The 498,532-nt window shown below is 36.2% G+C and overlaps 2 protein-coding genes and 1 long non-coding RNA gene across 6 annotated transcripts; 1 reads left to right on the forward strand and 2 right to left on the reverse strand.

Moving 5' to 3' along the window:
- Positions 1 to 41,393: 41,393 nt before the first annotated feature.
- Positions 41,394 to 100,514, reverse strand: HGF (hepatocyte growth factor). Of its 2 annotated transcripts, XM_051772866.1 has the most exons (18): positions 100,216 to 100,514; positions 88,046 to 88,211; positions 83,229 to 83,341; positions 82,467 to 82,581; positions 78,311 to 78,453; positions 76,515 to 76,635; positions 71,967 to 72,085; positions 62,224 to 62,398; positions 60,652 to 60,779; positions 58,678 to 58,780; positions 56,711 to 56,850; positions 54,559 to 54,597; positions 53,988 to 54,084; positions 51,242 to 51,316; positions 50,498 to 50,644; positions 49,643 to 49,749; positions 47,627 to 47,772; positions 41,394 to 45,416 (listed from the first exon to the last, which is right to left on the reverse strand). In XM_051772866.1, exons 1-18 carry the CDS (start codon positions 100,292 to 100,294, stop codon positions 45,246 to 45,248), a joined length of 2,184 nt encoding a protein of 727 aa, XP_051628826.1. In that variant the 5' UTR covers positions 100,295 to 100,514; the 3' UTR covers positions 41,394 to 45,245. The 2 variants fall into 2 exon arrangements, with proteins under 2 accessions (XP_051628826.1, XP_051628827.1); XM_051772867.1 differs by lacking the exon at positions 41,394 to 45,416 and having other exon boundaries at positions 47,681 to 47,769; positions 49,579 to 49,749.
- Positions 100,515 to 156,773: 56,259 nt separating this feature from the next.
- Positions 156,774 to 487,279, reverse strand: CACNA2D1 (calcium voltage-gated channel auxiliary subunit alpha2delta 1). Of its 3 annotated transcripts, none has more exons than XM_051772864.1 (38): positions 487,173 to 487,279; positions 470,877 to 470,993; positions 365,124 to 365,183; positions 340,421 to 340,465; positions 322,027 to 322,156; positions 278,385 to 278,516; positions 261,482 to 261,551; positions 260,592 to 260,642; positions 259,425 to 259,524; positions 238,941 to 239,099; positions 234,032 to 234,136; positions 214,913 to 214,991; positions 212,855 to 212,904; positions 211,232 to 211,321; positions 209,125 to 209,193; positions 207,409 to 207,483; positions 206,052 to 206,126; positions 202,127 to 202,183; positions 198,025 to 198,096; positions 197,131 to 197,202; positions 192,117 to 192,178; positions 189,815 to 189,891; positions 187,865 to 187,925; positions 186,058 to 186,155; positions 184,231 to 184,315; positions 183,956 to 184,018; positions 182,860 to 182,963; positions 181,511 to 181,597; positions 181,080 to 181,147; positions 179,748 to 179,786; positions 178,419 to 178,490; positions 177,967 to 178,119; positions 177,826 to 177,878; positions 174,989 to 175,044; positions 174,716 to 174,845; positions 173,265 to 173,377; positions 170,018 to 170,100; positions 156,774 to 161,361 (listed from the first exon to the last, which is right to left on the reverse strand). In XM_051772864.1, exons 1-38 carry the CDS (start codon positions 487,230 to 487,232, stop codon positions 161,245 to 161,247), a joined length of 3,189 nt encoding a protein of 1,062 aa, XP_051628824.1. In that variant the 5' UTR covers positions 487,233 to 487,279; the 3' UTR covers positions 156,774 to 161,244. The 3 variants fall into 3 exon arrangements, with proteins under 3 accessions (XP_051628824.1, XP_051628823.1, XP_051628825.1); XM_051772863.1 differs by having other exon boundaries at positions 189,800 to 189,891; XM_051772865.1 differs by lacking the exon at positions 202,127 to 202,183 and having other exon boundaries at positions 189,800 to 189,891.
- On the forward strand, positions 412,034 to 426,666 carry LOC127463447 (uncharacterized). The gene is made up of 5 exons (XR_007900836.1): positions 412,034 to 412,065; positions 413,414 to 413,469; positions 421,717 to 421,806; positions 425,302 to 425,434; positions 426,032 to 426,666. It is a non-coding gene; the product is annotated as an uncharacterized LOC127463447 (long non-coding RNA).
- Positions 487,280 to 498,532: the final 11,253 nt, after the last annotated feature.

Here is a 498,532-nt window from a genome sequence, read left to right on the forward strand (position 1 = left end):
TTTAAAAAAAGTTTTTTATTTTAAACCAATGCACATATACCCTTATCTAAAACTTTAACAAGAATGGACAAAAAGCCTCATTTCCATTTAATTTAGCTGTAACTGCTGTTCGTTTATCAGATTCTGTCCTGAACTGTTTATATGACAATAATAAGAGCAGGGAGTTATTGATATGGCTTTCCACCTACACATGAAACATTATAGGAATGAACTCAATCTATACAATAACATAAACAATCCAAACTTCTTTAAAATCATCAATAATCAAAAAAAATAATTAGTTTATCTCTGTTTCTAAGTAATTTCTTCTAATTCTGCTGTCAGTGGAGGTAGAAGCACTTCATTAAAATGAGCACTAACTTACTGACAGCCTTTTCTGAGCATTCTCAAAGAAAGGTCAAAATATGGATGCTCATAGAGTTTGAAGTTCCTCCTGTGCACGGAATAGGTTACGTGGGTTGTATTTGAAATGTGCTAGCAGAAAATGAGTGGGATATTTTATTACTTTGTGTGTTACTACTTCATAAGCGCAATAGACATTGCAGAACTGCCCCTGAGACAAAACTAATGACCATATTTTCACTTCTATGCCTGAATTACCTTCAGTAGTACTCTCCTGGCCAGTGTTTGTATGCCCGGGAAAACCCAGCTGCACTTGCTCCTAAATGTTAATACAATATTGTCCTGTGACTGACTTATAGCATGTCAGACAAGATGCTTGCATAGGAGCATTCTCAGGGCCCTGTCCTAAGAGAGTCCCTCGATGATTTGAGAAAAGGACTTGATATATGTCTCTGACAAAAGGCAGGTAGGGTTTTTTCTTCTCAGAAAGCTGTTGTCATTTATATTTCTCATTCAGAGAAAAGGATCTGGGAGAAAAAAGCATCACAATTCACATGTTCCTTCAATAAATTTAGGATCAGTGATATGTGGTGTTCTCAGAATATGAGAAAATAGTTATTGTGAATTCCTTTCAAAGATATCATTATTTCAAGTTGTTAATTCACACCTTTTTATGCCAGTTTCAGGGTCACATGTCATTGCTTTCAATCGAGCATCAATGAAATAGTCTAGCACAGGTTTTCTGGATCAATGACCAACTGTAATTTTTAACCTACCTTGCAACCTCATGTTTTAAGAAAGTAAAAATTCAGGAAGTGAGCAAGGCCTTACAGTACTGTGGCTCATTAAAGAGACTTTTGTCTATTTCTGCTGTCAATTACATGTAAATATATAAAAACCTTCCTTTATTGAAGTACATTGTGGTGGAATAGGAACATGTTCTACTTGGTCATGCTTATGGAATGTTTGTTGTAAAAGAAACTATTTTGGAAGCTACATTAATGGAATGAACACAGATTCCAAATCTGTCTCTGTCCAGTGAGATGCTAATCAGAAATGTGCTTAAATGATTGAGTAGAAAGAAAATTGGGAACTCACTCAAGTCAGTGCTAAATTCTTGCAGGTTTCCAACAACTTGGTAAGATTTCTACTGCCAACAGCAATAGGATCATAAGTTTGGCTTAGTTCTGTGGCAACAGGTTTGATCCTTCTGAGATTCACTGAGTTAGTGATAAATACAAGTTCAGCTGTAACCTTAGAAGACAAAATAAACAGACTGGAGCAAATGAGCACCCTTTTGAAGACAGGGGAAGTTAATGACATCTTTGCAACATAACAAGTAAACTGATCTCCACTGTTAGAACTTCTTCCCTGTAGCATTACTTGAGTCTCTTAGCTGAACATCTTATTTAGGTGTGGATTCCCATGCACCAGCTGCATCAGTTTAAGGTCTAAACCCCCTCATCTTTCCACTTGGTTTTTCTTACAGAAGTTATGCAATGGGAGTGGGGTAATAGAAGCAAATATTCTTATCCCTCAATACAGACTAATTGGTGCAATTCTGCCACTTCTAGCCCCAGAGGTGCAAACACACTTTACTTTGTCATCCTTTTTCAGACTGTCGAGCAAAGTGGTGAGGTAAAAACTACCTTCAGTCAATCACAGTTAGATTTACCGACGGTTTTGCTTCTGTTCTTTTTAGTGATTCTTTAAAGTCCCCTTATTTTTAATCTATTTTTAATGTTTCACTTTCATGGTTTTTTTCTGGGTACATAAGACATCAGTTGTGATTGCAATTTTCACTACAAGGTTCCAATGACAGGACAACACACAAGAAAGGAAATTTCCAATTTAATTTATGCAGAGCTGTTCTCTCTGCTATTAAAATAAAGAAATCAATAAAGACTCAGTTTATATAACCTGGCAAACTCATTAGGCACTTTATAAGAACAAGAGACAAAGTTGTGATGTTCATATCCTTCATTTTTTCATTTTGTTCAGATACAAAGAAGTTAACTTCCAAAAGTGAATGACTACCTAACCCCTCTCAGTTAAAAGTTAAGACATACTCCAGGAATTTGCAGCAGAAAGAGAACAAACTGAAGCTGGTGTGCTGTCACCTCCAAGACTTAAGTTTTTTTATTAATTCTCGGAATATCTACACTTTCATAAACAAGATCAATTATATATTCAGGCCTTGTTGCCACAGATCTAAAGCACTTGGACAAAATTAAATACATTGAGCCAGGTCCTAACCAGTGTTTCAAGGAAACAACAACAGGTTGGGCCAGCTCAACATGTACTATTTCCTTTGGATGTTTTTAAGCATAATTTACATTTTTGTTTGGCTAGGTAGTGATTTTCTGCCTTCAAAGTGCAGCTAAACAAGCCTATTATTATCAGAAGAGAAGGAAAAAAAAGTGTTTCAGAACTGTGTTCATGCCTTTTCCTGCATGACATGCTCAGAACAACTGAACGAGAATTTACATTTTCTCCTGCTTCCTTTATATGAAATTGCTTAGAAACAGAACACACTTGGAACAAACACTTCAGTAAGCTCCTTGAAATGACCCACAGCCAGACTTTTTTTTTTTTTTTTGCTAAGGGCCTGCAAACACTTAGGTCATATTACAGTTGATAGCGGTTTGTTTTGTTTATCTGCCATAGCTGCAGATGACAAAGATCCAAAAGGCATTGACTTGAATAGGCTTTGGATTGACTGTGGGGAAAGGATTTCCACTGCAGATAGGAATGCTAGAGACATAATCATTTAAGCTCCAGTTTCTGAAGAATTATTCCAGCCTCTGTCTTTCTGCCTCTCTTGCACATGCACACATTCACTTAGCATCAAATTCTCTCTCCTTTGTTCATGTTAGATAACCATAAAGCCACTGAAGCCATGCAAAGAGCAAGGTGTAATACAATGTGAATAATGCTTTAAACCCTTCCTAGAGGTGGAATTTTCCCCTCAGGCCCTGTTGAAAAGCTGTCAGGCACACTCTCAAATGAGGTCAGCAGATTACTACACATTTTTACGTACAGCATTGTCATCAAAATATTTTATTAATATCATATTAAAAAGTGCAGTCAGGTACTCCATGGCTAGAGTGTGCCAGAATTGGCATTGTACTTTCTTCACCAGAGAGAAACAACCTAGCCTCAGGCTGGCTGTGCTTTTCCAGACTATAACTCACATGTGCAGAGTGATTGGTCCAGACAGCACTCACCAACACATGCATGTCTCAGACTTCCTCAGAACAGCTGAAAACCGGATTAATCCAGTTACCAAGAAAAGAGGACTGAGGCACAGCAGCCAAATAGCTTGCTGCTATCATTTATTTTAAACTTTCAAAAGAAAAGAAATAATTTAAGAGGGCCAGGGGTGCATGAGAGGAGGAGAGTGATGGGGAGGGAGAGAGGAAAAGGGAGAAAGGAAAGGGAGCTCTGACTCAGTCAGTGAATCACTTTTTTTTTTCCCTCTGAACAAAAGTTTAGACTTATCATGAACAACTGAAGATCTTCTGAACTGATAACCTAAGTATCCCAAGGAGACAAACAGTAATTTTCAGTTCCATCTTTTTTTTTTCTGTGATAATCCAAACAAATAATAGTTATGGGTTTCATTAAATCCACAAATTTCTATGTTAACCAGATACTAATCTATTAAGATAGTACATAAATTAACTTGAAACAGAAAAAAACCAAACCAAACCTTAAACATTTTTTGCAAACAAAAAGATGAAATTTCATGCTGAACACAATAAATGTAATTTACAGAATTACCTTAGCAAACACAGAAACTGAAGACACGAAGGAAATTAAGAGCTTACAAGGTGACTTGGTGCATCCATCAGGACTTGCTGGGTATTCTGGACACTTGCTGGCTCTGTAACTTGCTTGCTGGATTAATATGGAGTAACACTTCTACTTGTGTCACTTTACTAATACCCTTTAGTTTCTCTGATGGCAGAGAAACATTATATGAGATATGTTTCCCTCAAAGTTTTAAAATATCCATTCCCTAAAAACTTGAAGATTAAATGGATGTTGTTTTATTGTACACGAGCTGTATTTATGGACATGAGGGACACAGCAGTCACTGGAGCAGACAAGCAGAGGAAAACAGAGGCTGAAATCCAGCTCACAAAAACACCTAGATTGGAATGCTAACATGAGCGAGGTAAATAAAGATCTAGTAAATGGAATCTGAAGAGCTATTTGGGATGCAACTTATGCATAGGAACAGGGAAGTAGTGCCACTGGACGTATTCTGGGGTAGCCCACCTTTCCTCCAGCTGGCAGAAGGATATAGATTTCCTGGACGTGCAGCATCATATCTGCCAGCTCCATGCAACAGAGCAAGTGACAATGTTAGATGCTCATGTTTAGTCAACTGAATCTTGCCCCAAATAAGGGTTTACTTTGAAAGATGGATTGAACAGCCTCTAGCTGTCACTGACTACAGTTCAGTTGTCCTTATTGGGGTGTTCAGTGCCATTTAAGATGCCTTCAGATGTCCTATCTGGACTACAGCTCATGTTCCAGAAGGGCGTAGTGTTTCCATGGGTGCTGTGTCTTACCTGTCTCATCCATGCATGAATTTGGGAGTCAGGACAGCCATCCCAAATGGCATTAGAGGCTTGTGTTATGTTAATAAATGTCAATGATGGCAAAAAATGGGTGTTCGAGACACTGATCTCAGATGAAGACTTTACACTTAGATGCCTCAGGCTATAAGTTGGGTCTTACTTTCCAAAATCCAGTAGAATTTAAACTTAGGACTGGTGTCAAGTTTCTCTGCAGGGGCACTGAGGCAGACCTGTGAAAGCACAGCAGTGAAACACGAGGCACCTGCAGCACTAGGGGGTTGAAAACCAAAATACCCAGCTTGTGGCAATCATCAGTTAAAAAGCAATAGAACTGTATTTTATAGAATTAAAATAATGTCTGCAAATTTTACCTACAACCTCAACTTGGCATCAAACTCATTTTTCGAGTCTGAACCTAATTCACTCATCAACTAAAGAAAATTATTCTCTTGTTAGGTCCTGTTATCCATTTAATTATAATTTAATTATAATTTAAAGTAAATAATGTGGGAACAGGTGTCAAAATTTCAGTTTTCATACCATAGTTCATAGACATTTTTAATCATTTTACACAGCTAATTTTTTTTATTCTTTTTATTTCATGAAAACTTCTGAAATATAATTTCCCACAGCCCTTTTTTTTCCATTTTTTAAATTTTTATAAAAATGTATGTCACAAGTGTCCTCCCATTCTTATCAACTCTCTCAGTAAAAAAAATAGAATGGATTGAAATAACTTTAATGACTTGTGTTCTTATTCTAGGCATTATTTTGGGAAATAGCACACTGTCTGAAACCAAGACTACCTAATTAAAAGCCAGTGTATCTATTGTATCCGGGTGATAGTTATATTACAAAGACACATGCTTTCAGTGCTATGGATTACATGAGAATTAAGCATCTGCCTGGTATTTATTATAACATCAATATAAAAAAACTATTAGACCATCAAATTATCTTCTTACAAAACTGTGAGATTCATCCTGTCTCTGGGGATTTTCAGATATTAGACTGATGCAATATTTGTTCTTGACCAAGAAAACTCTCTGCTCCTTTCTTTGTTTCATTATGTCTAAATATGTACATACATTGTTTATAGACTGTATATTAAGCAAGGCCAGCTCTCATTCACAGCTGTGAAATTAATCATGCTCTATGTACAGGAGATTTCAAGGAAAAATGTTTTATATCTGTACTCTGACTCTTCACAGTGTTTGTTTTCTTGTGTGGTAAATCTTTAAGGCCAGGCAGTACAACTGGTAAATTAAATCTACGATTATGTAACAGGCTCAAAGAACAGAAGATTAAAAGTAAAAGAAAAAAAAAAAAGAGTAAAGTAACTTAAAAATGTATATTGAAATATAAACATACAGCATTCAAAGTCAACAGCTCAATGTGTTAACTATTTACCATAGGAAAGACATTTACCCTTTAAACTATTTCTTCAGCAATCTCGTCCTCTGATGCAGATAAGCAGTGTACAACAACAGAAAGTTGGCAGTCCTGCCTGACGTGTGACATGAGACATGTGACAGGAGCTCAAATGCAAAAAGATCAGTGGATACCTCTTAAAGTGTGAATCCAGATTAATTTGGTAAATGCTTCCATACATGATAACAGCGGCAAATGCTTTTTGCTGGTTCATGGCCTGAATTACCATTTTTAAAACTGTGCCATTGCTGATTTTCTAAAATGAGTTTGATTGTGAGGGAGCATAATACCAAGGGTTTAAAATGTGTCTTTCTTTCATAGTCGGGGAAATAAAAACTCAGGGATCTGAACACAAAGACAATTTTTCAGTAAAGTAACATCCATATCTTTCAAACGTGGAACAAGTTCTACTTCCAGATATGTCATGTGGTGTTATTGGAAGGAAATCAACAATCAACATGAAGAACTAATCAGTGGAATTCATTGCTAGCACCTCATAACACCATAGAAAATGCAATGCCACAGGACCTATGGGACTGACATTCCCCTGGAAAAGAAGCTGTGGATTGAGCAGGATCCCCATAGCGCTGGAAATGACACTAGACAACAAAGAAAAATGAGTCCTGCACATCAGTGTTTCATTTTTTGCCAAGCTGATCTTGAGAGACCTCTCTAGATGCCTCTCCAGATGTAGAAGTGTGGATGGCAGAGTCCCTGGTAACTTGTGCAAAACACGTTAGTTGGAGGGGGAACCTTCATGCCCTGGGTGCCAGCCCATTACCTGGAGGTGAATGCTCTTCCCTCCTGCCCCCGCCACGTGGCCTGGCGACCCCGTAAGGAGCTCACACAGACCACCAGGGAGGGACGGACGAAAGAGAAAGTTTATTGTGGGGTAGGGGTTTATAAGGCTTTTAGGACGGTCAAAAGGGGACCAATTACAGGCTCAGGGTCATACACAAAAAACCAATCAGGGAAGGAGTTAACAGCCAATAGGAAGGGGTTAACAAAGACCAATGAGAAACACCTCAGGACGTCTTCCCAGGACACTCCTGTATGGGAGACAATAGTCCGTCACAGGGGGTATCGGGAAGAAGGGGCAATGACTTTGCAAAAAGCAAAAGCCATTTTAAAACCTGTTTAAACCACCTTAAAAACTTCTGTTTCTATAACATTTGAGCTGTTTTGTTCTTTTTCTTCACTAGTCCATCTCTGACAGGACTTCTTCCATCCTACATATGGCAAATCCATTGCCACACACGTTCTTTCTTCTATCTTTTTTTTCACCCTTCTGCTCAAGGAAGACTTGTTCAGAAGTCCTCTGGATCAGGGGCTCTGCTCCAGTAACAGTTCTAAGTGAGATAGGAGAATTAGATCAGGAGCTTCAGAGAAGATCTAACCAGCTGCACTGCTCACTCAGCAGGTTGACTCAGACCTGACAAAGTGGGTGGGGACAGATAGTTCTGAAAAATAATTCAGAATGCTTCTGTACTGAGCAAAGACCCTCTAGTCAGTGGAGTCTGGCACTCCACTGCAAAAGATCCACATCCTAGGTCTTCCTCTAGAGCCAGGTGGTCAGCAACTTTCTAAAGATATCCTAGGATAAGAAAGGGCAGTTCCCTCTAAAACAGTCTCTACCAGTAAGAGTGCAGTCCTTCCTCTCCGTAAGAACAGAGTAAAATTTCTCGTGCTGAAGAGGAGGTTACCAGAATATGGAATCCCCTCTAGACCTTCATTACAGCACTGTCTTTTACTGAAAACAGGTCAGGCAAAGAAAGACAGATGTGAATGTCCAGAAAGCATTATGTAAAATGGGGAAGATCACTACACTAGCAATAATGTTTAAGGAAAGAAACAAAAATTTTGACACCTAAGTCTGGAAAAGAGTTTCAAGGACTAAAGTACAGTTTTGTAGACTTTAACTGCAGCCTTGGGGTATATACCAAAACACTCTTGTGAAAGAATCTCAAAGAAAACTGCTGCTTTGGCACCTCCATCAACTGTCTTAGTGCTGTTAAGCCACTTTTCAGAGCCTCTCTCTGCCTGAGTACACAGGATACAGAGCAGAGATCTAACTCCCATATTTATGGCACCCAAGTTTTAAGCAGTGCAGTGCTAAATTGAACCAGCCCCTCTTACCTGAAACTCAAGATAACCAAAGAAACAATTCTTTTTTTGACTCATTGAGCATTGGACTTCAGAAACTCTAAATATTTTAATAAATAAAATTCTTATGTTGGTTTTTTTTAATACTTTTTTACAGGAAGATGTAGATACATGGTTGTGCAATAGAGTGGAAAAGATCTTAAAAAGAAGGATAAATCATAAACTTGAGCTGAAATTTGTTCTTCCTGGAGGCATAGACCCACATAGAGAATAAGATATCATTAAAGTTAATATTTTTCCATTCCATCTATCCATACTAGTTTCAGAACTTTACTGCTTCAGACTTTTCAGCCAATTCTTACTGAAATGATGATGTGTCACACAAAATAGCAATTGAAACATGCTTATGTTTTTGGATCATGACAGTTAAGTAGGTGAAATCATCCTGTTTTAATTACGAAGCAACTCCCCCTCAACTATGTTTCTTATGGTTAATGTTTTTCCCCTAATAAAATGCAAACTATTATTACTAGAAAAACTTATGTCATTTCTTGACAAAGAAGAAATATATTTCCTGTCTACCATGTGTCTAAATACTGCTCACTTTTCTAGTTCAACAATACCACTGAGTCAAAAACAGCTTTGCACAAAGAAGGATTTGACCTTATTTAGGTTCCTTCTGAAGAAAATATTTAGATAAAATGAGTAATATGCTAAGAAATGTTAGTCTGAAGTCACAGGAGAAGAAAAGTGGTTTGGAACAGACATCTTTACAATAAAAGTACATTTCATTTTATTTCAATTAACAAAAGTAAGATGAGCTATTCAGAACCAGGTTATGTTCCCCATTACAGTGGAAATGTACTACAAACTGAAGAACTGTCCCACATCTGACATGTCAAGCATTCATTACATATTCTCTATTCACACCTTTAAGTGTCAGCTGATATAAAAGACATTATGTCAAATGTTTCTCATAAGAGTTGTGAAAGCTTGTATCCTGAAAGAGCCATTTTCTGGGCTCAGAAAATATGCAGTTCTGCTTAGAAGCATTGACTTCTCAATTGCCTGACTTCACAAATGCCATGGGCATTCATTCAGAAGGACAGCTGTCAGAGAAGAAGGAGTTATGTTCTTTTCTTGATGTCTGTCTTGGTGCCAGAGCACGTATTCAGAGGCAAAAAACTTGGTTTCAAAGCTTCTTAAAACGAAACTCTACTAGACATTTCCTTTTTCCAAGAAGAGGTCCTCAGCTACCAAACTCTTGCCTACTCCTCCTCGTGGACATTTTGAAATAGCCTCTGTCTGCAGCTGGAGCAAAGAAACTTACTTTTGTAAGTTTGTTCCTTTTCTCCTACACTATTCATCTGAGAAGAGTCTCTACATCCAGTATTACTTCTGTGTTTTACATGATTCCTCTTTATATAACAAGCATAAACAACCCTGGAGAAGGAAATAAAACTCATAAACCTTTGCTGATGTTCAGAGTGGAAGGAAAATCATATTCCTTTCTTCACATTCAATGAATTATTGAAGATTTCTCTGAAAAACAGAATGTTAACATTTTCAGTAGTAGAAAAAACACCAAGCCAACATTTCATACTACCTGAAATATGCCTCAAATATTGTTTTGCTAATGACTATTTAATCATAGAATCATTTAGGTTGGAAAAGAACCTTAAGATCATAAAGTCTGTCCATGACTGCTTGTCTTGATTAATTTTGAAAAGCACAGCTTAAAGTTTTTCAAGCTGTGAGTCCTAATCTCAAATACGGTAAAACATATGAGCATCTGTAACACAAAATCTCTTTTTCCCTCAAACACGTTATGAACAGATGTCTGCCTCCCGCACATTCTGCAAACTGCTTACAGGTGGCAAGGAAATTGTTTTAAAACACTGTAACAAAGACTTAGAGTAAGCTTGTACCACCTACCCAAAGAGACCTTAACAGATCCCCAGAAAGTCATCATGGAAGAGTAACACAGGGTATTAGAACCAGAAGGTCATTCTTCAAGAAGTGGAAAATGCTTTCAAGTGAGAGATGTGGAATTAAGCATAAACTCTGGCAAGTCAAGAATAAGATAGGCCAAAAATCACTTTCTTAAATAATTGCATGAGGGATAAAAACTACGCGTAAAACTTCTTTAAATATACCAAAAGCAGGAAGCATGCCAGTTTGTCTTCAGGGTTGATAGTTCATATAAAAGGTAAAAGAAGAATTTCTACAACAAGATGCAGTCATAGCAGAAATACTGAATGAATTATTTGCATTGTTGTTCACTACAGAGTAATGCAGGTAAGCTCTGACTTAGCCTTTCCTTATGGCAGACAAATCCAAGGAAATAACTCAAACTGAAGTTTGCTTAGAAGAACTTCAGAGTTCTAATGAGTTTTTTTTATCATTGATAATATGAAGAAAACAAAATAGTTTTGCCATTGAAAATTCAAAATCATATTATCTGAGATTATCAGAATTGCTCGAATCAGCTGGAAGACTGAAGGTGCTGGATGAAATGGTATGTTTTCAAAGAATCTGACAGGAGATATTCAGGAAAATATATGCTAGTAAGGCTTTTTTTTTTCTTGGACCAAGCAGCTGAACTGCATCATGAACTGCATGAATAAATACTCATTATGAGTTTTGCTGAAAGAAATTGTGTTTAGCTACAGATTTAAAGAAAAAAAGAATTACAGGTGAACTCCTTCATATACTACACCTGAATTTTCAAAGAACTTTCAAAGTTCCTCATTAAAGTTCTTATCCTAATAGGGAAGGTTTCCTCACAGATTAACAGTCAGTTAAAAGCTGGGAAACAAATAATGAGAGCAAAGAATCTGAAATGTTGCTCCTATTAATCCAGGAAGATCTGCACTTCAAGGCATGTGGCTAAACATGAATAGCCGGGGATGAAAAGGAAAACAAAAATTTTGTTGATATACATCTTTTCAAGAGAGTAATGTCAGAAACTGACTTTGGAGAGTTGAATATGTTAGAAGATATTGGATGATTAAGAGGTTAAATGAAAATTAAGTGTTGATAAATACAAAATAGTCTAAGTCTGGTTACACACGGACATTAAACAAACTGCTCTCACACAGGAAAGGGATCTTTGAATCACTGTTGTTTCTTTACAGTGACCAGTTCAGTGATCATCAGTAATAAGAGGAAAATAGAATGCTGTTAAAGACAGAATAGGAAACCTTGTACCAGTGTAGAAATAAAAAACACCTTCTATGCTGTGGAAAGTACTCCTCATCAATCTACTCTCCAAATAAATGTAGCAAAACTTGAAAAGGTATAGAGAGCTGTGACAAGGATGATGAGGGGAAAGGAATGCTTTCCACATGAGAAAATTTTAAATAGTCTAGAACTCTTCTCAGAAAAAGATGGGACCAAGAGTGACTTGACAGGCTGTAAAATCACGAATAGGCTGGAGAAAGTGACTGGGGAATAATCATTCTCTGTATTTTATAACACGAGGATGAGCAAGAGCCAAGTAGAATTATCATGTAGTAGGTCTGAAGGAAGTAACTGAAGCACTTTTTCACACACCACCTCATTATACCGTGGAACTCACTGCCACAGATAACTTCCTATGCCAAAAGTGTAAATGTGTTCAAAAACACATTAAACAAATTAAGGGCTGGAAGATCCATCAAAAACTAATAAACCTGATGATGTGGTGTAATCTTCAGTCTGAGAAAGCCCTAACAAGAGATGGCTGCAAGCTGCACAGCTGTGCAGTTACCAAAGCATTTGCTGACCACTATCAACAACATGATATCGGCACAGATGAGTTTTAAATCTGGCTAAAACCAGATGTTTTTATATTCTTAACTTTTGTCACAGTTTCTAGTGAGTTCCTTTCACCCTGAGCAAAATTGCTGAGGTATAATACCCCTGTGTTCTGTCTTTAGTGCCTGTCTCCATCTGACAATTTATTTGGGCCTATGTTTCGCATATGCATGCCCCTCTTCCTCTTTAATGCTCGGATTATACTTGTGAAGGGAAACCAACACTCATTTGATGTCTAGTCAGTCCAAGCAGGACCACATTTCTCCCTCCAGAAGAACATGTCCCTTTCCCTTAACCACCTAAATTTTTAAATTAGGCATCTTAGTTCCATCATAAGAGACAGATAGGTCTGATTGCAGATTGGTTTTAGATTCCCTTAAATTAAAATTTAAAAAAAAGGGGGAAAAAGAAAGAATAAAAAGGTGTGAGAAGAAAGATGAGAAGGTATCTAGAGACAGAAAGGAAGCTATGAACACTAAGTTATAAAAGAAGCTGGAATAATTACTTATTGTTAAAATTTGAACTGGTCAAAATATCAAGATGTAGTACTTTTTAAATATGTAGCACATTTCCACACATGAAAATTGCAGTCCTTAATTTTATATTTAACTCACCTTTTCCTGTCTCCTATGTTTCAATAAAACACTGAAAATTATTTATTCATTTACCCTTGTCATTGGACTGCAGAGGAACGCTACTGAAGGGGGGGAAATGTCACCATTTATAAAGAATTTAACTGAAAGTACTATAAAGTCTTTTGTTGTTGTTGTTTTGTTTGTTTGTTTGTTTGTTTGTTTTTTAAAATATATTTTGTAGAGAAGACCCAACAATCTAAGCAGTTTGGTATGCCATCAGCTCCATCTTTTCCTTTTTGGTCCAGGCATACCAGTGACCTCCTCTTGTACAAGAGCTCAGGAAAGCATATACTTTATCAGTCAAAAAGAGATTTCTTCTGCTTTATAATACCTTTTAGCTTACTGGTAGCATTTTCAGAAGGAGTCTTCTGATTCCAACTCCAATTCATCAGAGAACTGGTAAATGACTGATCAGTGCTTTAGAAAATGTTATTTTTCTTCACAAATAGACCCATACTTACATCCTGCTATTGCTGTCAAAGAATGCAAGAGAGGCAAAACCTTTTGTAGAGTGTGTTTTCATACTCACTTCATAGGCAAGTCCAGCCTCATACAAAACAACTCACCAAGTTATCAACTCAGTCTCACAGACTCTGGGTCTTCACACCTACTGATCAGTTTACATGTGTATTTGTGGGCCTACAGGAGTCTCTTTTAGGCCTCTGAAGCCAGTTTCCAAAATCTATCACCCATAAGCCTGGTAATATCTTGAATAACTTCATGTATGGCTATAATTTCAAACTATGGTAAAAAATACTTATTTACAAAAAGTGTCCTGACAATCATAGGACCTGTACAATAAGGCTAGATAAAAATTGAAACCCAAATTGCAGAAGATTCTTTAGGGGTTTCTAAACAGATTAAAATTACCTATGTTTGAAAATGTTAAATGTTATCATACCTTTTTTTTTTTTTGTGTGTGGGAGCTTCTGTGACAGATATTCTGCCTCTACCATGTCAAAGCGAAAAAAAGGTATGCTTTGATAATAGCCTGCCTGTCTCGTTGCTGGGATGCTATTACTTTGAGTTTCATACAGTTGGAGATTGAGAAAAGGTGTTCCCTTTCAGTACTCAAATTTCACGACACTCTGCTGTTTGTTTTTTTTCCCATCATATGGGAAATCCCACTCAAGGGAGAAGATATATATGACTACAACTCGCAGTTACTTCGAGATGACAAATATCATGGTGAAACAGAAGAAATTTCCCATTAAAATAAACCACATGTCAGATTTCAGCTCAGGTTCAGCTGGAACTCAGCTAAGGAAATATGCCTTAGCTGTAGATCATGGAGTAAATACATATCTGCTTTACTCAAAGTGGTCCATAGAGAAACAAACAGAAATATGAGCTAGCGCTGACTATGAGAATGAGCAGAAAAGCCTTCCAAGAGCAGGTCATCTCGTGCTTTTACCGGTGTACCCCTAAACGAAAGAGATGCACACATCTCCTTGCCTTAGGCCATGCTTAATTACCTTATATCAAGAAAAGCTGTGGAATCCAAGGCCAAACATATCCAGTGAATGCTGGACCTCATGGTGTTTAGGGCATTCCCTGTCACTGGATATAAAATCCTGAAGAACTGATGCTTACCACAAGGTCCAGCAAAATACAGTATATTTCCTTCACCATAGCTAAACAGATTTCTGAAGACATCTATTTAACCATTAAAAAATAATAGAAAATAGGTTTAGGAAATAAAGGAAAAACTGGAAATAGAGAAGAAAAATTAATAAAAACACCCCTGTTACAAGTTATTATCTTTCTCCATTCTTTAATTAGGCAGAACGGGGAGAGAAACTACATCCTCAGTATTCAGTTTAGACCCCTTGACTGACTCTATCCTCACAAAAAGAAATATTGAAGTGCTTAGGAATTTTTTGATGGATTTTTTTCTCTAGTACTTCATTGTTTCAACAAAAGGAAAAGATTTTTCAAAATGTACACGTTAACAGATTTTCTTTGGGCAAAATTTCATGTCTACCAGTAAGACAGTTGAGAGCCTGAATGCTATTATTGCTTCTACCTTGCCTTTCTTTCGCTCCCCCTTAATCATCCTCCATTCTCAATTTCATAAAACCTGATTTTGTCTTGACTCAGACATTGAACTAAATCTACACAATGATTGCTTTCAGGTCAGCCTGCTTTGGTGTAATTCCTTAGATACACACTGGGGAATAAAGTATTCCAGAAAAAACAGGTGAACTAACTTTCCTGACGTGAGAAAAAGAAGTCTTGAATAGCTGATAGGGTTTCAGGTCTGATATTTGAAATATCCTGGCTCTAAGGTACATCTTGTCCTTCTTGGATGAAAACTCAAGATTAATATTTTTTTAAAATATTCATTTCATTGAGCTCAAGACCCAGTCATGAGTAAATTATAAAGACCTTTTCAGGTCATCAAATGTTCTTTTCTCAGCTGAAGCAGTCAAACAGATTATAAGGAGTTCTTCTATGATTGGTACCATCATCACCCACATACTCCTTTGCAAAGAAGTAGGAATGGAATGCTAGAGGGATTTTAATCCATATGTAAACCTTTCATTCCAGTTAGAAGTAGCAGAATATAGTAACGGAAGTAACACCAATTCTATATGTGGTCTTCTTTAGAAAGAAAACCAAAACAAGTGGAAAAAAAAAATCATCCCATACATAGTTACATTTCATTGTAAAGCTAAATTTAAAATAATTTCTGGTAAAACTGACTTTAAACAAAAGTCAGATAAAGCAAAATGGCTATTGTATATCTAAGGGGTATACAGTGATGCTTCAATGCTCACTGTCCTAAATGTAAGGCTATGACTGTGAATAGTTTGATGACAATAAAAGTGACCTTTTCTATTATGATGTTGACTTTACATTTATTTAAAAGATCCATTTGATAACAGTTTTACTATTTTATATTTTTGTCACAAACATACATTTGCTAACGCCTCTATCTAAACATCTTGGGTTTAAACTTAAATGTTAAATGTTTCCTTAATTTTTGAAACATTATGTTTATTACATTTTAAAAGCACACACATACAATCACTGATCCTTTTTGGACCATGACTTGAACATAAGAGCCAGGATAGATTTAAATATAAAATTGAAAATCAAAATGTTAAAGTCATGAGCAATAATAAAACACAGATTATCATTATTCACAGATTATCATTTATTTCCACACAGAGATCTGTTTCAAAATAAATTGTAGATCCTGTCGAACCATGAGTGGGTTGATTATGTGATGGTTCCTCTGCCCAGAGGGACTTTCCTCTTGAGCATTACTGCTCCCTCAAAAAAAACATTAAGATGACTCCCCCCAAAAAATACATTTTTTAAATTCTTATAATCTGTGTTTCTAGTCCATGTTAAAAAGTAAAAATTTAAAAATTGCTCTTAATCTAACGATGATAAAGTCTGTAAATGATATGCTGACTAAAACCTGATGAAGAATGAACATAAAAATACCTTTTCGTCCAATATTTTCAGCTTTAATTGCATCCCATGATTGCCTATATTTTTCAGATTTTATGTTATGTTTGGTTTTACCTCTCATAGCTATTTGGAAAATGAATATTTCACATGAATATCCTACCAGTGTCTGTGGGACAGTAAGTCACCTGCCTCTCTTTATCTCTTTATTCTCTCTCATATAACTTAGCCAACTTAGCAGCTATGTAGACACCTCCTCCCTTTTCTTTGTTACTAACTATATTTTCTCCCCACATGTCTAATTCACATGTTTAGTAAACCCTGGAACAATCTCTTTCTGGCTTTGAGGATTGTACCATTTCACACCTGAAGAAAGGCTTCTATGTTGAAAATCCTGTTTATTCAAACTATCTCAGCTGCTCTAGTAAAGGCGTTCCCTTACAGGAAGCTGTCTGTCTCAGTGACATGAATTTACTAATTAAAAAGTCTGAGTTTTGTTATTCATTAGTCTATCATTTTTTTTTTAGCTCAGTAATAAAAAAGAGATGTAATGCCACTAGCAACTGATACAGTGCTAATACAATGTGGTTAGCACAGTATGGTTGGTAAGTAATCACATACCACTAAGAATAAATAATTCATGACGGAGAACAACCACTGAATTTTAATATATTCACAATTATAATGATTAATGGTAATTACAAGCAAAACCAGAAATATACAGAAGTATATAAATGATTTAGAAAAGACTAGCTTTTCAATGAACAACCCAGTTGAGCTTAGGCTATATGAAAAAGTGGGAGGCATCGTCATCACAATTGTAGATGGAGCTGTATGATTTCACCTTTTTTGGTATTATATTTCAAAAACCCTTTGTTGAAAGAAATGGCGTGATGGAGACAGAAGTGATGAATGCATTGAAAAATTGCTTCCTGTCATAAATGACTTTATAAACCTACTGGGAAATTTTTCATGTCTACATCTGGTAGATGGTGACTAATGCAGGATAATCAAATTAGAAATCATTCAGCCAGTAGGGACTAGTGACCACACGAAGGTCCAGTGACTAAAGCAAGATTAGAAGTTGATATGTGTAAATCACAACTGATTCTAATCAGAAGCAGATGCCTTATTTCAGACAGGTCTTCACAGACAAGATGTCAGAAAAGATTAGAAATAATTGAGTAGATGGAGACAATGAAATGCAGACATTATGGTGCAAACAATTGACAGAATTCTTTGCAAATAGGTATGCATAGCTTAAATGCACAGTGTCCCCAGAGAATATACATTTAAAATAATTATTTCCTACCTGAAGACAGTATAATTTAAATGAATACTATTTAGTGTCTACATCATCTGTAAACACACTTTGAAGATGTGGAATAGTTTATTAAATTGGACATATGAGATATTATTGTCATTCTCTGTTTTTCTTTGTATTAGCACCATTAGATTTAAGCATTTTTTATTAATTTGCAGACTTTTTATATGCTTTTAAGTATTGCATGCTTATATTTATCCTAGTATAAGTTGCATTTTAAAATGTTCCTACCAGTGAACATCCATTAAAAAACATAGAAAAACTGCAAAATAATTTTTTATTATATTTATTATCTCATTATTTGTCTTTCTTCTGGAAATTTTACAGTGAAATCTTTCTAAATTATTGACATATATCTTTGTTTTTACTTCACACTACTACGTAGAATGTGTATCAGTACTTGATAAAGAAAAAGGGAGCTAAATAAAGAGATAGTATAATTTTTGTCTATTTTAATAATTTTAACAATTCATAGTCATAGTTTAGGAGTACTGGATATAGATATGTGTCTCCATCAGTACATTGAAGAATAAATGCTAAACATATAACACCTCCTTTTACTACTACCTTATTCACACAGGCACAGAGAACAAAATATAATGAAATGTATGTTGTATTATACAGGTTTGAATTTATGCAGTACATCTTGCATAAACATTGTTCTCAGCTGTATCTGGAAGGAGATGTTTTGCAATAAAGGAATTTCTAGTGCTAGAAGAAGAAAAATATACACTATCTATAAAACCATGACAATATTTTACCAGGTTAATAAGCACAACGGTGAGCACTGAGAAAGTAAGTTCTTAGAAAGAGATTTTAGAAAAGTGATTGTGAAAAGTCAGGGCATAGGTTGATTTTACTAAATGAGATATTTGTATGATTCTTCAGTTTTTAGTTATTTGCTGTTTTTGATTAGGTGATTTCTCAGATTCTGATGTTTGCCAGCTTCTCAGTCTGAATATTCATTTGACTCATTGCTCATCCCACTTTTTGATTGGCCAGCTAAGTCTCGCATGGCTCCATCTCCTGTCTGAATGACTATTTACAAATTATATCTGTTGATATTTAATTGTAGTTGTCTACGTAAATACTACTGTGAATAGAGGTTTAGAAAAACACATGCACAAACACTGGTCTTCTAAGCCAAAGAACAATTTAGACAAAATAAGAGCTGGAGGATATTAGTAAAAATGTGAGTCAGAGGCTTTTCTGCAAACTGGGTGGGTGGGTAAGGTTAATGGGAAGGACTGAGCTTACAATAAAGTTACACATTTACTTTCACTGACTGAAAAGGGCTATCGAATCCACCAAAGTCTTTCAGCAAAATGTTCTTTATAGACTTTGACAGTAGGATCTTCAATATGGGTTTGGGCATAACACAAAAGCTGGTTTCCACTATCACATTTATAATATGCCTGGATTCCTTCTTACAGGTAAGAGCAATGACATTTGAGTTAACAATTCTGCTCAACTGAAAACAATGTCAGTAAGAGCAGGCTTTAGATGCTGGCTGCTGCTACAGCACACATAAGTCATGTATACTAAACATAGTGTCACTAATCCAGGGATGAAATCATACTCCAGTGCAGAAAAATAGGAACTTTGACTTACACGGCTATATACAATAGTTTCCTAAAGATCAAGACAAATGTTTGTACTTGTGCTGTTTTTATAATGACTGATAGAATAAGAAAAAAAAAAAGGAATTTCTGTAAGTGTATATAAGATATATTTAGAAGGATAAATTCATGACTCAAAATACACGTGTAATTAACATCTAAGCCCTTTTCAGCTTCTGAATGCAAACATCTAGAAGCAGGATAAATTAGTGAAGGCAGCAAGTATATCACACACACTCAGCAGACAGGATTTTAGGGCAGGAAAAAAACACTCTTTTGTTAATTCTTTGAATCAACAACATATGTTGTTTACTTATTGTTGCATCTTGCAGAAAAAATAAAGTTGGCTTCAGCAAATAATGAGCAGATGAATTCTGAAGAAAGAGGACTGTGTGGCTAGAATTACGAATACCAGACAGTAATGCCATTATACTGTGGGCTTAAGGTTTTTCCACAGCAAAATAATAGCCTGCCAGGCAGACAAACAAATTAGCTGATGATGGACCTCCCTTCCACAACTAAGCTTTAATCCAAGACAGTCAGTTTAACTAATGAGGAATCGTCCTCTTGTACTACAAAGATAATATGAGAGTGGTGTGGAACTGATAAACTGAAAAGAGTCAGTCAAGATTTTGACCTTTCTCAGGAGTGTCTTTGACATCAGCTAGATGAGAATGTGACTTACTTTTGAGTAAGTCTCCAGTGATCTAGCCCCTAGAAAGTCTCAAATAACTTCCTTAGTCATAACAGGCACTTTGGCCTGACTCACAGAACAAACTAGCATGTAAGTTCAACTCCCACTTAAAATTGCTAGTGGTTTGAGTTCATCTCACTTAGTTTTAACCAGCTTAAATGTAGGAGCCTAGCCTAAACTAGACACTTTCCAAGATGCCCACATAAGCTCCTAAAAATCTCTCAGTTACTCAATTTTCCTTTGGAAGTCCTTAGAATTCTGCTCTAAGACATGTGCCCAATTTGAATAAACTATTATCATATTTTACTCCTTTTGGACTCACAAATGACATCTGTTGACCATCAGATTCAGAGTATACACAAGTCCTCACGGAAGTACTGGGAGACAAAGTGCTGACCTTCTACACAAACTTTTTGCTGTTTGATCACTTGGATGGTGGAGCATTCAACAATTTATTTCACTGTCACATGATACAGCTTGAGCTCACTTCCATCACATTACTGTGAATAAGAACTAGTAAATGTTTTAAGTAATAAGCTCTTTGAAGAGAGGGTAAAAAGAGAGAGAGAGAAGACAGTCTTTCTCTCAACTTTTACTTTAGCCAGTCTAATTTTCACAAAATGAAATAAAAGTAAGCCAAGAAGTAGGTGAGGGTGTTTTACCCGGAGGGTTGTGGAAACATGTGTGAAAACATGTCTTAAATGTAATATAAGTCTACTAATCATAATTTGCATGACAAAAGCAAGCCACTGTAATGGAATTGACAATGTAAAATCAGTACTGATTAAAAAAAAATGGATAGATTTTTAGATGGAAAGTACATGTTTTGGGGCAGATGTGATTTTTACTTCAGTTGCCATTGAGTGCAATTTTACTTTGTAGCAGCCTTGTAAGAAGATTTAGTGTTAGAAAAGAGGAGAAAGGACAATATACAAAAGTTTCTTTGCCTGTAATTTTTTAAAGTCCACATTATAAGACACTGCACAAAAAAAAAGGAAAGAAAACCAAAAGAAAAACAGAGAATGGATTTAAAATAAAGACCACGGAATCAGAATTTTCCTTCCAATTCAGCCCTTGTGTGACAAATGGCTCAGCAGGTAATTCATTTTTCTCATGCAGTCATGGTGGATCTTCATTGAAGAAACTTCATATCATGTTCTGATACTCAGGGAGGAACACTGTAAAAAAGCAGTAATAGTTGGTTTGTACAAGAGATAAACTGCTGTGATAACTTTGTCAGTCTTGGTTTGCATGACTTTGTTTCTAATTTCTGAAGATATGTTAGCCACCCGATCCAGCACAACTGTCCTTCCAACTATACTTAATCAAAGGCAAAAGGGCCTGACAAGCATATCATGAAGAGGTTAATGCTTTTGGCTTATTGTTTGATATAATTAACAGGGTTATAATAAAAGATTACTGCTTTTATTGTCCTCAACTCTTGTTATGGACTGAAAACATCATGAATTATCAGAACAAAACCTATTTGTATGCTCCCCTCTTCTCAAAGTATAATACCATTTGAAGTGATATATCCTCCCTTGAAGGTGGAGCTTCCATGATTCCTCAGAGGCTGCTGCTTCACACTCCTTCAGATCTTGTGCTTATGAAATTTGTGAATAATTGTGACCCACTCCTTTGTTTTCTTAGCTATTACTCAAATTCATTTTCTCTGCCTCTTTCCTTGTTTGATAAGATGTTGTTCAGGTATCAGCACTGGTGATGAAGACTGTGAGATGTATTGGTAATAAAGTTTCCATAAGCAACAGGTGATCTGAAGGCAGATTGTGCTTCATTATCAAACTGCCGGAAGAGAAAGTTAAGAAAAGGACCCAGAGATAAGACAGAAATGAGCTTTTCCTTTGTTGCATTGGTGGACCAGAGTCAGCATGACGGGGAAACAACATTCTAGAGAGCACACGTGGCCCCACTGTGCCTGTCAGTATGTTAACAGGTGTCCTACTCTACTGGAAAGAGAGAAAATGCTTTGGGTGATTACAGTAGTTTGTACTACAATCCAAAATTCTTGTACCATTAGGTGATATGTGCATTTCTCTTTCTACTTGTAGTACGCTCATTTTTAATCTAGTCCTGCTTTTATACATTTTTCTAAGACAATACCAAGCATGAAACAATGTTTAGCTGCTGTTGCGTCCACTGTTACTTCTGCACCAGAAAACCTTTCCTTTTCACGGTGTCCAAGTTTCTACACAGCTCTGTTTTCAGAATAAGAGCAGTGCAAAAATAGTTCTGGAATCTCATCTTCTGCCCCTTCCAATCATTCTAGTACTAGTCTGATTTCAGAAGGATATCAAATAAGGAGATATATCTCCCTGCCAAAGCAACCATTCAGAGTATTTGAATGGGATACTTCAGCAGAACAATTTTATTAACAATAGACCATGAAACCAACCCTGACTTTGCTTATGAGCTTAAAAGCTTCTTAAGACGTTAAGAGCTAAAACATGATCACTGTATCTCATTGCACATGTTAGTCTCAGAAAGTACACTTCCTTTCATGTAACTTTTAAAACCTGAAGACTGCTGATCAGTTTCTCTAATGACAATTATATATCACATTGCCATAGTGAATGCCCATAAGAAGTAACCATTTAAATCTGGTCAAGCATTACTACCTTTATACTTCTTTTGTCTAATCCCTAAATTCTCAAAAATCCTCTATTGCTCCTTCCCAGTCTGAAATTATTCTACAGTATTTTATGGATAATCTTGATATACTGATTATGAGAAGATCGGTATCCTCTCCCCAAATAGAAAAATATGTGTCAGCAGGACACATAGCACATTTGTTTTACGATCAGTTTTGTTATTAAATTAAGTAAAAAGTATTAAATATACAGGCTCAAAGAAGAATATATGGTGTTTTCATTATTAATTGAGAGGAAGTGATCATGTATATCCCATTTTAAGATTTCCAGAAAAAATGTATTACCTTGCAGTTACAGAGACACTACTTACCTTTCACTACTCCACGAATTTCCAGAGAATATAAAGTGGACTGTGACAATAAGACACAAATGTAGTGCAGATCTATGGTATTTTTTTTTAGAAACCACCAACCCAAATTGAATATGATTTCAAAGGTCAGAACAACATGGGCTGTTGAAAAAAAATCCTTCAAGATATTTCAGACAAACACAACCAGAAATAAAACATCTGAAGACCCCAAAAGATGAAAGGTTTCTCCAATAATTGCAGGGTTAAGTGTTTTGAATGACTGAAGGAGAAAAGGGTCTTATGAGACTAAGGTAAAAATTTGATGAAGACAGACCACAATAGTCAAAACCTGGGAAGAAGTAGTTTTTGGTCTAGAATTCCCTAAAGAACACTAAATGGACTACGAATACAAGAATTTACACTAGAAAGCAGCATATATGGAAAAAAAAAACAAACTTACAATTCCTTTCTCAACATATATACCTTCCCTCAACTTATTTGATTTTATTGGGAAAAAATACTTTTATTACTACTTGATCCACTGGTCTAAGAGTTCTGAAGCTGCCTGTAGATGCTCCACCCTGCTGTGTACAACTGAATTAAATACATAAACCCAGTCAGCTTAAATCTGTCAAAAATGCTTCTAGAAACAGGCTGTGCATGCAAGGACAGCAGATGGAAAAAGCTTTCAACTGTAATGAAATAATTTACGCCCAAATCATTCATTCCAGTCAGTCAGTTCTGCAGCATCATTTTTCATAAGACACTTCAAGATGGACTCAGCCTACAAAGTAGTTTAGAAATGAATTATTGTAGGTTTAAATGGCCCTTTAAAAATGCAGATTCTTTCTCATATACACATGTCATCTACAGGCATTCTCTGTTCTGCTGAAATTCTGCCATCAGGCTGTTATTGGAGGACAGATACAAATGTCGATTGTCCTCTAGATGGATAGGACATGACAAATTTTGTTTTGATCTGCCTTGGGGCACAGGAGATTTCAGTTTTTGTCTTAAAAGGATGCAATGCAAAAGTCTCGATGTGAAATAAATTGGAATAATTACAATAACTGTCTAATTATACATGGTACGAAATAAACCTCAATTTCAGTAGAGTTCAAAAAAATCTAATGAGGTCTGATGTTTACACCTATCTCCTGGCTCCAAACCAAGTTAATGTTCTTATGAAACCTGATTGGTTCTGGCAGGATCAAAATATCTGGTATTTTAGCAATACAAACCTTGAAAATAAAGTTTTACAACACAGTATTGCAATCCATATTCATGTTAAAAGAAAAAAGTTTATCTGACTTTACTATCTTTTTCTACTGCTTGTACTTTTTGTCTATATTTTAAAGATTTGGTTTCATTCCCTCAGCAATGTTAATACACAAGGATGCCTTACTTCATTGGCAAGTGGAGAAGTGTGGCATAGAGTGAAATAAATAATTTCATTGACTTAGGGAAAGTATAAAACCCAGAAATCTCAGTTTTGCTCAGTAGTATGGTTTGATTCACCTGTACTCATCATCTGCACCTAACTGAGTTGTTGTATCAGCCATCAATAATATTCCGGTGGAGAAGAATAGAAGAAGCAGTTATATTCCCTCTTCCACATAAACACCATAATTCTATCTGGTGCTCAAAATACAGGACAAACCAAAAGCAGATGAAATCCTAGTGGTGTTAATCCCATGTCAGTTGGGACTTAGATCTCTAGAACATACCACATCCAAAAGAGTAGAACTATCTTCCAGAACAGCATAATCTGTTTTGTAAATTAATCTCACGTTGATCACAAGTACTTCTGATGACATGACAGCCTTTTAAATACCAGCTAAAGCTCTGTTGCAGCCCAGTTTATGAGCAACCATACTACAGATCTGTCTAAATGTTCTGGAGAAACCTGGAAAGTTTTATGGTGTCACAATTGAAGCCAATTTTGATGGTGGACAGATACCTGCATTTAGATTAGGTAACTATCCTCATTGACTGGTCTAGCTCAGTGCCTGAAAAGTGATTCAGGTCAGCAGACCATGGTCTCAGTGAGGGAAACACTCTGTTGGGTATTAGATTGTATCCTGAGCAGAGCCTGAAGTCCTGCACATATGAAGTCTTACTTGTTTTTTAGATTTGGATATTTCAATTTCTGCTCAGAGGAAATCAGTAGGGTGCATTCCAGGTGAATGGAGATGAATATTTCCTATTACCTTACTGTATTCTCAATGGAAAAAGGTAGGCAGGTACCTTAGACTGGAATATTCTCTGGTGGTACCTAAGTTACAGGTCACACAGCAGACATTTGATTTCTGTAGCCTGGAACTCCATTTGTAGATCTCAGACGTGTTTATTTCTTTTCAAATCTGTTCAAGGGATCCATGCAGCTGCATTAGGGAAGATCAGATAATCTTTCTTCCCTTTGCTGGGGCCAGTCATTTCAAACTGGAAAGGAACCAGGCCCTAAACTGACTAATCTAGACACCACCCTATTATAGTATTACACAGGAAATCCTGGAAGAAGGAACCCAGGTCTTTGGTTCACAGGAGAGGCTCAAGGTCCTTGTCTGGGAGGAAAGTTCCACAATTCTGATCAACTTGCCAAGACTCAGCATAAGCAATGTCATGTCAAGAATAAGCACATGCATATGGAAATGGGAAAATCTGTCTGGAAAAAAACTAGGCAAGTCAGATTTTATGCAAAAATATGAGGAAAAGGTTAAGGTTAATCCTCAGCCTCCCATCGGCTGCCAATTCCCCTCTCTCTGTTAGAAGAAATCACTTCTTTAGGATTCAATTTCAGAGTTTAGTACAGAGATTCAAACTTCATCTAGGTATTGATGCCATTGCAGAAATGAATCAGAAGGAAAATTGTGCTTCTGCGTAGTTATGGTGACCCATTGGCAGATGGATGTGGATAAACTGTGGGGAGATTATCTATAATAACACAAACACTTTCTTTTACCAGCCTAATCTTTCTCACTAGATCCTCACCCCTGTCTCATAGCCAATAGTGAACTAATATATAAACCCCAGAAAGGAGTACTGACATTACCCTACCATTGCAAAGTCAAATATTAGTGTAGGCTGTTGGAAGTACAGCCTGAACAGGGGCTGAGTGTCATGAGTGTCCAAAATAATTTTCAAGGGAAAATGTGCTGTAATCCCACAAAGCTGATTGAGAGTTGAATTTTGCACAGAAGTTAATTTTGCAGAGAAACCAGAGAAAAATCAAGCAGAAGTCAGACTTTTGCACTCAGAAGGGATTTTTTTAACTGGTGTAAATTTTTACACCTTGGAAATCATATGTACTGTTGTCACTCTTTGTCAGTTATAGGTTTGGTCTTGTAGATTTGGTTGTTCATACCATCAGGAGATTGGTTTGGGAAACTCTGTACATAATATAGACATTTAAAGAGAACTGGGGGATATATTTCATAGCTACAGGAGGCTTCATTCTTGACCAAACAGGTCCACACAGAATTTTAAGACTGGTGAACACTGTTTTATAAACAAAGTGAGCACACTGAAGATACACTACAAATTGAATTAGTATCTTTTCCTGTTTGTCATATTAACTAAAACACAGACTTAAATTTACACCAGAAATCTTTATAGAAGTTTGGCAGAAAAATAGTACAAAACTCAGAGAGACTCAGAATAATTGTCTTATATAATACAATGAAATACATTGGTCATGATTCAGAAGACATGATAGAAGACTGTACTCTCCATGTTATTTCAATATATTTAGGATAAAATAAGAAGCAGACAGAAGAGTACTTCTCAGTGAGGATAATTTTACTGTTCCAGACATTAAATGATCTGTAGAGGCAACAATAACATTTTCATAACTGTGAATGAAATTTCACTGCTATACGGTTGGAACTAAACCATAGTTTTCTGAACACAGTGATCTCCGTGGATTATTTCTTCCAAATGACTACTGTGTATTAGCCAAACAAGACTTCTTCAAACACTACATTTTATATCAGTGTGTGCCTGTTTGTACAGATGAGTGTCTGCGTGTGTAATTTAGATTTTTACAATAGTCTCATCTGAAGAAAAAAACTCATTAATAGTACAGAACATCTTACAAATGAATAGGTATTGTTCTTTTCTGACTAACAGCTGCTTTCAGTTTAAGTAGTTTACTATAGCTAAAAGCTCTGACAATCCAGATACTTTTTGCTATCAAGGTTTATCTCAACCTGCTAAAGTCTAGATAAGGGCTTGCCAGTTTTCCTTCTTCAAAGGAGACAAGAGTAATTGGAACTATAAACTGTCCCATTCATCATTAAAATGCACATTTTTATAGGACCACAGAAAGCATCTGTATCTTTACTAAGACAGGGTATGCATTAGACAGATTTAAAATGAGACTGCTCAATACAGCAGATCACTTGTCTGACATTTACAGATGTTAATGTGCAGACACTCATTTCAGGAGAGGAGAAAATAGCACACACTTAATCAGAAGATTATTTCACAGAGTGGGGTCCTCCTTCTGATTTGCTTTTTGCTTTAGCTAAAGCCAAGGGCCCTTAGTCCCTCACCAGTCATTCAGTACCTTCCATGATTAGGCCCTGCAGTTTCTCTCACTTGTGCCTTGGCATAAAGAGAGTTTTGTACAGCTAGATCCAAGACCTACACAGTTCTGAAGATTATTATAAACACTATATCTTGGCCAAGTCTACCAATTTTTCATTTCCACAGTCCATTAACAAAAAGTGGAAACTACCAAGTGACTAATAGCCCTGGTTTGTACCAGATGTACATACTTCCTAATGGTCAATTTGGTGGAATCTTCACTTCCTTTTTAATAGTTTGCAAATTCGTAGAAGAGTGAAACAGTTTTAAAGTGAGTTAAGATTACTCCTACAGGCTGCCATTACCATCAGAATTTATAAATTCTGCAGGTTTTGTTGGAGAATGAGTAAAGAAAAAAATTGCTTCCTTTCTCTTGTGCTCAATAGTTCTAAAATGACTCACTGCTTTTTTCCACTGGAACACTGTTAAGAAGTTTGTCTGATAAGATGCCCATTGGTTTTGCCAGCAAAAGATATTTTAGTTTCTCCAAAGAAGATTTTTGTTAACCAATCATTGACAGGTAAACGTATGGCACTTCTAACAAATCTAGGGTTTTCTGACAAGCTTTTTCCATTCAAATGTTCTCTCAGTGTATTCTACAAATAGTGGGGTTTACATGATATGTGAGGAGTAAGCACAGTAGGCAAAATTACTTTTTCCATGAGAATGAATAAAAAAGAGCCAGCTGCACAGATATTTTGATGATTTCATATATGCATGCTTAGATGAGCTTCCCAAGGAAACAGGATCACAGGATCGCATGATGGTTGAGATTGTAAGGGACTTTGGGAGTTCATCTTGTCAGCTCCTCCTCTCAAAGCAGTGTCACCTAGAGCTGGTTGCTCAAAATCCTGCCCAGGTGACTTTTGAGTATCTTCAAGGGTGCAAACTCCATAACACCTCTGGGCAACAAATGTGTGGGGGTTTTTCTTATCTTCAAATGTAATTCCCTTTATTTCAGTTTGTGCCCATTGCCTCTCGTCCCACCACTCAAAAGTCTCTGTTTCCATCTTCTTTACATTCTCCCATACTCACTGATAAGATTCTCTGTGACCCATTTCTACCCCAGGCTGCACAGTCCCAGTTCCCTCAGCTTCTTCTCATATGTGAGATGCTCCAAGACCTGACGTGTTTGTGTTCCTACAGTACTAGAGGTTGTTGATCTGCTTTGTTGTGATGGTGCATTGCTGGCTTGTTGTCAACACCCCACTGTTCATGTATCTGCTGGTCTGTCTTTCTCTAACAACTTTTGAATCTTCTGATCAAATTCACTTAAGGAAGAGCAGGAGTCTCCAAAACAATTCAGTTTCAGCACACACAGGTCTCTGGACCGCTCTCATAACTGCTCCCTGTTGTACAGTGAGACAGATTTGGTGTTACCACATAGAAAGATATTTGAGGGAGACACACCCACAGGAAATCAAACTTCTTTATTTCCTTTGTTAGCAGAACATCATCTTGTTTATTGCAATTACATGGGTTACAGGCATACTGTAGCCATGCTCGCCAAGTCACTCAAGTATATAATTCAACAATATACGAAAACAGACTCTAAAATCAGTAGACTCCTGGAAAGTTTAAATAAGACTAGGAAACTGCTCCTAATTTATTCTGTAATCAATATTATTGCTTACACCAGATAATCCTAATGAGCCCAAAAGAAAACTGTGGGTTTTTTCTGTAGGATTCTGACAACTTATTATAAAACTTTGTGTACCTCTCCTTATATTAGATGTCCTTCTAGATAGCTTTGTAATCAGTTTTTTTAAAAATGTGTTTTACCAGTCTCTTAACCTCTTTATGATAGGAATCTATTTTGTTTGCGGTTTTGCTTTTATCTTTTATACTATTTGCCTGCATGAATGTGGTTTGACTTTTTCCTTTTCTAGACCCCAAATGTTACATAATCGGAGACCAAACTTTATAACAGTCTTTGATACTCAAATCTGAACCTTCAAGTAGATTTTATATTTGAAAAATCATGTAAAAAGAGAGGCCCTTTCATTGTTCTGCAATTACTTTATACATGTACAAGCTCCTACATGTGCCTGGCACTTCATACATCTAAAATCTTGGGAGTGGTTTGTTCAAGGATACTAAAAAAAAATAGTGCTGAATTTCCTCTCTTCAAAGAGCTGTTGCATGGTAGAATTGAATGAATTTTAAAACTCATTTTAAGATCTGGCAATATGAACAACATTGGCATATAGTTTTTCAGCAAGATGAAATATGCATGTGGAAGAATAAAGAAAAAAACTAAGATACTTGCAGTCTAATCCATTTAGCAATCTGTCTCTAATTTTAATGATGTATTTGTCATTTTATTACTCACGAAATGTCATTTATATGAAACTGTCACTATGATATTAGAGAGGAACAGCTTGTGTTAAACTGTATAACATCTTTGCCAACTTTCCAATGTTAGTTGCATTCTACCTCTTTAAAATTTCCCTTACGCTTTCAATTCAGCTTGGATATATTACTTCAAGTACCAAACTTTTGTACATAATGGCTGTAAAAAATGTGTGCATTTCATCTTCGGGTGGATACAGCTACCATCATGCTTAGTTAATTCAACAATACCGAAATTATTCTGAAAATCACTGTGCAAAAATAGCCTGATGTGACATTAAAAATCTACAGCATCCTGAAATATCTACCATAATTTTTAACATTAATACCAAATAGATGAATCTGTAGTCACTTTCAAAGAGAAAGAATAAAAAAAATAAAATAAAGCAAGTCATAGTACATTTCCTTCTCTTTTAAAGATGCTTTAAAATCATTACCTTCATGCCTGGCAATCTCTAAGCTGGAGAAAGGGTAGATTTCTTTTTTTTTCTCCCCATATATTTATACCAGCAACTGTAATATGCAGTTCATTCCAGTTAAATGCAAAACAATCACATCTAGTCAATAAATATCAAATTTGTAAAATTTTCTTCAGGAAATATAGACAAACACAAAGGCAAAGCTTATTGTGTTTTTACACACATAAGGGATTTTGGGGTCCTTATGTTCAGGTCTGCTGCCTTCAAAAACTGTGCCAGTTTTCTTGTGTTTCTCATGTTCTAGTCAAAATTTTTGATGTAAGTAGCTAGGAGTAACTAAAACCTTACAAATCTTAGAAGCACGGATTCACCTATGTCTTCTTTTGTAAATGGAAGGCAAATATCTGCTAATTACCTTTCTACGGTCTCGTGCGGACTCAGGAGAAACCAACAGCATCTTGTAGAGCACTTGGAAGCATTACTCCGACCTGCAGCGTCGTTGAACTCAACACTGATATCCAACCGTAGCACAATTTGTCTCAAACATTGAGTATTGCTACGGTAAAGGTGTGATTGGAGGACAGGGTCCCATGGAGGTGGGGCAGCGCTGTTCTGAGCCACCTTCCTGCTCCTCCTTGAGACTCGTGCTCAGTCCCCTCCCACCCCCAACTCACTTCCTGGGGAAGGGCTGGCTGTGCATGTGTGAACAAAACATGTGAAAAGTCTAATTTACATGAGAGGTATGCACCAGGTTAGCTATAAAAGGGAGCAGATCGGGCCCCCTTGCTCTCTTTTTCTCTCTCTTTTCTCTGGCTCTCTTTCTCTTTTCCCTCTCTTTGGCTTTCTTTGTTCTCACAACCCCAACTCCTGCTGTCCATGCAGCAGGACCGATATGGGATCTAAGGACTGGTGATATTCTTTGTTTTCTTCCCTTGCCTTGCCTGGGCAAAGCACAGCTAGCACACTCTACCCCATACCTCCTAGTGGACTTCATTGTGGGAGTGAGGAGATTGTGGCTGGGCGTTGTGGCTTCTTAGCCAGCGCTCTGGAATATTGGTGTGTTGTAGCTTGTGAGCCAGCAACTTTTCAAGAGTTTATTGTGGCAGCTGAGAACTTACTGAAGTGTATTTAATTAAGGGCCTGTTGCCCCCACTCTTGTGGAAGTATCTTGTAAGAATTTAAGGGCTGGTTAACTAACACCTTTTCAGTCTAAAGAGTGGGTTGTTTGCTGGGGTCATGGCGACTGAGTAATAAAGCATAAGGGTTCTCAGACACGTGGCCAGTGTCTTTGTTCAGCCTGATGAGAACTTATAATGAACATCACACCCCCTACCAGTGGGTTGTGACACCAACAAAGGAAGTGTTTTTATTAGAATTAGTTTAAATTATACCTGAGTTAAGAATAAAGATATCTGTAAAACGGGAACATTTCTAAAATGAAGCTTTCTATTTAGTAAGGTATAAGCAACTTGTTTTCCCCCCACACTTTCTAATGAGTAGTCTTTGATTTCCATTTTGAAACAAAGTCTGTGCCTCAGAAGTTAATAATTTTTAGTTGAAAAAAATGAATTTGAAAAGTTAAATTACTGAACAGGGGAAGGATGTGGAGGTTGTTTCATATCAAACAGAATTATCCAGGTTCACACTCCACAGGTACAAGACCTTGACTACAGCAGAAAGGAGAATCAGGAGTTTTCTTCTTGATTTTGTAACAAGAAATGGCATAATAATAATGAAAAAAAGCTATTACAATCATTAGAAAATAAAGAATCCATGTTATCATGGTGCTGGGAGGACTGGTGGTTCCCTGGGCCAGGGTTCAGGTGTGTCAGGGTCTCCCTGGAGTAGTAGGGCAGGCAGCAGGGCAGACAGGGCAACCCTAGCCCTGGGCATCAGGTACCTCCTTGGGAATGAGCCTGATATTGGGATGGGCCAAGAAGGTGGTGATAGTGTCCTACAGCCTCCCTGGGGCAAGGACTGACAGTTCTAGGGACTGGAGTGGTATCCTGAGCTATGGGCAGGACAGGGGGAGCCCCAGGAACAGGCAGGGACATTAAGGCCCCTGAGTGCACTCAGGATCTCAACAGACAGTCAAAGATAAAGTGACTCTTGACAAGCGAGAGGCAGAGACAAGAACTGAATACACATCAAATTCCAGTTTAGTGATTAAAAGAAATAAATTCTTAATACTGATAAAATTGATACATATATTGATCACAAATAACTATTCAAGAACTTATTCTTTCTCTAGAGAGGAGCATATCCTCAAGCTCTTCCATGTGAATCCTCACGTGTCATCAACATTTGGTTTTAATGCACAAATCTTTCACGCTAATCTCAAAGCAATTGCCTTGTTTGTAGAAATGTGGAATCGAGTTTCACTAAATGACTTAGCATAACATCTTGAATATAATTCAATTGGCTTGATCAAATAATTCACATGACTTAGCTATTTGTAGTGCATTTTTTCAAGAGTACTTTTCAAGTCTTTTTAAATCTTCAGAATTCCTTCTGAGGATGGACATGAGTCTAATGTATAGAAAACAAGTTTGGAAAGTCAAGATCTGATGGTTTTACCCATGTACAGCTATACTTTTATTCTCTAATGTAATCATAAAGGGGTGTTGACCCTGCCACATGTGAATGTTTTGGTCTTCATTCTGATCATAGATGAAGCACGTATCAGATACAGTTATCATCATGTTATAAATATATCTCTAATTCAATCACATAAATGTCAGGCCTGGTATACAATCTGTCATTTGTAATTCTGAATCCTAAGAGATGTGTCTAGACAAGTAATATAGATGCTGCAGAGATATAAAATCTAAATTCAGCTCCAGAGCAGAGGCCAGTTATAGGTGCTCCCCACAGACTTTGAAGTAATTGGAATGAATTCCATTAAAATGCAACCATATTAAAATGTTCTCTGCATTACCTTTCAACTACATGAAGACATGTAATAAGGCATCTAATAAGACCCTAAGGACTAAACCACACCACCACATCTATTTTCACAGGAGTCACACAAACTCTGGTTAAAGTAGAAGTAAATTGCAATGTGTTTCTCCAATATAGTTTCCATTGTTGAGTCTTTAAGTGTCATTTTAAGCTGTTATTTTGAAAAGAGAAGAGGAATTAAAGGGAGCCACTAACATTTTTAATGTCAGTTTTAGAAGTCTTTTTTATGTTTATAGTGTTCCTGTCTTAGGCACTGTATAAACAAGTCCCATCCCTAACTGGAATCCTTGCCCACATTCAGCCAAAGTCACAAAGCTTTATAAATTCACTGGATTATTTGCATCTTCAAAGGCAGGCACTTGTCAGTGGGTCTTAAGTTTATACTTGAAGTTAAACATATGTTTAATTATGGCCCCAAGTGAGGACCTAAGTGCTTTGTTACAGCATAATCTATTAATGTTCCTATTAGGGTGCTAAATAAGTCATAAATGACAGTTTAGCTATTCTTGCTGAATTTCTATAGAGTACATTCAGTGTTTAGGAATAATGTCTATGCAAGAGATCCCTTCTCAGCACTTCGAACATTATGATAGAGTTTGGAAAGCATACAAAACCACAGCAAAACATGATGTGATGTGTGGTGGTAACATGTACAGATTCATCTCTTGCTACAGATATGATGGTTCCTGCTGTGGATTTTTAAAACTGGGCAAAACCTATTGTGTTGTAAATCTGGTTCAACTATCTTGCACATTATAAACTGACTGCTTCCTCTCATGTAATCTCCCTAAAAACAGTTATGTTAAGATTTACATCAAAGATATTTATCCTGTTAGGATAAATATCCATCTTTAGGAAAAAAATCCATTTTATTCTTGCATTCTTCCAGCTACCAAAGCTTTACCCAACTATCAGTCTCTAGGAAAGACATCTTAATTTTTTAGTTATCTTCATGGTTTGACAGACTGCAGTGCATCTGCCCAGACAGAAGAATTAATCAAATGAAATATCTTTGACAAAATTTGCCATCTGGTTTTGACTGCTACATGGCAGTGGAAAAGCTCTGTAAATACATTAATTGAAGACATTTATGGTAGCTCTGTATCATCAGAGTTACGTAGCAATAACAAAATCCAGTGCTGAGCAGGACCTTGGAATATTTCAGACTACTTTTATCCTTCACATCATCATGAAACTGTTTCTTACTACAGTTTCCTAACTACAGAGATCACATTAAGTTTCAGATTGGTAGTAGTGTCCATCCTGTATGATTCAACTGACCTATCATCTATTTACAAGAATCACAGAATCATAGAATCATAGAATTGTTTAGGTTGGAAAATACCTTTAATATCATCAAATCCTAACCAAGGTGGCAGAATCAGGTCCATTCTATTTCATGTTATTTATTTCAATTGAAGAAAAATTAATTTTGGAGGGAAAACCAAACCTAGTGTGTCGTACTTTAAATAGTCTGTACTCCTTTGCAGATGCAGTTTTGTGCCAGATGACTGGCCCGAAATCTCTGCTGTGCAAAAAAAGTCTACAAAATTATAGTTCTCAATGATGTGTAGTACTGGGCAATATCCTGTAGGCTATAAGGTGAAATTTTAGGTACATAAAGATCTTTTTAGAGTCTATATTCTGTGAAATATTTTCCTTTCCTCAGAGCTCATATTTTATTTGTTTTGAATGTAAGACAAAACATTAGGAAAGGCCTGGAGGGAAGTCTAGCACACAAGTGACTATTAACAGCCTAATCTCCTTTTACTATTGGAGGAAAATATGTTTTGGTTTCTTTCTTCTTAGTCAAGTAAACAGATAAATATATTTCCCCTGGCTTCCATTACAGCAAGTTGGCAGTTACAGAAGAATCCTTTCAGTTTTGATTTCCTGTCAGCTTTACTAACAAATGACCGCAGAGTACAGTATTCTCTTGGTGTGGTTTTTATAGACTCTGTGCTTTAAAAGAAGCATTTTTGAATGAAATTGCTATATGTTCTCACTTGGAGGGCTTGGTTTGTTTTCTGCATGAGTACATTTCTCCTTTTAATGAATGTGTGAAATTGGGAAAACGATAGGAAGGATGTGACCTGAAAGAGAACATTTTTAAAAAAAACTTCTCTTCCCTTCATCTTCTAAGCTGGAGTCAAAAGACTGGCTAAATTCAGATACAGACACAAACTGGTTCAAGCCACTTTTCCAGTTTGCCCATAGCAGACAGAAATAAGCAAACCAAACCAAACCAGCTCCATGTGCAAAGGACTGATGTCAGGGAAGTCAGTGGTGTGCTGCTGAGTGTTTTCAGCAGAGCTTGCTGAAATTTCTCCCTCAAAGTTGAATTTCTTCTCATAGATTGATCTTTCAAAGAGAGAGACCTGACAACAACGTGGCTCATGAGCTGTGGTCAGAATCTATGTGGTTCCTAAGCTCCTCAGTGGCCGCTCCTGTGGACTAGGACCCAAAATTATTGCCCTACTTTTTCACATCTAAAATTCCCCAGGGGTAGCCCCTAACCCTTTCATTTGTCTCTGCAGAATGTCTCCACTTCAAGCCAGACATCCATTCACTGCTCATGCGCAGGCAGTAGCCCATCTTGAAGGGCAATCAAAAGCCTACAGTATGAGCAACAGTCTTTTTTAACAATTCTTCTCTTTTCCAGTGTGAGTTTCCTTTGTCTACTCTCTCATACACCACAGGACTCTGTCTTTACGAGCATGGTGTCTTGAGAGACTGAGGCAAGTGTTGTAGAAATGCCACTCCCCTCAGTACCTTTGCTATATTTTGTTCTTTGATACATGTGTGCCCAAGTATCCCTTTGCTCCCTTTCTCTGCACTTTGCAAAAGGAAGATGTCCTGCAGTGAGTGCTCAGTTCTGTTGCTGAATGTGTGCTGAGGGACACAGATAGCAGCCTGGGGGATGGAGGGGTCGGGGGCGGGGGGGGAAATGGGGGGAGAGAGACAAAGTGACTTCATTACTTCCACCCGTACAGAGAAGATAATGAGGAAAGCACTTTCCAAATAGAGAAAGTGAAGTGTCTTCAGACAGCAAAGGAGGCCAAGAAAACTGGCAAGAGAGGAGTGAAGAGAAGAGCTTTCCAAAAAGCTGTCCTTAGCAGACCATAAATCTCACCCAGCAGACAGTTCAAACACATCACTTGCACCAGCCCTACTCTTCCCTGTTTATTTTCTTCCTGTCAGCATTAAAATAGAATAATAAAGTACCAGACAAACAAACAAACAAACAGGACAAAAAAGAAAATGAGCAAGAAAACTCAGTAGAGAAGAAAAAGAATTGGAGACCTTGTCAATCAGCAGTGTTGAGGAGTCCCTTGGATCACACTGTGCTGCAGCCTCTGCAAACACCCCTGCCTCACCACATCTGATCCAAGAAAGGAATTCACAAACTCTTCTGAACTGTCTGAAATAACCATTCAAAGGAATACAGGAATGCCAAGACTATATTCAAATATTTAACAGGGAAGCATATCCAAAGCTTTTGTTTTATGCTAAAGTGAGATGTTTCCCTGTAACTTTTGGCTGCCCAAGATTGCATCGGCTTCACAGTTTCCTTCCTGCATTTAGTTGGAAATTGCTCTAAAGGTAAGGAGTATTTTACTCTCCTGAAGAATACAACAGGGAAATGGGAAGAAAAATCCATCCTCCCCAGGGAGAGTGGGGAATATAGGAAACTCTGCTGCCAATTTTGAAAGGGAATGCACAATGCATACCCAAATAGGCAGGGAAATACCTCTTTGAAGGAAGCCACACAGAGCGGGAGTCTGGGGAGGTAAGCAAGCATGCTGGAGGGAAAACAAATGGATTTCACTTGGAAACCAGCCTGGTCTCTGTCAAAATTACCAATAAAACTGACATGTTCCTGCAGACTGAGTTTGTAAGATCTGCGTGTCTTGATGGGAAAAAAGTACCGATAAGAAAATTTAACAGCATTAATTCTAACATCAGTTAAAGAAAACTAATGTTTTCTTTATTTTCCAAGCATGTGTGTAAACCAGGCAGAAAGGTAGGGCTTAAAAAAAACCCCTCAGCTGATGGAATTAGTGTCAGGAATTAGTTCAGAGATTACTGTTAGGGAGTTACATGAACTAAAAAATTGCTAACACTAAGTGGCATCATAGGGGATTAGAAAACAAAATGCTTACAAATAAAGGAAGAAGTCAGCCTGTAAAACCCATCCAGAACTTCAGAAGAGACTTCTAACCAAAGTAATTAAGATAATAGCCCAGAAAAAGCTCCAGTAAAGAAGCAGGTTTCTACAAGAAGAATATTTTCTTTTAAGACAGTTTTAGTATTAAGACCAGACTCTAAAATTAAAGTGGAATAAAAGAAAAAAAAAGCATCTAGAAGGGTCTCCAAAGGTCCGTGCCTTATTTCAGTGTAGATGAAAGTGGTTATCACTGATTTCCTAAAAAGTTTGAGCATCTTAAAGGACCAAGGCTGAGCTTTTTAATTTCTAACTTTTGGGTCTTTCACATGCATGTTTTAGTTACATTGATGTGTAAAAACTAGAACACAGATGCCCGAACACCAATCATGTCTACTTGTCTTCTTCCAGGACTATAAACAGCTTCTATATTGCTCCAGGAAGAATAGATACCTGTGTATCCGCACACATGAACACACACACACACAAAACATATGTAAACATGCAATCACTGCAGAACTGAGTTTGGATGCAGCTAATCCAAAGGATGGGCAGAGGATATGAGGGATGTAAGACTTTTTATCCCAGCTCAGGTTTACCCTACAAAAGTTCATCATCACAAATGTGCAAATTCAGGATGGAAAAAATTCATAATCCTAGCTGTCATCACTAAGCTTCCCTTTGTTATTCTTGGTTAGTTTGGAAGTGAGATAAGTACTCCTGGTGGAAAGACCTCTCTTCTCATGTTGTCCTGTTCCTATACTAAGGTGCGTGTGTTAGCACAGCACTGGGACAGGGAAAACCCCAGGTTATAATTGTTTTCCTGAAGTATGTGTGTAGACCAAGCAGTTCTGAATTAGTCTGAAGATGTGTCCACTATTGTGAAGGCATCTGTGTGAACTTGTGTGGGTGTGATGTGCACTTCTTTCTGTGCCCATGTGTGATTTGTGGGCTTTTAGTGCTCAGCCACATCAAGCCTCTGGCTACGTACAGATGGTTTGGTATAGAGGGCTGTGGAGCACCTCTCCAGGCATAGCTAAGCCTTGCTGATGTGGGATGTGTAGAATCCATCTAGCCCACCAAAAATTTCTCCTTTCCATGAGTTAATGTACTTGATGGCAAACTGGAGCATCAGAAACATAAACTTCAAATAATTACAGGATCAGGCAATAACTAAGACTCGACTGTCTTGTGAAGATGCACAGAAATGGAAAACAGAGGCTTTCAAGTGAATGTTTAATGCATAGCTTCCACAACTCACACTGCTGTGAACAGCAAATTTTCTGAGTTTTCATTTAATAAAAGTGAAAAAATTAAAAAGAAAAAAGGAGAAAAGGAGATCTGTGATGGCAGTTTTGTAACTGCTCTGTGAAGTTAGAGCCCTGTTAAATACAAAGCTGAACAGCAGATGGCATATTTACACCCAAGACATAAGACTATTGTTGACATGGTTTGTAATAGCAATGTTGATGTAAATGCATACTTGCTCAGTCTGTGTATCATGCTGACATTAATCCTCAAGAAAAGAAAACCATCTGGAAAATTTTCAGTTAGCATAATATGAATTGAATAAATACTATAAACTCATGGAAGGCAAAACTTCTCCCAACTGAAAAGAAGGACTATATTCTTACTTGTATTTTACACTAGCCTGGTCTAATCCAATGTATGTCTCTAATGCTGTATTTTTTTACTTATTTCTGATAAATTGCTATGAATTGTACTGTCCTGTATATATTTTTTCTCCCATTAGAATATATCAAATAACCCACCTGAGGACAACCCTAACTTAAACAGATACAACTTGAGATATCTTGAACAAATACCAACCCTTGGACTACAAAGTGGTACATTTTTTTGCTCTAGTGGGGAGTTTTTCCCTAAAGAACTTATTATTATGTATATAAAAGCTACATTAAATAGAAACTGCATTCATTGTGGGTTTTAAAATTATTCTTCCTATTATTCTTGTTACTACTACTACTATTAATATTATTTTAATGAAAAATATTTAAATAGTAAACATCAATTATTCAATTAGACTCTGACTGAGAAAAGTTGATAGTCTGAAGTGGAACTTTGATGCTCAGCTTTGAAATGAAACAGATGCTTTTTTTCCTCTGCCACTCATTAACAGTCTGGAACGTGCCCTGATCACTTTCCTAAGTCAAGATGTGAAAAAATCCCATGAAAAGGTCTAAGGGACTCAGAAAGAAGATTTAGGACATATCCATTAGCCCTAGATGGGGCTAAGTAGTTCTTTAGAAGAGTGTTTTGATAGTGATTTGAATGCAAGTAGTATCAGGTCTTCAGCCTCAGAAGCACAACTTGTCCTACATCTTCGGTGACCATATGGAAAAGGCATTTCATCTTCCCAAGAGTTGTGAACCAGAGTGAAGTAGATTTAATTGTTAAACTATTTTATTGCAGCTTTTCATACCATATATCCTACATTATAAAAACTAAGACAACATGAAAAAAAAGAAATTATTTGATTTTAGGGCTTACTTTGGTATTAATCTTTCTATGGTTTGTCTTTTTCCACCCAGCTGTTTTCTTTCCTATTTATTACGGATGGTTTTTATTGGAACATAGCTGTCCAAATCGGTGTTTTTGAAGGCAGAATAGATACACAACTAAACTCTACTAAATGGCCTGCTCTGTTTACATGAGGCTTGTTAAAAAACAAAGAGCAGAACCCAAGCACTGAGCATCAGTGTGGGTTTCCATCATTTATCATCTGCAGATTATATTGTTCCTGCAACTACAAAAGATAAAGCCATGACAGAGTGTAATATGAAGGTAATATTTCTTTATAGGTTTTTGTGGTGTAAATTGCTGTACAAGCAGTTAATTTTCATGGCTCCCAGAAGACAGACAGGTCACCTGAACATACTAAATACTTAGAATGTAAAACTGCAGCAAAATATGGTTTTGACATATGGACAATTTCTAGATTTTTATAACTTTAGAAGCATTCCTGCATGGGTGAAGTTATTGTCAAGCTTCTCCCTGATTTCAGGAGCTCCTGATAAAATCCAATGATTTTATAAATCAATTACAAAATCCCTTTCTTGGACTAAAAACAAAAAGAAAACAATGTTTGCCATGGAAGATTCAAAATCAGATTTCAAACACTCTGCACATAAGTTTATTTGAAGAATGATTCACTGTTGGTATAGCTGGAGCAAATATATGTTTAAATCACCAAAACCACAGTGTAACCAGAAATACTTAGAACTTTGAAATTTCAGCTGGATAATGACAAAGAAGTAATGAACTTACTGTCCCTTATTTGAACTTACCATAATGTTCTGATGCTGTAGGGGCTTGACAATACTTGGTTGAATGCAGACATTAGTCTAGTGGGGTTAGTAAGGGTCTTACTTACTTCCTTTTTTGGTAACTGCTGGCTGTTTGTGATATTAAGTGCAGCAGCAGCACCTATGTTTGTTTTAAGTTAGTTGTCCCCTTTACATCTTCGTTTGCACCATCAGTAGTATTAAGTGATACTGTGAGGGGAACCCTTTTCACTAATGTAAAGTATATTTATATAAAAAAATAAAATTCCAAGCCTCTCATAATGAAATTTTAAGGAACTACAAAATTCTTGGAAAATATTCATGTTTATGTTAAGCACATCCTTTGACTGCAAATATACTCTCACTGCACTATGCTTAGGCCATTCTCAGTGCAGAATTCAATCAGAAAGGTCTTGGGGAAACTCAGCAGGATCACCATGGATTTAACTCTATCTTTCATTTTATTTGCCATTCTGTTATTGGACACATGAAGATCTTTAAAGTACCAGTCCTCCTTACTATGCACACTGAAATTAGAACTGGGAGCCTAGCAGTGGGGGTCCAACCGTCCTCTTTAAATAAGAAATTTAATGCTAATTAAGTTGTTGTTTTTTTATAAAATACTTTATTAAGAATAATAAGAGTAAACAAGGTTACAAAAATACCAACTTTATTAACTAATGAAGATGCTGTTAATTACAGAAAATTTGTAATACAAGTTATAACCGCAGTGTTCCCTTTTCATTAGGCATTCAGCAAGTTGCATTTAATGGGAGATTATTTTTCCCTCTTAAATATGAAAAAATACTTTTTTCTTACACTAAATTCCACAGGCAGCTCCCTGAAGTTAGATCCCATGCAAAGTAACACCACACATAAATGCCCAAGAGTATGTTTAAAAAGGAACACTGCAAAATTTTAGGGTGAAAACCCATGTTAGTTCCCGCCAGCAGCCCCAACATTCAAAACCAGTAATATGCCAGTGCACGTGAGGGAGGAAGAAAATAATTGACAAGAAAACAAGGCTAAACAACCAATCCAATAGACTTCATACAGTCTCCTTGGGGGTTGACTGGTTTACAACCAACCTTCCAGAAAGATGATGGTAAAGCCTTGACTCCTGCTGCAGTTGCCTTGGAGTAGAGAATCTGTGTGCTTTTCAGTGTCCAAGGATCCATGTGGTTCAGCGCACAGCCGCTGGGAAAAGCACTGAGCAACTCTCAGGCCCCACTCGACAACCCCACTCACTGAATTCAAGGGACATTTTGCCTGAGTAGGTTTTGATCCTTGGAGATATATTTGGACCCTCATCTGAAAAGGTCAACTCAAGTGAGTAGCTGTGTCAAGTACATTGGCATTACCTGCAGCAGTGGATTGCAGAATGCCTCAGAGAATTTTAATCTTAAACTAGAGAAGAAGATTTCAGCAGTAGCAGCAAAAAATCTAGACCAGTACATTCCCAATGACAACTAAGTTTCTCTGAGGGTCATGAGGTTTATGAGAGAAAAAGAGACAGGGAAAAAGCTTTTTTAAGGGGAAAATGTTTTCATTAATTAAAGGAAGAAATATCAGCCAGTTCCAATGCCCAAAGAAGAACAATAATTAAGTCAAACTAACTTCAGTAGCAAAAAATCAGCTCTTATATCTTAATTCCAAAATTTTATAACCAGATATTACATTTTTCAGAGACCAAGGATTAATTACAGCATTATAGCAAGGAGAATGAAGATGAAATTCAATGGAGTTTAAGAATGTCCTTAGATAAGAATTTAAGTTCTGTACCCTTTATCCTAATATGAATAAAATCACATTTATGAAGCGAAGTCCAGATGCCACTGAAGCTAGTAAGAGGTTTTCCAGGAATTTAGATGGGCACAAGATCAGGTTCCCTTGTTAGAGAGAAAAATACTACAACAGTGAAAAAAATATCTATAGCGTGTCCTTTCTTAAGAGAATCCTGTAGTTATAACAGTTGCCTGGTACGGTACCATTGGTACCAACAAGAAATATTCACAGGAATAAATGAAGTACAAATTCATTACCACATATCATTATTCTTCTCTTCCCTTGCTCTTCAGGGTCTCAGATGCCCTCCATATTGAGATAGGGAGAGCAAAAGTACCTGGTAAGCAAGTGCATACAAGCTTGTTAAGTTCTGGAGCATCAACTCTGCACAATTTATTTTACTGAGACACTGCCCAGAACAAACAGGTAAAAATCCTTACACATTGTCTAACAAAAAACAGTATTTTTATCATATATATATATATATATGTGTGTGATATATATATATAAAAATCACAGTCTTCTGCACAGCAGAAGCTTATAACTAAAATATTTTAGGATTCAATTTTTTTAGATAGACATAACAAAATGCCTGCAAATATAATACAATGAGCACATAACAATTCTTAGAATACAAAGAGTGAACATGAAATCGTATATTTTATCCACATTCTACTTGTGGCAGAAAACAAAACTCACTTGGAGTTTTTTAAAAGTCTCTCTTCAAAAGTTAATCCTTTCTATAAGATATGGTCAGTATATACTTAGTAAGAATACACTCTTCACATACATGGCAATAATTAACTGTAAATACAACTGGCTAAATCCTGCCCTCATTAGGCCTAGTAAGTAAGAGAGGCCAAAGGGATCATAAAGTCTTTGGAGGTGGCCAACACAGACCTAGAAAGACTATCTGTGTAGCATCCACAACCTCGAACCTGCTGTACAGAGAAGTCACATCTTGTCCAATGAGACTATTTACATTGGGAGGAACTGTAGAAGCTCTGCTTGCTGAAAGACTTCTTCCTATGTGCCAGTAGAATCCGCTGGATGCTTGTCACAAATCTCAGCAAGCCAAGCTACTTAAGCATGAGCCGAAACTCATCCCAGTTCACCAGGAGATGTGAAGTCAAAGTGCACTGCTGAAGAAAATTTGGTAAGTCAACACGAGGGCCGGTAAGTCAACACGAGGGCTGGTCTCCCAAGAGAACTCCCCTGAAGTGGTTACTTTCTGCCAGGGCAGAATTCAACTCTGCGTCTTCTGCATGAAATGTCCTTTTGTATGTCTACACCACGGTGTCAGCTTGGTGGCTGTGCAGTTAGACATGATACACATACTCTACTGGAAATGCTACTGGAAGTATTTACAATTTATGGAGCCACAAGTGAAGTAACAGTGTTGTTACTTATGCAATTACATGTACAGTAGTAAAACTAACAATTGTATATATGTTGCATCAATTTTCCAGAAATTGCAGGGTAATCAGTGCCATCTATAAGAATGTATTGGTACAATACTTCTAGCCATACAACTAAATGCCTAAAGGAGAACAAACCCTTTTCATAGAGGCTGATTTTTTGTTCCCTTTCCCCATCAACATAAAAGGAAATGATGATTCTACATGCAGGCAGGAAACACAAGCTACTAAACTGTTGATGATGTTGTCCATACTATATACAAGATCATATCAATCTGCAATAATTTTATTATCCTGAAAGGAATTATACAGAGGATAGAATTTTGTCCAAATCTAGGTAAGGTTTTAGCAAAGAACTCAAGCCTCTGAAAAACTATTAATGTAATGTATAACTTACTTTTCCCAGTCTTAAGTTTCCCAGCCAGGTGCCAAATTTAACTGTTCTTTTTCCTGTTGTAAATACAGAGTTACTTTCATGAAATAACTAGAGCCAAGTGAATTTTTAATACTTGTCTGTTGAGAAAGACTTGGGCATATTTGATTGAAATTTATTTTAATGTCCAAAGTCTTCCAGAATTACTTTTCAAACTGTACAAAATGCTGTCTTTAGCATTGGAAATTCAGTTATTTCTGGGTCAAACTTTAAAGAAATGATCAATGGTTTGCTAGCCAAAAAGTGTTTTGAAACATCTACTAGAGGATCACATAAACAGTGAAGGAACCAAGTACAGAACTAAAGTCTATAAGCACTGTTAAAAAAACCGAACTGGTAGTGACTTCTATGAGAACTCTGCTTATGGCAGGCTTGTCAAAGTCCTTCAATAATTAAAAGATTAATTATTAAAGGATTATTTTTTAATAAAATATTGCAATATTTTACCTCTCATAAGGGGGGAAGAGAAATATGATCATATATGCTGTCCTTGACAGTTGCATATATCTCTCAGTAGGTCTTTTGTCATATATGAAGAGAAATATATGGCTCATGGAAAGAATGTGTTAAATAAAACTATAATTTTTTTCTCCTTCTAAGATAATCTGAAGAGCAGCATAAAACAGGTCATATGATCTATTTCTACAGACTCATTTATCATCCAGTAATAGTGTCATTGTGAAATTGTTTACCCATTCAAGTATCTTCAGGAGATATGTCACCATACTTGCATATACTGTAAGTCACTCCAACATTTATAAAACAACACTGATAGACAAACAAAAACACCCATAAATATTAAATGAAGCTCAACAAACTTGACTATCAAGTAGTTAAAAAATTGTTGATCTTTACATTAGACATTAATTCCATGCTGTCCAAAATCTTTCAATGAAAGTTGTTGAGTTTTTCAGGGTTTTCTGTAGGTCATCATAATCTTGTGTATCCACCGGGAATAATATGAGACTCGGACAAAAATCCCAGGACGATTTCGAATGGCACATCCACGGCCGGGAACAATGACACCAACAACTATCTTCAGCCTGTTTTGTTCACAAACCAAGGGACCACCATAATCTCGCTAGGAAAAGATAAACATAATGGATGTCACTTCTCAAAATGCTTCAAGACATCGCTCCCACCTGTATCCTACTGAGTGGTTTCTTTTGGGGATGACCTTGCTCAATGAACAGGTGATAGTGTTATTCTGCCATAGGATATAAATCAACTTCCAATACCTTTTTCATAGCCAGAACTTATAAGAACCAATGACTAAGCTGCCCTCTGACCCTTTGGTTCTTTTCCATGGAAATTAAATCCTGTGATCCATCTTTACATGTAGTTCTAGAGACTTCAGACTATCAGATCTTATTCACCTCTTTCAGCTACCTGCAAGCTTAATATTTGTTTATGTAAATATAAACCAGATGAGCAGAATGTGAGGTGACTGATAAACATCTTTGTTATGATAACAGGCTCTGTATCCCAGACTACTGACAGAGTCAGGTTAATATCTTTCAGTCAATCATCTTGCAAGGCCCTACGGTGAGAATTTATGTGTACTAGGCATGTGGGAGGATCTCAAACATAATAAAAGGTAATATATTTTAGACATAGTTTTGAGACATAACTTGTTAAAATGCTCTCTTTTATTATTCTGAATGAATGAGACACCTATGCACCAGTTTATGCATTCTGTGAAAATTCGGAGTATGACCCACTGAGAGCAGGATCTTATTTAGCACTAAAATACATCCAGTCTAAATTAGATTGAAACAATAATTTACATATATTCATATACACTTCGGACTTGAACATAGATTCTGCAGTTTTTACTTGGGCTAAAGGTACACTGAACCCAGAAAACTAGCTGCAAAACTAGACAGTAAATGTTTGTATCAGATAGCGAGACATTGTTTCAGAAAATAAAAGCAGACAATTAGCATTGTATTCTCTCCGGATCACCAGAGAAACAACAATGTTTGACCTTTATTTGGTTTGGGTTTTTTTTTGACTGATGGCAGAATAGTTCCCACTTGAACAATGAATTATGTCAGTGCCATCGGAGTAGCTCATAAAACAGTTTCAGGAGTGGAGTTTCACCTGTCAGTCTGATTTTGTTCCTCTGCCTGTTCTCTGCTGAGGAAAGTAGCTTCAAAGGGGGACTTGGGGAGCAGGAAACCATGCAGCGATTAAGACTGATTGCTAATATTAATTCAGTCCATTCCCCTTGCAGGGGAAAACAAAGTGCAGGATCCCCAGCAGACTTCCATGCAGATGTTTCATTTATAAGCCTTGACAAGCCTAAGACCTCATTTACAATTAAGTATAAAATTCTTATTTTGAAGAAAATACTTTGCAACAAAAAAGTGATCCTGTGGAATATTAATAATAAATGGAAGAGGCCTCAGTTTGATGAACATGATCTCTGTTCCCCATGTTTTGGTAGTACTCTTGGGTAGGGAAAGTTTCACTACATGGTTAACATCAGTATTAGTAAATCAACTATTCTACTCCAGATATTAAATACTTAGTACTGTTCATGACTGCCCTCCATCTAGATATCATTTCATCAGCCAGATTTTCTGCAAAAAAAAATTATCTTTTCCTGTAATACATTATTTACAACATTTCTTCTCAGATGTCTTTTCTCTATCATCAAAACTAGTCCCAAGCAAAACACCTCTATCAAGCTATATGATCACTGAAGTAGTGATCATATAGCTCCTGTCCTCGCTGACATGTTGCTCAGTCTTGATTAGGGAGACCAAATGCTCCAGTCTTCTGAGTGATATGAACCTCAAAACATTTTTATATCTTTCTCCTTCCTTCATAACTTTATCAACTCTGTTGGGTATTAACTCATATATTTTGCATGAAGTTCCCCATCTAACTAAGAAGCTAAATTTGCTCCAGTCTTTTCTTTCTACTCAATCAAAATATAATGCTATTGCTAGCACTCAGGCCACTTTGGTCCTTTCTATAGAGAACACAAATTTGTCTCAGACAAGTATAGTGTTCAGTCATATGAGCATATTTAACATTCATGTACATCATTCACTGGTGTGGTGGCACAGTGAAGTTGAAACAAAGGAACCTCTTCCTGCAGTCTGGCAGAAAATAAAACACTTGTAACACAAATCATTTTCCAATGCATAAGATGAAAATATTTCTTCATGCATGAGCGTAATACAGAGAGAATAATTATAAAAAACTCCAGTAAATTACTTTTTGGAAAGAAACAGCCAGGCTGATAGATCCTAAGAATGTATCAGGAAATGCAATATTTACCTCACAAGGCCCAGCACCGATGGTTTCAGCCACAGCACAGATTTCTGACTCATTCACAGTGATCTTCCCTTTTAGATATTGGTTACATTTCTCGTTTCCCAAAATAAACAGGTTTGCTACTCGGAGCAGGCCATCATAGTTAACTACTAGGATTGAAAAGAGAATAAAAAATTTATTCTATTTTAGAGGGGAAAAGATAATTCAAGCTGCAGTCTGGATAAACTTACTCATGTAATTTGAGTTATTGTCCTTTCACTGCAGTATTCCCATTTTTGTCCATCCCCACCATGCTTTTGTATTTTGGATTTCTTCTATTTTCTACAAATTAGATTTTCAAGGCATTTGTTTGGTTTGCCTGTCTGTTCAGTTCTCTGAGAATATGTGAATAAATTTTTGGTATTAGAATAGAGGGCTAGGTAACTGGGTTTACTCTACAGCTCACCACCAGCTCGCCCTGTCATATCAAAGAAATCAGAAAAAGAGACCCTGAAAATGTTCTCTCTCCCATCAGTGGAGCAAGGATTCTGCTCCCTGCCTTAAACATGAGTTAATGCGTAACAGTGCCTGCCAAGGCCCAGGGAAGGATGTGTGACTTGAGAAATTCTGTAGCAGAGTAGAGTTTTTCTCATTCTGTGCTGGCTCAGCTACACTGAATGACTTTGTGCCCGCAAGGGCAGAGCCACAGCCTTGTGTAATCTCCATTCATCAGTGTGAAGGTCAGGAAGCAGGAGCCCTGTGGAGCTTACTCTTGTTCTACATGTTGAAAGACAAGCCCGTACAAGCTGCAAAGATAAATAAAGGGTCTGGACCTGCCCATTCTCTGCACAGCCATCAAAAGAAAACGCCAAGCCTGCTCTCCACTGACTTATTATCCTGTTTTCTTGAAAAAATGGATGTAACACTTCTTCCTTCCCTGACCAGGATTCTGTGAGGATTATAATAAGTAGTGCATAAAATATAATACAAAGTCCTTGGATGACAGATGTTATGTATTTACTGTATTACATAACTCTACAGCATTGCAAATTCCTTATCAGGTCTGTTAAGCTAAGCTTTCCTATGATGCTGTGCTCCAGCCCTATGTCCCTGTCCCCCAGACAGCCGATGGCCCCAGAGGACGGCTAATGTGGACATGTTGGGAACATCAAAGGCAGTCATTTGGGAGAGGGCTGGTACAGATTAATTGCCACCCACAAAGAAATGCAGAGTAATGGCTACATGGAAGAGAGACTCAGAATTCCAGTCTAGTTTCTGCCCTGCTTCCAGGACAGTGTGAGTTTGTTGCTGCTGCTTACTCAGGGTCTGTGGTAAAACAACATTTGAGCACAGTAAATATTGGAGTAATTATTGTCAACTGGCAGCTATTAACTTTATTATCAACACATAATTAGCCAGATATAGCATTTACCAGACTAAATAAATGTCTGTTCTCCCACATATTTGTATTTTCTTCACACAAAAACTGTGTTTAATAAACATTAGGAAGGTTGCAAAGTCAAGTATTCAAAAGTTAGGAAATACCAGACCTAGGGTTGCTTGTGCATCCCTAGTTCAGTGTCATTGTGTATATTAATAAAGTCTTTGATTACATGTTTCTGTATGAGTTTTTCCACAGGGCGGCCAACTTTGGCCAACTTTGGGATACAGAAGGAGACTGCTCATGATGAACCAGATGAACCAGATTTTTTCAAAAACCAGCTAGCATTCTGCAAAACAGATCTTCTAATTTTTTAACATGTAGATCAATGTTTTTCTCTAGTTCATTCCTTGAAATGTTTGAATCATTTTGCCTGTCACTGAAACAAAAGGATAGACTAGTAGAAAATATTCCATATTAAATGAACTTAGATAAAATGGTCAAAGATTTATAAAATTAGAAAAAAAAAAAAGAAACTCTTTTATAACAAGAAGTGTTGGACAACTGTGGCATCAGGCAATACCAGCAGCCTCACCTATAATGACAAGAGGAAGTAAGCTGTCAACGTATTCATTTAGTTTTTAAAAATAGTTTCTTACATCCAGTGTATCCCCATCCATAAACACTGCAACTGGTCTTCTCTGGAATGGTACATCCAGAAATTGGCAATCGGATTATTTCTACAAAATTTGTCAATATAGCAGGTCTGAAATGAGAGACAAAATAATAGATACAATGGATTTTGATCTTCTAAAATGTATCTTAAAAATGGCATTAAGTCTATTATATACCACAGCAATCAAAAACTGTGCCAATTCTTTTTCTTCATTTTTTGTCTTTAAAGAATGTGATGGATTCTTCTACCTAATTTTTGTGCTACAGCTGTTAACTGTCAAAAGATTTCTTGAAATGCTGTCACCACTTTTATGCTATTTAACTTAGGTTTTAATCTTAAAAGTAAGTAATAATGGCATTTCATTTGAATATGTAGTTTTGTTAATCTGGAGAAAGTTTGAAAGCTTGTATATACGTAAGGATTTAAGTTACAATCTGGTGCTTATTCTATAAATTAAAACCTTATACTTTGCAACAAACATGGGTAGAGCCCTTCCCAAATCTTCTTTCGCGAAGCCTAGCCACAAAAACCTTATACTAGTCCATGTGGGCACTTTGTGGGTTTGTTGTTTTGTTGGTTTTTTTTTTTATCTCCCAACAAACCTAAACATGGTTATCAGGAAAAAAAAAAACAACTGATATTTCAGAATCCTCAGATTCTGTAGATGGACCTGTATTTTTGCATATACCAAGTAAAATATCTTTGAATTGGAAGTTTAGCCCATGGAGACAGCATCTGCAGTATTGGAGATAGTAGAGCAATGAACTTGCAAATCTTATTTAGGAAGAATCTCATCCATCAGATGAAAATCCTGGAATTCACCATAACAACTACTAACCTGCTGAGTTTCAGTAGGACCAAATCTGACCCTGCAGGGCCATATACCAACTGGGAGATATTCCGGACTTGCCTATGCTTCTCCTCTCCCTTTCCTTTGATATTATGGACTCCAAGCCAGGCTTTGTAGTCTTTCAAATCTTTGTACCTAAATGAGACAAAGTTGGTTATGATTTTGCTGAGTATAAGATAAAATACCTCAAAAAACTCTGCTTAATATGATTAGGCTAGAAGATCTTAACTAATGCTCTTCAGCAGAAATGGCTTTATGCTGCCAACTGCTATTCCAAAATCAACATGCTTGAATGTAAGTTTTTGGCCTGAAGCCATTACATAATTTTATCTTTAACTGTTACTAAAATCTAATTTTTGTTTCATAATAGTATCCAAACATTTAGATCCTTGGACAGTATGAACCTTTGAACTTTTTGAGATTTACCCAAGTTTTCTATTTTATTCTGTCAAGTTAAACAGAGGCATGAGGTTATTCTCATAAAAAGGCAATTGTCTAACCATGACACTTGGAAAACCTATTTATGCTTCTATGTAAAATAGTCAGAGCTCTTTTAGATTTACAACAATAATAACAGAAAATACCAAGGTCCCGTGGGCCTTTTATATTAGAAAAGCGGTATTAAAGCCAAACAGGAGGGAAAATTGCTGCATTTAAGTTGAAGACTTGTTGTGCTGATAAGTTCCTGAAAATAGATGGATTTTAATATTGCAAAGTTACAGACTACTGTACCGAGAAGGGAAACACTGTCTTGCTGTAAGAACCCACTCCTCCTTTATCAAAGTACCACCACAAATATGCTTATTCCTGGGGGGAAAAAAAGAAAAAAGGTTAAAAAAAAAGGAAGGGTATTAATTTCTATATAGTCAAAATGTTAAAGAGTACTTTGCTCCCTACATATTTTTGCTGGTGAAAAGTGGCAGACTGACAATACACAGAAACATGTCTCTGTCCCTTTGCTGTACAGTTTTAACACTTACAGTAACATGACTTAGCAATGATTTATTCTAATGTGTAAAAACCAGAAAGAAAGACCAATTCAGTTACTCTGTTCATTTAGTGGTTTCAAAGCTGAATTTGTAATAAGAGACCTAATTTAAAATTAAAATTAAATAAAAATACCCCAACAAACCAATCGAGTAAATTCTTTTAACAGGAGCTGGACTCAAACATTCAAGCAAGTCCCCAAACTGCCACCAGATGTAAACAACATTTGGTCATTACTCATGTAAGTATCATTCAAAGTATTGACCTCAAGGTGGAGAGTTCCTACTTGATTACAAGCCCTAGGAGATTTGTGTCCCCACATACTTCAGTTGGAAACAATCTGCGGTGTATGACATCCTACATGTGATTATAGAAAACCTGAAGCATAATATATCAAGTAAAATTAAAGCAATTAGGCATGACAGTTCTTTAAAAAAAAAAAGATTACTGTGGAATGTAGATTAATTAGTTTCCTTCCTTGTGCCTCCAAAATTACATTTGTTTTCTGTAGCATTTTGGAAAGGGAATCAGAATTGTCAGAAATTTCAGAAAAGCTTAAAATCTCACAATTTATAAATTCAAATCACACAAATGTTCAAAGCTTTGCAAAGAACTGCTGGATGGATACCAGATTCTATATGGAGCTCAAAGACAGCAGAATAACACAAATGTTTGATTTTTTTTTTAATTGAATTTGGTTGAGCAGAAAAATATCTGGTCCAAAAGGCTGTAGTCTTTCTAAAATATAGATTCTCCCCAGTTTTATTATAAAAATGTCACAATCAGGAGTATAAATGAGTTCTTTCATGTTATATTTGCATCACTTATTATTTTACTATACAAGATTTCATCATCTGCTTTAGAAGATTAATTAGTACACTTAAAAAGGTTAACTTCTTATTTAAATATGGGACAAATTTAGAGCTGGTTCCATGACACAGATGAAATCCATCAAAATCTATTTAAATATTCTTGATACCAGAATCTGGATTTGATATATAACAGAAGTTCATTGATTAATCTAACATTTAGAGGTGTGCTTTGGTTGCCAAATAAGAATAGTTTCTAAGTATCACTAAGTGTTCACCATTCAGACATGGCAATTCCATCTTGAAGTGTAAGTTTTCTTGCAGAAAGTTCTGAAGTCACTAGGATTTTGTTTCAGAAAATATTCTACTTGCTTCCTTGGTAACAATACAAAATAAAGCTACATTTTTATGCCCACATGTAATTGTTCAAAATATATTTTGCTGCTGGAGTATTCCAGGAATCCCTTATTCATAAAAGGATCTGCAATCATTTAAGCACTCATCTATTTCACAGAATTTTGTCACATAGCAAAAAATCCAGGTTCAACTACCCTAACGTTAGCTATTTAAATTTTGGGTACCTAGACATAATTCACCTTACCTGTCTAAAAGTTCCTCAAATATCAAGGCTGCTTCTAAAACAGAACATTTTCAGAGTGATTTAGCCCACCTATCTGGTTACTCAGTCTAGAAATATAGTGATGTTCCTTTAGAAATGTCTTTCTGGACCTTTCGCTACACTTCCAGAAAGGAATAGTTCTGATGGGATCTCACAAGATGCAAAGATTACTATGGATGAGAAGAAACCCTGGAACTTCTCTAGCAATGAAGCAATGTAGAAAATATTTTTTTTAATCTTTTCCTTTACTCTCATGTTTCATTTAAGCAGAATTCAGTGGCCCTGTCTGGAATCATCACTTGGACTGTATGTGTTTTTCCCCACAGAGGTTAAGAGGCTTTTTGCTTTTCTTTTTCCATGATAGAAGATGTAGGCTGATACATGAGATATATCCTGTTATAAATTAATGATTCACACTTCCAGCTGATGAGTTACGAACCAGTGTAATGAACATAGGAAGCAGCAATTCTGTGTTCTGGCTTTTACACAGTAGCAAAGTAAGATCTGCCATAATGTAATACATGTGTTAAACATAAGCTGTACGTGTTAGGGTCCTGTTTTACAGAATGAAAAGGGTTTCCTTATAGCTCCTACTTATTTTTTTTTTAATACCAAACAAATTTTAATTGCATGTAATGATATAAGGAGAAAGATAAATTTGACATGGGTATAAGTCCTCAATCCTATACTCCGCAACTAAATGCTCTACTGTCACAGTGAAAATGTTATGAAATTCAGCTTCTTCCTAACGGTCTTTAAAATAAACAATTTAGTGCTGAATGCTAAGCCAATGTTATGAAAACATCTGCAGTAATTGAAAGAGCAGAACGCTATGAATGCTTTACAAGTTCATGTGGCTAAGTTAGTAATAATGAACATATAAAATATTTCACTAGCAGGGTTCATACTATGGCATCATCTGACATCACAGGAATCCTGTTTCTCTGCTTTTACAGAATTTAACTGCAATGTAGAATTATTCTTAATATCTTCAACATTTTCTACAATTCTGAAACAAATGTCCTATTAGATGTATTGTCCTTCTAACCAAAGTAATAGTTACCTGTAGGTCAAACTAACCACCCATCCTTCGTTAGTTTGTGTTGGGATTCCATTTACAACTCTCAAATGTTTTGTTGAGGCACAAGGAATGGTAGTATCTGAAAGCAGGTCCAGAGATCACATTTTACTAAAAACAGCGGTAGGAAACCTGCGCAGTTGCACATAAGGGCCACAAGAAGATCAATATTTATTACGGATTAACTTCCCTATGCTAATGAAATATATTCTAAACCACCAAAACTACTTCAATGGAGCTGAGTATGTCTATATAAATATCCATAGGGAATATAAAATACATGCATTTAACTAGTTTTTTTGAGATTTATGTAGTTAAAAAGCAAACATTGTAAATCACTACCAAATTTTACCACTGGTAAGACATAACAGTGAGAATAGATAAAGGAGTGCAATAGAGCTGTTCCCCATTTTCCTCTGGTAAAAGCAATTTTGCTCAGCCTATATGTTTTTTTTATAACTTTAACTGATCTTTACTTGTTTCCCAATTGGAAAGAAATGGTTATTCCTAGAGGATACAGTCATGCGTTGTACAGTATACGCACAAACTTACTTACCATCCAAGCTGGTTGTAGTAGGAGTTGTATCACCTTCACCTAGACAGACACATATGATAACCATAATACAAAATTAAAATGCATTTAAAAATTTAATAGAGTAAAAATCAACAGCAAATGGCATATTGTTAACTTCAATGATACACCAGGTTTTAAACTTCAATGATTTCTTTAGTACAATTAAGTAAGAACTAACAAGAAGACAGAATTTTATCCCAACAGAATGAAATAAGAAATAAACATTTTGCAATAGGACTTGTAAGCATTTTTCTACTTAGTTGAATTCTGAATACATCAGGCTGCCTATCATGTTCAATTTACATGTTTTATTCAAACAAGCAAATGCTGAAAAATGAAATTGTGATTTTTCTACAAGCTTTGGGGAACTATGGAAGTCATGTCATTAAATCCAAATCAGACCAAAATAAATTCTAGTTTCCTTAATAACATTTGAAACTTCAAAAGTCCTTCTATGTTCTTATCAACAAAAAAACTTATCCTTATCAAAATGTGTTCCACAAAATCTGGTTCAGTTCCTCCATTAAGTCCAAGTAAAAAAAAAAAAGCAGTTACAACAAGGTTCCTTAACCTTCACCTAAAATTTTTGCCTTCAGTAAAGTCTACAGAGTGACTCAACATATTGAGTTGGAAGCACAGCGGAGGTACAGGTGTAGCTACTGAAAATTTGCACAAGAAAAATTTAAACAGTCTCATCCAACTAGATTTCCACCATTAAGCAAATACATATATATAGACACACATGTATATGTATATATATCTATACACATATATATGCATGTATAAAATATAAAGGTATAGAGTTATATACATAGTTAAATTTCTATGTACATGCATGCACATACATATGTATGTGCATATATATATGTATGTGTATATATATATATATGTAATGTAGTCTGAATAGACCAGTTAAAGGCACCAAGTAAGTTAATTGGGGAACTGTCAGAATTTTTTCTGTACTTGTTAAGCTGGTTATAAGTAAATGAGCTACTAGTAGTAGTCCATATGAGTTACAGTTGTGAAACAGACATATTCCCACTCTGGAGTTTGATTGCAGAAATTGTAATAGTCACCAATGTTGCATTACCCTAGAAATGTTTGCTGTGAATATTTCCTTAGGAATTCATAGATTCAGATAATGAACACAGAATAAGTGAACAAAAAGTATATTTCTTCAGCTGTTTTTTTAATTTACATTGACACAAATAACCTTTTGCACAGTTTGTTTACTCCTCTCATAGATGCCAAAGCATCGCCTGAGACTTCAAATATCACTTTTTAGAGATGCAGGAGTTCAGACTATTGAGGAAATGCAGCAGATTGCCACTAGGAATGAGTGTAACATTATCCTTAACCTCTAGAGATCAGAGACATGTATTCAAAAGCCTGATTTACCATTTAAGTGTTCTCCCAGGATACACAGCAAATTTAGAAATAAGAATTGAAGAGAAAGATTTTGAACATAAATATGAATTGTGCATTTTTCAGCATAAAACTGTCTTTTCCCACTTATTGTCTGTTTGTTACTGAGTTCCCTAGGATTTTTAATTCTGTTTTTTTAAGCTATTTAGATTTAAACATTCAACTTTGGGGGCGTTATTTTCCTGATTCTTGCCAGGAGTTAAATCATCCCAGAAACATCTGAAAGCAGAATCTAATCTGTATAGCACATATACACTTCAGCATATACATAGTGAGTTATCCTAACTTTACAAATACAGATCACACAAAGAGACTCTGAAGCTTGTAGTTTAGAAGATAACTCTCCCTGGGTTTCTTAAGGCCACAGCCAGCATTCTGACCACCAGACAATTCTTTGTCTCCGTCCAGCCCTCATTCAATAGCTAGATCTGCTGGAAAATGTTTGACCATCTGTAATAGCCCTTTTGTGCTCCTGCTGCATAAATAAGCCTTGAAATCTCCAAGCTGGTCAAGGAAAAGAACCCCTTGTTCATATATTGCACAAGCAGCTTCTGTCTGCTCCTTCTCAGTCACGCACAATTGATTCTTGATAGAATCACACATTTTCCACTGCCACAAGTGACAATGGAAAGGTGTGCATATGCCTGTGAAACCATGGCTTTACTGGGACAGCACAACTGACAATACCAGAGGCATAGCAAGTACTCACATCGAGAAATAGGGCAGTAATCCCAGGGAACAAGAGGATCATCTGTGTAACACCAGGGACCATGAAAATCATCATCTGGATTGCGGCAATAGTTTTTCTTCAGTTTACTAACATCTGGTTCTCTGAATATTTGTATATGCCTACAGGGAAAAAAAATTCAAAGTGCTGAAAAGCTTTATATTATAGCCCAAATTTTCAAAGGTTAAATGTTGCTTTGCTCCACATTGTACTATTAGCTGATTGAGAAGCCTACAGGTCAGGGTTTAGGGTTGGTTAAAATCAAAGGGAAGACGAGACCCAAATATTTGCTGGATCTGGGTCCAAGTTTCCTCTGATTGGTATTTTAAGCACAGTGTGCATTAGACAGCTGTGAGGTTTCTAGATCTCCCAGTCAAGCTAAAATCTCTAGATACCCTCAGGAGGGACCGTTACACTGATTAGAAGGGTGCCTGTGATGTCCTCAGCAAACCGGCAGTCCTCTCTGGGCAGCACAGGTACCTTCTCCTTGCAGGTTAACCAGCACAAGGGAGTGTTGAATCTGCAAAGATGAATCATAGGCAAAGGAAGGGCAAACTAAGAAAGTTAGCAAGGCTGAACAGCAGGCAAGTAGAAGGATGAATGGCTCAAACAAACTGCAGTGATAGGTCACCTAAATTGCTTCTACATGGGGTACTTTAAAGGGGAAATTTTGGGGTCACAATCTGAAGCAGAGAAATCTGTTTATTTCTGACAAGGGTATAGGCTTCCCTGGTTACAGTTGTACTACTCTTTTAGTTCATTACCAACCACGTATGCTGTCTCTAGTACACCCTTAACCAGAGAAACTGTTGCAGTGAGACAGATAACTCCCCAAAGAAGTTCCCAGATGGAAAATGTGTGGGAGTAAGAAAATCAAGGCTGATCTGTGCTCAGTTAAATGAATGCAATTGCATCAAGCATCCAGTAGGTTTATGCTATCTCATTCTAACTGAAGACTTATCAGGCTTCTCAGAAGTCATCATCTTAAACCTCTGCTTCCCTTACATGGACAGCACACTGGAATATGCATCCTCTCTCTTAACCTCTGTGGGGAAAAACACATGCAGTTCAAGTGATGATTCCAGACAGGGCCACTGAATTCTGCCTTTTGCAATACAGCTTCCCCAAAGGCTGACTTGCTGACTTACACACTGTCCTGACTGACAATAACATCAGCAGAAGGAATCAGGGACAGCCAGATTACAAAGGAAAATAGTGCCCAATATGTTGGTCACTATGACTCAACAACAAGTACCAAAGCCAATACTGGCATATTTGCATGAGCCTCAGAAACCAAAGGAAAGTGAAGGAGAAACTGTTTCCATCAGGGTCACTAGTGTGTGTGATATCTCATACACAGTAAAATTTTAGATAAATCCCTTATTTTGTACTTCCTGCTGATTTATTTTACTTCAACAAATAAATTAAAGTAACTTGCCATTTCCACTACTTGAATATGAAGCCAAAGTAATGATAAACAACAGAAATTGCAAGTCTTTTTAATGGCATTTGATGTCAGTGTCATTAGACTGTAGATTCAAGATTCAATTTCAGGTAGCAAGGGACATTAGGTGGTTTCAAGTCCAACCTCCTCTTTGAAGCAGTGTGAGCTATGAGATTAGGTTGATGAGATAATAATTTCCTGCCTCTTTCCTGCCGTTGTCTCATTGTACAAAACTTTTGAGGACAAAGATGAGGCCAGTAAACTAAACACTAAGAAACATCCCAAAGCCTGCAATTAGTGGTTAGTTGGAACAAAGTCATGTTGTGTAACGTATTTAAACATGAAGAAAAAAGAAAAAGATAAAGATTAAAAAAAAATAATACTAAAAACTCCAGGGCATAAGGGCCTGCTTTAGAATCACTGCAGATGAGAAAGAGTTGCCATTTGGAGGCAGTATTTATTCAGGACTCACTGAACCATCTCTTCCTGTTTCATATGTACACACCTACGTAAGTCTTCAATATTTTTGTCCCATGTGGAGCAAGTTAGCCCAAATCTTGTCTTGGATAGATTCCCCATGTAACTCTTGCCATTGCCACGGTAACAATCTGAAAAAAAGAATGTTGAGTCAAAAAAGTAGCTTGTGATTGTGCAACACTGAGAAGAAAACTCTTCCTTTCCATCATTTAGCAAATGTTATATAATATAAATCAGAAAATTGTATAAATCAATTCAGAAAGAAAATGGGAAAAAGTTTTCAAATTTTAAATTCTGTCTTGTAGCAGTAAACCTGCATTATTTGGGAAAACTGTTGTTTAAACATGTCTTAAAATGGCTTTTTGTGGTCTCTTTGCAAACACATGCTTCTTCTTCCCAACACCCCCCACAGCAACTGTTATCTCCCATGCAGGAATGTCCTGGGAAGATGTCCTGAAGTCTTCTCATTGGCCCCTTTTAACCTCTTCCTATTGGTTGTTAACCCCTTCCTGCAACCTGTAGTTGGTTACCCTGTGAATCTTCCTAACCCTATAAATGTAACCCCCCAAACAATAAACTCTCTCTTGCCTCCTCTCCACACCGGTGTGCTGTCTCTGTGCCTGCCATGGGGCCATGTGGGTGGGGGGAGGAGGGGAGAGCACCTCTCCCCTCCAGGCTCAGGACCTGAAGAAACCCCTGGTACTGGAGTTCCCTTTCCCTATCCACCTCAAGCCGTTGGAAATGGTTCCTCAGATGGAAATGGAACTAGAACTGGGCCACCCCACGCCATGGGGGGAAAGGGATCCAGACTGTCTTACTTAGATAAACTGGGAAAATTTCTTTTTTAAATAGTTTGTTTATGATTAATTTAGAGGGGTCACATAGAATATCCTAAAAGTTGTTAGAAGCTGGGTTATACAAAACAAAGCAAAAATGCTCCCCTATTCCTCCCTCCTCAAAAAATAGGCACTCAGCCTACTTGAAACAGCCTAGCTCTGTGTAGGTTCTGGATACTGGCAACTGCATATAATCCTAGACTTAAGTAATGCTTCAGCAAAATCAAAAAAATCAACATGACTTTCATTTTAATATGATTCAAAAACTTGCCTGTTCGCTCCAGCAGAAGTCATGTTTAATTCATAAGCTTTTATCACAAGCCTTTTTGAGACTTTTCAAGATGATTGTTTAAAATTATCACTACTATAAAGACTTTTTGCATAAAGCATTTAATTTCATATTCATCAGTAATTTTACTTTTTGATAATTGATACTTTACAAGAAACACAAAATGAAAGTAAAAGTTTAATCCTTTCTCTGATATAACTCTTGCAACTGCAACTTTTTCAAATTTTCAAGAAAAATTGTCTAAAATTTAAAGATGGAGATGTTAATGCAGCCTACTGTAGGGTAATAAATCTGAAGTCTTAGCCTCAGTTATGATTGACATCAGTTCTCAGGATACAATAATACTCCTTAGAGTAATACCAAGACTTCATGGGAAAAACATTTGCATGAAGACTCAAGAGTGGACCTCACAAGCAAAGGTATCTAAGAGAATCAATTCCTTTTAGACAAGGAGGGACATGAGGAAAAAACAAAACAAAACAAAACAAAAAAACCCACAAACAAACAAACAAACAAAAAAATCCACAACTTTTAGTGGCCTCATGTGCAATTACAGAAGGACTGTGAACCAAGGAAATCATCTCAGCTCTGGAAAAAGAAAGGTAAAGACAGTGGAGCAGATACGCAGATTCACCTTGTCTAAAAGTCAGATCCAATAGCAAATCTTTGCTGCAGCTTTCCCTGCTGGAATCGAAAACTGAACTGAGAAATGAATCTCATTTACACCACGATGAATCCCAAGTATGCAAAGAAAGCCAAAGTAGAACCACACAGGTGTAATACAGATCAACTTCTCCAGCTTTCAAGCCTGTCTATCTGCTGTTTGGAACAGTACAGCATTCACTTAAAATCACGTTATCACCCTTTCCTCTGTTACCTTGTTCATTTGATACATCGCACTTAGGAATCTGGGAGCAATAACCAATACGGATGTTTGGGTCAGTGGTAAAACACCAGGGTGACTCAGATCCATCTGGATTTCGGCAGTAGTTCTCCCTCAAATCCCTATAAAAATAAATACGTTAGCTCACAGCAGGGATAACTTAAACCCACTGATGCATTCCATTGTTTTTTATTATGAGTTAACAATTATATAAACTCCTTCAGGTCTCTATGTTACTGATCAGTGTCAAGTGCAAGAAGATGAGGAGTCAGTAAGAACACAGTGTCCAGAAAAATATAGTAATTGTAATAAGAATATGTTCATGGGAATTTATTTTCAGCAGACATATGTTTTGACTGGATACAAGATTTCACTTGAAGATTAACAATATCTTCCATATAGCTTATTTTTATTCAGGATTCTCCATCAAAATTTGCATGCAACTGACATTGGATACACCTGCAATCCATTACAAGTGCTTTTAAATACAAACATTACCAAAGTGCTTAAAATTCCCTGTATTTTGAATGGTTCTACTGAGTTTGGAGAAAGAAGAGTCCTGTAGACTATCAGTGACTCATTTAAGAAACTGAATCTTGGAAAATAAAAAAAAATATGTTGAAATTCTATACAGCTGTTACCTTTAAAATAAAAGTTAGTCACAAGGGAACGTCTTTAAATGTCTTTCACAGCTTGCATGAAATAGTCAAACCTCTTAAATGTAAGTTTTATTTTCCCATCTCCTGACAGTTTTTGCCATGTTCTGTGCATCTCCATATTTCACTGTAATTTTCCATCTGCAACACTTACTGATAACAGACTATGGAAAGAATGGGCCTAATACTGTAATTCTTACTGATATCTACCCATCAGTAAAGACATTTAGTACAAACTGAGCTGTGGCTCCATGCTGGTCAGCAAGGTTTCTTCTATACTCAGTTAAAAAAGGACTGAAACAACATTACTAAGGTAACTGTTTAAAATTAATAGATCATTCACATCCTGGGAGTTTTTGAACTGCACAGAAATGTTTGATGATCAGTGACCCCTCAAGTGAAAGCAGTCCTATTGATGCAAGTACAGTTAGTAACGAGACAGAAAAAGGACTTAAAATATGGAAAATAAAAGAAATGTTGTCAAATATTATAAATGTTAGTACTGAGAAGAAGTTTACATTTAGGTAATATTTAGGATATATTGAGTTAAAGTCAGCAATCAAAGTGTGAACAAGTATTTAATTCCATGAAAGAAAAATGGTGATAATGTACCAGCACTATTGGGATTCAGGTCTCAGTCTGGAAGACATCCAGACACTTAAAATCATGCTTGAAGAAAAAGTTCATAAAAACCCCTAGGGTTTCACACAAGTTTGTCTAGAACTACTATTTTGAGATCTGAAGAACTCATGTTCAAATGGTTTTCAGCATCAGCAAGTCGAGTGAATGCATCAGGATGCAGAGCAGGGACAGGGACCCTATGGCTTACTTCAGTGGTATGACTTTTTAAACATTTTAAAACTAAACTCTTTTCCCACTGCAGTGATAGTACCCACACATCTCTACTCACTTGCATTTGAAGTTCTCAGGAGTGATGTTGTGCTGGTGAGGAAACTGAGAGTCCCATCTCTGGCACTGAATTCCACTCCATATGGTGCTGACTGTGCCACGGTAACCCTCACCTTGGCCCTGGATGCATGTTGAAGTCTCAGCTGCTGCCTCTGTGCTGTTCATGATGCTTTCATCTGCAGACCCAGAGAATAAATGCTATTTCACTCTCTTAAGGTTGGCTGAGGATGTCAGGTTTGAACTCTACTTTGCAGTTCAAATCATGATAATTGGAGTTCTTTGGTGAAATTGCTGAGGTGATTACAGAATAATTTTCTCCTCTTCATATTTAGAACATCCACAAAATCAAAGTGCTAGACCTTATGCTACTTTATCCACTTGCATGCAGAGAATCTGCAACATTTAATAGCTTTTGTTCTGTGAGACACCTGGCCTATGTTCTGTCATGGAAGGTCAGAAGATATTCCTGATTACTTTTTCCTGTTCAGCAAATATCTTTTCATTCGCTTAGCTTTACAAAACTGAGTGACCACCCACGTGTGCCCTGTTACACATGTTAATACATATTTATAGTAATAAAATACAATTTATTTTCTCTAATGAATTCACAGAATATCAAATCACAAGAAAAAAGGTGCAGATAAAAAATTAAAGCAAAAATAAATCCTATTATAGAGAAAAGTACTAACTTCTCCTTGAAGTGTCGGGGGTTTTGTGCCTCATATGGTTTAAAGAGGGGAAAAAGTCCAGCTTTTAAAATCAAAGATCAGTATGCTCTACAGAGAGACAAATACTTTAAAGACTAACAAATTCAAGAGACTCAAGATCTTTTACAGATGTTGATATACTCTGTACTCACCCTGGTGTGGGCTGTCTTGAACTAAATTCAGAAAAACAGTGGTTTTCAAATGACTCATTCACATAACTTGAAAGTCTCTTTTTATTTCTTATGCAATTTTCATAATTGCAAATTAATGGCACAGATATTGCATCAGATATATACGAAGCAGTACAAAACAAAATACCCTGTAGTGAGAGCAACACTTCTACAATGTCCCCAAAGGTTCCCAATACAATATTTCTGTAAGTAACTGCCCATTTGTTGGTAATTTATATTATTCACAAGACTAATTTTATAAATTACTTTAAAAGTATTAGTTGCTCACAATAAGTATGTTAATAAAGTTTTTTAACTAGTTTTCTTCAAATGGTCCAGTGAATACAAAATATTTGTGTGTTACTCATAATATACTTCACTCCTGGTAACTTGAGCCAGTTCTATGAACTTAGAGAGAATATGGATCTTAAGGAAACCAAATGTCATAACAGATGGTTTTGGCTGATTTACTGACTGATCTTTGATGTTAAAGATCACTTTCCTGTCAAATGATAACATCAAGTTGTGCAGTTGAATTATACATTTATCCACGCATCCCTTTTTCTCTTCATCTGGTTGATGTTTTCAAACCAGTATTTCATGGCCAAATTCATTTCCTGTCCTTCCTTCCCAAGGCACTTTTTCTCCAAATGTTGTCCTGTTTCAATGTGATTGTGAGTTCCAAGCTCATTCCAAAGTCAAAAGGATGTGGCATTGCAAGTATCACAAGTAGGTTTCTGCAGGCTGACAAATGTGCTCTTTCTAGTGGATTCATCAAATAGACTTGCAGCTAGTAACTATATTTTTAGTTTTTATAGATTACTTTTTAAATAATTGAACTACAAAGAGATGAATTCATACAACTAATAGAAATAAATAGATGCATATTTCAGTTTTCCATCATAAATAATATATGAAACATATTGGAATTATATTCTAAAATAGCTCCTAAACTGATTGGAGGGGACATTGCTATGCCACATTCAAATATATATTAGTCTTTTCAAGAAATACATGCAAATGTAAGAGATGTAGTGAATAACCTGGGGAGGAAGAGTTTCTTAATATGAGAAATTTCAGCATAAATCCTGTTTTCATATTATTTTGTAAGTAAATTAATAAACTATAACTACATAACTCTAGCAAAAAGTCTTCTTAAATAATACTACTAATAAGGTACAACAAAAAATCAACCTAATAAAAGCTGTTGCAAATACCAGAAGTGTTGTATGCACCAGAAGTTACTATTTCAACTGTAATGAACTATATAATACATTTGCTGTGTACTCAGTCATACTAGTGAAAAAGTAATTGGGTTGGTGTTTAGATATCATTGTGTGGGTCTGGGTTTTTCAAATCTCGTGCGTGAAATGAAGTAAGTAATGAACCAATTGATTTAAGTAAGACCATAGTCACTTTGTAGAGCATTCCTGCTTGTACATTGACAGATGCACAGCTTATTGTCAAACCTTACACTGCATGTCTGGACAGTGACCTCTATCTGTAGATCAGATTTTACAGTTTGTCCATGTCAAAATGTCCTATGTAAAGGCACCAGGCAAACTTAATTTTCACATTGTCATGAATACTTGCACAGCCACGTCACCTCAGGAAAGACTTACATTATAATGACTAAGAGAGAAATTATTTCGAAATCTACAACGAGATTATCTGCTGCTGCTTTGTGGCAGCTCTCAATTAGAATTCCAGTGATGAAAAGGATTGCTAGAATATTCTCATTTTAATTAATACAGCAGTTCCTTCATTCCAAAAGGTCCACAAACCCCTCCCCAAACTCTTCTTGCTGTACCACCTGCATTTCCTACAAGTGTCTCATTTTAAAACATGAAAAATGAGACTTCAAAATATTTGTGAAATGTATTTCTGAAGCAATTCCCTTTCTGGTTATTGAGTCTCACAGAAAACTCAAAACTTACCAATAAAGGCTCGAGAAATCCTTCATTCAGCTGGTGGTTTCCTCAAACAGTCATGATGGGAACAGTCTCCCTGTTCCTGTTAATGAAAGTTGGGCTGGATGTGCACAGGAACATGCAGGAGCTTGAGGAGCAGTGCCTGCCTCACCAGGCATTACAGAGGGGCTCTGCAGACTATAAGGCAGTGCCCAGGTTGTCCAAGCCTACAACTTATATAGCCATCTCCATTCACTATTGGTTTGTCCTTGAGGCTAATTACTCATCATCCACATAGCCAATTATCTAAAGTTTAATAATTCTGAGCATGAACATCAGATATGCAGAGCACTGGTGAAAGAGCCCTGAGACCACAATCACAGCTCTCTTACAAGGCAAAATCGAGATCAAGATAAAAATCCATAAAGCTGAATTCCTATCCTTATCCCAGCAATTCCTCTAAAATATAAATCAAGATCTGCAAACCAAGGGCTTGTTCCAATGAGAAAGACATTATGAATTAAGCTAGATTAATTTAAAATCAATAAGCAATCCTTATTTGTACTACTTACTAATATTTCATAATATAAGTTCCCAGGATTTCTTTGCTTCAGTTCAACTTTTATAGTTCTGAATCGAGATTAAAAGTACTGTTAAAGGAAGAACACACAACGTATCATCTTATGAAAGACTACTATTTATGATTTATTGATTAAATGTCACTTCTTACTCCTGTATAAAAGCTCATTATGAACAGAAGAATTTGGTAATTGTCAGCAGCATTCTGCTACTTTTGAACTTTGTGGTTTGTTTTTTTTTTTCTAATTCTGGATGACTAAGATTTAACCATGTAATTCAGTCAGCTACATGACGGGATTTCCCATTAGTAGTATTTCCACCTCCACATGTTTACTCTGAAGTCCTCAACCAAATTGCAATTATGCAAAGGTATCCTTTTTCCATAAAACCCTCCCTATTTTGATACTTCAAAATACATAGCTTTACTAATAAGGGCCAGCTCGTGCATTCATAGAAGCTTCAGTAAAAAAAATGAAACATTATCCAGAGTTTCATGTGTAAAGCCACAGACAGTCTTCTCAGTTCTGGTTCTCACAGTAACACCAGCATGAGGGATCAGCAGGGGCCTTGAGTCATTCTACAGCTGAAGTAACCAGTTAGAGTACTATTTCTGTCTTTAATCCCAGTGACCCAGAAGAAAATCCTGCACAAATTTTAGGTCAATGGTGAAGCTTCTACTGACTTAAAAGAAGATAGAGATATTACTGGAGAATTCATGTTTTTTCATTGCAATACAATCTATGTATTTTTGGGAAAAGACATTGCTGGAAAATAAGCAGGATCCTAAATCACATCATGAGGAAAATACCTTCTTTTGCTTATATTCATGTAATGTCTTTTCTACAGCGTCAGTCAGTAGAAAGAAAATGTGCCCCGATTAGCAAAAAAATATTTTAAAAAGTAGATTTTAAACATGATCCATGCAATTCTACAAATGTCACTAAGTAAGTTGAGGGATGTTATGAAGCTGATCATGCTCAGTTGTATTACCTGCAGGCATCCCTACCTCAAGCAATGGCATCTACAATTCTGGACATTAGGTTACTGTCAGTTCCTTCCTTTCCATATTTTCTTCAGTGTACTATCTCACTATCAAAAAAGATGTGGAAGACCCACTCACTGATTTCTAGTGTTTTGCTTTTTTTCAGTAAAAACAAATGAGAAAGTGAAGAAATCAATTAAAGCCAAGGTCAAGAATCACAATACTGAAGAACTCATTGTCACCTAAACCCTACACCTAAAACCTTCACATGTACAGTTCATTTGTTCTTGAGCAGAGAGAGATCTTTCCAGGTAGCTTCAATGTCTACAGGAAGACTTTAAGTCCAAACAATTTTTATTTTAAATACATTTTAAAAAAAATAGTAAAAATGGATCCCCTCAGGTTTAGAGTTCTTAAATCTCACTTTAAAAACTATCATAGAAATGATGAAAAGGATTTGAGATGGATACTTTTTGAGGGAATGTAGATTAAGCTGATGAATAAACAGTGAATGTTGGACCTATTCTATGTTTCTGTGTGAAGCGAAATAGAAGGTAACACTTTATCATCTACTAAATATCAGTCTCTTTTCACTGCCCCCTTTCTATAAAAATCTTTATCTTATACAAATATTAAGATTAAACTGAGTGTAACTTTTATTTGTTTACATACATACATTCAACAAATAACTTTTTATTCAGAAATTCCCATTCAAATGGGCAGTTGAAATCTCTTTCTAAAGAATGAGTAATTTAATACTGGTGAGTATTTTGCCTTCCCAAAAGTTATAGGCACGCTGCAATGGTTCATTTTACAACCTAGAGTCTCAATTTTGCTGTTTCATCTGCTGTTCTTTCCCATCAAACTTAGACCTTTATTGAATTCTCTCAAGGCTTTTCAAGCCTCAGTCACTCCTGTCTATTGTCTATGAATACTGACAGCAAAGGCTAAATCCATAGTCAAGGCATCTGGGTTGATTGGAAATCAGATAGGCATCAACAGTACACTGTCCTTAATAATTCCATGTAACTCTGAAGCTCTTAAATGACTGACACAAGCAGTTTCATTTCTGCACCTCAGCATCTCTCTTATACCCTTATAATGCATCCAGAGAAGAGCTGTTATCCATTTTTTTATTATTATTTTAAAGTAGCATTAGTTCCCTGCTCCTGTCTTCCCTGTAGTTCATGTCCTCATTCATGCCATAATAAGTCATTTTCTTTTTTCATGTTTGCTGTCACTACTTCCATTTCTTCATTTCATCCTACACTTCTTCATTGCTGTTAGTTGTCCTTTTATCCTCTCTTCTAACTAAAAATTGTCTCGAGCCAAAACCACAGACACATATGTGAGCAACTTCAAACCAGTCCTGAGGTCCCTGAAGTCTTAATCCAAATCCAGTTTTTGCAGCTTGAGCCATCTCTAATTCCTAATTGTTCCTGTCATCTCTTTCTCACAGCCCTGGCTGTAAGCCACAATGTTTTATGCTGCATTCTGTGCTTGGAAGTAAAATTACAATGCCCTCTCTCTCTTCAGTTTTAAAACCATATTTATTTTCTAAATGCTTCCTTCCACTGACTTTTTTGCTGAAAATTTTGTATATGAGCTGTTGTCAGCATTTTGGCTATAGAGTATACTAGCCCTTATGACATGTAGCAAAAGCCACAAGCAGCATGCTACCTTGTGGTCACTCCCCCAAAGAGAGGACACCTACATTTTTGTATACGGTCCAAGAACTCGGATTTGCAAAGCATTTTTCCTAATTAGAATTTCTTGTAAATTAAATAAACAGTCCTCAGCAAAGGAATTAAAAACCTGTGTGAGAATCCAAACCACAAAGCTATAAAGACCTATAACTCATGATGTTCTCTTTTTAGTGTACTGAGATTGCAAACAGCCACAGCTTCAGAAACACAGAGCAGCCACCGAAACTAAGAATAGCCAAGTGTTTTGGGCTCCCTGCTAGGAGGTGGGAAAAGAGTTTTTCTATGTGTCTCAAAAAAGACAGAAAACTGAAAACAGGGTTTAGATATTTTGTGTTGATGTTCTGGCCATCGAGCTGTTGATACAACAATAGTATCAGCAATAAATTCCCTCTCTGGGTTATAAAAGAAAGCACTGAGCAGCATTGCATCTTATGTAGAGGGCAGTGCCATATGCCTGTCCGAAACATTCCTTGAAAATACCTGCTGGATTAAGCACTTTCAAGACTACTACTTTTGTATACTTCTCAAATAGATTGCCTTATTAATTTACAAAAATACACAATTTTCTGCAGTGAAAATGCAATTTCATATGGGAAATTTCCACTGATTTTAATATATTTTCTAACTGAAGATAAAAGAAAGAATTTCTAATTACTTCAGTCAACTTTTGTCTAGATACAAGACCAAAGGCTTTCATCACAACATTAAAATAATTTCACTGTGGGTTTTGTTTTTAAATTTCATTATGATCTTTACCTTCTATTAAGGACTTTAACTGTGATTTGGTAGACAGAGGTGATAATAATCCAGTAATTTGCAGGAGATCTCCCACCCAACTATTTTATAAAGCTTTGGTCAGACTGGAGATACTGAAAGTTGCATGGACTGTAAGTTTACGTGACCAACAAAGCCAGATGTGAATCCTCAGAACACTGACACATCAGCTCAGGAAATGCCAAAGGATAAAGGTTTATAAAAGTTGCATTTGTGAAACAGTCAGCTGTAACGTAGGAATATTTTTCTTTCATAATAAAAACATATCCAGCAGGGGAAAAGAACAGATCTAGTATGCTACACATGATTCATACGTTATCTAATAACTGGAGAAGTGTAGGAAGCACAGTTTAGTTTTTAAAAAAACCACAAAACAAAACAAAACAAAACCCAGACCAACACAAGCCAAAAATCCAGAGCAACAGCTCCTAAATTAATGGATTAACTAAAAAATTGAAAGATGATTCAGTTGTATAGCTAAGCAAGCCTGTGTTCACAAAGGGGATAGACTTAGCTTCCCCTATTATTAAAGATTATCAGTAAGTCTCAATATAATGACATGAACTAGTACTGTAGTTCATAAGTAAGAATTTCAATATGGGTGTGACTTCATGGACGCCTGACCCAAAACAAGCAGCTGTCCTGTTAAGTTCCTTCTGTCTCTAGAAAACCTGATTACAGACATTGCCCAAAGTAGCAAATTATCCTCACCTTTTTTTACAGTGGAATAATTTTGATAATGTAACTACCTTATACTGGATTTATAATGCCTTATGAATAAGCTCAATTACTCTGCATCTGGAAGTACATTAAGAGTATTCTTACTCAGCCCTTGGATTTAAAAAATTGATGAATTGATTAGAAGTGACTGAATCTCCAAGACATTAGACTGGCCTAAGCTAAGAACAACCAAGGAGAGAAAATTCTGAATTACTGGTGGTGGAAGCAGAAAACACAGCATAATTTTTTTTTGCAAGAATCCTAAGTGAAGATGAAGAATGCCATGTTTCCTCCTTTAGATAACAACTGCTCACATACACAGCTTCATGCTGTAGCCATTACCTCTTCCCCTCCTGCCTGCCTCAGTATTTATATATGTGCTAACATCATAGGGAAAATACAGATTACATTATGGAAACAGATTTTTGTCAGACTCCTGCTGTCTCTATTTTACCTGGATTTTAGAGACCCCAGTAATGGGTTATCTTGATATATATATCATCAGCAACAAAATATAGAGAACCTTGAAAATTATACAGTTATTAAAAATCACTCCTTTTGTGCTTGAGATTTTTTTTTCACTTTTTGAATTCTCACATTAAGCCACTTTCAGGTGAGCTTTATTGTTCTTTTCAGTTGATTCTATTCTCTTCTTCTACCCTCCTCCTAAGAGAGACAAATTAATTTTACAATGAGCCTACTGAAGTGACACTTAGAGCTAGATGAAAAGGAGAGGGTCTGGTTTCGAGGACAATTTTTTAACACTTCATTTTGATCAAAGTTCAAGCAGGACAACAATATAAATTGTAGTTTCAAACTGCAGATCTAAGAAAAACTGACTTTCTCATGAGCTAATATGACACTGAGTTTGACTGAGAAGTTTTAGAAGCTTCGTTTTGCCTCCACTTCATGGAAAATCCAAAAATACTATTTTCCCTTTTCTGCTTGTTTTCCTGGGGGGCTCTGCCACAGGGTTGGGGCACATGAAGTTGAAAGGTTTCCACAGTATGGGTTCATTTAAAGCTATGCCTTGTTTAAAGAAATTGTCTTTGTTCCCATGATGTTATAAATAAAGAATTTTGAGTAAAAGGAATAAAAAAAAAAACAGTTTAAGTATGAAGAAACTGCCATTAATATGATGCTTGCACATTATTTCAAATGTTATCCATTCACTAGGGGCAAAATAATGGTCCCTAAATATGCCAATGAGAATTATGTGAGATAAGATAGGATATTATCACCTGTAGGATCCATAAGCTGTGAATGAGGCAAGGAATTTCAGGGATGCGAATTCTGGTTTCCTGATTAAAGCATGTCTCAACAAAACTGAATTCTACCATCTGCCTTAGCAACAGCATTACCATGAAAGTCTAGAAAAGTTTTCAAGAGAGGTCCAATAGTGTTAACTTTCTTATTTTTCCTGCACAACTCTAATTATCTATTTAACATCTAATTATCAGTGAACAGAGCTGTCAGAGCTATCATGAAAGTTAAGATGATCGGGGCTTTGAAGATAGAGCATGCTGTAGGATGCTCTGAAAATGTTGAACAAAAGCATCTCAAAGAGGACATCTAATATTTGTATACCTTAATGTCATTTTGATTCAATTCTCTGTCTGTAAAGTAAGGATAACAAATGCCACCATCTTGTAGCTAATGGATGAAAAGAAATTAATTGCCTGAGGAGTGCTTTGATATGGAGTGCTGAATATCAGAGAAAAATCCATGGGGAAATTAATAATTCTGTGTTCAGCACAAGGGTGGATAGTGTGCAGGACCCAAGGCCTAGAACTGCAAAGCAGTGAAGAGTTGTTGGCAGAGAACTCTGAGTAGGGATGGTGTGTATATGCAGCTACTCCCAAATGATGATGCAAATGCCCAGCATGGTCAAAGTAAGAATGTACATGAAATCTCCATGATTTTGTTGCCCCTCTTTTTTTGTTTCTTGATTTTCCTACATTTTATTGCAATTTCCAGTATGTAAGATTTTCACATATTCCAGTGGTAAGTAATGCACAACTCTTCTTTCCTGTCCAGATTAAACAGAAAAGGTTTATAGGAGACCCTCTTTGAAAGCTATATTTTAAAAGCCAGCGAAGGGCAATGAACGAACTAGCGGTGGTCCTATGCTGCTTGAAATATCTATGTCCAGATTTTGGAAAGGAAAAGGAAGTAATAAATTTTACTTGAACTCACCACACGTTTTAATTGCACAGAACTCCCAGGGGGTGTTAGGGTCAAGAGTGTAGCACCATGGTCTCAGCTTGCCATCGGGATTGCGGCAGTAATTATCATCAAAGCCCTTGTCAGGATATCTGTAAACCACAATGAGAAACGTGTCAAGGAAGTCTTCCTGGCAACACTGCACAGGTTTCTACAAGGTACTTAAAGGACAGACTTCAGCAGAGGCAAACAAGAACCAATTCCTATTAACCTGGGGTCTGATTATGTAAGATGGATGCAACTCTTTTAATACTGCTAGAAAGCTAATAACTTATAAACACTTTCCAAATATACAGCAGAATCAGATCTCCACTAAGGGGATTCCCTGCTGTGCTAATGCACAGGGTACCGGATGGGGTAACTCTGCTAATTGCTAAATTCTTGCTCTTGTGTCTGTCAACTGATGACCAGACACTGAAGCCTCTCATTTTTTTTAAACAGTCCAATTAAGTGTGGATTATATAAACACTCTCTGCCATGCTGGACTCATTAACAAAACAGGTTCTTCAGTGCAACAGCCCTGGGTTCAAACTGGAAGCTGTTTTGAGTAGCAATGTTACTAGTGATCCATTTTTGTAACAGAGTTCATTCTTGGTCATGCCCTCATTTCAAGCACTGGGGGAAAGAAGAAGAAAAATAAGGAATTAACTTCTGTCTCACTTTATCTCATTAAGATTTGATACTATTGTGCTATTTAAGTGTTTCCACATTCCTGCTGCCATTATTGAACGGTCAGAGAGATAGTCAAGATGAGAAGGGGCTTTTTGCATAAATGTGCGATGCTAACATCTGTAAACTTAAAGAGAAGGAGATAAATGAATCCTTTTTTTTTTTTCTCTAGTGAATAAAAATTGTCTTGGCTTTCCAATTTTATTGAAATGTGTTAGTAAGAGAAACAAAAAGTAGATTTGCCCCTGAGGGAATCATGAAAAGTATGTAAGAGAACAATAAAGTTAACTACCTGGGAACTTGAATCCATTTACAACTGCAAGCAGATGTGTTTCACAGAAGCAGAGGAAAATATGATTTACAAGTGCGTGTCTTTGCTAGGATGCTTTTTATGTCAAATGTTCATGCTAATTCTGACTCATGTATTTGCAACTTGAGCTCCCATTTCTTAGGAAAGTTGGGTTCCTTCAACTATACAAGGGACAGGGACAGGATTTAAGTAGAATTAAAAAAAAAAAAAAATTACAAAAAAAAACAGCAAGGAGAAACCTCACCAAACTGAGAATTCAATGGCAGTCAAGAATGTGGTAGTTTCGGATCTAGCAATAGTACTCTGTTTTCTGCTAGGTAAAAGACGAACTGTAAAGGAACAAATTGTGTCCAAGAATTTCATTAGGAAGCAGTTAACAGGCTAAGAATACAGTAGAAAACAAGATGACTTTGGCCACCCACTAGATGCAGTGATGAGCTTTGATGTTGGTAGAACATGTTCCGTGTCAAGTAGCATGGAGAGTTCATGTCACTGCCTAAGGACCAAGATGAGTCCAGGAAACAAATGGGGATGTAAAGGATCCACTTTCTAGAATACAAGTGTCTTTCCACAATATTCAGACATGCTTCTGCCTTCCTTCATATCCAGTAAGCAACAATTCCTACAAAAAAAGCCAAACTAACACCTTTAAGACATAAATGTTAGATAAACAACAACAGGACTTCAAATTGTTCCACACAATTCCATAGTAAGGCTATGGAGGATTCCCTGACAGCTAGTCCCTTTGCTCTGTACACTCCTTCCCAAGTACATTGGACACAGTCTCCTTGCTTAAACCTAACAAACAGCCTGAGGTTTCAGAGATCTTTCAGAACTCTACATATTTTACATTTTTCCCCCTTGAAACAGCAGTAGCTGTACTTCATTTATTAAACTGAAATGAAGGATCAAGATACACATCTGGTGTCAAAATCAAGACTTTTTCTCAGTTTCTAGAGAGAGAGGAGAGTATTAGTCAAAGAGATAACATTTATTCTTTTTAAAGAGACAGATGCTGATCTCTAGCTATCCTGGAACTTAAATTTAGTATCTAAAGCTCTTCACCAATATTTATTTTCCCTTTCTTTTTTTTTTTAAAAGAAACTTGGAAACTTGATTTTGTATAAAATAAATTTTCATATAAGAGATATAAACCAGGGTATTAGTAAAAGGATTCCTGCAGTCATTCATCTCTTATGCTACGCTTCAACCCTACTTTCCTCCTTATAATAAGTATTTTCACAACATATTTGAGCAGAAAATACAAGCAGAGAAGGAGAAAAATTTTTCCCCTCTACACTGCTCTATACCTAAGTCATTACCCTCAACAGTCTTCTTCCATGGTGCCTGTGAGGAGTACACAAAAGAACTGGAGCTTTAGAATACAATTCTGCATCTACTAATAGCTAAAAATGGGCCACGCAGGAGTTGTTTGGGGGGTTCCTTCTGCTAACTTCAATCAAATCTGAGTAAGCAAGGGTTGGTTATCAATTCTGGTCAGGAACTGACCTCTGAGGGGAAGGAATGTGGAACAACTCACTGAGGTGACGAAAAACAAAAGTGAGATTTATTCACCCTGAGCTGAAAGCATTGTCCAACAGCAGGTAGACTGGAGCATTTAAATGACTACTAGTTTTATTTCCTTTTCTTCATAGTTGCAACTGGTGAAGCCATGAATGAAAATAGGTTTAAATCTACCCAGATTGTCCTTCCTGGTTTCCAAGTTATTCACATTACACCAGGATGATATATTATAAATGTCAGTAGAGATTGCTGTGTTTTAATGAATCATTTGTTCCAAACCTCTTCTCTTATTTTTAATTTATGTGACCATTAAAAAAAAAAAAAGCACAAAGCAAATCCCACAACCTTTTTAAAATCTAGTATAATCAAAGTATAATTGTTACTACCTTTAGTGACTGTTCCATGAAGGTGATTAACACCAGTGTGCTAGAAATGCATTGGGCCTCATTACTCTTCAAGCTCATACAAATCAATTCAATCTGGATGGGTGTCTTTTTGATAAAAACCCCCACTTTTATTACAGTCTGAAAACTCTCAAGATGATGTTTTCTGAAGGAAATAGTTCAAGGAGGAAGGCAATTGTTCATAAGACTGCTGTTAGTCTGAAAAGTCATTTTGCAAACAATTAGAAATTAATGGAAAAAAAGAAATTTCCTCCTGATAGTAAAATTGTTATTATTTGTACCCAGAAGTTCTACAAATGTTTCACTCCCAAGGAACAAAACTCTTTCAGTGACATGTTCTAGAATGCACAGTAAGTGCATGGCAAAACTCAGATTATCTTCAGTCCCAGTCTGCTAATACAAAATATTTATTGCAGCAGAGCTGTGGGATGCCTGCTATTATTCATGAAGCAGATCATCCCACCCAAGGGAGAAAAGAGGTTATATCACATAAACTCCAAAACTTCAGATCCTTAATGTTTTGCTGAATGATCAGGCTTTCTAAAATCAAGTAGTATTCACATTTCTGAGTATAAAAATAATGCTTTATTTAGTGAAACACTTTAACAAATATAAAGATCCTTTCAGTGAAAGATCTTAATCATTCTGGGTTTTTTGATTCTTGCAGTCTTCCTCTGGCAGTTTAAATTTATTTAATCCAATTTATAAATGGAGTTAATCCAAAATCCAGAATAAAACTAAAATGAAACTGTAGTCCAGTTTAGATGATCACAGAAGCCTTCCTATGTGGCCTAACCCCCACCCACGCCCATGCCCCAAAATCCTTCCAGAAGGGTGTATTATAGATGACCATTTGTGGTCGGGCAAATTTTGCCCTCTAGGACAAACCCTAACAGGGATGAAATTTGTCTTTGTATTTCTGACTCAACTTTTGGCATTATGCATTCATGTCTAAATTAAAAAAAAAAAAAAGAAAAAAGTCTAAGATAGAAATCCACAGTCATAAAATACTAAACAGAGCAATGAACTCCTTTCCCAGGCTGCAAAAACATATGCAGTGAGCAAATATTTTGTTCAAACCAATTGGGTACTTAAATGTGATTATAACAGAAGATCATCCACAGCTTTAAGGCTATTCAATATCTCAAAAAGGAGGATAATGTTACTTGACGATATTGCAAGTTTATATTCACAATTGTGTCAAGAAGTCTAACAAAAATTTATGACTTTTAATCATTATTTACTTTGCGGTGACTTTAAGGTATTTTAAGCTCACTAAAGCTGCAAATCAATATATACAGAAACATTCAGGCGTTAATTTTTTAGTGTCAATGAAGTTAATTTTGATCAATTAATGCAGCACATGAACATCACTACACTAAACTGGCATGGGATGTAGTCACAACTGCACAAAACAGCCTCTAGTCCCCATCCTGCATTTCCATTGTGACAGTAGCCAGCCTACACTGTGGACCAGAAGCCCAAACATCTAAAACTGGTGACATCCATAAATTTCAGTTGAGCTCATGCTAGTTTTGCTCAGCTGTTTCCAGAATGTGTGCAATTTTCAAATTATGACCACATGGTCTTGCTTGGGGAGGGGGGAGAGGTTACCTCTCTGGTCGAAATTTGTGCTTGTGTGGTCTTTGAAGATCCCAGCGCTGACACTCCTTGCCCGTCTCGGTGTGATCCATTGGCCCTCTGTAATTCTCTCCATTGCAGGTCATGCATTCAACTAGGAAAAAAAAAAAGTAGACACTAGTCATTTATTACACTGATGACTTGCACCACAAAAAAAGAAAGTTAAAAAGAAATAAGTCGCATCCCTGCTCTTATGTATTGAAACCAAACTGAAGAGGTATAAAAAAATGATACCTTTTTGTGAGTTGGTGTGGGTAATACCCTTTGGAATAGAATAACATCTCTTTCTTAGATCTAATCCATGAGCATAAATGTGATATCACTTTATAGAACACTTACAGTTTTGAGGCAGGTAGGGGTCAGCTGCTAGACGCATTCATGTTCCTAAAAGATTTTTAATCTTACTTATGGTTAGTAGCAGAAAGAGGCACATATCTAAGGAAGAAGTATTTTTTAAAGGTGGTATTTTCCAATTAAGTATCATCCATTATTTCAAATCACTCTAAATCTACTATAATTACAGCACAAGTTTAAGTGCAGAATAATGGCTGAATCCCAATTTCAGTGCAGTACAGTATATATTTTAAATTCCCAGTCCTTTCAGCTACACTTGATACTGTTTCTTTTCGGTGATAATTCTTTTTGGCAGCTTACACTAAGATAGATTTTCAGCCCTGGTTTGGGAAGGTGGAGGGGGGTAGAGGGAGAATGGGTAAAAACCATCAAAGGGATTTGAAACCACTGTTGAACAAAATTTAGATTTAGAAGTCTGAAAATATAAAATAAATTCATCATAACTAACTGTAGACAAACTTTTCAATTACTCCCTAATTAGAGTAATTTTAAAGAAGGATCACTTAGAAAATACTGTTTTATGCATTTACAGATCTCACTCTTCAGTCATAACATCCGCTACCAAAGTCTTCATCCTGCAGTGAGCTTCAAGTATTATGCCATTTGAAGTTCATTTAAATTTATATTTAAAGGTTAGGCTTTAATAGATTTTCAAGCTCCTTGTGAATTATTCGCTTCCCCCTTCTCTCCCTCTCTCTCTCCCTCTCCTTTTAATTCCTCCACAACACCACAGCTATTCCATGTGACACATTAGCAGGAAAATTAAAGGCATCATATCTTGAGGATTTAAATGAGTTGATTGACTGGAACTGAATTGGTTGATTAGCAAGATATAAGAGCTTAGTTTGGAGGTTAACAGAACTTAAAAGTCAACAAATGCAATGGTGCACATGAATTGTCTTTCAAATTCTGTGACTTGAAAGTCAAATGGGATTGGATTTATAGTTACATTTATTTACAGTATTTATTTGAAAAATAAAGGGCATACTTATCTTGAGCTTTCATCCTGTAATTCAGTATCTAAATTTTCATCAAAAAGAAGAGGAAAAGCTGATTTTACCGTGGAATGGAACTAGATGATTTTATCACATAGTAATACTGAGACCGTAATGGATTCACTATGGACTAGACAAGCAAATCACATTTGTGTGATCAGCACAATTACATTGTTCAAGCTCCTCCATGACCTGAAAAAAGCTGCTGAGCCTGAAACCTTGTTCAAATATTCCAGTGTACTGGAACATACAAGAACTTCTCTTTCTCTTAATACCTCCTTTTCTTGCTATGTGAATTATTCTTGCTGAGAAATCACCTATTCTTTATCCAAAGGCCACAAGTAAGTGTCTACTGGAAGTTCCATGCAGCTGCTGTCAGCAGAGCAAAAGCAACTTTCTGCAGAAGTCATGCCAGGTTACCTTCTGAGCAGAGGGGGATGTCACAGACTTCGTGGCGCACCTCTGGACTGGTGGTGAAACACCACGGGCCTCCCTCTTCCCCTCGGGGGTTTCGGCAGTAGTTTTCCCTCAGGTCTTTTCCCCGATAGCTCGAAGGCAAAAAGCTAGTTTTAAAATGACAATCATTACAGTATAAGAGCATGCAAACTTTGGGGTTAATCATACTATTTTTACAAATAGTTAGAAAAAATCACATTTCTGCTTCCTTCTCCCTCCATCCCACCTAAAGAAATGTACTCCCCAAACATCTGTCCATGTACAAATACACATCTTCAGTAGGGATTACTCAACCTAAATGGCCTAAATCTGGGGCAATTTGTCTAGCCTGTAGCATGCTGTAGTGAGTTTTATTCCCATTCCTCAGCTGTCCAGAGCCAGCTATCTGCCACAGAACCAAAGGCAGCCACACACTCCCTGCCAGCCATCCCTGTGTTCTCCTTCATGAACTGTGGGTGCATAGGGGAAAAATTCATTGTGTCTGTAGCCAGACCTGTCTTTCCTCTGCATATTGGTACAAACAACTGGTCCATTTGGGCTTAGACTAAAAAGTCCACAAGCAGAGAAACCTCTTTGCATCCCTGCTCAGGCAGCAGCTAGAACTGCTCATCAGGAGCATGTGAGCGTGACTGAGTGGTGTGATACACCTCACCGAGAGGCTTTCACTGCGTGAAACCAGGGACTGCTTTGCATTTCAGCATCAGAAATTTCCCCAGATGTCACTTAAGCTGTCTTGCTTCATGTTCTGCCACAAGCCTGACTGTTGTCACCTTAGGGTCTGCTACTTATAGGCCTATTCATCACGCTGTTGTATAAATTAGGACATTTCACAGTAACCCAGCTGACTTAAACTGACCAGGTGCAAGGTGTTGTCGTCCCAACTATCTGCAAAAGTATTTGTTTACCTCTAGAGAAACCCTTACATGCACACTGACATATAGAGATATACATAGGCATACATATATAGATTATATATATATTTATGTATAAAAGATTGTTAGTCAATTTTCTCCTCATACTAAGGAACTGCTAAGTCCATAGCAAGGAACCAAACCCCAGACTGGTCTGTTCAATGCCACTGCAACAGGTCACGACCACACTCAGGCTGCACGTTGCAGACAAATCCAGTGGCATTTCACTGCCAGTTTCACTGCAGTGATGTTTAAACTGCAGCTAAATCTCTGTAGCTAGAAAACACCTTAAATTCAGAGTTGTGATCCGTTCCATGAAGATTTTTTGTTAATTGAAATGCTAGGCAAACCGCATAGGGGATCACACAAAAGTTGTAACTGAATTAATTAAATGATTTAATTTTTGAGCTTTCTAAGATTTGTTTCATTTTTTTGCTGTCAGTATATTTAAGTTATTAAATTCAAGAAAAATTGGACATGTGACATTTTAATCATGTTTTATTCCTGTTAATGAAATATTTGAACTAACTGAGTTGAAAAATACCTCTGTTAATCACATTGTGGTTCTAGCCAATATAATGTGGAAGCATTACATAAAAGAGGGTTTTTTATTTTTTTTTATTTTGGTGCTTTAAAAGAATAATTTTGTGTCATTACTGCTGCCTATAAAATTATTGCTTCTGTTTTTCCTCTCTGGTCTTGTAATATAAATATCTTAAATGTTTTTTAGTTAAAGATAGCCCTGGGGAAACGTTTCTGATAGGATATTCCAACCTGCAAATGTTTTAAAGTAGTATGTCAGTGCATACAAGATCATTTTATTTAACTCTTCTGCTCAGAAATTATGGACATAAGAAAATATAGGGAAAAGGCATCTCAAATTGTATCAGATATGCTATAAGAACATTAAAAAAAAAAGTCTAAATGAATAGCCTTAAAAACATAAGATGAGTCAGATAAACAAATGGTTTCGACAGGTACTGAAACAATGTTCTTGAGAGAGGAAAAGATGAGTTGCAGTGAAGGCCAGTCCAGAAATGGAAGAAAGGGCCACTCCTAAAATTGTTTGATGATTTAGTTCAACTACATTAGGTAAGGAAAAAAGAAAAAAAGCCAAAAAACTGAAGCCAGTAGGAGTAATGGTAAAAACAGATTCAACCACACAAAAGTCATGGAAATTAGCCAAAAGCCTGTGAAGCACTGGTCTACTCTTTGACCATTTTTCTTTGAGCCCTTTTTACATTGAGTTTATCCATTTAATACTCTCTAAGAGTCCTGCACTCTGTACTATGATGGAGATGAAAATAATAGAACCCTGGGTTTTGCTGGGAGTCTCTGCGTTCTACTGGAATACAAATCAATAAAAATATGACTCATTGAATTCAAGCACAACTTTAGTCTGTAGTTATTTCTATTCTGTCTAGAAAGATAATTAAAAATCATTAAAGTACATTCTCCTTTAAATATGAAATGGGGATTTATTTTACAATGGCACATTGTGATAATCAGATGTTGAGAAAAACTGACCTAAAAATCTAAGCCTTTTGTACTAATAAGTTCCAAACACACCACTACTGTCTGCTTCTTCCCATCTCCCTCATGTCTCTGATGATGAAATCATATTTTCTGATGTTGAAAAACAAAATTAGCACGCAGTCACCTCATTTATCCGATGACCTTTAAAAAATTAAACTTATTGCACAAGGCAGGAGAAAAATCATTCTCATAAAATTCATCATAGAAGAGTGGCTGTCCAAATGTGATAAAACTGTATACTGTGTATTAAAATGCAATTCAGTGACAATGTGCACTATAAAGACACTTTCCTTTCTCTAATTATATAAAGTCATATGTATATTACATAGAATAAATGCTCATTCTTGCTTAGTTTGTAATTATTTAGAATTCTTTCCCTTTTGAAAGATGAGGATTGTATACTTCAAGGTGTTAAGTCTCAAAAGGTCACTGCTGTGGGGCCTGGTGATATTTATGATATGCTCCCAGCCAAGAACAGGTCTGGCCCCACTCTGAAAATCAGACACACTACCATCGATACTGTAAGCAGCCAAGTCCAGTAAGTCCAAGCCTGAGGCTCAGCTTTGTAACACATCATAAGAGGAGAGAACCAAGTATCCTTTGCCTTTTCATGTTGTTCCAAGATATCATCTTGTACTCTGGATTGATTTGGTCAGGACAGGACTGAGCAGTTCCTCAGCCCAGTTCCTCATTAGCAATATCCAGTTTGGTTTCTCCTAAAAAAAGTGCTGATGCTGGGAGTCTGGAGCAAAAGGTAGCAACATAGACAGGAAGCTTATGGGTGAGAGGACATTTTAGTTTTGTCTCTTAAAGTTTTATTGTCTAAATGGCTAAAGCCAGTACAAAAAGGTTCAAAGAGAAATGGTCAAAGAGTAGACCAGTACTTCATAGTCCTTTACCTAGTCTCCAGCATTGTTTGTTGTGGATGACTCTACTTCTACCATTATTCTTACTGGTTTCACATTTTGGTTTTCTTCACCTTTCTTTAGATAATGGAGTCTAATGAGCTTTACTCTCAAGATGTAGATTTGGCCTCAGTTTTTCACTGTATCAGGTCTTAACCTGAAAAGTTAAGTCCTGTACCTGCTGCATCAGTCTTTAGTTATTGCCAGTATGATGTGACGGAAAGGATTTCAATAGTCTCTTTAGTCCTTTCCATGTATTTGTTGCCTGGTCTAAGTGCTCTATAGAGTTTAATGTATTCAACAAATAAAAGAGAATTAACAACAACTATACAAATAATAGTAACAACAACTATATACTAAACAAATAGGTGGGCTATCCCCCACTTCTTAATAATGGAGTTTTTAAAATTGCTCATTCCCTGGGAGTCGATTAGAAAATTGTGATAAACTTCCAGACCCCAGGCTGAAGTTATGCAGATGTTTTGTTCCTGTCAGTAACTAAGAGATCAAAAGGATATAAACAGCTAAAAACACTGACACAGGAAAGGAAGGGATACAGACACACAGGCTGGCATTAAAAGAGACCTCTTTGGAGAAAGCCCATGAAAGTAAGGATTTTCTGGGATCTGGAGAATGGCATCTCTTGGAGAAAGGTAAGAAAAATATCTAAGAGATTTTGTTGTCTAAAGTTAGTTGTCCCATAAATTCTTATGCTTTATGGAAGCTGTCTCGACACTATTCCCATTGTCTCTGCTCCTGAACTCTTACCTGTGCTCATGGGGGATCATTGAATTCCAGGCCTGACACGGGATACCACTTTTGGTAACAGATATTGTTCCTTTATAGTCTGCTCCTTTCCCGATGATACAATTCCTGACATAGTCTATTGAAATAAAAGAGGAGTTTGGTTATTGCAATTTTAGGGTTTTGATTAATGCAATGTAAACTAAAGTTCATAATCTCTTTTCTAATTAACTATATTATAATAAATATTATAATAAATAATATTATCAAAATAATATAATTTAATAGCCTTTAAATTCCTAATTATTCAAAATACTGTTTAGTTGTTGGCATACATTCATGTCCTTTTTTTTTTCCAAAATACTGATCACTAAATGAGTTAAAAAACTCTCCTGAAAATGTTTCCAACATGTCTGATTGAACAAAACTCTTCAAGTCTGATGACTTAAGTCTCCCACTCATTAATGAGGTGAATAAGAACAATATTAAGTCAAAAATGTTAACATACAGTTGAGCTTTTAAGCAGTAAGATGAAGTAACAATTCAGGCTAGTATGTATGATGGTAGGCAAATATGTACATTGGAAAACTGATCAAGTATGTAGAGGAACTAGCATGACAACAAACTCAGGATATGTGTAAATAAAACTGTAAAATGCAACTTTCAAAATTCATAGAACTGTCCCTTGCCCAGGATGTTCCTACAGTCAAAAATCACTGACTGACCTCAGGGGTTCTTTTCTCCTTTCATTGCTGGAAAAACAAAATCAGTAAATAAATCAGTTACCCTTCTTTTCATACAGATCAAACGCATGGTCTTGCTTCTTTCTCACACCATTTGTCAAGCTGTTGAAGGATAACCAATGGCACCGTTTTGTAACTCTGTCATAAGCAAAGGCCCTGAAAAGAAAATCTGGATGAGAAAAAAATCTCTGTGTGGTTTATAATAATGACACATGGCCTGCCAAAGAGCATGCAATGACATCAGATTTATTTTTACTGGGAAAATCAGAGAAACAGTCCAAATTACTATTTAAACCCACAACTCTGCTGACAAGAGCAAAGAAACAAAGAAATTAAATTGATGTGGCCATTACATTAAATACTAGCTTAGTTGTTCACACTAATCTAAGAGTTCCCTTGTCATTAAAGATCTTTATTTTAAAAGTGAGATAAATGTGACTGAGACAGCATATGTGTCCCCAGTTATGCTGCTTTCTGGGAAAAAAAAAAAAAAAAAAAGGAAGACTCTAAAATATCCTTTTTTGCTATGCTTACAATATGGCTCTGAAATAGTTCCGTATCTCACACTAGTGGCTTGAGGAAAATTCAAGAGCAAGAAATCTGTTTCTTAACTAGATCAACAGAGCTGCTTAAAAACAAGATTCTTTTTATTTTTATGAATAAACTAAACTGTGATAGTGTGCCTACAGTTTGTCCTTGCCTTGCTTTTGTTTTCTTCTTTTCTCTTATTTTAACTGCTTTCAAGGATAGAGCACAATGTATGCTGAATTGACGGGGTTGAGGGGAGGGCAAGAAAGACAAATAAAAATCAGAAGAGTAAAAAGACCTTCTTTCAATATTTGAAATGAAAAATGTAGACTTTTTCTCTTAACATCATTTTGAAAGGATAGACTTTAAGTGTAGGTAAAATGTTTTGAAAGATTTTAAGAACATAATTGACTGCCTTGGAGGGGGCAACAATTATTCCAATAAGGATAGAAAAATAAGACAGAAAAAAAACCCACAGGTGTTTTTTCCTTAACTTTTTTCATTAAAACAAAATAACAAATCACGGACATCATACTATTGCCTCTAGCCTACCACAAAATCTACATTTCTGTCAGTCATCCCATACCTTCTGAGATATTTTATTCTGATCTGAGAAGGCATTTTATCACTACTTGATAATACTGAAAAGACACACAGATTTCTTACACTTCACCCATACTTAGGCTGTGCCATATTCCTGAGCACTGCATCCCTCAACAAAAAACTCTTTGATCTCCATTTAATTCACCATACAAGCTTTCTTGTGTGAGATCTTACTGGCTTTGCTTAAAAATATTGCACGATCCAGTCCAATCTCCCCAGTCTTCTCTCTTTCAAACATCTTCTTCATTATCGTTTCCATCACCAAACAGATTTTTCATCCAACTGCTCTCTCTACTCTGTTGACTCCAAATGTTTCCAACCTGCTAACCTTCATCCTTCTGCCCTTGTGAAACCTTCTGTTCTCTTCTGGCTGATTCTCAAATATGAGCATATCCAAGTGCCTCTAACTCCATCTTCACAAAAATATCCTTGACCTTTCCTGCCTTTCAGATTACATTCTCCTTTCCACTCCTCCCTCCTAAAGTGGGAATGCAGAATGCACTGTTTACAAACAGTTCTTTCAGCTTTTGCCTTTCAGTTGCCTTTTGGTTTCTTTCCAGTTTGGCTTCAATCACTTCTGCACATAAAAGTTTCTAACAATCTTTTCTTGGACCTAAATCTGCAGATTTTTTGTCCTTCCAAAGTCAACATATTTGAGAAAATTCTTGTACTTTCTTCTACTGATACTGATGATCACAACCATTTTTTCTTGTTGCTCTTTGTACTGAGATAGTCGGTAGATTTTCTCATCAGGTACTGAAATTCCGTGATCTATACTGGAATCCCTTCCTGTGTAAATGCAGAAACTCCAAGCAGATAACAAAGGATGAGACAGGGACGACTTTGTCGCTAAGAAAGGGACATACCTGCAAAAGTCACTTGCACAGACAATGAAATAGTAACTACATTATCTTTTTCTCCTTCATAGTAAATGTAGTGGGAAAACCTGCAAAGATGACTGAAAGAAAACAATGGAAATATGGACTGCAAAGGGTGATGAAACTCAGGAATAGAAGAGCTTAGCAGCAGCAGGTTGATAAGTTGATTGAGATGGCAGAAAAAGATGCACAGAGATTTATGAAGTTCAAATGACAATGTAAATTAATCTAAGGAGTTCTTTAATGGAGGATTTTAGGAATAATGTTATAAAAAAGAAACAGGTCTAGATAAGGATCTTGTAACTCAGTTGGAAAGAACAAGATCTGTGTAACCATGAGAGCAAGGGAACAGAGGAAACATCTGTTCTGAAAAGTGACATATATTAGTTCCAACAAAAACGTGCCAGAGATAAAAACAGCAAGGATTAATTATTAACTGATATAATACTCAAAATTTACTTGCAAGTGATACAGAAACTTATAACAAAGGAATCAAAAATTGTCTTATTTTTTTTCTCCAGAAAATAAAGAGTGGCTGATCCTTTATTAGTCTGTAGTGCCTGAAATCTTCTTTACCACTTTCTGGCAGAAAAGAAACTTAATCTTCTTCCTGTTTGTGTACCTCACAGTGCACAGACTCAGATGTTGCTGCTCCCAGTGCTATTGTCACAATTATATTAAAAAATAATTCCTTTTTATTGGCTAATAATGCTTAAATAAATTGAGTTTGCATCCAGAAAATAAAATATCAGTGCTGTGGCCCAGATGATGGAGAACTGCTACATGGGTATGGAGTATGAGAATCAAGTCATGAAAACGTCAACAAACAAAGGAAAATCCAAGTCTTGTACTTCAAATATTTAAAACGATATTTTGTATTGCTTCTCTTCTTATTTTAGAATGCTCCCTCAGCAAGTAGTAAACTAGTTGGTTTTCATTTTAGTTGGTAACAAATTTCACCTTGTAGTAATCATGTGCTGGTATGAAATTAAAGACTATGATCCTAGGAATAAAAGGAAAACATTAGTAATAACTTGTCCTTTAAAAGGGAACACATGTCAAATGTGTGTTTACAGTAGCATCAAAGAACTGTGCACACTACAGCGGGACTCCTCTGGGGCCAAAGGGAAAACCACAAGGATGTTCCAAGATCCCAGAAAAGAAAATCCCACTTGCTCTGCAGCATAACAGTAGTAAGACAAGACCTGATCACCTACACTGCTTCCTTCCTAAAAATATGAAAGGGAAAATAGGGCATTCAGAGAATGAGTTGTCAGATTTGTAGTTCTTTTTCATATTCAGTATGAAGTAATTGCATGACAGATTGTGATTCTGATATCTGTGAGCACAAATTTTCCAGTTGTGTTCTCAAAGTCCCTCATGGTTGCTCTATGTTACTGTATTGACTGATTAAGCCAGGGAGAATTTGCCCCTTAAGGAATCCATCAGACACTGTCCCAATAGAAAAAAAAATCTACAATAACTGAGAACATTTTAATTCAGAGAGAATATAGATTAATATTAATGTAAAATAGAATAGACAAATACATTAACTTACCTTTTCTGTTCAGAACACAAAAGATACCACCCTGAGCAGCCACAACTAGCTTGAGGCAATTTTCCTCAACTGATGTTGGAATATAGAATTGTTGTTTGCTCTCATTATTCAGAATTTATTTTATACTGTGAAACATAATTTTATAATACTCCTCACTGCTAACCATCGGAACTCAAGGATGTCTCACTCTATTGAATATAACCTGATTCCCTTGGCAATAACAGCAGTGGAAGCTCTGCCAATAAGAAAAGGAGTGGCTTGCACCATGTGAAAAATATTAGTGCCTGGAAAATATTTTCTATCAGAAAAAAGTAAACTCTGTTCATTGTTTACATATATAAATAGTCAGAGTACAGAACAATACTAACTAGATCTTGCAACACTGGGATTAAAGGCTTACAGAAGAATTAAATCACAGTGGAGAACCTTTTCTGCCAAGGAGGAGTTTTTGTTGTCATATTTGTTCTAGCTTTCGTTTGTAGCAATTGTTAAAACTTTTTTATGTCTCAAATTCAGGCTCACATTTAGGTCGGTATTGACTAGTATAGAAGTCATCCATTCTCTCCAAGATTCTACTGCATTCATGGTCTTTCATTTATTGCTAATGGTCCAGACTAAGTGAGGCCAAGGGGATCTTTTAAATCTAACACGTCAGAAAAATAATAGTGATTTGTTCCAAAAAATAGTAGAGGATATGTACGAGGTAGACGAGTAATCAGCTGCACGATGTGTTTCTAAGAGACGACAGATGCTGAAGGATAGCTATCCACAGCCCAGAAGGTTTGATTCCATTGTATCAGTTTTGTAGTGCTTGCCAGTCAACTTCAGCAGTGCATGTATCTGTGCTCCATGTGTGAGGTTCTCATTGATTGCAGCAGGAGTAATGTGCAAAGAATGAAAGCAGAATATGGTCTGAAGTGGTGCTGAAATACTGCAGCTGTGATGTGTGACAATAACCATTTTATAAGAGACATAAAAATCTCAGAAATGTTCACCGACCTCTACAGTGCAGCCCAAGTCATCCACATCTTAACATGAGTACATTATTTAAGCTATGTTATGGAAAAGATCAGAGACTGGACAAGCTAAGAAGACAGATAACTCATATAAAGCTTCAGAAAAGACTGACGCTCTCTGGACAGGTAGAACAACATCATTGAAATCAAAAATCACAATCTTTAGGTTGTTCCAGGTACAAGCTACCGCTGATGACAATTACAGAAACACCTTTGGTCAAAGGTTTTTGTATATGTTTCATTAGGGAAAGAAATAAATAAGAGATATATAACTTACTTGCAAGTGAACGAGAGGCCCTTGTTCCTGCTGCATCTCTTGGCACATTGCTCAGTGGTATTTAACAGCTTAGTTTTTACTTCCAGTGTTTTGTTTACTTTAATGAGCATCAACTCTCCTGTCTTTTTGAAGTCATGAAGAGGATTTCTCCTTTTTCCTTTACCCTCTAAAAAAGAAGCAAAGAAAAAAAATTAACAAAAGATGCAAACAAAAAAATGCTGTAAAGAGAGTGCTGACATTAAAGTTGGCATTGGATATGGACAACATTTAAAAGGAATTATAGGATCTTCGTTTAGTACCTAAAGCATAGAGAATTTCATAAAAATAAGGTAAAAGGAATTACTGAAGAAGAACTGATTACTTTAGATGATCTCCATCCTTAAAACCAGAAATAGTAGGAATTTTAACAAAACTAAATTTAAATAAATATTTGCATAACGCTGTAAAAGGGTAAGAGGAAAGTTTTTCACTCTTTTAAAATTTTTTCAGACCCCCCAAAATATGTCTGATAATAATCAGAAATCTTGTAAATATTTCCATGAAAAACTCAAGTGAAAAATATTATCACTAGCTGAATGTGATAAACTGTTATTAGAAGAGTAAGCTTATCACAAATAGTGAAAAGAAGTGGATTTTGGAAGTGACACAAAATAATCATTTGTCCTCTCTCTGCTCCAGTGCGAGTGTTGTGTCCAGTTTAAGTGCGACTGAACTTCAGTTGTTAGCTTACAGAAAAGATTAGGAGGTCAAACAGAGGCTGTAGCATGGAAAGTCTGCAGTGTTGCAAACATTCCTGCAAAAGTGAACACACTGATCTGGTTTCCACATCTCTGTTGAAAGGCCCAGAGGAAGAGGGATAAAATGGAGCGAGGAAGATTGGCTGGAGATGCTTGGCTAAAGTGCAAGAGGAATGATCTTTGATCGAACCCCAGAATTTTCCCAATATTTATTTATACTTTTACTTTGCATTCCATAAAATTCAACCTGCCAGTGTAGGCTGCTCCATCATCCGTGAAGGTAGATAAGTACATCTGGAGAGTAATTGTCCCTATTCTGTCAGATGAGTAACGTAGGGAGGATAAATTGGCTTGGATCTGATTTTCCTATTTCACTCAATGATCCCAGATGATCTTTTTGGACTAGATGGCTAACTCAGGTAAGGTTAGGTGAATAAATTCCTCCTTAGTTTACAAAGTAGATAATAGTATTTTCCATAACTTATTTCCATGTAACTGTATTCACAGATGTCCTTTCATTTTTTTTCTACAGAATCTGCAACAATAATGGAACACAAATACTCAGGTGCAATTCATTACATTTTTCCAGAGTTTTCCAAATATATAAAACCTCAGCCTAGTGCTCTGTTATCCTGAATACATAGTTCCTCATGCAAGTGCAGAGTGCACTTACGCCAGTGAATTTTTTGCTTAGTGCATTTTGTAGAAGCTCAGAATAACTGTAAAGTGCAATAGCTGAGGCTCCGGAGGAGTTACTGACAGCTCCACATACTGTAAAGCCAAAGAGGGCTTAAGGGTGTTCCTTTTGCAAAACTTCCATCCTGATCATTGAGTTCACATTTTCACTTGATGCAGCTAAATCACACCTCTCAGTGGTGAGTTATGCCTAAGACACCTAGAAATACTCTAAAGACATCGAAATCAGATCTCATCAAGCTTCAGTTTTTTTTTTTTTAATAAATATAAGAATTAGAATATCTATGCTACACTGTCCTTATAAAATAATCTTCACCCCACCCTAGTCTCTTTCTTTTTGAACTGATGAAGGCAAGCTATGCTATTCCCCAGCATCTAATACTCATATTTTTAATTCCAATCACAAAAAAATTAAGAAAAAAAGATTTTTTCTTCAAATCCATGTTGTTATTATTATATGAAGAAGCTTTTGATGAAAAGATCAAATGCTAATAATTTTGGCATTGTGTTAGGGACTCATATCAGTTCTCTTAAGCATTTTCAGTCTTCTATTTGTGCAGTACACATGCACCAAAAATGAATCACTATGCTTAGGGAAATTCTCACCATAAGGATCAGCCTCCTGTTACTAGAAACTGTTGTGTCCACACTGAAGCTGCTTTATTTTTTACTGTACTGATGATAGAGCCAAAGTGCTGCAAAAAAGATTACATTTGCCCTTTAAGTCAGTCACAGAAAAACAAATCTTCTATAAAGCTTTTGTGGTATATTTCTCAATCTATTATCTTCCAAGACATACTTGTTAGTTCTATGTTCTCTCAGCCAAGATTTTTATGTCAAATGGTGGTAAGAATCTGCATAGAAATATCAAAGTATTTTCTTCCAGTTGCCAATGTTAACATTTCCCATCTACTGATAAGCATCATTATCTTAATTCCCAATGATAACAGCTTCTTAAACTCACCAGCTAGCATGCAAGAAAATTATTTTAAAAAATCAAGAAATTCCGTTCTGCCTGAAAAACACAGTTCATAGTTCTGCTTTTTTTTTCCATCTTTTCTTAGCAGTTGTCCAAAGAGGATTATGGGTTTGATCTTGCATTTAGCAATTCATAACAGCCTGATTTACTTTAGCTTTCAAACAACAACATTCTATGTCTTGCCTATAATCCAAAAGGCAAAGGGCCAAGTGCATCTGTGGTGTGACTGTTAGAAACATCAGAATAATGCAAAGCACGACTTTTACAACTCTCACAACAAAATATATAAAAATAATAGCCTTTTTGTGTCAAATTAGGTGCTTTTATTATTAAAATGTTAAATCAAATAGTGTCTTAGACATGCTCTACATTAAAGATTAGCATGTAATATGCTATAACTAATGTTCCTGATTTGTGATTGTCATTCATTTCAGTTTCCTAGACTTTGATTAATCGAGACTTTCACCTATTTTGTGGGCCATGTTCTCTGATGTTTCTTGTAGTTGAATATCATATTACCGAGAAAGTCTGACATTCCACTTAAATTTGAAAATAATAGCAGCTGATTCAGACACAAAGGAATCCAGTCAAATATGAAACCAACATTTTTTTCTTCAACAGAAACAACCACTAACTCAAAATATTTCTTCAGTCAACTTATAAAAACCCTCAAAAAGGTGAGGGTGGTGCCCTTTTCTATTTCTAAACATGAAGTTGAACAGAACAGACAAGACCTCAGTCAGTGCCCAAGGAAATGGAAACTGCCACATTTGCTCTAGTAGGATGCAGCATTGGACAAGTGCTCCACAATGTCATTTGGGATTTCCACAGTCTCCCTGCTGGAGCTCTCCCATTTTCATAAAAGGTTTCAAATATTTACTTAAGAAAAAAGGTTCCTCACAGGCAAAGACATTTGCCTGGGAGATGCCAGAACTCACCTTTGGGTTCCCTTTCTACATTTTCAAGTGAGGTTTCTGTACAGTCTTCTCAGATAAGAATCATTGACTGAGACTGCTCAAACTATAATGCACCTGGGGGAAAAGATTTCCAACAATAGCTTTTCTTGGGGCAATTCCAGACCATGCCAAATCAATAGTCAGAGATAAAGAAAACTGTCATTCTGCAACATTTTTGTAAGAAAACTCATCAGGAGTTTGCAGTGCCTGTATACTAGAAGCTACTTAACTATGAGGTTAAGTATATTTATACAAAACAGAACCAGTAACACAGAGAACTGAAAGTAACAGACACAATAATATGCAGTATCTTAGAAATTAAGACACTTTCTTGATTAGCAAGAGAAGTAGATTTGAATCTGCAAAGTTGTTTGCATTTTTATCTCTTCTGCTCTCCAGATATTCTCTAATCATTGGGCTAATGGGAAAATGGCAGCAAAGTAGCTTCTTTTTTCTCTTCTGGCCTTGTGTCCCACACAAAAAGGGCTTTGAGCTCCCACACCACCACATCACTCAGCCCTGAAATTGCCAGATTATGTTCTGTATCTCAAATTAAAATTCACACTTCACAGAATACAACAGATCTGATACTGAGCTATATGAGAGTCAAGAAATTCAGTATAAATCTAGTTTCAGGTCATTTAGAGTTCAAATACAAGTTTGAACTTGAACAAATATAAGTCTGAAACTTGAACAAGTCAAGTTTCAGACCCTCAAGTCTTAGTCTGCCACAGAAAAGGATTTTTTGTTTTTCATTACCTACTTAGTAGTAAAAAACCTAATATAGCAAATACAGTATCATTGTTGTGGTAATTAAAATAACATACAGGATGTCAACAGGCCCAAGTATCGCCTTTGTCCATTATAATGAGATTAAAACACTACTTGTTTTTTCTGCACAACAAAGTTTTACAAGGAGACTATCTGACTTTATCTACTTAATTGGTAAACCCTTTCTCCTTCCTCCATCAGTCCAGCTTTTTCTAATGTAGATGTATATTTTAGGCTTCAAAGTTATGATCTTACAGAGTACAACTGGAGCATACTGGCTGCATCCCCTAGAAAAATCTCTGCTTCTATGGACTTGTCACAGATTCTACAAAGCTTTTATTAAATAACAGATATGATGCATTTGGCATGTCAGCTTCCTGGGTTTCCAAGTTTAACTCCAGTATGTGCAAAAGTTAGTACTTTCTTAAAGAAACACATTGTGAAGTCTCCTGATAGTGTGAGAAACTTTATTCCTTTAGTTTCTTTCAAATTTTGCATCCCACTTGATTATATAGAACAAACACAGACACTAGATTTTCCAAATGAGAAGATAAATACATTTAAATTAAATTTTTATGTTTAAATTGAGATTCTTAATGAAAACTTGATGGTTTGGGATTGAGTTTTATTTCCCTATTCCATTTGTTTAGACTTGCAGAACTTGAGCATTTATTAAGTAGTTATTCGCTTTGTTGTGGTAAATTTTCAACTATGTGGGATAATGAATTAGTTTATTTCTTATGATCACATTTTTTGATACAAATAAGCTGGACATAGGTCTTCATACCATGGATAAAGACCTTTTATAACTTCCAGTTTTGAAAAGAGTACAGACACACACAACGGCACCATTGTTTTTCATGTTTTTCAGAGACAAACTAAATCTATGGGAAAATAAAACAAATCAAGAAAATTAAGATACTTGAACTTCTTAGGCTAGTAGATACTGTCAAAGAACTGCAGGAATCAACTGCAGTCCTTCCAAATGGAGGATGAAATACAAAATAAGATGGCATGAGGAGAAAAATTCAAAAGAGGAAAATTGTCCATGCTCTGTGCAGGAAGAAGCTAAAGATTCAAAATATATTCCAGTGAACAAAAATGGTCATATAAATTGACACAATTATTTCAGAAATATAAAACAGACATAGCCTCTTTCTTTAGTATCAACTGGCATTTTAGATCTCTGTTTAGTATTTTGTGTTATGTTTGTAATGAAATGAAGTCACTTGACCTTGAGCAGTTAACAGATGGACTAATTAGAGATTGAATTATTTGTGTTATAATTGATAAACAGGTCAGAATGTTAAAATGAGATTGGCTATTAAATTAATTTTGCAAACAATCATCACTTCAAGCCAAAGTAAACTGGATTTCCCCAATGAGTTAGGAAAAAAATAAATTATGAGAGATGAATTTCATGTGATTTAAAACTTGGGAAGAGAAGGGTGGGAAATTAGAAATCTACCATTGTATGAAAGACCTTCAAGGAAAAAACAAGAAAATAAAAATTACCCAACCCTAAACACATGTGAAATGAATGTAGGAAAGCCCAGTCCAACACAATAAACATATCAAACATTTTATCAGAGAACACTGTACTTGACAAAAATTACATGGCAATTTATATTAATAAGTATGTATCTGAATGGGAAAAAAAACCTAAACAAGCAAATAAAATGTGAAAAGAAAAAATCTGCAAAACCATGCATTATCCCAGTGACAGATATATCAAAGCTGAATGCATACCTGGGTACAAACAGGGTAAATTTATTATGGAAATTAAAATTAAAGTATGTTTATATGCACAAAACAGCATTTGGTAAAATTCCATGAGGAGAAAAATCAATGAGTAGGGTTTGAAACAAAGCAACCATTGCTGTCATGTATAGGTTGAACAGTATGTAAATACAGTGAGGTGTTTAATTTGTTTACAAAATACAATACAAGGGATACTTTTAACTAAATTCAATAATGTATTTCCAAGACAATGCTTTTCAAAGGATACAAAACATGAAAGGTAAATTGAATACTGGTGCACACCTCAGTATGATAGCATAAATACTGGCTCCATTAAGAAAAAAATTAAAAACCAACAAACAAACCCAAACTTGACCAGATGGTGAAAATAGTTCTTACTAAATGCTTTCAGATACCACAGTATTACTGTAATAAAAGAAAACATGTTAAAGGTGAATGTTGATACTAAGATCATTAAGAGTCAACAAAGTGTTGTTATCTATGTGAACAAATACATTCAAGGTAATTTTGCCTCATAAATCAAGTCCTAACAGGCTCATTCTGGAAAAAAGGCTTAATGTTCAACACTTTTAACTTGCTTTCATTTACTTTGACTTTTCCTTGTGTCTGTTTCAGTATCAGAAGTGTCCAGATTCCTGGCTGGAATGCAAAGCGAACACCTTTTCCAAATGACTTCTCATTCGGGATAAAAAAAAAAAAAAAGGAAGAAAAGCAGACCAACATAATGAGAAACTAAAACAATCTGAATTGTGCCCAAGAAAAGAATTTTGTAGATTGGATAGACTTAGATGCCAGATTAAGTTTAATGCGGTTATTTATGTAAGACAATAATTTGTCATGAAAGAAGTTTAGCAACCATACCCACAAAATCTGCAGTCATCTGTGTAGATGGAAAGTCACCAAAATAAAAACAGCTGTCCAAGGAGCCATTTCTAGCTTGTCACAACTAAAGTTTATCAGAAAGGTACCTGGAGAATGATGTGAATATTTTAACTCCCGAAATATTCTTGGCAAAAGAGCCTCATGGGAGAAAAAAATCTACAATTTTTAGAAAGAGTTTGAAATATATATGACTATCCATATAATATCTATATATATTGAGATAATGATTTCCTTATTTTTACATTGGCTCTCGGCGTAGTTGTTAGGCAGATTCAGGAAATTCATGAAAAAGATATTTCTTTTTGGTTTTACATTGCATATTACCACTCACACACACACACACACACCCTTGTTAGCAATTGCAAAGATTGCCATGTTACTGGGAACCCAGCTTCATGGTTTTGCTAAGTCCTGCCTTTGAAACCCAGTCCTATAGTCAACATAAAAGCTCAAGGAGCTAAGGATAATGCTAAGAACTGATAGTATATTCTAAAATTGGATGGTAGCTGCAAAAGGACAGCTCTTTCTCTTCCAAGAAAAGGTTATCTGCTCTGCAGGATGCTGGGACCTATTGGCAGAAACAAATGTGCTGCAGTTTGTACTCTGACTTGCTGTATCTAACCTCTGGCTAAATAACTGAGAGGATTTTCCCTTCTAATGTTTGTCTTCTTATGCACTGCGCACAAGAATTAAATCCCCACCATTTCCCATTTCATTCCTCAATCTTCACAAGATTTGGTGTCTCCTACAAGGCACCCAGAAGGTTTTGCACTTCCTTTGTGATGGTATCCCAGCCACTGGATGTCCGGGCATGGAGCAAGGGGGAAGGAGAAAACAACAAGTAGGCAGGGCAGGGGTTTGGGCAAAACAAAGAATGACAGATGACTGAGGGCAGCAAAACAGCCCCTGTGCTGAGTGATGAGGACCTTGTTGCATGTTGTATACATAAAAATGGTGCTGCTGGTCAAGGCTGGCAGTCATAGGAAGAGCTGGAGCTGAGCAGGGACAGAGGGAGCAGCCAGTCCCCAGCTGGGCCAGCAGCAATGAGGACTTGCCAGGCATGGCTGGGGTCATCAGACAGAACATGGGTGGAGGCCCACAAGCCACTGAAAACTCCTACAGCTAGATTTTGCCAACACATTTGACTAATCTGGAGCATGTTCCCAGCTCTGCTTTGCTGCAGCACTGCTTTATGTGTAGGTACTAACTATATTTGGGAACAGCTCTACATCCTCTGAGGGCACTGCCACAAAAGCCTACAGAAAAAGATGGGGAAACAATGAGGATGTCCTCACACTTTCCCAGTTCTTTGTAGCTGCCATGCTTCCCCACTGCAAAGTTCAAACATTGCTTGCATTATGCCAGTTCTCCTACTATTCATGCTTCCCAAGTAAGTATGGAGATCCATCCTTTCTCGCTTCTGTGATCAACCCATTCTTACCTCTGTGCTGCCTTCCAGCCTCTGCCCTTCCACCCCAACTCAATGCTGATGGGGAGAAAGTGAAATTCCAACACTCATCCAGTACAAAAAATTGCAAGACATTCAGGGCAATGTTTTTTTCTCCACATCAAGCTTTTACCCAACAAGAGGCCCAGTTATCCTGTTTTCAAATCTCCTTGGAAAAGTTTGAAATGGTTAAGTGGCAAACTAATGTTCAGTATAAAGATCCAAAGGGGAGATATTTTGTTCTCTGAGGGAGACTGCACATTTCCCTTCCAACCCTGGCCTCAGTTGAAGTATTACAATAATGACAGATGAGCTCCTCCAATAAGAGGCTTTCCTTTCCTTGACTTCAGTGGTCGATTTTCCAGAGTTTTATGCAACCTTTTAATCTCGTGTCTTTCAACTCTATTCTCCTGCTATGTTGCTTATGAAAATGGCATTAATAGAAACAGAAAATCTGTTAAGCAGGGTAAGTGCTGCATTACATGTGAGAGCAAAACAAGCAGCCCCTGGCACTGAGCACCAAAAGGATTCCATTAAACAGAAGGAATACACTCTTCCAACTGGCAGAGTGTCATTTCGCTATGTTGACAGTATATAGTATAATGATTATCTACAGCTGGGATGGGAAAGTATAAATCACATTAATTTTTTAAAACATACTTAGCTATGCAAACCACAGGAATACACAACATTCATACATAGATTATGGCTATGGGATTTGATTTTATTTTTTTTAAGCAATAATTATATATCGGAACTAAATGCGACTCCCACATCTTCATTAGCAACTGCTTCAGATCATCCAAACTACAGAAAGTGTTGAGAAATTAGAATAAACACACTTGGTTGACAGTCTTTTCACAGAAAAAAAATATATCTTTAATTTAAATAAAACTTTATAATTCACTCCTCTGCAGTATGCAAGTCTACTTGTTGCTTTGATTAAAAAATAATTTTTAGTTTCACTAGATGAACATTATTAAAGAGATACTGTCTAAGACTACTGGATTATAAAATATCTGAACAAGAAAGAAAACTCCCTGATAAAGTTATTAGCTACATATTAATTTCTTTGTGCAAGTGACAGAGACTTACACAATATGGATAATGACTAGGCAAGGACTCTATAGGAACCATGCACATTTATCTTTCTTCAATCACTGTCTTATCTTTTACATATTAAAAGGAAACTCAGAAACTGATAATGTAGACAGCTTGATGACATTTAAATTTCTTGCGTTTTCTTCACCCTCTTTTTTCTTTACCCATTAATATAACCAAACTGTATCAGTCAGCAACTTCTGTTACACAGGACATTGTCTTTGCACAGAACTTAGGGTATGGCATTCCAAACCCAGAATACCCATTCACAGAAGAAACTATATTCATAATTATGCACATTTGAAATCAGGTTTGATAGAATAGCACTAGAAGAAGTATGGACATACATTAACAAAAGACTTCTCTTTTCTTCCTATTTTTAAATTCTATTTTCATCATTTAGTTTTGTCTTTCATATATAAAAGTCATCATAGGTAGGCAGATCTTAATCTTTGTTAAAAACGTCCCAGTAAAAAGAAATCAGCATCCCATACAAAGATAATATGTTTGCTTAGAAAGTAATCACTATATTTTCAGAAAGAAATGTCACAACTTTCCTTTGCTTACATTGTTAATACCCAGACACTTTTGTTGAAGACCACATATTTTTAAAAATAAAGTAAGCACAATGGCAGCACATGATAAAAGTCATCTTTCTTGCCAATAAGGCAAACAATAGGATTGATTAATATTTAGGCAGGTGAGGGAGGAAAATTAAGAAAGGGGGAGTTGCCAAGAAACTGTCGCTATGAAAGTTGGCCAGAAAACAAGTTCTACTCTGAAAAATGCTGATGATTTGGAAATCTAACTTTTCATCAGGATGGACCATCCATTCCTAATCTGGAGAGCCCATTGGAAAGGGCACAACCCACTGATACAAGCAGTACAGAAGCTGTATCTCAATCTCTCCTGTTGAATACTAGATAGATCAAATATTCATTGAGCTTGGTAAACTACAGACCAGTGCCAAGAGCTTACAGTCAGGGAGAACAAGGACTTTCTCTTGTTCAAGAAAATCATCCTGACTATCAAGAGAGCAAAGCATGACCAAGCTTCTTATGAGCTTGGCTCTAAACCAGTTTTGTATCTTTGGCTCCTGGAATAAACTGTGGGTGTGGATGTGTCGGCAGTGTTTATTTTGTTTTTTCCTTCTAACTAGCCCATCAGTTGTTGAGTTTCTATCACAGGTAAGGGTTTCTCAACAGCAGGTACCACAATCTATTGGGAATGTCTCCTGCTGCATATTTCTCTCTCATATGATTTGAGAGAAACAAACCGAAGAAAGTTTCTCTTTAGCAGGAATTATTTTTGTGAAATTTTTTGTGTCAGCATTTTCCATGAAAAAAAAAAAAATCTCAGAAAATTCCTAACCAGCTCTAGTCATCACTTTTCAGAGACGTTGCATGTCCAAAAAACGGAAATTGAAATGTACGTGGAAAAGGAGTTGAGAGAAGTGTGGGATCATAATGTCTGTATCTCTGTGTCACCTGCTAAGAATGCCTGTGAAAACAATATCCTCAATGAGCAGACTGAGCACAGAGGCTATGGTGAGATTGCTCAGCATCCTACAGAGCCACACTCATACTTGTAGGGGGAAAACAACAGGTTTTGCAGCATGTGATGCTGCCAATCTTTTTTTGACTTACCCACTCACATCATAAAATATTCCACTTTGAAATCCTATTTCAAAATATTTATTTTTTTTTTTACTAGAAAATGTAGTTATATCATGGAGGCCATCGACGTTCCTTGCCATACACACTGCCTGATGCCCTCAGACCTTGCCCCAGGACCCAGCTGCCACATGTCCCTGTCCTTCCTCTGCCCAATCCTGGCAGACTTTTTCCCTGAAAGAATTCTTTCCCTCTTGTGCCTGTCCTTTGTTTCTGTCTGTGCAAAGGTCTGACCCTAACAATGTTGCCGGAAGGAAGGAAAGGTTTGCAGAAACCTTTACAAACTTTTTTTCCTTAAACGTCTTCCCAGAGGGCCAATAGAAGGACAGAGTTGGCTCTTCAGATATCCAGTCCAAGGGGGACAATTCAGGAAAGAAATTCAGCTAAAGAGCATCCAGCACTTGATTACTTATTGTTTGTTCCTTGCCCCCCTTCACCTCCCGGATTTCATCGAGAACATCTAATGAAATTACAAGTATTTCAGTCTGGAAATAGCATGTTCATGCTGCTGAACTTCAGCAAGGACATGCCCTTTCAGCAACGCACTGTCCTGCGTTTGGGGCATTCCTTGTCAACTACTGTTACTTAACACTCATTCTACCCCTGCAAATTGAGGATACATGGTGGTGTCCTGAAAACGGCCGGGGAGAACCTTTTGGGCAACGATGAGATTCCCTTCTCCTCTCTCCCGGATTCCAGGTCTGCCCCTGGTGAGCGAGCCCCGCGCCCCGCTTAGGCGGGAAGGCTGTGGTGGGAGCTCCGGCTCCTCCGCAGACCCCGGGACGGGACGGGACGGGACGGGACGGGACGGGAGGTGCCTCCCGCAGAGCTGCCGTGAACGCCCTTCGCGGCCGGAGCGCGGCTTGTCCCGACCACCGCACGCTCCGCTCCGCTCCTCTCTCCCCCGCATCGTCCCGCACTGCTCCGCTCCACGGGATCGGGATGAGCGGGGCGGGCACGGCGCACCCGTCCCCGCCCGGCCGCGCAGGTGGAGCTGCCGGGAGCTGCCGGGCGCTGGAGGCGGCGGGGTCTCCCCGCCCGCTCTCCCGCCCCACCTGCGGGGTGCGCCCCGAGCACCCTCCCTGCCCCGGCCGAGCGGGGGAGAGGGGACGTGATGCGGTTGCGAGGCGCAGGGGGGTTCGCTATCGAAGCGATAGAAGCACTGACCTGCCGCGGGGATGGCGGTGGGCAGCAGCAGCAGTAGCTGGTGGAGCAGCAAGGCTGGCAGGAGGTGGGTGGCCCGCATGGTGCTGGCGGCCCCACCTGCGGCTGGTGGGGAGGAGAAAGGGAGATGGCTCCTCGGAGGGACCCCGTGCACCGCCGGTCACTAGAGGAGGCAGAGTGAGCCGAGCTTTTTATTGCGATGATCTAAGTTTGTTGTGTGATTAACTGGAAAGATCTGGGTCCCAACTCCCTCTTACGGTAAGAAACTGTTTAACAACATCCCCTCTCTGCCTCTTCTCCTCCTCCCCTCCCCAGGAGCTGCCTCCCCTCCCTCCCGCCCCTCCACCAGCCCAGGGAGAGGACTTCCACGGGCTCATCCCTCCCTTCATCTTTCCCTCCCTCTTCCTCCCCGCCCCCCTCCGTTAATCCCTTAGAGGCTCGGGAGGGGCAACCCCTCAGCTCTTGCCCCGGGGCTGGTGTCTCCTGCTGCACAGTTTCCCGGAGCACCCCGTAGTCCTTCCTGGCCTCACAGCCCCCACTGCCATCTCTCCTGCAGCCAGAACAAATTTCTCCTTCCCCGCAAACATTTCCCTTCACTATGTCCCACTTTCTCCACCTGCCCCTTGGCCTCATCCCCAGGCAGCATCCTCATCCATAGCTGTTTCAGTGGCACTCTCCAACCCCATGGCCAACACCTTTCCTCCGATCTGCCCATGCCTGTCCTTGGCCACCAGCCTGGCCTTTCCATCACCCTCTTTGACCATCTGACAAATGCCACTTCCCCAAAATTGTGGCAACTCTGGGGAACTTAAAGGTCAAGTATCAGCTGCTGGCATCGCTCCATGGAGACAAGCTTCAGTCCAAAACCATGCCTGACCTTCCTTCTGTCGCAGGCAAAGTCGTTGTAATTCTTCTCTTGCACTTCATTTTAACCTCATGGAAGCAATGACATTGGTTTCTGTTTAAAGTCATGAGACCGGCCTTCATGACATGCAAGTGTTCGAAAATAAACACTTGAGGAGAAGTTTTGCCTTAATTTAAACTGTTCCTTTCTCCCATGCACCCACCTACTATCTACAACACAAGTGTGTGACAACAGAGGAAACTGTTTCCCTCCATTTTCCTCAAATAAACCAGAGACCTGCATGTGGCCTCATGCCATGTGAGTCAGAAAAATGTGTCTCCTTGTCCAGCTCAGACTCCTTTGCCATAAAGTTGATAAATACCTTGGAGTGAAACAGCTTTTCTTAAAAAACAGGTTGTTTCCCCAACCACAAACTTTTAATCAAGTGTTCCCAAATACATGTATATATATGTGCTCAGTGGTAAAACCTAAAACTTCCACTTAGGAATTACTGCCTTGCCAAGTGAAAGTAAGGGCACAAAAGGGAGTTGAGAGATAGTCTGTGAAGAAAATATTTTGAACATTTGGTATTACAGGAAAAACATATTTATGTGAGAAAAAATAGTTTCCGTTGCAGAATGAGCATTATTTCTAGGATTTTTAGTTGATTTTTTTTGGTTTCATTGTCGTACTTGTTTTTCTCACAAGCATAAAAGTTAATTTACAGGGGTTTTTTAGAGATGTACAACCTGAGAAACAGAGAACGTGTGTTCCACTGGTCAACAATCTTGTGTACAATCCTTGTCCACTGCAAGTGATAGAAAATGGATATCTTGGGTTTTGTTTTCTGTTTTTCTCCCTGTCAAAGATAGACATAAGTATAAACAAAAAGCAACAAAAAATAATCATAGCACCATGCTGAGCCTGAAATAGCCACATTCTGTTAACCAGATGTATTTGACTTGTTGTCCGTGCATGTGTTGAGTGACCTTTTTTGTAGAGCACAGAATCATGCACCATTAAAGTCAAGTAGATTTTTTTTTGCCACTGACTTCCCTGAGGGGAATATTCAGCCTGTAGTCAGATTTTTCCTGAATTTTGGGAAGGTTTTTTGCTGTGTCTCTTGAGGGATAGGGTGCTCCTTAATGCAGAAAATATTTTGCTATGTGGATTTCTATTATTAATACATAGTCCTGTGGATTATTCATACTTCTCAGTTCTGCATGAGACTTCAAGTCATGGTCATAAGCTTCTTTGGCTGCATATATTATGCTGGGCAGGTGCAACTCCATAATCCTGGTTCTCCATTTGTCCAATTTTGGAGCACTGCTAAAGGACACCTCTGCCCTTTACATAAGCCCTACATATCTCCCCTCAGTGGAAACCAGGTCACACTGAGTAGAGGGCCAGGGACAGACAGCACATTAGAAAGGGAAAGATCATATAGAGACTATGTTCAGATGTTCTATTTGTAGGCAGTCAAGACAAAGATTTGCATCTGGATCTGTGAAATGAAAATACTCTTTGGTCCTGCATTGTATACTGCAAAATGTAGTATGATCCTTTTTCTGTGTCTTCTTGCCCCATGTATTTTACAACTGAAGCTTACTATTTTAGTTCAGTTCAATGAAATTTTACCTTGAAATGAATTTCAGTATGAAGGAAGGCTGTAAAAATTACATTTCATGCTTAAGTTTTCATAGAGAATTCTGTGTTAAGTTTCAGAGTAACTGAAGACCTAAATACAATAATCAAAAGTAATAGGTTTTATGCAAGAATATTCTGTTATGTTTCCTGACCTTTTGAGGGCATGTTTTCTGGCCTATAGATCTCTTACTCTTTTTCTGGTTTTGGGGCTTAGCCGAGAGTGGGGATTTTGGGGCTGTTGTTTTTTTTTTGTTTGTTTGTTTTAGGTTTTTTTTTTTGGGGGGGGGGCATTTCTATTTTTTTTGGCAGCTTTGCAAACTTGCCCTGATAACCTGACTTTCAAATCAGTGTAACTCTGTATTAGGAAAGTAGCATAACATTTCTGTAGGAGTTATCTAAAGAGAAAACAGTTACTGCACACTTTACCAAAGATGTGTTTTCTCTGGACTGCCTACATGGCAAAAAAGATTGAAAAACTTTATTTTGGTTGGAAAAGTAAGCAGACATGACCAAATATGTACAAACTGCTATTTTTATATTCTCTTTTCTGACCATAACCACAGTTAGGTCTGTTTTTCAGATCTATTCAGAAATGCTAGATATTCACAGTTTGGGCAGGAGTCTTTACATGTATAGTGAGTGATACTAAGTCACAATTAGCTTTGAAGAAAAGTTTTCTAAATGAAAAAGCATCTGTCATATAAATCACCTCTTTTGATCAAAATAAACCTTTTTAATTCTTGATTTATCTGGTATAGGTATCAGTCTGTTAAAGTCCTACTGGATAATAAGACTAATAAAATAAGCAAGAGCTTACAGTAATTATTGTTTAACATAGAGTTGGTTAATGAAAAAGTCTCAGGCTGCCTGAGTAGTTTAAGCCAAGCAGTTGTGCTTCACATTTCAATCAAGATAAAATTATATTGTCTTTTTTTACAAACTGGTCTTTAGACTAGGATGGGAAAAGACTGAGGTATATACTACAATATTTGACACTGCTGGGAAAGGCAGAGTTTAAGCGAAACTACAGCACATGCCAGGTGTCAATACTTGCTGAGGTACCTCAACCAGAGCCCCAGCTCTGGAGACGTGTGGTACTTTCCAAACTAATCCCCACACCTTCTTCATGCAGAAAGAAAAAGGGAAATAGGGTGTAAAAGCTGAGAGGAAGAACAGGAAGAAGGGGGTAACAAGATCCATGCACAGGGATTAATGTCCAGTTGAAAGGGGAGGCTCAAAAACTTCATAGGCTACTATTTTAGATTCAGTCAAAAGGACTTAGCGTGTCATCATACTAAATGTTGCAGATCTGAACTGCAATCCCAGAGGGCAGATTCACCACACCAGTCAAGTGCAGGGAAGCAGGAAAGTGGCTCCTCAGATGAGGCTCCTTGTTGATCACCCACCAGGGAGACCCAAGAATGAAGACAAGCCATGCCTCGCTCTGCGCTGTGGGCACTAACCTGCAGACATGAAGCAGACACCAAATGTGACATTCACAGGTAACATTCCAAGTGTATTTACTAAACAAAACTGTCTAGCTTTAAAACACCTCATAGTCCTTCTGCTCATGTCAGAGCTTACAAAATAATAAAATTATTCAGGGGCTATTACCCACCTTTGATACAACTTGGCTTGAAGCTATACAGCTGCACTTTCCTCTACCCCAAAACAAACTGGTGCAAACAGTTTCACACCTTGATGAAACATGCTCATGGCACAAACATGCAAAATAATGCAGTGCATATGTAAAATATGAAACATCCTAGGTTATCATGTTATACACAGATGCATGCTCCTGGGGAATGGAAAATATGGGTTTGAAGTTGCTGAGGTTAAAAAGGAAAACGAGCTCCAAAGTGACTTGGATGTGCTTGGTTTCCCCCATTATATTTCATAATATTCGAACATACATAACTCACAACTCTTCCTGCACCCAGACTCCCAGGTGTTCAGGTTTGGTTCCTAAACCCTAGCCAGGTAATCCAGCATTCATCCATACAGACAGTTAATAGCATAAATCCTTATGGATTTCCTGTGTGAGACATATTTTAATTGCTTTTCACATCTATATGAATTAGGATGAATAAAAAAACAATTTTTAACTTCTGGTATGAAAGTCATTGAAGTAATTTATGGAATGGTACCCAATGGCAGCAGATACAGCTCTTCAAGACCAGTTCAGAAATTACTATTTCCAATAGTTTGGAACAAAACCCCCCACCACAAAATGACACCAAAAAAACCCCCAAACAACAACAACAACAACAACAATAAAACCTCCCATACACAAGGCAATATCTATATACAGCACATTTTTATTAGTAGGAAATATCTGTTCAAATTTTATCTGATCAAAATTTATATATTTCCACACCTAAATTCTTCGTCTACAAGATCAATTTTGCAAACAAATGTGCATGCAAAATTATTTTCATAAAAATTTGCAGCAATATTCATTTGAAGTTTTGGGGAATGTGCTGCATTATGTCTATGTGCTTTTGGAAAAACAAAAAATCCCTCACTCAACTCAGAAGAATTTTATTCCTTGTATGTGCTCTGAGTTTAGGTATATTGACTGAGCATGTTAAACTTTGTGAATATATTTGTTTCTTTCCTCTTCTATTAGTCTCTGCATTTCCAAGAAAGTCTGCAAAGAATAAACACCATTGGTAGTACTGGTAAGTAGATTCTAATGTACTTTGTATTACTCAAGGCCTCACTTGATCTGCAAAACTTTACGATAGCTTTTTATTTTTTTTTTTTTTTGTGCAACAATGTAAGAAAAAATGAACCTCTCTTTGACCTTGGTCTACTAGAATTAAGTAGTGGTACTGGCCTTTGGAAAAAAACCAGAAGCTGAATACATTTGATATGAAGCAATGGCCCCAGAAGCCCTTATTTTACATGCCATAGTTAAGAGTTACTTCTCTGAGAATAGTTGGTCTCTATACTATTTAACCATTCAAATATGCATCCACTTGTGCTTCTCCAAAGTGTATCATTTTTAGCAAATAAAGAGGTGTTTTTTTCATGCTTATTAAAAGATATATCCTCTAGGACAAAGTAGTCTGAAAATCAAAGCTTTGTCCAAATTCATCTGTGGTAATCACTCAGTCTTTGGATCTCCTTTTTTCCAGCTGCTGGGTTTTTTTTGGTTCAGAAAGTCTTCGTTCCTTTGAATATTTAGGTAAAATACAAAGTTTAACCATGATCAAGGAAATCTACATTTATATATGTACTTTTAAACATACTTAAACTCCTTTATTGTTGAAAAGCTTGAAAATATCAACCCAAAATATTCAGCCACTAAGAAAATCTCCAAATCATATTATCCTTAGAATTATCTGTCTTTTAAAGCAGTTTAATGCTTTTAGTTTCTGAGGTAAGGTGTGTGTATATGTTGTCTGGACCATACAGTAATGTGTACTCTGAAACTTTTATATGTACAGCTAATTCACCCTTCCATCTGTATTTTTTAAGTCAGAGAAAATCAAGAGTGTACTTAAGCAAAAACCACTGAACATCTCTAGCTGAATATTTTTTTTTCATTTAACTGGTTAAACCATAAAATTGAGGGTAGTTTTTCTAAGATATTTCTGTAGGTTAAATCCCAAACTGGAGAATAATTTTTGGATTTCCTAGAGCATTTTTTATTTTCAATAATTGCTCTTATTTAAAAAATATAATAAACTTCTGATGGATTTCAAATCATGACATAATTTTTGACTTTGAAATTAAAAAATATATCATTTACAAGAAAAAAATCCAAACTAACAAAATGTATTTCTAGAAAAATTTTGACAACAGCAAAGCAGAGATGCAAGCCCATGTATTAGTCTGTTCAACTTAAATGCTTTTAAATTGGAAAAGTTTGCTTCTAAATTGGAAAAGCTTAAAATGGATTCTCTATAGGATACATATAGTATATAGAAGAGGTAAAATGGCTGGCAAACAGCAAAGAGTCTTTATCTTCCAATATGATACTTCTGTAAAGGAAATGTTATTGTAAGGTATGCTGAGAAAACACTACCAAAATTGATACTGAGACCATCTACCAAAAAAAAAAAAAGGGCAACATACAGTGGTTTAATAAAAATGAGATATAGCTATAAAGATACTTTTAATATATCACAGATTAATATAATTTTAAAAAAATATTTTCAATATATTTAGAGTACCAAGGAATAAAATTAAACTGGTCTTTGACTGTGGCCTATGTAGTATGGAATAACTTCAGCATTTCAAAAATCCAGAGACAAAAGCATTAGCTCTTTGAATTCCAGAGACTGAAGACTTCCAGAACTTGCTGTCAAGAGTAAATTCTCTAGGATTTCATATCAAAGAGGAGAATTTCTACCTAGGGTCCTGTTAAAGATTTTAAGAAGAAACCTAAATGGGGATTCATCAGTTTCCTAGCAATCTCTCAGACACGAGGACATATTAACAGCAGCTCAGAGAAAACACAAACAACAAAAAAGAGCTCACAATTCATGGCCATAAAGTACTGATCTTTCCTGCTTTAAGGTTTGTAACTCCAGAGACAGAAAGCTTGCCAAGTTACCAGAAAAGATGTTATCAGAGGAGGAATCTCAGCTTGAATTCTTTTTAAGAAGAAGTTTTGGGTACTTTATTTGAATCAAAGTCTCCTTGTTTGGGATATGAGCTTTGTAGTGCAGCTACTGGAAAATAGTCAAGTAGAGAAAAGGGACGTGTGACTGCAGAATCAAGACAGGAACTCTCAAAGGAAGAGTAGGGCAAACTTACATTTCTTTGCTGTGTCATTTCTTTATATCCTAAGGAAAAACCTTTTTTTCAGCATAACTTTCTCCCTTAAGGTCTCACCACAGGTAATGCTGGCACTGAAATGATGCCGATAACAGTGTGATTGCTCTACATTTGCTGTGCCAATAAAGCATATGCACTTTTCCGTGCTATTTTTAGTAATCTATACCTCAACACTATGGTATCTATTTTTAAAAAGTACCCAATCCCCACCTTTCATAGAGATTAACTGTTGCCAGTATTTTTTGTTGTAGGTGAAATTTGAGCATGGATAATTAGGCTTCATTGCACATCAAACAGTGATAAAGTATATTCTTGCCTCAGCGTACTCTGCTGCTGAGGATTTTGCTACCAACTTCTGCAGCAAAGATGAGATTGAAGCACAATTTAGAGGTCTATGGGCTGTTCTAAAACCGCCTGCAGCTTTGCTCAACTTTCATGGAGTTTTGATCCCATTCTTGACACCAAAAATTAAACCTGCCAATTAAAGAATAAGTTTTTTAATTTAGAACACTACTATTAAACCTATTTCAATATTTTTTATTAAATTATTAAATAAGATTTTCTTATTAATAAAATCAGACTGATATAAATAAACATTAAACCAAAAATGCACTACAGTAGTGGCATAGAAAAAAACTATGGAAAAGTTTTGTTTTCTTTTTTTTTTTTTTCCTGCTGAATAGCAGTTGTGGTCTACCCTAAACTGAAACACATAATTTCCGACTTTGTATTATTACTAGAATGCTTTTTTAAAAGTCTTTCTTATAATAGTGGTATACAGATTAATACTCACAGTATATCTAACTCCCCAGATCAGTAACCCTGGATTTTAATCAAAAAATCTGCAGATTAGGTTCAAGGACAAGTCCACGTAGACAAGAAATTCTATCTGACAGTAATCAATGAGTATTGCCTAGGGAAAAGTATAAAAACAGAGTAAGTTTGCAGTGATATTTCCTTAGAATGTTTTGCAACCTGCCAATGTTTTATGGTCATCCAACTTTTGGTGCTATGAAATTAATTATCTTCCTAGTGATTCATTACTTTTTTCTCTCTCTACGCAACCTACCGAAGTTCCCGTGTAAACACCTAAACATGGGATGAATCATCTGGGCAAGGAATTTTCAGATATACAATTTTGTGAGTTACTTTTTATTTCTGGTACAAAATGTTTCACATATAAAACACAGAAAAGTAATAGCTTTTTTCATATACTATGGAACAATAAATATTCTGTGTTAAAACTTAATTACTTTCCCTTAAGAAGAAGAAGACCCAAACCCAAACCCAAACCGGACCTCAACAACTCCATTGTCCTTTACTTAATTTTCATACAAACCCTTGAATAAACAATTTTTGATAAGGGAGTAAAATCAGCAATACAGAAAATATGTAGATTTACATGCCAAATATCAGCTATTTTTTTACCATTTCAATGTATTTCATCATTTATTCCCAGTAGATAAACCAATGTGGTTTCAATTCATATATTAAGGAGCAAAGGAACAGTCTTTATTTTTGCCTAAGATTATTTTATGCACATGTCCTTCAGCTATGGAAACACTTCAAATAACCCACTGATAATGCGCATTGAGCACCCACAGGAAATACAGGGCTATATCATTCAGCTTGAGATGAACAACATTCAACCTATTTTTCTTATAGCTTCTTTGGGGAAAGGAAAGAAAAAAAATAGATCTGATATTTGTTTCCCAAGATTAAAATGGCAAGCACACTATTGAAAATTAATCTGTGTTTTCTGACAAGGATGTTTGATATGGTCCCACTGAAAGGACTGGTGTAGAAACCTGGCTCTGTATCTGGAAAAAATCTTCCAGTTTTTAACAGGAGGTATATTTAACCAAAGTGTTGAATACTGTATATCGCATTTTTAAAAAACTTCAAATGCTAATTAGTCTTGTAAACAACTTATATGTCTCATTGGCAGCAGCAATGAGGCATATCCTTTTCTTTTTTTCTTTTCTTTTTTTTTTTTATCTTTCTCTTCTCTCTCTCTTTCATTCTCCTTTTCTCTTTCTCTCACTTAATCTTCTATATTTTTCTATCTCTTTCTTCCTCTCTTTTTATCCTTTTCTCTCCATCCGCATCTTCCTTTAACTTTCTCTCTGCTTTTCTGTTTTTCTTTCCTTCTGTCTTTTTCTCTCTTTTAAAAGTTGTATTAAAGCTCCACAGTCTTCCTGTGTATTGTCAATTTAAAAATACAGTTATGTGGCCTAAGATTTATTAATTCAATTTTGACCTTTGAAACAAACACTAGAAGAAAAGTTAACAAAGTATCATGACTCTGAGGGCAAAATTTAGCTGCTACAATTCCAGATAGAGTGCATTTTAGGTGGCAAACTGAGGTATTCTAAGTGCCATACTGCCCACGGTCTTCTTTCCTGACTTTGCTGATATCAGAACGACTGCTGAAATACAATGTTACAATAAAACCAAAGATACCTCTCTGCAATAGATTTTCAAAGAAACTTTTTAAGGAGGTAGAAGAACAGTAATGGCCTGGAATGGTTCTATCACATCAGTGTATCCATCTAATACAGATAAAGTACCAGCACTATAAACAACAGCCTGTCTGAAGATGGAGATTAAGAGCAGAGATCAGCTTTTATACTGATCACAAAGATCACATCTGAATAGCATAAACTAGTTGTTGTTCTGTGTGACACACTTAAAGAGATAATAAAACATGCTCACAAATTCACTTATCTCCCATTTATATCTATGGGACTACTCATGTTTTTAGATATGTTCAAAAGAACTTTATTTGGCTCTAGGCATACGGGACTATTTTTATGAAAAGCGAGAGGATACTTCAAAGGATATTGACTCAAAAATAACTTTAAAACTATTGATAAAAAACTCATTAAGCTTTATTCTGAGTCAAAACACAATAAAATTGATAAAATATAAATATCTGTCTTGTAAAATCCAGTCTGAATGAACAGCTAGCTTTTGTGATGTAATTTGAAAAGGAGAATGTCAGGACAGAAAAACACATTCAAACTGAGAATCACAGGTCATCCGACCAGCAAAAATTCCAGTAAAGTAGCAACTATGGTGAAATGAGTATTCAATCAAATATGCCATAACTGAAACAGGAAGGAAATTCATTTTTCAGTGGTGCCTCACACTGTTTAAGCCAAGACTTGATGAACATCAAGACAATGAGACAACCTACTCAGTAGGTAAAATCCCTGCAGACAAGCAGGTTGTGGAACAGCAGCTATAATGAAGGGATAAAGCAGTTTGTTTATTCATTTTTTTTAAATAGGAAATAGAGCACAAATGTTCTGTTTTAAATAAAAGAGTCACTGTGTCATATCCAAATTTATTAAGTTGGTGAGTTAAAAAAGGATAGTCACAATAGGCTGTAAAAAAGGTTCCAGTTAGCGTGTCTAAATAATAAATGCAGATGTACCATCTGTGTTTGGAATGGAAGGTTGCCTACCCACAACTACATTTTAAAAGGCGTTTTTATGTATACACCAGGGAACCAGCAGTGAATATAAGGAACATAAGAACACTTCCAGATATATTCTAGGAAACCTATAAAAATATTACTAGAAGAGAGGCAAATCATTATACCTATGATTCTATCACAAATAGATGGGAAAACATGTATTTCTGCTTGTCACATTGTATTTCTGCAATGTTATACCCCATATTTCCTACATATTTCTGCCTTGTAGACCTCCAGCCTCACCAAAGGAAGCCCAGGTTCCTGGGTGCACGTCTCCTCCTGAGAATACACCTGTTTGTCCCTGAGGTATCTGTCACATCCCACAGGAACCAGTTGTGCTGGTGGGTTCAGTGGTGGACTGTGCAGTGCACACACACCATTTTGCCAGCTAACTTGGTATACACCTGGTCACAAACAAACTTAATAAAATACATTATGACTCCACACTAAAGGATCCTTTTCCAATGGGCCTTTCACTTGTACCTAGCTACTACTTTTTGGTTCTATTAATTTCTTCTAACACCAGATATCCAGGAGTTTGGCATTTAATTCTGAGATAATCACTGTAGCATTGTTAGAAATAAAAAAGCATTTGGGGTCACAATTAATCTAACTGGATAGAATAAACTTCCAGGGCAACTTTCAAATTTACCCTTAAAGTATTCTGGAAGTATTTATTACCTCTGAGTCAAATGCCCACCTTTCTGAGCATCCTCAGCTTAACTTCTCTTAGTTGAAGTTTACTCATTGATTTTGATTTCAAGAAGTTAAGTAAATTAATAGGAAAAAATGCTAAGGAAGTATATCCCATGAGGAAAGGCACAAAGTAGGTAAAGGGCAGAAATTATGCTGGTTTAGTGCATTAGAAGTGATCTGATGAATTAGAAAACCATCCTAAAACCAGTGGCCACACATGAAAATGCCATTTTCATATGTTTATGATGTAATACAGAATCAGTAGGAATTTGTAGAAAATTTACTGTGGACTTCAGATTTTGGGTTGAATGATGGCTTAGAACAGTACTCAGGCTTGAGTGCAGCCTGCAACTCAGCAAACTGAAATGAAAACTTAAGTCCTAAGTTGTCAATAATCATTTTGGGGACAATGAGCTGATAGTTCATTTCCTGAGTGTCCTTCTATGCACACTACAGCAAAATAAAAGGACCCTAGCTGCACTATTTCAATATTTGTTTTGAATATCCATTGTTTCATCTAAGGGTTCCAATTCCCTGACACTGAAAAGAAATCCTTCATCAAGAATTTAACTCTGGAGAAAAATATGGATTAATACCCACACTTAAGCTTTTTCAGCTCACTGCTTGATTTAGCATCTAGGTTCATTATATCTTTTTTTGCACATGCATGTCAAAATTGCACCTGTCTGTTTCTAGAACTAGAAACAAGAAATACAGCATTCTGGTGTTGGATTTGAGCTAAATACACTTTCTGAAGTGAGGGCTGTTAGGCACAGCATCATCTAACACATCCATATTTGCTTAGGATCAAAAGGCACATAACATGCTCTGTTATGTGAATGTACCAATGTGGCCACAGGCAGCTAAGGGAATATTTACAATTTGGAATATGATGCAACTTTTAAATTTATCTAAGTAACTCAAGCATCTAGCTCCTGATTATAAATTTTTTTAGAAGACTAGTTCTCTAGTTTAAAAACAAAAAAACTACAGTCCTGCATTTTACATTCGTTGTTGAGTTTATCACAGCTGATAACAACAGAGGTGTATCAAGCTCCAGAAAGAGAATGATAAAAAAACTACTGGGAGATTTGAAGTATTTATATGATTAATTCAAAATTTAATTTTGACTGCATTAAATGTCCAGAACACAATAAATAAATAGAGTATATCTATTGCTAATATATATATATATATAACTTATGTCAAACTGCTTAAAGGATCTTGAGCATTATTTGAAACTGATTGAGAATTTGTATATCAGATATATCAAAATCAGAATGCAATCACAAAAAAATGATGAAAGGGTACATTCTGCGAGTTTATTCTATTTTTAAGGAGCTCTGAAATTATAAAACAATCTGAACTTTCTGAGAGATATCAGAGTTTAAAATTACATTTTCCATTTTGAAGGTACTTTAGGTTAAAGTTAGAATTATTGTGTAACATAGAGAACTATAAAATAGAATAGAATTTAAAAAAATGGATCACTTTAATTGCTGCAATTCAGTAGATTTTTAATATTGGACACCCAAAATATCATATTTTGACATTTCATCAGACAGAAAAAAACCTTGAAAAGTAAAAATAATAAAAATAATTCTTATGATGTTAAAAAGTAATTTCCTGTGTAGCTATGTTTCTGATTGGATAGGTCATGAGTCAAGAACTCAAGAGGTCAACGAAACCAGTGTTCTAGTCATGAGGACAACACACCAAAGTTGCAAATGAACCCTCAACTACACATTACCTAATTTTTATGTGTGTATTATCTCTCTGATAATTCTGTGGTTTGTGTTGTTAGTGTGGGAATCCATATGGAACACGTGAACATAATATGTAAACCTGGATGTGCATTATGTCCATGAATAAATTCCTTAATCTCCTTTGCCTGAGTTACTGGTTCCAACAATTCTTACCCATAATAGCCAGAAGGTGTTGTGAGGCTCTGTTCGTTCACTAAAAGCATGAAATCTGCTGTGACAGCTTTACATGAGCAGTTCTAGAAGTCTAAAACTAAAAAGAAATTATGTGCTTGTAGGATTATAACCTATACAGGAAAGGGGTATTTCTTCCTTCTGTTTGCATAATCCTGTTTCATAGACTTAAACCGTATTCATTAAACTGGGAACTTCCTTGTTCACATTTTAAAATATTAAAACTATTATAGCTTCTTGCATTCTGATATTGTCACTGACAGTCATCATCTTCATTTATTCTTCAATTAAATTGTCAATCCTATTGATAATAATACAATAGTTAGAAGATACAAGAAATGCATTGTTTCTTACTTCCTTAGAGATAGAATTTCACTCAGAATATTTGTCTTATTTTGTTAAGATTAAAATGTATTTCTCCTTGTCTTTTGTTTTCCTCATATTACTTTATAAGTCTTGGGTTTAGGACTTTTTGTTTTGTTGTGTTTTAAGCCTTCTGGAGGAGAAGAACTTTCTGGGGAAAATAAAAAAAAGAAAACTGGTATTCAAAATAAACACTTCTCAGCTGAACCACCCTCAGCAGACCAGCAAACTCCTTCCTTTAAACATTCAGATATATGACTGTACATGAAAATCAGATGGGCATAAGGAAATGATTCCATTTGCCAAATGAAGTTTTGATCCATATGGCAAACAACTGCTGCTCAGATGAGCAAAATTCTGAGAAGCTAATTTGTTACATCCAAACAGAGGGTCTTGCAGTCAAAGGTAAATACATCATAGCACCTTGCAGTTTTTATTTGCTTTCATCACTACTGATAATGCATAGTCTCTTATGACATGTTCTTTCTTTCTCTGAGTAACCTGCAAGGCAGGCAATAACAAACACACAACACACAGGATCTGAGTGTTTGCCACCGCTGAAATAGGCAGTAAACAGGAACACAGTTCCTCATAGTCATAGCAAATTACCACAGACATTTTCAGCAATTGTGATATTCCTGAGCTTACAAGAGAGCCACTCCAGAAAGATTTCTTTTGGTTTATGGTGTTATCACTGTCACTCAGTGCTAACCTGTTTTTACCTCAATGTATCTAGGGTAAAACCTGCCAATTGATTGTATTATGGACAGTTGCAAGGGCTGTTAAAAATCCCACATTGAACAACTTAGAGAACATATGTGAATTGAGGTCCATGCTGTTTTATTGCCTGCAGCTTTTGTAGCAAATCCTAAACTGCTTTGAGTCTATAGTGATGTTTACAAATTTCTTAAATAGTGGTTCCGTGGGAGAGCCACGTCATATTTCTTGTGCTCCACAAAACTGCCTCACGGAGGGCCTTTCCAGACATGTCCAGCATCATGTTAATTTGTGGGGAGCTCTGAGGTAGGAGGCTTGGAGTTCTACACTGAGACACCTTCCAGACATATCTGAAACCATGAATCCAAGCCAATGAGCTGCATGTCTTTTCTCAGATCCTAGGTCTTGAGTGTCCTCAACAACACAGATTTATGCCATGTCTTACTTATATAATATATAATCATATATTGGGAGAGATCTTTTGCAGAGATTTGATTCACAGGTCGTCAGGAACATGGTTTGAAAACAGCAACTAGTCTGATTTGTATGTCTTTCTGTTAATTTGTCTTGTGATAATATTAGTTTGATGTACTATTTTTCTCATGAACTTAAGATCACTTGTAGAGTTCAGATCTTTCATTGTAAGATTCAGTAATGGCACATTTTTTTTTTCCACAGATGTGCTGGCAGTATATGAATTAAGGAAGTCACAGACTGGGTGAAAAAGGAATAAGATATTTACAGTCAAATTGTCTCTGGAATAAGTCCATAAAAACTAAAGGAGGAAGAAAAAGGGAAGAATGAGGCCAGAAGATCCATTGGAAGGTTTACCAGTTCTAGTTTGAGCAAGACAATATCTGAGAAGATGGCTGCTATATAGATACCTACATAGTTAGGTCAGTTATTATTTCAGTTCATTTTCTTTTTGATACTTTTTATAAAAAAACGAAAGGTAAGAAGATAAAATTAATTATATTTAATTTTCACGTACATATTTGTCAAGAATAGTTAAAAGTCAAGTTAGATGCCTGTTTAGTTTTGCTTACAGATCTAACTTCATGATTTAAGTGTTTAAATACATTGCTTTACCTGTCACACTTCAACCAGGTATAAATCTGAAGAGTTTTAACCTTACATGAAATAACATTTTATGAGGACTTAAATTTAAAAGTGTTTGTAATTTTTGTCTACTGTGAGAGGATATTGTTCCACGTCTTTTTCTGTTACAACTTTTTCAATTATATTGTTTCTTTCAGCCTTTTCTTCTTGATTGGAAGTGCTCACTAATGATTATGGGATTATTTTATATATGTGTTCTTAATTTGTGACCCTACATCATTTATTTCCTCCATCATAATCCCTAAATTTTGCTGCTCAAGGTGGAATTGAAGTTATTAAAGAAATCTGGAAAGCCTAACTTTGAAATTCAGGACTTGTCTTGTTTTCAGTAAATTAATCCCTGTCTTCTTACACTCACACTCAGAGATTTGGCTGGGCTTCGTGAACGAAGATTTGGGAAGGACTCTACCCCCACTTGCTCCAAGTGCACTGATGGCTAAAAAGGCCAATAAGAGATAGACAAATCCAGTTGCAAAAGGCACAGTGGAAAGACTCCTTAGGCGGTATCGACAAGACACGGTTCTTTCTACGTTGTCTTTTCTCCTCGAGAGTGATCCTGCGTGCGTTCTCAAAAGCAGCAGTGTTATAGATGGTGTGTCTCCAGGCCTCCCAATAGGAGGTCAGAGTAGACCAATGATGATGATTGATAGGGCCAAGGCTGAGATGTTGTTTCATGGAGTCCTTGTATCTCCTCTTTGGGGCTCCTCTCATGTGGCAGCCAGAGGCAAGTTCACCATAAAGCAGGATCTTAGGGAGGTGGTGGTCCTTCATCCTTGAGACGTGCCCTGCCCATCACAGCTGTGTTCTCAGCAACATGACCTCAATACTTGTGACTGCTGCTTGTTCTAGAACAGGTGTATTGGTCACATAATCTGACCAGTGGATGTTTAGGATTGTACGGAGGCAGCGTTGATGGAAGCTTTCTAAGAGTCGCAGGTGGTGGCGGTAGATGACCCATGATTTGGGTCCATATAGAAGAGTAGACAGCACTATGGCTCTGTAAACACTGATCTTCGTACTTTTCTTCAGGTGTTTATTTCGCCAAACTCTTTTATGGAGTTTTGATATATTTATTATTTAAATAGTACTTGACTATGAATGGAATCCATATGATTTGAAAATGTTTAAGGTGGGGTTTGTTGTTTTTTTTGAGGGGAGGAGGGTTTAATTGATTTATTTATAGCCTATTCAATATATATTCTACAAGGTACCTTTTTAAAAAAGTCTCAATTAGTAATTTTAAATAAAATGTAATATTAGTCACCTACTTGAAAGAATTACAAATTCCATATTCTCAAGAATATTGTAAAAAAACCACAAAGCATTAATTTTAAATACCTAACATATCACAAGTATTTTGAATACTCTGTTTGCAGACCGAACCTCCCATGCTTCAGTTTGTGTCTGTTGCCCCTTTTTCTGTCACTGGGCAGCACAGAAAAGAGCCTGGCTCTATATTCTTGTTTGTATATATCTAGATTGATAAGATCTTCCCTGAGCCTTCCATTGGTAATGGAATCTTACACATCCAGCTCATAAACAGACATTTATATCACAGACAACTAAATTTAGGTATATAAATCTCGAGTTGAGTTTCTTTGTAAACACCACACTTTCATTATAAAAAATGCTTGCAAAAATGTGGTTTATTGCACTTTATACAATAAACATATTATAGTATTTAAAAAAAAACATTGAAAATTAGTCTTAAAAATTTTCATACCTTTCAAATATATACTATACAAGTATTTTAGAAATCAGAAAAAACCAAAACGTTCTTTGTCCATTTTTCAGTGAAACAGAGGGCAAAACTTGCAAAGTATGACTGACAGTTCGTTTAGCTAGATGCTACCCAAACAATGAAATACTTGCTTCCTTCGGTTCAATTAGCATCCATTCCATGACAGGTACAAATCACATTCCCTTCTTCCCTTAGCTCCTGGTTTGCAGACAATAGCACCTAGGATATTGGATCAGATCAGAGCAACTGTTCAGCCTTGCTCCCTGTTCTGAATTACCAGGAATCAAGATTTTGACTTCATTCACTCCTGCATTCACTTCTGCAGTTCAGTTTAGACACAACCTGTAAGACTGTTATAACCACCCACTGAAACCTGCCAATACTGTAAAGAGGAGGAATGAAGAAATAAGACACAAGTGCCACTCGTCAACACATGGTGCAGAAAAGCTGGGCTAGCTCATGATAGGACACTATGCCTACCATAATAAGTTTAATGCTTTTTTTTAGAACAACAGAAAGCAGAAAGTAAAGCTGAAATGCAGAATGTTGCTCTCAGATTTATTTTATCAATGTTTAGACTTATCAGATGTCAAACTACTCAGTTGCACACTGCCTCACAGTTGGGTTTGTAAGAAAGTCATGTTTTTTAGCTTTGAATAACAGGAATTTTTATTGTAAAGCATTTCAATCCTTCTAGATATTAATGCTCCCTTATAGTTTCCAACTTGGGGTCAATGACTCCAAATCACATTGTATTTTGCCAGTTTCCTGTTACTAATAGATGCACTACCAACAAACAGTAATACCTCTCTGTCCTTTACCAAAAATAAAAGGACTGAGTTATTTCCAGCAATGTTTGTAAAGTTTAAAGTATCTGATCTTTCCCTGCTTCTGTATTTACGACTGTTCAACTATATGATATTTCTCTGTTATGAGATCCACATGTAAGTCTAGGCACATTTTACTATTAAATTTAATTTTATTCCTAGCACTTCAGTCATCTAAACAATGTTTGCATGTTTGCATTTAACCTGCTTCATGTTCTCCTAACACTACCTCAGAGCAAGATCAAGGCACACAGCAGCCTCCTTTCTGCCAGATACTCAGATATCCGGACAGAAGGAACTGTGATCTGTTCCAGGTAGGTCATCAATGCAACCACTTCAAGAACTGGGACTTTTGGTAGTTATGAAGTATAATGTGACATCCAGTTTAAGAACATTCAATAGGCGAATATTAACAAGCTCCATGGAAATGTCTACTTTTTATTCTCTAGCCATTTATTAGAAATACTGAACAACATTAGTTCCAAAGAATTGCAGTGACTCTACATTGACAGTTACCTTTATCAAAATCTATTGTTATCTTACTCTCAAAAATTCATAATTTTATTGTTGTAAAATTAATGGTTTCCTATGTGACATAATATCAGATGCTCTTCAGATACGTGCACTGTCTAGAAAACAGTGATATCAAAAGTTTCCTGTTGGCAAGCCATGATTAACTTTGATAAACTCATTGTGCATTATGTCATTTTCTGTTTATTGTGAAATCTTCAATTACACTTACTCCAGGTGTTCCATATTACAAAGGTTAAACAACTGTTCCTCAGCCACCCAAGACCTCATTTTTCTTCTTTTAAATACAAATTCTGCAATGTATAGCTTCTAGCTATGAAGAACAATCTTCAACTTGACAAATTCTTTATTATTTCTTTCTACATTCTGTAAGTCCGTTTTCTTGAAGGTCTGAAATGATGCTTACCAGCTCTCCCAAAGTCAGCCTATCACTTCAATACACATAAATGTAGGCACTGCCCAAAGTCCTTCTACTTGTCAATGGAGAGACAGGAATTTTCAGACACGCATTTAGCTCTTAGTTTGAACTGGAGTTTATAGAGGTCTTTTTTTTCCATTTATTTTAAAGGAGCATGGGAAAAACAGGCTTTGGATTGCTCTGCTTAACTCTTAACGCTGAGGAAACTCTGCCAGGATCCTGAGTGCACTCTGGGGACCCAAATACCCATCCTTGCCCCCAGGGCTCCCCTTGGCCTTACCACAGTGCAGGACCCCATTCCAGCCCCCTGTGCCATCAATCCTTGCCCCAGAGAGGCCATAGGACACGTCTCCAACCCTGACACAGCTGGCTGCTGAGCTGGGCCACCCCACTGGCTGATGGCTCAGCCTGCCTTCACCCCAGGTCTGTCGCCACAGCCCTGATGGGCCATTCAGGACAGGGACAGACCCTGTTTCCCTTTGCTGACCCTGATCCCAAACCCTACCTGCAGATCAAGGTTTGAGCCTGGCCTTGGCCTTTTGCTGTGCCAAAGGATTCAGCCTGAAGCTGGTCCCTGGCCTATCCATCTCCTCATTCCATTAATTACTCTGTTGAATACTGGGCTTTGGTGCAGTGTTAGGTTGTCTTTTATCTTGAGCCTTCACTGAACAGGAGTCAGACTTCTACATCTTAAACATTATTAGAAGAGCCTTTGACTCACTTGTTTTATTTTCCTTTGTAAAGGCAAACTCAGCTTGGTTTTTCAAAATTGTCACTTTGTTCTTGCTCTTTTTGACCTTTAAAGTAAAGCTTCCTTTAATGGTCTATCCTTTTCCCATTCCAGATAGACTCCCTGTTTATTTCTAATATCCTTTTTATGAGATGGCTGTTTATCCAGTTAGGCCTTTAAAAAGCTTTCTTAAAAGCTACTTTCTCTCTGGATGAGATGTGAATCCCAGATAATTTTTGTACATTTGCCTTAAATAAATTCCAATCTTGTTCTCCAATGAAGCTTTTGAGCTATTTTGTCCAGTTAACTTCATTAATTAATTTTCTTAATTTTCAAAGTCTGTACTTTGGAAACAAAAACCAAAACAGATCCTTAGCTCCTGGCCCATCCTGCTGAAGTCATTTAGAGAGGAATGAGCCCAGGATGGTAATACTTCCCCCTGTTTGTACAATGTATTTGCAGAGTGATTTATACTAGTCCAGTCAAAATGCAAGTACTTCTGTTGATATTGAGTTTAATTGGGCACAGTAATGACTAAAGGCTTTTAAAGGTCACTGCATCCAGATGTTCAGCTATTAGTCACCATCACCCAACAAACTTTCTACAGTAAATAAAGATAAAATAAAGAAACACAGCAACCTTTAACAAAATTAGTGTCTGGGGCTGGTAGGATTATATCCTTCTGCTTTCTCGTCAGCTCTGTTCAGTTCCCTGAGAACATAAAATCTTACTGAAAATAAATTTTGCCCTACAAGAAGGAACCATCCTTGGCTTTATTCAGACAAATAGGCTTTACTTTCATGATTACAGTTGGAAACTTTTGGTCTTTATAATAATTCCGACAATTTATCCTTCGAATAATCAAGGTCTTTCTTTTTGAACATTACAATGTGTGTAATCCCTTGCTTTGGAAAGTATAAGTAACTCATTACAGATTCTACAGTGCAGTTTAGGTACTAAGACTGAAAAATGAGTGTTTTTTAAGTTTCAAAAATTCATCCTAATGGAATCAACATACATGTTCCTTTCCTTTGGCATGTTAATAGCTAATTTATTCATCTTTCAAAAATCTTTACAGAAATTGAATAAATAATTTCTAGAAACCAGTTTTTAGAAATTGACTACCTCTGATAGTATTTCATACTCTTATATCGTATTTTCATATGTTAATCTAAAATTATTTAGATTTTTTCTACTCTCTTCTTTTTTTCACTCTCTTCCTAAAGATGTGCATAGGTTTTTTAGAAGTTTGTAAGCTGTCTGTATTTCAGCTTCTCATGTTACTCAGAGTTTAAATAAATATAAAGAAATTTTCATCGCTTAGAAACTAGTGCAGGATTTAGTCTTCTGAGAACTCAAAAAATTCCATTGAAGTTGTTTTAATTTTAGGAATGTTTAAAATCAAATTATTTAAAATGTCAGTGCTCAGCCTGCTCTTACATTCAGAAATTGGAGAAAATTACTCATTCAGAGTGAATGGAAACTTAAGTAGGAATTGAAGCTACTGCTGAACAACCATTCAATTCATCATTGAATTCTGTACAAATGCTTTTCATATGTAATTAGAATTCACATAATCAAATGTTATGAGAAAGCAACATTTCACAGATCTTTTTGCTTATCATGTTAAAACTTACAGAAATGCTATGAGAAACCTGTAATTTAATGAGATACATACCATGGAACATTCCTACACTGAAGCAGAAAAGCAATGCTATTGAATCTTCTTTCCAATCCATCTTTACCATGTTTCATCCAAAAGGCTGTGCTCCTTATTTATCAGCACTCTGCTTCCCCAGTGAGATAAACAGCATTCTTTAAAAGATATATTGCCAGAATTTACAGTAGAATTCATTTGCTGAAGTGATAAATCTAGAGCTAAACCAGAATACAGTCTCATTTAATCTGAGAACATTGTCACAATTTATGTAATGGGCTGCTCTAAAGGTTAACAAGAAAACATCCTATCTCTTTTTTCAAATGTCAGCCAAATATTTTATAGATTTCTCTCCATCCCCTCTTGTAGCCCCTTTAGTTAAATTAGCGCAGCTGTCTGAGAGATCAGATTTAAGGCCTTTCAATGTTCCCTTGATCTGAGAACAGATGCCTCAGGAGCATTGCCAGGCAAAAGGTAAAGTGGACTAGTGCTGCACATTATTTTCTAAGCACATTATATGCACAGAACTGACAGGTGGCTAGGTAAGGATACACACTGTCTATTAAGAGACTTTTAAAATCCTGGAAACAAGCTTACAGTGTCTAAAAGCAAATCTAGATAAAACACTAGGTCAATGCTGCCCTTTATCTATAGAAATAACCCACAGTATTTTGGTTGGTTAAAAACCCATTAAAAAGGTAGTTTAACATGATGCTAAAATTTAGCATCAATATTAAATGACAATGAATATACAAAAGAAAACTTTGAGACTCTGGAGAGCTTAGATGAAAATATGACCTCTGGGCACACAACAAGGAAAAAGTCTTTTCCATACTCTTGTTATTTTACCTTTTCTAGCTGTTGAAGGTAAATTTTCTAAAATTACTCTTGCAGTCTAAAATGGAGTCCAGGGTTGTGCTTTGGGCATGATCAGTGGTTGTCTGTCCTCTGGTGCCTCCACAAATGAGACCCTCCAGCCATGGACAGCTTCACCAATTCATTTGAAAACAACCAGCCACTGAAATAATGGAGGACAAGCTTTCTTTCCTTGAGCTTATTTCCCATAAAGGCTAGCTGTATCCTAAGTAGGTTGCTTGGCTCAAGGAACAAATAATTTGATTAGAAAATTAGACTACTGACTGTCCAGCTACTAGAGTTGATGCACCAAGTGAAATTAAGAAAATGTAGTATGAGCACTGCTGACACCACCTCCTGTAGGTAAAAAAGGAAATTCGCCCTCAAATCTCTGATCATTAAACAGAAGAGGAGTAGCATAAGTTTCAAAGGAAAGAGTGGTCCTCATCCTACTCCCCCAAAAGAACAGACATTTTTCCTCAAGAGTCTCTTTCTTCTAACCAAGGGCCCTCTGTATGTGGACCACCGATGTTCTTAGTTCTGCTCTGATTCATAAAGGGAGTGGTCATACCTTAGTAAATGGGAAGAGATCAATAAGATATAGTTGGAGCAGAGAAACAGTGTATCTTAGAGGTATATCCTGAAGTACCTACTACAGATAAAGCAGTTAAAAGTGTTATTCTATAGTGCTGATGCTGGCATCAGTCAAAATAAATTGAACTTACTTTACCAGAAATTGTCATCAGTTTCCCATTTGTGCTGTAAAATTAGCAACTCCAGCACTGATGGAAACAGCAAGGAGAAGACACACTACAGTTTAAAGTTTTCTGAGTTTTAAAAATGTTTTTTCAAACACTTGATGTTTTACTACATTAATTTAAGCATTGTGAAACATCCCATCCACCCTTGTAATTAAGCTACTGTTTATTTGTTTTTATGGAGTTTAAATTAAAACCATGATTTTTCCTACCTAAAGGGAAGCCAGGGTTGAGCAAACATCAAGAAAATCATAAAAGAGAAACTTCTGTATGATGTTGCTTGTTTTTTCCTATAAAATATAAAGGGTGAAATCCTAGCCTATTGAAGTCATTGGGAGATTTGTAATTGACTTTGAAGGGCTGAGATTTCACCCTTAAGAAACGAGGCTAAACTTTCCAAAAGCAGTCTCTGATTTGGAGTTGCTTGTGTGTGCCTGCTTGATCCTTTGACTGTGCTGAGCTTTAATGCTCTAGAACTCAGACTTGCTGATGCTCAGCACTTCTAAAATAGGCTCTCACTTGTCTTAATTTGGATGCTTAAATCATCACTGCACGAGGAATTAAAAGCTGCCTTTGGAAATTTTTAGCCTACTTCTTTAAAAAGTTTCAAAAAAACCCATACTGTACATATCAGGAACTTAGTTATTGTTATTAAAAAAGCTGCGTGGAATAAATTGAGAGCAGAAGTGAAAACCAGCAAGAGATAAGATCATGCAAATAGCAGTTTTTCAGTGTTGCTCTGGTTTTTGCAACCCTACTTCATTGAACATGTTGAAAAAGGGAGAAAGAGCCAGTGGGATATTTCCATCAAACTCTATTAAGAGATAAGAAGAGTCTGAAACTACAGAAAACAGAAGTGACATATTTACAGTACTTGCAAAAGGGAGGTAGAGACAATGGATTTGTTTAAAGGGTACATTTAAATTTAGATTGGCAGTTTCATATTGTTTAAACAATTTCCTCATCGCAACATTTTTTTTTCTTCCAGAACTCATGTACTTACTGCATTGCCATCAGTCATTATCAATAGAAACCTGTAAGAAAAATCATATGTAATTGGAAATAAAAAATGCTTAGACAGTATGAGTTGAACTCTTGAAGGTGTTTCACAAAATGCACAAAATTATCTCTGCTTTTCTGTCTCCAGAAGGTGCTACGAGTTTTTTCTCATGTTTCCCCCTTCATTGCAAACACAGGACTTGGTAAATGAGAAAAAAGGGAGAATTTTTTAAGAAGGAACAAAAGAGGAAGAAAGTTCACAGTGCAGTTGACTTCTCAATTGATGGATTTAAATTAAGAAGATTTTCCATATCAGTGGAAGCAGAACAGGTCCAGGGATGTTCAAGTATGTTTTTCTTCGGCTGGAAGTATGGGATTTTTGGGAAACCAAGAAGTAGCTAATGCTGGTCTTTGTTAAGTTGCACTGTGTCAAATATCTACAAAGAAATGTGAAACACCCATGAGGATGTTACATACTTTACTCCTTCCTTCCTGCTACAAGAAAGAGAAAACGTAGGCCTGGGATAGGTCAACTACCAGGCCAGGATAGTTATAGGGCACCAGATCCACAGGAAAACCAAGACTGGTGTGGTTAACATTACCTTTGATTCCTTCCCAATAACCTTATACAGATGAGATATACATACAAGTCCAGAGCAAAGCTTAAACTCATCTTCAGAAGCTAAGCAAATGGAATTTCAACTCTCCCACCAAAACTTTACTCCAATACTATTCTATGCCCCAAATGCAAAGAAAGGGTGTTTCTGGCAAACAAGGGATGAATTGATAGTATTTCAGATACAGAACACTTCTAGGAGACAAAATATGTATCTTGGAGATGGCCTGACATTCTCCTTATATTTTTTTAAGTAAACCAGAGATATTGTTCTGGAAGAACAAATGAAAATGTGCCTAAGCTGATGTCTCTTCTTTTCTGAAACACACTGCAGAAAGTAATGAGTTTCAAAACTATGTCAGTTGTGATGTTTATTGTTCAGATCATCTTAGCTTAATAGAACATCCAGTTCTTGGATATCATTTCTCACCTCTTATGCTGTAAGTGTTCTGAGTTCCAAAAGACAAGACTTCATTGATTAGAATGAAAATACATATACATCTACTTTTTTCTCTGTATTAAGACATTTCAACATCTTGTGCCTTTTTTAAAAAAAACTCAGCCCAAGAAATAGCTGAGGTTTAAAAGTTTCAACATGACATGGAATTAGTAGACACTGTACTGCAATGTACAGTCTTATTCCAGACAAAACCAGATACATGATTTGAAAATTGCCTGATGAGCACTCTTAGGACTGAGGTTCTTTGGTGTTTTTGTTTTTTTTTCTCAAATAACTTGTTTAGGGCTTTCTTCTCTTTCCAGTTCATTTTGCACAGTCTTAAATACATTTGCACAGAATGAAATTAATCTGGGAGATAATAAGCCAGTGTGTTTTCAGCAAACTTTGTAAGCAAAGAAAGCAAATCATACTATTATCTCTAAATTAATTCATCACTAAGATTTATATTTCAGCAATATAGAAGCTATGAAGACACTGCGAAGACACTATTAAAACTTTTTATTAGGCAATGTCCATTTTAAGCAATATAATGTTAAAAAAAAAGAGTTTGAAATATCTTTATCTCATATCTGTTTCATACAACTGATGTATCTCAGAGTAAATTCTAGCTTATTTCTCCTGAAAAAGTATACTTTTTTAAAAAAAAATGAAATCATATTTTAAATGAAGAACAGTCCAACAAGAACTAGCAATAATGAATATTGAGAAATGTTTTCCGGTGTGTACTTCAGAAAGATGTACACATTGTGTATAATCTGAAAATCTGTCAAGATTGTAATCTGTCCATGCAGCTAGAGCATGTTCTTGTGCTTAAGAGAAGTGCTATACAGGATCATTGTAAATGTCTGCAAATGGAAGCTCAACCAAATTGGACCTAACCACATTACACAGTCTGATACATCGGTACCAGAAAGGCCAAAGCTTCTACAACAAATCTACCATATTACTGGAAACCCTGGATGAAAATAAAATTAGAGTAAGAATAGAAAAAAACACAAATAAGAAAATACTACACATAAATACCAGAAGTATCAAAAGAAAAAAGATTCTGTTATGGAAGAGGAATTTTTAATAGCAATGAACTTGCAAAGCAACTGTTAAAGAAAATATCTTATTCAATTACATATGTTTTGTATTCTGATTGTCATGAATGTATGTTTCTATGTGTATATTTTATTATGGAATTTTCAAAAGAGCAAAAGTAAAACAGGTAGCAATGTTCAAATAACACTGACTTTTCCTCTGACTCCTTTGAAAACCCAAAGGGAAATGTGCAATCTGCTACCCTCGTTAGCCTGCTAATTAGTCTTGTTGAAGACAGACAGGAATGCTAAGTTGTACTGGTTTTCTATGAAGGTATAAGAAGATGGCATATTTGTGACTACATTGACATTACCAGAAATGGTTTTCCAAATCAGTTATCACACTGATTCACCAAACAAGAAACATGTGTAAGCAGTTTGTGTCCCAAAAGTGACATGTTCTTATGGTTGAATTTTTTTAACAACTTCATCCCAAAATTCGAACAACGGAACCAAATTCTGGCCTCCATTATACAGTGGCATATTTAATAAAAGAAAAAAGTTCATGCAGTAAGACATTCTCAAGTAGATCATGAGCCATTCAAATATTTCTGCTTTACAAATCAATATATATTCACATGTTACATCTTATGGACCATTATGATGATTTCGAGGAATAATTACATTTGCAAATGTATAAACAAAGTAGCACTAATATTTATATCAACATTGTGCAAGAGTGGAAGAAATCAAAATTTAGTTTCATTCCACATTTGGAGGTGATTGGAGTTGAGAAATGAGTTGTTTTGGAGATAGATTTTGGGCAGCATTTCACTGACATTTTATTCTCATATTTATAAAAAGATGCATAGAATGATATTGTCCTGAGGCCATTGTCATTCATTACATTTGTAATTGCATTATTAAAAATCAAATAAAATAATTCACCATGTCAAGAATCTTTGAGTGCGAATATGGAATTTTTTCTTTCTTTGATCTCTGTTTTCAATATTGTAATTTAAATTTGTGTTCTTATAGTATCAGATAAACAACACTAACAAAACCAACTGATCAGTAAAATAAACAGTGCTTGAACTAAAGATTAAAATGGAACTAAAAAGACACAGTCTTACCATGGGCAATCTGTGCAAACCTGCTTATGTCTTTTAAAAAGAAATCCGAATTCTAGGACTATATTCAGAGTTGAGAGTTATGGAGGAATAATGGTGCCTCACACTTTTAAGGGTACGATTTCACTATATTTAAGGAAAGAGACCTTTTTTTGTGCAGTGAAGTCAAAAAGCTGTCTCCAATTGAATAATATTAATTAGTAGAACTATTGGACAGATATTCTTAAGAGCATAAGAATTTATACTTGCTTTGAAGGTCCACTGTTCTAATTGAGCATTGTATTCTAGCCTGTTAGTAAATTTCCACTCTAAACTTTGTTTCACAACCAAAAAATTCTTCTTAGGCAAGATATTTGTTTAAACACATCTGTATACTCTATGGTTTGATCTGAAATTAGCCACAGTTACAATAGCTGTGAGAAAGTGGTATGTTAGCTGTTTGTGCTTTGTTCATAGATGATGTTGTTCGAGTTTGGGATCAGGTTTCATTCTTCCAGGAAAGTCATTATTGTGATATATCTGAGTGAATCTGAAGTGGTATTTTAGCTTTCTAATTATTTTCCCCTTTTCAGTGATTGTTCCACTACTTTCTTGTGAGAACATAAAGACTAGCAGAAATCATAAAAACAGATAGAGAACCAGTAAAAAGCCACCCATTTCAAAAAACCCAAAACAACAGAGAAATAAAAGTAATAGGATTCAAGATGCCCTTTTACCCTTTAATTTTCACCATGGCATGATATCTCATGAATCATCTGTGTAAGGGACACAGCTGATGTCAGATGAGAACATTTAGTCACTATTTTTTTAAAAGGGACAACAAAAGAAGAGGGTCACATATTTCATTTTTAAATTTGGAAAGTACTGCAGAGATGATCCAAACAAAGCAATAAAGTGGTACAACAAGCCATCAATAAAAGTAAGCTTCATAGGAAAAAAGTACCAAACGAAAAGGACTGCCTTAGTGTTCTAATTTCCCTTGGTGACATTTTTCTCTCCTTTTTTATGCACGTTATGAGATTATTGTAATTGAATTGTGTTAGACATTTTTTATACAGAATTGGCAAATAGAAAAGAAAGGCAATTAAACAGAGACCTAACTTTGACCTAATGTTTAAGCATGTGAGCAGTTCCCTAAAAATTCACTCAGGTACCTCTTTGAATTATTTGAATAATTGGGAGAGACAAGTCAGGCATTGAAGTCTTGGGGAAAGATGGGTTGAGCTTCCATTCCTGTGGTTGTATCTGCTGGTGGGAGCACACTCTTGTCAATGATACAATGTCCTATACACATCTCAGAGCTCACTACCTCACTTTGATCTTCTTGAGTCCTATTCTCTAGATACTGCAAGCTTTTTTTCATATAGTAACACCATTGAACTCCATATACAAGACTACAGACACTAATTAAAAATGCCTAATACCATTTAGCCCTTATGATGCATTCCATGTTTTCATAAAAAATTTAGTTCTACAAAAAAAATAACCTGAATATTTAATGAAACAAGTACTTCAGGTACTCCTTCACTAATCATGTACCTGTTCAGAGCAATTAACAATTAGTACCCATGCTTGCTGAAGGTGAAAATAGAACTATTAAATTTATATTGCTCTCCCCTGTGTGTTTTAAAATTCACTTTTTTAATTTCAGTTCCCTGGCATGATCTACACAGGGTATTCTTAGACTGAGTTATCATTACAATAAATCATTTCAAGGATTTTTAAATCCAAAAGGAAAAGGTATTTGAAATCTGTTAGGCCTGGGAGACACCTTCCATATAATTCATTATTAAATGTAGACCAAGTCTAGAGACATATCAAAACTAAGACAAAAAAAATCAAAGATTGAGGATACTGCTTTTTTTTTTGTGAAAAGAATTTTAATCCAAAATCTTCAGGTGTGCTTTCTTTCTGCTCAGAGAGCTCCTAACATTATGGACAGAGATTACTTTCCTGGTAGTGAATGAGTGCCAGAGACACCTAACTGTACATGTGCTAAAAATTAGCTCAGATAAAGACTTGTAAAGTTAGGTGAGGTCAAGCCCACCGATTAGTCCTTGACTTGTAAGACCAGCAGATGAAACAACAGGAAAAAAGTAACTTCTCATTCTATTCCTTTCAATCTTTTAAGTATCATTGCAATAACAGTTTTCTCTTTCCAGAAAAGTTGTTGATTTCTCCTTCAGTAGGCCTCTTTCTGGCCTTTCATATATATTTCTGGCTTTTTGTCAAAGGCTACAAGGAAAACAAGATTTCTTGCATCAAGTTTGCATCTTCTTCATTCTCTCATTTTCATTTTCCCAGAGTATTCTCTTCACTGTAGTGTGTCTTTAAGAGCTTCACAGAATCACCAGGGGTATGATGCTCTCTCTTTTCCATCTGCTGAACCAGCTGTCTTATTCTTCCTTCCTCCTCATTCTGTTGTTTCTTCTTTCTCATTATCCCTGTGTGACTATTCTTGCTTTGCCTCTTTACTATATTAATTCCTTACTTTTCACTTACCTCTCAGAACACATGCATTTAGGTGATTTTGCAGAAGAATAGATCTACATAGTCCAGTGAAATGGAAAGGAACGTATAATTTTCTGATTACCATCCAGCAGATCAGTAGAAAAATTAAAGCCTGTGCTAAATTGACCTGAGATTGTGATTATCTATTTTCAAAACAGATGGAGAACCATAGGAAAGAACAGAGGAATGCTTATAGCTTTCAACAACTGACCTGTTGTCTTGTTGGTGGTATTATCCTGTAAAAAGATCCTGGTTCAATGTCTTGTTTAAAATTTGAAAATTGCTGTTCTCTAACTAATTTAGGAGTCTCAAGCTTACCATTACTAGTAAATTTACAGCTGTTCCATCCATCATCAACTTGCTAATAGGCAGTTGTGCAACTCTCAGGAGCCTGACCTAAGAAATAAGAGCAGTAGGTAGCTGCTACATCTGGAATCCCATTCCACCTCAGGAGCTTCTTAACAACATTCTCAGATGTGTAAATGATCCATTTGTAACCTGAGGGAATTGCTACAAGTATAAAAAGCTACTAGCACGGAATGAGATGAACCTTTCACATTGTGATGAGAACCTGCTGGAACAGAGAATCCCTGTACACCAAACTAGTACTGCACAGGTCAGGAGAAGAAAATTTGCAAATAATTATCAAAAATAATTATGAAAAGCCACTGAACTTTGACGCAGGTCTATTCTCTTTCATGGGATCTGTATTATCTGTTTTTTCTTCTAAATCTCAGACTGCTTATAACATCTCAGTTGTTGCTTTCACTGCAGAATAACCATTCAATCCAGCACATGAGCCATGGTAGCTTCCCTCTGAATCTCTTTTTCTGGCCTGGCTCAAAGCCTAGTTGATCTTCCTGTTGTCCTTAACGCATTTAGTCATTTCCCTTCTTCTTGGCAGCCAGTTTCTCCCTGGCCCTCATGATTGTTCTTCACTGCTCATTTCTCTAACTGCTCTGTCAGCAGACCCACTGTTTCCTCATTATCAGCCTTTACATCAGGACTCCCCCTTTTCCATGTTTATTTCCTTATTTATTTATATGGATTTTTGGCTGCCATGCCTAGACTAACTACTTAGAATTTACACATCTATGCTCCAGAGCTTTTAGAATTATGTTCTCACTCATACTGTTCTCATCTAGAATAGCTCATCTAGAATAATTTGTCTGTTAAGTCAAATAATCAAGGCAAGTTGTCTACACTGCTTTCCTTAATAATCACATCCCCCTAAAGTTTCTGCAGTGACCATTTCCGCAGCTGATACATCCATAATATAATTCCAACATCTCTTCTTGCTTTCCAGTCCATATATCACATAGCCATTGCCAGCCTCTTATTCAAAGGGTGTATTCCTTGTCTTATCAGTTATTGCATTTTTTCACCCCATTCGCTGTTCCCATGCTTCTTTCTTGAGTTCATAGACATAAAGTTGGAAAATCAAAGTAACTGAAGAAAAGAGGAGGAAAGTCCAGGACCAGTCTCTCTGCTGGGTAATTATATGACCTCATTGTCATGCTTTCCTCTCCTCTCGTGAGTTTCTGGATTGTGACACACTGAGTTTAAATGACATATTTTTGAATAATTTTTTTGGTAAGAATCCTAGAAAATTCTTGGCCAAATAAAGATCGAAATGATAGAGGCAATTTTTCTGGTTTTAACATTAAAAGAAAAAAATTATAATAGGGACTTGTGAAAGTTCAGAATAAATTGGTAGAATTGTTGGCTGAGATTGCAACTCTGCTATGTAGTGGGGATTCCTTCACAGATCCATCTTAAAGTCATAAATTCTTAAGGACAATTGCTATTATGAGAAAAAACCAACCAACCAAACAAAAAAACACTCTTTTTTTGAGAAGACACAGACATAGTCAGATCATATAATTTGATCTTGTCTGGGGGTTGTTCTGGATGGTTGCAATACCGAAGTCTGCACTTTCACTTCCTAAACATTCTTCCAGGGGCAGAAATCTCTTGATGACTCAACATCACCTTCAGAAACTACAACTATTGTTCTCTGAGGAGTTTAGTTCCCGTTCTTTTTCTTTTGGTTAGATAATTGCAATGTGTTTTTAATCTCTAGGTCTAACTGATCCAACAACCATGTTAGCAAATATTCCTTTTCAAGCATGAAGTGCAAACATCTCTGATAAAATGAGAAAATTCCAGTATCTAGACTGTTTCAAGTGCCACTGTTTTACATGTCTCCACTCACTTGGTTGTTCTTTTTTTTTATGGAGTGCATAAATTACAGAGGCTGCTTTAGCACCGAGTAAGTATACAAGGTGTTAAGAAATCTAGGTGTGATTGATTTGACTAAATGTTGATGACTTTATCTAAACTTAGTTAGTGAGGCCCCTGTCACAGTCAGTGCAAAGAAGCAATCATGGCACTATTATGTTTATCATAAGCTGGATATCTAAAACAGGATAGAGAAATGTGCCCTTTCCCCTTTATTAATAAAAGAAGCATGGAGAGATTATTTCTGATGTAGATAGCTATGCTATACACATGTAGCATTTACTGATAAAAATGTTATCTTTGTAATTTAACCCCTTCTTAGCCATTGTGGGCCTAACTGTTCGTTAGCAACAGCTCTACTGATAACTGCCACTTCCTCCAAGACTCTGAATAAAAACCTTTCAAGAAAATCAAATTACTGATCAAGTGAAAGAAAAGCAGTCATGGTTTAACTTCACTTTGCCTGAAATTCACTTTGTAGTTATGACAGAAAATGTCACCAAACCATGCAGAAGTGTTCAAAAGCCACTAAAGCCACCAACAAGCAGCCATAGGACAAGTCTTTCCCAAATCAGAGGACTGAGGTAGAGCTAGATATACGTATTTTCCTTTTCTTTAACCAACCCCGCCTTTCTGCTTCACAACCCAGTATCACTACTGACTCAGATCTCAAAAGTATATGTTATCCAGGAAGGAGGACTTCTTTTTTCTTTCATCTCTCATCTGCAAGTAATTCCAAAAGATGAATTCCCAATAGCCATATAAGTATGACTCATAAGTGATTCTGTCATTCGCTGATGAGTTACATTCTATATGTTCACCAAAAACCCCGGTAACCTCTGAAAGTGAATAAAATAATTGCTTGTAGAAGAAGACAGACACATACTTGTGGTAGGTCTTATTGGAATGATGTCCAGGCTACCTAGAAGGCCAGTATTGGCCGAAGAATAAGGAAAACTTTCTTCATCAATTACCATGGAAAGTCTACCAAAAGCTGGCAACTACCAAACAAAATTTCTAGAGATGATTTGCCACTGCACATGCTTAAATCCCTTATCTTCAAATCCCTAAAATATTTATATGTTCTGCTTTTCTTTACATATCTGCATTCACCTTGACACCACATATACTGGTGATTTAATGCAGAATTAGTTTGAGATGAAAATACAGTAAATCATGTTACTGTTCTGAAACTTGTTCATAAAAGCCTGTCTTTTCCCAGACATAAGGGATTTTTAAAAGAATTTGGAAGGAACTGCTTCTTTGCCATGGTTTATTTCATTCATCTTACCAGAAAAGTGGGGTTAATGATGCCTTCTTGAAATGGGGAACAGATGGAGACAGGCTGCCTATGCCATACCAGCTTGCCAAAGAAAAATTTAAAAATTAAAATTGGGTAGTTCAATTGTAAGAGCAAGCAACCTAATTTGCCTCTTCTTGTAAAGGAAGATACTGAGCATTATCCATCTACAGGATAAAAGGTGAAAGGGGACTGAGAATCTTAAATATATAAGAGTGCATTAAGACACACCCAATCTCTTTTTTGTGCTAAAACATGAACATGTCTGAATTTTGTTGAGAAATCACTTCCTTCTAAAGAGATCTTTTGTTCAATATTTCTTAATTTATTTCCTATTTTATTTCCTGTAAATTTGAAGCATTTGCTACTCTATCTCTTATATGTACATGATACATTCCATTGTCTCGTTTTCATCAGTATTTGCTCATAGGGATCCATCCTCCCAACATAGTTAAACTAATTAAAAATATGAATAAAAAAAATCAGTTTTATTTTAATGAAGATGGATTAGCAGTTGGGACAGGGAAGAAAGAGAGAGAAACCTCCAGCTTCTGCTCTATCTGAACCAGGAGCAACCAGTTTCACAAACGATTCTTTCACTTAATGAAATAAATGTAAGAAAACTAGTAAATTCTATTAATGCAATGGAAAACAGAAGAGGATTTTGAGTAAAAGCCCATGAAAAAATATTATGTAACACAAAATTGAACATTTTACATGTTCATAGCAGGAATTCTGCTATGACACTAAGGACCTTGGTCTTCAGAATTCAGACACTGATCTGAGTTCTGAGTGCTCTTGTTTTCAAAGTCTGCCTATCAGCTTCTCTGATGTTACTGAAGTCATCAATTTTAAAGCTTGCGCTTCTGAAAAATAACTCAAATAAGTGCCTGAACATGAATCTAAGAATCTAGTTCTAGCCATCTGGTTTTGAAAATGTTGGTTCAAAATTTCATGCTTTTGACTGTCTAACAGGGACATTTATTTGACAACACAACACACATTCTCTGATCTTCCTGTACAATTTTGAAACAGCAAAACATGTTTTCAAAATTAGCTTAGTAATTTGGCATACAATTTCCATTAAGATGAATATGAGTGGGATGTCCAAATGATGTGGCATAGAGTTACAAGGCACTTACTTCCTTGATCATCAAGCCCAGAACTATTTTATTACAGAAACCAGTATCATACAGTTCTATCCATCAACATATTAAAAATAGGCACATTTCATGTCACTAGAAGTTTATTAAAGTTATCGTAAAATCTCACTGTGCTAATAGTTGAAAACTTTCTTTTCATGCCTGGCCTAACCATTTCATATTCATGCATTCTGTGTTCTGTCCACTTCTCTTTAAAGGATGTTTCTGCTCTCCTGAGGCACTTAAATAAGAACATCTATTTAGACATAGTAAGAGAAGCTTTAGACCAATCAGAAAAAAAAATTGGATCCAAAATACTGATTTTAGGGAGCCTAATCCTTGGTTGGAAACACTGTGACTGTGGCAGCTGAGAGCTTAAGTTGTTTTTCAGAAAAAAAAGAAAGTGTGAGTAAAGATTTCTAAAAAACTATTTCCATTGCTTTAATCAAAATTCAATTTGTTCTTCTCTCTAAAGCACAGTATCCTCATGGAAGAAAAAACAAAGCCTTTTTTCTGACATAACCTACATTGCTAGTGATTCTGCAGATTAAGAAAGCTCTCTGTCGCTGTTTGGGGTCATTATGACATCTAGTTTTGTATTCCTAAAGAGAAAAAGTAAACTTGATTCTTGAAAACAATCATTTTCCTTGAGTCATAGTCACTCAGGTCATATTTATGACCATATATAGTGAAATATTTTGTACATTATGTGAGTATGCAAGAGGGAGAAGGAGACTTGGAGAAATTCAGTATTATATGGCACATTTTGTGTGAAATTTGGAAAATAACTGAAATAATGGCTTTATAACACTTAACATTATGATTCCTATAAGATTATTTATTTAGTAATTCTGATTAGCTTAAGCAAGGATACTTTTGCTTTTGACTTATTGGGGCATTTATATTCCATGTAAATGGTGTCATTCTTGTCCTGGGGAAGGATGTAAATCCACAGATCAGCCTTCCACTGCTTATGGAGCAACAAAAGAATCCTACTAGGAAGTCTGAAATATATTAATCACTCCTCCTACTGATCAAGACTAGGTCACTAGGTGGACTAGATGATCTAATAGTATTTTCCATTCTTAAGTAATAGGATTAAAAGAAAGCAACTGTACAGGGCTGAATTAGCCACTGGTGATATCATTAACTAGAGGAGACAAAATAAAAGTGTCAAGGATTCAGGACATACTTAACTTTTGAATTACTCAGTAGAGACTATTCAGGTTATATATATATTCAGGAACCCAAATTACTTGTAAATGACTAAGAAAAAGTAAACCTATTTCCTGATGATTCCTTTTCAAATAAGAAATTCTGGAAGGATATCTTGTAAATATGGAATCAAAAGAAAGTGAATCTGTATTTTAATTATGTCTGTAGCTGCTATAAACTATTCTTTCAATACATGTTTGATACTGTGATGAAGACTGAAAACTGCAGATTTAAATCATTACCAGAAATCTTTTCAGAAAATATGATCTCTTTAGTGAAATCAAATAGCTACTGATGCCAATTTACCTCTTGGAAAATATAAGAAAATTTGAAAGTATACCTTGACTTATTGACTCTCTACTTCTCAAGTGATCCCAGCTTTGAAAGTTTTACCTTCTACAATAAGGGGCAATTTCCCAGAAGTGGCTATCATACCTGTATGTGGGCAAAAAAAAAAAGACCCTCACGATATAACTATGCTTAGCAAGTTTGAGTTGGGTTCACTTTATAAGGAACTTTTTTAATTTACCCCTTCATACCATTGTGTAGCAAAAAGAAAAGAAAGCAGAATACACTCTATGGAGCTGAGTTATCATTCAGATAAAAATACTAAGGAAATTTACCGGAAACGTTCCTCTGTGTGGTTACATCACTGACGTCAATTCAGAAGTTCTGTGTATCTCAAGAACAGATGTCAGTTTTCAAATGTTTTGTATTATAAATAAATTGCCTTTTGACCCGAGGAATGAGATGTACTTTGACTGTAAATACAATTGCTTATAGCTAAACAACTGCAAATTTCCAGCCCTGAGATGTGTTGACTTTTGGAAATGCATGACAAAATGAAACAAAAAAAAAAAAAAGAAAGAAGGTAGAGACAAAAAATGTTCTTCTGATGGCAGGAAGAGTATTACTGAGAATTACATAAATTATTTTGCATAAATTTTTTTAATTAACATAGTGAGAAAAAGTATGAATGAATATATTATGAGGTATAATGAATGAAATCTTAGAGATTCCTCATTTTACTTTACATTTTTTAGTTCTTTGAAATCTGATCAATATGTTAAGAAAAAAAAATAATTACAAAAAGCTCCAACAAAAGTCCCAAACTTCAAACCTGAAATGAAGTGATCCAGTCTAAAAATACCATTCTCTGATAAAACTCTGTCTTGGAGAAGTGAAACAATGTTACTTTCCTGTCACTGTTTCAAGTGAGTTCTCCTTGTTCAAAGATTTTAAAGTATTTAGTTGGCATAGAAAACTGCAGTTGCCACAACAGAAGGATCTATAGTCAGTTCAGTCAGGGGCTCTGGATCAGGTTCACAAATTCTCACTGAAATATATCAGTCCAATCTTCTAGACTTGCAAGGTAAAATATAGATTAAAGTGAGGGACAAAGTCCAAAACTGATATAAAGACATTCACCACTCATTCAGTGCCAAAATATGAATGGGATCAAAATCGGCCTAATTCCATGACTATCATCTCCAAACCAAGTGATTCTGAAAATCTGTTGCCATAACTTTATGTTAAGTTCTGAGTGACACTAACACCTTTCTATCACCACCAATCTCTCAAAATGGAGCTCCTCGGTGCTTTTCTGTCTTGAACCATTATAGGGTAGATTATCTGTTCTTAGACTTGATGCTGCAGATGACAGAACTGCCTCCTGAGTTCTTTGCCTTACAGTCATTACACCAGTTCTGAAGATTTGTATGGATGGAAACAAAACAGTGAGTGAATTTGCACCCTCCTGCTGAGATATTGCTTTTCCACAGTAGACTTGGCTTTTACAAAAATTTTATCCTGAAAGATGATGAATCTGTTGGTTTGGGGAGCTTTGATGTCTTCCTTTTTTCTTTCTTCAGTGACTTCACAAGGGACTATCAGAGAAATGAAGCAAGTGTTTGTTGAGAAAAGACATTTTTCTTAACGATTACCTATCTAGATGAAATACTCTAAATACAATTAGTAGAGCTACCAGAAGTATTTCACAAAAAATGCTTTTCTTTGAAAATAGTTGCTTCAAGAAAATGTGTCCATGGATCTATCCTTTACTATTCTTTTTATTTTGTTTTGTTTTGTTTTCTTTGCGGTATAAGTGTGTGTGAGTGTTTTGTTCTGTAATGAAAAAAAGAAAGCAAAAAGACTGAAAAACTGAAACCAGATGAATCAATAGGAAAGGAACAGGAAAATTTTTGTACAGCTGCCTAAAATGTGGAGTTGGAGTTTTTCGGTTAGATAGGAACTTTTTTTAAAAAGAAAAAGAATGTATTTTCAGCAATCCTTCCTTTCACCCCTTCAGCACTCCCATTAAAAATGTTTCTTAGGAGCAGTTCCCAGCTATGTCTCCATCATGGATTTAAGCCAAGGCTTGGTGGCCATTCAGAAAAATGAAAACCAGCTCAGCAAACCCTTGTTAGCACAGGCTCTCAGAGATTTTCTGTCTTGTTCTTGTCCTGCAGACAATTACTTCTCTTTGTGTCAGTTCCACCTTTGGAAGAATATTATCTGGTAAGAGCATCAGTTCATTATAACTGGATATTTCAGTCCAAAACCTAAATCCAAACTCACCATTCACTGATGATTATTTACTATCATTAATTCTGGAGGAGCTGAAATTCTTGAGGACCCAGTTTAATTCCAAAGTATGCTGAACACCTTGCACTACATCCTGGTTTTGTTCAATGCCAGAACCACTCAGTGACAAACTCACACTTGATGTAGGCACAGAGTCTACACTGAAACCTTCCCATGCATAGGTAGAAGGCAATTTAAAATATGTTGTAATTTCAGGCTCTATACATAGGAGAAGGCACTTCAGTATAAAACTGATTGGGAAAGGTACAAAAGAAATGGAATGTAGGGGGTTTTGCTTGAAAAAGTGTCCTTGGTCCACAACCGAGTGTGAACTTTCTCAAATCCTGTATCCACAAGGTCCCTCTCACATAGAACAGAGAGATCTATAAACTATGATACATGTATCAGCAGGTCCATTAGTGGAACTCTTTATAACTGAATTGATAGAAAACAATAAAGGGAAAGTTCATTGTAGTCTCTTTTGTTTGGAAGTTTTTGATTGCTTTTGGAAACTATACATACAGTCTTCAGAATGTCTTTCCTTTCTAAATGTGCTAGGAAGACTTAAGAGTAAAAAAGAATTAGATAGCTATAATCTTGGAGTTCCATCTGGACCTTACTTCAGTAGAAATGCTATCTTATTTATATGGAGAAGAAATTAATAATGACAATACATAATATATATTAACCCTTGGAAAATCCCTTTGCAGGGTATATGGAACTGACATTGATTAAAGAAGAAATCCCACATGTGTTTTTGTCCTGTTCTAAATTATTCAGGTCCTGGCAAGACAGTGCTTCATGCGCATACAAAAATAAATAAATCTTTGACAAACCAATTGGGTTTTTAATGTTGGATTTTGAAGGAGGAAACAAGAAATTATATGTCCATCCACAAAAATTAGGAAAATTAATTTATTGGTGTCTGGGAGAAGATTTGTTCCTTTCTGGAAAACAGAAGGATTTGCCTTGTTATCCTAATAAATTCCAAACCTTTGGAAATGTCAGAACCACAGAGGGCTGTGCTCTTTTCTTTTAATCAGTTTTAGCTTTCTTGCCTGGGCTACCTTTACAAAATTCAATAATTCATATTTTTAAGTACCCACTCATTTCCACTGAGAAAATATAAAGATTCTTAGGAATCATACACTGGGTAGACCTAAAGCTATTTACCACAAACCTGGACTAAAGGTTACACTTTTTTGATTACAGAACTGCATAAGCACTGAGCTACACCTCCCAAAGAGGGTTCTCTCACTGTCTTCTGTACAACTCACACCTTTGTTTTTCCTCATTATTTTAACTTTGCATCATTCTCAACACTTCACCTTTTCAAGGTGTTTTAGAGAATATTAATGAATCCATAGTATGGCATTACAAATTATGCAGTCAGTGTAACACTTCACAGCTCCAAATAAAAGTGTGATTCCACTCAATAGAAGACAATCACCTTCTCTGGCCAACCTCTACTCTAATAGAGGGGTAGAGGATAGCACTACTATTGTGTGAGCAGAGAATGGTTTATATATGGGGAATGGACAGAAAATGATGAGATTTTTTGCCTAAAATCCTACAGGATATCTCTGGTTGGACCAGGAGTACTGTGTGGGATTATTCTGAGCACCCAGTGAAGCCTATACTGTGAAAGTGTATACCTCTCTCTTATACTCAGAAGACAGAAGGCAGCATTGTTGGGGTGTCTGTCATCTCATCCTACAAAGAGACATCTAAACATAAAGTAGAAAGTGTCTAAACCTATCACTTTGATATACCGTAGGCAGAAAGTCAAGTAGTGAGCTCAACTGCAGACATCCAGAATACAGACACAAAAAGTTAGGCAAAATGGAACCCCTCTTCTTCTTTTATGTTACAAGACTGTTCAGCTTTTCTTTGGCTATTCTTTGAAAGGAAGAAAAAAACAATTCCTATTTTAAAGATGAGAAATTGGAGAGGCGAATTAAAAAGGGAAAAAAGCCAAGAAAAGAAATAATACAGATCTACTGTAACTTCTTTGTAGACAGGAAACTATTTGAATGAATCCAGAACCTTGATTGAACAGTGAAAAGGCAGAATTAGATATCTCAGAAAGGAATCAAAGCAGCTATATGACTTTGGGACATTTTCCATGGCATGTCTTTTTCTTTTTTAAAAACAGATTCCTACATTCTCAGTGCCTCAGTCCTCTGTACAATGATCTGGCTCTCTTAGATGCCATTTCCTTGCACTTTCCTTGGAAAGTGTAGTGGCATCAGTCTTCAACCATGTTCCAAATATTTTGCAGGCATTCAGAGATCTCTTGCACAAAAACTCTGCAGTGATATAATGTGTGTCTTCATACAACAAGTCCCTGCAAGGAAAAAAAAGACTCAGATCCTACAAAATACCTATCATCTCCATCACCTTTAACCTTCCCTGGCTCTACAGTTCCCTGCTGAAAACTCAATCTTATTCTGCCTTATAAAGTTGCTATTTATTGTTGCTACTTCCCATCTCTTTCTTTCCATGTTTGAAAAGCCTTAGGTAAAGTTGGTATCTTTGGACTTCAGGTTGTTGAGGACATGACATCCAATGAAAGCATTACATTACACCAGATGTAACATTCCAGAATACCCTTTTATGATTGATTTCACAGAGCAGAAGTGTTATTACCTGGAACATCTTCATTTTCTTTTTTCAAGCATGAAGGAATAAATTGTGATAGCAGCTGATAGCAAGAAAAAAAGGAGGTAAATTCCCAGGTACTTCACACAACTGGTGTTTCTTGCTGTGTAGAATTGTTTTGACATAGGTGTTGTCAGCTCGTTGGTGAGAAGGCAATTTGAAACATCTCCCAGGGTTCCTTATGTGACAGCCTGAAACTGTGTAGTGCTTTAGTCTACTTAGATGAGCTTTGGACTGTGTATATGACAATGTAATATGGGCCTCTGAGTAAGAAAATAACTTTGAGTAAAAAAACAGCTACCCGTGGACAGTGTAGCTACATGGGGAGTCCTAATGACTAAATATTCAGGATTCTCAAGGTTTTCTTTTACTTAGTTTTTAATTAAGTAATTAATTTTAAGAATAAACATGAAAAAGCACTTTTTCCAATGAGTATTCAATTCTGGAAGACTCTAGAGCAAATGTTTTCCTTAAAAAAAAAATTAAAGAATTCAATTGAAACCTGCATGGTTCCTGGCAGAGAAACAAGCTTTAGAGCTAAGCTTTGCTCACAACTCAAATCAAACCAAATGCTCAGCCTTTTTAACTTTCAGAAAACTTTGGCTAAGTCTTTTACATGCTTCAATTTTGCCAAAGATGTAGATACCTGAATTTATTCAACTAAAGATGTTTTTCCAAGACAAGCCAAATTCTGTCCATATGTCATGGCTGAGCACCACCAAATTTGCCTTTCTGAGCTTCATGCCATTTACATCATAAATGGTTAACGTTAGAAGCAGCTGTAAACTAGAACCTGTGTATCTAAGCACTGGTTTATTGAATTTGCATTTTAAAAGCCCACAGTCAATTTGAATTCAAAATATGCAGTAAAGCAATCAAATTATCCTTTTAGCTTTCTTTTTCTCAGTTAAAAGAAAAAAAAGAAAAGTGTACATGTAAAAAACTAATGGTCTAGTGTTATAAACTGATTTTTTAAATTTTTTTTTCCCCCAGAACTTATAGGAAGTTTCAATGGCTTTGCAGCCTGGTAATCTGAAATGAGAAAGCCAAAGGACTGCTGAGCTGTTACTTCAAAATCTAAATCATGAGTAAGAGTCATGAGTCCTGATGCAGCTAAGCACAGACTTCAACAAAGTTATAAAGATTTACACCAAGAGGGGCTGTCTTCCTGTTTAACTGGATCATTGTCAGATAAGCTGTCAAGCCATTTTTCTCTTTCCCTATCCATAAACACATCTTTCCTTTTATACTGTCTGGCATAAATATGCAGCCCTCAGAGTCACAGAGGCACTGTTTTTCTATGAGGGATATTTCCCCTTTCAATGACTGATTCTTCCTTTCTTGGTACAAGTGCCATGCTGACACTCCTGGAGGACTAATGCAGAAACTGCTAGCATGGATTTCACTTATTAATGGCTGTTTGTCTTTTATATCAAGAGTGAAGTACTTGGGGCAAATGAGATGCTACTCACAATTTTGTGATTTTCATTCTCTTCCAGAAGTGCTGCCTCCAGCAGCTAAGTTGCTGAGATGCTGTTTTCCAAATCCTGCCTCGTGGCAACCCAAGTCAGTGATTTGCACCCACCCTGGGATGTGACTGGTCTGCTCATGCAGCTTCCCAGCCTGTACCAGACTCTGAGCAGCTCACAGCTCTCATAAACTCACACTGCAGTTTGCCTGAAGCCAGCAACACATCAGTATGGATGTCACACCACAAGTATTCGTTCCTACCATACACATCTGAAGTGACTTAGCTGAGCTGCTCGCTTAACCTTTTCTGTTCATTATACCTGCGGGAGGTAAATGGACTTAGTCTGTGACACAGCCATTTAATATCATCTCCCAGCTCTTGTTGTCTTTTAGGCAGACTAACTTCAGGCTCAGGCCCAAACAGTGCTGTTGGGGAGAGTCCTGTGAGTGTAGTTCACAATTGCTGTACATGTTTCCAGCACAAAGATGAAGTGGGAGGCACCGAGCTCCTCATCAGGATATGGAAGTAGGCAAGCCCTGTGGGCAGGGACTGCATTGTCTTGGCACTGAGCGTGAAACAGGAGGAAAACTACACTCCTATGCAAAATATGAGAAAATAAAAAAGCAATAATTAGCCATGTTGAAATGCCAACAAATTCTTGGAGAGATACATTTTGTCCCAGACGAGTTGTGAGCATGAACTAAGAGTGTGACCCATACATTTTAAAGTCAGAGACAATATTATAAACTTTTGGGTCAGTCACTTGCATTACACAGGTTGCACTTGTGCAACACGGTCATGTATATTCACTTTTGGATTTGGGCCCATTTGTTACAAGGTTTCTCTTGTTTCTTCCCTTAGGCTGATTGTAATTAGAAATGAGATCAAGACTGTGAAGTACAGAGTTACATCTAATGTACCGCACATCCATGGGGCTTTGCAATTAAGATTTGCAGCTGGATGTATCCATCAGCCTCATTTTTTTATTCATTCTAACTTTACAGATTAACTAGGGAGTTGTCCACATTAGGAATTTGGCTGGTGCTACATGCCTAGTGAAACAGCTTTATCCATGCAGTCCCACAGTGCAGGCATATCTTCAGCCAAGGCTGCAGCCTGTGGTGAGCCATAGCTAACGGCCTGGGGAAATTCACCTCTAATCTGGGATTTTTTTATAACTTGTTTTACTGTACAAGCTTTTTGCCTGAACTAGTCTTGCCATTGAATTCCTACTTCCCATTCACCACAATTATAAGAGCAAAATGCTTGTGGTTGTGAGACCCAGACTAACTACTCCTGACCTACTGTAACCCTACAGTGATTTGTGCTGTATTAGGAGAATGCTGAAGGGACTGGGACCTCCTCTGCTGCTCTACACAGATGGCATTTTGGTTACAGACAGGGTGTGACCTGAAGGTAGGAGAATTTTTCTTCTTTCTAATCTGCATGAAGTAGTTCTCTTCTGATATAGCAATGACTCCAGCCAAAACCGTAATAATAAAAACTGTTTTTATGAAACTTCATAAGTTACTGATGTTATGGACAAAGTATCATCTACCAAACACTGACTTGTTGTCGGTAATGGCTCATGATAGCTCAACCATTCACAAATCTCACACCTGTCATTTCTAAGTCCTAAACAAATACTTTTCTACTGCTAGGAGCAGTTGCCTATGCTGTTATAGTTGGGAAAACATAGGAGTGATGCCATAAATCTGTCAGCATAGATATAATCCAGGTAAAAGATAAAGACCTCATCCAAAACTGAAGAGAAAAATTAACATTTTAAATTTGATCAAGTTAGGTTAAATAATTAATATTATTTCAAAAAATCATTCAAAAGCACTAAGATAATGCTGGGATAATAAACACTTTTTATTACATATGTACATGTGCTTTTTTATCTCTGTCAATGGGAGAAATTCTGAGAACAAGGCTGCAAAGGAAAGTGAAAATTGGCCCTGTAGAACATTTCCCTAAGTAATCTAATGGGAACAAGGCCTTAACCAAGAAAGGCAGAAGTTACATCCTGGCCTGGGAAGACAACAAGGGAGGTAAAGTATCAACAAATGCCCCAAGAGATAGGTTGCTTCTATCAGGATCATCATCTAACAGGTAAGCAGTAACTGTCCTACTGAAAAGATAGTTATTACAGAGTCACAACTCTGTTACTACAATCCTTTTTGGCTTTAATAACACAATACCATGTTGGGGTTTTGGTTTGTTTTATGGAGGTTTGAGTTTAGTTCTGGATTTTTCTTCATCCTTAAGTAGAATGGCCCTTCTCCTCTAGTGTGTACATGTTGGAAACAGTGAGCAGCAAAGCTCATCCTGATCTTCAGTGACTTCTGTGAGAAGACAGGAGACAACCTAAAGTTCCCATGTTGAGTATGAACATTTTTGCTCTGTTGTTTCATCATAAGCAGAACAGCAAAAAACTGATGTTTAAAATACTGCATTTCCAAACTGATGAGATACTTGATGCCACATTTTACGGAGCTCTGGTATTGCAAGAGAATGTAAAGGAATATCCACCAAAACAATGATAAAATGTAGATACCTGAATTTGGAGCAATGATCTCAGAAGTGTTATAGGAAATAAGAGTTTAATTTCTTTAAATTATTATTATTATCTCAGTGCATGAACTTTTAAGAAGGGAGAATGTTCTGACCTTAAATTCAACCTCAATTTCTCTTATGCAAGAACATACATTCCTCAAAGCGAAAGAAGCAAAGGATGTACTTTAAAGCTATTCCTGTGTCTAATACAAGAATTCTTGTTTAGATAATTCAACAAATCACACAAGCTTTCCACTGAAGTCAGCAGGACAGCTCACACGAGATGCTCATGTGCCCTAAGTTTGCAAGATACTGATCTCATATTCATTATTTATTTATATATTGTTATGACATTCTTGTTTCTGTCTCATATTTTTGTCTTCCTTGTAGTTTAAACAAAACCTCTGTCCACTTTATGCTTATGATTTTGCAAGGAGGGTAAGACAATTTTCGAGGTTCAGCACAGATACGAGTAAGAAAAATCTATTATGAATCTATTTTCATAGGTCTCAGTAAAAAAAAAAAAGTCACCAATAAAAAAAGAAAGTCACATATGTCTTACATTACTTCACATTCATCTTCCTAGTGCTGCTTGTAAATACTGCTCTGTGGATTTGAAATGTATTAATTTGTTTGCTAAAAAGAGTTCTGAGAAGCTTCATGAGTCACCAAACTGCATACAGTTTCTAGTGATTGCTGGGGCATATATTTTTGTGTCAGGAAACACTTAAACTACCAAACACAGCTGTTTAAAAAACAGTGTAAAACGTACAGGTGCATGAAAATAAAAAAGGAAAGGGAAAAAAAGCCCCTCCCAAACCCAAAAATAACTTCTCCAATTTTTCTCCTTTTTTTTTTTTTTTTTTTTTTTTTACCAGGAATCTCTCAATATTCCTCAGTTTTAAAAACCTGTACCTTGGGTCTGAGAAGCTCAACTCTTGTTTATTTTTATTTTTTAAGCTTTTCTTCATAGAAAAACAGGGAGAAAATGGACTATCAAAGTTAAGAAACCAGGTTACTGAAAAACAGAGAGTCTCAAATTTACCTAATAATTTTTTTTATTAAAAAAACCACAGCTTTTACTGGACTAAAGTACTGCAAGTAGCACTAAGTTTGAAAATTAATTTAGCCTAGATAACTGGACCTACCAATTTGAATTGTCAATAGACAACAAAGGTCCAAATGTGTTTCAAATTTAATATATAGTTGTTTTTTCCAGATGGTTAATTGTCATTAAAACAATTGTACTGATATTAGTCTGTATTGATTCTGTTTAACAGTGGTTTAACACTGTAAATTTCTTATTTATGAAGGTGACAGTTTGCATTTCAGAACCAGAATTGTCTTCCCTGGTAAGGTGGTGGGGGTCAGACCAACACTATTGGTCATGACATGAAATAACTCTCAAGCTTCTTCCCAGATCCCAAGAAAGCTGAGGGATTAGATGTCATTCTGGTTATTCTTTCACACCACCTGAATGCGTCCTGAGCTTTCTGAACAGTTAGATTTCTGGGGTATCAGATTTACAGAATCACACAATTCACATTCAGATATGAATCACAGAATCCCAGAATTGTAAGGAAAGGGACCATTCCAACTCCTCTGCCAAGGCAGGGTCACCTAGAGCAGCTGATACAGGAACACGTCCAGGTGGGTTTTGAACGTCTCCAGAGAGGGAGATTCCATGACCTCCCTGGGCAAGCAGCCTGTTCCAGTATTCTGACACCCTCAATGTAAAGTTCTTCCTCATGTTGAGGTGGAATTTCTTGTGTTTCAGTTTATGGCCATTGCTCCTTTTCCTGTTGCTGGGCACCACCAAAAAGAGTCTGGCACCACGCTCTTGGCACCTGGCCTTGAGGTATTTATATGCATTAAGGAGATCCCCTCTCAGTCTCCTCTTCTCTAGACTAAACAGGCCCAGCTCTGTCAATCTCTCCTGATAAGAGAGATGGTCCAGACCTCTAATCATCTTTGTGGCCCTCTACTGTATCGTCTCCAGTCCCTTCTTGCCTTTCTTGTACTGAGGAGCCCAAAGCTGGACACAACACTCCAGATATGACCTCAGTAGGACCAAATAGTGGGGGAGGATCACCTTCTTCTACCAGTTGGCCACACTTTTCCCAATACACCCCAGGATACCACTGGCCCTCCTGGCCCCCAGGATGCACTGCCAGCTCATAGTCAACTTGTTATCCACCAAGAGCCAGGTCCTTCCCTGCAGAGCTGCTCTCTATTTTATCAACCAATACTGCTACCTGGGGTTATTCTTCTGCAGCTGCAGTACCCTTCCTTGTTTATGTATAAAAATTAAACCTAATATTTTACCTTGGGGGGTTTTGAAAATTAGATAAAAAACTGGAGGATCTAAGAGATCAAAATTTTCCTTTTCCCCATGCACACCCCTTACTCTTTTTGGGGGAAGTGAACTCTTAATACTGAACATGACACTGTGTAATGGAAATACTGATTTACCCCAAATAGAAATAAAGCAGAGATCCACTCATGCAGTAGAGAAATACTCTAAAGAAAAGACTTCAACCACTTTGGTAGAACTGGAATTCGATTATGAGTCATCAGTGTGGATACAATAAGCCATAAAGCCCAGGCATCCCATATGTTGTTCGTTCAATGCCCACGGCCACAGCTCAGGTGTGGGACCAGCAGCTCTGCTCACCCAAGGCCCCTCTAAGCTGTACTAGGTGTTGGGTGAGCAGGCTCTGAGTGTGCACACCCAAGAGTCATCTGTGGGCTCACCTGGAGTGGGATAGACCTTTACCTCTGGATTTATTGTAACAGGCTTTATTGTAACTGAACTGTTAGGAATAATAGAATGGCTTGGATTGGAAGGAACCTTAAAGATCGTCTCATTCCAATCCCTTTGCAGTGAGCAGGGGTACCTTCCACTAGACCAAGTTACTCAGAGCCCCATCCAGTCTGACCTTGAACACTTGCAGGAACGGGGTATTCACAACTTCTCCTGGTAACCTGTTCCAGTGCCTCACCACCCTCACAGTAAAGAATTTTACTGTGCAGTTTTTTAACAGTCTCTTTTCTAAAGGCAAACTAACAAACAAGAAAACTGGAAGAGCGATTTCATAGCCTTTACCTATCAGGTAAAGGCATCAGAGTTGTTGGATACCTCATCAACTTTCCTTACACTGCACTCTAATTTCAAGAATTGTTAGGCTTCATTTGTGGATTACATCAGACCTCTGTACTTCATGCAAAATAAAATACATTTATTTCCTCAGATGTATTAGAGACAAATAATTAGCTTTGGAAAGTAACAGGGATATGACTGGAGTATTTCCTTTACAATCTTTGTAATACGGGTGGAATTGTTACAAAGAACAAAGCTCACATTGTTTCATCAAAATTTTAGCAGTTATTTAATATTCTTGTGAAAGTTTGATAGGTCACCAAGTGTCACATATGCCCTGAGATGTGATGTCATAGTGATTCAAATAGGTATTTACTGATAATGTTGCCATTTGTGGAAATTACTTCAAATTTCTCACAAAGAACACACTTTGTCCTATGTATTTTTTTATTTTTTTTTTTTTTTGGCATGAGGAAAATTGCAATAGGTTATTTTGAGAGTTTAAGGTATTCTTAAAACCAGTACTTTTTAGACTTCTTTTTTTTAAGGAAAATGCAGCCCCCAAAAAAGTAGTGAAGTCAAAATTAGCAGACATCACTCGAGCATAAAGTAGTTTCAAAAAGGAGCATAACAGAACTCCCACTGTAGACAGCAATGTATTAGCTGTTAAATACTTTTATTCAGTGAAAGTGATTAAACACATACTTGGCTTCATGCATGCGCAGTGTTGCCCCCAGCAATACAAGTTCTAAATTTAAATCAGTTGCTTCAGTTCTATGATTTTCAGACAATTGACTGCGACAATTGTTTGGTGGAGCAACCAGATGGCCCTACTAGAAACCTCAGAAAGCTTTTCCATAAATACCATTTCTACTTTCAGAACAAATGTTTCTTGAATTTCTGCAATCAGAAATGAAAATGAGACTTGTGTCCTTCAATTATTATGACTACTATTAGTGGCACAAAAGATGGAAAGAGACAGCCTGCTACATATATTCTACCTCCATCAATCACAGTTACTGAGTCAAAAGGACAATCAGTTGTTAGTTTCTTTGGCATAGCATTACCATCCACACCAGTGTAATAAACAGACAAAAATTCAGCTTTGCTCTGTTTGGGAGATAAAAATAAGAAAAAAGAACACATAATTTTCTTCTCATATCCATAATTTATAACTGTACAGACTTAAATTCATGTTTTACTAATTGAAATACATTTTAAGTATTACATTCAAAAAGTGGTTTTTCTTGTCAAGTTCTATCATGCTTTCTTAAGGTTAAGTCAACAATAGTGGAACCCAAGATGAAAGATAAATCACCTTTAAAAATATTAATCATGAATTGTAAGAAAACATGAGACAAAATATCAATGAAGTCACTTAAAAAATATTCAGATCATTTTATAGTCTGCATCTGGTTCTATTTCATATAAATGCAAGTTGGACATCTATAACCTCTGGGTTAGTAACAGATGCTGTCATGAAGTTGATAATTTTTACATTAGCAAAAACTAAACAGTAATTTCAGGCCACCCAGTACTTCCAAAAGGCCTGGCACGGCCAAAGATTCCATTGCACTGTGCAAAACTATATCCAGACATGCTAGAAATACTTTTAAGATTTTATTATTGTGGCTTTAATTATGAATTTCATCTGTCAGGTTTTCCTCTGACCAGTGGTGAGCAATATCTTCAGATGCAGAGGGTGGCTCTGCTGTGTGTTCGTGTGCAGAAATGTTTGAGGGATGCCAGCAGTCACTGCAAGCAGCACTGCTGGAGCTGTACTGCTCAGAGGACCCTGCACGGGCTGGGAAGGAAGAGAAATGAGTCAGGTATGCAGGTGGCAAAGAAAAATCACCACTGTCCTAAATGACACAATGAATCATATGGATTCCAACCTCACTGGATACCAGTATGAACCTCAGAGTCACTGCTTGTGCACTGCACACCATGCATCACCCACAGTGTCTGGCATCTCATGGATTTATATACTTGGACAACTCTTGCTGCCATTAGTCTAGAGAAAGAGCAGCTATTTTTTTCTATTCTGGTCAAGATTCTTCCAAAGAGTGGTTACTATCCTTAATAAAGTATGTCTGCTTTTCAGAAGTGGTTAATCCTTCAATCCCTTCTTTCACTTTCAGCTCTAAAAGGGAAATATTTGGCACTCTTGAAAATACAAACTCTTCCTTAAGTGCATTATGCTGCACAACAGTATCAGAAAAAAACTTCAAAACAACAGTATAGGACAATTTTAAGCTTTTAAGTTTGGACAAACAGACTTTTAAGTGGACAGTTCATCTATCACAAGCAACATTATACCAAGAAATCAAATCTCTATCTACAGTTTAAATACAACCTCACTGATAGAGAATTACAGAATTTTTAAGCTTGGGAAAGACCTCTAAGGTAATTAAGTCCAACTGCTAACCCAGCACCTCCATGTTCACCACTAAACCATGTCCCCAAGTGCTACTTCCACACGTCTTTCAAATACCTCCAGGATGGTGACTCAACCACTTCCCTAGGCAACCTGTTTCAATGCTTGACAACCCTTCTGGTGAAGGATTTTTTCCTAATATACAACCTAAACCTCCTCTGGTGCAACTTGAGGCTAATTCCTCTCCTTTTGTCACATGCTACCAGGTAGAACAGACTGACCCCCACCTGCTACAACCTGCTTTCAGGTAGTTGTAGAGTCTGAAATATGTATATAGAGCAATATACTGCTGATTGAACCACTTTGTGCTTCCGATTTGCTCAGAATTTAAATTAGCTGTTTGGTTCATCAAGTCTGAATTTAATTTTACCAAGAATTAAATCTATGTCTGATAACCTATAAAACCATAGCTTGAAGTTCCCTATAGTTTTAATAAAAGATTCTGTAACTATTAGAGAAAGCTTATGCTCAGTACAACACTCATTTCATGTTGCACTTCAAAATGAAAACCCAGGCTTTGTTTTGATACAGGCTCATTATATACATGACGTAGACTCTGGGGGGGGAAAAGAAAAGAGTGCAGAAAGATGCAAATATGAAACAATGACAATTACTGTGTTTCCTAATGGTAGTTGATTCAATCACACATATTTTTTGCTACTTTTTAAAGGATTTATAACATGGATGTTCTGTGTGGGTGGGTAGGTTAAGTGAGAAAAAAAAAACAAACGAAAACAAAATGATTCCACTTTTATCACTGTCATTGTCATCCGTACTCTTTTGGAACTTGATTCTGGGATCCACTGGAGTGTGTAAATCCGATGAATTGCAGGCAAAAGTCTCAACTATGGTGAAGGCACTCCAGGGTTAGTTACAGGAGGGTGAATGCAGTTGAGCTATAAAATACAGCATTCCACACTATTCTGTTATTTTTAAATGGCTATTAAAGCTATTACTTAAAAAAAACCCAAAAACTCTCTAATCTCTCCACTAACAGAATATCCATTTACGTGAGACAACTTCTGGAAGCAATAAAGGTGCCTATCTGTGAAATGCCCAGGATAGGTTTTCATTTAGAAAAAGACCATTTTCTATTTAAGACATTTCACTCAACTAGAGACTCTAAAAGATCAAATATCACGCTATAGGTTCTCCTTCATGCTCTGCAAAGGAGGCCTTACACACAAGCTGCTTTAAAACACAGTTCTACTGATGTCATCTGCCAGAGAAAAGCACAGTGGGGCTCTTTGACCTTGGAAAGCAAAGCACACTGGCAGGTTGCTAGAAGCCCGTGGGTAGTATCTAAAAGGCATACAAATATTTATGTCCATTGTATATTTTCCCCTAAAACCCTAATACCTCAAAATCTTAGCTTAACACCTAAATTCCCCAAGAGGTGTGGAAGCATTTGAAAGCTATTCTCTCTAACTTGCCATTTTTCTCAGTGAAATTTTAGGCATCTGAAAAATCAGATATTATGTAGCTAATTGATTTTCCTGCTGTTAATAGAGGGAGACAGAGAAACAGATAGACCAGTTTGTTCCACTTAGGTGCACGACTTTTCCCAGCACTCCCAGGGAGTTACCAGGCAGTGCTGGCATTGTCTGGCATTCACCTCAGTGTGGTGGATGCACCTTGGGGAGAGCAGGAGGCACTACTGTGGTGTCAGATGTGCACTCTCTGCAGGCTGTTGTGGTTACAATTTACTTTTCTCTTGGCCACGTTACCCACAATTCTGGTTGCACAGCAAGTCAGAAAAGGAAAACTATCAACTGTACCAAGAGCTGACACTTAAAGCAAATGCCCAGCTGAAATACAAGCAATCTTGTACTGTCTGTCACAACTGTTCTTCCTGCTCCTGCCTCAGCTACAGAACTATGCAAAATTGGATATGATCACAAGTACTTAGGGAATTTGGGGCTGGATCAATGAGCGACACATTTTCCAAGCCATAAAATAGTCTACTAAAACCAAAGATGGGGCTCAGTATTACTTCCTGTTCCTAAGTGCTTAGGTTTAAGCACAATTGTTTTCCTTGTCGATGGGGAGATTTTCCGCTCGCTGAAAATTAAGAATTTGTTTTAAAGCTTGAAACTGTATGACTTGCTAGATTAGAATTGGGCATAAATATTAAAAAAAAAATCATAAAAAAGAAAACTCAAGTGATTAATGACATAAATACCATTTTCAGAAATGTCCCAGAAGTATTGTCTAATTTCAGAATCCCAAATCATAGCACCTAATAACTCTCTAGATCTTTGAGTTCTACCTATCTCTTCATTTCTTCTAATTCCATAATGAAATAATAACAATTTCTAAAAGATAAAATAAAATTTAAAAAGTAAAAGAAAAGCTTAAAGCTGCTTACTCTTCTCATTTCAGACATTTCTTTAACACTCTGATGGCAAGACCATTCCAGGTAGCCATCTAACTTGTAGGTTAGATTTCATTGCTACCTCTGTATGTAAGTGCTCAGATTCCCTCTCCCACCGATACCCTCAGTCTAAAGAAAGATTTGAACCAGATTTTACACTTTTGAGACAAGTACTATAAGTGGAAGCACATGATGAAAAGGATGAGTAACATCCCCTTCACCATCACCACTATCTCCCCTCTGCTTTGGAAGGAATTCAGTGTTGTCCCAGACTGTGCTGCAACCACAGTCACCAAACAAACTCCTCTCAGAATCTGGAATTTGGCGTCTATTCCACTGTGTCTGCTTAACAATGGCTGTTAAAGCAGACATAAGGCTGTAGCATTCTCTGGTAGCTAAAAGCCTAGATTTCACATCTGCCTCACCATAGGAGGAATTTACTAAGCCCAGACCTTGATCCTGGGAACAAGCTTGATACAGCAAAACAGAAGAATAAACTTTTGTGTTAATATATCTCCGCTGCTTGGTCTGTCTTTCAGTAGATTGAACATCTTCATGCCTCAATTTCAATAGAAAGGTTGTTTGTGCAAATGCAACTTCAAGAATACCCTCAGTGGCTGGTCATCAGAATAGTCCTCCCTTCTCCATGTCTATATGGCATGGATCCCCAATGCTCATGGGAACACAGACGTCTAGTGCTCACCTAGTGAATCCCACTGCACATGATTCAGCTCCAGGTTCTCAAAGTTTCCTTGCCTGTTATTTCCATGACTGGAATTCCCAAAAGATGTCAAAAGCAAATCCTACCATTATATGGAGGTGGGTTTTTTGCTTGTTTGTTTTTGTTTGGGCTTTGTTAGTTTTTAGTTGTTTTTTTGTTGTGGTTCTTGTCTGTTTGTTTGGTTTAGTTTGGCTTGTTTTCAGACTACAGGCTAGCAGGACAGGAGAATGCTCCTAATTTCCAGGCCATTTGAAATTAGTTATTACACTATCTTTCTAGGCAAAGTGGATCTTCACAGTCTACAATTTTCTCTTAGAGCTAATTAATTCCTGAAGATGCTAGAGCTTATATGGCAAACTGACTAACCCATACCATAATGAGCAGTAACTGCTTGGACTCTCAAAATAGCTTAAGGAATAATACATTCTAACCACACATATCAAAACGTTGTGCTATTAGTCATTGTTACAGGCATGTTAATTACTCTTTCCATAGTGTGTATATTATAATGCTCAAAAAATTTATTTTTTAATAATCAAGCCACAGAATGGAGACTGAGATCACAAGAGTCTGGGTTACAAGAGCCTGAACTAAAACCACAAAAGTTAAAATGGAAATTCTGAACGAGATTCCATTCCCAATCCATGCGTTTTATTTTGTTTATGAAATAACTAATTCAGTGGCTGATAAAAAATTGAAAGATTTTCTTGAAAAGGAAGAGTGAATACCACTGAAGCCCTATATTTCATATTTCTTTCTCAAAACAGCTGTCAGAAAACATCAGCACTAAGAGCCCACTAAAAAACAAACAAACATGAAAGTAATGGATAAAGTAGTAGATGAAGCTTCTACTTAATGTGATAATTCCTCTCTTTAAAAAGGCATACAACTAAAAGCAGTAGAAAAGTCTTTTTAAGAATTCACCTTCCAATCAGTAAGGCAGATGGTCAAAGCCTGGCTAGGGTCAGCACCATGTGTAGCCAGTTCCTAAACTCTGCTCACTGCAGAGTGAACTCATGAGTAATTGACAACTACAGTTATGTGAGGCAAATCAAAAATGTGCTTATCAAGGGAAACACTTATTACCAAGTTCAAATATCTGTTCACACAATATGGGTTGTACACTGCAGATCTAGTCAAGAAAATATTTGTAAGATCCAGAGATAAAAAAAGAGGTTCAAAACCCCAAAAGAAAGAGAGGTGTGGGTGTTCTGTTGAAAGGGGAGACTTCCCTTAAAGGTGTCTGGGTTTCTGAACAAGATTTAAAAGTCAATTCCTGAGAATGATATTCTCAATTAGGAAAAGAGAGAAATTATTGTATGTATGAAACATGTAGAATAAACACAGACTTCAGATCATTTTCTTGAAAAAGACTCATTTTCTTTCCCTCCTTCCCCCATATACACTTTGGGAACAAAAGCTCCTAATAGACTATTGGAAACAGAGACATTGCTTTCAAGCTCTTTTGCAACAGGCAGAGAAAATGTACCATTTAGGGTGGACGTTTAGATCAGTCAAGCATTACAAGGAGCACTGGACTAATAGATGCAACAGTGAAGGGTTTTTATAACATCCATGTTATAAAATGTCTTGATTTCTGTAGATGGCGAGTAGCAACTGAGCTGCATTGGACAGTGTGAAGTCATCTCTCAAAGTAACACAATATGACAGGCCAAGTGCATTTTGCTTTGATTTGCACAAGGGATGAATATAGAGTATCTCACTGCAATGCAGCCATTCCCATATCGAACTAATGAAGTCAAAGATGCCTGTAAGTTCCAGAACTGTGAGGGAGAAATTTGGTGTTTTCCAAGAGTATCAACTCCTGTACTTGATGAGTAGTGTATTGTAATATAGAATTTAAACTAAAAGTCTACCACGAATGGATTCGGGGCTTTTATTTATTTCTACATCTCAATGGCAGTCAGCATACAGAAAACATGATATAGTGAGTTCGGCATGTGGGGACAATCATGTAGTTAGTAAGCAATGTTTAATCTAGTTGAGGCCAGTAATCTCTGGATGTTGATGGACAGTGTCATGCACTGCCTTGTAGCATTTCCACATGGGCGATCTGTTGCTCCGCAGCATTAGAATCTGCATTTGATTTCTTATTCTCTTATCTACTCCTCAGGGACTCAGTAAATCCATCAGAATTTTACAACTGCCATTCTCTCTGGGCTGTGACACATATGCAGCCAAGGATTAAAATCAGGCTTCTAAAACAGTTGCCACTTGCAGCCTCTGCCCTGCTCTTCTGACAGAGATTGGCAGTGCCACCGCAGGAAGTTTGAAAACCCAGCAAAGTACCTTCTGCACACCCCAAGCCTATTTATTAAGGTACATAGATCCACTTTGAATATAATGCTTAGCTAAGAACAGCAGCAGTACAGAAACTGACTCATAAATCATGCAGCAATCTTGGTCAGAAGTGGGGCAACAACTTGGGCGGGACCCATCTGAGCCATCTGATTTTATTCTGTTTCTCCATGTGAATGAACCCTTGGACTCCATGAGAGTTTACAAGTTAGGAAAAGGCAACCCTTCCTAAAGCAATTGTTTCCGGACAACAGGGATACTTCAGATGCTTTGCAGATTCTGATTTTACTTAGAGCTTTACAGACTCTCAGTTTTCATTGGTTAGATTTTTTCCCCCCACTTTATTTGAAATTTTCACAGTCGCAATGAAGCAGAAATGAAGGTTTGCTGCACGTCCTTTTCTGAACCCTATGAAAAACTCTGTTAAGTCACTGTCTTCGCTCTCTCCAAATACTTGGGTGCAATTTTATAGCAAACTCAGAAGTCATGGCTAGGCTTTGTGAACGAAGATTTGGGAAGGGCTCTATAGTAAATAATGTAGGTTCTTATTTACAAGTTTTTATTATACAGAGTGAACAATCAAAATAGTCATTGACTTTAAATGATAAACTTTTATTCTGAATATACTGTTTTTGCACAATAATTAACACAACAGTTCTAGGATTATAAACTTTTTATATCATTATTGTACAAATTTTTACAAAAAATTATTTTTCCAGGCTTGTCAAGTTCCACAAAAGTGTCAAGAGAACACAAGAAAAGGGAGAAAGACCTGCTTGCCTTGTAAGAGCAACCAAGTCTTTTTCTGCAGAAACGCACACTGAGCATTTCAATAAAAATATCCCAGAAAGCATGATCCAGACATTCCATACAACACAAGAAGAGAAGACAGTTTTGTCAGATCACAATCGCAATTTCATGGCATCTGAACAAGACAGTATCCCTTTAGCCTCAGTGAAATATATCTTCAAGATGATGTTTTCCTTTTAAATCATAAACAGGACAGATGCAAGTAGCTGGGAAGAGGGTGAGGCTAACTTTTCAAAACTCTTGAACTGTTTTCAGACACTTTGTTTGAATATTTTACAATAGTGTACAATGAGTATTAACAATATTAACATTGTGGTATGAACAAAATAATAATAAATCTGACCTTTTCTAAAGGCTTGAATGTCTGATGAAGATAGGGTAAAATTTATCCTAAGGAAGGAGTTATTAAGATTTCACGGTCAGTCGACATTCCAAAAACACCAGAGTGCATTGCAGTGCCTTGTAGGCATTAATACACTACTTAAAACCGGTGTTCCGAATTTTAAGGTTCAATGGGACTGAGGTGGTGTTTTGGAATTCTTACTAAGGAAGTTTTCTGAGCTTATGTGTTAATGAGAACAAAAGGTCTTAATGTCTCTTCAGTGACACCAAAACACTCTCAACCACAGCAAGTAACACTTGGGTTGTGAAGGTCACTTAAAAGGGATACTGCCTGTTTAAAACCAGTAAGGCCAGTTTTTAAGTTAGTAAAAGGAATATTGTAGGAAAACTTACAAATGGCAGCAACATTGTTGTTTTTGTCAAGTTAAGCAGTAAAGCCTCAAGCATTAGAAACATGAAAAAGATCATACTAAAATCTTAAAGGTACAGGACCTAAAAATATTGTCAATCAAACCTGCTATGTTATGTTAAAAACCTGTTACAAATATGGACCACGGTCAGTGTTTTGGCAGTAATGCTGGTTGTTTAAATGAAAAACTAAAAAGAAACCTTTCATGTTAAGTCCTCAAATCACGTTTTGCACAGTACCATACTGTGACAACTTATATGGTGGTTATTTGTCAGACATACAATATGCTGCATGACTTCTGTGTAAACCGAACCAATCCCAACAGTTCCCTTAATGCTATTTAAAGGATTTGAGCAAATATCAACAGAGCTTTTTATCTGGCTTACAATTTTTTACAATATATTGTAATTTGAAAATATCTCAATTTAAAGCCTAAGATCAAGTTTCTTCTTTCGAAGACAAGAGAAGACAACTATGATGCGTTATGTAAGGGTAAGGACACCCTTCTGCATGAGAATTTGTATTTATTTATGTGAGTTATTTCTATCGACTGGTGTTCACATTTTGTGATAGCCAAAATTCACATTGCATTTTCCATCTGTGTGTTGGAATTTGCAGATATCAGGGTAGTGTATTTTAAAATCTTGACCATCACTTGGATATTCTAATATAAAACTTTAAAGTATTTACAATAATATTTTTTAAAGTATTGAGTTTTATGGGGACAGAGAGTCAGATCTTGAATTTTTAATTAGATGGGTATTGTGACTGGAAGGCTAAGTGTTTATAAGAAACATTATTCTCCAGGTCATATAGAGGGGCAGAGGAGAGGAACAAAGGACATTTTCCTCTTTGGATCACCCAAGAGGGCTATGTGTCTGCACGGTAAGAGCTTCTCCCTCCTTTTGCATTTGAGTAATTTAAGGGAAGTGGGTTGAGAGCAAGACCCACATACGTTTTCTGTGGAACCATGACTTTGTGCCTTCTCTTTTTATGCCTACAGATTTTAATAAAAAGTTTAGTAACTTCAAATATACCTTGCCAGCACAACCCTTGCCAGTGTTAAATAGTGTAACTTGTCCATGAAGGGTTTCTTTTGGGAAGCTAAATGAAAACTATAGAGAACTTAATATACTAACAATCTTTCAAGAATTAAAAAGAGCAAAATGCAAACAAATGTGTATTTTAACTAACCTTAGAGTAAAAGCTATGAATGCAGTAAGTATTGGCCTATTCCTACAAAACTTGTTCTTCCCATAAAATGTGAATTGATCACGTCAAGGAAAAATACAGGATGCAGTCTTGGCATTAAAAACACTTAAACCAATTTTTGTATCAGGTGGTGACTGGTGACAGGGTGAAGAGAAGTACAGCAATATGACTGAAAAGAAGAGCTTCAAGTTTATCTTCACCCATATTATCAACATTAGCTCACCTTCCCTGAGGAGGACCTGAAGTCATCCATGACATTATTAGAGATATTTTTTTAAAAAAGTTAAATTTGATCACTGAATAAAAGGTCATGATTTATTTTTCCTCACTCACTGTGTTCCCAAACATGAGAAAATACATAGCTGGAGTCAAGGTACATGAGAAACAATGAACCAGCCATGAGTACAAGTACAGTAGATGTCTGATCTTTCAAGCCATGCCATGGCTTTGAGGAGTTTCTTCAGTTTTCATAGGATATTAATGCATGTCCAATCATTTTTTTAAGCTTTTGGCATGATCAAAATTATATCAATCAATTGCCAGCATATACATACCAATGCTTTGCATTCTATAATTTTTTTAAAGAGCTAGTGTATTGTGCCATGTTAATATTTGCATATTGCAGTTGTTAGCAGAACTGTACAATACCAGCAGAGTTGCACATTCATTGGTTTAGCTGTCTTGCAATACTGTTTAGTTTTGAAAACTTAGAAAAAAAAAGCGCAAATCATATTTTGCATCAACACTATGCTACACTGTAATATTGTAATTTACTGCACCAACCTGTATCACCAATGAGGTTGTATAAAAACAACTTCTAAAGTTATTATTCACAATCAAGTATCAATGTGCATACATATAGATTCAAGGCTCCCCTTTTGTTTATATTTTTTCTAATCACAGCAACCAGGACATTTTGCTGTTAAATATGCTATTTTCAATAATAAATAGCAACAGCAGAAGTTTTAATATTAGGGGTGGTTATATATGAAGGAAACAAAGGGGGAACTTGATATGAACTTTAGAGAACATATACTTCCAAAAATAAATGTGTTAAATCTCATTTTTATATACTTAAAATATCTGTACACAGATTTTTATGTGAGATCACTATTCTGTAAAAAATCCAACTCAACCCTTTTGTTACAATAGCTATATTTACCCTATTTTCTCAGCTTTTTCATTGCACAGTATATTCAGAGCTCTGTTTCATAATATAATTTAATATGATTTGATTGCAACACATTGCAATGTTCAGTTTCTCACACAATAAAAGAATCACTCAGTTACCTTTTCAATGAACTATACTCTACCATCAAAGAAAACAAACTGAAAACAATAACATAGCATCATCATCATGCAAAATACCCTTGGAAACCAACGTTCAAATATCACAAAGACATTTTTTATTCACAAGCATTTTTGTTTCAGCCTTTGAATGATTCTACTAGCTTTATATGCAACTGCATTGTAAAAAGGTGAATGTTATGTTGAAATTAACATTTTTTCTGACAGAAGATGACACCAAATTTAAGATGAAAATAACTTTTTAGTTAAACTCTCCAGCACCTTTGTATTTTGAAACACAGTAGTTTTCTCCTTTTCTTCCTTTCTTCTTGCTTTCTTCTTCCTTCCCTTCTTTCCTTCCTACATACAATTCATCGACCTACCAAAACTTAGCTGGCTGCATGATTCATTTCGGAAGAATAAACCACTCATCATGAAACATTTCAATCATGCTGAACTTCTAATGAAAATTGGCCAATATTTTCATTTTACTCAACTAGTTTGGACAAAACTGATGTTCAAAGCAGCCATCATGGTGCTAGTAACATATACTGGGGACAACATTTTTTTTCTTTTTTTTTTTTTTTTTCTGTTTTTAAATAACTGTTCATGTAAAAGAATATAAATCTTCAAGATATCCAAAGCTTAAAAGAAATGAAAATCATAAACGTAAGCCATTGTTAGGGGAGCCCTTTTACATGAAGTCATCAAGATTACAACAACAAACAAACAAACAGAAAAGAATTTAGATTTCCCCAATGGAGCACATACAGAAGTCTGCTCGGATGGCATAGATGATGCAGCATTCACACACGTTTAAGGATCCGACACTCCAACATGCAGCCACCGTGGGCGCCTTTATGAATCTCACAACGACTGATCACCAGACACGAGCGCTGCTGTTCTGCTGCTGTCTGAATAGCTGACCCCTTCTACAATGAAACTGAGGCTATCGTTTTGGCCGGGTCTTGATTAAGTTATGTAGCTTTTGGTTTAGCGAGGTCATAACTGGCAGTGTCTGCTGCCAGATAACAGCCAAAGCAGGACCAGCTGAATTCCTACCATGGACCACAGTGATGGACTCAGACCAGAGGCACCACCACAGTCAGCCGAATCTTCCTGTCGACAAGAAAAGAAGAAATCATTTAACACTAATTACAATGAATTTTCCTAAGAAGTAATCTACAGTTTAGTTTGCAACATTTTGAACTATCATTGAGGCATCATTTTTGGTCTTATATACGTTATTTTGCTGACACAACAGTAAAATAATTCCTGAAAGTTTGTCTGATTTTTGATACAAAGGGTGGCACTATTATTTTAACCATTAGCATGGGAGAATCAAATACTTTCAAGGTTTACTACAGTCACTTATGAACTAGGTGAGATACTTACACCATCAATCAAGAAATGCTATGGGATATATCCGGGGGGCCCAGAAAACCCCATTTATATTCCTTAAAATTACATCAATTGTAAGACTCTGAGTATCACTTTATTGTGAGGAAAGACAGAATAACAGATAACTTTTCAAGATTAGAAAACAAATACCAAAATATGTTTATGTCCATTTCATCAAATGATGGCACATCAAAATGAATATGGTCTGCAGGTGAAGGTATGATCAAAGAGAATGAAAATTCTTTTTGTTTCTTATGCTCTATTCAAGTAGGAGAACCAAATTTCCTAGCATGTTTTCTTACATGTTTGATGCAGTTCAGTAGAGAAGACATGCTCCCCTTTGAGGGCTCACTCTGAGCTGCACTGCTCTCTCATGCATCAGTGGACCCTACTATTCCTTATGCCACACAGCAATCACACACCTCTTTTCCTCATTCCTTTCTACCATTCATTGCTGTTCTTTGGTTCCACTTTGCCTATAATGCATAATACTTTTCACATTACGGACTTATTCATTAGTCTGGCTGAAATATATTTGATACCTGTTCTGGAGCCTGTACCATCTTACACCTTGTTTCTCAGGACTGATAGAAACTGTGGTTAGCGCCTAAAACACCAGGACAATGTTCCAGCAATCCCCCCATTTCTTTGTCTGCTGAGCCCAGGATTCATGGGTAGCTCTGAAGGCTAAAAATACTTGGTCTTTCTCTTGTTTTCACTGTATTCTGTACCATAGTATAAAAAGACGATTTCCATTTCCCAAGAGATTCCAAGCCTCCAAGGACAAGAAAACAGCGTAGACGGGAAGGGACTTAGGTATATTAGCAATTAGGGAAACTTCTTTAACAGGAGCAACACGTTCAGGGAAGGACAGACAACTGCATCTGAACAGTAACAGCATCTGGCTTCTGGCACAGAAATAAAAGTTATTTCAGAACAAAAATCGGAGGAAAACCAACCAGCAAGAAACAGCTCCTGGTTCAGACTGATATGTAATGAATACTCAATGTACCTCAGAAAAGGTTGGGGGCAGGAGAGTGGGTCAGTGTGGAGCTAAAAAGAACACAAGCAGGATAAATAAGGAAGGGTCATTAAACCATCTTTAATTGATTGGCACATCCTTAATCAAAACCTTCCAGTGCTAGGAACATAAAATCAAGATGGGGGAATGACAATCACTCATCAGTGAACCATCCCAAAATAATATACATATCAGAAACCTGGTGGAAGGACAGTTATCAGTAGCACAGAATATTGTCAGGCTTTACAAGAATGGCAGTATAGGACATGCAGCAGAAGGGTGCTACGTAAAGGATAGTACAAAATGCAACAACATAAAAATCTTACAGGAGAAGGGAAGTGTGATGGAATCTCTGTAGGTAAGATATTTCAGAGTCTGATAATAAAAAAAGTAATACTAGAATTGCACTGCTGACCACCCAGTCAGAGGGACAATATCAATGTTATATGAGACTGGAGAAGGCACATAAAGATTGGATCGAAACCTTATCAAAGAGAGGTGTAGAGATCACATTTTCAGATATGACAAATGGCTTTTGGGACAAACAGTCTTTAAATCTTTAGGGGTGCACAGGGCCCTGTTAAAAATTATTAGTGGAGTTGCTCTGTATAGCCCTAGTAGCTCTGTAGACCATGATGCAATAGGATTTAGCATTTTTGTATGAAAGATCAGGCCAAACAAATCCAAAATAGGAGATACTAACTTAAAGAAAGGTAACCACCTGAAAATTACCAAAAGCAGTTAAAAAAACCCCAAACAAACCCAAAAAACCTCAAACTCAAGAAAACAGAAAAAACCTTAACAAACAAACAAAAACAGAAAGCAAGGAAAAAGCCAAACAGACCTAGAAGCATCATCTCAAAAAGCAAATTCCTTACAAGGGTCCAGAAGCATATTTAGAAATATTGAATTAGATAACTAGGTAAAATTAATGCCGCAATTAGAAAAATCAATCACACACCACTCACACACAAAAGTGCAATCCCAAAACAAATGAAAACACACCACCACCACCCTTTACCAAAAAAACCACCCAACACATAACCAAACCCAAAACCCAAAGAAACATCCCTGCATGAATCAGTAGGGAACTTAAGTACACTGTCATAGAGAAAAGGTTGGTATTTAAGAAATCAAGTTTACTCAACAGGAACAGCAAAGTACATAAAAATGACAGATTAAATATAAACAAGAAAATTAGAAGGGCTGATAAATAATTTTTTATGACTTTCCTGCAGAATATGCTGAAAATTATAGTAGAAATTTTTTACTAAAACAAAAGCACGAAGGAAATATGAGGTTAGGGCAACTGCTTCATAACAGAGGTGTAAAGAGGGAATCTGGGCATTATAGGGCACAGCGAAGAACTTCAATGAGTTCTTTGTGTCAGTTTTAATTGGTGAAAACTTTAATGGTATTCCCTCTATACACGGTGCATTCTTCAAAGCAAGGAGGTCAGAGAAATCAGAATCAGTTGGGAAAAAATATATGGAAAATCAGATAAAGCAGACAAATTATACTCAATACCTTATCAGGAATTATAATATTCACCAAGAGTCTCCTTTAGAAACTTGGATGTAAAATAAAACCCAAAAAACCAAACAAGACCCAAAAATTCCTTAGAAAGAAACAAAAACTCATTCTGTCCTAAAGCCAATAGCTCATGTTAGTTGCCATTCTTTATCAACAGCAGCCATTTCCGGATATGTCTCTGTCATGTGATAGCTTTATAATTTAGTTCTATAGTTTTGGTTTAGATTTTTGTGTGTTTTTAATTTTGCTTTTTTTTTTTTTTTTTTTTTTTTCTGGTTGATCGCACTCTACAAGTTCAAAATTCCTGAGGTTTCTTGTCAATAAGGAAGCCTTAAGTGAACTCTTCTGCACAGATTTGGAGTAGGATGCTAAGATTTCAAGATGCATTGAACTTTCTGGTTTATTTAGTTTGGCTCTGTCACTATTTGCATCTGCATTATGTCTTGTCATGAAGCTTTATTTCTATTCAAAGCACCTAAAAATAACCCTGTTGCATCTTCCTCACAGTGACTACCATTAAAAAACAGAATTATTGGTAAAGGTTTCCTCTCACATGAATTCAATAAACAGCACTCAGTGTTACCTTTTGGTATTTAGGATTTCTTATCATTGAAATTACTTAGAGAAGTCTTCTTTGAAGCAATAGTCAAAAGTAAAGCAGGAGATTTAAACATTTTCAAAAGAGGGGAGATGTCTGGAGATTAAATAAGAAGTAAATTGAAGGTCTTAAACAAAACTGTGCATAACATGAAGGGGAAAACCTCTTTACAGCAAAAATGGCATCCAGTATGGATACAGAGTAGATAGGCCTCCACATACTGAATTATACAGTATTTATCTTACATGTCACCTCTGTATTAGACTAAATATTAGGTACATTACATTGATAAATTAATCCTACCACTATACGTATTTGAAAAAAAACCCAAAACATCTCCATTCTGTGGTCTATTTCTATTTGCTCTTTGAGATTTTGTTTTAACTACATTGCAATTTATGATCACTGCTCTTACATTCAACAGTCATACAATGTTCCTATTGGATCGAAATTTTGCTTCTCTCTAGGACTACACAGAGCAGTTTTTAAGGGATTCACTATTAACAATAATAGAGAATGTCTTGAAAGCCTCATGAAGGAGAGGCTTCTTCTTATTATGAATGACAGTATTAAACTGTAACATGCAAAAGTATCCAAGGTTTATACATATATTTAAAGGTCAGGGAGATTTTAACCTCATATTGATCAAAGCCACATTGAATTTCTGCGGTTTGTAGACCAATTTGCAGTGGTAAACCAGCAGTTCTCTCAAGAACAATTTCTAAATATTGCCTCTGGAATCAGTTATTCTTTTGTGCCCTAAGCCAAGACAAAAATAGTAGTGGCAAAGAAGGTACAGTAAATCCTACCTAAATTAATTTTTTTCTCCCTAGCATTGAACATTGTAATTTCCTTGTGTGCTTTTACTGTTTTGAAAACTAGAGGAAATGAAAAAAAAATAAAATAAAACGGTATAAGAAAAGAGGAGAAAGTCTGATTATATAGCAATTTACATGAATTAAAGAAATCAACAGTTTCATGGAAATTACTGAGATTCCATCATTAATTTAAAACCAGATTGAGAAAAAACATCAGTTCTGAATGGTCTTTTTCAAAAAATGCCTTTTTCGAAAACACTTCCCCTATTCTTGAGCTTTAAGAAAACTTCTCAACTATTACATGTATATGTTATTTTTGAGATTTCTTCTAAAGTATCTTATAACAAAGGTACATAGCATTATTTTATCCTATCTTTACATTACCTTTACCTCTGCTAGTGCCATTAGACACTGAACTATTTTTAAGCACTTTCACTGAAATTTTCCAGCCCATTACATAAATCATACAAAAATCCTCAATAATAGATCAGTTAGGGATGTGTTTCCTGTGTTGTCCCCAAAATAATAGTCTGTATATCATTTCTCTTTGAAGAGAGAGAGAATTGTAGAAGAAATTGGAAAGAATCATCTTTAGCCACTTTCATTTCATCAGAAGTGTATAAGAAATTTCTTGCATTAATAAATCACATGTCAAATTTCCTGGCATGCTTGAGGTAGAGAAGTGTCAAATCTAAGTGTCATCTCCTTCATGTCATACTTTACTATGATAACTCTAGATGGGATTATTTTACATCACACACTGTGAAAATTATTCAGCACTTTCAGAATGGAAATGAATGCTTTTACAAACCCATATATTCATTGTTAAGTATCAAGCCCACATATTCATTGTTATATATGAACATTTAATTGAAGACAGTGCCAGTCCAAAATTTTAAAAATACACATGGAACTAAAAATACATATATACATACATGTTAAGCCTATATACTTTTTAGTCCTTTAGAAGTGCACTAGAACTATTTAATGTACTAAAATTTTGCCTGTAAACCATAATAATTCATCAGAACCTTTTGTGCTACAATGACTTATAAAATGGTAAAACAACAATATGTGCCAAAGAGCTTCTGATCTGGCCTTCGATGTCAGTTGATCACCTCAAAGTTGTACCTTTTAAAAGCATATATTTTAAATGCTTCATATTGCATGGACAAGACCTTTGCTTTTACTCAAGAGTCATTTCCAATTCCAATGCATGGTCCTTCATAAATTTTGTGTTACCCTCCTTTGTTTGGACTTCAATACAAAGCTGTCAAAGCTGTATAGCTACCCATGCACAGATCAGGGACATAGGTTATTCCATCAAGATATATCCAATTGTCTGGTCTGCTAATAACCCTCAAAGCTCCCATGTTTCTGGAAGTTGATGGGAGTAAGACATTCACAGTAGGGGCTAAAAACCTATACAGTATTTTTCTTTACTTTGAGGCATAGCAAAAAAACCAGTGTGCATGTACAAAGTAAGACTAAGCCTTTCAAGGCAGTGATAATGACTATTTTGTTATCCTTGATGAAAAGGAAAAAAAAAAAACTCATCACGTTATTGAACCTGGGCAGCGGTTTGTATCTATGTTGGCTTCAGTGATTTTAATAAAACTACACAGATTAATGTCCAGAAAAAACCCATTTCCAAAATCACAAAGTTATTAAAAACAAGATGGATTAATAAAATTACCTCTATAAACTTTCTGCTGCCAAAAGTCTATCAGCTAAAATTATATTCTGTGGGTTTCCCATCTTAAGCAGAAAGTCCATTTTGGGCATAAAGAATTCAGCTCAAGGTGAGTCTTTGCTGTTTTATGTACATTGGACAGTAGTTTTTTAATTAAAAGAAGGTTACTTGCAGAGCAAATTGCATGAATAAGAACATGAGATATTAATCTAGACTTTAAAGTGAAATACCACTGGCTTAGGGGAAGGGACTTTTACCCTTTCTTACAACCTTCCACCATGGTTGTGCAAGTTCCTAAGTTTGTTAGAAATTAGATCATTTAAATACAGAATAGGAAACTTCAAAATTACTCAAATACAGTTGTTAAACTGAACTTTAAGATTTTTTTCACTGTTGTTCAAGTGATAATAATTGAACCTTCCCTTAATTTCAAAGAGAATATACATTATTGAGAAAATGGGTTTTCTAAATTGCTACAATTTTCAATATTTTACTACACTAACTTTGAAAAATGCCCCTAAGCTTCCAGTTCTACCTTTCAGTTGGCTTTACTTTGATAGGCATGTGAGTATCTCCCTCTAGTGGTTTTCAGAGCAATAATGTTGATCAGAGACCCCTCCAGTCACGAATTTTATGCTCCTTATCTCAGCGGTTCTCTTGCAGACATGTTGCTATCACAGTAGCTAGTGACACAGTCCCACACCATTAAATTCAACACAGTCTAATTGCCAAGGCTTTTGCTGTGAACTCCAGAGTCTGCACTAGGTCAACATACAGGCCTTACCCACGTAGTTAAATAGGTTGATGCACAATATTATCGTCCATCATTAACTGTTGTGTTCATTTGAATGCAGTGAAAACTCCTTACTCTTCTCAATAGCAGCACTTAGAGTACTCATCCTTGCTATTCCTAAGTAAAGCTTTATTTTCACAGGTATTGCAGTCTCTTCTATTTACTTTTTATCTTTGTGTAGAAACTTTTCTTCTGTTCATTTCAACAAGGACAAACCAAAAATGCTTAGAAGGGAATGACACGTACTCAGCTGATACACGCGCAATCTCAAAGAGCCAACCATATAAACCCAACAGGTTCCCTCATCTTTGTCTGTGCTATGGGAGAGGCTCTTGTGTTCAGTAATTGTGATTTATAAGGCTCCAGACAGGGTTTTTTCACATTTAATTTCCCTTAATATTGCAATAGTAATTTGCTCCAGATTGTTGCTTTTGGGACTTGCTTCATTCTGTTTTCTTTTGTATGTTCAGTAAGTAAAAAAGTCTGCTAATTTTTTAAGCCAAGGACAAAACAAAAAATTAGAGAAAGTAACTGACCATCCACACCACATGAAAACTTGCAGAAAAATGAAGATAGGAGCGGACGTCATGGCAGAGGCACGACTCGTTGTGCATATAGGCTGATCCTATTAATAACGGGCAAAGTAGCAAGTAGAGGAAAGGAAAGAAAACACAGAAAAAAAGACATACAAGATGAGATATCATGCAGATTGCTGGCAGTTAGCAGAGTTAATGTGAAAGCATCCACCCAAGAGCAAGAGATTCACAGCAAATTTTGCAAATAAACTTAACCAAAACAATCCACTGTTACAAAACACATGACTTACACACTGATCAGCACATCAAGCTAGTGAGCAAGAGTTGTACTTTCACACACAATCATATTAGGAGCATTTGGAATATTCACAATGGCCAAATAGCTTTTGGATGGTTTTTCAACTTTATTTAATCTTTACTGGCCAGTAAGAAGACTTCCTTTTTAAAACAAAATTTGGTTACTAGAAACAAATGTATTGAATATCAACTTTTTTTTTAATACTACTGACATCTCAGTAGTATTTCCTTACAGGAAAAGCAGAGCACACTGAAACATGACTTGGTATACAGAAGTTATAGCCAACTAACTGCATTAATTTGGGACAATCTTTCCTTTGCAGAAATTGCATGAGGGACTAAAGATGAATTTTAAAAATATCTATTGTATCTAATGCCTGGCACTTTCATGTGCAGCACTTTCTGTCTTGAAATTTATTCTGAACAATTTAAATTCATCATAATCTCTTTCATACAGTATTTTGAAAGGTAAGGGGAAAAGCATACTCAAAATAATTTAGATATGTGGCACAGTTATAATTTTTTGCCTTCAAAACTTCAATGCAATACAGGAAGTACTAAACAGAACAATTTTAGTGATTTTAGTAAAGCAATGCACTTATATACCTGTTAAGAATATGACCTAAGGGTAATACAATTTGCAGAATTAGAAACAAATCCTAAACCACATATAACATTCTTAATCATTTAACAACACCTTAAATAATATTTGGAAACATTATTATAAAAATACTACTTTTAAACTAGGATTATCGTGTACTTGTGAAATCCACTGAAGAACTGAACTTCACAGCACCACATAGAGACCAAGTGTTATGCTCACTGATGTTTTGGCTTTTCAGTGAGAATTATGTGTGAAAGCACAATGATTATAGGAAAGCCAGATAAGAAAGCAGCTGCTAATTTTATGTTAATAATGGGATATTTGAAATAGAGTGACTATGGTCTAGAGTGAACAGTATGTTTAGTGATATATAGGTTACCAGGCACCAAGGTATGCTTAAACACAGTTTTCACTACTCTTCTAAAACAGCTCTACAATTGTCTTTAAAGATAGTCCTAAAGTCTAACAAGTTCAATTTTACCTGTTTGGCTTCATCAAAACAGACATCGGGACCCTTTCTGTATCGAGGTTGTTTGACCATTTCACAAGGATTTGGCCCCTCATCTGTTTCTCTGGTTAAGGAGCATGGCTGTTTTTCGTGCATCATACATCAGCAGGATTGACATTCTGTTTTTATTTTCATGGCACAAGAGAAGATTTATGCTAATTCAGATAGTACTGAAATAAACATCAATAGTCACAGTTCTTTGTTTGAAGAAAACCAACCCAACTCTCCAGATAAATCAAAATGAAATACCCTTTTTCTTACACTGTTTTAATCAAGAAAATAAACATCCTGCATAACTTTTTAGAATGAGTATTTTCAGAACTATACACAGAAAAAAATAAAAGCTGCATTCTTTTAACATTTTCTGTATTGCTTTTCTTATCATTGCATAAATATTGAAGAAAATATTTCATAAAGTAATAGACTTTCAATGGTACTGATTGGTTATAGGTTATATTACCTCTAAGTTATTCTGCTGAAATGAAGATCATAGTAAAAGCAAGGAAACCTGTTTGGAAAATTAATGCTATATACAGGTTGAACATTGCAGTGAAAACCTATAAAAATGACTGGATCTCTTATGTGTACACTTATATTACCCCAAATATAGAAAAGATCATCCCACTGTAGGCTTTGATGGTAAATGACAGAAAAACTAATGAGATCTCATTAGCATTTCAGTGATGAAGCAGACAGGGAAAATGCTGTCCATACTAACGACAGAACATCAGGAGAGAAGTGGGAGCAGTGACACACTACTAATTGGCTAACTGTAAACATGAGATACTGCTTTATCTTACATCTCTGAAACCTGTAATTTTTGATATTTAAGTGCAAATACTGTACTTCATATGTGCCACTGGCTAACAAGGGGCTCCAGTCATTGCAGCAGTCTTGAAAGGCATGGGTGTGATAAAATGCAAAACTGCGTTCTGGTGAAACCTGCTTATATTACCATTCAGTGTGTTGTTTTGATTTTTTTTTAATTCCACTGTAGGTATACACACATAAAAGCTAAACTAGAGTGTTTTAAAAAACTTAGCGTCAAAACTTTACTTATCTTAGTAGCTCTAACTTACACCTGAAGCAATCTTAGTTATGCAATACCATGGTGTGCTACAGCAGCTTCAGTGCAATAAGTAGAGAGACCAAGGACAAGAGAAGGGAAGAGGATGGGGAATTTAGCTCTACAGACCCACATCTGCCTTCATGCAGATGTTATCAGACTCACCTCCCATTTTCTCTGCCATGGCCCAACTGAAAGGGAAGTAGAAACATGGAAATATCCTAAGAGACAATGAGTACAAGCAAAGCTGTACCAGCCAAAAGGAAGCAAAGTGTAATAATAACTATCTGAATAGCACCCAAAGGTCATTCTGTCTGCTTGGGTGATGCTATGCTACATCTGCATTTCACAATGTACCTCAGTTACAGAAAAGAGAGAATAACTTAGTACTGCATAGTTGGAAAAAAAATAAAATAGTCCATTTAGTCAATATAAGACCACCCAGCTGCTCTGGTTGCCATTTGAGGTCATTTACTGCTTTCTACGAGTTTTACCCCACAGGAAAATGCAAGTCATGTGCCCATTTCCCATCAAACCTGCTTCATTTTCTATCATGAGAGCTGTCCATAAATTCAGACAGTGGTAACAGTTAATCAAACTGTCATGGACTGAAGCCAATTAGAATATTAGGCTGTGTTTACATAGTTCTGTGATGACACCCCAATGTAACTTCCTTTTCAGTCCAAGCGTAGATGGAATTCTAGTTTTATTAATGTGGCAATGAATGCATTGCTTGTGCCAAAGAAACAAATCATCTGTACTACCATCTGCTTTTTTTTCAGAAATGGGAGAGGTTGTCTCAACTAACTTCCTGACATGGACAAAGGTATTACTAATTGGTTTCCATATTCAATCATAATAGTCCAAGTTATGATTTGATTTACCACCATGGTAAATCTGGCATGCTATCCTTGAGCCAGTGTTGCAGAGCAAGACTGAGGTGAATTTCTCCTGACCTACAATATGTGTATATTGGTTTTATGTATTTCCATCACCATAGTATCTACTGCAGTGAACAGGTTAAAGCAAAGAGATTGACATGAAGGTGGTTGTAAATTAGAACAATTTTTCACAGGCTTTTAACTTTAATGCATGTGTTGTAAGGACTCTGCTTAGCATGTAAGCCACCTATGTCTCCCGCCATCTCTGAAGAAACACTATGCCAGCAGCTGGATAAACTCTAGCCTTTGGTAGCTAAAGCAGTTTCCACAAGTAAGCAGTTTCACAGATTTCACAGAGTGTTCTGAGTTGGAAGGGACCCACAAAGACCATCAAGTCCAGCTCTTACGTGAATGGCCCCTACAAGGATCTAACCTGCAACCTTGGTGTTATTGGTACCATGCTGCAACCCACTGAGTTATTCTCTGTTGTCACTGGTTCTGAGTACATGTTATGCTTCCATCAATTAACTATTGGTGCAGCCTCTCAACTTTTCATGAACAAACACTCGTATCTTGGTATTGCCCGTTTTTGTTATTTCTCTAGACAGACATACCCTTGTCTTTTCTAAAGGCTGAACAAACCCAGGACTCTCAGACTCTCCTTGCCTTTTCTATGCTCTAGACAGCAACCTCTTTGGTGGCCCTTCACTAGACTTCCTCCAGAATTTCAGTGTGGTACTGGGAAGCCCTGAACAGTACACAGCACTCTGGATGTTGTCTCAGCAGTGCTGAAGAGATGGGATGGATCAGTTCTCCCAGTCTGCTGACTACACTCCTGCTATCACAGCCCAGGATGCAACCGGCCCTCTACTGCAAGGCACAGTGCCAACTCATGTTCAACTTGTTTGTCATGAACCTCAGGCCCTTTTCTCCATAGGTCTTCCTAATAGCTCTGTCTCCAGCCTGTCCAGCTGTGTGTAATTATTCTGTCTTGGGCCCAAGACTTTGCCTCTGACTTTTTGAAACTTCATTAAGTTCCTGGGAGCCCACTTTTGTCTAAGTTCTCACAAATAACAGCTTTGCTCTCCACCTCAATGACTGCTGGTTGAGATGATTTGTGATATTATCCACAAATACCGGCTGTTTCAAGTATTCCAGTGGATACCATGTTACTAATATGTACATAAACGGGTCATTTTTCCCCAAATATATTCCAATATCCCATAGCCAAAAATCAATCCACACTATTAAATAATGTGATTTTAAAGGATACCCGGCTTCTCTGCTTGCATCAGTGGCTTTGGGTCACAGGAGCGGCACAGCAGTTGGCTGTCACTAATAATGAATACTAGATTGGTGTTTGAAATCTTCTCTGCATGATAAAGTCTGGAAAAAAAGCCAACAAAACCCTATGTTTAAATGAAGAAAGAAAATTCATATTTGAGAAGGAGACACAGTATTGGAATAAAAAAATAATACAGCTTCACAGAGTCAGTCTGCCTGCTACTGTTTATCTTTTTCATTAACAAACAGCAAGAAACATTTATAACAAATTTTGTAATCTTTTCGACATTTCCATGGTACTCTCTTTCAACTAGACTTGTTAGTGGAAAAAATGGAAAAGAGTATAAAATTACTTTAATTGAGTTAATAGCTAGTTCTGTACTTCTGCCGCAGTAGCTGTACTGAGAAATAACATCGGTTCAGCATCAATTAACACTGAGAAAACCCCCAACCACAAAAACAAACAAGCAAAACCCCAGCACATAAACCTGTCTGTAAAAGGGTGAGGGAAAGGTTTAGGGTATGTACTGGATATGTATTAGATATGTATTTGTTGTATTTTCATGTCCATATAATTCCACAAAAAGTCTTTAAGTTAGTAGGGTCATCCACAATTTATAAATAAAACCAACAAATACTAGCAACATGGAACAGGATTTAGGGAAGTGTGAAAAATGTCTGCGTGTTTTGTCTGTATTCACCATTCTCGGATGTCCTCTGTCTTTCTTTCCTGGTTTGAAATATTGTCTTCAAGGAGTTTGAAATCTGGCTGTTAATTCTAATTTCTAAGATATTTTCAGAAGTTCAAAATGCATGCAAAAACCAGCAGGCTCTTGTATGAAACACAGAGCAAGGTCCAAACTGCTATGTTTCTGAAGTGTCCAATTTTTTGACATAATATTGAACATCATCTTGAATAGGCATATAGAGCCTGAAGAGTAATTCTTTTAATCACAAAATAAAATAGCTTTGTTTGCTTTATAAGACTCACAGCTCTTAAATCATAAGCACTATTGAATAGAAGGTAAATTAGAAGATAAATTGCATAATCTTCTTAACCATCAAAAATTTCAATACATAACCAGATTAAAGAAAATTTTATCCCTCAGAATACTGCAGAATGCTTTTAGGTTGACATAATAAATTTAAAAAAATCAAGTTGTAGCAGAGATAGAAATACAGTTTTCATGAAGCATATAGAGACTATAAACCAAAAAATTGACTAGAGTATTTCTACGATTCTTTAATTGTTAGAATTCAAATTCATTCTCAATGGTACAAAGGGAATGTAATTTATCTGCCTATACACTTCTCTGTCTTGGTTATGTAAGTTTGGTGAAATTAATCCAAAATATATTTTTTGTTCTTATAATAGTGTCATTATCTTTTGTAAAATAAATGACAATTCCAAAGTTGTTATTTACATTGAAGAAATTTTACCTGGAGCAGTTTATACAGTCTACAATCCCACCAAAGGATTTATCATCATTTTCAAAGAAATACTGAGTTTGCTCAGTGATGCAGCTTGTTTTAGGCAGAGCAGCACCGAAATCATCATCTTCCATATCAGCTGACATAAAGAAAACAAGAAAATAAATAAACAATGACAATTAAAGTCACAGACATAATGGGGAGATCCAAATATGGCTCCCAGCCTAGGTTCTTACCTTCTACTTCACTCAAAGTTGACTCTTTAACATTCTCTTGACTTACCTGCTTCAAGGAACCGTGGAAAAGTCAAGCTCAAAAACAGTTGCTGTAAGATAGACCTGAACACAGAAAGACAACATGTATTCATTAAAGGCTCTTTTTCTTCTATGTATTTAATGGATACTTGAAAACTAGTCAAATACGAGTTATTAAAAATAAAATCTTTTTTTTTTTTACACTTTTGCCTGTTATTAAAGCTGTCTTTCTTTAAAACTTACAGTTTGACTCTGTTTTTCTCTTCATGCATTCTCACAGGTCTTTCATACTAATCTTTTATTCTACTGTCAAGATTTACTATAACTTGTGCCCATAACTCGTGTAATGGAAAAGTTAACATGCCATCCACGCACTCCTTTTATAGCTCTGCAGGAGGTGGAAGAGGTATGTTGACATTCCTCTAACACTTAAACCAACCAGAACTCCTTTTGAACACACTCAGGTAAAATTCTCCTGACTTAGTTACTTTACACTGATTAAGGTTCATTAAATTGCTAAGAAGGAGACCAACACTGGAATATTGCAAGTATATTATAAAAAACATTACTGTAACAATTGACTTTTAAAATCTTCTCTATTCCTGCTGTTGAAATATGGACTGTATTTTCTTCCTACTTGCTGCCAAAACACTAACACTTAAAGAGCTTCATTTATTAAAAATTATTTTTCTTCACTTGTGATCATATTTTTCCAATTTTATTTACTTAAAGCAGGTATCAGCTTGTCACATACACAGCCCCCTTCTCCTCTAAGAGCCTGTCAAAATAAGAACTGCAACAAGTATATTCCTTGACTCCCTGTTTCGGCTTAAACCTTCCAAAGTTGTATTTTCCAGTTGTAAAGTTTTAGGTTTACTTTTACCCACAAATATGACTCTTATCTCATTCTGATCTAACATTTGCTCGGCAGAGAAAAGAGAGTGTATAACTTCGTTCAACCTCCCATTTTTTTTTCTCCTTTTCTCCCAGGAAGGCATTGCCTGAAGGATCTCTGGATTTGCATCCACAGCTTTGTGCTTTAAATCGTCAGAGGGAAGCACACAGCAGCCATGGATCAGAAGAGACCTGGTGCCTTTCAATAGTGATGCAATTTGCTGACAGAAAATAGTAATCCTTTGTAATGGTTTACCACAGAATTTACAGGGAACTGAATGAAAAAGGTAGCCTGGGAAAACTTAAATCTTCTGACTTAAAGGAGCCTGAAGGGGAAATGATACAGACTCTCTTAACTAAATGCTGATGTATCCCATATAAATTTTGAACATGATCGCTCACACCTTTATCCCACATTTTTGCCTGAAACATTATATCTTTCTTTAATAACCTGGTTTCTTTTATTTTCCTGCATTTGCTTTTGCCAGGTGCCTCATCGAATCCATTTTTTAGTCAGCCCTTTTCACTCTGCTTGCTTAATGGCCTTCTTTGCCTGCTTCTGACCTAGATTCCATTAAAAACATGCCCATAGTAAGTGCTTTAATGTTGTGCTTTCAAGTTAAACTTCATCCAGAAAAACCTCAGTTCTAAATTGAGTCCAGACCACTAAGTCTGATTTGAACACTGATAAACTAAAGTTTCTTGAGGAGAACTCAAGTTTCTCTACTGGATTATTGCCCATCTTCAGTTTTTGAGGTTTGCTATTGTCCAAAAAACCGAGATTATTGCTCTTCCTGTTAACAAAACGTAACCAACAATAAAAATCAACATACAATCTTCACAGTGCTTCTGTGAGAAAAGTCCTATATGTTTTTTCAGCTGGTATATATTTTAACCCTTAGCTTAATAAAGTAGGTAATTTATTCCAGCTCAGTAGTTAAAAAAAAAAAGGCATCATGAAGTTTTAGAAAAAGGAACTGTCCCCAAGGGTGCAATCCACATCAATGCAGAAGTACCAGGTCAATCTCAATTTCTTATCCCAGTGCTGAGAGGTGCTGGAGGAAGTAGCTGATAGGGGTGTCAATCTACATAGCTCTGAAAGAGGTAAAATACTGCACCTGAGTACTGTGTACAGCTCTGGAGCCCTCAACACAGAAAAACAAGTGGGTCCAGAGGAGGGCCACAAATATGATCAAAGGGATGGAACACTTTTCCCACAAGGAAAGGCTGAGAGAGCTGGGGTTCAGTTTGAATAAGAGGTGGTTCCAGGGAGACCTTATTGTGGCCTTTCAGTACTTTAAGGGCCATTTAAGAATGATAAAGACAAAGTTTTTAGCAGGACAAGGGGTAATAGTTTTAAACTAAAAGAAGGTAGTTTCAGAGAGATACAAGGAGAGTATTTTTATGGTGAGGGCAGTGAAACACTGGCACAGGTTGCCCAGAGAGATGGTAGATGCCCCATCCCTGGAAACATTCAAGGTCACATTGGAGTGGGCTCTAAGCAGTCTGATCCAGTTGAAGATGGCCTTGCTCATTATAGGAGGATTTGGACTGCATGACCTTTAGAGATCCCTTCCAAACCAAATGATTCTGTGATTCATGTGTTTTGTAAAATGATTTACTGATTTTCTTAGGACTTCTTGCTAGAAAAAGGGAAAGATGATATTCTGAAATAGGCAACCAAGTGATAAGTGATTCTAAATGTAATAATTTTGACTGAACCTTCACAACTGCTAATGGTACTTAGGTCACTAATCCAAAGTCTGCTTCCTGACGTTGATTTTGTAGAGTCAGAACACACAGTCATAAAACCTGGTAAGAGCAGTTTTGAATTCATCTGTTGATAGAATGGTCATGTTTGGAGACATAGCTAAGAATTTAGGGGGAAATATTAACCCAAGCTAAATACAGTCTCAACCCACTGAATAATTATAGTTTGAACATAGAGATTTCCTACACACTTGTACTTACCAGGCAGCTGCTGAAGCCCACCATCCTAGTTGTAAAATATCTGTTATCGTAGGCTGGGAAAAAAACAAGTGATTATGTTATTTGTATAAATACCTGGAGACTTTTAATAGAATGTCAGCCACTGTACATGGGACTACTGACCACATAAGCAGAACGAAGTCCAGCTCCTTGTTTTGGTTCTTCTTCAGGATCACAGACTGATTGATAGTCATATGACTTGTTGAAGGCATACAGGGACATGTTAATCAGGTTTCGCATCAGACCAGGATCAATCTCACCAAAGAATCTTCCAATCTGATGAGAGAGAATATAGAGACATCAGATAAAGTATTTCCCAGTATAAATCCATTGGCAGCCCACCAACCTAAGGGCAAAGTACAAAAAATACAACTTGGTAGAAGTATGGCATCTTCAAGCATAAATAAGACTGTAATAAAGAATAATAAAAAAACCTGGAATTTCTGATCCAGTGATATTGTTGTGATTCAGAAATGTTATCTTTAGGGTAAGTTGACAGTAAAAAGCTGCTTTTATTTTCTTTTAAAAATTCTTCCCGTTGATTTTCATGTTCTATCCTTAAAAAATATACATACCTGTTGTGTATATTCATCTCGATTTGACATCAAAAGAAATCCACCATCGTCAAGGATAACACAGTCCACATGCTATTGTAAGAAAGAGTGAAATAGGTTTTACAGGAAAGATTTGTCAATATAGCACTCTGTAAGAAACTATTTTTTCTTCAACACATTAGAAATATCTTTAAAACTATGTGGTTCAGGCTAAATCACAAACTCATAGCCAAGGGCCATGTTTAAGCTATAATAATTAGCATTATCAGCGTAATAAAAGTCTGAACAGATCAAAGGCTTATTTGTGGCTTAATTTCATAGAAGTTCTTTTGTAAATTCTTATTTGCTCAATACTTTGTGAGCTCCAAGAATGCTATATCCTTATTAAATCTGATTATAACTGAAACTCAACTCATAATAAGGGACTACAACTTCTCATGGGCTTCAGCCATGCCTAAAGTCCTTTTCCATTTGCAGATTTCAATAGTAAAAATCTTAAGGACAGACTCTCAGCTTGCTAGTCATGATTCTTTTCACTTGCCAAGGACTGTAGTGGGATTGTGGGATTCTTCCAGCTGCCAGGTGCAGTAACAGGAAGCCCACTTGTTCCCTATGCTTTGCACTTTGTAAAAGATCCTTGTAGCCAGAGATTGGAGAGATAGCAGTGAGGTCAAATAGATAACCTCCCAGAGTACCCTTTTTAGATGTAATTCTCACATTTAATGGTCTTCACACTCTACAAAAGAACTCAGAAGACCTGAGCAGAGGAAAGCTTTTAAGTTCATGGCAACACTTGATATGGTGACAGTCCCTGGAGTTGTGCTCTCCTGAGTGCCAGCAGAGCAATGGGGTCCTCTAATCATAAATGTGCTGAGAACCAGGGAGAGGAGGATGACTAATGACTGTTGAAAGGCACATCACATACTCTGGTGCTTCTCAGTCTGCATTTATCCTTCTCTGAGGTAATTCTAATGTTGGGGTTTTTTTTTCAGATTTTTTCAAATTATTCTCTTTTCTCAGAATTTGTCTCTTGCTTTGCAAATTACTGTTATATTTTTCTCACATTTCTCTTCACATCATTCTCTATTGCTTTTCTTGTATTTTTTTCTTTACGCTAGTTATCATAACCTCACTGCAATAATTCTTGCAACAGGCACATCACCTAACTTTTATGCCCTTTCCCCCTCTCCCCTCCTAACCTTCATCTGTCTCAAGACACAAACAACTAAGCTCTGTTTTCTGTAACATTAACCCTCAAATAACAATGATAGAATCTTTGTCTTAGATAAATCTAGAGAGAATGAGTGAATTTTCATAATGTCAGATATCATAAACTGAACGTATTCTTACCATGCTATTTCTCTCACATCCACAGATTTCACTGTTGCACTAAAAAACAAAAATACAGTAATCTTCACAAAAATGTTACAAAACTCTCTGTATTTTGCAGTTATATTAATCTATCATGACAGGAACAAGTGACTCTACTTTCAGTATCTATATATTAATATAAATTTTGAGTGCATGTCATTTATTACAAATTTCTCTCTGAACAATTCAGTAATTATTCAGTAATTATCAACAGCACAATCTGCCTTTCCCAAAAACTCTGATACAGGTCCCTTTACAGATATGTTCAATATATTAGAGATAAATAGTTTGGAGGACGTGTCAGAATGTCAGTGTTGTGAGCATAAAGTAAAAGAGAAAGAACAGGTACATTTCCATGTGTTTGGGGTATGGAAAGAAAGTTTTCAAAAAGAGAAAGCTTCACCAGTCGCAAAGTGTGGGAATTCTACATGATAAAGAAAGCCCATCAACCCAGTTATCTTTTATGGCTGTTGATTCCTAACATGTTATTCTTTCATTCTTGCAATATGTTTGCACATACGCACATAACTGTGTCCTTGCATTACATCCTGAGCAAAACAACTATCAGATAATGTCCTCAACCTCATAGTAAATCTGAGATATTCAGCTTTCTTTCTGTTTTTCACCTATGTATCTTTGTACTCAACTGTCCTTAGCATTTAGGCAATGCATCTGCTTACCCACTGACCTACAGCTCAAATACCTAAAACAGCCAGACACCAATGCCTGAAATATAGAACCCACCAAGCAACATTGCCTCATCCAATATGGAACTTATGTTCCATAAGATTTTTCATTTTGTGCCTCTCCTTTACGAATTCAGTATCAGTTCCATGTTTTTCCTTTCATTTAACTTTTCCTTCTTCCCACTTACATCTAAGCATTAGATGTATGGAATGATGAGGTTAAGCATTTCCTTAAGTTCTGCTATAATGCTGCAGTGTTGGCTGCAATATCAATCCTTACTGTTCACTATTTACCCATCCTCCATATTAAATAAAAATAGATCCATCAATTCTTCAGCAGATTTTATTCACTGCTACAGCATAATCTTGTGGAGAGCCTACTGGCTGGAATATGTCATTTTTCTTTGCTTTTATCCATGTTTTATAATTATGAAAGCAAGATATGTACAAAATACAGCCTATTTCAACATAGATTTATTTTGTGCATTCGGATGATTTAAATACCACAACTACTTGGCAATTTCACATCAGTGTAACTCTGGCACAAAGAGTTAGTAGACCTATTTGCATCTGAAGCTTTGAGAAATGCAAATAAAGTTCAAAAAAGACTTGGTCAATTGCTTACCAGGCTCTTGATTGTGGTTTTTGTGAAATTTTCCATCCAGCTGGTTGCATCAATTTTTATTCCAACAACTAACAAGAAATACATGAAAGACTTTTTTAGTAAAATGAAAAAAAAAGGTAATGTAGAATCTTAAAATAAAGGGGAAAATTATAAGAACATCTAAATCACTGAACTGCAGAAGGGTAAAATACGAGTTTTGCTCAGTTGTCTGATCACCAGCATCCTTCATGAGACTAATAAATTAAGCACTCTTACTCAAATACAACCAGATATTTGGCCTGATTTCCTCTAGCAAGGTTAGAACTGTTTCACAGAAAATAATGTTATTATAAAGTGAAGTGCCTTTGAAATTTCAATTAACTTTCTAATTCACTGTTGAGCAACAACCAAATAACTAAAGTAATTAGAGTTTCGGCACCATTCTGTCTTACCTGCTGGCTTCAGATGTTTTCCATTAATGTCTATTTCCACAGCCTTGCTTACCATAATACCTGATTCATAGCTATTGGCACCACTTTCTGACAGTATAGAAAGGGAGAAAACAAAAAACCAGAAAAAGTTAGGATGATATAAAAGCCTCTTCCTCTGAAACTTAAATTATTACTCAAATACCCAGAATGATTAAAAAAAATCCTTATCCAAAAGCACTGACCCAGCTGTAGTACACATCACCTGTGGTAGCTCAGATACCAACACCTGCATGACTAAGAGAAACACTTCTGCTTAATTTTTTTCATTCACTTTTAGTGCACTGTTTGACTGCTTCATAAAGTTACTGTAGCCTTTTTGCTTCCGCAAACAGAGCCATGAATAGCTTTACACATGTGAGCAGTTCTGTTAAAACCAGGAGCAGAGCCAAAGATTTTATCCTGCTGTTGTTTATGAATTTTTCAATGCAGGGTATACTGACACCACTCACTAACCAACAATTACTGTTCTGACAGACTTCAGCCTGTTTTCAACACTGCTTAGTATGAGAAGGCAAGTTAAAAGTACATTCCCTTGAGCTATGTGAGGAACAACAAAGGCTTCAGGGAATTCAGTTAATTATCTTCTTTATATTTTATTTTATTGAGAAAAAATGCAATAAATAATTATGAGATAACAGCACTAAAATATCCCATATGTTTAGGAGAGGAGTATATTGTTTGTGGTAGCATCTGCTTATAAACAAGCTTAAGAAGGTTGATGGTGCTCACATCAGTCATGAGCACTTACTGTTGTGCATATATAACTTTTAAATGTCACGATAATTCAGACAAATTGATTTTGGTGAGTAATAGAAATTAGAAATAGAATTCAAAAGCAAAGTTTAAATTAAGGTGGTGCAGTGGACAGAGTTGTGAACTCTGGACCTTTTTACCTGCTGCCCCAAGTCAGGTTTGGTGCTGAGGCAGCATACAGAACTCAATCCAAATATAACTTTTTAGGTAGTATTATTGTCTCTGAGTGCAATTTTATTTCACTTCCTTTTAAAATAATTCTGCTAAAGTATCTCTGTAAAAAAGTGTTTCAATATGTTTAATGAACACCAGTACTCTGGATATTTTCAACTTCATTAATTCTGAGTATACAGGGCCACTGGAGTTGATAAAAAATTATAATGACCCTGGTTTGGTGCCCTCCTAGCTGCCTGTTCCTCAAAGGGGTATTGTCCCAAGATTTCTTTCCTTATGAAGTGTCCCACTTGCATCTTTTGTCAATGACCTCGACTGGTATGGAAAACTTCCACTTATATTGGACTAGCTAGCTCTAACATTTTGAAACAGTGATGACTTACTGTTGTAATATGGAGCTGTGAAAATATAGTTGTTATTATCTAAACTCCTTTTATAGAAGCTGACTTCATAAGTTTCAGCATTTTCCAACCAATCTTCTCCTGCCCTGAATACAAAAAAATATTAGTGATCAAAAAAGACAGAATCTCATTAAAGTTGTGCTGCAGGTTATTTTCTTTTAATGTTTCACGGTTGGAAAAAATGTCAGATTCATTCTTCTAGTCCTCAGATTTTGTCAATTTTCACCGGTTAACTGGCAGGTGTCATTATTTAAAAACAAAACAAAACAAAACAAAAAACTTTTGAAAAAAAAAGAAAATAGTATTCTTGGAACAATATGAATCCCGTCTCATCACTTTTAGATATATAGAGTCAAATATAACTGCAACACTACTTACAAGAAATTCTAAACCAACTTTTACAGCCCATGCTATCTCTTGAGCTTAATCTTAAAAGATTTAATATCATTAATAACCCCAAAATAGGAAAGAAACTGACCTGAGGAGTAAAATTTGTTGTTATTTTCACATTTGGGGGAAACACAGAATAAACCAAGAAAACAGATAAATCTACCATTTACCAGTATGTCTCTACTGGTGCCTTCACTATTCCCAGTTACTCATGGGGGTGTCTAGTTTATTATAAATCCAATTTCGTATTCCCTTTTTGTCCTCTGGTAATGATACATTTTTCTCTCTTGAAGTCCCTGGACCATTTGGCCTGATCTTAGTTTAAAAAAAAATAAATCACCTGTTACTTTCCAGTATTTGCAGCCTGCCAAACAACTGGGTGCTTGGGAGTAATTAGGGATTAGCAGGGCCCCACTGCTACTACAAGGGCATTGCCTTTATTGCTGTTCTACACTGATTAGAAACTTGGATTGCAAGGACCTGTCATGAAAATAATGTTACCAATCAGTTTGAAGCAGTGACACAGGTAAAATCAAAGAAAAACAAGACATTCCATTCATTTCCTAACTATCAGTACAGATTAGACTGTAGAAGACTGTAGTTTTTCATTCAATAAATCCACTGTTTAACATTCTACCCTTTCATATTTCAAAATTATCATATTATACTATTTTATAATAATTCTTACCTTTTGGGGAATACTCTAGTAATTCCACCATCTGTAACAACAAATTGTGCAACAACTCCATCACTGTAAAAAAATAGGATTTAAAATGAAAACTCACTGAAATTCTCACAAGTTCCTATGTCAAGGATTGCCATTAAAGTGCATAATTGTGAATTAAATACCTATTCTTTGTAAACATTAACTGCATATCTGTATATACACACAGATGTGTATTATTTTAAAATCAAACTATGAAATGCATTAAAAAACTCACAGTCAATAAAAAGAATACTTACAGAGACAGTTTACTCCAATAATTTCGGGCAAGTTCATCTGTAAATCCTGCATCCAGCAAAACTCTAATGACCATATCGGTATTACCTATCAAAAGAGTTAAGGCACTCATCTGAAACCATATGAGATGGAGTTGCATTAAAGGGCAAAAATGAAATTCTGAGTTGTCTAGTCACAAAATTTGGACTATTTCTATTAGACATACTGGCCAACTTCAAATTACATCAATTAATTAGTGTGAAATAGATTGCTCTCACACTGTTGAATTCACTTACACATTTCCTTTATTGTATCCTAAAAAACTTATCCTTGTGTAATAGGAATAAGTAAGGTTATAAGGGTATAGTTCCCAGCTTTGCAAAATCTCTATTTTAAATCTGGAAATATTTTTAAAGCATGTTTTTAGTAAAACACTTTTTATCTTTTTAAGGGGATATCATGTTTAAATTTCTTTAAAAAGGTGGTTTGAAGTCAGTGCTTTTCAAGTATCTTTTTCAATACCACTTTGGAAGAGAAAGTTCTTATAGTATATAGATTATTCCTTTTGAAAAGCATTTTTAGCTTTTAGTGGTATTCATTCCTTTAGTTAACACTGTTTTCTTATTAGGGAGACTATTTTTAAAGTAACTTAATTATTAGGGAAAAAAAAAAGAAAAAAGCCAATTTTGACATGTATTCCAAAATGAAATATAGAAATACGTAGATAAAATTTTGGAAAAATTACTTATTAAGCCCTGTTGTTTACTACAATATCACTAAATGTGTCCTCAATATTTGCTTATATAGGTAGTGAATATTAAATTAGAATTTTTAGTTATTAACTGCTTTAGTCATTGGAGGTGAACACTTTCATTTTCAATGCTGAATCAAGGGATTCAAACAAAATTTCAGTCAGTCAGCAATGTGTCAATGAATAAGATCACCCTACTAAAAAGTACCTCAAACACCTACACATACACACAAAAATAGCCTTTTGTGAGAAGATCTCATATCTAAGTGCACATTCCTCCAGTTACATGGTCTAACAGAGAGATCCTTTCTGAACTGATCAGTGATCCCTGACAGAAACATGTTAAAAAAACCTGAGGAATGCAAGACAAAAAAAAAAAAAAAGTTTATTCCAACTATTTATAAATTACTAATAATGCTAAACAGATGTATGTGTGCAAAACCAAATCCAAACATCAAATTTTTCATGAGAACAAGACTTAAATACCTTACTGATGGTTCATTCAAAAGTGTTTGTTCTAAACAGAGGTTAAGGCCCTATTTCAAAACATGAATCCCAAAGCTCAGGGTCACCACTGCAGCAGTTACATGGATCTGTGGTCTTGAGCTATTCAAGCCCGAGTGAGATCTCTTTAACCTATTTGTGAACCAGTAATAGAATCTCCTTATCTTTTGTTCTAGTTGGCTATTTTGGTTCTGGACTCCTTTACTTAGTTTGGAATAAAATGATAAGAAAGTAGACTGAAGATTTCATTACAAGAGTTTGAGTCAATTTGGGACTTTGGCTTATACGCTGAAGTGAAAAAATATAAATTCAAAATATTTGGAGTGTATTAAAAAGAATCAGTAGTTATTTGATGCTTGAACAGAATGCTGAGAGGAATTATGGACAACACTGGATGCAAAATGCCCCAAAAACTTTCTTAAATAGAGCCAAAAACTTGCAAACTAATTTTACAATCTCTATCTTGGATAGAAAATCCTGACACCAGATATATTTCTACTAAAAAACCAAACCCACAGGATTTGAGCATGACCTCTCATTTATTAGCAAGTATTTTTCTAAGGAAAACTTTCAGTGAATTGAGAAGCATACTTACATGATGAACTGCTTGGAGTATTTCTGTCAATAAATTCATTGAAATTTAATAGAAATTCAGTGTTGTTTTCTGATTTTTTTACGTCATTACAGTATTCTCTGAAAAACAACAGAATATCAGCCTTCTCAGATTTGTTCCCTTTGCTACTAAAGCAGACAATTCTAAAGCCCAGTAGGATTGTACTACTATGATGAGGAAGCTGCCACTACTGTGCCAATTGACTGCCACGTTCAATACTGAATAACGACTGTAACAATTATTTCAGGCATTACAGGAAATAAGGTGTTCAAGTGCCTGCCTAAATCTGATTTAGAGGAAAACTGCATGTATGAAAATAGGGCATAGTTTCCCAGAAAAAACTCAGGACTGTGAAATTAGGAGATCATAATCTGTAAACTAAATATAAAAATGCCCAGTGAATTTAAACAGCTCCTAGGTTAAACTGTACTGGAAAGTACAGAGCCTGCTGGTGAAACATAGTCACTTCATGCTCAACTAAGGCCAGATCTATGAACCTATTACCCATAGGACTTGGAAGAAGTATTAAAGGCAGTTTTAATAAACATAAACATATAAACACTCTTTGTTTTGACATATGCAAAACAGATAAACAATAAACTATTCTTTATACCATGTAATAAAACACTATATCATTAGGTAATTCACTCAATGCAAGCAAGCAAAATAAAAGTCACTGGGTATTTTGGAAGTAAACATTGGATGGTGAGTGGCGTTAAACAACTTTAATTAAAATGTAGAGAGTATTTAGCAGTCAAGCAGAGGGCTCTCTTTTTTAAATGAGCTTTTAATATTTAATGAATTTTACTAACAAAAGAAGTATGTTCAAGTATTTCATATGACTAAGATGTCTTATTACCCTTTATTTATGTCACCACAATCCTGAAATACTATAGGCAGACTTTGCCTTCCTATACCAGTATTCACATTTAAACAGAACCACATATCAAACATACTTTGTTGATGTAGGACAGCCTAACAACTAGGGATTTTTTGGAAACTGCTAACTGGTACAACTGATTATCAATAACCTCAGTCTTTCAGAAAAATAAATTAAACAGTTAAGCTGAGATACATTTTAAGATAGAAGAATTTTACATACCATCAATCTAGTAATGGAAATCAATCTATTAATTGAAATTTAAACATATATAGAAAATTATCAGATGAGTAAGGAATGCAAAAATTCTCAACTGATCTTAACTGTACAGCATTTCCTTTATATATCATAACTATCTTTTAGACACACAATTTTTAAAAACTGTTTATCATACTAGGTTTCCCTTGCAAACATAAATTTAAAAGGCCAACAAGGTCCGTACAATTTCACATAAAAAGCCCCAGGGGACTAATGAATTTAATAAATTTTCAATCACTTAATAATTTTTATGTTCAATTAATCAAAAATTAACTCATCCTTAAGTGATAGAGAGCTTTGAAACCCTTCGTCTTGAAGCTGGGAAACATCTTGACATAGGTATTATGGAACTTATTTTAAAAATGAGAGCCTAAGGTACAAAGTTGTAAAATCTTAAAAGTCAGAACCATAAGAAATGAACTCACATGTATAAGTTTTCCATTAAAAAAACTATATCAGATTTTACATCTCTCTTTGATTGATATAAACAGGAATCAGAGCCTGAAGATGCTATTTACTTTCCAGCAAGAAGATAGACAATTTTTTACCAAAATGAAACTTTATTGGTCAAGTCTGTATTTTTTATGCGCCATTAATCTGATCAAATGCCTGTTTGCTGAAATAATACTTATTATTGGGAAATTAACTAACCTTGGTGCTATAAACGTATAGCCAGCTTCATCAAAATGATCAAGCTTCAGTGTTTCTGAAACTACAAAGATGAAGAGTAAACACCAAGTAAGTGAATTAGGATTTTTGCCATCATTTCTCTTCTCAAACTACTAGGTTAACTTTTGCATGCATCCATGAATTTAGAAAGAAATGTTTATTTTGAGACACTTTCCTACTAATATACTGTGTACATCTCAGTATTTCACAGTATAGGAAGCAATTATCTTATATACAACATACATCTGGAAACAAGAAGATATATCTAACAATTTGTTTAAAGGGGACATTTAATTAGCATGACAACATGAAAACATATGAGATGTTTTCATTAGAATTACAATCCGATACAAAGAAATATCTGGGACACTAATTTGTTAGAAAATGAAGAAAAATTCTACTACTATTTTCTGCGATACAGTTTAAAAACTTCAATTGTTTTAACATCACTGTCAATCCTACTGAAAATAATGGTTTTAATAGCTGATATCACTGAACATTGATAGGACCAGACAAAGAAGGATTAGAGATTAGCAACATATTGAAATGTGCATGAAAACAGAAAAATACTTCACTTTTTTTCCCCTTTCTATTGCTATGGTACCCAATGATTATGGAGAAAATCCTGAGGTGAGTAATACAGAGGAGAATATCCAGTAGGAATAGGAATATAAGTGAAAAATATCAACTGCAGTAAACAGAAGGAAATTGAGCAACAAGAATATACTTGCCCTTTTTGATTGTGACTATCCATCAGAAAGAGAAAGCAGGGAAACAGAAAAAAACAGGGTAAAGCACAAGGGGTCACAAACCAATATTTTATTCAAACAGCCCCTTGAATAAAAATATTGTACATAGATAGATCAAAGGTTCAATTTACATACAGCTATAGTCTGGAAAAAAAAGGACAAACATCTCTGAAGACTGAAGAATATGCCCTTCTCACTTATTTCTCAGTACCTTCTATATACTGTGGCTATTTCAAGGGTCTGTTTTGCAGGTTAGATTGATATAAGTACAAAACCAGAAGATCTAATCCATCAAGATAACCATATTCTTTCCTTAAAACTTTAATTTTAAACTGCTTACTATTGGACAAAGTTACAAAATAAATCACTGATTATTAAAAAGTTGCCATATCCGACTTCATATGCAGGAGGAAATGGTAGAGGAAAGTGATATAGTGCTACCAATTTTTCTCTAAACTAACAGTATTTATGTCTGTCAGAGTTTCATTGTGCTTTTCTAACTTTCTATTTAACTACATACTTGTTCTAAGTATAAAGTTAAAAGGCTGTGATAGGTTCTATTTCATGTACTATCTAGACTACATATAATAAACAAATAGCATTTCAATATTGACAAGTGTAATTTCTAGCTATCTCTCCAGAATTGGTAAATGGCTTGAAATTAGTCTAATCTAAAAACAGAATACAAATGTCCACTAAAACTATATGTAAAATGCAAAATAAAAGCCTAACTGCAAGCCAAACCACACAGGGCTTTCACACTGCTTTATTCCTACAGGCAGCAGAGGTCATCTGCTAAATATTATATAGTAACTAAAATACAAAAAATGCTTTATTATCATAGTCTATATCACTACATTTTGCTAATAGAATGAAAAAAATCCGGTATCCAGACCCTTAAAATGACAGCAACAGAGGATACACAAAGCAATGATTCTATAGGCACAGAGCAAGGAGGAAGGGATTGTCAGTGAAACTGGGGTACCTGCACATATTCTATTTTTATAGAATATTTCTTGCACCTTGAATGTTACAATGGATTAGAATCATTGCTGCAGATTTTGGGTACATCATGATAACATCAGTGAATTCCACAAAAGTTATGAATTTCAAACATTGCTTTTTAAGTGAATCTGAGACTTGGCAATACTAGACAAAACCAGGAAACCTTTACAGTACTTACATTTGGCTTGAGTTATTGGTTCTTCTATTTTGGCTTTAATATAATAAAAGCTGTATGATGGTAACACCAATGCCAAGCTGCAATAGAAATTAGACAAGTAAAGCAATTATGTTATTTCCAGCAGTTTTCCACTTTCAGCTTCTCTGTGTTTTGAAAGCAATCAATAAGTTTGGAGATTGGATCATTATGAGATGAGATGATGAGATGAGATGAGATGAGATGATGAGATGAGATGAGATGATGAGATGGTCACACAGTGACATACCAGTCTCACACTTTGTAAGAGACATGAGTAGGTTTATGTCAGTCCTGAGCTTCCCTGTATTTACTTTCATTCTTATTTATATTTTTAAGTATAAATGCATTTTTTAACAGATAGGTAAGGAATTTCCAAATAATTGCAAATAAAAAAAAAAAATAAATTATTTCTTGTATTTCCCTCTGACACATTTAACATCCCAGTGTAACATGTACAGTGATCGCTGACTGCAAAAACATCATTTAGTACTGCACAGATTTGCACACATAATTTAATGAGAGAATCTCCTTCCACTAATAAAGCAACTATCAATATTCATTAGAAAATGCATCTGGCAATACTTGAATTCACATTATAGTCAAGATCCAAAATATGTTTTTAATCATGCAGTCACCACTAATAACTTTTGAGCATAATTGTGTAATATCATTTTAAGACTTGCAGAGATTTGCCACATATTTTCTTTTAGGTTATATTTATTTTTGTTCAAAACATATAAGACTATTTGCAGCTAAATTCAATATATATGTAGAAGAGTTCAGGTCTAAAAAGGTATGTAAAGGACAGAAAGTATGAGTAATCATTAAATAGGTATCATCATCTGCCAGGTCGCATCCTTAATTTTCGCACTTGGATTTCATCTGTGCAGAACTGCAACAGTTTCTAATGGATACCTGCAGAAATTAACATTAAAAAAGTTTTACAATTGAGCCATAAAGGAGCTGACCTTTAATGGCACATTTGCCATTTAAACAGAATGTGAGTGAGATTGCTGAATATTTAGTGATAGCCTTCTACCAATTCTCCTCTAGGGAAATCAGTGGTAGTTTACCTGTCATTAACAGTTACTGCTAGCAGAAATTGCTAATTAAAATCTATAATTTTATGTTTAATAGGTTTTCTGTAACGATACTCCATGGATTTATTGCTGTACCTCATGCCAGGGAGCTCAGGAGGAACCAAGAAGTCATATAAATCAAATGTATTTCTCTAAAGATTGCTAGATGGCAGTCTGATAAAAAACTTCATTTTCTTCTATAAAGATAGAGGCAGTTCAACAGAAAAATGGGATGGTGACTAAAAGATCCTAGGTTTACATTCTCTTGTTAAAACTGATTTGTTTGTTTTTATATACAAATTAATGTTTGCATTCTCAGGGACTGTAACCTGGGATCCAACTTGGCTGAGGACTACTGTAATTCACCACAACAAAAACAGACTTCTGGTAAATATTTGACTCAATATTTGTACCATGAAGTTTTGAACTAGAGTAGTTTAACTTTTCTGGGACTTGGTAAACCCTATCTTGTTTTGGATAATGTAGTTTCTACATTCTTTCTAATGTTACAGAGCTGTGTGCTTAAATGATTTTGAAATAATATACAGTGCCAGTGTTGCATTCAAGGGGGGATGTTTTTACCCATTATTTCATTTGATCCTGCTGCCATTGACCAGGTAATTTTTACATACAAAGCAGAATCCATGCTAATTAGTTAAACTTGTCAAAAATAGATTCAGATTTCAGAGATAACCAGTAGCACAGCTCCTGCTCCTAAGGTCCCATATGAAGGTTAGAAAGATCATGTTATAAGCAATGACTGTGACTGAAAAGTGTTTACATAAAACAGGTCACATTTTTTTATTTAGACCAAAACATTGCATCTTTCTTTTTAATACATATATTAAAGCAGGTACATGGAGATAGTGTAAAGAAAAGTTGAAATAAGAGGGAGAATCTAACAGAAGGTATGTAAGAATCAAAGCATACTGTGATACAGCAAGTAGGAGGAAAAGTGATTCTTAACATCAATTATAAATAATGTTTTTTCCTACATAAATCTCAAAAATTGGACAAAAAATGAGGTTCTAGTCCTTAGAGCAACAAGGAAATCTGTAAAGGAACCCAGAAAATCCTACAGGTCTGAATACAAAGATCATCTTGTCCTGATTTAGCTAGTATAGAAAATGTAATGTTGAAAATATTAACCAAAATAATCCAAAAGAACATTAAACTAAGCAAAGGAAGTCAGTGAAGTGAGTTACCTGTAATCAGTGCCATTCACAGCAGTCCATGTATATGTTCTGTTTCCTTTATCAATATACCTCTATAAAGAGATATTAGTAAAAAAATAAATTTTTAAACTCTGGATCTTCAACAAGTATGACCTTTCTTTAAGAAATACAGTGTTAAATTAAAGAAAAATCTGTCGGATTTGTATTATTTTTTTTTTGCTAAAAGCATGAGTTGAGCTGCAGCTCCTTTTCTTAAATATTTTCCAAATGTATATTTTGCAAAAGAATCAACTATATAACTATATAACTATATATATATAACTATAACTATATTTATTGAACATTAGTGGAATGTAAATTTAAATAAAACCAGACAAACATGATCTATAATTTTCCCTTTAAAAATCATTACCCAGACATATGCAAACCTTTTTCTATGTGATTTCAATTCAATAAAAAAAAAATTATCTCTTTTATGGATCATTTTGCAGTTAAACTATGAATAGAAAAAAAACGACCAAAAAATCCCCAAAACTCAGTTGAAAAAAGGCTTACCTACAAAATCTTTAACATCAAAAAACACCCAGTGCCTGTGCTTTCACGTACTGGCAGTACTGGCTAAATGCATTTAAATTTGAATCATAATTACAGGCACAGCTAGGTAATCTTGATTGTACAGACACCCTATGCTGAACTTACATGTGTTTCTAATCTTGTTAAAAGGGCCTTGGATTTGGGAAAAAAATAAACACTGAAGTAAATGTTTATTTTTAAATAACTTAATACATTAGAATAAGCTTTACCATTTGTTTTCTCGTGGTATGAAAAATAGTGTCATATCACAGTCCCACAGTTCCCCATAGATTTAATCATGAATCCACCTGGCTGACATTGTTTTACTCAGTTTTTCACTTTGAAAACTATAATTTTATGCCAGCTGCAACATATTATATCATTATTTTACAATCAGAGTTTTGTAAGTATGCCAGCAATGAAGACTATACAGCTGTTGCACTGAAACATTACAAACATTGGTGAAAGGTACCACAGGTATATCTCTGCCCTCTTTCTTTCCCTGTGGTAAAAGGACAGTGAGAAAACTACCATGACTGTGGAAAAGAAGTGTCTTATTTGACTTATAAATCGAAATCTTCTCATTACCTGATGACTGCTTTTCAGTACAGAATGACAGTGTAAATAATTTAATAGCAATTTTGGAAAGAAAATCAAAAAAGGATAAAAGAAAAACAGAAAAAAAGATGTATATATCAGTGTCTAATGACCTGATATATTTCACATTTAAGGTAAAAAGATGGCTGAAGAGATTCCTAGCCAAGCCTACTTATATTCAATGATGTGCCCATACTATTACTTCAGCTTAAGACTAAGTAGACATTTGAACCTAGTGCTGGCAGTCCCTCCAAATCGGGCACAGGGTCATGGGTCACACACCAGGTATCTCCACAAAAGAAAAGCAGTGCCCAAGGTGGGAGGGAAGGAAGAGAAGAACTGGGCTGTTTTTAAATCCTTTTGTGAGTATGCTTGAAAGCAAATTGGTTGAGACCTTCCTTCAAAGGTAACCCATCACACGTCCTCATACATCAGCTCCCATTTACCTTTGCCTACTTCATTATTGAGTGGTCTGAGATCATCTCATCCCCAGCTATCTCTGCCAAAGAACCCACACATGTTATTGCAGCTTTTGTGACTCTTTGGTTTTCACTACTGCCCACCCCGGCTGCCAAATGTGGCAATGCTTTTGTTCCTATGGCATCTTCTCTGTTAGTTGGAAAGCCCCTGAGGCCTTGGGAGACTCCAGTGCACCCCACCCACACTCGCTACAAGTCCAGTCTCTATGCTGTAGTATGAAGTCATCTCCCAAGACACTGCTGGGGCCAGCTGCAATACAAAAGGAAAGCAATGCAAACTTAAACCAAAAAGCAAAACAAAAAGAACATAAATTTGAAGCCTGAAGACTACAACTGTCAGTTCAGAGCAACCGACCACATCAGCCCTTTTTATAAGAAAAGATATGAAGCTATCAAGTGCTAAGTGATCCATGGCTCATGCATGGCCCGTGGTTTAAAGCAGTTTTATTCTGGTTCCAGCAGCCTGGAGCTGGGAGGGAGCAATGGCCTGAAGCAGCCATCATTGCCAGCCAGCTCTGGCTGCTCCCTTCTCTCAGAGAGCTCTGGGTAGAGGAAAAAAATCTTGGGCCATGATGCAAGGGAAGGTGAGGGTAATTCATTTCATTGGCACTTGAAGCATCTGGGATCAAAAGGCTTGGGATATTCTATTCAAACACAGACTGTGGTCTGGCCCGTGTGTAACTGGCACATTCTCACGCACCCAGGGATGTTACATTCCTCCCTCCTGCCCGGGTGCTGTAACCGACTTCAGCATTTGCAATGCTTCCCTCTCTCCCTCTTTGGGCAAAGAATTGCAGGACCTACTGTTTCAGGTCTTTTGTATCAGAAAGCCTGAGAAATGTAAGAACAGCCTGAAATCTCTTCAACATGTTTGCCATTAAAGCAATTTCTTGTACAACCCTAACCATGTTATTGTATTTTTGTGACCTTCTAACCCTCCATCTTCTGACCACCTACACAGAGCCCTTTTCACCCATAGGCTTGGAAAGGAACTCCTTAAACAGAACAACATAAATCTGAAAATGTCCCAGCATGGAGTCTCTCCTTTCTGGAGCAGTTTATCCTCAGCACAGATGCCAGCAGGAATTGGGACTCTCTGACAGTGGGTCAGGAGTGACCAACTCTCCCTTCAAGGAACATGCTGGTGGTATCTTAAACAGCATGGGCTCATGACACAGATGAGGGAGCAGAACTGACATCCAAGAGGGCTTATCTTCTCTGCCCTAGAAAGGGTGTATTTGTTCACCACCCTCCACCAGTGGAACCACTCAGGAAAAGACACATTTTTTTTTCACATAGCGGGATTGACCCAGAGATTGTAAAGCAGCATTGTAAAGCTTTGTTTTGGCATTTTACTCTGAGAAAGCACACAACAGAGTCCTGATAGAAGGTAAGGGGACTGCTGATACAGGTCTCTGCTTTAGAGGAACATGGGAAGAGGTGAAAGGCAGTATGAAGTTGGATACAGAGAATTAGTGTGGGCATGTTTAATGAGATCATGGGACTCCACAGGGTCAAGGACCATAACTTTAAGGTATGCTTTATATCTGGACAACTTAAGTGTGTAAGGTTTGAGTTGACTTGGTTTTCCTCATAGAGATTAATGTAGTTCTGCTGTCTATATGATTATATGATCATCACTATAATCATCTTTCAGCTAAGATCACCTTGCACAGTTTTGAAGAACTTGAGATTGGTGACCTGTCCTTATTTGCATTCCTATTAAATTACACAATCAGAAGCAGAATGCTTTGTCAGATCCAGTACAGATACTAAGAAGCTGAGGAATGGTTATGAGACATCCATCTTTGGGTCATCAGTAAACAAAAGACATAGACCTGTTGTGGTAGATTCAGATGAAGGGCACAAGTATGGTGAGAGGGCTGGAGCACCTCTCCTATGAAGACAGGCTGAGAGAGTTGGCGTTGTTCAGCCTGGAGAAGAGAAGACTCCAGGGAGACCTTATTGCAGCCTTTCAATACTTCTAAGTATGTCTCCAAAGGCCTGTTGCAGATCCAAGTGACCATGAACTAGACATTCTGAAATCACAGCACGGATGAATTATCGAGACGTTTGAGAAAATTCTCCTCCATTTTCAGTCTCATTTAGCAAAGACAACATGGGCTCTGCTACTAATTTTCACCCACGAAGACAAGTAAGTTTCTACCATGTTTAAAGCAAGAATAGACTAGGAATACAAACCACTTTTTTCTGTCAAAGTGAGAACAAGTATATAAGAATCTTCCCTCCATGTAGGATTGATTCAGAGAAGTGGTAAAAGGGACTGCTCAGTATTGGGAGTAGTTTAAAAGTTAATACCAGTTAAGACATTGAATGGAATATAAGTAAGGAATGTGTTGTTTTTAACAGAATAAACCCACTCTATTCTCCAAGGCCTGTTTCCTATCGACTTAACCTGATTAGTTTCTTTCTGCATCATATGTCTTGTGAGAAGGAGGAAATTTCTTCTGGAACATTCTGACACTTAAGTACGAACAGCAGAGTTGTTGCAATATCAAAGTTACAAGAGATCAACAGGAAAGGACAGCTAATATCATACATGGAAAATTAACTGCAGTTCCAAGAAATTCTGCCAAGTATTGTTAAAGTGTGCTTATATATACGGATGTGCAGTGTCTGCTAAATCATTAAATTAGCTATCTTCAAGATAGTTTATATTCAGAGTAAAAAATTTCAAAAAGCTGTTGTACAACTGTAACTGAGGGGCATACTCTGGCCAGAACCGCTCCTTCAGAACACCAGTAATCATTTCTTCTCATTAAGGTCCCAGAGAAGTAGAGCACAAATGTAAGGATCAATTTTGAATATTTGCTATTACTAGGAAATGTTTCTATGTATTAAAGAAAACAGCAGCAATGTTTATCAGGAACAAGCATTTTGGACAAGAAAATAAAGAACTCAACAAGCTATTTGGAAAGTACATGATATAACTGTAAGATGAATTTGCTTATCCCAAATAGTCTTCATTTATGGCATAAAAATTTTAATTTTTTTTCTCACTACTTTCTTCCCATTCAACCACAATATAAACTACCAAACCCATCCTCACACATCTCCACAAGCAAATTAAGCATTTTGTTTTGGGATTCATACAGAGAAGTAGGCTGGGTCCATTTCCTGGTGAACAGAGTGTAAGACCTCATCAACAACTGCCTGATTAATGATGCACCAAAGAAACCAAGAAACAAAACAATTCTTTTTTTCATAAGAACATATTTTTTTTTTACTATAAGCCAGTCAAAATAGCAAATCTAGAGGGAAAAATGGTAAAAACTGTCATTAAAAAATGTTACATCACAGCATTTCACCATTTCTCAGTATTTTTCTGGTTTGGTTTGTTCCTGTAAATGTAATTCCTTGTGTTCCTTTCTTACCTCATCTTGGGACTTGACCAGTGTTTCAAAAGTTTTTTCTCCACTTTCTCCATCTATCATTTTTTTCCGAATCTATTAGCATGGGAGAAAAGGGAAAAGGAAAAGAAAGAAGGTATAAGGGTTGCATTTTACATGAATTATCTTTTCAGTGTTCAAAATATTTCACAGAAACACAGAAAACAGTAATGCATATGAAAGGCACACCTTTTGTCTAGCATTTCTTGTGCCTCCCAGCACAAGTAACATTGATTCACAAAAACATTTTTGTACCAGTTTGAGAGAAACTTGTCTCTGAAGTAGCCATTTCAAAAAAACTTAAGACAGAATTTGACAGATACTGAGGAATGCCGGTTAATGTCATGAAAGAACAATTTCAAACTAAGTGAAAAAATTCTGATTTCTGAATGTATTACAAAATCAGTAACTGAAAAATATACAGAGGAATTAACTTGTTGTCAAAACTTAACTTTTTTTCTCAGTTCTCTTTCTCACCACAGGAATAATCTTGCCTTAATAAGAGATAGGAAAACACTCCTAAAATATTTCAAGTAGTATTTTGATATTCTATTAAAAAGTGTTCCATTTTAAAAAAAAATTCTATCTCTCTCACCTTCCTAGGAATTGTTACTTTATGAAGAAGAATAATTTAAATAGCAATCATGGCATCATTCAAAATGAGAGGAATATAATTCATTGCCCTTGCCTACAAATAATACTGGAACTTAATTTGTCTAATTATAATTTTATCTCTATAAAGTCATCTTCTTGTCAAATTTAAAATTCAGATTTATAGTGAAATAGATTTTCATTCAAAATCTAGAACATTTATCGCCTCTCAGTTATTATATGGTGAAATAAAAGCAGCAATAAGTACTAAGAAAATAGGTTATTTACCTCAACTTTAATATCATTTTCCAATTCAGCATCTAGAAAATCCAGTGTAACAGGCTCCTGGGATTTAGGATTCTGAAGCAGAAGATATTGAATGGTCAAATAATAAAGACAGAGTACTGTAATGTTACAAATCATTCTAATCCTTTCATTCCAAGATAACCCACTTAACTGTGTTTACTTACCCATCTGTTTTAATCTCTTGTAGCACTACTAGTGGCCCTTTCTCATTTATTTTATTTTTTTGGATTAGAGAGGTTAATTGACTAAGTGCAAATCAAATTAACACTAATTGCTGGTGTTTGTCCACAGCCTTTTATGTATGGGTCTCGTGCTGGGATGCTGCTTCCCCTTCTTCTGGTATGTTACAGATTGTACAGGGTGGGAGCAGACACATCAGAGAAAGCACAGATATGAAGTCTCACTAGATGTCCTGCCCCCAAGAAGGGAGAGATAAATTTGGGAGTGTTTTCCAATAAGATAGGTACAGCCAACTGTACTCTTCTGCAATTTTGCCAAGAGCAGATTACAGACTTACTGATATGACTGGGAGTGGACTATGGTTCAAGACTCAAAAAGGCAGCAATTAAAGCAAATTATTTGCATTCTATAAAAAACAAACCCCACTTTATTGTCAGCATTACAGGACTTCCCTGAAAACCTTGCAGTTTTGAAAGCATTTCTCTTGACATCAGTACTGTTATCTCAATTTAGGAGATGGAAACCTGTAGCACAGAAATACTGAAACACAAGCTTCCAGACTTAAGGAATGTAGATGATGTCAACCTTCAACTATAAAGTGCAGAGAATTTTGGTGGTCTGCATTTGCAGTAACCCTGGCCCCAAAGGAATGTGGGAAGACCACTGTAGCTCTGCTGAACAAGGTCAGACCACCCTCCAGCCTCAGCTCCTTTCTCAGTTGCAATCTGCACTTACTCGGCCAAAGCCACTTTCTGTATGAATTGTAAGGAATCCGACTTTTTTTTAGCAATTTTGCCAAGGCCTCATTGACTTTATATTGCGTGTGGTGTAAAAATCATCAATCTTCATCACCCAGCTAAATAAGTGAGTGCATAATAAATCCAATTATTTAGCACACCAAGCTAAAAGTGAGTGCATTTCTTTAGAAAAAGGAGTATGACGATATATTATTTAACCATTTAAATACGACAGTTCAGAGTAGAAAATGAAATTTTTTAGACTGATAATTATTTGCTTTGTGTAATAGCCCAGTTCATATATGAAAGGATCTCAAGACCTAGTTTTCTCAGTAATTGAGCACTGTTTCTCATACAATTAGCAACACAAAATTTCTCATTAGCTGACACTATTATTTCAAGACTAGTGTAATTTCCAACAATTACATTTTTAAGAGATTTCAGTGATTTACCTATATTACATTTACAGGGTAGACTAAAGTCTCTTCCTTCAAAATTATGATTATATTCCTTCTATCCTAACATTCTCTGGCAAAGTGACCTGACAAATGTACATGTGACTATTCTATTAAAGAATGCAAGCATGTTTCATCACAATTTATGTATGTATTTCCAGTTCATACTGGAAGAAAACAATACTCTGAAGGGCTGGTAAAAAATGCCTTCATATAATAGTCTGGAGCACTAAGAATTTAACAGTAGCACTTATTTTCAAGACTATAATACAGAATAGTGTTAGAAGAGATAAGAGTATTCCTTCATTTTCTTGAGGAAAAAATGTACATATTTATGGTATATTCCTGTTCTTAGCAAGTAAGACTTAATGTCTGCTAAGAGAAAAGCCAACAAATTTATTATCAGAAAGAGAATATGCACTGGAAGGATTGCAGACAAAGATTCTGGGTATTTCTTTTAAATATTTACTGAAAACTTCAGGAAAATCTTTACATTTCTTTTTATATATGGTAGATAAAATTAGCAACTCTAATATAATAGCATTAACATATGCTCTCTACTATTTCAAAGCAATTCAATCGTTGTTATGCCGTTGTTTTCCACCCACCAAAAATCCACACTCTCAAAATAAACAGCAAAAGGCTAATATGTAAAAATAAATAAAAATTTACATATCTTACATGCAATGGATAATGAATAGCATGGTCAAACCCAAACAGCATGCATGAAGGCATTGGCATGGCAGGGGAGGCATTTATGAAGTTCACATTCCATTCCAACACACAAAGGAACAGAGAAGAAAAGAAATGGTAAAAAAAAGAAAAATAAAAAAAAAGCCATCACATCAAATCAAGATCAATAGTCATTTCAAATGATAACCTGGGCTAGCCATAGTCAAGGAGTCCCAAAGACAAAATAGTCAATTTTAACAGTCTGTCAAAATTCAAGTATGCATTAACTGCTTGTTCTTATTCTTTTTAAGACTTATGTTACACCACCACACATTTCTTATATAATTAAGGACTTTTAATAGGCAAAGAAACAAAGCACCTATAAATACATTCTGTGATGTGCCTGAGGCAAAAAAACCCCACTCGAAATTAGAATATTTTTAAACTCATACTTTAAATTGAAGACTGTTATCTCCTTACATCTTTTCCCCCCAAGAATGTGTTTTTACCAGTATTTGGGCTCCATAATTTTTATTTCCAAGGTTGCCATTTAGTGGAGTTTATTCCAAGCCTCGAAGAAACAAACATTCAGTTTGCTCTTCTCCTTATCCAGTCATGCATGTAACATGACTGGAATAAGCACACCACCACATTCACCAGCACAACTTAACAAAACAGAAGTAAATCACTAGCAATGAAGCATGCAAACAAAAGGAGTGCAATCCACTTTCAGCATGACAAATAAAGGTAAGGATCTATAATTTCAATGACTCAAGAAGGAAACAAAGAAAGAAAGAACTGGTGCAGCAACATAAAACAAGTGGTAATTAAAATATCATTGTCATGTGTTTTGGGAGGTCAGTATTCTCACAAATTCTATGGAAGGGGAAGGCCTTCTTTGCTGTGTTGCAGGAACTTAGTTCCTACTCTTATCTGTGGTACTAATGAAGACAGGCTATTAGGTTTTTAAAAGAAATGATGATAAAAAGTCAGCAAAATCCTGGGCCACAGATGGAGACAAAGGAGCATCTGGAGTGGATGGGAGCCCAGAGCTTTTCCAGTGCTGCAACTCACTGGGCAGCCAGCACAGCCAGGCAAACCCAGCACCAGCCAAACCACAACACAGCACACTGAGGAGCCAGGCATCCTCAGAAAACTGAGATTTTTTTATGTTCTAGTGCTGCTTTCTCCAGTGCACAAACAAAAAATCCAGCACAGAGGTGGCCTTCTACATGTGGTATAAAGGCAACCACCTGAAATTTGGTGAAATCACTTAGTTGAGTTAAATCAGTTTTTTACACAATATTTTAGTGGTGTTGCTATGCAGGTCAGAAGTCTTGCATTATAGATTCCCATATGTGTAAGGAATTAACATAACATACTGTATTTAAGTTTACTATTTTGCTAGTTACATAGTTAATTTATTTCTTTAATGATTTTTATGTTTTCACAAAGTGATTTCTGCCCAGGGGCTGCGACACATAAACAGGACTAGTTTCCCTGTTCAGGTTAACAGCAACTAATTCTCTGGAGATGGGTCTCCTAAACCGAGAAACCCAATGTAAATAGCAGATAGAACATATACCCTACCCTGACTTCCCCGGGAAAAAACCTGAACAGCTCATTAAAATACAGTCATTTTATACAGCATTTACTGTACTATAAAACTTGCCAATAAAGTCATCAGAATGATCTTCTGATCTTCTCTTGACTATGGGTTTATGCAAGCAAAGCCAGCAAAAGCAGTCTCTTTTTATTTCCAGTCTTCAAATTAATTTCAAAATCCAAAGAAGAGTTTTTACAGCATGACTCTAATTAGCACCTATTAGTAAAGCACCATAATTTAATGGAATGCCCTTCACTACAGCATTTTTTCTATTGTTTAAACAAGGAAGGATGCAAGCTTCATGCTTTGGAAGCTGTTTGTCACAATAAACAATTCTCTAGTTAGATTTTTCCTAGTAAGCAGGGCAGAAGCTTTCTAATTGTATATCCAGGTCTATGCATTCTAATGCACTAATCACCTCCATCCAAAGTTACCTGTACATTGGGTCTCCTTTTTCTCAATTTAACTTTGGGTATGCCCACACCAATTTGCTGAAGTAACAAAAAAGCAGTAATTTATATTTTTGCACTGTTAGTAAACAGCCTACTTATAGAAGAGAAGGTTTTCCTCAACATCTGTGCTCCCCAGTGTACATTTACTGGAATCAGAGACTAGCCCTCATTCTGATCAGGAGTTCTGAGCTTTCTGTCAGAATTACATACAGGTTTTGTCTAGGGAAACAAAAACCAGACATATGTAAATGTGAATTAATTTAACAGAGAGATGTCCCTCCCACATACTCTCACAGCATAAAATATAGAATGCAGAGTTCACTTGTTTTGTTATATTTGCTCTTCAAACTCAACTCCTCTTTAATTTCTTAAATAACCACAAACTAGAAGACAAAATACTGGAACTCACTGAAGGCATATGGAGTTTTAAAACTATCATTAAATGGATTTTGATCAGAACCATAGTAAAAATGAACAAAAGGATGCTAATCTTTAGAACAGACTGGGAAGTTGAATTATTTACTATTTTCAAAATCTAATTAGGATTAAGCTTGTTAACACATACTTAATGGACTCACTTCAGTGACTATGTTTATTTGGTGGCATAACCACCTGTTCTCTCCCAGGACAATGGGAAAAATACATGCACATACACAGAGATACACAAAAAAAATTTGCAGTGAAACATAAAATTAAACACTTGTAATATAACTACACAAACATAAAAAATGGCACTTTAAGCAGTTTAAAACTATATTAAGCTGAAAAATAATTAAAAAAAAGGATTTCTCATGTTATGCTTTGACATAGTTTTCATGTGCAAATAAGAACATGATGCCAAAGTTTTTGATGATTTTATTAAGTTTTTGAACTTGTTTTTGTTAACTTTCATCAGTTGTGTAAACAGCTTTACAAGTTCTAAATTTCTCGGGCCTTCTTTCTTTGAGCTGATACTGCAAAAAAACTTATCAAAATATTGTGTTGAACCAGTTGTGATCAGAAGAAATAGATTTTCAGAAGGAAAGCAGAAGACATTCAGAAGAAGGAAGCATTGGAAGTCTAAGAAACCCTCACCTCTTCAAAGATAAAGACGTAGTTATGTTTTAGTTTAGATCTATTGAAAAATTGCTGGCAGAAAGGGTTAAGATGTTGTTGGTTAATATGTTAACGGCTACCAGGAGGTTCAACTAAAATTAATATGACATGTTAAAGAAACGCCATGAATTCTAAATAATCTGTCTTTGCAGTGTACCTTAGTTTTAAAACGTAGTTCTTGTATCAGTCTGAATAGCATGCACCACCCCAAACAAACTGGGAGTGAAAAAGTCTAGTCTGTGTAACTGTTAATAACAACAATAACAATAATAATATGCTTAATTATGCATATGCTTAATATTACATTTAGACATTATTCTACAACACAAAAATTATCACTTATAAAATACACTGTTTTAAGCATAATCTAAATCAAATATTTGAGTAGTATGGGAAAGCATCTCTAAACTTCCATATCCTTTTAGGAAGAAAACTATACAAAGCAATCATGACAATTAGCATCCTAATAATCCATCTCAGACTGTCAAAATTAGTTCAGATGAGCTGAGTTTTTAACTATCAAAGATTTCTATTCTCCAATGTTGTGATGCTATACTGCAGGATAACAGCATATATGAGATAAATATAATCCATATCCATCAGTTTCTCGCAAGAATATGCCTAAAATGAGAATACTGCATTGCTTCTTCTTATATTACTCCTGTTAATGAAAAGATAGATTAATTTGCATATAAGGAAAATGTAAATAGGTCACTTGTCATCATCTGAATTACTATAATCTCTAATTGAGAAAATGGGTCACTTTCATTTCTTAACGCATGAAAATCCAATGCAGATATACAGAAACTGAAGTCCTTCTCAATTCTGAAATCTATATAAAAACCTTATTTTCCATTTTTTCCTTTTATTTTTTAAAAGAGACTTTAAAAAAAACTCAAAAGGGATATTTCATTAATAGTTACGATCAAGTTATTCTTTCTTCAGAAGCACTTTTTTCTTTCTTCTTGCATTATACACTTGGCAAAAGATTTCAAACATATTAATTAATTCACCAGGAAATTAATTCAAATATTCACAAAGCAGACTTCCCCCAGCTTAAGAATTAAATTAATTACTAAAATATGTAGATGAATTCTTAATTTTTTTTGTGTCTTTGACAATTGTTGCTATGACAGGATTATAGAAGGAAAGTCGCAAAGGTCAAGGACTTGCTACTAATCTTGGAACATGGCTGGGAGGAAAACAGTGATGATATACATCTACTTTATAAAAAAAAATATATTATTTCCTTGCCTAAAGGCAGAAAATACAGACTCCATCAAGAAGTTTCTCTCAAATGTACTGTGTGCTGAAAGATAACATAGGAGTAGGGTACCACTAAAACTTAAAAGCCTTATTTATCTGTGTATTGGCAGCTTGCATTCATCTTGGTCATTCATATAAGGTGAACGGCCTTGGGGAAAGACATATGAGGAGCTACTGAGAGTACTTTGTTCAACCTGAGGAAAAGGAGACTGAGGGGAGATCTCATTGGGGTCTTCAACATCCTCACACGGGGAAGTGGAGGGACAGGTGTTGATCTCTTCTCTGTGGTGATCGGTGACAGGACCTGAGGGAATGGCCTGAAGTTGTGTCAGGAGAGGTTTAGGTTGAATATCAGAAAGAGATTCTTCATTCAGACAGTAGTTGGGCACTGGAACAGGCTCCCCAGGGAAGTGGTCACAGCACCAAGCCTGACAGAGCTCAAGAAGCATTTGGATGATACTCTTGGGCACATGGTGTGACTCTTGTGGATGGTCCTTTGCAAGGCTAAGGGTTGGGCTCTATGATCCTTGTGGGTCCATTCCAGCTCAGCGTATTCTGTGATTCTCTGATAAACAGCTCAAATCATCTTAATGAGATAAATTTCCATGCTTGCAACTGAACTACATGGATATATTCTTTAGTCCCTAATACTTACAGGGATTCATTATTGTTTCTAACTTTTTATCTGTAAAGAATCTGTACATTTCTGTCCATCCAGACTGATTTTTCTATTTATTTTTTACTTAAATAAATTTTAACTTTGCTTTTTATATAACACTCCATTTGTGCTCTTTGAATTCAAGGGATAAAATTTACTGAAATTATGTTTCCAATGGAATTAAAATATGAGAATTTTCAAAAAGCCCACTAAACAGAAGATTGTTTCATATGGAGAGACTTTTCATTAAAACAAAGATTAAACTTATGATTTCAGAAAAAACCCACATCCACTCGTATTGAAATTTCCCATCAAAATCAGAGTGGCAAGTTATTTAAGAAGATACATGTAATGTAGGAGTCTCCACAAGGTCAGGATTCAGTTAATGGATAAAGAGCCAGACTGAAATATTTGGGTTTGATTTTCCTGAAATTTGAGGAAAATTGTGTCCTAATCATATTTAGATAAAAATTTCATCTTTAAAGAAGAAAGATCTTTCTCAAGTTAAACTACTAAAAATCTAACATTCTGGGAAGGGGTGCTCAGCTATGTCCATCACAACTCTGCAGCTCAGGTTTCTGCTCTGGTAAACAGAAAATAAGCAAACTAAATACAGAAAAACTTCACATGTATGTTCAAATGTGCATGCAAAATGTATATTTTTTTTTATTTTATTGATAACTAAATTCAATACAAACCAAAGCTGGCCTCTGTGCTGGTTAAAGCGGATTTGAAGAAAACCATACATGTTCCATAGATTTTCTTGAAACCCACAAAACTGAGAATTCTTTGCTATTGCTCTCTTGGACTTTCAGCAGCTTCTAGTTTCTGATTTTTTCTGACAATGCCCGTTTATTATAGAGAAAAAAATTAGAAGGTGTTTCATACCTTTGGTTGGAGATTTGGATGCAGGAGCACATACCCATTAGGATCAATGGCAAAATAGTAACCATTTGGACAAAGCTGAAAGGCAGAAATTAAGTTTACCATTATAAGGTTTTAAGTAATAAAGAATAAGTATTTAATGGTTTTCAAGAAATTTTCACACTGTGGAAAATACACTGCCTCAGGCGTCAAGAAGTATCAGATACTAACATAGAAAGAATAATTTCTTAATATTTATTTTAAGATCATAAACTTAAAGAACAGTTTAGCCTGATGGGACCTTTGGAGGTCAGTTGGTACAGCACTTCACTGAAAGCAAAGATAACTTCAAACTAACGTCCAACTTTGAAGTTGGACTAGGTTTCAAAGAGTCTTTGAATACCTCCAGTGGCAATTCCACAATCCCTCTGGGCAACCTGCTCCCTTCTTTTCTTTAATTCCAGTTAGAATTTCCATTGCCACACCTATCTTGATTGCCTCCTGTTGAGGCAATGTCCAGGTCCATTTTCTACATAACCTTCATTAGGTAACCCATTAGGTTCCTTCCTCAGCCTGAATCCATCTCTCTCAGCTCCTTCTTGTGTACCATGTACTCCAGACCCCTGTGCTGAGTCTCAGTGTATTTCTTATACTTAGAAGATCAAATCTGGACACAGTACTCCTGAGGCAGGTGTTCGCTACACAGTTGGTTCCCTTACTGCCAAGGCAAACTGCTAACTTATGTTCTACGTGTCCTCCACGACTCCCAGATCCTTTCCTGCCCTTTGAGGCAGTCTGTCCTAGCCTGTACTGTGGCACGGGATTATTCCATTCTAGATGTAGGACTTTGCATCTGCCTTCAGTCAAATTCGTGATGTTCCTTTGCTTTCTCAGCTGTTGTTTTCCACAGTACTTGTTATTTGGTCAGAAATTTCAGCACTAGATGTCTACATATATAAATCAATCATACTGAGTAGGGTACAGACAGACATGTATATTAAAGAACTTTTCTATAAAGAACTGTCCTATAAAAACGCCAAATATTATTATCAGCTGAAATGATTGTGTACTCTACACTAAAAACCAAACACTCAACTAAAGGGCAATGCTTTAAGCTACAGGAAAATAATTACTTGGAATATATCCTCCAGTGTAAAAGTTGAGTTTTACAGATGCATCCTGATGGAAAGATCACACAGAAACACATATGGCTGGAAAGAAAACCACCAGAAAACGTACAACAATGGAAAAGAATTTATGAAAAGAAGCCTGCTGGTATTTTGACTCAAATCCAGTCATTACTGTATGACTTTTGAAAAAGCATGCACAGAATCAAAAATAAATCATACATAAAGAGAAACCACCAATGCAAGCAGCTTACCGTAAATCGGGGTGTCAGTTTTTTTATGTCCTCCAAAGAGACATCGACCCCCATTACTCCAAGAATCAGTTGATTCTGGTAACATTCCAAAATGTTAGTATATGTTTGACATATTTACAATGCAGAATAACTGCAGCAGTCATTAAACTTTTATTTTTGACTTCATCTCTTGATTGGTAGATACAGTTTGAGAAGTTACCTATTTACTTATGTGTCTATTCTAAATATTTTAAATAATGTCAAAGTAATTCAAAATAAAATTTAATAAATTCAGAATTTAGTATAGAATATGAAAATTGTTTATGAAGAGAAATATAGATAATTTCCTGGATGAATAAACAATATATTTAAGAACAAAACAGGTGAAAGCAAAAGTGATGCACTAATATTGCCAATTATGTAGATACTAAACTACTAATAGAAACATAGAGCTACTTTTGCATATTTAGGTTGGGCAATTGGTAAATGAGATCTCAATACAACTCTTTTGGCTATGGTATTAAGATGAATGAAAAAAATCGCGACAAAAAAAAGTGATTATAAGAATCATCAGCATTTGAAATTAGGGACTCAGGTACTACATTTACTTCACTTGTAGTTTATTTTCCTACTACAGAAGAGGAGGGCAGTCATTTACATATTATCACCTGAATCCCTTCTCCATATTAAGTAAATTTGTAAAATTTATTGGAGGAGGTATCCTGCAGTCTGTAAATAAATTCAGGCAGAGATATAAGTTGAGGAGTTTCAAATTCTCTTCTTGTTCCTCTGTACTAGGCCACATCTGTTTTATTTCTCAGAAAGACATCCTTTGATAATCAGTAGTCTCACTTTGAACCAGACTCAGTCAATTCCAGGCATTGTCTTGTGGATAAGATTATGAAACTTTTTTGTTTGGTTGGTTGGTTGGTTTGTTGCTTTGTTTTAAAAGGGAAGCTAAGAGAACTATTCTGAAGGTGAATAAAAGAAATGCTAGTGACCAAATTCTCATTTATTCTCTCTGAGTCTACATAATACCTGAGAAACTGAATGAAAGAATAGCTTGTCTAAATTTCTGTATATTTTGACCTGAGTGAACATGAGTATCACACCAAATGTACAATATTTTACCATACACTGTAAAGCATATTCTAGGTCTGTTTTTAAAAAATCAGCATTTTGATTTTGTGAAGAGGACATGAATTGATTCCATCTCAGACAGTAACAGAAATGGGCAATTGTATTTATTTAACACTTAAAATTTAATCTAAGTATACAGTGCTCTTTTTTATTACCATTACAACCAACTAATTTAAATTCTCTATATCACTGCCTTTTACCCTGAAATGTCATAGCTTCAAGGATTTGTTATAAATTTATCTGAACATTCCTTTCTTTGGCAAGGTCTAAATAATATCATCATCTATGTCCCATCTGTTGAGCACCTAATGCATTCCCACTGTCACCAAGTCACAATGATGGATCAAAAAATGTCATATCCTGAAACTCAGAATGACGAAAACCGGTGCACTGTATTTGTTTGTCCCCAAGAGGTTATCAGGTAACTAGATATGACCCTTTTGTTTCTGATGTACAAGACAATTAAATGCAAAATGCTCTACGGAAATACACATTTTTCAAGGCCTTTAACATTAAATGTAATTAATTTAATTTAAATAACTGCTGCCTTTTCTTTTCTTTTTTTTTTTTTTTCTTTCCCTTTAAAGAACAGCTTACAATTTTCCCATTTTGTTCCCTTGTTAGATTGAAGACAGGTAGAGTTCCTGTAATCACAAGGCCCAGCTCCTAGGAAATAGGGGAAAAAAGACTTTTTAGTTAAACAGCAAATATTGAACTATAATATATTAGAACAATCCAAGGATTAGCACAAGGTGGAGAAAAGTGGCCTTTGTAGGAAAATAAGAGAAATGGGGATGAATCAATGGAAAAGAGAGAGGACATTATTTAGAAGTAAATTGAAGATACATAATGAAACAGAAGGGGTATATATGGGGGATAACACCATCTACCCCCCTCTGCAAAAAAAAAGAAAAAAAAGTAGAGTTAAAGAGGAGAATAACTGTGAATAAATTATGCCTAACTGATAAACCTAAAAGTATCTGAAAATTCTGGGATTATCTTGCAGAAAATGATGCAAAAGTAACACAGTAATAGAATCCAAAGGAACAGGGCTATAAAAAAGGTGTGAATTGCTACAAATACATCAAATTGTTAAAGACGGCCTTGAAAGCAAGCCTCAAATGAAAGCATCTCCTTAGAATTTGATAACCTGGGTTTAAGGACAATTCTAATGTGGCCTCATGTAATGTACTTTGCATTACTTTAGTCTGAGCCCCAAAACAGTTGCTGGACAGTAAGACCAACAGGATAGGAATAAATCTAGTGAGGCACAAGCAAGAGAATTTTAAGCCCCACATGAGGAAATTGTTTTAGGGAATTTAAGATAATGAACCAATGTGATAAGTTAGTCCCGCTCCCTCAAAAAACCAAGAATCAGGAAAAGGCTTCAGAGTGGGTTAGATACACCTGTGCCATTATGCTCTCATCTGTGATGAGAAAGTCCACAAATTTCAGCCTTTACTTCAATAGTTTACCTTGTGTTGTCCTACTTTATTTATATATAACTATATATGTGTGTGTATGTATGCATAATTATATATACACAAACCCACATATATAACACATGAATGGAGAAAAGATTGAAGGAAAGTCTGAATGAGCTCACTGAATATATATAGTAACACAACAAATGCCTGCAGGTACCACTCGTTTTACTTGACTAAACTGATCTCTCTCTATCTCTAGTTACAAATTTATCTTTGGATTTACAACAGGATGTGTACAGAACATACGAACTTTTGTCATCACATCCTGTATGTTTCCAGTCAGTACCTCAACAATAATCAAAAAAACATGGATAATGAACTTCTGGCCATTGAAATTCCAAATTAAAACTAGTTCCTATTGTCATGCTTAGTTATATTGACAATAAAAACTATACGTTGATAAAAATTTTACAGTAATACCGACGCACAGGAAGAAAAGGATTTTTTACACATGACAGTAGATGACCACATGAACGTGGATAAATACATGATTCCAAATACCATTTTGCAGTATTTTTTTGCACTGTTAGAGTAATTCAGAAGAATGTTATCTAGAGCAACAGATTACACTGCTGCTAATAATACTTCGACTTTTGTAGTTTCCCAAACGTGTTTGTTTTACAAGACCAAAGTGATAAATTCAGCAGTAAGAAAGCATTGCATATATCTTTTTGTTTATTTCCCACTTGTATACTCTCCAGTTAAAGAAACCATTACCTTGAGCAAGCAAGCAATTACAACCATGATATCTTAAAGATCCAAGTTCAAAATCTGTACAAATACCAAGTAATACTGACAGGTTTCGTTCTACCTGGAATACTCTTTTGAAAAAAAAAAAAAGCAGAAAAACTAAGAATTCCTCACCAGTAATGTAACAAATTACCTTTACTGCAGCAGGTAGAACACTGGAAAACTATCTCCTTTTTTCTTTTCTTAAGCTGAGGACAACAGGGACCTACACTTAAAAATCTGCGTGGAATAATTTGCTTTTCTCTGTTAAATTTCAGGACACTTAAAAGGATACCAGGTGCAAGTATTGACTAGCATGCTAGAAACAGCTCTGTTCCTAGAGGTTGCTATATTGAACTGTATGGATGTCAGAAACACAAGAATATTACGTTTGGAACTGTAAGAAATTGGATGCTCTGGAAAAGAGACACATGTGGTTACTGATTTGCTAAAATTCTTACTTTACTAGAGATAAATAGAGATCATACCAGAGCATCCAGATAGACATTTGTCCATTGGACTTGTTTGGCTTTCTCTCCAGCTAAAACCATTGGTCTTCCCAAAACATCCAGATATTCCTGCCAAAAAGTGTAATAAACTTATCAGAAGGCAGTTATTAGATCAAAGAGCCCAAACAATATAAAAATAAACAATAATGAAATAAAAACAATACCAGGGAAAAAAAATTCAAAATTCACCATTAATATAAGAATAGCATTTAATTGTTGCTTTAAAACTGTACTACACAAAGTCTCAGTCTTCAGTTTGCAGTATTTACCAACAAGGTAACTTCTGTATTTCAGCCTCAGTCACATGGACCTAACCCACCACAACTCTCTTTCCATGAAGTGAGAATCACAACTATTTTTATTCCAAAATTAATTGCTAATGACATAATGAAATTACAAGCAGATTGCAGAACCTTTAACCCAGAAGAGAGAGCGGGCGATGGAGGGTGAGTGGTGTAACAGTTGGGTATGTTAAGCTCCTACAGCAACAACTTGCATAACTTCTATTGAAATAAAAAAAAAAAATCACAGTTATAAAACCTCATAGTTCCTGCCTTCCTTCAGACCGTAAGTGCAGCTAACTTGGGTGATCTTATGAGATGTCAGATTTCTGGACTGCTTTGGCAGTGGATGCCATCAAACTTGTTTCACTTTTCAACCTTTTCTACTTGACTGAACATATTAGGGATACTTCTTGCCAGACACTATTTGGAAGAGTTTAACAGAATCAAAGAACGCTTACTCAAGCCAAAAAAAGGACTCTTATTTTCTGCCAAAAAATATCATGGACTTTCAGACAACTGAAAAGAATACTTGCTCTTCTACACTGTTAGTTTGGATCCCATCAGGTCATGCCAGAGTCCTGTGCCCTTAGTTAACTACATGCATGTCTGTTAAAACATTCCTGCATTCTTTTTGAAGGGAAAAATGATGTCTCTTGCAGAGGTTGGATCCATCCAGGAACCCCTCCTATAAGCAGGATTGTAGCGTGTCTGCCCAGATGAGTTCAGAAACTCTAGCAGGGCTATACCCTCACAATCATCCACAGCCTTCTCCACGTGATACAAACCCTTTAGACCATGCTGTAAGTATGGCAGGAGGTGGACTATGAATGTCTAGTCACATTATAAAAAATTACTGGTTTTGTAGAACTTTATAATAAAATTGCTGTCATGTCTCAGCGTCAAAGTTTGAGGGACTATGTAAGACACAGAGAAAAACTGAGACACAGACATAGTCCTTTTGTAGAGGTCTGTAAGACACAGAACACTTCAGATGCTCTGTTGTGTGCACATGGTCAGCCTCTTTAGAGGATGTTAACATGACAAGTATGCATGCAGGCTGCTGTGGACCAGCTGGCCAGAGAAACAGGGACCACATTTTAAATGGGCTCACTGCAATCACTTAAAAGAAAAAAATTAGAATACTTTAAGAGAATAATCATATGTCAAAGAAAGCCTTATTTTTTTCTCTGTTTTTAATGTAGTGCAACTTAAAATTTCATTGATTCAAGCAGATGGGAAAAAAAAAAACATATTTAAGAACAGGAATTACTCCACTTCTATGTATTAAAACTGACCTGGATTCGACCAAAACACTTACCTGGGTGTTTATTCTTATGGCTCCAATAGATGGAATTTCATAATAATAACCTAAAGTTTGGAACAGAAATAATGTCATCTTACTATAATATTTTGCTAGTCTCTTAATCTTGAGGAATTTCATTTAGCTTGTAATTTCTAGTTTAACTTTTATTAGAATTATCATGTATGAATACTTTTCTAGTAGATCCCACCACAGTGCATGGCCACATATGATGGGTCACCATTCAAGACCAAACTAGTTGCTCTTAGGCAATGAGAGTATACGATGTGTTTCTTTTGTCTGTTTTGGTTAAGGCTAGACAAAGTACTGAGTTTGTACTCATGAAATCCCAGCTACTATAATGAGCAAGTATATTTAATGCTTATTTTAATATGCTCTGATAGCAACATAATTATATGCTGAATGCGTATAGGAATGTAAATATAGCTATGGTCTGCCGCAAGAGTGAACTTGTAGTATAAAAATATAAGGTATTCTGTGGAAAGGATGAAAAAATCTAATGGGTATTACTTCTAACTAAACAGGAGAAATGTCTTTATTCAGCTTTGATTCTATTACTTATTTGTTTGAATTAGAAATATTGCCTATATGAACTAATAAGACTAAAGCCAAACACTGGCTTATCTTGAGACCAGGAAAATTTGAAGTCAAATTGGAAAGAAGGAATAGAGGATTGGAGAGGTAAGAGTACTGAGCTTAGTCATTTCCTTTGCCCTACGCACAAACCTTTAATTAAGGAAAAATGAAATAAAACTGCTTCTTTGGATGTTGGAACAAATAATCACATCAACTTTGGAAGAAGATTATGATCATTTTTCCTCAATGGCATAGGTGGTTATGCTTTAAGCCAGCTGGTTCTCATTTGTTTTAAAACAATGGAGATCACATGCACACAGTATTTTGAGATACAAGGATGTAAGGAAAAAAAAAATTGTTCAAAACACAAATGTCAATTTTCTGTAGTTATCTGACAATACAGTCTGCTCTTCATGAAGCTGCAGTATCTTCTGCAAAACTTGCTAGCATGCTGAGGGATTCATAAGGTTGTGATATGTGTAGTATTCATACAGGTTGTGGATTCTTCTATGTATCTTTTTTTCTGTATCTGTACCTTTCTCTCATTTTCGATTATGTTATTCTTCTGCCTGAACATACCTTTATCTCCTTCTCCAGCAATCTTAATTTTCAAGACTCTCTGTAATCTATCTCACCTCTAACCTCTTGCTTCTTACTGATTTGTAAAATACTTGAACATTTTCACTCAGGTCTGGAAATTGCTGTATTTAAAATATGAGCAAATATTGTTTGCTAAATTATATATTTTCTATTTATCTGTATTTACATCTTATGCCTTGTTCTATAGTTATATTGTAAGGTATTTGAGATACCTCTTTCTCACACTCTTAAAATATTTCTGAGAATATTTTTCATGTGGAAATTTAATGTAGAAATTCCATGTAGAAAGCATTTTACTTCCTTACTTTCACCTTTTTTACTTTTTTTCCCCTCTACATAAATCAGGATAAAAATAGAAAACGCAAGATGCTCTCAGAAGCTAAGAAATCACAGTAAGAATAATTTTGATATTTTCATATAGAAGGGAAAAATATTCTAAGTAATCTGATCCCTTGTAAGTTTTGGAGAAAAACAGAAAGAAATCTAACCAGCCAACTAACCAAACAAAAACCCTTTTGTCCAGACCACTTAATTTAAAACAGCTTTGCTTAATTTCTTATCTGTCATCAGTTCCATCTTTTCATAGATGGCTATTATAACAAATATTCTCAAAAGTGAACAATAACATTTTATTAATATAAAAACCACTGTGGCAATTTTTGTACAACATGAAGTTTTAAATAAATTACTCAGAAATAAACATAGAGGCTTCTTTTTTATAGATATTTTTTCATATACGCATATACTTTTTGGAACTTTTATTACCGAATACAATAAATCTAAAAATCCAGCTGAAAAATCTGCCACTTTTAGAGAATAATAGAGATATCACCTATCCAAAGACCTAGTGAAGATCAGTTTCAGAGAAGAACACAGTACCTTTATTTTCACAGGCCATCCACTGTATGGGTCCTTTGTCGTAATTATGTTGACCAACAGAAAATGTGAACACACGTACCTGTGCAAGTTAAAAACAATGCATACAACTTAACCGTACATAATTTGTTAGCTGTGACTCTCAAGTTAATGACACTTAGATTTTTCTTACAAATGAACAGAAAAAGAAAACAATGAACTTTCCAATTTTGTCACCATAATAGATATGAAAGATAAAAGATATAATAAATTATGCCATTTTATGTATTCCTATTATTTTGTTCATGAAGTAGAACTCAAGAAGAATGTTCTTTCATGTATCTTTCATATTTCAAAGTTCTTACATTAGTAATCATTCATGAAATATTTAAATTCTTAGGTTTTTTTTCTAAGGTGGTAATTATAACTTCTTAGGTTTTGTTAAATTAGTTGACATAATATTAGATATTTACCAATGAATTGAAAAGAATATATGCATGGCAGTAGAATTCAAAGCAATGCAAACTTGGACTTTTTAGGATATAAAATAATTTCAGGAAAAAAAAATATGAAATTTCCAGATACTACAGAAACCAAATCCTCATTATGCTGAGACTTCAGTCTTTTTCATGTAAAACCACTAAATTACTTCAACAGATTTTCACAGAAGGGTTAAGTTTCTGATATTTTACTTTAAGCTCTTAATATTCATTTAAGTTATGTGTTTTATTAGCATAATTCTATTCCGTTTAGACAATGCAACTCCAATCCATCTCAGCAAGTGTAAGGAGTCATGGTTTCAGAGAGAATTCACCAAATTCTCTCCGAGTTTTGGACTGAGAACAGGCTTTTCAGTTGAAATTTTTTTCCATGCAAATCTTTTAACTTGAATGAGAAAACTTTAAAACCAATCCTGGTATTACTGTATAAATATTAAAAATTCTACAAGACACATAGAAAAATTACAAATATTATGTTTCAGCTTCTGGCTGAATATTTTGCTCAGAATCTGAGTGTTTCTGTAAAAGCTGGAAAAATGTTTGCCAACAGTTTTAATAAACTGTTTACTATATTTATGTCCCTCTGTCCAACCACCAGACTGCTTTTCCTTTTCAGGCATCTTTTTCTTTATGGGTCTTTACCTCTTCAATGTACAAATCACAGATCATGACATGAAATCAGAATACAAATTTCTTTCTATGGAACTTGAAGACTATGATTAAAATCAAAACATAGTACAATTAATTTGCATGCAGGCTGCAACTGAGTAATAAGGTAGTGTTTTCTTTAAATAATATTCACAATATAAAATTGCAAAGATTCCCTGTAAACTACTGATCATTGCTAAATTTTTTAATGACAACATATACAAATTTTCATCATACTATCCAGCATGTGCAACTAGTACCTAAACCTTCATTTCTCAAATAAGTAACAAAAGTTGCGTGACATAATCAGAGCTTAAGTATTAACAAAGAGCTGTAGGAATAGCTCTACATCATCCATCAGCAGCTAGAAAATGGTGAATATTAGACTTGACCCCTATATGCAAGGAGGGCAAACAAAGCTTTGTGCTAGATGTCATTTTTAATTAACAATATGTTTTGATTTGCTTTATCCATATGACCATTAAAGCAACTACTCTGCTGCACTGAATACTATTCAAGTGCTTGTTTTTTAGTTTAAGACTTCTCTGTATAGGGTCATTCCTCAGTAAAAAGTCAAGCCAATCACATTTCTGGTTACACAGACAGATCTGGGAATGACTGTGACTTAGTGATGGTAAAATTTTGTTCTTGTAGTTCATATGGATTAAGACAGATGAAAAATATCTTCTATTACCTTGAAAGTATCGGTATTGATAGTGCAAACATGAGTTCACCTAGAGTGTTTACATCTGATTTATTGTTTTAATATTATACAGCATTTGCCATCCCCCATTTATGCTTGACTTCTCTTACAAACTGTCAGCTATAATTTTTCTAATGAATCTTTCTGCCTCTATTCAATTAATATATTTTTTTCTGATTTGAATATAATGATAGTATTTTCTATTGGCACATATCAGCTCACAAGGTATCTGCCTACCAAACCCCTGGTTTTTTTTGGACTCACACTGCTTCTAGTCTAGTGTCCACTAAATACTTGATTCAGAATACATTCTCTTCAAAAACTATGGAAAAACCCACTAAAGGTCACTAGTTAGAGACTTCAGAGACCTGATATTTCTTTTGGTTTAAAAGTTACTAAAGCATGTGGGTTTTCTTTTGTGTGTATAAAACATATGAGTCAATTAGACTGGACTGTCTAGCATTTGATCTCAAATGTAAAAATGAAACACTGAATTGGATTCAAGTTGCGAAATGGTATGTAATTTAGGGAAAAGAAGCAGTGTGTTAAATCTGCAACAAATCTATAAAGAATTTAGAATTTAAATTATTGACAACAAGCAGGCGACAATATATCTGATTTACTGTTCCTTGGATAATTAACAGAGATAAAGAACTGCAATGAAAATTGGAGTTTTTAATTGTAACTTGGTTTGGCAAGAGGGTGGGATATTCAAAAGAGTATTCTTTTTCCTTTTGCCTCATCTGGAATTGAGTAGAATGACAGACCAGCTGGAAAAATGAGTCAGCAAGTCAAACTAAACAAGCCAATTTTAGCAAAAAAACCCCATGCTCTGTGCTAAAATTTTCTGTGACAGGACCCAGAGTCAGCCAAAATAGTGAGATGCATCTGTCTATATGTTTTCCTTATAGACACCTCTCCAAAGAAGACAATGGGCTGTTAAATTAAAAAAAAAAACAAAAAAACAAAAAATGGATTTAGTTTCTTTTAATAGGGAATTTATGACTAAGAATACTTGGAGTAACTAGATCAGACACAATGGGCATAAGCACCTCTCCCTTTGCCTGTCCTTTAAGCTTGGTTTCAACCAACTAAATGGATTTCTGAGTTGAAGCAAACTGCCAAGTAGTCTTTGATCCCAAGAAGTTGTTTTCCATCACCACTGAGGCCTGGTTATTTCTTCTCTTTACTTCTCTACAGCCTCTTAGGTTCTGTGTAAACCACAGTTCCTGGGGTCCTTTTGCCATGGTGCTTCCTCTCCACCATCCACACTAGAGGACTGACATTTGTGTTTCTCAACCCCTTTCCTAGGGAAAGGGTAACCTTGCCTCAAGGGAGGCAAGGTTCATAAAGAATATTCTCTTCATAAAGAAACACAACTTTCAAAGCACTAAAAAACAATGGAACAATCAGAAAAACAAATAGAAGCTGTCACACTTTCTGATTTTCAATGAGACTGTTCAAAGTAAAGTACTTCTAGAAAACTTGTACTCTTAGAATTGAGAAGAACTGGAGATAGGCACCCGCTCTGCCAGCCCATTCAGGTACAGTCTTCAAACTGCTCTGAAATATAAAAATCCTAATTTCTAACATAGAGAGTTCAAGTCCAGAGCTAATTCTCTGTATCTTCCTCACTGAAACTAATCTTGGAGAGAAAATAACAAAATCTTTTATTCTTTGTATTAATTATTTGCAGTATTGTATTGGGTCTGGCTGAGCTGGGAAGGGGAGCGATAGAGCAGCTGGGTAGGCACATGATGTCCAGCCAAGGTCAACCCACCACAAGTATACAGTAGAGGAATATGCTTATTAGCAAACTAAACGAGTGTAGAATTAATGTCAGGACATTCAGACAGTGAGTGGCACAGGCTGCCAGTGAGGCTGTAAAGTCTGCCTCCTTTGACATTTTAAAGACCAGACTAGATATGGCCCTGAGCAACTTGGTTTGATCTTCGACCTGACATTAGACTGGAGAGCTCTGGAGGTTACTTGCAATCTGACTTATCCTAGGACATCAAAGGAACAGATGCAAAAATCCAAATCTTCATCAGAAGAAGTGGTAGACAGAAAAGAATCCTACAAATAATAGAGGAAGAATTACTGTATGGAAGAAAATATAATTGTCTAATTATAGAATTAATTTGTTATTTGTGTTTCTCCCTAGCAGAAGAAGATTTTAAGCACCGAGATGAATAAAAAAGATTCTGACTACTGCAAATATTAAGGACAATGGCACTCAAGAGAGTTGTGAAGAAGATAAAAATGAAGAGATATCCATGAAAAGGCTGCTTTCCCTATAGATCTCAGTTGCTTTTTATCTGTTTTATTTCTTCATTTTGCTATTGGAATAAAATTAAGAAAGATTAAATTAGTTGCTTCCTTTGGGTAGATCATGTTATAAGTATTACAGAAAAATGAACAGTTTGAGTGAAGTTAATTCAAAGGGGTAAGTAAGTACAAAGTACTTGCTGTTTAGGCTACTGCATGAGGTGCTGGAAAGCAATGCCACGGAAAGGGACCTGGAGGTCCTGGTCGATGCAAGTTGAATATGAGTCAGCAGTGCCCTGGCAGCCAGGAGGGCCAACCGTGTCCTGGGGGGCATCAGGCACAGCCTCACCAGGTGGTCAAGGGAGGGGATTGTCCTACTCCACTCTGCACTGGGACAGCCTCATCTGCACACAAATCTTCAAAATCGTGTGCAGTTTGGGGCACCATGATACAAGAAAGATATTAGGCTACTAGAGAGAGTCCAAAGGAGGGCACTGAGGATTTTGAAGAGTCTGGAAGGGAAGCCTTATGAGGAGTGGCCAAGGTCACTTGGTCTGTTCAGCCCCAAGGAGACTGAGGGGAGACCTCATTGCAGTTACAACTTCCTTAGAAGGGGTAGAGGAGGAGCAGGAACTGATCTCTTCTCTGTGGTGACCAGTGACATGACCCGAGGGAATGGCTTGAAGTTGTGTCAGGGGAGATTTAGGTTGGATATTAGAAAGAGATTCTTCACCCAGAGGGTGGTTGGGCACTGGAACAGGCTCCCCAGGGAAGTGGTCACAGCACCAAGCCTGACAGAGCTCAAGAAGCATTTGGATGACACTCTCAGGCACATGATGTGATTCTTGGGGATGGTCCTGTGCAGGGCTAAGGGTTGGACTTGATGATCCTTGTGGGTCCCTTCCAGCTTGGCACATTCTGTGATTCTGTGATATATGTGTAGGCAATCTGGAATGAATCATAGAATCATTGAATCATTCGGGTTGGAAGGGATCTTAAAGATCATCTTGTTCCAACTCCCCTGCCATGGGCCTATGAGAGTGTGAGAAATGGCAACCTCTCAGTAAACAGCTCAGAGTGTATGAACATGCATATTTTTTGAGAGATAAATTATTTGTCTCGAATTCTGTGCTACTGGAATGATAAAGCTCTCATAATCATTTGTGTGCAACTCTTCGTTTCTCTGTTCAGGAGAAGATTAACTGACCTTTGGAGATATATATGTCTCTTCTATCAGATATCAGGAGAGCTATACAATGAATTCACTCAACTAGATGTAGGCAAGATGAATCCTGTCATTTCATGTCTAGCATGTAAGAATAGCAAGACTGCATCTTTCTCTACCACTACATAAACAAACTGACTGAGTAAAAAAACTGATCTCATCAAATCTTGCAACTTCAGTTTTTGTGATGATGGTATAATTTCAGAACATTTTACTCTGGCCTTTATAGCTGCAGGTGAAGATTCACAGATAATCTCTCTTACTTTAGACCAAGAACAGTTGTGAAAAAAGGAATGAATAATTCAGTAATTCCAGCATGAACCATGAAATTATTTTTCCCACTAATGTGCTTATAGTTTATCAGATATGAGGAAAATTTGTGGCTTATATTTAATATAATGAATATTCACTTCTGAAATAAAAAGACAATATAAGAAGTCTATTATTCTGAAAAAAAAAATAAAACTGCTTTTCTGTATTCCATTATGCACTCTTTCTTCTAAATCCCTTGTAAGTATAGCCTATAAACCACTTCATTGTTTTGGTGTTTTCTGCTGTAGGTCAGAGAAATGTGTGGTTTTCAAGCTGCCACAGCTAAAACTGTGAATGCATTTCTTTTCTTACGTCTTTACATCTGTGGTCAGAAATTTAAGATGATTTTGGATTCTGCTATGAGTTAACTGAGACCAAAGGACATTTATGACTGATTTGAACAGAGAATACAACTTCAGAGGACAATCTGAAAATCCAATATACTAATTAGGAAACCACCTAAGATTAGCCAATAAGGAACATCAAATACAGTTTCTCCTAAATTATGGCTCATAATCTGTCATGCTGAACTGCTCAGTTCAGGACTTCCAGGGATGCAATCCTGAACCATCTGTGTTATAGCTATAAATGTAAAGCAACTTTTTTTTTTCCTAGGAAGCACAGGGAGAAGAGAAATAAAAACTCTGAGTTTAACAGCAGGGGCAAGAATCACAACATGTTCTAGAGAGCAGTTTTAGTATCCCTTAGGCTATTTTTACACATTACATAAAACGGGACATAAACTATTTTCTTTCTCAGGCCATCAGGGCAAGTGGCACAGCATGGCTCACACTCCTATGGCTACACTATAGGGCCATCCTCCCTCCCTGCCCACTCCCATATCAGGTCATCTCATTACAGAATTTTTTGGTAACAAGTCTTGCCTCATGTTAACCCTGCACTGAGCACAGACATTGCTAAAAGAGTAGATTGCCATTGCCACATTGCCAGACTGCTGGGTCTGTTAACAGTTAAAAGTATGGATAACTGTGGGCACTTCTCCAGCCTGCACCCTGGCCTTGGATCACTAATTTGAATGGATACAGCTGTCTGGTTTGCTCCTATGAGTAAGGCTGGTTTTCTTGTGACAGACTGAGCAAGGCTCACCCTTTTCAAAATTACTGGGACAGGGGTGCCTCTAGTCTTTTAAATGAGAGGTCAATGCTTATACAAAAGAGGGATGAGTTCATGGTTCTCAGTTTGAGCACAATGATAACTTCCACTGCTTTTAATGTCAGGCTTTGGAAAGCTCAGAAGTTGGAGGTTCAGGTTTTTGTATGAAACTCTCAGACTGCCAATGTATTTTGCCCTTAATACAATTCGGAAAAAACAAAGATGACCTAAGCAGTAGAGTATGAAACCTAGTCAAGTGCTAAGGCTGTGAAGTTTGAAAGGTCTAGAACTCAGAATGTAGAATTCACAATTTTATGTCAAATTAGGAACTAAAAAGAATGGCATGATACACCAGCAGAAATGTATCAAGTTATATTTTTGACATTTATGGCTGCACTAGAATCTGTCTCTTGCTGTGGGTACTCTCAAAAAATATGTGTAGACTTGGGGAAATGGGGAAGAAAAATCCACATTTTAAACAATAAAGAATTTGGCTCTCAAATATTTCAATGCAAAGACAATTTCAGGCTGAACATCTTTGAATTTATAGACATGAAGAAAGCATTAATTCATAAGATTTGACAATCCATTTGACACCACTCGAGTGTTTCCATAGCTGACCCTCTATATTATGATTGAGCAAGGCATTTAACAATGCAAGTGTCCCCTTGACACCAATGGAAAAATGCTTTAATTGTGGCACGTGTTTAAAGACAAATAGAGCAGGTCCTTGGAAATACTATTTTAGACATTTATCCACAGTAAATTATTTTTCCCAGACTGTCCATGTGTATGTGCAATCTTCCCTATCATTAATATCTTTCATTCACTGCAATTCAACCTCAAACTTCAAGCTGCAATGTTAGCTTATTAATTCACAGTCTAATTATAGTCTGTGTAATTATAGCCTAATAACAAAAAGAAATAATGATACTCTAAAAATTAGCTCACATTACAATCTGATGTTAATCCTTCTTCTCTCTTAAAATATAAATGATGTTTGTTATGTATCAGGAGATTATTGGAGAATCTCACTTGCTCTGGATATGATTCTATACTGATAATATGGGCCCAAAACCATTTAATAGTCTCAGCATATTGGGAAAATAGGATCAAGAATTCTGATGTATGGTGTAGTTATATGCAATTATTCTAGGAGAGGAATTAACACATTGAGAATTACCCCTGAAGTCTTCACAACGCATGCATACAATGAAATGTGCATGTTCATGGAAGAAGTCTTTAAAGTGAATGCCATGAATCCATGAAATGCAGTTCTGCAAACTGCAAATGGTTTCAAAAATTACAGAAGGTGTTTTTTTTTTTCTTGCTTGTTTAATTCCCTTACAAGGAAAACATATTTTCATGAAAATGGAGATATTTTCTACTGCAGACTAATGGTCAAAACACCGCCACAGTTATATTGGAAAATTTCAGAATTAACACTCTCACAGAACTAAAAAAAATACTAATTCAGTCACACTGTTCTACAACTTCTTAGTGCCACCTTGTGGAACCACAGCACCTCATTTCTTACAGAAGGTCTGTCCTGTGGTGCCCGTTCTTCTGCTGTCCTATGGCTACAAGTATGGAGGTATAAATATCCTGCTGACACCTACTAATCTACCACTGCTGAACTGATTATAATTAGATAGAAGAGACCACTAACTAAAGAGATCCTTTAGTTCTTTACCTAGTTTAAACATAATCTTTGATGGGCCACAAGTGTCACAGAAGCACAAAACCAACTTTGTATGCTTGCAGTAACTTTGATGAGGAGACTGTGTTCTTTTTACTGCACTATCTCCTCAAATAAGGTGAAGTTTTTGATCTCAACAATTTCCAGGTGTAGGAATAAATCAGTTCTGTTTTATTAGTTTTTTATAACATTAGCCTCAAGAACAGTGATAAGAAAGAGAAAGGCTGTACTTTCAAAAACACCAGCAGGACTTCTCATTGATGTGCTCGAATTTAAGTTTGAGGGTCAATTTGCCTGTGTCGAACTCACCAAAAACTGGGCTTTGGTCCACTCTCCAACCTGAAGAGCAATTGTATCAGCAGAGCCCACACACCTGCACAGAAGCCAAACCATTGCTCCTTCCTTCTCCCCCTTTCTTTCCTACCTCAGGAGCAGTCCCAGCACCTTGTCTGGGAGTGTGCCAGCTGGCAGAGGCTGAAAACCTCCAACCTCCTGAGTCAAGCCCTTTACAGGTTTTAACTCAGTTAAAACCTATAAATATTTTTTGGCTGTATTTTGAGCTTAAAGGCTGCAGACACACTGGTTGCTTCTCCTGTGATTTCCACTGGAAGAGCTGTTCTCAGTAGACCACCCCACCCCACCTTGGAAATCCCTGTACAGCACTCAGTTGCATCACGTGATTTTCTAGCCACTCATTCTGTCTCCCAGTCTTCAGACGAAGAGCATACACTGTCCTCTTTTTAACAGTTCAGCAGTGGAATATTTTACTTTGATTACCCATGTTCTATTTACTCAGTTGATCTGTTTGCTTCTTTGGTGAAGGTAATAACATTTTTTTTTCTGCTGAAATGAAAAACAATTTAATTCCTCCTTTCTCTGAACTGCTTCTCCCTGACAGTAAGCATTTAGCATTCCCTCAAGGAAACAGTTTTTTTCTGAGAATTCCTTGTAAATTTGGTGGTCCATATCAAGAAACAGACAGAGGAGTTGACAAAGTAATTCCCACTGCACTCTGGATTAAAAGCATTTTAGGCATTTCTTTGATAGTCAAAACAACATTTGGAGGCAGATGAGCAGCTGGAAAGGACTGGATTAATTAGAGAGATATTTACAGTTCACATTGTGACACTAAGCCTTTTTCTTTTCTTTCTTTTTTTCATTGGCCTTGTAAATCCCAGGGAAGAAATATTACAAATACCAGCTACAGATTTAAAGGAATACTTAAATATGCCAATGAATATTTCAAACACTAATTTTAATCAGGTACTCTGACTTTTTTTTCCCCTTGCAAATAATCTTGTATATTTACTCTCTCAATTTTTTGTCTCATTTATTCAGTCCTTGTACAGCATGGAAAAATGACTGCAACTTAACTGTTGCAAATGCCAAACAGTTGTATTAGAAGAGGGAAAAGGACAGGGAGCAAAAGGAAGGACCTTCAGAAAGCAGTTGAACTCATTTACAGGAAATCTTCCTCTCTCGAATTATCAGTTATCCAAATTTCATGTCTAATTTTATAATGGGTTGATCTTCACAGGAACATAAAAATTCTGAACAAAAAATTATTTAGTAAGCTTTAAAAAGGGCATGCCACGTAAACAAGTGAAGGGACTGCCTATGTTCACATGCTGTTTCTTGGAGACTGATCTGGTAACAGAATGGTATATTCAGACTACCTTAGAAGAGGGAGATTTAGGTATGAAAATGCTGCAAGTTTGGTTCCCTTTCCCTATTTTAGGGAGAAAAAGCTACTGCATACTTATGGAAACTCAGCAGTGCCATATAGGACTGTGCTGAGGGCAGCCTGACCTTGCCTTTCCTTGCAGGTAAGAGGTGCCATTGCTGACACAAGCAGGCAGTGACGACGCCTGCTGTCAGCGACTGGCAAGTGCCCAAGCACGGCTGAGAGACCCAGGCTCATGTGCAACCATGGAACAGAGAGTGTCCTTCACAGTTAGTGATTAATGCAACCAGTGTGCATGTTCACTCATTGTCCTTCCTGACGAACTGCGCCTGAAATCTCAGGATTGTCTGTGAGAAGCACTGAATATATACAGACTGCTGCCACCTATCCTGAGGACATCAAATTAATCATGGCACAGTCACTCCTGTACTGAATGATATGCATGTTTATTTCTTTTCTAATCAGCTAAATAAATTAAATTTAAAAAAAAAATACAAGTGAACTCCCATGTAATCCATAGGAAAAAAACCCTTGAGGTGTGTCTATAGCCTTCATGTGTTGTGTTGAACAGTTTGTACCAGAGTTCTTAGTCAATTTAGGTCTAAATTCTCTATTCACAACGGCTGAAACAGAAGAGCAAAGAAAATGTACTCCAGTTCAACCATACTTTAGGTTACGAAGTTTTCAGTCTACACTGTGATATAAATGAATTTTAATCATCTTTCACAAAGTCTGTCTTTCTAGTTAAAAAGTAAGGAAAAACATGTCTTCAGCCTTAATTATAAATATGCTTCTTACAGAGACATTTATTATAGACAAAATATTGCCTTAGAGGGTTTTGGGTTTGTCTTTGTTTTGGTTCTCAAACGATATAGCATCTACAGACTAACTTTGCAACAAAAAGTATTGAGGTTATTGGTTTTCCTGTCTATATCTAGGACTGAGAATACAGTATGGTCAGACTGCATTATACAATTCAAAGTGATAGTTTCAAAAAATCATTTGTAAATAAAACAAATTCTTTCCTGCTAAAAAAAAATCCATTTAAATAAAGTTAGAATAATTAAAAAAAATACATTTGCAGCTGGCTTTCCAGGTTCTTCAGACATTATTGATTAGATGGGGTTTTTTTGCACATGATTTAGGATAAGATTATGAAGCACAGAATTCCCATCTAAACCTCAGCAAACATTGAATACATTATTTTGAATTTGATACAAGGTTAAAATGAATATGAGTTCGACTGGAATTACTATTTTCAAATAGAATCTGAATATAGAAACAGAGGAATGGAGGTAGATAATAGGATAAGAATTCAAAGACTGCATATGGAGACTGATTCTCTTGGGGTTTTTTTCCTCTATTTTTTAAGGAATAAAACCTATAAAAATATTTGTGAAAACTTCAATAGAAAATAATTAGAAGCTCATACTTCAATGTCATTTTCCCTAACCATGCAATTACAAGATTGCAAAGTCAGTTTCTTGTTCTTCTATTAAAGACAATCTATTCTTATAGCACATGCACTTCTGCATATTAAATTCTTTCCTGTATAGTGCAAAAGAATGTGACTGATTTCCTGGAGATATGACTGAGCAGGTTTTAGCCTTTTCATTGAGACTAATCAGGATTTTGAATCTAAGTCACTTTCTAAGTAGAGGCTGGGGTATTTTCTGTTTGTTTCTCACCAGTATACTTATCCCTGTTTGAAAGATGATGTTTTTTCTTCCTCTTTTTCAAAACTGAAATATCTTTTTTTTGCAAAATGCTTTAGAAAAAGGCTAAGTTACATTTATAGTTCTTACTCTTGGTAAGATTTCTCAGAGTTCCTCTATCTTATGCACTGATGTTCTCTTAAAAAGCAATCCTTCCTTACAATGTCTGCAGCAATCTTTAATACTTGACATTGAAGATGCACAGAGTTTCTCCTTGCCTTGGTGAAATTTACAGTTCACCATCACTGGCACTTTCACTGCCTATTTCATATTCCTTTTCTATGTTATGCTTCTTGCATATATAAACACATATTTCTTGCTATGTGAATGGACTGTAACTTTGTTTCCTGAGATTTTTATTTCCTTCTTAACCTGTCATCTGTTTAGGCTGCAGCATGCATATATCTTGTGCCACCATCTGTTTGTTTCAGTTGTTCCCTTATTCTCTTGCCCACTAAAGAGTCTCCTATTCTATACCTTCTCCCTTTGAGCCCTTTGAAATATGAGTGTCTTACATATTTCTGTCTGCTTTTTCCACCTGTGCATTGGCAAATCTTTTCATTTAAAGATGTTCCATCCCATCTGAAACAATTCCATCTACTAAGGGATTAATATTCAGCTACTGCTACTGTAAAGAATAAAGAATGAAAAGAATTTAAGATATACGTTTGGTGAATTTGAAAGAAATTAGCTTGTTTAGTTGAAAAGACAAAAGCTGGAAAGAAAAGTTGTGTGAAGGTTTCAACATAGAAATGGTTTTCTAAAGTGTAAGAGGAAATTATGATGAGAATTAATAGTTCTCTGTAAAGAATGCATAGTGAAAATGAAAAAACAAAACAAAACAAAAAACCCTCTAAGCTTCTTTGCCTTAAGGAAATCTAGGGAAAGCTTTCTAAAGGTACTTGTTGAAAGAGAAAAATGTAAATACCTAAAGAAGCTGTGGAACTGGATACTTTAAAAAAGAGGTTACATAAACATCATTAGGCATGGCCTAGGTATTAAATGGTCGCAGTCCTCCAATTCTTGAAACACAGAAGAATATAACCAATTCACATGGCATTTCACTGCAATTCCGAATTCACAGACATGAATGCACAGTTGATATAGGGGGAGGCTGAGACAGGATGAACCTTCTGATGTCTAGCCTCAACCAGCTACACCATATGTAGCATTTTGTTTGTGTAAATAAGCAAAATGCAGTCTGACTCTCTTGCTTTCATCCCAAAACAAACATAATGTGCTTTCTATATTAACTGATATCCTATCCTTGTTGCCTTGATTAATCATTTTATGCCATCTGCAGCATCAACCTCAGTGTGATACACTGAATCAATCACTATTACTGTAGTGGTTTGGAATTGAAGATCAACAAAAATAGAAGTATCAAGTAGCCTCCTCCATGCCAAACTTGAGGGAAACAAGCTGCCAGTTGGGTTTTATGTAACAGATACACATGACTTTAATAAGACCGATAAGGTTACTTTTCAACAAAGCTATATTAAAACTTTCATTAGTCTTACAGAGTTCTCAACACCATCACGTGGATTTTTATCTTGCAGAGGAGATAAAAATGCCACGGGGCAACCCCAACAGATTCATGCTCATAATGAAAACAGCAGCCTAATGAGAGACATCAACACAGAGATGTGTGTGTGGACACATGCACGACAAGGTTCTACATGCAGATCTTCTTTCCAAAATAAGCCCCCCTCTGCCCCATTGTGCTTTCTGCTGCACCCCTTAAGTCTGCAGGAACCTTGCCCGCATATAGAACAGCACAGGGGCTGTGATGGCTGAATGGAAAAGTGAAAAAAAGTAGAAGAAATATAATGGATATTACCTCCTTATTGAAGACTTCAAGAAAGGCTTGGTAATATTACATAGTCTAAAGGTAAAAGGATCAGTGAAAGATAGTGTGGGGAAGACTGGCAGACTGCTGTAATCCAAGAGCATTGACACGGCATGGACACATGATAGCAGCAAGTCAGTTTAGAAGATGACTATTGAAAGGTTAATATATAGATATTTTTGAAAAAGATTATCTTAAAAATCACTGTACTCTGAATCCTCATGCTGGAATAGAGCTTCATACGCCATCAAATAACTGTGGTTCAAAATGTAAGTTTATGAGGAAAAATAAACTAATTGTATCATATTGAAAAAAAATCAGAAAAAACCCCATGGATTTGTAGGCTTAGGACCTTAAATAGCTTAGTATTGTGCAGCTTGACTATTACTAAAGCATATTTTGGTAATGAGTGTCAAAAGAGGAAGACTGCTGATGTGGAATATTTAAATTCATTAATGTAGTGGCATTAATCTGTCAGGAACTCAGAAACTGGGAGAGTAGATATGTTGAAAGCTCTTCATTAATATGTGGAGTTAAGAAAGAGGCAAAAAAAAATAATTTACCTTATGAATAGGATGTTTCTTCAGTGAACACTCTAATAACAGTTTTCACTTTTAAAGAAAAAGTAATGGATTTTGGAATTTTTAAATACTGACCCAAGCCTCACCCAGAATATTTTAGGTTTACCATTTGTGCATGTCACGGTACATATAATAAATTAAAATTAACAGCTGGAAGATGACACGCCTTTAAGATAAAATTGATCAGGGAAGGAGCCAGGGAGCCGGTTTAACCAGCTAGCTGAAGATTTCTTCTACATGGGAAGAAAATTTACAGCATAGGGGGATTGTTAGGAGGAATGAGATATATGTTAGTGTCTGGTTGTCTGAAGACCACAGAATGTTAATGTAGAGAAGGTCAGAGAACACACAACAGTCCAGAAAGCTCAAAAAATGGCTTATATTTTATCTATCAAACTATGCCACATGCCATTCAGATATAAACTAGAATTTTACTCAGTTCAACTCTTAGTTTAATTACTTTATGGAATATCCTGTGTCACAAGTCTATCACAGACTCGGGAATGCAAAACCTGTTGAGGTGCACTTTGACAGCTGTTTAGTTCTATTCAAAGCCAACATTAGTGTTGCAAAAGATGCTGTTTCTATTTTCAGCTATATAAGTAACCATAGGAAAGTTACATTCATTCCATCGGACACCTGATGAGAAACCCATGGTTACCCAAAGTGGAAATGTCATGGGCTTTTTCAATGGTCATTTGTAGGCAGGACTAACACTTTTAGCCTTGTCCAGAATAATTCATACACCATTGCCTAGATTAACATAGTTTTCATTTTAGTTTTATTGACTTGCAGTTGTGCAGTAATGGATTCAAACCAATGAAGAAAATGGTTCCCTCCTTTGTTAATGATAGTAGGAGGTCTTTTTGTTTTAAATGGAAGTTTTGCAAGTACTTTCTCATAAATATTTCATTTTACCATTCTTTTGACATGCTGAATGTGTCCCATCTGGAACAAGTCACTGGCAGCTGTAAGCTTCCCAGTGGAGTTGCAGTAAGCTGGAGTGTGCTCCCTTAGGACTTCTATCACTGCAGTGGTTCTGTGCCCACCACATAAAGATATTCTTAATGGAACTGAGTTGTTGAAAAACTTCTCTGCATACCATTTCCCCTCAAATGATACTGTCAAAAAAAAATCTCCAGAAAATAAGGTTGTATTGTATTAATCATGGAAGATAATTCTGTAGGAATGAGACATGAGACACAACTCACCATTCTCCTCCTGCCGGAGGGGTCAGACCAGTCCTACCTGTGTGAGTCAGATCAATCCAGCCAACCCACACAAACCTCTACCATTCTACAAAACTTCAAACAACTAAAAGTGCATGAGGTATGTTTAAGGTCTTTTCGTACTCACATAAATTGAGCAATCCCTCCAAACACAGATTTCGGTGTGCACAATTTGCCCCAAAGATCTGTGGTTTTCTATTTTCAACCCGAATTCAAAATTCTCAGGATAAACGCCTACTGGGCACACATTTCAATTAAATTTATATTGCTATCTTCAGTGAAGCTATCTGTAGGAGGAGTGCAAATAAAACGAAATTTAGCACCCTCACTCCTGAAATTTTAACACGTGTGGTATTTTGCACATTTAATGCGAGCGCCCCAAATGTCACCAAAAAGGTAAACATGCCAGTTTTTAAATATCAAGCACAGCACACAGTTATAATATGTGACAATAAAATCTGGCTTTATAAAGGGAAAAAGGCACGCAAAGGTGAAACACAACTGTGATTTTCCACTTCAAACAGATAAAACCCAGAAATGTTCCTCCCCAAAATTGTTACATAAATTTTATAATAACCCTCATATACATACTGTGAACTATTTGTAAAGACAGAAAATTATTTTAAATATATCTGTATGCTATTTCAAACAGATTAAACCCTATAATTTAAAAGAACAATTTTTCAGTCTCTAGATTCTAGGCTGGTCTTTTAGTAGTTTCCAATTGTTTCTTGCATTCCTTCATTTAACTTGAAGGTTGCACTACGGGCACTGCAAAAACCTGTACTAAGTCATGTCATTTGATGGGCCAAAACTTACTAAAGCTTCTTTCATGCCAAGGAATTACAAAGTAACAGATATGAAGAAGAAAATACTCAGCTGAAGCAATTTTACATCAGGCAGATGAAAAAAATGATTAATAGATTTGAATAAAAGGTCTTTTGTTTGCACAAGAAAAGAAAGTTTACAACACAGTGTGTCTAAGATGGAAAGTGACTGACTGCAACATAAGACAATAAAGATTCATCTTCTATATACTGTATACAGAGCACAAAGATGGATGTTTAAATAAATGCAGAGCAGACAAGAAAATACATCAGCTGACAGATATTTATACTATAAACTGCTTCTACTGTAAAACACAGAAAACTTTTTAACACCTTATATTATTAGTCCTTCTAGAAATGATAAATATAAAATTAGTCTTAAATTCATTGGGTTGTTTATGAAATAAATTAAAGGACAACAGAACTGAGATACACATATCTTTAATATCTCAAAATTTAATGTAAGAAAGCAGCCTACTGTGCAATCTAAGAAGGTAAGACCATATTTGTGATTATGACTTTTCAAAATTAAAAGCATATGTGTATTTTTCATGTTGGAATGCCTCCATCAATTCTGTTATCCTCTACTGGTAATGAATTAACAATAAATTACACAGAGAAGGAACAACAAAAGAGCTCACATCACCACTCTGGAATCAAATGTTGTCTTACTAAAGAGAGCATTATCACAAGCATGTTTTGTATTAGTCTTATTTTTAAAAATATTAGAATGGTATGAATGATATTGGGCAACTTCATTGCAATTCCTAAAATGAATTTACTGGTCCAGTTTCATTAGAAGGTTTTCAACCATAAACTTCTCTTCAACACTACAAGAATTGTTAGTGATTGAAAGTGATAAGGACAAATAATTCTTCAAATTACAACTGCATAAACTTTCTGGTATTGTAATTCCAATGTCACCTTGGAGAAAAACAGTAAGGAGTGGTATCTAGCAACCCAGTACCTCATCAGACAAGGGTTTACTAAGATTTGAACTTGTAGAAATATAGAGCTTAAATTGTATTGGCACTGCATTCCATTACATATGACAACATACTGACACACAGTGACCATTATCATCACTATGATATGTTTGCTGTATACAATAAAACCCCAAAACCCTCCTTCACCAGAGGAAACAGGAAATGAGTGTACCTTGTATTATATATAACAGTATATATAAACCCACCCTAACCCTCAGCAGTGCAAATTTACAGTATTAAATGATGCAGTAAAATAAACATTTAAAACTAGTAAATCCTATATTTCATTTATTATACTTCACAGAATAATCAGTCATTAGGCATGATGTGATTAAGACCACAAATCTTGGCACTGCAAATCTGTTTTGTTGTTTGGACTGAATATTTTGCTATACTTTACACCTAACAGAGCAAAATAAATGAAAAAAAATAAGTTAATCATACATCTTCCCCCTTATGCACGTATTTTCTATAGCTGATGGTTGTTGTTGCAACACAGTAAAAGCTACCATGTCTGAATTTGAAGAGGAATCTCTGCATTTGTTTTCAGAATACAGCCATGTGTTCACACAAGTGACTATGATTTCAATTCTCTCTTCCAACTGTCAGTTTAAAAAGTATTTTCAACTCAGACACAAAGATCTACTAAACCCACCATATAATTCTATGTGAGACACTAATATAAATCAAACATAAAATGATTATTCAACGTCACTGAGTGAATGACTGGTCAAGATACAAACTCTGCATTGCACTTCTACTTTTGAAAGGATTAATTCAGATATATGAAGATTTCCAACTGAATACTTTCACTGCTTTATGCATACACATCGATGGCAACTGTTAAAGTGCCTTGGTGATTTGTGTTCTAACTTTTAGATGTTTTTCTGAAAACAGAAGAAAAAACAACCCACAAAAAACCCATGTAGGCACATCCCTAAGCACTAGGAAAGGCAAATTCTCATTTACAGTGTAAATCCAGCTCATATTTCACTTCTATTTAGAATGTGATTAATCTTCTAATAATAACAAATAATGATTTGCACTGAAATATAGTAGGAGACAACTTTAAAAGGTGTTTTATTTCACACACACACACATACGTTTTTAAATCTGTAAGTATGCAAAAGCCAGACAAGAAGTTTGATTAGATTCAAAACTTAAACCCAAAACCACCACAGCTAATAATCCAATTTAGTCTAAACAACAGAACTCATCGAGGGATTCTCGTGTTAAACCATAATTCTGGTTGAACCACAGATCAAATTTCATCAGTAGAGAGCCATCCCACTTCTCACTAACACATTCAGAGGTATAATTGAGCTCACTGGGAAAAAATGTGGGTTTGTTCCAGCCCAAATCTATTCAAACTCACTTTCTAACCTTGAGATTTCATTTTGCCTTTGCCTGATGAACAACAAAAGCACATAGAAAATATTCACAGTGAGGAGATACACATACATATATCATATCATATCAATTAACTACCTTTATTTCTACTGGATAATTCAGGGATTACACTAATGCAAAGTGTCAATAGAAAATTGAGTTCTTTATGGCTCACAGTACACTTCTGTATCACTTGAGACCAACAAGTCACAAAGTGTAAAATATTAAGCATATTTTGTGATTTCACAAATAAATGTTATAGACAGAGAAATCTTTAAGTGCCCTAGGGATCAAGAGTAATAATTTTTTTAAGAAGTACTTTATGTATACACCAAATATGCTTTCACTTCCATATTTAATATTTCCCTTTGTGCTGTTGTATTTTATACAGTAAAATATTTCATATATCACTTACTTTTTTGTCTTCATTATATTTATGAAAAATCTCTTGTGCTCTTTCTTCACCGCCATCCGTAAACAACATAATAATCTTATTGCAGTTAGCTCTGGAGACACTGTGCTGTAGGAGACACAAACAGAAGTGTTTTTATATTTCAGGCTATAAGGAGTAACAACTGCTATATCTGATGGCTTTTATATCTACATCCTTACTACTTTAACATGGTAATGGCAAAACTTCAAAAATATTTTAGAATTTTCTTCAGTACACCCTTTTGAATGAGAAATAAAATAAAATAAACCAAAACCATTTTTCTGTTCCATGACACTTAAATATGACCCATTTCAGATCTGGACTAACGCAGTAGAATAGGGATCTGGTGGTTCCTCTCACATCCACAAACATCAGGAGAGCTCATACCCATCACATCAAACCCCCAGTGTTCCTATACAGATGTTCTGTGTGAGACTTGCACAGTGAGGGTCTCTAAACATTTTTACTTTTTTCTCATCCTTATTTTTTTCCTTATCCTTACTGTACCTGCGGAAATTTGTGAACAATGACCCTGTAATAAATTACTGAATATGCTTATTTTTTTCTGTTGGACTTCTACTCACAGAAACTATCCAGCTCACTGACTCCTTAAATGAATCTCTGTCAATTTAGGCATCCTGTAGGTACATCCACCCTATAAGCTCTGAAGTATTTTGCATTTTTTTTTTCACATTTCTTTAAAATGTGTTTCATCTTTCAATTTTTTAATTCTTTCCTGGTTTTCTAAATTATTATTTTTAATACCTTGAGATGAATAGCTAATCTTTAGAAAAGTATCTTACAATCAGGTTTGCATAATAGCCAAGATGTGGCTTTCTAGATTATTAAAAAATCTCCATCACCTGCTTTTCTAATTAGGTTGCATCTCACAGCTGAAGAACAGAGTGAGTTCCATCATTTCTGGGGAGCAAGCCTGAAATAGAGAGAATTAAGAAGAAGCCTCTCTGACTCCTAATTCATCAAAGTAACTGGTAAAGTCTCTGAGAAAAATGCAGTGTGTTTTGCAAAGGAATAAAAACATTGTTCCACAGGTAGAACAATAGAGGTGAGTATGAATTTTGGCTCCTTATGGAAGGACCAAAGGCTCCTACTTTGGCATTCATCCTCTGTCTTTGTTCTTTAAAGGTAAGAATCCAATCGAAGCAAATTGCTCATGACTCTTGCAGCCAGTGTTCCTTGCCCTTTGTATTGCAGACAAATGGTCCCAATAAATTCAATTTCTCCTTCCACAAGCCTGAATTTTGCTGTATGAATTTTCTCTAGAGTCGGAAAAATAAATAGGACAGTTGTCCTTACAAAAGCACTCAGTTCCCCCTTGCTTTACTCTTTATGGCCAGATAGCAACTGTCACCAGGTCACACTGAAACATCAAAACCAGCCCTCAAATATCACCCAGTAACTCTCAATATTGCATTCTACAGTTCTACAATGCTTCAAGAAAACTAAAGCACAAAAACATAATTAACAGAGTAAGAATTATTCTTCAGAGATGATTTATGTTTATAGTTCAATATTCTGTGAATAATTACTTATTTATTAACTAAAAAAAAAATTAAACAAAACACAAGCCCAAAGATTTTCTTACATGTAACAACATATAAAACCTGCTTGAAATCAATACATTCTCTTCAACCTCAACAGCACACTGTGTTTCAGTTGGAATTAAATAATTTATGATCATTTTTCACTTGTGAAATATAAGTTACAAGATACTGCTTTGGGCTGTAATCTTTTCGATATTAAAAAAGTAATAAAAGCAGAGTTGGATATTTCATAAATAAAAAAATTCACATGCATTTACAGTGGTTTAATATATAGGCCAAAATGAGGTCAGAGGGAACAAAAGAGAGATATCAAGGAAGGGGACCAAAACTTGCTCATATTATGAAACCTTCCTCCTGATTTTGAAACAAGCACTACTGTGGGCAAAGTGAACTTGAGCTAGGCCTTGCTTTAACTGGTTAAATCAGGACTTTTCTAGTGGTTTACTCAGCATGTGCTTATACAGTATGAGATGAACACAGTGGTTTATCTCCTAGTACTTACAGAAGGGCATTTACTTACACTACGCTGTCTAGACACTAAAGTCATGTCATAGGAAAAAAACCTCAAGACTTTAGCCTCCAAACATTATTGGAAATCTGAACATGAGTAAGTTCAAATCATATGATATTATATTCATATTACATATGAAGTGTTTAAAGCCAGTTTGGTTGGAGCTCTGAGCAAGCTGGTTTAGAGAGAAGTGCCCCTGCCCATAGTAGGGGAGTTGGAACTAGTTGATCTTTGATATGCCCACCAAGCCAGGCCATTCTGTGACTCTGTGATTCTGCCACAATAAAAACTTTGCTTTTGGTTGAATGAATTTAACACGTTAGTCTTTCAAAAGGTATCAAGGAAGGCAGAATTGCCTTTACAACACCTCTTATTCCACTCCCCTCCCCCCCCCATTTGGACTAAACAGGGGAGATATTGGTTCAGGATGTGAAAATAAGTGATTGTGAAAAGCTGATGCAGCAACTTCATAATTCTTCTGAACAGTTTGCCTCAGCAGTCCAACAGACCACAGATGAAAGGGAATGTGTTGCCTATACAGGAGCTTCCCCAGGACAAAAAACAATTTCTTAGCTTAAACCACAGAAGGATACAAGTTGGAACTAAGCTATGTATTAATTTTTAGCTCTCTCTTCTATTTGATAAAGGTCTTTTTTTATTCTTTCAAACAAGCAAGCAAAACATGATCCATTTATAGTATGGTTAAAATTACTTTTGTTTTATAAAAGTTTCACATCGTTAAAATGAACTCATTAAATGGCAGGTAACAATTATACCTTGTGGCATGACACTTTAAAAATTCATTTTTCACTATTCTTTCTTTGACAAATCATAGCTATTATGGTGTGTTGGGAAAAGCCCTCCTGGAACTGCTGAAGGTGAGGTATTATGCTTTTCAAAGAAATAACAAGTTAATATAACAATAAATAATGGGAAAATACTACATAAAAATCCAGATTACTGATAAACACTGGCATTAGTATGTTGAAAAAAACACAAGTGTCTATTTCCATTTGGTAACACATCAGACAGCAATCTATTCATGCCACAAGTGAAACATTGCTTCAGTGTTCTGGAAAATTGTTTGAAATAATTGTCATCCAGAAAGAGTACCCACAAAATTATTATTAAAATTTGAGCAACACTGCATTTCTATGGACCTTAAAGCAATTGGACTATTTAAATTCATAAATACACAACTGGAAACTATCTCACAGCATATTTTTTATTATTTGCTTAAGGTGGTATTATATCACCATATTATATTGTCTTGTCACTGGAGTGTAGTGTTAAATCCATCACCAGCCCTTTACTCTTCCTGCTAAATGGATTTGCCAGTGTTTGGAGGGGATGACTGTATATCTATAACCTCATGCAATCCACAATGTCCAGCCATAATTTACAGTCTTGCAGAGATCATGTGAGGCTAATCACACCTCTGCCTTCAGCTATAAAAGAGTTGGTCCCACTATGACACTGATCTACCATTAATTTTGAAATAATATTTGAGTCCTACAAACAAGTCCACTTTGAGGTTTCCCCTGCATTCAGCTTGTCTTAATGTTGCCTGCACACAAAGTATATATCTGGTGATCTATGTAATCCATAATTTTAAGGAAATATAAATGTCATGAGGAATATATTTGGAAAAATTCCTTGCCTTCCTCTTCCCTCTGCATGAGATGTCAACAGATGCAGAAAATGGGAAAATGCCATCCAGCCTGGTCCAAAAATATCCAATAGACTTTAAAAATAACCATCAGCAGAGGGCACCCACTCATTTCTCCACCAAACCCTGCTGCTAAACTGAATAGTGGTCAACTGAGAAAATTACCATGAAAACATTGCTTTTTCTTTTCCTACATCAAAATTTAAGAAGGCTAGAAATTTTTCAACCATTTCTAGCCTTAAATTGCATATACAATGTTAGGGAAGTGTCCTGAAGTCCAGAACCTGGTAGATTAGGGGGAAAAAATAAAGTAAAAACAAATATATTACAAAAAATCATAAGGAAAAGAATGCATTTCATACTTTTCAAGGCATATCCTTATCTGTTGTAAACTGATTCAGCTTTACTTGCACTAAGGTGGAGATCTAATATGAAGTTTTTACAAAGGTGAAAAGTAGAATTATTTTTTTAAACAACCACATAAACCATTAAAAATTTACTGATTAACTCCCAACACCTGTGGTAGATGGGAAACATTGCTATTCAAAAAGGTAGTGCTTGGGTGCAAGTAAGAAAGTACAATGTATTTAAAACACAGTAACGATGCATTTATTTTTAAGGAAATTATTCTTTTTATACATGAGAAAGAAAAAGGAATTAGAATACTCTCAGATGCCTAATATTCCTCTATTAACTAACTCATTTCCTCTGCTCTATTCTGCTCAAGCCATGGTAAACTATTTATGACTTCTAATAAGTGTGAAATTTTAGGTTAACTAAACATTGCTAGGTGCTGTGGTAAAATTAAAATAATACCACTATAACATAGAGCTGTCCATTCTAACATTAACTGCAAGTTAACCACTACCACAAGTATGTGCCAACTGGGAATCACATATTAAATGGAAAACCAGCTGAATGAACTAAAACAGTACAACACATTGAAAACCAAATTCATTCCCAAATCTTAGCAACCTGCTAGAGAATCTGCAAGGAAAAAACATTTCTGGGATAGATTTACTTGCTAAATAAAGGTTTGCACTTCAACCACTTAAGTTACACAATGAAGGAACACCCAGTGGCCATCTGAACATTCAAGTTCTCCTGCTTCACCTGGCAGAAGAAAGATATTACTTAAACACTTACATTTAGCAGTTGTTCAAAAGCGTAGCTAAAGCCTTTTTTGTAATCTGTAATTCCTTTAGCAGAAATTTTATAGACAGCTTCTTTCAGTTTCTTCTTGTTCCTCACATTAGCTTGGACAAGATGATTAAAGCAACTGACGTTCTGAGCATTATTATTAAACTGTAAAATAAAAAGAAATGGTATTAAAACAGTTATTTTCTTTTCTGTGTACTGTAGTGCTAAAGATTTATGTTGTTGGGATCCATGAGATAAAGAATATCACACCTGGATTTTCATTTCCACTATTGAAAACATCCAGCAGCATCTGGAGATTTCAAAATGGGGTAATAAATATATTTAAAAATAAAGGTATTTGGTGCTTCACCCGGCGGCAATCAAGAAAACTCTACTGTAATGGAAAAAATTCCCACAAATTTTGTTTCAAGTTTATACCATAAAATAAAACTCAGACACGCTGACAAAATGAAAAACATAGGAAAATACATATTTTACTCTTTTTAATCACTGAAAAATACTGGTTGAGTTATCAGGTGACTTCTATGTTGCACCTATTAGTTTGGTGGTTTACAATGAAACCTATAGATCATATTCAATTAGTACATATACCTTATGGAAAGCAAAATACACTCTTGGGGAAAGAGGAAGCATATGAGAGTATAGCTGCAAATACGAGAATATTGTTAACAGCAATACAAATTTGTGTATTGAGAACACACATGCTTCTGCTGTCCTACACACATATCCATAAAAACTACTCCCTTTTAATTAATTTATATGAGATTTTGACATTATGTAAAAACATACACAGAAAGTTTTTAAGTGCAAGATGTCTGCACAAGTAGAAATCAGTTTATGATCACCTGAAAATTCATCTCTGTATAAATACACATACATTCATGTATACCTACAACTATATGTATCTTCAGAGAGAGAGAGAGATGCAGATATAGGTCTCACTTTTTAGTGGCACCATGTATGATTTTAACTCTAGTTTTGGATGAAAGTGCATATTACTGCATACAAGCTGTGTTTAACTCTATTTGAGTGAAAATCTCCTTTTAACTACAACACAGTGACTTTTATCTAAGATATTCTTGACTAATATTACTAAAACTACTGTCTTGGCCAATTTTAAACTGTTTCATCTGTCAAGATTTCTTATGCGAGCTTTTTTCCTCACTGGTAAAGATGATGTCCAAAAATCTCTGTAAACCATCTCAGTAAAGGCACTAAAATACAGATCTCCTAATTTACACTTCATCTGAAAGTAGATTATTATGCATCTTCCTGATTATGGATCTTCAGTGAAAGTAAATGTAAATGTAATTTTGTGCTGTCAAACTTGTGCAAAGCCTTAAAATAATATAAAAATCAGGCCATGTTGGTTTAAGTCCCACTACTGCTAGATAGTTCAATAGTGCTCTATAGAATAAAGGTTACAGATTTCAATAAATGCTCAGACTATTTACCAGTCTAAAGTAAATCACTAAGTACCAGGCACAAAGTGTAGAGAGACAGCTGCTGTCAGCAGCAAACACCAACTTGCACTGTGACTGTAGGACACTTATAGTGAACAAAACTTAAAAGGATGGAAAGATTGATAATATCAAACCAACTTTTATAATGCTTACTATTTCAATTCAAGTTATTAGGATGCTTAGGAGGTAAGCAGACTTTTCCCTGTCCTGGAATCAAATGCTCCCTGCTGTTAGGACCCAATAAAATATGAACTACCAGTTATTATTCTCAAATATCCACTTTAGTCAATAAGACTTCTGCTATGAAATTGCTAGAAACAAATGTATAACTGCAAATATAGTGCAGCTGATGGCAGAGATGACTGACATAGGCATCATCTTCAGCAGAAGGCTTAGCCTAATTTGTTCCATATCCTTCTTGAAAACAGGCACTGAAGTGCAACTGTGGGGATTTGGGGTGTAATTGAGCAAATCCAGGTGCTATTATGAGAGCCTTTGCTCTGCTGGATTCTTCCTTACAGTTCCATATGGAATATCTTATTCTCACAAAGAGGATGTGTGAAAGTGCCCCATGAACTAAAGAATTTAAAGCATGAATTTGTCTGCCTCATCTTGTCATATTTTTATTGCACCAGAAGCCCCTCCTGCATGTATGTAGAACCTAAGCCTATTTGGATTTTGAGCATTAAGTAATTCATAACTAATCTAATACCTTGTCATTCTCATATTGCAATTATTTTGATAGGGTGCTTATTTTTGATTTTTCCTCATGAATTAATATTGTCTTTTTGTGAGACACCAATTTTTTTTTACGGTATAGCTGATGCTTTGTTGAGGACTGTATTAGCTAGCAAATAATATTGATATTTGCTAAGCAAAACATACTATGACAATACTCATATAAGAATCTTCATCTATCTTTCTAATTAATAAGAACAGTTATTACTCTGTCCCAATTTTATAGTTCTGGTCCCCAGGTGATTAAATATGTAGGAGCAAGTTATTCTCAAAAGACTTTATGCAAATTTTTCTGTCCCCCTTTCTGTCAATAAGCAGTTCCCAATGTATCACAAGGGGATGGCTGCTTCCAAAACATACAGAATCATAAATAAGTGCTTTAATTTTGAAAAATGCAGTGTTATATTCTATTCCAAGTATTCTGTGGAAGAGTTAGTTGTATATAATGTTATAACAAAAGTGGTTTATTTATTTTCATAGTATTTTATTTATTGTGGTTTTAATTTTCACAATACCACAACCACAAATATACAATTATGTATCAAAATTATTTACAGTGACATAAATATGAAAACAGGATGAAAGAATGAAGATTAAAAATATTTCCCATTTCTCCCAGTGTCACTTCACCTTTAAAATAAATGAAGACATATAATTGGACCACATATATTTAAGTTTGAATATTCCTTTAATGTATGTAATATTTCTCAAAAAAGAATATTTTCGTAGGACCAACAAAACCAGCATGTTTTGTTGCTTAAGTAAAACCACAAGATGATCACACAACTGTAATGAGTTTGATAAAAAACACTGACATACTCAATGGTGCTTCCAATAATAGTTTCTACCAGAAGTAACCAGTAAATCACCTAACGGTTATTGGATACATAAACCATGTGGAAGTGAAAACAGTATTGTGCTGCGGAATTATTTCAGTTTGCCTCAACCTAGGTTTACAGTCATGATGGGAAAATTACAGCCATAAAGTAATTTTATAAAGAGAAGGTCTCAAAAGGAATTCTAATTCTGAGTTGGGTTGAAAGTACAGAACTTGTACTTGGAAAGTAGAAGAAAATGGTTACCTCATAGACAGCTCTGCTCTACAAAAGCCAATTTCATTTGAAAAACTAAAGTGAAAACACTGCTGTGGTCCATCAGTGACATTATATATGAATTATTTAATATATAAAAGTAAGCATAAGTTTAATCCTATGGCCAGTGCATGTATTGTCTTGAGCTATAGCAAACAGCAGTTTAGACGTTCAAGCGAAAATTAGTGACAAGAGAAAATTTCTCCCTGAAGAGTCATTAACATTAAACTGCAAATCTAAATTGGTTGCTAGCAGCCCTGCAAATATATCAGCATAATTATTTCTATGAAGGTCAGGTATCTAGCATGTGGATCTGTAATTATGGCTACAAAAATGACATGTTAGAAATTGTCAGGAATACCAGCTCAAACTGTGGAAGAAGTTGACAAGTAAACTGTACTGCAGGACAATTACACATTAAACTGCAGTGCACTCACTCATTCTGTAAACAGAACAAAGGGGCAAGGTCAAAACATCTGCATCTATAGATTGACAAATGCTGATGTAAAACCAAGGAGAGAAATGACACATTTGTAGGATGGAGAGTTACATCAACCAAAGTCTGCAAATGCTGGAATTTAATTAAGAAAATATATGGGCCAGCTGTTTCCAAAGATATCAGTCAAAGCTAATGTTAATGCCAGTCAGAAAAGCAGATGAGCAGAGTTTTTGATTAGATGAAGGAATCAGTAGTTGGAACAACAATCCTCCAAAATGAACATTTCCCTGTTTGCTAGGAGGTGAAGACAAAGTTGAAATGTGACTGATGAAAATTTTCAAAGGGAGGAACAAAATTCAGGGATACATTTAACTAATTTGAACTCCAGTAAAGTACTGAAATGATAGAAGGATTTTGACTGTAAAAGCCTTCAGATCACCCATAAAACTGACTTTTCACATGAGACAAAAAACAGGACTGTTCAAAACTTTGAATCAGACAAACTGAGCCAGCTTTTAGTTATCCTCATGCGAAATATAATAACAATAGTGGCATTACAATTTTTTACATATTAAGATACCAAAAGCCAAAATAACTGCAATGAGCCTTTAATGATTACTCGTCACATTGCCTGACTCCTAAGCACTATAATAATTCTTTTTTCAGTTTAAAAGATTTCTTGAAAGCCAGTTAACAATATACGCAATCACTTAGTATTTAACTCCAGAAAAAACATGTAAGATTTCAAAAACCAGTTGCCACTTCAGAAAATCTATGTTCTTACAAAATCAAATTTTATCAAAGGAGTAAAATTAAGGTAATTACAATCCCTATTTTATTGAACAAGATACTCTCAGTGTATCTATATGAAATACATCAGTTGGGTATTTATCAGGCTGGCATTTCCCCCTAATTACTGCAGTAAATATAGCATATGTCACAAAAGTGCTACCAGTAAAAAGGAAATAAATGAAATTTGTTTATGATGCCATGGGCTTAGTGATTCACTTACAAAACAACAGATGACATTTGAAGGCAAACCGTTCAATTGTTAAAATGTAAAGCCATCCTATACGGTATGTCACACTTGTAACAGCTCCTACTTTTTCAATTCTATAAAAAGCTTATTCTTTATCTAAGCTAGAAGAAGAGCTTGAAGGTAAAAAGTTGGAAATCATGGAAAATAGGACAACTTTAAGCTTTTTTATTTTAAAGGATCATGAAATATTAATATAATTAAATTTTTCTAGTAATTTTACCTGCAGGGTATAAGATTCTAAATGCAGTTTTCACTAGATTATTTCTCACTACCCCATTTATTTATAGCCTTTTGCAGTCCCCACCTTTGGGACGTCCCAGAGCTATCCTCATTTCTGAGGAAATTAAGACCTCCTCTTCACAGGTTTGGGTAGGAACACCCAAGCCTGTTACTGGAGCACTAAAAGTGTGAGAGAACTCCATCTAGTTGACCACAAACCACCAGTACAATCTTAGGCCATATATAGGGCAACTCAATAACTTGAAAGATGAGATAATGAACTCAACATGAAACTGTGAACAAAGGTGTTTGAGTTTAATGCTACTTGAACTTTGTCATTCTGGAGGTCAGAAACAGAGTGAATCTGACAGTCTTACCAGGACTTCATCTTCTGATTGAGAGAAGGATCAACTTGCAAAACTAGTGAAAAATTACACAGAACTGCAGCAAAGGGTCTAAATTCTAGAGACCTTTCCCCTCTCTTGGGTAGTTCCATTGAGCTATGGGCTCAACCAGACATGGACCTCTGCAATCCACAGTGCCCCAAGGGTTAAATTTGTGGAAAAGATAAGAGATTGCTATTCTGAAAACCCCTTCTAATTCCAGAATAGTTACTTATTGATTGCTAAAAGCCTCCTCTTTTCCAGTTTCAACTTGGAAATGCTTCTTTAAAAAATAGTAAAACTCCTACCATAGCATGAGGATATTGGAGGATTCAAGGGAAGTGAAACAGAAATGTTTATTTATTTCCTACATCTCATCTCACTCTACGCACTCTGTGGATATGCAGATCAGAAAATGAATAACAAGTGTCGTGGTTTGGATTTTGTTTTCCCCCAGAGGCTAGAAAAGTGGTAGACCCCAAGGGGTGGAAACCCCTGGAAGTTTTGAAGTTCTGTCCAATGGGTGCTCCTGTAAAAAATGTAAACATATCACAAGCTCACCGGAAGAGATGAGTTGTAGTTTTGGGTTGTTGCAGGAGAGGTGGCCATGTTGTAGAGCCACGAGGAAGGGGCTCTGAGCCCCTTGGGCCCTCTGGGGCCTCCCAGCCCCTGGCTGGGGGGTGCTGCAGGGACCTGGAACAGCATAAAGCTGGGCTAGGTGCCTGTAGTTATGCCAGGAGATGTTTTCTCCATGGGCACAGAGCAGCAACCAACACTGACCAGAGAAACGGTGGCAGAGAGCCAGGATAGATAACACCTGAACTGAAGGAGCAGCAGAAACAACATGCAGCACCAGAGAAAGGACTCCTGGAAGGAGAGCCGGGAAAAAAGAGAGCCAACAGCCTGAGAGACAGAGTTCTGCGGGTAAGACTGTACCAGATCCCCTAAAACTCCCTTGAGACCCCTCTTGGAGAAGAGGGACATGGACTCCTATTTTGCAGAGCAGTTTTGGACATGCAGCACCGGAGAGAGAGAGGAGCTGAGAAGCTCAGAGCGTCCCGGAGCTGGACCGGGACGGCCAGAGGAATGTGGGGGGAGTTGACCTTGGTTCTCCCCCCCCTTGCACTGCTGCCACGGTGGCAGCCTGAGAGACAGGGCACAGAGGCCCTGCAAGGAGCTGAGTCTCCTGGAGATACCAGACCGTCACGAAGACCCCCCTGTGTCTTCGTGATATGACGTGGTGATACGACCTTGTCTGGGGTTACGAAGCCCATGGAAGACCCCTCGGTTGGAGGCGATGGGGCCGAGAGAGGTTGGATACCTCCCTCGTGAGTGCTGGCAGAAAGCCAGCTATCAGCTGCTGCATGTGGAGAAGACAGACAGACTGCTGCCTCAGAAGATGCTGCTGCTTAAGGACTGGAAGGGATCTGTCCTTCTTTTCCCCCTGGACTTTTATTTGGAGGGGAGAAGAGATCTGATCCACTGTAAATACTATATGTCATCATAGAGATAGTTGTGATCGTGTGTATAATGTGATATGGTATTTATTTGTACAGTCATTGTAATATATTCCCTTTCCCCCACTTTGAGTCTGGTGTGTTTTGTCTGGAAAAACCCATCTCACATTAGGTTGAGATGTGGGAAGGGGGAATGGAGCTAGGGAATTGGATTGTGGGGCTGTCTCAAACCATGACACAAGACCCTTCAGACAGACTTTTTCATTAAGAGGACAGTATAAGGTAAAAGAAGGGAGTAGAAAAAAAAACCTTACAGAAAATATCTGAAATGAAGTAAGAAAGTATCAGTATTAAGAAGTTGGATATACAGAGACTGAAAAAAAATTGAGATGGTTAAGTAGGAAGATCAAAACTATCACAAAGCCTGGGAAAAAACAGCAAACAAAACAGATGAGAAAAAAACTCAACATGCATAATATATTGTGGGTTTTTGCTTTAGGAAGTAACACCTAGTATATAACTCCTGGGGCCATCCACACTTTAGCATCACAGACATTTTCAAACATTACCAAGTATCTTGGACTCCTTGAGAAATAGCACTGAACTTTTCTCATTTTATTGATGAGAAAAGTGAAGCAACAGGGAATAAAACAAATAAATCCAAGGCAAAGACTTGGCCACAAGCTTTAATCTCAAGCCCCCACTACTAGAACATGTATTTTTTCTTTGTGCAAGCAATTCCATGTCCTCAAATTTGCCTTTTAACTTGACATTAGTTATTTTGCTATAAGCCATTTAAACCACACAGTCAAACAGGACACAATTTTTAAAGCATGAATTCTCATAAACAGTTTATCACTTGAACTTCTTCAAAATGTACAAACAGCTAATGACATTAATTCTGAAGACTACAGCACTGAGAGACAAAAATCCCTGATTTAACAGGCAATGTATGAATTGATGAATATTTCAAATTCTCTTCTCTATGTCCATTTATTCCTCTCTATAAATCTAAATAGATCTCCATCTCCTTAGAGATATATAAGGGATATAAATCCAAAATCCCATGTCAATCATTCTTTGCAAGTGTAGGAGGTTATTTAAATACAAGTAAAACATTTCAACTGATTCTCCTTCTTTTATGAAAGGAAACCTAAAGCATCCCCTTCATTGCACTGTCTTAGAATTCACATTTATGCAATGCTAGCAAAACAAGTAGGCTTTGAAAACAGCAGCAAAAGAAGAAATGTTATAAAGAATTAAAGAGTAATAGCTGAGAGCAACAATTTACATTTGTCAGAAAGTGTTTATTACTGTTTCTGACAGTCAACAATTTTTTTTCCTGCTGTATCTTCATACACATGTGTATCTATATATACACATACCTATATAAATATGTTTATGTATAGATATTTGCTTAATTGTTTGACATGATCAAGAAAGAAAGCTTCAGTCAATATTTATCAGATGCTTTCTGGACAAAGTACTAATCCACTGAGGAAAGCCACAGTTCTCAAATCAAAAAGCATAGCAATAAATTTATGTAAATCCTCAGGAAAAGAAATCGAGGAAAGTACTAGTTCTGAGATTCAGTTTGAAAAACACAAAGTGTTTTGCAAATCATCTAGTTACTGGAAAATGCAAAAACGTAAACACCAATAAATTATTAAAACTTTAAAAAACTTTTTCAAGTTTTAGTCACTAGGTGGCACTAAAACAAAAAAAGTTGAACTGGTCTTAAAAATACCTTGAAATAGGGTAGAGGACATTGGTGTTTTCTGTGACTGGCATCAATTTCTCATTTCAATTAGACCAATAAAATATACTTGTGTTCCAAATGAGTGAAGAAACAGAAATATTAAAATCAAAACTTCCTTCTTAAATAAAAATTTCCACATCTTGAACACAAGAGGTCCCAGCTCCAGAATGAAAATTTACTTTTTTCATACAAGAGATCCACATTATCCAAACAAGCATCTCAATTTCCAACAGCTTTACAAACAGTACTAATAATGGAAAAGCAGTAAACCAGTCTCCTTTCTAAATATCTTTCTGTGCCTCCGAAATCTGTAGAAGTGATAGCATATATACCAAGTACATAACACTAGGTCTTTGTAAATATCCAGATTTTCCCAACCATTCTCGCCTGCTGCTTTCTCTTCTCCCAGTTAGTTTACTAACATCTACTGATTCAACATGTCGTGTTTAATCAGAATCCCCTGAAATTGCACTCCTAAATTAAACAAAAAAAAACAAAACAGGCAAAAACTAAAAAACTACCCTTCCAAAACTTCTGACATGAAAGGAGAACCTGCTTCTAACTGTATGTAAATTGTGTATTTTCAAACATTCATGAATATTTATCATTTATAGAAAGTCATATAAACTCGAACAAAGCAGTAATTTCTATACTTAAACTTGCTCTAGAAACAAAACTTGCACATTTGTAATACCAAGATCCCAATAGCTGAATAAATCAGTAACATCACTCCAGGAATACCGAAAATTGAGGAAAACATAGTCTGCTTGCTGAAGACCTAATCAGATACCACTGCTGCTGACTTTCAATCTGCTGAGGTTTGTTGCTATGCTACTCCTACCTCATGGCTAAATCAGCTGGGTGACCCAGTTGTATCTATACACATTAAATGAGCAATAGTGAAATAGATCTGATTTCACCGGGCTTTCATTTTGTAGCTAAACCCTGCTTTGTCGTTTTCTTTTCTTTTTTTTTTTTTCCCTGCTGCTTCAGGCTTGGTAATAGGATTTTAGGGTTAATCCCAAGAATAAGTGAATCTTGAATAAGGCCAGTTAGAATCTGTATTTCAGCAGCGAGTAGATAGCATTAATATTTATCAGAATCCATTTAGAGACTAGTATGCAAGCAATTTGCAAAGTTTTATTCCCATGTAAATCTCAGTACACAGAAAATCTGAGGCAGTTCAAGCAATAAAGATTTGTAATTTGACATGCCAGAAAATAATATGTGATGTTAAAGTTCACCATTCATATCTTGCTATAGAATTACTGTTTTTTCCTATCCTATGAGTTACATGCAGAGACTCTTCAGGTATACAGTAGAATCCTATATATTCACTTTAGAGAAAATATAAAAAAATTATTCTAGTACTCAGAAGAGCACACCTGTATTTCTTTACTTGTATCTCAAATATATAATGAAATAAAATTAGGATTATATGCCAATTTATATAACTGTCATTTCCTGAAATGTCATAAATTTCTCATTTCACTGTGAAATGTATACGTGTGTATTAGAGACCAGAGTCAGCAGAACTCAACAACAATAAAACTGTTGGATCACAAAATATCTGTTGAAAAAATATTGCAGCATGATATGAGATAAATACTAGGGAAAAGACCAAATACTAGGCCAAAGTTTGCTCTCAGTTAGTTTTGTTAACCTTTCTAACCCATATAATTATCTGCACATAAATCAATGCAAAGCTCCCACTAACTAGCAAAGGATTAATGTTCAGACCATAAAGTAGATGCTGCACTGCCAATCTCAGCTACAACACAGACTGTCAGCACAGGCTGAAAGATGAATTTGCTTAGCAAGATGAAATTTATGGTCTTTTTATGCTGCTGTGGCTAAATTAGTATGCATTATTTACTTAAAATCATGTGCTTCTGACTTCTACTGAAACATTCAGTCCTGTAAATTTCAGCATCTCCCAGGGAAAGCTGGTTGATCTGAACCACTGCACTGCTGTGGTGCTGCCCAGATATGCTGTGGGAGAGAGCTGTAACAAGAAGACACTCCCTAGAAAAGTATTTTGTAGACTTTTTTTTTATTCTCACCTGACTGGGGAAATCTTCATTCAGTCAAATTCAAGTTGTTTAAAACATGAATCACTCTTGCCAAAAAGATGAATGTATGAAGTTGGAAGGGAGCCATAAGGATCACCAAGTCCAACTCCCTGCTCCATCCAGAACTACCTAAAACTAAACCACATGACTAAGAGCATTGTTCAGACACACCTTTAACTCTGATAGGCTTGGAGTAATGACTCCTTCCCAACGGTGCCAGTTCTAGTGCCAGACCACTCCCTCAGTGAAGAACCTTTTCCTAATGTCCAAACTGAACTTCCCTGGCATTCCTCATGTCCCCTCACTGGTCATCAGAGGTAAAGTTAAAAGGTTAAACAGTTATCTATAATTTCACTTGATATGCAAAGTTGCTCTCAGGGTATCGAAATGAAGACGAATGTCTAGTCAGTGCACCAAAATCCAAGTCAAACACACATTTCAGCATCAGGCCACATAGCAGAGGGATACAGCAGGCTACAGTGTCACCTGTGTGTTCCCACAGCTTGACTGTCACCCTTGTAGAGCAGAGCACTGTGCCTGGCTGTAGCTGGGGTTCCAGAGCTGTAAGGATGCTCCAGCAGAACAATGCTGATATGTGAGATGCTGCTCTTAGGCAGGGAAGCAAGAGACAAGAGGGAAAAGTGTGAGTCTTGAAAGCATGAGACTTGAGAAGTCAATGAGTACTTCATTCATGTTTCATTTGATTTAGGAGATCCTTTAGCTTCACTCCAAACTAAGACACTGCCTCACATAGTTATTACCTAACAAATACATGACTTTTTTAGAAAATATATTTTTAAAAGGGGGATCATAGAACAAATGGCCTCCATCCTATCTCGAAACTTATAGACAACCTGCATTTTCTTCTTTTTCTACTAACATGGTGAGACATCTTTCCCCAGAAGAACCACTAAACCCAGTCCAGCCCAGCCCCTTCTGAACTGGTACAGAATAAGACCGTTTTCCCACCACAAATTTTTAATTATATATTCAAAATGCCCCCTAATAACAACCTTCTAGTCTGAAAGCTAACTCAGCAATGCCTTTTTGGTTCAGCATCTGACATGCCATAAAACCTCCCCAGATCGATGATACATCTGACAAAGCAGAGGCCTCTTTAGTAAGATTTGTGCTTTGCTGAAAATCAAGAAACTGGAAATAGCCAACGGATTTATTAACCAGTGGAACCATGAGATAGAGCTGTCAAATAATTTTATATACCCCTAAACTATGCATTTTAAATACTATTTTTTATATACTACTAAATTACTCTTTTTAAATACTACTCATATACTAGAGAGCTAGAATTTATTCTGGAAATCACAGACGCCCATGCCAGGTGTTGTTAGAAGTCTGACTCCATGACATTTGACAGCTATAAGAGGAGACAATAAAAATCTGTATTGATGCCCAAAGCAATCCCTCCAAGTAGGAATGGAGGTGACTTTTCTAGTCATCTGGAACTGTCAGCTATACTGTACAGTAATAAATGTATGGTTTCCAGCAACATCCCTGCTACTGACATCCTAATGCAGAATTTGAGCTTCTAATTTTCATTCCCTTTGGCTCTTCATGCACTCAAGCACTCTATTCCCTAGAATTAACGCTTTGTGACAGATCTAAAATGAAACAGATCTTGTTTTAAGATTTGCCCTATTTCTTTTCCAAATCTTTCCATGTCTTTTTTCTCTCTTACATACATTTTGAACATTTTCCTTCCATGGCAAACTAAAATTACAGTTAATACTGTAAAGTGCATTTCAGGTTTGCACAGGACTTAGTATGGAATATTTAAGAGCAAAAAGAGGGTGAGGAAAGGGATAGATTTAGGTGATTTGGAAAGGAACAAGGAGGGTAAAACGGAGATTTAAGGGGGGAAATTGTTGGTCTCATGTATATAGTTTACTGATTGGGGTTTTTTTCTGGTCACCTTCTGCATCTCTTCAAGACTGTTCTGCCTTCTTATTAAGCTCCATTTCTGCTTCCTTTCCTGTGTAAGGGACTTTCTATCCTGCACACGTGTCTGTGACTTCCATCCAGCTCCGCCAGAGAGAATAGCAGGATGAGGTTGTTGGCGCTGCCTGTGTTTACATAAATGCTCTGCATTTGTTTGTGTTATCTGTGGGATGGCCCAGTATGCATATATATATATATATATATATATGTGAATATAAGTTATGTATATAGGTGCATATACGTGGGCTCCATGTGTATGTGCCCACGGGGGATACATTTCTTTGGATCTGAGGCATGGAGCTGCAGCAGCCTCAAGTCTCTTGAGGTGTTGAATTGAGCATGATATTCTTTCCCCTCACAGGAAAAAGAGTATATGTATAAACAAACAAATTTCTAAATTCAGATGGCTTAGTTATTATTTTGTAATTCTAAAAGAAAAATAACTTCATTTTCTAAAGGTTTCTTAAGTTTATGTATAGCTATGTAAGGTTCAGTTTAAATGAGAAATCAAAAAAAATTGTTGAAACGTGCTTTCTTTCTAAATTCTGCAGTAATAGATCAAGTATGGCCAGACAGTCTTTGAATACAAACATGAGTAGCTTCTGTGGAGGATCTGGCTGGCTGCAGTTACAAAGGCTTCGTAGCTCGAACACAGTTCTGAGTTGAACATGACAACTTGGCTTCTGGAGATGGTCCTGGTGCTAGCTGTAATTTTCAGAGTGAGAAGATTTGATCCTGCACTAATATCACTGTGGTTATTTTGTTATACTGGTTTTACACATTGACATATTATTTAAAGTGAGATATTAAAGAAAAATGTAAGCAAGCACCATAGGGAGTAGTATCATTGGGACAGAAAAGTAAGACTTTATTTTCACCTCTTTGTCATAGACTGTGCTGTATTTGTCCACCTTATGTGAGTCTTTGCTGTTCTGTCCTATTGCACAGACTATTGTAGGGCTGGTTAAACTGCAGTTAACAAGAAATTCTTATGTACACTAGGAATAAGAGAAAGTCTAACTACTGAACCCATCTGTTGCTAGATAGACATGGCTAAACTGTTAAGTATTAAGAAAAGAAAATAACTACTTGGTATATATTCCCCGTTTACAAAGATGAAGGCTAACCTATTTGTATCCTACAAGAATGATGAAGTAATTTCCAGCCCATTAGTAACTAAGGTGAGTGATGAACAACTACCTGGGATAAACATTTAAGTCAGCAGGACAAAACAAAAAGAAAAAAAAATCAACCAACAGCCAAAATCTTTAGGTATTCTTGATTTAAGGCTACGAGGGGCAATGAGACACTAATCTGACCTCTTGCATACTGTCTCACACCCATATATCACTGGTTATTAAATTTCCCTCAGATACTTCTGCAATAAACTGTAACAATTACATTTACTTGTAGATGTTTGCTTAAAATGCATCTTCCAGAAAGGCATTATATATTGATATGAAGAGAACAGGAATATTTCCTTGCAATTTTTTGATGCATATTAACTGCTTATGTGCCATTCAAAGTAAAAAACCCATAAAGCTGTAGGCAGATAACCATTTCATACCACCATACTACCATAATTCGTCCTACTCTCATTAATCTATTACAAAAAAAATTTTCAAACTTCTTAACAGTCCCTGGATTTCCACGATTTCCAAAGTTTTTCCATTGTTATTTGCAAAATATTCATCTTCATTACATTTGCTAAACATGTCCTCCAGATATATTTCCCATACATATATTACCATAGACACATTGCCTTACCCGACCTGTAATTATCAGCACTGCAGAAAGTGAATACTAGATTTTGATCATAACTTCTCTGAGCTTTGTTTAACCTTGGACCTACAGTGCTTATTAAACATAGGTGTATGAAAAAAAACCATTCAATTCACTTGGTCCTGAACAGGGAAGATGCGCGACAATGACCTTCCATTAAGGAACGCTAATGATCTTCCATTAAGGAACATTCCTACGAAGATTTGCTTCTCTGCAGCTACCATTGTTTCCCCTTTTCTTGAAAATGAGCCATTCAATTTAAGAGAAACTGCAAGGTCAATTAGATGGATTGCTGTTTAGAGAATCAGGAAGCTCAACAGAGCTCTAAACTTGTCTTTATGTTGCTTTTCATTAGCTATGAAAAAAACCCAAACCACATCTCCTGCAAAAAAGGAATAATATATATTTGTTTACTGCCTCACACATCTATAATGCTGAGGAGACTGTATATTTAATTAGAGCTACTGTGATTTTTTATCTGAAATGCTCTCACTAAGAGAAATGCTTATGCAGACATGCTTATTGCAGTGGGAACCTGATTCTCTATCTATTTTTTATTTGTCAAATAAAAGATGGCAGGCATCTTCATATTTTCTTCTTAATATCGGCCATTAATGAAAACGAGAAAGTAAGGAAAAAAGTACATTGGCAATCTCCTTCATACCGGAGACATTTTCATCTCCTCTGCATCCACCAATAGAACTACTTCAGTGCCACTTATACCATAATCATGTTTAATTTCTCCCTCAAGCAGTGATGTTATTTGGAAAAACAAAACACCACTGATTTTTTCTGAGTCAAAATTCAAAAACACAGGGAAAAACCTGTCATACTGTTTAAGTATGCAATTTAATTTCAGGTTCATTAAAAACATTACATTGAATTAATAAAGGAATTAATTGAATTAAGTAAAGGAAAATTGAATTAATTGAATTAATAAAGGAAACCAACTTTATTTTCAGTAAAATCATGGAAGTTTTTGGCAATTAAACAAAAGTCAATTCACACAAAGCTAAAATTTCTATCAAATATAACATAGGCATGACAGGTTACCTGGCTGCAAAATCTAGCATCGTCCTCCCTTTACTAGGACTTCAGGCTGAAGTTTCCACCCATCGCATGCTTGTTAATTTTTTTAAACAACCTTAATAAAGTAGGTCTCATAAGGAAGGAATATTTCCCTGTACTTAAGAGAATATAGGAGCAATATGAATTGCAGAATACATGATGGAACATGTAGCAGAAAGGAAAAGGAACCCTTTGACAAACTGAGAGCCCCTTACAGAACTTCCCCCCTTCATTATCATATTTAAATATTTAAATTAGGAAGGTATAAATATTGTACCAACTTGGGAGTAAGGCAGACAAAGTAAACAGTTTTGCAACCATTGAGCTGTAGCATTACATGAAAAAACTGCTATTAAAAATCAGTGGGAAAAGGGATGCATCTTCCACAGATTGCTTTTATGCCCCAGTATAATTTCATAGGCTGGGTGCATAGCTTTTTCTATCACCTTCCCTCTGAGTTTACTCGACGTGTAGAACTGCACAAGAGCAGGAGATGAGCTTTCAATTTTCCCAGAGTATGATTCTGTTCTATCTTGTATGCTCATGACATTTATTTTCCAGCTCCTAAACAGTAAATACTAGTTTGGGTTTTTACTAAGGCTAAGTGAATTTAAACAGTTCTACAGCTCCTGACCTTTAACACATCTGCTGCTGTAAGGGAGGTTTTTCCTTTGTGTGGTTTTCCATACCTCTACAGATTTGAAATACATTTCTCCCACACAATACCCACAGTCACAAACAAATTACACTCCCTGTGTCAACATCTGAAACCAAATCACTAAATCACAACGTGTTGGGACGGAATTGCTGCCCCTATCATCTACCACTCACTGCTATCAAAGCCTATAACTGGATTAGTGGGAAAACAGCTGTATTACTCATACATTTAAGCTCTTTCAAACAGCAGGTTTTCACCCTGCAACAAAGCACAGCACTTCAGATAAGAAACATGCAAATCCCAGAGGAAACCATGACATGTTAACCCCTAGCTATCTTTATGTGACTTAATAGTTCATTCAACCTTTCTTCACTGAAAATAAATGGAAGAACTATGTTCAATCAGTAGAACTAATGTTTTTAAAACATCTACCTTCGAGCTTTTTTCCCCTAGGATTTCTTCAAATACAAGGCACAATTCATTAAATCATCCTGTCACTTCCAAGAAGTGATTGGCATGAGCTTAAATCCATGTCTTTCAGTTGTGGGCATGAATCATCATACATATGGGCTTTGTGGGACAACATCTCAGCAGAGGTTAGCAGTAAAACAGCTCTGTAGTTAACTCAAAATCTCATACTAAAGACTCTATGGTTATTAAAGCTAACAAGCCATAAAACAACTGTCATGTTTTAGGCCAAAAGACCCATAAGGGAAAGAAAAATTGTAGATAACTTCCAGTACAGTGCTAGCGTTCACATATCCATCTGCTAATAATGTATTAACTGAACATTTTCACTTAGCTTTTTGGACTTTTTATATAGCCAATCATATCTAATAGCAGGATTCTTCAAGAGAAAATTTTCTTAAGCAATAACAAGAAGCATATTGAATAAATCTACATTTAATTCACTGAGAAAAAAAAATTTCGATTTATTAGGAAAGCACTGGATTTGGACTTTGGACATGCCTTCTCTGTCACAGAGTACTCTGTGAATCATGATCATAGACTTATAGAATCGTTTAGTTTGGAAAAGACCTTTAAGATTATCTAGTCCAACTGTTATATTAATACTGCCAAGTACACCACTAAATCATGTCCCTAAGTGTCACATCTGCACATCTTTTAAAAACCTCCAGGATGGTGACTCCACCACTTCTGTGGGTTGGCAACACTTCCAGAGAAGAAATTTTTCCTAATATCCAACCTGAATCTTTCCTGGTACAACTTGAAGGCCGTTCCCTGTGTCCTATTGCTTGTCACTCATGAGCAGAGGCTGCTCTCCACCTGGCTACAACCTTCCTTTCAGGTAGTTGTAGAGAGTGATGTCTCCTTGAGCCTCCTCTTCTCCAGGCTAAACTACCCCAGTTCTCTCAGCAGTTCTTCATGAGACTTTTGCTCCAGACCCTTCACCAGCTCCATTGCTCTTCTCTGGACATGCTCCAGCACCTCAGTGTCCTTCTTGTAGTGAGGTGCAAAAAACTGAACACAGGATTCAAGGTGTGACCTCAGCACTGCTAAGTACCAGGGGACAGCCTCTGCCCTTGTCCTGCTGGCCACACTGTTGCTGATACAGGCAAGGATGTCACTGGCCTTCTTGGCCACGGGCAACTTTTCAGCCACTGTTCAGCCACTGTCAACAAGCACCCCCAGGGCCTTTTCCTCTATGCAGCTTTCCAGCTACTCTTCCCCCAGCCTGTAGCACTGCATGGGGTTATTGACCAAAGTGCACTTGGTCTGGTTGAACCTCACACGATTGGTCACAGCCCATCAATCCAGCCTGTCCAGATCCCTCTCTGCAGAGCCTTCCTACCTTCAGCAGATCAACACTCCCACATAACCTGGCTGCAAACTTACTGAGGGGGACTCGATCCCCTTGTCCAGATCATTGACAAAGACATTGGACAGGACTGGACCCAACACTGAGCCCTGGGGAACACCACTGCTGACCAGATGATCTTTTGTGTAACACCATATCTCTAGATGATCGTCAGACCATTTGGAAAAATAAAAAGATATTATTTTAAAATTAAACAAGAATTAATGAACCATCTGCCATTTAACACAGTACCTAAACCTAATAAATTATCAAGCTTTTTGACAAAGGTATACAAGAAAGAATAAATGGGAAAAAACTAAGCAATAAAATGTTGAATTTAGTATTTGAATAAAGATCTCAGACCTTCCAAATAAAAGCCATGTATGAAATTTTCAAAGATCTGACTGAATGATCAGAATAATGATTGTTCTAGTGCCCTGTTGTACTTCAGGTGTAAAGATACTTAAATCAAACAGAAAAATAAAGCAATATACATGCAGAGAGTACAGCAACTAATACCAACTTTGCAGTGGATTAATTCCTCATAGAAGCTAGGCCTGTGTACATGCTTTTGTGAATAATCCTAAGAACAAATAATACTGATAATATATCACCTCCTTGAGCAGTGACACCTCTAGTGCTAACTTCGAGGCTTTGGTTGAACGGTGGAAAAACTGAGTAAACCAAAGTAAAAGTTTTTTTAAAAAAAGGAAAAATAGATTTAAAAAAGACCAAACTTCTGCATTCCATTCTCTCACTTGTAGAATGCTTTGTAGCAGTACAAACATTTGTTTCTTATCTATAGTATATGATTTCCTGTCTGTTAGAGAAATAAAATATGCTCATGTCATAACACAGTGTTCACCACAATTCCACTCATAAATCATCTGAATACATGAAAATATTATACAAAAAGAATTACAATACTGAAAGCATCTAATATAGGCTTTTAAGTTATAAGTGCACAATACCAAATAGGACTTTATAAATATGAATTTAGAGATGCTATGTTCTATTATGTACATTTCTGTGAGTGTTGCCCTCCTCTGATGATGAACACACTCCGACCAAAATGTACTCTTCCGTTCTGCAATCAAATATTTGCTGTGAGCCTCTAAAGCTCATTCAAATAAAAAAAAAGATCCTTATATATTTTAAGTTACAAATCAGTGGGAAAATGTACTGTAGAAAATATTCAAGGATTTCCAGTTCTTTTTTGACACAAATCCCAACCTTGGGACCTCACCAGAATAACACTGAACCTTAGCTAATAAAATACCCAGAGCCTAAGAAAGGCTTAGTTTTAAGAAACACTGTTTCTGGTCATCTGGGAGAAAGTGTAAGGAGAGAGTTTGGAAAACTGTATAAATCAAGGGGTAGTAGGGGTCCAGATTTTCCAGCAGTGAAAGGGGGCACAGCTCCACTGAACATAGTAATCAATTTCCATCACTTTAGGATTACAAGCTTTTTGTTGTTTAAATCACTGAACCTAACAACAAGATTTTAGCTCCCTAATACCATTATAGAAAAGCTTATTTCCTTTAATAATAATAATAAAAAACATTTTTCTATCTTTTTTCACTGTGATTTATACTAAAGAAAATGGTCTAATCTACTATTAAAAACTTTAACAAAGGAAATACTATTGACACTAAGGGCTTGTCTGCTACTTGGAGAAAGGTCTGGCTAGACTGACAGCAAACAACAAAGCAATAAGCGGTTTTAAAAAAGACTTCTTTTAGTTATATTTCAGGTCTTTCTCCCTCAGGCTGGCTACAACACAACTGCAGAAGTTGAAAATTATCTCCAAAATCATTCCAGTTACTCATCATCCAGTCTGTCTCTTGTCATTATGAGTATGCCAACATTCCTATCCTAAATCCTTAGAATCAAAGCTCTACAGTTGAACAGCTTAATAAAAAATAAAAAAAGCCTTGCCTGAGGCTAGGACATGACATCCAAGCTATCAGCCTGAAAACTGAAAGTTGCCCATACCCTCTATTTTATTATTTATTATGGGAAAAAATTGCTTTGCTACCCATCAAGTTGCTAACTATAGAACTTCTCAGCAGCACCTCTTTGGCAAGTCAGATATATGGTTGTACATATATTCTCTTAATCATGTTCATCATACATGTTCTCTCATCATGCACCAATCAACATGAGTAACCTGAATATCTGCTGTGTGGAAAACTTGGAAATCATCAACTATTTCAAGAGAATTTGAATATACCAATCTAATGAAAGATGTGTTATAGAGACCACAGTACTATACTGGAAAGGAGAATTTGGCTTTGCAGAGGTTTATTTAAATGACTTTTGCCCTTCACTGAAATGTATATATAATAACAATTCCGGGACATCCATTTTACTTTATAGGAAAAAAAAAATCCAAATGCGATGTTTTGCAATATATTTTAAGTCTCTCTGCAGCTTAACATTCAAGTATCTCACATCCAGGATTAAAAATAGTTTGCTTATAGCTTTGTTGACAATGCAAATTTTGTAGAAAGAACAGATACTCACTGAAACTACATTCACAAAGTCATCGTCAGACAACGTCTCTAACATCTCAATGACTGAGGTGCGGATCAGCTTCAATGTCAATCCACTGACACTCCCACTCCTAACAAAAATCCACAAGATAATAAAAAAGTTGAATTTAATAAATGTTATGTAAAATGTACAAAGAAAATACAGAACACTCACCAGTACTCTGATCAGCTTTCACACTAAAATTATCAGTTTAGCTCTTGAATGCTCCAACTCATCATTAGTATTATTACACTATTAATAATTACTAAATTAAGTCCAAAACTGTCATTCAAAGTCCCAGTCCTGTGGCTTAGTTGAAGTTATAATGATACATCATTTCCTCACTTTCTTTTCAAGAAGTCTGAGAAAGTTTACCAATGCCTTATCTAAATATTTTATACTCCCATACACAGATTTACAGCCTTAGATTTTAGATGTGCAAATGACAGCTTGTTTGATACAAGGTAAAATCTAAACTGAAGTGAAGAAATAACAAGTGTTGATAAAACTCACTGCTGATATGAAAGCACTTCACCACATGTGAAAGCATTAAATGCAAATTCTCTGACTGAGAAGCTTTGCAGACAGAATAAAGCAGTCTGAGACATCAGGTTCAGTGCTTCCTTCAGTCCCTCAACATTAGCTACACCAAGGAAGCCTCATCAGTGTAAAGACAGAGCTTTCATTAATTTGTTTGCTCACTTTCTAGTAATGTTCTACAGTAACCAAAATGTATGGTAAAACATGCAAAGTCTGCATATGTTCTCATCTTTCAGGCTTACAAAATCACAGTTGCATCTACTGTAATGCTTCTAGTAATTTGGTTTTAGGTTTGTGTTCTACAACAAATCTTGGTGTGCACATGAGAAGTATTCACTTGATTACTTCTCTAATTAGTAAGTTGAAAGCAGAATAATATTGAAGAGATTAGAAAAAACAGCTACCTTGTCCCCAGCTACCCAAAGCAACTTTCAGGTTTGGTTTGGGCTTTTGGAAACATTTTTTACTGTGTATTTATTTTGCTCATACCAAGAGTTTTGAACCTTGCATATAAGGACCTCTTAATCCCCTCTCTATTTTTCAGCACACAGAGATTTGTTCAACACATGTAGGTACTTTTATCCCTCCAATGTCAATATTCAGACATTAAACACTTACGCATCTACTAAAATAAGCATGTCTTTGGGAGATGCAGCTCCTTGGATATACCTGAAATAAATAAATGACATAATTGAGACAAATTTGAAAACACATTTTTTGTGAGTGATGGAATATACTCTGTGATCTCTAAACTCAGACTGGCTGAACCAACAAAATCCTGCTGTTGTATCTAGTACAAAAAACATGTGTTGTTGTTTTCTCTCTTGCTGTGTCTTCTAAGTAAATCAAAGTCTAAACCACATTGGGGAAATCTGGAAGTAGAATACACTGATCAAAATTCACTGTTTTCAGATGTTCAAAAAGGAAAAAAATGAATGCTATTTCAGAGCTAAAGATCTGGATTACACATGAATTATTACTCAGCCCAGCTTAGGGACAAATATTCAGTCCTCTGAAAAAAATATATCCAACTACATCCAAGTATCAATATTCTTCATGTCTTGAGAGGCTTATAGAAAAAAATCGTGAGAAGTAATCCCACTGCTCTCCTGTCTTTTAGTAATCTAGTGATTTTATTGCTGGTCTAAACCACTGAGACAATTTTTAAACACTTGCAAAAGTCTGGAAAATGGTTCAGTCTAATACTCTGAATTATATTTTATTTTGGCACAAAGTAAAAAGTTTTTAATTGCCTTATAATTTTATTTGATAGTTATGAAAAGGTCCACGCAATGCAACAGTATGACACACTACAGTGGATATTGCACAACAAGGAATATGATTTGAAAATTGTTTATTCAGAAGAATTAACTAATTTTAAAAAGGAAATAACAATACCTAAAAGTAGGGACTATCAGATATAAATAAACAGAAAAAAATGCTTTTACAGTAATATCTAGAAAGTAAGTGATGTATATATGTATCAAACCTTTAAAAAGAAGGCTTACCATGGTCTTCTGCGTACATCATACAGATCTATTTTGTTAGGAGTTCGGCTTTTATCTACCCATGGGGAAGCTAAAAAGAAAAAAAAATAATGTATGGAATAAATTAAAAACTTCATCTCAAGTATTTGAATTACAACAATATAATGAATCAACATCACAGATTTTGCACTACATAAATATCAACATTTGGTATTGATAAAAAAAATCTGTGTAATATGTTGTTGAAATATCTATATATCCTTATATATGATCATATAATATAATGCAATAAAACTGTATATATAAAGACCTTCAAGGGCCAAGTGTGCTGAAGAAACAGGTACTGACTATAATTGACCACTGATTTCAATGGAACCAGAAATTCAACGGAAGTACTTCAGAATATGAAATAATTTTTAAAAGAAATATTTGATTAAAAAAAATTATATGTTAATTATTATTGCTTACAGTAATGCTGTACCAAGCTAAAGTTCATTTATATACCTAAAAAATTGTACACTGACTCAAGAGGTTTACCTAAAAAAGCAAATTAGAAAAGTAACATGAAAGTATCATATTTTCTGAAAGCAAAATAAGACGTACATGCTTGTGTCTCTGTAAAGAAAATGCTAAGACTGATAACCTTTTGCGGGCATTTAATCTAGACTTCACCATGATTTTCAGCAAGGGCAGGAATTTTTTCCTTACTGAAAAAACAAAATGAGCCTTTCAAAACCACTTGACAGCTCAACGAATGCAAATAAAAATGTGCAAAGTTACAGGGAATGAGATAATGTTCTGCAATTTGTTCTCTCACTGTATGTCAATGGCCTTAGGAAAGCTATTTCCTGACACTAATAATTTTTCTGTCTAAGAAATAAAGAAAGATATAAGCAGATCCAGGATTCTTCCCAAAAAAGCATTTATCAAAGACAAAATGGAAGAATTATGATATCTTTACCCATAAATATAAAAGAAGCCACCAGCTTTGAGTAGCTGCCTATTTTTGATATTATGAAGTGAACCCTTTCCTAAGTCACCAAACCCTCATCACCTACCAGAACATTTAAGTTTAACCCACAGGACATTTATCAGTACACATTTAACAGCCATAGAAAACACTCTGTATTGCTGCACACCAGGAGAACCTCAAAGTCTACACCAGTATTGTCTGTGATCCCAGACTAGACCACCTGGCAGGTCCTTTGGGACCTGACAGCAGAAGAGTATTTGAAATTTCCAGAAATTAGAAAATTGAATTTTTGAGACTGATTTATGAGCCCACATGGTAAGCACATATTCAATGACAAATTTTTTGTGTCTGTCCAGGCTATCCTATCCATAGGAATTCCATCTGAAAACACATCCTTCCACAACATTCCCTGAGACCTGCAAAATCTGCATGCAATGTACTCCTTTCAGTTTGTATTATGATTGGTTTAAGCAAAATACCAAATATAAATCAAGATACTGACCAACAGTTTATTTGGTCATATATATCTTTGCCATATATATATATCTTTGCCAAAACTTCCAGTCTTTCCAGTGACACCCAATAAAAGGCTATGCCATGCCAAATCTGTCCCTCTTAATAGACATGTATCTTGGACAGTCTTCATAAACAGAATTATCTGAATGTATGATCTGGATTTATTTCAAAACAACATATAAAATGCAATTTACACTGGCAATGTCACTTTTTTTACATGAAAGGTAAGTCCAGCTCCTTAAGTGCATTCTCCAAAGCAAATGGATGGTGGTTCACAGACAATTTCAGTGCAGGAGTGGAAGAATGGTCCTTCTAACACTATCATCATATTCTACTGTGACAGTAGATACTGGCATAGTTAACCATTTTAAATTGAATCAATGTTCTAAAGACACACAAAGTAAGACTGTCCCGATAGCCAATATAAATTATCTACTGAAAACCAGCATAAGCTAAAACCATCATTTAGCTAAAATTTATCTGATATCATAACCTCAAGAAGATGATAGTGTAACTTCACATACTATTTTAAACTCTCTAAGTAAACTCTCTAAGTGCTAAACTAAAATTTAAAGAAATAACAAGGTCTGAACGGTCCCCTTCTGGCTACATCTACATTAGTAGGATAAAAAGCACAACAGAAGGGAACATATTCACCAGAACCAGGCCAAGAACTATTGGAACAGGACAACACTCCAATTATACACAAAATAAACTGTGAATAAACCAGTCATCACACTACTTGCAGCCTATTTAATCCTTTTGGAGATAACTTTCAATGGTAACACAGTTTTTCTTTTTGGGATGTAGACACAGTGCTGAACACAACAGCTAAATTCTACTTCTCTTTCAGTACAAACACCAGAATTTCCATGACTGAAAAGTTTATGATCAGATATTAATGAGTGGTGGATTATACACTTATTAAGACACATAAAGTTTAATGAGAAAACTGTTTCTGTTGATATTTATGATGGTTTCTACAACAGTTTGCATAATCTAGTAGAAAGTCTCTGCATGGCTAAACATAAATAAGGACTCAGGTCTTAGTACCTAAAATTTCATTCACACCAAAGAAGTGCTGAATTCCCTTTTCAACTTCAAGAATTAACATGACTAAATTACTCGTTCATCCTATACTCTCTCTGGAATAGCACTTTCAATTTTAGATGGCTTTGAATGGTCTCAAATCTATTCACTGGTTTTGGTAACATTTTGAGTATTTATGGATATTAGTGAAATGATTATTAAGAGGAAACTGAAATTCCCTTATGATATTTGATCTCCACTGATCAAATTTAATGTATCCTGATTAATTATTTATTTATTTTCTGGGGGGTCAAAGGTGATAAATGCTTTCTATGCAAAAACAAATATACATCTATAATTATACAGAAATAATGAGAAGGGATGGAGACCACTGAAAGAAAAATGTGTTGCCTTATATATAGCATATACTATAAAGACATTTGGGGAAACTGGCTTACATCTTACTGACAAAAGCCATTACATGGTCTAAGATGAAGGCAAAATTAAATACACAAAAAATACGATTAAAATTTTTGGCTAAAAAACTAAAATTGCAGATCAAGGATTTGGAGAGTTACAGTTTTATTTACATAACTTATTTTTTAACACTTTTTTATCACATGCCTTGGGACCCAGCTCACTAACATCTTCAAGAAATCTGCCTCCATGTTTCATTATTGCATGTGACTATCTTTGAACTATATCAACACTGCATGGTTCTCTGGTGCATACATCAGGCTTTAGTCATGTTCCTCTTTGATGATTTTGTTGTTTGGCGTGTGGATAGATTTGATACTTTATAAATTATTCATTGGATTTGCTATCCTTCCCACCTCTGCTGTTTGCATTATGGAGATACAGGACTGGCTATATTTCAAGCAAGAGGAAGGTATGCTTTCCTTTCACTCAATATGTGCTTTACTTCTGCACAAATAGAGTGAAAATCCTCAGTTTTGTTGATTACAAGCAGAACCAATTCATGCAGTACAGAGACTGCCACAGGATAAAGCCTAAATGAAAGTATTTGTTAGGAAAGGTTGTTGGCTACAACCTCCCATTCTGAATGCATGACATGATTCCAGAGGAACAGGTGAGCATCATAAGGGAAACTTTCCTGAAAAGTCCTGCCCTGCTCTACTGATTAGGTATGTCTGTGTGAGGAACTGATAGGCAGAGATGAATTATTAACAGCTTTACATCCCTTTGCATTATTAATACACTTGGGAAAAGAGGCTACAGCTGATAGTAAGACAGGCAACAAATGCCAATTATAAAATCCCAGACAGCATCATCTTATTTTGACTCAAGCCACATTACCTTTCCATCTCAGAGGGTTACTTGGTAGTTAACCTCAATATAGCATTTACCAGGTGTGACATCCCACCAGGTTAGACAAATAAATATTTGTTAAAGTTGAATCTTACCTTGCTGTCTCCCAAATAAACATTTATGTGGATAATCAAAACAATCAAACCCATAGACTATTCAATTTCCTGAGCCAGATTCAGTAAAATCTTCCTCAGGTTGAGCAAAGATACAAGCTATAACATATACTTTGCCGCTAGTTTAATTTCTTATTTCTTTTCATCTTTTAGTGAACTTCTGTGAAAAAACCTGCATCCAGATATGTGATAGCCCAGACTATTTGAGAAATGTGATATTCCTCGGCTTATTACTCAGAAAGAAGTCAATTTAATTTCAGGGTAGCAGCAGCACCTTTATAGAATTCCTTAACTATTTTCCAGTAAAAGGTGAAAAGTGGCAAGACATAGTAATTAAAAATAAGAAACAGTCACAACTTTAAGAACCCCTTACATTAATCATCATGAAGTGTTTTCAACTGCTGAGCTTAGTACTCAGGATATTTGCATCATAATGATGCCTTGGATTAATAACTGGTTACTACCATCCCCCCCAAGTCAGATACTGTTCCTGACCAACTCTGCACTACCACACCAGACGTTCAGTCAAAACTGAATGCAGCCACTTCTTCATGATTTTACTCCAATAATTGACTGAAATTGCCAAGATTTCAAGGTACGTTCAGGAAAAATCTATGCAATGTCCTCTTTGCTTTTCTGTATAGTGATGAAGCTATGAAAGTTAAGGATAATAATCTAAAAGATTTTTCAGAATGTATTACCTGTGTGGTATTGGGTAATTTTGTTATGGGCAATACTGCATTCAGTTTTATCCCAAATCAGTTCAGCAAAGATTTTATATGGGACTGGTCCATACACAAACAAATCTATTAATATTCGCTCCCAGTATAAAAAAAAACCCAAAAGCAATTGGAAGGTGCAACTCATACTGCAATCTGCAACTTAAAATTAACCTCTCAAATTGCTCTGTGTTATCTTAGTTCAGAAGCAAGTGTTTCTCCTTCTGCATGTATAAACTGAATTTCATCCTAAATGTGCTGCTCACATTAGTTTCACCTGGACTAGCTACCATGTCCCCAAAGAGGGTGGAAGTATCAGAGCTGGAGGAGAAGAAGGACAGAAGTAACAGGGTGTTTTGTTGGGTTTGTTGTTGTTTTCTTTTTTTCTCCCATAAAACAAATTCTAGAGATTTCAAACTCTATCATAAAGACACAGAGATGGCATGAATTTTAGCATAAAGACATGGTGACCTGCTGATGCAAGTTTTTAAACTCACTAGAAATAGTTCATTATCTTGTAACTGGGTAGATCTGCTTTCATAACTGCAACGTTCAGCACATCAATTTTGAAAAATGAGCCACAATTGAACTTACATTATAAGACTTTTCATATCACGAAAAGAGGTTGTAGTGAGGTGGGTGTCAACCTCTTCTCCCAGGTAACAAGTGACAGGACAAAAGGAAATGGCCTGAAGTTGCCCCAGGGAGGTTTAGATTGGATGTTACGAAAAATTTCTTCACAGAAAGGGTTGTGAAGCATAGAAACAGGCAGCCCAGGGAAGTGGTAGAGTCACTGTCCCTGGAGGTTCAAAAAACACATGGATGTGGCATTTGAGGACATGGTTTAGTAGTAAATATGGTGGTGGTGCTGGGTTGATGGTTAGACTTCATGATCTTAAAGGTCTTTTCCAACCTAACAATGCTATGTTCTATAAGCATGGTTAGATTCAAATTATGTCAGCTCATGTCCTTCCCTCTCAGATTTCAAGGGATAAAAAGAAAAGAGAAGTCAACAACACTCAGAGAGGTTTATTTCTATACAAAAGGTAGAAGTATCTAACTCACACACTAATTGCACTAATTGATAATTTATAAGCTGCGTTACTAGGAAAGGTTTGGGCTTTACTTTGTTTTTCTACTTTAAAGGTTCCTTTAAATGTTGAGCTGTTAACAGGAGCTAACAGCTATAAAATACAAAACCTTTTGAAAAAAAAAGTGAAGTTCTCAGTTTTTTCAAGGCTTTTGATTCATTTTGTATGGATTTTTTAGGCTTTCTAGTCTCTTAGTATCTGCTTCAGTAATTACTTTCTCTGGAGAGTTCAATATCATGGCCAAAACACTATTGCTTGCCATTAATTGTTAACACAAGAGCAGCTGTGCACAGCAAGCCCTTCATTTGGAGAGATACCATTTTATTTTATTAGAAATTGATTTTTGAAGCTCTTCTATTATTAATTTGTCTAAGCAAGGAATGCACTAGTAGCTGAGTGAGACCTGCTTGTCTAATATCTGGAAACAGGTTAAGATTTGATTTTTTTTTTTTTTAATGAAGGATAAGAGATCATACTAGCTCTTCTCTATCCATTTTTCAATACAAGAGTTTGAAGACTTTAGGGTCAAAATTATTTTTCTGAATAATCAGCACTGAAAAGTTGTTTTCTTTATCTGCAAATTTTTCCATTTGACACCTTGTAAGCTCTAATTACAAAGAAATATCCCAGTAAAATACTGGCATAAGCAATACAGAGATTTTTCTCTAATTAATTAAAATTCCCATCATATTATATGTACTTATTACATAAATAAAAGAAGGCTAAATACAAGGCAACTCTACAGTAAAAAAAGGGAAAGCATACAACAGTTCTTTACACTGTACTCTTCAGTACCTACATTGGAAACATCCAGAGAAGATTACCAGACCTATTGATATTGAAACAATGAATTTAAGTATGAGTTAACGAACGTAAAAGCACACTGAATCTTAAAATATTGTTGCTATGCATATTCCTGGCTTGAATACCTAACCTTCAGAGGATCACTGAAGGAGATATTTTATCTCTTTGTATCTGTTTCTTTTATCGGCAAAATAGGGACAGTGAAGTTTTTTATGAGTTTTGAAACCAGAAGTGTTTTGAAGATGAAAATTTAGGCATGTGTTATATGCCATGCAGCATATACATGCTATGCAGTATAGCACAAAATAATCTAGGGGTCTCTGAGAACATAAAGTGTCCTGGAACAGGACTGGAGAACTTTGAAGTACAGAAGAAACAAAACCCTTTCATCTGCTGGTAGCTTGTCATATGGTGGGGCCTCCTCAGCCCGTGTCACCTTCTCCTCCTCTTCTTCAGAGGATAGTCCGAAACTCTCACCTTCGGGCCAATTGGTGATAATTTCCAGAATCCCAGGGCGATTAGGATTCCCTATCCGGGTTCGCTGCGTGATCAGAGCCATCCACTTACTCCACGTGGCATCGGTGGCATGATGTGTGGAAGGAACTCTTCCCTTGAACATCCAGCCCAGCACTGGTAGTCGGGGTGCCAGGAGGAGCTGCGCTTCGGTGCCGATTACTTCTGAGGCAGCTCGAACTCCTTCATAGGCAGCCAGGATCTCTTTCTCAGTTGGTGTATAGCCGGCTTCAGATCCTTTGTATCCCCAACTCCAGAATCCCAGCGGTCGTCCTCGGGTCTCCCCAGGCACTTTCTGCCAGAGGCTCCAAGAAGGGCCATTCTCCCCGGCTGCGGTGTAGAGCACGTTCTTCACGTCCTGTCCTGTCCTTACTGGCCCAAGGGCTACTGCATGGGCAATCTCCTGTTTAATTTGTTCAAAGGCTTGTTGTTGTTCGGGGCCCCACTGGAAATCATTTTTCTTCCGTGTCACAAGGTAGAGAGGGCTTACAATCTGACTATACTCGGGGATATGCATCCTCCAAAAGCCCACAGCGCCTAGGAAAGCCTGTGTTTCCTTCTTGCTGGTTGGTGGGGACATGGCTGCTATTTTGTTAATCACCTCCATTGGAATTAGACGGCGTCCATCTTGCCACTTCACTCCTAGGAACGGAATTTCCTGAGCAGGTCCCTTGACCTTACTCCGTTTAATGGCAAAACCGGCTCTTAGGAGAATCTGGATTATCTTCTCTCCTTTCTCGAAGACTTCGCCCGCTGTGTTCCCCCATACAATGATGTCATCAATGTACTGTAGGTGCTCTGGAGCCTCACCCTTTTCCAGTGCAGTCTGGATCAGTCCATGGCAAATGCTGGGACTGTGTTTCCACCCCTGAGGCAGTCGATTCCAGGTGTACTGCACACCTCTCCAAGTGAAAGCAAATTGTGGCCTGCACTCCGCTGCCAAAGGAATGGAGAAAAAAGCATTGGCTATGTCAATGGTGGCATACCACTTGGCTTCCTTGGACTCCAGCTCGTACTGGAGCTCCAACATGTCCGGCACAGCAGCACTCAGGGGTGGTGTGACTTCACTGAGTCCACGGTAATCCACCGTCAGCCTCCACTCTCCGCTGGACTTACGCACTGGCCATATAGGGCTATTAAAGGGTGAGCGAGTCTTGCTGACCACCCCCTGGGTCTCCAGTTCACGGATCATCTTATGTATAGGGGTCACAGAGTCTCGGTCGGTGCGGTATTGCCGACGGTGCACTGTTGCTGTGGCTATCGGTACCAATTGTTCTTCAACCTTCAGCAGTCCCACAGCAGAGGGGTCCTCTGAGAGACCAGGCAAGGTGTTCAACTGTCTAATTTCCTCCGTCTCCACAGTAGCTATGCCAAAAGCCCAACGAAGTCCTTTTGGGTCTTTGAAATACCCACTCCTCAGGTAATCTATGCCAAGGATACACGGGGCCTCTGGGCCAGTCACGATGGGGTGTCTGTGCCATTCCTTCCCAGTCAGGCTGACTTCAGCTTCCAGTACAGTCAGCTGTTGGGATCCCCCTGTCACCCCAGAGATGGAGATGGATTCTGCCCCTACGTATCTTGATGGCATTAATGTACATTGTGCGCCAGTGTCCACTAAAGCCTTATATCTTTGTGGCTCTGATGTGCCAGGCCACCGAATCCACACAGTCCAATAGACTCGATTGTCCCTCTCCTCTACCTGGCTAGAGGCAGGGCACCCCTAGTCCTGGTCATGGTACTCATTGTGCTCTTCTTGTGGGTATGACCTGGAGGTCCCTTCAAGAGGATCAGACGTATCATCATTCCTGTACCGTCTGGAGTCTTGCCCACGAGAGACTGGAGCAACGTTTACCCTTGAAGAGTTCTTTATGGTATTTGTTCCTCTTTTCAGTTCACGTACCCGGGCTGCTAAGGAAGAGGTGGGTTTCCCATCCCACTTCCTCATATCTTCTCCATGCTCACGGAGGTAAAACCATAGATCGCTACGTGGAGTGTACCTTCTCTCCTTAGCTGGGGGGCGCTGGCTCCTGATAGCAGAGACTCTTGTTTGTCCTGGCGAGATATGGAAAATCCCTTCCTTAATCTCTTCTCTTAGCTTCTGGTGTCCCTCTTCAATTTTCTCTTCCAGGCTTCGGACGTGTTCAGCCAGTTTGGTTTCCACAGATGAGACGTGGGCTCGTAATGGGGCGGTGACAGTGTCTTCATAAATCCTGAGTTTGCTAACCAATGCTCCCACCTTGTCCTCTCCCTCCCTCCATTGCAGCGTTGCTAAGTAGCGGGAATACATTTCTGGCCCGAGTCGTGCAAACTTTAACCACATTTGGGAGGTGCACTGTACGGCATCTGGACTCTTAGGGAATCTTTCATCCTCTGAAAAGATTATCTCCAGTACAGCTAACTCCCTTAAGCACCGGATACCTTGTTCCATCGTGTTCCACTGTCCTTGCTGTACGTGGAGGTCCTCCTTGCAAAGGTATCTCTCCCTCACACTGGACAACAGTCGCCGCCAGAGGCTGAGAGTTTCCTGCCTCCTTCCAATCCCCTGATCAATGACTACATCTCGAGACAGGGATCCCAGCTGTCTGGCTTCACTCCCATCTAGGATCGTATCGTTAGCTGCGGCATCCCAGATTCGGAGCAGCCAGGTCAGAATGGACTCATTTGCCTGTCGTGTGAACTCTCTCCGGAGCTCACGTAGCTCACCCAGGGACAGGGACCGAGTGATTATTTCTGGCTCTGTCTCCTCCGGTGGATGTGAAGGTCCCGCCTCTTCGTCATCATTTGCTATGCGAACTGATTTAGTCTTTGATTTCCTTTTCTGGACAGGGGCGACTGCTATTGGTTTTGTTTGTTCTTCTGGCTCCTCGATGGTTTGTGTGGACACGGTGCCGGTTGGTTTATTTCCTTCTTCCTCTGACTCAGCTGTGGTTTGGGTGGACGTGGTGTCTGCGGATTTGCTCCTTCTTTCCTCGCCCTGACAGTGCTGTACCATGTCAAGCAGTGCCCGGTAGGCAGTGGCCAGGGCCCAGCAGGTTGCTGTGAGCTGGCCATCTCTGGAGCTGCCAGAGCATTTTTCCTTCACCAGTCTTATCATGCTAACAGGATCCTGCAGTTGTTCAGGGGTGAATTTCCAGATCATTGGAGGAGAAAACTTTTCCAAATACTGGCTGATGTCCTCCCACTTCCCGTGCCACTCAGCATTATCTGCTCCCAGGGCAGGTGTCCAAACAACCTCCCTAAAAGGCACTTTTCTGACCCTAAACATGGTGTACACAGTACAGAGCAGACAGAGCAACACTAACAATAACATTATGCTGTCCTTAACATCAAAAGGGAACTCAATATTTTCAAAAACTGTTGTAGCAGGTCTGAAGGGGAAGAAGGAGGTGGAAGGCTGGAAACCATCCACCCCTGTTCCCCCAAAAAGCTGGGTACGATTTTTAATGAGGCCCCAGAGGTAGCAACCCAAACCAGGACAGGCAAACAGGACTGAATACACATTTACCATGAAACTCATTGCTTCTGATGTTAGAATGACATAAACATAATATACTAATAAAGCAATTTGGATCCCTCTTCCTGGTCTTAAAGAGAGCATCAAAACAGGCAAATAATACCCCATCTGTGGAAATATGAACAGGCTCAAATACAACATCCATGTGAGTGCATCAAACAACATGGTGATCAGGGAGTTTCTATATTCAAATAGACAAATGCTTCAAATGAAATTGTGATTCTGACTTCTCTCTCTCGGCCCCACGTTGGGCGCCAAAATGTGCTGGTTTAAAAGTTAACCAGCAGGGGGAATGAACCCAACTCAAAGGAGAGATTATAAGTCAGAATAACAATTTATTAAAATAATACAGTAAGTACAATAATACAAACAAACAATTGGTCTCAACCCACAAAAACCCAAATGTATAACCCAGTACCCTGGGGCCTGAACAAAGTGGTGTTCCTTGGGCCCTGTTTGAGTCCAAAGTAAAGGGAGAGGGGAAGAACCTGCTGGTGGGAGAGCTGCTGCAGTCTGGCCAGAACTGGTGATCGCAGTCCAGTGGTGGTCTAAGTCTGGTTGAGAGCGATGAGATGCAGCCGTCCTCTGGATCCCACGAGTGGGTTGAAAAATGTTCCAAAACTCCAAGATTATATATCCTCCAGTTCAGGCAGGAATGTTCAGTGCTCCCCTCAGGGCAGGGAGTTCCACAAAGGGTGTGAGGACAGAAACATCTTCCTATCTCACAGGCCTCTTAACACCTAGTTTATAGCCTGAGGAGTCAGGCTCTATGGGCAGAAGGTGCGAATAGTCTATTGACAACAATAGTCTAGTTTCTGGGAAATGACATGGAAGGCTATAGAATACAGTTTTGGGTTACACCCACCATGATGAATTGATCTCAGCTGTCCTAACTAGGACACTAGTCCTGTTTAATAATACAGATACACCTTTAAAGCTGAGGGAGCAGATGAACTTAAGAAAGACATGTATACGTGATTAAGACATGTTCAGATATGCTTAAAGAATTTTTCTCTAATACAGGTAAGGTCAAATGAAGATGACAAGTTTGCGTGTCTAGGTTATGTGGTAAGAGAAGGGTTATGGAGCTGCAGGTTGGGCTCTGCTTTCTCCTTTATGAAAAAGCCCCCAACAAAAAACTCCAAAAATACAACAGAGAAAAAACCCACATCTATGCAGCACTTTGGGGCAGAGGAAGACATACCTTTTGCCAGACATACTATATTGTGAAAGCAAGTTTGCAGTGGAATTTCCCATCGACCCTTTTAAATCTCCAGATGGAAGTGGGAAGATTTGGAACATCTGAGGACAGGATAGTATTTCTTTTTCGGTTTTATTTTTGTTATGAATTGCCTCAACTTTTTAGATCTTGACCAAACATGGCACATTCCCCCCTTCAAGTCACTGCAGACCAAATATTGTCACAATGAGCCTACGTTCAGCATTTCTTCACAAAAGGTGCTGAATCTCCTCATGCACCATCATGCTACCCTTATGGATATATAAAACTCACTAACTGAAATCTGAGACTGTCGGTGCTACCAGTATCCACGTCAGTACTACCCTTTCTAGTATTACCCTTGGGAAAATCATTATTTAGTATACTTCCCTGAGAGATTTGAGTCAGTACTGCTGACCAAACAGGGTTTTTACTACACATTCATCTAAATCAAGACTGTGTTTTCATTTGAGTAAGCCTGCGAAGCCAAATTTTCTTAGTATATTTATTACTATAACTAGAAAGCCTCCTATATCATATTTAACTGCAAATAAACGTATGCTGTTTGCAGTCAAAAAAACCCCAAAATGCATTCTTTACTGAGGATCTCAGTTTTACAAAAAAAACCAAACACCAACAAACAAACCAAAAGACAGTGTGCATCTGGTAAAAGGCACATAAATCCAAAGTGGATTTTAAATGATTATCAAGGATGATCTTGCAATGATACCCACCAGTCCCCTCAATACTCAGGGGTCCATGCCATCAGGTCAGAAGAACTTCTGCAGAATCACAGAATGTGCTGAGTTGGAAGGGATCCACAAGGACTATTGAGTCCTACACAGGACACTCCAAGAATCACACCATGTGCCTGAGAGCATTGTCCAAATCCTTCTTCAACTCAGACAGGCTTGGTCCTTTGACTACTTCCTTGAGGAGCCTATTCCAGTGCTCAACCAGGCTCTGGGTGAAAAAACTTTTCCTAATATCTCACCTAAACCTCCCCTGACTCAATTTTATGCCATTTCCTCAAGTCCTGTCGCTGGTCACAAGAGTGAAGCAAATTATGATTGCCCCAGGCTTGTGATTAGTGAGGGCTGGTCTTACAAGTAAGGACTGAGGTAAAGAAGATAATGAGTACCTCAACCTTTTCCATACTTTTTGTCAACAAGTCACCAGCCCTGCCATGGAGCAGCAGGCCCACATTCTGCAGCAAGTCCATAGTTTCCTTAGTCCTTTTGTTGCTGATGTTTCTGTAGAAGCTCTTCCTTGTAATTCATATCTCTCACCAGACTCAACTCCAAATGGGCTTTGGCTTTTCTAACCATGTTTCTACATCCTTGGACAGTGCCTCTATATTCCCTCCAGGTCATCTGTCCTTCCTCTTTTACACTTCCCTTTTAAACTAAGGATTTTATCAGTATCTTTATCACATAAAGATAGAGGTTCCTGTCTTGATTCTGATACTACTCCATAAATGTATGTAAAAAGGACAATGAATTCTTAAAATGCTGAAATCATCTCTTGAATGAAACACCAATTTGTGATATATAACTTTAAACATAAGAATGAGCATATATTACATCCTTCTTAAAAGTTCCATTCACTTTATAAGCTTATTCTCTTGAGTTCATTTATTAAAGTTCTGTTTACTTACTCTTGAGGTGCTCAGAGCTCATAGAATATATAATAGAAATCTCAAAATTGCTCTTGGTGTCTTCATATCAAAATGGATGGTTGCCAGTACAGTAACAGAGCTTACCACTTCTCTTCACAAATATGCTGCCATTGAAACTAATGAAAATGTTGATACTAAGTAACCTAATATTTAAAAACATTTTAGGTAAGACACGCTTTCATAAATAACTTAAGGAAGAAAAAGTGCAGTATGAGTAAACTCATACTGACTCCTAAAATCAAGTTGATTAAAACACCAACCAGAAGTGGTGAAAAAAAAAATGTTTGAGGCCCATGGAGGAATCTTAAATCTTTGGCTCTTCTCTGTCATGTGTGTCTTGATGTTTGATAATGAGAGCTGAACTGATTAAATTCTAGGGAAAAATAGTTAATAAATAAAATGAAGTAATGCATTAACCTACAAAGAAACAGTTGACCTTGATGCAGTCTCTAAAGTTTCCATTGGGGCATCTTGTAAGTAAAACTTGCCTGGCACTGGTTCTGCCATCACTGCAAATATGAACATATATGTGTGTTAATGTGTATATTTCTAATACTTTGTATGTGCGTCAATATATCTTCCTACATCTGTTTTGCCTGCCTAGACTACATACTTTCTTCATCTTGAAAACAGAACAAAGGCAACATCACTTACAATGAGTTTTTTTACTCAGTAAGAAATGACATTTTGCATACAGAACATTTGATGGGACTAATTGTATCATTAAAGGAAGCCAATATTTTGGTACCATTATTTCCTCTACCCAATGCTGTTAGCTATTTTAGTAAAATAGTTTCCTATTCTTATTCCATTGCATTTAATTACTATTGTATTTAAGCCTAATACCATTTATTATAGTGTATAAATAACAAGGTCTGAGGGAAGAAACTGCCAGATATGTCAGCCTAGGTGATAGTCAGAAGGAAGCTGTCTTGTCCTCTTGATAGAGACAAGGAAACTCAAATTTACTAAAGAGACAGATAAAGCACAGCTGAAAAATCATATGTAATCATGTACGTTATGCTAGAGGAGTGTACAACAGTACAAAAATAGAATATAGACAGGAAGCAATGAGATATATAAAATACAAACAAGTATGTCACACATACTTTCCACCCATGGGGTTGCTCCCAGAAAGATCCCTTCATGCTGCTGGTTACTATGGGGACCAAGACAGCCCAGGGGCCTCCTTAGGACAGACATCTAGCCCATGACTTAAGGCAGTGGGATATCACCAAACATTAGTCCACAAAAACTGTGAGCTTAGAGGTATGAAAAAACATTTTTTTCATAGGTAGGACAGGATGGATATGTTTCAGATAATAATGAGCAGACTAATCTATGCATTTTAATTTTGGCTTTTGATATTTCCAAATTCTTTTACAAATATCATCACCATGGAAAAATTCATCACTTTGAAGAAGGCTTACCATGGGGCCAATATAATAAAGCAATGTTTTACAATTTATAATATCATTTAGTATTATGAAAACGTGAAAAGTATTTAGAATTTTAGTATATGAAACTTGAATTAATTTCCAGAACATTTCTCTGTGTCAACAAAGAGCAAAAAAAAAAAAAGAGTTTACAAAAAGAGAAACATAGACAACATTGCATAAAGACCTACTCTAAAAATCTAACACAGAGGGTTGACCCTGAAATTAGCTCAGTTGGTTAGAGCACAGTGTTAACAACACCAGGGTTGTGGGTTCAATCCCCACACTGGCCATTCGCATAAGAGTTGGACTCGATAATCCTCGTGGGTACTTCCAACTCAGAATATTCACTGTATCAAAGTTCAACCAACAAATGGAAGAAATTGGGAAGCAGCTGCACAAAACAACACACTATATAAACTAAGGAGTATCAGAATGATCTACGCTTGTCTGTGTGTGTAGAACTTAAGAACTGGGGAATTACTCAGAAATTTATGAAGTCATATTCTGACAGGACTGGACTGGTAAAAAACACTCAAATAACTAGCTGTGCAATAAGCAGGATGTGTAAGGATCTGAGTTTTATACAAAATTTAAATTTATGTTTAGGTGGAATATCTACAAGCAACATATTCATCCGCAAAACAGGGAAAACAAGCTTCTCCCATTTTATAGAGGTTCTCTAAGGAAGAATACATAGAGATTCTGATGCTCCTGTGTTGTGTTGTTGAACTGAAGTAGACAGGTTAGCTAGACATAAGAATATATTTTTCAATCTATGAGGTAATCTTACACTTGAAAATTAATTTCCTAGAGATTGGCACAGAGATGTATTTAAGAAACTTCTTTTTCAACACTTGAAAAACATCACATAGCAAGCAGTGACAAATGCTGACCCCAAATACAGCACTAAGAGATCTGAAAAGCATTGAAACAGAACACTTGGAAAACAAAAGAAATATGAAATTATCATTTTCAATATTATTTTTTTCTGCAACAAAATCTCACTGTATTTATTTCATGATCATCCAGCATGACAAAACAAACAGGATTCGAGTGCTATGAAATATTGTTCATGTAAAATAGCCTGAGGCAGTCTCTCTGCCTGTGCTAGCAGTTGTGCTAATGATACAGTAACAGCTTTAGAATAATCCCCTTCACCTTCAGAAACACAAACAATCTTGTATATACAGAAGAGAAAGGATCTCAAAATTCTTCCCTAGGCAGTTGTAGGCATGAGTCAAGATGGTGCACACAATTGTCTTGCATATAGTGGACTGTCATTGATAACAGCGTCACTTAACAAGAACAGCAGCAGCAGAGGCCTTGACATAAAACATACATAGGCTAAGTCTTTCCATTAGTTATCACACAACCAAAATCAAATTAGGGCTACTGATGACTGAAATTAAGTAAAATATGCATCTATTTAAATTAATTCATGTGATCCAGTGATGAGATTCTTTGACAGGTGGAACAGATGTTGGTTGAAGAAATCAAGTTGCATTCATTGACCTTAGCTCTACCACCAAAGATGAACATGTCAGAGATCACGGATTTTGAGGGACATAAACATAGAACGGTGCATTCATATTTTCATCACATATGATGAAAATGCCTAGTCCCCGGGTCCCTATTTTCAAAGCTAAAAAGGTGCAAAAATCTCACTGGCAAATATTCAACTGATTATTTACACAACATATGGAAACAATACAAAAATAAAATTTGACTCTTCAGTGTTTCAAAGGACATAATCTTCTCTTCCTCTTACTGAAAAAGAATATAGTTACATATCTCACTCCCAGTTTCTTCCCCCTCACGCTAGCTTTATGCTAGATTAATTTCAAAGTCCTTAAGTTAATTCTGACATACAGAAACTGCATCTATGTAAGAAAGCAATTCTTAGTTATGTTTTATTGTTTGTAAATAATTTAGAATATTTTTAGGACAATATATGGCATAGGACAGTTGTTAAGGTGACTTCAGTTACCTGGGTAATACCTTGCGAGGCCAGTTGCACTGCCAAAAACCTGCCATAGTAAAGTGGGGTCTTCTTCTCTGTTCCTCTTGAACACATCATCCAATGCTGCCGTCCAGTTGAGTTCATTTAACACTATGGTTGCTGCCAAAGACAAAACATATTTGTTATTAGAAAGTCACTTCCTAGCACAAGAAGCAATGACTCCAAAAAGAAAACTGGACTATTGCAGAAAGCAATTACATTTAACTAACACAGAAAATAAATTTAAAGAAACACACTTCCTTTCCTTGGGAATTTTCTTTAAATTCCTCATGCTGCTTTCTTCCCATTGCATTATTTGTATGCAGTGATTCTTGAATTATTTGCACAGCCAATATCTTCTACAAATACTTTGTTTCTAAGATGTCACTCTGGTTGCACTTCCCAATCATAGGGATAAAGATCATAAAAGATCATTTATAGAAATACGCAAGCATATAAAGTTGATTCTTACTAATTACAGCACACTGCAATAAGAACAACTAGAATGACGTTGACAAAAGTAGGTATATACCTCTCATAAGGGTAACAAAGATGTCCCTTTCCAAATGGATGCTGTAAAGGATTACATGGGAAAAAGACATTGATGAGTTATTTGGATTGTAATACTAAGGTGAGGCTGCATACACAGTAGTGCTCATTATCACATGTTAAGCAGATCTTAATTCATAGGTGTGGGCCCTTACAGTAAGATAACCTTTATGAGTTGGGTCAGTTCCATAAAGAACTTGAAGTGCAAGGAAATTCATGTTTCAGTTAAACACTGTGTGGCCAGTTACACAGAAACTTACATTCATAGAGTTGTCCTGTTCCAATGCTTGTTATAATCCATCAAATAGTTTATATAATCTACCAAATATATGGTATATTAATATGTTCTATGACTTTTTAAGAAAGAAATGCATTGGGAAACTTTAAAATTGATGAACACTGCTACAGTAATTGTCCATGGGCTATAGTCAGAAATTTTATTGTGATACAAAACATCTTACGATATGATAAATCATGTTTTTCACCTCATTTAATCAGTTGTAAATATTTATTTAATTTCCTTCCCAAAAAATCATAATAATTTTAGGCAATAGCAAATATACAGCTAAGTATGAAAAGCAAAGGCTTTTTGTTGGTTTAGTCACTAACTTTTTCTTTTGCATTGCCTTAAGTAACGTTTCTTAAATTGAAACACCTAGATCAGCAAGCCAAGAGTGGAAAGGGACCTAGAAGGGAGAAAAAAAAAAACCTTTTGGAAATAGTTAAAGATGTAGATATAAATCCTATGAAAGTTAACACTCATGCAGATCCTGCTCACACTATGGTATTGCACACAGGAAATATCTGTGTATTTCCTTCTCTTGCAAATGGGCAAGTCAAGCTGAAATAAAAGCAGCTGGGGCCTGAGTGGCATCACTGTGCAAAATTTGGTATGTAGGTCTACTTTCTATCCCCCTGCTACCAGGGAAAAAAAGAAACAATAAGGATGGAATTAAAGTTAAGAGTTGACAGCCCACTTACAAAGTGAGGCTGTTAACAGGTACTAAAGAAATGAGATCACAGCATTAAATTTTATAGGCTTGTTTTTAAAGGTTAAGGAGAAAATTGCTACACCATGTGTTTTGCAGAAAGGTTTGGGTTTTTTTTTAAGTAGTTTTAAGGTATTACTCTCTCAAGAGACAGCTTTTTATAGCAATATCAAATTAAATTTCCAACTCTTGAGATTTCCTGTAAGCAATAAGCTTGTACTATATACCTGTCTCTTTGTCAATTAGATAATTATAAATAAATATACATTTACTTAAGAAAGAAAAACAATTCCCTGAGGCACCATGAGATGTTAATTATAATTTTAAGATGGTTCTTATCTTTTTTAGATCCTGTTTGACCTGCTGTGTAATTAAGCATTATGTACAGACTTTCTAAACTTGACTTTGTGTTAGATCTTATTTCCAGAGGTGGCTCCATGAAGTCATTAGAAGCTCTGTCATTTACTTAGATAAGAAATTTTCAGCTTTTATTTCTTTTCATGTTACTGTTTCCCTATCCAATGGACAGAGTACTTGGCCCACTGGAAGCCTATGAGCACTGTAGCTCAGGACACTTAGTTAAGGCACATGGGAGACATTAATTGTTACCTCTTTGCTCATTGAAAAGCATTTATGTTTCAGGGTTCACTATGAATTCCCAAGCCCCATAACAGCATAAATCAGTGTATTTCTTTGGTCTTGTGACATGAGTTCAAACTGCTGCAGATTCTGTCCCCAGATCTATCATTGACTTTATGACTCTGGTCAGGACACTGATACCCTTGAAAAATTCTTTTTTTTTTAAATTTAAAGTTAATCATGCCAATAAATGCTTTTCTAAATTGGTGACTGTGCATTCCATGGAAAAAAAAAAATCTCATACAAAATGTGATTCAATATTTCTAAAAAGAGGATTTCCCTCAAGCTGCAAGCTTATTAATGAATAAACTATGTCCACTGAAGATATATTAAAGATCTTACTATACATTTAAGAATACTGTTGCAGAGTGTCTGTGCAATATCACCCAAAATGTGTTGCAAAAATATATATGAATGTATATATCTGAACCTATGTTACAGACACCTCTGTACACACAGAGTCATACATACAGAAGTATATACCTAAAATACACACATATAAAAAAAAGAGACATTAAGGAGACAATCTATAAACAGTAAAATAAATAAATACTGAATGTCTTAATCTATATATTGAAATTGAAAATTTCAGCAATTTATTAGACTTGTTGAGATTAGCTATAAAGTAAGAGATAAAGATTACTAGACCTTGTTTACAATATTTGTGGGCAAGTGACGTTTTATAGTCAAGAGTCAAGAGTTTTATAATATTATTTATGTCCCACTTTCCCCGTCCTCCTCCTCTATAACTTTCTCCCAGAGACAATTGCAACAGACTCAAAAAATCCAAGAGCTTGTAGTAAGGGAAAAAAAACCCCGCAAACAATCCAACACATGATGCTGGAATTAAAAAAAAATAAATTATTTGGAATGCAAGAAAAGCAAAAGAACAGAACATCTTAACAGAAGTAAGATGAAATAAATCTGAGAAAAGGCTGATAACAGTATGTAATATATCTGTTCTCAGACACTGCAGAAACAGATCTTCCTGAACTCCAGAAATTTGCAGTAAGTGCCTGAGTCTCATTTCACTAACAAACTATATATAACAGCACACATGTAAGGTTCAACATATATCACCTTCCTCTTAATTCACTTTCTCATTAAAAATTTGTACTTAGAACAAAGACAGAGTTTATTTGGTGGGACTGATACACAAATAGCTGATCGCATGATCATTAAAACAATCATTCCTGCAGCAATTTGCGATTTGCAATTCAAAGTAGCTCCCTTCATTCAGGTTTTTTTTTGTTGTCGTTTTGGGGTTTTTTATTCATTCTATCTTAAAGTATACTTGATAACGAATGTATCCACATTTGTGTTAACTAATCCATTAATCAGTAAATGAGGAAAAGGGTGCTGGGAATTTCAGTTTTAATAATTTATTTTTCTAAGTGTTTTCCCACAAGTTCTATTAATGTTTTCCTTCTGCTAAAACACACACCCTGCACTTCAAAAAGCCAGCTATAAATCAAATCCTCTTTTTTTTTTTTTTTTTTTTTTTTTTTTAATTTGAATGCAATACGTCTGGTAATTGGCAATTTCAGCCAATACCTCTGAGTTCTGGTTTAAAGCCTACAGAAATGGATTTGAAACTTTCAAAGAAAATAAAGCAAAACCAGCCATAATCAGCACAAAAATATTCTTCAAATGGTTCCTTATAAAATATCCTGATTCTTAATTTGCACATAAAAATCAATGCAGTGCTACTTTCATTAGCTCATAGGAGAGACCATAGCATCTGTTAGAATATCCTAATTTGAAAGATAATTTATATTGACTTCATGAATTTAATGAGAATTTATTTTCTGTTATTAAAAAAATGCATTTTACTAAAATAAAATGTTTAAAGGTGCTATAGCACACATACTGAGATACTGTACATACACTTGCCTTTCTATTGAGTTAACTTTTATACAGGAAAGAGCCTTTGACTGATAATTGGCAGAAAATCTAGTTGGAGATAACTCTCCAATAAACTTATTTTCAATTCTGGTAAAAGAAGTCTTTGAAGATTATTACTTCAAAGTACTTCAGCTGCTACCTATCACTTGATACAGGCAAGATGAAAAAATAAAATTTATCATCACACAATAGGAAACATCATTCTTTCTGGCTAATTCCACTGAACTTCATCCATCTTTTCCTTTTCTTTCTTCTTTATGATATGAGGTTTAGGGGCCTTGACAAGAAATGGATTCAATTTTCCCCTGCAAAATGCAATCAATAAAAAATAGAGAGCACTACTGTGCTCTCTTTAAAAGAACTGGAATACACTTCTGATGATTTATTCAATGTATAGGCCCTGGCCTGCATACAAGACAGAATACAACTTTATTTGAAAAGCCTGAAAGCTATTTCCTATATCTGAAAATATGAGAGCTGCTGTTCCCTGTTGCAGTAGCTACACATACACTGGGGAAAACAGAAGGGAGCTCCTCAGCAGTTCATTAATCTTCTTTTAATGTGTGGAATGTATTACCGTCCATATTCTGCTTAATGAAGTTGACTCATTGATTTCTTTAAAGATAACACTGAGTAGTTATTGTTATGAATTAAATATACATTCACCATCAAATATTATGGTATTTAAAAGTGAGCACAGAGGGATAATACTTTTGCAAGTGTATATTTTTGCATATGTGTGTGCAGACACAGACGTTTCCACCTGTAGCCATGCTTATTAGACAACAGAGAAAATCTACTGAAGGTATAAAGTAGTCTTCTTTACGACTCGTGTGTTTCAGTAATTTTTTTAAAGATTACATTCCTTCCAGTTTATGTTAAATTACACAGATTTTTACTCACTTTCAACTGTCACTGGAATGTTGTATCCCCATCTTCTCTTTCATCAGACTAAGAAAGGATGCACTTTTTATTTTAAGGTACTTTTAATTAGATTTTTACACTGGCTTATATATATGTATGTGTATATGTATATATATATATATATATATACATGTGTATATACAGACATACATATGCATTTCCTACATAATTCTCAAATATAGTAATTTGAAGAATTATTCCAGTACTAACTTGAACTTTGACCCTTCAAATTTTGTTGCATGTTTTAAGCCAAACACTTCTTTCATGGAAAGCTAAAATACCAGAGCAAAGGAAAGATTATAGTTGTTCCAAAGTGAACATTGTCTCAAAGGTCACTGCTCCTTGATGTGGCCGCAGAAACTCGAATTTAGATATTTAGGTTTTCCAGAGAAAACCATAGGAAAGAGTTCAACTCAAAACAGTCATTCAAAAAAAAAATCACAGATTATTAGGAACCAGTTAAAGAGAGTAATAGGAAAATTTTGAAAGCTAAGGGAACTGGAGAATGTTTTATCCAACCTCTCATTTAGATTCTGTTAATTTTTATCACAACAAGATTACATAAATGTAAAGGAAAAGTACTGTTTTTCATTCAAAGCAAGGGAGGAAAAGCAAAAATAAGCCTTAAAATTTAACAATAGCTATTACATAATGGCATTTCCAAATGGATAGGGTGTTACTTTGCAAGATGCTCTGCTGGATCTTGTACATATTGCATATCTTCAAATTAGTTACAAAATCTTGCTTTGAAAGCAGCATTTCTATTTCTTAGTATAACATAATTTAAACTTACTAGATAATCAGAACTGTTCAGGTAACATGCATTTAATGGTGCATAAAACCAAAGAATTAAAATGCAATTTTTAGCATATGAAGCAATAGTTAAGTGAAATTATTTCAAGTTCTATAAATATTTTACACTTGCAATTAAAACCAGAAATGATAAAATGTCATGTACTTTTTTTTCTTGAAATGAACAATTTCTCCACTCCCCATTAGTTATTTGACATTATGTCCCAGACACTTCTATAAATAATTCTCTGGAGAAGTCACTGAAGTCTTGAATACTGTTGTGTCTGTGTCAAATCAAGTAAATTAATTGGCAATGCCATACGTTGTCTGCTGCCTGGCTTAGCTGCCACATGCTGATAGCTAGAGAAGCACAGTAAAATCTCATTAAAATAAGTAACGCCCAGGAGAAGGAAATGAGAATAAAAATGTCAAGAACAGAAGATGGAATTAAGCTTCTATTATAGCTCAACAAAAGAAGAGTCAGTACAATGCAGAGTAACAGACTCTTCACTACACACCCGTAATCTTTCAACAAGTTGTTTATCTCTACAAAAAACGATGCTCATTGTATGTACTGCAACCCATTGCTGATAACAGCATTTCTGTACATCTTACACGATGTTGCCTTGCTTCCTCTTATATCAAAATATACCAGGATATATTCCAGAATGAACTAATATCTGATGTAAACAACCATACAGTACTGTAGGGCTATTTTCTGGGAAGATGGCAAGAAAAAAACATGAAAGATACTGTTGATTAGAGTGGTTCTAGAGGACTTTTCAGATTTTGTAAGGCTACACACAGTGTAAGAATCTAAGTAAAATGAAAAACAGAATAATTTTTTTTAAATTACAACACATGCTGAATCTTTATTATTATTTTATTGTTAGACTTTTTATTACTGGTTTTACAGATTAGTTCAAAGCAAGGCCTGTATTTGGAAATAATTCCTTCTTTAAAAAAAAACAAAACCAAAAAACCAAAAACGAAGCCACAAAAAACCCCCAAAGAGATGAGTACGTTTTATTTTTATGGAAATATCTGCAATTAAATACCAAAAAACACCTACTTAAAAAGTATGGCTGTATTTCACATATTAACTCATCTTCCTTCACTTTGCTCTAATTTTTGTTAGCATTTCAAAGGATATCATAGTGACACTCAAATTAAACTTACTATAGAGATATGCTTGATCTTTAATGAAGACTTCTCTCTATAAAAAAATTAATTAGGTGTTAACGAAACCAAACAAAACCAATCAAAAGACTTTCAGAAAATGCTGTTGTGGTATAATTTATTAAACTCTGTCTTCAGTTTGCCAGAGTACCACCATTTCAATAATTTTCTAATCACTAGACAACCTTACAAGATCAGTAAATCCTAAGAAATAGATGTGTTAAGTGAGAAGAAAAAGGACTAGGAACACAACAACTAACACAAAAATATTCTCTTTTACCTCATGCTTTCTGCTTTTTTTTTAACTATTTTGCTCTTTTCCATTATATTTCATATTTATTGTAGTCTGAAAACAGTTATTGCAGAAATGGATGCTATCCCATGCTGGTTTTATGTAGATTGTCTAATAAAAATTCTTAAAATTTTTCTTACAAAGTGCATAATGTCCATCAACAACATTCCCTCCTATCCTCTCCCCAGCCAAGGCAAACTGGAAAGCATACACACCTCCAGGAAAAATAGAAATACGTTAGTAAAATAAAACAAAGATCACTTGACACATTCTGTAAGTTGTTTTTTCCATTATGCCAAGGAGATGAACAGCAGGTGGACAAAGTGCTGAAAATGTACAGAAAGAGAGCTGTGAAGAACAGAAAATCTGTCTTCTGAAAGCAGAGAGAGGTTCAGTAACACAACCTAAAAGAATGAGTCAGTCAGAAAGCAATCCCACCCCTGAAAAAGTATGTAAGAGTAAGGATGGCACTAGCCCAATAACAAATAGGTATAAACTATTTATGAATAAATAAGAGCAGGGAATTAGAAGATCTCTTCTAGAGCAGAAGGTCCTAGAATGGTCTTCTACTAGGAGACACCAGCAAGGAGCCCAGAGCTTTTAGGATGGAGCTTGACTGGTTTATGAACAGAATGACATGGTCTAGTTAGATTAAGAACTGGATTTGGAGCTGCTCTGCTCTGATAGATCACCCACTGTTACAAATAAAGAAAAGGTCTATTTAGAAGCTTAAATTTAGTAAACACAAACAATGCACTTTTATACAGAGTTAATGGTAGCACAAGAATTGGGAGTAAACCCAATGTTCCTATTAATCTTTAATTAATGAGTATTAAATGTTTTCAAATAAACTATGAATATTTATATTACATGTAGATATATTTATAAATGAGCACATACATATGCATGCTGCATACATAAAATATTTTATTAATTATTAATAATTTCATATTATAAAATATTTTATGTAGATTATATAAATAATACATGGAAAACACACATATTTTAAGAAATACTGAAGTAATATAGTGCATTTGATTAAGGAATTTTAATCTAATCCCCCTATAAATTAAATATTAAGGAATAGAAGACTGGTTAAATCTATCTAAATATATTTCTGGCAATAGAAATCCAAGACACACCAAGTGTGCGTGAGGGGAAATACAATACACAAGCAGGAAATGTGAGAAAAATGATGATGAGGCAGCTGTTTTATCACCTGAGCTGGTGACAGCTCCTGCTCCTTGTCAATATTCCAACCATCTCATGGATGAGTCTTTTGAATTACAAATAATGAAATTTCCACAAAAATTCCTTTTATAGTTTTTTTTGGTCATTGTTTTTGGCCAAAGGTTGGTCCAAAGAGGAAGTGGATTGATATTTTCTGAAATTCAACTACCCAAGGAAAAAGTCTCCTCTCTCCTACAGGTGAAACATCTGTACCATGTGCAACTGTGTTATCCTGCCTTATAGGCGGAACATAAAATCAGAATAGAAATTATTTTTCTTTGGCCTAGCAACATCATAGGTATTATATATCAATTGTTAATTAACTGCAATTTGGTGTTGTTTTCCAGATTATATAGAAGGAACATAAATAAAACTCCTCTCTCTTAAAGATCATAGGGCTGTGGGGGAGTAGAAATGTGAAAGTTGAAAGCTTGCCGCCTGTATAAACAGAGGTTCTTTTCTCTATGAAGACATTGCTATTTCTTTCTTTAAAGACTTTCCCTGTATCTTTACAAGAGGAAAAATATTTTTATTTCATCTATAGCATTTAATCTATGAGGAAGGATATACAGACTCACAGATTGTTCCCAGAACAGTCCTGTTCTGAGACGCCAAGCCGAGTTTCATTCTTGGCGTGAATCCTGGCCTCCCTGACGTTAATGACAAAAATTTTACTGCCCAGGGAACTGATTTCATCCTTCATTTTCAGAACACTATAACCCTGCAGTGTTCAGCCACTCTCTCTTTACATAGTATTTTGGCAGTCCAATGCAATAAGCAGATCATAATATTAGGAGTTGAGACTTATTGCTTTAGATTTTTTAAGCAAAAGGAAAAAAAATCCTTATAAATCACTTCATAAGACTCAAAATGCCTTTGAAATAATATAAAACTCAAAAGGACCTTTGAGAATGCAATAAAATTAAGCTTCTTTGTAGCTGTTTTTGTCTGCTTCCATGTCATGAGTAGTCTCTTAGGATTCATCTGAATTTTCTCTATTCATTGCTTAAATCACTCAGTATAGTAACTCTTTGTTCTACAATGTCCAGACAGGAATAGTTTTTTTACAATCATTTGCTTGCTGAAGGTCTCCTCGTTTTTAATTTACTTTGTGATTATAAAACAACAGAAAAAGGCAGTAAACTTGCAGAAAACTGAAATGAGATGAAGAAAGACATCTTATCTTACATCTACCTTACTGTTTAAAAAGAAATTTTATCTTCTTATAAATATTTACCCTAATGGCTTAAAGTGTACTAAATTTTAGTTACTTTAACCTCATATATTTAACTAAGGTCCATTATCCTTCCTGAATGAGTAAATATGCATAAACAGAGTTTTTAAAATGAGAGAAGCTGCTGACTTTGAGTTTCTAAGAGCTTCTATATAGACGACTCTCAATAATAGGAAGAGATCAATGTATTAAGAAAATACAGACACAGCTGGAGCAATTTCTGTAGAGTGAAAAAATGCCACTGGAATCAAATTAGTAAAAAACTCCTAAGTCATATGGTATAAGGAATTTAAACAGCTACTTTCAACTAAAGTCAGGGAATAAGGATACAGAGTACCATATTTCCTAGGATAAGGATGAGGATATAAGAATATAAATCTGTATTTAAAATAAGGCAGGGGAGTCACATCACAGCGAAATACAATAGACTTCAGCCCCATTCTTATAGGCATTTCCATACATATTTAACTTTTATATTTGATAAATGAAGGAAGCAAAACTGAATGACAGCAGCTTAGCACCAGCTAAATCCCACTGTGCTCTGATGATCTGCATTAGTCCAGGATGTACTCCAGGGAAATAATGCTCCAATCTGCAACAACTGTTTCAAAAAATTAGAAGGAAAGACCTAGTGGTTTTTTTTTTTTTCATGTAACTTTCAGGGAAAAAAACCAAACAAACCACACACCCCCCCCCCCCAGTACTGTACAAAGCAGTAGAAAATTTCTTGAGAGAAACTCATGACTTTGCTTTTCTAACATCTTATTGGTTTCATTGCCTTCACCTGTATCAGCCAGAAGTGCAGTGCAGTGGAAGCAGGTGTGTACAGTTGCTGTTGGGAATGTGACATTTATATTATCCAGGATTTGGAGATTTTATTTTCTGCTCCATCTAACCTGCGCTGTAGCCTGAGTGCCCATTAACAGCAGATGCAGGCCAGGGGCACTGTAAGAGGGTTGGTTTAGCTGCATTGGAGGGGAATCCAGCTGCCACTCTCTGAGATGGCTCAGCAATGTCAACTGCAGTAACTTGGGCCAAGCTGTTTTCTTCTAAAGGGCATTTCTGCTCCGAACTAAAATACTAATACAGACAGATCCAGCTCTCACGAAGCAATGGTGGTCAAATAAATTAGGTAGCTGAGAGTGAGAGCGACTTGCTTTCCAGTGACAAAGAAGTTCCCAGTCAACTGGCAACACTTAGCTTCATACTCAAGAGTGTCATCATGTCTCGAGCACGTCACCTCACAATTTTCATTACCCTAGTTTTATCTGTAGCAGTAGATGTATTTGGATCCAACTACAGCAATATTTTCTGCTATAACTGCAAGGAGACAACACCCAATTTATTTAACAAGATGGGCCTGAGCAAGAGGAAAACAAACAAAACATATATTTTTTATGGACAAAGAAACAACCAGTAACACATTTAACAATAGAGCTTCTCATCTGAAAAAAAACTGTTTCCTTGATACATATATTCTGTAGGCTAATGGCCAGTTTCCCACTTGTTACAAGTGGACATATTTTCACTAAAGCTACTGATATGTTATTCCAGTGTCTAATCTGAAAACGTGACCTTGATTTTATAATTATTTCCATTCCACCATTACAACTAGCAGTCCAAAAGCAAAATTAAGGCACTTTAATTATGCAAGAACACTCTACACAACAGTTAAATTTTACTTTAGTCAATTCCTCTAAATGTTTTATGAATATAATAATGGCTTAGAAAATGAGACATCACCCATAATAAAGAAACCAGAGCCGGGACTCTGGTTTATGGAAACTGATGTACCAATATTGAAGGTGTTGCTGTTAAATCAATTTGATGTACCTGCTTTTAACTTTTATTCTAATACTGACTTTCAGGAAAATCTTTGGTGTATCATAATCTTACTAAGTATCTTTCTCAACTATGGAACGCGAATAATTTTTTATCCTTAATGTCAATGTCAGATTCAGTAAAAAACTTCAAGAGTCTTTAATGTCTCGAAGGTCTTTTGAATGATTTCTTCACATAATCTGACACCATGGTACAAAACCAGCTTTATGATGTACATGGTTTCTGTATTGTTTATGAGTCAACATCTGGATAGCATTTTACAGCTGTAAACTCATGTCATATGTAAACAAATTACTTCATGGATTTTTTCAGAGCATCATCCAACAATTAGAACATCGACTGATGTATGTAGAGCTGTTGAACAAAATTCAGTTTATGATGTCAATATATGAAGTACTTTTTTATTTTAGATCTTCAGACTTCCTATCACTGGCAGAATTAAAAAAAAATTTGTTTTGAAGTCAGGAAATAAAAAAAATTAAATTTCTTTTTTTTTTAAATAAATAAATAAAATTTCTATTTTTTGCAGGACAAAAAAAATATTTTATTCCTTCAGTTATCTACCTACAAGACAGAACCAAAAAATGGCAAGGTACAAATGTTCTGTACGACACACTCCCACAAACTTACTTCAGGGACAACATTTAAAGAAACATTGTAGGACTAACCAAAGACAATTTTTGTCATAACCAAAGACAATTTTTCTCACAAAATGAGATTTCAGGTGAATGACTTAGTGAGTAATCACTGGGTATCTCTCCCTTGTCCCCCTTCTTGACAGCTTATGTCACAGCAAAGCATAAAATACTGTCAAAGTATTTTCGCACATCACAATAACATACAACAAACCGAAAAAGCAGATGAGTTATCCATCATCTGCTGAGAAGAGAATAACCCCTAAGGCAAGGGAATAGACAAATGCTGTAGCTATTCGATTTGTCACAATTAATTAGTTAATTATTAATGTATTATGATTTAATTTTGTTAAGTACAATCTAATCAAGTGAGCAGAAATCTTTCATGTCTTGAAAATTTTACAGTGAGAATTAAGACCTGACGTATTGAGACAAATACGTCAATACCTGAGCAGGAGGTTGAGGGAGGAACTGTACCAGCAGTAGAACAAGGACACAGACTATTGCAGAGCTCTGTCATAATCTTCAATTACCTACAGTCCTCCTGGCTTTGGAAAACTAAAAAAAAACCTACTCAACATCCCTCTACCTCTGCCCTCTCATTCCCTGTTATCTGTGACAGAGAATTCAGGTCAAACTGAGGAATAATTTTGGAAACTGAAGGAAACTTTATCGACTACAAATGGAAGAACTCAAGGAAAAGGGGGGTAAGAATTTACCTGGTGCAGAAATAAGGTGTGTTTTGTGCAGGTATATAATGAGATACCAAAAAATAAAAAAGATTTTTTTGGAGGACCTCAATAATTGGAAACAACAAATGAGACGTTTCAAGATAGTAAGTAAAAAATAATGCTTGTGAGACAAACAGAAAGTGCTTCATGAAGTTACCTCAAAAATTAGTACTGATTATTCAGAAGGGAAACAGGGAATAAAACATTAACCTCATATGATCAACTGCAACAAAGTTACTTGCAGAGATGAACAAAGAGAAAATTTTGGCAAATTATATAGCTTGTGCCATTTTCCATCAACCATCACCAAAGACATAAAAAAATATTTAAAAGGCATGTATACATAATTTGTAGCTAACTAAATTTTAAATATTCAATGTCTTCTGGATTTTAAAAATAATTTTGAAAATATATGGTTATATATGTGTGCATATACTCAGAAGAGATATGCATAAAAGCAGTGAGTACCCAGTTCAATCTATGGGTGAGACAAAAAAAAAGTTCTCACAGTGGAGTAGGAAAAAGCTGAGATGAGCAACTACTTAATTTTGCCTCAGGTTGCATATTACTTTGGCCTTACTCTAGGCTTTCATTAGCTATTCCAGCAATTAATATTTTGCTCATCATCTTGCTTCATCTGCCTAGAGCTTTCAGTGTTTGCATCCAGCAAGATCGTGTCAAAGATAAAATTTAAAAAAAAATAAAAATAATTTAAAAAAATAAAATAAACCAACTGTAACGTTTGTTGTCTCTGAAAAAATGCAAAAAATAGCAGGTCTTACCACTATATTTTTTAGAATTTTCTGAGTTTGAAATGAGGACATAATTCACCCTTTCATGCCGTGGCTGTATTCCTTGATTTAATTAGCATTGTATTTCCCTAAATATTACAAATAATGCCCTCTTTGGTGGCATCTCCCAGTAAAAACTGAATCGGCAGATGCATCAGTAATATAAACATATGAATTTAGTGATGAGAGTACTCTCAGTGATATTAATGCATACTGGTATGCTAGACTGAAGGTTTTTCCCCTCCAGTGTGAATAGCAAAACTGCCTACCTACACTGTCAGCTCCTATGTCAGCATATATTACATGATTAGGTTTTAATTATTATTTGTTAGGCCTACAGAGTATATTTCATAGTAAAACAGGGCAACGTTCTAATCCAGGAAACTCTGGTTTGCTCTTCTTCAGACTGCTATGTAATGACAACAGTCTTCTGCCTCTTCGTTCAATTTAGTGACTTTAAGATGACCCCAAACTCTGAAATCAAAGACTCAAGATGTATTTCTGTCTTTTGAAGGTTTGACCACCAGAACGCATGAGAAATGCCAATAGATCCCTCATGAGAGATCATAAATCAAGTAACTTTGTAAGTAGCAAAGAAATCCCAGCACCATTACAATTCTAATCTTCGGAGATAAAAGACGAATTTAGTTCAGTGACAGTCAGTCCCTTATTGAGATTTCAACAGAACTTATTGTATTACCCCATTTTTTTTTCCTTTTCCATATCTCTATCTGCATTTATTGGTGATATTTGAAGTATTTTTTAGTAGGAAGTCAAACTAACCTTCAGAGAAATGAACTTGACACATCAATAGTAAATAAATTACTTACCAGTGCCATAAAGAACTGATAGACATCTCCTGAAAATAACGTCATTACAGTTATTTTCCAAAAAGCCCAGACAACAAACCCTCTCCAAACACACAGTTATGCTGTATTTTCTAACAGGAAAGTTCTAGGGCATCATTACAAAAACTTCTGGAGCTGCAGATAGTAGAGTCAAAATAAGACATGTTAATTTTACTCAATATTGTCTTGTGACCTTAAGAATGTGGAACATCTTCACTTTCTTCAACTCTACTGACACACAAGGCCCAGAAAGCTTTCTTTTGTGTTTCCTACTCTCTAGTCAGTGCTGCTAAACAGTGCATTCTTTCAAAACAAAGAATTAAATTATTTATAAACAAAGCAACTGAAAGAACTGTCTACGACACATTTTTAAAGCTGTGCCTTCATCCTTGGAGACACTCAGAACCCATCTTGGCATGGCTCTGAGCAACCTTCTCTAGCTGACTCTGCTTTGATAAGGGGGTTGGACTAGATGGTCTCCACAGGTCCCTTCCAGCATCATCCATACTGTGATTCTGCAGTACCATGATTATCCATATGTATGGGAAACCTGATTGTTGTGAAGGATCTGCCAGAGCTGGTAAATAACTCTATGCTGAACATTTTAAGCAGAAAAATGGAGAGAAGGGACATTTGATGGAATGTTCTGTTGGTTTATTAGAGCCCACCAACTTGGAATTCAGACTTTGATGGGTTTTATTAGTGCAAGGGAGAGCAAAGAGATTTATCTCCCTCTCTGATTCTGTAGGGCTGTCATATCTACCATTACTCAGGAGTAAGAAGTAGAAGAAAACAAGCTCATCAGAAAGCCATATAGATACCACGCCATGTAAAACAGAAGCCTGGGGGGGGGGGAGGATGAATGCAGAAAAACTGCTACAAATGGAAAATGGGGTCTACCACCCCCAGAAACAGAGACCAGACTTGAAGTAGAGTCCAGAACTTCTTGAACCCGGCATATGTGACTTGCTGAAACAATCACACAAAAAAGAAAGCACAAGCCACTGAAAAGAGATGATGTGGAGAATATGAATTTGGAACTACCCCTCCAAAGGATGCAAACAAATATCTTTAAAACTCTGTAGCAAAATAGTTCCTTCACTTCCCTAGCACCTTCTTGTGACTTGTAATCACTTGCAGAAGCTATTAAAGAAAGAAAAAAGAACTAAATATTTTTGCCACAAGATGACTAAATAACAGTGTATCTCAGTGATCAACTTAAATTAAAAGCATAATAATAAAATAAACAAGCACATTAAAATAACTTTATTCTTATATACATTATCATATGCCCTGATCTTTCCAGTGCAATGATCTGTATTTTACTCATTGTATATATTTTCCTATTAACTTTATTTTTGCAAGAACTATCTATTTTTTGGTCAGTTTACATGTTTTTTTTTTACATATCGGTCGTATGCATGCAGCAATCTTTCACTTACAGTTCAGATTCTATTCCTCTCTATTTTATAGTCATTCTAAAAAAGAGCTTTCACTTCTTTTGTCAGCTTCTCTTGAATTTTTTTTATATTGGTCTTTTCAAAGTAAACAGCTTTCTACTTCTGCATCATTTTCATAGGTATCATATTCATTTTCATATTGAAGTCAAAATTTTGATCCTCCATTGCCTTTTTCCACGTTATAGAGTTTCTAATGCTAAAAACAATTTAAACAGTTGATTTTGATATTATCATTACCTGCTCAGAAGGACAATCCTAAAAATCCTGTGATGACTTTGGTCAGTGTCTCTTACACTACTAAACTGACAGAATTCTTGGATGACATCTTGCTGATCTCACACCAAAAAGTGTCTGCTCTTCCAATTATCCCACTGATTTTGATAAGAGGAAAAAAAAACGTAAAACGTCTTAATTGTGTAACCACGCCACACACAGACAAAGCCGAACATCTGGTTTATGGTACAAGTAGGTCAGCTGACTTTTTTTACTTATTTATAAAGCCTTTACAAAAGCAAAACTTTCCAAATATTTTCAAACTATCAAAACTTGTCCTAATGGGATTTAAAGAAGATAACGCTTTTCTATTTTATTATTTATTTTTAAAAAAATTGATAAGTAGACCACCGTACAAATATTCAGTTGCTTTTATTCCTAATGGAGCACTGTTATCATGTTTGAAGGTAAGTTTCATTGATGTGACATATTAGTAAGCACTCTGTATGGCTCAAATGATCCATTTATAGTGGAACCTGAAAACACTAATTTCTACACTGAAGCCAGCACCAGAGGCTATTTTACCCAATTTTCTGCTTACTTGCAGAGAGCAAAGTATGTTATTTATTACAACATGGTTGTAATTACTGTTACATATGCATTAAAGCACAAAAGGTAATTGTTGTTCTTTCATAAATTTAAATTGCTGGTGCCTCTAAGCCAATGGATTTCCAGCTACTGTAAGTGGAGTTTTCTTTCTCCATAAACAATCTGTGCACATCACTGTAGAGAAGATAAAACAAGGCATCACCTCTCGAAGCAACTGTGTACATTCACAGTGGACAGTGTCAGAGAGTGTAACAGAAGTCATAAGCATTTCAATCACTGAAAACTCACACCAAAATGGTTTTCTTCCGAATTTGTTTCTGATGGAAGCTACATATGTGTAACCTATGTGCATATATGTATGCAGAAAGCAGAACTCCTGGCTGAGAAAACCTAAAGATTGGACGTGTCAGCGAGAACAACAATTAATGTAAGGCAGGAATTGGTGGGTGTGATGGAAGGAAGGAAGAAGGAGACTGGACATAAAATTACTTGTACTGGAGCAGCTAAATCAAAGAACTAAGTGATGCATTGGAAATCAGAGGAAGAAGGGAACTACAAAAACAAGGTAGAGAAGCACCAGCAAGTAAAAAGCAACAGTATCAATTTGCTATCCTCGAAGATACAGAGGAAAACCAAGCAGCTGCAAATGACAGAAGCTGGAGAAAAACGGGCAGCTAATTCAAAAGAGATGGATGATACTATAATTCCTCTGAGACTGCCTAAGACAGAATTTCAGTATTTGAGAGAGATGTCAGGATGATATATACATATATGTTTAGTTGAAAGAATGGGAGACAGAAGTTTCAAAAATCACGCTAACATCACTAAAAGTCTTCAGAAAACAGCACTAAGGAAAATAGGTTTATTTTAGGTTCCACAGACAGGTATCCTGTCTACTGGGAACCAAAAAATATAAAACTGGAGAAGATTCCAACAACAGCAAGGCAGAGGTTACTGATAGTTTTTCATGTTGGAATAAATAATTCAGCTTAAATCTCCTTTGTGTGGATCAGAAGCAAGCGTCAGGTGACAAAAGATGTTCAAAGAAATGTAGGCTCAGGTAATCCTCAGAGAGGAATATTCTTGTCCACAGATTAAAAAACAATGGCTCAGAAAACAGAGTTGTCACAGTTTGGTGGTGTCTGACCACAAAAAACCACAAAAAACATATGGTTGAGTAAAACTCTCAAGAGTTTCCAAAGAAACAGTGAGGAAAGTAGGTTCAAAGTTGGTACAATTTTTCAGCTAAAAGGGAACAGAGGTGAGATACTTGTATGACCTCCACACTTCTTGCAAAAACACAGAGATGGAAATGAGATAAATGCAGTAATGTTAACAAGAAATCTCAGAGCATCAAACAGAACAGTATTATAGTCAACACATCAGTTGTGCCATATCCACAGGAATTTTGCTTTGGCTACAAGGGAAGAAAATGTTTAAGTGTGTGTGTCGTAATTACAGTACTTTGAACAAATCCTGGAAGAAGTAGAGCTCTCTGTAGAGGATAAGTAATTGAATATGGAGAGGATCAAATGTAGTTAAAATTATGACTATAACAGAAAAATATAAAGTTATATTGTAGCAACATTGCATCTTAATGGAAAAAATCAAAATGTTTATTAATTTTTGCAATCTGCTGGGTGAAAATATTGATAGATGATATGATACAAAAAAAAACAACTCAAAAGGAATTACTGGTGCCTGTTAAACACACTCAATCTCACATTTTTATTTGGAGAGTGAATAAAGGAACAGGAAAGGATGAAAATTTCACTGTCACGGGATATACACAATTCCCTCCCTCCTAAAAAAAAAACTATAACAAATGAAAATATTCAGATATTTTCAATTAGAAGGTTGATTTCTTTGTGGTTACTAAAAAAAAAAAAAAAAAAAAAAGAAAAACACCAAAAAAATCCCAACAAAAAATGTGATTTTAGGCTTGTGTGACGAATTGTGTGTCACAGTTAGTAGACAACATATCATCTACTAAACATGATGGAACTGAAAGGAAAAGAGGACGGTGTCTCCCAGCTTGAGCTCTAGAAAAATGCTCTGGAAGAAAACAAAGATTGTTCTTTTGCATCTTGCAACATTCAAATAGAATAGAATAGAATAGAATAGAATAGAATAGAATAGAATAGAATAGAATGGAAGTCATCTGCAGTGATCATCCAGTCCAGCTACATGACTGATGACTGACAACCTGACTACTTCAGAGCTGACCAAATGTTAAAACATGTCACCAAGGGCATTTTCCAAATGTCCCTTAAACACTTGACAGGTTTGAGGCATTGACCACCTCTCTAAGAAACCTGTCCCAGTGTTTGACAATCCTCTTGGTAAAGAAAACCCCCAGTCTGAACCTCCCCTGAAGTATTCCCACATGTCCTGTTACTGGATACCACGGAGCAGAGATTAGACCTGCCTCTCCACCTCCCCTCCGAAGGAACCTGTAGACAGCAGATATTGCTACTTATGATTTTGGGGAGAATGACCACAGAATAATAAATTTATTTTAAAATCATAAAATAAACAAAACAAAACAAAATGGGATTGAGAGAAACGGCTGAACTGAAGACTTAAAGACCAAAGAAGAAACAGTGAATCAGCTTAATAATATACTTTGTATTGCAAGAGGAAGACAAGGAGATAAAGGTGAGATCCTCTCAATAGAAAAATCACTGTGTTAAGTAGGATATGAAGAAGGAGAGAATGGATGAGGCAATAATAGATCAGTGAGGAGAATTATGCCTTAGAAGATACTGGAAAAAGTTGGCATGGTCTCGTTTCTTTTCTACTTAGACTCATTAAACAAATACAACCAACCAAAGAAAAAAAAAGGTAACAGAAAGGATAGGAGGTATAAAATATATTTCACATTAGGACAAATTGATTTAATGAGGACTCTTTCATCCTGGGGGTAGGACACCTTAAAACCTATGGGCGATACACTGGAAAATAGGAACATGATAAAAAAAGATATACTTCTTTATACAATACTAATCTTATGCTGAAGAGACTGAGTTAATATGCTTTAAAACCTATTCTCACAGGCAAAAAAAGGTAAAATCTGGCATGTAAAACACAAAGACATTAACCCTCATCAGGAAACCCTCCAGCCACAAATTTCAGCAAACTGAAATTTTAAGGGTATATACTTGCCCTAATTTGAACTCTTTTCTGGAAGTCTTCCAGTACTGTGTGATACTAACAAGTTTTTAAAATAAATTGGTGACATTTTCCATTTCACATTTTGAATTAGCAAATGTACTGCTAGTGTGGGAATAAATGCTCTTAATCTCTCCTGCATTTTTTCCTGTGACAGACATTCATTTTCTACTTAGTTTTTAAATTTACTAAAAGTGGAAAGCAACTGGAATATACTTTGTCACCTGTATCTCACAGTGTCAAAAGAGTAGATGATTTGTAGGATATTAATGTTTGAACTAGACACCTTCTCCCCTCGCTGAGATCAGCATGGGTGACAGAGCTATGGCTACAGGAAACTGGGCTTGATTGTGCATTCTGTCCCTTCCAGCAAAGCACATGAACTATTTCTACATATATCATCATTTCCTATGGAATCTTTATCTATTGGTTTTTTGAAACAAAAAATCTAAGTTGCCACCTCACAGCTATAATAAAATATTACATTTTAAGTTTCAAAATCACCTAATCTTCAGAAATGATTTTGTTTGGTTCTACCCCCCTAGAAAAATTATTAAAACAAAATTATCAGTTTGTACTTTAATTCATAGTAGCACTAAAGCATTATGCTGAATAAGTGATCAATGATTATTGACCTAATAGCAATAAAAATATTAGATTGACTGTGATGTAGAAATAAGAGGAAGAAATTTACCAGCATAAAGTGGTTGACACGCAAAGCTATTTAAATAGTAGCTTCAGATGAGGCTCTTCTGTAGTTAAGTGTTTTATAAACCATTTTGCTTTTTTGGTTTTGGTTTTGTTTTGTGTTGGTTTTTTTTTGTTTTTGTTTTTGTTTTTAAACAAAACCAAAAGCAAACAAAAATAAACAACAATAACAAAAACCAAACAAAAAACCCAAACAAACAAAAAAAAGAAGTGAGATAAGGAAAATAAAGAAAAGAAAAAAAAGTAGAGTTTGCATTTATGTAGTGTCCTACTGGGTACTACAGAACAGAAATTAGAAAGAACAAAACATGATATTAAGTAACACACTGCTTGAGAAATGTACACTCTTTAATTGCCTCTCCATGGATAAATTAATGCTTTAACACAATGCTTAGTTAGCACATTGGCAAAGACAAGCTATAAGAAAGTAAGTTGCAATATATACCTAACTAAATAGCCTATATTATATTTTTCCCTATGGTGAATGCAATGGTGCTTAGTCCTTCTTGCAAAAGGTAGAATACCTTAATTTTATGGTTAAGAGCATGCATTCAGACAGCTCCATTCAGTAGATGGATTTGATCTTGTAACCATAGCTCGCTTTCTTTCAAATGTATTTCAGTGGTGTTATCTTATTTGCAAGTGTGGATGGAGACCTCTCAGGGCTCCCTAAAGGGAGAACAAACAATGCAGTTGCTTGGCATAGGGAAGAAAAAATTTGAGTGTGATCATTGTGCCAAAGGCTATTAAGTCAGAGTAAAAATAAAAGCTGGTAAATACATTGCAACTGACGTTTTTATTTCTACTAGTAGCCCTGTTTCCAACAGCAATTTCTTTTTTTTGTTTTTCCTATTCAAAAACATATTTATACAGATTCTCAACTACTGTAAATGAGGATGCAGAAACAGAAAACACAACACTAAGCAGAAGTAAAAACTTACTGCATAACAACCAAGGGAATGGGTAATCTCTATCACTGAATTCTGAAAGAAAGATTGTGAATTTATAGGAAGGATTTCTAAAAATAGTACTATATGCTACATAAATACAGGACATAAGCTCCATGAAGAAACAGGAGGAAGAACTGACTCAAGTAATCAAGCTACCTATAATGCACGCTTTCAGAATGAACAGTGAAAAAGGAAAAACAGAAAGATGAAGGGAAAATAAGACATAGAATACCAGATTAATACATTAATTCTAAATATTTATTTATCTGAAGTTAGGGGGGCGTGGAGGAAGAATATAATTCAAATCATCTATCTAGTTGCCAGCAAAACATTTGAAGCTATTTACATGGAACAACCATTAGTTGAAGTTTAAAGATGGATCCAATACATGTAGATTGGATAATGACTGATCAGGAAGCTATACTGGTAAAGTGAATACGGGGTTAAGAAGACATTAAAACTAAAGTTTGACAATGATAAGTTTTAAGCACCATTTCAGTATTTTCATTGGTTTATACTGATGACACAAAATCAAAAAACCCTGTCAATGAAGAGTCATGGTATCAAAGACCTGTGGAGAGAAACTGATAACCTCAAGGACATGGGTAGTAGAAATGGGATTATACCTGACTGAAAATTCCTTAGAAGGTGCACCTTCTGACAGTTTAAAAAATCAGAAGCAGAAATGTCCAGATGCACTTCAGTACTAGTGTCATTGCACAGGAGACAGGAGAGATTACACAGCCATTGATGTTGAAAGACAATGCTTGTACAAGAAGTAAAGCTGCTGAGTACATCTACAAGGATTACACACAAAAAAACCCTCCAAAAAACCCCCCAAGTCCCCCCCCCAAAAAAAAAAAAAAAACAAACCAAAGAGAGAGTAAAAAGGAGTTTAACACACATCTCAACAACAGTAGGCATCCATAAAGTCAGAAATACAAATAGTGTGTGAAACAGGCTGAGCCTGACCCTCTTAGCTAATGATGAGGCATTGGGCTACTACATTTCACTGCAGCTCATCCTGCACAAGACCATTTCAGTAATCCAGCCTGATGAACTGGAAACTCAGCAGTCAAAGAGCTCAGCTTGAACAGAGCAGCTGCATCGAACAAGTAAGTGAACACCCCAAATATCCTGAAATCCATTCAAATACCCTAAACTTCAGAAGATGTACAACAGTGTTACTACTACTAAAACCACCACATTAAGTGGTTTGGGGTAGGAATAAGAAATCTGTTGGGTTTTTTTCCTAGGATTAAAAAAAAAAAAAAAACAAAACTAAGATGGTAGTTTGAATTTTTATTTATTTTAAAATTTTTAATTTGATTTTTGTAAAGGTTTGTTGTGACAATATGTAAGACACATATTGTGTCTTACACTTATTATGTAAGACATAAGTTTTTTAGGACACTCAATTGTGCCCCAGCTTTCTTCTTGTATCTACCCTTGTAGATGTATTTGTTGTATCATGATCCAGTTTTGGATTCTGTCTGTTATTGCAGGGATTTTGGCATAATCATCCCAAGTATCATCTCCAGAGGCCTGAAAATGAAATCATTGAGACCAATCATCCTCTCAATAACATTTACATTCTCATTCAGTTCCTATCAGTGGATTTATGACACAAACTGTTTTGATCAACATTAAGCTTTTTTGAATCTGCTGAAATGGCATAACATAAAGTAATCTCTTCTTTCCTTTTGAGAAAATAAAGATCCTTATTCCTAAGGAGCACTCCATATAAATTGGGTATTTCAAAAACATGATGCTAATTTCCAGTAACCAATAATAGACTGAAACTGAATTAACACACCATATAATCATTAGGGAGGAAACAGTCTATGGTACTGGAAAACTGAATTTTTTCTGAAATTCATAAACACAGAGATTTTTAAATGTGGTGTTCCCACCCGCCCCCGATATACAAGAAGCCTTCCTTTGAGGGCTTTAGGGACATAAATATCAGCAGAAACCTGAATCTTCTCTTCATAATGTACAATATTTCTCAGCTGATATACAAAAGCATGCATAGATTATTACCATGCGAGAGTAAGATACAGGTAAAGTGATAAATCTTCTTAAATCATTATCATAGAATCATAGAATCAGTTGGGTTGGAAGGGACCTCTGAGATCATCAAGACCAACCCTTGATCCAACACCACCGTGGTTACCAGACCATGACACTAAGTGCCACATCCAGTCTCATCTTAGAAACTTCCAGGGATGGAGGGCACTTTGCTGGGCAGCCCATTCCAATGTCTGATTACCCTCTCTGTAAAGAATTTCTTCCTAATATCTAACCTAAACCTCCCCTGGCAGACCTTAAGACCCTGCCCTCTTGTCTTACTTGATGCCTTAGAGTCTTTTTGATTTTTTCTAATTTTTCTAAGTTTTATAAGTAGTTTGGTAGCAAATGTAGGTTTTAGAAGCAGCAGCTTTATTCCCTTACGCTTACCCTTACCCTTAGCACAGTAGCTACATACATTCCTCAACCCTCTCACCCCAATTCCCCATATCAATTCTCCCAAATTCCATTAGAATATTTACACTTCTCTTCAAGATAGGCCTCTTCTGTTTAAGAACACTTGTACTCTGGCCTAAACCACAAGATACAGTCAAGAACTGGGTGACTGTCTGCCCTTTGTTCTCCAAGGAAGATAAAAATGACGAAGTAAAAGACCTCAGATCTAATTCCCAAGGGGTGGATCGAGGGTGGATCGGGGCAAAAGCCAGGGGGTGGAAAAACTTGGGATTGGAAGGACAGTATTATAAATTGTAACACCTAAGACAGAGAAGGTACACATGCATCTTGTAACCCTATTGCCCTAGAGGCATCATTAAATCCTTTTTTTTATCTTATCTCCAAAAATTAAGTTGCCTCAGAGTTTTTTTTTCCTGAGTTTTCTTTTAGGCATCATACTGATAGCTGCCTGGGAGAAGAGACCAACACCCACCTGGCTGCATCATGTCTGAGTTAAAGCTGCCCTGGATCGGGGTGTAACTTTTTCTGAAATATGAATATTGCTAGAGGGAACTTCTAACTCTGAGCTGCCTTAGAAAGACTGTTCAAGTTTTGTTTCAATATTTAATGAGTTCTCTATGATATTTCAAAAGGATGAGTAGAAAGAGACCATTACAGAAGTAGTCTTTTATGGGTGACATGAAAGGGATATGGATAGTTAAATTAACAGTTAATCAGGGCTTCTAAGAGAACTTGACTAATGCATTTATCATTAACTTTACAAACATGTTCTTGCAAATCAAGAAGGTTTTTTTTCTTTTGTCTTTTAAAATAGGATTTTAGCATATTTTTTTCATTCATCAAAGCAAAAGGTTCATGATACTTGTTGAGGACCCTTATACTGTGAAAAGAGGAGCTAGTACTTGATTCCTTTGTTTTTCTGTGAGGAATCTTCCTATGATTGTCTTTTTATTATCACGCAATTTAAAAAATACTTTCTAGCAGCTAAAAAAAATAAATAATTTTATCTTCCTAGATAGAATCTAGGACTGCAACTGGAGTTACAGAGAAGTGACAGCACAGAAGTAGTGAATGCAGGAATAAATCATCTCTTAATGGATTTTATATACTAGCTAAAAGCAGATTCTGGATCTTTTCCAGATCAGACACCAATAGCTCAGATAACTAGCTGAGATGAAAAGGGGTTTTGTCAGACCAGGTTTGAAAAAAAAAACCCACTAGAAGTCCTTCAAAACCTGCCACATGATGAAAACAGACTTCTGATACTTCTAATCCCATTACTAATTTACAAAGCAGAGACAAATCCATACTCTTGAAGTGCATTTGAAGAAGGTTTTCTGATGCATTGCTAAGTGTCTGGGAGATTGATTGTGTGCTTTTTATTTTGAAGGATGCAATTTCCCCACCTTTTTATGTGGGTGCATAAAATTTCTAATAGTGTTTCCCTTTAGAAAGGGAAAAGGCACGCTTTGTTTTCAAATAAAAAACTCAGTCAGATTTAAAAATAACCCAAAATTATTTGTCTTATTCTTTTGAATACTATACAAAAATATAAAATAATTAACATATAAAAATGCATGCAACTGCACTTTTGAATAAATTTATGTGAACTAGTTCTTTAAAAAGAACACCAACAAGTTTGACTTGTGCAGTGAATAGAATTTTAAATCTCTGATTATCATTAATTTATGTAGTTCTACAGAAGTTCATGGTGTTTCAGTAAAATGCATTATGAAAATGTATTCAAGGAATGGTATCGGGGAATGATTAGAATAGAAAATTGTAAAAGTTAAATATTTCCAATCTGAGTAGCTATGACATACAAATTCAAAATCCAGCATAGGAGGTAAATTCTCCATAAGTTTTATTTTCTCTATAGAAGATATATAGATATGTATTTAGGAAAGAGCCAGACAAATCATTAGACAATTTCTCATAAAGCATTTTGCACCACAGAAAATTTCCCTGCCATTGTCATAAGGAGTAAGTGAATCTTGAGCCTCTCAGAGCCTTGTGTTAAATTAGCCTGAAGGGATCTACATGTGCTTTGAGTAGGAAAAAAAAGGATGTCTCCCATTTTTCAAGATTAAATAAATCAAAAGTTAATGAAAACATGTTATCTTCTACATCAAGAATCTACACTGGTTTAGGAATTAAGCAAGCAAACAAAAAACCCCCACCCCTTCAGCCTCCACCCTCATTTTCTAACTTTATATGAACAAATTCTGCTCTAATTTCGAGCTGGATCTGACAACGGCTGATTACCAGCACAAAGAAGTTAAGGTTTATATGATGCCTTTATTGTCTGCGATTTATTTTCTCTCTGTTTCTGCTACAATCACAATCCTGTTACTGTATCTTTTAGCCTCCTGTTTCCCTGACGGTGATGCTCAGTTCCAGTATTCCAGTGCTGAACAAAATGTGAAAAGAATTTCTCAGAGACCAGAGGAAAAAAACTATGTGAACTAGAGAATTTCCTTGTTGGGTTATATGCAAACAATATGTATAATATAATAAAATATTATATAATAATTACATTATCATATAGCATATAACAGAAAATAATATATTTTATAATATTAAATGGAAGCGATATACGCTGCGTTATTTTTCTTATATTTCTTAGAATTTCAGATCCAGTTCTTTTATATTTATATATATTTATGCACTGTGTACTTTATCACACTGAGCATTTTCCAAGATGCTCTAGGAAGTTACCAGACTCTGAAGAATAATCCCATTTTGACACTGCCCTCCCCCTTTCTCAGCTTCTACAGAATACTATCACTCCATAGGGAAAGAATAGCAGAAAATACCTTAAAATGAATATTGTAAATGACAGAAAAAACTATTTTATCATATCTAAAATGAAGGAACAAAGTTTTGCTAAACAAAACTATTCATAAAGCAGAGATGAGATTAAGGTGTACTAGAAAATCATAAGGAAACAGATCTGTTTTCTTACCATCTCCAGAGAGTACATGTTCCCTGCATATGAGGGAAAAGAAAAAGAGAGGAAAAACAAAGCAAAACAAAACAAATCAAAAAAAGGACAGAAGTACACTCTTCAACAATAATAACTGTTTTTATATTCCCAGTAAGTGTGGTCCATAGTTTGGATAAAAAGCCTGTTATTGGAGTCAAACAGCTTTTAGCTGCTGGAGTGTATAACTCATTCTGAACACACCAGGCTGCTTCAAAGAGGGTGAAATGCTAACTTCTATATCAGTAATTTGCAGTAATAGAAAGCTGTTACTAAATCAATGTCTCTACTGGAAAATAAATGTTTCCATTTCACCTTTCACTTAAGCCAGTGGCAAGAGGCTATTATCCTGTGACTTCCTATTAGACCAGCACGGCCTCAGACATCCATTTACAGCACACACTGTCTAAAAGACTAGACACTCTTTTCTAGGCTTGTCTTCAAAAAAAACCAACAAGCAAACAACAAAACAAACTAACAAACAAAAAACAAACAAAAAACGGTGCAAAGAGATCTTTTGCTGGCGATCAAGACTTTTACCACAGTCAGCTTTGCAATCTGTCAGTCTGATACTCCTGACATCACTCAATATCCAAGTTGCTGAAGACAACCTGCATTACCAAAATTCTTAAACAAGTAATTAATTCCCAAATTACAAGCATTTAATCTAAGAACAGATGCTGCCTAATGTCAGATAACTTTTTTATTTCATGGTGGGCTTTTACAAGATAAGAGACAATCACTATTATTTTAAAAATAAACAAAAGATGGGCAGTGACTCCTCAATATCATGGAGACTGTTCAGGGCAGACGTGATTGAGATTCACATTTCTCAAGGACTACTAAAGAGAGTTAAGTCTAAAAAAATCAGAAAAATAATACCAATAAACTGGGAAAAACTTTCCCACTTCTAAGATCAACCATTAATCTTTCCAATTTTTTGCCTTTTTCAAAAACCAGAACACAGAGAACAAGCTAAAATCATCACAAGTAGTGAGATACATAGAGTGGATAAGAGGGGAAAATGCATTACGGTAGATGAAATAATAAATATGCCACAAACAGGCACTTTTATGTACAACTATATCAAATACCTTGCCTTTAAGTTAATAATTACAAGAATTTTTTTTTGAAGTTATTATCTAAAGAAAAAAAGCATGACAGATCCCAGCAAAAACAAGGGCTCCTATTCATTAAACTTGACAACATTGTAAAAGCAAAGTGATATATATCATACCCATTTCCACTGGCAAACACATTTGCTCAAGTATCTGGACTGAGTCTATTTCATCATCAAACATTATACCATTTTTTCTGCATGTGAAAAAAAAAATATTTATCATTTCAGATACAACCCCTATGATTAAAATCAAGTCAACAACCATCAATATTTGTTGACCTAACAATAAATATTGCATGTATCCAGTCTATATGTCAAAACATGGTTTTGACATTACGTTAAGATTTGCAAAGCAGAAAGATTTTCCTGGTTAGATAATGTAAATTTCTCATGCTGGTGAGAACTGCACTAAACGAAATTTAAAGTCAATAAAGAAATAATTAAATAGGGACACTGCGTACCTCTCAGCTAATTTCTTCTAAATACAGAGCAGGCATCCTTCAATGAAATCTCATTTATTCACTCTCCACACTATTATATTCAATTGCAACAAATGGATTCTCCAGAACAAAATTCCTTCTCACATATAATTTGTGAACAGGAAATCACTCAATTTCCCTATTATTTTACTAGCACAATGCATCTAAAATTTAACTGCAATGTGTTAATTTAACACTATTTTAGTAGTTTTAGCTTTATTTTTCATATATTCCAAACTACTAATGTGACTATCTTACAGTTCTTAGTATATTGAATATTCATAAGAAAAATAGATAACATGTATAAATAATATAAAAATATTAGCATCCCTTTTTCATTACTTAGATGCTTCAGGTGAAACACTGGCTTCAACAAGCTAAAGGGAGTTTGAGCTAATTAATAATTTCACTGTATCTACATCTTTAGGTTTCCTTAAAAAATCAGACTTAGTGTTATATCCAGGTTGAGGACATGTTAAGATACACTATTACCTTGACCTGCAATTACTGTTGAACAAAATGCCATCAAAATGCAATTCCAGATCAAGCCACATACTGTGTAAGAAGGCAAGCCTCACATCACCTGCTTAGAAAACTGAAAACTCAGTAAAGATACACTAAAAGTCTTGCAAGATATGCAACAACCTGAGAGATTTAGTGTGACACAGTGACAAAATAATATTTGTAGATGAGACAAAATAAGATTTGCAGGATTGTAGTTTTGCGCAGCTTGTTTTATCTGGCCTACTTGGTGTCTGTAAACATACTATTCTAAAATGTGTAGGTAATACAAATTTTAATGAAAGCTATTGTTTAAGTACTGACATTAACTCTATTTGCTAGATAATAAAAAAAATATTCACTAATTTGTATAAAAATCTAGTGGCACCTTATAACTATCAATGATAGATATCATAACCTTCCAATGCATTGATGATGTTATTCCAGAACTTAGTCGTCGCAAAGTGATGCAAGACTGTCACAGGCAGTACCACAGACAGTATTTCACAGACAACACAATCCTCTTAGAGGTCATATTTCAGTTTTACAGTATTGGAAATATCAGTCATGGGGACCACTGCACTGTATCTCTTGGGTCTGATTCATTGTTAAGTCATTTCTACATTAAATGTGTATCATACTGATATTGCCATATCAGTGTTGGAACACCTTCACTAAGAGAAGTAGAAGGTAAAACCTTAGTTCCTTTGAACTACAGAAAGTAAAACTGAGTCATAAATAGACATGTTTAGATTAGAAATTAGAAAAAAAGATTTGTTACCATGAGGGTAGCGAGGTACTGGGACAGGTTGCCCAGAGAATCTGTGGATGCCCCTTCCTTGGAGGGCAGACTGAATGGAGCTCTGGACAATTTGGTCAAGAGAAAGGTGTCCCTGCTCATGGTAGGCTGTTTGCAACTAGATGTTCCTTAAGGAAACTGAGGGAAGACCTCATTGCAGTTACAACTTCCTTGTGAGGGGAAGAGGAGGGGTAGACACTGATCTCTCTCTGTGGTGACCAGTGACAGGACCTGAGGGAATGAGGGACAGGCCTGAAGTTGTGTCAAAGGAGGTTTAGTTTGGATGTTAGAAAAATGTCCTTCACCCAGAGGGATGTTGGGCACTGGAACAGGCTCCCCAGGGCAGTGGTCACAGCACCGAGCCTGACAGAGTTCAAGAAGTACTTGGATGATTCTCTCACACATGATATGACTCTTGGGGATGGTCCTTTGCAGGGCCAGGAGTTGGACTCTACGATCCTTGTGGGTCCCTTCCAACTCAGCAGATTCTGTGATTTTATGATTCCATGATGTTCTTACTGGCAAACTAAAAATGAAACCAACAGTATTTGATATTCAGTATACCGTTCAGGGAATTGAGCACTCATATTTGGATTCAACTAAATGACACTGAAGGAATGTACAAAGTAGTTATTTGGTATGTCCAGGCTGACTGTGCAGAAACTTCAATCAGATACATAGTAAAGTGTTGACTCTTGAGATTTTTCTTTCAAATAAAGCAAAATAACAGCCCAAACAACTAAGCCTCTTCTCATCCCCAGAAGAAAAATTACTAGGAAATACTAAATCAACATCTCCTGGCACCCCCCCAGCTCAATAAGCCCCTATGCTATGCCTTCTTACATCTTTATTTTTTCTTTGTCTTTGCCAACCTCTATGGATTTTTTTTTTTTAATTTATTTTGAACTGTGTTGTCAGCTTGTTTTGGAAGATTTTCTAATTTAAGATTTCATTATCGCCTTTTCCTCAGCTCTGAACAGTCTGTCACTTGCCATACTCATCATGCTGAGCTACCCAAGTTTGCTTTTGATTTTCAGCTGCCAACTGAAAAAGCGGGCTTTTTCCCGCCTTTCTCACTCTTTTCCTAGTCAGCAACTATGTATTGTTTTTCAACAACATAAAGTAAGGTGCTGACCTGAATGGGCCTGAGTGATTTCGAATACTACTGAAAATAAATGGATAGCAAGAACACAGAACCTTTCATGGGAATAGGCCAAAAATTTAAAAACAGCTTACTATGAAATTCTCCTACTGAATGAACAGTTATAGAGATAATTGTTTCAAAGAATGGTGTGTCTAACTGTAAAAGCTAAAATCATTTAAATAAACAACTTGAAAGTTGACTTGCAATGAGATGTGTGACCATGTTCATTAGAAATCACTAATATTATCATGTTGATTAATGGAAAAGTCCTAGTCTCATTTTACAACACATGCTTAGGCTAATTGTTTTTGCTGAAAAATTGAGCCTTTACTTGAAGGAGATCTGGCAGGCAGGGGCTGGCTCCAATAGCAAGGGCAGGTAACGGTCTCAATGAAATGTCCTGTCTGAACTTAACAAGTCCTGTTCAGAAACAGATACTTTAAGCACAAAAGCATTTTAACACATACATGGCTTATCCTATGTCATTCAACTAACCCAGAATTCAGTGTAAATCCATGTCAACATGCCCACAAGGTAATGTTGAGGGATTTGTCCCCGTACATTTTTTTCCATTTCAAATTATTCTAATAAGATAAAGCTGATGAATATTTATATAGAAAAAGGCAGAAATTAATATTCTTTTAAAATTGTTGATATCTATTTTAAAAAACCTATATCCAGTTTAATAACCTAAATCTGAAAGAAAAGGTACAAAGCAAGAGGGGATTCCAGGGGGAATTTGAAGATGACAGGATGCCAAGGCTGAAAGATGTCTATTATCTTATGCAGAAGTAAGACAAAAGTTACTTATTTATGAAATAGTACCCAACAGGGATATGAAAAATTGATAGAGATACAGTTTGAGAAAATAGAAAAATCCTAAATGTGATAAAGCAAGATAGAGGACAGACAGCTGAAGATAAGCACATGTTTGCTGAACTAGAGGATCAGAAGAACAAGCTGTGAATAGGATGAACAAAGTTAAAAATCCCATGCTTGTGAGAAAAAAGCAGAGGAGCATATTGACTCCAGAAGGAAAAAGAGATCTCAGGAATCCAGAATTCTCAGTATGGCATAATAAAGATAATCATAAACTACATACAAAAGGAAAACAAACAAACAAATAAACAAAACAGAAAATGAAGGCTTAGAGCAGAAGAGAGGAAAAAGGCAGACAAGAGTCCAGAACTCATGACAAATGAGAAGAAACAGATATAAAATGGAAAGGAGAAGACAAAGTTGTCTTCTAAAAGAAAAAGACAGGAGCACTTCAGATTTGTATGAAGAATAAAAGAAAAAAAACCAGATATGATGGTGGCCTTCTTAGTACAATGGAAGACAAGATCTAATCCAAAGAACTGAAGTTTGCATCATGTACCATTTAGAAAATATCCATATTTCAGGTTTAAAAGGGAGTGTACTGGCATCTGGTTTTACAACTGCACATCAGTTTCTCAATGGTAACTGGCATGCACTTCACCTGCAGTAAAGGAGAATTAATTTTTATCTTCCTCATCATCAAAAAGAAAGGAAAAAGTGTGAGAGATCATGAATATAAATGTTTATTTTATGGATCAGTTCTGTGATCTTGAATTTTAGGATTTTCTGTTTATGAAAGACAGACATTGGAAGTAAACCAAATAATTTCACAAAGAGTCAGACACCATTTTCAAATCAATGCCCGTACAACTGTAAGAGAGAAAAATATCTAAAGCTGAGCTTCATAAAAATCAAGAGGGAAAGTAGGCAAGTACAGACTAAACGATGGAGAGACTGCAGGGAGGGCAAGATGGAAAACCAATAAAACCAATGTGTTATTATTGATGGAAATAGTAATCTGGAAGGAACTAGTGTCAGACAGAGAAATAACCACAGCTAATTTGGCATAAAACAACTTCTGACACAGAGAAGCAACTGAGATGTACACTATACAAGACCATTAAAACATAGTAATCTTACATGAATTTTAAATTATTTCATGACAGACATTTAAAGGATGCACAGAGAAGATAACATAATTTGTGCTCAAATGGACATTTGAGAATAGTATGAATTTTAAGTAATTCAATAGCGTTATTTAAATATCTTTATACATATGTATTTATATATCCACATATGCAGATGAAACATATAGAGATGCCTATATTCAAACTACACCGTCAAAACTTCACAAAATACAACCCCAATAATGGGAGAAAAATCTATGATTTATATATTGCCAGAGAAACACCTTATTACTAAAGTGCACATTATTCCTTCTTAATAGCTAAGAATGGAAATGAACTCACATGGCAGAAAGAATGAAGTGGACCAATCAAATCAGTGAGTCCATAGTAATAAATAAAGAAATAGTAGTCATGCCCTTAAATTACATTCCATATGTTGTTACAACCTTTAAAGACTGCAAATTTTGGACATATCCACAAAAAGCCATTCTCTAAGGATATTCAAATCCACTTATGACTAAGTAATATTGTTCCCAGTCTTGCATTACCTATCTTCCTCACTTCAAAACTAAAACTGATCATATCATTTGTGAAGGTGATACTACTTTAAAAATAGTAATATTAACCACAATGCTGGATAATATGATAATGTGCACGCTGAAATTATAGTAGAGAAGATATATTCCAATCCATTAATCTACTGCTGATTTACAGGCAGTTTCTTGGTAAGCAACCCATATAATTTTATCAATAGGGATATTTCCAACAACACTCAGATTTATTTCCTACCTTTTTAATATATCATCTATCATGGTTAGTATTTTTCAGAATAAAATACTTTGAATCTTAATTTTTATCTCCTGCACATCTATAATTTAACAACTTTATTTCCCTTTGTTCTGAAAGAATCAAATGAATGAAATATTTTTAGAGTATAGCTTTATAAGGATTCATCATGTAAGTCTCATAAAGTGCAATAACCCAGGGATATAATTTTTAACCAGTAGAGGTTAAAAAAATCATAACTCATAGCTAGGCTGCCATCAGTGGAGTAAAACTCACAGCCATGGTACCACAGGCTGGAAATACAAGACATTCTGAAATATGAGGGCTAATTTTTCAGTAATGGGTTTTACAGAAAACAAATTTATTTTTTTTTTAAATATTGCACAGATGAAAACTAGATTTCTTTCTGGGGGAAATGTTTCAGAACTCTGTTGATAATAAATATATTAAACCTTTTAGATATTAAACCCAGGACAAAACAACAAGACCCTTCTAAAAATTTCATGAGCGGAGAGATGGTTCCATTCAAAATATTTCACATCACCAGAGTGAAAAAAATTGACAGTCTGCAAATATTTTATTTCAATTCCCCATAATCTGTGTGGGTTGAGTAAAGAATAAACAAACTCATTCTAATACATTATTTTTGTGTGTACAGAAGCTATCTATGTATGCATCGAGGCACTTGTTCTTGGCAATACATGTGGGTTATTTTATGCGGTTTATATTATATTACTGGGTTTAAATCATCTTGCCTTCTTCTTTGAGGGTTTGCACAAGTTTGTTCTATGCACGTGCACTTTCAGCCCAGTCAACACCATCAGATGCCACAGGAGTGCAGAGGTGGAGGCAGAAGTTGCCTGCACGACCACATGTGCTCTTCTACAGCTTTACACAGGGTCACAGAGGGTGTCAGCTGCACAGCTCAGAGCAGAACTGGCAGCTTGTGTGAGAACAGAGAAAGAAGAAAATAGGGGTAGGTCATAGTTCCTCTTCACTCCTCCATTCCTTTCTCTGTCCCTACTCTATATCTCAACACATTGTATTGAAAATAACAACTGAGGACAAAACAAGGGAACCTTGTTTAAGAGGAGAAAAAAAAAATTGTCAGACTCTCAGGGTAACCAAGGAATATTCCAAATCTCTCATACTTCCATTTAAACTAGGTTTTAAGGTCCTTTAGACAGAACATAATTTATGTTTTCTCCATTAAGGGCTTCACATAAATTGGTATTTTCTTGTCAGATATTATTTGCTTCAAGCAATTTAGCACTTTTTTTCTAGTAGTCAACTTAATTCATCATATCTATTTGTTTGACATACTGAAACACACCTAAACATTTATTTTCATTCTGAGCTTGCAAATAAAACAACTATTTCTTCCTACACTCCCTCATAGATATTGGGAAAGAGTTTTGAAGGAGTAATTATAGAAAAATTCCTGTGAATCCCGAATCAAAGACTTTTATGTGCTGTGGAATTACACTTGCTGAATGTCACTGGAATTACACTTGCAGCTTCCTTATGAATCTTCCTTACTGTAGAGCAGTAAACAGCAAACCCTCATATCAGCAGAGGCTTTTAGGGGAGGCAGCTGATCAAAGGATTGAGGTGACATTTCCCCTTCCTTGAGGACCAATAGAAAGTTTGGACAACGTATGTACCCTGCATCAACCTATTTTGCAAAGCTAGCCCAGGTTTATGACACGAAGAATCTCCTTGCAGCAGTTTCCACATAGGGAGAATTGCACACACCAGAATCAATCACTCCCTCAAGATGGTCATTAAAATTGCCTTATATTTTAATATGTCAAATAATAAAGATCTACTGATATTCAGTGCTCTGTTTAGCAGTCTGTATTGCAAAAATACGAAGGCCACCATTAGCTATTTTTAACCATTGCCAATCTTACTGCAGAGTCAACTTTTCCCTCTTGTTACAAGAGGATTCAGGACTAATTGCTATTCCAAGTTGTGCATAAGAGAGAAAATACTGCAAAAGGAATGGAAAGGGATCTGAAGAGCAGCAGCAAACATCTGGTCTCCAAGATAGATTTTGGCAGTATGCACAGCTTAAACATTTATTACTCAGTCAAGCAACCTAACAGACACTGGAATCCCAGGACCTGCTATAGAGTCCAAGACAATTCTGGCACAGCAGAATGGTCAAGATGATTGATGATCAAGAAATCTGTAGTGAGAGGCTGAATGATAATGACAGTCAGCATTCAATTTACCAGAAAAGTATTTTCACACTTTTTTTTTTTTTTTTACAAACTATACAAATTAATGTTATACAGTTTGAGAAAATAAAATAAATAGGATCACAAATACATTTTTGGCATCTTTCTGTCTAAACCCCAGAGTTCTGAAAATCAAAGAGACTGAAGGTCTCTTCATTGTATGGTATTCTATTTTGTTGAAGTCACACCACAATGACCAATTTAACCAGGTATGACAAGTTTGCCTTCTGGTGAGTTTCACAACTCACCATGATATTAAAAATGTTAAACAAGTAGGAGATAGCACCCTTTGAGTATTTAAGAAGACTGTATAACGTCAGAGATCCATGTAGATGAACTTCTGGTTACAAGAAGAGGAATGACATAATATAGAAAGTTTGGTAGTTGATGGTCCACAAGGGGATCAGTGTGAAAAAAGCCCACAAGCTTTGATTAGGGCCATGCCTAAGGCCCGTGGTGTTTTATTGAAAACCCAAACTCAATATTTTTTAGGTTTGCTTCTTTTTTAAAAAGAACATGAACAACAACAACAAGAAAATAAATTAAACATTTCCTAGACTTAATGAAATAGAAAAAATAATTCTTGATATATTTTATTGCATTTAAAAAGAAATGTGTTAACATAATAAAATATTACTTAGTTTTGTGGTTTTCAGGGGGAATTCTGTGCCAGTACAGCATCCTGACTGTAGTTATTTTTTAGCAATATATGGAGGTTTTGTCATTAAATATATCTTTAAATATTTATTTAATAAAGGTAAAGTAGAGTACAAAGAAGATTGTAAAGATATCAATTAGAAGATAAACTTCTGCAGCTCAGAAACAGGAACCTAGAAGATCAGGAGACAGAACTATTCAGTGCATTTCTCTAGTGAAATTTAGATGGTACCCATGAAGTTTGGTATTTTCTTTAGGAGTGATTAAAACTGAATCAGAGAAAAGTAGGATGTCTCTGCATGGGCACAGACATGCTGTGTTAATATGCTTACACCATAAAAGAAAGTTGGCAACAGAAATGAAAATATTTTTTTTCTGCCAAAATTAGATCTATAGTAAAATAAAACATTTTACAAGTAAAAATAACAACTGGGAACAGAAGATATGAAGAAAACCTCTTTACAACAAATCATAAAGTAAAACCTATAATTTCTTGTCATCCTAGTAACAAATGGTTCTATGGGATAAAAGGAATCACCAAGATAAAGAAAAGATTCCCATCATGGATTATTAGTGAATTGTGACTGTTCACTCAACTTAGTATTTCATTTCCCCAGGTTAAATGATCAGAATAGATGTAAAATATTTAAATATTTAAAATATTTTACAGATCTAAGCTGCAGAAGTACTTTTAACTGTTAGCATAGAGAAAACTTTTTAACACAAAATAACAGATGGAAGTGTAAAAATTAATGTCTCTTACTTTCGATTTGAGGTAAGTAACAAAGCTTAGTAAAACTCAGAAATTAGCCCAAATATTTTAGGAATTAATTATTATGTTATATAACTTTCCCCTAGTGTTTCTAAATAAGAACTTAGCTTTCAAAAAGGTTAAAAAAATTAATTAATATTCCAGGAAACATGTTGAGTGTTAGGTGTCAAGAATCTCATAAAGCTGTCTTTCAGTCAGCTCCCACACTAATACATACCAAATAACAAATAAAAAGTCATATTGATTTTAGATAGTTTACCCTTGATTAATTTCAAATAAACATCTTTCAGTTCAGAAGCACAATATTTCAAAAGACTCACTACCAGTAGAAATGTGTGTTTAGACAACTGCATCTCTATGAAAAGCTATGGCATTTAGGTTCTAAATTTACTTCTGAAAATAAAAATTCTGCTTTTTTATTTTGCAGAAACATTTGAAAATTCTATTCAAACATTTTAAGGTAAGACAATGCAAGTCTGGAAGAGTATCTGGAATTATAACAGAAGTATGTTTTATTTCAGTTTTGCCACTATTTCTTTTCCCATTAAGAACGTTATGTCACATTTAACTGTCAGTTAGTCTTGGATAAACTTCTCAGGCCAAAATGTATTCTCAAATACTCAGCTTGAGAATATTTTTTTTTTACCATTTTTGTGATGCATCATTATTAGGTCGATTGCTTTAAATCTACATTGATAATTCCTTACTACAGCAGTATCTTCAAAATAGCCTGTACCTAATCAATTTAGTCTTTCAAGGAGGAAAAAATTAACCTTGTCTACTGAGTAGTCTTTCCTTATCCTACCTTATTATCTAAATTTTGATAACTTTAAACAGGAGTCATGGTCAGCCTGACATCAGGTGACTATGCTAAACCATCCATCCAATTAAACCAATGTAATCTGAGTACCAAAATATAAGTATCTCCTTATGATGAAGGATACTATTCAAGTTGTTTGGTCTTCTGGACAAAGAAAACAAACTTGTTCATCAATTTAGAAAAGCTATTTCTTCTTTCTGCTCATTTAAATAAGAATTTAGTTCGAGAAGCTCTAGCAAGCTACTTGGGGGAAAAAAAGCCCAAACAACACTATAATTGTCAGAACATAAAAAGCAATACTGACCCTAGAGTTCTTTACTTAAGCTTCTGCATCAGTATTTTGCTTCCAGGTTAAATATTGAACCAACCAGGCAGTACTTAGGGACTTAGCTTCAACTAACATTTACTTTATAGTTACCCCAAGCCATAGTGTTTGGTATTTAAAAGAGGCTGACACTAAAAATTCATTTAAAGGTCCACTTCACTCACTTCATGTTTTCACAAATAACTCACTGATTAAAATGACGGAGAACACAAAAAAATATTAAAAGAAAGTAATCTCACGTGCCGTCTGCATGAGACATAAATAATGCTATTTCCAAATTTAAAGGTGTGAACACACAATATCAGAGATTTGAAACAATCATTTTTCAATCTCAGCTGTATTAAACCTGAGCTATTCATTTATGCCTTATAAGAAACCAGGAGAAAAATAGTTTTGAATAGCTTCAGTTTCTCAACTATAACAAAAAATATCGTTAATCTTAAAATATGTTGAGTCAAATAATTTAAGTAATAAAAGTGTCTTGCCTGTCTGTAACTGTTATTTAAACTAAAAATGAAAACAAAAACAAAACAACAACAACAAAAAAAACCCCAGAAGTTTTATTGCTTCTTTAGTAATTTAAGGAATGCTGATGTAGCACACCAAAATATATACACGCTTTATCAATATCTTGATTCTTGAATAAATCTTATTTATTATCACACATAAGACCTTCCATGAGTAAATGATAATGTACTTTTTCCTAGTTTATTCGAATTGGGTATTTTTTTGATGAGGAATATTGTCACTCTCATGGTTTCATTTCCCAGCATTTCTAAGGGCTTTTTTTTCACAGAACCATAGAACCATAGGATAGCCTGGGTCGGAAGGGACCTTAAAGATCATCTAGTTCCAACCACCCCTGCCATGGGCAGGATCACCTTTCACAAGACCACTATTCCTGAAGAATATTTCTTCTTGTCAAGCTAATAGTCCGAGATACCCAAGATAAGAAAAAACTGCCCAAAATTTTAAAAATCCCAGTCGAAGAGATAGTATTCCAGTCAAGATAAAAATCACTATAACATCAAACCTGAATTTTTCAAGTCTTTCCTAAAAGTTTTGATTGCCTGCCAGTGTTAAGTACTACTATATCAAAATACTTTATCAATAACCGATTTATATATACGTGATGCACTACTGAAAAGGCAAAATTTATGTTCACTGCCAAACTTGCTATCAAATAATATATATAATAAACACAAGATTTTAAGCAGTAGAAAAATTTTGACTGCCATGAGAATATGAAAAAACAGCATGTATATTTGATGATTATTAAGGTATATGAACCATCAATTAATTGTAACTTTATTTATGACTGGTTTAATGTGTTCTGAGCAGGGAAAGCCCTTTTTTCTTGCTGGTAGCTGTTCAAACATATTCAAAATGATGTTGTCATGTTCACGACACATTACTTTTAACCTGACACTTTAATCAGCTCTTGAATGATAATCAAGTAGTGACATATGGAAGCGATATTTCTGATTTTAAGGAACTAAAGCAGGAATAACTACACAGAGAAAAGCAAAACTTGTTTGTGTGCTCTGCCTAACACCTTCCCTAAAATCTACACCAGTACAGACATACAACTAGAGCAAGATGGAGCATTATGAATCTCAGACAGCAAGGGCATGTGGTGGTATCCACTGGGAAGATTAACCTCACTTGCCTTGTGCAGGGATTTCCTCTTACTCCTGGTCTGAAGTTCCTATATTCTGCCTAGGGATAAGCATAGTACAGTTTTAAAGAGGATTTAGAAATAGGACTTCTGCTATTGCTAATAGGAGATGCATGACTAATTCCCAGAGCATGTGGTAGAAAGACGACCTGAGGGTCTGTTCTGTTTTCAGCTGCAGATTGATTTTATTTCAGAACCTAAATGAAACTCTTGAAAATCCTGAATTAAAAGCCTGATTTGGGTCTATTTTATTCAGATTGACCTCCCCTGTGGTGAGACTGCAATCCTCAGAAACAGGGAAATAAATTAACTTCCTAGACTTTCCCCTGTCTCTGCGTAGGTTTTGGCACCAAACCCAGGGAAGGAAAAAAACCCAAACAACCAACTTTCATAATATTTCTTTCTGCAATCAAAAAAGTCACAAAGTAATAACTGGGATGCAGCAAATAGATATTTTGTAATGATATATCATATATTTCTATGGTGAAATAAAAGGTACTACTTCACAAGAAATTCATCACCGTATTTCAAAATAAGCAAATTATTATACATGTAGGAAGCCAAAGAATATTATTCTATAGTACATATTAGTTTTCAAGTTTAAATGGGTGGTGCACCATTACAGAATTACTAGCCAAACCGTTTTCCCATTTTCAAAAATCTAAGTGGATGGGAATTTGTTATTCATATTTTAAAAAATCATACATAATCATAAATAATAACTGCAAGAAAAATGAAACTTAAATAGGAAAGAAAGACTTAATAGATAACATATTGATGATCTCAAAGGTCTTTTCCAACCTTAGTAATTCTATGATTCTATGATTAAGAGTCAGTGAATCTCAAATTCCCAGCTTCATACAGAAAAAAATTAATTAACGTGACAAAGTGTGATTGACAGGTCCAAATGAAAATTCAGACTGGATGTGGCTCTAACAGTAATTGTCCCTCTCCCCTAGAGACAACAACCTGCTACTGTAAGAGGCAAGAGAAGTGAAAACCAATCTGAAGGAAGAATAAGCAAGTCAAATATTCAGTCATTGAAAACTATTCTGTGAGATCCAAAGAGCAATTCTTTGTTTCTCTTGGCATCCTACAAAACATACATAATAAAGGACAAAAAAATAAATCTGCTTCCCAAGGTGTAATTCAGTAAAAAAAAAAATTGGCTTCCAAGCAATAAAAGTTGTAAACTGTGTCTCATCCACTGTTTCTAAGAAGGATTTCTTGTCATACCTGTGTTGTAAATGCTCCCTAGCACACTGTGATGTAGACAAGGAATTGCAGATACTATTTTCAAAGTGTACAATTGTTCCCTAGTATAGTGGACACTGAAACCTCTATCAGGGAATGACAGGTTAGCTCCTGTGAACAGGAAGAAAAATGAAAACAGTGTTCTAGATATGTTATCAGTCTTTCCAGGGTTATAAAAATTGCTTGTAGATTATACTGTAAAAAGATAAAAACATAATTCTACATTGCTTAATGACTACATTCCAACTGCTCACTGTGTTCTGATGACACATGGACTTTGCAACTATAAAATAAAACCTGGTGATCATTTCGTGTTTGTTGGGAGGAAATCTGTGATTTTGAGGTATTCTCATGCTGTTATGTCACGAAAATTCCATCTGTAACTGAAGGTTACCCAGCCACACAAGAAGTTGATTTTTCTGACATAGAATTACAGTCTTCCTGGTAATTTTCTAGGCTTTCACATCTCTGGTAATAAATATAAAAGCCAGATCCAAAGAATCATGAACCATACATGTTGCACATGCAGTTGCCTCTCTCCAGAAATGTACATTTCTGTCTGTTATTTTCATTTTATTAGATACTAAAGTTGTACCTTTCCTATGGAAGTCATAATCTGTCTTCATTTTTAGGTTGATGGGATGTACAGTAACATTATCTAGCATGCATTTTTAAGGGATAGAAGTGTCTTTAGGAGTACCACCTAAGATCTTAAATTCAATGTAACAACAAAACATTTTACATACTGTTATGATGACAATCTTATATCAAAGGTCACATGGCGTTTATAGATATCCCAATAATGCAAGACAAGGTTTTATAACATCTCATAACAGTGAAGTCTCAATTCTCTTCAAACAAAAGCAAAGGAAACGTCCTGTTGGTTCTCTGTAATCCTGCATTTTTGGTGCACTTTAGCACTTATTAAAGCCAGAATCCCAGAATAATCCTCTAGGTCTGTCAGTCAAGCACACCATGTAAGAGTACGAGTTACGATGATTCTTTCCCCCATCATACTGACATTTCCATTTTCATCCCTGTGTCATTTATGGAAGCTGCATGCAACTGTGGCCATGAATTTTAAAAAGCTCAGGGTCACACTAGGGTCTCTTTCCTCTTGATGAGACTTTGAAAGAGGAAAAAGATCGCATACCAGAAATTAGGACCCTAAATTGAAAAAAAAAAATCAAAACTTAAAAATGTATGGATCCTATTTAATTTTCCTTTCCCCTTTTTAAAAACATGCAACCACTTTGAATGCTGAAATGTCTTCTTATTATATGAAGATTTTTGCTTGATGATGAACACAGGACAAGGAACTTATTTACATCTTGAAAGATAAATACTTCATTTTGAAATACAACTAATGAATCCTCAGCAGAATATGCATTTTTTTCCATAGTTTAGAAAGACTTTTTGCAAATTCTCTGCTAAAGTCTGTTACTGCAATTCTAGAAATGCACTGCATGCAGTATTGGTACTACTATCTCACACAGTTATGTTATTTACCTGAATGGTATCTGATTTTTGGGATACTCAAAAATATTTTCAGAACTCACCTCTGCCTGAGGCCAAACAGCATGTAAATAAGAGCTGTCAAGAATTGTTTATTTTAAATGAGAACAGTATAGAGAATGAATGGATCAGAAAGTTAGAATATTTAAGAGTTTCATTTCATCTCATCTCCAGTTCCATTTGTGAAACTCAGATCCAATCCCAATGGATCTCTTTAACTGTGGCTCCTACTAATTCATAAAATGAATTGTATGTCTAATAGAGCACATCTCTGAAGTATTAGTGAAAGAAGTAAAAGTGACAGTAACCACAATCCTGCACTAAAAATGGCGGTAAAAATTTAGTTTGGAGGTTATTTGTTTTAAGAACGGGACCCAACTAATGAGCTTAGTATTAAAATGTAAGATCACTTTGTTAACATGCTACTTACAGCCTTCATAAATATCTGTTGGTATGTGGACTGCTGCATGTTGGTAAGACGTTTGCCGTCGGAAAACAGGATCATCTTCAAATACCGGTCTGATTCTCTGGCTGCCAGATTCAGTGTCATTCTTTTCAGGCTTTTTAAAGAAAGACATGTAAAGGGCAAAATATTACAATATTGCTAAAAACAATTCCATTCACATTTACCTCTTTTTACCTAAATGATTCATAGCCTTTATTTCATCGCTAACATTTTGTATTTGTGTATAAACACAATCAGTTGCTCCAGGTTCAGGAATATTTTTGTATAGTTTTAATTTTGAGTTATGCAGTGAAAGTCAGTGAAATGAAGACACACAAAAGAAAAGTAAGAGCCTAACACCTTACATGTCTAATTTTTTCATAAGCACATGTAATTTTTACAACTATAATGCAAGGCAAGTACATTACCTTTTATTATGTTTAATATTTTGTACTGAATCTTAAATATGAACACTGTATCTTATTTTTTTCCTTCTGCAGATTATACAGTAAATCACAAACCTAAAAATGATACCACTCATATACGTTTCATAAATGGATTTTTGAGAAACTGTGGTGTAAATTCAGACAAAGAAAAGAAATTAAGCCTTCTTAGAACTTCTGACTGAATCAGGATTTGTTCACTGGTCTATTCTAACAATGAAATCTCATGTACTGGCTATATCTGACTGGGTGGAAGTGTCCCCAAATGCTCAGGTGCTCACCATGACCTCTCTGTCTTAGGTTCCCATCCTCTCTTACCTGTCTGCACCCTGATACATATTTCTTGATTCCTTCCAATTGATTCAGTCAATTTGGACTAGTTCTTAAAAATTTTGAAAAGCAGAGATTTTCCTAACTCATTAGAAGAATTACATGGACTGTGGAACCAAGGAGGTAGAGAAGGCCCAGGAGGAGGTGGCAATATCTTCACCTGTCTCAGCTGCAGCTGGGACAGGAGGCCTCACGACATGAGTCGACTGCCACTTAAAGCAATAACAAATCAACCATGATACTGAATGGTGACTCAGGCCAGCAATTGTAGGCAATTATAAGGATATTTTTAATACTATAGAGTCATCAGTTTCTGAAAATGTGTTATGCTTGATAAATAGTGCTGACAATGAAGCACCTGCTGGTCAGTCAGGTATATGTGTGCTGAAGATGTTCTGCTTATTATTATACCCTATCAAAGTATAGGCAGCTAAATTTTAACTTACCCACAAAGTCATCTAATGAACTGCCTATGTTTTCTCATCTGCTTCATCACAGGCTTAGAGACAAATGGTTTACTAAATATAGATTCAAATGTTGCCTAAAGTAAGCAGCAGTCTCAGATTGGTTTCAAGGAAGTGGTTTCCTTTGGAAACACAAAGGGCAGAACTCATTTAACCAGAGACATCCACTGTGTTCAACAACATAGCAGTGTTGTGTTCATCATCCCAGGCTGCCTTCTTAGGCAAGGAAGAGAAACGGTCATGTTTAGAGTACAATTCATCTCATCTTAATTAGATTCCTATTTTCCCATGACATAAATCATGCTTTAGAAGTGTCTCCTACTTTTGACTGATTGTAAATGTAGCCATAGGGAAAATCACCCAGATGCAGAAGTCTGCAATACAGCTGTCTAGAATCAGGTGAGATGGATCTCACAACACAAGTTTATTAAGTTTTGGTAGAAAAGAAGGTGGGTACTAATTCTGACTACTTTTATGCAGCACGGCTGCTATATTTTACACTAAGTTCACCTTGTTATTTAGTACCTAACCCCACTCTGGGGGTGGGCAAGAGATTGGGAGGGGTCATAGCCAGGACAGCTGACCCAAGCTGACTAAAATGATATTCCACAGCTAAGGATGTTGTGCTCAGCAATATAAGCTAAGAGAAAGGAGGAGGGAAGGTAGGCATTTATCATTAAGGTTCCACTTCCCAGGAAGTGTCTGGACATCACATGTTGATGGGAAGTAAGGAATAGATCTTTTTGTTTTCTATTGCTTCAATGTGTAGCCTTTGCTTTTCTTTATTAAATTGTCTTTATCTTGATCCACGAGCCTTTAGTGGTCTTATTTTCTCCCCTTTGTGCTGCTGGGGTGGGGGTGTGATAGAGAAGAATGTGATAGAGGACTTCGTGGGCAACTGGTAACTGGTCCAGGTCAATCTCCCACAACCATTACACCTTACTCTGAACTGTGCAAACTGGAGTAAGGATTGGTACAATTTATGCATTATATGATTTGAAATAGATGCATTCTGATAGCTTCAGACAATGTAATTTGGGTCAATTTTTACACAGAGTTTATTGTTGTTGTTGTTACTCATTTGTTTAGGGGTTTTTTGGGGGGGCAGGGATTTGTTTGGGGTAATGGTGGTGGGGTCTTTTGGGTTTTGGGGTTTTTTTGTGGGAAGAGGGTTGGGTTGGTTTTGCTTTAGTTGTTACTGTTGTTGTTGTTTTCCTCTATATTATCAGTCCATGACTTTTTCTTCCCTCAGAACTGGAATGCTAAACATTAAGCAAATTCTGGAGTCTTCTTCACAAATTATCTTTCAGCTTCACGCTGCTCAAAGTAATGAGTTTGTCTAGTTCTACAAATGCTATCTCAACAATCAATCATTCATGTGACAAAATTTCCCTCCTGCCTGAGAGTAATTTGATTTAAAAAAAAAAAATCCTAACTATTATTTCTGAAATTACACAACTACAAACTCAGTGCTTTCACAGATAAATTCAGAAAAGAATTAAGAACCATCAGGGCACATCATTACAATAAAACACCAGAATGAGTGAACGTCAAAAGATTTCTTTCAACTAATTTTCCACAAGATATATTTGGGAGGGAAAGGGTATGGTGAAGAAAAAGAGGGTAAACATAATTATAGCATATCCTGAGTTGGAAGGGACTAGATAGGATCATCAGAGTTCAACTCCTGGTCCTGTATAAGACAGTCCCAAGAATCACATCATGTGTCATATGGTCCATCCTAGCAGGTCTTGCACAGAAGTTTTCATATTACAATACATTTAGATTTTTGCTTGAAATTCCTGAAGCATCTGAACACAAAAGGATCATGTTTCTTCTTTTTGATATCTCAATTTCATTCCAATTAAGAAATACAACCTTTCAGTCTCTCCATTCACTCATATGCTATGAAAGAAGATTCAAGTCTCCTGCCAAAATTTGATTAAACTTTGCTGAAAATTAAAGGGTTTAGTTAATAGACTTGAATGCCTTAAACTTTCAAACATAAAATCTGCTTCTCGTATCTCTAACAGCACACATGCCCAGGTGCCCCTAAAAAAGACTGTGATAAAGACCCGGTCTGTTATTCTTCATATCAATATTCCATGATACCAAAAAACCTCATTAATCTAAAAATTATTCTCAATTTATTAATGCAGGGCAATGGATCTATATCTACATAAACAAATGTAGAAGCTTTCCTAGTCTTCTTGTTGACTTTTCCTGGGAGTATTTTGTGATGTACAGCTCTCATATCGAAACAAGGCATCAATCTGTCCTAAAACCCAAAGACATCAAATGACAAAATTCTTTTAAAATTACATAGTTTCCCTTACATAGGAGCATTTTGTTCTATTAAATCTAAAGCTCTTGACTACTTCTGCACACAACAGATAAGTATCAGAAGCATTTTATGTAAATTATTGTTGAACTCACTTGGGCCAGTACCTACTGACCAGCACTACCAATGATGTGCCAGGCCTTACACATCAAATTTATAGTGCATCCTTCTATAGAAAGTCAATCTATATAGTTTTCATTTGTCAAACTTACGAATTTCAAGTAGCTTACATTTAAATTAGGAAAAAAAATAAGGAATGGTTAAAAAGAAAACCCTCAATATTATTAATTATTTTAGCCTGGCATTTTTATTAAAAGCCTGACAGACTGTGGTGTCAGTTGGTACAGTTTAAATACCAAGTTAAACTTTGTTTTCAGGAAAGTAGCAAAGTAAATATTTTGAAGGAAAGTGATCCAGCATGTGAATACAATTAAAATCCAACTCCAACCAATTTCTCTCCCAAGTCAGGAGCTGAAATGCAATCAATACTGGCACAGGAAAATCCCATGGGAGATAGTGGCTGAAGATTAATTTTCTATCTATTCAAACCTGGCCTTCCCTTATTGCATTACATTGTTACCTACCACTGACAGTCAGCAAAATAACTCACTCATTTCTCTGCAATGAATTTCCAGACCAATTTCTCTCTCCCTTGAGAGACAGATAAAATCCATTTCTCTTTTCAGTTCACGTGCCATTTCAAGACTTTTTTTTTTTTTTTAACAAATAAAATATTTTTTTCATATGTCTACCATTCATCCTCAGAATAAAAGGAAATTGATATAGCAGCAAAAATTCGGATAAAGTGAGTTTTCCTGTAGCCGTTCTTTGTGATCTTTTCTAAATCACTTTTGGCATGATCTGCAATAAACTGGGGGCTGCCTTCCGTGTTTTTTTTTTATAAGCCAAATACATAACAGAAATAATGCAACTTCTTTCTCAAGGGCTTTGTGAACATAAATTAATGTATATACATGAGATAACTGGGAGCTTTATGCCAAGAAGTATCACTGAAAGATGTGTCTAGAAAAGTAAATATCCATTAAAACAAAATCAAACCAGGTCATTTCAAGAAACTATGACATAGTTTAGCTGCCTATTTCATTGCAGCAGGACATATCCTGATAACTTTTTGCAGCATTCAGCTACTTTCCATCATCACAGCTATGAGAAGATGAGAAGATTTTGTATCTCTACTTATAAATTTTCATTTAGTTGAAAAATACCGGTTACTGTGGAAATCAGAAGGTTTGTCTGCAAATATAAAACTTTTTTTTTTTCTTGCAGCTGTTAAAAACTGAAGATCAGAAAGCTGATGTTAATTTAAAAAAAATCATGAATGAAACACGGAAAAACCCACAAGCAAACTGAAGCAATCTTCAGTTGTTTTCTGAAGACAGACTCTTTTCAGGAACAGTGTAGAGTTGATCAAAGCATCAGAACAGATTTAGCATCATGACAAAAGAATAATCTTTCAATTCCTGAATAGAAATCCATCCAGAAACAATGATACCTGCCTGCTTTCATACTTATGTAAAATAGGAACTAATTGGTTGGTACTATTTTCCATTGCCTTAGTATCCAGGGTCTGTCCCTACCATTGCCATTTTAGAGAACAAATGTGGAGATGAAATTATAATTGTTGTGGTTTTATAGACATCAAAATTTTTGCTCTGTGATTCCTTTCTGTCTTACCTTGAAATGAATAAAAAAAAAAACTAACCTATTTTTCATCTTTAGGTTTCTACCTGGTTTTTATTTCCTAATATCTGTTGAAATAAAGAAAATAAGCATAGAATTTCGTCTTCCTCTTTTTTTTTTCTTTTTTCTGTTTTACTCAATTTTGCTGTTTTGTTGGGGTTTTTTTCCTCCCTGAGGAAAGTAATGCTGTAGAACTACATACCCAGCACCTCCACAACTGCTTGTGGCCCGATTACAGAGAGAGTAAAATGAGATGTTGCTTGAAGCACACAGCTCAGCAACACGCCTGCAGCAAACAAAGAATGGGAACACTTCTTCTAAGGATGAGATAGAGGGGAGTTAATTTTGAAGAGGCAGCTAGAACACATTTCTAATAGCCACAGCACTTTCACATCATTTTACGTAATGTAATGAGTGCATTGCCTTCTGATAACATTTTTTTATTTCCTTTTCAATAGCTGTGACTTTCCAGCTGTGGGAAAACTGCTGAGTGTGTTTCTGTGGTTGTGACAGAACTGCAAACAGTTTATTTTATTTTCATTGGTGTGTCAGTGGGGGGCTGCGGTCTCCACTCAGCTACTTGAAGATTTTAAGTAAAAGTGGCATCCTTCTGTTTACTCTTAGGGACAAAACTCAAGTAAAAGAGTTACAAATAAAATAAGAAAACAGTTGGCTCAGAACTGAAATATTCTTACTTTATTCTTACTTTATACAATAAGGAGGTGTTAAACATAAGAATATGAACATATGCATGTTCACATGCATAAGAATAAACATGTATAAACATAAGAATATATATATGAATATATGTAGGGTCTGGTTAGATTCAGAAAGGAAAGTAGTAGGGAAACAGTTTTATATTTGCATACATCAGTATGTTATGCTCAAGGGCCATTATCTTTAATGTAGATGCAAGATGCTTTCAGTGCTTTAAGTGTTTCAATATGCTTCTAATGCATCAATTGGTTAATGTATGTCAGTAAGAAAATGAATGGAACTCTGGATTGAATAGTTATATTTTAAAAAATTAAAAAAAACTTTTACAGGTCATTTTATTTTCAGTGTTCTGCCAACTGAGTAATTTCAGTATGTATCAAGTATAGAGAAAAAATAATTTAAAAGTATTTATTTGCTTCTTAAGCTATTTTTTGAATGCAACAATCTTTGGGTAATAATTTCTATACAGCTACTTACAGGCTTGTCTACTATATACAAAACAATATGATATTTTATGGATGGTTCAAAACCATTTGGGGAGGTTATGCATTCATTTATCTGACTTTATGGTTCACACCTTCTGATCAGAACTTTTAGATACACATAAAATTATTATAAGTCTCAAACATAATAATGTTTTCTTTTTATTTGTATCCCAACCTATTCACAAAATTCATTGCATCATGACTTTGGTTTCATGAATAAATGAATCCTTGATGTAATTAATTTATCAAATGTAAGGACCTAGAAATCTGGGGACAGGCTTTTTAGCAGGGACTCTTGAGATAAGACAAGGGGAAATGGTTTAAAACTAAAAGAGGGTAGATTCAGCCTAGATATAAAGAAGAAGTATTTAGCTATTTAGCTATTAGTATTTAGTGGTGAAACACTGGAACAAGTTGCACAGAGAAATGGTAGATATCCCATCCCTGCAAACATTCAAGGTCGGGTTGGTCTGGGCTCTGAGCAACTGGATCTGTCCCTGCTCATTGCACAGGGTTGGACTGGATGAACTTAAAGGTTCCTTCCAATCCAAAATATTCCATGATCCTATAAAAACCTTGTAGCATTTCAGTTAACTTCTTGTAACATTTCAGTGAATTACATATTAGAAAAACAGATGAAAATGATTGGGGTTTCTTAATTTCTTCATGTGGAGGGATTTTCAAAACAGAAATCCAAGGTTCTGGAAATCCTCTTCTGTTTGAAAGATTAAAAGATAGTAATAGAGGAATTAGCAAAATTGTAACAGCAATTCTTTCAAATTTCTAATGATTATACCAGAATTTTATCATCAATGATGTGAAAAAAAATGCTATGTTTTGAATCATACTCACACGACCTATCCTTGCATTTTATAGCTATAGGTAGCAAATCACCAAATAAAACTTCTATACAATTTTGCAGGTAGGAAACTGAAAAAGACAGCCTGTTTGCAATGACATGATGAACAATTACCCAGCCAGAAAAGGTAGGCAACACATGACAAGTATTAAAGAAGGAGGTCCATGGTAGACTAGTGGTCCAAATGGGAGAGAACATGGCAATATATCATACTAAAAATTCAACTCTATTTAGCAGTTTTCCCAGAGAAGCAGGATTACACACCTGCATAGATTTATTCTTTTTACCTGAATATAACTATTCAAATTCCTACCGGACCTGCCAAAGGGCACTTGCTCCACTTTGCAAGCCAAGACCATTCCTCCATCTCCTTGATTCCTGCTTGAAAACTAAAATGCTAAATTGCCTGAGCCAGCCTGTTTAAGCAACTAATGACCAGTGAGTTTGGGGAGATCACCTACTCTGATTTGAAGAGGCAGAGATTTTATTTTGTAAGTGTCCCAACAAGGTAAGGCTAAGGAGGTTAGGTCAGACAGCAGGGTGAGGTGCTGGAAATCTGAAACCACCACAGCATATTAGCAATTGATGTAATTTACCTTAAAGGGACCTGTGCAATCAGCTTTTTTTTCCTAAAACTGACATGATATTTTAGTAAGTTAGGATATGTACTTCTTCAAACCTTGATTTCTTATTTAATAATCACAAAGGAATTAAAAGCTATGTTCTTTTCTCATTATTACAGATTATATCTGACCTTCACTGCAAATCTGCACAAAGTCTGCTGTAGTAACATCAGTATGCAAAAAATTCATTTCTGTCCTGTCCTATTTTCTGCTGAACTGCAATGTCAGATAAAATGAAATGTGTATTTTAAATATTTCAACACATAAGAAGTATAAGACATATTTATCTTCCTAAAGATAAATGTGACACTTTCCCACCTCCAATCCCCACAGTGTTTCAAGGATAATTGAGAGCTGCCTCATAGTGACATCAGCACCCTTGAATCCATCTCAGCTGGTCCCATGGACACGTGTGTGTATGTCTGATTAGCCTCAGTGGTCCCTAATTCCATCCCTTCCATTCCTGAAGGTTCAGGCAACATCTCCATAGCCCTCCTGGGTTTTGCATCCTGGTCTGGGATAAATCAGGGTTTCAGGACAAGGTATTCACTAAGAGTGATTTTCCTACCTGCCCTTAAATTACCAGGTGTTGCACAGAACTGCCTACTTCAGCATTGACTATAATAGGGGTTTGACTGGATAAGATAATATCATTAATCAACGCTAGAAATATAGGGCCATATTAGAAGAAAAGCACATCTTTAACTGATTGAAGTGTTACTAGGAGTTCAGAAAAGCCCAGTTAATTATTAAACTAAAAAAAATCCTCTAAAATTCATAGCCTCCTTCATTGTTCTTTCACATCGCTCAAATATGTAATAAAATAAAATAAAAATATCCATTATTGACAAAAGTTCCATAGAATTCTTAGTCATCTAAAATTTCAAGACCAAAATGCACTCTAGAGAATTTAGATTTTTCATACATCACCCAATTAAATTTCAAACTAGGAACTGTTCTACACTTATTGGAATAAATTGCCCTGTCTACCTTTTACCATCCCCACATCTGATTAAAGATCATATCCCTGGAGAGCAAGAACTGTTAAATCATCTTAATGTTTCATTGGGAATTAGTTATAATACCAACTGAATGTGAACATTTAATTAATTTGATTTTTTTCATCTGATGCAGTTGTCTTTGCCATGCTTTGCTAAGCCATCAACTGATCCTGCTTCACAGTGTATTCTTATCTTCAGTCACACTGGTTAGGTCCAGATTTTGCACATCCTGCAACATACTAATTGGTTATTGCTCCTGCTTCTTAATTTGTACCATCTTCTGTGTCAATAACAACATTAATAGGAGTACAGAACTGCTTTGAGAAGGTTGGACTACATGACCTCCAGAAGCCCTCCTAATCTATTTTTTCCCCCACTGATGGGGCTCAAAGCACCATATAAACATCCCTTGCTAATTCACGGTCACATAAATTTAAGGCAGCTTTTCACTAATGAAATGGCAGCTGTATCTAGGTAGATAAGACCTGTAGGTAACACTAAACCATGCACTGACCTATGGACCATTGAAATTCCCTGCAAACTAAATGCCATATAATAATTTAAGTAACACTATGTAAGACTATTTATATGTTTTTTAAAAATGCTAGTATGGTGAAATCTTAAAAACAAAATAAATTAGAAGAATAGCATTCATAGAGATTAAGGGAAATTTAGAAGGATATTCTGCCCAAGAAAAGAAGCACATCAGAAGAAAACAAAGAAACACACAAACAAACAAAAAGAAAATACAAATAAAAGGGAGAAGAAACAGGTCTACCTCTAGATTTTGAAAGAATTTTTAAAAAGTCAGTAAAGTAAAATGCTTAGGTAAAAGGTCAGCTGAAGCCAAGTTCAGATGTTTTTTAGATCTGGACAAGGTGATTTCCCACTGAATTAAAACGTATTTGCAATACACACCATAAAGAGAGGAGTAAGAATACCTTTAACGCACCTTTTCACATACCAGCTCTAAAACTCATGGAAGATTTCAAGTCTCAAGACAGAAGCAGAAGCACAAATGGTCTTTCACAGCCACGTGGGCAAGAAACTGAAACAGGCTACCCAGAGAAGTTATGGATGCCCCATCCCTGGAAGTGTTCAAGACCAAGTTGAATGGGGCTTTGAGCAACGTGGCCTAATGAAAAGTGTCCCTGCCAGTGGAAGCAGGGCTGGAACGAGATGATCTTTAAGGTCCATTCCAACCAAAACAATCCCATGATTCTGTGAAATGCTTTTGAGATGAGCTTAATTGGTTACAGCATTGTGGTAATAATGCCAAGGTTTCAGATTCGATCTCTGTACGGGCCACTTACTTAAGAGTTGGACTCGATCATCCTTGTGGGTCCCTTCCAACTCAAAATATTCTGTGATCCTGTGAAGCTAAACCCCAAACTGCTTCCTACTTAACCCTACTAAAGGCATGACTCAGGTGCAGAACTACAGAGTAAATGACCTTGCATGAAATGAGAGGATTAAATTCTGAAGCTCTGCTGCTTTACCATACTTACGGCATGTGCTGGAAGCCAGAGATGTTAATTAGGAGAATTTCAGGAGAAGGTAGCACTGGATACAATAAGTAGGCCCTAAACTCCACAGAATAGATTGATCATCCACTTACAAACGCGTACAAATTAAATGTTGATGATATTAGATATGGCTGTCCTCTTCAATCTATTTTTTTCCATCTGGTCTCCAAAAAACAACAGGGACAGAACATGTTGTGGATGGGTATAGAACTGGGTATAGATTGGGTATACAAAGGCCAGGGAAAGTGATCTGGCCCTTTGCAGATTACATAGGTCAGCTCAGAAATGCTCTTATTTTCAGTCAGGGGCAGTGCAAGAAAAGGCAAGGAACTGCATTTCAGATCACCTACACTACAGGGAACTCCCTGAAAATTCCAAAACATTGTAATGTGTAGATTATTTCCTGTTTGGTACTCCTGATGTATTTGGAGTCATAAACCACTCGGAAGGTATCTCCACAAAAGGCAATATGATGTTATGTTTCTGAGTTAAGCAGCATTTCATCTGAGGAAAGCAAAATGATATACTAATCTCCAATCAACTAATAATAATTGTATACAGTTCCCAGAATGAGAATTCCAGTGTGTCTCCTTTGTTCCATATACAAATTGAATATTGAAACAAATTTTGTAATTATAATATTTACCTCTAATTTCAGCCATACTTATGAGGAAGGCCTTCTTTGGTCATTTTTTCAATCTAACATATGCACAAGCAGCAAATCAACAGAATCACAGAGGATACACCCACCAGCACATTGCCTTTGCTAGTTTTTTTTTTACCTTGAACTTGAAAACATGCCTTGAAGATTTTGGTGACTTACATATCTTGAGTCTAAATATTAAGTCTTATTGAAATATTTAAGTGCTCCGTTCCAGGATTCTTGACATGACTTGCAATTTTCAAAGCCTACTTCCATCTTCTATCAGTCATGTGAAAACATCAGATGAAGTCATTTCTTTTGTTTTGTACTGCTAAAAATCTCAGTGTGACCCACACGTTTCAAGGTGATGTGTCAGAACACTTGTACAACATGCCAGAACACTCATACATTTCTATCTGTAATCAGGCAACAAAGTGCTTGCTAAAAATCACTGCTTCAAATGCTATAAACATCCTATGACAGGTTCAGCTTTTGGTGTTGTTTTTATTTACCAATAAACAATTACACTGCATTCACTGCAACTGTTATCACTCATGAATTTGATATTAGTAGGAAATACCCTAAAGCAAGAGATTTTCCATTAAACTGATGAATCACTAGCTTTGGGGCTGAATTTTGATCTTTGATGTGGCACAAACTTAGCCTCCACGGGGAGACTTCAAGCACTGCTCTTTTGTGCAAATGTGCCTTCAAGGTAGGATTCTCTGCATTAAGAACATTCTCATCTTTTTTTAGGACACTGAAAACTACAGTTATCACTCTTGCCATTATTATTTCATAACTCTGTTTCACAGGTAGGAGATAGCTTTGGGGCAGTCATTTATTTCATTATCATGTATTATCCATTGCAAGCTTGAACATATATTCATTTGGGAGAAGGGAAGACTTGCACAAATTTGAATAAAGAAATATAAACCTGACACCTATTTTTTTAATCATAATACTAAAAAAAAATAAATAAAAAGAAGGAAAAAAGCAAGAACCCCTGCTCCCTGTGGCAATAGATCATTATAATTTCAATAGGAAGCTCAAAGAAATGGCTTTTCGCCCTCTGGATTGGACTCAAGCTTACCTATGATGCCTTGAAATGGAAAGAACCGACATGTTTCCCAGTGATACTTGATAAAGGCACATATTCCTCAGTAAACAATGCAAAAAGTCTTGGTACTAAAGCAGACAATGTCAATCATGCCCTCGCTATCAGTTCCAATGCTTATTTTCCAAAGAATGGCATCCAAATCACACTGTCAGATAAAATAGGATTCCTGATGTGAGAAAGAAATGTGCACAGCAAGAACACTGGAATATGCATTTTCCTAAAAGATCTGGAAGTCAAAGTACCATGAAATTACTAGAATTAATAACAATATGTCATCTTGTATTGGAAAAAAAAAGGATGAAAATGAGATGAAAGATAAAAACATAAAAATAAAATGCTTTTTGCTATCTCATAACAAAATTCACTTCTATAACAGAATCTTCACTACAGCAAGAAGTGCATATTTTGGCTATAATATTATTTTTATTATACACTGCAGTGCAAGAGAAACAATTCCTTAAAATATAACCAAATTGCTACGTTAAAAAAAAAAAGATTAAGTATGGATCTACCTTTTTATCACAGTTCATTTTCAAACATATTAATTAAAATTAAATTTTTAAACATATATATCAAAGTAAGTATGTCCTATGATATCTAGAATATAGTAACTTAAAAGAGAGACATTTAGGAACTTGTTGAATATTTGAGAAGCAGAGGACAGAGACTTGGAATACTCTCAGGGATCAGAAAGTACAACTACTATGAAGTTCTATCTGAAAAGGGAAATAAATTAGGGAATCTATGAGATTCTATCAATTTTTCCCTCCTAGTTTCATAAAATTTTAGGTTTATTATAGACTTAATTATTAATTATTATTATTAATTATTATTATTAATTAATTATTATTATTATTAATTCCAAGCACTACATTCCAGTAATAAAAGATATAGGTTAATATTTTAATCAAAATGAAAATGTAGTTGAAAAATATGACATTTATTACAGATTTGTGTTCTAATGAAACTTCTCTAAGGCTTTAAAATGTCTCTATACAAGTGCATCAACAGTCTTACTCTGACAGTCTTTCATTATAAAAGATATAATTTATACTAGCAAAAATCTTTCTCTCCTGTAGCTACCTAAGAGGAAACTACTCTCTCAAAATATCTCCTTTGTCTATATTAAAAAAGGGCTAGAATAGGGCATTTGTCTGTATAGCTAATACCCATTACAGTGAGAAACCAAAACAAACAAAACAGTAGAATCCATGTCATATTGATAAGATTTAGAATAAGTGGCACAGGTGCAGATCAACTTCTCAAAGAGTTCAAATGCAAAATACCTCCTCCAAATATCAGTCAACCAATATTTCAGTCTATTTACAAGTTTGGTCATTAGGCCATTTCAGTATTATGATTCTCCAAGAATGTACAAAATTTTGTCTAAAACAAGAGCTAACTGATGTTTTCCAATGAAATTTTCACATGCATAAATCTATCACATACCATCAAGAGATGTAACATTAAACAGAAAATATGAGAACTAGGTATGTAAATATATGTAAATATCTTGACCTGCTGAAAAACCCTAGTAGATTCAGACAGAGAAAAAAATAAATCTAAAAATAGCTGCAACTTACATGAAGAACAGCAACAATAAAAATAAGCCCTGAAGAAATATGCTGTATGTACAACAGCTACTCATTGGCACTTTCTTGACTGCAAGGGACTGCAAATCACAGTTATCGTCAAGTTATCTAACTACACTTTCCAATCTCCATGGCATATACTTTGCCCAGTTACTCATCATAAATGAGAATAGCTAGGGCAAATTCTTTATGACTAATTTTAACAATTTTTCCATCACTGAAGTAGTAAAGGACAAAGAGAAGATGAAAAGAAACACGACACATCCTAATTGTGACTGTAATGTCAAACTGTATTGATTATCATATAATGAGGGCAGAGGGAATAAGAGACCTAAAGAAGCTAAAGAAGTTACTCTTGGTAGTCTGCCCTATCATAAAAAGAGGGTAGATTCTCTACAGTTTAGCACTTAAGCTTATCCTAAATTATTTGAGACAAATTTCTCATTGGAAATGTCTATCCTTCACTCTCTGTGAAATACTGAAAAGTCACTAGCTTTAACTCAGAAAAAAAATGATACTTTAAAATCCCCCGGTAGCTAAACCCAGATAGTAGGATATTGATTTTCTTATTTGTATGCTGGCACCCAGACCCAGTGAAAGCACTGAGATAAAACTGCTCTTACATATGCAGATAAAAGGGAGCTTTCTAAAGGTATGTCTTATCAGATTAAAGTTTAAAAAGCCTTGAAAAGCTAGAGGAAATCTTTATCTGTCAGATGACATGTAAAAGCAATCCCTGTCCCAGTTTTCTCTGTGGTGTCAGGGCAGGTCATTACATTCAGTCTCACTTTTCAATCCAGCAACTGGCAGCTGTTGGACTTGCAGAAACCTGGTATCACCCTTCCAGTCTCCTGAAAAGTCTCTTTATACCTGTAACCTTTGAGACTTGATCACTGGAGTCTCTCAGCTCCAGACTCTCCTCCAAACTGACCACATTCAGATGCCATTTCCCCCTCAAAGGTTCCTCCTGACCCAAAATGCAGCTCTTGAGACATTGCCTTACAGAGGAAACTTTTCTGATGTTTAGCTATGAAATTAATAAAATATTACACTTGTGTAAATTAAATCATTCTACTATTTTTCAATATATGCTATGAGGGGAAAAGCCAGAAAACTCCCGAATTCTCCTGGTCAGAGCTAAAAAAAAAAAAAATAGCATTTCTTAGATCAAATTTGGAAAAGGCTCAAACTTGGTTACAAGTAAATCTGGGATAATTCATCAACAGACTTAGTTTTCCTAAATTAATCATAGCTGCACATAAAAGCAAATTTTGCAACCCTTGACACCATAAACTAGTAGAAAAGGTAAGACTTGTGTAAGGGTACAAGTAGAGACCCAATAAACTTCCAGTGCCACTGTCAGTATGCCTCTAAATCTCCAAGTGTCTTCTTGGGAAGAAGAAAACCCATCAGGAGCATGCCTCAGGTAACCATTCTGTTCTCTGCTCACTGCTGCCCTGTAATTACTTTGAGCATAACTTCATATTAAAAAAAAAAGAAAAAAAAGTTTGAAGGGTGGAAATTATTTCTAACATGTTTGTTAAAACATGATGCCAGGATTTTTTTTTAAATATGTACATTCACAACTAATTATCCTTTCTTGTTTTTACAACAATTTTCAACTTGATGTAGATATTTTCAGCCTTATTTATAATGCTCTAACTCAATAGCTGCCTTTACGCTACAGGTTAAGCTCAAAAGGAGCTAATATTTTAAAAAATTATTCCAAAATAACAAGGTATCACTGCATTAGGAATAATTCCTAAACCATGTGGCACAGGCAGCTTATCAGTTTTAAGAGATACAACTGGTTGCTCCCAGTTAAAGCCTATGGAGTAAGACTTACAGGGGAACTGTAGACTTCCAGTGTGGTGTGGCTGGTTTCACATTAAAGAAACATTGCTTTATTTGTAATACTTAGTCCTTTAAGTGAAATCACTGAAAAATTTTCAATCTTCTTTTCTTTAGGCTCTTGTAGCTTGTGCAGGAAAGAGTTTATGAGACCATGACAAGAAGTTACACTAAAAGATTTGGGAAAAGAGCAAGATGCAAAGAGGAGATGAGAAGGAATCTATAAACAAGATATGGAATCATTATTGGAAATAAAATGGAGACTAGCATAAAGAAGAGGAAAGAACTGAGCAGCAAAAGTTAGTATAAATGGGGTGGTGGTACAAAGGATAAGAAGTGAAAACAGACAAAGCAATATGAAAACTAATGGGAAAGAGCATCTTAATGTGGCACCACTCGGTTGTCCAATAAAACACTGCAGCATTTGTCCAAATACAACAATAAATTGACACTTGCAAATTAAAGTGCACGGCACAGGCTGCAATAGATCAAACTGAGAGGGTTCTTGGAAAAGGACAGTGAATGAAAACCTGAGAGACCTGTATTAAATTACAGGTTTGGCCATTATCTTCCTATGAGATATGAAAAATGGGAATATAATGCCTCCTACCTTGTTGTGACGATAAAACTCATTAATTACCGTGAAGTGCTCCCACATTACAGACAGCATTGGGGAGGGGAAATAAGCAGAATCTAATTGCTGTTGTAGGATAAAGAGTACAAAAGGTCTATTACTGATTGATGGACTACGGGGTTACAAATTGATCATTTTATCTGAGACTGAGAAATCCAAAGGCCAAAGAATGATTGACCTTCACATTCTTGTTTGTTTTTTAAGTCCAAGAAAACACAGTGATTAGATTCAAAAAGGCCCACCGAGACAGTAGAAGAAAAATGAGAGAAGAATCTCCTGAATGTGGTATGTAGACAGGAAGAAGGAAAGCAAACTGTACTGCAGCATATACAGAAAAATACACAGAATTTAAGTTTAAGAGGATTGCTCTTCTGATAAAGTTGTAATTCTAAAAGGATGAGTGGAGACAAATTAAAACTGGTGAGGAGGACCGGTGAGATTAATTTCTTCTCCATCCAAAAGTTAAGATCTAAGAGTCTGTAATAGAAACTGGTCAACAGAGAGAAATACACATCTAGATTCAGCTGACCTTAGACATCTGTCTCAGAACAAACTGAACAGCTCTCTAGAGGTACCCACAGGGACTAGCTTAGATGTCTAATCTAAAAAAAAATAAATTTCTGCTGCTAATTATTCTTAATTGTACTGAAAAAGGAATATAATATCATTTCCCATGAATAAATGAAGGCTCGCTGCATGGACGAGGAAAAAAATATGGACTTAGAGGCAGAAAAGAATGGATGGCAAAAGCAGTTTTACTGACCAGTGCTTCAGAGATGATTCTCTTAAAATCTCTTGATTTAAAAAAAAAAAAAAGAAAAAAAAAGAAAAAAAAAAAAAAAAAGAAAAAAAGAAAGGCTGTCTCAAACATTTTTTTCAGGCAGGAACAGGGGAGAAGAGTCTGTAGTGTTTGCATACATATTTGAGACCTGGATGAACCCAATATTTAAGCATTGTAATTCTGTTTCCAGAAGTGATCAGCACCTGCCATTCTAGTGACTTTAATGAGAACAGACGAATATCTTTCAAATTTAGGTTACTTTTTATGAAGTTTACCTAAAACATGCACATTTTAAAACTCAGGACAGTCTGGTTTATTGTATTTGGATTCAAGTACTCATAACTCTATATAAGCATATATAGTAGTTCTGCTTGACATGATCTATGTATCTTCTTTAATTGCCTTACAGCAGAGGCATCAATTATAATAGTGATACCATCAATCTCTAAAGAATACTTGATTAAAAAGTGCAAATGAAGCATGCTGGCAATTCTGATTAATACATTTAAAATATTTTTTCTACGGTTTTATAAATTAAACCTATAATGAAGACAAGCAGTTGTATTATCTCAAGTGAAGGTGAGGATAACTTGTATTCTCCCCAGAAGACATAAAGATTTTTAACAGTTAATGGCAGATAGGAGAGCTCAAACCTCTTAAAGGAAGAGTTTTAGTAAACCAGGAATTGAAGTATCATACATTTAGTTTAAATCTTGTGACTGGATTTTCAATTTCCCCAATGCTTGCTACAGTCAAATAAGCAACCACAAAGTGCATGAAAATAATTGTTCAGTAGCATTTTACATCTGCCTTCTCCTCATGTAAAAAATTTCTTACAAAGAATACAGAACACCATAACATGAGCTTGGAAAATAAGGCCAGAAAATGGCTTCTTCAGAGTAAATTATTTACATTTATCATTTTGATCCTCCAGACCTGTAATTATGATTTTATTACATTTCAAAAAGTGAATGATACTGCTGTATGCATCTTTATTCTCTCAGCACATACTCTGACTGATCAGTAACCCAAGCTACATGAAAGGAGACAGACATTGAGAATTAGAACATAAAACATTATCTGGCTCTTGAGGAGAATTTGGAGACATTTTTAAGTTTCTTGCTTTCTTGCTTTTGCAAAATATTTAAATGCTAGTCTTATAGTTTCATTAATATTTTCAATCCCTTAATTTTCAAGGATTACAAGTTAATTTACAAGTAAATCTGGGATTTACAAAAGGAAATAAAATTAAATGAAACATTACTTACATCATTCTGATCATCTTTTGCATTGTAATAGATTATATCATTATTCTGTAAGAGAAAGAAAAGTAATTCTGTTAGTTTCAAAGGCGAGAATAAATTTAAGTAACAATACTCTGTACTATTGTAAAATACATTTTGAAATAAAAAAACACAGTTCTTTATGTATTCTCTCTGAAACAAGACAGACTCAGATCTTTGCTTGCTCTCTGTTGTGTGTCGTATTTGTCATGCTCATGCTTACGTTCATACATTTAATGCTTCTTCCTTGGGAAGCTACATAAGTCACCCAAAACACAGCTAGAAAAGTACGGATAACATTGGACAAACTCGAGAGCTCATAAAAGACTTCCATAAGTTGTTTCTGTTACAGACATGTGACTTCCCCCGCGCAATTAGGTGATTTATGCACCATGACATCCAGCAGACAACAGATACAGCGATGCACGGGCGTTGCTAAGTGGGTTAAGTATTTGTTGCACACACGTTTATTCTTCTATTCACCTCCCACGGTGAAAATACAATCTGCGAAAATACATCACAGCAGTCTGGCTGTGGTAGTGGAGAGCAGATCCTGGCAGCTCTGTAGAAACACTGTACCATGTAATTCAAGTAAAGCAAAGAAGGAGAAGATTGCTAGTTTCCATTACAGAATCAGTAAGAAGCTTCATTCAGCAGTTTGAAAATTGGGCTATTTCCTACAGAATACAGTTTTGTTTTCTCTTGAAATATTTCTGAACCATTTAACAGCCTCAAAGACTTAGGTTTGCTGTAGTAGCTTTCCACCAAATAGAATTGCTGCAATGTGCCCAACAGCTTTTCATCAAAATCAAGCAATTGTTATGTGCATTTCTCTATTAAATAGTATGGACAGAGTATTTTTAAGTCCCTTCACAGATTTTGAATAAATAAAGGAGAAATTACATTTCTTCATGTCCAGCAGCGTGTTTAAAATATTACTTGCACTAAAAAAGTGCAATGACATGTACTACAAGGTAAAGCACTTCACCCTTATAAACCATCGTTTTCCTCACTCCATAAATAATGACATCATTTATTCTTCTTTGTGACCTTTTAGAGAGTCAGACATGAAATATATTACAGATGAGCTAAATGCCATTTGAGGTAAATGCTATTAACATGAACTCATGCTTTTTGCTTTTCCCTCAAAATGCATTTTTCCATCAAGATGCTGTTCTATCCACAGGTCAGTTGGTTTTGTACTGGGATCTGGATAATGAAGCCAGATACAAGGGTGTGGTAGACACAGGAGGAAATTCCTTTAATCATTAAAGACTAATGATGACTGAAAAGCTAATTGTTTATTCACTGGATTGTTATAAAGAAACAACCATATAATGCTGTGGAAGCCTCAGAGTGTGTCGGAAGAGGCAAAAGATTCTATTTTCTTTGGTTCCTCTTACTTTTTACATGGCTGTAAATAGTTTGGGCTCTTCAAAACCCCATCTGATTCTTTAGCAGGCAAAGGATCCAACTCTGATTGGTACTAGCCAGAAACATTAACACAAGTGCTTTCATCACAAAATGATCTGCTCAGTTGAAAAAAAAAATGTTTCACTTCAGAAGATAGGGAAAAAAAACTCCTTACGTTAGGTTGTGTTAGAGCAGTTCCCCTGTAATCCTTCCCTGGAAGGTTTTGTTCAGGAAAAATGAGCTGCAGGAAAAGCAATATGGACGTACCTCTCTGTATATTATGTATATATTGGTTTTGTTTACTGTTTTCATTCTTAAAAGGAACATTTTCATAAAACACAATGCTATTAGGCCCTCTCCTGCATTGACTCTCATCTAGATATCAGTTTATTTCCACAGCCCCTTCCCATTGCTCATGTTTACCCTAGCAGTACACCCTGTTGTAGAATCATTATTACATAGGATTTTTAACACTGTCCTCAACAGATACAATTGTGTTTATCTACTTAAACAAAATGATTCTTTATTGTCAGAATTATATTTCCTCATCTTTTATATTTTTATCTATTTGTTTAAATTGCTCGAAGCTGGCATAGCTTTACTATGTACTTCTACTGGACTGAACAGTATTTTTAAAATCACCTATTAAAGAACTATGTTTCAGAAACATAATATGTTTACAAATTAATTAAAATAAACACCTCCCCATATCAAATGAATTAGGTATTTTGTTAGGCTATTCATATCCTGTACTTCATTACCCTGCCTGGATATATTACCTATATAATGCATAAACTAACACTGACATCAGACATATCTTACTGCTCTTAATACAGAAAATATGAGATACCCAGTGCTACAACACACTAAATGCTGTACAGTTCACAAATTAGATTAATGGATCAGTCAGATCTTTAGAGGACAATTTTTCATAATTTAACTACTTCTAGTTGACAAGAACAAATTGCTTTGTTGCTGGTACTCATGCGAGTAGTTTACTTATTTATTAACTTCTTGACACAAAGAATTTGAATTTTCCCACTGTTGTACACTTTTGCCACCAGGTAATACAACACACTTGGTCAGCAAGCCTAAGATGCAATATAAATATCAGAGATACTTATTTTTGTTTTATCCAGTAATGCTATGAGAGAGAGGGGGTAAATATTCTCTATTGCTTCTGTTAATGAATGAAGGGATTTAATAAGACAGTCCTGAAGCTGAATTTATGAAAGAGAGACTTTAGAAGATCATATGAATAAATTAGAAACTTTAGCATAGTATCAGTATATGAGTTTACAAAATCTATGCAATTGGAAAGGTGAAGGGTAGTTTTCACTGCCTTTAATTCCCCTTTCAAAGCAAACAGTTTCAGCATCTGACAAGGGTATTAGGCAAGGTATATAAAAATTACAATAAGGACCAGGTCATAAATGTTTTATTTGTGACTCTTACTATTTTCTTTTCTATCCTAATAATTTTCTTTCACATTTCCATTGTAAGTATTATCTGCTGAAGTGAGATTGTTCCGTCGTCTTTTTATTGCTTTTCATTTCAATAGTTGTATGTTTTCCAACTTGGGGTATAAAACAATTCAAGTGGGAAACACTACATATTGGCTACTATTAATAAATTCTTAAATTTCACCACATAAAATACGAAGTTTCTGGTCTCTATAGCGTCTATGTCTAGAGGTTTGAAGAAACACACATCTGCAAATGAAATTTGAACTCACACCAACACTAACTTACACTCAGGTTTTGATTCTCTACTGAGCAACTTTACAGACACAGTCTATTGATTTAACAAATAAATACCTAAACTCAACTCAGGATTATGTGAATGGAACTGAAGTTGGCTTGTCATCACAGGAAATAAAGCTTTTTTTTCAATCACATTCTTTCAAGAACAATAAAAAGGGATTATACCACAACAAGACATATCTGACACTACAGATAATAATGTATAGTAAATTGTAATAATATATCTATGCCACTTTGTTGTCAAAAGCTATACAGTCTCCTTTACCAAGTGCCAAAAAGAAAGCTCCTTGTCATTGCTGCCGCATTATGGTGTCTGTAGGAAAACCTTCTCTCTAAATGTTATGCTAGAATTCCAAGAATTTTCCACTGTGCTAGTTTAAAAGTTAACCAGCAGGGGGAATGAACTCAACTCAAAGGAGAGATTATAAGTCAGAATAACAATTTATTAAAATAATACAGTAAGTACAATAATACAAACAAACAATTGGTCTCAACCCACAAAAACCCAAATGTATAACCCAGTGCCCTGGGGCCTGAACAAAGTGGTGTTCCTTGGGCCCTGTTTGAGTCCAAAGTAAAGGGAGAGGGGAAGAACCTGCTGGTGGGAGAGCTGCTGCAGCCTGGCCAGAACTGGTGATCGCAGTCCAGTGGTGGTCTAAGTCTGGTTGAGAGCGATGAGATGCAGCCGTCCTCTGGATCCCACGAGTGGGTTGAAAAATGTTCCAAAACTCCAAGATTATATATCCTCCAGTTCAGGCAGGAATGTTCAGTGCTCCCCTCAGGGCGGGGAGTTCCACCAAGGGTGTGAGGACAGAAACATCCTCCTATCTCACAGGCCTCAACACCTAGTTTATAGCCTGAGGAGTCAGGCTCTATGGGCAGAGGGTGCGAATAGTCTATTGACAACAATAGTCTAGTTTCTGGGAAATGACATGGAAGGCTATAGAATACAGTTTTGGGTTACACCCACCATGATGAACTGATCTCAGCTGTCCTAACTAGGACATCCACATAATACGAGCCCCACCAACTAGTCTAATGTCTCTGTTTTTGGTAGGAAGACTGTATATTTGATTTTTTGAAATATCTGCTTTCCCACAAGAGATGTTTGCGTTTCATTAGGGAAAGAAAAAAAAAATACTCTAAGCCTTAAGATTTTCCACAAACACCCTATGTGGTCAGTTCAGAAATGTTGCTTTCACTGAATCTGTGGTTAAGATTACATATGCCCTCAGGTCTGTCCATGGGCTCCCTAGGGATTTTATGCAACTCTGTGCCCGTGATGGAGCCCAAAATGGTGTTAGGCCTACAGGGAAGATTGAAGGCCTGAAATGAATACTAGAACTTTATGAGACACTCTAATGAACTACCAGAAAATAAATTATTAAAAAAAAAAAAAAGGGAGATTAAGAAACTTGTTTTCTGCAGCTTTTCATATATTAAGAAATTAACGTAATGTATTAATTGAGATAGACATCACAATTATCCTTTTCCCCCTAAAGTAGCAGTTCAAAAACAATTGTAGGTAAAATGTGAAAGCAAAAAAAATTACACTTTTATTCATTTCAGAGATGTTAGAAGATATTGAACTCCCTCAGAAAAGAAAACAGAAGAGTGTTTGTTAAAGATCTCCATAATTCAAAGATTTACTTCAGTGAACCACTGGAGGTAAATATAAAATTAATGTAGTAGATTATATTGCAAATACATGTATATTATATATATATATATATATATATACACTACTGCATAATCATTAGTGCACGTTTTAAATTCTGAAATTAAGGCAAATATGTTTATTTAGATTTTCTTTTAAAACAGGATACTTCCCATGACTTCTAAGTATTTTACCCAGAAAAGTGCTAAAGCACCCAAAGTGAGGCAATGTATAAAAGCTCCTCCATATTGCAGCTAATCTGCAACTAGTGAGGATTATTTTGGTTTGCAGGTAATGAGGTAGAGTTAGAAATCAACATTTGAAAGAAACCAAACCATGTTGCAAATATATGTCTGATTTTGATGTTGTAGTTTAAAAATAAGTTCTTAAAATTACGAATACAAGTTTTGAGAACATTTTAAAATAATATTAATTCCACACATTTGGAAAAGACATTCACATTAATGAAAGAACTTGGTGTTCTTTTGCTCAGCGTGTGGCAATAAAAATATTAATAATACTTGTCCGTTTCACTTTTCATAGGCAGACCAAATGAAATTAGTGTAAAGGCCTACAAATCCTAAAAAAAACCCACATTCATTAAGTGTTCATAAAAGATCTGTTTTAATTTTAAAAAATATTTTGTTGTGTCCCCTGAGATACAGAAGTACATTAAAAAATATTCACTCTAATACCTTTGGGGTAATTAAGATTTAAACCCATCCTAATAAATTGTATGACAAATAAGCCAGGCAGTTTTAGTTTAATCCCTTATACAGTCTGACATGCAGTTTAAGGCACAATTAGACTCTTCAGAAAAGAAAGCTAAATATGGTCTACCACACAAAAAATTATGTCTATTTCTAAAGAGGATAACTTTAGGGAATAAAAGCCTGCAAATAGGGTAAAAGAAGGAAAGAGTGCCAACTACTACAATCTCTTTTGTTATAGCTTTGTAATTTTATATAAGTGAAATGACACATGTAAAAGAGGGGGATTAGCAGCTAATAACTTTTTTTTCATTCAGCATCCATGTGTGGAAATATTGATTTATCACTTGTCTTCAAAGTGAACAAAATGCCAGGCAATACAGTAAACCATTTGCAATTATAACTACAGTGTATGCATGCAAGTACAGTGTTTGAACATGAGCTGTAAGAAATGAGTTAGAAAGTGCATTTAAAACATGATCTTGAAAAAGGACTTAGAAAATATATTTTTTAAAATATTTTTAATAAAAACATTAAAAATATTAACCAGTTAAATAACATCCTCATCAAGAGACATGACCCAATATAACACATAATATGGGCAAATGAGTCACTTGAGTTAGACATTTTTTCCCAAAACCTAATTCAACCAAATAACTGCTTTGTCAGAGTACTAAATTTCAAACACTAATTAAAACCTTCCAGGTTTGCGCTACAATTTATGATAAGCCTTTTTCATCAGATTTGTGTAACGGGCTTTTCTCAAGATTCTATTGAGACTAATGATTGAAATGAAAAGATGAAGATTTCAGGAAATAGCATAAAGGAGCATTAAAGGTGCTGTATATTCTTTCTTTTAAATGATGAGAAAGATCAACTTTTTCAGCATTCACTTACAGGTTGTTCCTTTGCTGAAATTAACAATCCAGAAACCTTCAAATTCATAGACAGTTTTCATGCAGGGGTCACTTATCCATTCACAGAGTGATAAATAAAATGAGTAATTTAATAATCATCTGCATGCTAAACAGTGGGACTAAAACATAAAAGCCTAATATAAACAGATAAATTATCAGATAAGTGTAATATACTGATACAGATGCCAGATAAAAATATACTCTATGAAAAATAGATTTTCAAGCCCTTGACATTGATTCTGAAGAATTTTGATCTGAGACTAGATCCAAAGATTGCAATACTGATGGTGGTCAGATTTTAGGCATCTGAATTAAAAACTGAGATTGTGAAAGAGTTCATTGAGGTCTAAACTTAGAAGAATCTAAAACTTTGGAAATATTTGAGATTCCAACATTGATATTCTCTAGGTATCTAGGTATCTATAAGGTATCTATTCTATTTCTACAAGGACCTTTGAAGAACCTCAGACTTCACATTTCTGAGAAGTTTGGACCCTACTCTGCATATTCACAAATTCAGGACCCATAAACTGAAGGCTCTCACCTCTCTAATTTAAGGTAATTCCTATCACTGAACACACCAGTCTTTGGAATATCTAATAATGAATAACAGCCTTTTAAATATATTAAAAGAATTAAGTCACGATCTGGAAATGGAATAGACATTTGCCTTGCTCTCATCTCCTTTTCCCCTCCCCTTCCTTTCTCCTGACCATGTGAATAGTATAGTTATAGGGCTTTGCTATTTAGAAAAAAAATAATATTATTATTATTTTCAACTCTGGATTCTGCATTAGAGCATTGCATTTCATATAGCAAACCCTACATTTTCTTCCTCACTTTTACTGATTGTGAAAATACATTTAATGCAAATGGTTCAGCTAAAACTCAGAAACTCATGCAATGAAAATAATACTGAAAAAAACCCAAACATGAAATTTCTGTGAAGAAGTATATTAAGATAGCATGCATTTTAAAAATGCAAAAGCTATTTAAATGCATATCCTAAAAACACTGTACTCTAGCTTGAGAGGTAAGTTATTTTACCAAATCATGGTAAGATCAATGGCTTAAGGCAGGTACTTACTTGTAAGAGCAAGTATGTGTTTCAAATAGGAGAGCACATATTATAGTATTAGAGCTTCTGAATACTTACATCTCTCAGGCACATCATGACCTTGCCCTAATCAGGAACCAAGTACAAGAGCCAGGCCAAGTGCAAGAGGCTGAGTGTGGCAAGCTATGACACACATGGAAGTGCCAACAAGGAGTGCAATGAGCCCTGGTACAGGCTGTGCATTGGTGAACGAAAAGAGAACACATGAGAGGCTGGAAAAACATGATAATGCCATGGACTGATTTGACTGGCATCCTGCAACACCTGCCTATAAACTCCCCAGTAACAGAGACTGTAGGGGAACGTTGTCATGTGAATGTTTGACATGTCAGGAGAGTCAAGCATCAAGGTGGAACCAGTCAGCAATGGTGCCAAGCCACTGCCCACAGCCCAGACCTGGGGGAAGCATCCCATGTACCCCAGGCTGGGCTCTGCCAACTCACCAGCACTGTGGCCAGGTCAAGTCTCAGCTTATTTTTTGCATAGGGAGACACCTCAATATATTAGAGGACTGAGCAACCACCAACCATACGAAGTTCAACAAGAAAAAGTGCTGGATTTTGCACCTGGGATGGGGCAACTCTGGATATACATACAGACTGGGGAATGAGAAGCTGGAAAGCAGTGACAGAAAAGGGACCTGGGAGTCCTGTTGGGTGGTAAGAATATGAGTCAGCAGTGCCCTGACAGTCAGGAGGGCCAATCATGTCCTGGGTAACAGGCAAAGCATCGCCAGCAGGGAGAGGGAGGGGATTGTCCCTCTCTGCTCAGCACTGGGGCAGCTTCACCTTGAATATTGTGGCAGTTTTGGGTACCACAATATAAGAAAGATATTAAGCTACTAGAGACTGTCCAAAGGAGGGCAATCAAGATGGTGAAGGGTCTTGAGGAGAAGCCGTATGAGGAGCTGTTGAGGGCACTTGGTCCATTCAGCCTGGAGAAGAGGAGACTGACGGGAGACCTCATTGCAGTTACAACTTCCTTGTGAGGGGAAGCTGTAACCCCATCTCTGTGGTGACAGTGACAGAACCTGAGGCAATGGCCTGAAGTTGTTTCAGAAAAGGTTTATGTTGGATATCAGAAAAAGATTCTTCGCCCAGAGGGTGGTTGGGCACTGGAACAGGCTCCCCAGGGCAGTGGTCACAGCACCAAGGCTGACAGAGTTCAAGAAGCATTTGGATGATACTCTCAGGTACATGGTGTGACTTTTAGGGATGATCCTTTGCAGGGCTAAGACTTGGACTCGAACCTTGTGGGTCCCTTCCAACTCAGCATATTCTGTGATTTTCTGCCACAGCCCATCCATTTCTTGGCTCACTTAATGGCATGACCTTCACAGTGGCACATTGTCTCGTGTTCCTTTCTTCACCATGACAATATCTGATTACATGCTGAATTTAACCACGCTTCATTTAATTTGTCTTGTGCAAATTATAATTAGTAAAGCTGAGTAAGAAGTTTTTTATATCACATTCAGATCTCAGGAGAAAACCCTGCTATTTTTCACAGAGTGCAATAAACAGGATTTTTTTTCCTCAGTGCCCATATTATAGTACATTATACATTTACTTAGAAAAATGAGAAGTAATGAAGAGTATTAAAGTTGCATGCACAGCCTCAAAAGGAGGCATAACAAACACTAAAAAGGGTACTTCTGTCTTCACATCTCTAGAATTGATCATTGAAACTGAAAAGAATAACTTCTCCATGTCAAACAAAACTCCAATTTCCAGATATTTTTCACGGTAAGAATTGTAAGAAACTGCCATTAGACTACTTAAGCTGTCAGGATGATACTTAACTCCAATCTAGAACGTTTTTTTGGAAGAAGATGATAGAGAGGCAATGTAGCAAATACCATAACTTTGTACACAACTTTTTTCCAAAGACTGTTTCAAGCCATTTTATTTCGTACTGAGATGAAACACACTACAGTCAACAAAACAGACTCTAGAACAAATCCAGCCAAATCTCCCTCAGTATACTTACTATGTCCCCAAAGGATGACAAAAAAGTCTAGGATTTTATGTACTTGCATGTACCAAGAAAGAAAATCAAATTTAAAGAACTGGCTGCATATATAAAGAAATACAAATAACCATCCTCTCTATTCCTCCTCCAGTCCTCTAAGTCAAAAGCAAGGAACATAGAGACAACCCTGAAAAACAAAAATATTTTAAATCCATTTTAATTTTGGTAAATATATTCTTCCAAAAGGTTCAGGAAACTACTAATCTTCTCATCACAGTAACTTCCTCAAAGTATAAGGAACTGTGAATGGTTTCTTTTTATAAGGCAAAATGCAAGTGATTACAAAGCAGATTTCCAGGTGGGAAAATCAAATTAATTTGTTAGCAGCTAATTAACCTCTATATCACACTATCTGATCAGTTTAATTAAAGCAGCAAAGTATGTTTATTTTAATTTATTCAGCATTATTTTCTTTAGTTGATGAAAGAACATAAAAATAAAATAAATAATAATAAATTTAAAAATTGTCTAAACTGATTGCATATTATCTAGATTGTAAATACTGGTACCAGTAAAGTACAGAGACCTAGTTAAACAATTTGGACATGAGTTTACATCAGATTCACAGGAAATCAGCATTCTGAATTCATACTTATGGAGCTGCTGGGATGTAATGAATCTCTTGCACTATGATAACTGAATATAGAAAATATGCCAGTCCTCCAACTCCAAAAAAATCTGCAAAAGCCTTTTAGAAAATTATTTTCCACCAAACAATGGGCAAACCTTTAATAGAATTTGTTCCCAAAAATGAGTGTGCATCTGTTACATTATCACTGTCTTCTATCCATTACAGCCAACAAATAAGAACATGTTTAGCAATGTTGCAATCAGTGGTTACAAAATACTTGAAAGGAATCAAATTTTGGGCATGTGACATCACAATGGAATAAAAGCTCAAGAGTCTAGCTTCTCAGTGATCCATAAGAGTGGCTGAAGAGGGGATAGTGCAAGGCTTATCCAAACCCAGCAGTACACTGAGGTCAGCAGTCCGTAGGATATTGCTCTGTTCCTGCATCATCTCAAAGTTCAGAACAAGAATCTGAGGATAAATGTGTATGTGTATTTTAAAAGAATATTTTTATCACTTTTTGCATACAGATTTGTACTAATTTAGTCAATCAGAAGCTGCTAAAACTAATCAGTGCTGAGCAGAGACAAAAATCAGGAAAATTGCTGATAGATCATGACAGGAGTTCAGGACTCTCAATGGAAAATTCTCTTACCACTTGCATTTTCATCAGAAGATAGCCAGGCAAGATAAAATGTATAAGGAACGGACTACACAAAAGTGAACTCCACAAGTCATGACTGCCAGTATTACACAAGTAAATTTATATCATCTTAATCCCTCTGACTTTGTAATGTATTAAACAATTAATGGCTATATGTAACTGAATTGTAACTTTTAAAATTTAGTCATTATGATCAACTATCTAAAGAAAAGGTTATCCTCACTTCCAATTCCACACTTATACCATGAAAATAATGTAAATATATCCAACTTAAGTCTGACAAACTTATTCACAATTAATGTCATGAAGTTTGCACTGCAGCTATCGGAAATCCATTGACACAAAAAAACCCAGATACTTTTCTTTGCACTAGAGTAACATCTTTAAATTTTTATTCAAAGACTGCACATTGTGTTTTAAACTCATTATTTAAGTTCCTACTTCATTGGAATTGCATAACAGTTAATGACATTAAAAAATATTAGAGGAAAAAAATTAAGTTTTAGGCATTTACAAAATGCTGCAGGAATTATGGATTATCAGTGCTGGTAATTATTCTTAAACTTGAGAATATATGAGTGGGTTGATATTTGGATCAATTTTCAGAAGTTCAGGAATCATTCTGTGATCTTAAAGACCATGAAGTCAAATTTTGCCTTTGAATATGTCCGTTTTGACAGGAAATAAAGGGAAGAAAAAAAAACACAAAACCTCCACATTATTTCAGTATATGTTTGGCTCCAAAAAAATTTGAACTTGTTGTTTGATCCATTCAGATGATTTTATTAAATTACTGAATATAGTATATAGCAATCTGTATACGAGTTGATAAAATGTAAAATACATAAAATGCAAAAAATATTTTCCCTACTAAAATTATACCAAATAAAAATAAAATCAGTGCTATCAAACAATTTTTCTGTCATCCTCCTCTTTAAATGTTCACGCAAAATTCAGAGATTTAAGTCTGATAAACAGTGTTTTGTATGAAATATTAAGACAAAATTTATGTCTTCATCCTAATTTTTAAAAAGTGCTTTAAAATGAAAGATGAAACTGTGTAAGACTAGTATTTATATATATATGTACACTTTGAGAATATATCCAATGGTTAAAACAGTTCCACAAAAACAGAAATTTTCCCCTCTATTACCCTCTTTAGGAAAAAAAAATAAAATAGTATCTCACGAGGAATATATCACATAAAGTCAATGTATTTAAATTCTAAGCAAAAATACCCAGATAACATTAATACCTTTTAAGAATCTTACTGGAAGAGAAAAATGCCAACCTTTTGCATAATTTTCCTTAAACTGCAGCAGTAGAGAGCTTTATACATCTCTTTCTTTCCTCATTTATCCATATGTAAAAACTAAAATGCAAAAGATTTTAAGTTATTTCTGCAGGGTATTACAATACTGTGTAACACAGGAAAAATGAATTTTCACATATAAATTATGAAAGTCAGATCCAAACTTTGGATCATATCTTACATAGTTGACACTGACCTGTAAAGTTAGTGATCTCTAATAAATTTTTTAGAAGCATTGATCTCTTTCCCTGCTTTCATCAATTCTTCATTGAGTTTATTCAATCTCTTAGAGTGTGTCCACAAAATCCACAGACTTATAACATACAAAAAGAAAAAAAACACTCAATTGCTATAACTAATTGTACACAATTTGCTTGGTAATTAGAAAACAATTCAACAAAATATCTTCATTTCCTCCTAAATGTGACAAGTACCTTTTCACAAGGTAATATAGTTCAAAACACGTCAGGCCATGTCTTCTTTTCAGATGGTTTTGGCTTACCCATGTAAACAAATATTCCTGTTCATTGACTGTTCATTATTTTAATGGGCCTCTTATAAAGATAAATATTTGTTAAGATTTTAATTTAAATTATTTTTCTCTATCTCTGATGTCTTAGAAGGAAAGCAACTCCGGTCAGCAGTTACCATGCTCTAAGAAATATCTCATGCTCACCTAATTAATAAAGAACACAAGGAATCCTAATTTAATTATTCAGCTTTGACATCAGTTTTGTGCATGTCTTGCACTCATTCACAGCAATAAAGCAAAGCTTCATGAGCACACCTTATTTCAGAAGCAGTTCAGTCGCATCAGACAAGCCAGCAGCTGGAAAATGTCATTCATTTTACTATTTAACATAAAATGATGAAGACTTTTCCAGTTAATTGCTGCAAGCAAAAGGTTCATATCAAAAATAATTAAAGCATAATTACTTTTCTTCTTAATTATTGATATGTTACACTGGTATGCTGGAAGTCATGCAGAAAGAGCAGTAAGATTTAAAAGCTGTATCAACATCTTGCTATTATGTTTCTCATTCTCAGTCTTAACAATTGTACTAAATGAAAAGTAATTTGTGTTTTCTTCCATGGATCACTACAGGGGTTTTCACTCATTATGTATTTGATGCTTATTCCCCAAAATGCAAAGAAATACAGACACACCAAAACTTGTGACTAAGCTGATTGGGATCTCACAGCAGGGAAAGGTGCTTGGATGAGCATTTGCACTGTCACAACCACAAGCTACTTAATTTCAGGGAGTCCCATACAGCTTTTGACAGCAAATTATGCAATTTCAAAAGACTTCATATATTTTTTCTTTCTTTTTTTTGTAATATATTGAAAGGATATGCCTTCTTTTCAACACCCAGTCCTTTTTTCTAGAGATAGTTGAGGAGTTGTTTCTTGGTTTTGCCATTTTCCTGAGTACAATGAAGCAGAGGAAAAAACTACCAAAATAAATGTTCTTTAAAAACAGGGAACAAACAAAAATAAAGGAAACTAGATACTAATTACATCTCCAATGCTGTTGTGGTAGATATTTCATTACTAAACAGAACAGAACAGTCCAGCAGGAGGGGAAAAAAAAAAATCAAAAATGCAAGCAAAACCCAAACCAGATTCTTCTTTAATTATCCAGTATTTTTATATAACTTAGGCAAATTAATTTTCAGTAGTATAAACTAAGAAATAAATAGCAAAAATTATAATAGTAAAAGCCAAGATGCTCAAACACAAGATTATATAAAGAAAAATGAGCAAGATTAGAAACTGATGCTGCTAAAACACCCAAATTTTATGCCTTGAAAATATTATTTTCTAAGTTGCACCATTTCCTTCTCACAATTTCAGAAACTTTGAGCAGAAAAGTACAGAAACATACACACATTATAATTTAGAGCTTCCTAGATATCACCAAGAGAAGTCACAAGTATACTTTGAACACTGATAATCTCTGTCACTCAGCCCAACAATCAGGTCCATAGATTTGTTTTATTCAACAGTATAGATTTGTAAATGTAAACTTTAGAAATGCAATAGCGTTCCAATCTTGAGCTTATTTCTTAGAGAAATACATGAGAGAGTCAGAATTAAGACTCCACCTCCTTCTGAAATGAAATATGCACCAACAAGAATGGGTTATAAACAGGAAAACGTACAGCTTTGAGATTACTTCTGCTACCACAGGGTCACTTCACCCACTACAGCCTTTCCTGGCGCTGCTGGCCCTCTGCCTTTTACTCCCTACCCTACATTTTTCAACAGTTGGGATGTGCTGAACGACCTATGGCTTTAGGAAGTCCCAGGCTTCACTCAGAAATGCCCAGTGATCCTCATCTCCTTCTTTAACCACCTGTTTTTCTCTTTACCATTCGTACATTTAAAGAGTAAGTCTCCACCTTGAATTCAGAATCTCAAAACATGACTTAAATCAGTTGAAAGCCTTATGCAACAAGGTTAATATCAGTAAATCTTTATATACATAGATACAGATATAGATATAGATGATATAGATGATATAGATATAGATAGATATAGATATGGGGGGAAGAAATAGACTGCAAGTATTTGGAATTAAATCTCCCATGTAGCGTGATCCCCTATGAAAAGGAAAATATTTCAAGTCAGCTGTCACCAGAAGAAATGTCAACAACTATCTTTTGGAATTAATAAATATATTAATAATATTTTTGAAAAAAACTTCAGTCTTAATCCAGCCTTTGTTTTTTTTCTGTTGGTATCTCTCACCAAATTTAAAAAAAAAAACAAAAAAACAAAAACAAAAACAAAAGCATCCTTTGCTGTAGCAACACAGCTCTATCACAAAATACCTGCATATGCTAGTAAAATAAAACTGAAATGTTCTGTCTGAAAGATGGGGAATTGCTACAGCAAAACTTTCTCTAAAAATGAGTATTTTAGAATATTTTAAGTCTAGAGGTCATTTAAACTATGATACCCCTAGCAAATTAAATTAAACTTGCCTATATGGAAAACATTCAGTCTGGTAGGAAAGTTTTGCTGGAAGTCTTCTTTAACGTTTTATGTTGAAAAAAAGTCACAGACAAAGCACTAAAAAGTTTTATCTGGAGAAAAGACCAGAATTTTGTGCAAGCCCAGAAAAATATCAGTAGAGCCACCTCCTTAGTTTTACTGTTCCCATGTGTAACTCTTAAGAAATGTAAAACTGAAGTTATCCTCTTGAGAAGTGGTAATGCCCAAAGGACTAAGAAGAGAATCCTACCTGAATTAATAATTCATCAGGGATTATTCATTTTTTTTTAAAAGCAAGGATCCAGTCTGGATAAGCAGAGTCACTTTTATATTTATCCTTCATATTTTCAAGAAAGTTACAATAGACAGTATTTCAGTACAGTATAATTTGGGACTATCAAATGGCAAAATGAAAACAGAATGATACTGTTTTATATAAACACACAAATCACAGTCATATAATTGTCCTAAAGATCTCAAGATCTGCTAAGTTCTAATGTCCCTTCAATGAGACTTCGAGTTGTTTGTGCATTTATTTACAGAGTTATGAATTGTTGAAGGCTGATAGCAAAAGTTAACTGGAAAAAATAAAACAAATGCTTACCAGCTACATTTTGAGTGAAATCAGGTAGAATTTTTAAGCATGGAATTTTTATAGCATGATGTAGAAGAATGTTAGGTTATTGCTAATTTTGAGGAGTTTCTCTGCTCTGTATTATACACATCTCTTGCTTTGTGGCCAAGTCTACAGAAATACCTGACACTACTTCCATCACACATCATCATTTTTTCAGGACATAAAACAGCCACAATTCCACCTTTTGTTTAAATTCTAATGAGAATTAGACTATACTCAGGGGATCGAAGGATAAGAATTCTCAAATCCCTTGAGCAAAAGGCAGCTTTTAATAATAGAGTCACCTCATACTTCCAGAGCATTTGCAAGTCTATGCAGACTGAAACTCATATTAAAATTTCTACTGTATTTCAACTGCAAAATAGGGCAGACATCAAATATTTTCTGTTCTCAACTACTGTACAAGCCCCTGTTCTAGGAACATGACTTCTTCATAGTCTAGAGGTCTAAAAACTTTTAAATATGGAAACTTTCCAATTCCCATGTTAGCTCCTTTTTCTCTTTCTAAAAGTAATGAGTTGTGACAAAGATGGGTCAGGATAATATGTGATGGGCAATGGGAAAATGAGTTTTCCTAGGAAACAGAGAAAACTAGTTAGATCCTAGTTATACTGGCAAGGACGAATCATAGAGAAAGATATTTTTAGTTTTGAACTGAAAATATTTGACAGAGAAGCTTACAGACAAAATAAACAGCATCCCTGAAGTCCATTTCTAGTTGATTTTACTGATTCATCAAAGGTAGTACAGCAGTGCTACGTATTAATTATATCATATTTACATGAGCGACTGAACTTGAGGGTGAAAGGTAAAATACAAAACTAGTTAGCTTCATCTGCGCCACAAATTAAATGAACTCATAAAAAATGTGCACAATAGCAACCTGTAGAAAGCTTTTCTTAGCATATTGTACTTCTCTATTGTAGACTTAAGAACTTAGAGGGTGTTAATAAACTGAGTGCAATAGTATATCTTGCTTTTAATAAGATGTTTTTTCTGAAAGCCCATTAAAGCCTCAGTCAAAACGAAGGTGATAATGCATATGTATGGTGGCTTAATAATGAGAAATCACACCTTTCTTTCTTTTCTTCTTAACCAGGTCCTTTCCTCCGTTTCTTTTTCAGAACCTGTACATATTTTAAATTAGTTGTCTGGTCAATAAGTAAAAACCGTATTAGATGTCTTTAGCGTATTTGATTTTTCAGATAAAATGGAATGCTTGAAAGCCTCAACCGTGATTGAAGGTGTTTCTTCACTTTACTCTAAAAGCTTTTTTGGCAAGTTTCCAATCAGTGAAGCATTTCACTGAACACATGAGATCCTTGCAATGATTTATACTATTAAGTTACACTCCTGTACTCAAGGTAAGTATATTAAGAGATGGAAAATAATCAATATCTAAAGACCAAAAGATATTGCAGGAAAGCTAGCTCCTCTATGGCTACACATTTAAAATCCCTGCTTATAATCTCAAAATTCCTAAAGTGTGCAAAAAAATAAATGAAGGATTGCAAATATGATTAGAAATGTGTTCAAATTACACTATCACTCATACTAGTGTAATTCTTATACAGGATCATATCAGATATAGTACAGAACAAAAGCATGGAAGAGATGTCCTATGGCAATCCTTATTTTAGAAGAAATCAATGACTTCTAGACTGACAGACTCACCTGAGAGAGTCTAAGAAGTTATAAAAGTCCAGGCGAGGTAGCAAGCAGCAGTAGCCTTAAAAAGTTTTCTAATTACATGGATTTTTTTTTAATTGCCTTTAAAACATTTTTCTTATATCTAACCAGCACCTCCTAGATATCTGTAAGCCAGAAGACACACTGATACTTTGTGAAACAAGAATCCAAACATCAGGGGCAGGATGCTGGGGACAGACAACTGAACAGTGGGATCCTGTTCCCAGGAGGGAATGCCAGACAAATTCTGCACCAATCTGGTAAGGCTTATGCCACATCTCCATGTGCCAGACTTCAGTATGAGCATGTTCACAGCAGATTTCTACATTAAGGTGAAACTCTCCTCACTAATGATGGAGATCCTAGGAAGCTGAGCTGAGTGTGCTTTGAAGGCTGCAACTACTGTATGTCCTGCCTCTCTTTGATAAACACTATTGAAATAGTGAAGAAATGTTTGTTCTTGCAATACTCCCAGTGAACTTTCATGAGTCAAAAGGTATAAGTGATTTGATAAACATCAAATAGACACCAGAACAACCCTTTAATTTTGGTAAATATGCTTTATTTTTACTTCCTCTGCACCTACTTCTCCCAGTGCACATACATAGCTCCATCCCCTGAGTAGAAAGATGCCCAATTGCAAATGATCACCGACAGAAAAAATGTTACCTCATTCCTTTCAGTGAGACAGGTACATTCAATTTAAATTATACACAAATGAAAACTATATGTCATAGATGAGAAGGTGGCACACAGCCCTTCAGAGAATAAAATATTATCCTCCCTAAAACCTTGACCATTTAAATCTGTCAATTTAAATCAATCACTGGTATAATTTTTTTTAGAGTCACAGAGGCCTTAAAAGTGTGAGGCATTATCCAAAATTAATCAAAATCATTGGAAGATTTATTTCATTGAATTTTGGATCAGAGCATTGTGTGAAGATACAGACAGCTTTGACATTTTGCCTGTGTTTAGTGTTATTAAAACTTCCACAAAATTATAAAGTATATATGACTTACTAGGAAAGGATCCCACATCTGCTCTGTGCCTGTGGGGACCAGTTCCCTGTACCTCATGCCTGGTGCCAAATCTAAACAGTATCATTTCTCACAGATGCTCTTTGCACACAAGAGGAATATCAGAGGTACAATCCATGACAGAGCTGTATCCTCCCTCTGATGAGCTGAGAGAAAAAGGATTCTAGCTTGTTTCCTTCACAGAGTTTTTTCCTCTTTCAAAAGACAAAACATGTTTAGTAAATTGCCTCTTTACAGTGAAACAGTGTTAAAGTTGAAAGTTTGTTGGGTGGTTTGTTTGTTTTCCAGTTGAGGCTTTTAAGATGCAATGTTTTAGCATTGTTGTAGCATCCACAATAAATTACAGACAGTCCTGAAAATCTCCAATCTGCAAGATACAACAGAGATTCCCACTACTGCTCTGCTCTTGTAGGTCACTGTTTGGATCAATTCTTGTGATAGACTTGTTTTATCTCAGTTATTCTTTTCATCTTCCATTTCTTTGCTGAGCAACTTTTCACTACAGTTTTACACAGCCAACATTTCTACTAGAAAAAAAATCGTAGTTCCAAAGTCATATTCCCATGACTTTTTGTCATTACTTTTAAGCCTGGTTGGTACATAAACACCAGCCTGCATATTATCATCAGAGCAAATGTCATCTCAGAAATACCAGGACACAGATAATCATCATTTACACAGAAGAATATAAAATGACAGTACTGGTTTAAAGATAAGGCATATTGAAAGAATTTTTTTGTGTGGCATTTTTATGTGATAATTAATTCTTAAAAGTCTGAGTTTTGGTCTTCATATAAATACATGGATGTTAATAGGCCATGCACATAGACTTCCCTTGTTAAAATACCAATGAGATACCCCTAATGTTTATACATGTGTAAGTACAATTAATATTGCAACCCAAATGGAAACAAAATTGCTTTAGTTAACCAACCATTGTAAGGCAATCAAATGTGGTATCAAATGTAATTGTAGAAGACCCATTTGGGGAATAACAGCAATTACTTCATACAGAATTCTCCCTTCCTTCTTCCAGTCCATGTACAATTTTTTCATGCATCTTTATGCCAGAAAATAACTAGACCATCACAAGTGTCAAACCCACCCCCTCTTTCACTCTGTAGTGTACATGAAATTTCAAAATGACAAGGCTGATTCATTTAGATATATTGGTTTGTACCTCTGAGTTTTAACTGCTTTAATCTAAAAACATTCAAGTAGGCTTAATTCCCCCAGATGTACATGCAGCAGGGAATTGGGCAACACCAACGGAATAGGAAACAGAGAATAGCATTTCTTACGTCTGAAGCTAAGCACTCTTGATTTACCTTCATAAACTTCACAAATGTTCTCTAAAGACCTAATAGCTTTCTAACAGGTAAGTATTATTTTAGGGCCATAGATGCAAACTGCAGTTCAGATGTTTTAACCAACTTCGTTCTTAATCAGGAAACAACATATCACAATCCAATATTCCAACTCAGCATAAACTATGATTTTATGAAACTGAAAGAAGGTAGATTTAGATTAGCTATTAGGATGAAATTCTTTCCTGTGAAGGTGGTGAGGCACCGACACATGTTGCCCAGAGAAGTTGTGGATCTCCCATTCCTGGAAGTGTTCAAGGCCAGGTTCGACGGAGCTTTGAGCAACCTGGCCTAGTGGAAGGTGTCCCTACCCATGACAGGGGGATCAGAACTCGATGAACTTTAAGGTCACTTCCAACCCAAACCATTCTTTAATTCTATGATTTATCAAAAAGACAAAATTTAAATTTTCACTTTTCTTTTTCATTGCTTGGTCTTCTTGAAGTAGTTGGAATATAATATATTATAGTAATAAAAATGTTGGAAGAAAATGTACTTTCAAGTAAAATTGGAGATATAAGAAGGATTTTACTGGGGTGCTGCCACATTTTAATAGATGTGGATTTATATTTTTTTCAATAGTTTAGTCTTAACTATTTTTCTAAAGGACAAGTATATTTTCTCCTTTGCACAGACTGGACAATCTTTACATTAAATTATTAGCTGAAATAGCAAAAAAGAGGCTGTGGGACCAAATCTGGATCTTCAAAGGTTTTTTCCACTACTAGTTAATTTCAAAAGACTGTATCCGAGGATGCTGAATTTTTATTATATGTTAACCTGAAAATAAATTCTTTAATGCCTACGTGCTTCTTTTGCTGTGAACTGTGCAATAAACACTCATATTTAGAATAAGATGTTAGTACAGGCACTCTGACAGTCTTTTAATTGACACATTCCTTGCAGCTCTGTATAGACCTTGGTCTTATGGTCAGCCATCTTTGCCCTTCCTTCTTTGAATATGTTCCACTCAAACCAGCTCATAAGTACTTCACCAGGAGGAATGTTTGTGAAATTTTCTCCTTAAAACTCCATAGGCTATTATTTGGCTGCAATTTGAGTGTCAAGGACATTGCTGATCACAAGCTCATTAGAAACAGAAATAGTTTGTCCCATGAGTTTCTTTCTACAGTGACTCATGTGCAACGCTGCTGGAAGGGCTTTCATCACCCAAAACAAAGTCCTGGATGAGAAATAAACCTCATACTGCATGATGTAGACCATTCATAATGCTATCAGAAGTACTTTAAGAACCCTCAACCGCAGAAAGTTCTACAGTCTATCTTCTATTTTCCATCACAGCCATTAGGAGAATGAATCTTCCAGTGAAAATTAAGTTTATCAGAAAGATCTGTGTGCAAACTAATTTGAGCAGGCATTTTCTAAAAAGTAGGCCAGAAGAGAAGAAAGATTACTTCTGGCAAAAATGGAACAAATTAAATTATAAGAGGCTTAATACATTTATTTGAAATTTAATTGCATAACCTAATGTCAAGGTTATTATATGGTGCACACGGTTCTCATCCAAATTCAAAACAGTAAAGTACAAGCTAGGCTTGCAGTTACTTTATTATAAATCCAACCACATTTGTTTTTTTCAATACTGATCATAATGTTTGCCTGAGCCACAACATTAATATAAAATAACATTTCAAAATAATTTTGAGACGTCTCCTTGGCAATGAATGCTGATAAAATCTGAAGCCTTTCTGGTATTACTGACTTCCGCTGCAAGGAAAGGTTAAAAAGAAATCCAAAATCTGAGCCATTGTTGTTGACAGGATGCCAGAATGCACCATAGAAGCAAAATGACTAGAAAGAGATTCTGACTGTATTCACACAGTTCTGTGCTGAGCCCATCAAACCTGCAGGTTTTGTTTTCTATTCACAAGAGCGAGAGATTAGCAGAAAAGGTCACTGTAGCATTCTCATTATAACATCTCTATGGAATATGCTTTCTGTGGTTTACATGTATTAGAAGCTGTGCCTGTGCAGAGAACACACTCAAAAGCATTCAGGCTGTGTCCAGACCCTCTCTATACTCCTAAAGCCAGTCACTCCTATCTGAATTGTATGTCCTGATCTTAAGGGGGCTTTATCTGTTTTCAGATCTCCAAGTGCCTGAGTAACACTGGATCAGAATAGAAATTTGTGTTGCTTTTGTCTGGGGAAGAATTTATTTTCTTGCTGGAAACAGTGTTCATAATTTGAGGATTTTTTTTTTTTTTTATTATTGCTGAGCCTTTTGCACAGTCAAGGCCTTTTCTTCATCTCACACTGCCCCCCAGTGAGGAGGCTGGGGGTGCACAGCTGACCCCGACTGACCCAAGAGATATTCCATATCATACGGCCTCATGCTCAGCATATAAAGCTGGGGAAAGAAGAAATGGGTGGGGCGAGGGGGGGGGAGGACATTTAGAGTGATGTTTGTCTTCACAAGTCACCATTAAGTGCAAACAGGCCCTGCTTTCCTGAGGATGGTTGAACACCTGCCTACCCATGGGAAGTGGTGATGGAATTCCTTGTTTTGCTTGGCTTCTGTACATAGCTTTTTCTTTACTTATTAAACTGTCTTTATGTCAACCCGCTAATTTTCTCATTTTTACTCTTCCAATTCTCACCTCCATCCGGATGTGGTAGGAACAAGCAAGAGGCTGTGCAGTCCTTACTTGCCAGCTGGGGTTAAACCATGACAACATTATAAAAACCAATTGTGCATTTAACTGTGTGCCACTATGATTCTAGTGGATGTGCAAACAGAGTCTAGGTTTGTAGCAAGATCATGTAAAAGCACTATCTGCTTTTTTTTCCCAAAGGAACAGGTAATAAAGGCATAGTAAATAACTGACACTTAGCAGGGAACCATAGCCTAAAATTAAGAGACTTATAATCATGCAGCACAATATTAATTTGGCTTGATTGGTAATAAAAAATAAATGTATATTTTACACTCATGTCACTTGTTTTTCATTAAAGTCTGAAATGACTAAAGACGATAATTTATTGTTTGACCAGGTTAGGAGCTCTTTCAGCTATACTAGAATATTGAAGAGATGGTTATTAAAGTACAGAAAGGGATTCTAAAAAATAGTCTATGACTCCCAAGTCTAGTAGATAACCAAACCCTCTTGTATTAAACGTCTTCCTGCTTTTTTTTTGCCTCCACATAAGCAAAAGACAATTAGTAAAAATCTTTTCTACGATTCTGTTTCAGTGTTTAGAGCAGCACACTTTTAACTGATAGCAACCATCACTCAGATTTCTTCTCTGTAATCATTCCTTGTGTGTCAAAACAAACAGATGACTTGTGTACCACTGTCGTGGTTTAGATTTTGTTTTCCCCCAGAGGCTAGAAAAGTGGTAGACCCCGAGGGGTGGAAACCCCTGGTAGTTTTGGAGTTCTGTCCAATGGGCGCTCCTGCAAAAATGTCAACATCCCACAGTCTCACCGGAAGAGATGAGTTGTGGTTTGGTTGTTGTTCAGGAGAGGTGGCCATGTTGTAGAGCCACGAGGTAGGGGCTCTGAGCCCCACAGGGGGGCTTTGGCCTCCCAGCCCCTGGCTGGGGGGCTGCAGGGACCTGGAACAGCATAAAGCTGGGCTAGGTGCCTGTAGTTATGCCAGGAGATGTTTTCTCCATGGGCGCAGAGCAGCAGCCAGCGCTGACCAGAGAAACGGTGGCAGAGAGCCAGGAGATAACACCTGAACTGAAGGAGCAGCAGAAGCAACATGCAGCACCAGAGAAAGGACTCCTGGAAGGAGAGTCGGGAGAAAGAGAGCCAGCAGCCTGAGAGACAGAGTTCTGGGGGTAAGACTGTACCAGCCCCCAAAACTCCTTTGAGATCCCTCCGAGAAAGGAGGAGTAGATGGACTCCTATCAAGGAGAAGAGTTTTAGACATGCAGCACCGGAGAGTGAGAGGAGCTGAGAAGCTCAGAGTGTCCCGTAGCTGGACCGGGACGGCCAGAGGAATGCGGGGGGAGTTGACCTTGGCTCCCCCCCCTTGCACTGCTGCCATGGTGGCAGCCTGAGAGGCAGGGCACAGAGGCCCTGCAAGGAGCTGAGTCTCCTGGAGATACCAGACCGTCACGAAGACCCCCCTGTGTCTTCGTGCTATGACGTGGTGATACGACCTTGTCTGGGGTTACAAAGCCCACGGAAGACCCCTCGGTTGGAGGCGATGGGGCCAAGAGAGAGGCTTGGATACCTCCCTCGTGAGTGCTGGCAGAAAGCCAGCTATCAGCTGCGGCATGTGGAGAAGACAGACAGACTGCTGCCTCAGAAGATGCTGCTGCTTAAGGACTGGAAGGGATCTGCCCTTCTTTCCCTCCTGGACTTTTATTTGGAGGAGAGAAGAGATCTGATCCACTGTAAATACATATGTCATGGTAGAGATAGTTTGTGATCGTGTGTATAAGGTGATATGGTATTTATTTGTACAGTCATTGTAATATATTCCCTTTCCCCCACTTTGAGTCTGGTGTGTTTTGTCTGGAAAAACCCATCTCACATTAGGTTGAGATGTGGGAGGGGGAATGGAGCTAGGGAATTGGATTTTGGGGCTATCTCAAACCATGACAACAACTTCGAGCTACATCCCTGGGTTTGTGAAGCTCCCTATGAGCTTCTGGAGGGAAAAGTTCACTTTACTCTCTAGTTACCCTGACTGAGACTCTGTTTGCAGAATTAAATAAAATGTCCATTATATAGCGGATATACAAACAACATATTTTTAAGAATATAGTTAACATTTCAAAGATGAAAGATCCATTAAGTTTAGAAGGAGAGAAACTGAAACTTACCCCAAACTCGTCCCTCCACTGATGTGATGCTTGGTACTTCTCTGCTTCTTTAGCAAGACGCTGAAGACGAAGAGAAAGAAGGCATAAATTTTAGTCTTTACTGATTCTTCACAGAGCAAAGTCTTTCTTTTTTAATTTTTTCCTATTTTTTCTCTGTATAAATTATAAATATCTACTTTTTTTGCACTTACTTGAAAATGGTGTGTATTTCGAAAAGGTGCACCACCTTACTTCAAAAATGTTATTTTCTGTATTATTTGCTTATTGAAGTACTATAATCATGAGTTATAAAACTTAAGACCCACTCCAATATCATTTAAGAAGTTCTAGTTAAGTTCAAAATCCACTGATATCCAGTTGGAAATACTTTCTCCTTACACACACCACCTTGCCTTATATATATTAATTTAATCTACCATCCAATGACAGGTACTTATTAGAATCTTAAAACACTGCATTATGGGTATTTATTTCTCCATTATATCACTTAGCTTCAATTATAGAAACTACTGACAGCCCAGTGATTATTAGGGACCCATAAAAACTCAGTAATTTGGGCTAGCTGGAGTCCGGTCTTATGGATTGAATTAGCAGCTGGAGAATAACAGGCATGCTCCCAGAGGGCATTTTTCCAATTTACATTAATTTGAATGAAATCCAGTCTGTCCACTTAAACCCCACAGGAAGCAAAGCACAGTGCACAAGAATAAATATATGATGCTTTTTCAAATCAATCTCTTGTACAGACACAACCATTGGGTTGGATGACATGTTCCTCCTTATACAACATCTGAAGCCTTTGAAAAAAAAAAGTTTTTTGGACATGCTCATGAGAAGTTTACTATAATTTTGCATATAGAAGTTGCCAAGGTAATGTGTGTTCTCCAGCTGAGCTGCATACAGCATTCCCCATGCCAACAGCCCTGGAGGCAAGCACCGATCCCGAAAGCAAGCCAGCTCACTCTGAAGAAGCAACTACCTGATGTGAATGTAGTTCATGTGGAATCAGCCATGTTCTAACTGTTGAGTGACTCACTTTTATAACTAAATTATTTTACAGCCCTCCCCCAAAAAAACCAAAAAATTGTTTTTTAGGGAGTCATGGTCCCTTTGTAACAGACATAGACTGACTATATCCACCAGATAAGTCAGGATGCAAACTCTTTACTGTGTAACAATATGTGCACAGTAAGTTTGATGATCCTTCTAATATTCAGACCAATTCCTGCACAAAATGAACTCGTGGTGTAAGTCACATTTTCAGTTGAGTCACCTTGTCAGTTCTTGCTAGCAACCAAAAGGAATATGACCAGAAAGTTCATATAAGCCAGAACCACAGAGATGGAAAGGTCAGAACCTCACCTCAGACCCATCCCAGACTGCTGTATTACCTGATCCCCTGAGGGCAGTCCTTTTCCCCACTCTTAACAACTACCAGGATGATACATTTCAGAAAGCAGAAGTTACAGTCTTTTCCTTTTTTCAGGTTTGTAATCTTTGTATAAAAACAGAAAAACCTCAACAAACCCCTGTGCTCCCACAAAATGTGTCCCCAATCATTGTTTTATTGTCAATTCAAATAATTCTTAGCTAACAGAAAGGTATGAGCATTTTACAGGCATTGCCCTCTGGAAGTCCCTCCATAGGAACTAAGTACCACATTAATGAAAAAAACCCCTAACTTCATGCATTACAGTGGGAAAAAGCAACTTTTGAACTGCATAAGCATCTACGGTATTTTCACGTTTTTTGTAATACATTAGAATAACTTTTTCCTTCTAATTTCTTCACTTAATCTAGCCAGTTCTGCATCTAAATTTGTATATCCTCTGATGAGTTCAAGTTGATTAAGTCATATTTCACCAGACTGCAGCTAAGCAAGATATAACACTTACTGCAAGTGTAAATAGCTGCAGTTAACCCTGCCCTCAGATTTCCCTCACACTCCTCTTCATTGCCTTAAGGTACCTAGATAATCACAAATGACAGCAGAGAACCCAAATGCACTAACTAATAGATCAATTATGAAGAAAAATATATACTGACCATTAATATTACTAGGAATTTTGCATGGAAAAACTGTTGCCAAGCTTGAAATTCCTCAGTTCTGTTGGTAGATTCCTCAGCATATCTGCACTATCAAATGAAAATGCTTAAAGCAAATTTTAAAAAAAAAGAAGTTGTTTTGGGATGTTTATTGTCGTCTCAAATGTGGAAAGAAAATATTTCTCACAAAAGAGATATTGTATTCTTATTCTCCTTAAGAATTTTCCAGTCAAGTTTAAGTTAGAACCCATCCTAACTGCCTAAGCAACCTTTTAAAATAACACTACATGCAAGATCTACACCCTTTATACCTTAAAATAGCTCCCAAAATGAGCAGCTGTCATTTGGGTATGTGTACAGAGCTCTGTTAAACATACTCGAGCGCATACAAAAGTACAAGCAACCAGTTTAGAAAAAATAATAACCCATGAGAAAGCAGCTGTTCCTTGACTCCTAGAAAGCCAAAGCCAACACCCTTCTGGAAGTATACATGACCACAAGCCTATGCACCCAGGCTCCAGCAAGAGGATGAGATACCTTTTTGATTTCTTCATCACAGCTTAATGCATTTGCTCTATTGCATTTGCATTACTGCATTTTGCTCTATTGCCTAACAATCAATTTATTTTTTTTTGTTCCAGCTATTAGATAAATTTTTCAAAATTTTAGCTGCAATGTATCCAACAATTTAGCTGGAATGTACATTTAGAATGTACTTCCTAGTACCCTATATCTGAGACACAATTAAAGTCTATCCAACTTAATAACAACCCCAGTATTGTTTTCCATGAAACAGGTCATCATTTGATCAACAACTATAAATGCTACACAAGTTATTAGTAGTTAGTAGAATGGCTGTTAGCCAGGACTAGAGTAAATCTGTAAGTTGAGTGGTCGCAAGAAAAAGATATCTGATCTCTCAAAATGGGGATAAATATTGTATTTTCACTTTCTATTACTGCATCAGAACAATCCTGGGATTCTACAACCATGTAAGTTGTATATGGAAAAACCATACAAAATCAACTCAGAGATCAGTCTACTACAGTAACCTGATTACCGAGCTCGTCTCCAGCAGAACACTCCTTAGCAACACTGATGTGCAGGCTATTACAAGGACACAGATCAGGCAGGGATTTAATTTTCAAGAAATGAGTGTTTTAAGATACAGGTGTTGCTGATACGAAGTCTGCATATGCAAAACCCCATATCACTCTATCCTGTGCAATACCATATATTTTTAGGAAAGATAAGAGTATAAAATTTAAATAGATATAGACAGATATAGATATGTATAATGAAGCTAAGGTGTTTTCAGAAGCTTTTAATTTCTGTGCAGGGAGAACATTGCTACTACAGCAACATGGAGCCAAATAACTGAGAATTCACCCTACCACATACAGAGCTTTGTTACAAGTCAGAGTAAGACATCAAGACTCCGGGGTTAAAAACAGCCAGATGGTTAAGCAAACTCAAGTTACCTGTGCCCTTTATTGTGACACAAGGGAGGATTAATTTCCCATCTCGCAAAGAAATCGTGCCTGCTTCCTTCTGAGGTATGCAAATGTCAGGTCTGGCCTTCCCTGTTTTGATGGAAGTGTCTCTGGAGAACACCAACAGAGAAGCTGCACAACAGCCAGCTGACACCTGGCACTTCCCATTCTCCCTCTCGTTACAATGAGGGTTTAATATGGCAACAGCTTCTTTAACACCATGACCCACTGCAGGTCCCTACAGGTTTCTCCAGCAAATACTAAAATACTGGAATTCAAATTTTTAAGTGTAAGAAAATAAGAAGGAATGGCTTAAAACAAACATGAGAAACAATATTTCTGCATATTAGCTTTTAATCATTTCTTCCTCTGTGCCTGTGTATTGTGTGCTGTGAAGATGAAAGCTGTGAGATGTTTTCATGCCTTGAACGAAGCTCTATTTAACATCATCTTTTTGGATACAGAGCATCAAAACCAAAACAACACCAAAAAGGGAAAAAGGAACAAAACCAAGATGTAACAGAAACATTCTGGCTTAAAGAACCCTACTTTGTACAGTCTGCTGGAGAACACAGATTCTCAGACTATGGCAGTGAATCTACTCTGAAGTAGTAGATAAATTGAGAAATTGCGACCAGGAAGAGAAGGCTGCAAAGGCTAACAGAATGCTGTAGCAGCTATTCATGTGCCTTTGTAGGATGTCTGGCAGCTGTGACATGGTGCTTCTAAGTAAGGGATCAAAAGAGCTGATGCCAGATTTAGCCAGTGTGATTGACACAGTAGCTGATGTCAAATTCGAGGTGATCGAAAACACTGTGATTAAATAAGCGTTTGTTTAATAATTTTCCTAGATTAAACAATTACATCTATCTCTTTATTTTTTTTAATTTTACCTTTTTTTAATTTTTTATTAATAAGAACTGCTCTCTAATTTTCTAAACAGTGTGCAGGGTGTATTATTTTCAGGAATTTTCAGAATACTTAGCTCATCAATAAAAAAAAATATCCCTTGAAAGATAGTCACTGCCCACAAAAAAGTATTTTAAATCAAACTTTGAAAGTAGTCAAGAGTTACCTGTTACCTTCTACTAGATTTCCTTAAATCTTTCAAAGAGAAGAGTTACCTTTAAAGGAAAGCAGCTACTGGAAACATAGATAAGATGCAAGTGTTGTTATTCACTCCATCAGCCTATGAACCTTTCTTTAACTTTTAAAGGGATTACAAAAGATTACATACACAAAAATAACAGAAAAGCAAAACAGCAAAAATAAAGACCCAAAGCCCAGCTGCCATCAATCCCAAACTGTCCATTTTAGAAGGTCTTGTCCCCCGTTTCCAAGTGCACTTTACCATCTCTGAAAGGCAGCCTTTGATGCAGCACAGACTGCAAGAGAGACACCTGAAGAATCTTTATCTGATCAGTAAAGATCAACTCCCTAGAAGGCCTATTCATCTTCCAGTCTTCAATTTTTTGCGTATATGTCATATTTTTATCTCTTCTAGCCAGCACAGGATTCTGTCAGCAAATGGCCCAATTACAATTATATTCAGTACAATGAAATAAATCTCTTTCTCTGTGCTTCACACTCTCCTTTAAGTATTTTCTTTGAAAATAATATTCAACTACTTCTTTATATATTAAGCTATTATAAAATGTGTAAGCTTAGAGTTATTAGATATCAGTAGCCTCACAAGTTTTCTAAAACACCAAATCCATGCATTTTTTTAGGTCATTTTAAGAATATAAATACCCAGGGAGAATATATCAATATCAAGCTTAAACAGAACAATGTAGAACACACAATGAAATTCAAACACTGATTATAAAATCCTTTTCTTGCATGAACAGCATAAAAGTCATAAGGAGTATGTGTAAAAGTGGTTTCAGACACAGTTTTCACATATGTATCTGAAACAAAAATATTGTTCTTCCATAGTTGATTATGAATTGCATATGAATTACAGGATGAGGAAGAGATTTTGTAAGACTCAGATAAGGTGTCTGAAGTGCCAGTGGAAGACTATTTCACTATAGGTTTAAAACAGATCAACAAATTCTAAAAGATTGCATTTTCATCTCAGTAAGCTGTTACTTTCCATATTGAACCAAATTAGAACTGTTCTCTTCTGCCTTGATTCTACTGTCTTTATGTGCATGGCATGTGCTATATTTTCATAGGAATTCTTGGTAACGAATTATCCAAATACCCATGAATTACCCTATTGTATAAAAAGATCACCCAGTTTGTCTCAAGAGAGTGTCATTTTAACAAATAACTGTAAACTGGAAGGCCATCAGCCCAAAAGTGAGCACAGATGTCCTACCAAAGCACTTTTCATATAAATTACTGGCCTAAGTGTATATATAATTTAAGACAATCAGGAATTAGCACAACTTTTCAAAGAGCTTGGACCGCAACTCAAAATCACATCTCAAGCTTTTTCTTCCACTTTACAAACAATTAAAAACAGCATAAAATGCTAGATTTAATTTTTTCTAATTCAGCTGTAGACTACGAAACTCAACTGCAATTAAACAATAAGCAGAAAATTTCTTTCCATTTTGTGTGCTTGTCTAATGCATTTCAAGTCATTTCTGCTTTATTCATATGAACAGTAATTTTATTTCAGACCTTCTTAATCAGTTTTTCTAAAAAGCTGACCTCATATCCTACACAAGGTTGTCATGTTGGCTAAAAAGAAACCTAATGGAAAAAATTTATTATCACCTTTCACATATTTAGAAGACAGGGCTTTAAAGGATTTCTGTATCTGTTACAAGCCATAATGAAAAACATTATGATTCAAGACAATCTTTATTCCTATTGTTTAATTAGATGAAAGAAGGAAAAATAAGGCTGATTCTCTACAGAGAAATTTTACTCTTCTCGTAGTTTTCCAGTTCCAAAGCAAATCAAGCCACTGGTCTAAATAAGATCAGAAATCAATGGGAAATTGGATCTGGCCTAGAGTACTTGAGATTACAATATTGCAGGTGAAGTTAATGCTTCCTGACATAACTAATGATATTTATTTTAACAGGGAAAACTGAAATTGGGAGGCCCTAAATGAATACATCACGCATATGCTTTTGACATCTAAAATGTCATGTGCAATCACCTGTCTGACAAAACTATCTTATAGGAAAAGTGAAGAAAGATAAAACCAAAGGAACATTTGTCACAGTAACACTTCTCCACTACGTAAAAACAGCCCTTCTCTAAAACATGAACTAGAAAGTGTTCTATTTCTTCCTTTCTCTTACTGTGTGGATTTAAGAATTTAGCTAATGCTAGCAAATTAACGAACAGAGAAGGCAAAAGTGACATAGTGGCAGTACTTCTAAAAGAGTGCTGAAAGTGTCTTTCAAATATCTTATACTGTATTAGGATTCTCAGTTAAGTTTTAGTAAGAATCTAAGATTCTTCAGCAGTAGTCAAATGTACAGTTATTATCAAACAGCCTTTGTTTCGATCCTGAAAACAAATCACAGAAGAGCTGGACCTATATACAGCATTGAAAGTGATCAGTGGAGAATAAATAACTAAATAACTAAATAAATAAGCTAAACCCCACACATTTAAACTTCTGGAAAAGTGGTATAGCTGTATATGCACTTAGGTGAGTGCACAGCCTATGGAAGTTGCAGGGGGCCAAGTACCAGTTTGTAGCTTTCTGAAAACTTAGGCTGAGGTTTCACCTCAGCTTGGTCTCTAATGTCCATAATCGTAAAATGAAAAGCAACTTTACGTGAGCAGTAAATTTAATCACAGGTGCAAAGTCATTGCTGGAGGGCACCTTTCTGAGTACCAGAGAACAGAACAGTTCAAATACAGCCACAATGAAGAACAGAGGGTGCAAAAAATTGTCTTTTGTTACTGAACCACCAAGTCCAGTACACGAGGTATGAAATATCAATTGCATAATATATCTTAAAAACTTAATATGGTGCAGTATGTGTGTACAAATTAATTATGTTCCACTATTATTAAACAGAAACAAGGAATGTAGGAAATTCTCATCAGAAGGTAGAGAAGTATCATTTCCATATTTATGGAGAGAGGGAAGGAGGAAGGAAGGCAGTTCAGTTCCCAAGCCAGAGTATATTTCTAGGATGTGTGGACTCAAGAGATTTGAGAAGCTGGGCAATATTATGATAGCTTGATATTGCCAAAAATGTTTTGGTAGACAAGGGAGTACAATAGAAAGAACTGTAGATAAAGACATGAAGAAAAACTATTAGAAGACTAAGGAATAGTCTGTCAAATGTGCCTGCAGATGTCACGTAGCAGTGAAATCCTACTAGATTGCTGTACAGAAACAGTGAAAGACCACTTCTTTAAACATATAATTTATACTTCTCATTTGCAGAGGTTTAAACCCCTTAGAGCTTATTACATTTTCTTTCTAATAATTCATATGCCTTAAATGCAAGTCACATTAGTGTTATGTTTTTAAAAAGGCTCAAAGTGAAGGACACAGGCTGAAACCATTAGACTGAAATTGCCAACTGCTCTGACAAATCACAAATTGCATAACACCACCAGTTCCAGCTCACTGCCTGCCTTAGGAAACTCTTTTAAGCTTCACAGATGAGCTACTAACTTCACAGGCATGATTAGAAGATGACATGTATATTGAGTAGGCATGCCTTGCTACCCTGGTTTCTTTCAGGTAGTTTCTAGCAACTCAGGGAGAAAACTACATCAATTTATTTTTAGTAATATCAAAATAACTCCCTTCAAAAAAAGTGTTCTAAAATGTCAACGAGGTAATTTTCCTCTTACTTAAAAAAAAGAAATAATAACTTATATGTAGCTCATCTTGCTTTAGAACTCCTTTAATATTTCCTCAGTAAGCATCCAGTAAAAAAAAAAAGGTAGGGAAAAAGAACAATTCAAGCAAATACCTCCTTGCAAAGGACAAGGAGAAGAAAACATTGATACAGGTTGGCATCACTTATGCAAGAAAAACACTCATGAAGTAAGTTATCTTTAATCAAATAGTGCATCAGCAGTTGCATTTTGTCTCATACAATCAAACTGAACAAAAAATTTCAAAGAATGCTATAGTTATATATGAATTTAATAACAATATATATCAAATTACATCAATTTACATTCATTGCAACTCAATAACAATATTTAATAAATATTGTATATTCAAAATACTTCTTGCTGCATTTTTTTGGTTTAAAATTATAGCTTCTGCTACAATCACAGAAGTGGATTTCAACTACATGGGAAACACTACACACAGAGAAGTACAGTGAGTTCTGGATTTACTCACACTGTGCTACAAAAGGTATTTATATGTAATGCTGTTGTAATCCCAAAAGAAGCTCAGAAAGCTGGCAATTTAAAATCTCTACTGAAGAGATAGGCAAATATCTCTTTTGGCCACATCACCAGAAAAAGCATTAATCTCTCTCAGAGTTACATAGGTATTTATAGAAAGAAGAGCAAAACCCAGAATTTTCAGAAGTAACAAGAGTGAACAGAGCTAATTATCATCTCTGCAGAACAGGACTGAAATGTTTTATTTCATTAAGACACATTCATAAGTGATAATGATTAAGTCTGATGTAGTTAATGATTTATAATAAGATTGAGATAGCACTGAACTCTGCAGTAGACTTTTCAGAAATGGGCCTGTGAACAATGCAACTTTATTCATAATAAAATATAGAGCTTGACTGGTAGAACCTAAATGCGAACTTAAAAAAAAATCAGCATCTTCAGTTCTCAGATTAATAAAATGGAATCATGAATTTGACTTATTACAAGTTTGTTAAAAAATTAATCCACTTCTTAAATACACACGCACACATACACACACACATATATTTGTTTAAAACTACAGTTGAATAACAAATGTAGCTTTAACCAGGCATGAGTGTCTCAACAGCTTTGCATATCAGGTTAAAAAATAGAGCAGGTGGTGGGCTATAGCTGCTGAATAATCAACTTGATCTCATCAGCAGTCAGGGGGTGAGAGCCAAGGAAAAATGTTACTGTTGGCAACAGCAGAAACAAATGACACATTAATATTGCATGCTATTTTCAGGCAACATTTCCCTAATGGAAGTAATTCTAGTCAAAAGAAATAAGAAGTGTTTAACTGTGAGTCCTGCAGAAAACTGAGTACAAAGGGAAATGACCTTCTCCTGGCAAACCGTAACAAGGATTTTTGTTTTCCCAGAGATCCTGTGTCAGTCACGACAGCAATGCTGGAAACACATCACTGCTCCTATGCCTGGCTCTGACCTGGCGTAACAGGACACCCAAAGAGCCTTCATTCTTTCTTATTACACAGAACGTAATAAAATGCTGCTTCTAAACTTTCCCAAATATCTTTTAATAGAAGTGTTGCACACCCAGCACACTCTCTTTACTGGAGAGGTTCAAGTTTTAACTTTCAAACATAGTCATGTCAAGTTTTTAAGAATAATTCATGTCCTTCTTTAGTAATTCTTTTTCTGTAAAGGCTTACATGGGATTTACTATGTTCTTATTCTCCAACAGAAAATTCAGACTGTAATGTAAAAAACACTTCATAATTAAAAGTCGCCAAAAATGTAAGGTGAGAATGCTGAAAATGGTATATTTTACCTTTCCATACATTGTTTTGGTTATTATTTCTCTTCAGCATCATTTTTCATAAATATGTCATATACTAGACAATCTATCACCTTTTTGTTCCAGGCAGCACAGTCCATTTCTGGGCACTCTTGTGATTATAAAAAAAATCCAACCTGATTAAGGTATGCAATTAAAATCATATTTCTGCACTATAAGATCTCTAAAATGGACTTACATGTGAAAAAATACCATTTTTCATCTTAAAACCTACAGCTTTAAAATTAATGTGCATTACCATGGTTACAGAAGTATTTAACAACTTTCCACATCCACTTAGATGTAAATATTGTTAATAGTATTTCACATAAAGGAAAGTGAAATGGAAAGATGACATGATGTGATCAAAGTCACACAAAACATTAGTGTTAGGTGCTAGTAACACCTAAGTCCATAAGATTTATCCTCTGAGTGAAGCCATCGTATTTTCCTTTCAGTTATTGTCAACCATTTTTTATGATTATGTACATGACCTATAGCTATGCTTAAAAAATGTATTTCATTGACTTAGTGAGTACTGTACATATTTGAATCGACATCCAAAATATAATTTCCTTCCAATTTTCAGGAAAAGAAAAAAAAATCTATTAAGAATGTTTTTAGTGTTACCCTCACAGGCAACACATTTGAGAACTACTACAAGTAGTTTAGGTTATGTATGATGACTTCCACCAAAAGGTGTTTAATTAGGATGTCTCACACTTTTCTTTGTATGAAAATCTAATTGCCACCTTCTAGCTCAAAGAACACAGTCAAGAAGCATTATCCCATCTCAAAATTGCCTAAGCATCTTTCTCATGTCACTTTCACATTTGGTGTTATTTTATTCTATTTTTTGGTCTCGTATGCTTCTATTCTACAAAGGTAATATATTGAACCATATCAACAAATTTAGCACCCTCCAAAAAGTGTGTTTTCTTTTATTCCAGCTAGAGCTACTTACTGAAAACCATCATCAGAATCAAACTGTGAATGGCAGAAAGAAATAAGAAAAAGCTAAGACATAATTATAAAAAAAAGATAAACTAAACACACATGTCGAGAATGTCAAGTATATCTTAAAGCAAAATCTGGTGGTATCTTGCCCAACTGGACATTTGATGTAGCTCACTCCGTATGATGCAGTTGACTGCAGTTGATCCAAGTCGCACTTAAAAACTCATAGATCCTGCCCACAGATAAGAGTTTATTCTGCAGTCCTGTTAAACTGGCACACCAGATAGCAGAGATGATTTTCAGAAAACAATCTGAGTCTTATATTAAGAGACCTGAGCTGAAACTTGAAAAACTCGCAGATTGTTAAAGGTTTAGAATTTTTTTAAACTCTGCAGAGTGTTCCTGTAGGATTTCATGGAATGTATTTGGGCTATATGCTTAAGGAATACTGGCAAACATGAATTTTGAAAGTGGAAAGGCAGATTCTTCTGGGCACTTCCCTGACGTATGAAACATTATGATTTGAGAAGTCTTACACTTTGTAACCCATTTAGGTCATTGGCAGCACAGAAATGTTGAACCGCTACTATCTGAGCTGGAAAGTGACTCAATGCTGAGGAAAAAGACATATGTTTCTGTGAAAACAACCTCTAGATTTTGATGTGTATACTGCATTAGCTGGGAGCTGCACCAGCAAAGCCACTGGTGCTCTGACACAAACTTTCCATGGAAAAGCTGGCAGCCAACATCCAGAGTGCCCAGAAAGTCAAAAAAGAAGAAAGTGGCAACTTCTTCCAACTCATAATTTTTTATAATTACAATTCAAAGAGAAGCTACTAAAATGAAAAGCTACTCTGGATCTCAATCCATCAAGTGTGTTGTTATCCAACAAAAACTAAAGCAGTTGATCAGGTAAGCACTCAGTTGCTGGAAAGATCACAGCTTTGATTAGTAGTTTAACTGGAAACGAAGTCACTGGCTACTGTGCAGTACAAAAATACTGTGGAAAGGAGATTTACTTACACACTCTGTGTTGAAGTTTTACAGGTACTGTATGCTGTAGAATGTAGCACTGAGTTACACTACATACGTTCCACTGAGTTTGTAAAAAACACCTTTATATGTTATTTACATAATAAAGTAAGAAATGCATCATAAAACATATGCTTATTTTCTGAAATATGTATGCAAAGTACACACATCTTCCTCCAAGTGCTTCTTCAAGTAAAAAAGTATACTAATGAAAAGAAAAAGAAACAACAAAAACAAGCAAACAAAAACCCCAAATAAAACAAAAACACAAACAAACCCCCCAAATATTTACAATGTAAATAGTTTGAAAAATCATTATTTTGTGCTAGGGCATATAGTCCAGACAGATGCCTTCTTTACAGTATCATGGTGTTTGAAGTTTTTTTTAGGTGGTAAAGTGTTCAGTTGACTAATTACTTTATTAGTTTGGAGCATTTTTAATTCCTGTCCTTTTAGCCTCAAGAAAGCATCAAGGAAAGAAAAAAATAGCAAAAAAACCCAAAGAAACCAATAAAACCTTATGTAAAGTAACTTGTACGCTGCTTAAATTGTTCCTTCTGATTTCAGAGTCCTTCTTACCTTCAAAAGATCATGATATTCTAAGAGTAATAGCTCTTTATTCCCTGAATCACCAGTCATTCTCCTTTGTGATTTTCTTGCATAAGTAATTTTATGCACAGTTTTTAGCCTACTACTAGCAGATAGGTTTATATATAGATATGTATGGAGTGATGGAGTATTCCAAGGTAAGTTGACTGCAGTCATTATAGCTATAACTGTCGAAATGCTGTAAGTTCTTATTCCTGTTATAGCAAACTTTTTTACACCATACTAACTGAAAAAAAAAAAAACAACCTTAACCAAAACAAACAGCCTTCTTACTGAAGTAAAGAGTAAAGGAGAATTCCTTTAGTCTGTGAGCAATGTAAAGGATGAGACATTTTTTGAGAAAGCTGAGAAAATGGGGTCTTCATACTGAATACAAATTTCACCTTAATGTTCTCCTTCCCTATTCTGAGGTATCATCTCTTATGATTTGCACCAATGTCTCCCAGGTACAGTTGTGCCTACGTCTAAATTTTTTGGCAAGAATGAATAAAGCTAGTTTTTTTTTTAAATAGAAGGTAAAGGGAAGAAGCACTTTCCTTCCACTTTGGGCAATACCTTTCAGTGTTCACAGAAGGCTTCCTAGCAGTTCAAGTCAATCCAGAATAGTGAATATTACCAAACAAGAATTTTACTTCGCAGCATTTAAATGAAATGAAAACTTTGTTAAACTGAATCTTTTCCCAGGTTGATATAACAGTTTCACATTAATTAGGCTTATTTCAGTGGTTAATTATATCATGCATTTTGTGTGCAACCAGAAAGGAATTTGTATTGGGTAGGTATTTATTGAATTGGTTTTACATACAAAGAAATATTTACATTTTCCTTAAGCAATGATATTTGCAGTGGGTTAAGAACTGAATCTTCATTATCACCCTCCCCCTCTTAGCATAAACCTAGTCAAAAGTCTTAGAAAGAAAACCTGTTCCAGTTTGGAATAGGAGGTCATGCTTCCTAAAAATACTTGAAATGCTTATTTTTCAAATATGCAGTTTCTAGGTATAGTACATCTGACAATGTCATAGAAATAGTGTTCTTCCTTATTTTTGAACAATCAAGTTGTCAGATTTGTTTTAAGCGGAATCCACAACATTGTACCAAAATCTGCTCAGTCAGTAGTAGCTTATTAAACAGCTTTAGCTTTGTTTGGGTTTTGCTGTTGTTGTTGTTTGTCTGTTGTTTTCTTTGTTTTGATCTTTAATTTATGGAAATAGCACTGCTCAGATGATACAATGAATGCTAAGCAAAGTATGTTACTGGTGCAAATCCCGGGTAAATTGTCTGTGAGAAGGATGAAAGGCAAATCTGAGAAGCTGCAGCACAAGACAGTCATGCCCTACTGGCCCTTGGAAGTTACCCTATCCAGGTAACTTCCACAAATTATTAGGATTTATTAGAACTATATTGAATCTATAGACAATTTAATTCTAGTCCAAATACACTGTTTCCCAAATATTTGGCTTAGGCAGAATCTCCACTGTTTTAAGCAGGGATGTAAACATTCATTACTACCTTAAAATAGATGAGATCAGCCCAGATCCACTGTTCACTGACATATGAATCTTTCATTTATGAGGCTGACCTGAGAAAGCCTGGGGCAGAAGAGATGCCAGAAATTTATTCCCTGAAGAACTACTTCTCTATCTATATAATTATGATCAAAATTAATTGCTCTGCATTATCCTCTTGCAACACTGTCTTCTCTCCTGCCTGAGACAAAGCAGCCCAATTTATGGCCAGGAGAAAAAGATCAAATTTTCAAATAGAGTGACTCTACTGGTCTTCCATATAAAACAGTGAATAAGTCTTTTAGGAGTAAATCCACATCATCTCGAAACTTACAGTAAAAGAAAAGGTAGATGGAGATTTCAGTGCCATGTCATCTACACTGCTATTGTTCAGTTTCACTCCCTTGTCAACTGTAATTTCATATTCTACATTTAGAACTTTATCATCCCTCAGCATACAAGGATTTAATGTCTGTCACAGAGACTCAATAAACCATATGTGTTCATGTGTATACAATGCCATTTCAATCTCAGACAATATATGTATGCTAATATGTCTGTGTTTGAGAGCTTAACAGCTCTCTAAAGTACCCAGTTTCGGTACTTAAACAGCTTTATGAAATCTAGTATTGCCTTACAAACAAGTAAGTACTTTTATGCATATTAAAAGTACTCCTTACTAGTGCATGTTAACCAAACTGTTCTGTGCTATAAAGAAACCTATTATTTGTTACTCCAGCATGTGTGCTGTCTCATTACCAGTCAGGGGACCCATTTCTGGGCAGGCACCACAGCAATCACTGTAGAATTGGCATGTAGCAAGACAAAGTAAACTTTTTATGCAGCTGAAGCATTTGGATACCAGAACAGAATAGGAATCCCTAAAGAATAAGTGTTCAAACACAATATTAGAGCACATCTTGAAGTGTAGCTTAGCTAATAGCACAGACTGAGCTGAATTGATTTTCCTCAGTTATTTAAATCTCATTATATCTGCTCTATTTAATTCCTTCTCCATTTAAATTGATACAAAATATAAAACAATCTCTAAATAATTTAGTGTGAAAACATACAAGCTAATTTAAAGCTAAAACTTGAAACCCACACACATTCTAAACACCTCCTTTTTAAGGCATAATTTTATTTTTTTTCTGACTTGAAGCTGCCTTTTTTTTCTTTGTTTTGGAGAGACAATGAGTTTTTGTAAGGTGTTATTCTTCCCCCCACCCAATAAAAAGTGCTTACAAAGAGGTCCTTAAGTTTCAGTTGCTTTGATTTTATGCTACCAATAAAGGTTTATGTTTTTTGAAATTCTTTTGAAACTGCAATTAAATTAATGAAACCTAAATGATGTATTCTTAACCATGCAATGCAGTTTTTCAGAATTACAAATTCATATAAATGTCATCATGACTGTTAATCACTCTCTTTCAATTATAAACTGAAGACTGAAATGCCACCTTACAAGATAACACCAAGGTCAGACATTGCTGGCAGATGCCACAGGGAAGGTTGGAGGGGGCAGCAGAAAGAGGGTGAGTTAACACAGCAGCACTTTCTATGAGCAGACCCATGTGCCTCAGACATGTATAAAATTAATTTATAATTAAAAATATAAAATCATCTCCTGTAATTCACAAATTGCACTACTGCATACTTCCCTCTTGTGCCAAATAGATCTTACAATGGATATTTATACATTAAGAGCTGAAGCTCTTGTTGGTCTTCAACAGCTTTCAGGTAAAGATCTTCATGAGAACATAATAAATGTGAGTAACATCTAATTAATATTTTCAATTCATTTCTGTTATCTAGTTTCAAAATTAAAATATTTACCACAGAAAGATTTCTGATCTTGTGTCACTCTGACTGAAACCATATCATCTTCAATTTTTCTTGTTACTTTTGCCTGTAATTTTTAAAGCTGTGTTTTTATCCCTCAAAAGACCTGTTTCCAAATGCACATTAAGACACATATTTTCACATTCTTGCTCAGTGCCATATATAGAATTCTGCATATAGGCATTACACAGCTACACAACTTTTCAGTTCTATTCCTATTCTTTTTCAATCATAAAATCTATTAATGAAAACCTCTTTTTTAAATCTGAGCCACATTTTTAAATGAGCCACAGTTTCTGATACAATAAAACTGTGATTATTATTTCAAAGAAAAAAAGGGATGCTTCGGTAACATTATTCCCAATATCATTATTCTTACTCAGCTTCCTCATTAAGTAAGGTATCCTGGAGACAAAGCTCTTCTTGAACCCATTATCATCTATTACCCAAACTGTTCTCTCACACATACACACAGAAATTGATGCCTGCAATTGTCTAACCTACAAAGCTAAGTCACTGAGAACCTGGCAACACCCTTGCTTTATATTGTCAATTGGAGCCTTAGATCTCAAATGCGAGAAGAGTCACCTAACGTTTTTTTATTTTAGAGAATAGTTGCTTTGTAGCTTAATTAAAGCACTGTCTGACAGTTCAGAAGATGGGAATTTGCTTCTCCTGCAAGGTTTGACAATATGCTCAGCTAAAATGTGATAATGCATCTTATGCAAGAAATAGTGAAATGTGACATTAAACCTCAGCCTCTAGCTTTACAAAATTCAGCCTTAATAGCTTTATCTTTTGTTTATTTCCACTAATATACTTAATAGTAATACATGACTTTCTGCTTTGTGAGTATATGTATCTATGATCCTTTAACTGAAATTTTAATATACTTTAAAAAATACCAGTAATGAGTTTTAGAACTATTAGCAAACATCAAAACAATTATTTTCCTATAGTAATAAACCATACTTTTGACCTATTCTACTCATTTACAAATAAATATCAACTATAGTCCAAGAGGTTCAGGAATTTTTTCAGTAATTTCTTGTTTGGGGTTTTTTGTTTGTTTGTTTTTGGTTTTTTTTTGTTGTTGTTGTTGTTTTAAATTAAAACCAGTCATTTTTCTGAAGGAAAAACTTTTTATTGAAACAACAGTGTTGTTAAAAAACAGTTCCTCACATCCATAGTACAATTACTGGTCTAAATAGGCACTACAGCAATGAAAAGGAAAAAGTGGCAAGTATGGATCTGACATCAAGACTCACCTACCCCTGGAAGCAGTTTTGTGTCTTGGCCAGAGCAAGCAATATAATGTATTTCACATGGATGCTTCTACACCCTTCAGTGTAACACAGCTAAATCAGAGCTTTCTTCCCTCTGGCATGTACAACAGAAATAAATATGAACTTCCATTCACCCCAGTTTATATGAACTGAAAAGAGACATTCTTCACCAGTTTCCACAGAAAGAACATGTGTGTCTAAAGTTTTAGTTCTTTCAGGTGTGTCTAAGAATACCTTAAGGATACACTCTGGCAGCAACAACAACATTTGCTTCCAATTGACTCAAAAGGATGATATGAAGGAGCCATCCTACAGAACATACAATTAATTATATTCCTTGTATTTCCTCCTCCAACTAGCTGACACACTGGAACACTGGAGGGAAAAAAAAAATAAAAAAAAAAAAATAAAAAAAGAAAGGTGTTTCTGTTATATCTGTTCTCAAAGCAGTTTTAATATTTTACCTATTATGGTTTTCCAAGTTCTGTGATTTTTTAGACTAAGTGTATGGTCATTATGATGCCAGCTGTTGAGGGATGAATACTGGAACTCCAGCAAGCACAGAGCATGTGGTTCTCTTTTTCAGAAACAACAAATGGGAAAAATGCTGCAGCCAAATTCCCTGGGGTACCTGTCAGCCCCATAAGTCAGCCCCACGAGAACAGATCTGTGGTTCTTGTCAAGTCTCAACAGTCATCTCAGGGCCATACCAAGTGCAAAAACACCTGGCAAACCCCAATGAAGTGTGAAAGGTGGAAATATCGCTGAGATTACATTTTATCACCCCTCTAATACTGCCTGGCAGAGCACAGACGTAGTGAATGAGGTTTTGACTCTGCTCATTCCATTTCCTTCCACAAGAAAATAATTGGCAGCAAGTTGTCAGCTCCCTATACACTGCAATTCCAGCCAGTCCGAGGCTGTCAGTACAAGAAGGTAAAGAGTCCATCACCTTCTTTACTCTCCACCCCTGCACAGCTTGATGAGCACTAGGAATTTGCCTTGCTTTAGATGACAGGCAGCACACAAGCACTCGTGGCTGTCACTGGAAATGCACATTTAAATGCTACTCGGTTTTCTGAAACAAAATTCTCTTTTCTTAACATGCATGGATGAAGAAAGAGGCCAGATTTAATGTGAGATTAAATTATAATAAATTCCCCATAATTGTTTTTTTAATTAAATTTTTTTTTTTAATCAGGAGAACAACTAAGGATAAAAATCATAATGAATCTCCATCCCCTGCTGTATGCAATTCCTTGGTAGAAAAGCATCCAATGAAAATGAAAAAGAGAGATGGAAGATGCTCAACACTGCTGAAGGCATGCTCCCTTGTTCCTTTTTTTTTCAGTAAAAGCTGTCAAAAATCCACATCCTCTGATGTACTTGCATTTAGCATAGGGACTTGTCAATTATTTATTGCAGCGAGTTCTGTCAGACTGGGATTAAGATGTCCTAAAATTCCCAAGAGGATAATTCATCATAACACAATATAGTGTGTGAATAATGGACATCCACAAAAGGCTCAGCTGACATGATGGAAGTGAATGATAGGTGAATTGAGGTCACAGGCTTGATGTGAAGACATTGGACAATGTATACCCAGGCTGTCAGTCAAGGCATTAGAAAGGAGAAAGTGCATGAATATGAAATAGCAAACAAACAGATTGGCTTTTGTTTCCTTGTTCCTAAAAGCTCAAAGAGATGCTGGAGTTAATGAACACATCCATGTCATGAGTTGGTGCACTCTACAGTGGCCATTGAGATCTGACTCAAAAAGAAATAACCTGTAAAGGTTATGGATTAATAAGGCCAAGTGCGGGATTTCGTTTTACTAGTAATAACATGGTTTATTTCTGCATTTTTGCACTCCCAACATATTTATGAGAACTATTTTTCACTAAAAAAGAGCATTTTAAACCCAAGTAAACTTACATTACATATGCTTTATTACTTGCTTTACTACCACAAACATACGAATCTAGAAATACCATTGTCCCTAAACTATTTCTCAAAATGACTAAGCAAATAGAATTAGCACCTGTCAAAGAAACAAAGTTAAATGAAAATTTTGCCTGAGTTCAAGCAAGTTCAAAACTCTTGGTGTTCCAGTGAGAAAGACATTTCACAAAAGAGGTCACTTCACAGAGGAAAGCAATTAATATTCTGATCCTAACTGTAATACATTACTGTTTCCATTCAATGTACTCCTTCTCCCTTTCAGGTGCTTTTGTCCAATAACAAAGATGCTCTTTATCTAGCTTACTCTTTCCCCCAGATAAAAACAGGAATGAAGAAAGCATGCAAATATTATGTACAAGTGTTTGCAGGGTCCATCTGTTGTTTTGTCCCTGTCATCTCACTTCATCCACTTATGTATTTCACTGGTTTAATCTTTGGTATTAATGACATATTTCACAGAATCACAGAATGCTTTGGTTTGGAAGGGAACTTAAAGATCAACCAGTTCCAACCCCCCTCCCATGGACCTTCCACTAGACCATGTTTCACAAAGCCCCATCAAACCTGTCCTTGAACACTTCCAGGGATTGGGCATCCACAACTTCTCTGGGTAACCTGTTTCAGTGCCTCACCACCTTTGCAGTAAGGAATTCCTTTCTGATATCTAATCTACATCTACCCCCTTTCAGTTTAATGACATTCTCCTTTGTCCTGTTACTCCATGCCCTTGCAAAAAGTCCCTCTCCAGTTCTCTTTTAGCCCCCTGGTACTGGAAGGTGCTATAAAGTCTCTCTGGAGCCTTCTCCTTCTTTTCCAAGCTGAACAGATCCAACTCTCTCAGCCTTTCCTCATACAAGATGTATTACAGTTCTTTGATCCCCTTCGTGGCCTCCTCTGGCCTCGCTCCAGTAAATCCATGTCCTTTTTATGTTGGGGGCCCCAGAGCTGGATGCAGTACTCCAGGTGGGGTCATTTACAGATATAGCAAGTGCATTTAAAAAAATAATTTGTTAGTATAATATAATATAGTTTAGTCTAGTCTAGTCTTGAATTGGATTCTCAAAATTACTTGGTTTTCCTCCTCTTGTGTCAGTAGAGTAACCAACCAGCTAGGTGTGACCATGTATTATTCCTGACTTCCAACATACTGCAAATTAAAAACAATTCAGTATCCATCAAAGCTGGTAAAACAGCTTCCCGTTGTGGCCTCTGCAGATAACTTGCCTTGAAATATTCCTATATATCAGTCTTGTACCAGATCCTGCCTCCTCAATCCACTTCTTGCCTGAAGATCCCTTTCAGTGGTTTTCACAGCTTCCAGTCCTTCCTACTTCGGTCTGTAGCACAGCCCCAGAACAGAAGAACCTGCTTCTTTTCACAGACAAACACATTGCTTTCAACTTTTCAATCACTCACAATTCTCAGTTTAAGGCATAAGAACTCTAACCCATCCTGAGTAATCAGTAGTAATTAAGCACCAGTACTCAGAAAGTCAGTTACAGAAATTATACCTCAAAAAATCTTTTTCTCCCTGGGCTTAATTTAGGGTTCCAAGTTTCCCATTTTAACTGCACACTTGAAAAAACCTAGCTCTCATTGAGCATGAAAAATTTAATAAAGCTTTGCCTCACTGAGAGAAGCAAATTTTTATTGGACTTTTTCACATTTCTTATTGAATTCTTATTGTTTATAAGTACAATTACAGTGCAGTTTTAAAACTCAAGTATGAGTGAACATAACTGCAGTTGAATATTAAGCTATTTTTACTGAAAGGACACAGGAATAGCATTTTTTGTGAGGTTTATAAGGCTACTACTTTGTGGATAACCTCCCTCTCAAAAATGTTTACTTACCAAAATATCTAGTTCTTTATCATTATGGTTGTATTCGGACATAGTATTTTACAGTGGAGCAGGGAAAGAAACTCCATCTGTGGAGTGAAGTTGGTGCTGAGATCCAGTGTGCAGTTATACTGGTGCTTAGTCAGTAAATGCCTCAGTCAGTTGGCTCTGGACTAGCAGTAGACATGTGAAATTAATGCCCATCAGATGTCTGAAATATTAGAGGTACTTCCAGACATCACTTTGTTTCCTTCCCACCTCTTTCTCTACTGTTTCTTAATTTAGCCAATATTATTCTAAAGACATATCATATTTACAGAACTCCAGCTCAGAATATTCATTGTTTATGATCAATAGTTCTAGAATAACATTAATATTTAGGTTTCCATGTCAAGTACTAAAAAAACAGGAAAATAGTACAAAAGCATATTTTTCTCCTTAACTGATAAAATCAGATATTTATGAAAAAAATACCATGTGTACATAGGTAGTCAAGCAGAAAAAAATACATGAAAAGTGTACTTTCACATATAAATTCCCCTTCTTCAGTACTGCATTAAACGTTTTTGCACTGTGTCATTTTGAAAGTCACTCTCTAGCTTGACAAAGTATTTGCTCAAACTAGTTTTAAATTTCTCTGACCATTTACTTTGTCTCTGCTCAGCCATCCAGTTCTTTAAAAACAGAAATCATATTCCAGAATTTTCAGAAATGTCCATTAGAAGTCATTTGGTTTCACATAAGCAACTCCCTCAGCAAAACCAAGCTAACAACCAAAAGTCTGGACACCAAACTGTGGAATAGACTGCTTAAGTTATTTTCTACCGCAGTGACAGATTTAATATATTTTTCACTATTTATTTTGTCTATAAAAAAAGCTTTCTATCATTATGGATATATTTCTTTGTATCATTTGGTTTCAGTGATGTCAGAGTGATAAATATTTTAAAAATACGTATACGGAATATAAAATCTTGCATACTTTTATATTATTTTTCACTTAGTTCTACAAATCTTAGCTATTAATTATTTATATTTTTGAAATGTAAGTGAAGCAGCCACATCCAACTCAATTTCATTTGATGAATGGCGAGTTTACATTCAAGCATATGTATGTACAAGTAGTTGCAGGTTGGAATGTAAGTCAAGAAAAGACAAAAGAAGGATGTATATGCCTGACAGACAATACAATGTTCCTGCAGGAAAAGGAAGAAAGGAAATTTTAATGTAGACGAGCTTAAAAATATCCTTTATAAAATGGCATATTTGTAACAGCAACAGTTGCATAATGAACTGAAAAATTATCTGACTTCATATGAACCAAAAATTTACATTTTTATGTGAAAAAGTTTTCAATGCTGCGACCACAAGGACCTATAAAGAACAAGAATACAAGTACTAGGACAAAAAAATGGGAATGCACTTTTGTGAATGTGAATCCAGATTTCTTAATAAACTATAATTTGTCCCGGCATCATAAATATCACCACACAAAATAAGTGATGTTAAGAGATCCCCCAAAACCAAGCAATGTCTGAACTAGATTTACCTTTCTAGCACTCTTTTTCATGTTTGTTGATTGTAGCAAGGGGGGGGCAAGAGAAACATGAAGAAATCTGGATTAAAGTACTGGTACTTGGTATAAACTTAGCCCCAACTAGGCGAAGATAACATAAGACTGTAGCCATTTCTGGTTTATGGCAGCCTGATATAATTAGCTGATCAGGTGTAAGAGCTGACATACTCCAGCATGAACATATAGAATTGATCAAAAATAATAAATCTTTTCACATCCTTTGTCATCTATTAGATTTACAGACGGGTAACATCAGGCACATTCTAATGCCACTTTTCCCTGAAGTCCTACTTTCTGTTCCAAAAGATAAAATTTCATCTCTTTCTAACACGGAGACAATAATGGCTTGCCCTGTTTTCCAGCTTTGTTCCTGGAAACAACTGAGCAATTTTTGTCTAAATATTCGATCTGACTCAGATGTACTGAAAATGTTTGGAAAAAATGGTTAACATTTCAGGTAGAAGTAACCAAAATTAGATTTACATCATGAAAATAAGTCAGTACTTTGAAACAGGCACACCTCACTGTGGAATGACAACTCTACACTACTCTGAATTGCTACTTGAATACAGTAAATTGAGATTGAAGTGGAGGAACATGCAAAAAATATGCACATCTGTGTTTGTCAAGTTTACTTTCAAAATCTTTAGGACTGTTTTTATTCTCCAAGTAACACTTTTGTGGCATTTTGACACGAACAACTGAATTCCATCAATTACGTCATATTAAAATACTTTTTTTTTGAAAAATTCCCATTCGCAAAGAATACATCTGTAATTCTCTTTTCATAGTCTGCCTGCCACTTCCTGCCCCCAATCAGGAAAACAGGCCTCTTCTTCTTCTTTATTTACCCAGATAAGACCTAAGTAGATTTACTATGTTCACAGTCATCTTTACATTTCTTCTATACACATTCTTGTAATAAGATTCTTACACTATTTTTAAACACAGATTGGTTGCATTCATAACTAAATATTGAAGAAATATTAGTAAATGGAAATTATGTGGGTCTATACCTGTTAGACCAAAAGTTGCTGTCGCCTAGAATCCTGTCTCTGAGAAGAGTGTATCTTCTTATTAGAATTTGTATTTACATCACAGTATTTAATAGTCTTTGATAGAATAGTTTTCTAATCCATTTATTTTTTGACATTCACAACAATCTACAGTGTAATTCTGTTCTGTGGAAAAATACTAAAGTATTTTTACTTGTTTTAAAGAAAGCCAACACAATAATTTCATTTGCTGTTTCCTTGTTCTTAATATTTAAAAATAGTATCAAATCATTTCAAAGTCACCTTGTCCATGTCATTTGTGAAATTATATATTTCAGTCAGCCTTCTACCATGACCTCCACAATCACCTCAGTCCCACTTTTTGCAAGCTGAAAAGTTCAAGTCACCTCTTGAGTAAATTCTTTGTCTAAGTTTTAAAGGCAAAGGTTTTCTTTCTACAGATCATTACAAGTCCATCTTCTTAATGTGCTGTAAATGGACACAGGCAATCACTGGGAAGCTTTGTCACTCCTAGTCGGCCATCTCTGTATCTGATAGTTCCCTACTTCAAGTCCTTCGCTGCTTTGAAGTGATGGTATTTTCAGAATATGATACTCTTCAACTGGAAGGGCAGTATTTAACCTTCTGGAATGATGACTGGCTCTCAATGGCCCTGTTTGAGCAGAGGAGTTGGACCAGATGACCTCCAGAGGTCCCTTCTAACCTCAATCAATCTATGGTTCTATGATGTAGCTTCAGGATAAAATACTTCAGTTTAGGTATTTACCTTCCTCTAATATTAATAGAAATATAATCAGTACAGTCATTGGTGTCTAGACAGCACTTCAAACGAACAAAGATGACCACCTAAAAGTGAGTGGAAAGGCTCAGTGGAGTGAATTTACATATCTATAACTGAAGCTAGATCTCCCCCAGTGTCAACAGCAATTCTAGATACAGACCCAGAGACACAAGCCTACACCACTTGCAAGAATGCACGTGGATAACTTAAATCCCATTTATATTCCATATATAGATCCCCACCTTTTTTCTTGAAAGGGATGAATGTCAGATGACAAAGATGGCTTCTATGAAGCTAGAATGAATAAGAACATGAATACTGGTGGGGAGGTTTTGGTTTGGTTCGGATTTTTTAAAATTATGACTCTAGAGGAGAACTACAATATTTTTAACTTTTTTTGTGAATTTTCTGTATTTTGAGATATTTGGGTCTTCTGACAGCTTAACTTTGATTCTGTATTTTCTGCTTTGTGAGTCTAAGAGGTAATATATTGATCCAAGCTGTCAGAATTTACTTTCCCTAACAACGTTTGATATTAGTCATTAAGCTGAGACCATTTGTCACTTTCTTTCACTAAAATGAGTCATCGTCTGAACATTTCCTTTGTTGTTTTTAAGGTCTAATATAAGTATTGATTTATTGTCAACACATCATATCTTCTCTGTTAATGGAATCTATAGACTTTATCCTTCCTCATTCTTGTCTTTAATTGCCATCTAAGTAACAGTCTACCTTGTGCTCAACTCTGAAAGGCAAAGGGCTGTTGTGATAACAATGACATTTATTTTTTTACTCCTGTCTATGTGTTTTGACATTTTTTCACTTGTGCTGGATAACAGTTCCTTTTCAGGAGTTGGAAGAATTTCTTCTGAAGAAGTTATTTTGTTTGTTTTAATTTAACAATCTTTTTGGCAGGTAGAGAGGTACATTACACTCAGTTAATTTCAGATTGATTTCAGGAATCATAAAAAATCAGTGTTCACTCGAAGCAAGGGTACTTCAAAGTTAGATCAGGTGTCTCGGGCTTATATTTAGTTTTTTGTTTTATTTCCAGGATGGAGATTCCAGAAAATGTCTGGGCAACCTCTTCAGTGTTGACCATCCTTCATCTAAAAATTATTTTTCCCAATACCTAATCACAGTTTCTCATAGTGGAAATTTTGTTCATTCTTCTTTGTCCTTTTCTGTGAAAATTTTTGAATAGTGAAAGCAAAGAATCTGCATTTCAATGAACATTACAATTTGTTCAAAATTCACAGTAAACAAAATGCCTCAAGGAAAGCAAGCTTACCACTTTGTGTGTATGTACGTACTGTGGTACCTTCCATAACAGTATTTTAGAAAATCACTTCCTTCTTACCCTCATTCTCAAAATATCCCATTTTATTAAATTAAGATTATTTTATTCTGGACCCTTTAAGGAGACAATTTAATTACATATCCTATCAAAAAACTAACAGTGTAGAAGGAGTAAATGCAGATTTACCAGTAAATTTCAATAATGACAATATGATCCTCTTAGAAATTTCAACAAAACTAAGTTTGAAATGTGAAAATTTGAATAATCAAAAGAAAAATGGTTAAGTTTTCAGATGGAGGTTTTCAGAGTACATCTGTGACCATCTCTCTGTTGTAGCAACAGATGCACATCAGTTGTTTATTCCAATAAAAATTTTATGGTATTGAGATTTCTGTAGAATTTTCATTTGTAATATATTTGAGGTAATTTAAACAATTAATTTCAAAATCATAATGAATATACAAATGTACTTTGGATACCGGAGTACTTGCATTAGTACTTTGGCTCCGACAGGAGCATTGTCTTGATGCATCCAAACTTTGTGGCATTTCAAAAGACAGCCACTTTCCCCAACTGTTTCATCAAAGAATCCTCTTTTCCGTGTCCCAAGGGTTACATTTACCTAGGATTTGGAAAATTTAGTAGTGTGCAAAATGTTTTCTGGGTGTTAACATCCGATGAAGAAAGAGGAATTCAGTAGCTCTGTTCCCCAGCCTGCACGAGAGTTCAAGCATTTTACTCTCAATTCGTAAGAGAACTGGCAGTGAGGCAGTAAAAGAAAAAAATGCTTCTTCTAAAGGCAACTTATTACTAACTAACCATGACAGGATTCACATTCTAAATCATTACATTAAAACACTTTATTAAAAGAGAAAAGCTCAAGAAAATAAATGAAGAAATTACAAATTCCCATCCATATTTCATACTGTGAAAACAGGAACTCACCAGATGCATATTTTATGAATACAGCAGTAAGAGTACAGCCAGTTTTCCATATTCATGGAAAGTGTTGCTGAAAATATTCATTGCATTCATCTTCAGGAAAATGTAAATTATCTGTATCACATTGTGCAACTTCTATAAAGGGAGAAAAGTAAAGGCTTTTCTTTACATGACAGTTTGCTTATCTAGTTTGTCTTATCTGGGCAATCCAGCTTTTTCCTCTCCATCTGACTGTATTAGGCTATTTCACCCTTCCAGTCTGTTCTCAGCTTTGTATGTGCAACTATTGACTGGCAGCTTTAGCCTTTCAAACAGATTCTGTGGAGTATTTGAAACATGTAATGACAGTAAACTGCTCAGAAGTTCGACCTAATAACTGACCTCAATGGTACAGTTAAACAATTTTTTTGACTTTGCCTTGGGACTTCTAGCTGTCCAGGACATTCAATCATTGCCTCTAATAAGTGTTTAACTATTAATATGTTAAAGTACTTGACACTTTAAAAGGAAAGTGATTGAAGAAATTGCTGCTTTTGATGTGACAGCTCTTACAGCCACACAGAGCACCTCCACACTGTGGTTGTTCAGCTTGTAAGCAGCCATTATCTGGATGGAGAGAGCCAAAGGCATCGCTCTGAGGGGCTGAATCCTCACTTCTGGATGCTGCTTGCAGAGTGGACTGACACAGTGGCCCCTTAATGCCAAGCCATGCTACCTGAATGCATGAAGAGAGGCATTTCTGTTAATCTGCTCTCTCTGTGGATTTCAAGTTCTTCTTCTTTATCAGATGATCACCGAAGTCCCCTTCCAACGTGGTATTCTATGATTCTTTTGAACCATCAACCATGATAAGAAGTAACTTCCAAAGAAAGATATTACTTTAGGGAAATGCCTGCTTTTAGGGAGAACCTGTCCATTTTACAGTGGATTTCAGAGGTATGTTCATGTCTTCTAAGAATTTAGCTTTTTAAACATTCTTCCACTCATGGTACAAGTCACAAAAATTACCTTACCATCTTAGTATTCAATAACTGCCTATGAGCTTTTCTCTGAAAAAAAAAATAGTATCAGTCACTGTCAGAGACAGGATCCTACAAAGAACAGCCACTGGCCTCATTCAAGATTGGCGACTGCTGCATTATGGTTCAGACATGTCTTAGCCTGGCACTCAAAGATCTCCACTACAACTCCCATATTAGGACAAATGCCCCAATTCATCATAGCAAAGGAATACTCTCTTCCTTGATGAACAGCTAAGTGTTGCCTTTCCCATAAGAACTGCATACATTGTCAGTGAAATCTTACTTCTATCAGACTGTTTGCTGATAACAAAAAGCTTGGTATTGTCTTTTGTTGCTTCATTTTATTTTCATGTAGCTCCAACAGGCAGCACAGCTGCTGAAGCTGCTAGTCAGAGCCTTAATTAATTGTGTTTCTCTATCTCTTGCTTGATTCACAGTAATAACACTCAAAATGGAAATACCAAAGCATTGGCCAGAGCTCTTGTAACCCAATCACCAGCCTGTCAGATCTAGATGTGTGCCGCTCCTGTTCAATTTTTCCATTTCTAAATCTCCTAAAAGAGCCTCAGTGGCAGAGTCAGCTGCCATCCATCCAAATATAACCTTTAAAGATAGAAAGGTCTTGAGTCAAAGCAAACCAGGAGAAGACTGTTGGCACCTCCGAAAAGTGCTGTATTCACAAACCTCTTCACTCACGGCACTGTCAAATGATGCAAATTAGCTGACACTGGAATGCATCTAGAAAATAAATTTCCCCTTTCTAAATCTTCACAAATATTCTACAGGTTAAATATCCCAGCCCTGCACTAAGATTACTATTTGCACTAATAATTCTGCCTATTAATTCATTGCACTATTAATTCTCCAGGTAGCGAAAGCTGTTCCTCCTTTGAACCCTAGAAAAGGTACCAAGTCAATCTAACTCCTGCCAAATATTCATTGTGTTAAAAATCTTACTATTAGGAATCAAAGCAAAAGTAATTGCAAAAAAAATAGATTTGGCCACTGAAAAAAATTAGTTCCATTCTAAATGGTACTGTAGTAAAAAAAGACACAGTTGCATGGATCTCTGAGTTTGTTAAAATTATTTGTAAGGAAAAAAAAGAGCAACCAACACAGAATAATCTCCCTGAGAAAGAGCAGAAAAAAAAGAGACAACTGAATTACCTGTCACTTGTGAATGCCTGCAACAAATTTCATCTGAGAAAAGATGAATTCATCTTAATTTGGAAGCAAAGAAGAATAGCTATCAGAGCTATACATGTTGTTATTTATCAATATTATAATTACAATATTACACACAGCATTTTTTTACTGTTTCCCTTCCTCAAGTTTTTTTCACTGAAGAATTTAATTTTCAAGTCCATCTGGAACAGCAGAGTGTTGTGTACATAAAATAAGACTTATATGTAACAATAACAACAACGTCTTCACATGTCTTTTATGTATCAATCTTTGCTTTAACACAGTTGGGATTTCTAGTATGGTTTATTCTTATCTTGTCATTGTTTACTCATCTAACAGTTCTGCTTTAGAAGCATCTAATTTGGAAGTCAGAAAAGATTGTTTCTAGAGTAAAGCACAAGTTGATGACTAATTTATTAGAAACAGCAAATAAAACACTATATGACTATGGTCTACTGAATTAGCAAGTACTATGTGGATCCTGAATTTAACCTATTTTCAATCTTCTTTACAATGAACAACAAATACAATACAACAAACACTTTCGGAAAGTAATCATCATTGCAGCGCCTCAAACATAGTAGTTTCTACGAGCTTCTACATACAAACTGAAATCAATCCATATTACAGAAACTGATCCAGTTCTACTCTGAAGAATCATGTTCAGTTTTTAACTGAAATATATATCTAAACCTAAATCTAACCTTTTATTCTGTTAGAACATATTGATTTCATAACTTTTGGCAGCAAACCGCAAATCCCACTAGAAATAGCCATTAGGCTATATAATAAATCAGTGTCTTGACAATCGTATACCCATCACAGTAAAAAGCAGCTGCAAATGACTTTCAGAGTCTGTCAACAGGGCCACAAGTTATTTAGAATGGGCAGTGATACTAACTCATACAACTGAGGTGAACCAACCTCTGCCAGACCAGCCTGAGGACCTCAAATTTGACAGGAAGAATGTTTTCCAACAATAGGGAAGGTAACAGAATTAAGTCTCATTCTAACTCAGACAATAAATAAAAAGAGATGGTAAAATATGTTGGAGGAGAAAGCAGAAGAGAAAAAGTCATTTCCCTCGGCCTTAGCAACACTCTGAATGTCAGTACAGAACATTCTGTACTGCTCCCCAGGGCTTGCCTGCAGTGATGGTGTGAGACACCAACACAGCCTGATAACCTCTGCCTTTGGTTCTGCAGTCTGAAGCTCCCATGCAAAGTTCTCCATGACTGAAATGTTTTGGGTTTTCCCTTTTCTTTTTAACTCACCACTACTAAGTGAAGTACATGTTTCTGACTCTCCAGATTAAATCAACAGAGTTTAAACACACACTCAAGCACAATCCCATTGCTTCCCTAGGAAACAGGTCTTGAAAGCAGGATGAGATACCACACTTAGTCATGCAATGTCATTTCTACACTTTCACTACAACAACCCCATGCAGCACTACAGGTTGGGCACAGAGTGGCTGGAGAGCGACCAGGCAGAGAGGGACCTGGGGGTACTGATTGACAGCAGGTTGAACATGAGCCAGCAGTGTGCCCAGGTGGCCAAGAAGGCCAATGGCATCTATCAGGAATACTGTGGCCATTAGGACCAGGAAAGTGATTCTGCCCTGTACTGAGCACTGGTTAGGCTGCACCTCAGGTACTGTGTCCAGTTCTGGGTCCCTCAGTTCAGGAAGGATGTTGAGGTGCTGGAGCAGGTACAGAGAAGGGCAAAAAGGGTGGTGAAGGGACTTGAGCATAACTCCTGTGAGAAGAGGCTGAGGGAGCTGGGGTTGTTTAGCCTGGAGACTCAGGGGAGACCTTACTGCTCTCTACAACTATCTGAAAGGAGGTTGCAGCAAGGTGGGGGTCATGCCTCTTCTTCCAGGCAACCAGCAACAGGATGAGAGGACACAGTCTTAAGCTGCCCCAGGGGAGGTTTAGGTTGGACATTATGAAGAACTTCTTGACAGAAAGAGTGGTTGGGCATTGGAATGAGCTGGCCAGGGAGGTTGTGGATTCACCATCCCTGGAGGTGTTCAGGAAATGACTGGATGTGGCACTCAGTGCCGTGGTCTAATTGATAAGGTGGTATTAGGTCACAGGTTGGACTCGATGATCTCAGAGGTCTTTTTCAACCTATTCGATTCTGTGATTCTGTGATTCTTTGAGAAGGAGTTGTATGTTTGTTCTGTATTTACAGAGCTTATAGCACATGCTGGACCTCCAGTCCTCTGGATATTCAGCAGTGGAGTTTTATAATCATAAATAACATTTCCACATGCCCATTGGCTACGTGATATAGTTTACTGTCTTATTTTATTCCAACTCCTGCACACAGTATTTACTATAAACATGACTGGTTCAAACCACTCTGTTGTGTTTCTCACATCTTGTTTGGTTCTGCCACACTCCTACTGGCACTATTGCCACATTCTGTTTCTTTGGATTAAGGACATGATTTAGCTGGAAATTGCTATCAGTGTAATGAATTAATTGCACTGAACATGTTTAATACTGTAATCCTGGTAAGTCATTGCTGTATGTGAGTCATATGCACATCTCGAGGAAAAATAAGTTTAAAAAACACCACTGTGATAGATAGGGAAAAATCACATCAGAAATCTCCCATTAAAAGATGTGAAGAAAATCAGCACAGCTTATTTGTACCTAAAGAATGTCCCATCAGTCCTTAGTCATTTTCTATTCACAGCAGGTACCATGTATTACACATCCAGTTCGAAGCATCTGTCGATACCTCAGGCTGCAGCGAAGCGGCTGCGGTTTATTGGCGAACCTTGGCTGGAAGGGTTCTCCAGGGAGGCTCGGATATTACAGGCTCCTGTTAAAAATGCTACTGGAACAAATACATTTCTGCTTGGCTGCAATATTAAAAACTGATGCCTGACCAGTAATTAAAGAAGCTGCCAGATAAGACAAAACGTGTTGGGCTAGTTAATGTATGCAGATTTCACTACAGAGAGTGATCTCATAAACAAAATGGGAAACAAAGCACCAGCATGACAAATTAACCTTTATGGGTTAAGCAGTCTGTGAGCAATGAACAGAGGTAGGATGTGCATGTGTTGTTTGTTTGGGCTTTTTTAATTAAGTCATAAAAAGATCTAAATATTTTTGACAAACAGGTTGAACATGAGCTTGTCATTAGAGCTTCTGACCCCCAGTTGCTCCATGGTCAGTGTATAACAGCTATTATTCTCATTTCTGTATTTGAAGACTGGACATTCTTAGTGAAAAGTTGGTTATTATGTTTGGTGCTGTACAATGTAGTGCTATTAGTTTGTGTCTGTCAGCATTTTAATCAGATGTCAGATTAGGGAAAAAATGCCGATAACCCAGAAAAACATCCCTGCCTTTGCATAACACACGTCATGTTCCCTGTTTGATTAGATGCTGCCTAACTGATATGAAGGAACATTTGTATTCCTAGAGACAAATCCAGGATCTGTCATCCCAAAGGGTGCAAATTACTTGTTGAAATTTTAAGCTGGAAGATTTACAAGTGTGACTGTATATGCACTAATGTTATTTTGAAACTTTGTTAGACTTCGTGCCTTCCATATCCTTCAGCTGTTAATTCTTTACGTTAATTACAGAATGTATCTATGAATCTTCTGCTAACAGTAATATGAAATAAATAATAAGTCTGATATGAATCTTTTCTAGGTGCTTTTTGAGGTGACAGACTCTTGAACCAATATATCATTACCATCTGCCTTGTCAACTCTTCTTAGTTCATGCATTATTTACCTGCTAAACCATGGTGACAGTAGTGAAGCAATAATGCTCTGTTTTGAACCTCCAGCTGCCATCTATGCAAAACAGGTTGAATGCCAAAGAGATATGAAATATTCATGCTTTCACTTCTTTTTGTAACTGACAATATCCTAATGCATAGGTGACTTTAAAGGTTCAATATTTTGGTCATTCATTTACTTCTTCCATTCAAAATATCACAAAGATCTGAAAGGTAACATGGCTACATTATTTTTCTGATAATATACCTTTATATAGGGGCTAGTATTTATAGCTTAATTTAGTTTATTCTTATTATTCTTATATTAATTTAATTTGTCTTTAATTCACTGATTTCTTTGAACCTGTCATGCTTTGACTTTTAGACAAAACCTGTAACCTCTACGTACTACGTACTGTGACTACTACGTACCAGATTCAAAAAATGTTGATCATGATGAATAGAAGTTTCATTGATTCTAGCATTTATCTTATCAGTTACATCTTGCAAGATACTGAGAAATCAAAGCCTGGCTTCTCTCAGATTTTTCTAGCATCATTCCCATTTTCTCCTCCAACACGTTCAGCCTTTCTCCCTAGTAAGATGTTTCTTTGTGGAATTCATTGTCACAGAGAGCTTTGGAAAAGCTGCAGGGCATGACAGATGTTTATGAAGTCACATATGTGTCTATGTTTGTATCATGAAAGCAGCTTTATTTTTGACACCTTTTTTCCACATATGAAAAAAAAATTAAATGCAACTTTTAGTTGCAATTAAAACACAGAATGCTGATATTCTTTACCTTACTTTATTGTCAGTGAAAGTAGACTAGTAGATTCAAACAAAAGGCTTCATTGTAACAGAGTAATCCACAGTCTACATTTATTCTTCATTGTTTCCTAAATTTTGGAATTGATGGCATTATGGACTTTTAATAGTCTCATGTTTGTTTCTTATATTAAATTGTAAAATCTATGAGCAGGCACCATGCTCTACTCTGCAGTTAGAAAAGTTTTTTGGGTACATTGCTAGAGTGGTTATAAAAAAGTTTTTATCTTCTCAGGAAGTCACACAGTTCCCAGTTTGAATACAAACAAGATAGAGTGAAATGCAAAAGGAAAATACATCTTGTGTAAAGTGAGTTTAAATTTATAAGTGCATTACCTGCTATTTTTATAGAAACACTAAAGAACTCTTTTAGTATTTCATAAGCAGAAAAGGATCCTATAATTACCACTTACTACCAATCTCAATGTCAGAAGTGTCAGAGAGATTTACTAAACCATTCTGATTTCATTTAGCCCCAAATGTCCCATTTGAAACTGTCATAAAAATTTTTCCAAGTCACTCTTCCAGTGTTGGTACAAAATAGTCTTAGAGGAGCTGTCAAGGTTTAAGAATGTCAAACACAGGTCTATTCTGATTGGAGATACTTTGGAAACTGTACCTTCTTTGTTTTCTCTAAGCTAATGACATTTTCAAAAGACATGTAATGGTCAATGATCAGATAAGAAAATATTCTACTATATTTACTTAAATTGCTTAAGTTTATTGTACTGTGAAAAGTCTTAGGCCCAGGTCCTTTTTTGCTCTATCAAGAAACTAATTTTTTGAAATTCTTTTGCAGCACAGTGTTCCTTTGCTGCTGTTCTAGCTAAACTCTGCAGATGGCCATATTTGAAAAGTACTATGAAGTCATGACAATCCTTTCTTCCCCCTCCCATTCCTGATATAATAATAAAATGTCATCATAATTATGAGCAGCCAAGGAAAGGATTTTGTACTTCCTTGTACCCCAAACTGACTAAAGCACTTCTGTTAGAGAGAAGAAAAGCAAAGTGAATGATAGAGAAAGTTCATTAGGCCAAAAGAGGTTAAGAACAAAATTTCAGCAGTAAACATTGAAGTATTGAGGTAGTAAGAATTCCAGGAAGGTTGGATGAATAGATAGATATAATTCAACACTGCAGACTAAAAAGCAGGAAAGGTTTAAAAAGCTGAGTAACCAAACTGAAGGAAGGGAGAAAGAAGGTTTGCAAATAGTACACTGGCAATTTTGAGTATTTACTACTTTTATATCTGGGGTAAAATCAGTACTACTGGAAATAAATAAAGTAAATAAATAGAATGTAATTATTCTAGAGCTGATTTCAGTCAACAAAATGCTTTTATCTACATAAATATAATACTGCAGATCCAATATTCACATGACAGTTAGCATGCACCAGAAAATAAACCCCATTTCTGCAACAACCTCACTGCATCCTCATTTGTATCAGTAAGCATTTTAGAAAAATGCATGAGGCAGGAATCTGGTAACAAATTCACACAGGAAGTTTAAACATTCAGCAGTAAAAGGCTATTGAGTACATTTAAACTCGCTGAGTGAATTCCCCTGTGTATAACCTACTATGGCTCCATTGATTTCACTTAGGAGTTTATGGACTCTGACATTCACTGAAGTCAATAGAGCTGAACCATTTGGTATCATCTGCAAGTCTTGCCCTGTATGCATAAAAACAAGTTAGATTTAGACTTTGCCTACTTGAGTTCTGCACTGCTGAAACTATCAGCTTTCTTTGGACACCACTGAAGTACACTGGTGGACTTAAAATCACAATCAGATTTGCATTGCTTTGCAAAAATTATGGTTGCTCAAAAAGCAAGTATTTTTGAGAAGCTGCAGGAAAGAAAAAGGGAAAAAAGATGGAGAAAGGTTGAATCTCTGAACCTTCTGCAGTCCCCAGAGCAAGCCTTGCCATCCCCAAATCAAATACCTCACTGCTTTCCAACCTCAACATAACAAACTCCAGAAGCACTCCAACACAACCCTTTCTTCTGTTGGTGAATTCTTGGGTTTGTGCCTTAACCTCCTCTGATAAGATGTGGTGAGATGCAACCTCTGGAGAGGAAGGAAGGAAGGAGACTGCTCCATCTCTTCTGGATTGGTTGAGCAGGCTTGAGGGGAGAGATGCTCAAGGTGAACGCTCTTCCAATGGCAGATCACAAAGTGTAGCAGGCAAGAGAGAAACAGTGGTCATGAAAGCTCCAGAAAAGACTGAGAAACTTCACTGAAGAGCAGGGAGAAGTCTGTCAGGCCTCTGAGACAAAACATACTTCTTAGGAATGAGAAGGGACTACCAGAGAGTCTATCCTACACCCCTAAGAGATGCCAAGGGAATTGCAAAAAAGCATGGAAGCAAGGACTTGCCTGTAGGGGCAAAACAGGCAGGGTAAGAGCTGTTTAACAACCTTTTTAGTCCTACTGTAAAAAAGAGTTATTTTTTCACTATTTACACACATGAAGTTTGACTTTTTCAAATGTAGAAGCCTTTGGGGTTTTGGGGGGAGAATGTACAGCAGGAATTAAAGATTAAAAAGGAATTAAAGATTCACAAGGGATTATTGCATTGGGCAGTTGCAAAAAATTTTAACTATAAATGGGGTAGGTAGAAAAATCCCCAAGAAACTGATACTGCTTTTATATTTTTACACCTTTTTCTCTTAGAAAAACATTAGAGAAAGAATCCTGCATGAGCAGAATCTTTGAAAGTACGTTCATTTTATCACAGTTTAGTCTGAAAATACCCATCTATGATCTAAATTCTGAAAAGACAAAGTATATGGCATTAGGGAAACGTTCGTAGCCACTAACTGGTTTTAAATACACTTTTGCACACAATATTTCACATAGATCTGAAACTGTCTCCATCTCAGAGCAACTTGTTATCCATCATGTTGTTACTACTTTCTTAGCACAAGGCCATCTGCTCTACTCACTGTTCTGCATCCTCAGTGTGACAAAACTAACCAAGATTTACAATGACAAATGAGACCCACTTCCACACCAGAGATATACAATGAAAATTCAGAATCCCTAGGGGACACAGCAGAAATTAAAAGCTTTGTGGTTGCATTGGTATTGCATTCAATTAAAGGTGTTTATGAAATGTCGGTACCACTTGAGGGTAACCTGGGAGATGGACACTGTTACCACATCAGACTAAACAATTATCACACACCCCAAGATCTCTGGCTGTTGATGGAAAAAAAAAACCACCAAGCGCCAGAGTCATATTTGTCTAATATGACTAGTTCTGTTGACATGACTAGCACTAGTCATAGGCTTAAACAACCACATTTTCCTGGACTAGCACTAAACATTCAAAAATTGTACTGAGCCTGAAAGAAATATCTCAACTAACACAAAATACTAATCAGACACATGCTCACATACAAATTTCTGTATCTTCCATTTTTTTTAACTTACATTCTCTTAATTTCTGCTGTATTAGGTTTGCATGCCAAGGCCTTTTTTGAGGGGAAGGGGGCACACTTTTATTGTATGCTATTGTAGATGAACTAATAAAGGAAAGCAAGAAATAGATATAATCTGATTATTCACTTCTGGAAGCTTCTTTCTGTCTTACTAAAGCAATGTCAGGTGCAAAATTCTCATTTCTGGAATTGAAATGGAATCTATCACAAGATTCTACTACAACCTTGGTTTCTTTCACTTTGATTTTTCACTTCTCTTAGACATGGAGATATTGATACTGAAGAAAAAAGAAACTGGTTGTTAATGAAGTAAACATAGTACAGGTACATTAATAGATAAACATTAGCAATAAAAGCTATTTTTACATATATATGTCTAGATCTATTTTGGGATGGAATAACAAATGCATTATAAAACATAATAAAATAACCTCTTACTATATTAACCTCAAAACATTTAGCTTCACACTGCCCTTGGACTTGATGTTCTGATGCATTATTTAGGCAATGTGATTTTCCCAGTCACTCTAAAAGTTATTTAATGATTCTGTGTCTCAAAATACAATCATCCATAATATGTCTCATTTCACAACCAGAAGAGCAACTGATAATAATAAAAAAGGAAAACCAAATTTATGTTCAAAGCTTTGATGATTTTCTTAATTTCTACTAATTGCAGATACTTGTGTAGCAGTTATCTGAACATTAAAGAGTAGTAAATAATATTATTTTAAACTAACAAGTCTGCACAAAGTTGAAAGAAATCTTAAAATACTTTATCTGAGTATTGTAATTAAACTTGGATGAGACTTTCCACGTAAAATTTTCTAATTTGATACAATAATAACAAGGGACACAGGGATAGCAAGTAAACAGGAAGAAACACACAGGAAGATTTAGAACTCCTCCCATTTTAACAAGTCACTGCCTCATCTACATCTCCTATCAATTAAATAAATTTATCTAATTAATAAGAGATCAATACTTCATTCTTCATCCATTATCACCTGATGATGGACTAGGAATCTGACTGACAGGACAGTGCTCAAACAGGATAATCACCTGAAAATAAAAATTGAATTCTTTAATTAGCCATATCTCTACTTCATACTCATAACCCCTGGGTTAGGATCAGATATCCTCATGAATTCCCTTTCAAACCCTAAGTTATTCCATGTTTCTAAGAAAGGTAAAGATGTATTTGACTAATATAACCTTAAATGTCTAAAGCTTTTTAGTATGATCAAAGTTGAAAAATATTTAATAGGCAAAGGTATCGCCTATCAAATATATATAGATAGATCTCCATATATCATATACTGAATTTCTCTCTTAACTATGTGTCATATGAAACCAATGAAGTATTCTCTCTGGGACATATAAAATAGTAATATTTATCAAATTTACACAAACACTGAAGCCTGTGTAATGTCAGAGCTAAGAAATCCTTCCTCAGTCTGACTTTCAGGTAGATCACCAGTCCTAATAAATTGGTGTTTCACACTTTAAAACAGAAGCAATAAAAAGCAATGGAAAACACAGAGCAAAGCATTTTCAGGTTTTCATACCTTTTGTATTGCACATTCCTCTTTTCTGCAAAGAGTGATATTAAGGAAAACAGTTTTAAAAACAGAGGAAGAATACATGTGTAAAGAAAGCCAGAATGAATTGTACAAATAATTTGTAAATCCATATCTTGTTTATATAAAATCAATGAGTTTTTAAGCATATACTTGCTAGAGCCAAAATAATTTTGGTTTTTACAACAACTATTCATCTGACGACTACAGGAAAATGATACAGTTTTAGAAAAAAAACATAACTTCCAATTTTATCACAATGGTAATTTTATTCAGTATCCTTTATTTCAGATAAGGATAATAACCTTATTCTCCAATAGTCCAGGTTAAATCTAAATAAGAGTGCATTTTTTTTCCTCAGTCTTATGAATCCTTCCTTTTCTGCAGTGTCACTTGGCAAATTCTATAGTGTGGTGCATCAAGCCATGACAGCAATAGCTTCTGACCTGCCTATGTACTCTTCCATTTTCAAGTGACTCAACTGACACTAAAATATTGCGTTCAATACTCTGTTGACTTCCACATATCTCTATTTTTCATAGACCAGGAGAGGGGCAGGATCCAAAAATAAATGTTATGCATGCAGATGGTTTGACACGCAAATATTTCAATTAGACAGCTACTCAAAGCCAGACCTTGGCAATACACAGGGGAATAACTCTGAACATGAAATTAAGCTAGACAGGGTGTAAGTACTACAGGAACATGCGGTATGGTTTATGATGCACGAAATACCAAACTGAAATACTAGGGGAGAAAATTAGCCTAGATAATTAATGACACTATTCCAGAACTCAAAAAGCATGGAGATGAAGTAGCTTTCAGCAAAACGTGTTTTATCCACCATACAGCTTTCCAGTGCATGTTTTCCTTTTTTATCTATACATAGTTCCATTGGCAGCATGCCAGCTTTGGGAAAAGTAAATAGAATTGTTGCTTTAACAGCAAGTGTTACAATAAAATTATTCTTTTGAATAATTGTTTCCCAGAAACATTGAACAGCAGAGAAATTTGCAATACTGTGTTATTCAGGAAGATGTTTTATTCTACATGTGAGCTCCATGTATTCCATTAATTTTATAGATATCTTGGTAGCAAACCTTATGGTGGAGGAAATTAAGTGCAAAGCCAATCAAGTTTTTCTTCCTGTATTTTATATTTATGCCTTAAAAAAAATTAACATGAATAATCCATCTATGGGATCAGCTGACAGCTGACAGCTGATCCCTGCCTTTGATAACGTACTACTACGGATGATATTGTTCGGCCTTCGGGCTACATGACCAAATAAAGAAGACTAGGGTGAGCATCTGTACCTGTAAACTCACTGTAACATAGAGTTCCGCTGCTTCCATGATTTTATTGTCTAGTTTACTTTTATTTTTCCATCAATACAAGAGAAGAACAGAATGAAAAGCCCTGAACAACCAATTTTCCCAAAGGTGTAAACTGACAACTTTAGTTTGTGTTAACTGAGGAGCAGCTGCTGTGAAGCAACTCTGTCGAAGAATCAGGTTTGGAGTTTTCTGTGCATTTTTTTTTTAATTCAACTTTTATAGACTTTGAGGACGAAGGGAGACTATAATATCCAAAGAACTGGAGTAAGATTAAAAATCACCTTGTACAAAAAAGAGTAGTTAGAAATTGGAGATTTTGATTATGTGGCTAGCAACATATTTTATGAATTGTTAATCCTTTTTTAAATAAAAAAACAAGTTTTTCTACTTTTGACTCAGAATATTAATTTTCAGTATTCCCCTATAAAGATATCAAAAAATGCTCTAATTTGACACTTGTGTTCATAGATACTTAATCTTAATACAATCCTAATAATGCTTTAATAAAAACACACAATTGCCATACTTCACTTTCCTAAGGCATCTCTTTAACAACAAACATGCACCATCGCAGGAATTAAAGTTAACACCAAATTCTGCCTGTGACCTTTATCACACCGTGCAAACTCCTGGTGCTTCAGTTTGCCCACTAAAAGGAAAGCTTGTGGTCCGGTCCTGTTTATGCAGTGATTCAAAGGTATCAAGGACAATGATACTGTGGGGAAAAGTCTGAAGACAGGCTCCCATAGGAAAACAGAGATGGAAACATGCAAGAAAAGACCATTCATGCTTTCTATTGCATAAAGGCAAGAAAGGGTTGGTTTATGAGTTTTTTTACTCTTTCTGTCTTTTTAACTTCATATTAGTTGACCAGAGTTAAATTGCATTTATCATAAGGGCATGGACTGAGTAACATCTGACAGTTTTTCATTACACAAACTAGGATAGTTTTTAACAACTTATGCTACTTCTATGATGACAAGCTATATTTATGATGACGAAGTATTAATTTCTGTTGTAAGGGATTTTTTAGTTCTTTAGAAACATTTATTTATGCAATTTAAACATACATGTATTTGTTTGCCAATACTACTTATCAAATGGAATTAATCTCATGAAAATGAGGATAACTGCTGCAACTACAGCCTCAATTCAGGGCAGAACCCACACTGCAGATGTCTTAAGCCTCACGAAATAGGCTTAATAAAGGCTTAATCAGACACACATAAAATGTTATGCTAACAGAACCAAGCATAAATTGATATTGTGGTTTAGGAACTAAAGCACCCATTATAAATAAAATTCCCCCCTCACCACAGGATTTTTATTCATATGTGATAAAACCAGACACACTATTTATCCATGATAATTAAAAATTAAAAGAAAGTTTCTTAACTTTCTGAAAAATCAAATTTCTTGTCCACGCTTTTTCTCCAAGCTATTCTTTCCCATTCCTTTATTATTCTACTAAAAAATTCCAGTTTCTCTTTAATTTGTTACTAAACTTCCTCTGGTACTTGATGCTTTTCACAGCCTGTCAAAATAGTTGCTCAATCACTTTATAGAAGACAAGATTTTCCATTTTGTTACTTGCATGACCAAGGTATATTAATACAACAAACTTAACTAGTATTAATTGTATTTCTTGCTGATTAAAAAAAAGGTAAAGAAAAAGCTGAATTTTAATTAGCCTTTTCACTCTTCAGCCTTTTATAATTATTTCTTTATAAATCTGGTAGAGAAATCTAAGCTAAGCAGATAGAACTTAAATTTAACTTCTCAGTAAGGTCAGGTGATATAAGGTTGATAAAACACTGGAAACACAAATCTAGTAAATAACATATGCTCATAGTGACAAGAAATTGCTTATTAAACTTAATTCTAAATTAAAGATTGTCCCAATTAAATTAATTTTCCCATTCTCCTTGACAATGACACAAAGCTTAGAATTGCCAAGTCATTAAACGTTCCTTAGGTGCTCTGTAATGCTCACACAGTGATCTTTTGCTGACAGTAACAGCTTATTTTTACTCCAAACTTCCTTCTGCTTCCAAGGAGCAGACAAGCATACGGTATGCAACAAATCCAACTCCCTGAGAGTATTATGGTCAACCTTAGACTACAACATCATCAACAGCACTATAGCAGGGAGAGAATCCTAAACTCGTAGCCAGGCTTATTGCCACTTCCAGAGGCATGCTTGGGGATATCATCATTCTAGAACTCTTTTTCTATCTTTGGGTTATCATATCTAAAAATGGGAAATAACCCCAAAACATGGGAAACTTATCTTGTGGCATGTACTGTGGTGATCGCCATGAGTATTTTATCGTAATCAGGACAAGTTTAGCACTAATACCCAGTGCACTTTTAGCACCTGTTCCACTATTCAGGCTTGGTACATCCTTTGGGAAGGTTGTGCTACAATGAAGTTTTAAAAAAGGGAGAGACCATATTGCACCTAACGATAAGCACGGTAAGAAACTGTAGAGAAATCCACAGAATCAGTAAGCTTTTGGTCTTTACATCAGGCTGTGTCCTGAAGCATAATACTAAACCCTGGTGAAGCCTCATTCTTCACACAGTTGTGATGAGATCTGCGGAGTACATGCTTTACCTGTATCCCTCATCCCCACTAAACCAAACAGTGTAATTAATCTAGGGATTAGTTTTCAAAACCCTACACCATCGCTTTTAGTTTCAGCTGACTTCCATCCAAATTTTACGCCATTATTCTTTCCCCACTTGTGTACTATCAGAGTTAATCATTACTAGTAAAGTTATCCAAAGACATATTCAGAGGAGCATCACTTTACAACAGATGAAGAATCCTGGACTGTTAATTACAACTCAGCCCATGAATTAGTAGTCACGTTGAGTGAGAAGTTGCTTAGGGACTTGTCCTGCTTAATAAGTCTCATTTTTATATCTGCCCATTTCCCCAGAAACCCACTCTATCATTAAGCATCTCCCAAATAATCTCCCAGATCTAATTCTAATAGATATTTATTACTGAAACATCTTGTTTATTTTAATATGGATTGCATAGCTTATGCTATAATTTAATTTTAAAATTATTTACAATATGTCTTACAGACAAAATGTAACAGATTTCATAAATACACACAAGCCTGGTTTCAAACTAGAACTGGACATCACATGACGCTTCAGTGAGCTTTAACATCAGTGCTGTGCTTATGAACAGGAACCAAGGAAAGTCCAAGTCAACAATTGTAAGCTGTCACACTACAGAAGATAATTGTATGGATGCTGTTACAAATTAATTTAGTGTGTATTGTTATCAACTTGGAAAAGAGTACTGATTAAACATATGATTGAAGCCTATAAAAAAAAACATGACTGGGACAGAGAGGATGACCAGAGACTGTTTGACCTCTGGTTCCTTCACTACAAGATTAAAGTGGGATGCTTTGAAAGAAAGAGAAGATGCTTCCTCACATACCAGACTGGCTGCAGAACTTGCACAGATTACTGAGTGTAAAGTTTACATCTGTTTAGAACAGACTAGATATGGGAAGAAAATCTACCAAGGGTTATTAATACAATTAAAACCATCTGTGACCAGAGAAATTCCTGGATTGCAAAATGCTGGAGGAGAAGAGAGCATTTTGAGGAAGTATCACTATGTCTCTCCTGGTTTTAGACCCTCTCTGGCACATTTGCTTTTGACCCTTGGAGAGAGGCTGTCCAGGGATGGGATGTGGGACTGCTTCAGGACACCATTTGATATGGAGACAATCAAACAGACATACTCTGTATACTCACCCTTCAGTGGCATAAAACATAATAAATCAATTCTATAAAAAATTACATATGCCAAAAAGTAGTTTCATGGCCTCAAAACCTTTCCCACACACAGAATTCCACCTACACAAAACCTAGATGAAAAAAATCTCTAATGTCCTTAGCTAGGGAGACATGGGCAAATTCTTCTTACAATTAAGAACTAAAGCTCTGGTCAGCTCTTTCTCAGCACAGCTCTTCTGTGCACCCAGGTGGGAGTGGGCAAAATAAATACACTGGCAGCAAAACAAGACCTATGCCATGACTCCTTGCCTCATTTCCAGGGACAGAGTAACTAGCAATATATAAGCATGATGTCACATAAAATAAATAAATTCAGACCTCAACATTCATAAATCGTTGCCACAAGCCTGAAGACTAATACAAGAAAAATTGAGAAAAATATGAGTAACAGCAAAACAATAAATGCCTGTTTTATTGACTGAAGATCTTTGACACAGACCAAAAAAGATGAATTCAAAGTCAAGACTGATGGGAGAAATTCAGGACAACAAAAAGCCATCAGACCCTTCCCATTAAGCACTGCTAAGTTCACATTCCAAATTTAACTCTTTGGTCTTTGTTTTGTCTTCTCCTTGGTTTTGTGCAGCATTTTATCAGAGATTCTGAAAAGAAATTACTAGCAAAGCTATAGTAGGAACATGATGCTAAGCTACACAGTGATGTTTAGTTTGGGATCAATGAAATCCTGTAATTTGCGCGTCACTATTTTTCTGAAAAATGAATCCTTTAATTTTTTGCACAAGTTGATTATTCTCATCACGAACCCTTTACCCTCTTCTCAAGTGCAAACACCTTTGAAATAAAATGTTGCTTTGTGATATGAGACATTCTCACAAATGTTCTCAGAAACCTAAAAGGTGTAGGGCAGTAAGTGTGCAGAGAAGTATTTTTCCAGCAGCTATGGACTCAAGAAGATCAAAAAGGATGTGGTATGGAAGAGGGAAGAGTCAATGACCTGAGTCTACTTTGTGGCAATGGGGCTCTGCTTGTGCAGGAAAATCCATTGGCCTTTTCAATGTCCATGGTTTAAATTGCCTGTCTTTACTAGTCAGATCTCTGTGGTGAAACGAGAAAATGGTTATTTCAGAACGGCACTGAAGTCTTCAGTCACCTTAGAGTCATAGCACTGCTGAGTGGGGAGGAAATGTAAATATACATACAAGATAATAATTGGTATTTCAGCCAGCCTATATGCATTTTTCATTAATTCTCAGCATGCTCAATATTCTGTATAAGACCCCCGTGGCCTCTGGATAACATTCTGTCTGTTATCTCCTCTTTCAGGACACTTATTTTCTTGTGGTTTAAGATTCTCTGCTGATCTTGATTTATATACACTATTTCCCACCAACAGAGGAGCTGCTCTGGTCTATGAGGTTCACACACAGTGTGCTATCATTGATAGAAATTCGCCTCAAACCACAACGTGTCTCTGTTAATTAGTAGGTTTTTCATAAATGTCTATTGAAGGCTTAACTAACTGTTTGTTTTTATAAATCATGAGATCAGATAACAGATAACAGATGCTGATTTTGCCAATTTTATCCTTCCTGCCATTTGTTACATTGCATATTACTTCTTTCTAAGACCAATCATTGATTCAGCAGCAGAATACTGAGTCCAGTTTTTAACCCTACATTTGCATCATATCAAGGATAGAAATATCTCAAATTAAAATCTGTTTATAGATCTCAGTAAAATATAAAACCTTCCACTCTAAGCTCTTTACCAATTTCCCAGGAAAAGGTTTATTTTTGAGACACAGTCCTTTTTTTTTGAATTTATGTGAGAAGTTAGATTGCAAGTTCACTCACAGTGAAGGCCAAACACCTCTTATTACATGAACCAGAAAACAAATGATTTCAAGAGCTGAACAATCATTCCATGGCTGTACCACACACATAGTGTGGATCATAAATATGTAGATGAAATCCAAAATTTGGAATTTCATGGCAATTACGAAATGGTAACAATTGCATTCTGTCCTGATTTTCAAGTTGTAGTCAAATAAAACAATAGAAATTTACTTTCTGAAGGGTTTCTTCTTCTTAGCTTTTTCTCCATAATGTACTTTTGGATCAAAGTAGTGGTTTCAGAAATTTCTTAGCTAGAAAGTCTCACACCTGGAAATACATATCCATACCTAAAGAAAGAAATCAAAGCCCAGAGGAAGAAATGACTCTCACTCCGGAGGACAAAGCTAGAGTAAGAGTCGTCTCTCTCACCAGCAGAGAGGCATGACCTCAAACCAGAGTAACTCCCAACCTGGCTGTCTCACAGCGTTATCATATGTCAATCTTTTCAGGGTCAGTGACTGGCAATAACATCCTAAGAATTCTCTAGTTTCCTAACTGTCTCTGACACTTATGAATAAATATCTCCCTGTCTAACCTTGCCACATTTATCAAGGATGTGGGCTGCAGGAAAGAAGTATTAAAGCTTCTGGATGCTCAGAAATATATCATATGTGTTAAGTACAGGTCATTAATGAGGTGACCAGTCAGTTGTAATCAGATTTGCTCCTTGCAATATGCTTACAATAAAATCATTAATTCTTTTAATAATCTCTTATTAGCCAATCTCAAGAACCATCTTCAGACTTCATCTTTCAAACACACCACTTTCAGCACAAAGGGTCTCCTGAGAATGCTTCTTTTTCTCAGTTTCTCTGATAATATCCTTTCCTAGTTCTCCTCCCACTGCTTTGATCTTTACTACATCGAATTGTCATTTCTTCTGCAGGATTCTTACAGGAGTTTTGTAGACCTTTGACAACAGTCTTTTTATTATTATTCCCCTCTACATTTTGTATCCAGGTTACATTATTCATAGCTGCACATTCCACTACCATTCACCAGCTACCATTGATGATTCACAGACTCATGTGTTTATTGCAAACCTGAAACTTGTCCAAACTTTCCGTGGGTGACTGACAATCGGCTCAGTTTCAGTGCCTGAAATCAAACTTCCTTCTTCCCAACAAAACAAAACAAAAAAAAAGCCCAAACCCCGAGGAAAGCCAGACAACAATTACACTGGTTTATTCTTCCCTTGTACATCACGACCTGATATTTTATGCAGCTGGGCAAACGCCTTCATTTTACGATAACGGGTGCAGCAACCTTCGGGCTCCAGCGCTCTTGGCAGAGGCCGGTGGGTACCGCACGCACCGGGGACCGGCGCCTCGCACCGGCTGCTCCTCCAGGGAAAGCCCCTACATTTAATTTCTGAAGTGCCCTCGGTGCAGGGGACTCGTTCGCTCCGGGAATGCAGCTCTGGGAAGCAAAGCAGGGGATGGGGGGCTCCGGGACGGGCAGCGCGGGGCCGGCACCGCCCGCGCTCCGCCAGCGCCACCTGCCGGCACAGCCCGCGGGCCGGAACACGGCCTGAACCCACAACAACAGAATGAGAAATAACAAGGAGTGGATATAATTATAATGATAATAAAATAGTGATGATGGTGGTAAGAAAAATAGTGACCAACAACCCAGAGTCAGACCAGAGCAAGAACTTAATGTCCATGCCCTGTCCCGGCCCCGGCATGCCCCTGTGCCGGGGAGCGGCGTTGCCATCTTTTCTCTCACTGATGGAACCGAAATGAACCGTGAAGTCTCTCAGTGTTCCCTCAACCCAAAATTTCTGCATTAAGCAGTGTTTAAAGCTAAAATAACACCTCTGGTGCAGGGTGTTTCAGCAAAACATCACTGTGAAGCTGGTGAGACACTGAAACAGGTTGCTCAGATGTTGTGGGTGACTCATCCCTGGATGCGTTCAAGGCCAGGTTGGATGGGGCTCTGAGCAACCTGGTCTAGTGGAAAGTGTCCAGTCCTTGAAGTTCTGTCCAACTAAAACCATTCTATGAAAATCTGTGGCCAAAGCCCCCCATCCTGACACTGTCACAGCCAGAAGAGGGCCAGCTCTGACACTGGAGGGAAATATAGAAACAGCCTGGAAACTTCTACTGGAGAGGGAGAAACTAAGATCAGAAATGAAGCTATTGAAATGGCTAAGAAAATCTCTAATAAAAAAATAAACAAGAAAATGTGGACAGTAACATTAGCGAAGTATCATATATGCACACATTCACCCCATAAGGAGTGAAATCAAGAAAAATCATTGCTATGTATTTGATTTTTTAAATACATATAATTACACATGCCAATGTGCTGTAATTGAAATGTGGTTTGCAAGTTGCTCAAATAAATAGTGTCAGTTAGAACTTTTCCCTCAAACAGACCAATTCAGCTGTAATGCCTTTATCTTGAAAAGCAAAATGTAATTTTCAATTTTATACATTAACTTTTAATATAGTTTGTATTATCAATTTATTACATGAATGATACTATGAGTGAAAATAAAACTTAGAATTATTTCCTTTTTTATATATAAAACTGAAAATCCTCAAGTACCAATTCCATTAAGGAACACCAACTTAAAAATCCTATGATAATTTTAGTTTCAATTTTATTACTCATCTTTTGTGAATTTTTCTCTTCTCTAGGAGGTTTTATTACTATTGGAGTCTCAGTGTAGATTTTACTTGACATCAATTTTTAGGTAAGCATTTCAAGATTTATCCCTGATTTCTCTGCATCTGGTAGGAAAAGTTTTGATTTCTGTATCATGAATAAGCAGCAGTAGCACTTTTCTGTGTTTATCCCTCATACAACAAGCATAAACCACTGATAGAGTAAAACTTATCCAGTCATCCCTTTCATTATTCAGCAGTAATTGTAGCATTTATTTTAGCACTTAAAACTAAACAACCACTACATCACCCAAATACACTAGTCCCATTGGGATTTAAGACCATAATAAGAATTCTGAACATCATCAATGAATGAATTATACTCTTACTGTTATTAAATTTATGGTATTTTTAATAATCACGTCAAGCAATGAAGAGTACATGCATTTTAAGCAGTAGCACTGAGAACATGGTGAGTTTAATGTTGCACATTGGGATGATTTTACCCCTGTAAGCCCACAGCAGGACAGCATCCTGGGCAGCACCGTTTGTGCACATTACTTCATTACTTTCCCAGGCTGGACACTGTGATTTGGCTGAAGTAGTCTGGTAGAGCTCTTTGCACTGACACCCAGCACCCAACAAGACCCAGAGCCACCAGCTAAAGACAGACCTTCTGCCTGCTTCTGCTGTGAAAAAGAGTTGGAAAAACATGATATTCATACTCTTAACTAACTGAGCCAATTGCAAAATCATTTTTGTGTAAATTACCATCTGCTGGCAATACAGTTAGCTCAATTGACCCTAACTGAAAATTTGCAACTGGATGTGTTTCTGTGGACAGGGTTGGGTGGTTGCTTTTATAATTGATTTTAAGTCAAAGGTTCTCTGAAGAACTGCCACGCGCACAACGCTGCAGCACACCTGCAACATTAGGATAAATTCCAGATACATATCTATATTATCTCTTTTACTAAAGGGATACTAAAAAAAAAAAAAAGAAAAAGAAAAACAGTTGTAAAAGCTACTAGACCTTTAAGTTAAGGCATCATGAAAAACACAAGCAACATCTCCATCTGCTAACACAGTTCATTGCAAATGCAGGACTGTGAGATATGAAATCTTAATTTGCACAGGCACTACTATCAGAATTTGGGGAGTAACACATTAGTTGTTTTACAAGCCAACAGATCACATTACTGGCACATTACACTGGCATTTGTTTTACACCTTGGTGGTGAAAAAGGCTAAGGGATTAAATATTGTACCTGTAGCCCAGTCAGCCACTTCATACACCATCATGTGGACTTTCTTTTTTCTGAGTTTTCATTTGCAGTGTGAAAAATTTGTGCAAAATTGTTCCTCTCAATATCCTACACATACTTTATCAATGCTGTGATCTATGTATGCATTGTAAACATTAGAAGAAAAATACTTATGAATTAAAATCAAACAATAAATATTTTATCCAGAAAACATTTTTAAAACAAAACTATATGTTAATTGTATGCTAAAACTCCTCTTAATTAAGAACTAAACCAACACATATTAAAAGGCACTTCAACTGATAGAGCATCAGCCAAAATTAGTTGATTACATGGCTTTAAACAGTAGTGAGGCTGCTCTACTGATCTTAATCTGAATGCTGAACTGCTGAACCCATTTTCTAGGATAAATTTAGCTGTTCTTTCGTGTTCCACTTTCCTTTGGTACTTGGATGCAGTGTATAATTATACCAGAGCAGTTAGATAGCACTTTCCATCTGAATGTCTCAACACACTTTTCAGATTTAATTACTTTGGGCTTGGAAACCCTTCATGACGTAGATACTAATAGTCAAATTTAACAGAGAAGTAAACAGAGTCAATGAAAAGGGGAGTACCCAGCAAAGTACTGAAATGAAGCCTCAGTCTCCTGAAATCTATTTTTTGTTACCACTTTGCTTTTGGAGACATATAAAATCAAGATGCTCTTCAAGTTTAGCTTCTGGACATACTAGGAAATACCTTGCTTTTGGCAATGGTAAGTAGCTTGACACTGACTTTACTTGTAAACCCTAGTAAAATCCAGACACTAAATAATTCCTCATTGTCCTTGCAAGTATTTTAACCCATTTACATTCCCAATGGATCTCTAACAAGTAAGTCCAGGCCTGGGGAAAGGCACAGTGGTATCCTTCCCACTCCTTCTAAACAGTCAGCATTGCTTGGTACTAGGAGTTAAGCACTTACACAGAACACGAGGCCAAGCTCCATCTTTTGTCAGCATGAGAGTAAACTCATACCGTGCACTTTTGTGGACAGTGTCCTATCATTTCACTTTATATCTTTCCTTTTCAAGCTATTTTTCTTAGCAGAAAATAGACAAAATTAGGGTGTTTTTCTGAAATCTAGTAAACTCCCTTTAGCATTAGTTCTTGGCTGTAAATGCCAAATGAGATACTTAAATAATAAAAAAAGGTTTTATACATACATTCTCAAACTATTTCACCAAGTAAACAAACAATATACTTGAGAGACTGTAAATCTCACTGGTTTTGCTCAAATTTCCTTATCAGCTGGCTACCTTGAAGTTTGAATGTAAGGGAAAATAAACCCCACGTGTTCATTTTTACACATGATATTTTACCTCATTTTTTACCCTAGAGAATTCCTAAAATGTAACATAAACTTAAGAAACGGAGAACCCCTCTCTGCTCAGCCCTAACAGCTGAGGACAACACCTTGCACTGTTTTAGCACCTTGGTTTATCAGGAGGACTGAAAATTGCATCTCTGGCACCTGGAGCCTTGACACTGGCTAGTCAAGATCAGGAAGCTGGTTTTATTTTCAGATCTGTTTTTCTGGGCTGTGGGACTTTCATTCAGAGAACATGGCTCAAATGCAGAATAGATGCTGTCCATAACAGCCATGCCCAAGCTAAGGGATGAACTGAACACACTGGCAGCTATTAATGCTACACACTGTTTGTGTTAACAAGCCCAGCTCAAAGGCAGAGCTTATTAGGTGGAATCCAGGAACATGAAAAGAAAGGATAGCTGCATAGCAATGTGCTGTATTAAGTGATAAATCAGCCATGCAGAAAGAGAGCAGAGAGGTAAAATGCTTATTAGCATTTCCCTTGCCTATCTAGGTTACTATAAAGTATTCACTACTTATTTGTCTGCCAAAGCTCTAATTCTTTTTTAATGCCTAGGAACACATAATGAAGTAAAACAGCTAATTGATTGCTAACATATGAGTGGCACCATGTGTTGCTCATGTGTACCTATATCGTTCTTGGATACTACTTACAAAGAAGTAAATGCAATGCAAGAAAAAGGAATCCAGAACACATCCCCCTGCTCACCCTCAACAGCACTTGCCTCTTTAAACTATCTCGTGTTTTTCAAGCAGTGTGGGCTGTCACCAACACAGAACGCATAGAGGTCATACAACTGGAAGGATTCAGCGGCACAGAAGAACAGAATTGCAAGGAGAGTGTCTCCATGGCAGTTATATTCCTCCAGCATGTCTTTACACAACCCAGGAATGCTAACTCCTCCTCCTTGAGTACAACCATACAATGAGGGTGTACTTGTTTACAGGATCAATTGCATCCTGATGTTCTCAGACAAGCCCAACCAGCTACTTCCTCTAGCTTGCAGTTCTACTTAAGAGTTAGGGGTAGCTCAGAAGAGAAAGCATTGATTCCCCACAGACATTGCTAAGGTTGTGAAAAAATGTAATCTAAGAAGACCCTTGTAATGATTATACAGCCATCGTTCCAGGTCTGGCTTTCTCTTTGCTATTATTGTTTCCATCAAGTGCAGATGGTTAACTACGAATTACTTGGATCCCTGGATTATCATTTCAAATCCTGAATATAACATCATTGCAGGAATACATGAAGAGATATAAGAAAACTGAGTATACTGATAGATGCCCTTAATTCAATAGCACTCAGTTTATCCTTTGAATTCTGTTGGGCATGTATACCTATAATGTTCCTCCCTTATAGCCATGCAAGTAGTTGTTAGTGACAAAGATTAATCTTATTACTGGCTTCCTTCATGTTAGGATGAAGAAGCATTGGGAGATATACAGAATATTTAATGATGCATGTGGCATGCAAGGGAAACTATGTAATTTACTGGGAAAGACACTGAAGGAAAGAGATCAAGCGACACATCACTGCTCCTCTTTCAAGAAAAAAAAAGGAATAATAATTATTTTTTTTTAATTTCCTGGTGCACAGTTCATCTCCCAACTAAAAATTCTGCAGTAGAAAAATTGGCATTGTTCTAAAATATGTGCTTGAATAGTGAGAATAATATAAAACAACATAAACTTGCATTCTTTTTGCATTCTGGTATCCCATATTTGAGAGTGAGGTATAGTTTGCTACAAGCATAGCTCATGGATCAAACATTGTTAGCAGCAGTTTGTGCAAACTGAACATGTTTCAGGACCAGTGAACATTATCTATAAAAAGGATGTGAGGTAGATACTGCTATATCTCAAACTGTTCACACACTTCTGAGTGCTAAAGATACTTGTGAGTGCAAAGAGGACATTCAACGTTTAATAATATGGGGTAGAAACAAAACCAGTCTGAACCCTGCATGAAGTCCAGAACGGAATTAGCTATGGAAACCATGGTGAAAGTAAGCTGGTACCTGAGTTGTCCTGCAGAACTCTGCCCTCACACTCTGCAAAATGAGCTGCAGGACCCAGGGAAACTTCCTAAGCATCCCTCAAGCCTGCCCAATTAGACCAGTCTGCAAGGACTGTACAGAGTGTCTCATCTTTTAAAGGAGGGAACAGAACCTCAGGTAGTATAAATTACTCTTGTCACTTCAATTCCACTGCCTATTTAAACCAATTTACACTGTTTGCCTTAGTGAGCAAAGGACAAATTGGCCTGGGAACAGGTATTATGCTGTATTTGCAGATTAAAACCTCTTCTTCTCATGACAGAATTGGGCTTGTAATATGTAACACATTTTATCTCTGATCTAGCTTAGACAGTTTGCGACAGATGTGTTTTTTAAATATGTAATAACACTATTCACTATGAAAACTATATAAGCAACCTTCACAGAGTTAGGAGACAACAGATATTTCCTGTCCTAAGTAACAGTTTTGTTTAAATACAGTATTTCCTTGGCAAAATGAGAATCTTTTAAGTATTCACTTCAAAGTAATTAATACCAGAGTTATACATTTAGAAATGGAGTAAATGGAAATTTGCACTGTGAAGAAGTCATGTCTTCTAATGCCCACTCAATACTATTTCTGATAGTACCCACTACATATCTGTGGAAGCCATCTTACTCAAGCACTAAGTCATGTTTGCTAGGATAAGTGTGATGAAGTGTTATCACAAGTACAACATCTACTTTCTGGATTATTAACTTCTATGAGCTCAAAGTATTTCTTTTTAAAGAAAAAAAAAGGCAAATTAATACAAATTGAAAAGGCAAAGAAGGTATTTCCAAATGCTTTGAATTTAGAATAAAACACTGACTGCTTTTCCAATATAAAGTCAACGTGTTAGCATTATCACAGGTTAATTATATTATGGACATACCACAATGTGATTTGTTTTTTTTCTTCCTCTTTTGTTATTGACATACAAGCTTTCTTTCCCTCATAGATTTGATAAACTTTTCCTAGAGACATTTTTCTCCCTGTGCCTGCGCTGAACATCACTATGACTCCACAGCAGTGAAGTAACGGATATAGTGACTATAGTAACTGATAGAGTGACTACTGTAAAGAGTTCGTTGTCATGTTAGATTTCATTTCAGAGTCGACCTCAAGTAGTTTCTGTGCTGAGATGCTTTGTTCGTCCACAGTTACAGCTAGGCACGAGTATTTAGAAATGCTGATGAACAGGCACCTTATGTAAACAAAAGGCAAAGCACTTTGTACAGACTTTGTACTGATACTAATCCTTTCCATTACTGTGCTACAGAGTTTGAAGCCAGAAGGGACCACCTAAGTCGTGCAAAGGATTGAAAAGAGTTGAAGGGGAGCAAATGAAGAGAGAAATACACACCTGGATGCAAAGTATCATCAACAGTGTCTCAGAGCTGACATGCCCAGAAACCTAATGCAAGAGGCTGGGGAAAGGCAGGGAGACAGCTACTGCACAGTGCAGACACCTTTTGTTAGCTGGAATGGTAATGCTGCAGCATTCCCTCTTCCTGGACTGACACATAAATGCACATTTTCACTGCCCACGAGTGGCAGCTTGCCAGCATTCAGAAAGTGGGAGACGAAGGAGGACCTCCCCGTACATGAAGCTCAGTAGGAAGGAGAAAGCATTACCAGAAGTTGGGAAGCAGAAGTATGTGTAGAGTCCTCCTTAACATCACAGCTTTAGAAGTTTGTTCATTTATTTACCACTTTCTGCACTCTTTCAATTATCTTCCATCACATTTTTTTGTTGTTTTAATAAAAAAAAAATCATGCATATACAGTGCATAAACCACCGTTTTAACATATAATGTAGAAGTTTCCCATACTTTAGTCCCATATTTATATACTACCTGAAATTTGCAAATATTTCTTGTGTTATATATACCAGTGTTGCATATTTTATCAAACTAGTAGATGTTGAACTGCCTTAACTTCTACAACCTTTGTGAAGACCCTCCTTTCCTGGACACAGTTCCTACTCTCTACTTCATCTTTTTCTCCTGGAGGAACACATTTATATTGGGCCATATTGACTCCAAAAAACCACACTAGATCCAGTGTGAAGTAAAACCTTTAAATTGCAGATATTGTACATAGGGTAACAGTTAACTTCAGTCTGCTCATCTGCTTCTAGTGCACCTTCAGCAACTGAATACAGGATCATGATCTCCATTTCTGGATGACTGGAGAACTGGTATTAAGTTCACCAAGTCAATTTGTTCATTTTTATGAATCACAAAAAGAAGAAAGTAGAGGGTCCAGCAGAGGACTATGAAGCTGATCAGAGGACTGAAGAATCTCTCTCATGAGCAAAGGCTGAGGGAACTGGGCTTGTTCAGCCTGGCAAAGAGACAGAGGGGATCTGATCAGTGCATATATAGGTGTCTTAGGACTGGGTGTCAAGAGGATGGGGCCAGACTCTTCAGAGGTGCCACAGGTTACAACAGGACAAGGGGCAAAGGGCACAAACTGAAACACAGGAAGTTCAACCCAAACATAGGGAAAAAATTCTTTACTCTCAGGGTTACAAGCTGCCCAGAGAGGTTGTGGAGTCTTTTTTTCTGGAGATATTAAAAACCCACCTGGACACAACCCTGTGCAACCTGCTCTGGGTGAACCTGCTTTAGCAGGAGTTGGACTAGATGATCTCCATATGCCCCTCCCAAACCCCTCCCAACCCCAACCATTCTGTGACTGTGATTATGTGAAAGTGATTAAGTTGATGAGAATGTTGAATCAATTAAAGTATCTCAGAAATCTAAAGCATCTCAGAAATTATCCTTCTACTGGTACTACGCGTTGCTGAGGCTCAGTTGTTGAGTGTCTATACAAATAAAGGTCTCCAGAGTTCTTATTCTTGATATAGTAATTACAAATTAGAGAGGTTAGAAAACAATTTATAGGCTTTAAGGAGCATATGATGGCAGAGAAAAAGTAATTTTATTTTAAAAACCTAGAAGATAGTGAGTAATAGCTGCTGTTTTGATCTGCTAATTTATTCTACCTATCTAAAGCAGGAATTTTATCTTTAACTTACATCAATCCTTCCTACACACATTCACCATGAAAACTTAACAAGAAAATTAATTGAACTGAAACATGCAGACAAATTAAAAAGAATCACTAAATTCACTACAGTGGCTGATGAGGCCATCATCAATAGAAGATACTAATGAAGAAATATTTCTTGCAAAAATATTCATCATCCTGAAATTGCTCTGGAATAAAAGAAACACTGGTGGTTTTCTTCTGAACCATTTATTTCTAATTTCAACAAACTTGAAAAAAAAAAATGGATTTTCCTGCTTCTTTCCAATAAAAGTGATTATTCAAAAGGAAGAGCAAAATTGGACACTACAAAGGCGTACTTGAGGCAAAGCAGTCTTTTACCACATCTAGTACTTTGATATACCTGCCTCATTCAGGGTAAAATGTAGTAAAGTTACCAGATCCTCAGTGCTAGAAAAGAAGATGAAACAAAATTACAACACTTATAATTTGAAGCTGATGCAATAAATTCAAGTAGCTTTATTTTGAGGCTTCATATTGCCAAAAAAAGAAAAATAAATAAAAATAGCATCCTCATTAATGGTCTGGATCGTTTACTCATGTCTTTACAGCTGAAGGCACTTTTGCTGTTCTCTCTTGTAGGGAAGTGGGCCCAGATCCATCCCCTGCCAGTAACAACAGCTCACAAGAACTCAGCAGTTGTGTCCAGCAGCATCCTTAATACCTCACCAGGTACGTGGGGAAAATAAAATACACAGAAATAGTAAATCCCAACCCTCCTTGAGGCAATTACTTCCCAGGTGAACACATTTTACTTCCAAGATATTTTCCTTATGGTCAGTTTGGATCCTCACTGCTGTGATTCCACTCCCCTTGCTCTGGTCGGCCCATGATGTTACCCTGAACATACATCAGTCATTTTCACATGCGCACCACAGCACTTTCCAACACCTTAACTCCTCCCTGAAAATATATTTTACCTCTGATACTTTGTATACATTTTTTAAACCTCTGCTCCGAAATCAACATGATTTTTTAATGTTGTTTCTGTTGTTATTATTATTATTATTGAAATCTTTCTCAGCATTGCTTTGCTTCTTCCTACACTGTAATTCAGAATATTAATAATTTCCTTTATCAACCTGCATTTTACTGAGCTGAATCTCTTCTTTTTTCTTTCTTTTAGTTTTTTCCTTTTTATTTATTTACTGGTTTTGTTCAGTGAAGCCTCTCTGTGGTTTTGTACCTTCAATGGTATTTGAAACCAAACTTTGTATCCTACGCAAATTTAATGAACATTCTGACTGTCTCCTTCCAGATCATTAAAGATGATGTTAATTGAGGCCAAACTTCAAATCTGCCCAGTGATACTTCATTAGACACTTCTTCACACTTTAACATAACTGGTCAAATTTATTCTTGTTATTAAAAAAGGATAATTTCAATGAATTTAAAAACTCGCATCAATGTATGGAAGCAATGACTTTGGCCCATTGCCCTGTGTCTTTAGCCTGTATTTGCAGGCAAGTACTCAATTTACAACATTTCCCATTCAAACATAACCTGAGCCCCACATGATGCTCTCCTATTTAAGAGCCTTGATGGTTTTTGCTTTATAAACTGACTCAGCACCTTTAACTGTAACCTCAAGGCCCTTCTAAAGACCTGCAGTCACGAGAGCCAGCACAGCTGTATGATGGGTCCCATCTCCTTCCTCCAGTTCAGCCTGTTGTCTGAAAGTTTCATATGATGCCTCCTGCTTCTCCTAATGGAACAAACAGGCTGGTCTTATCCCATTTGTAGTGTGCACAGACGCTGGATGGATGTGGCCCCTCAAGCAAGCAGTTAGAAGGGACCTACTGCTTTGGAATTAGCATGTATTGCAAAGATCAAGTGAGGTGCAAAATGTAGTGGGAGAAGATGGCAATATATTCTAAGTTAGGAAAACAAATCTTCAAGGTCCCTTCCAACCCAAACTATTCTATGGTTCTGTGGTTCACAGTCTTTCTCCTCACTTCTGCCCATGTACTGCTTTTCACTTTACTTCTTTGATGACTATAAATTATGTACTCCAGGCCAAACACTAAAGACCAGTAGTGTCAAGAGAACAAAAGACAATGACATAGGTATCTTTCCTTTTCCTTCAAGAAAAGCATTTTGTCCATTGTCAACATGGTAATGCATAAAGCATGCCAGGGAAGCAAATGGAGCTTTCACAGAAACAGTGGATAATTTTTTCATGTCCATGATCATAAGGGAAAATGGTTATTCAATATGAAGTGAAATACAGAATAGATTTGCAGATAGAAGAACCAGCTGTAGTTCTGAGCAGTCATGGTATCTGTTTGAATTAAAAGCAGTGAAGTTCTAAAGTGCAGAGAGTTCCACTAACCACCAATTAAATAGTTCTGCCAGAGGGAAAAGGAAAATGAGGAATGAAATATAAAACATCACCCATGCCCTTTGTTACACAGAGACATTCATTTCTTGTACAATGAAAAGAGATCTATCTCAGTGCAAAGCCGCTGTCCAGCCCATTTGCAATTATTTTGTGGCTTTTTTTCTAAATACAAAAAGGAATAGCTTTTTTGGGGAAAAAACACCCTTTCACAAAGTCTATAAGCTTCCTGTACATACCATGGGAGCTGCATCTCTTTTGTAATAGTTTACAACCTGTGTCACTAAAGGAAGCTTTAAGTGCCAAGTAAAGTAAATTCCTTTTGTTAACCCATTTCCCGAGGAGTTTCACACTTCGCTTCAATGCTCGAGGCCTTCGATTTCCTGCACATCAATTTTTGGACTGGTCTGTTAGTAGCACAGCAACCCTTTACTTCACCCCATCAGATCCACAACTAATTGCTTGGAGCCAATACAGAGATACATTTACATTACTTTTCTATCTCATTTCTAATATTTTTAATATTTTTGTCCTCTATGTTAATGAGTTCAGGGTTGGCCCCTAAACACTTAGCCTTGTATTTCCCAGTCAAATTAACTACCAATTAGTGATAATTGGACCTGGCAATATTTTTGTTGATGGACACAAATGTACTGTGAGACAGAATGAGAGTACTAATTAAATTTAGATAGGTCATTTCTGCCTGCCAGTTTTTCTTTGAACTCTAGATGTGTCCACATTATTCTTACCTCAAATTAGATTGGTCAGAACCCATTTATTCTCAAATGTAAAAGTGGACAGTACAGTTAAAAGTACTTTAGTTAAATCTGAACAAATATTGACTTTGTACATGTGGGTGGTCCATTGTTGGGTGGAATCTCTTTTTTTTTTTTTTGGACATCTATTCAGCAAGTCAGTGCTTAAGGATGGAACTACCTGAGTCTGTTTGCAGGGCCTTTCATTTCTCAGTTCTTCTGCAGGCTGCTGCAGCATTTGAACTGCAAAGACTTCAAGGTTTAAATCAAACTAAATAGTGAGAAGGGAAAAAAGCTTTAATTGCTAGTTTGAGAGATTCTATACAAACATTTCTACTTGGCTTTCAAAGGCTAAACAAACCCCTAAAATTTAAACACTTTTAACAGTTATTGTGCTTTTGCTTAACACAAGCAAAAGAATGAACATGCCAGACCTCAGAGACCCCAAAATACTTTTTAAAAAGACTAAAATGTAGCCTGTCATTTTTCACTGAGAAATTTTAGAAGCTGTTTTAAGAGGATATACCCCTAGTTCTGGGGAGTTCTTGCTATTAGTATATTTTACATGTGTTTCTCCAATGTGAAGTTGTTCCTCCCTAGTTAAATTCTAAATCAGGAGGCCTTTCCAGGCTCTTGATGTGTTTTTTTTCTTTCAGTGAAGCATTAAAGTCTTTCTTAGGACAACAGAATTGAAACAGTCTTTCAAACCTTTTCAGCAATCAAATTGAAGGTAATTTTCACCTTTTTAATCAGGTTACCAATAAAAGTCATGAAAGAATCCTAGCAAAAAGTAAATTTTATTTATTATTTTTAATAAAATCAATTAAAAAATCAAAAAACATATTAATTTCATTAAGATTTTAGCTGATTACTGAGTTTTGCCCTAATATTGTGCAACCTGGAAAATATATGCCCAAAAAGGCTTTATAGACTCGAATTATGAATTTACTTTCAAAAAGTAGAAGTGACTCTGCTAGCTGCCACGGAAGTTAACACCATAACCACAATAAAATGCAATAAAAATGTTATTATCTATATGATAATTTATTGGATGTCATATCTTTTTCTCTTCAGCCATTTCGATAAGTAAAGTAACTTCTTTCTGGAAGTAAATAGCCTTAATATTGGAAGTCTGAAAACTATCATCATACTTTAATACTCTCTAGAATGAAACAATAAAATCTCATGCTTGTAAGTCAAAGAACAGGTATGTGAAATAGTAATTCAATATAAAGCTTGAGAATTTTTTAATTATTTTGAACTGTGAAAATCTATTTCAATTCTGCTTTTATATTTGACAGAGGATAAGGAAATGTGCAAGTCCTTGATTTCCTCTGCAGTGAATTCCACTTTGTCACTTCAGAGGTCTGAGTGACACCATCATGATGAGGATGGGCCAGAACCTTGACCATGAAATTTCCCAGTAGAAAAAAAAAATACTTGATAAAAACTAGTTGGGGTTTTTTTTGTTTGATTTTTCTTTGTTTGTTTGTTTTTTCTGAAAGTGGTGATTTTGTTCTGGCAAAAATAGGAAAATCTGAAAGTGATTCATTTCACTTGTCCTTTCTTTTACTGCTGTATAAAAGTTTCATTGTCCTTTATTTTTAACTTTTGACATCAAATGTATATATTACACGTGAGGTTCTGAAACTTTATTTTCATTCACAGGAAGTTTTAAAGGCTTAGAAAATCTGTGAATGAAATACACATGTAAAGATCTTGATTTCTTAGCAACTTTAACAAGGATATAGGCATAGAGTTAGGTGACAGTCAACTCTACAGTTTTCTCCTGCTCCTCCTCCAGGAAAACTGGATTTGTGTTTTGCTGTTCCTTGAGTGACTCTATGGAGCTGACAAAGTAATTTGATTTGTTTAAGAACATCTATCAACAGAGATGATGGAGTCACAGATAAACTATAACAACACCCTACAGAATTTACAATGCAAACTGATGTGCATGAATCACAGAAGATACGAAGTGCAGCAAAACAATTGTTGAGTGATGAAAATGTAATCGATGTTTTGCTTTAATTAATTTAAAGCTTTTTATGTCATGTCATTCATGCTTTCCCTGACAAAAAAAAAATCCAAGTGCCCAAAGTTTCTTTTTCTGTTTCCTTTTTTTCTTAGAAAGAAAAGTCTTTCCTGATATACTGTTCATTATTTATGTGTTACAACATGCATAGCTAAATCAGCCTGTACTCAGCAAAAAATAGTATAAGAAAGAAGAAAGTGGGGATTTTTGTTTGTTTATTCATTAATTTTAAACATATAAGATTTTAGTTCTATACATATATCATTTATACATCTGTATAAAACTCCTGGATGAAACCCAGTCCACCCACATTTCAGGTTCTGCTTCACTGTAACTTTGTAAATCTGTACTTACTAGGATGGGACAGGAGATCTGGCCTACCTAACATTTCTGCCAGAAGTCATTCCACACACAAACAAAAAGAGATGGGCAACCAAAGACCTCTTGAAGGAAACCCACCCTTATGGAATGTTAATTCCTTGATACACTGTCTGCACTGTCATCTCTAGAGAGCTGAACATTTTACTTGTATGAACTGTGCTTGCCTGCACTGAGAGTATGCCTCCCTGCTCGTTTGAGATGCAGCCTGCTCAGTGATCCTTAGAAGGACAAACCCAGATATCCCATGACTGCCCCATCCTACTGTTTTGTTTATGGTTTACCTCAAGTAAAGGCACTTTCTAGTCCTGTTCTTGTGGGTGGGAACAGTCACAGTCATACATTCAGGAGACATGGGGCAAAGCAAATACAGTCAAACTAGAATCCATTTTTAACCTAGAAATTATGCTAAGCATCCAGGTGGAAAGACAAAGCTCTGGGCCAGAAAGAATCCCACACTTTTTTTGGTTTGTTATCCAACCTAACGAGAGATACCGAATCTCCTTAAAAGCCTTTCATAACTTGTTTTTGTTGGCAACAATCATCCATGATTGTTGAAAATAATCATCCATGCCAGGAAAGGTTGTGGAGTCTCCATTGTTGGAGATATTCAGAAGCCATCTGGCCATGGTCCTGGTCAATTGGCTCTAGGTGGCCCTGCTTGATCAGGGAGGTTGGACCAGATAATCTCCAGAGGTCACTTCCAATGCCAACCATTCTATGCTTCTGTGATATCCCCTGGGATGTACACGTCCATCGTACTAATGGATTAGTTGATTACATCAAAAGGGAGAGAATTTAGTTCATGAACACCAAACTCCTTAGCACAGTCTTGATGAGTTCCCTATAAACAAGGTCCAGATGCCTTCAGTTAGCGCAGGAAAACCTTGGGAAATTAAAAATTTATTTCCTAGGAAAAAGACCTATAAAAATGAGAGGCAATAGCATGTTACTCTACTGTTTTCATTCCGAAGGATCACAAAGTCTTCAAAAAATAGACAAAAATCTGAAAACAAAACACAGCAAAACAGATGTCACTGCAAAATTAAGGCTCCACAGGCAAATATCCAAAAGTACTAAAATGCAAACCTAAGTATAAGCATGTCACTTTACAACCACCCTCAGTGAATACCTCTGATGCATAATACATTTTCACTCAACACTTAATTTGCTGTTGGAACTCATTGCACCAAATTAACATTGAATTAAAACCTTGGCATAATTCCAAAAGATATCGGGCATTCCTGTGTAAGTATTGACATGGTCTATTCAGCAGCAATATCCCACTAAAGTATCCTGGAAAATATTATTATTCTTCCAGCGTATGAAAATCCAAACATAGTGCAAACTAAAAGGCCTCACCCAAAGTCAAACAGGAAACCTCTGGAAGAGTGAGGAGTTCTAAAAATTTCTAAGGGGCAACAAATAAACACAAAGCTTTCTGTCACCATGCGTGAATAAACTTCTTTTAACCACATCCTTCGACACTACTGCCACTGAGGGTGCAGGGACACTCATTACATGAACATACAAAACACTGGTTGCTGTGTGGGAAGTGTTGAGGAGAGGTTTGCAACTGGGTTTCATGACCTCATGGCCATTTTGTCTATTCTTCTCAGAAACATCACCCTGAAGGAGAACACTTTCATGAAACCCTAGTTTGCCCTTGCTTGCCCCATTAGATGGGCAGCCTCTGACTCCAACCTTGCTTTCAGCTCTGCACTGCACCCATCTCCTTCTCATGCACAGACTCAGGGACCATATGGAACGGGCGGCTTTCCCTAAAGGACAGTGTCACACTAGGACTCGGCACAAGTGTTGCAATGGCACAGTTGAATAGCTTGTGATGAGCTCAACCTTTCCTCTTAAAAATAAAATGCATTTTTGGTCAATATGAATTAAATTAAGGATGAACCAAAGCAGGACTGTTTTGCTGAGTGTGGAGAGGAGAGCTGCTGTGGGACAGCTCAGTAAAGTCTGCATCAAGAAACAACGGGCATGTCCCCAGAAAGACACCTCTGCTATCATCTAGGAGCTTCAGTCTGGAACCTAAAGCTGAGCTTACTGTGGTATAAGCAACTTTGCACTAAAGTACTTTTTTCTATTCATAACATCAGAAAATGTTTATTTTTAAATGGAAAAACTTCAAGTTCAAGCATTTGGAAATCAAAATCAATCTATGCATTCTTTTAAGCTTTATTTGTAGCTGTTTCAAGGATTATTTCTATGTAAAGTTCTCTCTAGTCACTGAATGACCTATATCCATTTCCCAGAGATTAGTAATGAAAGTTCTAATGCCATTAGCCTTGCACACTTCAATTGTGAGGGCTGTGGAATTTATAGCATTTACATCTATTTTCAATTTTCCAGAATAAATGTCCAACATACCCTCAGAAATAATACTGTTCTTTTTATAGAGACAGGAAAAAAAAACAAACAACAAAAACCAACAAAACAATCCCCACAAGCAATATAGTCCAATTTACAACTGAAAATCAATCATTATTAAAACTGGCAACAGCATGAAAAATAAAGGATGATTTGGAGGTTCTTTGAGCAAACTGTATAATAAAGGCAACCTGTAATTAAAAAGAGTTATTAAGAAATGATCAACAAAGCAAGTAAATTTTACTTAAGCCAACCACTCATTATTCTTTTTCTATTCTGTCTGCTCTGAGCTCTGGGTCTGACAAAAATAATTCTACAGAAACAGAAGGAGAAAAGGATGATTATTTATCTGTACAGCGAACTAAATCTAAGTACTCCAATCTGACAAATAATATTCGACTTTTGTTCTTGGATTATAACACATTATTCCAAAAAGCTCACCCCCTCCCTGCAGTCCTATTTCCCATCTGCACTCACCTGCAACACTGCTGAGATAGTAACTTGCTACTGCCTTTTCCCTTTCCATGGATTATACCAGACCACCTAAATTTTCTTGATTTCTCTAACATTTTCATTCAGAGTTTCAAACTACTCATCATAAAAAATATTTCATTGTATTGTTAGTTACATTTAATTACGGAATGCACAAAAAAGTGAGTCTATATCAAAAATGTTTCATGCAACAGAATAAGGAAAATCAGAGAGACAAAATAATATATTTAGTATAACATCCCCTATTAACTTTCTCTTACTGAGGCTGAACAGACCAAGCTGTCTCAGCTCTACCTGTATGTAATGTGTTTCAGATTAATTTTAGATTAATTTTAATTTCATTTTGCTTATTTGGGTTTTGTAGCAGTCCTAAATAAATGTATGTGCATGTGTAAATACATGCATACTTATATATACATATATATATATATATACAAACACATGCACACATATATATACATGCACACAAATTTTAGTCAGGAATAACAGACTACTCCAACATTAAAAACCAAATGGCATTATAGAACTGCAAGTTGCCACCACATGAATCATTACATGTTCATGTGTGGAAACAACATTCAAGTTTTCCTTTCAAAGTCTTCTACTTCAGTAGAGGCAACACTGTTAGTCTAGAAAGAACCTCATCCCATAGTAAGAGGCAGAATGTAAGGGACAGAAATGTCCCTCAAAATGGGAAAAAAACTGACCATGAAAAACTGTTTAGTTTTATGTCCTAAGTCCTACCACTGAGGGAACAAATTACGTCAACGCTTTTCATGAAATGGCTTTTCTTTGCATCTGGTTGCCCATTCTTTGCAGCACAGGTGGGAAGAGCACTCGGGGATCTCCTTTCTCCGACTCATTTGTCAGAGCTGGATGGAGCAGCAAGGTGGACAAGCAACACAGAGAAAGGTGATACAGATTTTGCTATCCCCCAATCCCATAGGAAATGCCCTATATTAAGAGATACTTATCCAAGGCATGACTTTCCCCACTGCCCTGAATTCCCATAAGCATATTCCTCCTGTTATTGTGAAAAGTAACTGTCAAGAAGCCACCACGGACATTCCCAATCAGCAAGGACCCGAGAAAGATACTCAGGGATGATTTTACTCATATTTTCTCACTTTTAGGATGGCTGAATAAGGACAAATGAGGCCAAAAGGAAGACAAAAACAAAGCGTCAACTTATTTGTCCCAAAGTGAGACTGGTTTCCATGTCACACTGGATGGTTCATGTCACATTTGCATGGTTCAGAAGTTATTTTGTGTCACTACATTTGGTGTCTCTTTTCTACAGCTACAACTGAGAAAATATGCAACTCAACTAGAGAACATGCTAAGTTCTCCAGCAAGGTTTGGCACTGCGCATAAGACAGCACTCTGGCACCAAGCCGACAGCAGACTATGTTTAACAACTAATGATATACATTACCATAGCCTTGACACTAAAAACACATATCTAGTGCCAGTCACTCTGCTGCCATTTAAATTCACATACGTCTTAGGATGGTTTCCATCCATGCTGGCAGCCAAACTGTAATGAATAAGGAGGCTGCACTTTGCAGATAAATAAAAGCAAATGTGGGATGTACCCAAATGGATTTGACAGATTGTAGGAATAATTTAAAAATATAAGAGTACAACACAGCCATGTTGGCATTATCCGTTATAAGGACAAGAATTCATGAATTACAGACAATTGCTAGACCAGAAAAACAGGACTAAGTACCATAAATGCTCAAGTCCTCCCATTTACACAGTAGTAAAATAACAAAGTCCTTGTGTTTTGTATTCAGTTCATGCCATTTCATTTGTAAACCCCTAAGCTTGTTTTTTAAAAAAAACCAATTCTGAGCATGAAACACAGGGTAAAGAAGCAGCTGGTTTCATCTCATGTGGAAACCAGCACATAAATGGGAGGAGAGATGGCAAAAGACATTGTAGGCCGTATCTCAAATTGTGAAAGAGCAATGCAATTCATGCTGGGGTTGTCCCTGAGGACTCCGGGAACTGCATCCCATTAAGCAGCACTAAGCATCCTTCCTAATATCCACTACTAGTCATCCACTTTTTACAGGCACAGTTCTGTAAAGGCTGGAAAAAAAGAACTGGCTCATGAACAAAAACTAGAAAGCCTTTTTTAACATCTATAAATTTATTACTTTACTTACTACCAAGTGTGATATATTTAAAGGTCTGCTAGTTTGGACAAGCTACTTTATTTACATAGCTCAGTAACAAAAAGGGTGCTAGAATAAAAGACACTTCAAATATTCTGAATAGATATGAATTTGTGCTCAGGAAAACCCAAAAAAATACCTTTAATAAGCATCCCCAAATTACTAATCATTTCTTAGAATATCCTACTGATTTTCCTTGTGCTTTTTTTTCCTCCTTTTTTCTTGTACCTTTTCCCTCTGTAACGACTTCTTTTTATCTTTTATCACTATTAAACTAGAAAGAGTGACCACAATTTTTTTTACCAGCTTTTTCTTGTAAAAAAAATACCATACAGTAATCCATTTCAAGAATATAAATGTAAAATCTTGGGGAAAAACTATCAAGAAAGGTACAAAACAAACTCCCTGCCTACTTGTAACGTGGCCCAATATCTTTACAGATAGAAATAACACTATTATCTTCATACAACAGTAACAAAATAGTATGTTAAGTTAAAACTTGGAATATTAGTATGCAAATTGTCTGCAGAAATTATAATTAGAAAAGGTAAACATATATAACATAACTGTATTAAGCTATATCAAAGTCACGCAGTAAAAAAAAATTCAAGTAATATGGCAGAATTGACTCCGAGGAGGCAAATTTAACATTCTTACAGAAAAATTGAAATATGTAAGAACTAGGCTTTTGCATGGAATCTGTGAAGATATTAAAATACTGTAGAGACATGGAGATATTAAACAAGGAGATATTAAATGCATTGAGTGGATCGTAGTGACCCCAGAAGTTGACTGTTGTACTGAGCTGGTTCTAGCTAAATAACATGTAATTAGAAGAGGTTCTAGGTAGTATATTTAGTGTTGTATTTTAAAGTGGTTATTTACAGAACTCTGGTTTAGGGATTACCAAAGTGATAGACCTTGAGCAGGTATGTGGTCATCAATAGGATTCTTCCACTCTTTTTGAAAATCAAGTTGCTTTAATGCTGTTGCATGTGGAACACCCAAAAATCATAAACACTCCAAAGCACAAGCCTTTTTTGAAAATGTTGATTACCTGGAAATAGTAACAGCTTGTGAATACTATGGGAGCATCTCGCTGATGAAAATTGACTACTACACCACCTGAGCAGGAAGTGACCTTTTAAGAGTTCACTGTGGCAATTATTCATTAATACAGACTAAAACAATAATTAATGTGGGAGTGTTCGCTGTAAACTGTGAGCACTCAAGGAAAGACAATCAGAAATTATTTCACTTGTGCATCCTAATCTTGAATTTAAAGAATTTATATTTATAATAATGTGATGATGTATCTCTATTCTTATTGTAGAAAATAATACTACCTCTCAGATAGCACGGGCTTAAAAGCAAGTTCAAGTTTCCTCATGTACATTCATACACTTCTGCCAGTATAGCAACAAAAAGTATATTTGAAACGGATGATAGAGGTTTATAGTTTGTATCAATCACGGCTCAATGAGGAATTTAAAAACTAATTAAAAGAACAAGTGGGGTTCTGTACCATCTGGTCAGCCTACACATGCATATGCATCCATACCCATTTAAAGAGGAATGAAGGAAGCCTGAATTACAGGCAATGAAGCAATGCATTAATTGAACTGAACAAGCTAGCAGGTGTACAGCTCACCTGTTTCCATAGGGGATGGACTGTTCTTACTTGCCAGGATGACCAATCTTACTATGTAGCATCCCAACAAGAGGGAGAACCTTATGGAAAGAACTCCAGCTCTTTCCTGTGCTCTTTTATAAACACATTTGTGATAACTATTATAATTGTAATAATGAACCCACTCAGGGTTTTCAACAGGCTCAAAGCATGAAAATGCGCAAAAAAAATTAAGATGTATGGAAAGCTATTTACTCTGGAAATTAGGAGAAAAAGTTCATTCTTTCTCCCTTTCCATCCTTTCACCATATGCCCAAACCCAGTTAATCTATAATGCCAGAAGAATCTTAAATAATATGTAGGGATCACTAGCTTCACTAATTCAGATGACCTCAATTCACCAGTGATCTTGGCAAAAAACCCCATGATGTCTTACACTCTAAAGACCAAGTTTGGAAAGGACTAACATTGGCACCCAGACAGCACCTAAAAAGAAATGAAAAACCAGCATTAAAGAGATTATTTCAATGGCATGAATGTGTATTTCTCAAAATATCTTTAGATAAGTAAGTTTCATAAAGACAAAAATAGCAGGACAGCTAAAAGGCTAAACTTGGTTTGCCTTGAATGTCATTTATTGGAGGGATAGATCTTATCTACTCAGAGATATGTCCTTAGTATCACAGCAGGATATAAATAAAGGCCTCCCACGTTATTTTTAGACATACTCCTCATAATATTAGTAGAATACTATATGTCTTATTGCTATTAGATGAGCTCCCACTGATTTGAAATTTCATTAGGCTCATAAACTCCTCCAGTTGGCAGAGAAATTACATTTTCTGGTTTCCAAAGCTGCATAATGAGTCGCGACCTATCCCTTCCTTTTGTCTCCTCAGAATACCCTTCTTTTGGCTAATCTCACGAGTATTTTTTATTTTGCCCCAACACTCATGGATGCACACACACACACAGAGGTAATATTGCAGAACACTCAATTTTTCTATTTCAGAGCTTGGGATGCTTTATCTAAGCTTCCCTGCAGCCACTATGAGTGAAAGCAGCAGAGGAAAAGGCAGTTTCATATCATATGTCGCCTATCTTTGATTAATCTGCAAGCCACCCACTTTAATGATTCCTCATAAATAATTCAATTTCTAATTATGCTATAAGGCCCCTAACCTGTAAAAGAAAAAAAAAAAAAAGGTAGAAAGGTAGGGGAAAGGGAGGGGAAAAATGTGTATGTTGGTTCAAACAATGCCTGCAGCAACTGAGATACTCTTAGTGAGCTGTTCTGTGCTATTCAGCCCATGCATGATGCACCTCCTTCATAAACCATGAACTGTTTCTCTAATAAACGTGACAGGATTACATACAAAGCTAGAGTTAAAAAAAATAATTCTGGAATCTGTTTCTTTTTCACTCACCTTCCCTGTTCCACAAGGTACACGTGCTTGAGACATGCTCCTGCTCAGGGTGAATTGAGCATGCTGACACCTCTTCTCCTGATGGAACCAGCCCACTGTCCTTGCACACTATCCTGACCACAGTGGAAGGGAGTAAACCAGCCACAGAAAAACCTCTGCTTTTGATTATTTCTCCTTATTTCTCGTCTTTGAACTCCTTGATAATGACTGGGAAATCCAATACTGGCTACTCTGTCATCTGAAGAGGTGAGATAGGAACTGGCCCTTTGCCCTCCTCCAGGGAACATTTATGTTCCCCTACACACAGATTAGCCAGGACTCTGGGAGGAAACTGTTAGCTGATAGCACACAAATGACACCTGGCTTCTGCCTGCACAGAGGTTCTGCTGTTCCCTTTGCATCCAGGTCTCACTTTTTCACTGCAGAAAACATTGCTGCTAAAACTCTTTTTTGCTTTAATCAAAATGTATCTGAAATACAAAAAGCTGGTCAAGGTACACTGACAGTACACAGACAGCTGAATGATCTCCTCCTACCTACAACTATTTCTTAATTGCAGGGAGGTCTCTCAATACACAGCAGAGCATCTGCTCATTAGCACTACAGCACTATTTTTCCTACTGACACTTCCTATCCCTCCTCCTCTCCCATCTTTAACAACTATTCCTAAAGCACTTGCAAATTGCAAACTCTCAGTGACCTCCGGGGTTGGATTTATATTGTGCATATTAATGCATTTCTTTCTAAAACTTCCTTAAAAAATAACAAGCAATCCAAACTCACTGTGGCTTTTGTCCAAAATCCCCAAGATTTATTTTGAATGGCAGCTATTTGGTTTGTCTTAATTCCTTCCTGAAACAGTGTTATAGATTGCTACTATATAAAGAGTTTGTGGACTTCCACAAATCTAATTTTAGGATTCAGCCTACAGAACTCAGCCCACAATAAGACAAAGGCCACAGCTCATAGTGCCAAAGCTGCTGCAATGGTATTTTATGTAAGATAATGATAAATTGCTACAATTTTCTTAATATTTAGTAATCAGAAGGTCATGGGGATGGCCTGTGTTACAGAAGGCAGTGTATTTGATTTAGGAAACACGGTTCATCTGAGACCACATATTTTGACTTCTCCTTTTGTTTTACATCTAAACACTGCAGGAGTTAATAAAGCCAGAAAAAATATATAGGTTGCTCATCTTCAGTCTTGACAAATCTTGTAATGTAAATGGCTCATCATCATCATAAGTAACTGAAGCTGCAGCTAAGCTGCTGACAAGGAACATTTACAAATGCTTTGGTGCATGTCCCAACCTGTCCTGGGGCCAGATCTACACCCATGTTGTCATTTCATCACCTGCAGTCTCTTAGGTGCCCATGGGAGAGGAAAAGAAGACTTAGGCTAAGACAGTCACATCCAACCGCGCCCAGGCAAGGTGTGGCCAGTGTGACTGAATGTTGAATGCCCAGATCTTCACCAAATCCTTGCAAAGTAATCCATAATAGTATTTCCTCTTCAGAGATTAGCTAATGCAGAATTAAAATCTCCAGTTATACTTGACATGGCCTGTCCCAGGAACATCCTTAAGACTAGAAAATCATCCCAAGATCAAGTCACCTTCAAATTACATCTTCCTGGGATTTCTATGCAAGCAACATTACCAATGCATCCCATGACATTAGTGAGAAGGTGAGTGAGAAGTCAAAGCTCAGTGCACTGGAGCTACAAGTAAACCATACAGGTTGTCCCAGCATCTCACCTGTGAACACTTCTGAAAATAGGGAACATGGTACAGAGGATATGTTCTGAGATTTCATTTCTCTACACATCCAGGATACTTATAATCAGTCAGGCAGGAGATACTGTGGATGAGGTACGTAACCTACTAGAATATTAGATGCCTTGTCTGAACTAGTTATCCATTTTCTGTCTACAGAAATAGCTGGAAATACCTACCACTCTTCAACTTCTGAAGAGGGAAGGAGATGTGACTAATTTAGAGAAACACCTACTTAGGATTTAGACAATCCTGCAAGTAGTCAGACTGAAATCACATAAGAAATCTGTAGCAAAGCAAAATCTTCAGCCAGTATTCCCCTAAAGCTCTAAATATTGGGCCATCATTCCATTGCATGCACAGGTGCCCATCCGACAAAACCTTATGTATAAGCAAATATGTGCTTCAGTTTTTTCTACATTATTCCACTTGCACATAGATTCATTAGAACTATTCATAAGCATAAAATTAGCATAAAGCACACGTGGTTCTTTTCAAGTGAAAACCAATAGAAAAAAAAGTTGAAAAATTATAAATATTTATTTTAAAATTCCTTAGACTACGTTAAAGCCATGCTTATAAATACCACGTATCAGATGGTTTCTCCTGGGCCAGGTTCTTCACAGAGACACATACTAAATACTTCTAACCATTCAGTGGCTGTATTCTTTGAGAATTAGCTAAAACAAGAGAATTCCCACAAGCTCAAATTAGGGTTTTGAATGTTTTGTGCACTGGTAATGAATGAATATATGTGATCCAGAGTTTGCACAAATCTCATATTGTCTCAAGACTTGGCAAAAACCCTCCCATTACAAAAAGCACACCTTCTTAATTCCAAATTACAAACAGAACTGAATGCCACTGGAGGCTGTTCATTTTTCTAATATTGTTGTTTCATTGCATGGTATCTTCTATCCGAGACTGAATTTATCAGTAACAGAGAAACCTGTTCTGAACAGTGAGGGAACTAATATGTTCTGTATAAACTTCAGATCTTCAATCCCCTAATTTCTCCTGATTAAAAAAAAAAAAGAAAAAAAAGAGAAAAAATTAAAAAAAAAATCAACAAAACTCATCAAAAAATCCACTCTTGGAGGAGAATAGATGCTTTTTAAAGTAAACGTGTAGATTTGATATGACACAATAATTTTTTTTCAAGAAATGTCCATCAGATAAACTCTGTGTTTTTGTGAGCAGGCTCAATGAGTCAGTCCTAGAAGTTCATTACGAACATCAATCCTTTATTGCTCTACAAGTAAATATAAACTTTGCACTCTGGAAGATTTACTATAAAGCTCAATGGCTAAACCTGAATATAAATACCAAGCAGCTGGAAGATCATGCTTCCTGAACAAGCTCCTCTCCTCTCATTACTTTAAAATATGAGAATGCCCAAGACCACTGTATAAGTCATACAAAGAGAATATGGTGAACTCCATGTGTGTCCTCCTTTGTGTATGTGAACTTTCACAGCAAGCTTCAGATCCAGCATTTGAATTTTTGATTTTCCACATGGGTCTGGGTTACCCACGGCTGAAATCTCACCATCTGTTCAGAAAATACCAGCTTTAAATGGCAAAAGCTTTAATTTTGTAACTTTTCAGATGGTGAGGGAGAGTGCAGTACCCCGTAGGCATGTATCTAAATCAAGTCCTCTCTCCCTCCCCAAAAAAATCTCATTCACTTTCAGAGCTAAGGTGAAACCAAAATCATAAAGACAGATCTAGAGCTTGTTTACAGACATGGTAAGGAAACTTGACTCCAGGGTACTTTTAAAATGGATAAGTTACGTTATACTCAACATCGGTCCAAAGAGAATAAGAGTAGGCATGGTTAGGATGGATTTTGATTTTTTATTATCGTTAGTATTTATTTTGTGAGCCTTTTATGGCAATAAGCCCTATAAAACATAAGCCCAGGAAAGAGTATAGTTCTCCTGCTAGTGACATATGGTTTCCTGGTGACAACCTCCTCAATATCAGTGTTTACGCACCACAGAATGATACTGAGAACCACAACAAGCCTGGAAATCACCTGTCACACACCTACTTGGCTACTGTGAAAGCCCCTCATCAAGGCTTCCTGGTTTCAAAAAGCTAAAGGGTAAAAATGTAACTCAGATCTTATCTCATGGTAATGCAAACATTTAAAAAGATGTCAATATTTACCTGCAATGTTTGCCTCACAAAAATAATTGAGCATTTTGCTAATAAACATATTGAAAAATGGAAGAAAGATAAAATACATCAAAATGAGAGAGAAAAAGCAAAACTAAGCAGCGGAATTTAAAACTGTTTTATGTTTAATATAAAATATATAAAAATATATAAAATATATAAAAATATATAAAATAAAAACATTTAAAAAAAACCTTCTTGGAATGGTTATTTAAATTTCTTGACTTTCCTGAATTATAACAGCCACAGAAGCAGGCAACAACACAGCCACAACAAAAAGATCAGAAATTTCAGTCCCCATTCAATATTAAATATTATATCTAAAGTAGCAAGGTGATTATTAAGGCAGCACATAATAAATTGTGTACAAATTAATTAGATCAGTTCAAAAGAAGGGAGTTCCTCAGCTGAAGCAGAGTTGTTTCTGAGCTATGAATCTCAGAGCAGGGGTTCATACCCACAGCTGATGCTCTTACAGAACTCACACTTCAGTGTTTGCAGAACTCTGCAAACACTGTTCACAGATTCCTGCCTGTGAGTTCTGGAAAGTTCCAGTGTGGATTGTCAAAGTGGTCTGTGTTGACACAGGAATATCTGAGAAATATTAGGTGCACTAACTCTGGTTTTAGGTGAACATGCAAACTGAAGGCAAAGGCACAAAATTATGTGTACTCATTAAGAAACTATTATATTGTAGTGGGAAGGAGATAATTCTTTACAACTGTTCATGTGCCTAAGCCAAAAAAAATACATTTGGAATTGTAAACACATCTTCTAAAACAAGCAAATAAATGAATGACTTCATCTGAAATCCACAACCATTTGCCCCATCCGGTGAATCCTGTGCCATCAGTCAGAGTTCTTTGTGACAAGTTCACCAGGCATTAGTTCTTAGAAGAAAAATAAGTTTCTTTTTCATCCATTATCTAATTGGTGTCTAAACAGCTCAGACTACAAACAAGAAGGTTGGAGTAAGACAAGTGCACGGCTGCCTGCCTTTGCCTGCTAGGATGGGCTTCACATTTTCTGACATTTCAGATCTCATACAGTGACCAGAAGCCTCATAAAACTGTCTCCTGCTTTCTGCTCTCACCCATCTTCCCAGAGCAGCGCAGTCGCTTTCCTCACAACAACAACCCGGGAACGTTAATCCTCCAGCAAATGAATCCTTCTCCTGCTGTCTCTGGCATCAGGAATGGCTTGGCTGCTGGCTGCAGTGCTACACAGGGCACAGTCCTGACATACAAAGCACTGCCCTTGCTATTTTACTCACTGGAAGAGAATGTACTTGAAAGATCTGGCATGATCAGATCCCTGAGTTCACCTGAAAGGTTAAGGTTCTCAGTGTATTTTAGAAAAATAATGTGATTTTTACAGATTTCTCTAAGAGTTGCCGTCCTTCTCCTCTCCTCAGTCTGTTGCTTCACAACACTTCACAAGACCTTATTCGCATAAACTCACACAATCCCCATTAAGACTGGGAATAATAAATCTAGACATTCTTAAGAAGATACAGAAGACATACAAAAAAGTGCCACATTTGAAAATTATTTCACTAGAACTATTTAATGTAAAATTGCTGTAGTAATTACATTTGAATTAAATGTAACAACAAATTCAATTTGCTTTTATTTCTCATTCACTTTAATTCAGTTCCAGAAGCTCTAGCTTGAGACTCATGTTTATTCTTTCTGCATAATTCTGCAGCATAGCCTGCAGCTGCGACATATTCCACAGGATATCCTTGGCCTCTGGCTGTGAACTTCATTTGAAAAATGTTAAGGAAGACCCTAAAGCTTCTGTTATGAGCTGGGCTGGGACCATGCCACCATAAAGTTCCAATTTAGACTCAAAGCTGGTGATTTTTGTCTTTCCAGGGTGATATAAAATATAAAATTTATTCTTATTTTCTGTTTGGAAGAGCTTACCAATTCTGTAATTAAGCAAAAAGGACTATTGGTCTGAATTTACAAATTAGTTTGTGAGATGCTATAGTTTTCACTTGAACGTTGTAATTGCTCGTGCTGCAGCCTGGTTAGCTCGCATATACTGTGGACAGAAAGGCTTTTGAGTAAGGTGCAAAATAAAAGCTTCCGTTAACTTAAAATTTAATGATCTCATTCATTAATAATTTTTTGTAAAGCGGTTGTTATTAAGTTCCAAGCTACATATTCATAGGAACAAAGGTATTCTCTTACCTTTGCAATTCAAAACTGGGTTTGAATTCAAAACTTTCACGGAACAAAATGCTTTATCAATAATTCAAATAACAAAGTCTGGTGGGTATTAACTTACAACTGGAAGAGTAAATAAGCACTGAAGTTTAGCAAAATTGATTGACACTACATTAGCAAGAGGATCCCATTCTACTGTATTACTGTGGCTTTATTTTAAGTGTGAGATGTCATTATCATCTGCAATGAGGTCCTAGAAATGTAGTGGTTCCAAGGAATGCAGTTCACCTTCTCTTGTGGAAGGCTGACAGATCACAACTCTGTACAATCACAGACCACTACTGAAACAAGGATTATTCTGTTCCCATCCACCCCTTCATGAGAGCAACACAAAATCACAGAATTTGTCCTAATGTGCTCTCCAGCATGAGCAGCCTGGCATAGCAGCACAGTCCCTTTACGCCTGAAGAAAACAGCATAATGAATGACTAAACTTTGTGAAAGGAGTTAAAAGGCATTACACAATTCAAAACACACATATCCCAGAAACAGAGTCAAGGACTGAAAACTTTGTTAACCACAAGAAAAAAAGAGGCACTGTGAACAAGAGACATACATTCTTGAGGAATGCACAGAAGAGAGGTTTTGGAATCTAAAGCACAATAACTGAAACCAAAACTGGAGAATCATTTGGATGAAGGAATAAAGGAATTAGTACTACTCTAGTCTGTTTTTGCAGGGATGGGGAAAGAAACAGGGTCTTTTTCTTGCAAAGGTTGTTATTTGACTCAGTGATATAAGCAAAAATTATAAAGATCATGAATGAAGAAGGCCAAACAATCCACATTTAATTCCATGTGAATTGCCACGTATCTATTGAACTGCAACCTCAGGCATGCCACTTTGAGGTTTTTATTTACTTTAATATTCTGTCAGAAAACAATTGTTGCTGAGCAAGATTTTTACAGTGCTTTGTGCTAATAACAGCTTGATCAGGTGTGGAAATGAAGCCTGTGCTACCTTGAAAAATGGCTCTAGATCAACAGAAAAACCTGGAAAAAACTTTGTGGTTACAAGCTCCCTGGGGGGAAAAAAATGTCCATTCCTTGCTCTTTTTATTAGTAGTTGAGATAAAATTTTTAGGACTCTGCTTTCTGTCTCTCTCAACTTTTCTCTTCAAAGCTTCTTTGGACTTTACTTCTCTTCTCCGTGGGAATTTTTAAGTCTTTCCTTCTTAAAAACAGAAAATGAGAGTGAAGAAGAGAAGGTGGGTTGTATTGTGTTGCTGGGCAGGAAAGAGAGGGACTGCCATGCTGAAAGGCAAGAATCAATGTTTGCCATCTAATTGTTGGTTGGTAACAAGCAGAGCACATGAACGGTCAATAGTTAGGCCAATGTTGTTCAATATCTTCATTGACAGCCTGGATGATGAGACAGAGTACATCCTCAGCAAATCCAAAGGTGACACTAAATTAGACAGAGTGGTTGACATGCTGAATGACAGAGCTTCAACCCTAAGAAACTTGAGAATCAAATCAAAAGAAACATCCTCTGGATCAACAAGGAGAAGGTCAAAGTTTTGCACCTAAAACGGGATAATCCCTTGCAGCAGTACCACATGGGAATTTACCAGCTATGAGCAGCCTTCAGGAAAGGAACTGGGGCAGAGGATACACCAAAAATGTGCCAGCACTTGGCTCTCATTGCAAAGAAGGCAGATTGGCTGTTGGCTGCACCAGGAGCAATGTGGACAGCAGATCAAAGGAAGTTTTTATTCTCCTCTGCTCATCAGTGGTGAGGCTGCATCTGAAATACTGTGTCCGCCTGTACACTTCCCATTTCAATAGAGATGTTGTTTCTAATTAGGAAGGGTTCAGAAGAGGGCTACCAGGATAGTCTCTGTGACATAGATGTGCTGGCATATGGCAGAAATATTTAATTTATGAATTATTCAGCCTCAGGAAAAGGAGCCAATAAGGTATGTATTTCAAAGCAGCATTTAGAGAAATTTGTAGTGCTCTCACTCTTGAGCTGCCACCTGGCAGTGGTACAGAGGAAAAAGCAGGACTAAAGGGGCAACAGTGCCATGGGAGTAACAATTCAGACTGTGTGAGTACAAAGGATGGAAATCTCTAGGACAAGAAATAGGGGAACAGAAGCCTAGGAAAAAAAAGGGAAAAGATATGAAGATAAGCCAGACGGAAGATTTGGAACTGCTGATGGAGGCAGATGGAGGGAAACCTCTGGAGGTTCCTTCTTGTGAGGACTCGGGCTCAGATAAGCAGCATAAAAGAGAAAGGCAGGACTTTCTATGTTGAGAAACAGAAGTATAATGAGGAGACAGGTTAAGGGGGAGAGAAAAAAATAAATAAGGACAAGCAGAGCAAGGTAAGTGGCAATTATGTCTGGTGGTAATTAGGCAAAAGACATTCTACCCAACATAATACATTCCCTCTAGAGCACTAAGGAGACTTGAAGATTCACAAGTTTCACTAATCTGCTGTGAGTAAGGAATTGTGTGAAGTAAAGTAGCTAACTTAGAGAAAAAAATCTGTGAGGGATTTCCAGAGAACCAGCTGATTTAAGAGAGTGCCTGACATACAGAAAAAAAATATATGGCAAGACACAGTTAGAAGCTGATGCTTGTAGACAAGATTTGTTTGTTCACCTTAAATACTACTGCGGTCATGATCAATGAATCAATAGCTTTCAAAAAAGTTCAAAACAAACAAACAAACAAAACAGAAGAAGGCAACACATAGTTGATTGTCAAAGCAGATACTGAGAAACAATTTTTGCATTTGGTTAGTAACATAAATAGACAGACACTGATGCAGAATTAATTAAGAGCTACTGCTGACTGCTAAATTATTTCTTTCTAAACTCCTAATTCATCAGTCAGAATTTCTAAGTAAGTTAATCAAAGAGAAAGAAGGTGTTTTGACTATTAAAATCACAACTGTAGGAAAGGCTACAGGATCTAATCTTTCCCATTGAATGCTTTGCATATGAGACAGTCCAATTTAACTCAGCAATAGAGATGTTAGGGTGCACATTCTATCTAAATCTATGTATGGGAGTGATTTATTTATTTTTTTATTTCTCAAATAAGATTGACCTAATCAATATGGCATAAGAGTGGCTTTTCAGTGTGATCTTACTAAATACATATTTTAGAGAGGATACTTCCAAACAGAGTAAGGTTTGCAGAAACTCTGCACTTTTTTCACTACGGAGCCTGAAGTCACATAGCCAGTAAACAAACTTAAGGTTCTCAAATTGCATTTGATAGACAAGATTTAAGTACTGTTGAGAAATTTAGCACAAAATGTCCCCAAAAATTCCTCTGCTATTTTCAGGGGCACAGTGTCATGTGCTAATGTATTGTAAAGGTCTTTGACAAGAGAACTCCTGTAATTTTTTTTCATTCTTCTGCTGTGACGAAATAAAACTGAAAAATTTGGGTTTTATTTTTTCTTTCGTTGGATTCCTTCAGCCTCATAGGAATTCCAGTAAAAGAGCATTGTGTCTGCAACTTTTCAATCATCTTTTCTATCTGCCTCCTGTGTCCTTGAGCTGATGTGATGGTCTAGAGTCTATAGAAGCTACACAAGAGGCAAGAGACGCAAAAGCCTGAATTAACATCAGATGACCTCTCACATGTCTGGTGATTTTCAATTTATTTTAATTCTTCAGTTCTGAGAGATTTTTTTCCACACTGTTTGAAGCAGTGCTTTGGTGCCTATTCCTCTTTTTTGACAAGAAGTTTAAGTTAGTACCAGATTTCCAATTTGAGATTTATTCATTAACTCCAAATTAAGGAGTCTTAAACTTCTTGCTAATTTCAGAACTCATTTAATATCAACATTTCAGCCCCAAACAACAATAACTGCATACAATCACATCTTTACATGAATGTTTTGAAAACCTTAGGCGGGCATCTTGCAAAACAGCTGCTCTTGGGAGCTGCAGTGTGCATCCAAATGAGACCCAGGACCATGTCGTTTTGGCTCCAAACAAAACATAAATCTACAGTAACAGATCCTAATGCTGGAGGATCAGATATGAATTCAACCAAAAATATTCTAAGGTAATTAGATTCAAGGTTTGAGATGAGATAACATTAGGAATGGATCCGAAATGTCATTGATTCTTTTCGGAATACAAATGTTTCATTGCCAATTCAAACCAATTAGCACTGTCTGGCTCTAAATGCTGCCTCTTCTCCCCTCTCCTCTCCTTTCGCCATATGCATTTTTGTTATTTCAGGTTGACCTAACATCTTGTCAGTTGAATAACCTGGCTAAACAATTTAAGAGAAGATTAGGGTAGAGACTGCTCTTACTGCCCAGTCTTCTTCTCCTGACATGCACTTCTCTATAGTTGTACATAATGAATATTTTTATCACACTTCCTTCAAAATAAGCATAAGTGAGATAGGTAATATGACAAAATAAATGAGAGAAGCAAAGCCTTCTGTAGCACAAACACAGGTACATAACACAAAGGCCTTTACATCTGTTACTATTTTTAGATTCCCCTTTCTCGTGCCTTCCCATACCTGGTACAAAAGAACCAAAAGCAGTGGCAGCAGCAACACATTATTACCTCTTTTTGGGTTTGCTAAAACTCAGGTTGGCAAGACAGGGGACTTTTATTATCTTGTGTACAGACTGTAAATAGAACATCTGTCTTCTGCACACAAAACCCATCAGTGTTGCCTGCCTGAAGAGAGAGTCTGTGAAAATTGACAACTTGTCGAACTAATAAGATTGCTTCTGGTTTTGCTGCCATCTGATGTATTCTCACAAAGGGAACTTCTTGTCTGTCTCTCCAGAAGTGAAAAGTGTTTCGCCAGCATTCATACCAGAAATGTGCAACCAACTCATCTTGGCAGTGATTCTTTCAATTTCATATCTCAGATATTTTTTTCTTGTCCCTCCTGCATTGTAACAGATTCTTTGAAAAAAAAAAAAAGCTAATTGTTGGCTCTCAAATTCTCTATTTGTGTACTTGCAATTTCTGTATTGATTCATTCCTCTTTCATATTATATTCATGTACACTTTCAGAAAGCAAACAGCGCTGGTAAATGATTGATATATACTAATCTGTAGACAAATGCTCAATTCTAAAGAGAATTTTGCAGAATGAAAGCTATGCACTTGCAGCTTGACAACGTCCCTAACTTTCTGCATTGTGGCAACAACAGATTTTCAATACTATTCTATATCCTCTACTCACAAATTGTAAGAAATACTGAAAACATAAAATAAAGTTTCCTCTTAAATTCAAAAATCAAATATTTGCAAGTTGTTTTTTGATTTGAGGATCAAATTCCTGATGAGATAATAATAAATACAGAAAGACCTTCATGCAACTTTGAAAATAGTAGGTCCTCTGTAAATGGACTCTAATACCCCCTGCAATTTATGGGTCAAGTACAGAAAGTTATATTAATTTAATTTGAACTTATCCTGATATTCATCAGCTGAAGATTTGGCTCAGTAACCATATCCCTGCGGTACAATCATGCTAACAATAACAAATCAGGCTTTAACAAAGCCATATACTCAGACACAAGTACTACACACTGTTTTAGCCACCAAGCAGACATCTCTCAATGGCAATGCCAATTAAGCAGCAATGTAAACCTTACTACGCTAATTAAACATGAGAATTTACAAAGGACTTCCAGTAAGAGTCTTGTATCTCTCCCAGCAGCTTTCTGAAAGAGTAGTGAAGAATGTAATACTTTTGGATACCTCCCAGAATGTCTCCAAGTCAACAAATCCCCTTTTCATCAGAGGTATTTGGAATGCAAAGATCCCCCACCCCCAAAAGGAGGAGCTGGTACAGGCTGCCTGTTGTTCAGCATTTCCTTTTCAACCCTGCTGCTCTCTGGAAGAGCTCACACAGCCAGTCACACAAGAAAAAACTGCAGATTCCCCATCGGGTTCCTAACCAGATCCATCATCCCTACACAGAGCTGTATCATTATCCCAGGAAGGGGCCCTTGTGCAGAGAATCCCATGGCCTGTGTGTTTTTTGTGCTCTCTCCAATGAGACAAGTACCATCTAGCAGGGTTTAACTCTGCCATTTTCAATGAGAACCTGTAATTATCTTCCAAAGGCGACACTTCAGTCTGTTTAACTGATGAAAGGACAAAGACTCTCAATGGTACAAAGTGACAAGTCACAGACAGCAAGGGGAATGTCTCGCCAGCGCTGATTCACATAAAGACACAGCATTTAATGACGTTTGCACACGATTGCAGTTTAATGCTCTTCTGAGACTAAGGCTCTGTACAAGTATTTCACTTATTTAATCAGTTCTGCTCTATTCACTCTTTTAATATACAGCTAAATGTCCAAGGCAAGTCTGATTATTTTCTCATAACGCTGTAGGAACCTCTGCTGCTCCAGACCCACTGGACTGCTCTTATGATCTGCAGTGGAAACTCTAGATGAGAGGTGAAGTCTGTAGAGGGACATAATTATATTTGTCAAGGTCATCCTTATTAATAAAAAATTGCAAGACAAATTCCAGGAGCATGCAACAGTACCTTCTCTGTCTTATGATAGGAAATAAATCACATCAGGTTTATAGGTTTGAGAGCAAAAATAATGGTTTACAGACTACTGCAAAAGAGTTACTTCCTGCAGCAGAAAATGTTTTGAACTCTACAGCCACGTCATCGTACACTATGATGCGATTATTCAAGGTAGAAGAAGAGAAGGTAAAAGAAGCTTGGCCAGTAGGTCAAGGGAGGTGATTCTCCCTTTCCACTCCACTCTCGTGAGACCCCACCTGGAATGGTGGGTCCAGCTGTGTGGCCCACAACATAAGAAGGACGTGGATAAGCTGAAGTGGGTTCAGAGGAAAGCCACAAAAATGATCAGAGGACTGGAGTACCTCTCCTATGAGGAAAGGCTGAGAGAGTTGTGGTGGTTCAGCCTGTAGAAGAGGAGACTCTGGGGACACCATATTGTGATCTTTCAGTACTTAAAGGTGGAAAAACAGTAATTAAAGATGGGGGAAAAGTTTTTAGCAGGGCCTGTTACAATAAGACAAAGAGGTAGTGGCTTAAAACTAAAAGAAGGTAGATTTAGACTAGATTTAAGACATAAAATTTTTACCATGAGGTCAGTAAAACACTAGCACAGGTTGCCCAGAGAGGTAGCAGATGCCCCAACAGTAGAATATTCAAGGGTAGTCTGAACTGGGCTCTGAGCAACCTGATCTAGTTGAAGATGACCCTACTCATTGCAGTGGGGTTGGACTGCATGACCTTTAAGGGTTCCTTCCAACCCAAACTATTCTATGATTCTATGCTTCTGTGATAAAATGGGACTTGCCCTAAAACTATTGCTTCAGCAGGGAATTAAATTTTTACACACTAGAATTTCCTCAGATGGCACATAATCAGGCTGAAAACAAGGACTAAAGCAATACTGTGGATTGAGAAGATATGACATGAGCACTTGTTCAACACAACACAGCTTAAATCAGTCAAATTTTTGTAAGTGCTCCTTTGCCAAGACCCCAACTCCAACACCTGTGGCACCAGACCTCATATTTCACCTTTGAAAAAGTAGGCATAATAATAACCAGTATTGACTGCATTAAAATCCAGTGCACAACAGACAAGGCAAGTTCCTGTAGTCCTAAACAAATCAATATGACTTTCAGTGCCTGATAATTATCTGTGTCCCCATAAACTCTCAAGAGGAGTTCTAGTATGGAAAGTCACTTAGACTTACTTGCTGGTTCATCTGTATTATTCCTACAACCTCTCTTCTGTGTGGACAGAGAAAAGGAGTAGAAACTAGAGTTAGTTCCTAAATTTTTGAGTTGTAGTAGTTCCCCATCAGTATGTTCCCATCTTCCTGATTTACAGTTTGTTAGTAAAGGAGAGAGTAGATAAAGGGAGGAGAAAAAAAGGGAAGGTGATATGCATCTGACCAGCAATCTACACTTGAGGCAGTCCTGACTTTCTCTACTGCATCTTCAGCAAAGTATCTAAACTGGACAAAAGGAATCATGTTCAAGAAAAGGCTGTTTCTCTTTACTTTTTGCAAACTTTGTGTATACAACTAGTTTACATTCAGACAACTGTATCACAGAAGCCAGAATTTCTTCACAAGAGTCATTCAACAGTCATAATCTCCCTAGGAAACGAGGCTCTGCATTGTTATATGTGCTCTAAATCCTGGACCTCAGCAAGAAGGGTTATTCAGTTAACCATAAAGAAAAAACTGAAACACAAATCCCACTATGTGGACATTAAATGAACATTAAAACAGGATACATATTAAACTTCTTGCTGGAATTTTCAGTGATAATTTTTGATGTTTTCTGTCTCTATAATATTATTAATATATTTTTGTGTGGTTCTACATTTTAAATTTTCTGACAGATTTTTGACTTCAGCTCTGAGCCAAGCAAGACCTTTTGTTTCCCTGAATTTAGGGGGGGGGGGGGAAGTGAATGCAAGAAATGAGCTGGAGTAATTATGTTTCCTTACAATACATTCTCCCTTGAGGGACCAGAATGCCCACTGTTATGAAATATCAATTCACAGTAACATTTATCTGTAGGAACTGAAGTCTTACAGCATCAGTCCTTGCTTCAGAAATCAATAAGAGACTATGATGTTTAATATTTTTTTGCTTTTTCTAGTAGTGAATTCCTCAGCTTTGAATGAGTTACTAGCTTTTAGTAAGTCACAAAATCCAGATAAGCCAAGACAGGATTTACAGCAATATTTTAGTCTCTGGCAGCCTTCATATAAGCTGCAGTAGAGAGGAGTTTATCAAAGTCCTGCCTAGTAGATGACAAATAAGACTTCCAGTTCTTACCAATTCTTACCTCTTCAAAATATCCTTCCTCTTCAAGATATGTTTACTGAAAGAAAGAGCTTGCTGGGTGTTTGATGTCTGTTGTTAAAGGGATCAAAAACTAATTAACGTGCTAAAGGTTCACTCACTGTTAATGAGATTTACTGTTCTTTCAACTAAGTACTGCCATGCCACTTATTTTGCATGACAGATTAAGGTTTTGGTCTGTATTCGGAATATCCTCAGTTAGATTTAGTGTTTAGTCTTATCAAATTGTGTTGAACTAAATAAAGAATCCATAACCTACAGGGTATAAAACTGAATTTCTTCCTCAATTTCTAACTGAGAAACACCAGTACAGAGAATATCTACTCCATGCCAACAGAAAACATGTAATTCCCTGATCCGTCATTTGTCTCCAACATGGAGACTGCATCAGTCAAGTCAGTCAGCGTGTCATGTACCTCCGTCTTTCTGGTGAACAAAGCATAGTTTATTTGGGCGCCAGTTTGTCAATACCAGATTTTAAACTGTAGGCTGACCTGCATTTTCTGAACTGCAGTGTTCAGAAATCCCTTGGTTGCTAATCTGCAGGTAAAACAGCACCAAGTCCTCTTCCTCGCACCACACAGAAATTATAGTCTGTTCTCACTCATCTCGAGCCCATCTCACCAGAATGTACACAGTCACAAGTCTTTTCTTTTTAAATTCAAACTCCCAAAGATAACCATAAAATCTTTAAAACTGTAATGAAAATTTAGTAAAGAATCATTTACTGATCAGCTATAAAAAACAGAACATGAGGATCAAGGGAACTATGATCAAGGACAAAATAATCAATTTCTACTGTGTTTTCTTCTTCTTCTTTCATCTTTTTTGGATTGATCTCTCCTATTTCAAGTCTCATCTTGCTCTCCTTGCACACCAATTAATTGTTGTTTCTATCCAAATACACCTCTGCTGTCTATCTCCTTTTGTAGTTTCTTCTTTGTTTTCAGTCCATGTTTCTGGCTTCTCTTCTGCATATTTTCTCTCCCTTTCTGGTAGTTTGCAAACCCTTGAGACAAAGTTTAGTTATATTTAAATCAACACTGATATATAAAACCACTGTTGTATACGGGTCAGGTGATGTGCCATTCTGCCACAGGACTCTCTGTTTACTAAGCTGCAATGTTAACAAAATAGGTTTCTCATGTGACTTTCACTTTTGTTAAAACAAGACTACAGGTTAAATTCCTCTACAGAACAAAAGGGCCCCGCATGATACTTTTCTGTAATTTCTTTAATTAGCATCTTACTGTTGTTTCAATTGTCTGAATGCACTTCAATCTTTTAATGACAATGCTGCTCCTTGACTTCCATGAACAGAAAGTAAACAAACTACTTGAAGGTCTCCGGTGTTGTTGTCATGGTCTGTTTTTTTTCCCCAGTACCCAGATCTTTGCTTCAGTTAAAAAACATTCAAGGTTTTCACTTTTATATAAGACTTTGAAAAGTAAACATGAATTGCTGCAGTGATAACAACTTTGACATTTTTTTAATCAATTAGCAGCTCGTGGTATTTCAGAAGCCATGGAAATAATTTACTGGAGTGAAAAGTATTTTTTCTCTTCAACAATACATCATTTTATAAGCTCATACTAGGCACAAAGAAAAAAAAAATATAACCTCTCTCCGCTCGTAGAAGAACGTGCCATTTCTCCTCTCTATTCCCTAAAATAAAGAGAAGCATCCAAATGACAATATTAACTTAATTTTTCCCCCATATCCACTCTGTAAAGTTATTTTGAGCAATCTGAAAAATACAAATGGTGTAGGACAGAAATACAGTCCTCAGGCTGGATAATATCCATTTCTGTGTTGTCAGAGCTACCAGAGAAGAAAAAAATACCCAAAAAAAAAACTCCGAAAGAGAGGAGAAAAAGAAAGAAAAACAGAGGGGAAAAACAACAGGGGAAAAAATGGCTAGAAATACTTGTTTTGCTCTGGTTTCGAACACGGAGATCACTCCTACCTCCCCTAACTCCAAACAAGAAGGATGCCATGATGTCCCTTAGGCTGATTTGGGGCAGTCTGACCAACCTACTGGTGGCACAGCACAGCACACACATCCAGCTCACAGGGAGATAAGCAGTCACAGTCTGGCTAACAGGAAGAAGGGCAAAAAACATCAAAATGTCAACTAATTTACAACTCATTTGATACTTACTGGGCCTGTCCTTTACACACTATTTTTTTTTCTTTTTCACTAAAATACCACCTTTATCTGAGGACACCCACAATAAGCATGGATACATGTCTCAGTTTCTAGAATGTAGCCTTAAAAGCAAGTCCCCAGAGCCTGATGTGCAAATCAATTAGTGTATGGCTGTGCAACCTTCTCAGATTTCCTTCATCACTGCCATAGCTTCATCATCCACTGTACATGCAAAAAGCCTAATCTGCTATTAGCTAAATTCCTATAATGCAGTCAAATCAAGACAAAATTTTCTTTTGGTTTTTTTTTTCCTTAAATACGAAGCAGTTTTTTCTGTGATTGCCTCATGGATGTTTTTATCCATTCCAGTTCAAATAGCTGAACCCCACCCCTGCTGAACACTCCTTGTTCGTGTTTCTGTGTGCATTTGTTGCCTTTTCAGATGAAAACATCTGTTCAATATGTTTCCCTGCACCATCCACTGGGTGAACTGTGGGTTTCAGAGAGGGATCGAAAACAAAAATCCTCATCAGGAGCTAACCTTGCTGCATGCCACAGGTATTATGATATCACAGTTGTTTATGATATGTCTTATGGTTTCATGCACTTAACTAACATGCAATTGCAAATTGCTGCAAATCATTATTATTTTCAATGTGTAAATAAGCTCTCCATGCTTTGTGACCATAACTGCTTCTGGAAAAGCAGCTTTGTTTGGATTTCCAAGATTTGTGATTTTGAATACCAACATGTGGTGATATATACACAAGTGTAAGAAGAGCTTGGGTGCCACCCTCCAACGGGAGAGGAGGACATTGGGGGCCTAATTGTCTTCTGTGCTTTAAAAATCCCACTCTGTAACTTCTTTCATATGTAATGGTTCCATGTTGGTAAATGGCTTTTGGTCCCTCTTTTCAGCCTCTGCAGGTGGACTCCCTTCCGTGAAGATCCCTGAAAACGATGTGTAGGATATTTCCGAATAAAGCTGATATTACCTGATCTAGTGGAAGGTGTTCCTGCCCATGGTGGGGGCATTGGAACTAGGTGATCTCTAAGATCCCTTCCAATCCAAATCATTCTGTGACATATTCCATGATTTTGGCAGCTTACAAGAAGAAGATGACCATATCTGAACTATCCTTTTTAGTGTTCTAAATTCTCCTCATATAGTTGATTTCATACAAATACATACAAAAAAAACCCCCTCTCAGGAAGTCCCAAGATCTTGTCATTAAAGTTTGGCCTTGAGCCAGACTTACACATAAGAAGCACATTCAAGTTGACCCAACAACAGATGAAAACCTGACCTGTTGCAATTGGCACCAGCTTTATTGGTCAACAAGGAAGGACATGGGGGAATGCTTCCTTTGGTTCTGTAAGTGAGAGAATTGTCATGTAGACAATGATCTCTGATGGGCAGGACTTTACAGTTTTGATTCTCAAGTGATAGGGGAAAATAAAATTCTGGAAAATCTGTTAAGCCTAAGAAGGTTACACAGTTGTAAATGATGCCCACTACCTATCAGCATGCAAATGAAAACTAATAGTGTGTTTGCAGGCCAGATTGCTATTTCTGTGTATTTCAGTTATAATTGTTTGACAATTTGGAAAATCTGTCAAATATATGAAAGAATTTGTATTTATACTTGAACATATCAAAGCTTGCTCTTTTCAAAGAGACTAAGAGCTTGCAAGGGGTGCAAAAAAGGTCGCAGGTCACAGCTGGCACTAAAAAACAGTAATTCACAAGATAGATGAGCAAGAAGGAGCTAAACTGTGAAGAAATTTAAATGGATCATATGTTTTTCTCTGCTGCAAAACAGGAAATAACACCAAAGGGACTGAAAAAGAATGAAATGAATCCTCCACTCCACTCCACTCCATTGTGGCAGAGCCTATTTTCCAGCAGGCACTGAGAAAGCCTACACTCCTAGCTTAGACTAGACAGCTTTCCATTATAAAGCTTAAGGTAAGAAAAACAATCATGCAACATGTTCTGTTTTGTTTTGGTTTTGTTGTTTTTTGTTTTTTTTTATTTTGTATTCAGCATTTAAGAGATAATAAAAACATAATTTTAAATCTTAAGGATAGTTTATGGGCAATGCCATAAAAATGAACTTGTAACTGGCATGTCCTGCATTGGGGATTTATACATTCTTGCATGGTGCTCTAAAATGTACTGCAGAGGCAATAGATATATCACACTTGCGCTCCACAACATAGCAATGGTTCAGCAGAAACACAAGTACTGACACAGGTATTCATTCATATCAGTGTTCATTTCGAAAAACTGTGAAAAATTCAAAAGTATATGTAATCCTCCTCTCTTTGTCAGGTTACCTGAGTCCCCTACCTTCAATATGCCGTGGGCTGCTGTGAAATGCTCAAGGGGCTGAGAAAGCAGCTACATACAGTTTCTAAGCAATTGCCAAGCTCTTGCCAGTGGAATTTATTTGCTGACCAGAAAAGTTTTCCAACGGCTTTTACTGTAGTGCTCCATTTTTTATTGCAGCCATTAAAAATCCAGATAAAAAAATAACTTGGGAAAATATCAGACCCTAGACTTTTAAGTAGATGGTATAATGATTCTCATTGCAGATCAAAAGTTTAACTTGAATATTTTTTAAACTTTGTGCTTCTATGCATATCCTTTTTACCAGCATTTTCCCTTGCATTAAGTGACTTACAAAGTTAGCTAGATTACTATTACATTTTTTAATTCCTAACATAAGAGACTTTCACAGATGCAGAAATCCCTCTTGTACATGTTGATATAGACATCCCTCCATGCAACCACGCTGCTTACAGGAACCAAATAAAAACTTGCTTCCATCTAAATTTATCACCTTCTCCAATTGCCTGGCTGATCCTTACCAAAACATACCAAAAAGATACCAGAAAACTTTCTTGAGATTAGGTACAATTTGAAAAGATGGGAGTTTACTCTGACATAGTAAAAGAGCTTTTAATTATGCAGTTATTTACTATCAATTTGATTGTCTATATCAGAATGGAATGCTATTGTTTTCAAGCTGACAAATAGTTGTCAGTAAAAAAAATTATAGCGGTATAGTGTTTGTGTGAACATGCTGAGTATCAGAGTGTAGAAACAAATGTAAAATAGTCTTTTCTAGGCATTGAGGGCACTGAAAATACATTCTGTTGAAAGCAGTGGTAGCATGTGAGTAGGAACAATGTCCAAGTCACTGCACAAGAGTAACTTGACACAAAGAGATCTCAATGGAACTGCAGGAAGAAAAGCTCCCCTGCTGAACTGAACATAGCTCACAGCTAAATAATAAATCAGAGCATGTAGTCAAGCATCCTGCAAAAGCACATCTCATTCCCACTTCTCTGCCACTTCGTGTCCTTCCTGCAAATTCTAATCCGTGGCCAATAGTTGACACAGATGTTGTTGCACCACGAAGAAGATGTCTTAACAGAAGTATTTAATTTAAATAGCATAACCAAGAATTTTAATAATAATTCATGAGACTATGCAGAGTATTACTAAATACTGAGACAAAAAAAACCACACAAAGCCCAGAAACCAACAGGCACAGTATTATGTCGTGATGAAGCTCAGAACAAAGTTGATGAGCTTTTTTATAGCAACTTATGCAAGCCTCCAAAGCTCAAACTTGTTCTAAAGAATGTGAGTGTGTATATATATACATATAAAAATTCTGAACCACTTGTTCAATTTAGATCCAGGCAAACTGACAAGACTATAGTTCCATCCCATGTAAACCCCTTTAATATCACTGTAGAAAGCCTGACTGCAGCAAGCGCATGTCATAACCACATTCCTCCCTATTTTATACTAATAGGGAATGCAATTTTGAATAGCACCAATATTTATATACAAAACATCCCCATCTGTTTTCAAGATCACCAAGCTGAAAAATACCAAATCCTTAACATAAAGACCAATAGGGTCTCCTACATGAGGAGTTTTTGCAGTGGCTTAACCTAAATTTCATAAATGTAGCAAAACAAGGTGAACATGCATAAAGCACTCCTAAGCAGCAAATACTCAAATTGTGTGCAGACATACATGGTTAGAAATATTGTGGCCATTTAACACAGTATTTAGTGAAAAACTAGTGGAAGTTCTAAGTCTAGGATAAACCAGATGAGGCACTGTTTCTTTGTTCCACAGGAACATAATTCTATTTCGTGCTTCCATTATGTTTATTATTATATCCGCTATTCCAATTTTTTTACTTTTTTTTTAAATTCCAAATCATACATAGACTTCGATTCAAGGAAAAAAATGTCAGTTATACTATTACATGCTTAATACTAAATCCACACTTTATTCTGAACAAAATCAGGAACATATCCTGCAGTCATAAACTTTGCCTACAATACAGCAATAATTATCTATGCAAATATGTATCTCATGTGAATCTATTGCAAATACAGAAAGCCCTTTTATGAAATATTAGAACAGTATAAGAACAGTTAAAAGCATAATGTGCTTCATTAAAAGGTTAAAACCATGAAATCAAAAAGCTAAAGCATTTTACAGTAGTATCTATGCTCCGTTCTCACAGCTGCAATGGCACAGGTTATAGTTATGCTACACCACAGTTTGTACTTTGTAACGTTAACTTTTCCTCATTTTCATCCTCTGTAGTCACCTCTTTAGTATATTCTTAATAAATGGATAGGCTGGTTGTAGCAACCACTGGCTTTAGAAAATGAAAGCCTAAAAATAAGATGCATATTGAAAATGAAGACTTGAGGTTGTAAGATTGGATTTGGACTTGACGATCTCAGAGGTCCTTTCCAACCTGGCTGATTCTATGATTCTAAGATACAGAGTACAGAGAAAATATACAGAAAAATCAGAAGGTATAGAAAATGATAACTGAGGGTAAAATTACACCATCTGGATTTCTACCCTGGGAGAAAAAACAGCAATATATTCGTAATGAAAACTTTTACAGATTATAACCATAAATTTAAAGTTATTGTACTTTCATTACATGAACATATTTATACCCAATATTTTGTTACATTTAGATGTGATGTCATCCTTTTACATGGAATTGAAGCCCATTAAATGTGACATGAGATGAAATTCTGTTCCTAAAATTGCAAAATGCCGTGAATTAGTCCTTTGGCTTCCATTCCCCTCCATTGGTTATGAAAGGAATATCCTTAAGTTGCACTCAGACTTTGAGGGGAAAAAAAAAAAGGAAAAAAAAAAGGATAGTTAAGGGGCCAGAAGGGAAGGACAGCTCTGCTGACCCTGTGGGAAGTCTGGCATGTCATTAGTGCTGTGAAAAAGAAAAGGGATTGGAAATGCTGAGGAAGTGCCTGGTGGGACCGTGTGGTTTACACACGTCAGTATATTCTATGTTGCTAAAGGCTGATTCTGTTTGAAATCGACCTGAAAATATTCACCCTTATGATTTCAACTCAATCTGCTTTTATCACCTTGGGAACAGGTAAACATGCTCCTCTAGCATTTTCTGTTCATTCACATTAATTTCTTTAAAAACCTGGTTAAACATAAATACATCCTGACAACTCCAGAATATATGTGAACCTTTTAAAAAAAAAAAAAGAAATGAGGGGGGGAAAGTGGCAGAACAAATGTCAAGGTGGATTGCTCACTGCCCGCTCAGCAATGAGAGTGTTACAGCCGCCCACTCCTGCACCATCCGCCCAAACACATCCAGCAAAAACAAAATCACTGCTCCACAGTGCTCTGACTCAGACAAGGTACTTGGGGAATAGCCTCTGAATTTAGCAGCAGAGCCTGTCTGTTTAGTACTTCACACTGGACTGAGCATTAGTGAGTCACTGCTGCTGTAACACAAACCAACTTGGAGACGGCAGGAAGAGCAAAGGAGAAGCAACACGGCCGTAGCCAGCGTGCAACAGCAACTGAGCCTGAAGGATTATGTAAGGTTTTTCTGTGCAAGAGGGCAAGACCTAAAGGATCTTCATGACCTTTTTAGTTTTGGTAAGTGTTCCGTGCTAGCCTCTTGGAGAGGGAAAAGAGTTCCCTTCACAATGAAGGTGCAACCTGCTGACATCTGTAACAGGTTTTACCGCAGAACTATTTAAAGAAATATTCTTGAAACATAACCACTGACGAATTTCAGCTTTGTTAACTGTTAACAGCTTGCTAACCAACTTCTTTGTAAGGAAATACATGTTTTTTTTCTTAGAAACACCAGATAGGTGTAATAAAGCTAATAATGGAAGAATCTAGAAGGGAACACCATTGTCCCATCCTCATAGGACCCGTCGAACACTGTATTGACCACGGTACTCGAGGACAGGTGCTAGGGTACCCTCACTCTTCTTCACATGGCCTGCTCTAGTAAGCTCATCACTGCACAGAAACATTTTCCCTGTACTAATTCAACAGGACACAAATCAACAACCACCAATCTTTGGTATGGAGATAATTTCAGAATTCACGGAGTCAGGAGAGTGCATTATGGACACAGGTTCAAGGAAAAGTAAAAACTCTGTTGTTCTTTTTTGTTCTAATATTTAAAGGGAAAAAAATCTAATTGGTTCATCTTTAATTTTAACACCACATGAAAAGTTGCAATATATTAACAATTAGATTTTCCATAATTATACCTGTCACATTTGCATAGAACAAAATTTATTGCCTAGGGGTACTTTTAATTACAATCAAGTAGATGGTGATTGAAGTTTTAATAAGAAATTGTGAATTGAAAATAAATTAAATCCCCAAACAATTCTATAAAAAAAGCAGTATTTTTCTCAGGGTGTACTAAACCTACAGACTGGCAGAACTTCTCTTGTTATTAAAAAAAGAAAAGCTTGAAATAGGTTAATGATGTCACTGTTAACTAAACATAGGCAAGGTGATAAAACCTCACACAATGCATTTCTTTCAACACTTAAGGAAAGACATTGACACTAGCCTGGAAAAAAAAAAAAAAAAGAAAAGAAAAAACCAAAACAAAGAAGCAAACAAACCAACCAAAACACCCAAAACCCCAGTAGAAATTCAAACTGCTTTTTTATGGAAGACACAGAACCCAAAAGAACTGTTATACAAAAAAAAAATGTATTTTCTTATAGCTAAACTACACATCATCAGACTTTGCTTTTGTGTTATATTCTCTAATCATCTACAGTAGTGGCTTCTAAATTATTTCTGTTTGTGAGACCACTTCCAAATCAATATTTTTTTTAAACAATTTCAAAAACTAGTATTAAATAAAAGTGAATTTCTTTGGCAATCACAATCCAATGCAAACTGTTGAAACATACTTGGGAACTCATTCCCCTCCCTTGAGAACTAGTGCTCTGCTTTCTACTGATGATGGTTTTGTTTGACAAAGATCACATCCATCAGCTTCAAATAACAGACTGCCTCTGTGTTTGCAAAATATTAGCAGAATTTTGTAAATACAGTACGGAAGGTAGAAAGGCATAATTTATAAAGGGAAGAAATAAAATATTATTTAAAAAATAGGAGACTAGAACAAGATTAAGGAGAATATAGCACAAAAAAAAATCTTGGTAAAAATCTTATTTACCCACTTTGCTGGTATCAAAGGTTCAGAGAATCTGAGCAGAGGCTTCCCCAGGTAACTGCATGCCTGACTTTTGGGCATTAGCAGAAGTGGAAGAGCTGTTACTTACACTCCAAATACCCATCTCAGTTTAATGCAGAGATGCTGTGCCTCACACACCTTCTGACCCATTACCATGCTTTTTTGAGATACCTTGCAATGTAAAGAAGATGGTGTTTAAATTTATACAAAGACCAGTGGAAAAATATTTTACTCTCATCTAGCTGAGTGCTATAAAAACCAAGATCCAAGCCCTCCTATGTTATCCTCACACTGACTCATCACTGGTAGGAAGGAGGAACAACCAAGGATGAACAGAGGATTTCCACACAGTCTAGTTTGTAATTCAGTAATCAGAGCAGTCTTTCAGGAGGTAGGAGACAAATATAGACCTCTTAGACTGAAGATAAATTTGGTCTAAGATCCCTGATTTCTTTAACAGTCATTTGGGTTCTGGAATCTTCTTCCAAACATATTAAAAAAAAGAAAAACTAACAAAAAAAACCCCAAAACAAAAACCAACAGACAACAAAATGAACAAACAAAACCCACAACAAACCACCACACACAACATCTCTGTAGCTCAATCTAAGTAGAAGATTTCATTTCTGATCCTGAGGAAATTAAGGTGTCATCTTGCAACACTGACCCAAATGCAATGCTCCAGATAGAGGATTTCAGTTTCATCTATGTAAGACATCTTAAGCACTTATATATTTGTCCTTCAGCTGTGCTCCTCTTATGTCCAAATGCCAAAGGTGGAATTTGGACCTAGGTGACTCCACGAGGACACTCAGCTGTGTTAAAATTAAGAATATGTTGGAGACTTTTGACTCTTTGGAGTTCGTGCAGCAAGTCTCATATCCCCCTGAGTAGCAGAAACAGACATGTAAATATGTTTCTAGAGAGGCCACTGAGGGCTACCTCCACTTGAATTCATAAATCAAATCCCAATATACAGTAAATCTGAGCCCTTTAGGAATCTAGTTGAAGAGCATCAATTTGTATCTGTTAAGCAGCTGCAAAAAAGGGAGTGAAAAATGTTCCTGGACAACCCTTGGACTCTGAAGAAACCATATTTTCATCACATTGACACATCATAAAATGTGTCATCACCTTGTTTCTTGAAGCTTCCCCATCAAAGGGAATCTTTTAATCCAACAAAAGGATTAACATAAAAACATGTGGAGTACCTCAGCCTGTAGTGATTAATAAAGCTTTTTGCAGGTGAACATTTGTTTATTGGCAAATTGGATAGCAGAAAGTTAGACTTTGAGAAAATAGCAAAAAAAAACGGTTTTTGCTTTCCTTCACCGTATTCTGCTTTCTGACCTTTCCCACTGAGACTTCTGGTATCAGGAAAATGCTGGTTTCATTGGGAATTTTGCCTTTTGTACTAACAATTACATCAAAAGTCAGTGTTGCAAAGAAAGCTGACAAGAGCTCTCTTAAGGAAAGTTTTAACATGGAAATTTCACTATAAATCTCGAAAGGTATGACAAAGGTGGCAGGTGGACACCTTAAACTGCTAAGGAAGAAAAACTTATGAAAGAAAGATGCCAGCTGAACACACTCCCTGAAACTGCTTCACACTTTCATGAAGACAGAAATCCAGTATTTCTTCTTAACTAGCTCTTAGCAAGCTGTTTCCAAGGATTCAAGCCCTGCTGATCTGATCCCTTTAAAGCTTACTTGGAAGAGCCCCAGATTTACCTGCATTCCTTCCCGAGGGTTCCAATTAACTGCGCGCCTGAAATACTGGCACAAAGTGTGTTACCAAAATGCTTGAGGAAAAACTCAACTATTCCAGGAAACAATTTGTTACACTACTGAACACATACTGTTATCCAGTCCTATCAGTGCAAGGATACTGCAGCTATAGAATAAACATTATGGTCATGCTATAGGTACCATAATACTCAGAAAACAAAATTTTAAAAGAAAGAAAAAAAAATAGGAAGCCTGTTTGAAAGAGCAGGCCATTCAACTACTCATTGCTGAATGCTAATTTATCCAATTATATGAGCAGCAATCAACCCAAATGTGAGGGTTTATCTTTTACTTGTGCAAAGGATAGATTCTGATTTCCCCTCGACAATTCAATAGTTCCTTATTGCAGCAAGGGTTCTACTGAAGTTGAAAGTTAGTCTGATGCTTTTACATACTTCATCAGTCAAAACTGGCATTTCTAAATTTAATCTTACTCTGGCTCCACAGTAACAATTATTGCACTCAGCTCAATCTTGCTGATATTTGACCATGAAAAAGTGTGAAAAGGCATCTGGAGAAAGCAAATAGTTTCACTGTAACAAAGTAGTATATTTCTTGCTATGGAAAACAAGAGATTTAACTACATTTATCTTCCAAAGCAAAAAAATACACCAAAAATAATTTTAAATTTTGGATTTGGATAACTTTTATTTAGAACTTATTTGTTTATTTATTTAAAATAATTTATCTGGCTGGTAGTGATTTACTGTTGATTTTTCTTTTTGAGAAGTTCTTGTCTGAAAACCTGCCACTACACATACAGTTGCATCTGAGCATTTTGTCTCAACCTTCTGACCCTAGACCTGACAAAGAATTAAGACAGAAAATAAAGGAGGGAAATCATTTGCTGAAAGAAATTAAACATCTCCTCTCTCTTATCAGTCGTATTCTAGAAGAGGACCTAGAGCATTATGCAGGCACCCAAGACTTGGTAGAAGAACTTACTGCACTGTACCTAAGACTCTCCACTTCCAAAAACTTGTATAAAATGATTAATTGGGTAGAAGGAGCTGCTATAAAACAACTATGAATTCTCTACAAGATAGTATGCCAACGAGAGACAAGAAAAGCCAGAATTCTTTATGGTAGACAAGAAGGCTGACAGCAGATACGACAGGTTATATACTAAATGCCAAAACTGTGATGTGCCAAGTCTGGCAATACTGCTTCCACTCACTGAAAGAGTCAGAGGTTAAACTAGAGCGGTAAAGATTCTGAAAGACAATAGAAGATAAAGAGTCCCAAATCTAATCCAATCCTGCAGGGAAAAAAAAGGCTCACAAAGGCAAAACAAAGGCTTGGAGTCATGTACAATACACAACTACTGCATCATAATTTATGGATAACTTGTGTGTGACACTTGGTTCTTCTCTGCAATCTTTAATAAAGCTTTCAACAAATAAGTGGAATTTTCATTTCGAAGAGGATTTTACAATTTATAAATTCAACTTTATTGAGGTTGAAAAAGTAAACATAGGGACTGAAGGAAAAATTAAGAGTCTTGCAAGGGTTGGCTAGATAGCATAAAGATATGGAATCCAGCACTTGCAAATTAAATTATTATGCAATATTATTATTTGAAAAATGTATGTTTTACCATGGAAAATCATTCTTCTGTAAAATTCTCAACTAGCCACGGTGAAAAACAGTTTTACACAAAAAAATGCATCAATTTGTTTCTTAGGCAGATGATCTGAATGGAAGTCATCAGAGCAAGAAATAAGGAAGAAAACAGTTCTCTTTGCCTATCAGGCAGAAGCACATACAAGGAAAACAAAAATAACTTTAGGAGAAGAAGCTGCCTGAGGGTAAGCCTCAGCTAAGAAGGGTAGCAAAGCCCTGGAGAAAAGAACTGGGACAAATCCAAGGAAAGCAACAACAGTTTTGGGTTACATTGTTTAGGATTTTTATAAATCTGATCTTCTGAAGCCGAAAAAGTAACTTTACAACCAAAAGACAGCAAGATTTATTTGGAGCAATATTTCACCTTTCACAGCTGCTATCAACCCCCTAGCTTAGGGTGATGCTGGTGTTAATGAGGCCACACACCTTCAGAACATTTCATAAATGAAATTTCAGTATCCGTAAACCTAGACAAAAAAACCCTGCCTGTAAGAAACCTGTGAAGAATTTCTCACAGGCAGTTAAAAAAACTACAGCAACAAAACTTCTGTAAAATTATCTGTGGCCATTTATTATGTAAGGAAATTTGCTCAAATGGAAATATAAAGGGGTCTAAATGGGAAAGAATTGCTACAGCTACAAGTGCTCCTTATTTTTCTCCAAACAAAATGTGAACGCAACAAAGTTATGCTATCAATGAAAATGTACTGTATAGAAAGAAAAGTCAAATTGTGAAGCTGATCATCAGATAATATCATTTGCCAACAGCTCTTTTAGCTTTCTTCGTCTCAGCCACAGTTAAAGCTCCAAGTGCAATGCACTGTGTTGGTAGGATGGAGATTCAGCAGGTGTCTCTCTAAGCTCGTGAACTCGATGCCATTGCAGCACTACGTACAGTTCAGGGCCACAAAAATCAAAATAATGACTTATGGCTATCTATGAAGATATGGGAAGTTGGAGGGATGACCCTCTCTTTATCTGTCAACAAGAACACAACATCTGCAGCAGGCAAATCAATTCAACTGTGGAAAGAAAAGAATAGAAATGGGCGATATTTGTAAGAACTTTCACTACAAGTCCTTGATTTATTTTTCCAGACTTTTATGATGCCTTGCAAGGTATGTGAGTTATGTGAATCTATCCTCTGAGGCATAATGTTGCATCTATACAACCTGAATTTCAGTTAATAAAATAAGACTCAAGGCAAGACAAGTAAAAACAAATTCAAACATCTGACATGTGGACAAGTTGACAAATGTTTGACTTCACGAGTGTTGCGTCTCTCTAGCTGTCATTCCAAAACACATTTGCTTCAGCAACTACGGCTGACTTTCAAAATAGGCAACATTTACATCTGGAGATTTAAACAAAGTTCATACAGGCTAACAGACTCAGCACTGTAGTCTAAAAAAGCATATGTAAAACTTTTTTATGCTAGTGTGCAAATTTCCAATGAGGGTAGTTTTAAAAGTAGCAAAGCATTAGTCATAAATTCACCTGCAAAGTTCCTGAAATATATGAAGAAAGTAGTTCTGCTATTTAGACCAACTATAGCCATGGACTGAAATCTAAATCTAATGCTGCAAAAAGGAGATGACAATATCTATTCTTAATACTCACAGCAAAATCTTCCACCTTGGTGAGATACTCAGTATATAGAGAATTGATGGAGATATAAAAAATAAACACATAAATAGACCTAGAGTCCTAATGCCACAAAATTCTATCAAATATGTGAAGGAAAAGACTTAAAGAATCAAGACATACTGTCATGTAAAAACATATGTCACGCATGATCTTACAATCTTCATACAGAGAAATGTTTATTTTAGTTGTATTTTTCCAAAGTGTAAGCATTCTTCTGGGAGGATAATTGCACAATTAAAGCCATTTGGTTTGTGATGGTGGTGCACGCTTCGTGTAATCTTTTCCTATAGACAAAGAGCCACCTCCAGCTTGAAATTAAAACTCAAAAGAATAAAACATTTTGAAATATTAAAGAGAAGGAACAGGTACAGCCAAACAATTTCAAGGGGGAAATTACCATGTTAGAGTAAAAAATAAAATAAAACCTGTGTACATGACACAAAAACATGCATAGACAAAACTTTGTTCATTTGTTTGACCAGTAATTTTCACTAGTTAATTCGCTCTTTCCCATCCTTATAGACTTCCTTTTCTTAGAAGTCAGATCTGAAATTATTTTGGCAAAAAAACCAGCAAACACAGTACACTGCCAACTTCCTTATGATTTCCAGCTTCTCATAGAACAACTAAATACTAATAAAATGTAGGAAAGTGAGTCTGCTGGGAGACTAACCACAGTTCAAGCTATTTTTCTTCTCTGAATTTCTCCAATGTGAGACCTTTCCAATAAAATTGTATAATGTTTCCTGTAACTGACAGAGCCAAAAGAGTAGAAACACCTGAAAAGAAAAAAAATAGAAGAAAAAGAAAATAGCAGCAAATCTAGCGATGGACTTAGCTATGAGATGTGACTATTTAGGCTACTTGGAATTCCTAGTGGAGCTCAGGAGACTGGTGACTGAGTTGCAACAGAGTCTAAAAGCAAGAGATGTTGTCCAGTGTAAGTTCTGCTAAATGAGTAGACAACTCAAGTTTATCTACAGAGTACTTTTAAAAAGTGGAAAGCTGTCTTGTTAGTATAGGCAATTTAATATTATCAGACCAGAAGACAAGTGTCCTAGAGTGTTTATGAGGATGTTAGGCTGGTTTAAGATATCAAAACAAAACTCAAGCTAGAGTTTTGTATACCTTTCAAAAAACAATAGCAACAAGCACACCTACAAAATTTATTTTATTGTATAGGTCTTTCAGGCTACAGAAAAATTACCAATCCTAGTTAAAGTGTGTATCATCTCTGCCCAGGAATCTCAAAATACTCTATAACACATGTTTATTTAAGCTTCCCAGTTGTATTGCCTTATTTCAGGCAGGCAGGGCAATACTGAGAGATCTGGACACACTTGCACAGCTGTGTTGAAATTGCATCTTAACCAGCAGATAAACATTCTGAGCTCCTCATTCAGAGACACAGTTGTGCACCTTGGACATTTCCCAACAGCACATAGAGGGAACCTGTCTCCTAGCACACAATCTGTGCCTCAGTTTCCATGGAAACTCTGTTACCTTCATTTTCTGGAGAAATTAAGGCATAAAGGCAAGAATAAAGATGTTATGTCTCTGGTTGAGATGTCTGAAGAAATCTAGACAATAAGGTTGAAATCTGCACATAATTTATCTCCACACAGCCCAGGAAGCCAAGGGTACTGACTAGTGCCTTCCCTTAAGCAACCTTGATGTAAGAGCTAAAGCATACACAAATGACCCAAAGCAACACAAAATAAATATTAAGCAGGAGTTTGGCAATGAAAATATGACTGTCTCTTCCAGTGAAATGTATTTTAATGGAGCTTGAGTGTTTGCTTTACATAAATGGTTATGCTGCTGCCCTAGAACATGGGCAGTAATGGAAAAGAAGTGTATTAATAAATGCATTTTGAGTGTACCATAGTGCTGGCAATAAGATCCTGACACTGAGGCTTTCCAGAAAGAAGTATTTCACTGTGGAAAAGATTTGTAGGGGAATATGCATATATTTTAATTTTGGATAGGAAGATAACTAGGATTAATCTTGGAAACTATTGCACAAACATGCAGCCAAACATTAAATAATTGGGGAATGCAGGAAGGGATCTTAGCTAAGCAAGAAACGGGATGTTTTGATCCTTTTCCTTCAGAATGAGTTTGCAAAGACTGTTAGTAGGTGTTCTTTATTAACAATTTTCTTTCTTTACTTTAATTTTTTTGCTACCTAAGAGATCCAAAACTTGCTTACTATCTTCAATTCAAATATATGATCAAAAATGAGAAGCAGTAAAACTGCAGATTTGCCTGCTGCAGAAGATTTAGGATGCTCCCCAATACCTAAATGGGCTGCTCAGAGGGGCAGAGAGAGGCCAAGGGCTGCACAGCTAAGGAGTTCACACTGCACAGGAGTGAAGTTGCAGCTTAAATTTGGTGTGCAGAACTGGATCAAATAGTACTTTTTATATGTTGAATATGTTGTATGTATATGTTATATAAACAAAGTCATACTTCATTCTCCTCATGACACAATGCATAAACAGAAAACAAATCCCTGAAACAGTGCTTCGGCAAAACAATGAGTTTTTAAAATATAACTTGATAATTTTAAAGTATGGCAACAAATATTTCGATCCTAGCAAATGTTAAGACCACTACAGTATTTCACATAAGCAATAAAAAAAAAATATTATTAGCCCATCGCATATATTAATTATTTAAATGGGTTTATTTTTATGTAGTCAATGAAAAAATATTTGTAACTCCTCAAACCGTATTTTATAAATATAGTACAACGTTGGGTACTCTTTTTAGTATTTCTAATGATACTCATTAAATAAATATTAGTATCTTCTAAAGTTTCCATTTAAATTGAAAGATTATTATCTACTAGGATGATATACATAGCTCCAGAAAGCTATTGCACTGATAAATGGGGTAGGAACTCCAAGACAGGATAACTCTAGCAAAAATGAACAATTTGGGTGCCAGACTGCCCAATGGACTGCATATTATTTGTAGGTATCCTTGGAAAAGCTTTGTGAGTTTTGCCAATAGTTACTGCATTTAATTTCCAATGAAACCTCCACCCATCTGCCATTAGACACCTGGGAATGCAGGTTGTAATGGTAGCACAGCTTAGTCTGTACACCACCTTTTATCCAGGAACACAGAGACAGAATATGAACTGGTCCATGATGCCATGAAATAGTAGAATCATAGAATACCTTGAGTTTGAAGGGACCCATAAGGATCATTGAGTCCAACCTCCTGCTCCTTGCAGGACCGTATGGATATTGGAGTTTAATAATATTGAAATAGTGGGTGTTCAGTACAGTTAGTCCAGGTAAATATGCAATAGTAAGCAAAAGTAAAATACAAAAGAAATGTTCACTGAACAACAGGCTCTATTGCAAGACAGCCTTTGACATCCTTGACTTTAAGGCTGTTGCCTGTCTACCTCCTTACTACTAATACTACGTTCTTCCACTGCACTTTGCTAGAAAATTTTCCATTTTCTTTTCATCCTAACTTTTTCTCTTATGGCTAACATTTACTAGTAATAGTGATCTAAGAAAGCCCTCTGAGTTCAGATCAGGGCTTTCCCCTTTTTCCTTCCTCAGCTAGGTACCTGTTTCAAACATCACTTTTATGCTTTATGCTTTTATGTCAAATGTAAAGTCATACACATGGAAAAATAAAAATAGACTTTTTTCCCTTACTGTGGGATAAGTTGCCTTTGTCCAGATTTTTGTTATAATCTCTTCTCGTATAAACCAGAGATGAAATCACAAAGGTTTTTCATGGTATTTAAGTCTTTTGTGTGCAATGCACAGAACCTGATAATTTTACCTGGTAATTTTACTGTTACAGCTAGAGAGTGATTTAGCTCAAAGTTGCATGAACACACAAATAATTTGAAATTCAAAAGATATTTGTCATTTAAAGGTACTCTTACAGCTCAAGGGAAAATTACTTACTATTAAAAAGTCATCACTAATATTTGCTTATTATAACCTTGCCCAAAGATTGATTGTGCACCATGCCTAAAGGAAACCATGGCATCCCTGGGGTATGATTGTCTCTGAACAATGACACTGTTGATGTCATTCACTGGCACTTTCCTCATGGCATCACTGGAGGATGTCTGGTGCTCTTGCATCATACTCTTTTCAGGATTGAGGTTTCAATTAAAACTTTGAGTCATATCAGTCCCAATGGTAAAACACACTGTGCAGTCATTAATAGCAGTTCCATTCAACACCACTCCTGATTTCAGAGAAAATGTGACCCATCAGATTTATGAAGATGGAAATTTCAGATAAATTCAGCTTCACTACATAGAGTTCATAAAATGCCAGCAATAATATAGTCCTTGAAAAAAGCAGAAAGTGAAATACATATGGAAGGTGAAGAAATTCTCTTAGTAGAAAGCAACAGTTCAGGCACAGGAGATAATAAGTATTTCCTGTGTATGAAAAATAATATGCAGGAAGGTTTAAAATCAGAAGTTATTGGAAGTTCTGATAGATATCTGAGATAACTACAAATAGAAAAGTCAGTATAAATATCTGAACCATTAGGAGCAACTGGATCAAAGGAACATTCTTCTCCTAATTTAATCCTCTTTTACATCAGAGAACTGAATCATGTTACCCTTTCCAAAAAGTGACCATGTGCTTGCCTAAAATGAGGTAGCAATCTTCTTCCACATTCACAGGAAAACTGTCCTGGGGAAGTTTTTTTTGCATAAGCACAAGATAATTCTTTAATTTTCTTAAAATTTTAAGATCAAATCATCACAAACAAGTTCCTACATTAATCTTGAGTTTTGAAAAATATATAAAATTTTTCTATGATAAATTAAAAACATCAAACTTACATGGGTTGATGGGAAAATGGAGAAAAAAAACTGATGTATTCATAAAGGTCTGCAAATGACTTATAATATTCTGTGATAATAATAGAAAGTCCACATACTGCCACATAAGCACATGCCCACTGAAGTAAAATGGGAAAACAAGCAAAAAAATCGTATCTCTTTTACACTTATTTGAATGAATTAGAGAAGTTTTTGCCCAGATACCACTGATGTACATTGTATGTTAGGGATGAGATGGCAACTGGAAGAGTGAACTCCTGCTAAGAACCAAAGACAGGACAACAGGTACCTCCCGTGGTACCTCCTGTGTGCACAGATGACGAACTATGCAAAATCTCATCGCCTACAAAAAGGTGAGTTCTCAGGATAGCAGCAGTAGTTTCACACTCACACTGATTCTTCAGTTGCATAGAATGGTACTGATAAAAGGACTGTTTGGGTGGGATTCATCTCCCCCAGCTTTACACACTTACATTTTACATTTGAGGGTTCTCCGACTGAGAAAGAGAGAAGTACTTCTGGGCTAGAGTTCATCCCGTTTAAAGCCTTACTCAGAATATGTCAGGTCAGTCCTGACTGAGAAGTGCCTGTTTTATTCCACTGAACAAAAAAGGAGCTTAGGACAACCAGCTGAGTGGATGTCTACGGTTAGGTGAATTAATCCCTCTTTCTTTTCTCTTTCACTTTAAATGACACATCCAAACTCATCTGCAAGCCTATGTGGATATGTAATTGCTCAAGGAAATCCAGTCTGCTGTTCCATCCTTTAAACCTATTTCTAATAGCTGTACTCTGTACCAAGCATGTTTATTATTTCATCCAGATCCTCCCATTCCTGTTTGGCCAGTATCTTCTGAAAAGCACTCTAAAGTCTTATATGAGTGAAAGTGATGTGAGTAGGAATCATAAAAAGCAATTACCCATGTCCGCTGTCTTACAGGATAGAAGAGAAAGGGACTGATGGCAGAAGCATTTTAAAGAAACTAGCTACTTCTTATTTACAGCATAAAAAATTGTAAGGTCGCAATGCAGCATGGCCTTCACACAAATAGTTCAGGATTAACTGTGCTGATCCAACATATAATTGAAATACAGGTTAAATTAGCAAGTCAGAAAATAAAACCCTATTTCTTGTTTCCCCAATATCATTACTGACGGTAGAGTACAGTGATCTTGAAGTCATAAACATTCATGTGCGTCACTTAGAGGAATATTTTCCAATCTATTTATAACTCGATTTCTTACTTGGACATGGTTCCTATCTGTCGGTCAATATTATAAGCATCTGCCCTATGTCAGCAAACTAATGAGTTCATTTTTACCATGAAGTCAGGAGCCATCTTTCTACATGTCATGTCTTGTACACATCACACTGACACTGCCTCTAAGAGTATAGGCAGTAAAAATAACTATAAAAACATGTTTCAATAGTAAATAAAGATTTTTTTAAAATACTACATAGAAAATTTAACCCGTTAGTACTCACCACTAAGGCTTTAGACCTGTTACTTAGAAGTTTTTCAATGTCTCTGGCTGCAATTTCCACTAGCTGACGAGGGTTGTTTGCTTCTACATCATACAACGCTTTGTTATCCTTATAAATCTGCAAGAGGAAAAAATGGAAATTAATCAAAATGACACTAGACATTCAAAATAAACCAACTGACTTGACAGAAGAAGCATCAAGATGTCCTCTGTCTTACTAGACAGCTTCAGGAAGGCTACTGCTAGGAAATTCCGAACAGGCCTTGTGAAAGAAGTACTTCACATTTTTTTCTGAGAAGAAGAAGCTGCCACTAAAAATCATTTAATACATCTTCAAAACTGACTGGTTTTAGTGATAAACTATCAAACTGCTAAATGCTCAAGGAATCTGATTCCCGTGGATTGCTAAGAAAGCAGTAAAATGGAAATCCTTTAATATGACTGAATTTGAAATAAAATAGTTACTGCTGAATTTAATTCATCCTTGAATGCTGAACAACAAATACCAATAGAAACAAATCATTTAAGTTATGCTAATGTAATCAGTTTAGTTTCTTATCTATTTATTCATATGATAGTGTTAGTATTCATGAGGAAAGAGGAAGAGGAACAAATAAGAAAAGAGGAACAAAGGGAAAAGTAAAACAAAAAGGGGAAATGGGGAAAAAATTAAAAGGGAAAAAAGATGGGGGTTGGAAGGAGGGCACAGAACTCTAAATGTTTTTCTTCTCTATCATGAATAAAGGTTGTCTCTGAGGACCCATTAACTGTTTTCCAAAGCAGAACGTGTATATGAAGGAGATAATTTGATTTGTTAAACAAAACCACTATAATGAATTGCATGTAACCACAAGAACTAAAGAAGAAAAAAGAAGTAAAAAATGCATTTACCAATCTCCATTGTACTAAACCTGGAAAAAGAAAAAATACATTATTTGGGGGAGGAAAAAAAAAGAAGGGTGGATACCTTATGGCTAGATGGGCAAATGGAGAAAACTAATTTATGCAGCCAACAGATGGTCTGAGTTTACTCAAGTACTTTGCCTCTCCGTAACACTGCCTGGTGGGGGCTGTGCTGTCTCCCGGGGAGTAATTCCAGGCACAGGCAGGAATGGTTCCAGCACTAATGCACTGGCTGCCATCCAGCAAAAGAGCCAAAAAACTGCCGACCAGACTGAGTCAACCAGCCCTGCCAGGTTTCTTGGGTTAAAGCTATGGAGACCTTAAAGAAACTCACCAAAATATGTCCCTTCTGGTGCTTGTAGCTGATAAGTATCACAAAAACTTTTCTGACAACTACAGTTCTAGCTGCAAATTTTAATCGGGCATGTCCCGTAAGCTGTCATCGGTTTTCAGCACTTATGAATTTTACAACACTTATGTAGGGGTTTTGGTTTTTTTTCCTTCAGAAGTACAGTTTTTCCACCAGTAACTGAGTAACTGGAATAAGATTTAATTCCTCATACGGTAGTAATCATTTTAAAAAATCAGTGCATGGGGAGCAGAAAACTACTATAAAAGAAGACAGTTTCTAATGAATTCAGATTAAAGCTTAGATGCTTTTGAGATGCTTGATTTTCAAAATAGAAAGTTTATCTCAGGTAAAACCCCAAAATCTCTTTTTTCGGGGTTTGTAATTTTGGGGGTTTGGTTTGGTGTTTTTATTTTGTTTGTTGTGTTTGAGGGGGCTTTTAGGACTGATCTTAATAGTTAAAGTGGCCTATAAGCCAATTATTCAAAAAAAAATTGGAAATAAAGACATTTTATCCTACAATTGATCACTACAGAATGTCTTTAATTTTTTTCTGAGACACATTAAATTTGCAGTCAGCAGTGCCATTTAGAGTTAAATTGACTGTAGTGACAAAGAGCCCTACAGTCCTACAGGCAAGGCAAGAGTAAAAATCAGTTTTATACATCCAGATGGTTTGAATCAAGACTGTAAATTTCAGAAAAACATCTAAATTGGAATGACCATCAAATCTGGTAAAACTCTCAGGTTCTCCCTTCATCAGTAAATATTCACCCTGGTCACACAAGGAACAATGCTATGGGTGTCACCAGCTGTTCATGTCTTAGTTTTTGAAGAGTGGTGTAATGCCAAATTCTTTGAACTTCATTCGTGACTTCCTGAATTACACCTGCATCCAAAGTTTACTAAATATATAGAAGAATGGTGACAAGCTTTTGTAAATAGGCTAGAACTATGTTGCTACTCAACAGTGAAAGCACTAAGAAAAGTTCAGTATAAACTCTTTTCATTCAGAGTTTCTATTAGACAGAAACATCTTAAAATTTGGAGAAAGCAGTAGTTCATTGTAAAAATGTCATTGCATAGTAATTAATTTTTTCACTCAACATTATAAACAAACATCAAGAGAGCCAAAAGAAAAAAAAAATTCCCAGGCTCAAGTAATGCGGCTTTGGAGCAGATGGATGACAGAGATGACTTGGAGACTGCACTGACCAGCTATACAAGGGCAAGTGCTGTAGGGCTGGTTCTTTGATCTTCAAGAACTTAGTGAAATATAGCTTCTAACAGGCTGTGATCTAACAGCTTCAGAGGAAGTTAAGATGATAACATACTGCATCCACACAACCATAACTTTGCACCTCACCAGCTAGAAAGACAGTATGAATAGTCTATTTGACTTAATCCCAGAATGACCTGGGTTGGAAGGGACCTTAATGATCATCTAGTTCCAACTGCCTGCCATGGACAGGGACGCCTTTCACTAGGACCAGGTTGCTCAGAGCTCCATTGAACCTGGTCCTGAACACATCCAGGGATAAGGCACCCAGAATTTCCCTGGGCACCCTGTGCCATTGTCTCACCACCCTCACAGTAAAAAATTTCTTCCTAAGTCCCAATCTAAACCTACCAGTTGTCATTTTAAAGCCGTTCCCCCTTGTCTTGTCACTACATGCCCTCTTAAAAAGTCCCACTCCAACTCTCCTATATTAGGTACTGGAAGGCCACAATAAGGTCTGCTCAGAGACTTCTCCAGGTTGAACAACCTTAACTCTCTCAGTATTTCCTCATAGGAGGAAATAGATGTTTCATCTAATCATCTTGATGGAATCTAAGATCATCTCTTAGATGATCATCTTTGTGGCCTCTCTAATCATCTTTGTGGCCTCTCTAATCATCTTCGTGGCCTCCCCTGGGCTCACTCCAACACTTCTGTGTTCTTCCTGTGCTGTGCTCCATGTACAGTTACATTTAGCCATACTGGTAAGGGATTAAGAACCTAGATTGAAAATTTGCACTTTCATCCCTGAATCTAATTCGCTCTTCCAGTAAACATATGATCCTATAAACCCCAATTTGAGAGCACTCAAATTTTTCACATACCCCCTTCCTATAGGGAAGTTATTCCCATATCTCCAAGCTTGAATGGTTTGAAAGCTGCAGACTATCGAAGTGTTGTACACACTTTGGTAGATTTGTAGGAAAAAAATAAACATGTTCATTTTTCTTCTCCAGCACCAGCTATCAAAAAGTTCAAAAGCCTGAATCACATAACAAGCAGATCACCACCAAATGAAACAGGCACTGTGGGTCCTACCACCAAGAAAACCTGACTGTGAGACTGGCTTCACAAGCTGCTATTTCTCAATGATTTCAAAAAAAATAAAATTCAGAACAATCCCATCCAAAGAAAACCCTGTTGAGATTTTCACAAGATCCCACATAGAGCTGAGTCAGTGACTCTCCTTCTCCCCCTCCTTGCTTTAGCCCATGGCAGGGCTTGAAGCACCAATCTCCCCTGCTTCTACTGCCAATGGAAGATTCATACCACAAGCTTTTAAACAAATGGCATAAGAAGTTACTCAGAACTTCACACACTTCCTGTTTTCCTGGAGTGTGAGACCTGTCTAAACTACCAAGCAACAGTCTAAGAAATATTCACTAATTATTTAAAAGGTGTGTGCATAACTTATTTGTTGCCTACTATCCTTTAATTCGCCGTAATACCGCAGCAGTTCAGCAAAACACTACACAGGGCAATGACAGACACCTCAGGATTTGGCACACTGGGACAAAACTTTCTTTCTCCAAGCCTCCCATCTAGCAGTCAAACACAATTAGCAAAAGCTCATCTCAAATAGCCATAAAGGGTCTTATTGGCAAAGGTGCTCATTCATCTTTCGAAACGCAATTTGGCGGGCACCATGGCTTATTAAGAGCTAATTTGAATACAATTTATTAAATTGCTTTGACAGAGTGAATGCAAGTTTCTGTTGGCTTTTACATTTAAAATAACTTTTAGTACTTTAATCACTAATGTTTTGCTAAAAGCTCTGCAAATTGTCAGTAAAACCCTATCACTCCTTGCAGATAAAAATCTCATTGCATGACTAAGTAAAACCTGTAAGGTCATAACACAAAACCACTTTATTTTCTTTCTGAAGTCAATAGTCATGTACTTCTTTATTCAGGAAAGACTGTATTAAAATTGCACATAATGAACTGCAAGGTTTTAGGGGAGAGAACGTGATGGTGAGAGTCGCATTTAAAGCGAAACAACACAATAGTTGAATGTGGCAAAGATTAGAAAAACTGCCAGTACCTCAGCAGAACATGCCCCTCTCCGTTCAGTTTTCAAGGACATGTTTATAAATCTCTCACAAAGAGACATTCTCCTTGCTTCCTGTAAGGCTCACAAGGGCAAGTCAAACAGTTCTGTACAAATTGAGAGAGCATGAAAGATGTCATTACATGACTCTTGCTATAAAGTGTCAGGCCTTGGAGCTGGCTTTAGCATTGAAAATTTATTTAAATGGCACTCATGCTCTATCACACTCAGGAAAAGAATTATTCTCAACTGCAGTAGAATTGCTTTGCCTGTTGATTGTTTGTTTGTTTTCAAAATGTCAGTCTCACAGTTTAAGAAACAATGGAGCCTTTTCTTCAGGCAGTTGTAACCTGGTTGAGAGCCCAAACATGGGACATGAACAAGCCAATCTCCTTTCCATCACCGAATACTTTCACTGATGTAGAAGCCATACGAGCTAAGATCTTCAAAAGTTCAAATCCAGAATTTCAAAAGTTAGCCAAAACTCACTGTTACTTTTCCTACCTTGATATACGCTTTGGAAAAGAGAAACAAAATAGCTTAACAATTCCAGTGATACTTATCTGTACCAGGTAAATGTATGGATATTTTTATTATTTCAATACTACTTTCAAGACCACTTAGCTCAGCTAGGTTGATGGGACACCTCTGTCAACAATCAATGTTTTATTACTGAATGTTTTATCACCAGTCAAGACCAGCTGGAGACTACCATGATGGTAGATGCTCAGAGATACTACTGAACTTCCAAGCCCAAATCAACCAAAACTTTGTGGTGGGTCTTCCTCCATCTCTTCTGAAAACAACTACACCAAAATACTAAAAGTACTTGTGAAATCTTGAGCTAGGTTTTATAAGCTTATACACTAACGTAATTAACTTAATAAATAAATTTTAAAAATCCCTCTGAACACAGTGAAACTTAAATAAAGGTTTTGTAAACTATTCCCTTCCTGCCCATTCCTCACTAGAGAGGGCCTGCCCACTCCCTCCCTTCTAGAGAGAGTCAGTTCCCCCCAGTCCTTCCGAAAAGTCTCTTTTTACCACCCTGTGCCACTAGCAGACCTCAGTGACCATGATCTGCCTCTCCAGGAACCTCTGCCTGTACCCCTGCCTGTACTCTGCCCACCAGCTCCATTTCAGCCCAGTCCTGGGCTATGGAATAAGTGTGCCTGTTTCCAGCGCTGCGCCCCTTCAGTGACCCTATGCAGTAGTTAGCCCATCACTCAGACAGACCCCTCAGATGTATGTTAAATCTTTTCTGCAGTCCCTTGGTTAGATGTTGGACCCATGCTGTAGCCTTGTCTCCAACCTGTCTCTGGCTCCATCTCCTTTTACTCCTGGTTGGAGGTCCTGGATGAAACCCAGGTTTGGTTCATTGATTGTCAAAGCTGTCTCTCTGCAATGTGTAATTCTCTGCTAAAAGCAGAAAGAATTGAAGAAGGATGCTTCCTCTTTGCTAACAGCTGGGGGTTTACATAACTTTGAGATTTCTAAACCTAAGGCTGAGCAAGCACCAAAGTCACCTCTATAGCTCCTGAAAGGAACACGCATTCCCATATACAGAATATTTCTATCTGATCCACATCTAGGCAAAAGAGAGTTACCTTACAACTCTTGACTGAAGTAAAATCCTTGTCTAATTAACCGTATCAGCATATAAAATAATAATAAAAAATAGCTAATGCGATAAGTTAAGAGTTTTTTCCAATTTATATATCAACTTCAACTTGGCCCAGTATGTCAGTCAGCTCTGAGCTCATTCACTGCTCTTTGTTCTCCCTCTGCCTACCAAAAAAATCATACAGACTTATCCCCCCAAAAATTTAGCTTTTCATCTTGAAGAGAAAGGAAACAGCTAGCTTAGGGGGAAAATAAAAAGTCCATTTCTTACAGAAATTTTGGGTAATGCTAAAATTGAAAACAAAAAGAAAAGCTATCTATGAAATTAAAGTTTTATTAACAATACCCAGTGTTTTACAGAATCACAGTTTTAGTTTTAATAACATTGTTTAGCAAACAAAATATCAACTACTACCACCCACATATTTACTTTTTTTTTTTTTTATCAAGGCCATGAAGTTGCATGTCATGATCTCGCTTATGAGAGAAAAGCAGAGAACACACAGAACAGACATCCAAGCATATAATGAGATCTTGGGAGCAGAAAAAGTTGGAAAACAGAAATAACCACTCCAATTCATGTGAATTATTGTTATTGCTGTAGATATTCTCCTTTAACTCCAATTTTTAGTAGTCACAAACAACTATACAATCTGCACAGAGTAAGAAAACTGTATCTTCTTACTAGTATATCCTATTTCCTAAATTATATTAATATTTCCCATTTCTAAAACACGCCAGTGAGTTTTTCTTTCCTACAAGACATTTTTTTTCTTTGAATCAGAAGTAATTCATTGTGAAACACATTGAAAAATGCTCCTTCCCAAGGAGCATTCTCTATGTTCAAAGAAATCTGTCTGAGTATTTTATATGTCTTACTCTCTGCTCCATATAATGTATAAATAAGATTACAGCTGCTCCCTAGCAACCCACAGATGCCTTCATTCTTGAAATTCATGGCAACAACACAGAGATAAAAACCACCCCAACAGTTTATTGTAGCTGTGGCTTTTCAGAATCACTTGCCTGATCACTGACTCCTGTAAAGGTCTGGGATGACAAGTGACAGGGCAGCTGAAGTGTTGAAAACCATGACATATCATAGTAGTGACATGCATATTAGAAAAAAAAATTATCAGTTCAGTCTTAAGTGAAATGCTCAGACTGAATTCTGCAAGATGCTGGGAACACTTATACCTCAGTTAACATCAGAGAGAGTCTAAGTAGTGCCTGAGTCAATTGGCTCACTTAGGTGCCTACTAAAAGGAAACAGATAATCAGACACACTTTGTAAGAATCATCATCCACTTTTGACTGTTGATAATTACCAGAGTAGTCCAGAGGACTTTCAAATTAAGAAGTAATTTTTGTAATTGTCACTTTGTATTTAAACCTTCTTAAAACAAGAAGTTCAGCTTTGTGCCTCTGCTACTGTACAAACATCTTTTGTTAAGAAAAATGTACTTTTAGGCACCTAATTTTGCTTCCTAGTGATATTAATACAGTATTAAATAACATCATTTATTGGTTTCACAGCAGTTTTAGCTCAGGCTTTTAGCTGAGACTGGGTAAGAATCCAGAAATACCAGTTCATGATGAATGCAAGTGGATCTTTCTTGTAACAGAAGAACAATAGGAAGAAAGTTTTTCACATTTCTTCTGCAATTCTGGTATATTTGGAGATGGGGACTTATGTAGTTTCTCAAACTCACTTATTCATCCAGAATTTTGTCCTGCCTTAGCTGCTATTAATGAAATTTAACACCTTTTGACTCTCTTCTCAAAGGTAATTTTAAATCTCAGGGAAATAGAAAAGTTTTTTTGGTATTTAACTAATCACAGGACTTGGAAACTGATTAGCTCTAATGTGCAGATTTTTGTTGGTTGTGGTGTGTGAATTTTTTTCTGAGGAAAATGTTTAATTTGCTCTCAGCTTCTACGAAAACAATCTGAACAAAAGCACCAACAAGACAGAATTTATTCTTGTTAAAGCCAATGGAAAATTATAAATTAATCAAGAACAGTGCTTTGATAAAAGATTATCCAGATCATCAAATAGTAATTAAAACTATGGTAATATTAGGCCATCTCTTCCCTTGAGCTTAAGCAAGCTTTGTTAATGCAGCCACCTATTCTTAGTGACTTGCAGCTGGTTTTGCCTGCTGGATGAAGGAATTCTTCAAAATGCCAGTTTATTGCTAAGGGAGTAGAGGGAGAGTAGCATCTGCAATTAAGAAATAAGGCTCCCTCTGTCTTGACAATCTGCTCATTTTCACTTGGATTACAAAGAAAACTTGAAGATATGTCTTCAAACTTCCCAGCCTGCATTTTTAAAAGTGATTTCATTTTTCTAATATCTCGACATTGGTCAGCAATGTGTAAACGCAAAAGAATCTAGTTTGAAAAATTCTATTTTTAATGCCTGCAGCTTTGGTATTTAGTTGCATGCAAATCATAGCAGCGGCAGTGGTATAACACAAATGGGACATACCTTTATAAATACTTATTGTTAAAAAAACAGTTAATGATTTTGGGAGTCTCTAACCAGGCTAACTCCTCTCATACATTATTTTAATTCTGGTAAGTGGACTCTGACTCTTCAATAAATACCTGAAATGACCGTGTTTCATGTACCAACCCCTTCATAATTCCATGCAAAAAGTAATCCCTACCTCACTGACTGGCACAATTTCAATGAATATGAAAGTTTCCTTAATTCCCATATTTAGCTCATTTAAACATTTGCTTTCATTTCTTAGAGCACTGGAGAGTACGCCTAGCACACAGATTTAGAATTACACCAGTTCTGCCTACAAGTGTTGTGGTATTAATTATATTTTCCATTTTCAGAGATGAAGAAGGATGGAGACTGGAGACCAATACTATTATTTTATATGTCAGACATCTTAAAGTCCAAGGTCCTCAGAATCTTTCACAATCAGAATAGTCAAATGAAATTCAGACTTACAAAGTCCACAGACAAGACTTCCAGAGAAATGGAAACTGAATATATTTATTTTGGTTGCTATTCTTAAAATCAAACTGTCTTAAAAAAAAATCTAACTCTCACAATTCTTCTTTATATTTTTCTTAATCATAAAAGTCTCCATTACTTCAACCTTAACAAGGGTGAGTGTAGCATATTTTGGAATGTGTCCACATATCCCCTAGGCCCATCTGGTAGTTCATCAGAAAATAGCATGAGGTACAAAATTCTTTGCCTTTGGCTAAAGCATATACAAACTGAATCCAACTTGATACATGCAGTATTTTAAAATAAATAAATTATTAATAAAGACGGTAAAAATAAATAGAAATTTTAAATCCATGGATTTGTTTGATGTTTTCAATAAATAATTTCAAATTCCTATAGTCTTCACTAATTCATCCCATTTACTTTATGATTGTAAAGAAAGAGCCACATAATTATCATGCCATTCACTGAGAAACATAATGAAAATGTTTACAGCTAAGTTGCCTGCCAAACCACCTTCTTAAGCAGGAACTGCAAGCACCTATGAAAATAGGGAAAATCCTTCACATACAAATTTTAAATGAAGTTCAAGTAAGCTGTTAAAATCTCCCTTTGCACAGACCTCTACAGAGATAAAGAAGAGAACAAGACAAGCACTATATGACAGCTCCTATAGGTCTAAGTTAGTGGCATGCCTCTGCCTGTAGATCTTCTAGAACACAGAGCTTACCTGAAATCTGTAGAGTCCAACAACAGAAACTTACTCTGGGTTACAATTCCTTCTGGCAGAAGGAAGCTTTCCTGAACAAGCCTGCTCCAGGACAGGTCACATCAGAGACCAGTCTCTCTTAAAAGTCACTCATCTCAGTTAAACTCTAGAAACTGATCCAAGACCTGGAAAGCTAAAAGCGTGGCCTGGGAAGCTGCTGCCAGTGTGAGTGCTCCAGCAGACTTGCACCATCTGTGCATCAGGCACACAGACCTCGCACTGAGCGGTGGATGAAATGTGCTCCTTCAGAACCTCGGCTGGGTTGTTCGGTAAGGAAGAGTTAGTAATTACAAAACAACATTCAAAAGACAAAATAAATAGAAATCTTCTAACAGTTGCTGGTGGATGCGTTTTTTGAATGGCACTCATTAGTATGTATCATATATCCACATGTAGCTCTCTTTATATTTTGGAAGAAGAAATAGTATTTCTATCTCAGTACAAATATAATTTAAAGGCCAAGTCAGTCTATATGGGTTCACTCTACAGCTCCTGGGACTGTAATAACAGCATGCCTTATGAACATCATGCATGAATTGTTTTTCCAGCCATGTATCAAAAAGCAAACAGATTCAGAGAGTAGAGTTCCTTGGAACTCATTCAATTCAATTATGCCGTTGCTTGAAAAGGTTACACAGCACAAGACAGCATTTTTTTGCTGTAACAGCCACAGTGAAACTCCAGTGTGTTTGTCACGTCAAAGCTCTTAACAGAGACCCACATTTTTTAATGCAGTGTTCCTGTAAAAGAGGATTCTCTTCAATCAGTTTGGAACAGACAAGCTTGTGAATTGCTATAAGGCATGTTCTCTACTCCGAGGTCTTCCTTTCTGGGTACTGCAGGGTTCCCTTCCTTCTCTCTCCTGTCCCTAGAGGTATTTTGGGAGCTGGAATTCAGAAGCATACTCGCTGTAGTTTATTAGATTAAAAGAGCTGTCAATTACCTTAGTCATGAGTCTTCGCTGTGAACCATCTATGTAAAAATGGAAGTTGAGCATACTTTCATCAAAATGGTACTGCATATTTACTTAATTCTGTAGTTCAGTAGGCTCTTCACCTCTTTTTTTTTTTTTTTTTTTTCCTGTATGCTGAGGTATCTGTTTTTAGGTAAAAAAAGTCACTTTGACCTTTGTACAATTTTTTGTCTTTTAAAAGACAGATCAGATACAACTTTGATATTTATTTTGCTACATATATTTTAAAATTCTATTAAGCTGCTGTCTATTCCTTCTTACTTTTTTTCTAACAGTCTATTTGCTCTGTAGAAAGCCTGTATCATTCACACCAGAGCAGCTTCATAACGCCTGACTGCTTAGAGAGTTCATGAGTAAGATAAAGTTACATGAACCTTTTTAAGTTGAAATGACAGTTACGTGCCTACATTGTTTTTGTTTTTCTTTAGTTTTGTTTGTTTTTAAACACCAGACTTGTAACACTAGAGGGAATACACTAAGCTGTGCTTCGGTGAGAGACACTTAAAGAAGCACACTGAAGCTCTTGTAGCTCTTTTTCAAAGATTTTCCTGTGCATCCTGTTTTCCTATTTTCAGGTCTCAAGATGTATATACATACAATACTTCCTTACAAACATTTCCTTTGCTCTTATAGGGGAAAAAAATAAAATTTAAATCATAGAAAAGACCCAACAGTGCCCTACTCAAATAAGGAACTACAGCAGCAATATTGTCAAGATATAGCCTCTGTTTCTTGTGTGAAAATCTGCTTGTATTTTTTTCAAAGTACTTTTTACCTGCTTGACTTGTAAATTAAATATTGTTAGGCAAGATTCTTCACAAATGTAAATTAGCATAATCCACTGCAGTCAGTGGAGCTCTGCCAGTTTTCAACCAGCTGAGTATTTTGGCATCTTAAATCCTGACTTCCTGCCTTGTTGAAGCAATCTTCACATTACTATAATAGGCATACTACATTGGTACTAAGTCCAAGTTGGAGTTCTCCCAGATCTCACCTAAACTCCTAGCAATGTCCAAAAAAGTAAGATTTAAAAATGTCCTTTAAAATTATTTTTGGAAGACTATTTTGAGACCATTCCCAGATGGTATAAATAAGACTTGAAGGACATAAGGAGGAACTACACTTTAAACACGATCATGGAACTCACAGTTAGATGTTACTAGTAGTAGTGTTGATTCATACCACCAAAGTAATAATTTACCACAACTAATTCATGAATGTTCTGGAGCTAAAGGTCTAAACAGAAACATGAAAATCAAAGCTCAATTCTTGGCTGGATCAGGATTGTCTCTGTATGGCAAATATCAACTAGTGAGTACATCTGTAAATTAAAGATTATGGGTTTTTTGCACACCATAATAATCTTCAGCTCTCACCTGCCTCTCCATCTCCTACACACCTCCATTTTGTCTGTCTCTTCTACTCTAGATATACTGGTTTACCTGGTTAAGGCTACTAGCCTCATTTAAATAAATTTAATTTAATGCTATCCAATTTTTTTTTACAGTTTTGCTTACTATAGGCATTATATTGCTGTCATCACTCCTAACAAGACAAAAGGTGTGCAAAATGTCCATTGGCATAAGCATATTCATATATTCAGAGACAGAATCATTGAAGTAATTCACTAAATAAACTTCTTCTCTTTTTAAGCATTATGTGGAATATCCATTAATATATTATTTTGTATCCTTGCTATAGAGATATTTTCAAAAGTTGTGATTAATGAGAGTTGCAATGGTTTAAAATGGTTGTATTATAAATGCAAAAGCAAGAGAAAGAGTGGTTAGTCACTAGGACAAGACTGTGATTCCAAGTCACTGCAAGAAGGTTGTCAATGACCAAAGAAAAAGGAATTATTTTCTGAGGAGATTCTTCTCCTTAAACGTGATTCCATGAAATTTAGTACATGTTGAATGCAAACACCTTAAATACTAATAATGTTTTCCCTAGTTATCTATATCCACAGTGCAGAATAAATTAGACTTTTATATAGGTACTGATCTCAACAGGGCAGCTATTTACTTAACATATTTCTCACCTAAGTTTAATGGTCATCCAGATTTTAATTTTTTTATTCCTTTGTAATTACATAGGAAGTTTTACATTGTCTCTGGTCAAAATCTCTCTCAGTCTAAAATTAAATTACTGGGAATTCAGGCAGTGCTCCTATCCCTCTCTATCATGGTCAGAAAAAAATATTTTACAGTTCTCCAGAAGAGACCATTGTGTAGTATAATTCCCTGCAGCACAAAGACCCCAGACATTAATGCACATAGAGGCATAAACAGCACCGATGAACCCAAAGAGACTTCCTGTAAGTCATGGGAGCACCATGAACCTGCATAGCAGAGCAGCTAATTGAAAAAGCCCTGCTTGATTTATGAAGAATTCACACCAGTTGATAATGTATTAATTGTTCTACTTCGAGAGTTATCTTGGTCATTTTAGAGATCTTCATAGAAGACTCAATTGCACGAAGCAGATACAGAGATACAGATTGTAACTTCAGCTGAATCAGTGGGAATTCTTTCCCTGAGTCCAGGGAGAGGTTGACCAGGCTGTGAAATGGTTACACGTCCTTGCCAAGAGCTTTAACCTCACACTTGGCCAAATTGAAATTAATTTTCCCTAGAACAAGGAAAGACATTTCTCCCCCCAAAAGTCTATCTAATTATTACAGCTGTTGACAGAAAGTCATGTTTACTATTTTACAATAGGAGCACTCTGTTCCTTCTTTTTGTATTAATCATTCCGGTTTTGGAGGGAGGAGGGGCAGAACAGCCGAACAAATGTATTTCTTTTTTTAAGTTTATATGAAGACTATAGGCTTGGCCCAAACAATTCTAGAGTTGGAAGAAGAAATGAATCAGAAAAAAAGCTGAAAATTCAATCTGGCTGTAAGTATTTTTAAAGCTTGAGCAACTGAAGGCAAGTTCTGTGAATTAAAGTGACAAGCATGCAGGCATGATGTTTTTCATGTATTGTAGTCTTCATATCTCCAAGATTAGGGTTTGTTTCAGGAGAGATCTGACTAAATTTTAATAGGCAGTGAGCAGAAAAAAAAGGATGTCATTAAAAAATGGGAAAGTGACAACAGCCTGTAAACAAAAGAAAAGTGGGAGAGACTGCACAGCTCACCTCTCAGGGCTTTGCATTCTTCCTTGCAGGCAAGAGAGCTAATTAAAACCTTGTGGCTAGAGAAAGACATCATGCAACTTAGGTCAAACAAATGGCTTTGATATAGAGACATATTTTACACGGAAACATTCCCCTTTCATGCTTTAAATCCTAGGATTACAAACACATATCAACCATCTTGTGAATATCCTCTGAGACAACATTATTTGCCTGAAGTGCATTATAAATTCTGGCTTTCAAAAAGAAACTTACCTACAGTATTCACACACATGTTTTTTGTTTTTATCCACATGAACGTCACTGCACGTAAGCTGGTAGCACTACAGATTATTAGGTTTGACCAGCAGTCTCCATTATAAGACTGTTTTAACAGCAGAGGCATTGCAGCTGAGCAAGAGAGACACAGAGTTGTCTGAGAGACGAGAACCAGCAGCAAAGAGAGCAGACTAAGCTCTACAGACAGAGACAGAGTTGGGGTAAGAAACTGAAACCAAAAGACCCCAAACTCCTTGGAGACCTCTCAGCTCCTAGAAGGGAGGAGTGAAGTGCAACATGCACTGCAGAGGAGCTGAAAAGCTCAAAGCGTACTGGAAAGCTTGACCAGGATGGCCAAAGGAATGTGGAGAGGGTGACCTTGGCCCCCCCGCTGCTTGAGACAGAGCACAGGAGCTCTGATAGAACTCTTGAGGCAAAGACTTTCAACTGAAAGCTGCCCGAGATGTTCTGACTCAGAGGTAAATCCCCTGAGGAAGGGACTTTCACGAAGATACCCCTGCACTTCGTGATATGCCCATGGTGAAGCGAGTTTTGTCCCTGCTGGCAGTCCATGGGTGAGACCTTCATTTGGAGGGATGAAAGGAGACCCCCTTGTGTGTATTGAAAAGAGATCCAGCTACAACAATCCAGTTACAGCTGCTGCATAGAAGAAGAGAACCTGCTGCCTATGTGACATTGCTGCTCTGAGAGAGGAAAGGGATCTTTTTCCTTCTTCCCCCCTGGACTTTTATTTGGAGGGGAGAAGAGATTTGATCCATTGTAAATAATTATGTCATGGTAGAGATAATTAAGATTGTATATAATGTATTGTAGTATTTATTTTGTACATTGTAATATATTCCCTTTTCCCCATTTATGTCTCGTGTGGTGTTTGGAAACCATCTCACACTTGGGTTGAGATGTGGGAGGGGGCTTGGACTAGGGAATTGGATTTTGGGGCTCTCAAACCATGACAGTCAGTAAAGATAAAATGTCCTTCTGGGTCAGGATTCACAAAAAACATGTGGGAAAATAGTCATTAAGTCAAAGGAATTCTATTAAATTTGAGAAACTTTACACTTGATTCTTCTCTGTGCTTCTTAAAGGTTTTGAAACACAGCTACTACCCATTTCAGGGATCATTTGGGAAGACTGACTTTTGGAAACCAAATCTCAAGGCTTCGTGTTCAGTTCTCTACCACCAGGAGATTCTGTTGGCTGACAATAACTTATTTTCTTGATGTAACAGCAAAATTTCCCTTCATTATACAGTCTCGCATCAACTCAGATATCCATCAGCTCACAGAAGTAGACACGGCACTTGTGCAGGGATACGGAGAGGGAATTGTATAGTCATATGGCTGAGTACTAGATCATGATGTATACACACAAAGTTGTATAGGCAGAGTAATCCTTACATTTTCTGGATTGTGACTATACTTTTCTGCAGTGTCAGATGTTGTTGCCTTCTATAAATAGAACATAGTGCAAAAAAAATCTTCTCAATGAAAGATTTATAAATTCTTCCCTAAACCAAACTTTTTGTTAAATTCAAAGAGGTGAACAAAAGTAGTTTTCATTCTCATCTATGTTTCTGCTAACCAGAAGCTGTCCCATTTCACGAAATATGTGTCAGAAAAATAGGCTGCCTTGTTAATAGACAGCAGAATTCTCCACTGCTGTGAATGGTTGCTTCCTGGATACCGTATTTGACAAACACAGAACATAAAAGCCCTTGCTTCAGGTGGAAGTGTTGCAACAATGGTAAGCCTGATGTCTGATATTGCAGAGCTGATTAAATATTATCTATGAGCAAGTGAATAGATGGATGTCTGTTATTCATTTTTCTCTCAGTAAGCACTGTAGAGTTTAATTCCCCAAAATCATTTTACTATGTTGCAATGAAATGATCATAATGCCCAGATGATTCACATCCTTCACTTCACTTCCTAGTTACTACAGTCTGAGGTGTGTCTTCTTACCTTAGCAAGTTGTTCCACTCCGCTTGCAGTTCGTGCCAGTGTTACAAGATCTTCTTGCATCTTATCTACCCATGATTTTATCCTACAGAAACCAAAAAGAAAAGAGAGACATCCAATCAGATCACTGGCAAGTAGAAATCACATACAATTATACAGCACAAGGAAAGGGAAAAAATTCAGAATATGTTGATAAAATTGAAAACAAAACATAAAAAGTTTGTCTTTGAGGGTTTTTTCAATAGATCCTCTACCCAGACTTGATGACCCGAATCTTCTGATACAGTTTTCTGCAGTGCCCACCACGCTAAGTCAGCTGGAAACCAAGTGTGCTATCATATCTATGTAGCCAAGTTGGGGCAAAGATCTCCTCAACAGAGCTGGTATGTTGCCTGCCAGGACAACCAACCTGACCTGCAGCTCGCTCCCAGCAATGCCTCTTCTGAGGGTCTCAAGGTCCCTCTCCCAACAGACAGCACAAGCAGAGAAAAGCAGCCAATTGGGAGCAGGTTTAGAAACCTGACTAAACTTTTCGGCCTGTAGCCCTTCTCCAGGCACTTCAAGGAAGCAACAGTGAGACAGACAACAGTGGGCATGACTTATTTTGGGAAGGCACATCTGCTCCTGGTTGCTGTCACCAGGGAACAGGTGATTTGCTCCTGTGCATCCTCTACTCTCTGTGCCCAGCAAACCCAACTCTCTGGAAAAGCATTGGATCCAACACAGTTTCTGTGCCATGCCATGTTCTGTAGCAGGGAAGGAGCCATGGTACACCATGGTACACATTCCAGTCAGGTCCATGTTCAGAAGAAGGTTGTGTAGCTTGCCTAGCCAGAAATTTCCATCTCCAACTCATCTCTCACATTATCCCTGTCATTATGCCAGCTTTCTGCTCTGAAACCTGGAACAAATAAATATATTTAGCCATTTCCTAGCCTTAATCTAATACCCAAGGGATTATTCATTAATAAAGGAAAGACAGGAAAAAGAGAGATTCCATTTTTACTTCAATATGGAAAAATTGGAAGACTAAGAAAGAAGATAGAAGACTGATTTTACTCCTTCTTTCCATGGTCATTAATACATTTTCTGTTAATCCAATACCAATATCTTTAAAGAGTACAATCTCTATTATAGAGTTGCAAGTTGACTACTTTTAATAAAGGATCCTTCCTCATTCATCCTTCATGCATGGAAACTATATTTTCATTGACTACAGCAACTGATTCCATCATTGTTTTAGTACTCCCAAATCTTCCCATCTATACTATGCTTTCCAAAAACTGAGACAAATTAATTTCCTGGTTCAAATCTCCACAAAGCCCTATATTATATAAACATTTAGTTCAGCATAGAAATCAGTCTGTTTAAAATCATGGTGCATTATGTTTACCGTGGTTTTTAGCCCATCATGTGAGAAGAGAGTTGACTCACAAGCACAAGCATGAGTAAAACCAAGAAAATGCTATCATCTTCCATTTTTTAATGGTTTCTATTCTTCTGTGTGAGAGAATGAGGTATATGAAAGGTGAAAAAGTGAAACCCATTAACCAAAAGTGTTTTCAAAAGCATAAAATAAATAATTGAACACACTGAGATTTTTTTTTTACAATCCATTTCAGTTATAAAAATTGTGGGTGTTATTTCTAAGAGGAGTCGATAGAAAAAAATCAGGGAGGATTGATTTTTAAATTGACTTTTTCCATTTCCCACTGCTCTGTACTTTTACTGAATATATTCCTCTCTGTACTTAAAGGAAACCAGAATTTTGAAAACAATTAGTTAGTTATCTAGTTACCTAAATTTGAAATTTTGGAAGAAGCTACCCTTAAAAACAGTAATTACCTATTAGTACTATTACTTGTAAATTAAATATGGGTCCTTTAACTTGCAAAAATATTGATTTTTCAATAAATACTTCTTAAATATTGTCTAAAACTGTCTTCACACAGTTAACCCACAATTTACTTTTTGGGGTTAGTCATGAGACTAGTCTTTGTTTTATTGCGGGCTTTATTTGTTTCAATTTATGATTGAGGTAGGCTTCTGCTTCAGTCAATGGAAAAAGGTATCTCCAGAGCTGACTCACTCTATCCTCAGCCAATATCAGTTTCTAAACTGGAATTAATGACAATTTCTCTCCCCATCTGTAACTAAAATGTAAATAATAAGGCTTCTTCCAATACTGACTGTTTATTTACATTAAAAGATTATTTTCTTGCATATTCATCTTAGTTTGTGAGGTCTTCTGGAGTGAAAACTGTCCTTTTTTTGCTTTCCTGTACAGCAGGGTCCAACATCATCATAGAATTATGGAATCATAGAATAGTTTGGGTTGGAAGGGACCTTTAAAGGTCATCTAGTCCAACCCCTGCCATGCAATGAGCAAGGACATGTTCAACTATCTCAAGTTGTTCAGAGGGTAAAAAGTAATAACTTCAGAAGGGTTGTGTTAGATTACTATCAAAAGAACAAATGATAAAATGACATTTTACAACATTGAGGAAGCTCAGTATAATTCCTCTTGCTTTCCCACAGGAATTTAAATATTATTAGTATTATTTATAAAGTATAATGTCAGTATTTCTGCATCTCAGTTTCCTACCTTGCCACCAGATAAAAGTGTACATTTGAGAAATTTCACGTTCCTCACAGGCTGTTTTTCAGAAATGGACACACTCAGGTTCTATAACTTTCACTGGAAAATGACACAGAATGTATAAAATAGAAGTTGTGGGTTTGTTTTTTTTTCAGTTAAGGAAACACATTATCTTATTGCATTTTTTTAATTGTTTGTTGGTTTGTTTGTTTAATTGTGAGTCTTTAAAAAAAAATTAACTAGGAGCCTTCAGGCACTGAAATGCTTGGCTGGTGCTCCTTTTAACTGAAGTCTGTAATATCTGTCTGACAGCTGCTCATGGTCAGAGTTTATTTAACAATTGGAAAGCTGTCACAGCAAACGTGAGCTCCCATGACTTAAAGTAGCAGCAGTCATTTTTTTTCTGCAAAGGGCACCAGCAGAAAGCCTGTATAAAAGGCTGGTTTGTTCCTATCACTATTGGTTTGGCATAAACACTGCAATGGATTTTCCACTGAAAGGTGATTATGTTCTGCAGGACAATTGATTTTAACCCCCTTCTCCCCCACACAGGTTGTCCCTGTATGAAGCACTGACTGGACAAAAGGAGTGTGCACATGCCTTCCCACAGCAACTTCCAAGTGATCTGAATGATGAAGGGAAATATCTGATTAAAGACAGACAGACACAGGTCATTTACTGGGGAATTAGAAGGTACGACCTTGCTGCTGTCACCTGGGCTCTGATCAGATTGATGAAGAAATAGTCAAAACACTACAGAGCCATCCATCCACATTACATTATTAGCCAGCCTAGCATAACAGCTATTTTGACAGCACAGAAAGCATTTATTTTTCATTTTTCTTCCTTTTTATATTTTTTTTTTCATTATTTTACAGGAAGACAATTATATTTCCTAGAATCAAAGGATTTTCACAGGTACACCCCTAGTCACACTCCAAGTAGAACTTAATATTGCAGGTGTTACACCAAGAAATCTGTCTTTTAATTTCATTAAAAACCTACTTTTATATTAAACCTGTATACCAAACTATACTAGGAGAACAGAGCACTGCTCAATTACAGGGGTAAAAGAAACCAAGAAATCTAGATGTAGAATAAGCTGGTTATAACCTTTTTTTACTGCTGAAACTGATGCAATATTTTTCTGCTGACTTCAAGGACACTAGATTCATGTAATGATATTCCATATCTTTGCAGACTACTCACACTAATTTAAGGTCCATTAGCTGACTTCTGCTTGGGTAATGTCTTACAAAGAGGCAGGTATAGACCTTAACTGTGCCAACTGAAGTCACCTGGTATATTGGAGGTGCACGTCCAGTTCTCTTCAGTTAAGATTACATTCTGCTCAAGTTTCTGAATAGTTCTTGTACATAAAAATAACAAGAAATGAAGTAATGAAAGCTATAAGTAGTGAGAGGAAGAAGTATTTTCAAAATAGGTCAATATTTCTTTGATTATCAAAAAGGAAAAATATACATAACACATTGCTCCTAACTCAATTGAAAAGTGGTGTTTGGAAAATGAAGATAAATGAGATTAGGCTCAGAAACTGAGAGAGTAAGCTTCACTATATTTTTTCAAGATAACCACGCTTTTTTTCTTACTCAGAAAAACCTTCACTTTCAGGTTCACATGCTTTTTAGAAGATTTGCTATCAGAGAAGGAGGGGGGAAAGGCTACAAAATTATTTTAACGGCGGGATTCCCAACCATTCTTTGTCCCTCTTAGACAACACCAAAGGGCAGGAAGAAATTGTTATTGTAATTTGTAAAAGGCATGTGAAAGAAGAATATATTTTACAATGGAATTACTAACCTTCTACACAGAAATTACCCATGTTGCTGCATTTACACCTCCCGCTGCACAACTAGTGATTTTTAATAGGACTATATATTTTGATGACCTATAAGTTGACAGTACTCATACTTCAGGTATGGGGGTGGATGGATAGAATTACAGAGAACTGGACTTTGGAAGCAGTAATAAAGGTAGGTTTTGTAAAACACTGAAGAAATTGTCATAATGTACTAAAATCACACTGATTCTAAAACAGGGAAAGAAAGGGGTTGGACATGAAGAGTCTGATGCAAAGATCACTAAAACCCCATAGTTATCAAATCAAGTTCTCGAATCTCCACTGTCTCTATAGCCAGAAAACGAATAAAATAGGCTTATAGAATTTAGATGTGACATAAAACCAAATGAAGGCAAAGTTGTCCATATAAGCTTTTGTGAATTTTCCAGACCCTACTGTAGTATTTATAATAGTCCAGTTAGATGCCATAGAGTGGAGGAGATTTAATTTAACCAATCATATTCATGCTCACCTCATTCTATGACTTCTATGGTTATGAAAATTCTCAGGATGGTGCACAGACCTCCAATTCTTCTTTTTCTGTTGTTTGGAAATTTCTTAATGCACTATGTGAAGGTATGATAGCTTAAAACTATAGTATAAATACTATATAAAATAGCAGTTTGAAAGGAAGTTAAAGATTCAGAATTTTAAATGAAAAGTGGTATGTGTTGCGAGTGCTGGCAAACTCCCTTTATTTCAATGCAATAATGATAGAGGCATGTATATCCTGTGCCAGCTATATGTTAAAAAATACATCACACAATTTTGTATATATGTTTGGAAGAATTTTCATGTAATAAAAGCAAAGCAAAGATTAATTCATGACTTTAACTGCATTGAGTGAGGAAAATAAGGAAGCACGAAACGCATCTTATGCTCACTAGGCAAAGATATTTCCTCTGTTGGCAAGAAGAAAAAATAGTTCTTTGTTTCTTTGCCCTCTTTGACTGTCTTATCTTCCCAAATGTGGCAAGCTGCTGTTTATGTAGTTTGCAAGGAATTTCCAGATATGAGATAGCCCCAATAGTCAAGGCCAGATGGACCCTCTTGTTTTTTCCTGTTTTCAAACTATAAAATTTTTGCTTGGAATAGTTATTTCACATTTCTCAAATGGAAACATTTGGGAAGCAAGACATAATTTCTCTGTCATATCTATCATTCTTTAGAGAGAAAATGCCAACATAGGCAGAAATCTCTTCAGGATACACTTGATTTTTAGTAGCAGATATTTTAATGCTCATACTTGGGGTTTTCAAGCTCTAATTTCACATGGTTAGGCCATCCAGTCACAGAAGTTATAGCAATTTTCCATTTTTTTGCCAATCACTCCTTCTGCATACAAACATGGTTCTTATATGTCCTAGACTTCACGGAATAAGCTCACAGGAACACTCACTAGTGACTGCTTTACCAACTGCTCTTCTGAGGACTCCCCTTGTACCACAGATAAATCGGGAACTAGGAATCCAGAGATGCAGGACTCATACAGACAGAAGGAGAAGGAACAACCCTATGATTCAGTCAGCAGCTCAGGAGATTTAAGTTCCACCACTGACTTCCATGACAAAGTCATGGTAAGTCAATGGTTCACGGTGAGTGAACCGCAGATCTGTCATATACCCATTTCTGTCTATGTCTTAAAACACTGTTTGCTTCTTAACACTGAGTTTCAGTGGCAGGTTTCAGGATGGAAATGGTCAACTGTGAATGGCACCATGAGCTGCTCAGTGTTTGCCACAGTGCCGAAAAAAGCAGAAATCTTTCTCCGTGCCTACCTAGAACTTCTAGGCCAAACAAACTTCTTCACCCCAACATCTCTTTTGTAGCCCTGAAGCACAGCTTGAATGGCTGTTTTGCTCTCACCTTCCAACAGAACCTTGCCTGTACACTTCCATCAGTAGGCTTCAGGTGGATCTGGGAACAGCACCCCTGACCCACAGGCTGGACCCACTTGCTGCTGCTCACTCCCATTGAAATAACCTCTCTTTGCATTTCAACTTTTTATCTGTAACTACATTTTCCACTTTAAAAAGTATGTAACATATTCTTCAAAGCACCCAGATTTTAAACAGAAGTGACCAAGTAACTCCTTAACTATGGTGTCCACTTTCAAGAGCCAGGATCAGAGCATGGTCATATTATTTTATAAGCTTGTTCGGTTGAGCCAAGTGCCTGACAGGTTTTTAGTAGCACATGTTCATAATTGCAGCTTATGCTTTTCAAATATTTCCCTATACTTTGCCAAAAGTGTTCTTTTGGAGTCTAAAGCTTCCTAGCAAATAACATGAAAAATATCCTCTCATGGAAATTACTGTTGCACAAAATATCATTTAATAATTTAAGCTCAATCTTTAATGTAAGCCTTAGCCAGCTGCAAAATTACTATACACTGAAAAAAGGACTTCTTAAAAATGATTAGGTTTTAATTATCAAACATTATACTGCTAAAAGAGTTCAACAGAGAAAACATAACAAATTTTCAACTCAAATGACTTCCAGTAGTGCTCAGATGTGTTTCATTAAAGGCTTTTACAATCAGATATACATCTAGTAACATTTATTGCTTAGTATTGAAAAAACAATCAAACTTTTCAAATCTAGTTGCCATTTTTGTGACTGAGAAATTTAAATTCAGAATGAAGAATTGGTTTCTAATCTGTACTAGATTAAAATCAACCATTTTGTTTTCAACTGCAATGGTCTAACATACGGTCTAGGGTACAGATCTCATGGAGGAGCAGGCACTGGAGAGACTTGGTTGTATTTGCACTCACCAGAGATCCCCTAAAACAGCAGGTAAGATGCCTCTCATCATCTCTTCACTTCAGCTCTGATAACTAGTATTTAAAGTGTCCAATTCAATTGGACACTCTGTAATGCTATATGAAGTAAGTTCATTTCTCCAGTAAAAACACAGATACTCCAGTAAAATCATACAGTCATTGTGGTAAAAAGGAGACTGAAACTGAATCTCACATATGTCACTGAAGTTATTCCAGTACTGTAACAACCTGGATTAGAAGCTGGTTGTTATGCAAAGTAAGATATAAAAGCTGCTATTTTTTGATGGTTCTATATTATATGGTAAATTTGTTAATAACATAATGCCTTTGGAGGGTAAAAAAGCATGTCTTAGAAAATGATTGAAGAATAAATCTCAGTGTAATGGAACTTTACAAAAGTGCTTAACAGCATAATTTTGCTAAGGCATTTCAGGCAAAAAACGATTTTATCAGTTGTGTTTAACGTATCACTCATACTTTAACCATAATTTATATTGAAATTACCTCTTCCCCACACTAATAAGCATTATATTTGAACCTCAGAAAAAAATATAAGGAAATTGAAATATGGATACCAGTAAAGAAGAGATTAAAGAAAAAAAGACGTTTCATACACACCAGGAACATTACTCATATTCACACATGGGCACCAATTCAATTGAGTGAGAATTTCGCCTAATTTGCGCCCTTGCCACTGCAGTATCTTATTTTCAGGCATCTAGAATGCAGAAGCTGCACATATGGACTGTGCTTGTCTGTACTTCATACTGAATGAATAAATTGCACCATAATAAGACACACACATTTATCTCCTTAAAGCATGCAATTAGTTTGATCTGCTGTTCTGGTTTAAGTTACACAGCACTTAAGTTACTTATAGGAATGCCAAGACAAGCTTTGAGAGAAAGGACAACGTGACCATCTCATTTTGTCGTCACCTACACTTCTGAGGAAGTGAACAGCAAAGCTTCCCTTGAGTCTAGCAACACATGGATACATTCTTAAATCAGTGTTTTTCACTATCTTTCACAGAATTAAGGTATAAATCAGCACCTGTATTAAAAATCAAGTGGTTTTTATTTTAGTTTTTTTTTAATTAGTGGTTTTAGTGAGAAAAAAAGAGAATTAAAGTACTTTGCCACTCATAGAATATATTAAGTAAGTACAACTAAGGCAATGACACAGCATCATCAGGGAGCTGAGCTACTCGCTTCTCTTTTTTTATCTGATTGTCTGATGTAGGCTTTGGTTGTAACAGCAGAAGTCCAACAGCACACTGCTGGATGTGTTTCAAATGAAGCATCCCAGAATGCAGGATTCAGTGACATTTTGATTAAAGGTCCACACATAATGAAGGCTTTTTATGAGGCAGCTGCTTAAAAGACACCAGCACCAGCAAATGACTGAAGTACCTACCCCGTGCTTTGCTGCAGCAAAAGTACATGAGCAGGTGAGTAATTCCCCCTATGCAAATGGCACTAGTCATGGAATTTAAGTACACAGCAGAATGGGGGGATGCACTCAGATCCTGGACAGCAAGTCTACCTTTTCTGGGTTTGCCACTTTCCTAAATCTTAAAAGTTAAACGTAAAAATTGAGAGATGCTTAAAGACAAGCAGATGTTTATGCTTTGTGGAAGATAAGGCTTGATTGCATAGGGAGAATCTTTCTTATAACTCTGTATGAACTTATTATTACTATTAAAAAGATACATTATTTATAATGGTAATTTAATATGAAATTCATATTGAGAATATTTTATGATCATTTAAGCACTGAAAAAAGGAACAAAGTTTGGAAAAAAAAGTGTAGGGGTTTTTTGCAGAACTATGAGCTGTTTGCTACCAAGCTTCAAATTTTATAAGCTCCTTTCAAATGCATTTTCCCTCTTGTTTAACAATGGCAAGGATTCATAAATAAAACATCTATTATATCAGGTATCACAATGTCACCTTCTGATAAACCTATATAGACTAAGAAAAAAAAACACACCTGACTCCAACTATATCCCATCAATGTAAAGCTACTCTTCTAATTCATTATAGTTTTCGAAGTTATTATATACTTTAAAAATTTTTTGTTGTACAATGTACTCCAAAGTATATTACTTGAAAGCTGCACATGCAAATTAATCAGCTGTTTCTTTTGCAAATATATTCTCTTTTTCAAAGATTGACTTCCAGCGTGCAAAGCTGTCACCACCCAAATGTGCCACTGCTGTGCCGTGTGAAGTAATAGCATTTATAGTAATGAAGAGACGCTTTTTGGAGAGACCTAAATTGACTCCATATTTTGAAAGACAGGCACTATCTGCATTCAGTGCTGCCATTTAAAACAAAAAGTAAAATATCACGACAGAAGATGCAAAGCATAGATTATTGCACGGGCAAAAGACTGGCACAGAATATTAAGTTTCTACAGAGATTAACATCAAAATTAACATAGCCATGCTGTCTTTAAATTCTTTCCGTTTCACAAAGTCGTGCTGAATTACACAGAGTTTTTGCTAAAGGCGCAGCTGGCTTGTTGTGGTTCCTGGGATGCAGATGCATATTAATAGCTGTTTGAAAAGGATAATAGCATATTAGAAATAATCAATGCACTCTTTTCTTCCTATTGAAGAGGTTCTCAGCCTTTCCCACACACACACTGCAGTTTGCTGTGTTGAAAACAGGAGGTCAGGACTCTTGATCACAGGATCAGGACAATGTCTGCACAGGCTGGTGCAGGAGAACCTTATGTACATTAAAACCATGACTGTTTCTCCAGGGTGTTAGACACAGCAGCTCTGTATCAGAAGTGCTAGAATACTGTAAACTACCAGAAAAATTCAATGCAATTACTCTGTAAAGAACCAGCAGCAACCAAAACCATATTGCAATGTCTCCCGCTTTAGAAAATTAATCTTTACAAATGGCTAGTGTCAGGCTTCACGGCCCAGATCAGTCATAAACAACCGTGCAGGTGTTATATATCTGTTGTAATCCTCCACTTGTGATATATAGTATTTTTCTAGATAATTTTTCTATTTTCTTAAATCTGAAGAAACTGGAGATTGAGGAATCGTGTTTAATGTCATTATTGTAGTGATAAGAAAATCTTGGCTTTGTTCTTTTTCTTTTAAAGAACTCCTACAGATAGCTTACAGATTACTTACATAAACCTTAGAAAAATAAGAGTACGTGCTCATGATGTTTGGGTTTCACTTCTGAAAGGCTGTTTGATGAGACTGCAAGTGTTTGATTCAGAAAGCTCAGGCGCAGAAATGGTTTCCAACCGCGTATGCGGGGCCAAAGGGCTACAAGGGTCAGTTCACAGTAAAGCTGAACAAGAACGACACTAAATGTAATGCAGCTCTAAAACAATTCCTTCTCAAAGAGGCTTCGCTCTCCTTTCTCAGGCTGGGGTAAATGCTTGAAGGGCAGGAGGCCACAGTGCTTGTCAGTGCATTCAGTGCACATTAAAAAGACAGGCTATTAAGGAAAGGTCTCTGACATTTACTTGGGAGCCAACCCTCCCCTCTTCCACTTGTCCCCTTCCCCAGTTTCAACACATTCTCTAATTAAGCATCAATACAATGCAGGATAATTGATGTAGTAGTCATTACCAGGAATTGCCCATTCTCCTATCAAATCAGAGAGTACAGAAAGGGCTGTGTTTGAAATGGGTGAACTTAATTGCCCAATGGTTCCCAAGAGGGCTGTACAAATAGATCAAGACATCACACACGGACAACTGATCTCAGCTCTGACACAAGCTTTTTGTCACTCCCTCATCCATCTTTGCTTACTAGGGATAATAGTGGCTGGAGTCGACACCGGACAATTTAATAAATAAGAACGTTGGATGTGTTTCAAATGAAGCATCCCAGAATGCAGGATTTAGTGACATTTTGATTAAAGGTCCATACATAACGAAGGCTTTTTATGAGGCAGCTGCTTAAAAGACAATCTATATGAGCAAAAACAGAGCAGGGTAGCTGGTATCCCTTGGCAATTTACTGTGAAACATTTGTTTGCTTCACAACAATCTGGTTCACAACCACAACCACTTGCATGGTTGGTTGATTAAATCAGTATCTCTAGCAGTCATTACAGAGAGCAAAGAAAAAAAAAGT

The sequence above is a fragment of the Manacus candei genome, unplaced genomic scaffold (genome assembly GCF_025592945.1).
Source record: "Manacus candei isolate 608988 ecotype Guabito, Panama unplaced genomic scaffold, ASM2559294v1 h1tg000160l, whole genome shotgun sequence".
Taxonomy (NCBI): Eukaryota; Metazoa; Chordata; class Aves; order Passeriformes; family Pipridae; genus Manacus; species Manacus candei.

What these genes read in the sequence shown, in the direction of transcription:
- HGF (XM_051772866.1), bottom strand. Translation starts at nt 100,294, where the DNA reads ATGCGGGCCACCCACCTCCTGCCAGCCTTGCTGCTCCACCAGCTACTG. An exon ending in GTCCTACTGAAACTCAGCAG is followed by an intron (nt 49,750 to 50,497) that starts GTTAGTAGTTGT and finishes CTCTCATTTCAG; the next exon opens with ACCTGCTATATTGACAAATT. An exon ending in TCGGTGCTGGGCCTTGTGAG is followed by an intron (nt 45,417 to 47,626) that starts GTAAATATTGCA and finishes ATCTTTTCCTAG; the next exon opens with CGAGATTATGGTGGTCCCTT.
- CACNA2D1 (XM_051772863.1), bottom strand. Translation starts at nt 487,232, where the DNA reads ATGCAAGAAGATCTTGTAACACTGGCACGAACTGCAAGCGGAGTGGAA. An exon ending in GATGGCCTGTGAAAATAAAG is followed by an intron (nt 212,905 to 214,912) that starts GTACTGTGTTCT and finishes TCCAAACTTTAG; the next exon opens with GTTATTATTATGAAATTCCA. An exon ending in AACTGACACCCCGATTTACG is followed by an intron (nt 206,127 to 207,408) that starts GTAAGCTGCTTG and finishes TCTGCCTTTCAG; the next exon opens with CTTTGTCCAAATGGTTACTA.